Raw genomic sequence first — 569,809 nt, forward strand, 5'->3', positions numbered from 1 at the left:
AGGGTTACAGGGGTCACAAGGGTTACAAGGGTCACAAGCGTTACAAGGGTCACAAGGGTTACAAGGGTCACAAAAATTACAAGGGTCACAAGGTGTACAAGGTTTACGAGATTTACAGGAAAAATGGAAAACATTACAAATATTCCGATATATCTTAGACTTGATTGGTTTGCAAGGTTCACACGGGTTAAGACACTCACAAGGTTCATAAATGGTGCATTTTTTCGAGGATTTACAGGGTTTACAAGTTTTTGGAACGTTACAAGGTGCACATGGCTCACAAGGGGGACAAATATTACAGCGTGCGTCCCAAGGTTTGCAAGATTTCGATGATTTACAGGGTTTGCAAATATTTGGCGATTTACATGGCCTAAAAGATTTGCAAGACCTAACATTATTGCAAGGTGCACATGGCTTACAAGGCAGACATTCACTCCAAGATTTGCAAGGTGAATATAAAGGTTTACATGTGATTTTACAAGGTGCAGGTGGCTCACAAGGCGAAGAAACATCAGAAGATCCTTTTATAATATCCGAAGGTTTCAAAGGTTTACAAGGATTCTGTTCAGTAAATATAGTAAGAGGTTTACACGGCTTCCAAGCAATTTTTTTACCTAATCTGTATTCTTCGCTGCATATGCATAAAAGATTCGGTATACAAGTTAAAGATGCCATGTTGCAGTCTTGTCTGATCTTTTTTTCACATATCTTACATAGTTTTGGTTGTGGACATGTCATGGAAGCTGCTTTGCACTGTTTTATAATTTTCTTTTCGCAAATTTTACACGGATTTGTTGGTGTACATTGCTTAGAATGCGTATAACACTCTGACTTTATTTTTTTATAGCACTTTTTACATGGTTTCGCTCGAATACAAGAGATGGCTTTGGCTTTGCATTCTAAACGAATTATCTCTCTGCATGACTTGCAAGGATTATCCCATGTACAAATTAGAGCGGCAGCTTTGCGCTCAAGTTTGTACCTTGTTTGGCAAGTTTTACATGGCATGTCTTGCATACAAGTCATTGACACTGCTTTGCACAGTATACTTATTTTCTTTCTACAAGTTTCACAGGGGTTTTCTTGAGTACAAATTATGGAAGGTGCTTTGCACTCAGCTCTAACTTTCTTTACACAAGATTGACATGGTCTGGCTCGACAACAAATTATGCCAGCTGCTTTATATTGTAATGCAATCTTTTCTCTGCATGATTTACATGGATTAGCTATCGTGCATGTCAAAGCTGCCACTTTGCAGTCCAATTTTTTCCTTTTTGTACATTTTTTGCACAGTTGACAAGTATCTTTACAAGGTTTAGATGGTTCTTTTTGTTCACAAGTAGCAGATAAAACTGCATTCTCTATATTATCCACCGGATTTTTTTCTGAATCAAATTGCAACGGTTTCACGTTTATACAAGGCAAAGAAGGCGGTTTACATTGTATATTAATTTTGTCTCTACATGATTTACATGGATTTACTTTTGTGCATCTTTTATCTTTGCATGGCATTATAGAATCGGACACTTTATAATCCATTTTATATTTCTCTGAGTAACCATTTTTCGGTGTCTGGCTTGAAGTAATGGAACTAGTTTTATATTCTATATGAATCTTCTTCAGTAATTCAGAGGGCTTGGTCTTTGATTTGCAAGCCGTAATGAATTTGCATGCTGATGTGAGAATTTCGTTTATAGATTTATTGCATGGTATAGCCGGGGGATCTATACAGGTTACCCCTACTTTATGTGATGATTGTTGGGTTCCCGATGTACGTGTCGATACCGGCTCGCATATCAAGTCAGGCGTTTCTTTTTTACTTTGACACAATTTGTATGGCGACCAATCGTTTGTTGAAACAGATTTAACTTTTTTAATAGATGGGTTTTGGCGACATATGCTTACTTTTTTATAATTTCGTGATTTGCACGTATTACAACATGTATTGACTCCAGTGCATTTAATTTTTTTCTTTTTTGTACAAATGATTCCTGATTTGTTGGGTGCTGTGCAAGTCGAAATGGATGTACATAGTGAGTTGTATAACTTACGTGGTTTATAACATTGATAAATGTTTTTGCCCTTTGCACAAACCAATTGAGCTGTATTTAAGCATTTTTGTTTCCACAACTTTTTCCTTTTGAGCGGTTTACATGGTTTGCACGGTGGGTGGGTTCGTATTACTTTTGTCTGGGCCTTACAAGGGGTTTTGTTTATATGCAATATACCACGGTTCAGTATAAAATTTCGATTAGAACCCTCTTCTTTATTTGAACACATTGGTCTCATATTAGACACGACATGTGTATATGAATCTGATTTACATATTGTAGGTGTCAATTTGCTTTCTAACCTTACAACTTTTTTGCGAGATTTATTTGCCATTGGTGCAGATCGACTACATGACTTATTGTACTTTTCGTATATCTTGTACATATATTCACCTTCTATTGGTTGTCTTTTCATAGGAATACACTTTCTTTTCTTACTACCGTCGTTATTATTTCCTGTAGCTAAAACATACTTATCGACAGATTTTGTTGTGTAAGTACATTTCGATTTTCGTTTTACATTTGCAGGTTTTTTAGTATTAAAAGCAAAACAGCTTAGATTTGTATTTTTTCTTTCATAATTTTGACATTTTTTTGGTTTTATATTACTTTCTGTGCTTACTGTTTTGAGGGTATGATGAATATTACAGAGCTCTGTTTGATTTCTAGGCGTACACCTCGAATGAGGCATTTGCGTGCATTGGACTTTAGTTAATAAGCATTTACATGGTTTCATCGCCATCGCATTACCGCTGTAGAAATAATGACGATTTTCGTTGTCATAATTGCATTTTACATTGTTACGTAAATTATCATATACGTAATCTTGGATCGTCTTATGACCTTTATAGTAATAACAAAATACATCATTACGTTTTGTAACACCATCTGTAAATATGTCGTTATTCCATAAGCCCTTGTGAGATGGATACATGTTTCTTAAATGTTTTCTTGTTTCATCATTCTCAAACGCATGTTTTATTTTTTTATGATTTGTGCTCTTGTATGATACTTTTCTTTTAGGTTCTTTTTTATGGAGTACTTCAAATCTACTTTCAATCGTTGGGCATGTCTTTTTATTATATTTTTTACTAATCTTTTGCTCTGAAGAGCTGGAAATTTTTCGATGAAATGGATATAGCTTTTTGAGAGAACTATATAGATCTTTAGTACTTTTAGAACTTAAAGTAATTGGTAAATCTTCACTTTTGAAACTTTGATTACTTCTTGGTTTGTTATTAATATCAAAATTACAACAATTATTCATAACATTTTTGAAACTCTCATTGCTTACTGAAAAATTACCATGGTCGCTACCGAATTCTCTAAGTTTATTCTTATCTTTTGAAAATAATATTGTTACTGACGATTGGTCTTTCTGGAATTTTAATGGTTTTGTTTTTGTATTGATGTGGTAATTGGATAAATTATCACAATTTCTTCCTGGTTTCTTTTTCTTCAAATATGCTGTTTTAGTATGATTAGAGTATTTATTTTGGATCGCTACATTCTTATTTCTGAAAGATTTCTTTTTATGATCTTTCTTATCGATTTCATTTAATTTCTCGTATTTATTTCCAACATTTTTATGATTCTTGTTACCTGTTTTGATGACAGTTTTTGATTCCTTTTCATGTTTTAACCCTTTATATATATTTTTCAATGTATTTGTACAGATTTTTATTCTTGAACGCAATCCTGAATCAACTTTATCAGTATTAAGAGGTTTTAAAATTTCTTGCTTTATTGTTTCTTCAGCTTTATATTGTCGTATTGTTTTACATTTGTTTCTGGTTTCAGCACACTTAGAGACGCAATAAATATCTTTAAATTTATTACCCGAGCAATGAGAAACTGTTTGCTCAGCGTCTATTTTTGGAAAAAAATGGATATTGTGAGTTTTGTTATTTTTGTCCAAGGAATGTAAACCACTGATATTTTGTTTTTCTTCTTCTGCGATAGCAGCTGTTAAATTATTTTTAATATTCTTTAAAATATGTCTGCTGTTAAAAGAAGTGTTCCTTTTCAAATGTATTTCTGAATACTCATTAGAAATAATATTCTGATTGATTATTCTGACAGGAATTGTATTAATATTTTGTGCTGAATTTAAAACACGTAAGCTAGTGCTTTTACTATTGTCTTCGTTACTTTCTTTTGTGTCAAAGGAATACCTTTTAAAATTAATATTGTAATTATTGCAATTTAAATCTTTCGGCACTTTGTGATATTTTTGTCTATTAACACAGCATTTATATTTAATTCCTAGGTCATCTCCTGAGCTTGATATACGAGATTTAATTGCTTCTTGGCAATTTTTCTGTTTGAATAATGACGCTTCAGAAAATGTAATTTTGCTACGGGCATTCCTTACATTTTTAACGTAATTAGAAATTTTGTATACAAAATTTGAAGGTGTTGTTTCAAGTATTAAACATTCATTTACGCCAGAATGTTTTTTAACTTTTTGATTTGGGGTGTTGCCGGTTTTTTCGATCGTATTAGCGGTAATCACATTTTCTTGCATCGCTCGCGATCGTGTGTTTTTGGAATCTTTAAAAAGATCTCGTTTCACTTTTACATACTTTTGTGCCTGTTCACATGGAATATTATTTGCAATTTCTGATGAGAATCTTACTCTAAGTTTAGGTTTTGTTGCAGCAATTTGTTGTCTTTGATTCTTACTTAAATTAAAAGTACAGTTTATTTTTTTTGTAAGACTACTCAGTTTCTTTATATCTCGCCGTCGTAAACTTGCTGAGTTCGAACTCTGAGTTCTCTTCAAATGAGAATTACTTGACGTATTTCCTTTAACCTCATTATTTGGTACTAGTTGTTTAATTTTTCTCGAAGACTGAATTATGGGATGGTGGTTACTGTCGTTTCCCATTATATTGCTCGCTTTTTTATTTTAAATTCAATGTTTCAAATAATCGTTACCACCAATTTAAGGCCATAAAAATATTTGCTTCTGTGCTGTCTGTTATTACATTCATCTAACTTCGAACTTGTCTCTTTCTCTTTCTAGACAAGGATGTGTTTGGGTAAACTTTGTTTTTTTCAGGCAATGGCTTATGTCCACATGTCATAGGAAGTTTCTAATGGAAAATACACCCATTGATATTTCTAAAGACATAACCATTGCAGCTAGTCAGCATTTCTCCTACTCGATGATTTGTACAGCGCAAGCGTACTAATTTTATAATCGTTTCATTAATTTTCTTTTCTACCCTCAAAACTTGTAAAACCTGTGAACATAAATTTACAGTTAAAAAATATATTCATTTTCTTGCTATTATCTATTGGAATAAGCAGATACAAAAATCGGCGGAATACACCTCCCCATATTTTGTTATTATTCTGTGTTGTAGTTTTATTAGAATCATTACTTATTATATTTGAGGTAACTAAAATAATACAATACTTATATTCTTTGTTCACAGCTGAACTCCAAACGAATGCAACATTCACGTAAGTACTTATTGTATATTTACGTCATACACATAAGACTCATGATGAAAGCACGTTTACCTTGTTAAAATAGGCTCGGGGGCTAAATTCGTCTGTATACCATCAACTATCTTTACCCCTTTTCTCTTTTTGGAATAATCTTCGACATCCAATTTAGGGTTGATTAAAGTACAATCTAATACTATTCCTACAACTAAGATATCGTTTTTAAAGTATATATCAAGTCATTACAATCGATGTATCAAATCTAGCGTAAGATAAAATAAAAATATACTCAAACTATTTATAGCACTGAGTAACAATAAAAATGACAAACAATGATAGATCAAGAATATTATGTGCCACAAAAAAAAACAAAATAAAAAAGAGATTGTATACCTATTAATATACAAACAGACACCACTCCACGTCTCTACTACACCGCCACGTCTACCGCTAACCTACCTCGTGAGTACCAGGTCTACGCGTCTCAATGAAGGACTTTCCAGGGTACGTTCCCCAAATCTAAATATATAAAAGGAGAAACTGACTGACTGACATATCAACGCACAGCCTAAACGGCTAAACGTAGGCACTTGAAATTTGGAAGGGACGTAGCTTAGCTACCGTAGAAGTGCACTAAGAAAGGAATTCCCAGAACTCCCACGGGAACGGGAATTAGCGGGAAAATCCTTTTGTATGAAAAATCTAAACCGCTTAAGTTAGACGCTTGAAATTTGGCATGCAGGTACCTTAGTTAACGTAAAGCTTAGATGCAACAGAATATTGCAAAATTCCCATGGAAACGGGAGTTAGCGGGAAGAAACATTTTTATGAAAAATCGAAACCGCGTAAGATAGATGTTTGCAATCTAGCATGCATGCATACCTTAGTAAATATAAAGTTTAGTTATGGCTTTATTATGAAAAATGTGAGTTAGCGGGAAAAAAAATTGTATGACAAATCTAAACTGCATAAGTTAGATGTTTGAAATTTGATATGCACTCCCACACACACACAAAGATCTCTCTTTTATAACACGCCACGCGGACGAAGTCGCGGGCAAAAGCTAGTAAAATATAGATGGTGCTGTACAGATTTAACGTAATAATTACCTATTTCCAGCTATACAGTGCACCCACAAAAAAATACACGTCGAAACCACTTTCTATGTGGCAAAGGCATTTAAAATGTTCTACTTCAAACCTGATATAAAATGACGAAACTAGTATTTACAGAAACAAAGCTTTATTCTTACATAATGAATAGAAAATACATATTTACTTAATAAATAGGCAAGTACGTCACATAATAATCATAGAAAAAGTACATGATAAGATAGACACGTTGAAATAAGAATTTAACATAAAATATACCTACACAATTCACAATTGCAGTATTTTTTTAACATGATACGAAATAAAGGCTACGGTAAGCGATAAAAAATCTATAAGTAAGTATATTTTTTTGTTTCAATAGCTTTGTTTCAATTTTACACATTAAAAGTTAGTTACAATTTACATTTTTAACATTTCACCATCGTAGTTCACCATACATGGACATTTTTCTCTTTTGTAGTTTCGTATATTATCTAAATTGCTAATATTTGTAGAAAATTTCACGTTCACAATTAACATTATTTTTTAGACTTAAAACTTATGAAATTGTACAGTCATGAGCAATATAATGTACCCACTTTAGGACTCTGTTGCTCTAACATATTTGACATTTAGTGAGACTTACAGTTCAATTTGTCAAAAAAGTTAATGTGACATGGTACCAAAGTGTATACATATTAATGCTCGTGACCGTACTCTACGCTTTTAATATTTTTCTGTTGATAAAGTGTTTAAGTACATATTATTGCTATAAGTACGTACATTATAACATTACATTCATTTACATTTCTATTTTTAGGTTATTTAAAGTTTATCTTAAAGTCAATTATTAAAGATCACAACATAATTATTATGGTTTAGTATCTATATTTTTTTTATGTTTATTTTTTTCACGTTGTTTTTTGCTGAGTTCGATACTAAAGCTAGTTCTATACCCTATGTGTGAGACTTGGCGCCGAGCATTTCTGTCAGTTATGAATTTTGATTCACAATTTAGTTTTATTGGTTTATTTGAAGTGTTTTCATCCGTGCACACGTTTTCATTGGGTTCTATAGCATTAGGACTATTTTCATCTAGTTCCGTATTAGAAACTAAGGTCTGAGTTATTGCCGGACACGGACAGTTAGTCAATGTTCCCTTTGTTTTGTCGTGCTTATGTTTTAAGACCCAGTTTTGATAGTCAGAAGGATTATAATCAAGGGCTAAGCATGTGCTAGGCTCGCATAGAATTTCATCACTGACTTCTTTATCTTTATTGAAATCCCTGTTATACCTCAGAGATTCTTTACTTGACATTGGTTGACTTGAGGAGTTCTCTGAATCTGAGCTCTTGAAAGATTTACATTTACAAATCGTCTTTAGCTGTTTATTGTTTTCGGTGCTAGATGAGGAGATTCTATCTGCATTTTTAGTATGTTTAAAATATTTGGAATCATTACCTGAAGAGGTAAGTTTGTTACCTTTAATTTTATTTAATAGCTTAGACGTACAGAAGCAGCGTCTAAATTTGTTAATTTTAGAGGAAGCCAGCTGTATTTTTTTATCTTTAGCTATTCGCAAGGAGCTCAATGTACAAAGACATCGTCTGACGAACGATGACGAGACATCTTTAAGATCGCTTTTCGACAACTTCATCTGCATTTCATCAAAGTTTCCTTTTCGATTAGGCCTACTTTTCTTTATTTTATTTTGTCTAGTTTTCATGTGTTGTTTATTTTCACTATGAGTTACTTGATTCGAAGGAAGCATAGTTTTGGAAAAATCTACTTTGAAATTAAAACTGGAACTTACTTCTGCGAATCTGCGCTTCCGTTTTTTATTTTTTATTTTATCTTTATTTCTCTGCATTGCTTTTGTGTTTTTATTCTTTTGTTTGATGATATTCATTGACGTTGAGCTTGAACGTAGTTGTTGTATCTGTGACTTATCAACTTCTTCTAGAGGTTTCCTTTTTCTTGTATTTGTTCGTTTATTCACTTTTTTATACGAACTAGATGAGGTTAAATCTGGTGGTAGTTGATATATCCGTTTTTTCTCAACACAAGTACCAGGGTCACATTCGTAGGGGTTACGATAAAAGATTTTATAATCGCCTTCTTGTAAGCGATGAAAATCATCTAGTCGCCGGGATTGGGGCTCGGCAATTGTATAGCGGTTTACTTTTCGGTGTTTAGGCCTATCTTCAACAACAGTTTTTTTGTTTGACTTTTTTAACGTACTTGTTGAAGTTGAACTTGATATTAATTGACGTTTCCGTACTTTTTCTAAACATTCATGAGGATCACAGTCATAAGGAATACGAATTTTGGATTCATAATCGCCTTCTTGATGGTTGTGGACAAATTTTCTATGGCCTCTATCAGTTTTGCCGGTATTGGTTTTAACGATTTTACATTTACAGTCAATCGGTTTCAACCGCCTAGGACTGTAAGTACCAGAGGAAACCTTGTTAGTTTTATGTTGCGTTTGTTTGATTCGACCAGGAGACTTCATGGTGTAGGTAGAATCTGTGTGATCCATATACTTTTTGTGTTTTTGAAGTTGAGGTTCAAAAAAGGCTGATTTGCTACTGTTATCACTACTTAATGACTTTAATTTACAAAGGCATCGTGTAACAAATGATGATAATTTATCTTCCGATTCTAATGTCTTCTTTTTTTGTTGTTTTTTTTGTTTTCTTGTCTGATTATCAATTTCTTTTGAAATAGATCTTGAGTATAATTTAGATTTTCGTAATCTACCGTTACAAGCTTCGGGATCACATTCATATGGTTGATAAACCCGAGTTTCGCTTTGTAAGTTAGTAAGTGCACGCGTATTGGGCTCCAAAACCATATCACGGCGTATTTTTCTATGCTTGGTTTTGATTGGCTTAGTTTTCTTATTCGCCCTTTTAAAAGAAGTAGTTGATGTTGAACTGGACTTTAATTGTCGCCGCTGGATTTTCTTGAAACATGCAGCAGGGTCACAGTATACACCAACACCAACATTAGTTTTATAATCACCTTCTTGCAGGCCATATGCAGCTCGTCTTTCATTTCTCACATTTTTAGCATTGATACGGAAAGGTCCATTAGAATCAGAATCGATATTTCTAACTTTGATTTTCTTATCACGTTTATATGTTTTGTTTAAATTTTGTTTATAAGTATTACTTTTGCTCAATGTACTCAATTTGCAAAGACATTTTGTCACAAAAGACGGTGGTTTTGTTGTTGTTCCTAACATTTTTGACTTCCTGGGGTATTTCTTTTCTTGAGATCTTCTGTCATGTGTTTTTTTGTGTAACCTTTTTAAAGAACTTGTTGAAGTTGAGGTCGAACGTAACTGACGCCGTTTTAGACGCTGCATACAAATAGGATGACATATTTTGTATGGCCTCCGAGTACCATATTCGTAACTAATCTCTTGCTGGCTTTGTAAATCAACTAGCTCTTGGTCTAAACCCACATTTCGATGTTTCTTTTTATTAGCATTAGTTTTTCTATGCTTTCTTTTGAAAGAACTGGTTGAAGTTGAGCTTGAAACTAATTGACGTCGCTTTGGACTCTGCATACAAATAGGATGGCATACTCTGTAGGGAATTCTAGTATAAATTTTATCTTGCGGGCTTTGTAAGTCATCTAGCGCTTGACGTTTATTCTTTATATTTCCGTCTTGAACTACATTTTTATATTTTCTTTGGACGACATACGTTTTTTCATGGGATTTTTTAAACGAACTCGTTGAAGTTGATCTTGAAATTAACTGACGTTTCCTTGCTTTCTCTAGACAAGCTATTGGATCACATTTGTAGGGGTTATGAATATCATAATCTTGTTCTTGTACAAGTTTAATGGGTCTGTAGGTATCCGATCTAACTTTTTCACATTTACAATCAATCTGTCCCAATCGTTTAACTGTGGAACGTCTAGGAGGTTTCTTTATTTTTTGCTTATACGGTTTCTTATATTTATATTGATTAGTTTCAGAAGCAATACTTCTAACGTTTACTTTCCTTTTGTATGTTTCATGTGTTTTGTTGTTCTGTTTATTGAAGTGACTTCCACTTAATGTGCTCAATTTGCAAAGACATTTCGTTACAAAAGATGGCGATTTTGATTTTTTGTAAGGGGTACGGTATTTTTTCCCTTGTAATCTTTTGTCGGGTATTTTTTTGTGTACATTTTTGAAAGAACTCATTGATGTCCAGCTTGAAACCAGTTTACGCCGCTGTGCACTCTTTAAGCAAGCGGCCGGGTCACACTCGTTAGGCAACCGACTAGAAAGTCTATAATCTGTGTCAACGTGGCTCTGCAAAATTGGATCTGGACCCACTCTTCTATTTTTCTTTTTGATAGTATTACTTTTTTTATGCTCTTTTTTGTACGATCTCGTTGAAGTTGAGCTTGAACGTAATTGACGTTTACGTACTTTTTCTAAACAAGCTATTGGATCACAGTCATATGACGCAACATTGGAAGCTTGATTATCTCGTTTTTGTAAATTTATTTTGGACGTGTCCGTATCCGATTTATAATATTTCTTTTTACATTTACAATCAGTCGGTGCAAATCGTTTCACACCGTAAGTTATTTGAGATGAACTTTTAACTTTTAGCTTGATGGGTTTCATATGGTAAGATTGACTTGTTTCAGAAGCAACAGTTTTAATATTTACCTTTGTTTTATGTTTGGGACCAGTTTTGTTAAAGTTTTGTTTATTAGAATGACTTCCATTCATTGTGCTTAATTTACAAAAACATCTAGTTACAAAAGATTTTTTAACAGGATCGGTTTTTTTATTTTTTGTTTTCGTAGCACTTGTTTTTTTGTGTACCTTTTTGAAAGAAATCGTTGATGTTGAGCTTGAAACCGGCATATGCCGCCGTGCACTCACCAAACAAGCAGCTGGATCACACTCGTTAGGCAACCGACTAGAAAGTATATAATCTGTGTCAAGGTGGCCCTGCAAAATAGGGTCTGGACCCACTTTTCTATTCTTCTTTTTGACAGCACTTGTTTTTTTGTGCTCCATCTTGTACGAACTTGTTAAAGTTGAGCTTGAACATAATTGATATTTTCGTACTTTCTCTAGACAAACTATTGGATCACAGTCATACGGTGTAAGATTATGATCACCTTCTGCCAGACCATGTGCTGCTTGTGTAGGAAGTTTAGACTTATTAATGTCAGATCTAACATTACTACATTTACATTCAATCGGTGAAAATCGTTTAATACTGTCAGTTTGAGTTTGTCTAATAATAGGTGGAGAACTCGTACTCGTCGGTTTAATCTTACGCATTTTTATTACTTTTCCTGAATCTAAGTGTTTGGGAGATTTAATGGTATTACGACTACTTCGTGAGCTTAATTTACAGAGACAGCGAGTCACAAATGACTTCTTGGATTTTCGTTTATTCTCCTGAGAGCGTTGCTTCAGCATTTTACTTTTTCTAAAGGATTTCGTTGAAGTTGAGCTTGTACGTAAATGAGGGTGACGTGACGATTCTAAGCAAACAGCAGGATCACATTCATAAAATTGATTGAAGCTTGTTTTATAATTTCTTTTTTGCAAGCTGTTGACACCTGCGTAGGCTTTAGGTCTGTTAGCATACTTTTTACATTGACAATGAGTCGTTTCTAATCGTTTAACACTGTAAGAATCTGATGTAGAATGTTTGATTTTACGTTTCGATTGCTTTGAACTAATTGGTGAATTAAGACAAGAGGTCGTTACTTTGATATTTTTACCACAGCTTTGCGTCATAAATTTGGCTACACAAGTGCACCGTTTAGTTTTGCCGAACTGCTGTTCAGTTGCATTATTACCACGTGAAAAGGTATTATATTGACTCTGTGTCACAAATGACTTTTTGCCTGTGCCTGACCTATTATTATTATCAGAAAGTTTTGTTACTTTTGGTACATTTTTGGATATGGCATCTGAACTTTGTGTTAAGTTTGTGCTGTGTTTTTTATTTTGAGGTTGATTTTGTTTCGTTTTGGATTTTTTTGTTTTATTACCACTTATTGACTTCAGTTTACAAAGGCAGCGTGTAACATATGATGATTTTACTTTCGTGACTCCTACGTCTATTTTATTACTTTGATTTGATGGTTCTAATTGAGTTGATTTTAAAGTTTGTAGTGATCTAAGGTGCTGTTTTCCATTAGGAATTGTGATGTTCGTTTTATCCCTATTCTTTCCATAGTTACGAAAATCAACATATGCCTCCGACATAGAATGTATTTGGTGCTGTCGTGAAATATTTAAACAAGTCACAGGATCACATTCATATGGAAAGTAGTCGCCTCCTTGAACGCTGTGCTTGACATGTATATTACTTTTAGGTAAGTGTGTATCATATCTGATATTTTCACATTTACAGACAGTGGGTTTAAATCGTTTAGCACCAACGGTACTTGATGAATAAACTTTAATATTACGCTGATTTTGATTGAAACTAATTGGCGGTTCAGTACTAGTATTACGTTTTCTTTTGTATTGTTTGTCTAACTTAGAGTTAGTGGGATTACCTGTACTTAGTGAGTTTAATTTACAAAGGCAACGTATCAAGAAATTTGATTGTTTTTCTTTCGTCTCTTCAAAATTTTGTAAAGGGGAATGTTTTCTGTCACTTGTGTCGTGGTTTGTTTTATAATATTTGTCATCTGAAGGACTTGTTGATTTAAAAGTTGATGGTAATTGACTTCGACGCATTTTTTCCAGACAAATACCGGTGTCGCATTCGTAGTGCTTACGAATGATGTCTCTATGATTGCCCTTTTGTAAACTGTCATTTTGCGCTACATGTGTTCGTCCTCTAGGTCTGCTAATGTAGTTTATGCCATTTTTACATTTACAATCAATTGATTTAAATCGTCTTACATTATTAGTACTGGAGTTTATTTTATGAGTACCTTGTTTAAAAGTAATTGGTGAATCGGAACCTGAAGCAGCAGCTTTAACTTTAATATTGTTTCTTTTCTGCACTTGCTTAGATATGCTAGAGTCAGTTCTGACTTTTTTACATTTACATTCAATGGCTCCAAACCGTTTAATACCGTAAGTACCAGAGGAAGATTTTTTTATGTTATGATTAGTTAGCTTATTTTTAATTCGCAAATCAGGACCAGATGCAATGGCAAGTCTTGATCTACAAATGCAAGGTTTCAGTGTATTAAAATTAATAAGCCTAGTTTTTGAGTCAGAACTTAATACACAAAGGCACATTAATTCAGGCGCTGATGACTTGATTTCGCTCTGTGATGGCTTGTACCGAATATCTGCGTTACGAGGTTTCTTTTGTAACGTTTCTAAATTTTGTATTGGTCTAGGGCTGGTTTTCTTTTCTACGAACTCTTTATTGGGTTTAGATTTTCTCTTGCAAAGGCATCGATCCACAATTGGGGATGATTTTAAATTTTGTTTTTTAACTTTTGATCCTTTTTGTTTGTGTAAATCAACATGTTTATTATAAATACTAGATGAGATTGGTTTATAACTGCCTTTTTTATTTGCGTTAACTTTTAAGAAACAAAAACATCGTTTATATGCCTTTCTAGTTCTAGTAGATATTGATCTACTTCTAGTTAATACAGATCTTTTGTCCTGGATTTCATCCTTATACTTTAATTTACAAAGACAACGTGTTATTAATGATTTTTTAGATGTATTCCTTGCTTTATCTTTAATAGTTTTTGTTCTAGGCTGTGAATGAATCTTAAATTTAGTTTCTTTGTAATATTTCTTTGGTTCATTTTCAAACACAAAGTGGTTTCTAACATCAGGTTTGTTTTCACTTTGTACTGGTAAACATTCGCATATACTTTTTGGATTATTGCGTGAATGATAGTAACCTATTTTCGATGGAGCACTTTCAACCAAGTTATAGCACGTCGATAGACATGAAGTTGTTTGTGTTCGTATTTTATCAGACTGCGTTTTACGGGATTGTAAATTATCTGCTATCGAAATGGATTTATTAACTGATTTTCTGTTATGGTGACCGGTTGTTAATTTAGAACGAGACCTATGTCTTTTTTTACGTAAACCCTTGCGGCAATAGCATGGATCATTCTTGTATGTCTTACGATGACCTGATTCATTCACAAAGGGCCTCTTTTGTTGTATTCGTTTAGGTGTTACATAATCATTACACTCACAGTAATCATTCAAACACGTAGGATTGGAGATGGTTATGACAGAATTTTGATGTCTAGCGTCGTAGTTAATACAATTACAATTAATACGATTACAATGTAAACAAATACGTGCAATTTTAGAATATTGATAGGATTTTTTATAATGCTTAGGGTATCGATACTTGTAAGCTTCTTTACAGTCGCAATTACAAGTAGGTGTTTTATGCCGTCTTATATTATAAATATCTGATGTGGTAGTACGGATACTACTACTTTTAACAAGTGTTCCTCCAGTACATCTCGACACACACAAGTTACGTAGATGGTCACTAGTACCAACTAATGCAGATTTTGTATCATGAAGTTCGTTTTTATTGAGTAACTTGCACAGACATCGAGTTATAAACGACTTTTGCTTTATTTTATCTTTATGATTGTCACGCGTTTTTTTAGTCTCTGATATATTTTTAGTTGTTTTAGCTGGAATTATTTCGAATTTAGCTAAATGGCGAGTAGGTTTACCTTGACGTAATTCTGTATCTCCTATGTTGTGTTTAGTTTGAATTGGAATATTATTTTGTACAATTTGGTGGGTTTGTTGTTTTCTCGAATACTGATCAGTGGCCTTGTATTGCAGCTTGCGTTCTCTAGTTTGGCGTAACCTTATTACTGTGGGAACGCTTTCTATGGAGCGATTAGCTTCTTGTGGGATATTATATTTTTTTCTCTTATTTATGTCGTCCGATTGAGTTTTTCTAGACATCGTTATACCAGATTTGTCTTTTGGTTTAATTTTACGTTGCTTAATTTTGGACCGATGTAATTTTCTTTCGTTAATTGATTTTTGACAATCATAAGGATTACATTCGTATGGAATACAAACTACAGTATCACCTTCAAATGGTGTTGATTTTTTATCAACCTCTTTACATTGGCAATTAACAGTATTGTGTATCTTTAAAGTTTTTTTATTTTGTTCGGATTTTGGATCTGGTTCGGGTACTAAAACAGTATAACGACTTACTTTTCGAAGCTCAACGTTGTGCGTTGTAGAAACTGTGTTTGTTTCCTTTGTTTTCAATTTAGGGCATGTTTGAATGGCTCTATTTAATACAATGCTAGAAGTTTCACTTAAACGTCGCTTTTTATTAACACATTTTTTATTATCACACTTGTAGGGATAACAGCTACACACTTCATTGAATTTTCTGCTGTACGATGTACAAAAACAACGTTTTATCTTATTATTTTCAAAATTTATAGAATTTGTCTCTTTATTGCCAAATTTATACGATGACCTACATTTGCAAATAATGTTTTGTATGTATGGTTCATGTTTACTGGTTTTCTTTCTCTCTTTTTGAGTTTGTACTTTGCTATTTTTTAATTTCCTTCCAGTTTCTGGTTTAAGATGTAGAGGTTCACTAGGCACATAACGTTTATTTTTTAGGGTGTTATGCTGGATGCCCTGACACGACGGATGACAAAAATGTAGTCCTATATTTGCCGGTGTACTTACTATTGATCGTCGGTGCATAGATGTTGATATGGTCGCGTGTGTTCTTAAGTCATCTGATTTAGTTTTACTATATTTAGTGTTTACTCCTTTATTAGAATGAGCTTTTACTTTTATTTTTATAGGTTCATGATAAGTGGCGGTCATTTTAGAACACAGCATGATGTTTTCATTGCCAGTCTCCGGTTCATCTGGTTTGATACTTTCTTCTTTACAACTTTTTCCTTGATAACACATGCACATACTTTGATTAATTTTTTTCGATGAACAAAAGAGATTGAATTTTTTATTCTTTTTCTCCAACAGTTTTAATGTGCAAAAACAACGTCCAGTGTTATTAACATCAAATGAAGCAGGCTTTATGTTTTTATTATTCTTGCCGAAAGAGTTTATTTTACAAATACATTGTTTTACAAAAGAAAATGATTTATGAATTTTCTCTTTGTGTGTTTTATTTTTATTAATAGTTTTTATCTTATTTTTGTTTTTGTGCTTATCTTTTAGTACATCTGGTTTTGGTTTTAAAACAGTGTGATGGCTAACTTTCCGAAGTTTAGCTTTGCCTTTATCAGAATCTGTTTGCAACGACTGGTCAAATAAAAATGTTCGTGTTGAATGTAAATATTTTGGGCATTGACAGCCAATATTTATAAAAATTTGTTTACTTTTTAATTTCAAATACTCTTTATCTTTAGTTTGCATCTTAGTTGAAGAATATTTTCTACTTTCGTTAATGTCTTTTTTTGTAGATCTGTGCTCTATATCTTTTCGCAATGTTTTTATCAGACATAAGCATTTATCCACAATAGATCTATCTTGATGGTTCATTGCATCAGTACTATGTTTTGATGTTGTTTGAACTGCAGAATTTATATTCCCTTTCTTGATTTTTAAACGTTTCTGTGTATGTAAGACTTCATCGGATGGCAAATTAATTTTTGAAAATTTTACTTTGAAACAGAAACTAGAATGTATTGTAACGGCATGTCTTAGCGGATAATTCTTCTTATATTCTTTCTTCTTACGTTTACGTTGTAGGTCGTCGTTTTTATCTTTTAAATTAATTCTTGATACACGGTCCTTTTTATTTTTTGTTTTTTTAACTTCTAGTTTAAATTGTTCTTTTGCCAAACATTTTTGCCCGTTTGTGCCTGTAGTCGATCTTCTATTTATTGCTTTTTTCTTTTCCGCACTCTCTAACAGCTTAAATGTACAGAAACATCTATTTGTTTTTGAATTCGCATATTTCTTCTGTGTGGTATTTTTCGATTCTTCTTTTGCTTTTCCATTTGGACATTGACAACACTCACATTTGTAGATTGCTGACTCTTTTGGATCAACAGGTAGTTTATTGTTGTGATATTTTCTTGTTTTAATGTTTCGTGTTCTAATCTGACTATTGCTGCAAGTAAGATCTTCTTGATTGATTTGGTTTCTTTTGTTTCTTAATTTAGTGTTAAATACTTTTGATTTATCGTCAACTGTGCTTTGTTTATTTCGTTTTGTTTTTATTTTATATCTATCCTTGATTCCCACATTTGGCATTTTACAAAATTCAATATCAAAACTAAAACTAGATTCACAACTTTTGGTTTGATCATGAGAAACCTTTATATCCTTACTCTTCTCTGTTAATTTTTGTTTTGATCTACTAATTGTTTCTTTTGATGAACTATTTGTACGTACACCGTTTACTGTATCTTTAGAACTATCACACAGCTTACGGCTTATCTCTCTATCCTCACATTCGACGTAATCACATTTATATGGATTGCACACACCTACCTCGCATTGTCCTGGCTGTTTTTTCCGTACAGGTAGGTCCTGCAAACATGCGTAATGACAAAAAGGTTCTACTTGTGTAAGGTTAGCATACTTGTAATTCTTTTCTCCTACTATTTTTGCTACATCGTTTCTTGCTTCTTTTACTTTTGCTAGACGTGTTTTGAAGCTTCTTCTTCTCCCGTCTCGATTTTGCAAAATACAGAAACATTTTTTGATGGCCGAAAAACGGACTCTCTGATATTTGCATGTAACATTTTTTGTTTTATTGAAGTTTGGGGTGAAGTATGCGCTGGTTTGCACACGTTTATTTTTAAAAGAACTAGTTCTATTTTTCAAGACTGATCTTGATTTCCTTCTGCTTTTAGATGTCGTATTAACATATTGGTTAAAATTGTATGATAATACCTGTTGATAGTACGGATTCTTTAGTTTTGAGGAACATTTTGATTCAGAATATGCATCCATGATATGTATTGGTTTATTGTATTCGATGCCACTGTATTTCAACTCGGCTGAATTTGGTTTATGAAGCCTTTTATCGTCTGACATTCGCAAATTAAACACTTGGAATATTTGTTCAAAAGGAGATTTATTTTTTCTCTTCACATCAACTGATTGGTTATATGTTGGAACTACATGTTTGGTTTGAGATTTCACAATTATTCTATTTCCACCACTGTATTTGTTTTTACATGTGTTACTTTTTTTGATATATTTATTATGAACACTAGAATCTGATTTAAAACTTAACGGATTTTGTGCTGGTTTATTATTAGTCATGTTAAATAATTGAGATACATAAGCATTTCGAGGTTGTATTTCATGGTAAGTAATTGGATCATTATTTTTTTTATTATCTACTTTATTTGGCTTGCTGGCTTGAAGAGTCCATAAATATTGTTTTAGTGCATTAACAGGATTTATGAATGGTCGACTTGGATTCTTAAAACTACAGCAACCGTTGACCGTTGATCTAACAGATCTACAAGAAAACCTACCATCATTACTAAAAACTTTACAATTATCTTTATTCATGTATCTGTTTTTCTCTTTACTTCTGAATCTTGTCTTTGCTGATGAGTTAAAAATAATATCGTTTAGATCTGTAGTTTTGTTTTGTATCTTATTTTTAGCGAAATACCAGTTGTAAAGTGTACGTTGATCTACATATGATTTACATTCTAAAAGCGCTTTATTGTTCTGTTTAGGACATTTAATCTTCTGATTTTTATATTTGGACGTATTTACTATTCCTTTTTCTGTTTCACTTAAATTCCTAATTATCACATTATTATTTTTTGAATAGCATCTTTGAATTTCGTTAGCCTTTTTAACTTTGTTCATATGTTCTGTTTTACTATTTTCTTTTTCATAACAAAAATAACGTTGTGATTTAGCTTTGTTAGATTTTATGTATTCAGGTGTAGCGTATTTTATAGATGATGATTTAAGTTTAGTTTTGTCAAGTAATGAAGTTTTTGCTAAAATTTTTGCTAAAACTAAACAATATCTCATAGATAATGATAACGATAATTTCACAGGTTTCACATTCATTTTTTTACCAGAAATTTTAGCGATATTATGTACATTTTGCGTCTTATGACCAACACTTATAACTTTTTTAGTAGTTTTTTGGTTGTTTACGTGGTCCAAAGTGTTAAGCGGTAATGTATCTCTACTTAACAACGATTTACTATAATAACGATTCTGTATTTTACCTGAGCTATCCTTACTAAAGTTTACTGATTGAAATAAATCATCAGCAAAAGAAACGCTTTTTACATTCCTTCTAATATTACTCTTATGTTCGTTGTCATCAGCACTTTCACTTAAATTGTGACTCCAACTAGTAAATGTAGAATTATATGACAATATTCCTTTGGATCTTTTAAGGTTATCACCTCTATTATGATTAAATTCATGACTAGAAATGTTATTTTTGACACCAAAACTCGACAACATTTCAATATTACTATTTCTGTTAGACTTGTTTGTAACATAATCTGATCTTATTTGTTTTATTTTATGGGCAGTTTGGATCCCAAATCTTCGTCTACGCAAATATGGAAGTTTTAAAGCGCTCCAGGTACCAATACGGCGGAGATTACTTATTGTTTCTGGAGGTCGTGCCCTATTGTTATTTTTAAATTTCGAGGAATTCTTTAGTTTATTTTCTCGGCTAACATAATGTTGTCCATAAGCCAATTCTCTTTCCTTTATTTGAAAATTATTGTCAATATATTTATTTTGACGTTTAGCTTTATGGTTGATCTTTAACAATTGACTTTTCTTCAGATCTCCTGTACGTTTAGAGATCCCTTGCTTAAAAAGAGCCCTATGTCGTTTATTACATATATTTATCATATTTTCGTATTCGTTTCTACCAAAATGTTTATTTTTCTGTATATTGTTTTTTCTTCCTTTAAAACCTCGCTGGATAAGTTGTTGTACATCATATTTATTTTTAAATAAATTGTCAATATATGACCAACTTCCGAAATTTATGCTTTTTGGCTTCATCTTGTTAATTTATAGAAGTCTCGTATAAATACTATACAAAAAAATTGTATCGATTGATAGTAAACAATCAATTTAGTAAGCTTACAAAGAAAATGTTATAAACTCTAAAAAAATAACAAATGACATCAATCGAAAAATTTTACAAATTTCTTTACAGCACATGAACTGTATTATAAAAATATAAAAAAGGCAAAAATACGATACCACTTCAACACGTTTCCAATTTAGCAATAACACACCAAAACAATTTCGTATATACCTACCAAATAAACTTCACTTCATTTACCTGGAAAGAAAAACGTTCAGTTATTTTTTGATTAGAAAGTAATCATATACTTACTTACCTTCCTACTTATTGTTACTTTCATTTATATATTATTTTTATTAAGTAAGTATGTATTAAATGACATAAAACTCAGTTTAGAGGCCATACGTATCCTGTTTAAAATTATGGAATTCTTGCAGCGGCAAATAACAACACGTACATATGGTTGCAAATGGCCTGTCTTTTTTATAACACTTATGAGCCTTCTTCTTTTCGAGTCGGTTGTGAGGTGGATGACCAAGCTCATCAACCCTAGTGTCAGGGTAATTATTGAGCCACAAAGGCCCCTGACATGACTCATGTATGGGTTATACTGAGCGTACTGCGTAGTTAAACGGTGTGTATAAAGAGTAGGTATGTTGTGTTTATTTTATTTTTTAAAAGATTTGTTGCTGTTGCAGTTTCTTGTCATTTCTTCTCCTCAGCCGTAACACCTTGCTTAATAACGTAAATTCAAAAATGTTACATAGACCTTCAACAAGTTTATCCGTGATAATTACGTTGAATAAATGATTCTTATTCTTTTGGATAAAGGATGTCTCATTATAATCTTCTGCGTCGCACATTTAGCTTCGCTGTGAACTTACGGCTAATTCTTCACAGCATATGTCTAACCATATTTCTATGCCTTCGCCTTCAGTTATTTTAAATTATTAATGACATACTAACTTTGATAATATTTCATCTGCTCCCAAACATCACAGAACATGGGTAGCAGACTCAAATCACTGACAAATTTAATACATATTTATGGATAATTTCACTTGAAATCGAAAATTTTAAACACAGCACCAAAACTTTGGTAAGTACAGAAAACTTTCAAATACGATTCCAATTATCACGTCTCAAATTTAGCAAAAGCACACCAAAACAATTTCAAAGATACCAAATAAACTTCAATTCATTTACCTGTAATGAAAAAAGTTGAGTTACTCGTAATTATCGATTAGAAATAACTAATAAGTACATAGCAGCAATAATTAACTATACCAACTTTAATGATACTTCATCCGCTACTTAGTCGTCACAGAATGAAGGTAGCTGTGTCGAATCACCCACAAAAATACATATTAAGTATTTAAATTTCAGATAATTTCACAAATGACATAAATCGAAAAATATCACAAATTTCTCGCACAGAGCACCAAAACTTTGTTATAAAGAACTTTAAAAGACGATTTCAATTAAACACGTTTCAAATTTAGCAAATATACACCAAAACAATTTCAAAGATAACAACTTAAACTTCACTCATTTACCTGTAATGAAAAAACTTCAGTTAAGTACCTATTTGTTTTGTTGATTACAAATATCTACTTATGCCCTTTTGAGACTTCGTGACTCATTCATAAACTACAGTTACGGTACAGCTGATAATTATAACAAAGTGTAAGTGTAGCCACCTCGACAGAAATTACGGGGTGGGCTTATATACAACGTATAATTTTAACTATTGTCATTAACTACACTAACTTTGATGATACTTCGTCTGCCCCCAAGCCGTCACAAAACTCGGCCAGCAGCCTCAATCCTTTACAAATTCAATACATATTTATTACATTCGCCTCACAACAGGCGATAAAACGAAAATTTTGAATCAATTACACTCCAAACAGGGAATTTTAATAAAATCGAGATTTAACAATTTGTCGTTTCATCCTGAAATTTTGATAATGTCACTTCACCTTGTCATTTCTACATCATAGTTTCATCAAAACCTTCTGTCTAATATTTAAGTCCAGTTGACATAGGTAAGGAGGTTTCATAGGTAGGACCGAACAGAGCACGTAGCAGCAACGTCCTCCGACGGCGGAAGTCCTCTGACTAGAGCAACACGGGCCTCCGGCCGGTATCGACTATGTTTTGAATGTAAAGAGCAACACTGGCTCCGTATTCTTCTTCTTCTATCGTGTGGGTTGTGAGGTAGAGTACCAACCTCAGAGTACATTCAGGGTCACTATTGAGCCGTCAAAGGCTCCTGACATGACTCATGTAACGACTACTTACTTACACCAGTAAGTAATAACCGGGACCAACGGCTTAACGTGCCTTCCTAAGCACGGATCATCTTAGTTTCGGACAATCATGTGATCAGCCTGTAAAGTCCGAACCAAACTAGGGATCACAAAGTGATTTTTGTGTGATATGTCCCCGTCAGGAATTGAACCCACCACGGACCACGGAGGTCGTTATTGACTGTGATATAATATCTCTTTAACAGTAAGTATTCAAGTCTCTTATTTCAGTGTTCAAATATTTTGATCTAAAAGATGTTGCAACGTACTCGCCTTCTTCTTCCTGTTCCACACCCATCAGTGGTGGGACAACGTTATGGCTACTCTTATTTTAAATATCGAACCTCTGAAAAGCATGGTATTGTTGCTGACGAACCAATCACGTAATGAATATCCTAATTAATGAGAGCGTTCTGTTAGGCAAACGTGATAGGTACGGAAAAAAACTACCCTAGTAAATATACATTTTAATTTACACAATTTTACACTTTTTTTACATAAGTGGTGAACGGAATAAGTACCTAACAATTCTCATCTTGCACTGTTGGTCTCTTCATATTGAATGAACGATGGTATTACAGAGTCAGAGGAGGAATTATAATTTGTCTTCTTTCTATCATTTTCATTTTCAATGTAGCTGAAATTTAAATCTGTTCGATGAGTCTTGCTATCAATCTTAATTACTGGTTCCCCTAAACCAGTTATTGAATTTAGTATCTCGTGCAGACGTAATTTTTCTAAGATTTTTATCAGAGCATTATCGATTCCGTCCGACTCAATTGTAACAGTTATATTTTTATCTCTATCAAACGTAACATTGTACTTAAGGCCATTCGTCTTATTATATTTCTTGTGTAATTTAACATTTAGCGCGTTAAGTCCGGATTCAGTTTTAGATTTATATTCACTTTTATTGTTCATGAAATTATATTCAATAGTTGCGCCAGAGTCATCATGTTCGGTAACTGCTGAACGTTTTACAGGTTCTTTTTTATCACCATTTTTTTTAATATCGAAGAATTTTATGATGTTATTGAGTTTAGCAAAGTTATTAGTAGTTTTATTCAATCTTTGCTCCTTGTTGAAAATATCTATAGGAACTTTAATGCCTAATTGAGCGAGGAGATCTTCAATCCAGTAAGTGCAGTATAGTATAATCACAATCACAATTAAGAATAAGATAATCAAATCGTAGCAGAAAGTTGAAGGATTTTCGCAGTAGTAGCATTCACCGTAAGATGAACAGCAATTCCTTATGTAGTTACAACTGCAGAATTTTGCACAGTATATAGGGCATAGATGGAAACATTGAAATAAGATCAAAGCGTAACTATGAATTGCTTGAATAATAATTCGAAATAGATCTCCTAAACCAACCAGGAGGTGGGATACCATGCGTGACACCGTTATAAGTGTACCGCTTATGATTGCAAAAACCGATAAACACATTATTATGTCGCGTATCTCTTACAAATTCAATCTTTTTCTCGAGGAAAGTTATTTGTTTTTGATCATTATCAACTACAAACTTGAGTTCATAACTTGGCGATGTGTTGTCACGTCAAGGGTTCAATTCAACCACTTAAGATTTTATAGATAAGTAGGTAATTCTACTTAAATTATATGCAAGCAATCCAAGCAATATACATATTTTTATGTATTTTACAATTTCGTATTCATTATATTTTTTATTTCATAATGACATTACAATGTGACATGAGCATGATCTCTATGTTTCCTCTTTTTTTCTTTTGCCCATTTGAGCTCTATGTTTCCTTATCAATAAAAAATAATAATAATAGGCGATTCTCACACGATGTGGATTTTGCAACGTGCGGCCAGGCGGTGTTCTTATGTTGTGCCTACAAAGGTCCGTGTTGCTCTATGGTTAGGCATCATTTTTGTTAGTGCTAGATTGGACTGCTGGTCTCTCCAAGCTCTTGCTTCTGTACCATCAACAACCATCAACCTTCTGGATCCAACGAATATTTAATTGGCTTCAAAATTGCATGTCTCGTCATTCTTTAACTAAATACCAACTCGAAGCAACCAAAGGATTTCTTAACACTTATTACTTTGAATATATAATTCTTAAGTACTTATGTGGTCGGTTTCTGATTTTAGCTCGCGTATCTTTTCATAAAAAAAAAAATTGCAATGCATGTCATATTCAAATACAAATAAAAGGCAAATCGACTGAAGTAACGACTTTTATTTCATAAAATGTGCTATTACATTAGGTAATAAAGTATTGTCGTCCATACGTTTGGCGTTTCTTCCGTTACCTGTCAAAATGTTTAAAGGATTAGGTGCAATTAGGCAAGAACGACTTAAGTATATTATGTTCTCATTTTGTTTACTATTAATACACTTACCTTCTTATCCTCCCACCATCCAGGAATATCACTACTGTCATGAGATTCCACTTCAAAATCTGCTCGGAACCTTCCAGTATCTCTACCTATTACCGTATAATATGTATACATGCTTTCTGTGTGTGTAGCTGTCAAGCGAACCACAAGATCAGGTTCCTTAATTGTAGTTTGCATTTCTGTTTCCACAGGTGCATAATCACTCGTTGAAGATCCTTCTTCGTCATAGTATTCCTCAGTGGTAGTCTCGACAGGATAGAATATGTATTCCGTATCTGTATCGTTCCTGGAACATTCTGTTATCTCGCCAGGAGTTGGTACAAATCGAGCAATATGGGAAGTAGCTTTTGCATATCCGATGGTGTAGAATATTTTATCAAGCACGCCAGTAGCACGGAATATTAGAAATAGGATTATGATGGCGAATACAGACATGAGACAGTCGCACGCGCCGCCTCTGTTGACGGGACAGGGCCCGCCGCCGCCGCACATGAAGCATTTCATTCTTGCCGTCAGCAGGAACACCACACAGATGGGTAAAAGTGAGACCATTTGTAGCAAAAATGATATGAAGTTATAAAGTGTCTGCAGTACCATGCGGATTATGTTTTCCAGCATAAGTATCGTGGTCATAAAGACCCTCACCAGCATTTGAGTACCGCATATTACTGTGGAAATGACGGCGTGTATTGTGCGACACATTTTGACTGATGTTTCTGAAACAAATTAATAATTTTAATCCATGTATCTATGAGGAGTCTGCATGTTTTGCCTTTTGAATAAAAAAGAGTATGGCAGGTAAATTCAGTTGTCTACCAACTCGTTGCGTTGTTCAACAGGTAATTTAAACTATTTAATCTGGTTCACCACCGAAAAGTAAGCTTACAAGAGTACTCTAAATCGGCAACAATTCATGATGATTTTGATGAGAACGGAAGACGCGAAAGCGGTGTTGAAGTACCGTAGTCTCTGCCTGCCCCAATGGGAAATAGGCGTGATCCTATTGTATGTGTAGGTGTACTTTTGAGACGTGATTTAAAATTATATACCTGATCACGTGCCCTAAATAACTGCTAAACCTTTGAGTACTTATTGTGTTTCTTGTCCATACACTGCTACTTCAGTCCCGTAATTTACTGAAAATTAAAAATAACATTAACCTAAAATACCAATATTATATGAAACAAAGTTCATCTAAAATAAAATTTGATATAATATTGTATAATGCAACATATCTATTAGTCCAAAATATTCATATAAATATAATTAAGTAATCTAAAATAAACTAAAGTGACATAGCACTAAAAGTATGACACGACTATGACACCATTATGAAGAAAACAGTGTGTTTTTATATTCTCCTTGGAAGAAAAAACAAAGAAGTACTTAAGAAATGTTTTATGGTAAAAGCATGAGTAAAAGTAAAAAGACTTTGAATCTTTGTTTATAGTGTTAAATGACGTAATTATCAAATTGGTCTTAGACATTAGACATGTAACACACAATATTATCAATGTTTATTTTAGATATAATTTTAGATTAATGTTCTCGTTTAATTTTCAGTAAATGACATTGAAGTAGCAGCACATGGACAGCAAATACAATTTTCTACATTCGAATTATTATTCGGAATACATGACCAGGTAGATGTAACAATAATGAATGCCAAATAGTAGACCAGTGGATATCTGCGAGTTTTCGTAACCAAATAAGGCGAAATAACTGGAAAAGTCGCTTGTAAGCAGGCACTTAAACACAAGGTGTCTAGATTAATTATCACGGATACATTAGCCCTTATACAAAATAGCGTATAAATCCCACAGAGAGAAACATTTTGAAGGAATTTGGACAGGCATCTTCAAGCCCGTGGCACTATTTACAGTAGTTTATATAGATAAGTACAGACTTTACCATGCTGCTTATTTCAGATATGCTGCTTCATGATCACATCTTTTCTTACGCGCAAACCTGTGGTGCAAACAAACCGCGCTTATCTGCTGTCGAGTATAAGTCTCTTCTTTGTTTTAGGAATATCAGCCAAAATGTGTCGCACAGTACACGCTCTGCTCTCCACAGTAATATGTGGTACTCAAATGCTGGTGAGGGTCTTTATGACCACGATCCTTATGCTGGAGAACATAATCCGCATGATAATGCAAACACTTTATAACTTCATATCATTCATGCTTCAAATGGTCTCACTTATACCCATCTGTGTGGTGTTCCTGCTGACGGCAAGAATGAAATGCTTCATGTGCGGCGGCGGCGGACCCTGCCCCGTCAACAGAGGCGGCGCGTGCGACTGTCTCATGTCTGTATTCGCCATCATAATCCTATTTCTCATATTCCGTGCTACTGGCGTGCTTGATAAAATATTCTACACCATCGGATATGCAAAAGCTACTTCTCACATCGCTCGATTTGTACCAACCCCTGGCGAGATAACAGAATGTTCCAGAAATGATACAGATACTGAATACATATTCTACCCTGTCGAGACTACGACGGAAGAATACTACGACGAAGAAGAGAATAGTACGACGTTTGCAACTTTTGGTTCAGAGTCGGTATCAGATGCAGAGAATGCTGCTACTACAGAGGAAACAGCAGCCATTCTTCGTTTTACTCCTACACACACTTATATAGAATCCTACTCCACATACTACAATACTCCGTCAATATCTGGACCTGGAAAGTTCCGAGCTGATATAGAAGAAGTGGACTTAGGTGCAGGTGATAAGGCTAGATGGTGGGAAGAAAATAGGGTAAGTGTGTTTGTAATAACTAACATGACGAGAACACCGGTATAATTCAGCAACTCAGGTTAGTTTTCGACAGTCTCGACATCATTTTGTGGAGTGTGTACAGGATAACCAAAGTCCAAAACTCAGTTCTCTTGTTTGGATTGTGGGACAAAAGACCAATCATCCCTGGTCAGGGCTATTATTAAGTCGCCAAAGGCCCCTGACATGTCTCGTAACGACTACAGACTTGTAAATACTAACCAGAAACGACTGCTTACTTACCCACCGAAGCATGGAATCATCTTATTTTCGGACGGTCAGGTGATTACATGCCCATGCTCTTATAGGCTAATAAAAGGCTTTTAGTTAGACGTGTCCCCACCGGGAATCAAACCCAGAACCTCGGGATCGTGAGCCCAACGCTCAATAACTTGATCATGGAGGCCGAATCTCGCTTAAGACTAGTGTAGCCATGGTATCCCGATTCGATTCGTGTCTTTCGAGACACGTAATAAAATAAATTTATTAATAAATATACTCATTAGAGATAAGGTTACCTTTACCGTCTGTTTTCTTTGTATGTTCCTTTTATCTGTGCTATTGTGCAAAAATAATGAACCGATAATTAAAATAATCCTTCTAATAATTTCACGACAGGTACAAAAAGAAAAAGACGAAGTTGAAAAACCGAAAGAAAAGGAATGGACCACAATACTTTACTACTTACATAGTACCTTATCATACAATAAAGTTACTACTTCAGCCAATTTACTCTTTTATTTTTTTTAAACTCATAACACTGCCTTTGTCCAGCAGTGGGACAACCCAAGCTAACTAAAAACAAACACTGTTTCATTTGTGATAGCCTTGTTCGGCCCCGATTCCTGCAGACAACTCATTATATTTTAAGTTATACTTACCCGTCATTTTCTTATCCGCTGAAAAGGAAAGGGACGGATGATTGACAACTGTTAATTTTAAAATGAATGAGTGGTGAATGAATGATGAAATAGGCCCGGTCACTCGGTCACCCGGATAAAATTAGAATGTGTGTATTAGAATCAGCACCAATATCAGGCTCTAAACCACTAATTTCAACTTTGATTCATGTTTAAATTAGAGGTTACCAGGGTTTGTGCCCAGTTAATGGTAATGAGTATAGCCCTCTATGGATGTGAAACTTGGACACTGACACAGAAGGACAGAGAGAGACTCGAAGCCTTTGAAATGTGGTGTTGGAGGAGGATGGAAAGAATAAGTTGGACAGAAAGGGTTACAAATGAGGAACTGCTAGTAAGAGTAAGGGAAAAGAGACAAATACTGAGAATTATTGAGGACAGAAGAGGCAAGATGATTGGACACCTAATAAGACACGACGAATTTATTAAAAACATCATAGAAGGAAAGCTAGAAGGAAAGAGAGGAAGGGGAAGACCAAGAAGAGCTTACATGGAACAGATTAAAGAAAAGGTTAACGTCGTGTCTTATAGGGAAGTTAAGGATTGGCCTTTGATAGACTGGACTGGAAAATGCTACACCGACAAGAGCGTGGCTCTTAAATTGATGATGATGATGAATGGTAATCTATCTTAGGACTTCGTAATATGGGACTGCAGGTTGTCTCTGATTACTTGCAGCTCTACCTACCCCATTAGGTTTTAAGGGCGTGAATTTATGTATGTACTTATGTAGGTAATTAAATGAAAAAAACAAGTTCATTTCATCTTATATGATCAGAAAGTATAGGTTTAGCCATAAGTATTCAATATTATTTATTACATTGTGCGGTTTAATCAACAATTTTTGAAATAAAAAGAGATTTTATGGGTCCCTTAATCAATTTTGTATTCCTTGGTTTGTATTCAGCTGGAATATCCTCGTAATCTTCTATATATCCATGTATTGAATAACTATCATCTTTAGGTACCAGCTTGTGTACTCCGAATCTAAGCCGTTCACGTGTAGTTTCTTTAAATAATGTCGAAATAAATATTGAAGAAACAATTGTCGAAGAAACTCTTACGGTGGTCACAGTAACGTAATCCGACGGTGTCGTTTCTTCTGTATTAATATTATTTCCAGTAAAACGAACCATTTGATTATTATAAAAATCTTCATCAGTTGTTGGTGTAAAATCTTCGTCGTAGTCGGTAGAAGTCTCGATTGGATAAAATATGTATTCTGTATCCGTATCGTTTCTAGAACATTCTGTGATGTCGCCCATACGCGGTACGAATCGAGCGATATGAGACGTAGCTTTAGCGTATCCGATGGAGTAGAATATTTTATCAAGCACACCAGTAGCACGGAATATTAGGAAGAGGATGATGATAGCGAATATAGACATGAGACAGTCGCACGTGCCACCCCTGTTGACGGGGCAGGGCCCGCCGCCGCCGCACATGAAGCATTTCAACCTCGTCGTTAGTAAGAATATCACGCATAGTGGTATCAGCGAGACCATTTGCAGTAAGAACGATAGTAAGTTGAAAATCGTCTGCAATATCATCCGAACAAGGTTCTCTATCATGAGAAGGATGGTCATGAATATCCTCACCAACATTTGGATGGCGCACAGGAGGCTCGAAACTACAGAATGCGTTGTCCGACACATTTTGCCTGGTGACCCTGAAAGTATAATGACTTCGGTTTTATCATGCTAGTGACACTTTAAAGTAAGTATTTAACTAATCAATTATATAATACTGGTATGTATATCCGGATGAAGGATAATAGGATTACGAAAGCAGTAAATAAGGCGAAGGTTGGTGGTAGGGCTGGCAAAGTAAGATCTAGAAGGACGTACATTAACCTCATTGGAGATGTCCTTAGAAAAGGTTCAGTATGATCTACTCTGAACCGGCATGCGTGTATGTAACGAATAATATTGATGAATGTGGAGGAAGCAGGAGAAGTATGTCAGGATCGAAGCAAATGGAATTCCATAATCATACGTATGTATGTATGTATATATACCCAGAATAAGTAAAATTCGAAAACTATTCATTTATACAATCTTATAAGTCAAATCTTGCACAGAACTTGATTTCAACAATCAGACATAACACGTGAATACAGTACAACTTGGGCGGCCATATTACTCTTGAAATAAATGTGGTGGTGGTGATGGTGATAAATGTGGTGTGTCAGGATTGTAGTGAGTGGAATCCTGTAGCCTCTGTCTACCCCAAAGGGAAATAGTATCTATGTATTTGTATTTTAATTCGCAGTAGCACGTAGCACGTGATAAATAAATATATATTTATTTACTTACTTTGATCTCTTAACATAACATAAACAGCCTATATACATCCCACTGCTGGGCACAGGCCTCCCCTCAATCAACCGGAGGACTTTGATTTCTTAGTCAATTTATATAAGTGCAGTATGCTTAATTATATAATACCTACCACGAAAACTGATGTTACTTTACCTGATTATTTTCCTAATTGTATGGAAAATATAGTAAATTAGTACTATAAAATTTTGTAAATGTGAATAATAAAGTTAGAAATATAAAACCATGTCAATTTTGTAGTTATAATGTAGTATAACTAAAACATATTAAAATATTTAGAAGTAAACCGACCGAAAGTCATATCAAATGACTTTAACCCATAAACGTAGTGATTACATTCTCTTTGACCACAGAACACCAAAGACAGAACATTATTTTCTTTTTTAGTATCTAATTGATACTTGTAATAAAAAGTTATTGCTACTTTATGCGCATTATGGTGGAAACTATAAATACCTATAATAATGGTTGTGTAAAGTTTGAGGTCACTTAATGAGGTCAGAGGTAGAGGTCCAAAACGAAAATGTACCTAATTTCAAAACATAATAGTCCATCATACAAAGCCTCGTCCCCACATTAAGGGTCAATAGTCGAGCGACATTCTCGGAGACATATGGCGATGTCGCCAAACTTCGCTCGACGACTTCTCTCTCGTAAGCTCTCGCAACATTTATGGCAAAGTCGCGAGATAAGATGTCGTGCGGTTTGGGGCGATATCGCCCGCTATCCCCGGGGATACATGTCGCTCCAAAAATATCTCCTAGTGGGCTCGAGCCGTAATGCATTAATTCCATGCTGCTTATTACATACATACATACATAAACTCACGCCCGTAATCCCTAATGGGGTGGGCAGAGCCACAAGTAATCAAAGACAACTTGCAGCCACTGTTGATACGAAGTCCAAAGATGGATATGATGAACCTTATGGTGATAAGGGATCAGCCTATCGCCCATAACATTAGTCCATCATGTTAGAGGACACAATCCCTCTGTCGGTTTTTACGACATGCCCGGGAAGAGAAGCAGCTGAACGTGTTCTATGTTTTTTATATGCTCCCAGAACAGCATAGATGCTGCTTATTATCCTGTGCATATCATATAAAGCTACAATAAACTAGATAAAGTCACGCCTACTTATTTCTCTCAACGCTAAGAGAATATTATTATTATTATTAGCCTATATGATCCCACTGCTGAGCAAAGGCCTCCCCCATATTCTTCCAAGTATCCCGGTTCTGTGCGAGCTCCATCCAGTCTTTTCGATAACCGTCGAGATCATCGCGCCATCGTTTCCGGGGTCTACCACGTCTACGGTGTCCGTCCTGTGGTACCCAGTGCGTGATGATCTTTGCCCATCGTTCCGGATGCATGCGGCACACGTGTCCAGCCCAGTCCCACTTTAGCCTGGCGGTCTTCCTGCCAACATCAGCTATACCGGTTTTTGAGCGCAGCACAGTGTTTTTAACTCGATCAATTCGTTTTACACCTAGTATGCTGCGCTCCATTGCTCTTTGACAAACCCCGACCTTGGCCTTTTGAGCCTCAGTAAGCGACCACGTTTGGGCACCGTAAGTAAGGATTGGCAGGATGCACACGTCGATAAGTTTGCGTTTCAGTGAAAGGGGAAGATCCCCTTTCAGGAGATGTTTCATCGACCAGAAGCTAAGAGAATATAAATTATATTATATACTACGTTTTCCACCGACTCTACATAGAGATGATAGAAGTGAAACTACCAAAAATATAAATAATTGCTGTATTGCACGAGACAGTCAGACTTTACAATATATTACATTAAATAATATAGTATCGTCGTCCAATGTTTAACTTTCGGGCTTGTCTTGTAAGCTGCCTCGTCATAATGAGAAAACCCTCGAGGGTGTGCAGGCACCTGTAATCAAATTAGAGGGATTATTATCAAAATTCAACAACCTTCATGGTCTAGTGGACAGAGCCAGTGATGTGTTCCCGGGAATGTCCCCAAAGTGAGAATCTTGTCGTTTTAAAAACTCTTTACTTACTTAAAGAACTTAAAGATAGCTGCTTTGGTTATTCAAATTGTTCTTTCTTATACTCTGGTCTTGTCTGCCTAAAGGTTAGGTAATAAAGCTCTGTTTACATAAGTTTTGCGCCTTTTTACTGCTAGGAAAGTTCCCAAAGTGGAAAAATTCCTGAAAACGGCACTTCACTGATCAAAGCGTTGAACTCACGATCTGGAGATCCAGATTCGATGGGGATATTACGGAAATCACTTCTTTATGTTTGGCTAGGACATTGCAGGCAGAATCACCTGATTGTTCGGAGAAGTCAAATGATTCCGTGCTCCGGAAGGTACTAGCCCAAAGCACCTCCACCAACCCGCATGGAGCAGCATGGCGCAGTATGCTCTATAAACTTTGATTGATGGAGCGGAGACATTTGCCCAGCAGTGGGAAGTTATAAGAAGGCTACTTATAATTATGTACATGTTATCAAGTACTATAGGTTGCTTAAGAGCCTGTTCAGGAAACGCAAAGTACGGTAACTAAGTATCTCAAGTAGCACAGTCATGCTGAATATATAGTTTGAATAAAAGTGATCTCCGAAACTATAAGCTGGCACTATAATCTAAGAGGCCAAAGTTTGAGGCCTATATGAGGTTGACCAAATGAACGCTCATGTATGTTTTGGTAGCCGTTAAGTACCAAAAAGTATTAAGTAAGTACTTAAATAAAATTTTTACTCAAAATCTCATATTGAGTAGATCGTTGTGAGGGTCATCGGCAAGACTTTTTGGACACCTTTATAGCATATAGAAAGGCAAAACTCAACGTTTTACTTACCCTTTTCTCTTCCCACCATCTAGAGTTATCTCCATCATTCAACTCTACTTCTTCAAAGTCAGCTCGGAACCTTCCCTGGGACAATGTTGGAGTATTGTATTGTATGGAGTAACCTCGCAGTAGACGAGTGAGTGTAGGAGTAAACCGAACAAGGTTAGCCGTCGGTTCTGTTGTGGTCTGTGTCCCCTCTGGTAAGGCCATTGTATCTGAACCAGTATCAAACATTGTACTAGTTGTCTCATCTTCGTCATAATACTCTTCTGTCGTAGTCTCGACAGGGTAAAATATGTATTCCGTATCTGTATCGTTTCTGGAACATTCTGTTATCTCGCCAGGAGTTGGTACAAATCGAGCGATATGGGAAGTAGCTTTGGCATATCCGATGTTATAGAATATCTTATCGAGCACGCCAGTGGCTCGGAATATTAGAAAGAGGATGATGATAGCGAATATAGACATGAGACAATCGCACGCGCCACCTCTGTTGACGGGGCAGGGCCCGCCGCCCCCACACATGAAGCATTTCATTCTTGCCGTTAGCAGAAACACCACACAGATGGGTATAAGTGAGACCATTTGTAGCAAGAATGATATGAAGTTATAAAGTGTCTGCATTATCATGCGGAAGATATTCTCGAACATTAGGAGAGTGGTCATAAAGACCCTCACCAGCATTTGGACGGCGCATATTATTGTTGAGAGCACGGAATGTATTGTGCGACACATCTTGACTGTTGATCCTGGGAAGAATCATAAAACAAATTTTATTATATTTTGTTTCCGTAAATAGGATTCTAAAACCTGCGACTATTATCTGCATCTATAATCTACATTTTACCTATTTGCTTTTATAAGATTTGATGTTACCTGTTTATTTCTTCCTCATAAATGCAGAAGACTGCAAAACAGTTGCTGCTGCTTATTTCATTCCCTCCATTTATAGTAATGTTAAATTTGTCGCGTGTGCGTTACCTTCGACATACATACAGTAATTTATTGTGAAGAAAGTAAATAAATATCAAAACATTAATAGTAAGTTGACTACAAAACTATTGCTAAAAGCTAATTATGACGTTTTTCAGCGTCATAAATATGAAGTTGTCATTTTTATTAATATCGTCTTTGTACTGGGTATAGGGGCTTCCTCAATCAACCAGAGTATCCATAAGGTTCAAAAAAAATAATTTCGATACACCTTATAATGTAGGTAATGCACATCTTAGCTTCCACTTCAAATATTCTTGCTGCCGAATAAGGTTTTTTTGACGTGTCTGATTCTAGAGTTTCCTCAGATGGCATTAACTACTTGGAGGATATGGGGAGCGCTGAAGGCTCTCGCTCGTTGTAATAAGGTATAATTACTTGTGTACAGGGTCTTAACGACGCACCAGGCACTATATTTTTTCCTTATAATAACTAAACAGTTTATCTGAAGCAGAATATTTATTGGCATAAAAAATGTTTTGTTACACTAAGTAATAGAGTATCGTTGTCCAGTTTTCTTTGCCTGTTTGGGTGTAATGTTCTTCAACTATTGTTGAGAATGCGTCTGTAAACGGAGTAATAAAATTGTCGGTATCACTTAGCATAATAACTTCGGCTGTATTATTATCGTATACTGTAGCCATGTCTTCGACAATATCCATGTATGTTATTATAGTGCTAGTACCCATTGGTTGTGGAGATCGTGCGTCAACAGTTATGGTGACTGTTTCTGTAAATATAGTTGAATCGCTATAATCTTCGGCACCTCCTGCTCTCAGTATTCTCACTGTGGTGGTATCCTCATATTCTTCTGTAGTAGTCTCAACTGGATAAAATATGTATTCCGTATCCGTGTCGTTTCTAGAACATTCAGTGATTTCGCCCAGGGTTGGAACGAATCGAGCGATATGGGATGTAGCTTTGGCATATCCGATTGTGTAGAATATCTTGTCGAGTACGCCAGTGGCTCGGAATATTAGAAAGAGGATGATGATAGCGAATAGTGACATGAGACAGTCGCACGCGCCGCCTCTGTTGACGGGGCAGGGCCCGCCGCCGCCGCACATGAAGCATTTTAATCTTGCCGTGAGTAAAAATACGACACATATAGGTATTAGCGATATCATTTGTAGGAAAAATGATATGAAGTTGTAAAGTGTCTGCAGCAGCATTCGGATGACATTCTCCAACATGAGGATCGTGGTCATGAAGACCCTCACCAGCATTTGAATGCCGCATATTACGGTGGAAATCACAGCGTGGATTGTGCGACACATCTTGGCTGATTATCTGAAACAGTTTTATGAAATCAGAAGATATCTAACTAGTCCATACGTAACATAAAACAACATAACGGCCTCCGTGGTCCTGTGGTTAGAGCATTGGGCTCACGATCCGGAGAGCCCGGGTTCAAAACCCGGTGGGGATACATCACGAAAATCACTTTGTGATCTCTAGTTTCCTTATAGGACATTACAGGCTGATCACCTGATTGTCCAAAAGAAAGATGATCCGTGATTCGGAAGGCACGTTAACGCGTTGGTCCCGGTTACTACTTACTGACGTAAGTTAGTAGTCGTTGCCATGAGCCATGTCAGAGCGGCTCAATAGTAACCCTGACACCAGGGTTGATGGGGTTGGTAATCCACCTCACAACCCACACGATAGAAGAGATAAAACAACACATAAAATAATGAGAGAATGTTGCTCGATTGACAGGATAAGCAAGGAGGGGCATAAGCAGTTACAGAATGGTGACCAAGAGATGGTTAACGACTTTTTGTTAACTTTTTGTAGTTGTGAGATCTGTTCCTTTAAGGAGGAAGACCACCAACCAGATGATCGGATACACTGTTTTTGACCGGAAAGAATGGCGTGACCAAAGGAAGCCTATACTCGGCAGTACGAGGACACAGGGTACCTTTTTAAGTTTTCCCAAAAACTGCAATGATTTGTTAAGGTATTCAGGATTTCCACTTCAGTTTATTCATATATTAGTAGTTGTAATAATTGTAAAAATAAAATACATCTAAAATATAGCTAAACTAAATATAAATATTAAATTAAAATACAAGCCACTTTCATGGCATTAATTACAATAATGTGACATTTTACGTCACTTCATTATTTTTTATCAACAATAGTAGTAAAACGTAGCTAGTTATATTCTCTTTGAGTAGTAGAATATTTTCTCTCTGATGTGGCCATTGAGCACGGACTTTCGGCGTACCAGAACCCATGAGCACAGACATCTCATACTAGAGGAACAGACTTAACATATCTACGGAATTGTCGCTCATCAATGTTGTGCTGTTGTGTGATAAATTCCGTGGGAAACAGGCGTGAGTTTAAAACACGCAGAGGAAAACAGGCAGATGTATGTGTGTAGCTTTAAGAAGTAGGTAGTAATAAACCATAAATAATAATCATAATTAAAACACATAATAACGGGTTCTTACCGCGTTTAAAATAGGGATATGAGACTACCGATATTTAGACACTGTCGCAAGTGCCATGATCACGGGATGACTGAGAACCCATTATTATGTGTTTTAAATCATGATAATAACCGCGTAAACTTAAAACAAAATAATATGACGGATATTTTGGAAATGTAATTTTAATGTTGTTGATTTTAGAAAGTTTTATGTTTTGAGTGCATGCCAATTGTTTCAAGCTAAATTTGTATTATACTTTTTATTGTAAATTAATATTTGCACGCCTGCGAGCAGGCTGAATACACTAAGGACATACATATTACTTATTAAGACCATTGTACTGTGTTCATGCAAATAAACGATCTATCTATCTATCTATCTAATAATCATAACCAAAAATGAAACAATTCGAAGACGGTTATAAACATTTAATGAAATTAACATAATAATATCGCACCACACAATAATAACTTTATTATATTGTTATAATATTAACAATGGGAATCATACAAACATTGTGCACTTTTTGAATCCAGAACAGAAGGAGGGAGAAAAAATATTAAAAATCCTTTAGCGTTATAGAAGGTTTATTTAGATTCAAATCATCTAAAATAACATTACGCGATGTGCAAGTTTAGATCCTAAATGTGGATAAAACTGTAAGTTAGATCTTTGATCGTCTCGCAACAAGCATGTCATGAAACAGGTATGTCATGAAATGAAGCATATCATGAAACTAAGCACGAAATCGGCATCGATTCCAGCGAAAAACTAAGAGTTTAAATAACAGCTCTAAAAATAGTGCGTACTTCACGCACGTTCAGTGTAAGATAAAGAGACAGAGCTGTAAAACTTTACCCCGTTGAATACAGGGTGTTAGTGACGTCGTAACGAATACTGAGGGGGATGATTTAGACCATGATTCTGAGTAACGTTCGTTCGGTCGTTTGTTATGTTCTGACGGAAAAATCCACTTGATATCAACTCACAATCATGGCCTGAAACATCCCTCAAAGTTTTCGTTACGATGTCACTAACACCCTGTATAGCTTGCTTTATTTGACAGCAGTACCGAAATATAGTACAGTCATGAGCAATATAATGTACCCACTTTAGGACTCTGTCGCACTAACATATTTGACATTTAGTGATACTTACAGTTCAATTTGTCAAAAAAGTTAATGTGACAAGGTACCAAAGTGTATACATATTAATGCTCGTGACTGTACAGCCTTGTGTAGTAGAGACATCGGAAAAAGAATACTATTCTCAAAGCTCTCTTACATAAAGCTCTAAGTAATGGAGTATAGTTTGATGGCAGCTTTAAAAATAGTACCGTCCTTTACGCTCACTTAGTGTACGAAAGAGATAGCGCTAGACTAAAAAATAGGTTCGGAACGCTGGAATCGATACCATTGTATGCCTCATGGCTTGGTATACGAGTTGCAAGCCTCACTAGAAACGCAGGAATATTAACACATTATATTGGATTTTTATTTTTTCCTTACACCTTGTTGGTAGTTAGTGATTGCAGCCTATATGCATCGAGCGTCACAGTTTACTCTGTAACTTTAGACCACTAAAATTATTCTAAATATCTTGTATAATTATCAAGTTGCAAAAAAAAATAGTAGGTATACTAATAAAAAAACGCTTCGTCAACCCGCAATGGAGCAGTGGTGGGGCACGTTTTGAACCCCCTTCGGTTGATAGAGGGGAGGAATGTACCCTAAGGTTGCAGGAATGTAAAAGCCGCATAAGTATGTTTTTTAATTAAAAATCAAGCTGTACTATTAATAAATGTAAATAGTAATTTTAATACATTCTGTCCAAACGTGCTTAAAAATTAAAATGATAAAATTCGGAATACTTATTCGGATCTCACAAGAATATATTGCAATAATCTCTTGAAATAATTGTAGATTTTGGACCAATTGGGTAGTTTCTGATTACTAAATAAAGACAGATCTAAAACTGATGAAAAATATTTCTATTTAATTTTAAGAATTTAAACAAAAAAATGTAATAATAAGTCCGAAATTTCGTCACGTTTATCAACGAAGCTCTTTCTCGTTTTCAGACAAATTCCAAAGTAATTTCGTGTTTTGACGTTTAGTAAAAAGTAACTGATTTGACTAACTAGGTTGGAAACTAGCCTATTTTGACGCAATCAAGTTACAGAATAAGTTTTGACCGCTGAAGGCGCGTTGCGGAGTGCTGTGGTGTTCGTCTATGTGATGTTGTTTGCTCAAAGCTTGTATGCCTGACGCATCATGAGGTCGAAGTAACAGTCGTTATCGATCGACACGCTGATCCCGCTGTAATAGTTCATGAACTCCTCCAGTGACACCTGAGGACAATCGAAGGCAAATGATATTATTATTTTGTAATAATGTTTCCTATCCACTGGTTGCCTGGAAGAAATTGCTGCTTAGCAATAAGGCCGCCAGATTGTACTGTATCTATCTTCATCTGTGTGAATTTGTTTTGTATGTTGTGTGCAGTAAAGTATATTTGATTTGATTTGATTTGATTTAAGAGAAAATATAGGTATGTCGGATAAGAGAGTCGGTCAGGACTATCGGGCCGCTTATCTGAGATTTTCAATTTATAAGTAGGACTGTTTAATTCGAGAAAAAGAAAAAAAATCATAGTCTTGAGATATGGAACATCAACATAATGTGCGAATCCTCACATAAAATAATGTGGCAACACTAGTTTTAAGTTTTTTTAATTCGAGCGCAAGATGGCGATTCTAACACTTTTCCTTCAACTTTTTACTTACTCATTCAACATGTAACTTAATATTATTAAATACTTACAGTCCAAATTTAACTTTTATGTGCAATTAAATAAATATACGTCCCACTGCTAGGCACAGGCCTCTCCTCAAAAAACTGGAAGGGGTATGGAGCATACTCCACCACGCTGCTCCACTCCGGGTTGGTGGAGATGTTTTTACGGCTAATAGCCGGGACCAATGGCTTAAAGTGCCGTAAGATATGGAAACGACATACAAATAATAATAATAGGAGTCTAAATAATAGGAGTGTAAACCGTACGGCAGTACGCATTTATTAATAAACAAATAAATAATAATAATAATAATAATATTAATAAATATATTTAACACGTTGACAGTCCCCATACAAAATGTTTTGACTTCGTTGTAAGTCCCGCTTATTACTTAATTTTATATACGTCCTGTTCAAAACGGAAATAATAATAAATATATTCTAATTCTAAACACTTCACAATACCAATTGAGTGCAATAAAAAGTATACCATATCTCTTACTATTATGAAAAATTAGAACTTTCAAAGGCCGCACTCATGGCACTGAACAAGTATCGGTCACGGACGTATGGAGCTATATAGTCCGTCATGACCCCTATATGGATCACTGGACTGTCAAAGTGTTAAGACAAATTATAATATATTGAAAAGTAAACTAAGTACTCCCTAGAACGTGGACTTATCATAGTGTCACGGGTTCATATTCCGGCTCGGGCGCTAACCCGAGGCTAGGTTGTTGTACTTATATAAACTGCTAATTATTTTGTATTCAACTCACCTTCCCATCGACAGTGCCTTCTGTTTCGAAGTTCGCGAGGAACTTGTTCATAATTACATCAGCCGTCTCCTCCCCACTCATGTATCTGTGTAAAAGAATAAACAAATATATTGTCACTGGAAAGGCAAAATTACATAAGCGCAAAAATATCCTAAAATAGTAAGTCCATCTTATGATATCTATTGCTAGACCTAGAAAATGAAAAAACAATGTAAACTTACGTTGACGTCGTCTAAATTGGATAAATAGGTAAAAAGTTATGATAAAAAACGAATAAAATACTTTAAACGGCTTTTTGTTGAAATGGCATTTTGGCGACGTGACGATATGGTATGGTGGCGTTGCTTGAGCCTGACCCACACAGCGGACACTCCATGCAAAAATCTCATTCTTACCTTGAGTGCGAGTGAGACAGACAGTCCGCACGCGCTCCCTTTTACTCCTTAGCGGCTTATGCCCATTTAGACTAAAGTAAGACCCAGAGAGAATGAAGTAAATCAAGCTCGGCGGCCGATACGAGTACAATACAATACAAATACACTTTGTTGCACCAAAATAAAAAGAAATAATTACAGAAAGACCCTTAACTAAGTACATGGCAAATGGCGGCCTTATCGCTTAAAGTACACTATACAAGACGTTAGTGACATCGTAACGAACACTGAGGGGGATGATTAAGACTATGATTCCGAGTTAATATCAAGTGGAATTATCCGTCGCAAAACTAATGATATTTTTTTGTGATTTCTAAAATTATTTTATTATTTTGCGATGAAAAATTCCACTTGATATCAACTCAGAATTATGAGCCGAATCATCCCCTTTAGTATTCGTTATGATGTCACTCATACCATGTACAGTACTTACAGGCCATACGGGTATGTATGGGTGTTTCAGACCATGATTCAGAGTTACTATCAAGTGGAATATCCCGTCGGAAAGTTCATGATCATTTTTATCCACACTTTTGCGACGGAATATTCCACTCGATATCAACTCAGTCATGGTCTGAATCATCCATCAAAGTTTTTGTTACCATGTCACTAACACCCTTTATATAGGTACATCTGTACATCTGCCTAACTCTTCGGAGATACAGGCATGTTGTTTTAGAAAGTACATAATCCCTCTGTCGGTTTTTACTACATGACTGGGAAGCCATGTAATAATAGGTGTGTATTCGAATACGTCATATGCTTACCTAGGGTTAGATTTGACGGAGTAGACGCCACGGATGTCGTCTATGGTGATGGTGCCGTCGCCAGTCTTGTCCAGTTTCCGGAAGGCTTGCTCCACAATCGCGCGGCGGGATTCTGACATCGGGGGCTGGAAACACGTACAAATGATACCATTATTTGTGACCAACTGTTATCGGCTTGACGACCTCGTTCCTCAGATTTTCAGGTACTTATAGATTAATACTAGGGGGTTAAAAAGGCCACATCGAAGCAATTCATCTAAAAAAGCAATATTGCTATTTGACATTTCTGGGCATTGCGCGCTTACTTTTATATGCGCAAATGTCAAATTGCAATTATGCTGTTTTAGATGAATTGCTTCTACGTAGGTCTTTTTAACCCCCCTGATCAACAAAGCAATGTCGGGAGCGTTCAGTCAATATAAGGTTCTTTGTGATGACGTTTTATTTGGGGATGCCTCCTCAAGTAATCCTTGATTTTTTGGTTATATTTCTTAGCTTATTTTAAGTGTGTCTGTGTAATGTTAGTGTTGTACTGTTAAGAATTCGTTGTTTATCTGTCTCTTACTCCTGAAAATGTTTAAAAAAATCTTACTCTGAGTTTCCTGATGAACTCATCAAGACTGATGGACCCGCTGTTGTCGGCATCGAATATAGCAAACAGTTCGTCAGCATCCTGAAAAATACAAAGGTATTTTATTATTAGCTGAAGTTTTGTCAAAGGTCTAATGTCAGCAGACGGTAAGGAGACAACAATCAAGGTTCGAAAGGAAGATACGTTTGACACAATTGAGTTTTCAAATACTTTGTGAAGACATCCTATGCAGAATGACGTATTATTTCACCATGATAGCACTAAAAGTTGGTGTAGGTACCTAATAAAATAATACTTAATTTTTTACTTGAGCTGGGGGCTTGGTCACATCGTAGTAATTGATCTAAAAAAGCTATATTGCTATTTGTCATTTGTGTGCATGGCGCGCTTACATTTATAAGCGCAAATGACAAATTGGAATATTGCTTTTTTTTAGATTAATTGTTTCGATGTGGCCTTTTTAACCCTTCTGGACTTACCAAACAAAATATAAACGCAAAAATTAAGTGCAGCGATTTACCTTCCCGGGCTTGAAGTAAAAATCGATGCAATGTTTGATGAATGATGGAAAAGAAAAAAATCTTTTTCATCATAATCTTTATGTTTGTATCCTACAAGTTTACCTGTTCGCTAAGTTCCAGTCCAGTTTCTTTGATGCCGTGTAAGAACTCGTCTTTATTTAGCTGCTTGCTCCCATCGTCGTCCATTCTTCGGAAAACCCTATTAAGATAGACAAACATTTATTAGTTAGGTTAGGTTAGGGAGACCTTGAACCACTAGTGTTGAACACGGGGGTCACCACCGGGGCTTGAGAGGGGGCGTTGTGTTGCGTGCGCCTCTCCACAACGAAGGTAGGGTGGGGACACTTGTCCCACGAGATGGCGCCCAATCCATGGGCAATCGCCGCCAACCCGCGGAAGAATGCGAAAGCGTCCCCGTAGCTTGGCATAACGGCGGTGATACGGACACCGGGGGGTTTTAGTCGGTGTGAGACCGACATAACACTCTCGCTGTCCCCTCGGTGGGAGGGTATACGGTAGGCATTGCCAATCGAAAAAAAATGATTACGGAGACCTAGAAGGACGTTCATTGACCAAATTAGAGATGTGAACTCTTACCTGCCAAGCCCCATGATGCCGGAGGCGCCGCGCGACAGACACAGTAGGCGCAGCTTCTCCAGAGGGTCGGTCGTGTTGGAGAGGGCCCGGGCACTCTTTTGCATCAGCTCCTCTTCGACCCGAGAGCCGGCCGACTGCGGTCTGTGCCATGCGACTGTGTAACATTATGGATATTAATTTCAAGATGATTTTTCAATGACTATTGAGGGACTTTCCAATCGACGTTCCCCAAACACACGATAGATGGCGTTGTTCACTTTTAACGTGATAATTACCTATTTTCTCATTGTTGGGGTACATAATTATTCAAAAATGTAATGTAAAGGCAGATGCATATATGTATAAAACTAATTGTTGCTTGATATTTGGATCACATTGTGTATAGAATGATGTTGTTACCTTTATTACTTCTCTTTATTTTGATCAGAATAATAATGGGTGGAAGTTGTAATTGTACCATGTTGTAATAAAAAGGGTCATCATTTCCAAACCAAAAACAAAGATACTTATAAAAGATGCATATGTCTGTTATCCATGACATTAGAAGTTTAAACGAAGAAAAACTTAACAACGCCATCTGTTTCTGGAGAACGCCGATTAGAAACTCCCTGATTGTCACGCAGTAAAAGATACGTTACGGAAAAAAAGTTTAAGAAAAAAGTTTTCGCATCCTAAAAGCGCCACGTCACGCGGTAACGCTATCAGTGTCACGCGGAATTGGCATGCATGCGTAGCACCCGGAAAGAACTTCTTCGTGTGTATTTTTTGTACCTAAAGCATAACATACGCATACGGGACACTGGATGGGGTAGTGCTTGAATTTTTACGCACGTGGGCCAATCCCACGTACGTCAACATATCCACGTGACGATAAAACCGCTCTAGGGCCGGGTTTCCACTGACGCGGAGATGGGCGGAGAAGAGCGGAGATCTGCGGATTTGACCAATCACAGCGTTCAACAGAGCGAAAAACGAAGACGCTCTGTCACTCTCTCCCTCACGGTGATTGGTCGATTCCTGCACATCTCCGCTCAGCTCCGCGTCAATGGAAACGCCGCCTAAAACCCCTATTAATTTAACATATCGTGACGTTACTAAGGGGTTGCCTTATGTTTCATAAGAATGAATAATAGGCTAGTTCCAACTAGTCAAATCAGTTACTTTTACTAAACGTCAAAATACTAAATTAATATGGAATTTCGATGAAAAAGCACACTGTGACATCATAGAAAAACGTGATAAAATGTCGGACTAATTATTACGCTTTTTCTTGATTAAAATTCATAAATAAGTTAAATAGAAAAAATAAAATGTTTTTTGATAGTTTTAGGTAAATCTGTCTTATTTAGTAATAAGAATTTCATAATTTAGCTTGAACCTAGTACACGACGCAATTATTGACGTTAAAGGAGCCTTTATACCTTCGTTATGTATAACGAACGGCGCAGCCTAAAGCCCCTAACGGGCTCAGCCAACGTGTACTGAGGGCTTGAGTTATCTACCAAGTAATATGACTGTGACGCAGAATGGCGGATCTTAGGAATATGCCAACAAGTTTTGGAAACAGCATCAATGTGCTTTTTGTCAGCCTCCGTGGTCTAGTGGTTAGAGCGTAAGGCTCACGATCTGGAGGTCCGGGTTCGATTCCCGATGGGGACATTGTCGAAATCACTTTGTGAGACTGTCCTTTGTTTGGTAAGGACTTTTCAGGCTTGAATCACCTGATTGTCCGAAAAAGTAAGATGATTCCGTGCTTCGGAGGGCACGTTAAGCCGTTGGTCCCGGCTATTAGCCGTAAAAAACACCTCCACCAACCCGCATTGGAGCAGCGTGGTGGAGTATGCTCCATACCCCCTCCGGTTGATTGAGGGGAGGCCTGTGCCCAGCAGTGGGACGTATATAGGCTGTTTACGTACGTACGTACGTGCTTTTTGTATTGATTCTAGCGAGCTGTGTGCTCGTGTCATAATAAATGTTGTTCAATATGCATTCAAGCTTTCCGTACCGTTCTATAATGAAAGAACACAAATTTTATTATTATATTGCAAATAAAGGTTTGTCTACCTAACATTATAATTCGCTATAGAGACTGAAACATGTCCAAATAATCCAGCAGACCCTTCCTCGGACTCCGTTGGAAAGCTCTGTGGTCTAGTTCTTAGTTTAAATAAGTTAAATTGTGCTGTTTAAATATGTAATAAGTAGATGTTTTGAAAACAAAAGTTCCTAAAAAATAAAAAGAAAAGAAAATGTCAAAAGACCCTTAACTTGGTTTTGCAGCCGCTTAGACTACTCGAATGGTATTTTTACTACTACAAGGTTAAATTTATACCTATTTTTATGATAGTAAACGTAGTCAGAATGGTACGGGTTTATATTTCTCCTAATCTTTATTCATCGTTAGGTATAGAAATAAACACAACAGTCGCGCCATTTATAAAATCGTTATTTTTCAATTTTATTTTCTACTGTATCAGACACGCAAACATGGAAACAAGTTACAGTGTTTGAATTGCACGCTATATCTAACGATATCTAACTTGATCCACTTTTCGGTCAGCATGCCAACCGCATCGCGCGCGGCGTGAATTATACCGAGGGCTTCGACCAATAGCCGTACGACGTCTATCTACGTAGATAGCATTCGCTGCGCCTATTGGTCGAAGCCTTCGATATAACTCGATTGGCATGTAGACCCCGCTGAACAAGATATCTTGATAAAACTGACCTAGTTATTTGGCTGTAGGTAAGTAAAGCTTTACGCCTCTACATCAAAAATGAAGTTCGTTTCTATTAAATGAACGATAACATCGATATAATTCAGTGCTAGGGCACACTTTTGTGGCTTGGCCTTTTTAGCCAACTGCCAGATTTTTAAATGTTTCAGCGCGTTACCTAGATAGCTAGCTATATATTTATGTTTGTGTACTTTGTTTTCGGCGCGGTGAAACGTTCAGCTGTCACTTTTGCGCATACCTTGTTTTATTATATCATTGGTAGAGGCACAAGCAATCAAACACATCTTTTTTCTGTTATCAAACTTATTCGGTTTCTTTGCTTATTTTTCTCTAAAATCATTTACGAAAACAATCTCTCTACCGCTGCATTAGAATGTGCCAATAAAAGGCAAGTTAAAGCATGAAATGAAAAGTTGCTACAAAAAGTAGCTAAATAGTTTAGTTACCAGTTTTATTAAATTGTAGCTGTATGTCACTAAATAATAGCTAGATTTAGCTATAAAGTAGCTAAGTTGTTTCTAACTTCACTTAGTATACAAGATGGGACAGTTTACATTACTTTAGTACGGTTAGAAAAAAATGGAGCGAAGGAAAACAATAAAATAATCACAAACTAACAATACGTAAATATGGCGATAGGATATCGAAACGAATAAACAGCTAAAGAACTGGAATAACTGTGTCGGTAGTTACTGGGTCCATTCCGGGCAAGAGTTATCGGCCAAGAAGTTAATGCCATAAGTCTCGAAAAAACTGGGTCCGTCATGTTACTTGATGTGATCCTTTGGCGTACTTCTACAGCATTAGGTATAGAATAAAAGGTATTTTCCTTTGTAAATAGAAAGAAAAAGACTTCTTAAGTAGGTCAATCATTAGTTTTGATTACAAGAAGTGCGTTGGTTGAAGGAAATACACGCCATACTTGGGAAAACGAGCGTAGCCTTGAATTGAAATACTTATTAACTATGCGCAAACATTATGAGGATCAAGGTAAACTGATTCTTAAAAAATCTACCTACGTATTCACTGTCAGAATATCATATCAAGAAACATTTCCTTTGTTAGGTTAAGTTAGGTTATTTAAAATTTCGGTATAGGTAGGTACGCCGCCGGACGCCCTTAACTCTTTTACAATACAATACAAATACACTTTATTGCACCAAAATAAAAAGTACATGACAAATGGCGGCCTTATCGCTTAAAGCGATTTCTTCCAGACAACCTTAAAGCTCCAGATAACCTTAACCATAAGTTAAGTAATTTAGCTTTTAAGGGTATGCGCGCGAGCGTCTTTTGTTTCCGCGACTATTTTAATTTGTCGAAAGAGACAAATAAATCACCTCGCGATTACGTTGCTCGTGTGCGCATACCCTAAGGGTTTGTTTCTTATCGTCATGCGTCACGTCAAAAAACGTTCTTTTTCTGTGAACTCTACGAAATGCGTCTGAAGTTTTATCGCGTGATGAAATGGAGCGTTGACAGGAACATACCTACATTCGCATTTTAAATCGAATAACGTATTATTTTGTCGGAGCTTATTCAAAGACTACCTACTTATCGTAGGATATAAATAAACGTAAAGTAAGTACTAATGATAATGATAATTAATTAGCCGAGAAACTTGTAATTTAACAGTTGTTCAGTAAATAACTGGGGCGTTAAAAGGGCCACATTGAAACAATTAATAGGTAATAATATAGGTACTTATAAGAAAACAATATACCTATTGCAATTTGACATTTGCACGTACCTACCTATACAAGTGCGTAATGATAACATGTCCAATAGCAATATCGCTCACAAAGAGAAAATAAATAAATTAAAGAAAAAAAAGAAAAAATAATATAAATAACATACATACATAAACTCACGCCCGTAATCCCAAATGGGGTGGGCAGAGCCACAAGTAATCAAAGACAACTTGCAGCCACTGTTGATACGAAGTCCTAAGATGGATATGATGAACCTTATGGTGAAAAGGGATCAGCCTATCGCCCATAACATTAGTCCATTATGTTAGAGGACGCAATCCCTCTGTCGGTTTTTACGACATGCCCGGGAAGACAAGCAGCTGAACGTGTTCTATGTTTTTTATTTGCTCCCAGAACAGCATAGAAGCAAATTATAAATAAATCTAAAAATATCTGACTCGTACGAGACCTGAGCCCGGGACGAGCGTGTTAACCATTACTTTATTTATTTGTGTTTATTAAGAAACAAACGGTCATTTACATAAACTGCCTATATACGTCCCACTGCTGGGCACAGGCCTCCCCTCAATCAACCGGAGGGGGTATGGAGCATACTCCACCACGCTGCTCCAATGCGGGTTGGTGGAGGTGTTTTTACGGCTAATAGCCGGGACCAACGGCTTAACGTGCCCTCCGAAGCACGGAATCATCTTACTTTTTCGGACAATCAGGTGATTCAAGCCTGAAAAGTCCTTACCAAACAAAGGACAGTCTCACAAAGTGATTTCGACAATGTCCCCATCGGGAATCGAACCCGGACCTCCAGATCGTGAGCCTAACGCTCTAACCACTAGACCACGGAGGCTGTTTTTGCACGCGAATTTTTTTTCGATTCAAATTTTCTCTTTGTGAGTTTCCCTTACCACGGGAAGTGCTATAAAAACAAAAATCACTTAGCAATATTGCTTTTTTATATGAGTAGTTTCAGTGTGGACTTTTAATCCACCCTGATCATCATCATCATCTATTTAATAAGTGTAGGTAGGTAGGTTTCTCCAATGGCACTCAATATTTAATATTCTTTAATCACTTAATATTTTTAATACTTTTAGGTACTATAATAACAGATGTGGAATAAAATTGTGACTGCAAACGTGATGGTGGCATAAGCAATGAACACGCGAGTTGTAATAAGTAACCTACGTAACGTTATACCAAGTTATAACCTATCCCTAATAAGTCGTTGCCAGGTTGTCGACTTTATAAACGTACGATCAATCGATAACAATGCCTGCCTAGTTAACAATTTAGGTAGCCACTACATCCTATTAAACACAGCAATATCTTGACACCTTTCCAACTTTTTCGGTTTGACAAAAATGCCGCATAGCGTCGCAGTGCCAGTGGTTTGGCCAAAACTTTCCCTTTCAATAAAACACCCTTGTTTTTAACGAGTCACACTAAAATAATACCGTACTACAGGTAAATGACCGACTGTGAATATTAAAACATTCAAAAAAGGTACCTAGTTACTAGGTAATAAAGACAAACTATACGTAAGTATAGATTTACGACGATAACACTGAAACATAAACCGCACAGATACACAAACACTGTTTCTATTGTTATTTCACATAAAATTTATATATTGAAACAACCACACTTACTATTCGAATTAGTTTTTAGTTTGCCGAGATACATGTTAGCTGTATTCCTGGCGATATCATTTAAAACATCATTATAAATAAATGTTTGTAGGTATTTTAAGGTTATCCCGAATAGATCTGTCACATTTTTCTTGATCGCGGTTTGCTCAGTTAAGAATGCACGAGTTATATGAGCAAGCCGTGCAAACGTACTGAAGCTCGCTCGCTCGGAACTACTCGGAAGTTTTTATAACTTAGTACAATGTAACCGACCCTCGCCGGTTGGTACTGAGCTTTAGTTAAGTAATGAAGGACATTCCAAGCTATGTTCCCCAAAAATAATATAGATTGCGCTGTTGCGATTTAACGTAATAATACCTACGTATTTTCTCATCACTCGGTACTTACAAAATTATTCAAAAATACAATGTAATGACAGAAACATTTATACTTACAAAAAGAATTGTCGCTTGATATTTGGATCACGATATTGCTAGGTAGGTATATTGCTTCTCTTTATTTTGATCAGAATAATGATGGGTGGATAATGGTAACCTCAGCAGAAATGAATGTGTTACGGCATTTCGACTCCGCTCTGGTCACATCCCATTCAATAAGTTCGCTTATTTGATGAAGAAAGTACCTTCCCCTAATTGTGGTGTCTATGAAGTCATCGAAGATGTTTTCCATATTCTAATGGAGTGTGACCGGAACGAGGTCGTCAGACGTCAATTATTCCGCAGACAACCTTTTTTGGGCCAGTGTAATTCGGCATTGACTGACCCATTCTCTGATGGGGCCAAATTTTTTTTATATATATAAAATCTATTATATATAAAAGATATTTTTCTTGAACAATGGAGCGACATTTTCATTTTTGATAAAGCTCCTTAAATAAAGAGTAAAAATAAAACATATAATTGTGCCTGGATGTAATACACAAGGGTCATCATTTATACCCAATAAATACATACATAAACTCACGCCCGTATTCCCCGAAGGGGTGGGCAGAACTACGAATAATAAAAAAAACTATTTGCAGACACTTTTGATACATAGTCCTGTAGGCCCTGCACGGTAACCGCGCCGCGCGCGGCGCGATTTATACCGAGGCCTTCGACCAATAGCCGTTTGACGTCCATCAACGTAGATAGCATTCGTATCGTTTATTGGTCGAAGCGCTCAATATAATTCGCGTCGCGCGCGGCGCGGTTGTCATGCAAACCCGGCTGAGGTGGATAATGATAAACCGTATGATGATAGGGAATCAGCCTATCGCGCTTACAGATAATCCATCATGTTTGATAGGACTGTCCCTTTGTCGCCTTTTACGACATGCACGGGAAGATAGGCAGCCAAACAAATACAAAAGTTGCATATACATATATCTGTTATCCGTGAAACTACGTAGAAGGTTAAACGAAGAAAAATCTTAACAACGCCATCAGTATTGCTTTTAAGGAACGTAGCCTAGAAAGTTTCTTGCCAGTACCAACTGAACTCAGTCTAGTGTAACATGCTTATTACGACTGTTCGGTTACAAGGTTATATGGTAATAAATATTGTATTGATATTTTTTTAAATCATATTTTATAATATATACTTAGAGGGTTTTTTAAAGCCACCCTCATCGTGTCTATCTAATACTATATACCTATATTAAACTTAAACAAATGAATTATATCTATACTTACTAAATAAAAATCGATAAATCTATCTTTTACGAAAAGAATTACGAAATGAGTATCTAGTTTCTTTCTTCCGTTCGTATTATGTATACCTATTCCACATAATCCACACAAATTAAACTTAGGTGCCATTTTTATTTTTAATATCTAGCCAAAAATTATACAACCAGGAGATCATTACACTTCAAGGGTACATCTAACTTAAGTATCTAACAACCTAACATAAAATCCACGAGTAAGTAGGTACGGTCACAAGCATTAATAATATGTATACACTTTGGTACCATGTCACATTACCTTTTTTGACAAATTGAACTGTAAGTCTTACTAAATGTAAAATATGTTAGTAGGACACAGTCCTAAAGTGGGTACATTATATTGCTCATGACTGTATCTATACTTCACCTGCAGGACTAACATGCGCAGCGTGATAAAATTTTTGTCAATCGATCAGTTTGTTTTTCCCCTGACGACATACCTACATGGCTTATTTGGGTCCACATATTAGCACCAATCGACAAAATGTCATAATTATATCGTCAGAATCAATGAAATGACCGTGGCAAAACTTTATCACGTTGCGCTTGTTAGCCCTACTGAGCCATATAATAAAGTGAGATAGGTGATGAGCCTAATCGCCGTCTATAAATTTTATTATATGTAAATAGATATAACTCTTTATTTCGTCCTAAAATCATAATTAGGCCTTATAAAACTAGCTCAAGGCTTCTTCAAGGTGAAGAAAATTGCCGAGTGGATTTGTTAATTGAAGCTATTCTTTAGGGAACTTGTTTCATGATTGATAGATAGTTTCCTGACGTTTTCAATTAGGGTAACCTTCAGCACTTTCTTTGCAACTTAAAGTTGATGAGCTGTAATGAAGGTATGAAACTGTTTGGTGGTTTTATAGGTAGCTAGAAAACGGCCTCCGTGGTTCTGTGGTTGAGCTTTGGTGTCACGATCCGGAGGTCCCGGGATCGAATCTCGGTGGGCACATAACAGGTCCTTAGTTTGGTTAGGATATTACAGGCTGATTACTCAAATGTCCGAAAGTAAGATGACCCGTGCTTCGGAAGGCACGTTAAACCGTTGGTGCCGGTATTACGTAGTACAGTAGCTACACGAGCCATGTCTGGGTCCCTTTATAATATAATTTTATGAACTGGGTACGGTAAGGTTCACAGGGACTGTAACCTGGAACCTGACAGAGGGTAGCAGTAACTGTCAGTACTATTCAGAGGCGGAGGACAGGAGTCCTAGTATGGCTTTGTAATAGACTACTCTGGGCGCCATCCCACTTGCATCAGACAGAGTACGGCGGGGCGGAAGGCAAGAGGGAAACCACTGCGGCAGTAGTTTCCCTCTTCATCAATTTAAGAGTCACGCTCTTGTCGGTGTAGCATTTGCAGAAGCATGGAAAATGCTGCACCGACAAGAGCGTGGCTCTTAAATTGATGATGATGATGACGGTAAAGTTCAGTACGATCTACTCTGAACCGGAGTGCGTGTATGAAACGATTGATGAACGTAGAGGAAGGAAAAAAAATGTGTCAGCGTGGAAGCAAATGGAGTTCCTCTGTTTACCCCAGTTGTCTCTACTTCTATCGTGTGGGTTATGGGTTAAATAGGCGTGAGTTTATACATGTCTATGTATGTTGAACTTGGTGCATTAAGGATACTTTAATCGACCTAGTTTCGTCTCCCAAAGGGTCTAATATTCGACAATAAATGTGTCATCCGTCATTCGACTATGCGTCACGCTCGCGTGTCCAAACCTATTAACTTTTATCAACATGCAATTGTATTATGTTCACCGTAATTTTTGAATCACTAAAGCTTTTGTAGGGAATAGGGAAAATATGTTTTGTAACCTAAAACCGTTCCGTTCGTCCGTTCGTTCGTTGTAACGGAACGTTCATGATTAACACTTTCAAGGACAGAACGTCTAATGACATTCCGATCCCAAGGTGTCATTTACCTATTATGAACCATCAATGACCCATGATCTCTGTCCGTGAAAGGGTTAAAAAGCAAATATGTCTTCAAATCCCGGTATCGCCGACTTACCTACACTGAAAGCCGCTGAAGCCGTGAAGCTGTTGGTTCCGGTTACTACTTACTGATGTAAGTAAGTAGTTGTTACATGAGCCATGTCAGGGGCCTTTGGCGGCTATTGAGCCGCCACAACAACAGGGTCACTCAATAGTAACCCTGACCCTGTTGTTGAGGTTGGTAATCCACCTCACAACTCACACGATAGAAGAGAAGAAGTGTGAAAGCCATACCGTAAGCGCGTTTTTGAAATAACTTTCCTATCCTTTTCTGTTACTCAGAACCGTCATTTGTTAGAGCGAGAGAGAGCTACCGCACGCGGCAGGGTCGAGAAGGCTAAAGTGTGATGAGGTACAACCCTTAAGCAGTGTCTGCGAGGCATTTTAACTGTACCTATTTAATATAGTCCGATAAGGGAGCGGCATGGGTGACCACAAAAAAATAGTTTTCATCTCGAGCTCCTCCGTGCTTCGGAATGCACGTTAAGCCGTTGGTCCCGGCTGCATTAGCAGTCGTTAATAACCATCAATCCGCAATGGGCCCGCGTGATGGTTTAAGGCCCGATCTCCCTATCCCTCCATAGGGAAGGCCCGTGCCCCAGCAGTGGGGACGTTAATGGGCTGATGATGTGATGTGAAGGGAGCGGCAAGGACTACCTACACGCGGCACTGTAAGAGGTACATATAGCAAAATTGAGGGAGTTTCCAAGCTATATTCCTCAAAAACAATATAGATGGCGCTGTACAGATTTTCCTTCGTTTAACCTTCTAATTTCGTGGATAACAGACATGTGCATCTTTAATCTTTATTTTTGGGTATAAATTTCATCCTTTTTATTACACCCAGGTAATTACATCTTTCACCCATTATTATTCTGATCAAAATAAAGACAAGCAATAAAGGTAGGAACATAATTCTATACATAATGTGATCTAAATATCAAGCAACAATTACTTTTATATATTATGCTTCTGCCATTACATTATATTTTTAAATAATTATGTAGGTACCCGAGTAATGAGAAAGTAGCTAATTATCACGTTAAATCTCGACAGCGCCATCTATAATTATTTTTGGGGAACGTAGCCTGCAAAGTTCCTCGTAAAACTAACATATTTTATAGGTCAATGAAAGAAGGAAAATACCCTACAAAAATAGCTGAATGTTTGCTGAAAGTACGACTAATACAGCAATAAATAACCATGAACAGTCATGAGCAATATAATATACCCACTTTAGGACTCTGTCGCACTAACATATTTGACATTTAGTTAGACTTACAGTTCAATTTGTCAAAAAAGTTAATGTGACATGGTACCAAAGTGTATACATATTAATGCTCGTGACCGAACATACACCCTCATGGCTAATTAACAGTCACCGTATTTTTATGTTAGGCATGAGTAAACTGGGTATCGGCGAAACGTTATTTTATCGATCGATGCAGCCTTTCATCATAGGGGCTTTAATATTGCTGTTGCGAAAATAAGTTAGACTTTAGTGTCTAAAGTGCTAAACAGCTAGATCATATGATCACATCACCACCTCTGTACGGTCATGATCATTAATATGTATACACTTTGGTAGCATGTCACATTAACTTTTTGGACAAATAGAACTGTAAGTCTCACTAAATGTCAAATATGTTAGTGCGACAGAGTCCTAAGGTGGGTACATTATATTGCTCATGACTGTACTTATCCTTAGCATTATCAGTTTACTACGAGCCGATTCTCTCAAGAGCACTGAAAGTTTTAATTAGCTAACAAAACTTTGGTTAATTATTGTTTTTAAAACAGAATTACTAAACAACTGAACTTTGTAATACTAAGTAACATTCAGTTTAGTCAACTGATTAAATGATTATCGCGTGCTCAGGGGTGAAGGAAAACATCGTGAGCACCCACATACCCGAGAAATGCGTTTCGGAGGTATGTGACCTAATCTGTATTGGGCTGGATTTCCCTTCGCGTGTTGGGAGGTCAGACAGGCAGTCGCTTCTGTACAGGGTCCGTTTGGACCCTTTGAAAACGGGATAACGCTGAAGAGATGATGACAAATAATAAACTTTGATAAAATATTACAAGACTCTAAACTCTAAGAATGTATGAAGTCCTTGACGAGAATGGAAGAAGCGAAACTGATCCTTACCGACCACGGTCAGGATCGTAGGAAGTGGAATTCTGTGGCATAGAGTCTCCAAAGGGAAATAGGCTGATCTTATGTAAGTAAAAGATTACAAAATAAGTATATACATCGGAAAATATCGCAAGGACCCGGTGGTGTAATGATCAATAAGTTCGTTCCAGGTTGACAAGAGCTGCGGGTACAGGGGGTTGCAAGCAATATGAATTGCTTCGATGTGGCCATTTAAAAAACAAAAACAAGAAAACAATATTGCAATTTGACGTTTGCGCGTGTAAAAGTAAGTGCGCAAAGCAAGGTCCCGGTAGAGTTTTGACTTATTGTAGATTTGCCGCAGATGGCATTAACTACTTGGCCGGACAAATGGGAAGCGCTGAAAGCTCTCACTCGGTACAACTTTTAAGACAACAGGCCTGAGGGTGCCCAGTTGGGCGCGAATCTCGGCTCAGGGCGTCGTTTGAGAGGAAGAATATTTGAAAGGATTGATCGACCCTAGTGGATCGATAGCGATAAGCGCTGAATGCGGGAAATCGTCGACCACGCCGGCGGGGTCGGTATCGGGGTTCTGAAGTGTTTGGTGTGAACCCGGTAGGCAGGTCCCGCCTGTGACAGCTTTTTTAGAATTTTTCACTTTGTGGTATGAAGATTATGATGGTGACCATGAAGTACTCACGGGCGCTGTCCATGCTGAGCTCCTTACTGTTCTTGCTGTCGCCGGCTGCCGGTGGCTTAGCTTTCTTATCGTTGTCGTTGTAGTTGAAGCAAGCTGAAACAAAGACAAAGATAAAGATTTTTATTGTGTATAAATTTAAGAGCGTTAGGTTCACGATCTGGAGGTCCGGGTTTGATTCCCGATGGGGACAATGTCGAAATCACTTTGTGAGACTGTCCTTTGTTTGTGATTTAGGCAGATCAAGGGCTTTTCAGGCTTGAATCACCTGATTGTCCGAAAAAGATGATTCCGTGCTTCGGAGGGCACGTTAAGACGTTGGTCCCGGCTATTAGCCGTAAAAACACCTCCACCGACCTGCAGTGGAGCAGCGTGGTGGAGTATGCTCCATACCCCCTCCGGTTGATTGAGGGGAGGCCTGTGCCCAGCAGTGGGACGTATATAGGCTGTTTATGTTTTATGTTTTTTTTTTAATTCAAGTAAGACAGTTACGGCCTCCGTCGTCCAATGGTTGAGCGTTGTGCACACGATCCGGACGTACCGGGTACGAACCCCGTTGGGGACAAATCACAAAAATCACTTTATCCCTAGTTTGGCTAGGACATTACAAGCTGATCACCTGATTGTCCCAAAAAGTAAGATGATCCGTGCTTCGGAAGGCACGTTAAGCCGTTGATCCCTAATTATTGGTTACTAATTACTGATGTAAGTACCTAGTCGTTACATGAGTCATGTCAGTAGGGTCGAGAAGGCTAAAGTGTGATGAGGTACAACCCTTAAGCAGTGTCTGCGAGGCATTTTAACTGTACCTATTTAATATAGTCCGATAAGGGAGCGGCATGGGTGACCACAAAAAAAAAGTTTTCATCTCGAGCTCATCCGTGCTTCGGAAGGCACGTCAAGCCGTTGGTCCCGGCTGCATTAGTAGTCGTTAATAACCATCAATCCGCACTGGGCCCGCGTGATGGTTTAAGGCCCGATCTCACTATTCATCCATAGGGAAGGCCCGTGCCCCAGCAGTGGGGACGTTAATGGGCTGATGATGATGATGATGATGATAATCAACAACCATGAAAGTAAAATTAAGAATTGATTGTGACATCACTAAGTCAAAGAAACAGTGTTTATATTAAATTTATCACCTGTATTATTAGATTTCATAAATTGCTAACGTTTCTTGCAGCGGGAATGATAAGTACATAATGAGCGAATTAACTATAAATATTTTACAAATTCAAAAACTATGAATAATACTGGTACCTACCTAGAAGTACCTATCTACATAAACGTAGCGAAGGTAGGTACCTACATACCTTATTTGTGTCTGATTATTTTATTTATATTTTAGAAAGTAGTTCAAAACCGTATCCAGTGACTGCCAAACCTCATATGATAGCAATTTGAATGAATAAGTAAGTAAACAAAGACAGTTGTCTTTTCCCAGGCCGTTTCAAGGCTATGTACCTACCTATACATTAATAATGATAGCCTAGACAGTGTTATTTCCAGTAGGTACCTACATATAGGTGTGTAGTTACGATACATATACAGGATGGCCCAGAGGTTCACGTTCAAAATTAAAAAGTAGATAGAGAGGCTTATTGGCTACCAGAAACAGGATGGCCCAGAGGTTCACGTTCAAAATTAAAAATTAGATAGAGAGGCTTATTGGCTACCAGAAACAGGATGGCCCAGAGGTTCACGTTCAAAATTAAAAATTAGATAGAGAGGCTTATTGGCTACCAGAAACACCCTCATGTAACTATGTTCAGCGATTATCACACCCCCATGTATGATCGTTTCGTACATAAACAGAAGCTTACAACTGAGAGGTACCTGAGAGGTACTATCAGAGGTACTTCCATCGCAAGATGAACTAAATACCCACAACTCACCGACATTTCTGTCAGACCAACGTAATAGGTCCTCTTCTATCAATAGAATAGAATAGAATAGAAATAGTTTATTATGAAAGGACGCCACACACAAAAAGAAAGACAACAATATCATGTCTTATTTCCACTAAAACAATTACAAAAAAGCAAGAAGGATGTTAGTCGAAATGATCACAAGGAGGTGGTGGACGTCCTGAGATAAAAGGGCCTCACTCAGCACAAGTCGCGGCGCGAACCACGACGCTGATATTATGTGGACCCTATTGGGTGACGCACGAACATCATGCATGTGGGTTGTGAAGTGGATGCCCAACCTCATCAACCCTGGTGTAAAGGTTATTATTGAGCCGCCAAAGGCCCCTGACATGGCTTATGTAGCGATTACTCATTTACATCAGTCAGCAGTAACCGGGACCAACGTCTTAACGTGCCTTCCGAAGCACGGATCATCTTACTTTCGGACAATCAGGTTCGGTTCATTATTAGAAAATATTAAAAGTTTCCATGTGAACACGAACCATAGGTAAGGGTAGGTATATAATATAGCATTCGTCAATTCGATTAGGTATATTGTGTATGACCTAAGTCACGGTCGGTCAGTCTGTAACAATGACTCATAGCCAAGCCTGTGCCCTCAAACAATACCTAACTACGCCTACCAAATAATTACCAATCATTCCTCGACTGGAACTAATCATATTTTTCTCTTTGTCTAACCTCTCTGGGGGGGTATGGAGCATACTCCACCACGCTGCTCCACTGCAGGTCGGTGGAGGTGTTTTTACGGCTAATAGCCGGGACCAATGTCTAAACGTGCCCTCCGAAGCACGGAATCATCTTACTTTTTCGGACAGTCAGGTGACCTCGAATAACCTCTCATCTGCCGGAACGCGGATCTCGACCAGACACAATGTAAAATCTATTGTGTCTGGTATCTCGGCAGATGAGAGGTTAAAAGCGACGTTTGTATACATGAGAGTATGCAAAGTATATAAAATTGTATATTTTATGAAGGAGAAGTTATGGTGTAAGAATGGTGAGCCTAGTGTATTTTTAATTTTATTAAGTCAATATAAACGGCCTCTGTGGTCCAGTGGTTGAGCGTTGGACTCACGATCCAGAGGTCTCAGGTTCGAATCGGTCCCTAGTTTGGTAAGAACGTTACAGGCTGATCATCTGATTGTCCGAAGGCACGTGCTTCGGAAGGCACGTTAAGCCGTTGGTCCCTACTTACTGATGTAAGTGATCGTTAATATCTAATAATCGAATCGTTACGTGAGCCATGTCAGGGGCCTTTGGGGCTCAATAATAACCCTGACACCAGGATTGATGAGGTTGGTAATTACCTCACAAATAAGTCACTATAACACAATAACTACACATCGTATGTAATTAACATACCTACGCTCTTTTCCAATTGGGGACCAAGAAGCAATGACAGCCAAAATATTGTATGGCTAGATAAAAAATAGGCTAATTTCGAACTAGTTAAATCAGTTACTTTTTACTAAACGTCAAAACACGAAATTACCTACTATGGAAGTTGTATGCAAAAGCAATCTGTGACGTCATAGAAAAACGTGACAAAATGTCGCGCTTATTATTGTAATAATAATAATAATATTTTTGTTTAATAAAATTCATAAATAAGTTAAATATAAAAAGAAAACGTGTTTTGTCACCTTTAGATCTGTCTTTATTTAATAATCAGAATTTAATAATTTATCTTTGACCTAGGAAACTACCCAATCACTTAGTAGTACATCTTCATTTAAGCAAGTAAATATAAGTGCTGCAAACCTAAACAATTACCTAATCTGTGACCAAACGCTCCAAATTTATTATTAACTATGTATTATATACTTCAGTTCACGCACTTTTTTTGACGTGACTTATTGTAATTTGCCGCAAATGGCATTAACTACTTGGCCGGGCAAATGGGGAGCGCTGAGGGCTCGCACCAGCCGGTAATACACTTTGGTATAATTAACCATGACAAAGAAAATAAGTGCAATATGTTGGTGTGGATGCAATATTTATTCTCAAAGAGATTTCTGCCAGCCAACCTAGCATGGCTGCATGTAATTTGTGCGTTACTAAAGGGTAGCTTTATAAAAAATAAATTGAAGCTTACTTTGCGGTGGTGATATCGTTGTACTAATAATGTCACAGTCGACTGTCACCGTTCACAACCACTGACACAATGGTGTGACTACCATTCTATCACCATCTTTGTGGAATATCGATCAACTAATACGCTGTTAATTTATTAATGGTGTATTCTATACCTGTTGGTTTGTGTGTCATTCATTCCTCGCTTAGTTTCATATCTACTGAATGTAATGATACTTAGTCGTAATTGATAGTATTAGGGAACGCAATCCCGACTCGAGATCGCAAATTCGAGATCCCGCGGGTTTGGAAATATCAATCCCGCGAGATCCCGAAATTTTCGGAATGCGAGGTGGAATTCCAACCTCATCAACCCTGGTGTCAGGGTTACTACTGAGCCGCGAAAGCCCCCTGACATGGCTTATGTAACGATTACTCATTTACATCAGTCAGCAGTAACCCGGACCAACGTCTAAACGTGCCTTCCGAAGCACGGATCATCTTACTTTCGGACAATCAGGTGATCAGCCTGTAATGTCCTTACAAAACTAGGGATCACGACGTGATTTTTGTGATATGTCCCCACCGGGCTTCGAACCCGGGGCCTCCGGATCGTGAGCCCAACGCTCAACCACTGGACCACGGAGGCCGTTGCCTGTCAGCAGGTAGGTATACGGTCTACTTTCTTTCTGATTTGCTTCCAAATTATCTCCCTAATCGCGATACATTTAGTAGAGTAGGTACGTAACTAGGTATGAAAATGTATCACTTACTCTACACCGTCCAGACAGGAGTCACGTCTAGAAATCTATATCTATGGAGCGGAAAAATAATTACGTCCGAAAATAATCTCTTACCAGCCATCGAGGCGCTGCTCATTCTTCCTCGTGTAAAGTCAATTTTGAATTATTTAATATTCCTGTTCAAAATATAAAATATCTCTCACTAATGTTAGGGAAAAAATATAATTTTATCTTTCAATAATGACTGATGATTGTCAAAACAAAATATTGCATTGAAGAAAAAAAATATACCGCATAGTTCTCCATAAAAAGATCGTCAATAAGTACCTAAGTCAGAAGGTATGTAAATTATTAGGTAGCTACATTAGGTAGGTATTAAGATGCAATTTATTATGAAATAGATAAAGTACTTACCTACCTTTTACTGTACCTAAGCAGTTATTTGGTTGGCAGGTACTTACTTTATCAAGTCAAGAGCATTAGACGTCAGTTTACATAAAAGTTACGTAGGTACCTATCTACCTAAGGAAACAAAATGAACATTGTGGAAAACTGGATATACAGCGGCGCAATACATAAATCGCAATAGGATATTATATCCACCTACGTCCCGCTCCACCACGGTCTGCTGCGCAGTATATCAGTTGCTAGATTTTGTAGTGTATTATTGTGAATAGTTTTTGTTGGCTGTTTTGTTTAACGTTATTTGAAGCAGTTAATATTTTTAGAAATTGGCCGAATGCTTTGATTCCATTGTGTCGTGACGGAACGTTGCAAAGAAAAAAAAATAGGTTTGACGTTTGTTTGTTTTGATTTTGAGGTTATGTATGTTGTGTTTTGCAGTGCAGTGTGCAGTAGACTCGCTTTCATAAACCGTAATATTACAGATTTAATCTGTTAAATTGCTTATTCTATGGCTCCGGGGAAGAAAGGAGCTGTTCGTGGAAAACCATCCAACAACCACGTTCAACGAAATTATGCGGAAAGATTTAGTGAATTAAGTGTCCAGTCTTCCGATGATAGCGACGGCAGCAGTTCCAACGATGAAGGGCATGAAGCATCATTTACCGTCAGCATGTGGGATCTCAACCACTGTGACCCAAAGAAATGTTCAGGAAGAAAATTACTGAGACACAATTTGATAAAGAATTTAAAACTTGGACAACGTTTTCCCGGCCTCGTCTTATCGCCTGTTGGTACTCAATGTGTAAGTCCTAATGACAAAGAAATCATAGAAAAGTTCGGGTTGGCCGTGATAGACTGTTCATGGGCTAAAATAGATGAAACTCCATTCACCAGAATGAAGTCACCACACCCACGACTGTTACCTTTCCTTGTGGCTGCAAATCCAATCAACTACGGAAAACCCTACCAGTTGAGCTGTGTTGAAGCTTTAGCAGCAGCTATGGTCATAACTGGACACAAGAAAGAGGCGCAGTTCTATTTATCTAAATTTTCATGGGGCCATTCATTTCTTGAACTCAATTCAGATGCATTAGATTTGTATGCAGCATGTACAGATAGTAAGAGTGTTTTAGAGGCACAGGCTAAGTATCTAGATGATGTTGGGAAAGAAAAAGATGATCGGCCAATGTGGCCTCCATCGGAATCCGAAACAGAATCTGAAGAAGAAAAATCATAGTACCTTTTGTATGAAATGATATGAACTTCTTATTATTGATTGTATATATTTTATAGGAAACAAATAATATCAACAAATATATTTTTAAATAATAAATTATGTTACACATTGAATGTTTTTTTTAAAGAACTTCTAAGACTCAGTGCTGAGGTCTTGGAGCATCTTTTTCCTGGCTATACAGGTTATGAGAAGCAGCAGTAGTTTAAGGCCGATGAGACATAATATTATGTTAAGTAAAAAAATATGCTTCAAAGTTTAACTTTGATACCTACTGAATAAAGATATTTTTGAATTTGAATTATAATATATGTAAAATTATAAATAATATTATTTATTGGCAGTTTTATTTATACAATGGAGACCTGTTGTTTTGTTTTCTGGTCCAAGGATCTCCAGAATATTATGCAATAATAAACTGCTATCATCACATATTAGCAATCTATTGACACAATAAACTATTAGATTACATACTAACAATTTGAAATGAACCAGTGAAATAAAACAATAATACACATTTTAACAAAATTAAGAACAATATAAAATGATAATTTCGAAAAAAATTGCTAGCTAATATGCCGTTGCGCCATCTATCAAAATATATATGAACTTCTACACTATTTTAACGCGCCATCTGTTGACGTAATAAAACTACATAACTCACTTGGTTTCTATAAGTTTCGAAATTATACATAGATGGCGCTACGAGTCTGCAAGCGTACCCATTGGAACGTTTTTTGAGAAGCTTTGAAAGTTGTATGGTGTCGAGTACCGGTTCCGTTCGCGATTTAGTTTGTGTTGCTACATATTTGTGAGTGCACGTCTGTTGTGTCGCGTATTATCGCCGCGCGGAGTATCACGAAAACTTATTTCTGTTACATTTTCGAGTGACAAGTGATGAAAATATCCAGTTTAGTGTTTTGTGTGTGTGTTTGAATTGAAAAGTTGCCGGTTGATTGGAGCTTGGCTGCAGAAAAACTTCAGGTAAGTTTGTCGGCTTGACTCCCATGCAACCTGTCACGCAGGTGTCTTGAACTCTAAAGTCACTCACCTCTTATATGAGTAATTCTTAGTTCTAAGTTCTAACTTACTCAGAGTCTAGATACACTTTATTTTTAATAATGACATTACCTTAGATATTTTGTAGTACCTATGTACCTATAGAGTAAGTACCTAAATAAACTTATCTGTTATTGAATAGAATCTTACTCGCCCTAATTATTTCCTAATCTGTGATAATAACCTATCCACCTATATAGGTAGCTAGAAAAGTTTTCTAAAACCTGGAAAGTTATAAAAAACTAAGTTAAGTTGCTTCTTAGTCGCTCTACCCCCTCCACCCTGTGCTCTCGTCTTATAGGTAACTTGTGGTTCTTTAAAAAACAAACTAAACCGTAGATAAGTCGAGTGATGATCATTTACTTGCCTAGTAGGTAGGTAAACTCTATTAGGTTAGGTTAGCAAGAACGGGCAGAGAAAATTCTAGTCTTGACTCTAAAGCCTTTGGATAATATTGAAGACCCTTAGATAATATTGAAGACCCTTATTTCGATTCTCCTTCTCAGTTGTAACACTTTCCGAAACAGTATAAACTTGCTCAATAGTAACCCTGACACCAGGTTTGATGAAGTTGGTCATTGATCTCATAGGTAACAGTCATTCATAACCCACGGATGCTCATTGACTTCATTGGAAATTACCTACGCATTTTAATTTCGGATAGTCAGGTGACTAGGTAGCCTGCTGGCATAGCCCGGCATAGGTAGGTGGTCTCACAAAGTAATATTTCGTTTTACATAACCCCACTGGGAATCGATTCCAGGACCTCTGGGATCGTGAGCCCATCGCTCTAACCACAGAAACAAAGATGCTATTAATCTTGACTGTCTAATTAATACCTATTAGTACCTATGTGGTGTATTGTAAGCCTAATTCATTATCGACAAGAGTGTGGCTCTTAAATTAGTGATGTGATGAGTTAGGTAATTAGGTACATAGTACCTACCCACTACAATAATCTAATCAAATCTCATCATCAGCCCATTAACTGCTGCTGGGGCACGGGCCTTCCCTATGGATAGATAGGGAGATCGGGCCTTAAATCATCACGCGGGCCCAGTGCGGATTGATGATTATTAACGACTGCTAATGCAGCCGGGACCAACGGCTTAACGTGCCTTCCGAAGCACGGAGGAGCCCGAGATTAAAACTTTCTTTTTTGTGGTCACCCATCCTATGACCGGCTTTATCAAATCTAATCTAATATTATTTATTGCACACATACCTCTATGTACCTCCACGAAACATTTTAAATACCTATTTCACAATGGCCTCCGTGGTCCAGTGGTTGAGCGTTGTGGTCACGTCTCGGAGGACCCGGGTTCGAATCCCGGTGGGGACAAATCACAAAAATCACTTTGTGATCCCTAGTTTGGTTAGGACATTACAGGCTGATCACCTGATTGTCCAAAAAGTAAGACGATCCGTGCTTCGGAAGGCACGTTAAGCCGTTGGTCTCGGTTACTACTTACTGATGTAAGTAGGTACGTAGTCGTTACATGAGTCATGTCAGGGGCCTATGGCGGCTCAGTAACAACCCTGACACCAGGGTTGATGAGGTTGGTAATCTACCTCACAACCCACACGATAGAAGATAACACAATATTTTTTCGAAACATTTTTTTTTATTAAAATCAAAAAGTGCACACAACACAATTTTCGGCTTTATTGCTCTACATTTTTTTCCAGGGGACCAAAATCGGTAGTATTGCTATTATATGTGTATTAGTATTGACCTACATAGATAGATTAGGTAGATACCTTCCTATAATTAAAGTATTGAATGTCTGTGCCTATAATACACATTTTTATCTGCTCCCCGTCTAATATATGGAATTATGGTACCTATTGATTTGCAACTAGGTATAGTCGGCTATTTAGACATAACTCACAACATCCCCGAATTTGAATCAAGTATTGTCTTCTTTCTTGTTTGTTGTAAGGTCGATAACTGATTTCAAACATAGAATCACGCCTGTAGCTACGAAGGGGTAGGCAGAGATGTATAGTCGTATATACACCCACCCCTCGCCAGCTATGTTTAAGTCCCATAACAGGGGGCGAAGCTACCTATTGCCATTAACTGAGCACAAATCCCACTACTGGCGAGCTTATTCTGTTATATAGATTTTATAAGCTATCTTCGTCTCTTCGCTAGAGTATTTTGCATGGAAGTAACAAGTAACATACCTACATTAGTACTTGTTATACTGTCATGGTGTTTATTTATTTATTATGGAAGAATGTAAACTTTTCTGAAATTGAGTGCTTCTTATGATGAAACAAAAGTAACCTGGTTTGAAAGAAAAAGATAAAGAATCGTTTAAAATGTAAACAGAAGATTGTTGACATTGTCAATGAAAAATTTACGAGATGGGTCGATGACAATATTTTAGAAATATATTTTAAATCGTCCGATGTTATGTGAATGTTTAGTAAATTCTGAGTTGATAAAATGTGCACGAATTTAAAGTTTTTCTTTAAGTTTGTGATATGTCGTTAGGCGTCCCACAGAAATCTCGATAGCACTGGTCCTGCTATCGGAGTGACGAGGTATTTGCTTTACAAAACACAATAATAATGATATTCGAATGTATACAACGTTAAAAATAAAACTTATATTTGATCATTGATTATCAACTTCCAGGTCATTATCTGGCGCGTCATGTCATGTGAAGTATAATGTAATATCAAACGTTTATTGAAGATTTCTGAAATGTTGAGTTGTGGTTCGATATTATATTTTCTGTGAAAGTGGCTGCAACAAAGGACGACGCACCATGAAGCCCACTTACAGTTCTAGTAACAGTTGCTCGTGTACTGCTTGTATGGAACTAAATCGATCCGAGCGTACTTCTTCGCTGCGAATAGTTGCAGATGACTCCAGAACCAAAAGGAACTTTAGAAAATGTGTTCCGTCGAGAGAAAGGAGCGTATTAGAAAATACTATACCTACATATGGCGATTTTAAGAATTATCACTATTTCGACAGCGAAAGCAGTCAATTCAACGACTCACAATGGACACGGCCAAGTTTAAAACAGCGTGACAACATAGAAAAAAATAGTGCAATATTAGAGCTTGTTAATTTGGTGGACAACGCTTCCACACTAGGATCAAAGAAGTTAAGTGCATCGTGTAGTTGGTATAGTTACAGTACAGTTGGAAATGATCACGTAAAAAACGTTCGTAAGAATAGTAAATATCTAAAAGCAACACGCAGAATGTCTCGAGGTACAGGCCGCTACTCGACGTCCGCTTCTAGTCTATCAAAGTTGAAAATGAGTTTCAAAACCAAACACATTCGATCAGCCCCATGTACTTGTACCTTTAGTTCCCTTATCAAAAGTCAACCAAAGACAATAATTAATAAGTTACGTGCTAAAGTTCAAGTGAATAAATTCCATACAACCAATGAATATTACCAAGAAAGTGAATTTAAAGGTATATCAGGTCAGATATTTGATTCACAGCTAAACGAAAAAAGTAAACTCGCAAGTACTTTGGAGAAACAAAATCTAAAAAATTCGAAAGATGCAAAATCTAGTGGAAATTCTAGGTGTGAAACTCAAAATCCCATAGAGAAAAGAAGAAGTAAAAAGCTGAAGCACCGCGTTGCCGATGTACAAACATCAGAAGAAAATTTTGAAGAAAAAAGAATGTCTAAAGTTGGGAACGGTAAAGCAGCTCTACAAAAAATGACTGGTTCTACATTTCCCGAGCATGTGGACAAAGGTGTTAAATGTATCAACAAGGCAACTCGAAACAATAAAATACAGACACACGATCATGACAAATCTGCTATATCCGTGGCAACCACTATTTCATTTGATAAAATGACGGCAGTGAATGTAAAAGTTAGAAATTCTGTGGCAATTAACGTAGCGGCTTTATGGCCTATACAAAATAGTAAAAATAACTATCAAGGACAATATGACAATAATAAAGACACCGTTCTTAACAAATATGTTAAATCTATGACTTACTTACCAATAGTGAGTTCAAAAGTGTCATCAGAGTCTACATCAACATGTAGCATAACTAAGATGAAAACTGAAAAATCTTACGAGTCTCGTAATGTACCCGAATCAAAACAGATACTTCAAAAGTCGAAAAGATATCAGCCATTCGAATGTATTAACCAGGACCAACAATGTGAAGTACAGCCGGATTTATTCCGAAAGCGTTTTAGCGTTAATATACCTAGTTACCAGACGAATGATGTGAGCTTTTCTTCGTCTAGCTGTACTTCAAAAGGAATGCAATCCCAAATAACTCAAGCGGACCTGTCCTCCCGAAGTAACAGAAACCCAGAACAAATTTTAAGCAAAGGATCTTCATTCAAGATGAAATTTAAAATGAATAAAAATATACATCCTTCTCAAATAAAGAAAAATAATGACATAAATATAATGGCGCAACTAAACGACAATGATAAGTTATTAAACGAAAGAGGACGAATTGAACCGGAAATATTTGGAAAAGATAAAGAAGTAAGAGAACACATGCACAAGAAACGATCTAACACAGACAACTGTAAAATTGAAAAACTTTCAGAAGAACAAATAATATTAAATAGAACTGAAAAAGTTAATCAAAATAAAAGTACAAAAGATGCCAATACTTCATGGATTGATGACACCGAAAAAAGTAATATGAACGACTATCAATCCAGCAAAAATTTACGTAAAAACAGTACCACGTTAGATAATACTAAGAAACAACGTAATGGATTTTCTGACATTCTTAAGCAATGTTTTTATACATTTAAATTTAATACATTCGCTAAAGCTAAGAAGATGAGCAAAGAAGTTGTAGTAGATGCAGCAAATGAATCAAATCATAAACATATTACTTCGGAAATGTCAACAAAAGCTAATCAAATACAACCGAAGTACATCATAAATCCACACTGGCGCCAATCAAATGTTTGTCTACCCGAAAAATCTGGCTCATGCAGTTATCCAATTAAAAATAAAAATTGCAAAACTTTCGGCAAATCAAAACTCAACTTATCTGCAAATCCATTACAATTAAAAAGTAAATCACTTAAGAAACAATTTCTTGCATCTGGTACTAACGTTGACAGTTCCGCGATAATGCGAGATAAACATTTTCAGAAAACCGACAAATGCAACTCAAATACCTATAACGCGAACAGAGCAAATGTCGTGCTTTCATGTGATATTCCAAGATCAGAAGTTAATTCGAATTGTGGTACAAATGTAAATAACTTACCTATTGTTAGAGAACAGGAACAGCAATATCCCACACCACCAAGTAGTAAAAATATGAAAACAATTCAAAACACTACCAAAGTGAAGTCAAAAGTTATTTTTCAGTCTAAAGATATAAAACAAACGCAAAAATCTGGTATTCAGATAATGTTAAAGAAATGTTTGAGAAGTTTGCCGTTTGGAAAAAAAGAAGTACATAATTCTGCAGATCAAAAAGATGATGAGCTAGAAAATACCAATTGTACTGCTAATACTAGGCGGAAACTTGAAATTACTGAAACAAAAAGTCAATGTTTGTCAGGTATATATAAACAGAACTCTCATTGCGTACATGATTATAATTTAAGTAAAAAAATATCAAAAGATAAAGGACCTCATCGGCTTCCAAATCCTATAAATTTAAGCATTCTTAAAACTTCAAGCTCTCAAGTAGAATTAAAACAGAATGACAAATGTAATTCAAAACATAAGCTATCAGATACTTCTTTATATATTAAACAAGGTTTATCCGACTTGTTTATTAACGAAATTTTAGATAACCAGAAATACGAACATAAAAAAACAAAAGAGAGAATGAAAAATAATTCTGTTAATAATAAACGTTCTCAAGTTACCTACTTCGCCCCTTTTTCGAGGCAATATGTTACTATGAATATTCAGAGTACTAGAGATCGTAAAGAGGACTCTGATCGTAAACCCGTAGAATACGTCCGGTATGAGTGTAACCCTAACGAATGTCAAAAGAAAATAATGAGACTACGTCGAACAGTGTCCAGTACGTCTAGTACAACGACTGAAAAGTCTGGTGATAGAGAGAAGCGTCTTGGTGATAGAACGAAAAGTAACTTTGTTAAAGTGAAGCCAGTAAAGCAAAATATATTACACAAAAGAATACAACCTGAAAGACAACCTGAGCGCGAAGAGTCCAATTTTAGTTTTAATCTACATTTATCCAAAAAAGCCCATCAAGCTGATACTGATTATACAGTTAATTCTCAATCACGTACTAAATTAGCTAGTAAATACAACAATGAGACAAGAGATAACAAAAGAGAATTAAAATCGCAAGCGGTGCAATCTAACACGGGTTTAAGTCCAGTATTAAAAAGGTGTTATTGTACTTTAGAATTCAAGAAAAATGGTAAACAAAAGATCAGTGTCGTCAAAAGTGTAAGTCAGACCATAATGGATGTGTCGCGTAAAAAGAAACAATATGTTCGAACTCAAGGCACTACAACCTCTTCAGATGATATCGCGCAGGAAATTCAGTTTAATGGTAAAAACATGAAACTATCCAAACGACAGTGTATGTTAGACCCTTACGTGTTAGAACCTTGTGTATTTATGGCGAAAGAGTATTATCCTTCACAGGATGTTAAACACCTAAGATCAAATAAACGGTATGCTGAACGAGGATTTACAGCTAAGTCGTTAGCGCACTCTGCCGCAACTGTTACCGTTCAAAAAGCAACTAGAAGACAAAAGCAACCGAAATACGAAAGCGCCCGATCTTTAAGAGAAAAAACTGATCATTACGTATCACCAAAACGGCAAGTAGTCAAAATAGGCTCTACTTTCAGTTTTAGTATTGAGTTTTCAAGATTACCACCAGCAGAAGAAAAGTCACATAAAAGAGCACTCCTTAGAAGTAGTACAGGGACGATAACAGATACCGATACACGCCATGTAAGCTCTCTATCAGGTACGTCAAGTCAATGCTTATGCACTTTAAAGTTGCGTAACCAAAGGCATGTTCCAGAATCTAAATATGAACACGTTAATAAACGAAAAAAACAAAAAATGGAAGATGAAGCATTTACCAAAAATGAAGTATTACTAAGACAAGTTAAAAAAGAAGATTATTTGTATGCTAATAATATACCCACGTATATAAGTACTATTCGTAGGTTACCAGGAAATACCCATGCAGAGTTGCATGCTCAAGAAACAAAAGGTAAACGATATTTGCATGGTAGACGAAGAATTTATAATTCAAATTCTCAAACTGGACTAACGAAAAATGAAGATACTCTCAAAACAAACTTAAAAAGGTGTTTTTGCGCTTTATCTTTACAAAAACCTGGTACAGATATACTTAAAATATATAAAAATCAAACAGAACCTAAAACTTTTCATCTGGATGCAAAATCCGTATCAGAAATTAAAACCAAGTTTTTAAGACCATATCACTCAGCAAGTTTTTCGAGTACCCTTGACTCCAATTTTAGTTTAAGACAGAGGAAAAGCCAATCCACTTCCGTTCGTTCAAGAATACAATATGATGATGAATACGAAAAGTTGCCTAACCAGTTAAGCTCACACGTGAATTTGAACACAATTTCAAGTGAACAAATTTATAATTATTTACTTAATAAGAGGTATTCTGTTGCACGAAAACTTCGTAATAAAGAAAATATGCAATCTGAAATCAAAGAGTCGTCATTTACTCAAAATTCGACTAACGTGTCTCGTAATAATACAGATTCAAGAAACTCAAGACAAGAAGTTTCATATTCACCTGAAAAGTGGACGTCTTTGACAGGGATGTCTCCATATCTTAAAAGCAATTTTTATGCTTTTAAAGTTACTAAAGAAAAGTCTACAACATCATCTAAAGATGCCAAAAAGGATTCGAAGAAAAGCGGAAAAAAACAGAAAAGCAAAAGCTCAAAAAAAGATAAAGACAAAGAAAAAAAACCGAAACTTGAACCTTATGAATGTGAGCCTGGAGTGTGCGTTCCCGGTGAATGTGATCCTCATGAATGTTTGAAACGGATTGAAGAAAGGAATAAGCGATTGAAAATTTCAGATAAAGGCAAAAGACCAGTAGAAAGGAAAGACTTACCAGACCTGGAACCTTTTGCGTCTAGAAACATGCAAACGATAACTCCTAAGCGTAGGAATTTAAGATGTGGTCCCACAAGGTACCTGGTAGAAGAACCACGATTTCAAAAGGGAGTAAGTAAAATGCCACGCGGCTTACGCGTTACTTCAAGTGTAAAATTAAATATAGAACTATATAGCGATGCATTGCCTCCTATTGGCGAAAGACCGCCCGATAGATTCATGATGAGAAGAGATACGTTCACTCAATCTGATGACTTGGATGATAAAAAAACAGGTGGTGGAATATGTTTTCGACATCGTGGATTACAAACTGGGCCATACAAACCCCGTTATCCCGTTTCAACTGGAACAGGCCAGGTCAGTGCTATAAAGAGATGTTTCTGTACACTGAAACTCCTCAAAAGCTCTTTAGAGGAACTTCCTTTGCTAGAGGTTAAAAATCAGCAGACGTCAGCCGACATGCAGGAGATGCCTGGATTACATGATAGAAATACTTCTGCTCAGTTTCCTCTGCCTGTCACACAAGCCGATACAGGAGTTGGATCAGATATTTGTAAACAAATTGAATGTGAACCAGGAACATGCATTCCAGAAGAATGTGATCCAAAAGAATGTTTAAAACGCATTAAAAGGCGACACAGGCAGCAGAATACCTTACACAACAGACACAAAATGACGCTAATTCCTGAAGATTCGCATGTCATATGCGGAGAGAGAGAAGAAGATGATCTTGAAAGACCAGCAGTGCGTATAGCTTCAGAAATCGGTTTTACAACTAAATTCTATTCAGAGAATCCTTATTCAATGAGGCAGCGAGATAGAGATAGAAGGAGAAGAAAAAGAGAACTCAGATGTGAAGACGAGTGCCCTGCGCCACCGCCGCCTAAGGAAACTAAGGACAAAGGTAGCCAGGATCCAGGCGCACCACACCGCGACTCTACTGCACAAAGCGTACCAAAGAAAGAAACGAAAGGAACTGGTATCCTAAAACGATGCTTCTGCACATTGAAACTCACAAACCCACAACAACAAGTACATTATATGAGTGTTGATGTAAATTCGCCTCTTTACGTTGCAAAAGACGGTGATTTATATCAATTGAAAAGCAATAGATACCCAGAATCGTATAGACAAAAGCTTAGTGAATTGAAGTATACTAGACAATTGCCAGTTCGTCAAAGTGCAATCCACAAAGGTAAACATATAAAAAGAGACGAAAGACCTATCGTATCTTATGCCCAATTTCAAATCCCACCTAGAGTTATTACTGTTGGAAGAGTTGTAGTAGATAACGGCAAAAAGAAATATTTATCGAATGTAGTAAACAAAAGCAAGTCTAGATACAAAATAAGTAATAGCTCAAACATATACGTTCAACACTATCGAGAAGTCAGTACTAACCATCTTGAATCTAAACCACATTCTCATGAAATGGAAACCATATATCCATATATTCCTAATAAATTTAATAATAATAATGTTGAAAGCAAGACACTTATGTTTAAAAACCAAAATAAATGTGAGTTTTATTCCTTTCCGATATATAAATTATCTTCACGGTGTCACCACGTTATGAAGACTGAAAACAAACGTTACATAAGAAAAAGTGATAAAACCAAACACCAAAAGAAAAAGCAATTACGAATTTACTTGACGGGTCAAAGAGAAGCAAAACCTAATTACGATGCTGATATTAAAATGGAAAAAGCACTGCACAGATTTTCATATTCTTTAGAAAACAATCCAAAAGCGATAAATGAACAATCTGGTAATTACCAAAATGAGTTAAAACATTTATATAAACCATCTTCGCGTCATGTTCCTTTTAAAGTAGATAAAAGGGACCGTTATCCACGTGTTAAAAAGCATAATCACATTAAAGTATATAGACCAGACGTTTTGAAATATATTAATGAACGTCGAATTACTCAACCAAAAGGAAGAATTTCTCCAATGATTAAATCGGAAAGGATTGGACTTACTTCTGAAAAGGCATTGTATTGCAAAGACGAACATTATCACAATTTACAACCAAGATATATGAATGAATATATTGAAAATAAAATGACACCAAGGATTTATAAACGTGATAATGTATTTTGTTACTATCAAACGCAATTTAAGTTAAATAAAACATTGAAACCGGAGAATAAAGTAATTATGCCTCTTAGTGATAAAGAAGTAATACTTTCCTTACTATCACCAAAAAGTCGAAGTACGGAACCATGTAACCCAAAAATATGTAGAGTAAATGACTGTTTGAAAAGATCAAATATAATGTCATGTATTCATAAAACCGCTGAAGCAGAAAGTAATGGAAAAAGCTCATTTATATTTGATAAACGGAATTCACGTAAAATATCTACTAAGGTTGATGAACCTATCGAGAAAGTTAGACTACAAAATTTCGAGACGAATGATGCACCTGAGTATAAGGAACATGAAGTGTTGAGTAACGTGAACAGATACGATAAAGATAAAAATAATAAAATTCGTGGAGTTACCTATCCGTGCCCAATAAAAAGGCATAAAGGAAGTAAACCGAAACCTGGAAGTACTCCACCCGCATTTTTGCCAAGAGAAGGAAAAAAAAAAACATCCGATTTCGTTGAAGAGATAGAACATAAACCAAATATGTACAAATTAAGTAAATTGATCACAACATCCGACACATCGCGCTTAAACAAAGTTGTCAAGAATATATCTAATTTAAAATATAAGGATTTAGCCGCTATATGTAAACTTAACGGAAAACCATGCTCTATATGTCACTTCTTAAACAAGCATCATTCTTCATTGATATTCGCGTTAGACAAGCGAAAAAAGAAAACAAAGAAACTAGCGGACGAAGTACACATTAATAAGAAAGCCGCTAAGATACGAAGCAAACGAGCAACATTAAAACACAAATCGTGCATCAGTGAGAGTGAAAAATGTTATATAGATTTGGAGTTATTTCGCGAGGCACTAAAGACACAAAAGCAATCAAGTCGCTCTAGTATTCGTGGAAATAAAATCTCTGAAAAAGAAATTTTGTACCAAAATATACAGAAAAAGCTTATTAGCAAAAAAGCCTTAAACAAAGTCATTAGTGCAAAGAAAAAAGAAAATCGTGTGAAAAAAAAGAATAAACATGAACTCCAGAAACGTCAGAAGAAAAAACAACAAAAGAAATTCCAAAAAAAGAAATTACGAATTTCAGACCAGAAGACTGAAAAGCAATTGAGAAAACTGAATGCTTCCCCAGATGCTGCTGTTGACGCAGGTAAGTTGGGGTTTTCGATATTACGATCTATTTTAAGAAAAATCATACATCCATGGGATACTTATAAAAGCATTAAATCTGCATATAACAACCCCAGTGAGATATCTAGCATGATGAAAAATGTTTGGTACGACAGTAGTGCTACTACAGATAACCATAATATTATTAAAAGAAAGATACTGAAAAGTTCACAAAAATTGAAGAAGACATTAGATCGATCGCGTACTAGAAGCTTGTTGATGCACATATTAGATACTGAGCCGAAACGTCGTCTGAAACTCATGAAAAAACGTTTTTACCAGCAGGGAATATTGCGGAAACGTGGACCACTGGATTTTGAATGCAGTCTGTTTATGGCCAGTCAGCAAAAAAGGCCATGTCTCAAAGTACCCTATATGTGCCCCTGGTTTTACCAACATTGTCTAAACGTACTTAAAGTGTGGCGCCATTTTACGGATGTTATATTATTTATTTTAGCTGTCGTGGTGTGGAGTCCTTGTATATTGTGTACTTATTTGTATAGAGCAGTGAAGTGTTGTACGGTGTAATTTATTTTATTGAATTTATTAGACATATTTGTAACTGTATATTGTATCTATTTGGAGGTTTTTATAACAAAATTAAATATAAGACCCGAATCACTTTTATTTTGTCAATAAAGGAGCCGTAATACCTTGAGTCCTACCTCAACCTAACATAATGCCTAATGCGCAACATGGACCAAAACGGCCGACAGTCGCCTATTCACAAGACGGCCTATGTAAAGAGATGTGTCGGCAACATGAACCCGCCGACGTTTATTTTGGCGACATATCGGTCTTCTCACGTGTGGGTCGTGAGATCAATCACCTTTTTTTTTAACGTTGGGAAATGCGTTACGCATACCACGCCGCCCAGGGAGGGGGGGGCTGGCGTGGTTATGTGGGACTCTCCGGGTGTCGCCACCCGCGGTATACCCACTAAAAACCAACGGTGTTCGGTCCTCCGGCCTTGCCGTCGTGTGGCAGGGATACGGGAACGCAATTGCACACAACCGCGTCCCCGCCGGCTGAGATCAATCACCTACCTCATCATCATGTCAGGGTTACTAATGAGCCGCCAATGGCTCCTGATATGCCTAATGTAAGGACTACATACAAGGAGTTAGTGATATCGTAACGAAAACTGAGTTATAGTAGTATTTTCAGTTCTATACTTTTGCGACGGAAAATTCCATTTGATATTAACTTAGAATCATGGTCTGAATCATTCCCCTTAGTATTCGTTGTCACGACGAACACCTGTATATAAGTAGATAGGAGCTGGGATCGACCATTTAACGTGCCCTCCGAAGCACGGATCTTCTGAATTTGGATCAGACTATCTGGGAGACTAGAAACTAGGGATCACAAAATGATTTTGAGATTGTCGTCACCGGGATTCGAACACGGATCCTAATTCCGGATCGTGAGTACAACGCTCAGCCACTGGATTACGGAGGCCTTCACATATTTCGGTTAGTTGCATAAACTATGCGTCAAAGGGGGTTAACACGTTGACAGTCCCCATACAAAATGTTTTGACTTCGTTGTAAGTCCCGCTTATTACGTAATTTTATATACGTCCTGTTCAAAACGGAAATAATAATAAATATATTCTAATTCTAAACACTTCACAATACCTATTGAGTGCAATAAAAAGTAAACCATATCTCTTACTATTATGAAAAATTAGAACTTTCAAAGGCCGCACTCATGGCACTGAACAAGTATCGGTCACGGACGTATGGAGCTAGTCCGTCATGACCCCTATATGGATCACTGGACTGTCAAAGTGTTAAAACATAGAGCAACACGGACTTTCAGGGTTAAAAGGCCACATTGAAGCAGTTCATCTAAATAAGTAATATTGTTATTTCACATTTGTTTGCATTGCGCAATTTTATATGTGCAAATGTCAAATTCCAATATTGCTTTTTTAAATGAATTGATACTCACTGCTTTCTGATGCTCACTGCTTTCGAGGTGGCCTTTTTAACCCCCCCAGTTACCCGCCGAAATTTTAATTTGCCGTTGATAAGGTCGCCACTTTAGTTTATATTGCGCAAGCTTTGCTCAAAGTATTAAACTTCGATTTAAAAATAAAATAAAAATATTCTTTATTTCACAAATTTTAGTTACATCGTGGCCGAGACCTCCCATTAAGTAATCCTAAGATACTTGTGGCGGGAATGTCTGGTAATACCCAAGGGGTAGGTACAGTTTGTGAGTTAAGATAAGTAATAACAAATATGACTTCTATAAAGAAAACACATAATTAAGTAGGTGTAATCTAAAGATTTTTAAGCGTTGTTGAAGATTTGTTGAATGAAAATCTGGAGGTAGCACAAGAAGTATAATCAGGATCGAAGCAAATGGAATTCCATAGTCGCTGCTTACCCCGGTGGGAAATACGCGTGAAATTGTGTGTATGTATGTTTCGTCAATCATGAAGTCATTCTCTGCCGGAGGCCCGTGTTGATAGGTCTCCCTCGTGGTCCTACTAATAGGACAAATAAGTAGGACCATAAAAAAATGGGGTTGCTATCACAGGCGTTAAATACTATTATAGGAGGTGCAGACTATTAAATGTCTTGTATGATCGTTATTTATAGGGTCATAATACAGTTTGTTTAAAGATTAACGACTAACCATGGTTTTTTTTGGCGAACAGAATATGGTGCATTCAAATTATGATCATAGTGCAGTAATAATAAGATTAAGTCTTTAATTCTGTCGGTGGTTTGTCGACAACCTTTTGACAAACAGTATATTATATGACCCTAAAAACAGCAACATGAACCTCCGTATGGTTTTAATGAGGTGTGCTATCAATTTAATAGTTTTAATATACATTCAAAACATAGAAGAAGATTATAATGATAGACAGATTTGAAGGAAAAGATCGTCATTTTCAATACATACATACATAATCTCACGCCTATTTCCCACCGGGGTAAGCAGAGACTATGGAATTTCATTTGCTTCGATCCCCTGACCCACGTCTCTTGCTTCCTCCACATTCATCAATCGTTTCATACACGCACGACGGTTCAGAGTAGATTGTACTAAACCTTTTCTAAGGACATCTTCAATTTAGTCAATGTACATATGTCCTTCTAGGTCTTCCTCTGCCAGCCCTACTATCAACTTTCGCTTATATACCGCTTTCGTAAACCTATTATTATTTCCAATACACTGTGCTGTTTAAATATAAATAAATAAAAAAATAAAAGCATCGGTAAATAAATTCATGATTATAATTATCAGGGCAAAAATAGCACTGGTCCGAGTACAAACCAGCGGCGACTGATCATATTAAAGATGCTAGGAAGCTAGAGAGTGATGCTATATAGGTGCATCAATGTATAGACCACACAACCAGCCACAAATCCACCGGAAGACATCCAAGGAAGTCTACTTTTGAATAACCTGGTTTGCAATAAATACATAACTGCTTTTAAAAAGATGTTGATGTTGCATGTCACATTTGACATATCAAAATTTTGCGTGATGAGATGAATATATTCGTTGGGAAATCCTTTGTTTATAATCAGATATGTATGACTGTGTTTTGGATAGCAAGTAACTTATATGTGTAATAATTTGATGGGTTAAACTTTAAGAAATTAAGTATTGTCTACCACCAGGAGTAAACCTCGTAAACGCGAGAGTTATCAGCATAAAGAGGTATTTCACTTGCACTGAAAAAACATTACAATATGTTTTGTAAAGTTCATTATTAATGTTTATTTCAGCGAATAATTTTTTATTTATAATTCAACAAATATAAAAACTTTTCAGGTTTTTTTAATATCAACATAAATATAAACATCAAGAGATTTTAGATATATTTAATTATGTTTCTGTAATTTTTCTTATGAATAAATTACTTGTAAAAGACTAGAAATCATGAAGCCTATATACTGTTCTAGTAAAAGTTGCTCATACACTACTTGCATGGAACAAAAGCGTACATCCTCGCTACGAATAGTGTCAGATGAGCACAGAAACAAAATAAACTTCAAAAAAAATTATGCTTTGAGAGAAAGAAGGTTATTAGTAAAAGGTAAATCGACATACGGTGATTTTGGGAATGGCAATTCCCTAACTAATTCACTGTGGCGATTGCAAAGTATTAAACGGCTTAAATATATACAAAGAAGCAGTACATTTCTACCACTTGTTAAATTGGTAGATAGATCTTCTGTATCAATACCAAAGAAGAAGAAGTTCAGTGAATGCTGTAGTGGTTGTAATTACAATACCAGTGGACACGATGATATAGAAAATGGACGCACACATTATAGGTATGATTACCTGAATACAATATGCACGAGATCCTTTAGTGCAAATCGTATGCCTACCTTCATTTCGAGTATGTTAAAGTTCAAAAGGAACTTTAAGACTAAGAATATTCAATCAGCTCCATGTACTTGCGTATTTAGTCGAATAATTAAGCGACATACTAAATCAATAATTGATCAATTACGCACTCACAATACAAGGTCAACAAAAAAGAATAAAAACTTCAATTATAGTTTAGGAAGTCAAACAGTGAAAGAAACAAAACGGAAAGATCTTAATAACGCCTATATTAGAAAACATAAATCATTTGCAATTAATCATGGAACAAAATATATGAAATGTGTCAAGAATGAAAATCAGATAAAGAAAGTAAATAGCGTAGCTCATGAATGTGATACAATTGCATATGCTACATTGCACTATTATAAATCTTTGGTATCCATACCATCATTTGAGACTACAGTTAATTTTAAGGTTAGGAATTGTGCGTCAATTAATGTAGCAGCATTACCTAACAAGATAAAAAATACAACTGAGCACGCAGATCAATTATGTAAGATTTTTGATTTAACGACATCTTTGCCAGTTCTGGGTTCAAAAATATCATTGGAAATACCGTCTATATCTAGCTTTACCACGATGGCATCAAACATGAACATTGACATGGAACATAGATTGAAGACAAGTTTACAAATAAAACACAACAGTTGTATTAACTGTAGTTATACTGAGCAGAATCATAGTTCTTGTACTTCAATCTTTTTGAAACAGGCACACGAATTAAAAAGCTTGAAATGCGGAGACAAATGCACTGTTAATAGGGAGCATGTCATAAATAACGTTGAATATAGTACTAAAGTCATTGGTAATGCAATCAGTCTCAAGTCAAAAATACCATTACATGAACATCAATATTCTAGTACACGTAACCCTACAGGATGTATTAATGGTACTCTAAAACGGAGCTCGGAGCCAGCTCTACGACAAGTATATTCTCCAAGTTTTACTTCAAACATGGTTCAATCTGAAACTGATCAAGCTAAAATGTTGTTTTACAGCCCAGAGTATATTTTGAGTATGGGGACGTCTTTAAGTATAAATCTAAAATCTCCAAACCAAATGTTTACCGCATGCAAGAAAAATGCGTGTCTGACTCCACTAACAAATAAGATATCAACCTTAAAATATACACACAAACATTCGAGACTAAATATGACTGAAATTTCATCTTGCATCAAATTAAGACGAGAAATCAACACGCCTGATTTGATATGCATCGAAGGTACGAACTCAAAAGAGCTTATCTCTCATGTAAAATACAAATTTGATCGCAAAAAGATATCTAATATTATAAAGAATTGTTTATACACTTTAAAACTGAATGCTTTTGCTAAAAAAAAGAAGAACAAAAATATTGTCACAAATGAAAACATTTCTTCAAATGCTAATAAAGATTTTGACTTAGAGAACATAAATAAAAATGTCAAGATTGAGCCAAATTTTAAAAGTGGGCCAATACGGTGCCAATCACATATTTTTCCGGATAAATATATTTTTTTGAATTCTCTAGGTACAAATAAAGAAAATTATTATACAAGTAAATCTCCGTTCGATTTTTTAGAATCTCGTCAGTGCAATTCAGATATGTTTTCTTGTAATCTTTCAGTTAGACAAGACGATGTGTCTAATCCAAAACTAAATACAATATCGAATAGTGAAAAACAATTGAAACAGCAAAATGAAATGACCTCAAATCTCCTAAAAATTGAAAAATATGGTGTTATTGCCAACACGACTTCAAAAAACACTTTTCAATCAAAATACATAAAAGAAAAGCAGAAGCTATCTGGCATCAACATATTGTTACGAAAAGGATGGCATAGCTTACAATTTGGAAAGAAAAAGATGCATTCTTTGAAGTACACCAAAACTTTAACCGAATTACAAACTAGAAGTTGTAATCCATATACGACATGCAGACCTGAAGTAACCGAAACTCGAAGCCAATATTTATCATGTAATTACGAACCAGATTCTCTTCGTATAAACAAAAAAATAATCAAAGACAAAGAGCGCCGTTACACTCTACATCCAATTAATTGTAACTATCTCATGTCTTCGAATTCTATGTATAATTTATTAACAAAATCAATACTTGAAAAATATTATTCGAAAACATTTTTAGACGTTAAACTTGGTATACCTGACGTAAGTTTTGGACAAGAGGTGATGACCAAAAGAAAACCCGTACAACAAAGAACGACAAACAATTCCATTCATAATCACCAAGGTGACAGAGATACATATATACCATTTAATTGTGTGAGTAGCTCAAGATTGTTAATGTCAGATACAGGATTATGTATAAGACCAACTCTTAAAAGCTGTATTTGTACTTTAGAATTTGAAAACCATAATTCACAAGTATTAGAAAGTATTAGTCAAAATATAATTCATACAGCAGGCAAGAAAGAATGCCTTCACAATGATCTTCATGTTAATGGATCTATAAAATTTGAAAACGATAAATCTAAATCTGAATACCAATATGAATTAAATCCCCATAGATGTGAGCCTAATGTATGTATACCTGAGCAATATCGTCCAGTACACTATTCAATACCCCTTAAAAGAAGAAATACAAGATTTCATGCTCGAGATTTTACAACCAAGTTTTTGTCGCATTCAGTTGCAACTGTGCAAAAAGCACACTCCGGTAGAAAGAAAATGAAGTCGACATATCATAGTCTTCAAACTTTACTTGAAAATCGTAATCAAGATGTATCTCTTTATCAAGGGGTTAATGGAGTTGAATCAAATTTTAGTTTAAGTATAGGATTTTCCAATGTATTCGTACCTGTAATAACATGGTCATGTGAAAGAAAACTTAATAGACAAAGTACAGACGCACTGAAATTTCATGTAATGCATGACAAAGACCAAAATCTAAAGATAATGAGGTCACGAAATCGCAAATGTAGTGTGCATGTATTGGGAAAATGTAACCGTCGTGAAATGAATACCATCAAAAAAAGAAAAACTAACACTTCTAAAAGACAATTAAAATGTTTTCCGAATAGATCATCAATATCGCGCAGAAAAGTTCGATACGATATTAAACATTGCACATATCATGTAGAAGCAGCACAGTTTCGAAACCTGAAGGATAATAAACAAAATATTAGCAAAGGGCGTCAAATTTCGCAATACAGATCAAATTTTAATTGTAATACTGTTTTTTTTAGTAACTGTTCTAACGTTCGAGCAAGAAATATCCATGGATTACAAAATACATATTACAATACCAAATTATACACTCAAGGAGTCAAAAAAGTAGTAGAACATGATAACAAAAAAATTCAGACCTCACGGCCCCAACGTAAACGTATTAAAGAAAAAAAAAATCTTATAGAAAATATGAAAAATAGCTCTTGTGCACTGCTTTTAAAAAAATCGGGTATCGATTTGTACAAGATACATAAACAGGTAGAAATTTGTGAAATGCACTCAATTAATACGAATTCTGTGGCAAAGATTAATAATGAATGCTTTCAGCACTCACTGTCAGGTTTTAAAAGTATACTTGATCGCAGTATGAATTTAGATAGTATGAGCAAAAGCCAATCAACTTCAAATATTTTAAGAAGTATCCCTGTTAACAAGGAATACGACAATCTATCTATGCGATTAAGCTCAAATGTAAATTTTAATACAATTCCAAGTGAAAATATTTTCAAATATTTACTAAATCAGAGATATTCAGCTGCACGTAAAATTAGAAATAATGAAAATTTTGAAACTCAGTTGACAAAGTCTCCTTTCATGTTGGATTTCTTAAATATCTCTTATGATTCGAAAAACACAGATAAAAGTTCTTCATATTTGTCAGAAAATCATTCTCTAACTGGAATGTCACCTTTTTTAAAAAGTAACTTCTATGCCATGAGAGTTAGTACTAAGCCGAAGGGTTCGAATAGTGAGGTTAAAATTATAATGCAACCAAAAGGAAAGAAAGGGAAAAAAGGTAAAGAGCTTTCACCTTATGAATGTGAACCTGGAGTTTGCACTCCTGGGTTATGTGATCCTAAGGAATGTTTAAAACGAATTCAACAAAGGAATAAAGAATCTAAGAATGTAGATACAAAGAAAAATAAAAAGTCTAAAAAGCCTGTAAAGGGAAAAGGCTTACCAGACCTGGAGCCCTTTGCAACGAAAAATATGCAAACAATCACCCCAAAACGCAAAGATGGAAAATGTGGTAACAATAGGTATCTGGTTGAAGAGCCACGTTTTCATAAAGGAGTAAGCATTTTTCCACGAGGATTACGTGTTACTTCAAGTGTAAAACTAAACATAGAGCTATACAGCGATGCACTGCCGCCGATAGGTGAAAGACCTGGTCTTGATAGACCAAAAATTAGAAGAGATATTTCAATTCAAGCAGCCAAGCCTAAGAAAGATGTAGAAGTTTCTGGAATTTGTTATGAAAATCGCGGATTTCAAACTGCATATGGTCTTCAACCGCCTGGTCCGAGATCAATAGGCATAGGTCCAACAGTAGGTAAAATGAAAAAGTGTTTGTGTACCCTGAAACTACGAAGACCATCAGATATGACAATTGTAGAAACTAAACACCGACAAACCCACGCTGACATACGTGATAAACCTCTACTTCATGAAAGAACAACTCTTGTTCGGAATCCTCTGCCTGTTACCAAAGCTGATACAGGTGTTGGAAAAAAGAAGATTGAAAAAATACCATGTGAGCCAGGATATTGCGAGCCTGGAAAATGTGTTCCAGAAAAATGTTTGGAACGAAATAGAAGTAGAAAACACAGACAAGCTAGTACTCTGCATAATAGAAATCAAACGACTCTCATTCCGGAAGACTCACACATTGTTTGTGGGGAGGCAGATGATCTTGACAAACCTTGCGTACGCATCGCTTCTGATATACATATGGATCTTCAATTATATAGAGAAAACCCTTACTCTATGAGAAGGCGAATGAGAGAGAGGAGAGAATTGATGAAAAAACAACAAGAACGCGAAAGAGAAGAGATGTGTTTGTACGAATGTCCTAAGATCCTTGGAAAAAAACCACCGGCTAAGAAAAATAAAGGTACTAAAGATAAAAAAGGGAAGCAAACGAATAAATCTTCTCAAAAAGCGGCGAAGAAAGTGTCGAAAGCAACTGAAATTATAAAACGATGCTTCTGCACAATGAAATTGAAAACACCAACCGTAAACTTTATGAGCATTGACGTTAAATCACCTTTTCAGGCTGATGATGAGCAAATCTTATCGCAAAACTCGAGTATTGAAAATGAGTTCGATTACTATGATTATGACTTAAGTAACATCCAAAACATACCCATTGAGTGTAAATCTACTCAGAAATGTAAGGTAATTGAAAACCCACTTGTATCTTCAAATTTATTTAAAAGAACGTTGTCTACATCCGACATGGACACCAAGACAAACAGACTTTTTAAAGAAAATATTTTACTACATTCTGATTACTTGGAATCTAAATTAAAAAGTAATGATATGGAAACGATATACCCATATTCTCCCAAAAATTTTTGTAATAATGTAAGCCAAACCTGGCTCTTCCAAAACGAAAATAAATGGGATTTTTGTTCGTATCCAACATATAGAGTAATTACGGACTATTACGACGACTCGTATCTTGATAAAAAGCGATTATACCGTAAATGTCGCGCAAAGAAACAAACAATAGAAGAAAAAAAAAAGTTTAGGAATTATTTGACAGGTCAAACAAAAAGAAAAATATATGACGATGCCGAGATAAAACCATACAACAACATTGTGCACACAAATACAAATTGTTCTGAAGCAGCTTTACAAGCAACTTCATTATTACAAGCTAGTGAAAAAAAAAAAATCTCTGCCTTTGCTGAAAAGATTGAAACAAAGAAAAACACATTCGTATTAAAAAAGTCATTGAAACGAAAAACCAACATAATTAACATATTTCAAACTGATCCCAAATTATTTGTGACGTCTATGGAGAAATGTTTTCCTCATAAACAGTTATTACGAAACCGTAAACCACTGGATTTCGAATGCACTATTTTCATATTCATTCAGCGACAAATGCCATTACTCAAAATATACTACTTGTACCTCTGGTTTTATTCGAATCGCATGATCAGTTTCTTTACAATTTTAAGACAGTTTACGGACGTAATACTATTTCTTCTAGCTGTGGTGGATTGGAGTCCATGTATAATACTCGTATGTATGGAGTTGTTTAGAACATTGATGTGTCAATCATTTTGTACAGCGGTATTTGTTATATTTAATTATATTTACAATATTGTAACTTTACGTTGTTTTTTTTATCTGTCACATCCAGTTGACTAAGGAGTAAACCAAAATAGAAAGGATTAAAAAATCTGCGCTCGTGGTGAAATTTGGTGGTGGACTAAGTCACGGGAGTTAGAAATAAATAAATATAATACGCGTATGAAGTATTAAGGGATGAAGGGGAGCCTCTGCTCAGTAGTGAGACAATAGAGGCTAAAATTGAAGTAGAAATACGCCTCACTGCTGGGCCGAGGCCTTCCGTCGCCGATTGAAGGAAATGAGTTAGCATAATACTCCACCACGTTGCTGAAACTACACCCAAGTTTATTTGGAAAACGGGGAACTCCACATTTATGCAATTCATCTAAAAAAAAAACATATTTTGTTCAGATTGCGCACTTATTTTTTATAATATACGCGATATTGCTGATGTGGTCTTTTTGACCCAAAGAGCTATGTTGCTCTATGTTTTAACCTCCATGTTCCTTCATTAGAACGCGATTTAATAAATTGTCAGCATAGAGCAACACGGACCTTTGCGGATTGTCAGGTACTGACCTCTATAAATTTGTCCGCGGAGGTCCGTGTTGCTCGATGCTAAAATTATTTTAACGTTCCACACTGGCATGTTACGAAACACATCATTCTATCAAATTATTATGACAATATTTTTCAATTGTCAATATATAATTTTTTGAAGATGAGATGATAAGAATTCAAAATTATGTGATATATTTTATCGCATTGGTGGTACTTGCGATTTTGCCTCGTTGTAGGTGGTTGCCACTATCATGCTAGATAAAGTATTTATTTATATATTTATTTATTTATTAGGTTTGCCCTGGTTGGCCAACAAGTTTGGCAAACAGTTTTGTTGTGTTAGTGACGTTTGCAGCATCAACAAAGATATTAAGCAGCTTATTTACTAGTAAGTTATATCAAATATCTATAGAAGTTATATAAATTCACTTACTCATACTTCCGAATCAATACCTGATCAGAATTATTTGTTAATACCGCGCCACTGTGCATTAAAGACTGGAAATTACTGTACCATTTAGATTAATGCAAAAAATATACGTATATAAAGATAATAAAATAACAAAACACATAAAAAAGCATCACACCTAGAATTCCTGAAGAGATATAATAAATATACGTATTTTTAATTGAGCACAAATACATTGAGTACAGTGAATAGGACCTTATTATTCATGCAGAAATATTTCAGGCGGATTCACGAAAAATTATAACATATAATTCAGATTTGTATGTTGACATGTAAAATTTCCCTTATCTTGAGCCATGACACTCATATTGCCCAATGATTCCGTTTACACAGCATCCAACTTGTATTTTTCCAGGTGCCAGGTCTCATAATTAATACGGCATTGGAACGCAAAAATAAAGCAACGCACCATGAAGCCAAATTACGGTTCTTTAATAAGTGTCTGTACTTCTAGTATACAAAACGCTATATCCGAGCGTAGCTTGAAATCTGGTTATTGTTCAAAAACTTGCTACTATGACTCAAATATTTATAAAAGCGAGTCTGAACGACCGTCCTTGCAGAAAATATTACCTAATAGTACTCGAATAGACAAGCTGTACTTGGGAAAATTTATTCCACTAAGGGAAAGAAAATTATTACAAAAATTAATGGCTACCAGAGCAGCATATGATGATGCCATAAATGATTGTTTATCGATGTGTGTTGGTGAAGTTAAGGAACCTAGACCGACCCATCCTTGTCAATGCAATTTTGACGACTGCGAGTCCCTAATGCAGTTAATGTCAAGAACGCGAATACAAAAATTTAAACAATCTAAATCTCGCCTTCAGCATCGTCTAAGTAAAGGATTCAAAAAATCTTTAAATAAAATAAAAGTATCTAAACAAAAATATATAAATATGGAAGATGGGGCTTGTGAACTTGTTTGTGACTCTAATGTATGTGAACCGACAGAGTGTCTTACTAAAAATGCAAAGAGACAAAATAAAGCAGTAGGACGCAACAAAAGGAAACCAGGTGCAGTACTGGCAAAAGGTGTTACGACGTCCTCTTCGTCCACTGATTCCATTACACAAACGAGACAGAAACTAAATCATGAGAAAATTGAAACACGTAAAGAAAAAAAGCATCACAAACATAAAGCTGCCGATGCTATAGAAACTAAAGTGAATGTGAATGTTGGATCAAAGAAGAAAAAACAAATAACAAAAAAGGAAGGTATTTCGCAGCAGAAAAGTGTGAATAAGTCACAAACAAGGTCTTTAGTAAAATCTGCTTCTACTATTTCAACAGCCTATAACAAGGAAACTAAAATGGTTGGAGATAATGAACAAAAAAATAAATTAAAATCATGTCTCTGCAACATGAAGCCGAAGGCAAATATCCCCAAAAAAAGTATTTCAAAAGAATCTATGACATATCATCCTTCTGTGAAGCTTCAAAATGAGTCTACTAAAACAAAAACAACAAAACATAAAGAACATATCATTCAGACAAATTCTGATCATGCTCTCAAACGATGTTTTTGCACGCTAAAACTAAAAGCGAAACGAAAACTTAGCAAACAAGTATCAAAAGAGTCAATGACGCTTCGAGTCTCTGCGACACGTAAGCCGAAACCGCAAGTTCAAAAAGAAGCAAGCTCTATAGATAATAGAGTAAACAAATCTAAACAAGCGTCAAAAGAATCTATGACATCTCGATCTTCTGCTATCTATAAACAAAAAGTTAAAGAAGACAACTTGGCAAAAAACAGATTGAATCTAAACCTAAAATTACAGAAGACTTTGTCGCCTCCATCTTGTGAATGTATAAAATCAATAAAAAGACCGTCAAAAGCATCTAGTACTGGAAGTCGCAAAACCAGGTCTGCATTAAGTTTAACACCAAAATATATTACACCTACTACAGCTAAAAGAGCACAATCGTCGATTGTTACTCGAAAATCATTAATTTCTAAGTCCAAAACCAGAAGTAATGTAAAAAGAATACCTAGAGAAATAAAGTCTTCACGAAGTGTATCTTACAGGAATAGATTATTAGAAGTTTGCATTGAATTGCCTAAAGGTGAACGAACACAAAGTGTCTCACAGACTTCTCCCAAATATAAACCGGGTAAAAAGTTTAACAGAGCTAAAATGGCAGAAGAATACGGATCCCAAGGAGACACCAGCCTCCACAAATCAATTGTGCAAGAACAAGATCGCAAAAATAATGCAGGTGTCGGCAATGCTCTAAAACGGTGTTTTTGTACTTTAAAATTGCACAATGCTTACAAAGATAAACAAAAAGTATACAGCAGTTCATATAAAGAAAAAGAACATGGACAACAAACTGATGAAATAAATCATGAAACTAAAGAACTTTCAACGTCTTCTCGTCGCATGAAAAACAGATACTCTCGTAGAGCTGTAAAAATAAGATCTAGTGTGAGTTTTGATATAAAGTTATGCAGAGATGTCCCGCCAGAGGCACATAAGAAATTAGTCCAAAGAAACATTAAAAATAAAATGACAGGGCCCACGCGTTCACGAAGCAGTCACGAATCTCAAACAGAAATAGCCAAAAAAAGAAATAAAGGGGCTCTAGTTAAACCAAAAGTTAAAAGGTGTTTTTGTACCTTACAATTATATGAAAAACAACAACAAGAAAGAACTAAAAAGAGTAGGTCTAAAGTTTATAACGTAAATAGATTCACTGTTACCGATACAAAGCCTTTGTCGCCGAAAAGTCGAAATACTGTTTTAATGAAAAATGAAAGTTATTCGCGCAAAAGTACGAATTCATTAAATACTGAATTAAGTACATTGCGATTGAATGAAACTAAAAAATTTGCTACAAGTAAGCCAACATTTCAGGTAGTAAGATTAAGTTCGGATCTTAGTTTTAAATTAACGCATAAACCGTTACACCCAAGAAAAAATATCCCATTTTCTAACCGTTTTTTTTATGCGATGAATGTTCATAATGTAGAACCGTATATATCAGATCCGAAAAAAACTGCAGCATGTTGTGATACGTGTGACTACCAAAAACAAAAATTACAAACGACATTGTCAAGGACTTCCAGGAGGCTATGTACGGATATTGCTTCGAAATCAACTACTAATGTCGCACATATTATGCTTGAAAATAAACTTCAGCATGGCGATAAAACTAAACGGTGTCCTATAAAACAGAGCGAACCACGTCATAGAAAACCAATCCATTTCTACCGACAAGTTGGGCATACTAAATCAAGTTGTAGTGCTAAAAGGGATTGTTTGAAATTGTCATCAAGTAACCAACAACGCAACCTCAAAAATAACTACCCAGCTCGACGAAATGAACAAGGTGAAAAGTATTGGACTGATAATATACATATTACTTCGAATCCTTATCATTATAGTAAAAAACGAAATAAAAACCAGTACATAGACTCTAAACTAACTGACGTAGCCGCAAAGCCTGGACTAAATAAATACAAAGAAAAACACAAGTATGTCACGATGTCAACAAATAAGCGTGTTCTGGCTCCGAAAGCTGAAAATAATGTAGGAAATGAAATTAAAGACCTAATTACAAAACACCACATATTAAGTCACTATGATGGTGAGCCTAATTTGTATATATCTAAAGGAACAGCTCAATATGGCTGTTTTGAAAACAATAAAAGAAAACATGAGCGATTTTGTAATCGAAGATCAAGTACAAAAATAAGAGGTAATTTTTAACTTATTTCTTAGCAAGATTCAATTTTTTTCGATTATTTTTATCAAATTAATACAATGTTTGTTACAGATGTCCAAACTTATGTTCGCACCGATAAAATACCACCAAAACTAGGAAAGCAATCCCCAGACATGAAAAAGAATTTCCCGAGGAACATAGAAAAAATATATCATTGTACTCAACATAATGCAAATAATGACGAATCTCAAGGAAACATTTTTTTTCTAAAGAGTGATATCGACAATGAAATGTTTTATCAGCAACCTTTTACAAATCAATGTAATACGAATGTTACAAGTAATAGTATGCCTGATGATGAACGTAATATCTCAAATAATAAACACATAAAACATGTTCGCATAAGGGATTCACAAATAATAACAAACAAAATAAAATCGACTGTCTCAGCTATCAATCCATTTTTGAAGCAATGTTTTAATAATATAAGATTTAAAAAAACACATAATATAACAAAAAGTGGTACGAAAAATCTACCTCGAAAAGGACTCCATTCTTCAAAAGAAGATTGTAATAGGGTATTTGTATGTAATAAAACTGAAAGCACTAAACGTAAGTCATTACTGTACGCAAAATCTCACGAAAATAGACATGGCTTAAAGAACTTCAACCAATGCAAATGTAATGAATGCAATGGAATGCAGAAAAGGAAAAAACACTCAAATAAGAAAACTAAAGTGCGTAAACATCATAAAAGCAACGCGCTTAATACAGCTCAAATGAATACTTATAACGACTGGAATGCGACCCCATACGCCCTTGAACCGTGTGTTTACTTTTTCGACAAATGTGATCCATATAATAAAGAATTATTAAAATATGCCAGTTTATGTAATATTACAAAGATCAAATCGTATAAAGCACAGTCAGGTGCACATACTATTGGACAAGTTTCCATAAATGACACTCACGAAAAAATACGAAAAACGAATAGCGCAATGCACGAAAGTGAAAATAAATATAATAAAAACTATTCTATTTTGTTAAACAAAAATATAAAGGTGAAACACACATCAAACTGCAAAATAACACCTCACTCGAGACCAAATAAGAATGTACATTATGCTAAATCACCATCAGAACTATATTCTATACCTTATACGCCTACTAGATTAGATGACAGAAAAAAGTGCAATATCAAATCACCGAAAACTAAGTCTAATATTCGCAATATACTAAGAAGATGTTTAAATCCATTTCGAGTTGAGAATGACAAATTAACGACGACACAGAAGCCTGTGATTGCATCTAAACAACAGCACCTTAGTAAAATAAGAACACAAATTACTGACGTTTCTCAAATAAAGAGAAAGAGAATAGCACGACAACATACTCATAATCAGCGAGAAATAATAAATGTTCACGAAAAACATAAACACCGTTTAGATACTCGTCGAGATATGTCTAAAGAAGCAAATAATCAGAAGTCATATCGCAATTATGAAGTGTTAACTATTTTCCCTTATACTCCTAAAAAAATTCACCAAATTTCCAGTAAAACTCATTTTATTTCGAAAAAGAACTATACTGGGATAAGAAAACCGGTACACAATCTAGACACAAAATATCAGACTACTAAAGTTAGAGTCAAGGAGAATATACAGCATAATACTTCTATAAAAACTGTTTTTCGCCGTATAACGCAGTTTTTCCGAAAATCTAAGTCACACACAAAAATAAATACCAAGTCAAACGATAAACCTGAAGTGCAACCAATTCGTTTTAACAAAGCAAAGAAAAGGTATAACCATACGCGAGGGTGTTTAAAAAATTCAAAAAGTGAAGTCACAAATTACTACAAATCTTTACACAAGAAATCAAAGAATCTTAAGTCAAATGAAATTCCTGAAAAAAATACGCATTATAAGAAACATCGTCTGCTAAATGACCACAAGGTGAAAATGTATTCTCGTTTCCAATCAGGAGATGCAGGAGTAACTAAAATTATACCGACAAAATATCACAACAAAAATCTTAATATTATTTCGCATAGACGCAATGAAATAACATGTATGTACTGTCAAGCTCAGTATAATAAAAATCCCATAGAATCTATTAAAATTAACTATGTAGACGGCCCAAACCCGCTGCGGAATATCACTGGTGCAAGAAAAGTAAAAGATATAAAAGCAAAAAAACTTATATTAATGCCAGCGTGTGTAAAAGAATGTAATCCTAAAATCTGCGAAACTCATATGACACGTCCGTGTCCATGCATTAGTCCGAAAATTAAAACAAATGAAAAAAAACCTAAACGCAAAGACTGTGTTTGCTTCGATCCGACAACTTATTGCGGTCCTTTACCTATAGCACTTACTGAAGAACAAAGACGATTGTCGCGAAAACCAGTCAAGCGAGGCTATAATGTTGGAGTGGGTGAAATTGAAGGAATCAGAACTGGATTATTTCAACCCGGTGGTGACACTGGTGAAGGTTGTGGAATAGATTATGGTTATAGTGATAAATCTAAAAGTTCTAAGAAAGGGGGACTTAAATCGATCGGTAACGTTGGCAATGATATGATGTCAAAAAATCCAATTAAAAATTATATCACGTGTATAAAACATCTAAGCACTCCTCCGCCACCTCCTTCACCACCTTCAGAGCCTGTGGAATATATGGACCCAGAACCGTTGTTTGAAATGAAACTTACGGCTGATACAATGGATTTAATAAATCCTCACGATGTCATGTTTAAAGTACAACAATTGAGATCCAGTCTGAAATATCACCCAGAAGAATTGCTAAAGAGACTTCAAAAAATTCATGGACTAGCATGTCGCTGCTGCGTTTGTGTTGCAGTTGAGCAAGCAGCGCTGAAAAAACAACAAACACTCCAAAGGAAAGGTAAAAAGAAAAAAATGGCTGAAAAAGAAAGGAAAAAGAATTTGGCTGAAAAGCTTGCGTTACTTAATCGCAATCCGTGCATATGTGGAAGTAAAAGATGTCAACTATTGCTTAACGAAATGGCTACAAACGAATTAAAACTTCGAGAGATGAAAAAGATAGTGCCTTGCGTTTGTGGAACAAAAATTTGTGCGCAAGAAAGATTGAAACAAGACGTTAAAAGGAATTTAATAACTAAAGAGAGTATGAAGCAGAGCATTCGAGAAAAAGACAGACAAAAGCGTGAATTGAAGAAAAAACAGGACTTTGTGGCCAAACAAGCAAGGTATAAAAAAGAGGACAAAATACGAAGAAAAAAACGAAAGAAAATTGAAAAAAATGTTACAAAACGAGTCAAAAAGCAAGTAAGAACAACTCCAGATACAATACTTGCGTTGGAGTCTTTGGTAGATATTGGTAAATTAGGAGTTACAACTGTATTTAACGTATTGCGGTCGTTATATAAAAAAGCGAAGCATCCAAGGGATACCTACAAAACATTCATGTATTCATATAAAGATCGAGGTCGATGGAAATCCTCAATGCAAGCAGCTTGGGTTGACTCCGGTGCTACTTCGGTAGCAAAGCGTATATGGTTGCGAATAACTGGAATGCAGAAAACGCAAGAACTCAAAGAAAAACTAAATAACAGTCCCGCCGCAGGCTATTTTGTACATGTGTTTGATCCCGATGAAAAACGTCGTTTAAAGTACCTTAAAAAACATATGGTTTTGAAGAAGAAAGGTCTCCGTAAACGAGAACCTATGGATTACCAATGCAGCCTATTTATGGCCAGTCAGCGGAGAAGACCATACCTTTCAGTATACTACATGTGCCCTTGGTTTTATCCACATTGTATCAGTTTAGTGAATCTGTGGCGGCAATGTACGGATATATTACTGTTCTTATTGGCTGTCGTAGTATGGAGCCCTTGTATACTTTGTATGGAGTTGTTTAGAGCACTGGTTTGTTGCACTGGATGTACAGCCTAATATTCGTTGTTATACGTAAAATATATCATTTCGATTCTGTTCTCGTGCGTCTTTCATTTGTTTACCTGCCTATAAAGTTAGGTCCTCACCAGGAGCATTCACCATGAGGTTCTGTTCTCTTTCTTCTATTCCATGGATTTTGAGCATTACGTTATATACGATACTGTTTTGGTTTTTGTGATAAAAATTACCTTGAAAGTAAGGATATTTTGGTTTGGTGTATCGATGAGCAAATCTGAAAAGTATAGAGCATACACCACCACGCTGCTCCACTGCGGGTTGATGATGTTTTACGGGCAAACAGTCGGGACCAACGGCTTAACGTGCACTCCGAATCACGTAATCATTAAAAACTTGATGAGTGTGGAGGTGTAAGTATTAGAATAATACTACTACGACTAATATCTTGGCGTGCATGTGGTAAAATCCGACAGAAGAACTGTGTCTTTTCTAACATGATGAAAAATTGTTATGGGCGAGAGGCGAGAGGCTTGTCATCATAAGGTTCATCATATGCATCTTAGGACTTCGTATCAGTGGCTGCATCTTGTCTTTGATTTATTGTGGCTCTGCCCTTCACATAGGGATAACGGCGTGAGTTTACGTATGTTTGTTGTTTTATAAAAAATGGATATTGATAAAGGCAATCGCATTTCTCAACCAATAAGAAAACATCACAAATCTGGGATGTGATTAAAAAAAAGTTAAACTATTTTATTACCTACAACTTCATTTTGATATGGTACGATTGCACTAATACAAATTATATTCAGATTGATGGATTGACATGGTTGGTTCACTACCCCCAAAAAGATAATGAATAGTCACTGTGTTCACCGTTTACCCATAAAGAGCAACTATGTTGTATTCACAGATACATTCAATAGTACAGGAGGAGCAGACTAAACTTAGGGCTTGTATCGTGAACATGATGCAATAAATGCTACACATTATCAATGTGTATGTGATATTTATATATAACGTAACGTAACTGAGTAACTGGCGTTACGTTACGTACACGTAGTTGTTCTTTTCTACCCTTCTTTGAGGGTAGTTTCCAACTAGTCAAATCAATTACTATTTACTAAACATCAGAACACGAAATCACTATGGAAAACAACTTGTGACGTCATAGAAAAACGTGACAAAATGTCGCACACACATTTTTTAATTAAAATTCATAAATAAGTTAACTAGAATAAGAAATGTGGCTTACAGACTGTTAGAGCTTTGGGAACAGAAAGTATTGTGTGCGTTGTAATCACAGACACTTAATACTTTAAGAGGAGCAGATTAAACTTAAATATCATACAACATTGATAATGTGTAGCAATTATTGCATCCTGCTCACGGTACAAGCGGTAACATAATTATGTCCTTGTTGTTTCTTTTGCCATGACAATTCCGTAGCAAAGAGCAACAGGGGGGAGTAGCCAAACGCAGGCGTTTCCCTCTGCGAACCTGTATGTCCCCAGGACAGGTATTTTATAAAAACTAGTTGCAGTCGGCCTGCGCGCTAGACAATCTAGGTGCGCTAGACAAGCTGATACGACCGACGTCCTTGAAAAATGCCTAATTAATAGTATTTTATGCAACAGTTGTATAAGAAGGGTCAAAAAATGCGAGTGGCGTGAGTTGTGTGGCGTGAGACGCCACGAGCATTTTTTGACCTAGTTATACAACGTTGCATACAATACTTTTTCTACGACGACGTCATTTTTCCTTTTTATTTTATACTTTTTAGTGTTTTGAAACGAAACACAAAAATTTTCCAATTTATTTTCCAACGCGCGGGAAAATGGCGGCAAATGTATACTTTTTTTTTATAGTATATCTATGGCACCAAACAAAGTAAAGGTGCCAGTTTCCAGGTCAAAAAAAAAACAACAACAATGCTTTTTTGGCGACATTATAGTACAGTTACACTTTGTAAACAATGCTTTTATAGGCCATAGAGCGTACACTTTTTCAAAGAGTTTAATTATGTATGTACTTATATTAGACTTTTTGGTTATTTAAATGCCAGATTAAAGTAGAGGAGTAGAAAAAAGTATTAATAACAGGGATCTGGCTACTGCCCTCCGGTCCGCGGAGATCCGTGTTGCTCTATGTTCCTTAGATATGCTAAGTCTGCTCCTGTTAAAGTATTAAGTGTCTGTATAATATTGTTTTATTTGCGTAGTTAAAATACATTCCGTTCCAGCCACAAAATTCCTGATCCCAATCTTTTCAAATCTGGCACACTGGCATGTTATAATAGTATAATTCCGTTGAAACTGTCATCAATATTAAGTTGTTATGACGTTACTGTTTTATTGTCAATATATAAATTTTCTGAAGATGAGATGACGATAATTCAAAATTGTGTGATATATTTTATCGCATTGGTAGTATTTACGGTTTCCCCTCTTTGGAGGTGGTTGACACTATCATGCTAGAGAAAGTTTTTATATATTTATTTATTTATTTATCCATTAGGTTTGCCAACAAGTTTGGTGCACATTATGTGTTAGCGACGTTTGCAGGATCTAAAATATAAAGCTGTTTATATCTTTGTAAGTTATGTCCAATGTCAGTTAATAACTTCTGATGTTCATATTCATATGAATAAAACCTGTAGCTCTTTTACTCGTCTTTCCAAAATCGTCGCCGGATCAGAATTTACGCTTATCATGGTGTTATCATGCCACTATCCAATACAGACTGTAGCCTTGCCGCATCATGCCCTATATAACGATTTCACTAAATCTACGCTTTCTCTTTCCAGGTATTACGTCTCATAAACACAGTACGAACAAATAAAGTAACCACCATGAAGCCAATAAGTTTCTGTACTTCTAGTGTACAAAATACTGCATCCGAACAACGCCTAAAATCTAGTTATCGCTTAAAGACTTGGTTCTTCGAGTCTGAACGATCTTTGCAGAAAATAGTAGCTGAAGGTACTCAAATAAATGGGCTGCACTTGGGAAAAAATAATCTACTTCGAACTCGCCTTCAGCGTCGTCTAAGTAAAGAATTCAAAAAATCTTTAAATAAAATTAAAGTTCAAAAACAACAGTTTATAAACTTGAATGATGGGTCTTATGGGTTTGTTTGTGACTCAAAGAGGCAATATAAAACACTAGGTCGTAAATATAGTAAACAAAATTCAGGGCTGCCAAATAGTGTCATGACATCCTCCACGTCCCCTGATTCTAAGATACAAACGAGTATTAATCGGAATGATGGGAAAATTGAAAATCGGAACGAAAAATATCATCACTCACAAAAAACTACTGGTATTGTAGAGCCTAAAGTAAGTGTATTGATCCAACATGGATCAAAGAAGAGAAAACGAATGCCGAAACAAAAAGACACTTCACAACAGAATAATATGAATAAGTTAGAAAAAAGCTCTTTTGTAAAGTCTCTTTCTACTACTTCATTAGGCTATGAAAAGCATTTCAAAATAAATGGAGGAGAGAACAAACAAAAAAAATATCTGAAACGACATTTGTGCAATTTAAAGCCAAAGAAAAATGTCACCAGAAAAAATAAATCGAAAGGATCTATGACGTCTTCTTCTCGTGCCAAGCTTCATGACATGAAAGTACATATACATCAGTCAAATGCTGATCGCGCTCCTCATTTTTGGACTCTAAAACTAAAAGAGAAGCGTAAACTTACTAATCAAGAATCAAAGACACTGCAAATACCTGCTGCACGTAAGATGCATATTCCAGAAGAGACCAGTGTTACAGACAATAAGGCATATAAATCTAAGCAAGCATCAAAGGAATCTAAAATATCTCGATCTTCTTATATGCATAAGCAACAAGTTCGAAAGCAAGGCAGCTTGACAGAAATTAGATTAAATCAGAGCCAGAAGGTACTGCTGCCTACATCTTCTAAAAAAAATAATTCCACAAAAAAATGTCCTTATGTATGTAGTACAGTAAAACGTCGAACCATGTCTGCATTTAATTTAACACCAAAATATATTATACCTACAACTAAGAGAGTACAATCATCGATTGTAACTGGAAAATCATCAATTTCTAATGCCAAAACCGGACAATATGCAAAAAAGATACCTAAACAAATAAAATCTTTACGGAGAGTATCTTACAGAAAAAGATTATCAGAAGGTGCCATTGAATCGCCTAAAAATGAACGTACACAAAGTGTTTCGCAGACTCGTCCCAAATCACGTAAAAAAAATAACAGAGTTAACTTGAAAGAAGAATACGGATCTCAAGGAGACATCAGACTCCGAAAATCCATAGCGCTAAAGTATAATTGTAAAGATAATGTAAGAGTCGGCTCTGCTCTAGACCGGTGCTATTGCACTTTAAAATTACAGAATGCTGGTAAAGATAAACCAAGAGTACACAGTAATTTGCATACAGAAAAAAATCATGGCCAACAAACTGAAGAATTATGTCATGAAATTAAACAAATAGAAACATCATCACGGGGCACGAAAAGCAAATACACTCGCAGAGCCGTAAAAATAAGTTCTAGTTTCAGTTTTGATATAAAGTTATGTGGAGATGTGCCTCTAGCAGCACATAGGAAATTACTACTAAGTAATGTTGAAAACAAAAATACGAAACCCACACGTTCACCAAGCAGCCACGAATCTCAAACGGAAATAGCCAAAAAAAGAGATAATATAACTCTTATTAGACCAACGCTTAAAAGGTGTTTTTGTACTTTAAAATTACGCGAGAAACAACATAAAGAGGTCACTGAAAGACAGAGATCTAAATTTAACAACGTAAATAGATTCACTTTTACCAATACTAAGCATGTGTCACCAAAACCTCGAACTGATTTTAAGAAAAACGAAAGCGTTCCACATGCGGCACGGTCTAATTTGAAATTAAATTTTAATGCAACAAACAACGAAACTAGTACATTGCATTTAATAAAACCAAAAAATAATTGTACAAATAAGCCATCATTTCAAGTAGTACGATTAAGTTCGGATCTTAGTTTTAAATTAATGCAGTCGTGTAAACCTCTAAATCAAAGAGAAATTTATGCAATGAATATTTATAACGTTAGTCAATACAAAACGAACCCGAAAATCCCTACAATTTGTTTATCGCATGTTGCTGATACGTGTGATCAAAAGCTGAATTTAAGAAAACTAATGTCAAAGATTTCCATGGGTCAGTGTGCGGATGTTTCTTCGAAATCGAAGTGTAATGTCACACGTATGCTTAAGAACAAATCCCAGCAAAACGATAAATCTTATTTAAATTATCCGAAACAGTGCTCAATAAAACACGGCGTCTCTTGTCATAAAAAACTGAGCCATTTCCATCGTCAAGTAGATCATATCAAGTCAGTTTTTGGTACCAGTATCGATTATTTGAAATTATTATCAAGTATCCAGCGGAAACTCAAAAATAGCTACTTAGATCGATCAACTGAACCAGACAGGAAGTATGAATCTGATAATGTACATATTCATTCAAATAATTGTCATCAGTATACAAGACAAAAACGAAATATGTACCAATACAAAGATGTTAAGTCACATGCAGTAACTGCGAAGGAACCAATCGACGTAGCTGCACAAATTACAAGAAATAAAGGCAAAGAAAAACAAAAGCAACCCACGTTGCCAGATAAGTGTATTCCTATAACTCCAGGAAATCACAATAATGAAAGGGATAAAATAAAACAAATAAGTAAAAAACATCGTGTAAGTCACTATGAATGTGAGCCTAATCTGTACTTTCCTAGAGATACAGCTCTATACGACAGTGGTGTATGCAATCAAGCAAAACAAAAAAGATTTAATGATCAAAGATCAAGAACAAAGATAACAGGTAATTTTGATCTTATTCTCTTAGTAAAATTTAATGATTTTGATCAATTTAATAGTCAATTTGTTACAGATGTACCAACATACGTACTTACCGATAACAGACCTCCTGCAGTTATGAAGCAGTCACTAGAAACGGAAATGCCAAGAGCAATAAAAAAAACATATACTGCTCAACACAAAAATATAAAAAATACGAGAATGATACATACAAATGATAGCGAACCTGAAGTTAAACGCAATATATTACATAATAATCGCTTGAAATATACTCGCATGAGGGATTCACAGATTTTAACCCAAAAAATTAAATCAACAGTCTCAGCCATGAACCCATTTTTAAAGCATTTTTTTAATAATATAAAAATGCAACTCGCTAATGATAAGGTAATAAGTGATACTAAGAATCCGTCTGGAAAAGAATTTCTTTCTGCAAAAGAATATTTTAATAATAGAGTTGCATGCAATACAAGTAGAAGTAAGAAACGTAAATCTTTACTAAACGTAGTACCTCACAAAAATAGGTCTGGCATAATAAAGTCAAGCCGATATATCCCAATACAAAATGAAATCCTTAAACAGAAAAAAAGTAACAGACAGTCAAATATAGCTAAAGTTGACATCTTTAATGACTGCAAAGCGAGACTTTATGATTTTGATCCCTATGTGTACTTCTTGGAAAAAGGTGGCCTATATAATAAAGAATTATTAAAACATACAAAAGTACATACCGCTACAAAGATCAAACCACAGAAAACCCAGTCAAGATTCAAAAGCGTTGGACAATTTTCTACAAATGAAAGTCATGGAAAAATTCGAAAAACAATTAGTGCAATGAATGAAAACGAAAAGATTTATAAACGAAATGTTGATAACAACAACTACCCGATTTCATATAACAAGATTCACAAAGCTAAACACGTAATAAACCGTAAAGGAACAAGAGTATCTTCAATTCCAAAAAACGAATCGCAAGACTTGAAACATACTAAGAATGTGCTTTGTGCTAAATCTGAATCAATAACATATTCTGCACCTTGCAAGCCTACTTGTAGAAGGGATAGAGAAATTAGATATATTAAATCTCAGGAAAACAAAGTCAGTATTCTTAGTAAACTAAAAAGATATTTTAATGCGTTTAAAGTTCAGAAAGACATATCACCGTGGCTAGATAAGCTTGCATCTAAACATCAAAACCTCAACAGTTCTAAAATAAAGAAAACAGTTTATATAAAAAGAATAGCACGTCTCTCTGATAATTACCGAGAAATATTGAATCTTCAAGGAGAAAATAGATGTAGTTTAGATAATCATCTGGATATGCTCAAAAGAGAAAATAGTCGGAGTGAGAAGTCATCTCACAATTGTGAAGTGTTAACTATTTTTCCTTATACTCCTAAAAAAAGAAATATTTGCAGTATAACACATTTCTTATCAAATACAGATTTTACTGGGGTTAAAAAAACATTAAACAAAGAAAATGAAAATAATCAGGTCACTAAAGTGAAAGTAAAGCAGAATATACATCCTGATAGTTCTATAAAAACTATGTTTCGCTGTGTAACGCAGTTTTTTCGAAAGTGTAAGTCATATACAAACATACATTTTAATAACTTAAACAGCAAACCAGAAGTAAGGCCGATATGTTATAACAAAACCAAGGAACATTTTATGCGTGCAGAAGGATTTTTAAAAAAATCAAAAAGTGATCGTCCTGTTACAAATCGCAGGGAATCTTTACACAAGAAAAGAATAAGTGTTAACTCTACAAAATGTATGCATTATAACAAATATCGATTTCTGACTGACCATAAGGTGAAAACGTATTCTCGTTTTCAATCAGGAGATGCAGGAACAACTGCAACAAAACCCACTATATGTCAACAAAAAAAAACAAACATTATTTCGTACAGTCATAAACAGATAACATGTATGTACTGTCGAGCACAGTATGAGAATAAGCCTATAGAATCTATAAAAGTTAATTATTTAGATGGTTCCAACCCAACACGAAACATTACTGGAGCAAGGAGAGTAGAAGATATAAAAGCACAAAAACTGATATTAATGCCAGCATGTGTTAAAGAATGTAACCCAAAAATCTGTGAAACTCATATGACACGACCATGTCCATGTATAAGTCCAAAAATCGAAACAAATGTAAAAAAGCCTAAACGTAAAGACTGTTGTTGTTTCGATCAGAAACCATATTGCGGTCCTTTACCGGTAGAACTTACTGAAGAACAAAGACGATTATCACGAAAGCCAATAAAACCAGGAGAAGAACTCCCTCCTAACCTTCCTCCACGACCTTTACCTAGTCAACGAAAGAGACGTTTTATACTTGGTGGTGGTGTAGCTGGTATGGTTCCAACTAGTGCTGGTGGGACAGCTGAACAAGGCCAAACTATAGATAGTGGAGTTGGAGTAGTTCAACCCGGTGGTGTCCCAATACCTGCCGGTTCACCTGTCGGTGAACAAGGCCAAACTACAGGAGGTGGAAGTGAAATAGCTCAAACTGGTGGTGGTAAAGATTCGAAAAAAAAAGGTAAAAGTAAAGAAAAAGTTAAAGGTAAAAAAAAAGGTAAAAAAGTTAATATTGCTACGAACCAAGGCGTTCAAGATACAGGGACTACACTTGCTGTTGTTCAGGATACAGGACCGAAAAACGCAGACGTTAAAGAGAAAGGTGTTAAAGTTAAAGGTGTTAAAGGCACGGGCACCAAAAAAGGTACAAATAATGTGGATAACAAACAAACCAAAGGTATAGACACGAAAGATAAAGGTGGCACAGATGTAGGACAAGCAGTCGGTACGATAATAACAAATGCAGTTTGCGCATGTGATGATGAAAATAAATTATCGAAAAATCCAATTAAGAATTATATCAAGTGTGTTAGACATTTGAACAAACCAATTCCTCCACCACCTCCTCCACCACCGCCAGAACCTGTGGAGTATATGGACCCAGAACCGTTATTTGAAATGAAACTTATGGCTGATACCATGGATTTAATAAATCCTCACGATGTAATGTTTAAAGTGCAACAATTGAGATCCAGTCTTAAATATCACCCAGAAGAATTACTAAAGAGGCTTCAAAAAATTCATGGACTAGCATGTCGCTGCTGCATTTGTGTTGCAGTTGAGCAAGCAGCGCTGAAAAAACAACAAAAACTCCAAAACCCTAAAAGTAAAAAGAAACAAAAGAAGGCATCAGAAAGAGAAAAGAAAAAAAATTTAGAACAGAAACTTGCGTTACTTAAACGTAATCCATGCATATGTGGGAGCAAAAGATGTCAAAAATTGCTAAACGAAATAGCTACAAACGAATTGAAACTTCAGGAAATGAAAAAGATTGTGCCCTGCGTATGTGGAACGAAAATTTGTGCGCAGGAAAGAATGAAAGAAGACGTTAAAAGGAATTTAATCACTAAAGAGAGTATGAAGCAGAGCCTGAGAGAGAAGGAAAGACAAAAGCGCGAATTAAAGCAAAAAGCGGAGTACGAGGCCAGACTAGAAAGATATAAAAAAGAGGATAAACTACGAAAACTAAAACGAAAGAAAATGGAAAAAAACGTTACAAAACAAGTAAAAAAACAAATAGGATCAACTCCAGATTCAGTACTTGCGTGTGAATCTTTGGTAGACATTGGTAAATTAGCAGTTACAACGGTATTTAATGCATTGCGATCGATATATCACAAAGCGAGGCATCCGATGGATACCTACAAAACATTAAGGTATTCATACAAAGAGCCAGGTCGATGGAAATCCTCAATGCAATCTGCTTGGGTTGACTCTGGTGCTACTTCGGTGGCAAAGCGTATATGGTTGCGAATAACTGGAATGCAGAAAACGCAAGAACTTAAGCTAAAAATTAATGACAATGCCGCCGCAGGCTATTTTGTACATGTTTTTGATCCCGATGAAAAACGTCGTTTAAAGTACCTTAAAAAACATATGGCTTTGAAGAAGAAAGGTCATCGTAAACGAGAACCTATGGATTACGAATGCAGTCTATTTATGGCCAGTCAACGAAGAAGACCATACCTTTCAGTGTACTACCGGTGCCCTTGGTTTTACCCACATTGTATCAGTTTAATTAATCTGTGGCGGCAATGTACGGATGTATTACTGTTCTTATTGGCTGTCTTGGTATGGAGCCCCTGTATACTATGTATGGAGTTGTTCAGAGGACTGATGTGTTGTACTGTATGCACGGCTTAATATTTGTTATTATTCGTGAAATATATCTTTTTTGGACCTTTTATTGTGACTCTCATTTTAATTACCTGCGCCCTGAGAGCACAGTGATGTAAACATAAATTCAAAATGTCTTATGCGTGTTCCATTTATAAAGGCGGAAAGTTCGAAGTTTAAAAAAGAAAAATTAAAGATTTCATTGGCCACAAAAAACTGTCCGAAACTGATTTGAAGTTGTAGTATTTGAAACTGAGTTGAAGAAGAGATAATCATAAATCAAATACGTTATGACAGGTTTTTGTTTCTGCCCGGCAAAACCAGCACCGGAAGAGTCACTTTTACAAGCACCGGACGACAATATCATAGTGTCACCTTAAGCAGAAGTTCTTGTTGCTTTAAAGTGTCACCAGTTCACCACTGGTTACCACAAAACTACGCAAGAATTTTGTGCCTTTTTGCAAACATCCACTTGAAACATGTGTTACCAACTTACATAACATAACAAATACTTTATTGCACACTTAGGAAATAAAATATATAAAAAAACAAAAGAGAAATAGAAAGAGTATGTATAAGTTGATGATTCAGCCCGTGAATCTAAATTACTATCAAGTGTAGTTTTTTGGAATTATTTTTAATTTCATACGTTTGCGATGGAAAATTCCACTTGATATTAACTAAATAATAATGAGCGGAATCACGGAACAAGTACGTGTACAGGTAGCCAGTTCTATACTTTTGCGACGGAAAATACCACTTGATACCAACTCAGAATCATAGTCTGAATCACCCTCAATGTTTTCGTTACGATTTCGCTAACACTCTGTATATCTGTTACGTATGTTCTAACTGGCTATTTTTAAAACGACAACGATTCTATATCTAGTTTACTTTTCTGGTGACACTATGTTAAATATTGACGTCCCGTTCTCTGCAATGTTTATTTTCTTTATTGCGTCGTAACTAGTCAGTCATTGGTGCTAGCTAATTTTCTTTACTACTGAAAAGAAAGGGACGGGTAACAGACAGGCATAAAATGTATGGAACATAAGTACGTCACTTTTAAGCAGAAATTAATATTGGCCCTCCAAACCCCTCCAAAATTTTATATTGGCCAATAACCCGATAGAATTAAGTTGTCAGCACACATTAACTGGTTCCATACCTATGAGCGAGATGCTTATTTTATTCGCCCGGGTTATTCATTTTAAAATTAAGAGTTGTCAATTATCCGTTCCTTTCCTTTTCGGCGGATAAGAAAATGACGGATATAGGAATCGGAGCCAATATTTGCATAATACTGGAAAACAAAACAAAGATACACTACTCACAATCGCTATTCTCGAGTCTCCACTAACACCAATGAGTTATTATATTAAGTGCAAATTTTCACTAACAATTGGCTCTACCATTATAGATGGACTACGGGTCATCACCTATCACGTTGATCTAACAGAGCTCGGTGTGGCGTGGGTACTTAGAAATTCCAGAGTAGGATTAATATGATAAACTATGTATACATGCTTTAATACCATCATCATATATGGGTATTATCCAAGGCTTTATCATGTTATGTTAGAGTGGAAGTTTACTTCTACTAAACTAATATTCGGATTGATAAGTAACTACTTTGTTGTTACTTGTCTTTGATGTTGGCGATGTTATTACGTACCATGAAGCCGTTGGTGGAACGCTTGCCTCTCACTGAGGTCCCAGGTACGAATGCAGCACAGACCTAAACCAGCGATTGTTGTTGTTGTTTTCGAATTCATGTTTAGATTATAAATGATTATCACGTGCTCAGCGGTAAAGGAAAACATCGCGAGGAAACCCACATTCCCGGGAAATGCATTATCGGAAGTTGGCATCGCTTCTACGGGATACGGCTAGGGAGATGATGATGTTATAACGTGTCATGGTAGCTACCACCAACAACGGCCACCGGTCGAGTGTTAGCTGGATATCCAGAAAGAAGTTCTCACAATTATCTTCGGTTTTAAGAAACCCTGGCAGGAGCTTTGCATTCGTTTTAGTATTTGCCAATGACAATATAATTCACTGACACAAAGACCAGCCACTCACCACAAAGTTGTTGTATTAAGGTCAACAATACCTACTTCTCTCTCTCTCTCTCTCTCTCTCTCTCTCTCTCTCCTGTGTCTCTTATACTTGTTATTATAATATTAACGGTCTCCGTGGTCCAGTGGTTGAGCGTTGGGCTCATGGTCCAAATGTTTCGGGTTCAAATCCCGATGGGGATATACTTATCACAAATTACTTTGTGATCCCTAGTTTGTTGAGGATATTGCGAGCTGATCTTCCATTGTCCGAAAGTAAGATGATCCGTGCTTCGGAAAGCACGTTAAGCTGTTGGTCCCGGTTACTACCTAGTGTTGTAAGTACGTAGTCGGTGCATGAGCCATGTCAGTGGCGTTTGGCGGCTTAAAAATAACCCTGACATCAAGGTTGATGAGGTCGGCAGGTCCACGGAGGTCCCTGTTGCTCTATGGATTGGTAATCCGCCTGACAACCGACACGACAGAATAATATTACATAGGTACTTATTACAGTATATTAATTATGTTATTTTTTAATTTACGATACACACTGGCATGTTACAGTAATGACCAAACCATCAACATTGTCTAATTATTATGACGTTACTGTTTTATTGTCAATATAAAAAAATTCTGAAGATGAGATGACGATTGTTCAAAATTGTGTGATATATTTAATCGCATGGGTAGTATTTCCGTCATATTGTATGCGGTAGCCACTATCATGATAGAGAAAATTTCGCTAACAGTATGTGTTAGACATTTGCAGCTTCAACAACACAATAAGCTGCTTGTTTCGTAGTAAGTTACAATACTTATTTATATTTATGAGTAAACATAAACAGTCTTTATACGTCTTACTGCGGAGTACACGCCTCAATCAGCCGGTGGAGGTACTGAGCATAGTCCACCACGCTGCTCCATTGCTTGTATATTTTTAAGTAACAGTATTTTTGGGCACAAGTTTCTGTACTGTGTCACGTTTAATTACTCATATCTATAGCTACAGTACCAATAGAATGAACAATTATACTACGCGTAAGTAGCAAGGACATTCCGCCCCACACCGATTCGAGTTTCACCTATACTATATCTGAAATATGCCTAAGGAGCGCGGGAGCATAATTTGTCTCTTTCACACGCACGGCGTAAGTCGGTAAACTCAGTTTACGTGTAAGAAATTATTTTCGTATGCAGTGTCCGCGATGTGATCATATGACAGTAGGTATGTGTTTTTATTGAATCTTATTGTATTCATTTCCAGGCATCAAGTTTATGTAGATCGATTATGTAAATCGATGCATATTTTTAAATTAAAAGTAATGATCTGCCGAAGATTTTTAATAGAATAAATTTAATAAAGTATTGCGACGAAGTAATAAAGGAAGACATCATGAAACCAAATTACGGTTCTGTAGTAAGTTTCTGTACTTCTAGTATGCAAAATACTGCTTCCGAGAGACAATTGAAGTCTGGCTATTGCTCAAAGACTTGCTCATATGGGTCCAATATATATAAAAGTGAGTCTGAACGACCATCTTTGCAGAAAATAGTAGCTGAAGGTACTCGAATAGACCGGCTGTACTTGGGAAAATTTATTCCACTTAGGGAAAGAAAATTATTACAAAAATTAATGGCTACTAGAGCAGTTTATGATGATGCCATAAATGAATGTTTATCGATGAGTGTTGGTGAAGTTAAAGCACCTAGACAAAACCATCCTTGTCAATGTAATTTTGACGACTGCGAGTCTCTGATGAAGTTAATGTCAAGATCACGAATGCAAAAATATAAACAGTCTAAATCTCGCCTGCAGCATCGTCTAAGTAAAGGATTCAAAAAATCTTTAAATAAAATGAAAGTATCTAAACAAAAACACATAAATATGGAAGATTGGGCTTGCGACCCTGTTTGTGACCCTACTGTATGCAAACCCACAGAGTGTCTTACTAAAAATATGAAGAGACAAGATAAAAGAGTAGGTCGTAAATATAGTAAACACGGTGCAGGGGTGGTAAAATGTGTTACAATATCTTCCATGTCCACTGACTCTATGGCACAAACGAGACAGAAACGGAGCGACGAGAATGTTGAGACACGCAAAAAGAAAATGCATCACAAGCATAGTGCTAGTGTTATAAAGCCCAAAGTGAATGTGAATATTGGATCAAAGAAGAAAAAACAAATAACAAAAAAGGAAGGTATTTCACAGCGAAAAAATATTAATAAGTCACAAACAAAGTCCTTTGTAAAGTCTGCTTCTACTATTTCATCAGATTATAGGAAGGAAACTAAAATGATTGGAGATAACAATAAAATAATTGATCTGAAACGATGTCTCTGCAATTTGAAGCCGAAGGCAAGTGTCCCCAAAAAAGTAATTTCAAAAGGATCAATGACGTCTTATGCTCCAGTCAAGCTTCAAAAAGAGTCTACTACAAAAACAGAAACAACGAAGCATAAGGAACATATAAATCAGACAAAAGCTGATCGCGCACTCAAACGGTGTTTTTGCACTTTAAAAATTAGAGCGAAACGTAAATTAACTAAACAAGTATCACAAGAGTCAATGACAGCACGAATTCCTGCTGTACGTAAGCCTCCCGTTCGAGAAGAGGCCAGTGTTACAGATAATAGGGTACATAAAGCTAAACAAGCATCAAAAGAATCTATGACATCTCGGTCATCTGGTATTTACAAGCAACAAGTTAGAGAGCAAGGCAGCTTGACTGAAAATAGATCGAATCAAAACCAGGAGGCTTGGCTGCCTTCATCTTGCGAATGTTTAAGATTAACAAAGAAACACCCGAAACTATCTAGCACTGAAAGTCGCAAAACCAAATCTGCATTCAGCTTAACACCTAAATATGTCACACCTACTAAAGCTAAGAGAGTACAATCATCCATTGTTACTCGTAAATCGTCAATTACTAAGTCAAAAACCAGAGGTAATGTGACAAGAATGCCCAGAGAAATAAGATCTTCACGGAGTGTATCTTACAGGCACAAATTATTGGAAGTTTGCATTGAATCGCCCAAAGATGAACCAATACAAAGCGTTTCATACACTGCTCCAAAACCTAAACCACGTAAAAAGAATAACAGAGTTAGGTTAGTAGAAACATATGGATCTCAAGGAGACACCAGACTCGAAAGTAATGAGAGAGTAGGCTCTGCTCTGAAACGATGTTTTTGTACTTTAAAATTACACAATGCTTATAAAAATAAACAAAAAAACCATAGCAGTTCATATAAAGAGAAAATGCATAGACAACAAACTGATTCAATTCCTCATAAAACTAAACATCTAGCAACTTCTTCTATTCGCAGAAAAGGCAAATTCTCTCGTAGAGCTGTAAAAATAAGTTCTAGTTTTAGTTTTGATATAAACTTATGTAGAGACGTCCCTCCAGTGGCACACACGAGATTAGTTCAAAATGACGTTAAAAACAAAATTACGGAGCCCACGCGTTCAGTAAGTAGCCACGAATCTCAAACAGAAATACCCAAAAAAACAGATAATGCAGCTCTAGTTAAACCAATGGTTAAAAGATGTTTTTGTACTTTACAATTATACGAAAAACAGCAACAAGAAAGAGCTAAAAGGGAGAGGCCCAAAGTCTATAATGTAAATAGATTGACTGTTGCCAATACTAAGCCATTTTCACGAAAAATTCAAAATACTGTTATAAAGAAAAACGAAAGACATCCGTTTGTATCACAATTAAGTTTGAAAATGAATGCGTTGAACAAAGAAATAAGTACATTGCAATTAAAAAAGTCTAAAAATAATTGTTCAAGTAAGCCAACATTTCAACTAGTGCGATTAAGTTCGGATCTTAGTTTCAAATTGACACATACGTGTCAACCTTTACAATCCAAAAAAAATATACCATTTTCTAACCGTTTTTTTTACGCAATGAACGTTCGTGATGTAAGTCAATATAAATCGGAACCGAAAAACCAACGTTCCACTAGTGTATCATTTGATTGTGATGACTATCAAAAGCTAAATGTAGGAAAGCCTTTGTCAAAGACTTCCATGAGTCTCTTTGCGGATATTGCTTCTAAATCAGCTGCTAATATCCCACGTTTACATAAAAATCAGTCCCAGCTTAACGACATAAGTCACACTACTTATCTTAAACGGTGTTCAATAAAACAAGGCGTTCCATGTCATCGAGAACCAAGCCATTTTTGTCGACAAGATCGACATACCAAGTCAATTTGTGGTTCTAAAATCGATTGTTTGAAATTGTTATCAAGTTGCCAACGTAAACTTAAAACTCGACCAAATGAACAAGAAGTAAAGTATCAGTCTGATAATGTACATGCACCTTCAACTTTTGATCAGAATACAGATCAGAAATTAAAAAAATACTGGTATAAAAACTATAAGCCTAATACACCAGTGGTAAATGAAGCGATTGGCGTATCTGCAAAGCCTAAAATAAATAAAGGCAAAGAGAAACAAAGGTATGCCACTAAGTTAGCAAAAAATCGTGCTTCTGTAATTCTAAGAAAACACAATCGTTTAAAAGATAAATTGAAACAAATGACTGCAAGTCGCCCTGTATTAAATCGGTATGATTGTACATCTAGTTTATGTATGCCCAAAGAAACCGCTCTCTGCGATGCTTTTGAAAGCCATAAAAGAAGACATAAGCGTGTTTGTGATCGAGAACCACGTGCAAGTATAACAGGTAATTTATATCTTATTTCGTTATTAAACGATTTTTACCAACCAGCCAAAAGGGAGGCCTACTATTGTATACCGCGATCCACCAATCTCGCTAATATCATTATTTTATATCCAATTATTTTGAATTTTAGAGTAATCTATATACCATTTGTTACAGATGTACCATTTTATGTACGCACCGATAGTAGACCACCTAAGGACAGTCAGTATTCCCCAAAAATGGAAATATATTCATCAAGAGCTATTAAAAATTCACATGCTACTCAACGTAAAAGAAAATACGTGGAGTCTCCTCAAGCAATTAACGTTTTTGAGAGCAATAAGATAACTGACATGGTTTCTCAACAACCTACAATCTTCAAGAATCATTATAATACTAAACAATGTAAAACGAACGTAGTACTTGAAAATAAACTCAATTTATTAAATAATTATCACATGAAACAAATCCGCATGAGGGATTCACAGATTCTAACTAAAAAAATTAAATCAACTATCTCCGCTATAAATCCATTTTTAAAGCAATGCTTTAACAATATAAAAATTCAAATTGCTAATAATACGATAATAAGTGATACTAAGAATCCGCCTGGAAAACGGCTTTGTTCTGCAAATGACGATTATAATAGAGGAGGTGTATGTAATGAAACTGAAAGTAAGAAACGTAAATCTTTACTAAACGTAGCATCTCTCAAAAATTGTTCTGGCAAAAAGAAGTCAATTCAATGTAGTTCTTATGAATTGAAGAAAAGAACAGAAATCTCCAAAAAAACAAACGAAGTCCTTCTACAACAGAAAAATAATATGCAACCCAATAAAGCTAAAATTAAGACTCTTAATGACTGGAAATCGAAACCATACGTCTTCGATCCCTATGTTTATTTATTAGAAAAATGTGAATTATATAATAAAGGAGTGTTGAAAAATACTGGTTTGTATAGGACTAGAAATATCAAATCATACAAGTCCAAGTCAGGCGTACGTAGCACTGGTCAATTTTCTACAAACAAGACTATTAGTAAAATACGAAAAACAACTAGTGCAATGAATGAATATGAAAAGAATTATCAACTTAATAATTGTATTATGAACAGTCCCATTTTGTTTAATGGAGTTAAAACAGAAAATGACATGCCTAACTGCAAAAGAACAAAAGTATCTCCGATTTCAATAAAACAGTCGCTTTACTCAAGATCATATAAAAATGTGCCTTGTGCTAAATCAGCATCAAAAACGTATTCTCCGCTTTATAAGCCTGTATGTAGAGAAAACAAAGAATTGAGGAATATTACATCACAAAATAACAAGGCTAATATACGTAACGTACTAAGAAGATGTTTCGACGTATTTAAAATTCAGAATGACAAATTATCTAGGGTAAATAAGTCAGTTGATGCAATGAAACAGCAGCGGTCCTATAAAATAGAAACACCAATTACGCAAGTGCCTACAGAACAAATAGCACGACACAGCAAAAAAATATATACGTCTTCTAAAAATCAGCGAGAAAAAATAAATCTTCAAGGACAATATAAACATAAATTAGATAAGAGTCAAAACAAAAAGCAGTTGGCCAAAAAAGGAAGGAGTCAGAAGCTATTTCGCAATCATGAAGTCTTAACTATTTTCCCTTATACTCCCAAGAAAATTCAGAATATTTTTAGTAAAACACGTTTCATATCGAATAAATGTCACCCTTTGGTTACAAATACAGAAAAAAACCAAGTTAACAATAATTTGACCACCGAAGTTGAAGAGAATATACATTCAAGTCAGCGATATCCTGATACTTCTATAAAGACTATGTTTCGTTGTATAACGCAGTTTTTCCGAAAAGGTAAATCACAAACAATCATGAATATAAACCTTTCCGACAAATCTGAACTAAGTCCAATAAGTTACAACAAAGTAAAAGAAAAGTCTAAAGCTACGGGCGGTTCCTTAAAAATTTCAAAAAGTGATCGCCCAGTCACAAATCTCAAGACTACGCCTTTACATAAGAAAACAAAAAGTGTCAACTCGAGTAAAATTCCTGGAAAAAATACGCATTATAAGAAATATAGTCTACTAACTGATCGTAAAGTGAAAACGTATTCTCGTTTTCAATCAGGAGACGCAGGGATAACTGAAACGATGCCAAGGATATGTAACAAAAAGAAAACTAATATTATTTCGCATAGCCACAATCAAATAACATGTATGTACTGTCGAGCTCAGTATGATAACAAGCCCATAGAGTCTATAAAAATCAACTATCTTGAAGGTTCAAACCCGGCAAGAGATATTAGTGGCGCAAGAAAAGTCAAAGATATAAAAGCACAAAAATTAATATTATTGCCTACATGCGTAAAAGAATGTAATCCGAAAATCTGTGCAACTCATATGACACGCCCGTGTCCATGTATCAGTCCGAAAATTGAAACAAATTTAAAGAAACCTAAACGCAAAGACTGTTGTTGTTTCGATAAAAAACCTTATTGCGGTCCTTTAGAGCTCACTGAAGAGCAAAGACGAATAAGCCGAAAACAAGTTAGACGAGATGACCCGCCTCCACCTCCTGATCTTCCTCCGCATCCTTTACCTGCAAGAGGGCCAAAATATTATAAAATTGGACGTGACACAAGCATAGTAAGTCCAACTGCAGGAGGTAAAGGCAGATTAAGTAAACTCAGCGGTCATGTAGATGAAGCTGGTGAAACCTTAGATGGTACAGATGCAGGTACAGTTCAACCAGGTGTAGTTCAACCCGGTGTTGTTCGACCCAGTATAGTTCAGCCCGGTGTTGTTCGACCCAGTGTAGTTCAGCCCGGTGTTGTTCGACCTAGTGTAGTTCAACCTGGTGTTTTCCGGCCTAGTGTAGTTCAACCAGGCGTAGTTCAACCTGGTGTTGTTCAACCCGGTGTTGTTCGACCTAGTGTAGTTCAACCCGGTGTAGTTCAACACGGTGTAGTTCAACATGGTGGTGGAGGGATTGGTGAACAAGGCGGAACTGCAGTTGGTGGAGCTCAAATAGCTCAAACCGATGGTGGTAAAGGAAAAAGTAAATTAAGTAAGAAAAAGGGGAAAAACGCAGATCGAACCAGTGTAGTTCAACCCGTTACCATTCAACCCGATAAAGTTCCACTCAGTGGGATAGGTGCACAAGGTGAAACAGCAGGTGGTGAAGCTGCTCAAACCGATGGTGGTAAAGGTAAAAGTAAATTAAGTAAGAAGAAAGGTAAAAAAGGTGTTGTAATTGGAGAAGTTGAAACCGGAGGTGGTGCAATTGGAGTGGTTGAAACAGGCGGTGGAACAGGTCCGACCGGAGGTGTTGAAGCTGGAGTATCTCAACTTGGTGGTGCAGGTGGAGCTGACCAAACTGCAGATAGGACTGTGAACGTTGGTAAAGTTAAAAGTAAAAAGAAAAAAGGTAAAGTCACTAAAGCCGTTACTGACATAGGTGCCGTAGACACGGGCGTTGCAATCACTGTAGAACAAGATACAGGTCCTACAGGTACAGGAGTTACAGAAACGGTTGTTACAGAACCGGGTACTAAAAACGCAAAGAAAGGTATGAAAAGTAAAGGTGGTAAAGAAAACGGAGTCCAAGAAATAATAAAAAATGCAGTTTGCGTCTGTGATGATGATGAATATAAGTTAACGAAAAATCCTATTAAAAATTACATGTCATGTCTTAGACACATTAATAAACCACTTCCACCGCCGCCACCTCCACCACCTCCAGAGCCTGTAGAGTATATGGACCCGGAACCTTTGTTTGAAATGAAACTTATGGCTGATACCATGGATTTAATAAATCCTCACGATGTCATGTTTAAAGTACAACAATTGAGATCCAGTCTTAAATATCATCCAGAAGAACTACTAAAGAGGCTTCAAAAAATTCATGGACTAGCATGCCGCTGCTGCATTTGTGTTGCAGTTGAGCAAGCAGCACTGAGGAAACAACAAGCACTCCAAAAGAAAGGTACTAAAAGAAGAAGGAAGAACATTTCAGAAAGGGAAAAGAAAAAAAATTTGGCAGAAAAGCTTGCGTTACTTAATCGCAATCCATGCATATGTGGGAGCAAAAAATGTCAACAATTGCTTAACGAAATATGTACAAACGAATTAAAACTTCAAGAGATGAAAAAGATAGTGCCATGCGTTTGTGGAACGAAAATTTGTGCGCAGGAAAGAATGAAAGAAGATGTTAAAAGGAAACTAATCACTAAGGAGAGTATGAGGCAGAGTATCAGAGAAAAAGAGAGACAAAAACGCGAATTAAAGCAAAAACATGACTTTGAAACAAGACAAGCAAGATATAAAAGAGAGGATAAACAACGAAGACAGAAACGAAAAAAAGTGGACAAAGAAGTTACGAAACGAGTTCAAAAGCAAATAAAAACAACTCCAGACGTAATACTCGCTTGTGAGTCTTTGGTAGATATTGGTAAGTTAGGTGTTACAACAGTATTTAACTTGTTGCGGTCCATATATAAAAAAGCGATACATCCAATGGATGCATACAAAACATTAACGTATTCATATAAAGAGCCAGGTCGATGGAAATCTTCACTGCAATCTGCTTGGGTTGACTCTGGTGCTACTTCGGTAGCAAAGCGTATATGGTTGCGAATAACTGGAATGCAGAAAACTCAGGATATTAAAGAAAAAATAAACAACAATGCCGCCGCAGGCTATTTGGTTCATGTTTTTGATCCCGATGAAAAACGTCGTTTAAAGTACCTTAAAAAACATATGGCTATGAAGAGAAAAGCTCTCCGTAAACGAGAACCTATGGATTACGAATGCAGTCTATTTATGGCCAGTCAACGAAGACGACCATACCTTTCAGTGTACTACCGGTGCCCTTGGTTTTATCCACATTGTATCAGTTTAATTAATATGTGGCGGCAATGTACGGATGTATTACTGTTCTTATTGGCTGTCTTGGTATGGAGCCCTTGTATACTTTGTATGGAGTTGTTTAGAGCATTGGTTTGTTGCACTGGATGTACAGCATAATATTTGGTATTATTCTTAAAATATATCATTTCGGACCTTATGTTTTGACTCTCATTTCAGTTACCTGTACCCTGTAACCAAACGTGACGTCGTAGTAAGCAGTGTATCAATTTAAGTGACCCTTCTCACGGCGCGATTCAATGCGCCGATTTCAGGCAATGTTAATGTAGTAACATATACGGCAATGATCTCAGGATAGGGTATAAGTGTCTATAGATGACAACCCAGTAAGATTAATTATGTGCTTGATTAAGTTGACGAGTATTGGCTAATATCATAACTTGTCGAAAATAGGATTTGACGAATTACCAATTTGACATATGACAGACTTGACCATAGTCGTGAAATTCATCTCTCTAGCGTTATCTAGTGCTAACAGGGTCCGCTTACCTAGCCTGAAGATTTGATAGGTCCTGTTTTTTACAGAGGGTTCACGATGTATAATTTTAAAAATTGTCAAAACGTATAAATCATGTTATGACGGCAAGAAATGTAAAACGTCGAACTTATGACATAATTTGTTTATACTCAATGTTCTCATACTCATCCTAACCTGGTATATACTGGTTTTAACTGTGAAGGGTTAACGTAACAATTTTTGCAAAAAAAAAGTAACACGTATTTCGTGTGGTAATACTATTCTTAGGACAGATTTGTATATGGCCACGGCTATCAGAGAAATATTCATGATATGCACGTTCATACTTCATAGAGCGCGACTTTTCCGTAGTTGGGTTTTAGTTTTTGAATTTATTTTCTATAGGCAGTAATAATAATAGAATGACGTTTACAGAGGATATTAATTCCTAACATAAGATGTCCTGCCATAATTATGTAGGTAAGTATCTACCTATTTTCAGTTCATGTTTGTCTGTTCTATAATTTTGAAATTATTTTCTATAGTAATCAGGTTTCAAATACACACAGTGCGTTGAAAGTGCGAAAACAAAAGAGAGCTATATCGACCTAACCCTCAAAAGTGAGGGGGTTGCCACCCTCTTTATGACTCAGAGGGGAGGACCCTTGCACGTAGGTACTGTGATACCCTCCGTACTCGCCATGCACCGCACTGTATCGATCTGGACCATTTTAGCCCATCGCGAATTAAGTTTTTGACCTTACAATTCTACTATTCCCAGAGAGTAGGAAATTGGAATTTCAAAGGAAATTGCAGTTCACTGGTTTGGTATTACCTATAGTTTAATCAGTTCGTTGGTCATTGAGAAAGTAATGATAATATGCTGAACAATGTGTCAATTGCGACTCATGCTTCGGAAATAAATTAAAACACTATTTGGTTCATAAAGCCTATTATGACTTAAGAGAGTTTCTCAATAACATAAAATTAGGATGACGACAATATAGAGATGTAATTTATATATTATAAAGTGATGTAATATTGTAACGTAATTTATGGAATGTGTACTTACTTGTGAAAATAATTGTTGACGTGTAATATTTATTATGAATAAAGAATTGAATTGAATTAACGAGCATGGACAGGAGGAGGACCCGGTGGTGTAATGGTTAACACTCTCGTCCTGGCTTGACAAGAGCGGGTTCAAGTCCCGTCCAATACAGATTAACTATTCAATCAACTATTTTTCCATTTAAAAACTGCAAGAACCTGCAGGGCACAGGTTTGTTATGCTGAATTTAGCTATAACCTAAGACAAATTGTCACTGGTAGAGGTGAAAAGTTGTAAGTATCTTGAGTTTTTAAATTAGTAGCTGCGCAAATTAGTCCATATTATAGTGATTCAATTTTAGACTACTGAGCTAATTCGTAATTCAAACTCGAAACATAACTTTCTACTCTTGTATAACAAATAACTATTAATTGCTATTTGTACTACCACAAAATTGTCGCTATCACATTGCAATATAGAAACATGTCGGCAAGTGTGTGCGTTCATATTCATATTCATTTAATCATTGCAAAGTCACAAGTAGTTAGGTGTCACATACATGATATTAGGTAAGTACATGTGACGCCCTGCAAGGGCACAGCAACGTAAGAGGCAACGACGCAGAAACGAACGAGAACGAACGAACGAACGAGGCAGCAACGTTCCCTTAATTGTACCACCAAAGAACTTTACAAATCACGTCAAAGCCCACCCTCTTACGTCACTACTGTTTTAAAAGCCATCACCTATCCACGAGTTTCCTGGAAATTTTATGCGTGATCCATTTCAGCCGAGTCATCACCCTGGACCTCCGGTCCACCGGAAGCCCGTGCTGCTATGATGTATGGCTTCTTATCTGACTACAAATTCTTCATATTTTAGATTAAAAATAATCTTAAATACACTTACAAGAACAAGAAATTCTTTTCGGACTTGTTTTAGAAAAGTATCTATAAGTTTTCTTTTAAACATAAACCTTCATCTGGAAGGATAAGGGATTCGCGCTGGACAAATTTAATACTTCTCTTATAAGCAATTGTCTCGAATTCGATAATGTAGTCCTAAAGCATTATGGCATTTAAATTACATTCAGTATTATACTCCTGAATAAGTTGGTGAGTTATCTGAATCACCGTGAAGAGTACAATTTATGTAGCTGGATGATAGGGCTGCTAACTATTTGGACTCCTACAACCTGAATGAAATATAATTCTTTTAGGGACCTACTACAGAATTAGAATCATGACGCGACTTGTTGGTATAATTTCTCGCTCTACCAACCCTTACTTGACACGTTGCATAGAACGTGTCAACCCTTCGCTTTTATACTTCAACATCTCATTTGAATAAGTTTAGGGGACAGACATATTCGACCAATAATGTTCAGTCGTTGACCTTCGTTGGCACTGTTGAACAGTGCAAGTTAGCAATGGGCAGTTTTAAAAATGCATTATATGTGAAAGAATGCATGTACTTACCACACGGCGCTGCTCTACTGTAGAATTCACAAACGAAGCATATATTATTTTTAATTTTATTATTTGCTTTAAGCATTTTTTTTGCATTTTTTTTTCTTTAAAGCGTTCACTGTGTATGAACCACATTTGAAGCACAAAATTTGAAACACATACGTGCATGTCCCATATGTGGGGCACAGTTTTTCTTCTCATAGTGTGTCTATGTACATAAATTATAATATGTTTATCGAAAAATAACATTGCCCGTGAGGGTTGATATATAATTTTCAGTTATACAATGAACGTGTTAAACACATATCCATTAAGTATAATGGTGCAATAGTAGGTGTATTGAACAAAGGCTAACTAGATTTTATTAAACTTTAGGTTCCGTTGATTAGAAAGGTGTTACGGTTGTGAAGAAGTAACCGCAAAATATGTGCTACAGAACAAATTAGTAAGGTTGATTAAGATATTACTAGATTAAATAAAAAATCTGACATAAGCAAACCACAAGCTGTTATAAGAGATTCTTACAGTTAGATCTAGTATGTTTTAAAGAAAGGCCAGGGCAAGAGTACTTTTAACCGACGAGTAATGCATCAAAAAAATCAAATCAAAAATGTGTACATTTTCAAAAATAATACAAACTATTTTGTGTTAACAACTAGGGTAAGAGCGAGAAATCGCCAACTCAAGCATTAACCTTGCTTCCTGGGGTTGCTTCATAACTTTATGTTGTTAAAAACAAGAAATAAACTTTTTTATATTTTATTATTTTTATTTTTTAAAGAAAGAAGGCTATGTTCAAACTAGGCGGAGCCTGTATTTTGGGAAAATGTATGAAATCTTAGATGAGAGTGTCAAGATCGTAGTAAGTGTATTTCCGTGGTATTTGCCTACCCCAACGAGAAACGCGTGTTTTTATGTATCATCATCATCAGCCCCTTAACGTCCCCACTGCTGGGGCACGGGCCTTCCCTATGGATGGATAGGGTTCTTATGTATATATGTATTGATTTATTTGTATTCTATAGATATAATTAGGCGTTACGCCACGAGTAAATTGACCGGACTAATAATATCTAAGGGCCGCGCTTGCAAAGACATTAAGGATCCAAACAATACAACCGTTATATATGAGCATAAACCCTCCGATAATATTGTGGGTTCATTACCGAGGTGATAGGCAAACTTTGTTATCTAATTGTTAGCCAACATTGGCATTGTTCGCCTGTGTACATAACAAGATTATAAATTCAGCAATTTTGAGCTTTTTACTGAATACCCTGAACCTTTTATGTACGTTGTTAGAATGCACAAATAGTTAATAAGCATAACATAACATAAGCTCACGGCTATATCCCAACTGGTGTAGTCAGAGGTACACCCATCGCAAGATGAAATAAGTACCCACGCCTCACCGAGCTTTCTGTAAGCCAAATGTGTTAATAAACAGCCTATATACGTCCCACTGCTGGGCACAGGCCTCCCCTCTATCAACCGGAGGGGGTATGGACCATACTCCACCACGCTCCGCTGCGGGTTGGTGAAGGTGTTTTACGGCTAATAGCCGGGGCCAATAGCTTAACGTGCCCTCCGAAGCATCATCTTATTTTTTCAGACAATCAGGTGAGCCTGAAAAGTTATTACCATACAAAGGACAGTCTCACAAAGTGACTTCGACAATGTCCCCACCGGGAATCGAACCCGGACCTCCAGATCGTGAGCCTAACGCTCTAACCCCTAGACCACGGAGGGTGTTTGTACGTAATTATTTAGTGAAATTTTTTAAGTGATGTTATTGTCGTGTCGTGAGTCTGACGCTCTAACCACTAGACCATGGAGGTTGTGAAAACTACATTTAAGATAAATTAAGAACTCATTGGTGCAAGTACGGTACTGGGATTCGAACTGCGGCGCTTGCTTTGAGAAGCAAGCCGGTGACTCACAGAACCACAGTGACTTTTCGTTAATAAGCTGGATTACAATTTTATACTTAGAATGTTTTTGCTTGTTTCAGGTATACCTACAAAGAGAGTTGCAACTAAGGGATCGTTTGTTAGTGACCATACAGTGGTAAGGATTAACTGATATAAGCTAGTACATTTAGAACTACAATATAAAACGTAATATATCATCATCATCAGCCCATTAACGTCCCCACTGCTGGGGCACGGGCCTTCCCTTTGGATGGATAGGGAGATCGGGCCTTAAACCATCACGCGGGCCCAGTGCGGATTGATGGTTATTAACGACTGCTAATGCAGCCGGGACCAACGGCTTAACGTGCCTTCCGAAGCACGGAGGAGCTCGAGATGAAAACTTTTTTTTTTGTGGTCACCCATTTTATGACCGGCCTTTGCGAAAGTTGCTTAACTTCCTCAATCGCAGACCGAGCGCGTTTACCGCTGCGCCACCGAGCTCAAATATCACTAATACAGATAGATGTAGATACATAGTTCATTTTGCCCTTAGAATAGGCTGAAAATATTGCGTAGTATTATGGTAACATATATTTTGAATAAAAGTAACACCAAATCAATAAACTACCTACCTACAAAAATAATTTTCCTTAACATCCTAATAACTTTGTAAAATTAAATTGTAGCTTTTACTTCTTTCTTGTTGTGTAAACGTGACAATGCGGGATTCCCGCCAAAACAAGCGCCATGTTTCCAAAATGGCGGCGACGCGTCTTTTTACGGCTTCCGTGGAAATTACGACTGTGTTTGTACGGTAAAGTTTTATATTATTATCGTGTTCACCTGATGTACCTAGCTGTAGGAATATTCATGTTTTATTTTAACACCTGCAGTGCGATGGCAAGTCTACTGCGTCTGCGATACAAAAGATCTAGTAACTTACATTGTTATTAATATTATTACTGGACACATAGAGCAGATGAAGGATAATAGGATTACGAAAGCAGTATATAAAGTGAAGGTTTGTGGTAGGGCTGGCAGAGGAAGACTTAGAAGGACGTACATTGACCAAATTGAAGACGTCCTTAGAAAAGGTTCAGTACGATCTGTATGAAACTATTGATGAATGTGGAGGAAGTAAGAGAAGTATGTCAGAATCGAAGCAAATGGTCTCTGCTTACTCCGGTAGGAAGTAGGCGTGGGTTTATGTATATATATGTACCAAAACCCTTCGGGAACTTTCGTATCAAAAGTAGACGCAAGTTATCTTATCATCAGGTACATGTGGGTCTGCCCAACCCTTTAGTAATCGCAGGCTTGAGCTTAAAAATGTATTTATGTAATAAAAGTCACTAACTCAACCTACTTACGATCGTTCAGACACGTAAATGCCTATTAAGTAGGTAGAAGGCAGCTTGGATGCCAATATCTTACTTTAACAAAGTGTAGGAGGTAAAAGGAGGGAAGAAAATTGATAGCCGTCCCTTCCTACATGCAATGGTCATTAAAAGTGAAAAGATTAAGTTAATTTACGCGGAAAGTTAGTACAGACGGCGGTAACAGATCGATTGCGTGATTCATTCAGTCTATGTTTTGCCAAGTTTATACGAACGGTGCAAGTTACACGCTGCGGCGACTAACCTTCGTTAGGGGTACAAAAGATATAATATTATGTATTACATAAGTACATATTAGTTGCCTTCGTCCACTTGGTAAATGTCCTTCTTCTACCGTGTAGGTTTATTATTGAGCCGCCAAAGACCTCTGACATGGCATGAAACGACTACGTACTTACATGGTAAGTAGTAACCGGGACCAACGGCTTAGCGTGAGTTAGGTATAACGTAACGTAACATAAGCTCACGACTATATCCCAATGGGGTAGTCAGAGACACATCGTAAGATGAACTAAGTACCGACAACTCACCGAGCTTCCTGTTAGACCAGTTAGTGATAGGTGGTGAGCCACGTCAATATCTCTCATCACTTTGTCTTTTTTCCAAATCATCTTTATAACACACAGGTATAATCGCTCCGCTTTTCGAAAGGAAATTTCGAATGGAATACGAAGATGTGATAAACTAATGACTCATTGGTAGAAGTCAGGTACATATACATACATAAACTCACGCCTATTTCCCAACGGGGTAAGCAGAGACTATAGAATTCCATTTGCTTCGATCCTGACACACTTCTCTTGCTTCCTCCACATTCATCAATCGCTTCATACACGCACGCCGGTTCAGAGTAGATCGTATTAAACCTTTTCTAAGGACATCTCCAATTTGGTCAATGTAAGTCCTTCTCGGTCTCGGTACAAGTCCGGTACCTGGGTTCAAAACGGCGACGCCCCCCCCCCATGGTTTGAAAAACAAGCCGGTGCACCATGAGACCACAGTGAATGACTCATACCCAGGTGTAATGTACTTGCACGGCAATGAGTCACTCGTCTTCTAGAACAGTGTCTTTCATTATAGCAACTGATCCTTGGCCTATATACGATAAGCTGCAAAGTCCAATCAGTAGTTTGCAAAGTAATAAATTAACTGGTTGCACTTAAGACCTCCTGGTTACATGTCGTTTCTGTAATAGACCAAAAACACCTACAATAACATAAATTATATAATTATGACAACTAATAGTACAGAATCAGAATCAGAATCAGAATCATTTATTCAACGTAATTATCATGGATAAACTTGTTGAAGGTCAATGTAACATTTTGAATTTACGTCATTTCGCAAGGTGTTATGGCTGAGGAGAAGAAATGACAAGAAACTGCAACAGCAACACATCTTTTAAATCAATGAGGGTACATTACAAGTTATTTAATAACTAGAGGAACACATTTAATACCAGACATGTTTATCATTTAGGTAATCATTAATCTTATAATAAGCTTTTTTACATAAAGTAAGCTTCACGTGAGCTTTAAATTTATTCTCTGACAAATTTAAAATATTATCTGGTATTTTATTGTAAAAACGTATACATAACCCCAAAAAAGATGAATTTAATTTACTTAATCTAGAATTTTGAACAACAATTTTATTTTTATTCCTTGTATTGTAAGTATGCCTTTCACAGTTTCTCGGAAGGAGAGATACATTCTTACGCACATACATAATGTTTTCATAAATATATTGACTTGCGACCGTCAGTATATTTATTTCTTTAAACAGCTCCCTTAAAGAGTCCCGACAACGCAGATTATAAATAGCGCGAACTGCCCTTTTTTGAATGATGAAAATAGTTTCTACATCAGCGGCTCGACCCCACAATAAAATACCGTAAGACATTACGCTGTGGAAGTAGCTGAAGTAGACAAGTCTAGCAGTGGGTACATCTGTGAGTTGTCGGATTCTTCTGACGGCATATGCTGCTGAACTTAGCTTGCCCGCTAGTGATACAATATGTGGGCCCCATTGAAGTTTTGAATCTACAGTAATTCCTAAGAAAACGGTGTGTTCAACAAAATCTAAATTCTCGTCGTTAATTTTAATGTTATTATTTACTTTCTTTACGTTTGGTAGAGCAAATTTAATACACTTCGTTTTCTTAGCATTTAGAACTAGGTTATTTACTGTAAACCAGCTCAGAACCTGCGACACAGCGCTGTTTGCTTCGTCAAGTTCCTCTAACTTTCTATCGATTTTAAATATAAGAGAAGTGTCATCCGCGAACAGTACAATGTCAGCTTGGTTCTGTACTACATAAGGTAAATCATTTATGTACACTAAAAAAAGAAACGGCCCCAAAATGGATCCTTGAGGAACTCCCATTTGAACATGAGAGCCCGAAGAAGTTGTACTATTGATTTGTACCTTTTGTATCCTATCACCTAGATATGAATTTAACAAACTGAGAGCTCCATTATTTAGTCCATAGTGCCTCAATTTCAAAAGCAAGGTCTCGTGATCCACGCAGTCGAACGCCTTAGACAAGTCACAGAATACTCCTACGGCATTCTGCGACTCCTCCCAAGCATCGAAAATGTGTCGAACAAATGTGACACTCGCGTCTGTTGTAGACCGACCCTTAGTAAAACCAAACTGCTGGCTGTGAAGTAAGTTATTTAAATTAAAATGACATAGCAGTTGGTCGAGAATAATTTTCTCGAAAATTTTACTAAGTACTGGTAGAATAGAAACCGGTCTATAATTGGTGGGGTCTGATTTTGTGCCCGATTTAAAAAGAGGTATAACTTTACTGATTTTCATTAAATTTGGAAAAGTGCCATTTTCAACACACATATTAAAAATGTATGCTAGATATGGTGCTAAGATATCAATAACAGAGCTCATCAATTTGACAGACAATCCCCATAAATCTTTCGAGGTTTTAAGTTTCAGCTGTTTGAATACTTTAACAATACTACTCGGATCAACGCGTTTAAAATCAAATAATTCAGTGCAAGCAGTAACATTACTTTTCAACAATATATCAGCTTGAACAGGAGAGGACCTGAGAGATTTTGTAGTTTTTACAGGGATGTTCGTAAAGAATTTATCAAAAACTTCAGCTACATCTTTATCTTGTTTAACTAACCCAGTGCCCGATTCTATATTGTATTCTAATTCACGCGGTTTCGAAGCCTTTGTTTCACTATTTATTACTTGCCAAACTGCCTTTATTTTATTATCCGCGGTCTTTATTTTACTACTAATATGCATCTGTTTGGCTGTATAACACACTCTTCGAAATATTTTAGAATAATTTTTGACGTAGCTTTTAAAACTATCAGTGTGTGTATACGTTTTTTCCTCATATAAAGAATAAAGAGTATTTCTACTTTTGCGAATGCCTACGGTAGCCCAGTCACTGAACTTGAATGATTGACTGTTGGTAACTACCTTTTGAGGAAAATTATTTTCAAATTCTTTATGGATTATAGTAAAGAAATCCCTGTAAAAATCGTCAGGATTGTCTGTATCAAAGTTTGGACAAGGTAAGTTACTAATAAGACTATTTCGATATTTATCTATCCGAGTATCAGTGATGGGTCGTGTACGACATTTAATTTTCTGAACATTTTTAAGTACTGGGAAACTGACCAGCTGCCCACTGTGATCTGACTTAAAACAGTTAAGCATACTGTTATCTTGGAAGTCACAATTGCAAAAAACGTTATCTAAACATGAGGCAGTTGTTTCTGTAATTCTAGTTGGCTCCATAAATATATTAACAAGGTTAAATGATGTAAACAAACTTAGAAATCTAGTTGTAATTGAATCTACTTCATATAAATCAACGTTAAAATCTCCACACACTATAATGGCTTTATTACTTTTAGATATGACCTTCAGTACATAATTTCACCACTGTTTACAAATAATTCGCTGGGCTCATTGACTGAACTTTTGCTCTTTGATTGTAAATTGCACCATATCGTAATACAAGAAAGTACGAAAGGGGCGACTAAGAAGTGATCAATTGATTTTATTATCAACCCCCTTTCTTAAGAAGAGGCGTATTCGTGTAAACAGCGTATACAGTAGTGTTAGTGACAGCGTAACAAATACTGAGGGGGATGATTCAGACCATCATACTGAGTTAATATCAAGTCGAATTTTCCGTCGCAAAATTCATGACGGTTTTTGTGTTTTTTTTTTTAAATTATTTTCAATTTTGCGATGGAAAATTTATGAGAATTTTATTGCTTTTTAATTATTGTTAGTTCCATCCTTTTGCGACGCAAAATTCTACTTGATATCAACTCAGAATCATGGTCTGAATCACCCTCAAAGTTTTTGTTATGATGTCACTAACACCCTGTACACGCCCATGAACTTAGACCTTTCGCGTTTACACATACGTATAATGTTAAATACCGTTATACACACAACCATCAAGTTGCAGACTATATAGTATAAAATATGTCGGTGGGAAAACTTCACATGCTGTCAACAATATCTATACCTATACCTCTTTTTGTATTTCCTGTGTCTGCAATAAAGTGTTTGTTATGTTATGTTATACCTACCTAAAGAACCTAATGAGCTACTACTAGAAGGATTAGCGGAGAATCACCCAGACCTGGGGGTTAAAAAGGCCACATGGAAGCAATATTGCAATTTGACATTTTGCGCATATAGTAAGTTCGCAATGAAAACAAATGTCAAATTGCAATATTGCTTTTTAGATGAATTGCTTCGATGTGGCCATTTTAACCCCCCTGGTTCAGATTGGAAAAGTTCAGGGAATCGAACTCAGAACCTCTTGTGTGCGGTGGTGCATTATTGTTTTCATTTGAATTGACATTTTGTGTAAGTTAGGTAAAAATCTGATGTTTTTGTATTGCTTCTGTGTGCGGCGTACTTTTAAACACCTCTGAAATCTTTCCGATCATGCTATTTCCATTACTATATTTCGTTCAGTTATTCTATGATCCATACATGACAGGATTCAAACCTGCGTCCCAAGAAAGCAAATCTCGCTTTAGCTTCCTTGATACTCTGCACTTACTTGTCAAATAATTCATCAAAATTATGATAATTGCAATGTCTCATTTCGGACAATCCGACTATTCCATGAATATAAATTGAGTTCTTAATACTCTTGAACTTCGCTTGCCAAATATGCTAATACATTATTTAAACTTATTTATTTCTTCGTCTTCATTTTGTGGCTTAAATAGCAGCTGTCACATATATCCAAAACTCTAACCCCTAATCCCTATTGGGTAAGGCTACAAAGGTTACTCTATTTTGAATAAGGTAACCAAACCGTCTCCATAATACATTGGATTAGTCTCTGTTTAAAGTGACAATAAAGTCGCTAAATAATACATTCATGGGCTACAACACATCCGGGATGGTAAACAGAAAAACAAACTTTATTTAAAGGGATTTATAGGTTTGCCTCCGATAGATGATTGGATTACTACTTGGCCGGAAACTTTATCATTGCATCCCAGACTATGTATGAAACTAAGTTTGCTATGCTGATAACATGTAGTTTAATACAATCTAATTTCTCCCCACGGGCTAAAAGCCTGATTCGTGCTCGTGTCGGTTAATTACGTTCGCTAATCCCCTCGCCCTGTCCGATTCGTGGTGGATGCCTGAAAATGATGACATTGTCGCCTGTCGAATGGAATATTCAACGTACCAGAGCGAGAATTTGAAATCTGACGAGTTCCATTCGGACCAAGGCTTAGCTTGGCGAAACTATGAAAGTGATTTGTGTTTCCTGTTTAGTAGATTGTCATGTTTTCTATATATATATTGGTTAATTATTCTATGTATGAAGTTTTCTTTATACTTAGATACCTAGTTCTAAGGGTATAACATAATAAGAAACATAATATAAGTTCACGATTGGGGTAGTCAGAGGTACATCCATAGCATTCGAACTAAGTACTCACTACTCACTGAGCTTTCTGTTTCACTATTACAGTTGGCTCGACCATTATAGATGGCGATACGGTTCACCACCCATCACGTTGGTCTAACAGAAAACTCGGTTCCTAAGTCTAGAAGTTACTGAAAAGATTGTTTCGTAGTATTCGGTTCGTTTAAACTAAACCAGATTCGTCAGCGTAAACTAGAATTCACTGAAAAACAATAGCAGTTTATTGCAATAGGCAACATTCGAATCCCGGTGGGGTAAAGCACAAAAATCTTTTTGTGATCCTTGCTTCGAAAGGCACATTAAGCCGTTGGTCCCGGTTACTACTTACTGATATGCGTAGTCGTTGCGTAGGGGTCTTTGATGGCTCAATAATAACCCTGATACCAGGATTGATGAGATAGATCATCCACCTCACAACCCACACGATAGAAGATGATTGCAATTAGCACTCGTCAATTTCAAACAAATTTTCGAGCTACAAAACTGAACTAAAACAATCAAACATCGATAACCTGGCGAAGTGATCAATCACAGTGAAAAATCAACAAAGCTCGCTCGACGAGGCTTTATTAGCTGTCAACAGCATGTGTCCGTACCAGCCCTGCTGCTAGTGCATCGTTTTTCATGCATTCCTGAGTTAACTGATGTAGCGGAAAAGCATACATACATAAACTCACGCCTATTTTCCACCGGGGTAAGCAGGGACTATGAAATTCCATTTACTTCGATCCTGACATACTTCTCTTGCTTCCTCCACGCCAGTTCAGAGTAGATCTTACTGAACCTTTTCTAAGGACATCTCCAATTTGGTCAATGTACGTCCTTCTAGGTCTTCCTCTGCCAGCCCTACCACCAATCTTCGCTATATACACTGCTTTCGTAATCCTATTATCCTTTATAGCGGAAAAAATACTGGGTGAAAGCCCTCAGCGCTCCCCATTTGTCCGGCCAAGTAGTTAATGCCATTTGCGACAAATCTACAATAAGTTTCGTCAAAATAGCGGGAAAAATGTAGAATGCCATAACATCTTGAGGTCGATATTCGGTTAGGATTTTAAAACGACATTCCTCAAGACCTTAGGATGCATTTAACAAAGAGTAGCTACAGATTTGTCTTCTAACGATATAGCGTAAAATCTTACAGAGGGCTTGCGTCCTTTGTAAAGTGATGGATAGTTGTTATGGGCGATAGGCTGATCCTTTGTCACATAAGGTTCATCATATCTTAGGACTTCGTATCAACAGAGGCTGCGAGTTGTCTTTATTGTGGCATTGCCCACCCCAAATGGAATTATGAGCGTAAATCTATGTAGACACACAGACAAAAAATCGATGCAAATAAATTATTCCGTTTGAGTACTTCCGCGAAAAAATATATTTAAAACAACAACGATGCCCAAACTGGCGTTTAATTACGGAATAAGTACCTAGGAGCCAAAAAAAAACATAATATAGGTATTTTATCGCAAAAAATCGTCGCGTGCGATATAATTCATTTAAAATGTGACCCGGCCGCTCATTTATCAGATATATTGAACATGTTAGCTTTCCGCCGCGATTCCGTTCGAGTGGACTTCAGTTATCGCAGGCGGCATGTTTTTTTCCACCCCCTTTTTATCCCTCTAAGGGGTGACTACGGAAAAGTCTCATTATTATTAACTCAGAATCATAGTCTGAACTATCCCCGTCAGTATTCGTTATAATGTCACTAACACCCTGTATTAATTAAAAACAAAATATAGAAGTATAGTTTTACTACTGCACTAACGGAACAATTCAATGCATGCAGTAATTTTTAACAAATCACAGATATGGTTAACTATGGTAATAATACAATATGGTATGGTAGTAAGGTGGCTTATTTATTTATTTATTTATTTATTAAAGACAACAACACATCATCACCAGCCCATTAACGTCCCCACTACTGGGGCACGGGCCTTTCCTATGGATGGATAGGGAGATCGGGCCTTAAACCATCACGCAGGCCCAGTGCGGATTGATGGTTATTAACGACTGCTAATATAGCCGGGACCAACGGCTTAACGTGCCTTCCGAAGCACGGAGGAGCTCGAGATGAAAACTTTTTTTTCTGTGGTGACCCATCCTATGACCGGGCTTTGCGAAAGTTGCTTAACTTCAACAATCGCAGACCGAGCGCGTTTACCGCTGCGCCACCGAGCTCTACAACACAGATCCATTTATTTGTTTGTTAGTACAAATCACTTAACTTATGTTAGTACCTCATAACTAGAGGAGATTTGACACGCATTGCGCTTTACCCCTAAAAAAGTAACATATAAACAGAATTTCTTTTTCACGTAATATGGATATCTCCACATTATATGTGACGAAGGGTTTGCTGAAAAAGGGCTGAAGCTGAAAAGTAATTAATGCGTATTTCAGTCACGGACACGTTTCTCTTTTTTCCGATTTAATTTGATACTGAAAATTTATATGTCGATGTGCACTCGTATTGTGTATTGGTATTCCATTTGATATTTTTTTATTTATGTAACACCTATTTTTAGGTATTTTACAGGGATTCTACAGATGCTGTTGTTATAGACGTGGTACCGACTAAAAAAACCGTTATTTACATACATACATACATACATACATAAACTCACGCCTATTTCCCACCGGGGTAAGCAGAGACTATAGAATTCCATTTGCTTCGACCCTGACATACTTCTCTTGCTTCCTCCACATTCATCAATCGCTTCATACACGCACGCCGGTTCAGAGTAGATCGTATTGAACCTTTTCTAAGGACATCTCCAATTTGGTCATCGTAAGTCCTTCTCGGTCTTCCTCTGCCAGCCCTACCATCAACTTTCGCTTTATATACAGTTAATTAAATGAGAACAAAAGCTATAAACTCAAATGTAGGCTTCAGCACTGTTGGATGTTCCTAAATTTTGACTGCCTACTTAGATTTCTGTTAAAATGATAGTATCTAAGTAATCTAGATAGGTAGGTACTTGAATAATTAATAAGGATAAAAACTGCCTATTTCTCCCACTGTCGCTACTGTTCTTAAATTTTGTCAGTTCCCCATACTATTTGAGTATACGAACATATTGTTTTGTTTATATTTTTACCCTCTGCGCAGCGTTTAACTGCAAAATTGTAGTGTTATATTTATTCCCTAAAGATCGGAGAAAAGAAAACTTAGAACAAAACATTTTCATTAATTATTCAAGTAAGTAAGTACCTGCTTAGATTCTATCGCTTCTCTTGAAATTATCTTTTGATATTTTCATTGTATTGAGGTCTGTATTTATGCTGAAATATCCTAAACTCGTATGATTGTACTTTCCCTGCTGAAAAAGCTGCATTCATGTAACTAATAAGAAGAAAACTGAAGCAACGGGGTTAGTTCGGCTTAAGCCAGAGCTTGGGTCAAGCCAAGCCGCTAATCCTCGACAAAGCAAAATAATCAAGCCAGTGACGTGGTTAATCTGACGGCTTTATTATCTTTTGTCAGGAATCCTGAGGAAACTGAAAACTGTTGACTTCTGAAATGTTAATAAAGTTCAAAAGAGTGATATTACTCACAAATCAGCAGATGACAACTTGCAGCCACTCCACCTCAGAAGTGGCTAACCCCCCCGGTTAAAAAGGCCACATCGAAGCAATTGATCTGAGAAAGCAATATTGCTATTTGACATTTGTTGAAATTGAGCAGTTTTCTTTTGGCCTTGGCCAGACTACGCATAGATTCATATTTATTTTCAAATAAAGTTTCTTGTAACCCTTACAAGTCAGAACAGAATAATAATAGTTACTTTAAACAGTAAGTAAAATATTCATCTATTTTATAGTTAGGGAGGGGAGACCTCCCCTCGAGAGGACAGGGGTTGTTATTTGTAAATGGATTTTAAATTAAAACCGCCTCGATAAGGGATTGTCTGTTCGTTCCGCCATTGGTAATGTTCAGATGCATTAGTAAATATTAGTTTCATTCTGTTTCCTTTTAAATGTGTCAGTTTCGTAACAGTTCCCAATAAGGATGTTTTAATTTAATATCAATGTTTACTTTGTTAGGTTTTGTTAGATCTGGAGGTCCGGGTTCGATTCCCGATGGGGGCATTGTCGAAATCACTTTGTGAGACTGTCCTTTGTTTGGTAAGGACTTTACAGGCTTGAATCACCTGATAGTCTGAAAAAATAAGTTGATTCCGTGCTTCGGAGGGCACGTTAAGCCGTTGGTCCCGGCTATTAGCTGTAAAAATACCTCCACCAACCTACGGGTTGGTTGTGTAGAGCAGCGTGGTGGAGTATGCTCCATACCCCCTCTGGTTGATTGAGGGGAGACCTGTGCCCAGCAGTGGGACTTATATAGGCTATTTATGTATGTTTATGTTTACTTTGTATAATTTGTGGCATAGAATACGAAACAATGTCTTGGGTTATTAGTGTTCCTCCCGACCCGTCCAACCGCTGGACTTTCCCACTGGTGGGGTTGGTAATTCACGATTACCCGTCAACCCGCTACCACCACGCTACGCTAGTGGGAACCGAATTAAGAACCCAGTTATCGATTTACTTAAAATTAAATGAATTCAATAATTGTTGCTTTAAGGCCGCCATTTGTCATGTACTTAGTTAGGAGACTTTTTGTGATTATTTCTTTTTTATTTTGGTGCAATAAAGTGTATTTGTATTGTATTGTTGTTTTGGTATCACATTAGTAAAAATAATTCTCTGTCACGTCTATCTTATCTTCTTAATTTGATATACTAATTAGGTGAGGAGGTGTTCAGCAAAGTTGTCCAAACACCAGACATTGATAAGATCACGGCAACTTTCCACTGTGGTAGGCAGAGACCACGGAATTCCCCCCACCACTTTCGCTTTGCTTCTTCGACTCTCAAAAGCATTCAATACAATACAAAAACTCTTTATTGCTTAAAATAAATAATAATAAAAAGCGGCCAAGTGCGAGTCGGACTCGCCCATGAAGGGTTCCGTAACAGCAAGTAACATAATATAAAAGTTTTTTTTTCGTTCCTATACTTGAGTTGATTGAATGAAAAGTAAATTAGTAAATTATTAAAAAAAAACTACTTACTAAATCTGGTTGAAACCAATGTTCGTTGGTGGTTTTTTTTTAGTTTTATCCTCCTCTTATTTTAGAAGTTACGGGGGGGGGGGACATTTTACCACTTTGGAAGTGTCTCTCGCGCAAACTATTCAGTTTAGAAAAAAATGATATTAGAAACCTCAGTACCATTTTGGAAGACCTATCCATAGATACCCCACACGTATGGGTTTGATGAAAAACCTTTTTTTTTCGTTTCAGTTCTATGTATGGGGACCCTCGAAATTTATTGGTTTTTTTTTCTATCATTGCGTAACAATCTTAATGCGGTTCACAGAATACACATATTTATCAAGTTTCAACAGTATAGCTATTATAGTTTCGGAGAAAAGTGGCTGTGACATACGGACGGACAGACATGACGAATCTATAAGGGTTCCGTTTTTAGCCATTAGGCTACGGAACCCTAAAAATAAAGCATTCATGCATGCTCGCCGGTAGAGTACATTTGACCTGGCCTTTCTTTAAGATATTCTGGACTTGACCGCGGTATATTCGCCTGGGCCTTCCTCTTCCGACTCTACCACTCACACTCGCATCATAAATCTTTTTACCCGACCTACATCATGGGTCATCATATTGCTATTACGATAACACTACCAAGAGTGTTGAGTTTGAGTATGCATAGATATAGGTATGCTAGTGCGAAACAGGTTTGCAGCCGGCCTGATGATCGCACTAGGTATCTATTGTGGCGCGTAGTGGGTATCTATCTACAATATTGTTAATGTTCATTAGTTAAGTAAATACATAATTATTATAATTTTAGTTTAAGTAAATTTTAGTAATTTAAAGCGGAATGTACATCAGGACAAACCCCTTTGGGGTTTATTGATGAGATTTATTGTTTTTAGTTTATAAGTTTGTATAAGTATAAAATAAATAAAAAAAAATGTACATCAAAATGGCTACGTGTTTGTCGGAGAAGGTAAAAATTGTTGAGGCTAGTTTTTATCGACAGCCTACCATTATATAATATACCTTTTATCGACACTTACACAGCCATATTTTATACAATATTGACTTGTACAGTGTACGAAATCGTAATCGTAAATATAAAACTTTAGTGTCGTTATGCGTGACGATGCGAATAAACATTTATATGCCTCTTTTATGACTGGGTAGATGTCATAATTGCATGCTAAATTGTTGTTAGAACATGTAACATTGTTTTATGTTCAAAATTCTTTACAATTTACGATTTCCGCTGACATGTTTTATGCCCCGCTGAGACGATTAAAATGATTTTAATCAATTAGTATCGATAAAAATAGAAGCCGCTAGTTAGTTAGCTATTTTATGTCTATACGCGTTTTTTTGAGGAGCTCGTTGGCGCAGCGGTAAACGCGCTCGGTCTGCGATTGTTGAAGTTAAGCAACTTTCGCAAAGGCCGGTCATAGGATGGGTGACACCAAAAAAAAAAAAATTCTTCTCGAGCTCCTCCGTGCTTCGGAAGGCACGTTAAGCCGTTGGTCCCGACTGCATTAGCAGTCGTTAATAACCATCAATCCGCACTGGGCCCGCGTGATGGTTTAAGGCCCGAACTCCCTATCCATCCATAGGGAAGGCCCGTGCCCCAGCAGTAGGGACGTTAATGGGCTGATGATAATGATGATGGCGCGTTTTCGATCTCTATAGTGTTAGATAGAAAAGAATCGATCGACCTATTATCGACTGATGCATCACTATACTAATGAACTTCACAGCACTAGCTTAGGTACGTACTTTGACAGATCTATTTCTTACCGCGCATTGAGACGATTGTAAAATAATCTTATTGAAATATAATCAATAATTATACTGAACTGGTCGTCCTGTTTAATAATAGTATTAAGAGTACCTATATTATCGCTTGTCACACCGCTAGGTAAGTACGTATTGTTTGCCCTTTATAGCTTCACTCCCTAAAGCATTAGGGTCCACTTAATCCTAACGTTTGAGTCCAACCAAGCCCAACATCGTCCCATAGCCGATAAAGGGATTAAAATTTGTAAAATTTATAGCCCTACGTAGAATTTAAACCGGCTGGGATTCTGATTCAGAGCTGATAAACAAAGGACTAGAAATGCTCGAATGCTTAAACGGATTTCGCGGAGGTTTTATTGAATTTGCTCTTTTGACTCCAACTCGTAAGTATACTTAGAAATAATGCAGGTGCTTAGTTATGTAGTCGTAGAACACATTATTGAAAGTGAAATCAAAGAATAACACACAGCACATTAACATTTAATCGCGTATAGACCCGTTAAAAATAGTTTTCTATGAAATCGACTATCTAAAACTACGCACTCTTATCAAGAACACTGTAGATTTTGTACTTTAAGTTTCATTTTCACTACAACGCTTGATGAATGGAGGAAGGAAGAAGTGTGTCGGGAACGAAGCAAACGGAATTCCATAGTTACCCCGTTTACGCATAGCTTATCCCGGGTCCCGGTGTGAACTATTCGTAAGTTTAAGTATGCATGTATAAAATATGAAAAAAAAAAACTACAAACCTAATTAAATTTTCATATATTCAAAATTCAAAAATATTTTTATTCAGTAGGTAACATAGTTACACTTTGAATCGTCAATTTTTACATAACGAACGTCTCATCCGCCTAAAACTACTGCAGCTATTTTCGACATGTTTTGGTAATTCTAAAAGGATATGAATGTGGCTCTGTTAGTAGCGCTTTCATCCTTCGGGATTATTGCTACCCGCAAATTCAGCATAATAATCAAACTTAGATTATCAAATTCACAGTATGAACATAAAAGCCACATTCAACTCTAATCCCGTGTTTTAGCGTTCATAAATCTCAATTTAGGACAGCTTACCCTTCGGTATTACGGCTGAACCCTTAATTTCCCTTACAACCTAGGCTTTTGGTTTTCCCAGAACGATTCACACTAGTGTTGTCAAAAAACCGGGACAGTAAAGTAGAATGTAGGACATGCGCATGCCCGGATTCCAATAGAGAATGACATTTACAGCCTATTGTGCTTATTTTATCCGTTTGTACACGTCCTAAGTATATGTTTTTGTGCAATAAAGAGTTAAAAATATTTTATTCTTGACAGTTCATTTATTTTCTTCTTCTTCTTCAACTGGCTCTCCAACTAGTGGAGGTTGGTTATCAGCTCCGAAAAATCTTTATCTGCCACGAGGCGGAACAGTTCGACTGCACTCGTCATTTATATTAAAGTTATGTAATGCAAATAAAAAAGCTAAAACGAATGCGACACAATGCTACTACAAAATTTGCGTAATACGTCCCAACATATTGGTGTCTCACACGGGAACAGCTCTTAGGAATCAAGTAAGGAAAAAATCGGGACATTCGGGACTTATGGCACAAATTGTGACACCTAACTACACTAGTTTCAACGGACCAGCGGTCCGGGTAAACTAAGTTAGGTATTCGACGTGTGCGGAATTATTTAGATTTAATTTTGTAAGTAGGGTGCGGTGCCCAGGGATGGTCGAGTTTGTATCAAAGGCGAGCGTTACAATGTTAGTACTGTAACAAAGTTGTTCAATGCTCAATCTCTGTTAAATGCCGTTTACTGGTTGAATACCTTTGTACTATTTCGGAGTGGATGGAACTTTTGTCTGGGATTAACACTGCTCTCTGTATGGAAAGCTGATCCCTCATGTAATATGAACAACCTATAATAACACTCGCAGGGCTGGATATAAGCCTCCCGTTATAAATAAGGGCCCTATCTCACTAGGACATCACCGTTGTTCTCACACAACACAGACAGTTGAGTTGAAATTATTCAGAATTCGGTTGACAGCAACAAAATTGGTTGTGCAACCTGCTGAAATACCCTTTATACAACTGCATACATTTTGTTGGTGGAGCAACAAATAGATGCAAATGATGATGTTCAAGTCAGAAAGACCATCTGAAGAGTACCTGATAGAAGATATGAAAACTTTAACGAGATCAAAGTAAGCGATAGTGCCATGCAGCAGAGGCTATGGAAAAATAGTATGTCAGGAATGTGGAAAGTGGAATTACGTGGTTTCTGCTGCCTCCAATGGGGAATAAGTGTGAACATATTCACGAATCATCATCTCTCTAGCATTATCCCGTTTTTCACGGGACCGCTTGCCTAACCTGAAAATTTGACAGGTCCGGTTTTTTACAGAAGCGACTGCCTTCCCTGACCTTCCAACCCGCGAAGGGAAAACCATCCCAATACAGGTTAAGCATGTGACTTCTACCACCGAAAATGCATTTCTCGGGAATGTCGATTTCCTCATGATGTTTTCCTTTAGCAACTTGAACATATTCAAGAATATATAATTATATTTTCTGCATGATCCTCATTCAACTACGTAAGTAATCCCAAGTTCCCAACAAAACCGACAAAATTAGTTTCACTCAGACAAGCCCTTCACACATGTTTGTCGAGCAAATCCAGACAGGTGAGACTACCTAATTTAGGGTTCCCTACGCTCTCTCGGGGACCCGCAACTGATGTGGCTAAGGGCGAAAGGTGCTCAGCATTTCTAATTAGAATGTTGAACACAGAGCATGGAATTAAAATACCTTTGGAGGCTACTAGAGGCGAAGGCTGCCATAATTCGCGTTCTGGCTGACTAGACTTCGAATTTGTCATCTTGTAGATAACGCCTTCTAAAACACTCTTACTATAAAGTAGTAATCAGTTACCTATTGGGAGGCCTAGCCAAATGGCAAACTTTTCTGTTTCACCAAATAAATTACCTAAAGAATTAAAAAGTTACTTATACAGGGTGTTAGTGACATTGCAACGAAAACTTTGAGGCATGATTCAGGCCAGGATTCTTAGTTGATATCAAGTGGAATTTTCCGTCGTAAAAGTATGGAACATAAAATAATTTAAAAATACACCTCTTGCATAAAACCTCTTGCAGGCAATGTGCTTTGTTATTCGAACGGGAATCGTCAAGTGTAATTAATCATAACTATTTGCATCTTCTCTCCTTCCTCCTCTCTTGAGGAGCTCGATGGCGCAGCGGTAAACGCGCTCAGTCTGCGATAGTTGAAGTTAAGCAACAAAGGCGCTATGACCGGCCACAAAAAAAAAGTTTTCATCTCGAGCTTCTGCGTGCTTCGGAAGGCACGTTAAGCCATTGGTCCCGACAGCATTAGCAGGTGTTAATAACCACCAATCCGCACTGGGTCCGCGGTGTGGTTTAAGGCCCGATCTCCCTATCCATCCATAAGGAAGGCCCGTGCCCCAACAGTGGGGACGTTAATGGGCTGGTGATGATGCGTCTTCTCTCCAACAAGCAGTGGATCAGCGCGGTGGAGTATACTCGTATCCCTTCCGGTTGATTAAGGGGAGACCCGGGCCCAGTCATTACTGAGCCTATATAGATAAGTCCCATTAGGATGTCCATAGGTTATTATGTTATGTTGTATCTTCATTAATAGCCTGTCAGTGTTAGGATTCTGTGCTCTGTGATGTTAACCAACTTGTGTTGTGTCGTGTGGTCTTTATGAATGTCTAATGGTAACTCTAGAGCATGTGTCCAATTTATTGCTCTTTGGCATAGGTTAGTACTCATGTGACAGTAGTATGTAGTTGATAAATCGTTATAGGATCCATTAGTGCGTTTTGTAAACACACTATCTCGTGTAGGTAGATAAGTGATTGCATTCAATGCTACTAACTTGAGTTATACATAGTAATTTATTTCATAAAGCTAACTTGGTTTCATATTGTTCTCAATATTCTCAAAAATGGTATAAGTCCTGTCAAAAACGCACTGTCGCACTGTGTGTTTTAATCTGTAAAAAGTATTTGACTTGTCTTTATGTAGCGGTAATTACTACTAACTATTATTATACGTATAATTCTGTCGTTTCTCATTCTCTATTACTTTTAAACTTTTCGATTTCACGCAAAACTCTACAATCTCTTAGTTTTGCAGTATCTCCCAAACACCTTAACGAGGTCCTAAGTCCAATTAATCTCTAATCTCTGGATATAGGAAAGAATAAGCCCTAATAACCCCGTAAATCAAGCGTCCAGGTAGATATTTTTTAATATAAATCTTCTATTTTTTATAACAATTTCGGTCCAACCCAAAAGTAATTAGACTAACGCGTCCTGGAATTTGAATCAGATTAAACCAAAGATACGGGAACCCTACAATTAATTCCTTATTTTACTAATAAAATAATTGCTTTTTCTAAAAAAGGAATAAAATAATTGCTTTTTCTAAAAAAGGAATTATTTTTCGAATAAATAATTATTACTCTTACGTAAGCTTTAATACAATAATTATCTGATTTTATTGTGTTAATTTATACAGGATTTCATAGAGTTATGAACAATTCATACAAATCTCGAAAAATGTGACAGACAAATTCATAATTATCACAACAAATACTTTGGAGTTTGGAGAAAGAAGACAAATTGCAGTCACACTTTAGTCCATAAAATATATGTCAGACACTCACTTACACATACACCATATCGTCACTGGAAAGGCAAAATTACGTAAGCGCCAAAATAGGTATTTTGGGTTTTTTATATATTCGGAATCAGCGTTTCATTCTGCGTCGATCTGTCTGGGTAGCATTGCGATACGAGCACTTTTTTGGCGCTTACGTAAATTTGAAAATAGTTGACTTTTTTCAATTCCAGTTTCTTAAACGACAAGATTTTGGTGTTTTTTTCGTGACTGGTGTATAAGTAATATTGTGGTCCTATATAATAACTACATATTAACTTTAAGTAAATTTGGCATTCTATAGTTTGAAAAGTATAATTTTATTAGTAATTTTGGACTACTGAAAATAATAAATAGACTATGTATAAGTCATTTTTATTTACAGCTTTTAAAATAAGTAAGGCGTATAAGAAAAAAATGTCTTAGCATGTTTATGCAGTGAATGGCGTATAAGTAATTTTGACTTACAGTATTTAGAATAAGTAAGGCGTGTACGTAAATTTGCCTTCGCATTTTTATGCTGTTATTAAGCAAGTTTGTGGGCTAGCAGTAAGTTTCCCAGGAAGTTATTTTTTAACAATAGATCTAAAAGTAAAACTATTTTAGAATTGATTTTATAATTTATTAGCGACCCGGCTTCGCTCGGATGCATTGCTGAGGAAAAATTAAATTATTTACGACATCACATTAAAATCCTCAAAAATAACAGTATTTCTACACTATTTATTGGATGTTATTATACATACCTATAAACTTTCCTCTTGAATCACTCTATCTACTAAAGAAAATTGCATCAAAATCCGTTGCGCAATTTTAAAGATTTAAGCGTACATAGGGATATAGGGACAGAAAAAGCGACTTTGTTATACTTTTTAAGTTCTGTCGTTTGCATATTTAGCGCCAATTTTGAATTGAGAACTCAAAATTCAAATTTGTTGGAATTTCGAATATCAAAACAATTGAAAGCATTAGGATTTAATGCAATTGTTTAGTCACAGCGTTGGTTTGAATCTGTCAGGTCCGAAAATGAATCTTACAAAGAAAAATTTTCTATAACTTTCGAAGAGGCCTACTGCGACTTCAGTGTTTCAAACAGTTAAAATCTCTATTCCACGATGAAGTGCCATGTCTGCGAGCCATCGAACGCTGGTATTTAGAATTCGAGCGTGGACATCCGCCTTCACTGAAGATAATATCGTTGCTGTGAGACAACTAATCCTCAAAAATCGTCATGTGACATTCCGAGAATAGAGGCGTTATTAGGCATTTCAGGGACAACCATTTAAACGATATTGAATGAGGCACTTGGTGTGAGAAAACTAGTTTGCCGTTGCATCCCGCATTTTCTGACGATCATAAGGTAGCCCGCGTCAGATGGTGTAAGAAAACTCTTCAGAGGTTCAACCGAGGAGAGTCAAATCACGTGTACGACATCATCAGTGGTGATGAATCTTGGATTTATGCTATTATCCTGATTCCAAACAACAATCCACAGTTTGGGTCTTTCAAAACGAGTCAAAGTTGTTCGCTCTCGAAGCACTTCAAAGAAGATGGTGGCTACCTTCGTGGAGAAAATCGGTCATGTTGCGACAATTGCACTTGAAGATCGTAGGACGGTTAATGCAGATTGGTATACCACAAGTCATCGCCGAACTTCGAAAATCTAACCCAAAGCGACGCATGATGATGCGCAGGAGTGCAGGATGCTGCACCATGACAACGCAAGCTCACACACCGCTCGTCAAACGATTATTTGAAGCAGGAAAACGTAGAAATTCTTGACCATCCTCCATACAGTCCTGACCTAAGCTCCAATGATTTCTTTACATTTCCTAAAATTAAAAAAGAAACTCTTCGCGGTCAAAGGTTTGCCCCACCCAGCGATCCACTGTGCTGCCCTGCATATTATGGACGGTGGATGACAATGACAAAATTAAGGGCAACATCCTTCTTTCAGTCATTTTGTAATATCGTCCATCTTGGATTTGAAATTTTGACATAATGACAGTATTCTACTAGTGTAGTCCTATCTTTGATACCCATATTGAGGGGGTTGTGGAAAAATATGTACCTAGTCCGCTATTTTGGAACGGCGGCCATCTTGTATTTTAAATTTTGACATAATGGCCCCGATTCCTGCAGACATCTCTTAATTTTACTTTAAGTTATACCTGTCATTTTCTTATCCGCCGAAAAGGAAAGGGACGGATGATTGACAGCTCTTAATTTTAGGAAGAATGAGTAAATAAATGAATAACCCGGGCGAATTTTTAGACGGTTGTTTTAGATTTGTGCTTAAAATTGACGTGTGTTCCATAAATTTTATGCTTGTCGATTACCCGTCCCTTTCCTTTTCGGCGGATAAGAAAATGACAGATATAACCTAAAATAAAATTAGATGGTATTTACAGGAATTAGCACCAATCACAGTATTCTACTTGTGTAGCTATTTCATTTGATACCCATATTGAGGGGGTTTGGAAAAATATGTAATCCCCCATTATGTACCGGCTGCCATCTTAGATTTATTATAATGTTATTGATTTTATTATATTGTATTGACATCGGAATTAAAGGTGCGTACCAAATTTCAGATCAATCTGACAACAGGAAGGTACTTAAATTGCAATATCTAATTTTGATACAAATATACCGTACGGGTTTAGCTAAATAAAACCGTTTAACCCTTTCACGGACAGAGACCATGGGTCATTGGTGGTTCATAATAGGTAGTATGGCACCTTGGAATCGGAACGTCCGTATACGTTCTGTCTTTGAAAGTGTTAAAAAGAAACTTTTACAAACAGATAACGGGTTGTACGCTATTATTTATATTTTATGAAACTTTATTTCTGGCACTTCAGTATTTTAATAGCCATTTTTATAAATCAATTGAAGTAATAAGTAGTTTAAGGAGGTATTAAGAATAATTATTTGTCTCTTACGTCTTTTTACCCATGTAAGATATTACAAAAACTTACTTTAAAGAATTTTTGGTGAACTGACATAATCAATCGATCACTTTTTAGGCAATTTTTACATAATGAGAGCAGATGTGTAAAAGTCGTTACAGTAACTTTTACTCCGCTAACATTACAGTATTACTATATTTAAAGAAATATTGTCGTTCTCGTATGCATTGTCTTAAGAGCTGTAAGTAATTTTGCTTCCAAATAATATTTTAACCAGATGGCGGTTAAGTAAATTTGCTTTACTGTAAACTGAAGTCATTTTTACGTAAGCGCCACTATATCCTAAAATAGAAATCCAACAGTTATAATATGTATTGCTGGACATAGAAAATTAAAAAACAATGTAACCTTACCTTGACATCATCTAAATTGGATAATTGGGTAAAAAGTTATGATAAAAAAACGAAAAAATGAAACTTTAAACGGCTTTTTCTCGAAATGGCCTTTTGGCGCTTACGTAATTTTGCCTTTCCAGTGACGATATAATTATATTATAATTACTATTTCATTATTATCCACTTGATATTAACTCAGAATCATGGTCTTAATCATCCCCCTCAGTATTCGTTACGATGTCACTAACACCATGTATATGCAAAAAGAAAACGAAATGTGCAGTAAGTATGGCTGTAACGTATTAAAATTTGAATCCCTCATCCCGTTATAATTGACGGTCGTTATATTAGATTTTTCTAAGACAAATGGTAGTCTCTTCTTTATTAGAAGTTCTTCAGAGATAATTCCCTGTCAAAGTGATTATCTTGAAGCAGTGGACCGAAATTGTTTGAGTATTTGAAACATCTGCGGCACTTTCGGCTTACAGTAGAGATTGAATTCTATAAATACGTGTTCCGCTTAATTCCTTTCCATTCTTTACGGAAGATGTGATTTACGTTTTGTCTGACTGAATTGTCTGACTTTACTTATGGAATAGTCATATATATAACTAACTAACTTCCGTATTTTCTATCCTTATAATACAAAATTATTTTTCAACCCGAAAGGGAATGACTTCGGAGACTCCCTCAGGAATTGTCAAGAATTGTATTGTGTTTCTGCCACGCTACTATTGCATGACTGCTGCATGAATCATGTTGAGTTTATCAAACAGCGCGACACCAACGCTTTAACAACTAACTTCAAGACTAGCTTTAAACGACCAGAAATTAGAATCATTTATTCAACTTAACGTAGGATCATTGGATGAAGTTGTTGAAGGCCAATTTAACATCTTTGAATTTAATTCGTTTCACAAGGTTTCATGGCTGAGGAAAACTATTGCTACAACTTCATTATCTACATCATTTTCAAAATTCCTCTCATTGATTCCCGCATGCTCCTTTTTTGAACCTACGCAATGCATCAAAGTCAATATATATCATTAAGGGAAGTTTTAAATTACATTTTATCCTCACCAATAATTACAAAGGAATGCTCCGCCGGACGCGTCGTCGGTGCAGTTAAAAATCCATCATAAAATTATAGTGGTAAGGTAAAAAATGAATTGGCGGTATTAGCTGAATCAATTATATGAACATCAGGGCGGAAGGGATAAATAGGAACGGTGTGGCAGCTTTATAGAACCATCTTGATTTTATTCCCGAGCTCGTAATATTAACACGTCTGTTAATGATACACTGGTCGTTTGCTCATTTTACTCGTCGCGAGGATCGTATACAATAATTATGTTTGCAGACGTATTATCTACATTGTAATCAACTACAGGTAAGCTTTACATACAGGTAGGTACTTACTACAAATTTTCCTTCTCTCTTAGCCGTTATGTCGTCATTTCTTCATGAGATGCAGTTGTCTCTACCTTTCGAGGCCTTGGTCTATTTAGAAGAAAGTTACTCTACTATTTATATACGCCTGTGCATCAGGGCTCGGGCAAACAGGTTCCGAAGATGGATCCGACTAGCTTCTGCAGGGCTACTTTTTGTTCTCGTCAAAACTCGTATTGAACGAACGAACTTCGAGATCGTATCGCTTTTTCTCAGGACGATAACACAAGAAACACCAATTTAATTCAAAAAAATGAATAGTTTTTAGTGTAGTGGTCGCGCGATAGCCAAATGTCCAGTTTTTGGACGGATCAGTTTAAGAAACGACATTTGTCACGGATCTCCGTTTTTTTGTATCGTAGTGGAGCGAAAGTTATATATAATGCTAATATAGGTGATATTATTCATTTATAATTTCCAATCTAACGCAACATAAAATTATAACAAAATTGAAATGAGAACAGAATTCCGCAACTCGGTCTAATTCAAGTAACCGTAACTTTTACAAGGCCTTTAAAGCTACATTTACACTGAGTCTGTTAAACCCCTTTTCTTGTTCTTAGGTATATTTTTTCTCGGAGCTGAAGTATTTTTTGACGTCCGACATTAAACAACATCCCGGCATTAGAGCCAGGGTTGTAAAACTCTCAGCCCACGGCAGGGCAATATATTTCATGTTAGACCCCACTACCAGAGACGTACTTAGGGTTTTTAGTCTTCTTTCTTTTCAGTACCCTTTTAATTTTACGTCCCACATCTGGTGAAGGCGTCCCACTTCTCTTTTCAACCACTCCTGTCATTTACGTCATCATGTGGTCTTCTTCAAATTCATTCTTATTTTTCTTTACTACTTGTCTTTACTATATTGTGTTATCATGCTTAACATAATAAAAGTTAGTCAACGCAATTATTTGTAGTTTAAAACTAGATTTTAAACTGAACTAGTTAATCCTGTAATATTAATGAAATTAACTTTTTTCTAAAATTATTGCACACAAGTTTTCCTAATTAGTTACTAGTCTCATTCAAAACCTATTTTTAAATATCTTACTAATATGATTCTCATTGACATGTAATTCCCTTATCTAGGGATTTATGGGTTACCAGGTGTCTGTAGCTTAGTTTGACCCACTCTGAAACATTCTAGTTCCATCCCTGGTGACTGAACCCAGTTTATACACAAGTTCAACCCAAATGCCTCAGGGCACTACCCTTTTCACCGTATCGAAGGTGTACGAGAAATCTCCTTACACCTCGAAAGTAAGTAGATGATTCTTCCGCTTTATTGACATAAAACGTAAAGTCCTGATTTTAGAAATTTCTTGTAAATTACTGTTTATGTTGATCATAACATCAAAGTATGTTTTATTGCTAGGGATGTTTAATTTTGTTTACTGTTTACTCTCTTACAATATTTGTAATACTTGCGTTTATTATTTTGTGAAGTTATATTTCATAATGCGAATTGAGTGATTCCGGAATTAACAATAGGTACCTACGAAGTCTATAAACTCGAAAAGAAGCATTCGAAAATTTCATAAAGAATACAGAATATTTAAAGTTCCTGTATGATAGTAAGTGTAAGCAAGTAAGTCTAGTACTTTCACAGTGAAACAAATATGGTCACTGAATCTAGAAAACAATGAAAAAACATTTGTTTTGTTCGCAAGGACTCTGGACCTGATACGTTCGAAACCACAATCATAGTAATTCTCACATATAATTTTCCACCGCATTTAACATAATTATCATAATATTTTGCTGTTGGTAAGCCTTGCAAACAATTTACCTGCTCTCAATGAACATGTTTTCATTTCGAGTGATATTATGGAAGTTATATTCAAAAATTATAATTGTCTTTCCTTATATTCAATATAATCAGTGAGTATCCTTATAGATTTGATGTGGAATAGTGAAGGCTAACACTTGTATTATATAACCAAAAAACCTCGCATAATTTGTCATAACTGTAGAACTTTTTCAATTCGATTTAACGAATAGAATATACTTCACATCATTAAAATGAAAATTTATTATTATAAACATACATTCATAAACTCGCGCCTATTTTCCACCCGGGTAAGCAGAGACTATAAAATTCCATTTGCTTTGATCCTGACACACTTCTCTTGCTCCCTCCACATTTATCAATCGTTTCATACACGCTCGCCGGTTCAGAGTAGATTGTACTAAACCTTTTCTTAGTACATCTCCTTCCAGGTCTTCCTCTGCCAGCCCTACCACCAACCTTCGCTTGATAATCCTATTATCATTCATCCACTCTACATTCATCATCATCATCATCAGCCCACTAACGTCCCCACTGCTGGGGCACGGGCCTTCCCTATGGATGGTTAGGGAGATCGGGCCTTAACCATCACGCGGGCCCAGTGCGGATTGATGGTTATTAACGACTGCTGATGCAGCCGGGACCAACGGCTTAACGTGCGTTCCGAAGCACGGAGGAGCTCGAGATGAAAACTTTTTTTTTTATGGTCACCCATCCTATAACCGGCCTTTGCGAAAGTTGCTTAACTTCAACAATCGCAGATCGAGCGCATTTACAGCTGCGCCACCGAGCTCCTCAAGAGAGGAGAAAGGAGAGAAGATGCAAATAGTTATGATTAATTACACTTGACGATTCCCGTTCACTCTACATTATTAATATAAAATAAACATAAAATAAAGATTTCTAAATCACTAAACCTGTTCCTCTAGTCCTCAAACTATATATTGGAGATAATTCCACTACAATATAAAATACGGTTCCGGAGAATAGTACAATGTAGTTTCACAAGTTATTGCTGCAGACAACCAGTTTGTTACAGTCTGAACATCGGTGCTTGAATCTAGAAACTAGGTCTTCCTTGAGAACGGAAACTTGAGATTGACTCTTGTGTTTAGTTGAGTTTCAATGAGCTAAAGTTCCATCCAGACTATATAATTATACTGATTGCTAACGTTGAAAGTTGCTTGAAGGAAACTACGATTAATGATTTGAGGAATTGTTCTGTAAGCATTTTTGGGCAACACATTGCATGTCTAATACTAGTAATGGGAAAATTCAAAGACAAAGCTGGATAACATTGTAAAGTTAAAGAATGATTATTTTATTATTGTATATTTAATCTAACCAAGGAAGAAAGTTTACTTAACACGTGGTGTCGTTACGTTATCCACATCAATCATTGCATATGAAATGAGAATCGCTATCACTATTTTATGGGGTCCCTTGACAAAACTGGCGCTTTGGTAGACGAAAATAATAACAGACCAGACGAGACAGGTCGTGGGCCGAATAATAATTAACCAACCATCATACTCCACGCCTGTTTCACCAAATTTCTTATTCAAACTTGTTCTTTAAGTTGAAAACTTCCCCGACTTCAGTTAGTTTGATTACTTAGCCTTGAAAAGTTCTGGGAAATTGTCTAAGTGGAACTTCTAAAACGTCCGAAAGTACAAAATGCGTCTTATAAACTTTACTGTAGTGTGAAATTTCAAACAATTAAGACGGTCAAAAACGTTAAGGTGCTTAGGAAGCCTTTCATTGCTATCTCTAACAGAACCCTTATCTATTACACCGAGTCTATCGCCGTTGGGTGGAAGTAAGTCGTTCCTCGTATCTGCCTCACGACATCACTATTCGCCCATCCACAAAGAACACACGAGCGCGGGGAAATGAATCTCCTCAATTAGTATGGAAACACCACCCACGACTTTGTTTGCGTGGAATTCGTGATAAGTACACGAAGCTTATCCCTGGAAACTACACTACGTCCATTGTTCAATCACGATCTCTATTGCACAAATTTCATCTAATTCGTTTTAACGGTTTAGGCGTGAAATGTAGCAGACAGAAATACCTTCGCATTTTCACCTTAGTATGGACAAAAACCTTCAATAATCGCTCCCGCGGCCGCTTGTTTACTGTGGGAGGCTCCTATCGAATGCAATTTCACTATCTTTAAAGTAAAATTCTACTCACGGTCGCTTGGTATGGGCGCCGCCGCGATCCCCGACACGACACATGCTAGTATAACAAACACCTTAAACGAAGCCATTTTTACACTGCACTAGATCAACAATACCTAAACAGGTCTATATATAGAGGATGTGGACAGGGACGAGGTCAGGAGGCCGATATTGGGGGTCTTTATTACCGAATATTTTCAGGCATTTAACTGCAATAATAATTACGTGACTTTTTGAATGTCCATAAATATTCCCAAACTGAAACTCGTTTGGAACACTCGACTACTATTTCAACCTTCAAACTCTTCAAGAAATAATTCAGACTCAAAGGTTTTACTAGTTTGTCGTATTTTAAATTTATATGCAACCCTATACTTGTAGCTATTTAACTATTTTATCTACTACTACATACAAAATAAGGCTCTGACTAATATTTGGCGCACGCAAGAAATAAATGTGCACATTTAGGGTTAGAAATAACACAATATTTTATTTAAGTACTAACATCATCATCAAGGGCCTCGTTCGTCTTTCCAGACAATTTACCTATGAGGAGTCTGAGTATCATTTCTTCGTATAGCTTTAATATTATCTTTTCATGAAACCTAAATTACTATGACTACAAATCCCCTGATAGGAGCAAAGGGATTAAAGGGGCCACATCGAAGCAATTTAAATAAAAATAGCAATAACAAAGCAATCGGTATTAAAATTTGACATTTGCACATATATAAAAGTCAAAAAAATTGTCAACAAATGTCAAAAAGCAACATTGTTCTTTTAGATGAATCGCTTCGATGTGGCCTTATTAACCTTCCAGGTGGCTTACCCAGTTTTTTCCTTTTTAACCTGCATTGGCCATCACAAGGTCTTTCTAAGACCTTTTATGACCCCCCTTTAAAACTTATGACCACCCAGAGCCAATAATGACCTGAGCACCTGACCATGAACGCCCACAAGCCGTGATTAACTTCATACGCTACGGCCTTGGGCAATTGAATAATCGCATCATCTGCTCTCCTATTGTCATTGACATTACTTTGTTTGTCTGGTGTAGAGGACAGAATGGGTCTTTTGTTTCTGTCGCTTGCTGCGGGAATTAGGTATGCTATCAGATGTGGTCTTATTAGGTCATTTATAATAAAACCAGGTACACTTTATATTCTGTCTTTTATATCTGTATTACTATTCTTATTTATTTTTCTACCTGTTGTGTTTCGTTTTTGAATAACATACATAAAGTCACTTCTATTTCCAACCGGAGTAAGCGGGTGAGCAGACATGGAACTCCATTTGCTTCAATCTTGACACGCTTCTCTTGCTTTCTTGTTTTTGAAATACTGCCTTATTAATCTCAATTAATATTGTGATCACTTTCCTGTATTATATTTTATAACTGTTAAATACGCTCCAAAAATCAATCAAATCATCGATCCAAAAACAAATATACTACTGAAAACAGCGTATTAATAGAATCCAATCTTAGTTGCCTACTAATAACATTATAATAATGATGATATAATGAATCTTCCGTATATTATCTTGTCTCCTCCAACCGGCCAGGTCATCGACCAGCAAGTGTACCGTGGAGAATGCTATAAATATTATGATTGAACATTATGTTTACATCGTTTGTCACGTAAATAATACACCCATCAAAGCGAGGGGGGTGACAAATTGCAACGACGTCGGTAACTCTACACCAGGTACAAAAAATTGGCCTAATTTTATATTGTTCGTAGCGGTTGTGGTTAATTTGTAAGTATTTATTATGCCAGAGCATTAATGCGTACATTAATTTGTAAAACCCCGATAAGGTGCAAAAGTACAATCAGTTTCTTGCAAAGTAACAAATTAACTGGTTGCACTTAAGACCTCCTGGTTACATGTCGTTTCTGTAATAGACCAAAAACACCTACAAAACGTAAATTTTATAATTATGACAACTAAAGGTTCATAATTTTACCACTGTTTATAAATAATTCTCTGGGCTCACTGACTGCACTTTTCCTTTTTGATTATACCTCTGACTAATCCAATTGGGATATAGTCGTGAGCTTATTTCAACTACTGTTGTTGCGGAAAATAGCTTCAAAGATTATGAATATAAGTTGCTATAAGATTCAGTGAGCCCTTCAAAGGCGCCCACGCATGGAATCACAACTTGAAACTTCAAAGGATCATCACGAATACATAAATACTATTAAATAGTTGATCCTCTTGTAAATATTAAATGCTTTCATATCGTTATGTAAATCAATCCGGTAGCTACAGCTTCTATATAATTACTAATACCTTTTGACCACTACATCCTATTTATACATTATTCACGTTTCACAAAGACGCAAAGATCACATGACGCTTGTGATTTTAACAAAACTTCTCCCAAAAATATTGAATGAATAAACTACGCAAACTCACCCTATGCAGTTTAACTATAATATATCGATTACTTCAGCGCATTTGCTATGTGGTTGGACAAAATGGGGAGCGTTGAGGGCTCTCCCCATTACTATAGCGTATTCGTGACGCGAACAGCTTTTTGTGCTTTTTTTGTTGCCATTCCGTTTTGCTCGCCGCTCAATAAATTTATGTTATTTCGTGCTAGTTCCCGAATGAGTGTTGTTTTGTTCCTTATGAGTGGCGAGGTCTGTTGATTGTCTTTTGTTTTTTGTTTTCTGTGTTCCGCGATGAGTGATACGTGATTGTTGTGGTTTTGTAGCTTCGGTGTAATGGTGTTCATTTATCAAAAGTATGTTTACTTTTTGGACTTTACCGATGATAAGTAGTGCATTAAAGTAAGAAGTAGATACAATATTTAAGTACAGAACTGATCCGACTTATTTAAATTGGTTATGCTTAACATTTATAATACACAAAAACTCTTATTATATTGATGTAAACTGCAAGTTCATTGAGTGAGTTCATTTAGAGAGTCATACCTAAAATTGTCGAAGAGTAACTTTATACTTCCGTAAAATACAAAAATATTTTACTCTTATTTACTACTTAACGTTTATAATATATAAGTACTTACCTACAATGCTCCAATATCCACGTCTCTTGGTATTCTTAGAAAACCTTTACCTTTTTTTACACTCGTAATTTCACCACACTTTAATCCAATTTACCAAGTTGAACCGATGGCAGTAAACACGGGAATGCTATAAAAAAGTTTCATTACTTAAGTTGGCCTAAAATTTTAAAATGCCATCAACATTCGTATTTACGTGCGCTATATTTTTGTGCTCCCCTTTTGCCTATGTCTGGTCCGTGAACTTGGTTCTGTACACACTATTGGATTTGGTTCTACGTCTTTATAATTACTTACTTCTTGCTAGACAGGGTGTAAATGAATAAAGTGTATAGTTTTCTAGGACACCAATAAATTATGTAATGCTTATTCCTGATTCAAGAAGACAGGCTTCAAAGGTTTTCAAGACATTATTTAACTAGGGTCTTAGAACGTAGACAAAGCGGCAAGCTTAAGATACCCTCGTAAGGCCCAAATACGTAAGGCACAATAATAAAATAATAGGTTTTCGATTTTAAAAGGCTTCTGGGCTTTATGACCATAAACAAACGATAAAGCTTCTGTATTCGCAATTGTAATTATCATAATTACCTATCTTTATTAACCGAATAATTTGAGTGAAGTATACAATACTGACACAGGGGGGACAGAGTTATCTTCTCTGCCCTCCACTGCAGCAAATCCTGTTGCGCGCGTCCTTGCCGCGGGGTGGACGCTTCTTGCTTCAGTAGGCCGTAGTGAGATGGTGGCGGGGTTCGGATAGGGACTCAGACTTACAAGGTATAACATAGAACCCTTGTCTAGGGATACGTGTGAAGACCTCAACGAAGCCAACAGTACGGCAATTCAGGATGGAAAGTCATATGGTCTGTACCCTGGAACTTGACAGCGGGCAGCAGCAACTGTCACTCAGTACTATTCAGAGACGGAGGACAGGAGTCCTAGTACAGCTTTAAAATAGTCTACCCTGGGCTGCAAGAGGGAAACTACTGCCCTATTTTTTTCCTAAATAAGTAGCATGGAGAATGTTACACCGACAAGAGCGTGGCTCATAAATTAGTGATGATGATATACAGTACACTTTCAGAACAGAATCTGATACCTAATTTTAATTTCGTGCTTCTTCTTCTAAAAATGTCTTGGCATTTGTTGCAGCTTTATTATTGATAGAAAAGAGAGTAAGTAGCCTTTAGCGCCCGAACCGAATCCGACCGTCTACACAAAATAAACTGTAAACTTGTCTCATAACTTCAGTATGCCGGAAAGACCTCCGTTAAACTGGATGTTTTCAGAATTTCCGAAGTTTTGTGCGTTTTTACGATTGTTATACCGTCCTGGCGGTGACTCATGTCCGGAGATACGGATATTCCGGATTTATTCCTTGTTCACTATTCAGTACCATTATGAAGGGGATCATGACAATAGGAAGCAGTTACGTAGAGTTTTGTTGTCTTTAGACACATTTGTCGTTGGATGTTTCCCCTCGTGTTGTCAACTCGGGCATTGTCGTATTGTGTATTGCCATTCATTATTTGCTGTGCTTTGTGGTTCTTGGTATATATTAAGAAAAGTGAAGTATTTAGACATAAAAAATATGTAACAAATGTTTAGAGATAACATACTACCAAATTTTGTACGATCATAAGTGTAGTATCTTGAGAAATACCTATACAGGGTGTTAGTGACATCGTAACGAATACTGAGGGGGATGATTCAGACCATGATTCTGAGTTGATATCAAGTGGAATTTTCCGTCGCAAAATTCTTGATTTATTTTTAGTTTTTTAAAATTATTGTCAATTCTATACTTTTGCGATGAAAAATTCCACTTGATATTAACTCAGAATAATCAGCTGTTTCATCCCCCTCAGTATTCGTTACTATGTCACTTACACCCCGCACAAGTACATACTGTACCCATACAAGTAGGTATGGGTGTGAGTGACACCGTAACGAATACTGAGGGGGATGATTCAGACCATGATTCTGAGTTGATATCAAGTGGAATTTTCAGTCGGAAAATTCATGAAAATTTTTGTTTTTCTTTTTATTATTTTCTGTTCCCTACTTTTGCGACGGAAAATTCCACTTCATATCATCTCAGAATCATGGTCTCAATCATCCCTCAAAGTTTTCGTTACGACGTCACTAACACCCTGTATATTACCTATAGAACCAAGGAAGGGAATATGTAGAATGTAGAGCTTTTAATGTTTTCGCCTATCTATTTAATGAGCCTACCAATTTATCTAGGATGATAATATATCTCTAAATTAATAAAATATTATATTACATATTTAATTGGAGATGTACTTAGAAAGGTTCAGTACGAACTACTCCGAACCGGCGTACGTACTTATATGAAACGATTGATGAATATGGAGAAAGTAAGAGAAGTGTGTCAGGATCGAAGCAAATGGAATTATAGTCTCTGCTTATCCCTGTGGAAATTAGGCTTGAGTTTATGTATGCATTTGTAAAAAAAATAAAGATTTCATTACAAGCAGTGTAGTGGAGTTAGGTTAGGTTAGGTCGCCCCCTCCTGTCGAAGAAGCGTATACACTTAAGTCTGATTATATTATTACGAAAGATTTACGCGCGTATTACATACTATTTGTATGGACATTGAGTCCACACACTTCAGCCGTGAAGCATTCATAATTTCATTAACCATCCAACTTAGAGCGTCAAAGCCAAAAGTCTGAAGAATAATCCTAGTGGCCGTCAAAAGACCCTGCTAATTCGTCCCAGAGCACACCGTGGACTAATCTCATTAACGCTTCCCGCGTGAACACTCGCCCCTAATGGACCCCTAGTGCAGCTTGACAAAGGACGCAACTCGTCAAAGCTTCTGCTAGCCGAGACTTACCCATAATCCCTACTTCCCTACTAAATAAATGCGAAAGTAACTCTTTCTGTCTGTTTCGCACCAAAACTACTAAACCGATTTTGATAAAATTTGGTAAAAAGGATAAAAGGTTAGACCTTGAGAAAGAACATAGGATAGTTTTAGGAGTAGACAATACGAGTAAGGGACAGAGCGCACGGGCGGTGTTGCTTGCACTTACGCGCTAGGCGACCCACGGTACGACTTAGTAACATCGTAACGAATACTGAGGGGGATGATTCAGGAATTTCATCTCGGAAATTTAATTCTTTTTGTTGATTTTTAAATTAATTAAAATTAAATAATTTTGCAATAGAAAATTCCACTTGATATCAACTCAGAATCACGGGCTCAATTATCCCTCAAATTTTTCGTTACGATGTCACTAACAGAACTGTAAATAATAATAATTGAACTGTAAAGTTTTAATAATCGTTAATTTTTATTTCTATTTTCTTTAGGAATTATTTTATCTTGAATCCGTATTCTGCACTTTTGTTAGTCATATTACGTTATAAGAATTGTATTCCATAATTTAAACATTCTTTTAAATTTATAATGTCCTTTGTTTCAGGAATTCGTCACCAGAACTCCATTCGAAAATCATATTTCTAGTAAGTTGCTTGATTACATTTTCAAAGACGACAATTGTTATAATTTCAGCAAATTAATTTTGAACTTTGGAATTTAGCTGCCTATCTTAATTGGGGGTTTTCGCATTTCATTCTTAATTATTAATTTCTTGGGAGTTTTCTACTTCAGAATCCGTTTCACGGTGAATTTAGTTAAAATCGGCGGTAAGTATATTAATTAAATTTTATTTCATTTAATTTTGATTTTATTAAGGATCGTATAATGGACTAATAAATAGATACTCGTAATACTTCATAATAAGCGTAAAAGTTTAAAACTTTTTACCTAAAAGACTAAGTAATCTGATCAAATAGGAAGTAGGTAGGCTCCGTGCTATATATATATACAGGGTGTTAGTTACATCGTAACGAATACTGTTGGGTATGATTCAGACTATAATTCTGAGTTGATATCAAGTGGAAATTTCTGTCTGAAAAGTCATGAAAATTGCAGATCTTATTTTTTTTAATTATTTTCCATTCTATACTTTTACGACGGAAAATTACACTTGATATCAATTCAGAATCATGGCCTGAATTATCCCTTAAAGTATTCTTTACGATGTCACTAACACCCTGTATAAGTAAATAGACGTTTATAAACTTATTTCGCATCCTTTCTAACTAGCAAGTGACATTGATTTGATGGTGATTCAACTCACCTCATGAGCTCACAACCTATTCATTTGAGCTAGTCAAGAGATATATCTATCGCAAAGTGAACTGAGTATTCGCACCATCAAGATTTCTGTTAGACCAAATCGATGTAAGTATTTTGAATAACTGGTTTGAACAAGCAGGTTACAAAGGCCACATTGAAACAATAGAGTGTTTGAATGGGTCAAAGATAAATTATAAAATGCTAATCTAGAAATAGAATCCAGTCTAAGATGACCAAAAATCAATCTCAATTTACTTTTCTACTTATTTTCAAGTTTTATTTATGAATTAAGAAACAGTGAGTACGATGTTTGACCGCTTTTATGGATGACGTCACAGGATAGTATTTCTACACAAACTCTAAAGAAGACTTTCGTTTTGACGTTTCGTAAAAAGTATCTCATATTACTACGTTGTTGAGGAGCCTATTAATCTATTTAAAAGTAAGTGCGCAATATCAGGGAATGTCAAAAGCAATATTGCTTTTTTAGGTGAATTGCTTTGATCAAGTGATATCTGACACTTAGGTACCACTGACACATCTCTTTCGCTCTAAGTAGGTTCTCTTCAAGTAGGTTAAGAAAATTTATCATGACAGCATATATTATCTCCATCTGAAATCTGAGCGAGGCTCATGTCATTCGACTGAGAGTATGAAGCGTACTTCATCCACATTGCTTTTTCGGGAAGTATACCTAGGTTACCAGTCAATCTAGTTGCCAGTTTTCAATCCGCCCGAAGGCATCTGACTCAGCTTAACGACTATCCACTACTGTCGTATGCCAATAACCGGGTGCGACAGATTTACGTGCATTCTGGAATATTCCACTAACTCCGCTGAAATGACAGTAAAAAAAGGATAGACTGTTTGCGACTCCATATAATTCCAAACATGTAAAATATGGGGCCTCATTCCTCCGGCCAAGTAGTTAGGTAATGCTGATGCTTATAGGTACAACAATACGTCACGTTAAAAATATGAGGTTATAATGATTCGCCACATCCATTTTTAAAAATGAAAACTGAAACCGCCTTACAATGACCTAGGTAGTGTTAGATGATAAGAATCGATTAGCCTAATCTCGACTGATACATCACTGTGCTAGAACGTCACAACAATTTCGCACTTTGACAGATCTAATTCGTACCACACGTTAAAGCTATTGCAAAATGTTATCTGTATTGAAATATATACACTTTATTGTACAGAGGGGTTAAAAAGGCTACATCGAAGCAATTAATCTAAAAAGCAATATTGCTATTTGACATTTGTGTAGAGGTATATTGCGCACTTAAATTCAATTCTTGATAAATAGCTTTTGTGTGATCACAATTCTGCCAGTGTCACGTATGAAGAAAATATGTGTATTTTCTTCGAATGCGGCAGGAATAAAATCTAATTGAAATTCGTATGCGCAAACGTCAAATTGCAATATTGCTTTTTTTTTTGGAATTTTTGGCCTGGTTACATAGACCTTTAGGCCACGTCTTCATTTTGGAGCTGATTCCAGCAGACACATGGAAATATGCACTTATATTTTTTGAAATGTTTTCTTAATGTAATTATAAATGGGTTGGAATTGCTTTTATAGATAAGTTGCTTCGATGTGGCATAAATAACACCCCTGATCATCGTGCTGACTAATAGTAGGTACTTATTTAATACAATAGAAAAAAGAAACAGATTTTAGAACGCGAGTAGACCCGCGGTCACTAGACAAAATATCTTCACCTTTGAATATTTTATCACAACATTTCATACACAGATAAATTAACAACAACATAAAACGTCACAATCTTGAAATCAATAAAAAACGGCCGAGTCACTGGTCCGTAGAAAACATAGGGAGGGCTGTGAGTCATCCGCCATTACTAAGGGTAGTTCACCCCCGAATTAAAATTCCGTGTGTACCCCTGGATTACAGATGATCTAGAATTTGAATGGATAATGGACAATTTTGAAATATTATGAGTAATTTTCATATTACTTTTGTTTTAATTAAAGCCATAGTAGCCTGGTCAGAACACGTCTCTTTGTGAGTTCACAAGTTCAAAGCCAGTACGAAAACAAATATCAATTTAGTTTTCGAATTTGTTTTGTCATATGCTCAGCGGTGAAATAAATCATCGTAAGGAACCCCATGCCTGAGTAATGTGTATTTGGAGATAAGTATACGGATATAATTTGTAATCGAGTGATTTTCCCTTCGGGTCGGAAGTTCAAAAGACAGTCGCTTCTGTAAAAATCTGTAACTGTCAAAATCTTAAGGGTAGGCGCTTACTTACCCTCAACACGCATGGTCTAATAGAAAGCTCAGGTGAAGGTATTCACTTCATCTTGCGATAAATGTACCTCTGACTAGCCCAATTTGGAATAAAGTCGTGAGCTTAGGGTATGTTGATGTATGTATGTATGTATGTGTTATATTTTGTTGGCATTATAAAGTGCATCACATTCATCTTACGACACAAAGGCTGCGTGAAGCTGCAAGTCGTTTACTTATGATTTGTGGCTTTTTCGATCTCAGTCGATACGGGATACGGGCGTACGTTTATGTATGTGTCTGCATTTATGACTTTCCTCTCAAGCTCAGCGCAATATAGATCATACATACAAAAACTCAAGGAGACAGACTCCGGAAGAGAACTTTCAGATACTTTTGTCAAATGGTTAAATACACTAGAAATATATAATATAGTTCTAACTTGCGGCTAGTGGTAGCCCAGTTGGTCGCTTACCTCTCACTTTGAGGTCGCAGGTTCGAATCCAGCACAGGCACAGGCCTAAACCAATGATTGTCGAATTTATTTTCGAAAGCATGTTTGGAATGATTATCACGTACTCGGCGGTAAAGGATTATTTCGGAGGTATGTGACCTAACTTGTATTGGGCTGGTTTTCCCTTCGCGGGTTGGAAAGTCAGACAGGCAGTGGCTTCTGTAAAAAACCGGACCTGTCAAATCTTCTGGTTAGGTAATCGGACCCCGTGAAAAACGGGATAATTCTAGGGAGATGAAACAGTTTTAACTTAATGTAGAATTGTAATCTTCTTCTTTCGTATGGGTTGTAAGGTAGAACCATGTAGAGCTGCTTAAGTCCCCGACATAGATTATATAGTAGTAGTGATCAACTATTAGCCATAAAAACACATCCACCAACCCGCAGTGGACCAGCGTTTGAGTATGCTGCGTACCGCCTCCAATTGATTGAGGTGAGGCCTGTGCCCAGCAGTGGGACGTATATAACTGTTTATATAATGTTACGTTAAACACATCCCACCGCTGGGTACGTCCCTTTCTCCAACTAGGTAATACCTACTGATAATAGATTTAGCTCTCCCTTTAGTTCCAACAAGGGCTAGCAATTATATTAACGAGATTACTCAGGAATATAATTCGTCTGCTCCCCCTCCAAGTCTGATGGCAATATGGCGACTAATTGCGCCGATTCAGTGCTAGCAGCCAACCGAGCCGGTGGCTTGATTGATTATTGTTGTTAATGGATATGAGCATCTAGCGCATAAATGAAATAATACTTGAATATGACTTTAGCACGCATTTCTTATCTACCCGTTCTCTAAGGCTGTTTCCTTTCAATGCAATCAGATCGCATGGCTTAGGCACACCAGTGATGTGCCATTGCCGGGAATGTTCCCAAAGTCATTAGTGGTAAAGACACTGGCTGCTCTTCTTTTTCAAATTATTCTTTCTTGTAAACTGGTCCTCTACCTAAAGATTACGTAAAAAAGTTCTTTTTACATACGTTTTGCGCAAATTTACTGCCCGGAACGTTCCCAAAGTGGGAATATTGGGGCACAACACATCTTCTATTATTCTGATCAAAATAAAGAGAAGAAATATAAGTAGCAACATAATTCTATAACATATCTGATCAAATGAATACATAACATAACATAAACTGCCTATATACGTCCCACTGCTGGGCACAGGCCTCCCCTCAATCAACCGGAGGGGGTATGGAGCATACTCCACCACGCTGCTCCAGTGCGGGTTGGTGGAGGTGTTTTTACGGCCAATAGCCGGGACCAACGGCTTATCGTGCCCTCCGAAGCACGGAATCATCTTACTTTTTCGGACAATCAGGTGACTCAAGCCTGAAAAGTCCTTACCAAACAAAGGACAGTCTCACACAGTGATTTCGACAATGTCCCCATCGGGATTCGAACCCGGACCTCCAGATCGTGAGCGTAACGCTCTAACCACTACTAGACCACGGAGGCTGTTGTTGTGTTGTTGTTGCGGAGGTTGTTGGATCAAATGAATATCAGGCGACAATTATTTTTATATATGCCACTGTCATTACATTTTTTAAAGGATTGTGTACCCTAGCGATGAGAAAATAGATCTGTAAAACGCCATCTATATTGATTTTGGGGCACGTAACCTGGAAAGTCCCTCATTATGCTATTTTAGAGTTATATAACTATTCGCTTAGATTTTTCATGGTTATAACCCATTATTTCATCAAAGTTACATAGACATGCTTTGACATCGCGGTCATCTACACGCTGTACTCAAGTCGTCATTTTGTTCGGATATTGCACGAATTGCATCGCGCCACGAATTGCGTTTCTCGTTTTTACACTGTTTGACACGTATTGCGTTTGTTGTGTGTGTCTCTTTATGTTAGTATCTATCATCTTCTTATCGCGTGGATTGTGAGGTGGCGAGCGATCCTTTCACCATAATGCAAAGAATATTACTTCGATACTAACGGCCTCCGTGGTCCAGTGGTTGAGCGTTGGGCTCATGATCCAGAGGTCCCGGGCTCGAATGCGAGTGGGGACACATCACAAAAATCACTTTCTAATCCCTATTTTGGTTAGGACATTACAGGCTGATCACCTGATTGTCCGAAAGTAAGATGATCCGTGCTTCGGAAGGCACGTTAAGCCTTTGGTCCCGGTTACTACTGATGTAAGTATGTAGTCGTTACATGAGCCATGTCAGGGGCCTTTAGCGGTTCAATAATAACGCTGACACCAGGGTTGATGAGGATGGTAAACCATCTCATAATCCACATGATAAGAAGAGACTGTCGTTCCAAAATAACCACAAAGGTGAATGGTCAAATGCTTGGTGACTCAATAGATCGATGACCCATTAGAGCTCTTTTGGCTTTGTACAGCACTAACTTACCTGGATATTGAAGCCTGGTTGTAATCGATAAGCTAAGTGTCAGATGAAGCGAGGCGACTAATTGCGCCCATTCAGAGCTGGTAGCCGACTGAGCCACTATTTGATCGATTATTGCTAGTAATGGATATCACATAGCGCCGAGGAATATGTAAGAATAGGTATACGTTATATACGAGTAGAAGGAGAAGCAAACGATAATGCTTCCGAGAATTAGCACTAACAGTACATTTATGGTCAGTCATATTTATCTTTATGTTATATTTTTTAAAGATTGAGAAGGGAATGTTAAGTTGGTTTCGACACGTAGAGCGGATGAAGGATAATAGGATTAAGAAAACAGTAGGTCTATAGAACGTTGGTGGTAGGGCTGGCAGAGGAAGACCTAGAAGACCTAGATGTACATTAGATAAGGTTCAGTACCATCTACTCTGAACCGGCGTTCGTGTACAAAATGATTGTTGAAAGTAGGGAAGCAAGAAAAGTGTGTCAAGATCGAAGCTTTTTTTTTTGACGTGACTTATTGTAGATTTGCCGCAGATTGCATTAACTACTTGGCCGGACAAATGGGGAGCGCTGAAGGCTCTCACCCGGTACAACGTTTAAGACTACAGGCCTGAGGGTGCCCAGTTGGGCGCGAACCTCGGCTCAGGGCGTCGTCTGAGAGAAAGAATATTCAAGATCGAAGCAAATGGGGTTCCATAGTCTCTGCTTACCCCGGTGGGAAATAGACGTGTGCCTATGTATTTCATCTTACAAAATCACTCAAGAGTTTTTGCTATTTGTCGTTTGGTGACTTGCAGGCACACTCCAGTAAATATCGTTTCTCTGCATAAAACAGTTGACAAATACCTATCAAAAACTAAACGAGGCTAGAGTGAATTGGCATTGCTAGGTAAGCGTGATTCACCTTAGATCACATCGTCACTTACCGTCAGATGAGATTATGGTCAAACGCGATCCTATAAAGAAAATAGATGTATTGAAAAACGGATTTCATAAATATCTTCAACATGTACACGTGAGTAGATTGATGAAAAGAAAAAAAAAACAAAAGTACTCTTTTATATATTACGTACCTAAAAGCAAAAGTGTAGTTGTGATTTTAAAATTTAGTGATAAGTCACGCAAGTCTTACCAAGCAGCAGTTTAATAGCTCGGCACCCCTACTGTTGTCTTCGAATAGTGGTTGAAATAATTACCCTGCCATGTTATTTTGCGGAATACCGAGAAGGGGCCTCTTATAGCTTATTTTTTATACTTAAAATGTAAATGTACAAACAGATATTTACTGCAGTGGTTTGTTTGCCTTTTGATGCATTTTCGCCTCTTGCTACTGAAATCAATGACGGCATACCCCATGCGAGTTCAGTTCAACTAAAGAATAGAATAGAAATTGTTTATTATAAAAGGACGCCACACACAAAGACAAGACAATAACATCACTTGAAAATTTTCACAAAACAACGAGGTACAAAAAGCATAGAGGATGTTAATTAGAATGATCATGAGGTGGTGGTGGACGTCTTGAGATAAAAGGGCCTCACTAAGCATAAATCGCGGGAAGCTCTGTAGATTCCTCACGCCTTTTAAGAAGCTTTTTGTTTCAAAGTTTTTGGCATGATAGGATTTTGACAGTTAATATATAAAGCGAAGGTTTGTGATAGGACTAGCAGAGGAAAACCTAGAAGGACGTACATTGACCAAATTGGAGATGTTCTTAGAAACGGTTTAGTACGATCTATTCTGAATCGGCGTGCGTGTATGATACGATTGATGAATGTGGAGCATAGGACTCCAGTATCTAAGTGTCCATACAAAAAAAACTAGGAGAATACAAAGGAAAATTTAATACATTTGAGGACCGCGTCACGACATAACAGAAACAGAAATGTTGTCTATTTACCTGAACGATTTGTTCTATTCACTTCAAAGTGGAACAGTCCAAGCCGATTATAACTAATTTGAAAAGGAAACGTGATAATTAAGAAATTTGCTCCAGCAAAGGAAAACAAGAACAGCTTATGATCGTTTCATGTTCATTAATGGAGCGAAAAACGAAATCGGTAAGCACAGGTCTCACAACGGACGCCTTTAAAGCTTACTTTGACCAAATAAGAACATTTTTTTTAATCACAAGTGTGTGGAAGTATGCAATGATCAATTAGTTTCGTAATGAATTTTCCCTTGCATTCCGAAATAAACTGGTAACAGGCACTGTGGTAAACAAGGCGGGGCAGTTTTGGCTTTAGATAAAATTTTCCGACTATGTCCATAAGGCCAGGCGCGCACTACGAGTTTTTCGCCGCGCGGCAGAAAAAAGCAGCGGCATAATATCGTACTGTAATACTGAACCAAACAGTTTTAAATTGTGTTGCGCGCACTTGACGACTGAGCCACCGGCAGCGGCGCAGTATTACAGTGCGACATTATGCCGCTGCTCTTTTCTGCCGTGCGTCGAAAAACTCGTAATGCGCGCCTGGCATAACAGACCGAGTATCTCGGAATATCTTTGCTGCTTATAGAACTAGCTATTGACTGGGAATAAGGGTAAGTAGGTAGGTAGTAGGCGTGCTGGTTGGTTATCCACCTCACAACGCACACGTTAAGCCGTTGGTCCCGGCTACTATTTACCGATGTAAGTAATTAGTTATTACATCAGTCATGTCAGGGGCCTTTGGCGGCTTAATAATAACCCTGACATCAGGGTTGATGGGTTTGCTAATCCACCTCACAACCCACACGATAGAAGAAGAATAGCTGTCATCGTAGAGAGATGAAGTGGAGGCTTTCACCCAGAAGTGCAACAATATCCTAGTAAGATACTATTTTGCTCAACTGTCTATGTTTGTTGTTTTCATTCATTAATTTATTCAAGCACTTACAAAACATTACGTTAACTCAAATAGCGATATAATGCTAGGAATGTTCTCTTGGGGATCCTATGAGTTGAGCGACTATTTGGGCGCAATCAGCAATTGGTTTACATGGAAATCAGAATCATTTATTCAACGTAATTATCATGGATAAACTTGTTGAAGCAGTTGAAGGTCAATGTAACATTTATGAATCTACGTCATTTCGCAAAGTGTTGCAAGTGACAAGACACTGCAACAGCAACACATCTTTTATATTAAAATAAGGGTTGGTTATATTATATTAAAAAGAATGAATTCCATAAGTAAAATAAGATAAATTAATGGCTCACCATTTTACACAATTGTATACGTAATATCACGCCTATTTCCCGTCGAGGTAGGCATAGACTACGGAATTTCACTGCCTATTTTAATATAATAACTATTTTATTCAGATATTTATTTTATCATACTTTGGACTTGCGTTCTTTGAAGACATTGCTTGTTTAGTGAAGACAAGACAATAGCGAGTCCACATAAGTTCGTGATTATCTGTGACGTTCATGCAAATTCATGTACGTGCACCTTTGTGTAGGTCATTTGCAATGAAAATTACGAAATTCCGTACTGTTTTTAGTTTCTAAACACTGGTGTAATAAAATAGTGTATGTACTACCCAGTATATTTGGTTTAATCTATGAGTATGTAAGTACGACAGACAGTAGAAATAAGTAATTTATTTTAAAATTATCTCAAAATGTTCCAGTGTAGGGCCGAAATTCAACACGGTACTAAACATCATCTCCCTAGTGTGTTATCCTATTGTCACAGGTCTGTTTTTTTACAGAACCTTTCTGACCTTCCAACCCGCGAAGTTCAATACAGGTTAGGTCACATACCTCCAAAACGCATTTCTCACGTGTTTGCATAAAATATCTCACGACTAATTCCCAGCAGAGACTATGGAATTCGATTAGCTTCGATCCTGATACACTTCTTAACACACAAGTTCATCACATCATAATATTATGTTAATCGATTTCTACGTCATTAAAGCAGCAATAAATCGATTCTCGTTCGAACCAAATTTACTTTAATTTACACTTAATAGACATCTTTTCACCATAGGCATTACAGACAGGCCACTTTGTAGAGGCTGTATGGAGGCAGAAGGAACTGTCTCTCACGTCATCCTGGAATGTGTGGGTGTTGCAGCACAACGGGCAAAAATCCTGCAGCAAACGAGGTCGCTCCGTGAAGCTTGTGAACGTTCCTGGAGACTTCTGAGCTTCTGGAAGGAGCTAGGTTGGCTGGTATAGCCAAAAATTATTATACGGATAATGGGCCATCCATTTGTCTAAATGCGGCAAATAGAGCCCACTACTATACCATCACCCACCACCTCGGTGGTCTAGTGGTTAGAGCGTTAGACTCACGATCTGGAGGTCCGGGTTCGATTCCCGATGGGGACATTGTCGAAATTACTTTGCGAAACTGTCCTTTGTTTGGTAAGGACTTTACAGGCTTAAATCACCTGATTGTCTGAAAAAATAGACTCCGTGCTTCGAAGGGCACGTTAAGCTGGGGACCAACGGCTTAACGTGCCTTCCAAAGCACGGATCATCCTTCTTTCGGAAAATCAGGTGATAACCCTGAAATGTCCTATAACCAAACTAGGGATCACAAAGACATCATCATTCATCATTGACATGACGCGATCAAGCCAATTTTATCACAAGCTCACACCGGTATGCATTGGCATCAGCCATATCACATACTCGCTAAACGTGTTCGGCATTCTGATACGAGATTGTCCTTGGTATGGGAATCTCTGTTCGTTACGAACCAGTCGGTCGATGACATGAACAGAATTTGTTATGTTTCTCTGTGGTGTATGAGGTAACATGTCTGGTTATTGTGAATCGTGTTGCTGCATTTTTTGGTCTAACAAAGGTGGAACGCGTGTACCTTACCTAACTCTTAACGGCCTCCAGCGTTGGTCTCACGATCCGGAGGTCCCGGGTTCCCGGTTCAAATCCCCGTAGGGATACATCACGAAAATCACTTTGTAATCCCTAGTTTGGTTATAGGACATTACAGGCTGATCACCTGATTGTCCGATTGTTCGGAAGGCACGTTAAGCCGCTGGTCCCGGTTAGTACTTATCGATGTAAGGTAGTAGTCGTTAAATAAGCCATGTCAGTGGTCTTTGGCGGCTCAAACACACATAATATACATTTATACAATATAGGGACTAAAACTTCAATTAAATAAAACAGATTCAATCAAAGATCTTACAAATTGGTTTTCAATCGTGATTTCCACAGAAGTACCTACCGTTTGGAGTAAAATCTGAACAAATATTGTTTCCAATTCCCGTTTCAATTCCATTTTATAGTTCCTACCTACGAGTACCTATACTAAGCCAATTCTTATAGGTACCTACCTGTACGATCGTAGCACAAGTAATTGGACTGAGCTGAGACTATACATACCTACAGGGTGGGCAGAGCCACAACTCATCAATAGCATAGCCACTCATGATATTTATTCCAAGACGGAAATGATGAACCGCATGGTGTCAAGTTATCAGCATCGCACTCAAATAGATGGTTCGTCATTTTTAAAACTGATACCCTTTTCTATACACGGCCATAAAATAAGTTACAATGCTAGGAATTGAACGGATAGTCCGCCCCGCGCCAATTCGCACATCACCCCCCTTGCTTGCCGATTTTCAGAATAAAAACTATCCTATGTCCTTTCTTGGGTCATTAACTATCTCCATATCAAATTACATCCAAATCGGTCCAGTGGTATTAGCATGAAAAGGTTATAGACAGATAGTTATAAGATTTGTTGATAAAATAGGTAACTATCACGCTAAAGCTGTACAGTTACATATTTGACATTTAGTGAGACTTACAGTTCAATTTGTCAAAAAAGTTAATGTGACATGGTACCAAAGTGTATATTAATGCTCGTGACCGTACACCGCTATCTATATTGCTTTTGGTGAATGTAGCCTGGAAAGTCCCTCATTTCAGACTAATATCCTTCAACCTACACCTAACTCGTAGTATACCTACCCAAGCTAAAGTCTAGGACTCGTACCTGGCAAAGGTTTCAGACAAATGAGTCTCAAAGGACACAGAATGTTTTCACAGTCCAAACCTTATCTATTCGCACGGAAAAGCTAAGATTTTTTGCCTCTTGACTATAAAAACTTGAAAATTTCTAGAACTGTTAGGTATTTATTGTGTATCGCTATATAAGACATAAAATTATGCAAATTCTCAACTACAGTTTTCCGCCCGCGTGGACTTCGGTTATCGCACGCGGCGCATTTCTTTCCACCCCCGTTTCATCTCTTTAGGAGCCGATTTTCAAAATAAAAACTATGTCTTTTCTTGGGTCACTAACTATCTCCATGCCAACTTACACCCAAATCGGTTTAGTGGTTTTAGCGTGAAAAGGTAATAGACAAATAGAGTTATAATTTCGCATTTATATTTGTTTTTGATACTTGTAAGTTTTTTATCTTTATAAATCTAATTTATTATAATAGTATGTAGTCGTTACATGAGACATGTCAGGGGCCTCTGGCGGCTCAATAGTAACCCTGATACCAGGGTTGATGAGGTTGGTGCTCCACCTCAAAACTCACACAATAGAAGAAGACTAATTATGATATCAACATTTTGTCTTCTTTCTAATTTAATAAATTCCCTCTCCCCTACCATTCCTTCGGAATTTTATAAAAAGACAAAAGTTTCTAACAATACGCGTCTGAGATACTGCGATAGTGTAATTACGTTACTTCTCTGTTCCCACTCCTGTCGTTCCCAGGCATCGAACCGCGACCGTCCATTGTGCCCGTAGACTGAACTTTAGATATGAATATTAACTAACCCTTGAACGTTTCACCTGTGGGTTCTTGATTCTTGTTCGACTTGTTTCGGTGACGTAGGAGAGGTGTGGAAGATTTTAAATTCAGATAAGAATTAGTAATCAATGTTATCTATAAACAAAGGTACATTGGTATAGGCGTATTCTTCCTATGACTTTTTTCGTTATAAGCGTAGAAAGCCTACAACAACAGCAGGATACATTTTACGGCTTCAGTGGTCCAGTGGTCGAGCGTCGCGCTCACAATCTGGAGGTCCCGAGAACGAATCCGGAAACAAAATCAAGAAAATCGCTTTGTGATCCCTAGTTTGGTTAAGACTAACGGCTTAGCGTGCCCTCTAAAACACGAAGCTCTTACTATATCGGACAATCAGGTGATTCAAGTCTGCAAAGTCCTTACCAAACAAAGCAGTCTCACAAAGCGATTTCGATAATGTCCCCATCGGGAATCGAACCCGTCCAGATCGTGAGCTCAGAACTAGAACCACTAGACTAGACAGTTGATACATTCAAATTATCTAATCTTATCTAGTTTGTGTCGTAACACAAAGAAGATACCTACCAACGCTTATTACCCGACTTCATAAAAGAAGGCGGTTATGTATCTTTTTGGTCGGCATAGATGTGATCAAAATAAAACCCTATATATAGCGGACATGCGTGTCCAAATATAGCTCTACAGAAATATAATCGTGATGAAGAAATAACTGCACAGTTGTCCCTAAAGGTCTCCACACACAGAGGTGGTTCCGGGGAGAGAAGCGGGAGATTGTACAAAAAAAAAGTTGCGCAGAAAGATAATGAAACAGTAGATTACATGTATAAGATACAAGTTTTACTCAACTCTAATGCCCAAAAAACAACATCGTTATGTACGCCGTAATTGTCATATATTAGTCAAAATACCGTAACCTTATCGTGAGGAACTCGGTGGCGCAGCGGTTAACGCGCTCGGTCTGCGATTGTTGAAGTTAAGCAACTTTCGTAAAGGCCGGTCATAGGATGGGTGACCACAAAAAAAAAGTTTTCATCTCGAGCTCCTCCGTGCTTCGGAAGGCACGTTAAGCCGTTGGTCCCGGCTGCATTAGCAGTCGTTAATAACCATCAATCCGCACTGGACCCGCGTGATGGTTTAAGGCCCGATCTCCCTATCCATCCATAGGGAAGGCCCGTGCCCCAGCAGTGGGGACGTTAATGGGCTGATGATGATGATGATGATGACCGTAACCTTATAAATGTAAAATGTTTTAATATATATGTGATGTGGTTGTACTTTGTAAATAAATAAATAAAAACAAAAGTCACTGTGGTACACCCACCGGCTTGCTTCTCAAACCCTGGTATCGGACTTCGTGAGTTTTTAATTTATCTTAAGTGCAGTTTTCTCTACTTAACAAAACAAAATATAGCGCTACAAATTGAAAGAAATCAAATATAATTGTCATTATGATTCAAAGGGGTATGCAGACTACAATATCTAACATTAAAAACTTTCCCAATCCCGCAATGCTACTACCACCTTTATGTGTGCAGTCCCTTATAATGATCCAAACTGGTTTTGTTACACTCAGATGTGGACACGACACTCTGCTTACACCAGCACCGTTACTGCCACCTCGTTAATTGAAAGAGCTTCATAATCAACTATAATGAAATTAGTTTAAATGACATACCAGGGCTTAGACCAAGAGGACGACCAAAAACAAGATGGGCGGATGTGGTCAAAAAGGACCTGTGTATGTGCAATGTCTCCGAGAACGACACGTCCGATAGAGCGAAGTGGAAGATACGAAGAAGGCAGACCCCACCATCAGATGGGAATAATAAATGCCAAGGAGAGAGAGAGAGAGTTTAAATGACATTATTACTGTGAGGTGTGGGTACTTAGTTCATCTTGCGATGGATGTATCTCCTACTACCCCAATTGAGTAGCTTCCCAGGCCAAAGATAAATTATGAAATTCTGATTACTAAATAAAGACAGACAAAAACGTTTTCTTTTTTCTATTTAACTTATTTATGAATTTTAATAAAGAAAATGTAATAATAAGTGCGACATTATTTCACGTTTTTCTTTGACGTCACGGGTTGCTTTGTAATACAAATTCCATGATAATTTCAATTTTATTTTTAATTTTATTTTGACGTTTAGTATAAAAGTAACTGATTTGACTAGTTGGAAACTACTCTATTGGGATATTCGTGAGTTTCATGTTTGGATCATAGATATTTGACATCACGTGGTTTGCGTAATTTGTGCCCGGTTAATAGCAAATCCTCTACCAACCCGCAGTGGAGCAGCGTGGTGGAGTATGCTCCATACCCCCTCCGGTTGATTGAGGGGAGGCCAGTGCCCAGCAGTGGGACGTATATAGGCAGTTTATAATAGCAATAGGCTGGCCGTCTATTACATGGGACTTAAACATAGCAGGCAAGGAGTGGATGTACGGATACTATACACTCCTGCCTGCCCGTTCGGGGATACAGGCGCGATGCTATGAAGATCTTTTGTAGCTTGCCATTCTAAATAACCATGCTACAAAAAATACTGGGTGTTAGTGACATTGGTGGTATTTTTTTATAATTTTCAGTTCCATACTTTTGCGACGGAAAACTCCACTTGATATTAGCTCAGAATCATGCATCCTCAGTATTCGTTACGATGTCTATAACACCCTGTGTATAGAACGATTTCGACTGCTTATTTTTCCCGGGCCTTTCTAATATATTAGAACATTATGATGGGCAAAAGGATAGAACTTTATCACAAGATTTATCGTAGGACCATGGCTCTCAGTGAAATACACTGCCTTAAAATTGAAATTCCTTTGTTTCCGAAGCTATGTTTATCTAATAACCGTGAAATTTGAAACGATTGTAGGAGATTTGGAGCTTAATAGCCTGGTTTTTTTTATAACAAAATCTACCAGGGATTCGTTTTAGGGTGCTCCTTCATCGATAAGCATTCACTTGAAATGTAACATTTATGATTGGATTTTAAGCATTACATTACAAGCGAATGGTTGTGTAATGGAAAACAGCTTTCTTGCACTTCTAAGTTTGCAATTTTCTGCAGATTTTATTCCCATCAACAAACGCGAACAAATGTCTTCTCAGCAACAATAAGGAGGGGATATTTTCTTGGCAAGAGTTCTTGACTCCATCGCCACATTTTCTACAGTGAGAACCAGCTAACCGCAGTATTGTGTAGCTATTAACGGACGAAGCTTTACATCAAGTGGAATTTTCCATCGCAAAAGTATAGAATTGAAAATAATTAAAAAAAAAACTAAAAAAAAATCATAATTTTTGCAACGGAAAATTCCACTTGATATCAACTCAGAATCATGGCCTGAATCATCCCTCAAAGTTTTCGTTACGATGTCACTAACACCCTGTATATGGCGCATAGCAACGGGGGTGTAAAGTAAAGTTTTTTACATTATTATAATTTTGTGATATTTTACTCTTAATACACAATAATACTGAATTGGTCATCTTTGATTTCGCTCGCCTTTGAAAATATTTTAATTTTTATACACAAATACATAGACCCTGACAGGAAACACATAGACTACATCTACGTATTAGGTATATAATTTAAGTGTAAGACTTGTCTGCGGTCGTTGCAAAATCTAACTAACCTTACCCATCTATTTAATTGTATAAGACCAACCATTTATTTTAAATGCCTTTTACAATACAAGCCTATTCATAAGCGCCCAACTGGTTTTATAACGAGTTCTTAAACTTATTCACAAGATAGTTATATTGTTCACAGGTCTTCTTCTTATCGTGTGGGTCGTGAGGTAGAATACCAACCTCATCAACCCTGGTGTCAGGGTTCTAATTGAGCCGCCAAAGGCCCCTGACATGGCTCATGTAACGATTACTCACTTACATCAGTAAATAGTAACCGGGACCAACGGCTTAACGTGCCTACCGAAGCACGGATCATCTTACTTTCGGACAATCAGGTGATCAGCCTGTAATGTCCTAACCAAAGTAGGGATGATAAAGTGATTTTTGTGATATGCCCCTACCGGGATTCGAACCCGGGGCCTCCGGATCGTGAGTCCAACGCTCAACCACTGGACCAAAGAGGCCGTTCACAGGTAATAGTTTCGTATAATTTATGTATTTGGAATACGTACGTTATAATATGTATTTAGATAACATCCTACAATATATATAAATATGATTAGTGATATATTTATTCTTTTTTCTTCAGTAAAAAGGTGCAAAAGTTATGTAAAAAGAGCCTTATTACCTAGCCCTTAGGCATATAACCAGCCAAAAAGTAGCCAGTGTTCTTGCTATTAAAGAGTTTTTACAACAGGAACACTCCCATATGATGAACGGTTGTTAGACGCAAAGTGATTAATTTATTTGTTTTGTCATATCAAGGATATACAGCATAAGTTAATAAGAGCGAAATTTCACTCTTTTTATTTTCTCGTTTTTTACAAAAAGAAACAATGCACTTTTACACTCCGACCCCAATAATCATAGACAACCTTTTCAATTCATACCATCCCCATTCATTATCCTTCCATGGTATTCTCTCTTACTTTCCTATATATTTATAAACTTACATGTAACAGTTTGACCATAGGTATAGAATAGAGCAAAACCGACGCACTAGCCGCGGACTATATTCAGAAACCATTAATGTTTTCTATATTCAGAAATAATTAATGCAAATAAAATTCATTAAATGTGTATACTGTCGCCGCTTTTATTCTATATTTACTCCTGCAGATTTACCGATCCATTGTCTATAATAAACCTTATTCATACTATATGAATATGTATTGACGTTAACTGAGGATTCAAATATTCATAGTTATTAAACATATAATAAACGTTAGGTAAGCCATCAGTTTTATCAAAGAAAAATCTGTCACTTATTAGTATAACACTTCGCTAATATGCACCCTTAAATCTATCCAGGATATACTTACCTATTTGTGCGTGTACATTCAATGACGTTTAAACTTGGAATGGTCCCATAATGCTGAGGGTGAATATCAAAATGTGTCAAGTTTGGTGGCGACTGTCATATGGTTTTTTCGTGAAAAATTGGGGAAATTGAGAAAATTGGGAATTGAAAAACTCCTTTTTCATGTCGGAACCGAGGATCCTTTTGGATCTTTTTCATGTCGGAACCCAATTTTTCACGAAAAAATGATATGAAATTTCGCCACCAAACTTGAAATTTTGAGATTCACCCCTAACGTTTTTATTATTAAAAATTAGATCGATAACATATTGGAATTTGAGGGTGATTCACTAGTCATGCATAAGTTAAGTACTTGACAAACATCCACAGTTCATGAATAACCAATTAAGTGATATGAATCAATATTTCATAAAATATGCATTTGACATTATGATTCATTACCGGTGTGAATGTGAATATCTGATTGGTTGATAATTTATGAACACAATACGATCGCTCGCGCTGGTATGGTTTAGTTACCACAAAATCTAATTTGTCCATTTAGTAATATGTAACAGTATATCTGATTCATGTTGGATTGTAATTATAATGTTGATTTAATTACGCAATTAATTAAAGCAATAAGTCGCTGTAGTCCAGTGGTTCACCGGCTTGCTACTCAAGCGGCGGCGGGCGCCGGTAAGAAGCCCGGTACAGTCATGAGCAATATCATGTACCCACTTTAGAACCCTGTCGCTCTATCATATTTGACATTTAATGAGACTTACGGTTTGATTTGTGAAAAAAGTGAATGTGATATGGTTTCTAAGTGTATACATATTAGTACCCGACAGTTTTCACTAACACAGTTGGCTCGACCATTATAGGCGAAGATACGGCTCATCACCTATCACGTGGGTCTAACAGCAAGCTCTCAAGGGTACTTAGTTCATATTGAGATGGTTGTACCACTAACTAGCCCAATTGGGATATACTCGTGAGCTTATTATACTTATCCGAAAGAGTTTCAAATAGTAATAGCATTTTATTGAGCAATATGTATACGGAATGGCCGTCTCACCGTCTCAACCGAGTCCAGGACATCTCTCCCTAGCTTCCTGGATCTACTTCTGTCCCTGCCTTCTGTAATGATTTAATTAGCGATTTCAAATGAAGTATACATAACTCATATATCATCATATTGAAGTCACCGACATAGCTCGGAGAATTGCAAATCTGAAGTGGCAGTGGGCAGGACACATAGCGAGGAGAACCGATGGCCGCTGGGGTGGAAAGGTTCTAGAATGGCGACCACGTGTCGAACGACGCTCAGTGGGTAGGCCCGCTACAAGGTGGACGGACCGTCTGGTGAAGTATTGAAGGCGATTACTCCACCGACAAGAGCGCAGCTTTTAAATAAAGAGAGAGATACATAACTCATCAGCCGTACGACACCCACTGCTGGGCATAGGCCTCCTCCAAGGATCTCCACGACGATCGGTCCTACGCTGCCCGCATCCAGCGGCTTCCCGTGACCTTCAGCAGACCATCGGTCCACCATGTAGCGGGCCTACCCACTGAGCGTCGTCCGACACGTGGTCGCCATTCTAGAACCTTTCCGCCCCAGCGGCCATCGGTTCTCCTTGCTATGTGTCCTGCCCACTGCCACTTTAGCTTTGCAATTCTATGAGCTATGTCGGTGACTTTAGTATGATGATACATAACTAGTCTACATAAGCTCATGTCTATATCCCAATAGGGGTAGTCCATCCATACAATGGAGGTACATCGATCGCAAGATGAACTAGGTACCCACATATCACCAAGTTTTCTGTTAGACTAACGTGATAGGTAAACGTGATAAGTATAGACAGTCCGTAAGACATTTCTTTTCGATTATGCACTAACTTGAATAGGTATAAAGGGCCTTAAAACATGCGTCGATAAAGAATTATATTTAATATATTCATTTCATTCCTTGCGTCACAACGCGTGCACTCTGCCCAGCGCGTTGCGACGTCGTCCGCATACAAATGTTGATATTTTGTAAATTCCAACGACTACCTCTAAGCATTACCATCTGACGTTGACTATGAAGTCCTTAGTACTCTCGTGGACGATAAGCAAATACCTAGTATTAATATTAGGTTGGTACCACTGTTTACAATTTACTTTAATTTTTTCATATAGGTCTATGCTGGACTGGGGGAGACTTCACTTATACGAGTATAACGTGCTTCAGGGGGGTTAAAATGGCCACATCGAAGCAATTAATCTAAGAAAGCAATATTGCTATTTGACATGTCGTTGCATTGCGCACTTGCTTTTATTATGCGCAAATGTCAAATTGCAATATTGCTTTCTTACATATAGACGAATTGCTTCGATGTGGCCATTTAAACCCCCAGGAGATAAGCGAAAAAGAAGATACCTAAACCTTTTTGTTTATTAATCGACTATTTATAATTTGATTGAAACAAAATTGTGAATGCAAATAACAGCTGTCTGTACGAAATGGACCAATTCAGTCTTCATTTATAGACAACAATTAGATACTAAATGAGAGCAATTAAATGAGAAACTTAGTTCCAGATAGGCTGAATGTAAGAGTTCTCAATTTGACAAGGTTCCCTCTAAGCTAGCGTTAAAAGATAAGGCTTTGAAGCCAGTTCTACTGCCAAAACCATTATTCTTATAACTACATAATGCAGTACAGAAAGCTCGGTGAAATGTGGGCATTTAGTTTATCCTGCGATGGATGTAACTCTAACAATTCTGTCTACCCTAATTGGGATATAGTCGTGATACATATATAGTTTATGTTACAGTATATAGTTGCCGAACACGGCAAGGCTAAGTATTCTTCTTCTGTCGTGTGGGTTGTGAGGTGGATTACCAACCCCATCAACCGTGGTGTCAGGGTAATTATTGAGCCGCCAAAGGCCCTGACGTGGCTCATGTAACGACTACGTACTTACATTAGGAAGTGGCCGGGACCAACAGCTTAACGTGCCTTCCGGAGCACGGATCATCTTACTTAAGGATGAGTATTAAAACACTAACAAATATAAATAATTTAAAGATACTCAGTCTATTTTACCAGTGTCTGATAAACTGCGCGATAGCAGTACTATCAGCTAGATAAGTCCTGAATAGGCCATCAAACATACAGAAACAAGTCCTAATTATTATAATGTATGATATGATAAAGATGAAACATTTTAAAATAAGAAATAAAGCTTATCTACTTGTACTGTCAGTTTTTTTTGTATGTTTCTTTTGTCGATCCCATTGTGTACAAATAAATAAAATAAAGGTCACTCCGCAACCTGCACTCTATTGACAAAAGAATTTGATCGAATAAAGTTTTAAAATAAGAAGTTCCTTTTCGACATAATCGAATAACAGTTTCTTCTACGTGTTGGAGAAAGAGTCAACAACCCTCCACGGTTGAGTGGCTGTTGAAAAACTAAACCCTCGTCACGACACCTGCCAGCTATCGTCAAAAAAAAAGGAATCTTTCACGATCCATTGAATCGCTATAGTGAGGCCCCTTGCTTCGGCACACGACAAATGCACAATCCAAAATGGTCTTTTTTTAAGAATTGATATTTAAAGTTCAGTGGGGATAGTAGATTCAGCTGTTTTTTATTGCAGCGCTAAATTATAATCATAAATAGTTTTACCATGGTTCTATATTTTTACGCATAAATTTTTATGTAATAATTTACCATGGCATAATATTACTTGTCCTATTATTAGTTACGCATAGTATTAATTTGTCATAATTTTTTAAGCATAGTTTTGAAACTCATAACTACTATAAGCATAATAATTAATGACAATAATGATATATAAGCATAATTATTATAAGCATAAAAACTACGTATACTCCGAATAAGAAAAGTTCTGGCACAACTTTGAACATTTCCGAAACTTACTTTTTCCTTGGCTGCATTTGGCTCATGATTGTGACTTTTTATATTTTTTGACTCTATTTCATGCTGTTGGTCGTCATTCAGTATACTTTTTGTGTGTAAGATAAACATGCTGGCGACGTAGGGGTGGCCCAAGGGCCACCCCCGCCGCACTCTAACCTACTGTTATGCCTTGTAAAAATTATGACAAAACACTATTATTCTAAAAAAAAAATATGGATACCTATTTATATGCGAATCAAATTTATACCAACAAATATTAGTCCAAAAATAAGTTATACCTAACAAACCAGTATTCTTAGATGTTATTATGGGAAAGTACTATTATGCTTAAAAACGTTATGCGAAAAGGATTATGATAATTAAAATTATGACAAAACCATTTATACATTTTAAGAGAATCCCTTTTACTATACATCGATCAAAGTATGGGATCGGTTTGATCTGTTGACATTTTAGTAAAAACAGTGCACCAGAATAGATATTAAAAATATACTGTAACGCTACGATTTTTTAGGTATGCATATTTTACGTGAATATTAATTTCAAATTATCAAGTTTACAATATTTATTTTAAATATTTCCTGTAATTTACTGAGTATACTTAGAACAATTGAATGAAGAGAAGGCTCTCATATTTATTCACACCTTTCCCTGGCATAATCAGATGCTTGTTATGCATGAACACCGCGGAAATTAAATTCAAGGAACTCTTGACACCCTTCAAGCTTGGCGGTTTTGGGCGCATATGAAATATGTATATTATGTTATGTGTTTGTACTCGTATCATCATCTCCCTAGCATTGTCCCGTTCACAGGGTCCGTTTACCTAACCTGAAGATTTATCAGGTCCGGTTTTTCACATAAGCGACTGCCTGTCTGACCTTCCAACCCGCGAATGGACAACCAGCCTAATACAGGTTATGTCACATACCTCCGAAAATGCATTTCTCGTGAACATGGGTTTCCTCACGATGTTTTTCTTCACCGTAGAGCACGTGATAATCATTTATGATCCAAAGATAAATTCGAAAACAAATTCGAAAGTGCGTGAGCGCCCAATTAGTTATAGTCAATTTTTACCCAGCTACTCTTATGCTTCAGTGTGATTTAAATGTGTGATGCTCTGTCGCGGAGCCACCACCTCCAATTCAGTTGAAAACGATATAGATTACTGTACGTACCATGTACATAGTGTACGTGAAAAGATTTTATGTGTACGTGCTATAATTAGAAAGAAAACAACAAATTAAAGTGGCTTCGCTGGAGAGCATACTCCCCAGCGGAGCCACTCAGTTTGCATACTTCGAGATGTTTTCTTCCTGTAAATTGAAGTATAGTTTGATGTACGTACTACGTACATAGTGTACGTGAAAAGATTTTATGTGTACGTGCTATAATTAGAAAGAAAACAACAAATTAAAGTGGCTTCGCTGGAGAGCATACTCCCCAGCGGAGCCACTCAGTTTGCATACTTCGAGATGTTTTCTTCCTGTAAATTGTAGTATAGTTTGTTGTACGTACTACGTACATAGTGTACGTGAAAAGATTTTATGTGTACGTGCTATAATTAGAAAGAAAACAACAAATTAAAGTGTATATGACGGCATGAACAAAACGTGAAGCGCTGAAGATTTTAAGAAACAATCTCCTTGCGAGAACTTTTTATCTATGCACAAACTACTAAGAGAACCTATTTCAGACGAACGTCTCTCATACAAAACAAAGAGCCTCAGAATTTAGAGTATGACACTTGATTTGACATATAAAATTATATTGCCACACGCAAAAATAATTGTGGGGTTGCCATAGTAATAATATGGCACGGCGTGGCAGTAGTGATAGCTTTAAATTATTTAGATTACTTTAAATTTTGATGACAAGGTTTATAAAAAAAAGACTGCAGTTTACTTGTATAACATTTTATTTTTTTAACTTTGTTTTATATTTTATGGATTTTTTTTCTGAAATAGGGCTTTATTATTATTATTTTAAATATGCCTTTTTGCATTAATGGCAAACTTTCCTCTAAACTCTCTACTCTAGAGACATCTGTACCCTTTCATATTTTGTTTATAATAACACTGCTAATCTTGAGAGACCCGGAAAGTTTTTAATAAAAATGTCTTTGTGCAATCCGCATGGCAAACACAATTGTTCCCAGTAGTCCTAAGCCTTCGCAAATTGTCATCACACAAACACTGTAACTTCTGCACTTCTAGAGTTCTTCCTAGCTCACTTTTAGGAAACTAGTGAAATATAGCGTCTTTTCGTCTTTTCGCTTACTTATCTTACACTCATACTGTATGGATATCACAGTTTTCTAGTTGAGAGGCTAAGTACGGAATTTATTCAACGCAAATTTCACTCGATCACTTACATTTATAAAACTACAATGAAACAATGATTGATTTTGGATTTTGTTTGGTTAGGACGCCGGGCGGGCAGCGCTTGCCCTTGTGTCTATGTTTATATCCTAACCTAAGATTGTCCCAAGATGGCGGAGGATCGCAGAGGGGTGAAATGAAGTAGGAGAGGGGTGAAGTAGCTGTCATTTTCTAAACTCGGTACATTTGCGCTATGGTACAATTTTTTTGTATGAACGTTTCCGGCCGTGTATCTATGACAGATTTGACATAAATTGTCAGTGCCGTACCGATCCGTCACAGTAACCACAATTAGTGATGTGCAATTATGAATTATAAATAAATGATCATTCAAATAACCGGATATTCAAATTCGATTGTAGGGAAAAGCTATTTGAATAATTAAATCATATAATATTTTTTGAACTGGATTTACAAAAAACTTTGTCAGACATTGACAGACATCAGACATCGTTTTTTTTTTGGTTGAATTGTTGCCATCAGACAAGTTTTTTGTTTCCGGTTAAGTAGTTAATGCCATCTGCGGCATTTTTTTTTTGTATTCGGAGCAGTAGTAAAGTTTGTTGGGAACAAATCAGAAGGATTAGGTCATTATGTAACTCAGCACTGCCGCCGCCGTAATGCAAAGTGGGAATGTTATGACGACATGACCCTCAAAGTTTCTTGCGGCAAGCAAGATTTCATTCCGTCATTTCATTTCATTGTCATTCCGTCCCATTTAATAATATATGTTCACTCGTTATTTTTTTATATAAGTAATTGTTAATTTTAAAAATAAACATAAAATAATGTTTTTTATTAGCTTCAGTAACAATGATTTTATTACTTACTGAAGACAATATTTATGTTACAGTCTCTCATAACCGATCACAGATCAAAACCAGTGTTAAATATTTTTTTGCAGTCAAAAGTGAAAAGTAACATAATACATAAGCATGTATTATGTTACTTTTCACTTTATAAGCATCCAGGAAATGCGTATATACTCTAGTTTTATTTAATATTGTAATGATTCCTAGAAATATCCTTCTTTTTTTAATATAATTCTGTACATATGCGACGACACCCAAATAGCATACTGAATATTCAATTTTGGTACCGGATATCAAATACCAACCGAATATTCGGCGTATCACTATTTAAACAAGAATATAGGATCCAGAGTTATAACGAAGATTATAACGAAATCATGAGACTATTTACTATTATTTCTAAACGTACACCCAAAGCAGCGTCCGTACATCAATTTGCATTTAAAATTAGAGAGAGAAATCATCTAGAAGTACTCATACTGATTGGCTCCGCTGGGGAGTATGCTCTGCAGCGAAGCCACTTTAATTTGTTGTTTTCTTTCTAATTATAGCACGTACACATAAAATCTTTTCACGTACACTATGTACGTAGTACGTACATCAAACTATACTACAATTTACAGGAAGAAAACATCTCGAAGTATGCAAACTGAGTGGCTCCGCTGGGGAGTATGCTCTCCAGCGAAGCCACTTTAATTTGTTGTTTTCTTTCTAATTATAGCACGTACACATAAAATCTTTTCACGTACACTATGTACGTAGTACGTACATCAAACTATACTTCAATTTACAGGAAGAAAACATCTCGAAGTATGCAAACTGAGTGGCTCCGCTGGGGAGTATGCTCTCCAGCGAAGCCACTTTAATTTGTTGTTTTCTTTCTAATTATAGCACGTACACATAAAATCTTTTCACGTACACTATGTACGTAGTACGTACATCAAACTATACTACAATTTACAGGAAGAAAACATCTCGAAGTATGCAAACTGAGTGGCTCCGCTGGGGAGTATGCTCTCCAGCGAAGCCACTTTAATTTGTTGTTTTCTTTCTAATTATAGCACGTACACATAAAATCTTTTCACGTACACTATGTACATGGTACGTACAGTAATCTATATCGTTTTCAACTGAATTGGAGGTGGTGGCCCCGCGACAGAGCATCACACATTTAAATAGCGTTTCACTTGAAAAATGTCCCTTAGAAATACGACAATAACCAAGTTACAAAACAGTCTTTGACAATGTACTCATATTGCTGGCAAGCGTTGTTATTTGATAAATTTTGCCTGTAGGTCAGAATTTGCACAAACGCGATGTCCAAAGTAAAAATTATGACATCTTTCCATTTGTCTCTTTCTCTCTATTCACTAAAAATATCCCTTAAAACACAACAACAACTAAATTAAAAACAACTATATTTAAGCGGTCTTAGTCTTGTATAAGTTGTTGGTTGCACTGTATCCATGATACTAGCAAGTCCCGTTTCTTGGCAAGCCGCTGTATCCGGAAGCTCTTGAACAAACGCAACGCATAAAATAGACAGTAAACACCTTCACTTCTCCTTTAATAATACCCTTCACTAAAATATTCTTTAAAACACTACAATAAATTAGTTACAAACCCCTAGTTTAAGCAGTGTAAGCGTCGTATAACTTGTCGGACGCACTGTGTCCATATTGCTAGCAACTTGCAACTCTAGCAAGCCTCGCTTCTTGGCAAGCCGCTTACTGCCCGGCAGAATTTGCACAAACTTGCAAATTTAATGAACTCGCCGTCGCGACCCGTTCATTCTGTCTGCCCCGCCATTCTGTTACTTGTTTGCGTATAAGAAAGTGGTTTGTGTTTTGCCGCGAATATTCTGGTCGGAATGACTTTATTATAAGCAGTATATGAGTTTATATTAAACGATTTGCTTTGTATGAAGGTATGTGCATATTCTTAAAACCGTATTTTGTAGATTAAGGAGCGGCTCTGTTTGTTATGGACGCCTTATACACACTTTATGCTTGTCATTCAATTACAATAGCCTACTCGAATGCATACCAAGGAATTATGTACGAATATTTTTTTATTATTTTACATTCTCTTAGCTTTCGTAGGCACCCGAATTATCCTATTTATTATATGTATGAGATACACTATTAACTCAATTTATTCTTAATATCGAAAGTTCAGAATGAACGAAGCACAAAACACAACATACTAATTGGCACGATGCAATAATAACCAACTTGTACCTACATCACTAAAAGGGTCTTTCGTACCGCTTTATTCGGCTTCCTGATATTTGCCGAACAGCAAAATGGAATCGATATGGCGATCAATGCTAATAACTCTTTGGCTTTCTCTCGAAACGTGCCGGCTCCGAAATTGCCCGCATTCTGTTTCGCCAGATAATTTATAACCTAACACAATATAGATTGTCGCCCTATTTTTGTTCTACCGGTTTGTGTTACAGCAAAAAAATACATACTCCAATCAAAAAGTGGAACGCTGTACTTATGCGATTAAAAAACAGTGAATAAAATGCTTAGAGTATATCTACATCCGAAAGTATTTTTATTGCCCTGATATGTGACACCGTGACAGACAAGAATCTCCGCTTCCCGTGCCTATTTCGCAGCAATACGAGAAAAAGAAAATAACATTATTACTTGCTTTTTAAATTCAATTCGAACATAAAATATGTTTTTTCAAATGTGTATTTTTTAAATAAGTACTGTTGTGTTACCTTCGTTTAAATTCCTAATAAACAAAAAGTTCGCGCCAATAATTTTTGATAGCTTGGTATTTTAACTTTCACTCAAGTCCGCATTTCGGGCATTCGTTGCCGATTCGGACAAGTAAGTATGTTACACCTTTTGAATGGCGATGCTTCACGCAACAACTGCGGGCATGGAGGTTCAAGGGCACTTCCGATCATTACCAAGGTTACTATTGTTACCTATGCTAATGTTGCAACTATGACTGACATTTGCATTCTGTCTTGTTTCACCTAATAAAATCTTACTGAGACATAATGTTTGACAATTTTCATTGAACCACTGTTACTACTAAATCAACAAAAGTTGGATATATCAAATCTATTATTTTTTAATAATATGTTGCCAAAATGAACGTGATGGCAGTATCACTTGCTTTGTTCGTAAAACTAACAAATCCCATTAAAATAAAGTGCAAGTTTTAAAACTTTTCTACACAAATTGGAAGAAAAACACTTTTGAACCAATTGCGGAGTTTACCTAAGTTCTCACTTATATTAGTTTGGTTTGATGTCGAGTTAGAACTTACTTGACTAACTTGGAAGGACTTACGGCTTAGAGTGGATACCACAAGTTCTGCCGGTTGCTCGGTTGAAGCTGATTTCAGGATTTCATAGGTTCGACATAATCCCTTTTGAAGAGAAATATTTGTACTTAATAAATAACTATACAATATTATGTTTTCATTTATTGGATGGTTGTTTAAGTTTCCTATTTTTTATTGTTTACGTATATTTTCTATTTGGGTAGGTACTTTGAGTAATTTTCTGGTGTAGTCTTTCTGTAAATCTTATGTTTTTCCGAGTTTTACGTGTACTTTCGTTTGTTCAAAAAGTATTAACTTTACTGCACTTTAATTACTCATCATATTTATACAAATCGAAACCACATTTATTTCTAAGATCTCATTTCTTCCAATATCTTACCTATTATTATACCTTTATAATACTTTTATAATAATATTATATCTCCTATTTGTTACAGGTAAGAACATCGATATTGTATCCCAGATGGAATTGCCTCCAAGCTGAGACATAACAGTTGCCGTAAAGAACCGGTAGGAATATTGTGTCGATATTTTTATAAAACCTAATATCGCTACACGGCGGGCCGTCTGTAAGATACTATCATAGACAGTGCGATAGGAAAGCCTGGTATTCCATAAAAGTCCAACTGAATGTGAACAGACGGTAGAAAACTTACTCCACAATTTTATTCGAGGAATAAAAGAATTTAGTGTGACTGCACGCCTTGCTGATAATACGCGGTGGAAGTATTACTGATCATCTTATACGTACACTTTACGAAATGGATTTCGATTCAATATTATTAAGTGCTTCTGGTTTCGAATCATCGTACTTCCAAATACAAACAATCGCTTGATAGATAGTTTCTATTAGGCGTTATGAAAATAGAAGCACTGTATATAGGTACGTTACTATCTCATCATCACCAGCCCATTAACGTCCCCACTGCTGGGGCACGGGCCTTCCCTATGGATGGATGGATAGGGAGATCGGTCCTTAAACCACCACGCGGGCCCAGTGCGGATTGGTGGTTATTAACGACTGCTAACGCAGCCGGGACCAACAGCTTAACGTGCCTTCCGAAGCACGGAGGCACGGTCTATTTTACGTTAGTATCTATTGTAAGAGAAATGTTAAGCGAATTATTTGATTTAGCAGTAGAGCAGATTGTTGGTTTTCATAGAAAGCGCAAGAACACAGAATGCACAAGACATCTTTCATTTTCAACTTAAATTCAGTCCGTATTCTCGGCAACTCATGTAAACTTACCTGGCCTCAGTGAAGCTGTGCGAGGGATGAATTTTCCAAAGTAAAAACATCGCAAGGCGAAATTCGACTTTAATTTTATGATAAAGCTCAATTAAGACTATTATGAGAGATTATTTTAATGTAAGTATTCTAGATGACGGTAAATTGGATATGGCAATAATAAGTTTCGAGTGTTCCGACTGTTTTAGAGCTTTTAAGATAATTGCGATTCTGTTGAAGTAGGTTTCAATATATTTCATAGTCTATTCTATTTCCTTAACAGTAAGTTATTCAGAAAGAATAGTCTACTTGGATATGTTGTTAATAACACACAAAAGAAGTAAGTCTTGCAAGATTTTGAACATCATCTGATAACTTTTCCTTAATGTTTTAAAAATTATATTTGAATAAAAATGCTCCATTTATCACTAACTTCCTTCATTTCGTTCTATAAGTTCTATACGTTCGAAGCATTAAATTAGAATTCAATTATCTTACTGAATCCATCTCGATTATAAACTCCCTAAGGAAGGTATTCCATTTAGGTTTCACCGATCTACTTCCTTTCTATGGCAAGGCGATCAGAACGAATACTGGTGTAGTATCATTATCCACAATACCTATTGTAATATTATCTACTAGGCAAGCTGAAACCGGTCCTATAGGTACTGTTGTTTCTAAAGATAGATCGGGTAAGCGGAGCGTTGTGCCTAAACAATTTATTGATATTGAATCAGTTCGAATTGTTGTTTTGCCAGAATCCTTAACCTTTGCCTTTCCGTTGCGTTGCGTTTACATAACATAACATAAATAGCCTATATACGTCCCACTGCTGGGCACAGGCCTCCTCTCAATCAACCGGAGAGGGTACATATTTTTCTAGTGAATTTCAAATGTGAATACCAATTAAAAGTATATAAAGAAAAATACCTTATAACTTGCCAATTACGTATTTTTTACTTGTCTCGGGCATTTATGTCTAGACTACCTTCTGTTGAACAAATCTTCTGACAAATCTTCTGTTGTTCTCTTATTGACTTATAAAAATATTTTCCCTCCTATAAGAAGGAATGTAAAACATCTATCGTTATAATTAAAGTATGCATTTTCTATTTCAACTTAGCAATCTATTTAGTTTCGACGCATGACCTGCTGCCGTCCAACTTTCGTCCTTGCTTCCGTCAAGATGCTTGAAATTAAAACGAAATTAGTTTTCAACTCCTGCCGTATTTCGTGTTCTGTATTATTACATTTTGTTTTTGCTTAAAGTACTATAGTTATATTCGGTTGGTTTGTTATATATTATAATAGAATCAGAATCATTTATTCAACGTAATTATCATGGATAAACTTGTTGAAGGTCAATGTAACATTTTTGAATTTACGTCATTTCGCAAGGTGTTATGGCTGAGGAAAAGAAATGACAAGAAACTGCAACAGCAACACATCTTTTAAATCAATGAGGGTATACATTACTAGATATTTAATAACTAGAGGAACACATTAAATACCAGACATTTTTATCATTTAGGTAGTCATTAATCTTATAATAAGCTTTTTACATAAAGTAAGCTTCAATATATTCGGTATCATTTTTACTATCATAAAATAGGTAGGTATATTAATTCCAAAGAACATCAGAGAATGGATTCACGTTTCAGTAAAATACATGACATTCTTTTTGAACCCATCATCCTTAGTCTGCATATCCCGAATTATAGATCTGACTACATATAAAATGTCCATTGGTCAGATCAGAAACTAGTTACCATTTCAAAGAACAATTCGTAAAATCGATTGCACCGAGCAGACATTCAAGTACCCCACCAGAGTGCAATTTAAATTAATGGCTGCCATCATGTAAGGTTTCATCATCGGCTTCTTTAATTAAGTGACATTTAACACTATCCCGCCCCAACAACATCTACTACACTTTGAACTTTAATTTCACCCCTTTTAAGATGTTAATTCTTTAAACGGCAAATATCTAGGGATTTGCAGGCACTAAAACTCGTTTGAATCGCTCTTTTTACGAGAGTCCATTATACAACGACATTTACTACCTACTAGTAATTAAAATAGGGTAGTTTATGGACAGGTAGCTTTTATAATTATTTTACTTACGTTAAACACGTCATAATTGTTACTAGACTACTGTACTTTACGATCCAATTTAGCTTTTAGACTCTATATATTATGTTACTACGTACCGATTTATTTGTCTAGACCACGAGAACAGCGTTGAAATTGCTGTTAGAGTATTCGCAGGAATGCGTTCTTCAAATCTGTATTTTCAAGATTGAAATTGCCAGTATTAGCAATAAGGCTGTCGTTTGTATTATTCAATTGATTATAATTTTACGTTTTTGTATACTTAATAAAATATTTTTGTATTTTATATCAAAAATTTGATTAGATTAATCAAATCCCACCCTCCATTTATAGTCCTTTATATATCGATTCGTTTACTTGTCGTTGATAAATGGACACACGTTATCCGGCCCGGTCGCTAGCTGTGCTCTTGTTGTCCATTGCTTTGTGCTGTCAGCCATACTCCATTCTACTGCCTTATTGGAGTACGGAACGGACATTCCACTAACGCTGCCTGATCTAATTCCAAGTATCCTCTGTACTGCATTTAAGCGAAAAGCTTAAATTAACTTCCTGCTTTTTATTCCGGTTGTAAATAGTGTTCGACTTGATTCATGTCTTTCTTTATTCAGACTTTTAATTTTTTTTATTGTAAATAATTAGAAAATGTAGTGGTGATTTTATATTATTTTTGATAATCTATAGCTGTATGTGCGGTGGTATGTTTGATAGTTCAAACACGTCGATGATAACTGCTATAATTTGACTATGATTATGCTTTTCGTAAAAAAAAAACTATAATACGTCAATTTCAGAGCAAAGGTCAAGTGTTTCTTCCCACACTCACATTATAACAGTACCAGGTAGGTATAGGGTTACCTAGCTACGTGTTTATTCTCTCATACTACGTTAATTATACTCGCTCCTTGTTCGAGAGGTTTTTAACAGTGTAGTCTACGTCTTATGCTCCAGCATCGTCACAATTTCCAAAGCTCATATCCAAAGCTAAAAAAAAAAGTTAGTTTCCCGCTTCCTGAACGCAGCTGTCAACTAATGTCATTACGGTTTTTGTGCACCGGCGCGTCACTTCGCCTCCGTAAATAAACTAATTGAAAACCAATATTTAATACAAAAACATGATTGATATAGTGCGAAAAATCTGTTACTTACATAATCAAGTGCTTTTTTCTCCAAAAAAGCTAGAAACAGTACCAAAGAAAAAATGTGGATGACGACGAGCGTAAGTTCTTTTTGATAAAACAAAATGTGGATTAAACTGGTAAGTCTTAACATTATCCATCTACTAAAACAAGAGAAGATATAATTATGATCAATTCAATTTAATTCCTTTTATTGTCGAAAACAAATTACTTTTTTTGAGGTTATAATTTTATAATCCTAACATTCGAAGAAGTAACTTAAGTTGGTACTTATTACTAATAAAAGTAACTAGTTTTATTAACAGAAATAATAATAATATTAAAATTGTATCGTGTTCGTGTTATAACAGTGATTTAAAAGTTATACTTTATTCCGATGTTGATGTTGTTTAAATTCGCCTTATATAAGGCAGGCAAAGATCTGAAGACTATACAGTCTTGACTTTAGTAATTAAATATTCGAAAATCACGATCAAAATAGGCCTAAGCCTTGTCTTCAGTCCCTGATTGCCGCGTTTTTATTTTCATCTGTCAAAAAAAAAAAATTTTTTTTTTGTTTCTTTTTGTAATTCCTGTTATTGGCTTATGTTGCGGTTAATAACTTACTATCAGCGAATGAAATGAGCAGTTTTATTATAAAACAAAGAGAACCAGTGAAATATAACCGCAGAATGGCATAGAAAAGTAAATAATTAACTCGGAAATAATTTGACAAGTTCAGATAATTAGATGACAGAAGCACTTCATGTTTACCCTGTTCATCAAGAAGTACCCATGACACAGTAGTACTCGATATCACAGAGGTCATCTACACCATTGGTAGACAAGATACATAACTTATTCAAGATAACACTTAAAACATTTAGAGAATTATAATTGGTTTACTACAGGATAACCATACTTAAAAATGATATTATATATATTATAACAGTACATAATCCCTTCTCACAGTCTCTGTTAAGTGGTGTTAATAATGTTATCTTCTCCGAATGATACTTACAATATAAGATGATGATAATATACCCTAACAATAAAAACAGAAAGAGTGTTAAGAGAGTACAGGCAAAAGATAGCCTTATTATAGTAAGAAATTTCTTCCAAATTACTATAATCTTATTATAATTCAAGCTTCCAACGTATGGGTGATGATTATTGGTACCAACCTTACCAACAAGAGAACACCACTTGCAGAGTCACCTAGTTAAGCACTAGTAGTGAACTGTCTGACTAGAGAATAGACAGACTATTTGTTTCCTTTTAGAGCTATCACAATAGAGGATAGACAATGGACTTGATGTATCAACCCTATTAACATAAAAATCAACCACTAAGACTGTTGCAAAGCGCAAATATACCTATGCTGTATTTTAATACCTAGAGCTATCATTTAGCGGATGGACAGTGGACTTGATGGTACCAACTTAATGTACATAAGAGCTATCACTAGGAAGTTTGCCATTGCTAAGCGCTAAAATACCTATTTTACATTTCCATACCTAGAGCTATCACTTAGAGGATAGACAATGGACTTAAAGGCACAATGCACATAAGAGCTACCATTAGGAAGGTCGCCATTGATAAGCGCTAATATACCTATTTGTCATTTCCATACCTAGAGCTATCACTTAGAGGATAGACAATATACTTGAAGGTATCAATGTAATGAACATAAGAGCTACCACTAGGAAGGTCGCCACTGACAAGCGCTTATATACCTATTTATCATTTCCATGCCTAGAGCTATCACTTAGAGGATAGACAATGGACTTGAAGGTATCAACACAATGAATGTAAGAGCTACCACTAAGAAAGTCGCCATTGACAAGCGCTAACATACCTATTTCTCATTTCCATACTTAGAGCTATCACTTAGAGGATAGACAATGGACTTGATGGTATGAACCCTATTAACATAAGAGCTTCCACGATTATGGTCGGCATTGGCAAGCGCTATATACCTATTTCTCATTTCCATACTTAGAGCTATCACTTAGAGGATAGACAATGGACTTTATGGTATGAACCCTATTAATATAAGAGCTACCGCGATTATGGTCGGCATTAGCAAGCGCTATATACCTATTTCTCATTTCCATACCTAGAGCTATCACTTAGAGGATAGACAATGGACTTGATGGTATCAACTCAAATAACATAAAGCTACCACTACAAGTATCGCCTTTTGCTAAACGCTAGTAGATAGCTAGAACATAGACCAACTATTTTTTATACTTTTATTTCCATGTTTGGTTTGTCACTTGAGGAATCGAAGATAAACCATTGAATTGTCGGGGCTTACCTACCCATGTTGAAACTCAAGATTAGACTAATGCTGAGAAACAATAGAGTATTATGTCAAATTGATTATTATAAAATAATGAGAGTGCAAATTCTGAAGCAATAACCGACAATTCAAAACCTAAAAGCCTCTGTTCTATTAATCAACCTCAGCATCACAGGCCTTTACATCTTTATCAGATGATTCAACTGTGCTAGAAATCAAAGTATTAATAGTATGTAATGTCAGAGATTACTTTCAAAAGAGATAACTGTACACAAGACATGGTTAGAGAATACTGCTATTAAATTCTTTCAACCAACATCATAAAATTCAAATAGCACATAAATAATAATGAATAACATTGCCCGAAGAGTGATTAAACGAGATAGCAACAGGATCTGTGGAACAGAGACAACAGTATCAGCAGGCAGCCCCACAGCCAACAGCATGAACAGAAAGCCCACAAGGAACAGTATCAGCAGGCCGCCCCACAGCCAGCAATAAAAGCAGTGATGCAACCAGTCATGATCAGCAGTGCCATAACCAGCAGTACCAGCAGCCCTACAGCCAGCAGTAGTAGCAGAGCTACAACTAGATGTATTAGCAGTCTCACAGCCATTAGTATCAACAGTGGCCCAGGCAGCAAGGCCGTTTAAGAATAGTACCTCACGAGGAAGAAGAATTCCCTATAAAGTTATAATGGGAAAATTTGCACAAGCAAATATACCTACCTTTATGATATTTACTTTTTCAAAATTCTGGTAAAATTAATTCCGAATGTCTATCACTAAAAGTTTTAGCATTATCATTAAGACATGGGATTCAAATCCTGTCTTTGTTAATCAGGAATAACAATACTAATCTCAGTATAAATTGAGGTACCTACCTGATAATATTATAACTTCAATGAAAATTTCCTTCAAGTATTACATTCGAAATTGTAAAATATTGATACCTAGTTCGGTTAGATAGAATAGTTGCCCTTTTTATTATTAACTCATAGGTGAAAAGGAAGGAAAAATTAGTAACATATAACTTACATCACCATTAGCGTTTTCTCTAAATTATGTTGTTGTAGATTTATTATGTTGTTGCTGATCAGCCCAAAACACAGTGTACAATTAATATAAAAATTACAACAATAATGTCCCTCCACTTAATCAATCGGAACCAAACTGCAGTGGAGAAGTAACAATAATATTTTCATGATAAATATATGTTTATCCTATTTTTCCAGTAAATAATAGGACGTTACTATTACTGTCCTAAAAACAAATTCAATAATTATTACACTAAAGAGATAGCTGCGTAAACAATGTTACGTGTGTTAATGTGTTGTGTGTACGTTGTTCTATCATCTGATTGGTGGGTGAAAGGTTGCATAGAGGAATAGGAAAAAATTCCACAACAAGTTATATTTATTATTACCACATAAAAAATTATACTAAATGTTATTACCAAGCCCATATGGTCGATATTAGGTAATACACAATAACGTGGGCAGGTAAACTATTTTAATAAAAACAAAATCTTAATTATTCCGAAGATAATTATCACACAAGTACATAATGTAAATGCACTTCCCCTCTTTATACTTTCAGCCTCATTTAACAATATCTTATAATAAAGAGGAAAGTTTAGTTCAGTGGTTCTGAATATTTTAATGAAAAAGGTCATTTGAATAAATGTATCGAAATTCTTACTTGCACTTATATTTGTATTTTCTCTAATCAATTTGACATGTTGTCTTAGGATTCATTTAACTACTCAATGTCGACAACAATTGCCAACTTAGCACAGGATGTTACAATCAATCTTGTGTCTGGGTGCCCTCGTCATTACCCGTTCTTCTTTATGTATTTCTTCTTCTTTTATGTATGTAAACAAATAAAGTGTAACTTTGATAATTATTGTAGCCCTTGGTGTGCCAATGAAAAATGAGTGTTATACTATATGATGAAGTCTCACAGTCCTTTCGACTATAACTATCGTTGTTGTTCAAGAGCTTCGGAAATGTGCTCTATGGTGAGGTCCCTGTGAGGCTCTTATAGCCAATCTTGATGTTGAGCTCCATCAGAAATTTGTTCTTGTGTAGTTCTTTTGTTGTGAAATTGATAGTAATGTGAAATAGGTATTTAATGTACTTGCTCAACTTCAACTTTATTATTTAGAACTATGTATCTATTCTAGTACAGTATAGTATAACCATATATAACGTACATAATATCGATTCCATTCTTGAGAACTGGTGAAACTTGTTTAGCGAACAGTTATTATTCTTATTGTTTTTTACATGATAATATCAAAACGTTTGGTGGAACGCCGCGCTGAGTTTATCAGGAGACGGCTGTGCCTCTGACTGCCTTTATTGGGATTAAAGTCATGGGCAGCTTAATTAGCTTTTGTGATAACAATGTATGTACTTTATTCATTAATGAATAATCATATTATTGGTACTCGTTTCAATTTATATGTTTCATTCCCAACTAAACTTTGAACATCTACACTGTTAAAAACCTCTCGAACAAGGAGCGAGTATAATTATGAGATTAAACGAACTTACCTGTAAGTGAAGTTCTATCTCAATTATACGAAGCTCCTTGTTCGAGAGGACTCCCTCCCTTCAATTTTAATATCCCGCCCTAAAGCTTCCACAGGTGATGGAGTTGTCCATGAAACATGCTTTAAACATAATGACATTAGTTGACAGCTGCGTTCAGGAAGCGGGAAACTAACTTTTTTTTTAGCTTTGGATATGAGCTTTGAAAATTGTGACGATGCTGGAGCATAAGACGTAGACTACACTGTTAAAAACCTCTCGAACAAGGAGCTTCGTATAATTGAGATAGAACTTCACTTACAGGTAAGTTCGTTTAATCTCATAATTCTACCTTTACTTACATGTATATTCTGTTTAATAGCCGCTACTATGATATTTGTTGAAAGGAATTTCATACAATTACATATGGAATTCCCATTTGAAATTTCGCTTAAATCAAATTACGCGGTTCTATTACTGCATATTTCCTACTTTCCAGTGTTCAAGGCATAGTCATAATGGGTGGAAATGTTTGCAAAGAGGAAATTAAACGGTAGTTCAAACTAGTAGGAGTATAGTACGAGCAACCTGTAGGTGAACTTTGTCTGAAATCTGTTGGAATATAGTTGAGAGGTTTTAAGGATTAACTAGAGTCTGAAAGTAAATAATCCCATATTTTTGTGGTAGCAAATACAATAATGTTACAAGTTTTAATTTATTGACCATGCTAAATATGCAATTACAAACAATAACTCATTAATAATTGAATAATCAGAACCACAAGTGACTGCAAAATGTCGGCATAAAACCCATTATATATATTTGTACTAATTTATAATGTTTACAAACGAAAGTTTGTAAACGTAAAAATATTACACCAAAATAATTCACTAGTATTTTTGAATTTACCACAACTATTTTGTAAAATTTGTTATAGTCCCTACTAAACTGCTGTTTATCGCCAAGTTTTAATAGTATTATTAACTATTAGAGTCTTTAACTAAACCCACTACCTCCTCGGCTTATTGTTACTCTACACGGCTAATTAATTACGCCGAATATTCCCGTCATGTTGTGAAGTAATACTTAGTCGGGTTTAGTGTCTTGTTCGCGAATATGAATTATTAGACGTGTAGGTACTATCCAGAAGATATCTTGTTAATAAGGTAGGTATTACAAGCCTTGTTAAGACACAAGATAGTTCTCAAATGTAATTATGTAAAGTCTACCTAAAGGTTAACTTCGAAATATTATAAATGTTTAAAATGCTTTTTTTTGTATATTTATTTCATGCTATTAATGATATCGTTTAAGTTTTACTAAAATAAAATAAAATAATTCAATTCACTTTGAAATCACTATTACGCGTTAAACGATGGATTGCCGCAAGGTATATTAGGACCACCTTCCTTTGCAATGGTTGATCACCCAAGCGTGTGACAAGTGTTTTACTTTCTACGACATAAATGTAAAAGAGGTGAAGGTCGCCGAAACGGTTTTACACTGACAAATTACACGTGTAGAACGCTGTCTCGTAAATGTAATTATTATGTGATATGTGTGTACGTGTATCAGCTAACAGTTAGAAAATATATATCAATTTAAAAATAAACATATAATACTTTTTTATTAACACTAAAATCAAGAAAATAGAAGATTCACAATAGGATAAAGAAAAGTTATTATCAATAACGTTTAAATTTATTTTTATTGTAAGTTTCTTAACTTTTCGCACTGTCCTGTAATCTTCCTAGATGAATACGATTATGTTATGTCAATCAATTTAGTCGACAGATAGTATTAATCAAGTTCCATATCGATATGAAATTCGCTCTTAGCTTAATATCTTTGCCTCACCCGCTCAACACAATGGCATTCTCCATAGTCTAATACACGATATTGCCCAAACAATACGGTTGTTTCCATCCATCTTGTTAATTACGTCATCGGCTTAAGATGTCCTTCAGTCGGTGGAACACCAAGCTATTACACTCAGGACATCTACCATAAGTGAACTAATCTGCTGTGAGGTATAGTAAATTATTCTCCAAGACATAACAAAGAGACAAATAAATTACTCTCAAGCATAAGGTTCGACTTGTATTCATGTAAGGAGTCAGTAAGCAGAGTCCGGATGTCGATTACATTCCCTAAACCATATCATTTAATATTGTCCATGATACTCCTTGTCATCTTGAGCATGTGCTACTTCGAAATTCCGGTTTTGTAACCTGAAAATATCTGGGACAACATTTTAAAGGATAAAGCCCGGCGCGAATGGGTCCCTGACCACAGCCACATTTGTAACAGCGGCCACACGGGTGCAGCTAGTATAAAACAATATTGAAAATGTTTGTCGACTGTTTGACGCTGGCCACTAAAAGCTGTTGTCGGTAGACCGTTTGGGCCAACACTAGGCTGTTTTTCCACTAAAGATGTACGTAAGAGGTAGCGTAGCGAGAGATATGCTTGCTAAGAACCAATATAATCGCTTCCTTATCCTAATCTCGCTCAGCACAGCTACAATCGATACTATTGGATCTAACAAACACATCCCTCGCTACGCATCTCCGCTAATGTTTGGTGGAAACGCAGCCATAAAACTTTCAATATCACAACACATTTTGTAATTTGTGTCAATTTTAATCACATGTATCGAAGTAATAGTAGGCGCGTCAAACATCAGACGTAAGACATCAAGATAGATACGCATATGTAGTATCGAGAGTGAATCGCCTCGGTCGGCCGCCCAAGCGAGCCATACCGCACATTAGAACCACATTACAAATACCATCTTGTGTTTGCCATAATTAATTGTACAATTTAACGACCTGTTGATTAAGATATTATCGTTGTTTGAATTGCAGAGGTGCTAATTTTTTACAAGCGTATCGTTGAAGATGGATTTTGATGAGAAAAATGTAAATCATTTGTGGTAACTCATACAAGGGAGGATCCGCCCCCCAATGGGTGTCAGGTTGGGTCATGGGTGGCGGCTGCAAGTTTATCTAATTCTCTACAGAGATAGGCTGTCCCCCTTGATATAAAAAGCTGGATCAGCTACTGAACTCATGTTAACATTATTGTGATTTATATACTAGCAACCGTTGAAAATCCACCGTCAAATATCTTTTGACCACGTCCATAAGTATACATATAAGCACATTATATCCATTTCTCCATACGGTCTCCTAAATGCCCCCAAACTTCCCCACCCGCACCATAATAGGCTTCTAAGCTACTTCTAATTACTACATACCCCTATTCTCCCCAAGTCTCCGGCTCTCTAATTTTCTCGACCGTTGCACGAAGGAAATCATCGCCTTATCAAATCCTCTTAGACGAGTTTAATGCGAGAACTGTTAGCTGATGTGATTAATGAACCGGGCATATCCGGGAATATACCCGGATCTAGTAAGTATATACCCGGGATAGAACCGAGTGTACGACGCCCCGGGGGATTAAGGTTTACGAGCTAAGTGTTTGCAAAAATATCCGGTTTCTTAGACAGTATTTACTTAGGGTTAGTCGTAGATCAGTGTCGCCTTACTAAACATTTACGGCTGTGTTTATATAAATTAAGTAAGAAGTATTACTTACTTGCCGTTTGAACGAAAAATAGAAAATACAAAAAGTCTTCTACATAATTTGAAACACATAAGCCGTACATTATAATACAATTACATTATGTTATACATTAAAATTTACATTAGTGTTATTAAAAATACATTATATTATACATTAATATAAATGTTAATTTCGTATTAGCAATTTCCATTGTTTCTGTAAAACAAATAAAGTTCTTTTAATGGTAAAAAAAGATTTCCCGGTTATACTTAAAATGTATAAAATATACCTATTTGCAAAACTAGAATGCCCACGCTTCCCTTCCCCGTTATAAATGATGTAGTAAATTATACAGTTTATAGACCTTCTTTGCATGAATTAAGCTTTACTTATTCGTTTGAGAAGTTTAAATTTTTACCGCCTTGTTACAAAACAGCCTCAGCGTTAGGCTCACGATCTGGAGGTCCGGGATCGATTCTCGATGGGGACATTGTCGAAATCACTTTGTGAGACTGTCCTTTGTTTGGTAAGGACTTTTCAGGCTTGAATCACCTGATCGTCCGAAACAGTAAGATGATTCCGTTCTTCGGAGGGCACGTTAAGACGTTGGTCCCGGCTATTAGCCGTAAAAACACCTCCACCAACCCGCAGTGGAGCAGCGTGGTGGAGTATGCTCCATACCCTCTCTGGTTGATTGAGGGGAGGCCTGTGCCCAGCAGTGGGACGTATATAGGCAGTTTATGTATGTATGTTACAAAACGAAGACTCAAAATAAAAAAGGTTTAAAATATAGTCAGTGGTAAGAAAAAAATCCCGTGGGCGATTCTGTAAGTATAGAATTATTATGACGTGTCAATTAGTTCCATTAAAATCCGTCCAACTTCTTTCCGTGGCACATATAGTCTGTGGCATTTAATTACATTGTATAAATGCGGCTATTGTTCTTATTAGAAGAGAATTTTCTTTTACAATATCACCAACCATTATACAATATTCTCCACCACGCTCCACTGTTAAGAATGAATGTTCTTTACCAACCGAAACCAATTTTCAAAAGTTCATTGACTCTGTATGGCAATCGATGTACCTGCTACACCGAAATGGTCATTCAAGTATTAAATACTTACCCTAAGTTAACTAATAAGTCCGAAACTGCTGGAACTAAAATTAAAATGCAAACGAGGTTTGCGAAAATGGCTCAATTTAGCGACTTACACGAGGACGTAACGCGCGGTATGAATTTTAATTTGGCCAAAAAAATAAAGAAGCCAAACTCCCAACGACAGGAATCTCTTCAACTCGAAACTTTTTCCGACAATGTTGTCCTGTGACGTGACGACAGCACGCCCACAGAAAATAACTCGATCTACTTATTTTAATGAATTCACATTTTGTTTCAAACCTCATCTGGACTAAGTGTAGAGAAGGAAATCAAGTACTGAAATGAGGAATTTCCCTCAATCGACGTGGTCGACGATTTCCCTCATTCAGCGCTTATCGCAATCGACCTACTAGGGTCGATAAATTCTTTCAAATCTTTTTCCTCTCAGACGACGCCCTGAGCCCAGGTTCCCGCCCAACTGGCACCCTCAGGCCTGTTGTCTTAAATTTTGTACCGGGTGAGAGCCCTCAGCGCTCCCCATTTGGCCGGCCAAGTAGTTAATGCCATCTGCGGCATATCTGCAATAAGTCACGTCAAAAAAAAGGTCTATATGTAAAAGCTCGTAAATAAACGGGTAATTGCAAATATGTTGAAATGTTCTTGGAACCAGTAATTAATCATTGACAACATTCTGGACTATTCTCGAGTACACGTAGAATCTGACGGCATCTAGGCTTTACTTCCTCTGCAAGTATACTGTATTCATAATTAAAGCACATAAAAAATACCAGATTCTTACCGCATTAAAATCAGGGATATGAGACTCCCCATATTTCTACACTGTTGATCATGGATCACGCAATCAGTCATCCTTGATTTTGACGCGGAAAGAACCCAGTTTTATATATTTTAATTATAATAATAACCAGGGTTGATGGAGTTGGTAATCCTCCTCACAACCCATACGATAGAAGATCAAAATAACGCATAAACCTTTTCATTCTTTTGAAACTGTATACTATACTTATTACTTTTCCTTAGATCACAATACATTTTCAAATGAATCGTCTTCAATTGCAAAGGCTTAAAGAGAATCTACTTGATATTTAACTAAGAAGGACTAACGTCTTCACTTTAATTATTTAAAAGCCGCAATGTACAGTATTTGCGCCGCTCCATTTTAAAAAAGTTTCAACTTAATTACTTTTTATACCTTAGAAGAAGGGAAACATTTTTTGTTTGCCTGTCTCTATTATAACTAATGTGAAAAGCTTAGTTTTTAAAGCGAACTTTAATTTTAAATGTCTGCATTTAAGTGTATTTTTTAAAAACAACTAATTACTTTATTATGCTTTGTTGTTGAGAAATATTTGAATAAAAATAAAAACACTTATCTCAAACCGTTCAACAGATATACAATAAGTAAGTGTAGGTGTACCGAAGTTACGAGCGCCGTACAATCTTAACTTTGCTTATCTGCAACGTCACAGTAACAGGCTACAGGGAGGGAGTCAGAGTAGGAAGTGGTTTATCGACTCATTCAGCTGGCTGGCTCTCAACAAAACTTTAGTGGTAACTTTACTTTGTTTGACGCGACAGGTTTGATTTATTTGCACCTTTTTTTGTTTTGAAATACGTCGAGAGATAAATGAAAAGATAAATAAAATGGAATTTTACAGCCTTCATAATAGGCAAGTAGGTTTGTCTTAAGATGGATATGCCTCCCAAATCTTGAATCTCGAAACAATATTCGAATTTTTATAAAACATTTATTTTTATTTTGTTAATTATTTTAGTAATTTGTATGTAACGTATTTGTATTGTTTTTTTTATATTTGTATTAATTTGTGTATTTTTGTCTTAGCCGATTGTCTGATTGTCTTGTGATAATCACAAAGATTTTACTTTTATTTAATACAAGACGAAGTCAATATTATAATGTAACGTTATCTCACAATCACAAAAATCTGGGGGTCATATCCATATTAACCACAACATTCAAGGTTATTGACCCCAAATGGCAGTAGCTATTCCGATCAATGGTTATTATAGACGGCGATACGGCTTACCACCATTGATATGCTTACCACCCATCACGTTTTGGTCTAACAGAAAGCTCGGCGAGGTGTGGGTACTTAGTTCATCTTATGGGCATTATTTTTTTACATGATTGAAATATTTGTTTGCGCCACACAAGATGTTTCTGATTTTAAATGATATAAAGAACTATCCCTACTAAAGAAAAATAATCAAAATCGGACCTGTCCCTGGCAAATAAGAAGTAAAACCCTTCATGTACTCCACTATAGAAGATATGCACATAATACTTGAACTTTACAAAATGTTTTTTGTCTCCCTTTCTTCCCCCTAACCATGACACCCTCCGAAGGGTCTACAGAGTAAACGTAATGATTATTGACAGCTCAATTATTGATTACATTACGTCGGATTTTAACTGATTTTCAATTTTACTTCCTTCCCACTTCGTGGTCAATCTTATCCAATGCTAATAGTATCGAAAAGGAACATTTGACTCTGACAAGCCTCCAGTTCAAATCGCAGCACGGGCCTAAACCAAAGATGATTGAAATTCATATTTCGATCGTAATTGATTAACACGTGCTAAGCGGTAAAATGAAACATTGTGAGGAAACTGAGAATGTATCCTTACCTGTATTAGGGAAGTTTTCTCATCGGGTTCGAAGGCCAGACAGGCAGTAGCTTTTGTAAAAACCGGACCTGTCAAATCTTCAGGTTACTCGTAAGTAAGCGAACCTCTTAAAAACGGAATAACGCTAGAAAGATGATGGCACAGACAAAAATCAAGTAAAAAAGTTAAGAAAGAAAATATTATATTACATTTAAAAATAAAAGTTGTGTGTAGTCAGGAGAAAGGGGCACGACTCATGTGCTCGCTTCATACAGTATGGAGCAAGTATGGTACGTTCTCATATGAAGACACCTTAGTCCGTCCCGGTAAACAACACGTCTTATTAGCATACAACTGTTGAACGGAACCGGCTCTCTCGGAATTTAATAAAGTCCTCAGTTTTACGATTGCAATCGTAAAGATGTGTCGCGGGAAGTATAAAAATGTATCCAGTTTTATGTCGTATTTTAGTCCAATTTATATTTAATTGCATTTACGTAGGTATTTGAGCTTGTAGGTAGGTTTTTTGCAAATACCTGCTCCTTAATTAAGCTTTTATAATCGCAACGAATTGTTTCATTTCTGCTTATCTTTAAAACAATTGTTTTTATCGTCTTGACTACGGCATATGAGTTTGTTTGTTTAAGGAGTTTTTATTCTCATCTCTTTAGAGTTATTTACCGTTTTTTAATTCTTTATTTTTTAAAAGTACTAGGTATATATTAGATACGTAGTCTAAGTATATAAATAAAACTTTATATTATAGGTATTAAAGTTTTCATCTCGAGCTCCTCCGTGCTTCGGAAGGCACGTTAAACCGTTGGTCCCGGCTGCATTAGCAGTCGTTAATAACCATCAATCCGCACTGGGCCCGCGTGATGGTTTAAGGCCCGATCTCCCTATCCATCCATAGGGAAGGCCCGTGCCCCAGCAGTGGGGACGTTATTGGGCTGGTGATTTTATAGGTATTAGATACTTCATGATGTATTAAGGGGGTATATGTTTTTTGACCTGCCTTATTGTAGATTTGCAGCATATGGCATTAATTAGTTGGCTGAACATAATGGGGAATATCGAGAGCTCCAATCATGTTTCAAAAGTAGGAATGTTTCCGTTGTAAAAACTCTTTAATAGAAAAGGCCGCCTTTTTTCCAAATTATTCTTTCTTGTTCTCAAAATTTTATTTTATATTAAAGTCCGTTTTACATAGCTTTAGCGTATTTTTATTGCTGGGAATATTTCCAAAGTAGAAACATTTCTGGGAATAGCACATTAGTGGGTCTCATCTGGATGGGAGTGTAGAAAACATTTATTTTAAAATTCTATTTATCTACTTATAAAACTCCTGTAATAAAAAACCTGTAATAAAACTCCGAACAAAGAATTTTATTCTAGTCTCACGTGCAAGCTCCACAGCTTATAAAAACTAAAGTGCACTTACTTATTAAGGCCCATCCAATTTGCCGTTTTTAAAAATTCATCCGCCTTGCTCCCATCGAACGGCGAAATGTACGTCTCCCGGCGGACACATAGCGTTTTATGAAACGAATTTGTGAAGTGTGTGTGTGTGTGAGGATGTGAACGTGTGTGGAACGTGTGTGACTACTCCACATAATTCAAATTAAGCTATGACATCAGGGTTGAAGGAGCCGATACGATGTTTGTGAATAGAATGTGCTAAATTGTTTACCAAGTGGTTAGACTTGAAGTTTATGTCATTACCTGATCGTATTATTACTTCTAAGTTCACTGTTTGGTCTTCTTGCAAGTTACAAGTACATCAATGAACGTTATACGTGTATGAACCGCAACTTACCAACTTACAAGTTGTTTAAATATTCGCATACGTTTAAACATTACATAACCTAAATACTCGTAGCCTATATTAGTACCACTGCTGGGCACAATCTACTCTCAATCAACCGGAGACGGAACTTACGGAGAATACTTTACCACGCCGATGCTGCTCAACTATGCTGAGGTGTTTAGGACTAGTAGCCCGAGATACGGGACACGGAGTCTTTTATGCCTGCACGTATGGTAAAGGACAAATCCAAATTGAAAACATAATCCACTTCTTCCTCTTCCTCTCTATCGTGTGGGTTGAGAGGTGGATTACCAACCCCATCAACCCTGGTGTCAGGGTTACGATTGAGCCGCCAAAGGCCCCTGACATGGCTCGTGTCACGACTACTAACTTAGATCAGTAAGTAGTAACCGGGACGTGCCCTCCGCAGCACGGATCATCTTACTTTCGGACAAGATCAGCCTGTAATGTCCTAACCAAACTAGGGTTCACAAAGTGATTTTTGTGATATGTCCCCACCGGGATTTGAACCCGGGACCTCCGGATCGTGAGCCCAACGCTCAAACCACTGGACCACGGAGGCCGTGGACGTATATCATTATTTTCCCATTTCAAAATACAAAATTGTAAAGAATGCCCAATGGTAATCAGAAGCTACACCCTTTAGCAGCGCTTCGTATTAATTTAGATACCCTCACATATATGTATCCCTTCTATTACATAATCCACTCCACAATGTGTCATGGCCGACAAACGTCGTATTGTAAATTCGGAGCAGACTGTCCCAAATGGAATTTAGATTATAAATTTACGTTCCCGCATAATTGAGAGTTCAGATTCCAGTTGTACGTGATTATAATAATAAGCAGGGTGATTCCAATACATGATTTCGCATCTGGAAATAATTAACTTTGCTAATTTTAATAAATCAAAATTGTTAGAACTTTTGTCGTAAATTAGTTAGGTATGTAATGCGAAAGAAGTGTAAAAAGCCACAGATTTTTTTTCTTCTCTCGTGTACACACACGTAGGAGATCAATTACCGACTTCAATGAACGCTTATGGTTCGTTAGAATTAAATACGGCTTTGTGTCTTTATATGTACATATAGGTACTTAATTCAAATTAAGATATCTGATGATTTTAATTTTATACATGTATTTACTTTGATAATTCTTTCAAAAATTAAAAATAATTAAATTAAAATGCGGGTTTCCTCACGATATTTTCCTTTACCGCTAAGCACGTAACAACATTTAAGAACCAAACATGAATTCGAAAATCATTGGTTTACGCCCGTGTTGGGATTCAAACCTGGGACATCACAGTGAGAGTAGGTGTAGAATTTTTGCCGACTGGACAATTAGTTATTGCATACCATGAGTACAACGGGGTGTTACATAGGCATAGGAACTAAAACATAGACTACAGCAACGTTGAAGGGGAGAGAGGAAGTGTGTATTAAATTTAAAACTTATCATCTAAAAATTCATCTACAGAAAAAGAAAGAGAAAAATATTTATTTTATTATATAATAGTTCTTTTTAATTAAAATAACTAATATCCTTTGAGGATACTCTATTCAACATATCCCATTATATCCAATTATCCAGTTCATTCATTTAAATTATCTCTACGCCTATGCCTGTTCTTACTTCTAGCGACAATCTTTGTACATTTGTGCTATAATAACCCCATTCTACTATTAATGACATGAATAACCCCTTTAAAGCCCCTTGTTCAAGCTCAGTAGGACATCGTATCAGGCGCATATGAAAAGTATTAGTACCTACTAACACGTACAAAAAACATAGGCAGCAGTAATGTGCCATTCCCGTTGAATGTTCCCAAAGTGGGAATTTTCCTCTTTTATTTTACTCTTTAATAGTAAGGACGCTGGCTGTTTTTCTTTTTTCAAATTGTTCTTCCTTGTACTCTGATCTTAACTGCCTAAAGGCTCTTTTTACATAACTTTTGCGTCTTTTTATTGCCGGGAACGGTCCCAAAGTGGGAACTTTCCCGGGAAAGGCACATCACAGAACATAAGGTACCTAAAAAGGGGGATACCCACGGAATAGAAGAAAGAGGTTCTATTCCGTGGGTATACCTAACAAGAGATATACGGTTACGAGTAATAATATATTATTACACTTTGAAACCATGTCACATAAACTTTTTTGACAAATTAAACCGTAAGTCTCATTAAATGTCAAATATTATTATAATAGTGCGACAGGGTTCTAAAGTGGATACATGATATTGCTCATGACTGTACATATCTCACTGTATCGCTTAGAAAATCGTCTAGTATTTTAAACATAACACTTTCTTTGAAGGTGTTATGTATGTATATTCAATTGATTGTTGTTTATCATCATTAAGTACAACGACACATACATACATACACTACACACATGCGCACACTCAAACCTATTGGTTTTAGTAACGGAAATATCCCAAGGGTTAAGCAGGGACTATTTTCATAATCGTTTGCAACTTTTGTAACCACCACTGGTAGCATAAGTAGATGAAACACTAGAACGTGTGAAGATACATGCATAGGTACAAAAACATCATCAGCTTTAACAAAACCCCGCATAAATAAATAAAAAGTTGTAGACTCCATTAGTATGAAAAACAGAAGCGCCCTTGAAAAGTGAAATCCGTTCGTTAGCGGGCGTCGGGCATGAATAATTCACCCAGACTCACATGACAGAACTTCGACGCCATTAATTGGAGAAACGTGTATTTTTCAACGAAAATTATAACATTACACAACACAGAAACACACACAACACACACACGCGCGCACATGTGTTTTCACGTTAACATGAAAACTGATGTTATCGGTTAGTTTAGTCATAACATAATAATAGTTTAGTCATACCTAGACCTTAGTGAATGAGAGCCATGTCAGGGGCCTTTGACGGCTCAATGGTAACCCTGACACCAGGGTTGATGAGGTTGATACTCCACCTCAGAACCCACACGATAGAAGAAGAAGTGAATAATAAAACCTATGGTGACGGAAAATCTAGAAATGGATTACTGTTGTTAGCAGAGGAAGACCTGTGGAAGAATGAGGATTTTGGGCATGTTCTTAAAAAAAGGTTTAGTACAATGTACTCTAAACAGGCGTGCGTGTATGAAACTATTGATGAATGTAAAGGGAGTATGCGAAGTGTGTGTGTACATAGTTTTTGCTTACCCCGGTGGTTTCCCAGGCATGATTTCATGTATGTACGTAGTATATAAGAGGACCGTAGGACCGTGACAACCGCGCGATTGGTTTAAAGGCATTCACTAACTCTTTTTAAGCCGTGGTAGCCCAGCTGGTAGAACGCTTGTCTTTTACTCTGAGGTCGCAGGTTCGAATCCAGCACAGGCTTAAACCAATGATTCTCGATATTGTTTTCGAATTCATGTTTGGATCATAAATGATTCTCACGTGCTCAGCGGTGAAGGAAAACATCGTGAGGAAACCCACATTCCAGATAAATGCATTTTCGGAAGACCTGTATTGAGCTGGTTTTCCCTTCGCGGGTTGGAAGGTTAGACAGGCAATCTTCTGTAAAAAACCGGACATGTCAAATCTTCAGGTTAAGTAAGCGGACCCTGTGAAATACGAGATAATGACTAACCCTCTTTGAGAATTAAATAATGGGAAGCAGACTCTTTTTACAGACACTGGTCACAATTTTAACGTATCCAAACCCGAATTGGCTGATAGAAATCCGTAGGAAAAGACTTTTACCTCCATTGACACTGATTAAAGGAACCCTTTTGTCTGCCTATCTCTAATAAAGCCTAATGACAAGGTCTGGGTTGTCAATGTGATAGATTGACGGACGTGGATTAGTTGGAGTTTCCTTTTATAGGGGTACGGAAACTCAGTAAGGACATAAACCGATATATGGAGAAAACCCGTTAATGCCAATATATAACATAAGCTCATGGCTACATATATATCGCAAGTAGGGTAGTCAGAGGTACATCCATCACAAGATGAACTGAGTATTGGTAACACACTTTCACTAACACGATCCTGAGGCCCCGGGTTCGAATCCCGGTGGGGACATATCACAAAAATCACTTTGTGATCCCTAGTTTGGTTATGACATTACAGGCTGATCACCTGATTGTCCGAAAGTAAGATGATCCGTGCTTCGGAAGGCACGTTATGCCGTTGGTCCCGGTTACTACTTACTGGTGTAAGTTAGTAGTCGTTACATGAGCCATGTCAGCCTTTGGCGGCTCAATAGTAACCCTGACACCGGGGTTGAATGTGGTTGGTATTCCACTTCACAACCCACACGATAAGAAGACTAACACACTTGGCTTTACCATTATAGACAGCAATATGGCTCACCACCTATCACGTTGATCTATTAGAAAGCTCGGTGAGGCATTGGTACTTAGGTCATGCCTCAGACTACCGCAATGAGGAACTTTCCAGTTCACCAAAAACAATATAAATGGAGTTGTACAGCTTTAACGTAATAATACCTCATCATCATCAGCCCATTAACGTCCCCACTGCTGGGGCACGGGCCTTCCCTATGGATGGATAGGGAGATCGGGCCTTAAACCACCACGCGGGCAATAATATACGCGGGAGATAATACCTATTATCTCATTACTCGGGTATATAAGTATCCCGTAATACAATGTAATGGCAAAAGCTGTTATTTGATATTTCGATCACATCTAAATATATAAAAGGAGAAACTGACTGACTGACATATTAACGCACAGTCTAAACGGCTAAACGTAGGCACTTGAAATTTGGAAGGGACGTAGCTTAGGTACCGTAGAGTTGCACTAAGAAAGGAATTACCGGAATTCCCACGGGAACAGGAATTAGCGGGAAAATCCTTTTGTATGAAAAATCTAAACCGCTTAAGTTAGATGCTTGAAATTTGGCAAGCAGATACCTTAGTTAACTTAAAGCTTAGTTGCAACAGGATATTGCAAAATTCCCACGGAAACGGGAGTTAGCGGGAAGAAACATTTGTATGAAAAAAACTAAACTGCATAAGTTAGATGCCTGAAATTTGATATGCACTCCCACACACACAAAGATCTCTCTTTTATAACACGCCACGCGGACGAAGTCGCGGGCAAAAGCTAGTTATGTATATAATTATATTGCTACTTATATTGCTTCTCGTTATTGTTATCAGAATATTAATGGGTGGAAGATGCATATCTCTGTTATCCAAATTAGAAGGTAAAACGAAGGAAAAACTGTACAGCGCCATCTATATTTTGAGGGACGTAGCCTGGATAGTCCTTGATTGGGAATATAGTACGTTATGTTATAACATCTAGATATGTTCGTCTTTCTAAAGGTCTAAGTACGGTCACGAGCATTAATATACACTTTGGTACCTTGTCACATTTTTGACAAATTGAACAGTAAGTCTCAGTAAATGTCAAATATTTTAGTGCGACAAAGTGCTAAAGTGGGTACATTATATTGCTCACTGTACATAAAACATGGCTATAACAGTCTATAAAAAGTTCCAAGAAAGTAGAGCGGTAATTTTCTAGACCAACCAGTTAGTCTAGGTTAGAGTGAGCCACGAGTGATGGACTAGGCTCCCATTATTGCGTCTACCTATAAATATTAACTGACGTCAAAATTGCTGCCTTTCAGCAAAATGACCATAAACTATAACGAATTGCATAATGTCATTGTTAAATACTATGCCTGGCGGATAGAGGCAGTTTTATTTAACAGAATTCTTCTTCTACCGGCGTGCGTGTATGAAGCGATTGATGAATGTGGAGGAAGCAAGAGAAGTGTGTCAGGTTCGAAGCGAATGGAGTTCTATAGTCTCTGCTTACGCCGGTGGGAAATAAGCGTGAGTTTATGTATGTATGTAATTTAATCATTATTAATTTTCAAAAGAAATTACCTGGTAATTATTTGTAAGACGATTCGGAAGGCACGTTAAGCCGTTGATCCCGGTTACTACTTACTGATGTAAGTACGTAGTCGTTGCATGAGCCATGTCAGGGGCCCTTGGTGGCTCAATAGTAACGCTGACACCAAGGTTGATGAGGTTGGTAATCCACCTCACAACCCACACTTTTATAAATCAAAATCAACGCGACAAATAGATTACACCAAAGGCTTCCTATACCGCAGAACCAGGAACAAAGCAATACAAATACGTTCAGACCAAAAACAAAAAGGCTTTAATCAAATGTATGCGTCCGGGAACTAACACCACACTTGTACGTACCTTCTTACCTTCCTACTTTAACTGGTCCTTTTTTGGTATAAGTACCTAAAGAAAGAACATACACACATAAGTGGAATTTCCTGTCGGAAAATTCATGAAAATGTTAGTATTTATTAAAATTATTTTCAGTTCCATGCTTTTGCGACGGAAAATTCCACTTGATAACTACCCAGAATTAAAGTCGAATCATCCCTCATAGTTTTCGTTACGATGTCACTAACACCATGTATTTAAATAGTACCTAATTTAGACCTGATAAAAAAAAATACAGCCTAAATTATTCTTCATCGCTATATTAGAATTATACGTCCGCCGTCACATGCAAAGCTATAATAATAATCGATCTCAATCGATTACATTTCATATGTAAACCAATAACAAAAGTTGCTAAGCAATTACAAACCGAGTATTCGTATATAGTAGGTACTCGTACAATAACGTTGTAAAGGGCTCTTCAATACGAGGACCCTTTTCAAGGTAAATCGATTAAACTGCGAAAGGTAAGACAATATCCAAAGGGGTAATATTAGCGACCTTTTTTTAGGGGCGGGATGTGTGTGGAGTACCAACGAGTTCCATTAATTTTGTTTCGCAAATTCGTTTCTTTTTTTGGATAAAAAGTCAAAACAGACAGCGGAGAACAATCCTCCTTGCTGTGTTATTGCACTATATAATTTGTAACTTAGAAGATTTTGTTCATTAGCCACTTTGGTGCCCTTTGTGAAGACAATATAAATCTATGTTTTAGGTAAGCGTACCATTGAAATATTTTTATATTTCATATGGTCCACACCAAAAATAATTTATTCCATAACTTCAGACCCATAAAAAGTTCCCACCCCTATCCTAAGGTGTGACGTCACTTGGGGTTGCACGATTATTGGCAGCCGTGAAATATGGAGATTGCTCCATTCTTACCCTTTCTTTTATGAATGTTTTGGAACGGCCCTTGACCCCTTGTTGACTATCGAATAAAAGAACAGTTGTTTTGGGAATATTTGCTTTGAGAGATTTAAGCAGTTTATTGAGGACGGCTTTTATCTGTACCTACTTTTGTGCCCTAGCGTTGATTCTATTTCCGAAGTCTCCTTACCGCTTACACATATCAAGAAATGGATAAGAACTGATTTCTACAGAAGCGGTTGGATTTGACTTCCGGATTCGAAAGAAAATTTAGGGAAATTTACTGTCTAGTTTTTTTTCACTTACTACTTACGGTTCGCATTTAATCACATTCTCACTTACTATCTTTCTACCTCATAATCTGTCTATACTACAAAATATAGTATCTTTTTTCATTCTCACGATGTTCTCTCCGGTCTGGTGCCTATTTTAAACAGTACCGATTACTTCCATGGTCTTGTTTGTCTTAACATCATTGCTGCAAAAATTATACTGGTTTTGAAGTAAGAATCTTTTCAAAAGTTTTTATTTGTTTATTTATTTGGCACACCAACAGTTACTACAATATATTCATGCATCATATACTTACATTTAACTTAAATATTTACTCTAATTGCGTAACTAATTGTAGATGAGCATCGCATGCAAAGGGAGTAAGAAAAACCAATAAAGAGTTTACAAAAATGCTAACTTAGAAATCAGACGCTTGTCTAAAATGCTGATCAAAAATCTAATTATGTAAAGAAAAAAAAATCCCAAATCAAACGCGCAACACAACTCAGGCCAATTTTATGCGCTCGACTCAAGAAAATTGGAGTTCATCCCCTTCTTTTTATTTCGCAGTCCTATTTAACTTGAAGCTACAATTTGAATATGTATTAAGAGCAGCATTTTTGTCAACGATAGTTGAGATTGGGACTAAAGAAATCCAATCGTAAAGTCCAACTTGAAAATTGGCCGACGTAAATAATTACGTATTTACCTCTACATTGTGTAATCACCTAAGTCGGACTTTACGATTGGATTCTGTAGAGGTAAATAATTATTTAACTCTACATTTCTTTAAATCAGACTGTCCCTAGCGACCTAGCCTACAACTCGGTAATTCAGCAAACAGTATGAAAGTTTCCCAACTTGGGAGCAACTGTAATTGATCAAGCCCATGTCAGCCCTTGGCTACACATGTGCTGGAACTAACAAAGGACCATTTGAACTGTCAATATGAGTACTTATACATAAATCAAATGTAAGTTAACTGTTCATGTAGACGGTCTCTGTTTTATATTAGCTACCTACTCTGTATGAAGACGAATTCTCGAACCGGCGTGTGTATGAAACGAAAGATGAATGTGGAGGAAGCGAGAGAATTATGTCGGGATTGAAGCAAATATAATTCCATAGTCTCTGCTTACCCTGATGGGAAATTGGCGAGAGTTTATGAATCACGCTGCGCCATTGCGGGTTGACGAAAATTCACCGACCTATTCGACCGGTATTTTGAAATGTCATCAAACAATAAAATTGCGTAACACAAAATTCTTAAATTAGGTTATGGAATTAGAAAACTGTTAATTACGTGTGTATTAATAAATAGTAATATGTATTACTCAATGTATTAAAATTATAAATTCTTATTCTTATGCTACACTCACAATACACTAGTTAGAAGACTCAATAAACAAAGTACGAGTACCTACGGAATGCTACGGAACCACGCCAAGGAGGTTGTACGTAAGTCGTACCATCCGTAGCGGTAAATTCCGTTCAGATCCAGATAGTAACATTACTAACACGTAGCAATATACAAGAGGCTGACGTTGCACTTCTACTTCGGGATGCGAATTCTCGAGCTCTTACATTCGCCGATGTTTGATAACGCTGATTTCGCATCGGGAAATTTTTACATCGTATACGTATGCATAAACTTCCGACGCGAAATCGGCGTTAGCAAACATCGCCAAATATAAAAGCCTGAGATTCCGCATAAATACAGACACGCTATTTCGCACACAAATTACAGAACTAGACATACAATAATGTATCATGAAAATAATTTAATCTAACTTTATACTTCTGGTTCTTAAAATATCTTTTTAATCGAGCTTTCTAGTAAACTTAAAACAACCGTAACAACTGCAAACTTAAAAAACCTTTATTTTAGGACAATTTTACATCCACGTCAGCTTGGGATAAAACATAAAACAAGAGAAAAGAAAATACTTAAAGACAAGATAGAATACATCATAATTATACACGCTTAAATGCTGATGGGTCCAGTGCTTTATAAAGCTAACTGTTATCTGTCAGATATTATAACCAGGATGCCGTTGGTGCGTCGATGCGTCGCGGCGCACCGTTTATGGAGTATGGTATGGCGTGGAAGCCCTCTATCTACTTGCGCGTCCGCAAACACCCCCGAAGCACTGAAAAACGCGGCAGCCCCAACAATACCCTGAATGCATTTAACGTCCACAGGCTACAGGTGTACATCGAGGTACAATAAGCTAAGTAACAGTCTTCTTCTTCAATCGTGTGGGTTGTGAGGTGGAGTACCAACCTCATCAACCCTGGTGTCAGGGTTACTATGGAGCCGCCACAGGCCTCTGACATGGCTCATGTAACAACTACTTACATCAGTAAATAGTAACCGGGACCAACAGCTTAATGTGCCTTCCGAAGCACGGAACATCTTACTTTCGGACAGTAAGGTGATCGGCCTGTAATGTCCTAACCACACTAGGGACCACAAAGTAATTTTTTGGATATGTCCGCACCGGGACTCGAACTCAGGGCCTAAGTAACAGTAGTAGTAGTAGCTTAAGTTTTCACTTCAATCACAGCACAGTATCTTTCACAAAAATGTTTTAAAATCCCAAAATGTTACCTAGATAAGGCACACTTGTTTTGATAAAATTATTTCTCCAAAACGCTTCACTAACAACCGCCATGTTTGTTTGCTAGAAGGTTCAACTTTAAAAATATATACTTTAGATATTTTATTCATGAAACGTTACACTACAGTACACAATTTAACTATAGATACCGTAATATTACTTAACTCATAACATGAACAGCCTATATACGTTCCACTGCTGGGCACAGGCCTCCCCTCAATCAACCGGAGGGGGTATGGAACATACTCCACCACGCTGCTTCACTGCGAGTTGGTGGAGGTGTTTTACGGCTAATAGCCGCGACCAACGGCTTAACATGCTCTCCGAAGCACGGAATCATCTTACTTTTTAGGACAATCCGGTGATTCAAGCCTGCAATGTCCTTACGAAACAAAGGGCAGTCTCACAAAGTGATTTCGATAAGTTGAACCCGGACCTCCAAATCGTGAGCCCAACACTCTAACCACTAGACCACAGAGGCTGTCAGTTAAGACATAACATTCTTTTAAACCTTCTAAGCAACTAAGTAGTATTCTGTAATACACGAGGAATGACCACACAAAAACTCTTTTCGCGATGCATTATAGACGCTGTATTAAAAAAATAAAGAACCAATTGAAGCACAAATACAATTTTAATGAATGGCGCAGATAAGTACTTGTAAAAGAGCTTGTGAATCGTGTCGTTAGTTATAAAGTGTTTGCATTCCTCTCTGACCATTATATGCAAGATTCTACCTTGATGCACTGTCTAGTAACATTAACTCGCTGAGGGCTGGCTAAGCGCTGACTAAACAATTCGCCCCATCTTGCTATTAGGCGGCAAGCCAAAATGTCTTCGTTACTGTACTTACTAACGACTACACTTGTCGAGGTGTCTGGTCACTTCACGTTTAGAATTTCCTGTAATACTGTTTAGAAACTAAAGTCGTTCGCAGGACGCGTGACTTAAGTACGAGTAAATCGTAGTGTCAAGGCATCGAATCTCCGTTGGGGCTCTAAACCACTGAATTCGACGGTCATAGATAATTGATGGTTTCCAGGATTTGTGCCCGGTTAATAGCAATGGGCTCGCTCTCTATGGGTCTATTACTATCTTCATCATCGTCACTAAATTAAGAGCCACGCTCTTGTCAGTGTAGCATTCTCCATGCTACTGTTCTAGGGAAAAATAGAACAGTGGTTTCCCTCTTGCATTCCGCCCCGCAGTACTCTGTCTGACGCGAGTGGGATGGCGCCCAGCCGCACTAGGACCGGTATTACTATAAACCTGTTATTCTTTTTCTATAACCAAGTCAAGTGTCTTATAGGGAAGTCAAGGAATTGGCCTTTGATAGACTGGAATGGAAAATGCTACACCGACAAGAGCGTGGCTCTTAAATTGATGATCATGAACCAAGTCAAACTTTTTGATATTTTCTGAAAATTAAAGACTGAAATCTGGTCAGTAAATGCGAAGTAAAAATCCCGATTTAGAAAATAAAGATGTCCCCGAATCCATTAAGCCATGTGGGTGGTTAACGATAAATTCCACCATGTTCCGCTAAGTCCCTGCCTACTAAGATAGATGTTAACTCAGAGAAACTTACCTCGCACTCTCAACTTATCTCCAACTTGTTGTAACACACTCGTATAAGTAAGCTTAGGCGGTAAAAAGGTTCGCAAGTTTTAATTGAAGTTTTTTGTTTAAGATCGATCTTACGCCACTTACACGGTAATTTATTATTTAAAAGTATCCGTTGGAGACTCGCTTCATTTTATTTATTTGTTCGTCACTGTACAATCCGCTTCTCTCGGCATTCGCCATGATGAGAATTTATGATGATTTATGATGATTTATGATGATGAGTACAACATAGAACATTTAGCTTAGAAGTTTTAATGTAGTATCGCATATTGTCATGAAATATATTATGCAGACAGATTGTACCGACATACCTAACGTAAGAAAATATTTCATAATTATAGAATACATCTGACTAGCCAGTGCCATCAATATTTGTGCTACAATCAACATTTTATAGCAATGTATTACGAATTTTAGCTGGACTGTATGGAGAACTGTCAAAATTTAAGAACACTCAACAATGGTGCTGCTTACAATACAATATCTACAATATCTAATTTCAGTATAGGAACCAATGATATTAAATAATAATATAGAAGTAGATAATTATGTTACTAAGCTCTCGTTTTTAAAGACTCATTTATACCTAAGTGACCTGTTTTATATTTCAAACAGTTTGCTTCAGTTTGTACTTTAGCTAATGTAATCAAATTTTAAATTATTTTTTGCTGTCAATATACACCGGCATGAATTTTAAATACTGTATAGAGATTATAAAACATTTTTGATAGCAGCATATAGTACGTGATACTACCAGAAAGAATTAAAAGACAATGAACACTGAGCGTTTTGCTTTTTACGTAATTGTTTTGTGAAAAATTTAAATGCTGTTATTGTCTTGTTTTTGTGAGTGGCGTCCTTTTATAAGAAACTATTCTATTCAAATATAAAAAATACAGTAATTATTTAGTATAAAACGTTGCTTACAATTTACATACTTTATTCTTCTTTCAAACGTAGATATTTTGCGATTTCCTAGCACCTATATCGCCGTTTACAATTTCTATGTTCGTGAACAGGAATGAAAACTGGATGTCCAAATATTGTCACTTACCTATTTCCAAATTTATGTAAATAAGGAAAGAGCTTTGTCTCGTCGCGTGGTGAATATAACTCTTGTGACAGTTCACTTTGGATGGCAGCCAGTGTTTGGTTTCAGCTATTATGAAGTCATTACTGAGCTCATCGTATATTTGATACCGTTGAGACTATTTTCGAACCAGGTACCCGTGTCTTTTGTAATAATTATTATCTAACGCGAAGTACTAACAGAGCTAGTCAGTGTCTTAGGTACTATAATAACATACTATTATTCGTACCGTACCATACCAGTTACGCAGTTACACAGCACGTGTTGATAATGTCAATGTGTAGTGTCTGCGTAAAACGAAGTTGTTTGTATGAAGTGTCCGGGGTGTGCTATGGTGTTGATTCCAATACATACCGTCTATCTTTATTTTAAATTATACCTGTCTTTCTCTAATCCGCTGAAAAAAGGGACGGGTAATCGACAGGCATAAAATTATGGAACACACGTCAATTTTAAGCAGAAATTTAAAAAACTTCCAAAATTTTATATTGGCCAATAATCCGACAGAATTAAGTTGACAGCACACGTCAAAACGGGTTGCATATGAGCGAGATGCCTATTCAACACGAGTTATTCATTCATTTTATTTATCCCTTTCCTTTTCGGCGGATAAGAAAATGACAGATAGAACTTAAAATAAAATTAGGATGTGTCTGCAGGAATCGGAGCCAGTGTTTGTTTGTTGGTAAATTATAATGTTTTCGTTTAAAATATACGACCACTTTCCTTGTTGTTGTAAAAATGGGGATATTATAAAATTATTCAGTCAGGTTTTATCGATATTACAATGCATAGTTACCTTTTTTATTTGCATTTACGTATATAACTTTTATAATTTAATTATAAGTCACATTTCTTTATACAACAACCCAACACTAGGACCGACGCATGTTCAAATATTTTGCACCAAAATCAAGGGGCATCAAACCGCGGGTCGCACCATTAGGGCCTTAGTGACTGACCCCTAGTCCCCTACTACACGATTCGAATACCAAGTGCGTGCATCCGTCTACCAACTTTACGATTGTAATCTTACGTTTATCGATCGTAAACCCTAAATACGGGAATAAACACAAACAGGCAGTATCACCACAAGAAGAAGCAAGATGAAATACACGTTGCGTTATACAGGGTGTTAGTGACATCGTAACGAAAACTTTCAGGGATGATTCAGACCATGATTCTGAGTTGATATCAAGTGGAATTTTCCATTTTACATTTTATATTTTTTACGAGAAAGCAAACGCTCACACATACACACACGCACATACTCACACATACTCATACACACACACACGCACACACACACACACACACACACACACATTTACACTTGCTATCTGGGTGCAACTTTTGGCTCTGCCTATCCTACAAGGGATTATGGGTGTGATTTTACGTAGCTATTAACTATGTTTGTATTTATGTATCTGTTCATACTATGGAGCTGTTGCACTCCGTGTATATACTTTGTGAATACGATCGAGTGTAAGAGCCACTTCGCGGAAATAGAGTTCGGTTTGTCAATGTTTCGCCGTAGTTTAGATGTGAACGGATTGGGAAACTGTATTTTATTTGTGTAGTATAAAATCAACGCTCGCTTTACGCAAACTTTGTGCTTTAATGTGACTTGTTCCAAAGCATAGAATAAAGAATCTTCTATCGTTTGAAAGAAAGAAAGAAAGAAACGATTTTTAAAAGGACACCACAGTAACAAATATAAAACAAATGACAAATATGTAATATAAAACACGGAGTAACACATACCTAACTTGGGTTGGTTGGTTTGGGTTGTGAGGTGATTATGTCAGAATAATACTTCGTATAAAGCGTTAACTCTCTGCCCGCACCAATTCGTTTAGGGCCGCGAGATAGATTTACCTCACCCCCTCTGGGTCTTACTTTGGTCTAAATGGCCATAGGCCGTAAGTCGCTAAGGAGTAAGTGAGAACGCACCATTTGTCTCACTCGCACTTACGCGTTAAGGCTAACATAGCTAATATTCAGCTTTCTGACCTTTCTAACCTTGGATCTACGGATAATGAGCTGATCACATGACTGTCACCAGGTGGTTCATCATATCAGAAAACACTACAAGTTCTCGTCTGAGCCACAAGGCTCTGCCCACCCCATTAGACATTAAGGACGTGTGTTTCGACAATACCTTAAATAAGTATATTCCTTACATCACCTTAGCATCTCTAGTCGTAAAACGAAAACGACCTCGCTAATTGTTAATTAAAACAAAAGTATCTATCGGTTAGACGTTCATTTGTTTTCCTAATGGGCTCGGTATTAACACCTATCTACATAATTATATAACATAACATAAACTCACGACTATATCCCAATCGGGGTAGTCAGAGAAATATCGCAAGATGAACTATGTAGGTAACCCACCTCACCGATAATGTTAGATCAACGAATAATTATAGGCATATGCAGGGTGTTAGTAACATCGTAACGAATACTGAGGGAGATGATTCAGACCATGATTCTGATTTGATATCAAGTGGTTTTTATTTTTTTAATTATTTTTGATATCAATTCAAAACCAGAATCATACCTCAAAGTTTTCGTTATGATATCACTAACACCCTGTATAAATATAAAGTTACCCTGCAAACAATAATAAAGTCAATTTATGCTACTACAAGTATTGTACCTACACACAGGTGTTTTAAAATATGCCTAACTTAATAAGTGCAACAAAAAATACAAAAAACTTTCAATGCTAAGCTGATATTCAAATCCGCCAGTCAACCTACTTTCAACTTAGTTAATTTACTTAGTTAATCTAAAATAAACTGATCTAACTAGGTATGATAAAACACAGCACTTTATAGTTAGTACCTTACATACAATATGGGTAGGGTTACTAACCTGAAGTAAAATTGATTTGGCTTTTTGGAAGTAAGCACTAGGTGAGGGTGTACCAACCACTTTAGGTTACACACATCTTTGCTGAGATTTTGGACCAATGCGAAATTATTTGTTGATTAAAAAGATCTTTACGGTGAATAACATTGAATTGGAGTTTTTTTTATTCCTGATTATTTTTATGGGTAAGTTGGCAACCCTATCTACGTATACACTAGCTTGCCAGTCTTGCGACCCACTTAGAAGTGGCTAGCTTTGTTAGGTACGTCACAGTGGCATTAGTTAGAATCGGATTTATAGTTAAGTCGTGAAATTATTCATTCTGGCTTATGCAGTGTTCGAGTGTAGTTTTACTAAGGAATTAGTATTTTATTGCGCATACACTCAACTGTAAAAAAAATGAAAGTAGATTTACGAAAAAGATTTATGATGCGGGTGTGGTTGAGTTGGAAGAGGATGGCCTAGGAGCACATACCGCGATCATCTGATCTGAGAGTACTTTAAACGGATGCATGAAGTCTTTGACAAAAGTGGAGGAAGAATTCCCTGGTCTCTACCTACCCCTACAAGAAATAGGCGTGATTCTATGTATGTTTGTACATTCACTATTTGTGGCTAGAGCATGCTCCATTCTTGTCTATCAAGGACCAATTCTTTCACTTCCTTTTAAGCCACGACGTTCGCCTTCTCTTTACTTTGATGCATGTGCTTTCCCCTCTATCTTCCTTTCTAAGATGTCTTTAATAAAACGTGTCTTATAAAGGTACTTATTACACCCATAATCAAACTGCTTGTTAGTACCTAATTGTCGACTCAACGGTACCCTCCAATATGATTATATTTAAACTTTATTCCTTTAATGGACTCTTTGAACAACTTTGTCTACATCTCTTGAAACTTGAACACAAAAAGATGTACCTAATGTATAAAAAAATGAGAATTCCCATTTTACCTCTATTTGAGCGCAACATTCGCACATCGCTCCCTAATGGTACTCCATTTAGTAAATCGTTTGCTGACGGTATATTTTCAATAGGAATCGTTAGAATTGAGAATCGCATCATCGACATGTGTACCGTAAGGTAAAGTTGGAGTAGGCGGCATTTCGTTACTGGTGTATAAAATATAGCGGCGTCTGTAGGGGGTTGATAACGAAGCTACATACAGACGGTTGGACGCGACGACACCTGAGGTTTAATTCATTTTGTAATTGTAAATTAGGCAGACTACATCCGAAGTTAAATTCATTTTGTAATTGTAAGTCAGGCAGACAATTTTGTAATTGTAAATCATACGGCGTCTGAAGTTTAAGTCATTTTGTAAATGTAAGTCAAACAAACTTAAAGTTTCTTTCGGGTAGGACCCATAAGTCAGTTACCACACCATAATTTGCAGCCTATTGGAATAATGTGAACCGGGCATGGTTACATTGGTCATCCACCTTAAATTCCACAGAAAAGATTTTATTCAGACAGCTTTTATTATTATGTTGACTAGGACTTAGCGTCTTTGATAGGTTTTTTCCTAGTTAAGCGAAGGCGAATACACATTTTTTATTATTATTTTTTGTTAATAGCATGTCTTTATTGAAATTCAACTTTTACCTACTCTCAACGCGGCCGTGTGTCTAAACAACACAAGAAGTAAGTTCTAGCAGTGCCCCGCGGCGATTAACGTCATCAACGAGTTGATAAAGGCATTAAAGTATGCAAGTAACTGTCTGCCGACCCGTGACCGAGTAATTTGAGAACAAATTATTGTTCCTCTGAGAGGGAGAGGAATACCAGTGCATTTAAATGTTTGATCATAAATGATTATATAGGAAAGCATTGTGAAGAAACCTACATACATAAGAAAGTGTTTTCAGAGGTATGCGACCTAACCGGTGACTGGGCTGTTTTTCCCTTTCGGTTGGAAGTCGCTTCTGCGAAAAATCAGACCTGTGAAATCTTCAAGTTAGTTAAGCAGAGCCTGTGACCTATATGAACATAGCTATATGACGCACACAAAGTCTCTCGTAGCAAAATAAATATTAGACACTCAAACTTCACCTACAGGAATTAAATTTGTCTTACACCAAGCCAGAGTTACACTTAACTCTACTGTGATACGTAATTACGTACTCTACTGTGAGCTTTCTATTTTTATTACGGTCACAAATTGTCTGATTTATCTGGTTTGATATTATTTTTGAAGCTAAGCATATGCAGCAAATGTACATCAAGTCATATAAAAAATAGAAAAACCACTGTATCACTGCGTTACTTAAAATCAAATCAAATTAAATCAAAACGCACAACAAAGCATCAATCCCCTCAATAAATAAAATAATCAAATTTCTCCTCCTTTTCTTTCCTCCTCCTCCACCTCCGCCAGAGCTAAAGTAATAAGATAAACACTGAAATCTGAGCCTTAAAGCGATGCAAATCAGTCAGTTATTAATCGCCATTATATCTTGCGACACTGACAAATGGTGTATTTTTCCATTAGCTGATGGAGGGTCGCGGGTTCTAGTCCCAGCTGTGGCAGATGCCTCCTATTTGCTGAGTTAGAACTGATTACGAGAGTGCTGCGTAATGGCTAATCGAGTAATTGGGTTAAAAAACGTTTTCCTGTTGATTTTGTGGTGGTGACGGAGTACCATATAAAGTAGAAAACACAATGTTTGCTACATACAGGGTGTTAGTGACATCGTAACGAATACTCAGAGGGATGATTCAGACCATGATTCTGAGTTAATATTAAGTGGAATTTTCCGTCGAGAAGTCATGAAAATTTTAGAGCTTATTTAAATTATTTTCCGTTCCATACTTTTGCGACGGAAAATTCCACTTGATATCAACTCAGAATTATGGCCTGAATCATCCCTCAAAGTTTTCGTTACGATGTCACTAACATCCTGTATATACTTACGTATGTCGTGAGTCAGTCATTGAACAGAATCAATCAAGATTTGACCGACTATTTCACGATGTGTCGAGTATTAAGTTTGGCAGATCGTTGAAGACTTGAAGTCAACCTATTTGACGATCTACCATACCAAGTAGTCACTTGGACACATCGAGGTAATGGTTGTCTTGTTTTCATTACCGCGTGAACAAAACAACAAATAAGAAAACATATAAAAAAAATAGAAGAACTGTACCAGTTTCCGGCTTCTGTGTAAAGCAAGCATAATACAGCTAACTCGCTTTCAACTTTTCAACAAAATTTGTCCTCACAACAGTTAAGGACAGGGCATTCATAATAGGACCTCAACCAAATATCATAAAGAGGCCTCCTTTCTCCATAAAGCCTCCAAATTAAGCACAGATGTTTAATTAAGAATAGACCACAGACTGCCAAAACTTGGGGTCCGGAATGGAAACTCCAAAATTATGTTAATTTCACCAAGCCATTATGGAGTTGATTAAGTAACAGGTAGGTATTCATTTTGGGATGGTTAAAATTGCAATAAATTGTTATAGTTACTGTTTGTAACTTTGGGTACCTGGTTAGAGGTAGAGGAATAATTTCAGTGTGTTGTCTAGAATATCACTGCCACCATTATAGACGGCGGTACGTCTCTCCACCTATCACGTTGATCTAACAGAAAGCTCGGTGAGGTGTGGGTACTTAGTTCATCTTGCGATGGCTGTAGGTACCTCTGACTACCCCAATTGTCTAGAATAGGACAGTATTATTATTTTACTTTAGGCTGTATTTCACATCTCCTCTGTGTAACGCAATGGAATAGATTATTCAATACGCGACGGGAGGTGTACTGTTTTCAATGAATCATGTTACTTCTTACCGCGCTTTGAGACTATTGTAAATTGTTATCTTATCACTACATAGTATAAAACAAAGTCGCTTTTTCTGTCCCTATATCCCTATGTACGTTTAAATCTTCAAAACTATTCAAGAGGAAGGTTTATATGTATAATAACATCCATTAAATGGTGGAGAAATAGTATTATTTTTGAGGTTTTTAATGTGACATCGTAAATAATTTCATTTTTTCCTCAGCATTGCACCCAAGCGAACCCGGGGCGGGTCGCTAGTTGAAATATAATTAATAATTGTACTGAACCAGTTGTTCTGTTTAATAATAGATGCAAAACGGAATGTAGACAAGCAGACGTACTAACAAATAGTTATACGTATTCTTTATCACACTGAATTCTATTCACAAAATGTATTCCAATGGGATAGTCGGAGCGTTGAACTCACAACTCACCCAGCTTTCTGCTAGACCACTGTTATAGGTGGTGAGCTGTATCGCCATCTACAATACTCGTGCCAACTATGTTAATTAATACTGTACATACATACATACATAAACAGCCTATATACGTCCCACTGCTGGGCACAGGCCTCCCCTCAATCAACCGGAGGGGGTACGGAGCATACTCCACCACGCTGCTCCAATGCGGGTTGGTGGAGGTGTTTTTACGGCTAATAGCCGGGACCAACGGCTTAACGTGCCCTCCGAAGCACGGAATCTTCTTACTTTTTCGGACAATCAGGTGATTCAAGCCTGGAAAGTCCTTACCAAACAAAGGACAGTCTCACAAAGTGATTTCGACAACGTCCCCATCGGGAATCGAACCCGGACCTCCAGATCGTGAGCCTAACGCTCTAACCACTAGACCACGGAGGCTGTTAATTAATACTGCACTTAAGATAAATTAATAACTCATTGGTGCATGTCTGGGCCCAGAGTTCGAACCGTCGCTCCCCGATTGAGATTTGCTCAGTTCTGAGTAGTATAAGTTTAGACTACTACTATTATATTACATTTAAGTACCTATGAGTCATCATCTCCCTGAAGATTTGACAGGTCCGGTTTTTTACAGAAACGACTGCCTGTCTGACCTTCCAACCCGCGAAGGGAAAACCGTGGCGTACTTCGAAGCTTTATTACTCAGAAACTCCGATAAAATAATAAGGCGATCATTTCGTGCCTTCTTGTGTCAATGGAAAGCTGTATTCAGACCATTTTGCGATTAGCACTGCAGGCAATTTAGACAGTATGAGAGAGACTGTGTTCATACCTAACAGATAATCTTCTTGATCTAGTGCTCGTACTGCTTCCATGAAGTTCTGTACCTTTTTCTATACAGGTTAGGTCATATACCTTCGAAAATGCATTTCGTTCACCGCTGAGCACGTGATTATCATTTATGATCCAAACATAAATTCGAAAACAAATTCGACAATCATTGGTTTAGGCCTGTGCTGGATTCGAACCTGCGACCTTTAAAGTGAGAGGCAAGCGTTCTACCAACCGGGCTACTACGGCTCCCAGGCTATTCACAGGACGTCCACCACCACCTTATGATCATTTCGACAAACATCCGTCTTGCTTTTTTTGTAATTGTTTAGTGGAAATTTGATATGATGTTGTTGTCTGTTTTTTGTGTGTGGCGCCCTTTTATAATAAACTAATTCTATTATATTCTACTATTTACGTATAAGTATATAGTCGTATAGATATAAGGTAGTTATAAATCAAGAATAACGATAACAATGTAAATCCATCTATCAACAGACTCAATAACTCGAGATCGCCTGTCCTATACAAACACAGTTTATAGCAACCAAGTCTATAAAGGTTAATGGTTTGTTTTTGATAGCGGGGTGCATAATTTTACATACATTGCTCAGTATATTATAGCTGTGCTAGCTATGGTCGTATGGAGGCAGCAATGTCAACAACAATGTTATGGTTTGACCACATGGCTGCACATATGTGAATGGTTGTGCGGTACGGTTCGAAGGAATATTTTGGGCGGTATTTATATTGTAAAATGTTTATGTAAAACGTAATACATAGCCCACGCATTGTAGCCCCAGAGGGGTAGTCAGAGGTGTATAGTATATACACCCACACAGGCAAAGCTAACATGCGCAACGTGATAAAATTATCGATCGATTAATAAATATTTGTCGAAATCGATAAGTTTGTTTTTCCCTAACATTTGTGGCACGTGTAAGGGGCTCCGAATGACACCTTTCGGAGCCCAAGCCAAACTCGCCTGCGCGCGGTACATCCTGCTTATCAACGAAAGAGGCTCTGGCGACCCACCAACACGCACTGGACCGGCCCGCTGGGCCTATTGTGCATAGACATCAAATGTCATATCAAACAACAATGACACAATTTCCAAAGAACCTCAAATACAATAACCAAGTTATAGTGCTAAAAACGGCCTCCGTGGTCCAGTGGTTGAGCGTTGGGGTCACGATCCAGAGACCCCGGGTTCGAATCCCGATGGGGGCACATCACAAAAAATACTTTGTGATCCCTATTTTGGACATTTCAGGCTGATCACCTGATTGTCCAAAAAGTAAGATGATCCGTGCTTCGGAAGGCACGTTAAGCCGTTGGTCCCGGTTATTACTTACTGATGTAAGTACGTAGTCGTTACATGAGTCATGTCAAAGGCCTATGGCGGCTCAGTAATAACCCTGACACCAGAGTTCACAATCCACACGATATAAGAAGATAACACCCCTTTTATATAACCTTAGCAGCATAACTTATTAAACATAGCTGGTCCTTACCACTATGATTGATGACCCCCGCTGGAACTTTCAACCTTCCTTGCTTCTAACTAGGTCCCCATTTCTTAATATTAACATCCATCTTTCAACGGACGGCACGGAATTACGGATAATGTACCTTTCCTTTTACCAGTCGAAAAGTATCAATAATTAAACGTATTTCATTATAACTGCTAAATAGGCATAATTGATAACCAAGTGTGAAATCAGTACTAAAATTCGATGAAAAATTAAGCTAACCTAAGAAGAGCTGAGAAGAGATAAGCTTACCTGTACTATCTGTTTTCTTGGTATGTTTCTTGTGTCTGTTTTATTGTGTACAAATAAATAAATAAAAATTAAATAGTTACATCAGTCCAAAATCAAGAAGTTAGAAAGAAATGGCAATAGGAACTCGTGACGTCACATGTTTCTAGATTATTCCAAAGCACCCAGTACCATCTTCGTGTCGATAGCTACAAAAACTTCTGTGCATTATTCATCGTGTGTTACATCTATCAGCTTTCAGAGCATCCTAGATTGCGCTACGTGAACGCTATTATCTGATCCGATGACTGCAATTACAAGCGATTATGTCTATTGGCAAGTCTGTTAAAGTTCATTAGGTTATAAGTGGTAATATAACAGAAAGCTCGGTGAGGTGTGGGTACTTAGTGCATCTTGCGATGGCTGTAGGTACCCCTGACTACCCCATTTGTTTTTGTCTAGAATAGGACAGTATTATTATTTTACTTTAGGCTGTATTTCACACTTCCTGTGTGTAACGCAATGGATTAGATTATTCAACACGCTACGGGAGGGGTACGATATAATATACTTTATGTTATGTACTTTACTGCTGTTTTAATGTGCCCCCAAAGGAATCATCTACTTTTTCGGAAAATCAGGTAATTCAAACCTACAATGTTCTTACCAAACATAGTACCGTCTCACATAGTGATTTCGACAGTGTCCCCATCGGGAATCGAACCCGGACCTCCGGATCGTAAACCCAACGCTCAACGACTGGACCGCGGAGGCCGTTGGCATCGAAAATATCACATTGTATTTATATTGTTATATGATTTTTAGCGAGCCTATAGGTATTGGGCTGGTTTTCCCTTCGCGGTTTGGAAGGTCAGACAGGCAGTCGCTTCTGTAAAAAACCGGACCTGTCAAATCTTCAGGTTGGGTAAGCGGACCCTATGAAAAACGGAATAATTTTTAGCGAGTCGATAAATTTTAATATCTTTAAAAAACGACTCAGAAACTGGCTTGTTGAGCAGACATTTTGTAGGTACTTTCAACACACTTTAATTGTACTGTAAGTAATGTTAAACTTTATTTTTATTGTACAGTGCAATAACTATCTTAAATGACGTTTATGTCTATTGTCTACGCGGTATAGATAGACGTCAGTCCCAGCAGACCAATGAAAATGATCACTGCGGTCAATTAACGCACGCATTGTCACCAGACCGCCAGAAGATTAATTGTATTCATCGGGGATTTATACAATTATAGCTCAGAATTAATAATAGTACCTACTATTGTAATTATAAGCGAAATTATATTGCCACAGTCATTCGTAATTTTGGTATGAACAAAATAACATTCACGATTTATTCGATGACTGCAATTACAAGCAATTACGTATATTGGCAAGTCTGTTATACATACATACATTAACGCTTATTTATATTGTCAATTGTATCGGCGTAGGTTTGCTAATAGCTACAAATTATTAACTTGTAAATATACTTTGGAAAGATTAGGTTACGTTTTACCACATATCCCACAAAAAACACCGAATGGTGACGTAATAAGCTCTGACACTTAGTTAAATCCTGAATCACTCTAGTTGATAGGGTGGTATTTATAAACTAATCTCAGCTCAAACTGTCCTCAAGATCATGCTCAAGTCCCTGTTTTTATATAAGAACTGTCACATCGACATGATCTTGAGGGCAGTCTCAAATTTGAGATTAGTTTATTAATACCACCCTTAGAGTGAAAAGGCATAATTTACTTGATATTATATCTGAAGAACATTTTTTGTATTTATACAAAGATATTTGATAATAACTAGTTTAATATGACATAGTGAATTATTTAATTCAAAACAGTACCATATTATGTAAAAATTCTAAATAGCAAAGTAGAATATAACTAAAATAATATGCAGTACTTTATTATGCTCGCTTACATTTATTTTATTGCGGTGCCCTTACCGGGTGTCACATGCATGTACGGTCACGAGCATTAATATGTATACACTTTGGTACCATGTCACATTAACTTTTTTGACAAATTGAACTGTAAGTCTCACTAAATGTCAAATATATTGGTGCGACAGAGTCCTAAAGTGGGTATATTATATTGCTCATGACTGTACGTACTTATATTATAAGAACTGTAATATCATGTGACTAACAAAATAAATAAATAATACTTATAAACATTTTAGAAGTTTAAAATGCCGTCAAAAATAAAAGAAAATGAATCTACGGACGAAATAAATGTCTACGTATAACAAGCTCATTCAATTTTAACCACTTACTCAGTCAGCGGTGGTAAACTTCTGCAAATGAAAAATATCCGCGAACAGAAGCGTTTTTAAAGCAATGTTAACTGGAATATTTGCAATGAAGCAAAATAAAAGAGGAACATCAAATTAAATTGAATTAAGAACTCTCCAGTGCTGCAAAGTGGTAACAAAGAATTCAGAAATTCCAACAGAATTTATTCCAAAGCTTTCAAATCAGCAGATTTCTGCATCTGAAGTGCAAATATAACGGGTTTTATATAAGAGAAATATAAGAGGTCTTTGAAGGCTGTATGTACCGCCTTTGTAATTTCTTAGTGCAGCAGCTCCTCGGTTTCTTTCATCAAGAAAAGTTCATTAAAAACGTTTTTGACTTTTTAAGGAGACTCCTTAAAGTGAGCCTGGAGGGAGATCTTTGTTTAGTACCGCGCACAATTAATGAAGAATAAGAACGAAGAAATAAACAAAGGCAATGTTTAGTCGCCATAAACAGTTTTAACAAAAATAAGTACCGACATAACATAACATCATGACAAATTCAAATTCAAAAATATCTTTATTCGGTTGGTAACATAGTTACACTTTGAATCGTAAATTTCGTCGTAAACGTCTCATCCGCCTAAAACTACTGCAGCTTCTCACAACCTGTATAGCCGGGGAAAAGAAGCTGCAAGAAAAACCTCGGCACAGGGCCCTAGATGTTCTTTCCAAAGGGAAGACAGCGGTGTATAGTAGATGTAATGTTACTGGCAACTCCTCGCCAGCTATATTTAAATTCCATGTAATTGGCAGGTAGGCTTTTCCCATGAACCGAATAAAAATGCTAGAAACCATGTGATATCAATTAAGTAGGATCCAAACATAAATTCAGACTGATAAAGTCGAGTTCAATAGTATAGAGCTCAAGTCGAGATTCGAACCCGTGACACAACGATCTAAGTGTGTTCTCCGAACTTGAAAGGGCTATCACGAATTTTCTGAAAAATAAGTTTCTACTTATTCCCGAGGCTTAATTTGCGTACTCAGTAACCATACCGAAAAATGGATATTAAAAAGATCAACCATAATTAGGATAATAACTAGAAGCTCAAATGTAAGGGCAGCCCTGTTGAGTGTTCTTAAATTTTGACAGTTCTCCTTACTGTCCATCTAAAATTCGTGATAAAATGCTATAAAATGTGGAGCAACGTGGAGTGCATCTTAAAGGATGAGATACGAAAAAAAAGCCAGTTGTAAAAAGGCAGTTTTGATTGAAAATAAGTTCTTCTAAGCTTTCTTCTTTAGAGATTAAATATAACACTATAATTTTTCAGTTAAACGCTACGCAAAGGGTGTAAAAATATAATCAAAATAATATTATGTTTGTTTACTCAAATAATTTGATAGACAACTGATGGGAGAAATAGAGATTTTCTATCCTCATTATGGCATCATTTTAATCGCTCCCAATTTCTTTGTACTTGTGATTATATTTCACCGTATCCAATTTACAATTAATTTATTGCTTTGGGGGTTTCATAAAATCATATTTTATGCCATTACGTGATTTAAATCTGCATTTCAGACAAATATTTTAAATAAGAATTTTAATCAAATCGTTAGGAATGGCGATGTCCAATTATATGCACTCTGCGTCGAGCGGCCGTTCCGAACGGTCGTTTGTTCAGAGGTCCTGCGCTGCGTCCCGCAGCCCCCCGCGCTGCGCCCCGCAGCCCCACGCCGCGCGCCCCGCGCCCCGTGCCGCCATTGTCTGCCGGCTACCTGCTGGCGTGACCCTGCCGCCATTCATTGAGTCAACAATAGTTCTTCTCAGAACTTGCTGGCTTATCTAAATTTCAAGGATAAAATAACGACTGTTATTTTACAGTTGCATCGATTTTAACTAAAACCACAGTTTCGTGGTCCTCAGAGGATACCTTGCGGTGTTAACTAAGCTGAGTGGGACGTGGCCCTGGGGCGTCCGCTTGCCTCACTTTGAGGCAGGCATATTACCCGGACGGGGCTAGAACCACCGGCCTTGGGGTCTACCCTAGTCGACTCTAGCTGTCACCCGGGGTAGAGTGACCAATCTCTACCCCTTATTCTTTTCTCTTCGTGTTTCGGGGTGTAAAAACCCTCCGCACTTAGAGCATAGGAACCCTCTTGCACAATAAGATCGGCAAAGGGATACCAGCTTAGGGCACACCATAAGCACACATCCTCTTTGTTAACCCCAACCAAAGAGGCAAAACTCACTCTCACACACCCTCGAGCAATCCCACTCGAGTTGCGAAAGTTAGTGAGCGATCGCCTCAGAGTTTCTTGTGCCGCTTATTCTCTGAGGAACGCTTTTGCGAAGCGGTGGTAATTATTCTATAGCAGATTGGCCGTCCCGTAAAAATGGCCGACAGCGCCGAGCTGAAGGCCATACTCGGTGACATCATTTTGACGCATATCGCAGCGGATAGCGCGAACTACGCTAAGTTATGCAGATTAATACCGCAAGTTGCAGCGGTAAACTTGCCTTCCGCGCCCCGCGTTGGTAGTCCTCGTGCCGACCGCGCGTCGTCACCCTGTCTCCCCGCAACCTCCGGCCCAGCCGCGTCCCTCACGTCGTATCCCGGCTCCACCCGGCCTACCGCGTCTGCCCGCCCCGCCGCGTCTCTTGCTTCATCTCAGTCGCGCGCGTCATCCCCTTCCCCTGCTTCCCTCCTCGCCGGTGACGATGAGGAATCGTGCAATGTCTTTATGGACGTTGCCGAGTCCGATTCGTCGTCGGAGTGTGTGGAGTCGTCTTCTTCGGAGGACATATTCACGCTCTTGGAGGGCCGTAAGGGAAAACGAGCCCGCCGTCACCGCGAATCTGAGCCTGCTAAGGTTCAGAAGACATCCTCGGGAACGTCGATCCCCTCTTCCATCACCGAGGCCCCTAAGGCCCTTTCCAGCCCTTCTAAGGCTATCAATAGTAAAAGTGCCACCAGCGGCACTGAAGTACCAAAAGGTCCTACCCCTCCGCCCTTGTATATGAGGGAAAAAAATAGGTGGAACGAAGTCTCCTTTCGGGCGAAAGAGGAAAACATCGTCATCACCAGCGCCCGCACGACTCAAGATGGGATCAAAATCCAAGTCCCGTCATCTTCTGAGCATAGAAAGCTCACTACAATTCTGAAAGGTAGAGGAATACAATTCCATACCTACGCCCTCCCGGAGGAACGTATCCTCCGTATCATAATAAAGGGAATCCCTAAGGAGTGGGAAACCACTCTTGTTAAGGAGGACCTTGTTAACAACGGTTTTCCGGTACTCGAGGTGCACCGTATGCATCGCGGTCGTGGCCAGGTCCCGTACGACATGGTCACGGTCATATTAGAAAGGACGGATGAGGGCAAGAAGATCTTCAACCTGAAGACTTGTTGCGGTCTATCTGGCCTCAAAGTCGAAACTCCCCATAAGGGAGGCCCCCCAACACAATGTCATAGATGCCAACTTTACGGACATTCTAGTAGGCATTGCCATGCTAAGCCTAGGTGCGTAAAGTGCCTAGGTGATCACGCTACCTCGGATTGCCTTAGAGGCAAAAACGAGGTGGAACCCCCTAGCTGTGTGCTGTGTGGTCAGCAAGGTCATCCTGCGAACTATCGCGGATGCACCAAGGCTCCACGCACCGACCACAAGGTAGCCCACCGAAGGGCAGCCCGCGCTGCAGCTCCCCAACCCGGTCCCACTAAGGCCCATATGGCCCCTTCCTCGCACTCTACTCGCGATTTCCCGGCTCTGCCACTCACGCAGACCAAACTCGCGCCGCAGCGTCCATCCGCATGGATTCGTCCCCCGGCAATCGTCCGACCCACAAATCCTCCCCGCGCCCAACCTAGTAGCAACTTAGGTATTCCTGCAGCCACTCTTGCGCCTCATTCGGTTCCTGCGATGGCCCCTCAGGCCTCTGCGTTTCCTGTCAACGAGTTTAGGGAATTTAGTATTCTCTTTAAGTCAGTCCTTAGTCGACTCGACAGTTTAGTAGACTCCCTGTCCCAATTTAAAGCCTAATAATGGATTGTACGAATAAAAGTAGAGTCAAACCGCGTTCCCTTACAATAGGTTTTTTCAATGCTGATGGCATCTTAGGTCAACGTGCAGAGATTCACGAGTTTGTAAAACATCATCAGGTAGATATTTTATTAGTGCAGGAATCTTTCCTCAAACCCTCTAATCGCGACCCCAAGATGGCGAATTATAATTTAGTGCGAAACGACAGGATCTTTGCGCCCAAAGGGGGCACTCTCATTTATTATAGAAAGTCACTTCATTGTATACCCATTGACCCGCCTGGCCTCACTGACATTGAGGCTTCGATCTGTCGAGTAGGCATGACAGGACATCAGCCAATCACACTAGTGTCGGCTTATCTATCTCCTAATAACTCTAAGAGGTTACTTAGAAGTGACCTCGAAGCCCTCTTTAATCTCAGTAATTCAGTCATAGTTGCAGGCGATCTTAACGCTAAACATCTTTCTTGGAGTTGCTTAACAACAAACACAAGAGGCAGGGTATTAGAAACTCTAGCCGAGCCCCTCTATTATGATATAATAACACCATTGCAGCCCACTAGATATCCCCCTGACTTGAACCACAGACCAGAAATACTCGACTTGGCGCTCCTAAAGAACATGAACTTACGTTTGTGTTCTATAGAAGTACTACACGAGTTACAATCCGAACACCGACCTGTTATATTAAAACTAGGCTCCCGTTTAGACGCCCCTGATAATCCAGCACCCCCTAAGACAGTGCTGGACTGGGAGAAGGTGGCCGAACGCCTCCAGACTTCCAGTTCAGTATACTTAGATAGTATCCCAGTAGAAATAACCTCCTTAGAGGAGGCCTCGACAGCTATTAACTCCCTCACGGATCACGTGAGGTCGGTTTTGAACGAAAGTTCAAAACAGGTTCCGGAGATGGAAGACCATCGCTGGAAACTGCCTACCGACATCCGTGATCTGCTAACGGAAAAAAAACGCAGCCACCCGCGCATATGATTCCAATCGCAACGAGGAATGTCGCCGTCATTTGCGTCTCTTGCAGCATACTGTAAAAAAACGTATAAATGACATGCGACAGAATCGGTGGGATAATCTTTTGAGCGGCATTGAGCCCCACCACCAGGCCATCTGGCAGCTGTCTAGGTCTCTTCAAAAGGATACGGTTGTTCCTACTCCCCCTCTCAATAGGCCTAACCAACCCCCCGCTTTCGACGATGACGAAAAAGCCGAATGCCTTGCCGACAGTCTCGAAGCCCAATGCTCGCCCAGCACTCTCCCTATGGATCGTAGGCACCTCTCGACGGTGAACTCTGAAGTTCAGCGTAGGGCTTCTGTACCTCCCACCGATCCTCCTCTTCCACAGGTAACTGAGGAAGAGGTACTAGGTATTATCAAAAGATTTCATACCCGAAAAGCCCCTGGCTCAGACGGTATCACGAATCGTGTCCTTAAAAACTTCGGTGCTCCCCTCATCTGCTTACTGACGGCAATATTCAACGTCGCCTTGAGCAACTGCGTCTTTCCACAGCAGTGGAAAGAAGCAATTGTAATTGGTATACCAAAGCCTGGGAAACCTAAAAACGAACCTTCGAGTTACCGCCCCATAAGTCTCCTCAATTCCATGGGGAAGGTTTATGAGCGGCTCATATTTGCTAGATTACGGGACTACGCCGAATCCAATAGTCTTATTCCACCAGAGCAGTTTGGTTTTAGAACCAAACACTCCTGCGTTCAACAAGTGCACCGTATTGTTGAACATATATCTAGTAGATTAAACTTAAAAAAACCTGTCGCTACGGGAGCGCTCTTCTTCGATGTGGCGAAAGCGTTCGACAAAGTCTGGCACAACGGCTTGATCTACAAGCTTTATTCACTGGGAGTGCCAGACCGTCTCGTGCACATCATACGAGACTTCCTCTCAAATCGAACCTTTCGCTACCGCGTGGAGGGGACGCTCTCGTCACCGCACCCGATACATGCCGGAGTCCCACAAGGCTCCGTCCTCTCCCCTTTACTATTTTCATTATATACTAGTGACATTCCCAAATCCCCTAATACCGAATTAGCTTTATTTGCGGATGATACAGCCATCTATTCTTCGTGCCGTGGTCGAGTTATGATGACCGGAATCCTCCAACGCGCGGCCAATGCCTTGGGCAAGTGGTTTCGCAAATGGAGAATCGAGGTAAACCCGGAGAAAAGTGCAGCGGTGTACTTTTCAAAGGGCTATTATAACACGCCACGGTCACGCCGTCAACTTAAAGTCATCACGATGTTTGGCAAGCCGATCCCTTGGGAGGAGCAAGTCAAATATCTCGGCGTAGTCTTAGATAGACGTCTTACTTTCAAGGCCCATATCAAACGTGTGCGCGATCGCGCCGCGTTTGTAATGGGCCGTCTTCACTGTCTCCTTAACAAGCGAAGTAAATTGTCCCTTAGGAATAAGGTGAAAATCTACACGACTTGCATCCGTCCGATCATGAGCTATGCAGGGGTAGTTTTCGCTCACGCGAGTCCCTCTCAAATTCACCGTCTACAGGTAATACAAAATCGTTTCATGCGGAAACCCACGGGAGCTCCGTGGTTCCTTCGCAATGAAAATCTGCACATTGACCTAGGTCTGCCAACCATTGCCCAATGGCTCAAATTAGCTTCCAAACGTTTTTTCGATTCTGCTCCGCACCACCCAAATCCCCTGGTAGTTGCGGCTTCCGAGTACATTCCGCTTAGGGACGGTACTGAAAAGTATCCGCGTCCGAAGGACGTAATATACGATCCCGACGACCCGATCACTCTAGCCATAGAGGCAGCCAATCAGCTCGCGACACCAAACACTTCAGGTCCCCGATACCGACCCCGCCGGCGTGGTCGACGATTTCCCTCATTCAGCGCTTATCGCTATCGACCCACTAGGGTCGATTAATTCTTTCAAATATTTTTCCTCTCAGACGACGCCCTGAGCCGAGGTTCGCGCCCAACTGGGCACCCTCAGGCCTGTTGTCTTAAACGTTGTACCGGGTGAGAGCCTTCAGCGCTCCCCATTTGTCCGGCCAAGTAGTTAATGCCATCTGCGGCAAATCTACAATAAGTCAAGTCAAAAAAAAAAAAAAAACAATTATATGCAAATCTGCACCCTTCTTGTCGGTCGGGCAGATGAGTGCTCGGTGAGTCCATCATCCTGATTAGATTAAGGACGGCCATACTTTGCAAGGCAAAATCTTGTTTGGGGAATATATCGTTGCTTACGTCGCTGACTTATCTGAAATTTTTGCACCTTTTGCTAAATCAACTAAAAATAATCTAGTCGAGTCCCATTGCTGAGCAAAGATATCCCCTCTCTTCTTCCACAGTTCCTTATTCAGGCAGATGTTTTGCCAGTCTCCTTCAAATCCATCCAGATCGTCTTTCCACCTTCTCTATCTTCTTCTAACATGTGGGTTATAAGGTGGATTGCCAACCTCATCAACCCTGGTGTCAGGGTTGTCATTGAGCCGCCAAAGACACTGGACATGACTCATGATCTTCTTTATTATTTATTATTGTTCCGCTTTAAAAAGTAACCGAAAACTAAGATCTAAGCAAACTTATACAACTGTCAGGAGTAGATTGTTCACTTTGTTCAGTTTAATTTTAGCAGCAGCTGAGAAGCGGCCTTTATTATTTATTCAAAGCCAAAGCTTGCTAAACACTAACTTCTGTCCGTTCAGTAAATTATTCTCAGAAACGTCCGCCAGTCTCCGTAGACGAATCAACAAGTGGAAATTCCGGTAATTCAGGTATATTCACTATATGGGCTTAGATATAGTGTCATAGAGTCCAAAATGTGGTGCGAATTCAAAATGATGAACTATATTTCTACTTATATATTATAATCTTCTGTTGAGAATGTTTCGTTTATATCTGTCAAGGTTCATCAGCTAGTGTTGTGACGTTCATTAGCATAGTGATGTATCAGTCGATATTAGGTCGATCGATTCTTTGACTTCCTTATAAGACACGACGTTCGTCTTCTCTTTAATTTGTATTGTTTATTTAGGTATTGTAGACCCCGCAATATTTTGTCAACTTTACCAATTTTATCTTACCAGAATGATTTTGACGAGAAATCTGCTTATGTCGTATCTTATTTGTTTACTATCTGTGATAATATGTTAAAGATGAAGAGAAGAGACGTGTAGTTTTATTAGACTAAAAGTTCATTAGGTAATAAGTATTATTACACTTACCCCCTCCGGTTGATTGAGGGGAGGCCTGTGCCCAGCAGTTTATATTATTACACTTATGTTTCCACGAAGCCAATTCCTTAGTTTGTCTTTAGATATTGATTTAATATATTATAAAATACAAAGAGAGTAGTGATTTATCACTACGTTTATAAAATAGTGCAAAGAAGAATAACGTAAACGGTGTAAGTGTAGTGCAAAATGGTAGAACTATTCTAGGAAGTCGTTTGAGACATGCACAACAGAAAGATCAGCGGGTACGTATAACAACCAAGTACCGCTAACTCAAATAGCTTACATATTCCCTATTGTCGCCATATAGTGAACAGATTTGTTGTTTGAGTTGTTTTAATAATCTTATTTGATAAGCTGCTTACTGTACATTTTGTTAAGTCTGTTATTGCAACCGTCTATGTTAAGAGTTCATTGGACTGATACCTCTCTACTTGCAATTTTAATACCACGTAAGCACCTTTACAGCCTCCGTGGTCTAGTGGTTAGAGCGTTAGGCTCACAGTCTGGAGGTCCGGGTTCGATTCACGCTGGAGACATTGTCGAAATCACTTTGTGAGACTGTCCTTTGTTTGGTAAGGACTTTTTAGGCTTGAATCACATGATGGCCTGAAAAAGTAATATGATTCCGTGCTTCGGAGGGCACAGCAGCGTGCACCATACGCCCTCCGGTTGATTGAAGGGAGGCCTGTGCCCAGCAGTGGGACGTATACAGGCTGTTTATGATGATTTATGGTTTAAGCACCTTTAGCGGCTCGATATATTTAATTGAAACCACAATTTTTACCTGGATTGAAACTAACTTGTCCATAGCGAGGCTTTGTCACATCCAATACAATACAAATACACTTTATTGAACCAAATAAAAAGAAATAATTACAAAAAGTCCCTTAACTAAGTACATGGCAAATGGCGGCCTTATATTATACATTATATCGCTTAAAGCCAAACAAATCCAAATGTGTTTTTTGAAAAAGGCGGTTTTCACCACGAGGCAACGACATAGAGTTCCAAACAAATTGCAAGTAGACAGGTATTAGTCCAATGACCTCTTAAAGTAGACAGTGCAACCATAATCACAGACCTAACAAAATATAGAGAAAGCAGCTTATTAAATAAATTATTTACACAACTCAAACCCAAACAACAAATCTGCCTAACAGGACCCCTAGAGGTCTAAACAGGGAATATGAACATAACAACGAATTAGCTAATCTCCCAGTCCTTAGTCAATTATTAGCATATCCTGCAATTTCTATCATTTAGGAGCCCGCATACGCACTTAAGACGACAGAATGACCATTTGAATGCAGGAGGGCATTAAGAGAGCAATGAAACGTCTAGAGGACTAATTAGAACATAAATTCATAGTATAATTACTCGCCTTCCAACTACACATACCTACTCATTCGTTCTTTTCTAGAAATCTACAGCCTCATCTAAATAATAAAGAATTCCTCAGCTGAATATACTTACTTTTGTGTTATAAAATAAATATGATGTACATAAAAACCGAGGAGCTCGGTGGCGCAGCGTTAAACGCGCTCGGTCTGCGATTGTTGAAGTTAAGCAACATTCGCAAAGGCCGGTCATAGGATGGGTGACCACAAAAAAAAAGTGTTCATCTCGAGCTCCTCCGTGCTTCGGAAGGCACGTCAAGCCGTTGGTCCCGGCTGCATTAGCAGTCGTTAATAACCATCAATCCGCAATCCCCATCCATCCATAGGGAAGGCCCGTGCCCAAGCAGTGGGGACGTTAATGGGCTGATGATGATGATGACATAAAAACCGAAAAGGTAAGATGATTCCTATTTATTTATTATTCATATTTTTTTTTGTTATGTATCATTATATGTTTATTGCACCAGCCCGTGCTCCAATGAATAATCTTCTTTCACCCTAAGGTTGCCTGGCAGAAATTGCTGTTTAGCAATAAGGCCGCCTATTGTGCTTATGTTTTATTCGTATGTTTATGTCCTTTGTATATGTTGTTGTGCAATAAAGTATTATTGATTGATTGATTGATTGATTCCTTTGTGTAGACAAAAATACACTTTATCTGTTCTGTGACTAAACATAGAACACTACAAACTAAGGGCTGTATCTCACTGGGACACCATGATGTCGTAACCATGTTTTGCGCTACCAACAAAGTGTTTGTTGCGCAAGCAAGACACAAGGTGACGCGACGTGAACTTTATACAACTGTATACATTTTGTTTATGACGCGTCTGTGCGCTTTTTGTCCAGCCACGTAGTTTTACCAGCCAAGAAGTTAATGCCATTTGCGTCAAATCTATAATAAGTCTCACCAAAAAAGAAGTCACGACTGTGCGGCACCATAACGTCGTAGTGAGATAGGGGTCCTGAGATTCTCTCGTGTGGGTTGTCAGATTGATAGCCAACCTCATCAACCCTGGTCTCAGGGTTATTATTGAGCCGCCAAAGGCCCTTGATATGGCTCATGTAACGACTACATATTTAGTTAGGTAAATATTAGCCGTCCGAGTCACAGATCATCTTATTCTGCAATATCCTACTCAAATTAGGGATTATAAGGTGACTTTTGGGATATGTCCTGAGCCCATATAATCGTGAGTCCAACGCTCAACCACTAGACAGAGGTCTATACATATACAATTAATGTTCTAGAAACTACTAAAGTACGCGTACAGTATTTCCTGCCATCGACGGGCCAACACCATAAACTTAGATAGCCTACGGTACGTGCCGCCGCGTAATTGAAACCTACGGTCGCAAACTATATGTTAGTTTGTGAGATGACCAGTTCAAGAAAATTATATAAGTTGGTAAGAGAAAGATTACGTTTACGAGGCTTTATTTGCGTTAGGTTAGGTTAGGAAAAGAGGAAGAGGGTTTAAAGAGGAAGGCCGAGGCGTATATACGGCGATCAGAGCTTTTAAAAAGGCAAGAAAATACTTGGTGCTTTTGTGTTATTTGCTATTATTGTCATTGTATTTCCGATATACTGTGGAGAGCCCTCGGCGCTTCCCGTTTGACCGGCAAATAGCTAATTTCATCCTAGGCATACCATAAACATATACCCATGGGGCCAGGCCTCAATCAACCGGAGGAGGACCACCTCGCTGCTCCACTGGCACTGCGGGTTGTTGGTGGAGGTGTTTTAAACCTATAATAAGTAAAAAAAATTAACATTGTCGAAACTATTCATATACCTAAGGGTGCCTAGGAGTCAGAAGCTTATGTTTAGGTATAAATAGTCGTTCGATTTGTATTTTTTAGATTCATATTTTTTTTTTCAAACAGATTGCAACGTAACGTTGAAAATAACCACACTAATTCAATTCCACACTAAATCCGCTAAAGCGTTGTGGACCGAAAAAACATGGAGCTTAATCGGTACACGCTATTGAAAAGCACTTGAAAAAGAAAGCCTGAATAAAAAAAATAAAAGGACTCTCCCCTGAAATAGGCAAATATTAATATTTTTGTGATTTCGCATATTAAACGGTACTTGGATGCGAGTAAGAGGATTAAAACGACGTCGTCACAAGCAAACATCGTGTCAAATACATGCAGGGTAGCACCCGGAAAGCTTTCGAATGTTAGGATAAAGATAGGTACGCTTCCAGCATAAGAGGGACGATTGCGAAAACCATTGCATATGCACATTTCTTAGCGAGATTTCTACTTTACAGAACCTTATCTTTACTTTTTTTTCTTTACAGTATTTTTTTTTTGAAAAACATTTCTATGGTGATGGTGTTTACAATGGTGATTACCACTGTGTTCCTCATGTGACAACATTCTGTATCGTCAAACTCCAAATTATTTTTGAGTTTATAGCTACTTAATTAATCTTCTTCTTCTGTCGTGTGAGTTGTGACCAACCTCATCAACCCTGGTATCAGGGTTACAATTGAGCCACCAAAGGCCCCTGACATGACTCAGTAACGACTACGACTTTATTCATTAAACTTCAATTTATTTTTTTAGTTAGCACTACATTTGAGACCCTCTTGCTGGAGTTGCTAATATAGAAATATATTTATAGCTTCTCTTTATCGAGGGACAATATTACTTACTCATCATAGAGAGCGCATGTATTTACAGCCTCACAGCTAAAAGTGCCGATGTTCCGCCAACATCACCTCATTCACGACGACGAGATTAAAACGAGACGATATTAAAACGATACTATTGCAACATTCATAAACACGTCCTTATATTATTCCTAATGGTCAGGTCAGAAGGCTGATTGCCGCACGTCATTTATCTACGTAGACAGCATTCGATTCATATATTGGGTCGAAACACGCGGTGCTTATCGCATCGCGCTCGATAGCGCATACCCACTATCAGGCGCTGACCATGTTTTCGACCGTCGATGGAGGTCGATTATCAATTTAACTCACTTAATTTTAGATTGGTTTCACGGACTATTTAGTATTATATAAGTTGCGTGATTCGTTAAAATTAACGAAGAGTAGGCACCTAATTGTAAATCTATTGTATTTTTAAAGCCTAAAACGCGTTTTACCAGGTTTATATTTCAAATTGTATAATGTTCGTTTAAAATTGTATAGTTCGGAACGAAATGTTTTACGGGTTTAATAAATTAACAAAGGATTTTAATGCCGGACGTGTAAATACGTTACGAGGGCATATTCATATTTTATTATATCACTCATTTTTTCACAGCTTATCCAATGTACTAAAACCATACCACTATATCCATTGCGTTAACCCATTTTCACAGGATCCGCTTACCTAACCTTTTTTACAGAACCAATTATCTGTGTTACGTTCCAACTCGCGAAAGGGAAACCAGCCCAATGCAGTTGAGGTCACATTCTTAGCTTCTGAACGCAAAGAATACCAATATTATTTAATCTCCAAGATCTAGCACTATGTTCTCTACCTAGTCCCCGTCGATAGTTAGCTGCTGAATGATTAATTAACTGACGATAAATAATATTTCTCCGTTTCACTAATTACAAGGCCGTGAACATGTAATTACAATAATTACATCACATGAGAACAATATCGTTCCTCAGCATACACACGCTAGGCCTACACTAACCCCTACGTTTGCTAAGCTACTTAATTATAGAGGCAATTTGTGGATGAAGCTTTCAGACCTCTGCTGGTTGCCGCCCCATGTCGCCAGTATACCCTGACCTTTCATCTCCACCTTCCAACTCCAAAACTTGAACTGTCAGGCATAAAAAGCAGATCAAGTTTACCTGGACGATAAAGCCTGTAGTTTCAGCCAGTGTTATAGCCTTTCACGTTGGTGCATAGAGAATTTTCTCGTGTGTCTGTCGATTTAGCTTCGATTTTTATAAAAGGCTGCTTGGAGTGCTGATATGTCTCGAAATAATAGCTCAGTATATTTCCAGACGGGGAAATAAAATATTCAGTAACAGGAAATACAATCAAAACTAATATTATTAACGCGAAAATCACTATTTATGTTATATTTTTACTTCGAAACAGGCTGATCACCTGATTGTCCGTTGGTCCCGGTTACTACTTACTGATGTAAGTTAGTAATCGTTACATGAGCCATGTCAGGGGCCTTTGGCGGCTCAATAATACATACAGTACGTATTACCGGAGCGGCGGTCGCGCTAAGACTGCCGACCCGTTAAGACATCGGAATACAGATACGCGATTAATATGCTATACTTATATAATATCTACTATGTCGCTACAACCCTGACATTAGGGTTGCTGAGGTTGGTAATCCACTTCACAACCCACACGGTAGAAGAAGACTCCGAAACCATAGATAGACGGACTGAAAGTGGCTATTGCTTATAGCGATATAACTGAAGTCCACGTGGACAAAATCATGGGCGGAAAGCTATTATTAACATTTAATCATTTATAAATTAAAGCATACAAATCTTAATTGAAAGCAACCTAACATCACTGATTGCCTATTCATTTTCAGTGGTCATTTTCCTCCATGGCGAGCACAAACGCTAGAATACAGGGTGTTAGTAACAATATACCGAATACTGAGGGGGATAATTCAGACCATGATTCTGAGTTAATATCAAGTGAAATTTTCCGTCGCAAAATTCATGATATTTTGTGTTTTTTTTTTTAATTACACATTGTCTTAAGTTTACGCGGTTATTATCATAATTAAAACACATAATAACGGGTACAGTCATGAGCAATATCATGTACCCACTTTAAAACCCTGTCGCACTATGATTATGTGACATGTAATGATAATTAATTTGTCAAAAAAGTTAATGTGACATGGTTTCAAAGTGTATACTATACATATTAGTACTCGTGACCGTACTTACCGTGTTTAACACGTTGACAGTCCCCATACAAAATGTTTTGACTTCATTGTAAGTCCCGCTTATTACTTAATTTTATATACGTCCTGTTAAAAACGTAAATAATAATAAATATATTCTAATTCTAAACACTTCACAATACCTATTGAGTGCAATAGAAAGTAAACAATATCTCTTACTATCATGAAAAATTAGAACTTTCAAAGGCCGCACTCATGGCACTGAACAAGTATGGGTCACGGACGTATGGAGCTAATCCGTCATGACCCCTTTATGGATCACTGGACTGTCAAAGTGTTAAAGCCTGGATATGAGACTCCCAATAATATATATTATATATTTTTTAATTATTTTAAATTCTTTACTTTTCCTCGCAACGAAAACTTTGAGGGATGATTGAGGCCATAATTCTTAGTTATTACTAAAAATAATAAAAAAAAACAAACCATTTTAATACTTATGTAGTAAAGTCATACAACTAAGACCATAAATGTAAGTACATTATAGTCGAAGAAATAGCGGCACTAGGAAAGCCAAAGGTCGAAGCTTACCGTTACGTGCCGTAAACAGAACTTTGTTCCATACAAACATACACGCGTACCTATATTACTGGATATGGTAAGTTGTTATCGTCTTGTAAAGTATGTTGCCTAGGTAATACCGGGATCCGACCAAGTGTATTCCCTTCCAACATAAACATATGAAAGTCAGCACAATCTAACCTAACACAAAATAAACGTTAATTAAGTTACGCCGCAGTTAAAACTCTAATTAACCGGGGGTCTACTCAAGAGGCACTCGTAAAAGCCTATTCACGGATTGGAATATAAAAAAGGCTTTTTTTAACAAACGTCTGCGTTTAGGTGCTTACAGTACAAGGTAAATGAAAAAGATAATGAAATACCAGCTAGTAAATAGAGCACATAATACGGTGTTCTCTTGCCAACTAAATGGTCATAATTATGCTAAACTATCCCGTGAATTCGCTTACCACGGCTATCTCCTAAAAATCACTCTTCGGAAGAATTTCGGAGAAATTATTTGTTTCATACTTTTTAGAGACAATTTTTTCTATAGTTGGATTTTAGTTTTTAAACTTATATTTTTTTATAACTGTGTCCTAAAATGAAAACCAATAAAAGCATGGTCTGATTTATGAAAAAAATGCATGCAACCATCCAAAGTGTAAGGTCGATGCCTCTTTAAACACTTTAGTTTAACTTTTATTGTTTCATTTGAATTAATTAATGATAAAGCGGAATACTGATAATATTTATTAGGTATTTGTAGAATTTATCAGTCTTTTTTGTGGTTTATAGGTTGCTTATCTTTACACTTGTGTTTCCCGCGTTAGCCTGTAAGTGTTATTTCAATGTTATGTTTTTGTTTTGTGTGCTGTTTGTTTGAATAAACGTTTTTTTCTCTCTCTCTCTCTCTCTCTCTCTCTCTCTCTAATATGACTTTCAAAGCTTACTTAAAAAAATGACTTTGTTATCTCATGACTTTTGTGTTTTATAGGATAATAATGGCCCCGATTCCTGTCAATTTTAAGGAGCATAGCTGGTGGGACCGATATATGACGAAATAGAAGCAAACGATTGGAAGCGCCAAATGAGCGAGAAACGCGCGCCATACAAGTACTCGTATGAGCAAATAGTTCATACTTCAACTTTGCACTCCACTCGTCCACAAACTTTACGACGCACGGAGCTCCTCGATAGTACCTATATAAAAATATCGTATATCATGCAAGCAGATCCCTCCTTATCACGGGAACTAAGAACCTTAGCATGATCGGCTATTTATCAATAAATACTTTTGTATGCATTATCTTACGAAAAGTAATGATAAAATTGCAGCCTATCACATAAAATAATATACATTGTCGGTGAAGTGGTTATGGAATTTGAGAAGCAGTAGAGCTATCGTATCTGTTAGCAAGAGTAGTAGCAAAAGAGAGTGGGGTTGAACCGGTGACAGCTGCGGAGAGCCTTTCCAACCTCTTCCTTCTATTCCGTGCGATATATGCACAAAATTGTTTTGTGCTCACCGTTCATTGCTTCTTTGTCATCGTGCAAGTTCAACTAGCGCTTCTGTTACTACACAATGAACGGCGGGTAAATCGGTGTAGCGGTTCAACCAGAAACGTCTTGGAGCGGCCGCTTCACACACCGACGTGGGTTACCAGTCGACATGCGGACTCGTGCCTAATTTAGTGCTTAGGGTATATTTCTCCATTCTTTGTCTGTGGTATCAATTGTATATGATCCAAACATGAATTCGAACTCAAGGAGAACAAAACACGTAAACAAGGTTTAGAACCCTTACCGCGATTGGAACCCGTCACACTATGATGTATATCACACGTTGTTTTAAGTATAATTGTATACATATTATTAACACAGTTAATTTTATTTGATTGTTTAGATTTAAGCTTATTATTTTTTATATTTTAATATATTTTGGGGTTCAGCTGAAAATCAGCGTTGTGGCACTCCCTCAATGTCGGAGTGTCACAACATCTTGCTGAGCTGACGACAATTTTTAGAGATAAGGTTTAAATTCATTATTTTGTTCGCTATTCTATTCTGTGTACCACCTACTTATTTCTGAAATAAATGATTTTCTTTCTTTCTTACTTAAGATACTTTAAGTAAAGAGAAAATGAAGTCGAAAACAACTAACTTGGGCTGAATTTGAACCCGCAGGTGAGCCCGGTGATGCAGTGATTAATGTTTAACACGCCCGTCCCGCTTGACAAGAACTGCGGGTTCAAGTCCTGTCCGAGTCAGACATTTTCAGTAATTTTCTCTTTGTGAGTTTCCCTAAGCGCGGGTAAGTGTAATAAAAAATAAATACTTCAAGTAATGCACAAGAAAGGATAAATGTAGACTTTAGTTCGGTTCTTTTAACCCACGCATCAGCCTTCGTGGTCGATCTACAAAACAAACAGGAGTATCGATCTACCAAACTAGATCATCACGATACCGAAGCACAAATAGAGGGAAACCAAAACAAATCAACGAGAAACTGGATTTAAGACGTGTTTACCTTAAAAAGTTTAGAGTTCCGTACACGCTATAAATATAAACGAGAGAAAATTGTTTATTTATCAAGCACTATGCATTCCATCTGGTTTAAATTTTTATTATATTTAATGATTTTTCTTTTAGAATATTGACTTGCCAATAGGCCACTTGACAGCCTAGTCAAATGAGACACTTTTTATGAAACGTCAAAAAGAAAGTTTTCTTCGGAGTTTGTATGGAAATACCGTCCTGTGACGTCATCAATAAAAGCGCTCAAACGTCCTACTTAATGTTACTTAATTCACATATAAAAAACGAAAATAAGTCGAAAAGTAAAATGAGATTGATTTTTGATCATTTTAGATTGGCTTCTATTTCTAGATTAGCATTTTATGATTTATCTTTGACCCAGTCAAATCCTCAATTGTAATCGCGTGGGTTGTGAGGTGGATGACCAACCTCAGCAAGTCTGGTGTCAGGGTTATTATTTAGCCTGGCTGACCTGGGTCATGTCACGACTACGTACATAGGTACATCAGTAAGTAGTAACCGGTACCAACGACTTAACGTGTCTTCTGAAGCACGGATCATCGTCTAGCTATTGGTGCTTCATCAATAAAAAATCACACTTTTAAACAGTCATTCAAAAATATTGAGACTGAGTTTAGTTACGCTCATCTATAAAATAAAATCTATCCAGAAATATAATTTTAACGAAACGGAACCCTTAATCCCTAATCGCCTCACGAACTCAGCTTTTTAATCTACGTAAAAAGCCAGTCAGGTGCGTGCAGGTAGTCGCAAGCGCAGCCGGACGCCATACTTGTATTAACTAAGATTGCCTTACTAAATTGCCCCCTGAGGTACCCCGCACGTATTTCTTGACCTATTCCATCGCATTAGCGTCGAATTTTGAAAATATGAAGGAAAGAAATATCCCTGAGGACTAAGGAGTCGCGTGCGCCATAATTTCAAACGAAAATTTAATGGAGACAAACATGCATCTTAGGAGTAACTGGCACACAATACGACCCCTAAGGAATGTATAGCGCTTGGTTTTTTGATATTTTTCACGCCGCTTTGACTCCCTTTGGTGAGTCGAATAAATTATTCATTCAAGATTCGAACCAACATTCACGCAAGGTTTTGTTTCAAGCTAAGAAAGGACACATACAAATTACTGTAACATTACTTGATTAGCTACTTCTTATAATAAAAGTGATTTATTAATGATTATTATAATAAAATAAAAATTAAGTGTTTATTTCTTTTTTTAAGCAACTCAGGAAGCAAGGTTAATGCTTAGGTTGGGGATGTCTCGCCCTTACCCTAGTTGTAAACACTAAATAGTTATGTTATTATTGATTGAATAATTTATTTGATTTCACATTTAAGCTCTTACCATAAAATTATATTTGTAATTTGTCGAACGAATTTACTAAACTTACAATAACTTTAGATATAAGTACTTCTACATTATTATGAGTATTTTTGGATTTTTTTGGGGCTTTTACGACGGATGTATAAGTAAGGCTTCCATTTCATTTGGTACGTTAGAAATAAAATGTTATTTTTAGTCTTAAAAGGCATGTTTACGAAACAAATATTTATATAATTTTTGGTCAAATATTTTTTTTTTATTATTAAGCTTGTTGCTCATAAGGTTTGTTCTCTGACGGAGCCTATGGTGGATGATTTTTCTGTTTGTCTGTTCTTTTTGTTTATTTTTTTCAATATTATCACCTAATTAATTTAGTTTTTTTTATTTTAGTTAGTACCTAGGGAATTACGTCATCTTTAATGTGGTGGACTAAAATTTGGCAATTAGGTAATATAGAAGACAAAAAGAAAAACCTACCTAAAGAAAACCTGGTTAAGGGAGTGAATTAAGTCACCATGAGTCATGTGTATGAGTACCATGCAGTCAAGTAGCAGTGCAGTACTAAATTGACCTAATATATCAATCAAAAGTCAACTTGCTTGGGTTCTCTCCTTCTTCAAATGTACTCGACCGAGAATCGAACCTGGCATCTCTGGTTGATCATCAGGGTTTTCTAGTTATTACACCCCACAGATGTCGCCAAAAGCGAAACCTCAAAAAAACCTGTCTGGTCTTATGAACTTTTTTTCTATATTCATTTGAGCAAATCGTACATTTACCCCCCAATCAATCACAGTGGTAGTGGGTAAATCTAATATTACGGACCGCGGTTGTCACAGCATTAGTGGGCAGCGGGTTCATTTCCTGTGGCAACCCTAGTGATATACCGCAGGGTTGCCAGTCATACGAACCAGCGGGGAATACCTTTCCCCTATAATCTAGTGTACTAATTTCAATTCATATTTGAATCATAGAAAATGGCTATAGGCTCGCCCCCTATGGGACATCCCCCTACATCGGTCTGGGTGGTGGGTGTATATATCCACTTCTCGCCAGCTATGTTTAACCGTACTATACACCTAAGCCGATATGATACAGACTGGATGTTATGTTATAAACCTAATTTGATTGGTTTATATGCGACGCAATTTATTTTCTATTCTATATTCTACTTGAGAAGAGCAAACGAGGAAAAGTTTGCTAGCAATTCGGGATTTTGTTTGAAAAATTACTGTTTTTATTCTATGTTCAACATTTTTCTCTCCTCTGAAAGCTAAGATGTTTAGTAGTGGGACCTGTTTTTGAAACATCGGTATCTCTCTCTCACAAGAGAGATAAAAAAAATAAGTGTTTATATAGATTAGAAACTCTTTACACACACTTTTTTTCATTGTCGATCTCTCAGTAGCTCTATTACAATATCAATTCAAATTCAAATGGTTCTATTCGAAACGCCTCCACTTCTCTTTTAAACCAATCCATAATGCGCCGCACGCGCTGGTCATCTATTTGGATTGACGACTTTTTCTACCCTCGGTAAAAATGAAATTGCATATCGTTGACAACTTACGCAGGAAAAGGGAATATTTGAAATGTGGGAATGCTTGAACCTTTAACTCTATATCGTGGCCTTATTGTAAAAAACACGTAACGGCTTCTTTTAAAAATCGATTTCGATTTTTGAAAAATCACATTCGATTGTGACCTTTTTGTTAACAAAACCAAACAAAAGAGAACCTACATTCAATCTAGGTAAAAAATTGTGGTCCAAATTTTTATCTAGATTTAAATTAGTTGTAAGTTGTAAGAAATCCAGCCTTTGTTGAAGAAATTTGCTATACCCATATTTATGTCTAACTAGATTACCAGGTAAACTTCATAGTACCACCCTTTTTCATGTTTTCTCACCGTCTGAATCTTCCCTGAACTTCCACAAATTTCAAGACTAAAATTAGCCAAATCGGTTCACAGCTGAACTCGAGTATCAGCGAGACTAAGGAACAGCAATTCATCTTTATATAGAGGTATAAGCATGTATATTCAAATTGTCATTCACATCAACTAAAATGTTCTTTTTAAACGAAATCTACTAATAATACTCTTTACATAAAGTGAAAAATCTCAGGGAATTGTCTGTATAAGCCGTCCTTTATATAATTTCGCCGATATGGGACCAATAATGTAGAGGCCCCGGATAATCCCGGCTCCAATTTGTCAGGCTCGGCCAAATGGACACGCATTACTTTCAGGGTATATCGCACCATACTTCCTTATTGGTCTGATCACGAGGCGAGTGGCATCTTCGTAGCGAAGTTCATGTCTAACTTAAAGACAAACATAAAATCACACCCGCGATTTCTAATGAGAGAGGGGTGCCAGGGGTGGGGTCATTTCACAAGATTATTTGCAGGCACTTTTTAACCAAAAAAGTTATATGTATACGTAAGTACGATGACCCATACAATGAAAACTCGCGTTCCCAGAAGTAGAAAACCTATTGTCTCAGTTTGCGATTAGTTCATCAACTACAAATAAGTTTGTAATCGCATAAGCAATTCTTTTTGCCGTTGAAAAAATGTTGTCTCCATACATCGACATAGGTCGCGATTGTTTTACCAACTACAAATAAAGTAATTACAAAATTGCGTAATTGTTTTTTCTTGTGATAGAACAACAACGATTTACGATTTTCGAATATTTCCCTTTATTTGTGATGTAATGCCTTCCTTGCCAAATTCTTCTCTTCAAGCTAGAAGGGACCGCAGACACGTTCACGCGTTTCTTTACAGACAGACGAACGGTCACCAAATTCACCCCATAAGGGTTCCGTTTTCCTTTTGAAGTTCAGAACCCTACAAATAAAGGATGGACGGTTTTTGTAAGCACAGGACGTGTGTATTTAATATGATGATATTTAATATCCCTAAGGAAGTGGGTTAGGTAACAGGTTTTTGTCGGATATTATGGCTTCATGCTATGGGTCAATGTGCCATGAAATGTTAAAGTTAAAAGTAAATTTAATTAGTATACTATGGTAATTCGATTATGATCACAGCGTATAGGGTAGAAGTGGCAGAATGCGTTCTAATACGCGTTTTATTCGTTCTTAGTTCAGCCATAGAATAAGGAATAATACTACGAATAGAATGGTAACTCTCCGCTCCCCATCAGCGGCTGAGCTAGGTTTACCTCATCCCCTCAGTCTTACTTTAGTCTTCAATCGTATGGACGTCAGACGTCATACATACAGATGCGCGTGTACGATAACATCAATGTGCAGTGTCTGTGTAAAACGTGGTGTTTTGTAGGAAATCTCCTGGATGAGATTTTTTTTTAATTCATTATTAAACAAACATAAAACAAACAAGTGAAGTGTGGTTCAGCATAAATGGTAGAAACAAAGCATACCCGTATGTATTTGATTCATATTTTCAATAAGTATATTGTACGTGAATAAGTAATGTGATTTTTTATAAGTATATTTGAATTAATTATTGTATATATTCAGTCTTATTCGTTTCAGTTTTCCGCTTCTCTTAGAGCCGCGAGTAATTTGATCAGTTACTTTCTCTGATAGAGATCAAATTGTCAGCGGTAGGTCGACGATCATTTAATTGTATATGTGTCTACTTATGGTCACTTTATGTAAAAACCACGTAAGCGCCTTATGGGAAAAGTACATTCGGAAGTGATTTTTGTAAACAAAACATCACAATAAATGTGTTAGTTCCAATCCAGGAAAAAAACGTCTGATCTCTATTTATATCCGAATTTAAACTATTTTTTTTAATAAAATAAGCTCGCGCTTGCCCACTATCTCACCTGATGGTAAGTGGCAATATGGTCTACGATCGATTACGCTTACCTAGCAAACGCCTATTTACTCAAGCCTTGAAGACTCCCAGATCACCTATAACGAACCGAAATGAAATAAGTCGAGGTTTTGTTAAAGAAAATTACATCAGAATGTTATTTTTTAAAAAGGGACTTTCGAGGTTTTCGCTATAAGGTGGCGTTATGCTAAACCAATGATGTGACAGTTTGTACGGACCCCTCGGTGCGTGACTCCGCTTCGCACTCGAACGATTTTTTTGTATAGGCGCAAAAACTTTCGGATTGATTTTATTGGCATATGGAAAGCGTGGTTTTGTCTTCAGAGGCATGTCGCAAACGTCGACTAGAGGATTAGGTATATCAACTGCAACATAAAAGAACTATATTTTACAGTCTCCCTTTAAACACAACATAACCTGAAAGGGTCTTTAGCTAAACAGTAATTCTATATAACCCTCATAGACATCTATAAGGCTCATCAAAAGAGTGCTAATAGATAGAAACTATTGGGTAGTTTCCTAGGCCAAAGATACATTCTGAAATTCTAATTACTAAATAAAGACAGATCTAAAGGTGACAAAAAAGCCAAACATTGCTATGAACGTTTTCATAAGCAAGAACGCTCGATAGAATGTTCTCGCATTGTAACATTTGCACTAATGATCATTACAAGTGAATGCTCAAGTTTATCAGCACCTTAAGCACATTATGTGTCAGTATTTTTGTGTATCAGCTATGGGTGTTGTACCCTCAGTCAGATATCAGATATCACCTTATTCTGAGCCCTACAATTCTTGCAAAAAAAACTGTTGGAAAGTTACAAATTGCTTCGACAAGTATTCTGCACCACTCGTGACACAAGAAAAATGCTTGTCTGCCCACCCCTTAAGTGGACGAACGCGAACCCGCACTCGACATCTTGAGGGTCCGAAGTACTCTTGACTATGAGTCTACCTTCAAAGAAAAACTTTGAATCTTCGATATTCTGAAAGGGTCTGTTCGCTTTGTGTGATGCTTCTGTGTGTGCTGAAGTGTGCTGCAATCTATACTTTACGTGGTTTGTGGATGTGTCGAGTCCGGTGAAACGCAAGGCTTCGTTAGGTATATCAAGAGCGTATCCTGTTTACTTCGCTTCTGTAGATGTCTCTGTTAACACGCCTGTATCCCCGAAGGGGTAGGCAGGGGTGTAAAATACACCCACTCCGCGCCAGCTATGTTTCAGTCCCTTGTAATAGGGGGCGAACTTCAAATCCTGGGAACCATGTGATAGCAATTATCTATGAACTCATAAAGTCGAATTCAGTGGTTTAGAGCGCGAACCAGGTAGCTGTAAAATATACAAATATGTGAAGTGAGTCATAAGTTCTCTATTGAAGTAGGAGTTATGAACTCATTAGTCGCCAAGTTCTCCTCTGGAGCATAAGCCATGTTGCAAACGAATATGCCACAAGCCACAGTCACGCCACGCGTATGCCACGAACCGACAGTGATGGTGATAAAAATAATATATGAGATTAATATAAGGTGACATGTCAAGTTGGCTTACCTGGTAACCCACAGGTTACCAGGTTGTCTGTGGGGGTAGGCCACAGCCTTTAATAACGAGATATAACGAGTTTGAATTATGTCTGTCAGTTTATTTTATTTTAGTAATTTATTGTACTTCCACAGGATAACACAGAAACATAATATGACAACATGAAGAAAGACAAAAGGCACTACTTATTTCTAACAGAAATTTCTTCCCATAGGCATGTGAGAGTGAAAGACTAACGAGGAGAGGGCAAATAGTGTGTACAAACATACATATTTTTTATTTTATTTCGAGTAATATTACAACATGTATCTATAGTAGTCCTAAAACACTAAGTAAATACCGACATTCTTACTCCAGATAGTAACTCATTACACAAACAAACACAGAAATCCCTCATGAAAACTAATAATTTTGTGCCTCAACTCGTAGCAGTGATAAATCAAAACTTTTCAAAACTAATACATATAGTGACTTAAACACAGAAAGTATACAGCAAATTATCTCAGAAATAGGGTGAAGCCGCCGTAAAATGAGGGATATTGCTCCGGCGGGAAAGATTAGTTGACTTTGTTAGCAAAATGTCCGACACAGGCCACCGTATCACCGCCCGCGCACCACTAAATGAAAAATATTACTTTTTCTTTGTAAACAACACAAAGTAAAGTCACTGTTTATGATGACGTGCTGCTAAAGCGCGCTGCGAGGTCAACCGTTACTTGTGTTTAGAATACTCATCGTGAATTTGTAGAAAGAATATCCCAAATTTATCAAAACGTAAAATAAAATACTCCTATAGTCAAAACTGTATTCGAACTTACAACATTTATCACAAAACTCACTTTATACATACACATACATAAAACGAGAAACTGTACTATAACATTAAGAAAATTTACGACAAGAAAATTCACAACCGCTTACCAAGAAAGGGGAGACCGCTTTAAACCAACTTTACTGCGCAAGTGAATTCACAAACTTATTCAAACACATGTTTCTCTTGCGAAAATTATTAAGCCTCGCAACGTTTTCCAAGTTTTCCCTGCCATGTGGTGTTAATGTTTCCGAAGCTTTCCAATGTTGCAAAAACAACATATAAACATGTTTCCTTTGAACTGTAGTGGGTTTTGATAGGGTTGAGTTCTGGTCGAAGCTGGGGGGAAACAAAGCCAGACAGACCAGACCCATAAAATGTTGAGTTTATGTTCATTATTAGCTCCACTGCAGCGGGCGCATCAGTTTGACTGCACTATCGTGCTCTATACACCTAATATTTTATTCCTAAAAATATATAAGCAAAGTAACTGAACATATATACTGAACATAATTCGATATTCATTAGTTGAACCAACTCTTGCTTGTAACAACCAGTGTGGTGAATGGTGAAAAGGCCATCTAGAAAACGAATGTCCATCCAAACTGGCAGAGCTAACTACTATAGCCAAGGCGGCGTTCGCAAAATGAATGACAAAGCGAAATGTGCAAATTGATGGCATATTGACAACAAGAGAGTGTATTTTCGAAGTACATCTAGTGCCGCAAAGACAAAATGGTGACAAGAGATCTAATCATGATTTCTAGTGACCTTTAAATGCAGTCTGTAGAATATTAGAAAGGTAGTTATGATAAAGGGCGACACCAAGCAGTCTACGAATTTTAATAAAACTAAGTCGGAAGTCATAATAATTCTATGCAGAATCTGCGACAATAATTTAAACCTAGTTTATATGTTAGTCTTCAATCTGTCTTCTTCTTCTGTCGTGTGGGTTAGGAGGTGAATTACCAACGTCATCAACCCTGGTGTCAGGGTTATTATTGGGCCGGCAAAGGCCCCTGACATGGCTCATGTAACGACTACTTACTTACAGTAGTAACCGGGACCAACGGCTTAACGTGCCTTCCGAAGCACGGATCATCTTACTTTTTGGACAATCAGCCCTAACCTAACCTAACCAATCTAGGGATCACAAAGTGATTTTGGTGATATGTCCCCACCGGGATTCGAACCCGGGACCTCCGGATCGGGAGCCCAACGCTCAACCACTAGATCACGAGGGCCGTTATAAGCCCGTTATTCAATCTGCAATAACACTATTACAGGTTTAATAGGTAAGTATACCTTTTTCGCAGCCTAAACCACAGCTATAATTTGTCCATTTCTTCCACATGGCAATATAAAAGAACATTTCTAATCTTCAGCAAATACACGTCGTTGGACAAATGACACTATATCTAATAACCACTTTACTTTGGCCTCTGAAATATTACAACGAGAGCCTGTGGTTCAGAGCAACGTAAGCTGGGTCTTAACGATACAAAATGCCTATATTTAGCAGATATTTGCGCAGGCTGACAATTAGTTATGATAATTTATATTCTGTAAATAGGGACAGGCTAGGAAAAAATGTAACGTTATCTTATAGGGAAATCCACGTAAGTGTTAACGACAGCCTCCTTGATCGTCCTAAGTTTTGTTTTTAAATATACTGGTCATGTTCTGTTGTTTTTTTTTATAAATTGTCAGATTCGTTCAATATAAAAATCAGCTTATAATGTTTTGCTTTCTCGATCTTTTATCTCGAGATTTTCATGCACTCTCAACAAGGGCTCCTTTTATGAAAAAAAAAACATCAAATGTGATTTTCTTCAACAAAACCTCGATTTCATTCAATTACATTTTACCTGGATTAAGTAGCTTGTCTCATCATCTCCTTAGCATTATTCCATTTTTTCAGGGTCCGCTTACCTAACCTGAAGATTTGACACGGCAAAATCAACAAGACTGGTCCACTCTGGCCAGCAGCCCTGTATCTAGAAGGGAGCAACTGGGTTTTGTATTTTAAGGGGCAGCGGGGCGCCACTTTCAGGTCTCGTACACCTAAATATTTTGCTAGCGCCACCACTGGTCAACAGCATTTCTCTACGGCATCCTAAATGAGGAGATTTATATGAAGCCGCGAGAAGGGCTCACCATGTTCATAACGCGTGACTTACATCGTAGTATCCCGGGTTCAAATGCCGGCTTGGGCTCTAGACCAACGAATTCGACTTTATTCGTTTGAATTCATGTGGACCATTATATAATTGATATCACGATGTTTCTGTTGAGCATGGCCAGTGTACGCGGACCTTGTCGACGGGCTGGTATGTTGTACCACGAGTCAACAACTACTTCGGTGACAGAACACTTCGTAAACGAATACCGTATCTGTACAACTTGCTGCCAGTCGACATACGTCAGGAGTGCAATATAAATAAATTTAGTAAATCTTTATTTAAACATCTTATGCAAAAGATCTCTTAGCTAACTTATCATAATCATAATCATTTATTGCAAGTCACAGGTATTATAAGTTAACTGTAAGTATTTTAAAACATAATAACTAAGCAAACTCCACTCCCACAGACAAACCGAGGAATTGGTTTTGTGGGGTTTTTATTGTAACAAAATTCTCTGTATTTTTTATGAAAAATAAACATTTTACTTACTTACTTACTTCCGGGATTGTGCCCGGTTAATGGCAATAACCTCGCCCCCTATTACATGGGACTTAAACACAGCTGCTGAAGAGTAGTATACACCTGTGCTACCCCTTCGTAGATACAGGCGCGAAGATCATGGCGTCACGATCTCTAGAACGAGGTTCCAACACTTCGGAACTCTAGAATGTAGTTAAGGTCCAGTTATGTTGGTCGAAACAAGATTACGGTCATCCAGTTCACACAATGACGCGTCGTGTGTGAACAGCAGACAGCACAAAGGCCGAAACTGAAAACTGAAAATGCTTCATTTGGCCTCAGATAAAATGATTTTTGAAGCTTCATAAACGTGAATCTGATAAATAGAGTATTGAAAATATCTTTCGCTTTGATGCTCCAAAAAAGGCGGGAAACAGCACGTTTTGGGTGTTACAGACGGACTGTATTTGAACTGCAATTTTGAAGTTGTAAACTGTTGGTTTACACAGGTCGGATTTAAATAAAATGGGTTGTGATATTATGCAGTATATTTTTAATTGAAAAACACAAAGCGATGGCAGCCATTTACATGCAGAGAGAAAGAAAGAGCGGCTCAAGAGACCACAGACTATACGTACGTCATCAATGACAGCAACGTTTCGTTACACACAACAATGATTCCCAATTAGTTTCTATTACATTTGTACATCAAATCAGTACATCATGCTAATAAAACACCCTCGAAACCATACAGAATTCGTACCCGAATTCCGAAAATTCGTACCCATTTTAGGGTAATTTTCCGACGTGTTACCCTCATATTATCAAGTTTTCCCGAAGTTGTCGACAGCAATTCGCCCCTTAAATAAGCAAAAGGTGTGTTCCGCTATATTTACACGTTTTTGATTTATTGCTACTTTATTGCTCCCCCAAACAAGGGATATTATATTTAATTTTCTTCGTCTCATAAAAATCGCACCCTATCCTTAAAACAGAAACCATACCTACGAGGAAATATTATAAGGAAAAATAAAATCTCAATGGTGGAATTTTCTACTTGAATTTACCCGACATTACCCGTTTATAGAGATAAATGTGAAAATACAGTTCATTGACCTCTGGTTTGGTTCATTAATGGCCCCGATTCCTGCCGACACCTCCTAATTTTACTTTAAGTTATACATGTCATTTTCTTATCCGCCGAAATAGAAAGGGACGGATGATCGACAGCTCTTAATTTTAGGAAGAATGAGTAAACGTATGAATAACCCGGGCGAATCAAAAAGGTATCTCGCTGCTATGCAAATCGTTTGACGTGTGCTGTCAACTTAATTCTGTCGGGTTATTGGCCAATGTAAAATTTTTAGACGGTTGTTTTAGATTTGTGCTTAAAATTGACGTGTGTTCCATAAATTTTATGCTTGTCGATTACCCGTCCCTTTCCTTTTCGGCGGATAAGAAATTGACAGATATAACTTAAAATAAAAATAGATGGTATTTACAGGAATTAGCACCATTGTTTGAACAAGTAACTATTTTTTTCTTCTATGCCTTAACGGCGTTGTTCCTGTACCACTTGTATACCTTGCATATATACCTTGACTTCACTGTAGTCTGTAAATAGAGTTGATAAATCACCGTACACTATCATACTTTAGTTGCGCATTTCTAGTGAAACACTCTTTTCGAAATACAATTACATCTATCCCTTCCATTATCTGTAAGATTCTGAAATCTTCCTCTAAAAGACACCCCAAAATTAGTAGATTTACTCTGAAATGAAAAGGCGCAGATAATCTCAGAGTATTAGGTTATCGGCCCATTGTGTGAAGACTCGACATTTCCAATACCTCTCACGTTACCTCTATTGAATACCTCCCCTTTGGTTTACCATCGTAAAGAGTAACTAAGGTGTATGAATGGGATCACCTAAACCCCCCTCGAGCCTTTTCATAAGAACCCCATTGTAAAGACACCTATAAATTGTTATATATGTAAACTTATCTAAACGTGTGTATATTAGCCAGGTAACACCCGTTATGGTTGCCACGAATCTCTTTTTAAATATTTTTATGGACTCTCCCACTAATCGTTTTATCTGTAAATAATTAAATGTCTATCTTCTTCTTCTATTGTGTGGGTCGTGAGGTGGATTATTAACCTCATCAACTCTGGTGTCGGGGATATTATTGAGCCGCCAAAGGCCCCTAACATGGCTCATATAACGACTACTTACTTACATCAGTAAGTAATAACCGTGACCAACGGCTTAACGTGCATTCCGAAGCACGGATCGTCTTACTTTCGGACAATCAGGTGATCAGCCTGTAATGTCCTAACTAAACTAGGAATCACAAAGTGATTTTTGTGATAAGTCTCCACCAGGATTCGAACCCGGAACCTCCGAATGCCTATTATTTTTAAATTTTTAGATTTTGATGCTGTTACCACTCTCTCGAAAAAGTTGATGACAATATGGATGATAAATGGATTGCACATATGCCGTCACTCATTCATTTCATTTTAGTTACATCGATTTTCCATTTTCGACATCCAACTGGTGACCATCTTAAATGTTGGTATTTATTGTGCTACTTAGAAGAAATAAAAAAAAATGTTTAGTTAGCTATTAACCGACAAAATATTTCTAAAGCTCGTAATATATAAAGGCGAAAAGTAACTCACTCACTGACTGCTTCTAATTTCTAATTTTTAAGTTTGCTATGTAATTTTAATTTTACTTTATTTTTAAATACTTACCTTTAATTGTATAAATTATGTACGCCGTAATTGTCATATATATTAGTCACAATACCGTAACCTTCTAAATGTAAAATGTTTTAATTAATGTATGTGATGTGGCTGTACTTTATAAATAAATAAATAAATAGACTGCCTTACTAATCACGAAATCTCAGAAACTACAACTGCTAGGAGTCTAAAATTTTGCACGGGGGTTTCTTTTAAGGCGTAGTGCTCACAGTGATAGAATTTTGCGTTATTCAACCCCAAAGGAGGTAAAAAACGGTTGGCAAAGTTTGTATGAAACTTCTAATAGTTTTAATAGTCGGATTTCACGCGAATGAAGTCGCGGGTAACAATTAGTATACTTATAAATATACCTCAAGTTATCCTTGCCGAATGCTGTATTAGATAGATTACCAATATTTCTTTAAAAGTTAATAAAGAAACATTGCTTACAAATAAGTATTTAAAAGGTGAAAATGGAATCTTTTATCCTTATTTGGTAAATATTTTTTACTTTTAAATTAATAAATGTCTGCGTACAAATCCAAATAAACATGACTTATGAATTCCGCGCATTATGAGATATTTAAAATCCTCTTAGGTGGGTTTTGTTCGTGTTCCGTAGCTTCAATATAAATAAAAGAATGTCAGTTACAAATCTTAGAATTATTAAATTATGTCAAAGCTCGAGTATGATAGAACAGAGACAGATATTGGTTTAGGTGAAAACCACAACTTTCTATCTGTGAGACTGATGCAACTGTGTTGACTTTAATATACTAAGGGTGGTATTAATAAACTAATCTCAGCTGAGACTGCCCTCAAGATCATGCTCAAGTCCCTGTTTTTATATAAGAACTGTCACATTGACATTATCTTGAGGGCAGTCTCGAAGCTGAGATTAGTTTATTAATACCACCCATTAACATTTAATGTTATCCTAGTGCGATATTTCTAAAGATATTTTGATACGCAAACAGTACCCGTTTCAGCCCACTGAGCCACAGATCCCTAAAACGTAAATACGCCTAAACAAACCCAGGACTTCCCAGGTGGAAACTTAAGCGATTCGGAAACAATAAGCCCTTGAAATAACCCGGAGGATTCAGAGTCTAGGCATTGTACGGCTCAGACCACTCAGCACCCCCCCTAATTAAGAGGGGGCTATGAGTGCAATGCAATAGGCTTCTCAGCGTGGTGTCTGCAGATAACGAAGCTCTCTCGGTTATTACGCGGGTTCTTTCTGACGCGTCCGCATTGATACTGGCATCTTGAGGGAGAAATGTTGCTTTGATGTTCAGGGAGGAACTATAGGAATGTTTCATTAGTATGGGAGCTTAGTAATTCTAACAACACTGTCCGGTCAGGTAGTTATTGTCGTCTGAGGCATTTTTTTTAATAATAATTATTATTATTTATTGCACCGTTGTTGGAAACCGTAATGACAATAATACAAACAACAATACAACACATCAACAGCAATACAATTGTACTGTATTCATGTGTTATGTCTGATTGTTGCAATTTAGTTCTGTGCAATAAAGTATATAAAATCAAAATCAAATATAGTATATTAAATATAGTATATTTGATTTTATAAAATTCTCGAAATGATTTGGTATGTAGCATTTCATGAGTACCTACCATTGCATGGAATGAACTGTAACTAAGCAGGTAAGTACTATTTTCTTATTACCTACTTAATAAAAAAAGAACATATAATTATAAAGAACATATTATAACATACACAACATACACACACACACACACATTAACATTATTATTATTTTTATTATTATAAGTATTTGTTATATTGTTATAACATAAATAAAGCAAAGAGCTTTAGCTTATTATGCGTTATCATTCTCCTTGAAACAGTTTTAATAAACATTATGCGTATCGCTTCAGAAGCCTTACTGGATCCAAACTTGAAAGTCCACCCACCATACATGGAAAACATAATTACCTTTACATCTTTCATGGACCTTATTCCTACAACTTTAAGGTAGAACTGGTCTAAAGATAACGTAAAGCTGGTACAAATTCCTAGGAACTGGTAGCAGTTTCGTCCCGTTACTCTAGATAGCCTTGGTATAATAACCCTAGAATACGGGATCGATATTCCTGGGAATGGCTTTATGGTGTATAATAGATATTGTGCTAAGCAGATTTGCAAAATGAAATCGTAATATGTTACCAAACTTTACAGGTAATATGAAAGCTTTTAGCTTGAAATCATCATCTGATAAATAAAATGCAAATGGTATAATATTTATAATTAGATATTTGGCAAACCGTGGTAGACCAGTTGGTACAACACTTGCCTCTCGCTTCGATATCGCAGGTTCGAATCCAGCACAGGCCTAATCCAATTTAGGTACTTGACTGGGTCGAAGAGAAATTATAAAATGCTGATCTAGAAATAGAAGGTAGTCTGAGATGACAAAAAATCAATCTCATTTTACTTTTCGACTTATTTTCGAATTTTATTTATAAATTAGGTAACAATAAGTACGGCGTTTGACCGCTTTTATTGATGACGTCACAGGCCGAATAGGAAAGGGACGGATGATTGCCAATGAATAATCCGGGCATTTAAAAAAGGCATCTCGCTCACATGCAATCCGTTTGACGTGTGCTGTTAACTTAATTCTGTCTGGATTATTGACCTGATATAAAATTCTGGAAGGGATTTTTTTTTCTGTCTAAACTTGACGTGTGTTCCATAAAATTTATATGCCTGGTAATCAACCCTCCCTTTCCTTTTCGGCGGATAAGAAAATGATTTACCTATAACTTAACATAAACTTAGATGGTATATTTTCTTCTAAATACTTCTAGTAGAGATTAGAGCCGTAAAAGTTACAAAACACTATGAACGTAGATTTTATAGTTGCAAACTAGAAGATACATGTAAGACAAATAAACCAGTATATAGCCCCACTCTAGACCATTACGTCCTTTTAAATAGGCTACTTGACAACCTAGTCAAATGAGATACTTTTTACGAAATGTCAAAATGAAAGTTTTCTTCGCAGTTTGTATGGAAATACTGTCCTGTGCGTCATCAATAAAAACGGTCAAACGTCGTACTCATCATCATCATCAGCCGTATGACGCCCACTGCTGGGCATAGGCCTCCCCCAAGGATCTCCACGACGATCGGTCCTGCGCTGCCCGCATCCAACGGCTTCCCGCGACCTTCACCAGATCGCCGGTCCACCTTGTAGCGGGCCTACCCACTGAGCGTCGTTCGACACGTGGAACGTCGTACTCATTGTTATTTAATTCATAAATAAAATTCGAAAATAAAACGAAAAGTAAAATGAGATTGATTTTTGATCATCCTAGACTGACTCTTCTATTTCTAGATTAGCATTTTATAATTTATCTTTAAAAATTTATAATTTATCTTTATTTATCTTTGACCCAGATAAATATCTTATTACAAAAATCAAAATCCAGTACAAATCTCGTAAGCAAAAGCTATGGTAAAAGCTTCGTTTTCGTTCTTGTTTTGTTAAAACCTCGCCTAACTATTTACAGGAACCTCCAAAAAGTTCAGGGGATTTTTTCACCAACTGCCGGTTTTAGGGAGTGGCGAGTTTCGAATCAAAGGAATTAATCCAAACTGGGCGACTAACGGGGCGGCTTGTGAAATGTTTTGGCGAACTTGTGAGTAACGGACTTAGGATATTTTAGGAGATCAGGGGGGTTAAAAGGCCACATCAAAGCAATTCATCTAAATAACCAATATTGCAATTTAACATTTGCGCATATAAAAGTAACTGCGCAATGCAAACAAATGTCAAATAGAAATATTGCTATTTTTAAATGAATTGCTTCGATGTGGCCTTTTTAACCCCCAGCTATTTTTTTTAAATATCAGCACCCCGAACATTCCATACAAAAATTTCATTCTTATTATCATTCTTTTGCCGCCTTACCGCATAAATGCGAGCGAGACAGACAATCCACGCGCGCTCCTCCTTACACCTTAAAGAATTACGGCCATTTAAACTAAAGTAAGACTTAGAGGGGTGAGGTAAATCTAGCTCGGCGCCCGATACTAGTTGGTGCGGGGCGAAGAGTGTCCGTTCTATACGTTTATTTATCTATGGTGCAAGCCCGATTTTGTGGCTTGCTTTAAAATTAGCAAGCGAGCAATATCAACTGGGATTTTACATGGACAATTCAATACAATACAAACATTTCAATGCACAAAATACAGCCAGTTTTATTCCTTATGTTTATAGTACTACATAATATAATATTAGCGTGTTTACAATAGCGTAAAAAGTGCATTTATGCAAGTACTTCCAATTTTATTTTTTGACGTGACTATGATTTTTTAACTAAGGTATGTTAGAAATAGTTTTGTCTCGGTTAGCAAGAGCAATTCTAAATCCGATCCTGTTTGCGGTTTTTATCCGATTTCCCCAAACTTTTCCACCCAGTACATCGTTGTTGTAAGTCCATAAAATTGTTGGCACAGACATCTCAATTATTCAGCCCAGAATTTATTAGGATTCCGCGGGACATGATTTCACTTGCTTCATTCCGAGGGTTTATTCGAACGATTCCTGAAATTAAATTATTACCTTCGTGTTATGATCGACTCTGGGTTCATAGGAATTTGAAATTAATTTTCATTGCTCCCTCACAATATTCACTTAATCTTAAACTTATTCACATTTCTCCCTTCACTGTATCGATTCTTCATTATAAAACGGAAATATAAGACATACTTAAGTGATAAGAGAGAGATGTGAGAGATGTAAAAGACGATATAATGACTAAGATTGAGAAGGGAATGTTAAGTTGGCTTGGACACATAGAGCGGATGAAGGATAATAGGATGACGAAAGCAGTATAAACCGAAGGTTGGTGGTAGGGCTGGCTGAGAAAGACCCAGAAGAACGTACATTGACCAAATTGGAGATTCCCTTAGAAAAGGTTCAGTACGATCTACTCTGAACCGGCGTGCGTGTATGAAACGATTGATGAATGTAGAGGAAATGAAAGATGTATTTGTATGTGAAAATGTTCAATTGAAATAGTCATCATACAAGCTTTAGACTATACTTATTATACCAGCGGCCGTGAATTATACCGAGGACTTTAACTAGTAGCTGTACGAAGTGTATCCACGTAGATAGCATTCACTGCGTCTATCTGGGTCGAAGCCCCCGATATAAATCGTCGCGATACCTGTGCCGCTGGCGCTGGTGTAGATAAAAACAAAGTATTTCAAACATTTACATTACCATGCAAAACGTTAAAAAACAACAACTAACCATAAAGTGTACAATTAAATATACACGGAGCACATGATAAGTAAAAGTAGCACAAGTAGACACTTTTGCATTTTTATTATACAATTTCCGTGAATGCAGCATACGCTCGTGGAAATGCACTAGATTTTCTTTCACGGGTCCGTTTCATTTGTTAGAACGAATCTTTTCACCAGACACGTTAGAATGGCGAATGTTATTCTATTCAATGGAGATACTGTGAAAAGGAACATTTTGTATTTCACAAGTTGTCAAATGTATATTCGGCTTTTGTGGCGCTGGTTTTACTCTCTATTTGGTGTTACCTTTTGTTGCACTTATGTGTATAGCTGTGAATGCTGTGATAAACCCTTCGTTTTCGAATCGATTCTCTTAAGAGACAAATATTTGTCATAAATTGCTTATTGTTATGATTATTTCATGCAGTCATACTCTTTTTCTTCTGTCGCGTGGTTTGATATTAGCAACCCTGGTGTCAGGATTATGATTGAGCCACCAAAAGCCTCTGCCATGGCTCATGTAACATCTACGTACTTACATCACTAAGTACTCACCGGGACTAACCAACAGCTTAGCGTGCCGTAATTACTACCTGCTTAGTACGTATACTAACATTCAACTTTGCTCTAACGTATTACAAGATTAAAACTGTATAGTTTAGGACTGTATAATATAGGAACAAAGTTTCAATTATCGAGCAATCGAACAATTACCGAAATTATCAATAAATAAAGAATTTAATCAATAAAGTATTCAACACTTAAAAACCGCAGAAACAACTATAGAAAGAAAAATGTACTGATAAACAGTTATACACTTCACAACTTCCTATTGCCCATTAAAGTCAGTACGTGTGGACAGTTAAGTGCAGAAATTAAGTTACTTTTTAGTGATTTTTCTCGCAAGCTTTCAAGTAACGGCTTAAGCTGGGTTTTCCACTTAGGGCGGATGCGAGTGGATCGGAGGATAGATCTATAGACAAATAGACCAGGATGATTGCTAATGCAACGATGTGTGGTTTAGGTCCAAGAGACGTTATTTGTTGACATATTAAAACGCTTTGTTTTGTTTGCCTGGCTAAGCGCAGACTTTTCTACTATGTGTCGTCTCTACTTTTTTGTTTTCTAAAGTAAAAATGTATTTATTGGACCATTAGTAACCACCTCTCGCCATTATACGACTCATCACATCTAGCTTAGGATTTCGTATTATCATCAGTTGCTGTGTATTTTTAACGGACTTAGAAAAGGAAGTAACCATTTTGACGCATTTGCGTTTGCATGTAATTAAGGTTGCTAATTGCGCCGACTTCAGAATTGAGATTCTAACATTGTGTTCAACAAAATATTTATTGTATTACTTTTTATTTGATAGTTTTGAAGTCGCTTTATTTGATTAATCTCGTTAGGGGATTACCTATGTGTAACTAGTTCTTCAATACAAATCTACCAATTAATAGTTATTAATTTATTTAATAGTTTATTGTACACAGAACAGGATATAAAACGAATAGACTAACACAAGACCGACGAAAGGTTCAGCTTATTATATTTATTTATGTACAAGTGACGAAAAAGTTTAAAGTTCATTGTTTTTTCAGATTCTAAAGAGTATTCTGTAGTAGAGTGATTTTAGATTAGGTATAATTGATTAATGTTTTGTCGATAACTGTACATCCGGTCATTGCCCTGCGGCTAAGTCTCGTCTCGTGCTGCTTGATAACAAGGTGACGGTGACGTCATCTTACGACTTTCTTTTATTTATAGGTATAAAGGATAAGTGACCTATTTTGTAGAGGTAAATGTCATAATATAGCATAGAGTTCCGAATATCCGTATCCGTATCCGCGGATATCCGAGATAAAAGAAAAATCCGTATCCGTATCCGTGTCCGTTACTTTTCACGCGGATCTTTTACGGATCTTTTTCAGGTGATTAAGTAGAATTATTAAATAAAAAACTATAAAATTCCATTCAGATTGTTTTATTTCTTAAAATCAAATATTTGGCACCTTTATATTGCAAACATTTAGATACTTAGATAGATCTTTATAATGAAAGCAAGATAAAATATCACTTATTGATTCCTTTATTGTCTATACTATACACATGGTTACATATCTTAGGTAACAAAATAACATAAGCTCACGACTATGTCCCAATTGGGGTAGTCAGAGATACATCCATGACAAGATGAACTAATTACCCATACCACACCGAGCTTTCTATTAGACCAACGTGGTATGTGGCGTCGTCTATAATGGTCGAGCCAACTGTATTAGTGAAAACAAAACACAATAAAGAACAAAAGACAACCAAAAAATGGTAATAGGTAAAATATTGCAGCCTCTGTCTCTACGTTCATAGAGCAACATTTTTGCATCGTCGAGTTATAGAAATAAATGTGTGTATTTTTGTTCACACTTAACAAGTCACGCCCCACAACATCACTGTGTGAAGATAACTGGCGTCTTTATATTTCATTTTATTATAATATATTTCTTTATATTATATATCATTGCCTTATTGTGAAAACCAACTTGAAAATTCACAATTGGATGTAATTTTTGTTACCAAAACCTAGTAATAGAAAATTGAATTACCCGAGGGAGATCGAGGTTTTGTTGAAGAAATACAGAATGTCATCATCATCCCCCTAGCATTATTCCGTTTTTCACAGGGTCCGCTTACCTAACCTGAAGATTTGACAGGTCCGGTTTTTTACAGATGACTGCCTGTCTGACCTTCCAACCAGCGAAGGGAAAACCAGCCCAATACGGGTTAGGTCACATACCTCCGAAAATGCATTTCTCGGGAATGTGATTTTAATTTTAAGTTTTGATTTTAATAATTTTTAACTTTATTTCATTATTTTTTTTCATTGTAATAACTTTTAATTGTAAAGGGACATAATTATATCTTACAATATGGGTACCTACCTGAAATAAATGCATTTTTTTTATTTTGCTTCAAGGCTGAGCACGTGATAATCATTTATGATCCAAACATGAATTCGAAAACAAATTCGACAATCATTGGTTTAGGCCTGTGCTGGATTCGAACCTGCGACCTCAAAGTGAGAGGCAAGCGTTCTATCAACTGGGTTACCAAGGCTTTTAAGAAAGGCACAATGTATTTTGTCAAATAGGCGCTTGCTCTTAGAGAAAACCTCGCTAAGTTTATGACGACTATATAGTTTGTTTGACTGTACTCGGACTTTTATTTGTGTTTGTTTAGGCTGTTTTTGCAGCCTTGTTCACACGTGGTTTTGCGTTTGTAGTATATCCGTGAACTGAATGAAGCCCCGTTTGTATGCTGATAAAATATTTGTCTACTATCCTTTGTGATTGTGCTGTTGTGCTGTGTTAAAGGTTTATTTTTTATGATTGTGATTCCCAATCCTCTGTGGAATCTATTGTTTTGATATTTGATGCCGTTTTGTGACCTAGTTGTTTTTTATCACCTCCACCGACCCGCAGTGGAGCAGCGTGGTGGAGTATGCTCCGTACCCTCTCCGGTTAAATGAGGGAAGGCCTGTGCCCAGCAGTGCGACGTATATAGGCTGTTTATGTTATGTTATGTGTTTTATTGGGAAGTTTATAAGCGTCAATCTCTGGAATATTTTTCCCTTGAATGAATTGAATGATGATGTTCCATGTTTTTTTATTCGTTCCCAGAACAGCATAGAAGCACTAGTAGAATATAAAGAAAAAAATATGTTTATATATTTGCAGGAAAACGCTATGTTGCAGATCTTATCCCATATTATCCCATGTTCTCCGAAACACAGCGTTGGTTGAACCTGCTTTTAGATTTCACCTTTTCTACTTAATAAATTGATTAACTCACCATATTTCTTCCTTTTTATACTCTCCTTTATGTCACTACACAGCCGCGCGTGTCCGAATAGGCGGACAAACGTCGTACTCATTGTTACTTAATTCATAAATAAAATTCTAAAATAAACCGAAAAGTAAAATGAGATTGATTTTTGGTCATCATAGACTGGCTTCTATTTCTAGATTAGCATTTTATAATATTTATCTTTGACCTAGTCAAATACCCTATTGTGAATACACCGCGTTTGACAGATCTTACTCATAGATTCTTAGATGTTACGGGAAATACTTTAATGTGTAACAATTATTAAATATTTTTTTTTTTAATATCTTACTTTTGTGAAGCTATTTCTTCAATGAAGTCTCTTAATAGTTTTCTTTTCCACTTAGTTTTTTTTTCTCTAAGCCACAAATATATCTGCCACTCGATAGGTGAGAAAAATGTCTATTTCTACTTCAAGAAACGTAAAAGTTCCCACTTTAAAGCCATTTCCCAAGCGCTAAACTTTTTAATATCTTAGCGAACGATTTATACCGTAAATTGAAGGTGGAAGTCCTGATGAATTCTGGCTTAGGTGAGATATTATGTGAACTCGTTCGAGAGTATTATAGGAATTGAAACGAAACTTATCTCTGCATTTTATTCATTCGGTAGTGGGCAAAAGCATTCCATCCTTTTTATTGTAAGTATTATGCGATTCATTGGCTCACACTCTTTGTTTGCAGATTTTTTGCAGAGTAAACATTTATTTTTATTACCTTGTTCCTACAATGGGCATGCATTTTGTGCCATCACTAAATACTGATACAAATCGTTTGGAATATATATTTGCTCTTTCATCATCATCATTTTTCTGAAAATGGTACCTGAAGGATAGAAGAGGCAAGATGATTAGACACTTAATAAGACACAACGAATTTATTAAAAACATCATACAAAAAGGAAAGATTATATTTTATTTTTTATATTAAATTACGTCTAATACATCTGGTGAAGTACATTAGGGTAAATTTCTAAATCATTCATTTATTTATATAAATAAGGATAGAAGCAAGCGAGTCATTCCCGACACAAGTCTTTTTAGTACTTAATGGGAAGACTTATTCACAATTTGTTATGTTGATTTGGAAAATAAACTATTTTTATTTTTTTTTATTAAAGAGAGGAAGGGGAAGATCAAGAACAGTTTACATGTAACAGATTAAAGAGAAGGTGAACATCATGTCTTATAAGGGAGTGAAAGAATTGACCTTTGATAGACAAGAATAGAGAATGCTACACCGATAAGAGCGTGGTTCTTAAATTAGTGACTATGACACTGAAGTAAATGTACAGTATTTACATAACGTTAGTATAACATTACTTCGTTATAGGTATATCTATTATTTTGTAGCACGTGAGAAGCTCTACGTAAACCAAACTACAAGCCACGAACACAATGTCAATCATTACATTTAATGGCTTCAGCACCAAAATAATCGATATCTTAGTTCTAAATGTTCTAATGTAGGTAGTTTGAAATTCCGTGTAAGTGCGGCGTCATGCAATCATAGGCCAGTGAACTGCGATCGATACTGCCATTGTCATCTACCACTCTACTTTGTGAGTCATTTACACCGGAGCCGCGAGGTAAGGACGGTGATAACTCTACTACTTTCTTTTTTGTTATTTTTTTTAATTTTTCTGTAGTACTTGCTCTAGATACCTAAAGGTTGCCTGGAAGAATTCCTGGTTTATTTATTTAAACTTAATACACAATTACATAAAAACCGTTGATGGGTTTAAAGTGTGTTAAGCATCTGTGTGTGCGGCCTCTTGTGACTGTGTAAAGTTTTATATTTGTGAGATTGCTACTTACTAATAAGGCCGCCTATTGTACTCTTTCTATTTCTGTTTTCCTGTTTGTGCAATAAAGTATTTGTTATGTTATGTCTTTTGTGCAGGATATTTTGTATTGTATTGATAAAGAAAAGTATTGCTTTTTATTCTTCGTACCTCTTCTAACCTCTTTTTAAAGACTGTTATTGAAGTTGACACTGAAAATTAAAACACTTAAAGAAACTGTCACAGAATCTCCAGCAGGAACCGTATTTAACAGAGCCGGACAGTGTAAATACCCCTTTACACAAATTCTAATTCTCGGTTGGAGACGGTGATTTAAAACAAAAAAAAATTCTGAACTCTATGACTTTTAGGTGCTTTAAAGTTTTTATGTCTATAATTTTGTTTGGACTAGATTAACGTTTTTTGTACGATATTGTTTCGGTAGATTAAGGGTTTCTTTTGGGAGTGACTGAACTTATCATTGTTGATCATTTCTACCTTAAATAAACATCAAACATAATACAGGCGTGTTGTTTGTAGACAATAGGGTATTTGATTGGGTCAAAGACAAATTATAAAATGCTAATCTAGAAATAAAAGTCAGTCTAAGATGTTCAAATATCAATCTCATTTTACTTTACGACTTATTTTCGAATTTTATTTATAAATTAAGTAATAATGAGTACGTCGTTTGACTGCTTTCATTGATGACTTCACAGGACAGTATTTCCATACAAACTCCAACTTTTTTTTTGACGTTTCGTAAAAAGTATCTCATTTGACTAGGTTGTCAAGTAGCCTATTACTCTTTTTTCAATTTGGAATTTTGTAGAATTGTCTCGAACATCATTCACTAATTGGCCAGAGCACAATTACACCGAAGTACTTCCACGTACTAGAGAAACATATCAGAAGTTGCTTCTGCTTATAAGGACAAGATATCATCAGAGAACCTACTTACAATACAATTTAAAACTCGAATAATCGTTCCGCTAAACATCAAGACACACAGAGGCAGAATTCCGGGTTTTTTTTTAAAGATTGTATTTTATCCGTTTACATAGAATATACGGTACGATCTAACAAGCTCTTGCCATAGACTAAAGAATAATATATAGAATAAAATAATAAAAAGTATAAAAATGTATAATAATAAAAAAATAAGAATAAAAAAATATAAAGAATAATACTTCGTACATAATATAACAATAACCCTCCCCCCGCACTAATTCGTATCGGCTGCCGACCTCACCCCCTCTGGGTCCTACTTTAGTCTTAAATGGCCGTAAGCCGCTAAGGGACACGGGGATGCGTGCGGACTATCTATCTCGCTCACAGTTACGAGTTAGGCAGTAAACATTACCACACCCCAGACACTTCATGCAAACTACCTGTTTTACACAGACACTACACATTGACATTATCTTACACGTGCATCTGTGTGTGTGACGTCTGACACCATACGATTCAAGTCTAAACTATGCCCGAGGGGGTGAGGTAAACCTAGCTCAGATGCTGGTGGGGAGCGGAGAGTTGCCGTTCTTTACGTAGTATTATTACTTATTCTATGGTAATACTGAATTTTTTGTATGGAGTGTCCTATTTATACCGGTGACACACGGGACCGTAGCGACTTTTCTTTCTACGTCTGAAGGTGCAAAATAATGGAGCATTGCAAAACCTCCCGCCGAAAACGCTATCGGCACCGCCTCTGTCTGTCTTGACCTTTAACAGTAAAGAAGAACAATACAAATAAAGAACAAACATGTCTATTTAAACAGTCGCTTCAAAGGCAGTGACAGTGAAACCGCTTCTCGGAATAAGAGTAGCGTGGGCAGAAGCGTGCTCGCTTTGTTTGAACGAAGAAATGTACGGTACATTTCCGTTAATACCGTACAGCGATCGATAATTCAACAGGCCACTTGTTAATTGCTTTCGAGTTTTTGTTAAAGATATTAAGATGCGACTTCGCGTCGAGATGACAAACAGAATAAATATTGTGTTTGATGAGAGTTGTTTTTCTCACTCGCTCTCGTGCGTAAAGCGGATAAAATACACTTACTTACAGATACTGGTAGGATTGGGCAAACTATCTACTTAGGGGCAAACTATCGACGTAATAAGAAGTCAACTTGCAGTCACTGTTGATACGAAGTCAGGTAATCAACCCATCCACACAATAGGTTCTACTTGCCAGAGATAAAAAAAAACAGTCGATCGCGTTCTGTTTTGCACCAATAAATTATTAATTTATCTTAAGTGCAATTATCCCAAACACAATTGGCTCGACCATTATAGACAGCGATTCGCCGCAATTCATTATCTCACTCACCGTGATACTCATTGAACTGGGCAAACCTACAGGCAAACTATGTATGTAATCAAAAGTCAACTTGCAGTCAGTTTTGATACTAAGTCATAAGATAGATACAATGAACCGTTCAGTGACAGGTAATCAGCCTATCTACCACAATACTACATGCCACAGAAAAAAAAAAACAACTGAGCGCGTTCTATTTTTCAAATAGACTTTGATTGTTCGCGCTTGTTTTTCTTTACTTGCAAAAAAGTACATACAATATTATAGCTACTATTTTCCGTCGCCGTATTTACTGGTCATTGTTCTATCTCCACTTTTCATTTACGTTCAGTTTCTAGCCACATTGAGCCTACTTAATTAAGGGGCACATAAAATTCCCGCTTTAATTAACATACAAGCTTTACATTATTGACATGTTTAGGACTTTATTTACAATAGCTCTCCTGCAGGCTTTGCACGTTATGTAAGCGCGACGCAACGCGACGCGACATCATAGTAAGGTCCTTGGTACACGCGACTATCGGAACATCCGCGATTTTCTAAAGGAAATACCATTGACAATGCTTAAAGAAGAGTCAAGAAAAAGAAAATACGGATGCCTATTTACATAAGAAATGAGAAAATTGAAAGTTTTTGACATAATTTATGTGACACACTTTCAATATTCAAGTCGCGAGCAAGTCGTGTGAACGAAGAACCTTAACTCGTCTGTCAAATTTGACAGCTGGCACTTTGACATTTACTCGCTCTACTCGCGCCGTTAGCGTTCTAGCCCTGCATTTTCCCGGACTTACTCCAATGAGTTATTAATTTATCTTAAGTGCAGTTTTCTCTAACACAGTTGGCTCGACTTATAGACGGTGATACGGCTCACCGCTGGTCTAACAGAAAGCCCGGTTAGGTGTGGGTACTTTGTTCATCTTGCGTTGGATATACCTCTGACTACCCCAATTGGGATATAGTCATGAGTTTAAATTATGCTTTCCAGTTTCCAGTATAAATATTGGATAGACCATTATATCTTTGAGCCACCTGGGGTTTGGAACTCGGAGGGCACTGCTAATTAATACTGATGGCCTTTTGCAATCGATATGTCTGGTAAAGATGCATAAACGAAACTATGCTACGTTTTTTCCTCGATATTTGTGTCTCTACATGGATATATCACGAATAAGATATAGGTAAAGGAATACATTACATTGGTGGAGCTCGGTGGCGCAGCGGTAAACGCGCTCGGTCTGCGATTGTTAAAGTTAAGCAACTTTCGCAAAGGCCGGTCATAGGATGGGTTCCTCCGTGCTTCGGAAGGCACGTTAAGCCGTTGGTCCCGGCTGCATTAGCAGTCGTTAATAACCACCAATCCGCACTGGGCCCGCGTGGTGGTTTAAGCCCCGATCTCCCTATCCATCCATAGGGAAGGCCCGTGCCCCAGCAGTGGGGACGTTAATGGGCTGATGATGATGAAATATATTATATATAAACTGACGTCTATTATCCACCAGGGTAAACAGAAACTATGAAATTCCGTTTGCTTCGATCCTGCCTGACACACTTCTTTCGCTTCCTCCATATTCATCAATCGTTTCATACTCGTACGCCATTCAGAGTAGTACTAAACCTACACGAAGAAGAAGATTAGAATTGTTTTTATAGAATTATTTAACAATTCTATCTAGCCCAGTTGGTAGAACAGCACGGGCCTAAACCTATGATTGTCGAATTTGTTTTCGAATTCATGTTTGGATCATAAATGATTACCACGTGCTCAGTGGTGAAGGAAAACATCGTGAGGAAACCCACATTCCCGTGAAATGCATTTTGGGAGGTATGTGACCTAAACTGTATTGGGCTGGTTTTCCCTTCGCGAGTTAGGTCAGACAGGCAGTCGCTTCGCGCGTTAGGTTAGCGGACCCTGTGAAAAACGGGATAATGCTAGGGGACATGATAATTTAACAATTCTATCGTCTCGGTAATAAACAGTCTGCGGTGTAACTATGTGGGCGGCGCAAGAGTGGAAATGAAGACGTAAAGTCATACCGCCCTATTCGCGCGCTCTACCGCCGTCATTGCCTTTAATAATTGTACTTTATTGAGGTCCTTGGAAATTTGTATCATTTGGATAGCTGTAAACGGAAATTGAAGTATGTTCGTTCGTATATATATACAGCAAGGTTACTTACTACTCCCTTTAGTAAAGTAACGGCGTACAGTTAGTGACAATAAAAAGTCATAAATAATTTGACTCAAAGATAAATTATAAATAAAATACTAATCTAGAAATAGAAGCCAGTCGAAATGATAGCCAGATAAAAAAGATGATCGAAAATCAATCTTATTTTACTTTTCGACTTATTTTTTGAATTTTATTAATGAATTAAGTAACAATGAGTACGACGTTTGACAGTATTTCCATACAAATTTTCTTTTCTTTTTAACGTTTCGTAAAAAGTATCTCATTTGATTAGGTTGTCAAGTAGCTTATTATATTTATGATTTAAATGATTTATTTATTTTCACAAAAATAACTATTATACCGTTAATACTAAACTTTTAAAATGTTATACTTATTGTAAAATAAAGCACCCCAAGTAGCAATCAAGAATTGTGATTAAGTCATATATGTCTAAACTTTAGCTAAAGTGAGATTTATCCAAATCAAATAGGACTTATTAGGACTTCATAAATTCATTTCCTTCTTTAATACTATAAAGTTTTCAAAAAATCCTACTTTAGATAATTTAGAATACACAAAACCAAGTTAAGTATTCACAAAACTATTTAGTCTTATCTCAGCCTACTGTTAAGTCTACAAGTATTCTTTTACTTTACTCAGATTATTTAAAGGCTCACTTAACACTAAATTGATTTAGTGAAGTATCAGTTTAGTCTTGTAAAGTAAAAATTGATTGCCTAGATATACTTAAGGCAATTTTTATTATTTGTTGCTCCTATACAAGACTGTTTTATTCGTTTTTGACTACAATAAGTAAAACATAAGAAAAGTCTATTCAATGGACGATAAAATCGAAATAGAAGCAAGCAGAAAGATGGATGAAGTCCAAATAATAAAAGGATCTGGTGGTTTTCGAAGGCAGAATATTAAATACAGAAAACTAACCTGTGATAATGCACATCCCACTGTTTTTGTTAGCGATGCGATATCTTCTTCATTGCCATAATTTTTTTTATATCGATTGGTATAACACAATCATTTAATTTTGGCAAAAAAATCGTAAGTTCCTGTTTTTCAAATCCGATCCAGCGCGTGGCGGCCCAGGTACCTACGTCTCGCACAAATCTTCTCAAAAATGACTAAGCTAGTCTAACCTAGTCTAAGCGCACGGCAACACTACACTATGAAAAATCGAGTTTTATATTAAAACCTGCTAAGTTCAAATATAAAATTGGGTACCTATTAGTCTAATAATAAATAAATCCAATCAAAAACATAGACGTGAAATGAGAGCCAAGTTCAATATTATGCAATGCTTTGGTTGTTGACTTCAACGACAAAAGAAGTGAGATCTAAATGGGTGCCAAGTTCAATGGTCAGTCCTGAAATTTATTTATAAGTAACAGTATAACATATCATATCTTCTTATAACATAAGATAATATATTGTAGCCTAAGATCTGTCTTATTGTAGGTAAGTACATATCTTCGTAACGCGTGGGTCCTTTTAAAAAGACAAATTCAAAACTAAAAGTCGACTTTATAGGTAAAATAATATGCCAGTAAAATGGATGAGAGTTGTGTTGTATCGTGGGCGAAAAGCTGACAACCTATCACTGCTAAACACATGTTCCAACTTGCTTACCTACCCTTAAAGTACTTGTCAAATGTGGCATCAAGTGGTTTTATGATCACTTAGTGCTCTGCCTACCCCGATAGGGCATATAGGCGTGATTGTATGTTATGTTAAGTTAATCTACATACCTACCACAAAAAGACCGGCTGTCATGAGTTTTGATTACTTACTGATTCTTACATCTATAGTTAGGTACAGGCACTAATTAGGTATTTATGTTAAGCGTTCATGATAGAATCTAATTATTAAAAAGTTGCCAGTTTTTTTTATTTTTTCCTTTATATTCATCTAATTACCTATCTGCATACCAAATTTTAACTCTCTAGGTCATCTGGAACTGGGTTAGAGTTTTGATAAAAATGAGTCAGTCAGTCAAAAAATGAGGATTTTGGACATTAATATCTAAATAACCGTTTGAGATAAGCTTATGAAATTTAGAACACTTATATGTATCTCACAAGTCTCAATATATGAGCCAAATTTGATACGTTTATGTGAAATAGTTTTTGATTTATGAGGGGGTCAAAAGTGGCTCCAAATGGTTCGTGTAATAATACACACGGTGCGGCTCGCCAGTTCTATTTCTTGAACTTGGCTTGACACGCTACCGCGTGTCTAGATACTTTTCTTTCTTCTTTCATTCTTTCTTTTAATAATTTTAAAAATGTACCTATTTTTAACTAAGCTTTATTCACAATCATAAACAAAACATATCTATTTTAAGTTTTGTGTATGGTTAAATGCATTTAAAGTGGGCATTAGATTTGATTCCTTTATTTTTTAGCTTGATAAAGACATCGGGAATTTGGCCACCTTTTTTAACAATAATGTTTTAGGTGGGATTAGAAACTACCGCGCACACACACGACGTTAATCAAATTGCAAGGGTTCTTCGTATATACAATATTCAACGGATACTCGTTAATTTTTACAATAATCACATTGTTTCCGTTGGCAATTAGAAGCGCGGTGATCGTACCTACTTTGCGTCAGCGAACCATGTAGGTACCTATGAGAATGTATGCACGGAGACTCATTAGCAAATTGAGTTTATGTTTGTTAGTTCCAATTGTGATAAATATTAAATAATTAAGTAAATCACATTCCTATCCAAGTAAGAACTCAGCATAACAATATTTTTTTATCTTCCACGAGTCGAAAAACTTACCTCTCAAACAAACATACTTTCCATAGGTTTTAAGCTTGTTCGATTTTAATTGTTACTTGTTACATAGATGATTCTGGCACAGAATAAACAAACATGATTTTACGACATTACTTTACTAAATCAAAATAGAGGATCACTTTAGATATAAGAGTTTTAAGTAGGAATTCACTAAATACTTTTTGTCTTAAGTTGGTATACTCCTAGACAATTGAAGTAAAATTTATCTTAACTAGTACTTGATGAAGTGCAACTTGACTTTACTTTTCTAAACTGATTCTTACGAAATCAATTGTTTCTAAAGTCTTACTTCATTTAGAAAAATATTACTTAACGCCATTTTGCATTTACAGGAAGAAAACATGTAATATTTTTTTGACAATATTATCGTCAAAAACTGAAGTAAATTAATATATATTCCTGTTGTAGTAACAATTACTGCGTTCAGCTGTCACATATTAATAGAAAATGAATTTCTCTATACTATATGTCACCATTTTTTTTATTTGCTGAATAATCAATCCAAATTTTATTATTATTTTTCTGATATATTAAAGGCCCTTCTGTTTTTTAACACTTTCTATCGATTTTACACGAGAAACAATCATGCGTTTATAATTTCCTGTATGTGAAACGGCAGAATAACCTTTTGTTAAAACAACTTAACAAATATTTTAGACGCCATTTTCTTACAGTCTTCATTTCTTGTGTTAATATAAATGTTCGCCATTATATTCTAAAATAAAGACGCGTGAAGTAAAAATCGTTTTAGTATGATCTGAAGTTTTACTTCGTTAAGTTACAATTGACTCAGTGCAATTCAATCCTATAGTCTTAACTAAGTATTGTAGATATCTTCAAGTATACATTCTTGGTATTAAGTGATACTACAAGAATTCTAAGTTTAGAATATGCAAGAACATTGTCTAAAGTAGGGTTTAAGTCTGACTTAGCGTTGTCTTAAGTCTGTCTTGTATAAGAGTTAAAGTATGTGCCCACTTTTACTAAACTGTATCTTCAAGATATCTTGAGGGATATCTTGGAGACATATAAGACTTATCCAAGACAAGGGTTTGATTTAGTCTACTTGCCTTCAAGATATCTACAATTCTCTTTTAAGACAATCGGTTGCTACTTGGGACTTAAGTTACCAATATCATTTGCAGTTATATTTTTAATTAGTAAGGTTTATAAAGTTGGTATTAGCATATTTACTTACAAGAATTAAAGATAAAACTGAATTATTATCGTAATAAGTTAAAGATATTATGTTTATTGGAAGAAATCAAAGCAACTTTATGTAAACGGTAATGGAATGGTCCATTTAAAGATATTAACAAGTTTGTAAGGAGAATATTATGCGGATATACGCAATAATACGACAAGTAAGGACATTACTTTCTTACACATACCCGTTCACTAAAGGGTTTATGTGAAACTCGTATGTGAAAAAAAGTCTGTTTAACGGAGACGGAAATATATACCGGTAGAAAAAGATAGCATTACATAAACTTGGTGCAGCTTAGTCTTTGACATTCAGCTTCTAACTCAACCTCAAACATTATGTCTTGTATACAGTATACTTATTTGACGCAAAAGGCCCAAAGAGACTTGGCGACCCTCGCTTGACCGAGAGTTAAAAACTCTCGGCATGTGACGGGAGCAAGCTACTGAGACTGCAAAAGATCACAAGAAGTAGAAATCTGTAATATGAGCTCTACATCCCAACAAGGGATAATAAGATTAGAAGAAGAAGAGAAGAATTTTCATTTAAGAGTTATTTGTTTACCTATGTTGCGTTCACAACTCCGCCTAACGAAGCCTGATGTCTCCTTATAGAAGCATAAGTAATTTCTTTTACAAATTTTAAGAAAACCATGTCGTCATCGGCTATAATTTGCCAGCCAGCATCGAGAAATTAACCGGTTTCGAACGAGACAATTTTGTTCGAGGCTCGCAAGCACGCACGAGCAAAGTGACGGAAAGGATCCTAATCTGCATACGGAATAACAGGCACAGGCATCATGCTTTATTCCGTTTGAAGATAAACGATTTCATTTTCGACCCGAACTCTCTCAGTGAACTTATTTTATCTGCGCATACATCAGCCCGCAGATGGTGCCGGGCCGTTTGTACAGTGGGTTCTGTACAAATTGTAGAATCTAGATAGGTTTTACAGTGAGTCAATAGTGAATTTTGACTTTTACTTATATATTTCACTGAAAGGTGTGTGCATTTTAGTCCGAACGGAAATTTACTTGCTATGTCGAGACCTCTGTTTTACCAGACGCTAAAATAACAGCTAGCGTTTTTTAGGCTAACTGTAGGTACTGTGTCCTTCTTTATTTTATTTCATGTCGCGCCCTTTTCCTCAAAATTCTTTAACAAAAAAGTTCAAGAAAAACTATTACCTATTACTTACAATTGACATATCAGTTAATAATAGTTGCAGTGAACTTACAAATTGAAGGCTTATACGTGAATTTGAGGGCTCAATCAAGTTTGATTTCTGATAATTTGTATTTGCTAACAACTCCTAAAATTGGCAGTGATATCAAATTAATATATGTAGTTAAACAAATATGAATCATACGTAAATGTATTATAGTTCCATAAACTTCAATATTTGTGAAGTTTGTGTAATCATGTCATGCTCTCGTGATCTTAGCAATATTAATAATATTCATGGTTTGTTTATACTTACTGAAGCCAAAAATAGCACATTTCATATCGACAGATGGTAGATTTGCGGTAATATTGAATGCCATTGTTTAACGTCTTCATCTACATCACGATCTGATCATTACAGCGCTATTTTCACACTTTTTCTACGGATGATAGCTCTCATATCATCATTTGCTATCCGGCAATTGATTAGGGTCGTAACATTTTTTTCTATAAGGTAGTGCCTACATTCCAATACAATTGGGATCAATTGGCCTTAATGACGTTACTCGTAGTTCTAAACCTTTGGATACTATTGAACAGAGAAGACTGAATACATTAAGAAATCGCTATCTAACTGTACTTGGTGCGAATGAAGATAGTGATAGGAGAGTCCTATAAGTATTTATTTGCTGTGACAGCTAGTTTCGGAGCTTACAGGTTCGAATCGATTTTCGATTTCATTTTTAGATTATAAATTATTATCACGTGCTCGGCGGTAAAGGAAAAAACATCGTGAGGAAATACTCTCGAAAAAACAGTTTCGGAGCTATTGAAATGTAACAGGCGGGTCTCTAGAATCGTATTCGTTTTGCAAAGCAGATCACGCGTGTGACGTAGTGCCACGATGGCGCGAACTGTCTCGCTGATGAATAGGCGCACCCTTTGCGTACTAGCGTATTGGAAGCTCGTTTATCTTTGACCGATTTGCTCCGATATAGGACGCGATTTGTAAATCGAAACTCGGTTTTTTTACTTTCGGTATTCCGTTTTTACATGATTGTATACCAACCGAATGTGCGGACAGTATTGAATGTAATTTTTACCTTTCAAAATCACGTTTCGGTCGTAATCCACAGTCTATGGGATTTTAAGTGTTTTCAAGTAGGTAATGTATACGAGGAACAAAAGCAAACGACATACAACTAAACTACACTAAAGCAATTTACAATGTAGCAGAAACAAGTAACTAAACATTGTAAGTCATCTCAAGCTCTGCAAAGATAACATTTTCATCTTACAAACTAGTGTTATTTTCTTTCATCATAAACTGGTATCTGCATAAACATCGGCTTTATTTATAGGCTTGTTTTAAAGAGACCTTAGGATCTCGCAACGGAGCGGCAAGTACCAGGGTAGCATAACAGGTTATGTATCATTCTAGCTACAAGCCCTCGAGCAACACTCCACCGAGTGGCCACTCTTGTACCTGCTAACCAGTCACGCCTCTCTTTTGTCGAGCCTGCATAGAAGCTTTGCGCTCCTGGTACCATTCTCTCGGAAAACCTATTTTAAAGTTAAATTCCACCTCACGTTTTACCAGTTTACGAGTTTAAAACAATGTTGCCGTTAAAACAGGTTTAATTTATTAGACTTTTGGTTCACAATGTTTAATCTGTTTTGAAAAATAATTGTGTTTTAAAAGTTCTCGTTATAGGGTCATAAATGAAACATAACGCCTAGCTTGGTCACGCTACATTACACGAAAATATAGATAATTTATTAAGCCAATTTGACAGTCCTTTTCCCACTTTACCTACAAAGGCTACAAAAGAAAAAAAAAGCAATTTTCCAATTATAATTTATTCAATATACATTCATGTTAAAATATGAAAAGAATGCGGAAAGGTTCGTGTCAAGAGAAAGTGGTGACAACGAAAAATATGACTCAATCACGATTTTTCGGCCACAAAAACTTCTCTTATCAGTTTTCAAACTTTATATCGGTAGCTTTACATTAGCGGTCGTTATTTATGAGTATATTAATAATAGATATGTGTGTCAATGTGAAAAAGCATTGGTAAACGTCGCTTTGACTAATTAGTTTTTCTTATAATTTATATGCATTTAAACTTCATCTACCACAACATTTTATTTTATGTTTTTTTTTAGATTACTTCCTTTTTCTGGGTTAATATTCATAATTATGTTTAAATCTAGCTATTCGATGTCGATTGTCTTTCGTCCTGTACCTACGAGTGTAGGTATAGTTTTATAAGGATACATAGTTACATAAGATCACGCCAATTTCCCATTGGGGTAGGCAGTGATACCGGATCGCCTGGCACACCACTTTCGCTTCATCCACTCCCATCAGACTTCTTGCCTTTTACACCAATGTTCATGACTTTGAACATCAGCGGCGCTTAGAGCTTGACGCCAAGCGCGATGAATTGAAAACCCGACCACCTGCGGCGATTAATTATACATATTTAAATGGTGTACTCACATGCCCGCTATGTGCGAGGATCTTTTCCAATAAGATTGACTATATAAGCCACATGCGAGCACATGAACGTCGGAGTTTAAGCAGTCGCCGTAGCCGAAATAGGCTGGATCATCACCGTTATTGTTTTAAACATACCTACTTACAATACATCATCTAGAAACAATCCAATGTTCACTCAATCAATAAACCATCGGATATATTTAACAAACTGCAAAGTAACGCAGCATCCATGTTGAATCCATCTATCCTCATCTCTACTGCCGGTTTCGAACCCATGGCTCATTTGTCAAGATCCCTCCTTTTGTTCACCCGACGTTTCGCTAACCGTGGCGATGGAATAAACAAATAACGTTTTATTTAGGCGATACTTTGATATATATAATGTTCGTGAATTGAGGGAAATTGAGGAATTGTAATAAGGTTTTTTATTGTTTCGTTTCTTATAAATATAATAATTATAATAAAATAATGTTAAGTATTTTTTTGCCTTGTTTCAGATGGCTACGAATAAGTAGGAGGGTTGGCGTTCTCTACAATACTACTTAAGTAAAGGTAAGAAAACATTAAGTATTCACCTTATTACAAAACCTAAATTAAGGTCGAAAGTATGCGCCAGGAAAAAAGTCGACCGATTTTTAATTAAACTAATTGACAAGTCATAATAATTAAAACATATAATAACGGGTTCTTACCGCGTTTAAATCAGCGATATGAGACTCCCGATATTTCGACACTGTTGCAAGTGCCATGATCACGGGATGACTGATGAGATTGGAGTGGAGTAGGTAGATCCATAATTTGAACCCGTTATTATCAAATCAAATCAAATCAAATCAAATATACATATATAATCAAATATATATATATATATATATATATATATATATATTATGTGTTCTAATTATGATAATATCCGCGTAAACTTAAAACAAAGTCATAATAATTCTATACAGCATCTGCGACAGGCACTACCTATATTATAAACTACATATTTTATCTTTTAACCTTCCTAATGTAATACTGTGTCTTTTTAATAATAAAATATAATGGTGCTAATTCCTATACACACCATCTAATTTTAAGTTATACCTGTCATTTTCTTATCCGCCGAAAAGGAAAGGGACGGATGATAGGCTGCTGATAATTTTAAAAAGGAGTGAATTATTGAATAACCCGGTCGAATCGAATAAGTATCTCGCTGGTTTGCAAAACGTTTAATATGTGCCATCAACTTAATTCTGTCGGGTTATGGGCCAATGTATTTTTTTCTTTCTTTTAGATTTGTGCTTAAAATTGACGTGTGTCCCATAAATGTTATGCCTGTCGATTACCCGTCCCTTTCCTTTTCGGCGGATAAGAAAATGACAGGTATAACTTAAAATCAAATTAGATGGTGTCTACAGAAATTAGCAGCATTTTAAAATTAAATTTGTAAGCTTACCCACATGGCTAAAACTTACCATTATCTGAGTTTGGACTTGGTACGAGTATTTATTAATAGGCAGTCTCCAATTATTCTATATACTTACTTTGCTCACCAAAAAGCCAAAAGTAACCTAATTAGGTATAATTTATAGATGAATAATGAAAAACAGAGACAACAAACTTTTAAGAAATAATTTCCATGTATAAATTATCATTAAATTAAAATAAGCCTCATAATTCAAATGCCTATAAATATCCAGTAGCATTACTGTCTGTGTTTTAAATAAATAAAGCAATAGTCGGCAATCAATAATTTATTTGGAAACTGTTATCATTTATGAGCCATTAAAAACTTTTTAATATTAAAAGAACCTGATGTTTAAAAATGGTGCACGAATTTTTCTTTAATTCGTTCCTTTCATTTTTGTAAACGTACTTAATAAAAAAATAACTTATTTATGAATTTTAAAAAATAAAAATGTAATAATAAGTGCGACATGGTTCACGTTTTTCTATGACGTCACAGGTTACTTTTTCATACAAATCCCATAGTAAGTCGTGGTTTGACGTATAGTAAAAAGTAACTGATTTGACTAGTTGAAAACTACCTTAATTCAAACGTCTTTCAATACTCGTAAAGGTGCTGATAGACTTGAGCATTCCCTTGTAACAGAACATCGTGCATTCGCCGTTTTTATATTTGTCGAACTGAACAACGAGCCTACCCAAGCATAAAAGCCAAACGTTGCTATGAACGTTTTCATGAGCAAGAATGCTCAATAGAATGCTCGCTAAAATGTTGACATCTACAGAAAAAGAAGTTACTTATATGTGTTTTTAAGTAAGTAATCGGCATAAAAACCAGTAGCTAATGGTCAAAAGTTGTAATATTAGATCGATGGGGATGACTCGCTTTATGGCTTCGTCGGTCGTAAAGCGTAAAGTTATTGGTGCTTACGTAACTGTATAGCGTCTTAGGGCAAACCTTTGATATACGGACCTCTAAGATAAATGTCTACAGCCGTTGGGAATACGGTTCCCGATAAATCTATAAGTGTATCTATGGGTTGAAAGGGACGGTCGCAAGAGATGTTTTAAATAAATAGAGTATTTGACTAGCTGTCGTAGCCCAGTTGGTAGAAACTAACCTCTATATAGTCGTCATAAACTTAGCGAGGTTTCCACTAAGTGCAAACGCCTTTTTGAAAAATCACATTCTGTCTTTCTTAGAGCCTTGGAAACCCAGTAGGTAAAACGCTTGCCTCTCTCTTTGAGGTCGCAGCGTCGAATCCAGCACAGGCATAAACCAATGATTGTCGAACTTGTTTTCGAATTCATGTTTGGATCATAAATGATTACCACGTGCTCAGCGGTGAAGAAAAACATAGTGACGAAACCCAATTTCCCGAGAACTGCATTTTCGGACCTAACCTGTATTGGGCTGATTTTCCCTTCACGGGTTGGAAGGTCAGACAGGCAGTCGCTTCTGTAAAAAACCGTACCTGTCATATCTTCAGGATAGGTAAGCCGACCCTGTGAAAAACGGGATAATCCTAGGTTAAACAAACAGTATTTGACTAAAGATGACCAAAAATCAATCTCATTTTACTTTTCGACTTATTTTCGAATTTCATTTATAAATTAAGTTACAATGAGTACCACGTTTGACCATCTTTATCATCAATAAAAAAATAAAATTGGTCAAAGTGATACCATCACAGGACGTAAGTAACGTCACAAATTAAAAATATTACAGTAAATATTTAATGTATTTCCTGACTACCCACACGTGATATGATTATCTTAGCACATTCCGAAGTTCAGTGATTGAGTAGAGATAAGAGTTATAACTTGTCTTGACGTCTATAGGTTTTACGGTTGATTATGTATGTAAAACAGGTACATTAATTAGATACTTAAGTATAATATTGTAAAATCCGCCTACAGTTTCACCTGCCATAATATATATTTTTGGGATAAAATATTGTATCCTGTCCGAAGACTCAAGGTATATCTATATCTTTCTCTGTCTACCATCACAATCGGCTCACCGGTTAAAACATTACCATGGATTATATTAGAATTATACTTATGTTAAGACACATTCTCGTGTCGGACGACGCTCAGTGGGTAGGCCCGCTACAAGGTGGACCGACGAAAGGTCGCGGAAAGCCGCTGGATGAGAGCAGCGCAGGACCGATCGCCGTGGAGATCCTTGGGGGAGGCCTATGCCCAGCAGTGGGCGTCGTACGGCTGATGATGATGAAGACACATTCTGAACCGGCCTGCTCGAATGAAACCATTGATGGGGAGGAACCAAGAGGAGTCTGTCAGGATCAAATTAAAATGGAATTCCATAGTCTCTCCTTACCCCGGTGGGGAATAGATGTGAGTTTAGGTGGGAAGTGGGTAGACGGAGAAGGTCCAAGATCGATATAGTCATATATATTTCTACAGCCCACGTGCCCATTACATATATAAATATTGCAGATTAATATTTTATCAATAATTTATTTAAAAAAAAACATAAAGACTAGGCATCCACCACAGGTTTCATCTAAAAAGTAATTAAAAACAGTCAATGAAATCCACATAAGCTTTGTTATATTTATGTATATTAATATATCAAGTTACTGAAGTGTCTACCTAGCTTGAAGAGTGGTAACCTGGGGCCTGTTTAATAAAACTTACAATTGTAAATTACAATGATAATTTGATGTACATTGCGGAGTGTGTGATCACGAATATTTTTCAGTTTCATATTAGCTACGTAATGAACATCTAATTGTCGTTGTAATTTACAATTGTAAGTTTTATTAAACAGGCCCCTGGTACTAGTAAAATATAGTGGTGGTCGTAATCACCACCCAGAGGTTACGATTTATCAAGAATCCATAAAATACTTTTAGTGAAAACCATAATCTTAACCGTTTCCATCAAAAGGAAAGTACCTACACTACACGCTTTAAAAAAACATAATTTGTAATTAAATATAAATAAAAACATTGGATTCCACTGGTTTTACGACCATTAATTCCCTGTTAAGATAAAATTTGGGTCGTTTCCCATACTTTCTCCCGAGATCACTTATATATTTGTTTTTACTTCGTTTAAAAATATATAAACTTAATTGAATCGCGTAAAAGGTTTCTATTAGAAACAAAACGATTGGTAGAAAATATCGGAGTTTGTATCACTATTACAATTGATAGAAGCTCAAATATACAGTTTTGTTTTTAAGTACCGGTGATATTCGTATCCAGCATGAATAAACAAACAAAATATAGAAACGGAAACGAATTGCAAAATTGCACTTCGAAAACCCACTTCGCGAAATTAAAAGGACTCTACGGACAATAGATTTGGTCGGATTTATGACGTCATATATCCACTACATAGTATTGGGTACAGCAAATGGTCAGGGAAAAGGCCGGAATGGGAATCGAATCGACGATTCCTGGCTGGGTTAATTGATAGCACCATTAGTGATATGACGTCTATGAATTTGTTGTAAAACTGGACAAAACGGATCCTGACAAAAGTTGGGCTCATAAACAAGATGAAGATTTTTTTTATAAGTTACGTGTTTAAAATCTTTATGGAGTATTCCAAATGTGTGATAGTCCTGCTAAGTTTAGGTATCCAAGGTATTGCAAGCCAACATGAAAGCAATATTGCAATTTGAGATTTACGCATATAAAGATAAGTGCGCACTGTTAACAAATGCCAAATAGACATATTGCTTTCTTATATGAATAGCTTCAATGTGGCCTTCAACAACCACTGGAAGAGTTGCAGCTTTGCGACGTCGTGAAGCACAACTGTGGAGCACATCTTGTGCTCCGGGCTTTCCAAGAATATGTAAATTTGTGTACTTGTACTCTTACAAAATTATTGAGAGTAGTCTTTCCAAGCCTGTCTTCGAGTGAGTCATTCGTCTCCCTGAGAACAATATAAATGTTTAATACCCGCACAAATTGGACAGTGACGTCAGACTCTCTTGTTTATAATGTCGTCATATTTAATATCTTGAGTCTGCCCGACGACGGTTAAGCATGATTAAGCACCTTAATTTTGTTGGCACCTTTAGAAAATGCCTCAATGGCGCTTTACCATTGTTGACTAAATAAGACCTAGAATGAGATAAGAAAAACGTCACGCTAAAGTTGATAGATGTGGGGCTAAGAATTTTGAATAGATGTTACTTTGATTTATGGCGTCTGGCGTTTTTAAAGGTTGAGATGGTGCTGACTTTGTGAAAAATAAAAATATATTTATTGTCAAAAATGTAAATAATGTCGTGCTTATTGTCACTATTGTTGAGTCGAGACCGCGATTGGATACATATCTATTATATTTAATTTAAGTGCAATAAAGATTTTTTTAATGTATACGTATTATATTGTATATTGGCCCAGAAGAGTGAAATTTCGACGTTGATGAGAAACTGAATCACAATTCGAAGATGACATGATGACATGGTTTAGAAGAGGTATATTCGTCATGCATTAGGTGTATTACCTTATGTGATTGGCAAAGACTATTTTATGTACAATAATAAATTTGAAAAATTACCTCTGCACATTTCTAACATTCCAAGAGGCGAAACATTTGGTCCTATTTTACTCCTTTATTAAGTGGTCTAAGGATAAGTTCATTATTATACGTCCACCCAAGCAAATTCCTTAGTCACCCTACTTGGGAATTCCGTACCGCCCCAACAAAGGAGTCTAAAGCTCTACCTGTAAGGATAGATGACTAGGTGCTTTTGTGAGATGGTATTTAGGTTCCCAGATGGAAATTCTTAGTGTTTCCTTTCTATTTTATCTGTTACCTATCGATAAAATAAAGTTAAATTTCCTTTTTCCACTAAACTTTAAGGTGGTAGATATTTTTAAACGAGACATGTGGTTTTGCATGCATTTCAAATGCGTACCTACTTTAAAGTGTGAGTAGGTAGGTATAGATATCTGTAAGTACTTACTGAATGTACCACTTACCTGTACAAACGTAGGTAAGTAATTATAGGTATAATTGGTTTTGCTATAACTACTTACTGTATATAACACGCTCGAAATACAGAGTAAACAGAAACGTATCACGTACGAACGCATTCAATAATCAATTATGCAACGTCAATATTTGCCGCAGGTGTAAAATGACGCCATGTCGCCGCCGCGCGTCCACAAAATGGCGAATTTTCCAAAAGCGCGGGAACTCTGCGACGCGCCTGTTAATTGGTGCCATTAATCTTTTGACCGTAACCGATTCCTGTCGGATTCGCACGAATGGTCACGGAAGCACCCGAACTTCGTCTAGGGTTGCTTACCATTTTATTCCCCTACTAACAGTGGCCGACATAACTGTTTCAGCTAAACAATAAAAAAGATCATGTTAGAAATCCCTTTGCACTTTTTTAGCTACTGCAAAATGCGCTGCTGCTTTTAATTTTTTTCCTAATTTTAATGCCTTTAAGTAGAAATCATCTTAACTTAATTTGAAAATTCGCGGCAATAGTTATCAAAAAAAAATGGAAAATAAAAAAATTCGTGGTTTTACAGCCAACCCTACTGATCAGTTGTTAATTGTTCAGAAAATGTAATGCACGGTGTAATTTCAGTGGAGCGGTAAATCCGGATTAGAGTGTTTGTAGAGGATCCTTATTGCTTTGTTGTTATAAAGTGATGACGTGTTGTTGCTTATTTAGGACCTTGTTACTTCCTTGAGTTTTGATACAGAGGGTATTAATAGCTTAATCCGTTATTGTAGAGCAAGCAATCTGTAAAGGAATTAATTTAGAAAAGGAATATTTATCATTTTTTGTATATATGCCTATGTATTGTTAGCCGCATCTGTTTATTCATGGTCCATAGAAATATACCTAACTAGGTCGTAAGTGATCGTGGCTTCCACCTTGACTTATGTTGAATAAGGTATTTTATACCACATATTGGTGATGTTATATTCGCTTTTCTTTCCCGTTAAGTATTCGTACCATACATTACTAAGACACCATAAACAATAAATTAACTTTTTTCATTTTGTACATGTAAGTTCAAACAACGATGTTTGAAACTAGAAAACTTATTTCGTCAACAATTTATCCTTTCCTCCATAACTCATATGGAACAATTTAATTTACTAAGTAAACACTACGTTTTCCTTTCTCATTCTTTAAATTTACTCTGCAGTAAATAATAACGGACCGGAGCAAGACTTCCGAAACATTTGCTCTGAACGCGACTGTGGCGGACCACAGCGCAATATTTTGTTTTGTTTGTTGCTACGAACATACACGCTCAACCTAGTACACGTATGCTTTTAAAATAATGTTGGAATTATAAAGCAACATAACTTGCCTGTTCCCGCCAAAAAACATGTGCACAGATTTAAACGTTCCTTTAGTGCAATCTTCATTTTGTATTTCTCTTTGCATAATAAATAAAATTGGCTCTATAAAATAACTAAATAAACTGGCCACTGTGTGTGAAAAAAATGTATAATAGCCATTAAAATCTTTTTTCTTCTTTTTCATAATATTATTTTCCACTTGATGAAACTAGGCACTCTTACAAATTTTATAAGATACCTATAGTTAATTGAGCATTTTTTGAGTCCTTATTCATTATTAGAATAGTATAAAATTATTTACTTGGCTTACCTGCTATGCTTGGTTTTATGTTGCGTGCATAAAATACTTTATTTTCAAATAAAAATAAGATTAAAAAGTATACCTATTTTTACTTTTATCAGCAAAAATAAAACATAAAAGACGAGATAAAATCACTAACAGAAATATTTTGATTTCAGATGGCAACGTCAACGAGCCTGTGGTCGCGGGGGAAGCGCTGCAGGTGAATGGCGACCACAATGGCGCGAGCGTGGGCGCGGGCGCTGGTCGCCGCCGCCCTGCTGGTGACCACGCGCGCCTACCTCGTCCTCGTGCCCGACTCTGCACCCCCCGGACACGTCGTCCTAGACGCAGCCGTCTATAAACTCGGCTCAGAACGATCCTACACCATAGACGTCCACCGAACTGCTAACTTCGTCCATCACGTACTACGAGTCAATAGGACCTCTGGACTCGTCACCTTAAGAAAAAGACTACGTTGCGATGGAATTCTTTACCCTAATTTATTTACTTTCTATGTTGACTCTACCTCAGAACGTATCCGCGACATAGATTACTACAGTCTGCCGATAAGAGTTCTGGTTACAGGCGAGGACTGTAGTAGACGTCATATGGAACTGTACGATATAGATTTCGACAGGGTCTACGATCAAGATGATGCAGCTTTGCAGTATGAAGATGATCACACGAGAGATAAACGAGAAATAGCTATAGCAACTAGAAGCGAGATTAGAGAGAGTGTAGACTGGCGATTGTTAGAAGCTGACGAATTGGTCTCTAGTCAATACAATGTTCTGTCCACGGCTCATCCGTGGTCTAACATCATGTTTGAAGATTTTAAGAATAGAAGTAGGAGCAAGAGATCTCATTCAGCAGTACCTTTCGATATGTCGATTGATGTGAAAGTAGCTGAAGCTAAGCAATGGATATCGGAAACTTACGCGAGCTTCGCAATTCCGACGACGGATCGTTGGAACGGAATTTGCTTGAAGAAGTCCCAATACGTGAATTCCTTAACGGCGTTTCTTCCGCGAACCGTTCAGAAGATGTGTAAAGTCCAATTCTTAGATGTGAGCGATCCGAGGTTCACTATTGAGAATAGCCAAGGAGACTTGGTTGCAAGTGACGACGTGTGTATACAGGAGCCTATGTGGAAGGTGTCTGTTCTGTTCACGTTCAATTGCGAGAAGACAAACATCATAGATTCTGATCACCGTCTGAAGATAGTGTACCACCACCAGGAGTTGAATGACACAGATATAGCGAGGAGGGTGAAGAGGGAGCTTCGGAACCAGTCGCCGTACTTTGAACAAGCGCTGTACGTGGCGTCGGTGGCCGAGGAGCAACCACCCGGGGTCGTTGTCACTTCTGTTAGAGCTCGGTAAGTTCTTCTTTCAAGTTTATTACGTATTTCACTAGCACTATTCTAACAAAATATTCTCAACAAACAAAAAAAAATACAAGGCAAGTCGTAAAAAGCAGAAAGAATAGAAATGTTTTATATATGCGCGTCCTATCTATCGTAACAGTGATCCTAAATCGAAATCCTACCGCTTCCTTTTCCACAATTCCATCTGCCTATCACAAGCAGGCTTACTATTCCCAAACGAAATGAGATAGCCGATAGACACTTGAAATTTCCTGAATATTTTCAATCAATTTTGCTCACTGAATTATCTTATCTCTGAACTTATCTATTCAGTTTGCCTATACTTTGTACCAAAGTACTGTTAAGTTCAACCATCCCTAATGGAGTTTTCAGGTCAGATTATTTGAAACGTGCTTTCTTGATCTTAAAAAATAAAAACGACAGCAGAGAAAAGGCATTTCATGTTCCTAATTTCATTTTCGGGTTGTCTTGTCCCTTGGATCGTGCATAAAAAATTGGAACTTTCTCTAAATAACCTTTGCTCCTTGCACGCATCCATTTGAAATGGATCTAATATCATAAAGCCATTCTACGTTCTTTGAAGAAACAATTATTTTTCCGTACGTTAAAGAAATCCCTGCTCTACCTTTTGCTTTACAACTTAATTGCGCATGAAATCGGAAATAATGATTGATACGTTACCTCAGTTGAGCTTCAGTCGTACAAATAATGAAGATGTAATTCTATACAATTATTGACATCCATCTCCATTTGAAGTATTCAAGAGCATGTTCCACTATAATTGCCAATCAATAAATCAATGTCGTATTTATCAAGATCTATCTGACTTTAATGATATAATCCTAGTCAAGTATCAAGTAACAGAAAGCCTATAATTCATCGCAATACCTGGCTTTTCCATTCAGAGAAAATGTTTTTTGCAAACACGAGTTTAATATTTAAGTTGGCAATTTTACTGTTGGTGCTTAGTATTATACCATACCAAGTGTTGCTTTTTAATTTAGTCTATTGAACTAAGTTTCGTGGAATTTAGCCAACCACTTTAGCGTGATTAGGCGTAAAACAACCGATAACTTTCTTTATTCATAATAGTCGTAAGAGGGTCGATAGGATTTCCCTTTTACGCTGCACTTAAAAAATGCCTTGCTCAACGATTCATGAATGCTAAGTATCTTATAAAATTAAGGGGGAACCTTCCTATTTCCTAATTCCGACATCTATAACTGGAGGCGTCTGTCGTTTAATTGACTTAAATCACTTCTGAGCCCATTCAGTTTTTATGAACTCATTCATTTTATGGTGTCCGGAACCATTGTTGCAGGCAGACAATGACTGGTATAACGCTAAACCGCTCCAATTTATAGAGGCGGCAGGGTTCTGCTAGACAGGAAATACTGGTGGTTATAGTAAATGCCATTTTTATCTCGTTACATGTCTGGTTATATGAGACGGACGGGATTCATCGACCATGTTTATTTTAGGAATATTCAATTCTATGGAAACTGGATTTGTGAACTAATTGTCTGAGTTTATTAGGCCTATCCTACAGTATCTATAGACTTGTACAAACCAAACTTTATAATGCAACGGGCATACCCCGAATATTCGCTATTATAACGCATATTCTGTGCAAATTTCAATTAGAACATTGAACATTGATACCCTTTGACAGACTAACGAACAGACGCAAAAACGGTTTAGCGGTGTAACAGTTTACTAATCGGAACGAAAAGCTACCCCTACAAAACAGAAAGTCAACAAAATCGGACCTGTCAATGGCAAATTAGATGTGAAACTCTTCATTGACTCCTCTAATTACATAAACGGCCTATATACGTCCCACTGCTGGGCACAGGCCTCCCCTCAGGGGGTACGGAGGATACTCCACCACGCTGCTCCAATGCGGGTTGGTGGAGATGTTTTTACGGCTAAAAGCCGGGACCAACGGCTTAACGTGCCCTCCGATGCACGGAATCATCTTACTTTTTCGGACAATCAGGTGATTCAAGCCTGAAAAGTCCTTACCAAACAAAGGACAGTCTCACAAAGTGATTTCGACAATGTCCCCATCGGGAATCGAACCCGGACCTCCAGATCGTGAGCCTAACGCTCTAACCACTAGACCACGGAGGCTGTCCTCTAATTACGTAACATAAATTCACGACTGGGATATAGTCGTACAGAAGTACATCCATCGCAAGATGAACTAAGTACCCACACTTCACCTAGCTTTCTGTAAAACAAACATGATAGGTGGTGAAGTTTAAGTGTTACGTTTAGTAATACTAGTTACCAAATCATTCCAATAAATGAAAGATGTGTTATAATAATTTTAGAAATACAAAATTACACATCTACTGAACCCACAGAAGCACGGTGTTAATTACACTTTCCAGTCTTTTTCTTATCACCATCGTATATGATAGTGTTGGAACAATACGCCGGGAAAATGATCGGGATGGGAACTGTGGGAAGCTTTCTTTTCTAACGAACTTCTTATCAGATGATAAGTTTTGTCTCACTATTAACAAGAAAATATCTAACAATTATGTCGATGACCTTGGTAATGACAATGACGCAAGTTATGTTATAATGGGGATAAAAACTTCCTATTTCTGCCATCAGATGTCGCTACTGTTGAGTCTTCTTAAATTTTGACAGTTCCCCATACATACTATTTGAATAAAACATCGTTTCGTTTATATTTTTATACTATAACCATTTGCGTAGCGGTTAATTGCAAAATCTTAGTGTTACTTATTTATTCCCTAAAGATCGGAGTGAAAGAAATTTAGAAAAACTTATTTTCAGTCAAAACTGCCTTTTTCCAACTGGCTGCTTTTCTTTTTCGTAACTCATCCTTTACACCCACTCCACGCCAGCTATGTTATATTTGCATCGTGATGTTTTCAGCTCTATGTTGTTATTCATGCATTTATTTAAGCATTCAGACTCTTCTACTTCTTTCTTCCTCTCACTTATTTCTAACTTGGAATCGAGACATCACCTGTAGAAGTACTATCTAATCAAACAATTCTAACCACCCTTCATACTCTTCCAGCGACCCAGAAAACAGCCCAGTGACCTACACGATGTCAAGTCTTCTGGACTCGCGGTCAGCTGGGATGTTCGCCGTAGACTCCCGGTCCGGCGTGGTCACCACACAGGCTCGCCTTGACCGCGAGAGGCTCGATGTGCACTACTTCAGAGTCGTAGCCCAGGATGACACCTTCCCGCCTAGAAGTGGCACTACCACGCTGCAGGTAACGTCTTCTAGCTTGATCATATTTTATTTTTAAATTTACCCGTGTGGTAGGTTGAAGGCTACTTTAGGGTATTGCTCAAAAAAGGGGTTAAGACGGATCCCTTGTGAAATTTTATCTATCTGTGCGTCTGACCGTCAAATTTCCTTTACCTTAGATATATTTGTCTAATTTATTGTCGAGTTATGTCTGACCGAACCGTAACCAGCCCCAGTATCTAATTTTAACTTAATTGTTACTATAACTTATGGGAATTGTTAAAATATGGAAAAAAACTATCTCTACCATCAAATACATAACATAACATAAACTGCCTATATACGTCCCACTGCTGGGCACAGGCCTCCCCTCAATCAACCGGAGGGGGTAAATCAAATACAAATATACTTTATTGCAACAAGATTCAGGTTGTTACTTGAATATTAAAGTATATTTCAATTTTATGGTAGAGATCGTTTTTTTGAATGCCCGCTTTGGTCGTCTTGGCGGAGACACTACCGTGCCCGCAGATTGAATTTCACTTTATTATTATAAGTTTCCCAGTTTTAACAACCTGGCTTCCCTTGCAGATCAACGTCCTGGACTGCAACGACCACTCGCCCGTCTTCGAGATGCAGCAGTACGAGGCATCAGTGAGAGAAGGAGCCAGCCCTGGCACCACCATACTTACTGTCAAAGCCACTGATCAGGATGTCGGGAAGAATGCTGAGGTAAGGGTTGTAGAAATTACAAAATATTATCTCTCTCTCTTTATTTAAGAGCTGCCCTCTTGACGCTGGAGTAATCAATCACCATTCCTCTCTTCTTCCCGCCAAAACCTTCACCTCCTGATACGACATGACCTGCACCTTTTCTTTTATTTGTGTCATAAATGTTCTCCTAGGTCTACCCCTTCCTCTCTTCCCTTCAAGTTTTCCTTCTATGATGTCAAAATATTATACCTAACCTAATTGTTTGGCAAACGTTCTGTCTTATGAGGAAGTCAAGGAATTGGCCTTTCATAGACAAGAATGGAGAATGCTATACTGACAAGAGCTCCGATGTGCCGTTCCCGCGAATGTTTTCACTTTGGGAACGTCCCCGGCAGTAAAAAGAGCTTTATTACCTAACCTTTAGGCAGACAAATGACAATGGGCACTTTTGTATGAAACTTGGTCCAAGAACCTCCACTGATGAGACTTATATGTAATGAAAGCTTATGCTTTCCCTATGATTCTGGCAAAGTTCTATCAGATTCTGTCCCGGGGTTCTTTTTTTACGGCCATGTTTGTCCTGGCTAAAAATGTGATAAAATACAGTGGGAGCTAAAATCGGCTCAAGATTTGTTGCTGGATAACTAAGTCTACATAAATAATTATATATCATATTGTATATCATTTTAAAGAGGATCTTTTCCAGAATCCGAAACATAAAAAAAATCAAAAAAAAAATCTTTATGTAAGCGAATTATAGTCAATTTATATCTGCAGCGCCATTGTTTCTCGGTAGCTAAGTTCAAGTTTCATGCCTTTTACCCCTTCCAAAAGTATCTTACCGATTTTTTTTTATATTGCTTCCTGAATTTGATCTGAGTGATAATAACAAGAAAAATAAATAGACACCTCTCCGATAGAGACCGCCTAAGCTATTGCCTATTGCAAGAAATCGTCATCATTAGCAAGTCATTACGGTATTGCATATAAGCTTATCAGCAACTTGGAACTTGGTCCAAGAACCGCCACTGGTGAGACTTGCATGTAATGATAGCTTATACTTGTCCTATGATTCTGGCAAAGTTCTATCAAACTCTGTCCTAGGGTTTTTTTACGGCCATGTTTGTCCTGAGTGTACAGTAGTGGACTGCAAAATCACCTCAGGATTTGTTGTCGAAAAACTATTTAACTAAGTCTATATACATAATTATATATCGTAATGTATATCAATTTTAAAGGGGAAGGTTATCAGAATCAGAAACACAAATAAAAAAAAATGTATTATGTAAACGACTTTTAGCCAACTCACGTCCGTAGCACCATTTTTCTCAGCAGCTACGTACGAGTTTTGCGCCTTCCAACCTTTCCAAAGGAGCCCAATCATTTTTTCCTTCTTTTCAGAAGGAAGGAAGGAGGTGCTACGGACGTGAGTTGGTTGGTTGGTGTCGGTTTACATAATGTATTTTTTTTATTTATGTTTCTGATTCTGATAACCTTCCCCTTTAAAATTGATATACATTATGATATATAATTATGTATATAGACTTAGTTAAATAGTTTTTCGACAACAAATCCTGAGGTGATTTTGCAATCCACTACTGTACACTCAGGACAAACATGGCCGTAAAAAAACCCTAGGACAGAGTTTGATAGAACTTTGCCAGAATCATAGGACAAGTATAAGCTATCATTACATGCAAGTCTCACCAGTGGCGGTTCTTGGACCAAGTTCCAAGTTGCTGATAAGCTTATATGCAATACCGTAATGACTTGCTAATGATGACGATTTCTTGCAATAGGCAATAGCTTAGGCGGTCTCTATCGGAGAGGTGTCTATTTATTTTTCTTCTTATTATCACTCAGATTAAATTCAGGAAGCAATATAAAAAAATCGGTAAGATACTTTTGGAAGGGGTAAAAGGCATGAAACTTGAACTTAGCTACCGAGAAACAATGGCGCTGCAGCTGTAAATTGACTATAATTCGCTTACATAAAGATTTTTTTTTTGTTTTTTTTATGTTTCGGATTCTGGAAAAGATCCTCTTTAAAATGATATACAATATGATACATAATTATTTATGTAGACTTAGTTATCCAGCAACAAATCTTGAGCCGATTTTAGCTCCCACTGTATTTTATCACATTTTTAGCCAGGACAAACATGGCCGTAAAAAAAGAACCCCGGGACAGAATCTGATAGAACTTTGCCAGATTCATAGGGAAAGCATAAGCTTTCATTACATATAAGTCTCATCAGTGGAGGTTCTTGGACCAGATTCGCCCATTCTCCTTTCTCCGGCCAAGAAGTTAATGCCATCTGCGGCAACTCTACAATAAGTCACGTTAAAAAAAATCAGATAACCAGAGTACAAGAAAGAACAATTTGAAAAGGAAAAGCAGCCAGTGTCCTTACTATTAAAGAGTTTTTACAACGAGAACATTCCCACTTTTGGAACATTCCCTGGGTCGGCACATCACTGGACAAGAGCGTGGCTCTTAAATTAAAAGTGATAATGGCCCCGATTCCTGCAGACACCGCCTAATTTTATTTTAGGTTATATCCGTCATTTTCGTATCCGTCGAAAAGGAAAGGGACGGATGATTCACAGCTCTTAATTTTAGGAAGAATGAGTAAATTAATGTGTCGGGTTATTGACTGACGTAAAATTTTTAGACGGTTGGTTTAGATTTGTGCTTAAAATTGACGTGTGTTCCATAAATTTTATGCTTGTCGATTACCCGTCCCTTTCCTTTTCGCCGGATAAGAAAAGGACAGATATAACTTAAAATAAAATTAGATGGTATTTACAGGAATTAGCACCATTAAATTGCTTTTTACCTTATTTAACATGTCATTACGTACCTGTCGACCCGTTAAAAATAGTTTACTATTGGAAAATCTAACCGTGTAAAAGGAGAAATTCCTTCTCTAGTGTGGGTTGTGACTTTGTGAGGTCAGTGACCGACCTAACAACCCTGGAATAGCTGGTGGACAAAACCGCAGAGATTAAGTTTCTGTGACTCGCTCTCGTCTTCACATTTGGTAAAGCAATCGCGACCATTCTTGGTTTTGAGGTACAAACCTCTGCTGAGTGTACTTAAATGCTTTTTTTTATATATGTATATTGTAGGCAAACATTAAAGACTTTTTGGAAATCAACGCCTAAGGTGGTTAAAAAACTAGTAAACTAGTACTTCATCTGACTCTCTCGTATCCAAAATACATACGAACTCCAATTAAAATTAGACTCAGACCAAGCTCAGATTTTATGCGTCCCAAACTTCCGATGATGTGGTTACTTTTGCTCAACAGGGGGGTTAAAATGGCCACATCGAAGCAATTCATCTATGAAAGCAACATTGCAATTTGACATTTGCGCATATAAAAGTAAGTGCGCAATACAAACAAATAATGTCAAAAAGCAAAATTGCTTTCTTAGATGAATTGCTTCCATGTGGCCATTTTAACCCCCATGAAGGAAGGGTGTAGGATTCCCAGCAACGTTATGGGCTAGAAATTTACCAAAAAAAAAATTCTCTATAAATGATGATAAAACCGTGGGTAAGTATTACCTAAATAATTAATTAACGCTTTTAGTAGTCACTAAACCGAACGACCGCGATTTCAAACCACAGGCAGAAATATATCCGGAAATACACATACATACATACATAAACTCACGCCCGTAATCCCTAATGGGGTGGGCAGAGCCACAAGTAATCAAAGACAACTTGCAGCCACTGTTGATACGATGTCGTAAGCTGGATATGATGAACCTTATGGTGATAAGGGATCAGCCTATCGCCCATAACATATTCGGAAATACTGTATTGATATTCCACCAACAGGGTAGTTAATCTCACTGATCGTACAATATTAAATTCATAATTACATCATATAACATAAATACATTATATATATACGGAAATGGCGTGACAACTTGGACGCTTGCCGGAAAAATGCCGGAAAAAAAGAAAAATGGAAAGAGGAAGGGGAGGCCTTTGCCCAGCAATGGGCTCTTGTAGGCTAGATTAGATTAGATTATACATCATATACAGCTCATAATATTGGGATTCCAAATATGACATATTGTATCAGTAAATATTGTCCGTCACAATATCCTTCCAGAATTTTCCACAGTTGACACTTTTTGTTTTCCTTGCAATTAGCAACACTTTTCCGTCGCCTCAAGCAGACAGTTATTTTGTAATGTTATTTCTTAATATAATCTAGCCTATTTAATCACACACACACGGAAAAGGCCTCCCCGTCGTTTAATAAATTAAATAAAGAATATAGTAGTTTCCAACTAGTCAAATCAGTTACTTTTTACAAAACACGAAATTGCTATACAATTTGTATGAAATAGCAACCTGTGACGTCATAGAAAAATTTGACAAAATGTCGCACTTATTATTACATTTTTCTTTATTAAACTGTATTTTGTCACCTTTAGATCTGTATATCTTTGACCTAGGAAACTGCCCAATTGTGCTTTGGAAATATTTTCATTGCTTGGCGCTGTCAATGTATCGTGGTTTTTATAATAACCATAACATAGGCACACGACTGTATCCCAGTTTGGGTAGTCAGTGGTACATCCACCGCGAGCCGAAATAAGTACCCACGCCTCATCGAGCTTTCTGTTAGACCAACGTGATATGTTTTATAACATTTCTTTGTAAATGGACTTTATTTGCTAAGAAACCTATACATTTTAACAAAATTCGTTTTTACAGGTTGAATATTCAATCGACACAGTTACAGCAGAAACAGTTAACTCCGACGGCAGCAATGAGTCCATAGAAGAACAGTCTGACGCGCAGGACGTGTTTAGAGTCGACGGGCGTAGTGGAGCTTTGCTTACCAGGTCACCACTGGACAGGGAGAAAGTTGCGCGGTACACTGTAATCGTGAAGGCTACTGATCAGGCTAGCCCGGTATCTGATAGACTGTCTAGCAGGTAAATAATATAAGTTTTCACTTACACACCACACCCATGACACTACGTACAAAAATCTAATTTTTACCGTGTGCCTCGTAAGTGCGAGCGGGACAAACAATCCGCGCGCGCTCCCATTTTCTCCTTGGCGGCTTACAGTAATTTAGGTTAAAATAGTTGAGGAGCTCAGTGGCGCAGGGGTTAACGCGCTCGTTCTGCGATTGTTGATGTTAAGCAACTTTCGCAAAGGCCGGCCATAGGATGGGTGACCACAAAAAAAAAGTTTTCATCTCGAGCTCCTCCGTGCTTCGGAAGGCACGTTAAGCCGTTGGTCCCGGCTGCATTAGCAGTCGTTAATAACCACCAATCCGCACTGGGCCCGCGTGGTGGTTTAAGGCCCGATCTCCCTATCTATCCATAGGGAAGGCCCGTGCCCCAGCAGTGGGGACGTTAATGGGCTGGTGATGTGAAGTTAAAATAAGGCCCCGGGGGGGTGAGGTAATTCCAGCTCGGCGCCCGATACTTAGTGGTGCGGGGTGTTTAGTTACCGTTCTAGACACAGTATCATTCTTTATTCTGTACCATACACCTAATCCTAAAATGTTTTTGTTTCAGTGCGACAGTCCACGTCAACGTGTTGGATGATAACGACAACTACCCGCAATTCAGTGAGAAAACCTACACTGTTACTGTCGATGAAGACATCAGCGTGGCTGATAACCCTGTCATAGCTAGAATAAAGTAAGTTATATCAAGATTATAATTCATTCACTGAAGAGATATACGCAAAACGTAAACAGCCTGTATGCTTCCCACTGCTGGGCATAGGCCTCTCCTCAATCAACCGGAGGGGTATGGATACTCCACCACGCTGCTCCGCACTGCGCATGAAGGGTTGCGAGTAAACTGATATAGCCAGATGCTTTGGAGTAGATCTTGATCAAGCTTTTAGTGTGTAACATAGCAAAAGTTCATTTAAATCCGTTCAATCGTTACATTATGCGTAAGCCACAGAATAATACAGTTTTATTATATTAGGTATTAAGCGTCAGATTCGAAGTAAAGCGATCAATTAGTATTCTAAGATTCGTCCTAGTCCTTCAAATGCGTACAAATTGCTTAATTAATGGCATTAGGTACTAGGGTCTGTTGAAAAGTTTCTTTAAAAAACTCCGCCTAATAAGTTTCCAGCAAACTTTTAGCATCATTTTTCTGTTGGATTAGCTCTAGTAAATGTTATCTCTCTGCAGAAATACAATACAATGTTAACGCTACGTTGCTCGTTTTGAGAGAGAGAAAAAACTTTTTTCCTAAGCAACTTTATACACTTAATCATTTGTCGACTTTGTTTCTTTTCAAGCAATTGTCATTACGAGCCACTGCATTCGTCTAGGGGGCAGTTAGGTCTTACAACTTCGCCCATAAACGGAGTGCCAAAAGCTATCCTTATTTACATATTCTGTCCCAAAATAAAACAAGAATCTTTATTATACCGTCCTCTTTTGAGTATTCTCTGGTGTCCTATCGTTTGCCTTTGTGTGAATTAGTGCACAGAAGTGTAGACCAGCGGTTCCCAAAAGGTGGTCCGCGGGACACTGGCGAACCGTGAAAGGGTTGCCAAATCCCGAGAGTCATAGCATCTGCATCTGACTAACTACTGGTAGAAGGTAGTCAATAATCATAGATAACAGAATATAAAATTGACCTTATTTATTCTGTGGTCAACATCAATCAAACTACAAGGTATCCTGAGAAGTTATCAGAGATCTTAAAAATATATTTTCTAAAATTACGCTTTTGAGTAACCATACCTATGGTTACGTTTCATAGACAAACACACACGGACAAACAGAGTCACACCGCAAAATTTCCTCTTCCAATTTTAGCACAGACCCCTAATAAACTGGGAAGCGCTGGTTTCGTCCAACAAGTAGTTCGTTTTACTTCCATTCTTTAATGTAACGAAGCATACTCCATCACGCGTTCCCCTACGGATTGGAGGAAAATAAGGCTGAGACATTTTAGTAACTCTATTTATCCTCGGACCACCCACAGCGGTCTGGCATTTACAATTTCCAAGTCCATAAATTACTGTTTAGACGAGATTATTGCACTTGCATCGCTCGATATTACAAGAATACGGCAGTAAATTTGCTTCTTTATGTAATCCCATAAAATCGCCATTGAGACTCTTTTTTGTCTTAAGGGGCTTTGATAGTATTTGATACTTATTTAACGATAAAGCAACAGAAAATAGTATGAAAACTCGAGATTGATAAATTATCTAAGTAGTCTTATCTTGAAATTTAAAATAAGTTTTTATGTATTACGTTTGGTAGATACATACCATAGAGAAATATAATTACAGATTGTTAGTGGCATCGTAACGAAAACTTTGAGGGATGATACAGACCAAGATTCTGAGTTGATATCAAGTGGAATTTTCCGTCGCAAAAGTATGGAACTGAAAATAATTTGAAAAAACACTAAAATTTTCATGATTGTTTTTTTTTATGGTGCAGAATTTCACGACGGGAAATTCCACTGAATATTATCTCAGAATCATGGTCTGAATCATCCTCCTCAGTATTCGTTACGATGTCACTAACATCCTGTATAATATAGCTGTATAATATAGTTATATTATACTAGATACGAGTACATACAAGGTGGGTATGTTGCTGTCCCATTTTAATCCATTTCGAAAATAATGAAACTTGCATATCCGTGATTTCAATCAGGCACGAATACTTACTAAAACTTTACTTTAGATTTACTTCAAATTAAAGACAGTTTAAATAAAATACTATACTGAAACTATAACTTACTTGTTTCCACAGAGCGACAGACGCGGACGTGGGCGCGAACGCGGCGATCAGATACGCCATCATCGGCGGCAACACGCAGATGCAGTTTGCTATAGACAGCCTCAGCGGCGACGTGTCCCTCGTCAAGCCGCTAGATTACGAGTCTGTGCGCAGCTATAGGCTCGTCATCCGAGCACAAGGTATGTTTAGACAGCAGATCATCATACTAATAGCTAAGTATACTGTTGATTAGATTAGCTATGCCGTTATAGGCGATAACACGCAGATGCAGTTTGCTATAGACAGCGTCAGCGGAGACGTTTCGCTCGTCAAGCCGCTAGATTACGAATCTGGGCGCTGCTGTAGACTTGTCATCCGAGTACGAGGTATGTTCAGACACCTGATCATATTAACCGTAACGTACTACGTATATACCGTAGTTACATACGATAGTTTAGATCAGCTACGTCATCATCGACGGTAACACGCAGATGCAGTTTACTGCCTCAGTGGAGCAGTATCACTAGTCAAGCCGCTAGATTACGGGTCTGTAGCATCACTCATCATACGGGCGCGAGATATCCCTTGACAGAAAGTAACAACAAGACAGACGTTATGACAAGAGCCATGACACACGCCTTTAGCGGGTGAACTATAAAACGATGTGTTCAGTCTAGGCTGGAAATAATCTAAACAGTAAAACCCCAATTTATCCTCGTGACATTTCCAGACACAATAGTTAAATAATGAGATTTGGATATTTAAAAGAACATTCGTTCTTACGGCTTTAAATCATGATTGACTTCGTATCCAGTAGGCAGTAATCTTTATTCTTAAGTATGTATTCTTTTCAGACGGCGGCAGTCCATCCCGATCCAACACGACCCAACTGTTGGTAAACGTGAAGGATATCAATGACAACGCTCCTCGCTTCTACACGTCGCTATTCCAAGAGTCTGTCAGTGAAAATGTTCCAGTGGGCTTCAGTATTGTTAGGGTAAGATTAAACAATTAATTATTTATGAAAAAGAAACCTAGAAAAAGAATCTAGATACGTGCCACTATTGGACAGAGGCGTTTCCTCAACAATAAATGGCTCTGCTCTCCTCGACAGTGATGCGATTTGTATGTGTGTGCGTACTGTGTAGTTTACGTAAAGTAAAATTAAAAGTTAAATTTTAGAAAAATGACAGCCTCCGTGGTCTAGTGGTTAGAGCGTTAGGCTCACGATCTGGAGGTCCGGGTTCGATTCCCGATGGGGACATTGTCGAAATCACTTTGTGAAACTGTCCTTTGTGTGGTAAGGACTTTACAGGCTTTAATCACCTGATTGTCTGAAATAATAAGTTGACTCCGTGCTTCAGAGGGCACGTTAAGCAGTTGGTCCCCGCTATTAGCCGTAAAAACACCTCCACCAACCCGCAGTGGAGCAGCGTAGTGGCGTATGCTCCATACCCTCTCCGGTTGATTGAGGGGAAGCCTGTGCCCAGCAGTGGGACGTATATAGGCTATTTATGTTATGTATGTTTTAAAAATTTAAAATTAAAAAAAGAAATTCTAATTTCTAATTTTACTTTAATGTTTACTTTATTTTTAAATACTTACCCTTAATTGTATAAGTTATGTAGCCGTAATTGTCATATACATTAGTCACAATACCGTAACCTTCTAAATGTAAAAATGTTTTTACGTATGTGATGTGGCTGTACTTTATAAATAAATAAATACGTTAAAATAATAATAATAATAAACTGCCTATATACGTCCCACTGCTGGGCACAGGCCTCCCCTCAATCAACCGGAGGGGGTATGGAGCATACTCCACCACGCTGCTCCAGTGCGGGTTGGTGGAGGTGTTTTTACGGCTAATAGCCGGGACCAACGGCTTAACGTGCCCTCCGAAGCACGGAATCATCTTACTTTTTCGGACAATCAGGTGATTCAAGCCTGAAAAGTCCTTACCAAACAAAGGACAGTCTCACAAAGTGATTTCGACAATGTCCCCATCGGGAATCGAACCCGGACCTCCAGATCGTGAGCCTAACGCTCTAACCACTAGACCACGGAGGCTGTTAAAATATCAAATCTTATTTTCTACTTCAATAGAACAATGAAACAGTGAACTCGCTGTTTCATAATTCATAAAAATAAATGCAGCTGCAAGATTGTCTTTCATTGTAAGTTAAAAACCATAGAAAATATTTTTGCAATAAGTACAAGTGAGATAACAAAGGATAACAATAACTTTCCAGAGTTCTAAATACAAATGAAAATTGTCTTGTTTAACTTTTCTTTTTATGTGACAATTCCATTCGAATAGAATCTTTATTGAACGTTCCATTTGAAAAAATAAGTAAAAAGAATACGATCGACTTTTGTTTTTTCCCGCGCATGGTTTCTATTTATTCTTCTGTTTGACTCTGTTTGATTGCATGTACCAAATTCATACAAACGTCCATCTTCATTAAGTAAAAATATGAGTATCTCTCCTAGGTCCAAGCTTACGACGCGGACGAAGGAGTAAACGCAGAATTGACCTACACATTGTCGGACAAGGACTATGGAGGAACCAACGACATTCCAATCACTGTCGACTCCAGGTCCGGATGGGTGTACACCTCTGGCCAGTTAGACAGAGAAGTGCAGGCTAAATATCAGTTGCAGGTAAACTATAAAACTATATGCAAATACTTGCTAAAATATGTACCTACGACATTCTATGTATGATCACGGCAGAACTGAAAGTCTTCTAGTAGTAGATCTAGTACTCTAATAGTAGACTAAATCTTCTACTTTTCTGTCTTCTGATGTCACATGATACAAGTGCGTATTATTTTTTACATACTCAATGTAAACTTGAGATTACGCAACGATGATTGGTAATTGGTCGCTTGATGGGTGATCATCGTAACTTTTTCCTCCTTTTATGTCAACGACGAAAGTCACTTAAAAAGTCACTATGGTCCTAGCCAGTTCGATCTCCGCTACCAAACTTGCACCGATGAGTTATTAATTTATCTTAAGTGCAATTTTCACTAATACAGTTGGCTCAACCATTATAGACGGTGATACGGCTCACCATCTATCACGATGATCTAACAGATTCACCAATCGAGATATAGGCGTGAGCTTATGTTATGTCAATGACAAAAAAAAACAGAACCATTCCTTGCACAGGTAACAGCAACAGATGGCGGCACACCACCGCGGTCAGCGACAGCATCTGTCGTTGTAGTCGTACAGGACATCAATGACAACGACCCAGTGTTTGTACCAGCACAGTATGACGTGGAACTGGCTGAAGATGAACCTCCTGGCACGCCCGTAGTCACTGTCACTGCTACTGACGCTGATGAAGACAACAGGTATGTTTCTATGTTTATCGTTACACTCATAAACATAAGCAGCAACGACCCGGTAGACACACTAGCACAGTATGATGTGCAACTGGCAGAGGATGACTTGGCATACCCGTCTTCACTGTCACTACTACTGACGCTAATGAGGACAACAAGTATCTTTTTCATAAAAGCGTAGTGTAAATTGTTTATGATTTTTAATTGTTCATGACTATCTGTAAGACATTTTCTACAAGATACGATATATTTTTATAAATCATATAAAAGAGGACATGATTAGTAACTAAATCCACATCTCATTCTTTGCAGTATTAGATGACTTCGACTTTTTCAAGAAGTTTTGATCCTCCTAACTTCTATTAGCTCAGTTCCGTAGAAGAAGAAATAGGTCCTAAGTACATAAAGTCCATTACACAAAAACCTGCAAATTGAAAATTCCGTTCATCATTCGAATGGGTACTCATCGCAAAGACTAAGAAACTTCTCCACCACAGGTTGCACTACGAGATAACAGGCGGTAATACTCGCGGCCGTTTCTCCATCACATCTCAGAACGGTCGAGGACTTATCACCGTCGCCCAGCCTCTGGATTTCAAACAGGAACGCCGCTATGTCCTCACTGTGACCGCTACTGACAGCGGAGGAAGATCTGACACTGCAATGGTCCACATTAACATTACCGATGCCAACAACTACGCGCCCGTGTTCGAAAACGCGCCCTATACTGCTTCTGTAAGTACACCTTACTGTCGAACTCAATAATTGGTTTTATACTCGCCAAAAATAGTTTTAGAGTTTGAAGTGTTTCTGCAGTCTACCTAAGTGTAAATATGTGTAGGGAATAAATCTCTTAGTCTCTTGCAATCTTTTTTACATTTCTAAGTTCCTACCTACTGTATTAATATACATCTACCCCATTGGGGTATACTGAGGTGCATCTATCGCAAGATAAACTAATTACTTACCCACACCTCACCAAACTTTCTGTAAGAACAACGTCATATGTGGTTATAAATAAAAAAAATACATTGAATTCCCCCAGGTTTTCGAAGATGCGCCAGTAGGCACGACAGTTCTGGTAGTATCAGCGACAGACAGCGACATGGGGGTGAATGCTCAGATCACGTACACGTTGAGCTCCGAGATATCCAACGAAGCCGTGGCTCATCACGAACAGGAGTTCAGCATCAACCCACAAACTGGTGCTATTACCACCAATAAACTGCTAGATCGAGAATCTATGAGCGGTATGTGCATACTTTATAAAATTCGTACTATTTGATGTTTGCTTCTGTTGTTCGTTGAGCGGAATATCTCTATAACAGTACGGTCTACTTTTATTTTTACAATGTGCATGTGGTAAGCAACGATACGTTGTAGCCTAAGATAGAGCGGGTGCTCAGTGCGTTGCGAGTGAGCGGTGGTCAGTTAAGGGTTTAACAAGTACTCGTATTTAAATCAGTCTAACTGGTTAGGTTGGGAGTCACTAACTCCTGGTTCCAATCTACCTATTGCAGCACACGACCACTCATAGCACTGAGCGATGTTTATATTGACTAATATGTGTGCGCATGCGCACTGAAATAGGTTCACGTGGACATTAAAATAAATAATTCAGAATATTAACCCAATTTATTTCTCTCCAGGGTACTTATTAACAGTGACGGCGAGAGACGGCGGCGTGCCATCTCTCTCGGACACCACAGACGTGGAGATATCAGTAGTGGATGTCAACGACAATGAACCTGTGTTCAAACAACAGCTGTATAGCGCTAGCATCATGGAAGATGCTCTAGTTGGTAAGTTTAGGAACTACTTGAAATTGTTACTGAAGTTCGTGACTTAAACTTTGAAAGAGGAGACTCTAGATCTACACCGAGCAACATAGTGTGCATTAAGGGAGGTTTTCTAAAGTAAGATTTTATAGACTGTAATGCAGCTGCCTTTCAATTCAAATGCAGTCCGTTTATAATGAATCCACATACCTATGTTGAAAACAAATTTCTTTCGGATTTAGATGTGAAATTGAAACTTTTATGTCAGTGTGTTTTCTTTTCATACGATGATGTGTTATAATATCCGAAAAAAGTCTACATCCAGATATTTCGATCACTGGTGATAACCAAGTAATAACAAAGTTTTGAAATCTTTGCATTTTTACACACGTTTATTTCCAATTAATAGCATAATTCGTTCGGTTTTAGCTTCCTGGGTAATTATAAATATCGATCCTCCAAATTATGATGTTTTATAATTATTTTCTCCCTACAGGCACATCAGTAATCCAAGTTAGCGCAACAGACGCAGACGTAGGTCTTAACGGGCGGGTGCATTATGAACTAGACCCTAAGGACCGGGAGGAAGGTTCATTTGTCATCGACCCGGCGTCGGGAGTCATCAGAACTAACAAGGCTTTGGACAGAGAGTCCGTAGCTACTTATGACCTGAAGGCTTTGGCTATTGACGGGGGTACACCGCCGCAAAGTTCTACTGTAAGTAGTCTTTACGATTTATAGGTACAGGTACTTACAGGTACAGATGCTTATAATGACCTCTACCCTCGTTGCATGGGATACTCTATCGTGCTTGACTTTATCTGCATGGACACCCTTTGGCACCCACCAATTTGCTGCGTCTATTAGTCGAAACCCTCAATATTCGTTGCGTCGCGCGAGTTCCATCCTGCAGGGCAGGCCCTGTTCAACATCAGGATATTTATGTAAAAAAAAATGTTTCGACTAATAACAAACTACGTTTGCCTGCTTCTTGTTTTAGTAAGAATTTGCTTAGCTTGCTATTCGAGCTGCATTTACATCTAGTCATAGCAAATTCTAATCTCTTTTTTTCTAGGTGATAGTCCACATAAAGATTGAAGATATCAACGACTCGCCACCAGTGTTCGAAAGCGACTGCCTCACATTCTACATCCCTGAGAACAGTCCTATCGGCACCACAGTTGGAGAAATATACGCTCACGACCCTGATGAGGGCGCTAATGCTGTTGTGCATTATTCTATCAAAGGTTTGTAGCCCTTTTCCTTTCTTAGGTTGCTGGAACAAATTACTATCTATCAAAAAGACCTATTGTACTTCTTATTGTTCGTAAATCTTCTGCCCAGAATACCAAGATCAATTGTCTTTACGATATAAATCGCAATTGGAGACTTTACTTATTTTTCTTCTATTTAAATAAGTTATACCTCCATTTGTTGACTTTAAACTACCGCCCGGAAAATTATTATAGCTCCTCTCTAAGCCATGCTAATCAAGAACGTTGTTTGAAGCAAATCTCCTGTCAGTCACACTAAAACTTTCTCCAACTATTCTCAGGAGGTGACGATTCCAACAGCTTTTCACTCGAAACCCGCCAAGGTTCTGACAAAGCAGAACTAGTAACCATGGTAGACCTTGACTACGAAAGTCCGAGGAAGAAATACGAGCTGATCATCAGAGCTGCTAGCCCACCGTTGTGGAATGATGTCAGAGTTGAGATCTTAGTCACTGATGTGAACGACAACGCGCCAATGATGAAGGATTTCCAGATCATATTCAATAACTACAAGGACTGCTTCCCTGTTGGACCATTTGGAAGAGTACCTGCCTATGACGCTGATGTTACTGACAAGGTAAAGAATAAAAATATCTCCTGTACAATCGCTGTATAGGTAACTGTACCTATTAACTAAGAGCTACTGAGCTCTTCTGGGCGAGCTCGCTCTATCTTAGGCCTCGTCAATGCCTTCGATAAAGTCTGGGGCCAAGAGCAAACCCATCAAATAAAAAAAATACAACATAACAATGTAATCTACTTTCAAAAGTAAAGTAGATTACATTGTTAAATTAATTCAATAAGTAAAACTGGGTTATCTTGCCCATTTTTCTTCTTTTCTCACGTAGGTTGTGAGATCAATGGCCGAGCTCATCAACCCTTATTATTGAGCCGCCAACGGTCCCATTTAATGGCCACATGGCTGATGTAACGAATACATAATAATGCCCTCAGTAGCATGGAATTATTTTATTTTTCGGACAAGCAGGCGATTTCAGCCTGCTATGTGCTGACGAAACCAGGGACAGTTCCACGAAGTGATTATTTTTTAGACATGTCACCACCGGGAATTGAGCCCAGGACCTCCGGTTAGTAAGTCCAACGCTCAACCACTGGAACACGAAGGCCACTATCTTGTCCTTTTCCCTAAGCTAATTTAAAGAAATTAAAACAGATGTCTCATTTGTTTATAATATATAAACAAAACTATGTCTACTAAAGAATCTTCTGTTTCCAGCTTCAATACCGAATCCTGTCTGGCAACAATGCAAATCTAATCCTTCTGAATGAGACGACTGGCTCGATGACATTGTCGCCTCAGCTCAATACCAATGTCCCAAAACTGGCTACCATGGAGATTTCTGTGGCAGGTTTGTGTAGATTGTGCATTTATTTTATTTCTGATAAAATATATAATTACGTCATATTTATAATTAAACTCATAATTTACTTTAAAGGGTATTAACTACTGCTAACAAGGGATGAACAGAAAAATATGTCAAAGAAAGTTTTATTTTTAATATCGGTTACCTACTTTAAATTCGAATTAGCAGTGATATATCATTTACTATCCGTATTGAGATGAATTTTCTCTTTAGCTGTCCTGTTATAAAAACTTGTATGTATTCTCTTAGATGGCGTAAACGAAGTAAAGGCAATGATGCAGCTCTCCGTTCGACTCATCACAGAAGATATGCTGTTCAACTCGATCACAGTGCGACTTAACGACATGACTGCCGAGTCCTTCCTGTCTCCGCTACTGAGCTTCTTCATCGACGGACTAGCCGCTATTATACCCTGTCCTAAGGAGAATGTCTATGTATTTAGTGTACAGGTAACGGTGATGATTTCTCGATTTTAATTTCTTGCTACAAAACAAAGCAACAACAACTCAAGGCAAAAAAGAACCTATAAAAGGTTTCCGTAATTTTTAAAATCAATCTATTTTAAAATCCCTAGTTTTAAAGCACCTTGGGGGTTAAAAAGGCCACATCGAAGCAATTCATCTAAAAAAGCAATTTTGCTATTTGACATTCGCGCATATAAAAGTAAGTGCGCATTGCAAACACATGTCAAATAGCAATATTGCTTCTTTAGATGAATTAAAATAAAAACAAATCTACATAAATCCAATAACTTACACCATAAGTCGTATCCTCCACTGAGAAATGTAAGTACACAGGATTCTCAGGAACCATAGAGCAACACGGGCCTCCAGCAGAAACATTATTTTGCCTATTTCCCATAGCGTAACAAGTTGCCTCCAAACGCGGCACACTCAGCACTACAGCCCTATTCTAAACACACCTTGTTTCTGAATCTTCTCTCCTTTTTCACGAATTTATTTATTTCAGGACGACACGGACGTATCGGGCAATATTCTCAACGTATCGTTCTCGGCGCGACGGCCGGACGCAGAAGTTGGCGTTGCAGGCGATACTTCTCCGTTCTACTCGCCGACGCACTTGCGTGAGCGAGTGTACTTGCATCGGACTACGCTGGCTAGACTTGCTACTGTACAGGTTGGTGATACTGTATTATAAGTTCAATTCAAAAATACTTTATTGCACAAAGATACACATAACAAATGGGACAAATACATAAGAGACAGAAGAAGTACAATCGGCGCACTTCATGGGGCAGTGAATAAGCAAAATATTTTGCCAAAAGACGACTCACCAGGTCTCATTGAATGGGTTTGATGCTGATTATGTATAATATATAACTATTGCTTTCTGTCTTTGATAACGCTCTTAAAGTTACCAATGAACACATCTACGCAATATCATTGTCTGTGACCTTTGGCGGTACAAAACAAATGCAAAAAAAGGAACTGGCGTAACTTCTACGAGTGGTATCACCATGTTTTGTGTTAATATGCCATCAACACTAATTCCAAAGGTTAAATCCAATTACCATTCCCCTAAAGCCGTCAACATTCCAGGTTCTCCCGTTCGACGACAACATTTGCGTACACGAGCCATGTCTCAACTACGAGGAATGCCTCACTGTCCTCAAGTTCGGGAACGCTTCTGGCTTCATCAACAGTGACACAGTGCTGTTCCGGCCTATATACCCTGTTACTACCTTCACTTGCCAGTGTCCGCATGGGTTTACAGGTAAGTACTGATGTTTCAGTACTTTCAGTGCTCGTTGCGCTACAATGAATATCTAACCATTTTTTTAATTATAAGCATAGAATAATCAAATAAACAGATTCTAGATATCTACTTCTCTTGTTTATATTCCACAACGATTCAACCCATGGGTTGGCAAATACGTCTGAGCAAGCCAACTCAGTGGAGTCAGATGATTCATGTTTTCTTGCTGAGACGTGTTGCTGTTGCAGTTTCTTGTCATTTCTTCTCCTCAGAAATGACGTAAATCAAAATTTAAAAAGGTTACATTGACTTTCAACAAGTTTATAAATACATGATAATTACGTTGAATAAATGATTCTGATTTCTGGTGCCATGCGGTATAGCGTATTATTTATTGCTTACGAATGATCACAAGTATTGTCGAACCTGCAAAATTCACATTCAAAATTATCACCTGTAAACTTGTAACTTGCAGTGCTTATGGGCCAGGGTTGATGAAGTTGATATTTCACCTCACAAACCACACGATAAGTAGTAGTAGGGCTTATGTTAATCAGGCAAAACAATAATTTCAACAATTTCCTCGACTCTTTCCTCTCAGGTTCGAGAGAGCACTACATGTGCGACACCGAGGTAGATCTGTGCTACTCCTCGCCGTGCATCAACAACGGCACCTGTCTGCGTCGTGAGGGCGGGTACACTTGCGCTTGCGCAGCTGGATTCACTGGTAAGTTTCAGAACAAAGCTCAGCCATCTTGGAATGCTTTTCCTTTTTGATATACTCAGGTTAAATGTGAATAATTGTAATTTACAGTCTTATTTGTCTTATTAATATTTTTTTGTATATTATCTTGTTTTTACATTGATTTACTCGCCATACAGCGCATTAGTTTACTCTGTAATGCTATATGCACCTTTGTAAATAAATAAATGTATTTAAACTTCACTTTTAGAGTGGTCTACCTGCATTCTCCCAAACACATTCCCATTATCTTTCTCAACTTACTTAATATTTTATCCCTAGGAGTGAATTGCGAAACGATTCTAACAAAAGCAACATGCGACATCAACGGAGATGGGTCTATATGCCGAAGCGGCTCCCAATGCGTGGCCAGGAAGGAAGGAGGCATCCTGTGTCAGGGATGCACTATTGACGCGGAGTACACCACTGCTATGTGCGAACTGAGGGCCAGGAGCTTCCCTGTATCTTCCTTTCTCACGTTTCCTGGCCTGAAGAGACGACATCGGTTCCATTTGAAGATAAAGTAAGTTTAATCTATATTAAACTTATATACTATATACTTCCTTGCACATAAACAATACACACTAACATACACTTATACATAGATGGCGAGGAATTGCTTTAGCCACCCCTGCCTACCTCTTCAGGGATACAGACGTTATGTTATGTTACTTTTTTTAGGTTGTGATAAAGATGCTCTTTACTTTATAGATCAAAAGGGTTTCTTTTTAATTAGTCACTTCTCCAGTGATAGATTCTTTTTGTATGTGATCTATTGTAGATTTGCCTTTGATGGCATTCACTACTTAACCGGACATGCGAGGAGCGCAGAGGGTTCTCTCAGAGTAATATAGAAAGACTCCCATAATAGAATAGAATAAGACTAAACTATGCACTAGGCGTGAAATCCAATATGTAGGTTCCTATACGCATCCATAACATAAAAATGTCATTCCGCTGAAAAAGCCCCAAAAATTACCCTGAATAAAACAAATCTTTCTCCCCAGATTCGCAACACAAACAACATCAGGTCTTCTTCTGTACAACGGCCGCTATAACGAACGTCACGATTTCGTCGCGCTAGAGGTCGTCAACTCCGGCGCAGGCAAAGACAGTGGTCCAGGGTTGAGGTTTACGTTTGGACTGGGAGGAGCCAAGACTGAAGTCACAGTCGCTGGGAAAGTCGCAGATGGGAACTGGCATACTGTGGAAGTGGAGTACTTTAATAGGGTAAGTTGTATGGATGTACAGTTGTATTGGATAAGGTAGAAAGTAGTACTTCGATATCGATTTTCGGTTATCAAAGGCGAAAAATATCATAAATTGTGATGAGAAAAATACATCGAAAAAATCGGACTCGGACCGGACTTAAACCCGCAGCTAAATGATTATACTTTAGGTATATGATGTATCAAGATCATTTCAAGATCAACCAGTGATCTGAAAATAGACTACAATGATGCAAATAAAACATTTGATTACAGACCGCAACGATGATCCTCGACGATTGCGACAAATCGCTGTCTTTGGCTGGCGCAGCTGAGTTTGGTATCAAATACGCATGTGCCAATTTCAGCAGAAAAGTGTTGCCGCCTCGATGTGATATACCAACTGAAACTTGCCACCGGTAAATATGTCTATTATATTTTAATCTTTCCTTGTACATACATGCATATAATAGCCTATATTCGTCGCACTGCTGTGCCTGTGTATTCCTACGAGTATAAACTATTTAACTAGCGGAGATTATAAGACACAGAAGCCCAAGAAAAGAACTTAGTTTCAGCATACGCTAGCTGGAGCATAATTATACATAATAATGCATCTTATTCAACGTCATATATTATTCACGCAGGTTCCTAGACTTAACCGGACCGCTGCAGATCGGGGGACTGCCCAACATCCCGAGCAGTTTCCAAGTGAAGAACAAAGACTTTGTCGGCTGCATCTCTGATTTCTTCATTGACCATAAATTCATCGACCTCAACAGGTATGTAGTAGTTCAAAAGTCAATATAGTCGTAGTCACTTTAATAGGGTATTTGACTGGGTCAAAGATAAATTATAAAATGCTAATGTAGAAATAAAAGCCAGTCTCAGATGATCAAAAGTCAATATCATTTTATTTTTCGAGTTATTTCCGAATTTTATTAATGAATTAAGTAACAATGAAGTAAGGTGTTTGACCGCTTTTATGATGACGTCACCTGACAGTATTTCCATAAGTAGAAACTGCAAAGAAAACTTTCGTTTTGACGTTTCGTAAAAAATATCTCATTTGACTAGGTTGTCAAGTAGCCTATTGTTGTCATTTATGTGTGACTTCTACCTTATGTTTACTTCCAGTTACGTGGCTGACAATGGTACGATTGCGGGGTGTCCAGAGAAACGTTCCCAATGCGGCTCCGCTCCGTGCTACAATAACGCGGAGTGTCACGATCTGTGGGACACGTACTTATGCGAGTGTGGCGAGGGATACACTGGCAAGGATTGTGCTGAATGTGAGTATCTGATTATTTAGGGCCTTCGATTTTCTCTACTATTCTTACAGATGAATGAAGAATGTTAATCTTAAGATTAGCTTAATAGCTAACATAATTGAAGAAATAGTCTCCTATAATGTTTTTGAATGAAAAATATACATGTTAAAAAGGCCGAATTGAAGCAATTCACCTAAGAAAGGAATATTGCTATTTGACATTTTGATGACATTGCGCACTTACTTTTATCTTTAAAGTCAAAGTCTAGCCTTCGAACATATTATCAAAGGTTTTATTTACCAAGCCACCTGTACCAAAAGCTGGGTACTTCCACTCTTTATCCTAATATGAACGTCTGTGTAAACCAGTCACCATAACCCCTTACCTTGCAGCGACGGCCCCTCCATGGCGCTTCAGCGGCGACGGCATGCTATCATTCAATCCACTGCTTCGCCCCATACAACTGCCCTGGCTCAACGCGCTCTCCCTGCGCACTCGACAACACGACGCCTTCCTCATGTCCATACAAGTTGGGCAGAATAGTAGCATATTTATAAGCGTAAGTTGCTACCTCAAATTGTATTTTAAATGTGCCTGTTTGTGTGCCTAATTGTAAATGTGCCTATTTCCACTCTCGAATTAAAATGCATCGTAGGTATGCAAGAAAGGTATTCATTTAAATTGGACGGGTTATACGAAAAATTTGAAACTTGGCTAGGCCCTCTGTAAAATTAAGCTAAACCAAAAACAGAAAACCAGAATAGAGAAGGAACATAAAATATAAAACTTCTTTACTCTTATCTTGAAGGCATGGTTGCTAAGCTGCAGTATTGGCCTCTTTTCAATCTCGTAAAAGCCCGGTGTCTGTCAATTTCTTCCGTGAACCATTCAACTTTCATACTCTTATCTAATCTAATGCCTTTTACCTACAGCTTAAATCCGGCCTCCTCCACTACTCATACAATGGCGAATCAATGTTCCTGCCATCAACAACTCTTGCTGACGGAAAGTGGCATAGGATCGAGATCAAGTGGCTTGGCACTGACATATCAGTAAACATAGACTACGGATTACGAACTGTGCTACTTCCTATGTTAGCCAATAAGGTGCAAGGACAATATATTGGAAAGATTCTGATTGGTGGGCCTGATAGCACCGCTGGGTTGTTGGCGTCTGAAGTTGGGTACTTCGAAGGATGTATTCAGGTTAGTATACGACTGAATAAAGAAACAGTGAACCAGAATACACAAAGTGGCTGTAGATTCGTAACTCTACTTGTAAGTTGAGTTGATTACGAAAGTTCAATTAAGTTCAGTTCGCGTCCACATTCTTACATTATTCTTGATTGACTAAACGGTACAACTGTTTGGACCCCTTTTCTACCACGATACCTTCCTCAGGCTTCTTGTCTTCATCAAATTTTGCGTGTTAGTATGTTTTTATATTCATTTTGACTTTTAGGATGTACGAGTAGGAACAGCGCAGTCGTTGTTGAACAGACCTACAGTGAGAGAAAACGTGAGAGATGGCTGTCAGTCCAGAGCTGATTGTATGCTGTCAATCTGTCCACCATTTGTAAGTATTCCTTTATTTTCTTTATTTTTTATGATTAAAAAATGTAAGAAACACACTATAAGCACGTCCTGTTGTGTTGTGTGATTACTTTTTTTTATATAACAATGTTCCGAATAGGCACGTTTATTTTTTTCTCTGTAACGCACCGTCTATTCCCCACCGCTGAGGAAAGAAATTCCTTTTATACTTTCAGTCCCCTAGATCGAATTGAACTCAAGAATTCCCTTCCGGATGTGGAGCAAGGAAGGGTTTCTTCAGACGTGTAGTAAATACCTCAAAATAAGAATCCCTTTACTAGACAATAAATGCCTTCCAACTTCCCCATCAGAGTAAATGCGTGTCATCCTGGGACCACACGGAGTGTGAGTGCGAGCGCGGTCGGTTCGGACCACACTGCATCGCCGCGTGCGACTTGACGCCGTGCGGCGCGCATGCTCAGTGCGTGACGGAAGACAACGCGCGCGGGTACCGGTGCCAGTGCGACGATGGATATTTGCTTACTCGTGAGTTTTTATTTCAATTTTATAAGCGTGACATCCTGGGACACACTGAGAGCAAGGGCGAACGCGGTACTGCATCAACTTTTTAAGAGTCATACTGGTGCTAATTCCTGTAAATACCATCTAATTTTATTTTAAGTTATATCTGTCATTTTCTTATCCGCCGAAAAGGAAAGGGACGGGTAATCGACAAGCATAAAATTTATGGAACACACGTCAATTTTAAGCACAAATCTAAACCAACCGTCTAAAAATTTTACATCAGTCAATAACCCGACACATTAATTTACTCATTCTTCCTAAAATTAAGAGCTGTGAATCATCCATCTCTTTCCTTTTCGACGGATATGAAAATGACGGATATAACTTAAAATAAAATTAGGCGGTGTGTCCAGGAATCGGGGCCATTGTAAACGTTCTATAGAAAGGCCACCGTGCTCGGGCGATTTGCCTCTATTCATATTACATTCGATTTCCATAATGAGTTCTGCCGACAGCGCAGTAGGTACATGATAATGGTATTTATATATGACATAATCTCATTTACTTACCAAATCAATGGTATCTCACTCACGGCGCATTAGCGCTTCGGCACTGTAATGTCGTGAAAAAAAGGTATAATAATAAATAATAAATAATCTCCAGCGGACGGCTGCATAGAGGAAGGCATAGAGGAGTGCCCGGGCGGGTGGTGGGGCGTGAGCGCGTGCGGCCCGTGCGATTGTGACGTCATGCACGGGTATCATCCGCACTGCGCGCGCAGCACCGGCCGCTGTCACTGCAAGGTTGGTTTAGACTACTCATAGCTTACTCATTGACCAATCTGAATTTCAAATCATAATTTCGGGTTTAATTAGATTGGAATTGTAAAGAAAACTTATGTTGACACAAATTAACTTGATGTTTTATAATTGCACCGACCTAAATAAGGCGTCATATAAATAAGGATTAAATTCCTCGAAATAATGTTAAAAAGTCTCGAAACTATATTTACAATCGTACATAATATAATTTTTACTCCTACATCTGTTTTAACAACTTTGAACTTACAGACTTTCATTATGATACTAATTTAATCTCATCACTCTTATCAGGAAAACCACTACAAGCCTCCGGGTTCAGACGAGTGCCTCCCCTGCCAATGCTATGCGGCGGGATCAATCAACAGTTCGTGTGAAGCCACGAGCGGGCAGTGCTACTGTCGCGGCGGCGTCATCGGCCGCGCCTGCGACTCGTGTGCCAACCTCTACGCTGAGGTCGCTCCCAATACTGGCTGCGAAGGTATACCTGGTCTGCTAGTGTTATATAGTGACTAAGTAGTTCGGCGTCGGCATCGAACCGAAAATCTTGTAAAAAGCACAAAATGAGTCATATTCATATCATATAAACCATAAATAATCACTGAAGCACGTACACGAGACACATGTACATAGTTACATGGGCTGATTCGGATTGACTTCTAGGGGTGCTCTATCTCTTTCGGCTTAACACAATATTTTGGGATACCCTGACTCTCCCTGTACAGCACTGTTGCTCCTGCTAGTGCTAGTTCGTTGGAAGAAACAACCGCAAAGCAACTTCAGAAAGTAATAAAATATTTCGTAGATGTTTATTGGTTAAGACAAAGAAAACATAAAAATCTCGGGATATCTTGGAAATTGAAAATCCAACGTTTATCTATTAATTGTATGTACCCTCAATCAAAATTTGTTCCAAATAAATATTACCAATGCACCTTTTTGTTATAGTGGTCTACGATGGATGTCCTCGATCTTATTCACACGGCGTCTGGTGGCCTCGAACTAAGTTTGGAGTCGAAGCTGTTACCGAATGTCCAACAGGTAAATTTCCTTCAAAAAATTATATTACCTAATCCCGTAGAATAAGGAATGATACTACGTATAGAACGGCATCTCTCCACTCCCCACTAGCGGCTGAGCTAGGCTTACCTCATCCCCCCTCGGTCTTACTTTAGTCTTGAATTGTATGGGCGTCAGACGTCACACGCAATGATGCGTGTATACGATAACGTCTATATGTAGAGTCTGTGTGTGGGTGTGCTAATACTGAAACCAATTTCATGTAAAATTTTATTATTAAACCAAATGTATTTGTCCGTAGGAACAAGTGGTAAAGGATCGCGAATGTGCGATGAGACGCAAGTAGTTCCCTGGCAAGAACCGGACATGTTCAATTGTACAACGTCTACCTTCTATCAATTGCGAAAACAGGTAACTAATTTCAGAAGTTCATATCCTGTACGGTCACGAGCATTAATATGTATACACTTTGGTACCATGTCACATTAACTTTTTTGACAAATTAAACTGTAAGTCTCACTAAATGTCAAATATGTTAGTGCGACAGACTCCTAAAGTGGGTACATTATATTGCACATGACTGTACTTGCTGTAACCAAGTACATAGGTAGTTTCCATAATCTCTTATTACAATCAACTTTTAACGAAACGAAATGTTAACGCGAGTAAGCGAGAAGGAAGTCTTACCTTACTTTCTTCTTCCAGCTAAACAAAATCGAAACAGGCGAGTTAGCAGTGAACACCTTTGTTGGCGTGCGTCTAGCGGAAGACCTAACGGCTGCCTGCGCGAATACTCCGCGGTTGTATGGAGCTGATGTGCTTGTAGCCGAAGGTATACTGCTTGAGCTGATGCAGTATGAGCTGCGACAGGCTGGTTTGAACCTTACGCATAGCCAGGACAAGGACTATGTTCGGGTGAGTCGATAATAGATACTGAGGATCTTGAGTTTTTTTCTGAGAGTCCAATGGGTACTCCTAGGATAAAGTGCTGATGTCCTGGTGGCCATAGCTGTGGAACAAAGTGCTGGAAGTGTTGTAAGGCGCGACAGACCGGACTTTATCTCACATGTATCCAAGACAAGGAGTATGTCCATGATGAGTAGCATTCTTGGAGTAGCAAGTAGAACGACATGCCTTTGCTTCCGGCGTACCTATCTATAATCGTTTCAACAATAACATAAGTAATTTATTTCAGAACATAATAAAATCAGCCAATACGATACTGGACTCGCAATACGAGAAAGAATGGCGTCGCATTCGCGAGCTTACGGGGCACGGCATAGAACATCTGCTACAGAAGTTTGACAAGTACATTGCGATCCTTGCTGAGAGCCAACATGACACATACACCAGTCCTTTCGAGATCGTCACTAGCGACTTGGGTACGTAATAACATACAATGTTATAGTAATTGTGTAACTTGTATATAAATCATTTGTTGACAGAACGTTACCTGATATGTGCCGTGTGTATTCTCAAGAGGCGAGAGAGGAAGAAGCCAGCGCGGTAATGTCAAACTCTTCACTTAGTTTGTGAATCGCCAAAACATTTACAACGATGCCAAGAAATTACTGTAGAACGACTTCTAAGATATAATAAAACTTACTTACATTTTCTTTATCTACAAGTTGTTAAAAAGTTAACCTAATTTACAGTAATTGGCGTGGACATCGTAACGGCAGAATCGATATACGGTTTCGAACCGACCCAGCTAAATCGCTATAACATAGAATCATACACAACCGAACGTGTGATTCTACCCGACACATCTTCGTTCATACATTCGCCGATACAAGGACCGGGGTACTATGGTACTGGGAAAGCTAAGAGCAAGAAGCCTTCGAGTCCTACAGTATCCTTCCCGAAATACAACAACTATGTGAAGAATAAGAATAAATTCGATAAAAATACGAGAGTGCTTCTGCCGTTGGATCTACTTGGGATAACTAATAATAATGTACAAGGTAAGTTTTGATTTTGAACGGTATGCATCCCCTATATATGAAAGAATACAAACTCTAAAAACTGGTAGCCGATACCAAAATAATGTTTCCATAAATACATTTTTTTAATATTTTCTTCATAGTTTACAAAGCAACTAAGGAATTGTTCTTGATACAAAAAGAGTACAATGTAAAAGCTATTCCAACAACCCTAAAACTTTGTTCATCCTTCAGCATCATAATACTACTCCATAGTAGGTTACTGAAGACCTCTCCACAAACATATCAACCCCATATCCAATCCACAGAGAATCTAGACTTGAACTACGAGTCCCGCGCAGTGTTCTCCTACCTCCAATACTCTCGGAACACTTCACAAATGATGCCTCTTCGTTACGACGAGTCGGTGACGCGGCGCTGGGGCGTCAACATCACTGTAGGATCACCGATACTGCAAGTTGCTCTGTTTGTACCCGAGTACGTCTGGCTGAGAGAAGCAAAAGAAACCACTGAAGATAACTCTTTGGAGAATAATATGGAAGATATTGAAGGTATGTTAGGTTAGTTACATAAGTACTCCAATAGTAACTAAAAGAATGGCTTTCTTGTCTCAACCTGAGGTACGAATTACCACAAGACCAATAACATATCGTAATAAATTCTTCTATGATCTGGAATTAGGGTAAAATATAGTTTGACGTAGACTTACAGAGGATCTACTTTCAGGTATAACCTACACAAACAAAGGACAACACCACCAGTCTCAAGTAAACAACCACGTCAACCAACAACCCAAACACTGGCCAAACGAAGACGAGAACCACGGCCCAGTGGTCATACAACCAGCCTTTAAAAAGCAAGAGAAAGTATTCAACAACCTTCAGGAAAACGACTCTGCATATGTAGCTGAGAAATCAGACAACCAAGAAGGGCCAAAAGTTATGGCTTTGATAATGGAACCAGAAAAGAATACCACGAAAGATAATGGAAAGAAGAAGTTGGTATATAAAAGTATGGGAGGAATTAGGTTGAAGAAACCAATTAGGCTTCAGATGTGGTTGGATATCGATAGAGAGAGTTTCGGGTCGAGGACTAACCCGCAGTGTGTGCATTGGTCTACTTTGAGAGGGTAAGTGTTTTAAAGGTTTGTAAATCAGCAGGCGATTATTTTATAGATAGTAGACATACGTCATAATGAAACGTAATTTAGAGTTTATGAATATGAAGAAATATGTCTTGAGACATAATGCTTTTTGCTTAAAGTTTTTCGGTAAACGAGTCCCATTTCTAAAAACTCTTGATAAGTTCGAATTTTTCACATTTCATTTTGCATATTTTTTCTTTTTATTATGTAGGTTCGGAGAATGGTCTCGAGTCGGGTGTCACACCGAAATAGACTACGATTGGTCGCCATATTCAGACGAACCTTTACTGATCAACTGTACCTGCAACCATCTCTCCACCTTTGCTGTTCTCGTCGATGAAGTTGATATTGAGGTAAGGAATCGAATTGACAATACCTTCCTTAGTCTTTGATCAAACAGTCAAAAAATCAAAGCTTGCCAATGAGCTACGGCGCGCAGCGTACAGAAATTTTTCGAAAGCTATTGATTTGATCGTATTAAAAATAAGATTCTGCACTCTTAAACTCAAATAGCAGATTGTCCCGACATCTGAATCCTGGACTTTCCAGAAATTAACGCAAGATGACACCCAAGATACATAAATAAACAGACAAACTGTTCGTTCGAAAAGTGCACGACTTGCGAAAGTCTAAAAACCGAACATGCTAACTTCAATAGCTACTTTTTTCCACAGTTCATCCCCGAACCATCCCTACTGGAGTCTGTAACCTCCTACACAGCGTTCAGCCTCTCGCTGCCTCTACTCCTAGCGACGTGGGCAGCCCTGTGCCTGATGCGGGGAGGCGCCGCCACCGTCTCTAACTCCATACACAAGCATCTCATATTCTGCGTGTTCATGGCAGAGCTGTTGTACCTTACAGCTCTGAAGGCGCGATCTTCGCTTGTTCAGAATGAGGTAAATAGCGCTGCTTATTTATTAACTTCTGTTGTATAGGAATGAGGGATATAAGTTCATCCACATACTGTTTCTGCCATAGAAAAAACTAAGAGAACATGCTTCGTATAGAAAATACTCACTCTCTAAAGGCGCCCAAGGAATCAGCTACCCACAAGACGCAATTTAGCTAGCGGGTGCACATCAACCATTATTCACCATTTTTGTGATGGCTTTAGAAAGGAATCATTTGATAACAATATAGTCATGATAATGAAAACTTACTACACCAACACCAAATAGGGATAAGGATAAGAAAAAACATCCACAATAAAGGAATCCTTAACACCTGCTTTGTTCTTCCACAGTTTGCCTGTAAGTTGATAGCGATGTCTCTCCACTACTGGTGGGTGGCGTCCCTAGGCTGGTGCGCGTGCGACGCGTGGCAGTTACGTCGTCTAGTGCGAGAGCTGCGTGACGTCAACCATGGCGGACTGGCCGCGCATCTAGCAGCTGCGTACGCTGCGCCGGCGGTCATGGTCGCGTTAGCAGCTGGACATCATCAACAGCAGTACGGGAATGCACTCTTGTAAGTGTGGCCACATCATAGAACTAGTTCATGGTAGCTGAAGTTTAATATGTTTATCCGCGCATCTAGCGACGGCAGAAACTGCGCTTGCGGATATAGCCGCATTGTTTCTTAGAATATTTATATTTTACCATTATTGTTAGTTTCTGACACAATTATAGCATGTGTAAGTATTTTTGGCTGACTTCTCATAGATCTTTGTCTCGTATGGCGTTTGGCCAAAAATAAATTATTTAACATCTTTAGGTCCAGATTTGCAAACATAATCGTTTTTAAAAGGACATTGTGTGTTACGCACACAATGCCGAGAAAGCTTTTACTAGAGAGGCGGAGCGCGAGATTTTGTGAAACCGGCCTACTTGTATCGCTTTCTCAGCTTTAGTCCCAGCACAACCTTTCTTCTGGAATCTAATCCAAGACACATTTCCACAGCTGCTGGGTGAGCTGCCACGAGCCAGTAGTGTGGTGGGTGGTGGTGCCGGCGGCGGTGTACGCGGGCGCGGCGCTGGTGTTCCTGGCGGGAGCCACGCGCGCTGCCTTTACCGTGCGAGATCACGTCACTGGCTTCGGCAACTTGAGGTGAGGCTTCTTCTCTACATAACATAAACAGCCTACATACGTCTCACTGCTAACCACAGTTCTCCCCTCAATCAGCAGGAGGTGTCAAAAAGGCCAAATTGAAGCCATTCACCTAATAAAGCATTTTTTTTGCTATTTGATATTTGTTGACATCGCGTACTTTCTAATATAATGCGAATGTCAAATTGCCATATTGCTCTTTAGATTAATTGCTTTGATGTGGCCTTTTTAAAACCTTCTGAACATAAATACTCCACCACGCTGCTCCATTACGAGATGTTCTTTATTTCTGCACATTTTATTTTCCTCTAAAATTAAGAGTTTCACCATAAAACGTAAAGTATTCCCGACTTAGATACTACAACTTAAACCGTGTGAACGGTCACGAGCATTAATATGTATACACTTCGGTACCATGTCACATTAACTTTTTTACAAATTGAACTGTGAGTCTCACTAAATGTCAAATAATGTTAGTGCGACAGAGTCCTAAAGTGGGTACATTATATTGCTCATTACTGAACAATAGGTAAATCAATCGTCATGTGAATTAAAATGTAGACCGTTATATCATCTTGACTTATTATTGACATTTGTATAAGTTATCTTGACACTATCAATTATCAATTGTATCACGATAAGCAACTATGACAGTAATTGTTTGATAATGCTGATAAGACAACATCAATCTATTTTACTGTTAACTAGGACCTTGAAAAATAGAATGCGTCTTGGGATTTTGATCATTTAAATTCTTCTTTCAAACCTCGATGGTCTAGTGGTTCGAGTGGGCTCACGATCTGAAGATCCGGGTTCGATTCCCGTTGTTTAACTGAATGCAGACTGAATCCCCTGATTGTCCAGAAAAGTAAGATGATTTTGTCCTTCGGATGGCACGTTAAGCTATTGGTCCCGGGCTACTAGCCCACGCCTCCACCAACCCGCACTGGAGAAGCGTGGTGGAGTATGCTTCGGTTAATTGAGGGGATTATGCCCAGCATTGTGACGTGTATAGGCTAGTTATGTAAATTCTTCTTTAAAGTCTTCAAAGGGCTTACCTACATAAATATTTTATTTTCAGATTTCAGTCACGCTATTCTAACTCCAGCTGAGAGTAATAAATGTAAAATTTTGAATATTACCTACCTACGTCTTCGTCTACCTACGTCTTAATACCTTCCGTTCTTTTGCCCCTGTAGAATGCTGTTAGCAGTAAGCATAGTCTGCTTACCCCTGCTCTGCGTGGCGTGGGCCAGTGGTCTTATCCTGGGGAGTGAGGCAGGCGAGCGAAGGAATGTACTCAGCTCCGTACTAGCAGGAGCCGTGGCTTTACACGCCACAGCCGCTTCGCTTGGGTACATCGCCTTCAATATTCGCGTCCGGGATAACTTGAGAAGGTAGGTTTTACTTTTAACGCTCAACATGTACGACAATGTTGCACAACAGCGCGCGACGTTGCCAGCTGGGGCTTGTTGTTTGTTTAGAGAGCTTCGTTAGTTGAGCCATGATATAAGAAAACCAGGTATGCTCAAAAGTGACAGATAACATTTCAAGGTTAGCCCAGCTGACGTTATCCCACCCTGTGTTGCCATTTTGTAAAAAATAAATTACCCACGACCAATGTTTTTATATTTACTTTGCAAGGGAATTTCGAACTTTTAGTAAAAGATTTACAGTTTTAATGATTTTTTATATACGTGACAAGTAATAGTAATTAAATACATTAGTCACTAATTCTCTTAATTTTCAATAATAAAATTTACGTCCGAGATACCAATTTAATGGTAACACAGTGGTAACACTTACGTCATCAAAGGGCTAGCAATGGCGGCTTGTCATAGGATTGAGCATAAGTACCTGGTCTTTTTATACCATGAGTTGAGCATCAATTGTTATCAAGTGTAGACGTGACGCGCAACAACATTTGTTTTTTTTTATTTGTCATTCGCTATTTAGGAGGATAAACTTAATTTGATACTTACATTTTGTATAGAACAAAATATATGGGTTCCTTCTCAATAAACTGACGAAATCGAATAGGTCTTTGTGCCTCTATCAAACAATAACCTACTAATTTGAGAAGTTTTAATAAAAGATACAGTAAACGACTTATCTAATTACATTTATAATTATATTCGAAATATCTAAGAAATATATTTTTTTACAGGACAATTCTTAGGTGCATGGGGAAGAAAGTTCCTCTAGTCGACACGTCGGTTATAGTTAGCAGCAGTGCACAGAATCTATCGCAAATTAATAGGTAAAAATATCACATATTAGTAAATAAATTGTACTTGTATTCAACCACTAAATGCACCTGCACACATCATATAGGCGCATTCTTGACAGTTTTGTGCAAATTCATTCATTGTTCTTCGAAGTTTTCCGGTTAACTCGCAATGTTATACTATCCAATTTGTTTGGTTTATAAGTTGGTGTAGCGTTGGTGTGGGTGGAAAAATAAAAAAAATATAAAGACAGTGTTTTAATTGAAGACGAAGAAGTACCTTCCGAAGAAGTTACATAAGTGTACCCTTATATTGTATATTATCAGGATCATGTCAGGATCGTAGCAAATAGAATTCTATAGTCTCTGCTTACCCCGGTGGGAAATAGGCGTGAGTTTATGTATGTATGTATGTATATATCCACTCCTCTCCAGCTATGTTTAAGTCTCTTGAGTAGAGGGCGAGTTTAAAGTTGAAGAGTTGCTTAATATCTACATATGTTGCAGATCATCGCTAGCCTATCACAGCAGCACGGAGCCCGGGCGACAGATGAGGAACATAGGGATATCAGCTTCATCTACCACATCGAGATCTACTACCAAGACGAGCTCTAGTCCTTACAGGTAACTTATTCAAATTTTAATGAGACTTTGCAGGCTACATTTCTCAAAAACAATGTAGATGGCGCTGTAAAGATTTTCCTTCGTTTAACCTTCTAATTTCATGGATAACAGACATATGCATCGTTCATCTTTGTTTTTGGGTATAACTGATCAGCCTTTTTATTACATCCAAGCACAATTACATCTTCTACCCCATTATTATTCTGATCAAAATAAAGAGAAGCAATATAGATAGCAACATAATTATATACATATTAATGCTGCATATATAAGATGCATATAATATGCATCTGGCATTTGATTATATTTTTGAATAATTATGTACACCGAGCATCGAGAAAATAGGTCATTATCACGTTAAATCTGAACAGCGCCATCTACATTATTTTTGGGTAACGTAGCCTAGAAAGTCCCTCATTGTCCCCCGTTGTTGACTACATACATGTACTATAAAACTGAAAAACAAATCAAATGAATACCTTTAATTTGAGAAGTAATATTAAATCGAGTTTGATTATGGGCGCCTTATACCTTAAAACAAAATGGCGAATTTCTAACTTTTTTTTTGACGTTGGGAAATGAGCGTTTTCAAAATTAAGTGTACTACGTCTGAATTTTAGCTATAATTAAAAATATGACATTGTTGGAGATATTTTGATTTAGATATTATTAAGATACGCGATAGTTTATGAAATTATGTGAAGTTGTTAACAGATTAATCTATTTTACGAAAAATTATTAAATTATAGGGCGACGGGCGAAAAAAATGACAGTTTTGCGACTATCTTAAAAAATAATTGGTCTGTAACTATAAGAAAGATATAAATATGATTTTAGTTGTGTTATGAAGATTACCAAAGATATTTTATGAAAAAAATATATACATAGTCATAAAATCTATAAAACACGAAATATGCTAGTTTTTCGTTCGGTTTTGTCACAGCTGATACCAAGGCAACCATTATATTTACGATTTAATTTCGAATATTAGTTTAATAAACAAAGTAATTATTGTGATACCGAATATTAAAATCATTTTAATAAATAATAGAAATTATTAGCAACTCTCCATATTGAAAATTAGAAAATCTAAGAATTTCTTCGTCGCAAAATGAGGGACTGTCGCAAAACTGACATACGATTTTTTCTAAGGGTGGGCTCACACAGGAGAAAACCGAACCCAAAAATGTAAGTGAATAAAATAAAAGATATACTTACACAAATTTTAAGTTTTTAACCAAATAATTATCAATTCTTAATGGGAACAGTCTTTTTGAAAATCAAGATTACTTAGTTTAACAAATAACAAACTTGTCTTCTTTTTTCAGCTTCTTCTTCATTCATTTCAGATATTTTTTTCTTCTTCGATTTTATTCTTTGTAATTTTTTTAACCTTTGGGCGTTTAATTTCTCGGGATTTTCTTTTTTAAATTTTTCTCTATATCTCCGAGACAGTTCTGTACTAGTTAGTGGCATTGTTAAGCCTAAAAAATGTAAACCTTTTCAGTATGTAGTCTCAGCTTTATAGTGTCGGTTTTGCGACTTTACTAGTCAGCCTGTAGGTCACAGGGAAAAATGTCGCAAAACTGACGTGACGCTCTGTTCCCATTTTGTATTCAAACCGATATTTAAAAGGAAAAAAAATACCTAGTCTTGTCACCAAATGTAAATAATTTTGCATTATAATATAGTTCATCTTCTGAATAAATTAATAAAAATAAAACTCACCTGAATCTGATTTTATATCGTCTCAAACCCGACAGATAAAATTTTGACGGCCGTGGAATACCAGAAAACACGTCTCGCGTCACGAAATATATTTTGTCACTAGTCTTTTTTTAAATGGCGACCGGTAAATTAAGGATAATTTTGCCATTTTAAAACGAAAATAGCTACCGTAAATAATTTCAATAGGCAGTTTTAGTCGTGACAAACCCGACATGTCCGGTCGGTACACATTTTAAGACTTTTGAAAAAATTTAACTATATTTAAATAAGCACAAGATTTAAATTATAAACTACTGGAAATGAGAGAACCTTTAGAAAACTTCAACCAATACCAAACATCAAATGATACCCTAGTACAAAAAGTTTTAAGAATCTCTTCAAACATTTATCAGTTTGAGTGGGGGACACGGCAAAATCTAGTACTTAGTGATAAAAATTTACATTTTATTTAAATAATTCCTCATAAGCATGAAAAATTTGTTAGAATTTAATTAGTTTAGAATATATTTAATGTATCTCAATAATTAAAATAATTAGCTAGAAGTAAATTTTACTAGTCATTAGACTTCAAACACAAGGGACAACGTGAAAATGGGAGGTACACTTATTTTTGAAAATGCTCAAATGCGTTACGCATACCACGCCGCCCCGGGGGACGTGGTTATGTGGGACTCCCCGGGTGTCGCCACCCGGTATACCCACTAACACCCAACGGTGTTCCTCTTTGCCGCCGTGTGGCGGGGATACGGGAACGCAATTGCACACAACCGCGTCCCCGCCGGCGGAATTACGAATTTCTAACCTAACCTAACCTAACCCGGTGTTGTATGTTACGTACCATAAAGTTAACTGATAAAAAGCTCCCCGAGTGACACGGATAGTACGTATATCAGCTCCGTTGTATTTGTGCTGATCACTATCGTGATAAATGACAACTCCTTAGAATATAATATCCACTCATAGAACGGGGAAAAATAATATTGAACTGGTTCGGGTATTTTTGTGATGTACTTACACTGATATAGGTATGTGTGTGTCTAAATGAGTTGATTCCAACAGCCGCAGCGATGGTCAACTCCGACACACGAGCACCTCCACGTCTAACTACAACACCAGCGCCAGTGATATGCCGGCCTACTTGCGAGGCTTCGACTCTTCATTGCACACCAAAAAAGATGGTAAGCATACTCGTATTATGTACTGATCAAATTATGTCATTAACTGAGTAATAAACAGGATCGTAGTAAGAGCTAAGATTCCTAAACCACACCCCGGACACTTCATACAAACAACCTCGATTTATACAGACATCACACATCGACGTTATTGTACACGCGCATCTGTGTGTGTGGGTGTGTTCGAGGGGGGGTGAGGTAAACCTAGCTCAGACACTGGTGGGCAGAGAGTTGCCGTTCTATAAGTAGTATCATTCCTTATTCTATGCCTAAACTACTAATCCAATAGCGAAACTTATCCCAATAACCATCAAAATAATACACATGCGTAATATAAATAAATAAAATACAGATCGTATTCCCATTAAACGTTCTTCATGTTTGCCTTGCGGCGTACAAAGAATTGTACAAAGAAGCAAAAATTTATTTCTTGAAAAAGAACGAACAGGGTACTAAGAATAAAAATATTATAACGCCTAGCGGACTGCATAACGTTATATCTATATTATCTATACTATAAAATAATTATTTATTCAGAAATATCATCAGGGTTGGGATTAAGACATAAAACTCTAAATTGATCCTCAGACGAAGGCCGCCGTCGCCGCAAGCAAGTTTCAGAAGAAAGAGGCGAGACAGCCGAAGAGGCGACAGAGGCGACGGACAGCGACAGCGAGAGCGCCCGCAGCCTCGACCTCGCCTCCAGCCACTCCTCAGACGACGATGAGACCAGCACCAGGCGCTCCAGCCACCCGCCCTCTGCTAACCGTTAGTATTATATCACAATCTAGCTTCAGGCGAGACTATAGGCTAAACGTCTTAAGCCGCGCGCGCGCCAGTTTTGAGGCTGAGCCCAGTGGTGGACCGATACGACACCGCTGCTGGACCGCTGGCTTCGACTGCACACAGTTGTTCATAGCTGCCCAAGGCATCGGTCACTCGGGCATGTCTCGTGTACCTTAATATTGTTATAATTGTCATCTTTCTATCCTGTTACTAATACGTAATACTAGGTTAAGCTTTCTGCTACTAACATAATATGTATTCTTCTTCTAACCATTTTATCCACTGTTGGGATGTAGGGCTCAAGTAACACTTCCAATTTTTGCGATCTTTTGCAGCCTCTGTAGCTTGCTCCCATGACATGCCGAGAGTTTTCAACTCTCGGTCAATCGAGCGTTGTCAGGTCTCTTTGGGCCACCCCCTTTTGCGTTTTCCACGCGCACACCAAGTCAGAGCTCGTCGGGACGGGTGTTCCACAGGTCTTATAAGGACATGACCAATCCACCGCCATTTCCGTGTGCGAATATCAGCCTCCACAGTATTTTACCCAGACAATCCCTACAGTTCTGTGTTTGTGACAGTTTTAGGCCAGAAGATCTTTAATATGGATTAGTTTCCGAAATAACATACCTATTTGAATTTGGATTTGAGGAAGTGATGGATTACAGATGGTCAAGAATGTTAGCTGAAACTTTTCTCGATGGAATAAATCTAACACAAACCATGCAGAAACTCAAAACCACAAAAAATAATCCGAAAAGAAATTGCAGCCATTATTGATACTAAACAGTTTAAAGCAGCCTGTAATCTACGGAACTAAGGAATCCTCTGAAACTACCTCCAGGGCATTATTATTTCCTTCATCTATCCTTTTGTTTGTTAAACAGGAGACAGGGGTACAAGCAGCACCGGTGGAAGCTATCTGCCGAACATCGCTGAAGGAGCACCTTTGGCCATGTCGCCGAGGTGGCCGTCGCATATACGTGAAGGTAAAGACCTCTCTTTCCCTCTATTTTCTTTAGAGTACTTTCCTTTGTCAAACAACAAAATTAACCAAGATGCAGTCATATTTCGAACGATTCGGCAACTGATAGTCGATTAGGACATTCTGGCGTCTTCTAGATTAAATCAGTGGCTTGCAGTTCGATTAATTGTAAACTCACGCAAGTCTATTAATTAATGCGTAGTAGGGTGGTACTGTGAAGTAAACCTCATAACCCTCTGATTGATCTAAAAAGATTTGCCAAACTAATGTCAAACAGCAATATTTGTAACAAAACCGAGAACCCGCCTTCTCCCACAGAATCGAACCGGCCAGAAATGGGTCGATGGTCTCAAGAAACGGGTTCAGACACGGAAGGCCTCGCCCCGGGCATGGCCTCGCCGTCTCCCAATCCGCTGCCCAACCCCGACCTCACATCAGACGTGTATCACATGAGCCGTCACCGACTCAAACCCTCCATCTTGGAAAATGTACACGATACTTACATGGCTAGCGTCGATGCGTCTCGATTGCCGATGGATAACAGGTGAGTTATTTGATTTTCGATAAAGTACTAAAACCTACGTAATTAAAATCCTACCTACCCACCTACACCTACGTACGTACTAGATTGGACCTCCTGAAATCCTCGTTATGCATCATTAACTTCGTACCCTTCCTTTAATGAGATCAGGGGATCTAAAATGGTCACATTGAACCGATTCATCTAAAAAAAACCCAAATTTTAAATTTACGCACATAAAAGTAGGTGCGCAATGTGAACTAATGTCAAATAGAAATATTGCTTTTTAAATCAATTGCTTCAATGTGGCCTATTAGACTTCCAGTAGTAAGTTAAAAAAACAAACTCTGCAACACAAACCCCCATCTCTTCCAGATACGGGGTTATGGATGACGAGTTAACATACGGCGTGCTACAAACGGAAACTGACAAACAAATACCTTACGATCCTAACTACCCTATTTCCCCATCAATGTACCGACTTCCGGGCAATCCGTACGGCTCTAAAACCTATCTGTCATCGAGAACCTCAGACTACGGGTACAGCCCTACGAAATTCCTGAACCCTGAGACCAATATCTACGGATCTCGAGACTTTCGAGACACAGTAACGACAAGAGAACACGACGGATACCCTCCAAGAGATTTTAGAGATTCTGGAATTGCAACCATGTTGAAGAACGATTACCAGAGGAAGATTGAGAGTCAGTACGGGGACTATACGGAGAGGATGTCAGAGGGGTCAGATAAGCATCATCCGCACGATAAATATCATTTCCCTTATACGGGTAAGTGATGTTTACAAATTGTGATGTTTGTTTGTGAGACGCAATAGAAGAAAGAAGTTGTAATAAAGGCCCTAGCGCGCATTTTCTATGAGAACGCTGTCGCCGGTTCAACTCCACTGTCTTTTACTACTATTCCTGCAGACAGATAACTACGATTGCTCTAATGCTTCTCAAATTCCGTAGCCGCTTTACCGGCAATGTATATTTTATGTGATAGGCTACACTTTTATCATTACTTTTTGCATACAAACGTATTTTAATTATTGATAAATAGCCGATTGACGAGCTCGGTGGCACAGCGGTAAACGCGCTCGGGATGCGATTGTTGAAGTTTCAACTTTCGCAAAGGCCGGTCATAGGATGGGTGACCACAAACAAAAAAGTTTTCATCTCGAGCTCCTCCGTGCTTCGGAAGGCACGTTAAGCCGTTGGTCCCGGCTGCATTAGCAGTCGTTAATAACCATCAATCCGCACTGGGCCCGCGTGATAGTTTAAGGCCTGATCTCCCTATCCATCCATAGGGAAGGCCCGTGCCCCAGCAGTGGGGACGTTAATGGGCTGATGATGATGAGCCGATCATACTCTGGTTTTTAGGTTACCTGTGATAAGGAGAAATCTGCTTGCATGATAGTCGATTTTATTTTTTTTGCTCTTCAGGTTAAAATGTACAAGACGACCTTTTAATATACTGTCTGGAGTGCAAAGTTGAAGTATGAACCATTTGCTCATACTTGTTACTTGTATGGCGCGCGTTTCGCGCTCACTTGGCCCTTCCAACCTCTTTCTTCTATTCCGTGGGTTATGTAGCTAGGTATTACCATGTTTAGTCCCTTTTAGATTACCAATCTTACTCACCAGTACTTGGTATGGGTGGTATCTCCACCAAGGCCTAGTCACTTGCGTATATACCTACAGTTAAATAATTATCTATATGCTAGTAGATATTTTATAATAATACATTTTTTGCACACATATTTTGCAACAGAATTTTATCCCATTTTGTATTTTATCTCCTTGAATTTTAAGCCAAGCAGCCCAGTAGTGGCTCCCAAATTATTATGACACTTTTATCTTCATTTAAGTTGCTCATGCTTTTATTACCCCGCAGCTGTGTGTAAATAGCTTGTAAAGCATAAAGCATACCTATTCGTAACGGTTCGGAATTCGCCATTACAACATACAATTTTATATTGTAGATTTATTACTTACTTAGTTTCATAGAGACAAAAAAACGTCAAATATTATCAAGCCGATAATTTTATTGGTCTAAAATAGTCTAAATTACTACAAGACTAAAACTAACGAAAAACGTTACCTATGTGATTTATTTACTCATTTTAATTGAGTAAAACGCAACAATAAGTTCGATACTTCATCACGTATTTCTATGACGTTAAGTTTCAGAAACTGTTTGCAATCAATTGCAGAGATAGGCACTTTCAAAAGTTCTCCCATCTAGTGATAGCAGCTCCAAGGAAGAAATCTTGGTATTCCGTTCTTTCCAATTCTGCTCAAGAGTCCCCAGGTTAATCTAAAGGCGAATTCCTTTAAAACACGAACAAGTATGGTTTATCAGTAACGGTTTGATTTGCTCTGCGTAGCGGAGGAGGACCACGTGAGCACGCGTGGTGTCACGCCATCCCCGCAGGTGCTGTCTGCAGGCGCGGGCGCCGGTAGGTCACGCCTGGTTTGCTTTTTTTATTGGTTTACTTTTTATGCACTAGATTTTTTTCTGACATTTTTGTTTTAATTATTTCCGGAAAAAATGGTGAAAGGGAGGCCTATACCCAAGAGTGGGTGGAGTCAAGCTGGGTTTATAGAGGACTTAAATTAATTTTGTCAAAATAACTATAAAACTAAAATACAAAAAGAATAATACAATACGAAACAATAATCGACCTAAAAGTCGAGGAAATTGTTGTGTATTGAGTTATTGATGTTAAAAAGTTTGTGAACTGCGGGGTTCTGGGGGTCACATGAAAGCAATTCATCTTTTTAGATGAACAATATCGCTATTTGACATTTGTGTGCATTGCGCACTTACTTTTATATGCGCAAATGTCAAATTGCAATATTGCTTTTCTAGATGAATTGCTTTGACGTGGCCTTTTAACCCCCCTGTACAGTTATTAACTAGGTAGGTACAACTTCTCTTGTCAACTACAGTTGTCAAACTGTAAATTGTTTCCCTTAACTCAGTGATTTTCGAATCTTACCGTCCCGTTAGTTTCTATATCAAATCTCCATGTTACTAACTTTGTAAACGGAGCCTCACAAAAGTATTTCTCAGAGGTACTGACGTGTTAAAAGTCATTGCTCAGAGGAGTTCAGCAGGCGAATGTAGGCCATTATTGATAGGTTACTATAGTAACATATTTACAGGGTGGTTTAACAATGTGACCCGTCAAGCTAGGAGAAATTCCACGCTTTTCGGATTTTTTGAATGTCATTCCTAATTTATCATTATTTGATTTCGCTTAGGTGAAGGACAACAACCGATGGGGGCGCCACTTGCGAGCATGGGGGAAACCAGCGAGTAAGTTATTTGTGTATTAAATAGAATTAAATTTATTCGTATATATGTATATTTTTTTGTATTTTTCGTTAAACCCAGAAATGCACGATCTTGCATGTTTAACTTTTTATTTAATAAGAAGTAATCATTTGAATTATACTTTTTTACATTATGTTATTTGTTTAACTAGAACTGGATCACACCGGTATTACAAAAATTACAATATAATAGTGAAACTACAGTATAATAAATACAGTATAGTGTAGTATAATAATATCAGGTAAATATTTTTAGGAATTTAAGTCTATGGTTTTATATATTGGATTATTATTATGAAATGCGTGATCCAGTCTTGGTGTCCATAGATCTACATTTATTTCTTTAATGTTTATCACTTCTATTTTATGTGGTTTATTAAAACTCTTAATTAGTTATTGAAATATGAATAAATTGTCAATAGATGGTGGCGGTTGTATGAGAAACACTCATTGTAATCATCTTTTGCTTTGCTAACCGGTGGTGTTCGCGTCTACCCATCAATCATCATAGGGAGGAGGTAAAATATACGTTAATTTGCATGCATTACTTAGTACCTAATTTAAATACAACAGCTAAGCGCGTCATAAAACACAATACTAAATCAACGAACCGCTATGGTAGCCGACCTAAGGGCGGAAACATATCCATGCGTTGGAAGGTAGTTAGGTATCTAAGTGCCGAATTGGGGGGTTAAAAAGGCCATATCGAAGGAATTCATCTAAAAAAGGAATATTGCTATTTGACATTTGTTTGCATTGCGCACTTACTTTTATATGCGCAAACGTCAAATTGTAATATTGCCTTTTTAGATGAATAGCTTCGATGTGGCTTTGTTAACCCCCCTGTGTTTATCTACTACACCCCTTATAATGTAGCATGATTAGAATTACAGCAAAAGAGAGAGAGAGAGATAGTACATACATCCCCTAGCGCGAAAGAGACGAGAGATATATCCCTCTAATCTTGCTACTTAGGGGTAGGTATAATGTGGTGGAACTTTTGCGTTGCCGTACTGCATGCCACGTGTTCCTCAACACAGCCTAACGCGTCATAAAGGTCATTGTTTTCCCATCCCATTGACTACATCGAAGAGGTATACAAGGTGTTAGTGACATCGTAACGAAAACTTTGAGGGATGATACATACCATGATTCTGAGTAGATATCAAATGTAATTTTCCGTCGCAAACGGAACTGAAAATAATAAAAAAAGACACTAATATTTCATGAATTTTCCGAACTGAAATTCCACTTGATATCAACTCAGAATCATGGTCATCAATCAACCATCCCCCTCAGTATTCGTTACGGTGTCACTAACACTCATACCTACTTGTATGGCTACCTGTATGTACTTATATGGGGTGTAACTGGTGTAAGTAACCTCGTAACGAATACTGAGAGAGATGATTCAGCTCATTATTCTGAGTTTTCGTTACGATGTCACCCCTTATTATTCGTTACGATGTCACTAATATCCTGTATAACAGTTCCTACACACGTGTAAAAAATTACGAACGATTTATTTTACCCCTGTCCAAATTGTACATTTCATGCTTTCTCGAATGTATTTTTGAGGCCGCGTCCATTACAACGTAGTTATGATGCGATGTAATGTAATGTTGTTTGCTTACAGGAAATCTACTACTGAAGACGACGCAGAGACGCGAGTGTAATACTATAGTACAAGATTTCCAATGAATCTCAATTAGTTATCGTTTAACTTTAATTGTATTTGTATATTATTCAGTAATGTTTCAAGTAATCTTAAGTTAGTCTTATTTATTGAAAGACTGTATACTTACAATCAGTGTCCACTGCCATAGTGTAGATTGTAACAACTTATTTATTTGTAATTTTGTATTTTTCATCTATACTATGCTTTAAGTAACAATGATTTAGGTTTAAAACGAAGCTATTTGAATACTCAATTTAATATTTTTGTGTGCATTTAGAATGTTTTGAACGGGTTTTGTGCAAATTATGAGTAGATTTTCGTCTATCTTTAGACACTATGTTATCTAAGAAAGAGGTTATGAATAATGCGAGTAGTTTTATTACGAAAAGACATCCAAAGTCAGTCATGTAAATAGTTATAAGGTGTAATCTGTAGAACACAAATTGTGAAACACAATTATTTTTGTAAGGAACCAAAAGTTATGTTAGAAAATCTATGAATTCATTTTTAATGGATGCAAGTTTGACAACTATACACAGAATGTGTTAGCTCACAAATCTTACAAAATACAATCGTAAGGAAAAACCTAATTGAGATCAATTTAATTATGGATTTCGTTTGTATATAAAAGGAGAGTGTTGTGTGAATTTTGAACGTTTTAACGAAGAGTCCACCTATTTTGTAAATAAATAGATTTTTACACTCATAGCGTTTAGGTAATGTAATAGAATAATAAGAAAAAGCTTTATTTAGGTATTTCCTAGTGTCATATTGCCATAAATATTGTTTAAAAAGTTTGTAGTTCGCAGTGTGCTGTAGGTAGTTGAAAATTATAAATATGATGAAGCTATGTAACTTGAAGACTAACTAAAAGAGAACATCGTTAAAAGAAGAGCTCTAGAAGTAGGTAAATAAATAAAATCAATTCTATAAACGTAATATCAACCATCACAATAACCACCGGCTCAATTTTATAAAATAATTAAATTGCATAAATTGGAATTTTTAGTCTATGTAATGTTAGTTTTCAAGGAGTAGTCAACATTCCATTATTTTCTGCTCAGATTTAATGCTTTAAGTGGTAGCAAATAAGTTCCAAATTGCTTTGGTAGTGTTTATTAACTTTGTACTGCAATTTTTGGGTCATTTCGATAACTTTTACAACTTTACATTCCGTTTTGTGATAATACTATTCCATTTTTAATCCTTTTACACCATCACAATTGTTTATTATATTAGTACAAACAACTTCAGAATTGTTTTATATTGAAATATTAATAAATATTTTATTGCTAAAATAGTACCTGTATTTTATTAAAATCTTATTCCTTCAATTTCAATATAATAAATAGAGGTGTAAAGTGTGTGCCATAACCTGTGGAGGTCCTTAGAAGGTCCTTGTTGCTCGGGTCTGACCGTCACTGTAGCAAATGTAATAGGTTATTAAAAAATGTAATAGGTTATCTGAACAAATACTCGGTCACATCCGGCAAATAATGGCACGATAAACATACATACATAATCAGCCTACATACGTCCCACTGTTGGGCACACGCCTCCCCTCAATCAAACGGGGAGGGTTCTGCAGACAACTGCTGGCTTTGGTCTATGGTTCTACCCTTATTCTGATTTTACCGCCATCTATTGCGGAATAGTCGAACTTTTACAAATCGTAGCATGTAGGAAAGGTTGAACCATCTGTAGCGGAACCAGCTACGAAGGAAAACTTCTCGCTACACGCCTTTGGGATTAGTCATAGAGGTTTGAATCTCAATATTACATTTCTGATTTACTTCCTGTTTTGTATATATACGAAGTGCAAGAGCTCATATTATTTTTGAGCTGTTACCAAACTGGAATCATCTCATCATGTAGGTACATATGTATTGAATTAATTTTAGCTCTAATAGTGAAATCATGTGCCCGACTCCCATAATTACTTAGCTACTATGTTATTAATGAAAATAAACATATAAAAAATCTTATATTTTTTTATTTAGGTAAGTACTAGCCAGCCCATGCACAATCTCAGTTTCCGACCGACTGGAAATATTATTTTTATCAAGTAAGTCATGATGTCATCGGCACGTGATGTGAACCGCGCGAACGCAAAGTTAGAATTAGTTAAGTACCTATGTACCTTTGCGGTATCAAGTCATATTTTAGTAATCCTTTGGAATGGCTTGCCATAGTGGTAAAAGGATTCGCCAGGTGCATGAGACATTTTCGCCGTTTTCCCGTGTGTATGAGTGTGTAACATCAACAATCGTTTCTCTCGAAGACGCAGCCGTGTATGTATGCTGCGTATGTTCATTCAATGGGTTTATGAAATAAAGAAGACACATTAACTTTGTCTATTTATTCATCAACATACATAATATCTACATTTGCACAAATAAAGTATATTTAACTTAGATTTACATCAGTAAACGGTACTTAAAGACTGATATAATACTTCTTCAATTGTTTTGTTCCAATAATAATGAATGTCACTATTTGTGCCTACAGCCAATATCGATCGATTCTTCGTAAGTTGTATGGCATACACATCAACACCTATAATAATGTTTATATGGTTATGAATTTACACGTACAATAAATTAGAGCAGGGAAGCGAAACTAATATTTACAAAATCTGAAAGTTACAATTTCATATAATTTAGGTAGAGAACATCGAATATTAGAAGAAAAACGTTTTGTAAACATTGGGATAATTTGTAACGTTGCCAGTCCACTTTTATTTTCGAAACTATCCAAAAGGATATGTTTACAAATTACAATTACTTTGATTTTACGATAAAAAGCACGCATAGTATCCGAATACAGTGGACAAGCACCTCAGTAACACTCTGCCTCTTTCAATCTCATGCCAGTAATATTATATTAGCCATAGAATATTGTTAATTATATGATAAACTACTCCAATTATAAAGTTTATGTACACTATGTATTATGGGCTATTGATTCAATAAACCAATGATTAACCATTTACAAGATGAAAACATGGTTTTATGGAATGTTTAAGCCTTTAAAATGACTAGATACAACATTGCATTTTGTTTGTCAAGGCATTTAGGCGTTATGACCACTAGGGTTTTGGAAATGACAAAAGTAGTGAGCTGTGTTGCCATTTTAGGTGTGCACCTAGCAGTATGTTGGAATAAGGCATTATGTATAATTGTGATATGTCGTCATGCAATGTGTATCTAGTCAACTCAACGTCAGAGACACAGTGTAACATGATAAAACAAGCTAACTCTATGGTTACAAAAACACTCCAATACAATCAAAACTGTTCATACAAATCTGTGACCTTAGCACAAAATGCAGTAACTGAAGTCAAAAAAAAAATCAAAAACAAGTAATACATAATTATTTACTCTTACAAATTAATAATGATTTCAGTGCTAAGACCATAAGAATGTTACACGAAAATAACAATTTCACTGTCCTCAAAAAGTCAGTTTTGCAAATTGACAAATTAGAGAACAATTTCTGATTCGTTTTTTTCTACATTCCGTGTAACAGCCCTAACAGGGTTTACAAAAAAAATAACATCAAAAAATGTATGTAGGAATCTAAATTCAAAACACAGCAACAATACTTGGTTCCAACACTGCAGTTATACTTAAATCTTCCAAATTCTATTTATGTTAGGGTACAGTTTTTAAGCACTGGTTGTGTTTTGTTTTCTTAAGATCAAGGCCAGGCGACCCAGTGCTGCTTGTACACTGAAAATGAAATTAATGTAAAATTAGGAAAAATAAAATAGGCACTTTACAGAATGTCAATAAAGAGTTAAAATTAAATGGCAGTGCTGTTACTCTTTATTGGCAACACTGAGTTTCAATATCACATGGCTGATAAATAATTGTTGCTGGCTAATAAATAATTATTTTCAAAGCTTAAAACACTGTTAAGGGAAACTTATAATATGGTAAGGCTGAGACAGTCACAATATGAAGTTATACGAAATACAAGACATTGTAGCCCAATATACCAAGATTTTAGAAGACCAAAACACTCCAATAAACTGGATAAATATTTTTATTACTAGTCAGTTTTTTTTTAAGTTATGATTTGAGTATTTTGGCTGGTTAAAAGTCAATTTAGCATACATAGTAGAACATATTAAAAGCATTAAACACATTGTTAAGTCAGTTAAACAAACAAACTTCATATAGGTAACTTTCATCTACACAAATGCATACTTTTGACCAATCGTGATAGATAAAATTAGGTAACAAGGACAACTGACAATGGAATACTTAGGGGTAACATTATAGTATAAAATGGTAATGAAATATTATAGTTATTTTATGATACAAAATGATCTCTTCATAGGAATAAAATATTCATTGTAAGAATTTAATAAAAATAGGCAGAGAAGGACATAAAAAATTGGAGGGAACTTTTTAGTAACACACTATTAGCACTTACATAGGCCTCACATGACCTGTCAGTGTGGTCACTATGATAAAGAAATAACATTGAAATCTTAATAAGTTATAGAGTAATAGTTACAAAGTTTAACTAAAAATACATTAGAATACTTTACTTACCCTACGATGTGCAGCTAACTTCCAATACATTAATTATGAAAATATGATTTTAAGTCACAATTTACAACAGCAACAATAAATACAAAGTACTTACAAGTTTTATTCAAGTATTATGTCTTCTTAGATTTACTGGTTGCCCATTTTGACTTTTGACGTCATGTAAATGCCAACAATAAGGCCGAACAGACCAATGGCTGATCCAAAAATTTCTACAATGAGGATTTTGACGAAGAGGGCAGCATTGGCAGCATCAGCAAGGGCAGCACCTGAGCCCACGATGCCGACGGCGATACCGCAGAACAAGTTGACCAGGCCCACAGCCAGACCGGCTCCAAACATCACAAATCCAGCCATTTTATTCTGTTGCTCAATGTTAATATCACCTGTCGTGTATTTCTCCAGCATACCCGACAACACGATGGCAGTGATCAAACCGTAAATAGCGACGGCTTCACAGAAGATGACGGAGATCAAATTCTTGGTCTTGATTCTGGGCGCTTTGACACCTCCGCCGACAATGCTCGTGCCAGTCGTGTGGATGCCCAGGGCAGCACCCACCACCGACAGGGATACGGCGAAGGCGATGCCCAGCGTACCCCACATATAGGGGGACGTGTTGTCTAGGAACCATCCCACACTCAGCTGCTCACCCTTACCGTTCAAGAGGTAGTATAGCGAAAAAATTACTACCGCGAGACTCACGAGCAACACGAACAGGTAAGTTAGGAAGTATCTCATCTTGAGATATTTGTTGAGCAATTTGGTGATATTATACCCGAGAAATCCCGACAGGGACGGCCTTTTTTCGCCCAATTTTTGCCTTGACAGAAAACTCAAAAGAAGTCTTGTGATCACAAGACGTCAGAGACAAGATGAATGTTGCCACATGAATTTTTAAAATGTGACTAATCTATAGTCGATTATAATGAAAATTACGGGCTAAAAATATGCCGATGATCTTTCCCAAACAAAATTTACACTTTAACTTTCTCAAATATATAAATGGATTTATTTCATGCATAAAATGTCCTTAAAATTAATGTTTTTAACAATTCTCTGACATTGCCAGAGTAAAAATTAAATAAAATAGCTGCGTTCAAAAAATATATTCCTAATCAAATATACTACACACCTCCGCTAATAGATAATAAATAATTAAAAGTTTTATTTAGCCTAATATTTTGGTCAACTCTGTCAGTGAAATCATGGTAAAACGATTTCCAATGATAAATTTATTATATTTTTCGATAGATGTGACCCCCGGATTCATTAAAAATATCAATGATGAAGTACGTAAAAGTGATGTATCAATGATGTATGGATGTATGGTTTAGGTTGGTACGATTGTATCATTCATTCGCCTGCCATTCAATCATTCGGTATCTGTCATTCATGCGGTCATGTGTGTGGTGGAGTGATTTTATTTATATTTTCCTCCCTTTTCCCTAATATTTTGATTTGCAAAATGTGATACCCTGTTGAGTTTACAGCTTAATTAAAAGGACATGACGTGTTTCGTTGACGAAAGAAGATGGAGTAGGAAAATAACTATGAAGGCCGTGGAATCACTACATCAAGATGCTGTCTGCATACGCCAGGTTCATTGTTCGACATTCTTACCTCGTTCTTTTCGTCATAGGTGTGATCTCAACTGTCCTCACAGTGATACCGTTTGTTTGTCACGAACTTCCATCATTTTCCGATCCTTTAGTGGGGTTCGAAACGCGCGGAACAACACTAGCGCACCGTTTCATCGCCTGGGAGAACCTTATAGACGAAACGAGACCTTCCAGGAGCCTCGCAGTCAACCCTCAAGAAATAGAAGATCAAAAACGCATGAATCGCACATACTATAATAAAACCAGGCCAGACAGACCCAGATCAGGGCATGGACATAAAAAGAAGATGAGGAAAAAAAAGAAAAAGGTAAATAATAGTACTGGTGTGGAGAAAACATGGTATGACTCAACCGAGTCGAATACTTCTAGCAATCATGTGCATTGGGGATTTGGGAAGAATGTTAGCTTTGAAGATGAGGATACGAGCATCATCAGAGATCACATAAAGAAGCAGTGGAAGCAACTAAAGGATATGCAACGAGAACCAGATGAACCCCATCAAAGTTTCCCAGGATCATGTGGAGCACCACTGGCAGACTATGCTCACTTAGTTGTCTCTACTTCAGATAATACTTCCTTGTTGACTTATGAAAATGTACAAAAGATGTGTCAACTACAAATGCAGCTTGAAGCAATAGGTGAGGATGATTATTACAGATTGTGCCAAAGGTCGTCAAACTCTGATCTCTGTTGCCCCATTTGGAGTGTGCCAAATTATATAGCTTTAATATCTGGAAAAGATTCATGTACAAATTTAACTAGGAATGATGTTAAAAGCCTGATAGAGATATTGACCAAATGTGCTGGTTATTTTCACAATTTCACCCTAATGGCTTCTTGTGAATTAGGCAGATGTAAAGTCCCTCTGTTCTGTTCTCAGTATGATGCAGTGTATAACTTGTTGTTTTACATGATAGACTCTGAGGCATTTTCTCCTCCAGCAATGTCTCAGAGTTATGTTAAAAATGTAATGATGTTTTTACCATTGCCCGCAAGTAGTACAATATTACCCTACTATAACAAACTACAAAGTTCAAATCTATCTTATGAAAATCTTGTTATACCTGCCATAGAATTTGGACTGAAAAATACACTTTTCGACTTGTGGGTGATTCAAGATACATGGTTAATAGCTTTAGGGGGATTGTTTGTATTTCTGTGTGTGTGGATTTATACCAAATCACTTCTACTCACTTTGCTGTTGTTTACAGCTATTACATATTCACTTGGAATAGCATACTTCTTGTATGTGTATGTGTTCAATTTGGAGTTTTTTCCTTTTATGAATTTACTAGTCATAGTTGTTGTGATAGGAATTGGGGCTGACGATGCTTTCCTCTATATGAAAGTATGGAAAATGGTTAGTAAGCAGCTCATTCGAGACAATGTGATCAATCAAGACAATGGCTTGACTGATATTAAGAATGTATCCAGTGCAGGGGAGACTATACTCATTCAGATATTGGAAGAAACCTTGAAACATTCGGTAGTGGCGATATTTGTGACCACTCTGACGACTGCGGTGGCGTTTTTCGCTTCATATGTGAGCTACATTCCAGCTATCAACTGTTTTAGCGTTTTTGCTGGGACAGCAGTTCTAGTCAACTTTTTACTCATGATTAGTTGGTTGCCTGCCTCTGTATTCATAGTTGATGTTAAACTGTGTAGAAGTAAGAAAAATATATTAGAAGCATTGCACAAAATTGCAAACGAAATTTCAGAAGATATCAGAGTTATATTGAATACATTTATAATAGCGTGCGTAACGAAATTGCACATAGTATTTGTTATAATATTGGGTGCTATAGGAATTGGCAGCATTATCGTGGTATTTGATGCTCCTGGACTTCAGCTTCCAGACTCAAAACAGTTTCAGTTATTCCAGACCTCTCATCCATTTGAACAGTATGACATTTATTATAGAGACAATTTTCTATTTGAAAGACTTGGCAAAAATTTAGGCACAGGTAGCAAGATGCCTGTAAGATGGATATGGGGAGTAGAAGCCATTGACAATGGCAATCATATGGATCCAGCTTCTACAGGCCATCTTGTGTTTGACGACACCTTTTCAATATCAGATCCTGATTCACAAGCTTGGTTGCTGGATTTCTGTCGAAAGATCAAATTTCAACCGTTTTATCAACAAACTTTGGGTCCTCTACTTCCAAATTGTTTCATTGAAACTTTCAAAGTTTTCATGAGTCGACGGTGCATCGACAATATCGATAAAATTAACAGGACGCCATGTTGCGAGACATCCCGGTTTCCTTACAAGAAAGAAGTGTTTAACTTCTGTATCATAAAGGCAATGGAGTCGATGTATCAGACGCCTCGCGAGCTCTTCATGCCGGGAGTAGCTGGGCCCAAGTTCTTGCGGTCTGCCTCTCCGCCGGTCGTGGCAGCCATTGTTATAGAATACGAAAGTGTCGTCCCTTACTCGATGTCTTACAGAGCAATGAACAAATTTTTCCTTCATGTTGAGAATTGGACTCAGCAAGAGCTGCAATCGGCCCCTCCCGGGATGAAGGGTGGTTGGTTTATATCGGACTTTCAGTTTTACGATCTACAAAGAACTTTAGCTAGTGGTACTGTGATGGCTTTAGTATTGTCGGCTAGTCTAGGATTCGTAGTCCTCATTCCAGCTACCTTGAGTTTTGTGGTCAGCATTTGTGCGCTTAGTGCTATGATATTCTCTTCGACTGTAACAATAGCTATTTTAGTAATGAGCGACTGGAAATTAAATGTTTTAGAAAGTGTAGCGATCTCAACGTCCGCGGGATTAGCTGTAGATTTTAGTCTTCACTACGCTTTGAGCTACACCAATGCAAGTGGAGCTAAGTCTGCTAGGGTGAAGTATGCGTTAACTGCTTCAGCTGGGCCTACTGCAGCCGCTGCACTTACCACGAGTTTTGCCGGGATATTTCTCTTGCGTTCCAATCTACTTCCATACTCCCAAATCGGGACATTTCTTGCTTTAATAATGTCTGTAAGTTGGGTCTACGCTACATTTTTCCTCTGTTCTTTGCTGCACATTTTCGGTCGCAAACTTTCTAAAGACAAGGTTCCCACGGAGGAAAGAAAATCGGTATCGCGTGTTAGTTCAATTTGTTCAGGCGTCCCTAATCTGGAAAGCCATGAGTTGGAGCACTTGGCGGACAGCAATCGCACAAATATTACTCATTCTCACAGTCCGTCGAGCGTGAGTGCCACCACTGTTGTCTTACACGACGACTATGAACATTCTCACACTAAGTTAGAAAATAAAACCAGTATTGGTAACGATATAGGTAATAACACTAATAACAATGACTGAATGTTGTAGGTTTAATAATTGATACACTGCTTGCCGTCAGGTGTATGTTCGTACTGTAGCAGTATTATCTACATTTACACTTTACTATTGTATAATTTTTGATGTATTTTTTTATTTTACATTTGTGCTTGTACATGTATGATTGATTGTTTATGTAACTAAGTATGAATTGTTTTTGTTCGATAGAATCTCATGATGTAAGATGCGTGTATTTTATAGGATATAAATACAGCAGGATAAATGTTGACGGACTTAAGGCATGACTAGATATTTTACATATTCTGATTCTGGCGTCATTTGACGTGACTAGTGACATTGTGATCGTGATGAGGTAGTTATGATATCGCATGTGGTGGGTCATACCCACTTGCTGTATTTATACCTAGAAACTACACAGTTTTAAGATGTGACAATAATTATCACATACCTACGTAATAGTTCATGTGCGACAATATAGAATCTAATCGAGCTTAGCTTGATCATTGTTGTTGTGTTGCTAATACTTTGTTAAAATCATTTTCAAATTAATAACAGTAGGGTCTGCACGACAACCGCGTCGCGGACGCGGTTAAATATTAACGCAGCGTACGTATGCTATCTATGTATATAGATGTCGTACGGCTATTGGTCGAAGCCTTCGGTATCGCGGTTGTCGTATAGACCCTGCAGCTTCTTAGTATTTAAAACGAAGTAAGTTTTTAGCCAAAATGTTAAGTATTTTCATACAGTTTATCTATATACTTAATACCATTAAAAGATAGCGTCAGTACCTTTCAATTTATGTCAATTGCAAATCATTAAAATTGTTATTCATCGAAATAATGTACGTACTTATACTAAAAGCTGATGTTAAATGTATAAATTGTAGAATATATGTAGTTAAGTTTAATTATCAGAGATCTCATTCCAATTATATTTCTTTGGATGGATATTTACTTATCAAATTGTAGAAAACTCAACAGAGTAAACCAGTATTTAGAAGTAGTCTTTTGTACTTAATATCGCAAACAATATAGTTGGATTGGACTTCCAACCATTGCCAATGTTGCCATATACCTATCACAAAAGAATTAGATAAATGTTTAGATTTATAAGGACCTATTATTTTTGTGTAAGTTGATGTTTCAGATGTCTATGTGAAAAGCTCACTATGTAAGAAAAGTATTAGAATTAAAGATATATGGTATTTTAAACATATGTGATATTTTTATAAGTTCACAGGTATCACATAAACAAAGACAAGAGTAGCAGGAAATTATAACTCATATTTTTGGTATTACAAAATTTTGCAAAAAGAAAATGATGGAAAAAGTCTCTTATTTTTTATTTGTTAATAACTAGGTAATGTACTTAATTGAACAATTACCGTCTATACTAGTGAGAAATATTTTTAATAAAATATAAATAATATTTATACAAAGCAGTAAAGGTGGAGATTATCAAATGAGGATTCATTTTGCTGACGAAAATGTTTAAACAAAACAAGTCAGCCTAACTCAGCACATCACAAGTATTTTACAAATGTTTTCTTGATAATTATTATGTGCCATAAAATTAAATACTTTACATCAACTGACAAAATGTTTAAAGATCTGAAATCTGTTACTTAATAATTAGTGTACTTAATTATTCGAATATTGTGTAAGAAATGGAATAAAATGTTACTTTTTGTAATATTGTTTTTTTTTTGTTATAGACCGTCTCTGTTAACTTGTGGGCACGTGAGTGATTCCAAATAATTATATATAATTAATGCCGAAAAATAATTTTAATTTACCCCCTTACGCATCTTTATAGGGAAACTTAAAGATGGTTGTAATTTGAAAATTAAAGTAGAATCAGTGCGGCGGTTATAGCAGCGGATAGGGTGTTTGCCGTTAGTTTTTCCCAGCCGGGCTAGTAATAACATGGGCAAATTAATTACCCATCTTACTATAGTAAAACTTGAAGTAAAAAAGGCGTGTGGCGCTTTACGAATAGTAGCAATACCAATTTGCCGATGTTACAAGCCACATGAAAAGACTTCAGAATAACGCTTAATGGCGCTCCCAAGCATTAGAAAAGTGAAACGATGCAGTCTCCATCCAGTTATACTACTATGAGCGTTGATCAGATTCAATCGAATCAAAGTTAAACTGTATCTGTCCGCAGCGCTCAGCAACACGGAAGAAATACGATAGCAAATGCAAGGCGGATGCGCTGCCATCTAGCTGTCGTACGCTATATATAATGTGAACAAACCAAACGCAGCATAGTGTAAGATATGCTCCACCTTCGTTTGCTAATGAGTGAGGACACTATTCATTTAGTAGATTGTAATGAGAAAGGGACATTTTCATTTAATAAATTCAAAGTGTGTTAGGATCGAAGCAAATGGAATTCCATAGTTACACACACACACACGCACACACACACACACACACGCACGTACATAGCAAGTTGCATTTTACCTTAACTATTAATTATTATTTTCTCTTTTTATTGATAACTTGATATCATTCAAATTTTAAATATTATAACAATATTCATTGTCAGCACCCTCACTTTTGGCTTTTGCATACAACTTTTGGATGGTAGCTGGTATCCTTAGCTCAGTTTTAAAAACTTTTAGGGATAACAGCCGACTCATATCAATTATGTCACAGCCTGTAACTACACATTTATAAATGTAAACAAATATTGTCATATATTTAAGGCTTTAATGGTACGAAATAAAGATATTATTAAAGATATTATAGTCACTGCTTACCCCGGTGGGAAATAGGCGTGAGATAGATAAAATAAACTCATCATAGGAAAGAAAACTAATATACTACGTACCTATAAATAACTGGAATCTAAACAAAATTAAAAAGTATGATAAAAATTAACTAATAAAAATAATTTAATAAATATAAATAACTTATGAAGAGTGAAATGAAACGTAAACGTCACTTTGACAACCCGAGGAGAAGGCGTGTTCCGGTTAAATATTAAACCTTGTCTCTTTCTTTTTCGTGCACTTTATATAAATCTATCCTTGTCTTCACCAAAAATGTTAACATTTGTTCTTTCTAAACTGGAATGGTTTGATGATTCACGGAAAAACAACACTCAGTTAAATTTTGTGTTACTCAGAGGCGCGGGAAAATACGGACGTGTTTTAAATTTGCATTTAAATAATATTTCGGAAAATTTGTATAATACTGTATATATTTATAAAAATAGGATTACAATTAACTTAATTCTATAGTGTAAATATAAAAGTTTGAGTGAAGATGGGGAATGTCCGTATACACAACAGGACCCTTCGTCTGATTCGATCGACAACCAGAGTTTCACTTTCGTAATATTTAGTACCTTCCGAGTAGTGTAAGAAAAATAATAGTACCTTTACAGTTAAACAAAAAACTTGAATTAATTTCCAGCAGGACCCTCCGTGGTTTGAAGGTCTTCAGACCATTGGTGTATATCCCTGTATAGCGGTGCATTAGTACCTTCAGATTATCTTCGTTTTCTTTTAAAACAAATATTAGTTTATAAGAAATAAATCTACAAAATTTTTATACTGCCAGCAGGACCCTTTTTTGTTTTGGTGCTTTCAGTCCAGACATTCATATTTCCTAGCAGCAGTATATTAGTACTTTTCAAAAAAATATCGCTTAATTAAAAAAAAATGTATTAAAAAGTAATAAGACTGATTCTTTATCAGAGAAAATATTCTAACACTTTTATTTATGTGATGCAACCAATGAAATAAAAATCAGTTTTCATGTTATATTAGGTAGGTACGTAGTTTAATATCGTCAAAAAGGAAAACACAATGAAAATTATAACAAAAAATAAATTATATTTACAAAAATTTACATTAGGAATTATCAATCAAAATTACAATTACCAATCAAAATTACAATTACCAATAGAAATTATCAATCAAACGTTGTTCAGCGTGGGTTAATAAAGATCATAGTAGATCATTGGTTGCATCACATAAATAAAAGTGTTAGAATATTTTCTCTGATAAAGAATCAGTCTTATTACTTTTTAATACATTTTTTTTTAATTAAGCGATATTTTTTTGAAAAGTACTAATATACTGCTGCTAGGAAATATGAATGTCTGGACTGAAAGCACCAAAACAAAAAAGGGTCCTGCTGGCAGTATAAAAATTTTGTAGATTTATTTCTTATAAACTAATATTTGTTTTAAAAGAAAACGAAGATAATCTGAAGGTACTAATGCACCGCTATACAGGGATATACACCAATGGTCTGAAGACCTTCAAACCACGGAGGGTCCTGCTGGAAATTAATTCAAGTTTTTTGTTTAACTGTAAAGGTACTATTATTTTTCTTACACTACTCGGAAGGTACTAAATATTACGAAAGTGAAACTCTGGTTGTCGATCGAATCAGACGAAGGGTCCTGTTGTGTATACGGACATAGATGGGGAAAGGCGCAAAAAAACGTAAAAAGAAAATTGATTCTGAGGAGGCCGGGTCTGATAGTTCGGCAGACTATAATTCAATGAAGTCATTTGAAGTAGAACCTCCAAAGGATAAGTATGAAGTCTTCAAGATTCCTGATTATGTTCGATATTATCCAGAAGATGGCGGCAACTTTGAATATGTTGTCTTCATGGAAAGTACGAAGCCTGAGCAACCTCTGGGTGCTCGAGATATGATGTCCCTTGCAAATTCCCTGAAAAGATACAATAAAGGAGTGAAACAGCTGCAAAGAATAAATAAATTTAAAATTGGAGTCATATTTGAGCGGCCCGGCCTGGCGAACGCTGCTCTAACAAATAAAAAATTTTTGGATTCGCATAATCTGAAAGCGTCGATACCAGCGTCCTCAAGTGAGGTCACTGGTGTAATAACTCACGTGCCTACAGACCTCTCTAATGAACAAATATATTCTGCATTGACATCAACCAAAAACATTGTCACTATTCGAAGATTTATGAGGCGTGTCAAAAACGATTTTGGAGAGTTCAATTTAGAGCCAACAAAGACTGTATCCATAACTTTTTCATGCCCAAATTTACCCGAAAGTGTTGACCTCAACAGCTGGCGGTTCGAGCTTCGTCCGTATATTCCACCAGTTAAACAATGCTTGAAGTGTTTGCGGTATGGACATATCGCAAAGTTTTGTAAAAATGCTGAACGCTGCTCCATCTGCGGTGAGTCTCATAATTTTAAAGTTTGCACCAAGCTACCCAAGGATGCTTCTTGTTGTCACTGCAAAGGAAATCATATAGCTATATCATCTCAATGTCCAGTCAAAAAAGAACAAATAGAATTAAACAAACAGAAAGTGGAGACCAGATCGTATGCCTCTATAATTAACCAGAAGTCCTTCCCTCCGTTGAAGCAACATCCAACTGACCTCCTAGCATCTTTACTTAACTCAGATCAAATACTAAACATGGTTGTGGAATCAGTGGTGAAGCTGGTTGCTATGCACAAAAATAGTGAGGCATCAATTTGCTCACAAAGTATTAAGGACACACTCTTGGATACTATAAAGAGAAACAAGAAATCTCAATAGTTTATTCTTTCTTTTCTTTTTATTATGGATTATTTAAACATAATTAGTTGGAATGCTCAGAGTTTGACTGCTCATAAAAATTTACTAGTTCATTTTTTGAAAGAGAAAGAAATCGATTTAGCTCTGATTTGTGAAACTTGGTTAAAACCTCATATTAATTTTAATATTAAAGGATATAACATTGTAAGATTAGATTCCATTTTAATTCATAATAGTTTACAGTTTGACAAAATAAACACTTCTTTTGACGATTCTTTACAAAATATAGCTGTACGATTGAAATATGGCAATAAGGAAATTTCTTTTGTTTCTATATATAGTCCTGGCAGTAATCCTTTATTTTCTAAAGTAAAGTTTGATAATTTAATCAGTAATATACCTGGTCCCATGCTGATTGCTGGTGATTTTAACGCACTGCACACAGCATGGGGTTGTAGTGCCATTAATGCACGTGGTCGTGACATTCTTGAAAGCATTAGTGACAATGATTTAGTTTTATTAAATGATGGCGAATTGACTACAGTTGGCTCAAGCAGTTGGCAGAGGAATGCTCTTGATCTTGTAATGGTTTCTTCATCACTGGCACTTAATTGTGAGTGGTCAGTTCACAATGATCCGCTTGGCAGTTATCATTTACCTGTAATAACAAAGATTGAATTTAGTGATAACAGTTATTCTGATATACATTATCTTACATCTCCCACTCATTTTGATTTTCGTCTAGTAGATTGGGTAAAGTACAGTCATAATTTAGAGATTTTGTTGCAGAATTTTTACTATGATGATTCAGATCCTTTAAAATGTTACTCAGATTTGTTACTATTGTTGGATCTTGCATTGCATCATTCTGTCACAGCTAGTAGGAAGTCTACACAATCAGTTTTTACATACAAAACTCCTCAATCCAGATCTCGTAGGAAATATGTTCCACTGCCTTGGTGGAACAGTAATTGTACCAAAGCTGTGGAGGATTCTAAGGCCGCATATATAGAATTTAAAAATAGTCTGTCAGAGGAAAGTTTCCTTAATTTTAAAAAGTTGCAAGCAATTAAAAAACTTGTTTTAAAAAAAGAAAAAAATTCAAGCTGGCTTTCTTTGTGTGAGACATTCAATCGTTGTACTCCCATATCTAGAATATGGAGATTTGTTAAAAAATTTAAAGGTTGTTCTGCTCCATATAAAAATGTCTACACTGATTGGTTACATGACTTTTTGAGAAAATATACTCCTGATACTGTTGAGGCCCCTTTAAAATATGACCCTATTTACAATGAATGTAACAGTCAATATCTAGTGAAACCCTTTAGTTTACAAGAGTTTAAAACTGCAGTTCTTTCACGACGCGATACAGCTTATGGCCTTGATGGTATTCCATATAAGATGTTAAAAAACACAACAGATAAATCTAAGGGAATAATTCTACAAATATATAATTTACTTTGGTCTAGTTCAGTTATACCTTTGGATTGGAAAAAAGATTGTTTGATTCCTGTATTAAAACCAAATAAAGATAAAACTAAGGCTAATTCTTATAGACCAATTGCTTTAACTTCCTGTTTAGGAAAAATTTTTGAACAATTAATAAAGCAGAGGCTCGAATTTCATATTGAAAAAAATAACATTTTACCTTCAAATCAGTTTGGCTTTCGTAGGGGCAAATCTTGTAGAGAGAGTATAGCTCATCTTCAGCTTGATATTTTTGACTCACTTAAAAAAGGTGATATTCTGATTGGTGTTTTCTTTGATATCATTGGTGCTTTCAATAATGTTAATCATCATATTCTTTCTTGTGAACTCTTTTCTCTCGGTATACCTGAAAAAATTGTAAGTTGGGTTTTTAATTTTTTGCATGGTCGTGAAGTATATGTGAAGTCTAATAATAAATTAATAGGTCCACGTTTTTCTTATAAAGGTGTGTGTCAGGGTGGTATCCTATCACCTCTGTTGTATATATTGTACATACATAAACTGAATAGCATATTAGGAATACAAGTGAGCAACTTGCAATTTGCTGATGATTTAGTTATATATTTTGCTGGGTCTGATATCCAGCATGTATCATCTGTTATTAACTCTGCTCTTGATAAACTAAAAAAATATTTTGGTTACTTAAATCTTGATATAAGCCCCGAAAAATCAAAAGTTGTGGTTTTTGGTGAGTGTGATTCTGATGTTGACGTTATATACAATAATGTTAGTCTGCCAATTGAAAATGAAGTTAAATTTTTAGGAATAATCTTTACTAAAAATCTTTCCTGGAATAGGTATGTTGAATCTGTGTTGGGTAGAGCATTTCAAGGCTATAACATCTTGAAGTCTTTATCAAGTATTGATCCAAAAATCTTGTTAATGCTGTATAAATCAATAGTGAGAAGTCACTTTGAATATGGTTTTTTGAGTTTTGCTTCTGATCCTAAATTGGTACATAAGTTAGATGTTTTACAAAATCATAATCTGCGATGTATTACAGGAGCAATGAGAACCACTCCAATTAATTCCTTGCAAATAGAATGCAACATTCCACCTCTATCACTCAGGTTTAAGTTTTTAAAGTTCAAGTTCATGATAAAATTATCTTCAATGCCTTCTCATCCTTTATTTAAAAAAATTGATTTTTATCATAGATTGCATTGTCCATCTAATCTCTCTAAAGTACCGTATGTGTTTCATGACTTCTCTAACATGATTGAATACAGGCAACAGCATACAATATATCAAACTAATAATAGTTGGATCTGTTATACTGGACAGTATGAGAGCAATTTTTACAATATTAACATCCTTATTGATACTCACTTAAAATGCAAAGAAGAGGTGTACGAGCAGATAAGTAAATTTCCTTCACACAAGCAGATATACACAGATGGGTCTAAAACTGATAATAGTACTTCTATGGCCATATACATACCTAGTCGAAAATATAGCCAAGGTGTTAAGCTTCCAGAACAGATGAGCATATTTACTGCAGAATGCCTAGCTATTTTTGCTGCACTTCAATTTATTGAACATAATATTCGTGAATCCAAACTTTGGCTTATCTTAACAGACAGTATGAGTAGTCTGCGTGCTCTTCAAAATTGCAAATTTAACTCAAATTCCAACTACGTTTTGCATGATATTAAACAATTATATTATAAATTGAGCACTCAGAGCGACATCAATATAACTTTAATGTGGATTCCTTCTCACATTGGTGTAGCTGGAAATGAAAATGCCGATACTTTGGCTAGAGCAATTTCAAATTTTTCAAACGACTCAAATGTCAATGCAACAACCAGGAATGTTGCTATACCTCACACTGATTTACTTCCATACTTAAAACATAAATTGATGCTGGACTGGATGCAGAATTGGGAGGAAACTCTCAAAACTAAAGGACAGTGGTATGCCAAAATTAATAAAATAATTAGTCGCCCGTGGTTCACAAGATCAACATATCTTCATGAGAAAAGATTTTATAGTATCATGTCACGTCTAAGATTTGGACACTGCCGATTTAAATCACATTTATGTAGAATGAACATCATTTCATCACCGAAATGCTCAGCATGTAATACAGATCAAGATCAGACCCTTAATCACATATTTTTTGAATGCCCAGCTTTTAGTATTCAGCGATTGATTCTGGTTGACAGATTATTGCATATTTATGGAACATCAGAAAGCATCCCGCGCGACATTCAAGACGTTTTGGCAAATATTGCAACATACAGGGACTTGTATGCTTTTATAATATCTTCTGAAGTGGAGTTATAAAGGGGATTTGTATACTTTTCTTGGATATAAGAAATTTGGATATGTCATTTTTATTACAAAGGATTTGAATTGAAAACATGGATTGAACATAATAGAACATGGATTGTACACGGATATTAACATGAAGAAGACGTGGCTTCGGCCTTGAATATTTTAGATAAGACACTTTTATAAAGGACTTGAAATAAAGAACATTGAGAAATACTCACACAAGACGTGGCTTCGGCCTTATTAAGATTTGGACATGACAAAAAAATACATTAGACGACGGCTGCACGGCTTTGCCTTTGCCTTTCCCCAAAGGGATAAAAAAGTTAAAAAAAAAAAAAAATTTGTGTTACTCATCCGCAAGTATATAATTTCGTTAAAATAGAGCATAAAAGTCTTAAAACAAGATGTTTTCTACAAATCCAAACTACACGAAGCTCAAAACACATTTGAGGTTGGCCATAAACCGCCTTAAACTGTTGGAGAAGAAGAAGACTGAATTAGCTCAAAAGGCTCGAAAGGAAATAGCCGAATATATTGCTGCTGGTAAAAGTGAGAGAGCTAAAATTCGTGTGGAACATATAATAAGGTGATTCAGAGTTGCTTCTTTATTATAATTAATGTAATCAGAACAAGGAACTAAAATTTGTTCACGATAAAGTCCGTATGCTTTGTCCTTGAGACTAATAACATCATCTTTATTACCTACGTGTGTAAGAACTTTTCTGATTGAACTCGTCAAACTTTAATAACGTGATAAATCTTACGCTTTATATAACCTGAAGAAAAAAGCCTATGATGATGATCTACTATTTTTAGGGTAGTAATAAAAACATTTATCAGTCTTCCTACTTTGGTTTAAAAGTGGCTGCATGTTTTATTTTTGTTACTGATTGTGGGCAGCTAGCCTATTATATCTTATTAACTGTAACAGCATTAGATGGGCAAATGGACAGAGATAATGGCGAAACAGCAATGGCAGAGATAGTGACGAAAGAGATGAGATAATATAATGTATATTTCACACTAGGTTGTGTAATACCACCTAGGCTGTATGTATAGCCAATGAGACAAGAGATGTGTCATTCTCATCATGTTATGTTTAATGAAGTGTAAATGATTATGGTTGTGAGTTTATGTTAAAAAAACTAATTACAGAGAAGACTACATGGTGGAAGCAATGGAAATAGTGGAGATGTATTGTGACCTGATCCTGGCCAGGTTTGGCCTGGTGACGCAGATGAAGGAGTTGGACGAAGGATTGGCCGAGGCCATCTCCACCATGATTTGGGTGGCACCGAGGATGCATACTGATGTACAGGTGTGAAGAAATCTATTTCTTATTCCCATTCATAAAACAATTCTTCTTTTTATTTTTTCTATTATCCCCTGCTGGGAAATAGTGCTCAAACAATCTCTTCTTCAAATGTGCTCAAACAATGGTGCAGCTTTGGCAGAGTGCTCCCATGACTTGCAGAGAGATTTTAGTTCTTGGTCAACCAATTTAAATAAAAATGTTAGAAATTGTGATAACACAAAAGATTACATAATTATATTGTCAGTATGTATTAAAGAACTATAGATATCTCTATAAAATATTAGTGCCTTTTTTGTGGTTCTTGTGATCAGTCTCATTGACTATTAGCAGGTGAGTTGGATTTGTATGGCACCATTTTCTAATTATGGAAGAGATGAGGCTTATGATGATGTTGTCATGAAATTAATTGATCAGTCAAAAAAAATCTAAAATGTGTTAAAGAAAATCTTTGGGGTGTTCTCACTGTTGTCTAAAGCAAGAATATCTTATAAAAAATAAGTTATTTTTGTAATCATCATCATTAATTTAAGTGCCACGCTTGTTGGTGTAGCATTCTCCATGCTATTTTTTTAGGGAAAAATAGGGCAGTGATTTCCCTCTTGCTTTTCGCCGCGCAGTACTTTGTATGACGTGAGTGGGATGGCGCCCAGAGTAGTGTATTCAAAGCTGTACTAGAAGTCTGTCCCCCTTGGGACCGTGTGCCAATTGGCATTTTTATAATATAAAATATATTTTTTCACAGGAGCTCAAGGTAATATCAGATCTGCTCACAGCAAAATACGGAAAAATCTATGCGGATGCTTGTAGAAATGAAAATGTGAATACAATCAGTGACAAGTTGAAACACAAGATGTCAGTTCAGAGTCCACCAAAGATCCTGGTTGAGAAATATTTGATAGAAATAGCTAAAAATTATAATGTGGAGTATACACCAGACGAACAGGTCATGAGGGAAGAGGAAGGTATGTTTACTACTTTTATATATTTTTTTTAATATATTTTAAATATGTTTTCCTGAAAATCTTTTCCTTTTACTTACTTAAAATGAAGTTTGATATTTGGTGTCAAGATCTGCGGATACTCATCTTTATATTCTTATTCAATCAGTAAGTTTCTATTATTTTGCTCTGATTATAATTATAAAAAAACGAAGATTTGAGTTTTTGGTTTTCTCATATTTATAAAAATGTTATAATATAACTTGCTATAATATTGAAACTCTTTATAAAATACTTGCTCTATTACTTTTCAGTTATGTACTATTGTTAAGCTAACTTGCCAAATGAATTTTATTTAAAAGATTTTTAATGATGCTGAATTTTTTTTTTTGAAATATAATTATGAAAATTATTAAAGTAAAGGATCCCTAAAAGATTCGCGAAAAGTAACGGATACGGACGGATACGGATTTTAGATTTCTCGCGGGTATCCGTGGATACTGATGCGGATGTCCGGAACATCACTAGTTCGACTGCGATCCCTTCAATTTTATTATTGGTCCAGTTTGTACTGTAAAAGACAATGTATTCTTCCCTTTGCAGGCCGAGATGCTCTACTTATAGACATTGGGCAACCACAGCCTCCTGGCTTCATCGGGTTCCCGCAAATGCCAGATTTACCCAACCCGCCAAGTGTGACGCCCTTCAATTATCCTTCGGTGAGAACCTGCGTTATTATCACACAAACTTTTGAAAGATAAAGGATAATGCATCGAACGGTTACGTAACTCTCTGCCCCCCAGCAATTCGCATACCGCGCCGACCCTATCTCTGCGTCTTTCTTTAGTGTTAAACGGTTTTATTATTATTGCGTATGGCAGACAGTCACACAATGCAGCCCGGCTATGCCACATGGGAACCAGTGCAGAGGGCACCTGTTCACTATGTGAGATATGGAGACTCCTTTAAGCCCCATTTATGTAGGTGATGGTTTGACTTTTAAACGGTTTGAGTGTTAAACGGTTGTAAATCGTTAAGGAGCAAAGGGGAGTTAGTCGGCACTCGGTAAGAGTGAGATGTTTGTCTTCTTGTATCGTGTCTTCTGGTGTCAGGGTGATTATTGAGCCACCAAAGGCCCCTGACATGGCTCATGTAACGATTACTCACTTATATCAGTAATTAGTACCCGGGACCAACGGCTTAACGTGCCTTCCGAAGAACATCTTACTTTCGGACAATCAGGTGATCTGCCTGTAATGTCTTAACTAAACTAGGGATCACAAAGTGTTTTTTGTGCCCCCACCGGGATTCGAACCCGGGACTTCCGGATTGGGAGCTCAACGCTCAACCACTGGACCACAGAGGCCGATGTTTGTAAGGAGTGTCAATACTCAATTATTGCATTCCATGTAGTATAATGGGGTGTTACATAGGCATAGGAACTAAAACATGGACCCTGTAGGGCACAGCAACTTTGAAGGAAAGAGAGGAAGTGTGTATTAAAATTAAAACTTGCCATTTAAAAATTCGTCTACAGTGTAATAAATTCGTGTCCTGGGTAGGATATTATATTAGTAAGGATAGGAATCATGATTTTCCATCCACCCAGACGCCATCGGGAGGTAAAGCGGGAGGTTTCGTAGCGACGCCGCCGGCGACATACGGCGTCGGGCCCAGCCAGCCGCCTGCAGGCTACAATCTGCCTCCAGGGGTAGACTCCAAGAATCTGAGCAACAGCTTCCTCCAGGTAATGATTTACACCCGAATTCTAAGATGTTACCTTGAACTTTTCTCGACGCCGACCTCAGTTGAGACGAAAGGAAGACCTCGAACGCAGCTAAAATCGGTATTCTTAGACCGGGCAGCAGCGGTATCAGTACTGGTTGGAGGCCGAGGAAATGGATCCTGGTAGGGCTCTAGCTAGAACATCACCGATTGAGAAATTGGTCGGTGTACTGCGGAACGGAAGGCGATTGGGGCAACCGTTCTACACGCCTTATCTATGGAATAATGGCGTTTACTCCACCGACAAGAGCGCAGCTCTTAAATAAAGAGAGAGATATGTCGCCTCAACCTTATCTCGAGCTTACTCCAATGAGGTTGAGAGCATGACGTCATTATTTTCGTACTATTTTGTTGGCAGTATATCCTCGACTCCAGTGCGTAAAGTCCTCAATTCGAGGACGTAATTGTCAACTTAAAATACCAAAATGCTCAGCTGAGGTCGACGGGAGGAAGTTTCGAGAACATCTTAGTATACGGCTGTTAGTGACGGCTGTTTTCTCGCATGGCATGGATTTATACTGTTATACTTAATTGTTTTTATTAATATGTACTAATTCAGGCTGCGAATGATGATTAATGTTGTTGACTCAGTTGCACTAGCAAAACGCATATTGTTCTATGTGATAAATAAACCAACTCTACTGGCTATTCGGTAAAAGCTTATTCTTATTAAGCTTAAGCTTATTCTATTGGCTCGTACTCGGACGCCATTTTAACGCCGGCCGACGACACTTGTTTACTATGGCACCTCTAAAATAGTGCCCACACATTATACTTTTGATTCTTATACTGACAAGATTTGTGAATGTTTCTTGAAAATATTTTGCCCCTATCCAGCAAAAAAAGGTTGCATTTCGCGCGTAAAATCGTTGAAGATAAGCGCATCTTGAGAGATAAGAAAATAATTGCGTTATTATTTTGAAATAATAAATAACAGCTCCGCTCAGTTTAATCTCTATTGGTACAGCACAGCACAGCTCTTCATCGGCACAGCACACCACAACTATACAGCCATGAGCTATCTCTCTACACGGCGGCATTGAGACACTTTGAAAGCGACGTTCCCCAAAAAATATTTAGATGGCACTGTATACTTTTAACGTGATAATTACTTATTTTCTTATTGCTCGGGTATATAATTAAAAAATATAATGTAATTGTAGAGGCATACATAAAAAACTGTTACTTGACATTTGGATCAGATATGTATAGAATTATGTTGCTACCTAAATCTTTATTTTGATAAGAATAATACGTACGTACGTAAACAGCCTATATACGTCCCACTGCTGGGCACAGGCCTCCCCTCAATCAACCGGAGGGGGTATGGAGCATACTCCACCACGCTGCTCCAATAAGAATAATAATGGGAGGAATATGTGTTATGCCTGGGTGTTACTTGTTATTACAAGGGTGTTCAGTTGAACAGAGTAAAAGAGTGAGAGGTATGGGTGAAAAGAGACAGAAGAGGGGGGAATGAGTACATGTGTGCGCGCTGCTGAAGGCTTTTTTCTAATTTGAATAATAAGTTAAATTAAATTCAGTAATTCTTATGGCTATAGTGAGTTATGAAGATTTCAGTATTTGTTTTCCTATTCCCTCCCACATTTTCATAAGATAAAAGATGCATAATGTCTGTTATCCTTGAAGTGAGAAGGTTATGAGAAGGGCAACATTGTATAGCGCCATCTATTATTTTTTTTGGGAATATTGCCTATTGAAATATTGGGATTGGGAATATATGAATATGGCCTGGAAAAACGCTCATTGTTCCAATATAACTAATATCATTAGGCAATGATAACGTAAGAGGCTGCCTAGCCTCTTACGAATCTTGATGTTCGTAATGCACAAAACGAAAAAAGAAGAAAAATCTTGACGCATGTTTATTTTTTCAGGAGGAAATGAACAACCTCCCGCCTGCATACGACAGCATACACCACGACCCGGTAATTTCACAGTCTCACCATGTTAGTTTAGTTTGCATTTTTTTTGGTTTTTTTGTTTTGTTCTGAGCATGGATTTTTTGCTACGCTTGCTTTTCCACTATTTTCTTACATTTTAACGTATAACATGCATAAAGTAGAAGAACTGCTGTAGTAGTGCTGATTCAAGTATATACCATCTTAAGTTTATTTTAAGTCCTACTTGTACTTTTCTTATCCGCCAAAAATTAAAGGGACGGGTAATCGACAGTCTGCAACCGTCCCTTTCCTTTTCGGCGGATTAGAAAATGACAAAATGAAATTAGGAGGTGTCTGCAGGACTCGGGGCCACTGACTGCAAGTTGTCTTTGAATAATAGTGATTAGTAGTTTTGATTAAAAGTGGCTCTGCTCATTTTATTAGGGATTAATGGCGTGAGTTTAAGCGTTTTTGTATTGTATTGTGAGTTTATGTGTGTATTTTTATAATATTCCAGGCGCCCCACGTACCGTCACCGTCGGCGCCGACCCCACAGCCGCGGACGAAGCCAGCCGGCAACCCAAACATTTTCCCCGAGCTACCAGAACTACCAACTGTACCATCCGATCTGCTGCTACCGTCAGTGCCTCATAGCCACGACTCCAACACGTCCAATACTGACAATAACGCCCCAGATGAAATAGACTTCGACGATCTGAACCGGCGATTTGAAGAATTGAAGAAGAAGAAATAAGGTCAAGCAAGGAAGGAAAGGTTCTGTGAGTAATTATAAGCACTCAATTGTTACATTAGCTGTAGTTGCCAGTTGTAATATTCATTATTCTCTTAACCAGTACAGTAACATGTACGATGGATTGTTTACTGGGTGAGAGCCTTCAGCGCTCCCCATTTGTCCGGCCAAGTAGTTAATGCCAGCTGCGGCAAATTTACAATAAGTCACGTCAAAAAAAAGGATCGTTTACTTACTACGCAACGGAACACGAGTAAGAATGACAGTTTTTTTTTAATCTTTACTTTTTAGAACTGTCACAAACAGCAACTATGTCGCTCTGTATAGGAACAAATAAAAACTAAATACAATAATAACTTTACATTTAAGCCTATATGCACGAATTTATAAAGTGCTTTAGCTTCGATTGACAAGGAGTTCGCCAAAGCAATGTTACATCCGCCAACATATCTTAGATTATTGTAAATAATGTGAATCAACAAAAACACATCAACAAGGCGGAAAAAGAACTTTATTACCGAGTACAGTCATGACCAATATAATGTACCCACTTTAGGACTTTGTCGCACTAACATATTTGACATTTAGTGAGACTTACAGTTCACTTTGTCCAAATAGTTAATGTGACATGGTACCAAAGTGTATACATATTAATGCTCGTGATTAGTACACGAAAGAACAATTTAAAAAAAAGCAGCCAGTGTCTTTACTATTAAAGAGTTTTTATAACAAGAACATTCCCAGGCACGACACTGACCGTAACAACTGATCATACATGGAGAAATTGGAAACGGTCCATCGTTCATATATGGACATTTAGTCGGAGGCGTAAGATCTATTTTGACACTCCACAAATTGTGGCTGTAACAAAATCTGCCATTTTCTTATCCCCCAAAAAAGAACGGGATTTGACAGGCATAAAATTTGTGGAACACACGTCAATTTTTGGGCAGAAATCTTTGTTTTAGATCTAAAAATTTTACATCGTCCAATAATTTGACAGAATTATGTTGGCAGCACACGTCAACCGGGTTAGATACCAACGAGATAACTATTGAATTCGCCCGGGCTATTCATTCATTCACTCATTCATTTTAAATTAACAGCCGTCACTCATCCGTCCCTTTCCTTTACGGCGGATATGAAAATGACAGGTGTAACTTAAAATAAAATTAGATGGTGGCTACAGGAATTAGCACCATTATCATCTTGTATTCGAAAAAGTCACAATTTATTCATGAATCACGCACGAGTCATGATTTTAAACACGATCGTGCTCTGTATCGTATGTTTTTATTATAAATGAAATTATTCTTTATTATACGAATGGAACAAATATTAATCCATCATAAATTGGTTTGAGATTCTTGCACTTTACGATGGGATGGGGGTTTAGTTTTACATTTCGTTTGGTTTTTCATGTTATTGTACACGCGCATATATGTGTGTGACGCCCATACGATTGAAGACTAAAGTATGACCGAGGTGGGGGGTGAGGTTGCAGTTCTATGCGTAGTATTTTTCCTTATTCTATGCTTAGGGTAAGATGTAGACTGCACTCTGTCATCCTTTTCTGTCCCTCAGGACCGTCATTTACTAGAGCGAGATAAAGAAGTGTGACCGCACTCCCTCCTCGTTTTCGCCACGTGCGCGTATCTCGCTCTAGCAAATGACAATTCCTAGTGACAGAAAAGGATAAAGCATAGGAAAGCGCGATGCGGTGCGGGAGATGATTTCTAGTGCCGCTGAGTACATTGTGAATGAGTGTTTGTAATTTGCAAGAAAAACAACATTTATACTTATTTATCACTTATGGTGGTTAAACAAGTTTCATAGTTGTATCTGAATTACAATTAAAAATGCAGACATAAAAATACTTTTTGTAGTTCAACTACATATACTTTTTTTTGTACACAGAACTGAACTGTATAATTCAGAATAGGGCAATAATTTTAAGTTAGTTGTAATATACAAAATATACTTTAGCAATTTTTTATCAATTTAAAGATCTTGTAACATTTGTATGTAGTACTTTGTATTGTTTTTTTAATTAGAAATCTGAGAGTCACGAAGGAAAATGTGATAGGGTTGTAAAATAAAAGATTGCGATTAAATATTATGTTATTATTGCTGTATAAAATTTATTTCTGCTGTGACATTCATGTACATTCATATGTAAAGTATTATAATTGAATTAAATATTTTTTTATTACAATAAGCGTCGTTTCATTGGAGACTCAACTATTATTTAGAGGAATTATTTATTGCTTTTATTGTAAGGCGTTCTGTTTCTACTCTAGCGTACAAAATGTAACGCAAGCTTGTCGCGTTTCCCGCGATATATCTATTAAAGGGCTCATTCCCATCTGTCAGCACCTCCGAACTTTTCTTTCTATCCTTTTCTGTTACTCAATACTATCATTTGCTAAAGCGAGAGAGTTTTACCGCTACTACCTCGTCGATTCCGCTGCGTGCGGTCGCTCTCGCTCTAACAAATAACGATTCTGAATAACAGAAAGAGATAGAACCATAGGAAAGTGTTATAAGGTGCTGACAGATCTCGTTCAATCTTTACAGTAAATACATTAATGTATCTACACTGTACCCTAGTGTGAGAGTAAGTTATGAATATTTGGTTCGAGTGATATGGCTAACACGCATTTGTACATGCCTGATTGTATATAAACCTGATTTTTGGAAATATTATGTACGTCATTATTGCGCTTGCGTTTATAAGTTTAATAAGTGTGAGGGAGACAGACTAACGTCCCAACTACGGCAATAAACTAACGACTCGGTTCAAAACGATTGTATTATGAGCGAGCTAATAGCTAGGCGCTAAAAGCGATAGGCTAAACATATTACTATGGCATGTCTAGTGCCCTGTGCCGAGGTTTTTCTTGCAGTTTCTTTTCCCTGGCTATACAGGTTGAGAAGCTGCAGTAGTTTTAGGCGGACGACGTTCGTTACGTAAAAAATGACGATGTTACCTACTGAATAAAGATATTTTTGAATTTTGAATATACCAATGCGTGTAACCCCCAAACCAAATTCACGACTACCAAATCAAATCAGCACTTTTAACAAATTAATATTTAATAGCTATTTAATAAATATCAGCCTTATTATAACAGTCGAGCGATCTGTTGGGAGCACTGTGTGATTTTAGCGAGGCTCGGGTCGGTGGAGGCACAGTCCTTCTTCAGGCGGTTGTGGAGCTGTGTGTTGGAGACTATCTTGGATTGGATCTGCAGCTTGTTTGGGGACTCCGCTAGGAGGGTGCCGAGCGCGACCAGGCCTCTGTGGGAGAAATAAATAAAATTAAGTCAGGAAAACATACAGGGTGTTAGTGACATCGTCACGAAAACCTTGAGTGATGATTCAGACCATGATTCTGAGTTGATATCAAGTGGATTTTTCCGTCGTTGGAACTGAAAATAAAATGAATTTTCCGACGGGAAATTCAATTTGATATTAACTCAGATCATGATCATCCCCCTCAGTATTCGTTACGATGTCCCTTACACCCTGTATCTTTTAGCTGCTTCTCGGAATAGACTATTGGTGCTTACGTAATTTTACCTTTCCAGTGACGATATACATTACTATGAATAGCTATATTTTGGTCAAATATTTTCGCGAACTAAGGAAAAAATAGATTTAAAGCGACCAGAAGTGTAACAGTACACACAGTGTGTGTAGATTGGCTACATTTTAACAAAAACTAAAAGAAAATTTAAATTAAACAAGAAAAAATAAAAAATACAGCGGGCCAAGTTGTCAGTGTCATCCGAAGCACACATATATGTACAACATGCGACGGCAATTTTCGTTCAATTATATTTTTATTTCTGCCCTATTGTGTATTTTCTTCAAACGTGATACTGGCAGAATTGTGATCACACAGAAGCCATTCATCAAGAATTGAATTGAATTGAATTGACGGCAAAAAAATAACAAACCGGAAATAAGCTTCGTTGTCAGTGATCCTGGTGAGCAGATGTATGAGTCCGTCGGCCAGCTCCACGTTGTCGGCCTGTTGCGCCAGCGCAACTGACAGATTCAGTAGTAAGGATGCCGCCGCGATCTGTGGAGGACAGATGAAAACCTTTTTAACCCCCGACGCAAAAACGACGGGGTGTTATAAGTTTGACGTGTCTGTGTAAATGTGTATGTGTCTGTCTGTGGCATGGTAGTTCCCAAACGGATGCTCCGATTTTATTGCGGTTTTTTTGTTTGAAAAGTATATCCATCGAGTGTGTTCTTAGCTATGTTTCGTGGAAATCGGTTCAGGTCTTCAAGGTCATCAGGTCGTTTGTTAAGTGTGATAGGAATGTTACAAGCTCATTTTGCTTGCAAGTATATGTGGGATAAGTTATTTTTTTGCTTTTTATAGGGTTTAGCATTTTTAACCTTTTGTCATAATAATTGAGCACATTTTTTTGGTCGGGGATTTTTAAAATTTTGTTTTTTTTTTTATTTTTATTAAGTACAGAATAAGGTGGCACACACTGCATCGATGGAAGGTCGACATTTTTGTATGGAGTGTCTAGGCTATGATAACTGAATAAGTGGAAAAGAAAAATCGGATTGTTAGACATATATAATTTGTCTTTGGCCCTTGGTTGTTTATTAAAACCGCCTGGAGGGCTATATTGTCACCTGAGCATTATTGTTGAGGTGCGAGAGACACATGATGCAATGCACCACACTCTCTCTAGCGGCTAGCACCAACATCTCCCCGGGCAGGTCGCAGAACGCGTTAACTAGCACGCGCATCGCTAGCATCTGGTTCGCTGGCATGTTGTCTGCAAATATGGAAAGAAAAAATAATAAGAATAAAAAATTATACAAAAAGGTTTTAAGTTCAGTTGAAGTTTGAATATAGAAGTTGTTCCTTTTTTGAATTTGTTTTCGAAATCACGTTTGAATTATGGGAAGAAAGAGAATAAGATTTTCTCTTCATCAGTTTATATCCTTTAGAGGGCGCCAGATTTGATTTCGTTTGACGTCACATAGCTTATAATCAAGCCGCTTCTGGGTGAATATCAAAATGTGCCAAGTTTGGTGGCGAACTGTCATATAATTTTTTCGTGAAAAATTGGGTTCCGACATGAAAAAGGATCCTTTTCATCAATCAATTTTTCACGAAAAAATAATATGAAATTTCGCCACCAAACTTGAAATTTTGATATTCACCCTTCTAGTGACGCCGTATTTGTCAAATTCGGTTTAAAAGTTAAGAGAGAACAGTCATGAGCAATATACTGTGCCCACTTTAGGACTCTGTCGCACTAACATATTTGACATTTAGACTTACATAACATAACAAATACTTTAATGCACAAACAGGAAAATACAAAAGAGAAATACAATGACTACAATAGGCGGCATTATTGTTAAGTAGCAATCTCTTCCAGGCAACCTTTAAGTATAGGAGATATGTAATATTATATAATATAGCGGGATAGACGTATAAAAATAACTACAAAGATATATACATTTACGAGTACATAAACTACTTATTATAACTGCAGTTTGTCAAAAAAATCATATGACATTGTACCAAAATGTATGTATCGTGGCCATATCATAGAACTGATCATTTCATGAAATGATCGACCATTTCATGAAATGGTCGTATTTCATGAAATAGAACAACATTCGTTGGCCACATCATGATGTGGTTTGGCCAGATCAATGAACACAAAACGTTTAACGATATGACCAACTAAATGCATGATTACTTCATGATATGGCCAAACGTTAGCGATCATATCGTAAAATAGTAACATTATCCACCGGTAGTGGCGTTAGTGTCGCTTTGTTTATGTTTTGCATAATGGCGGCGGACAATAATTATTCTTGTGTGAACGCGAATAATACGAATAATAATGAGCAAATACAAGATAAAAGTGCATTGAAGCAATGTTTTGACACTAAAGTGAAAAGAAAAACTCGTATTAACAGTAGACAGCAACTTTATTTTTATTTTTAGGTTATATGGCAAATAATGAAGGTCGAGTGACCACGCTACGTAAATCAATGGACTATTATTGGATTTCAACATACATACATACATACATAAACTCACGCCCGCAATCCCAAATGGGGTGGGCAGAGCCACAAGTAATCAAAGACAACTTGCAGCCACTGTTGATTGGATTTCAAAATATGATATAATTAAAACTGCGAATGAAGAGATATTAATTTTAAAATAGAAAAATATAGACGATCCTACTGTCCGTAAAGTTTCTTTTTTTGACGTGACTTATTGTAGATATGCCGCAGATGGCATTAACTACTTGAAACAGGATTCTATTAAAACGCATAAATGTTTTTGTCATAATTTAAATTATCATAATCCTTTTTTTTATAATTTTTACAAGGCATAACAGTAGGTTAGGGTGCGGCGGGGGTGGCCCTTGGGCCACCCCTACGCCGCCAGTATGTTTATCTTACACACGAAAAGTATACTGAATGATGACCAATGGCATGAAATAGTGTCAAAAAATATGACGACGACTTCAAAGCGAGATGCAGTTACGGCGTATATGTCAACTACATCAACACTCCGTTAATCGAAAATGACTTTTTAATTTTTAATTGACTTTTAAACATTTTTGTATTTTGTACTAGAGTAATACATTATTTCCTATCTTATTTCGCGTTTTTATTACACCACTTATCATGGACACCCTACATTAATGATATGGCCAAACGTGGATGGAAATATCATTAAACGCTGACGTTTCAACGATATGGTCAGTTGAAGTTGGCCATTTCATGAAATACGACCATTTCATGAAATGGTCGATCATTTCATGAAATGGCCAATTCTATGATCTGGCCACGACATATGCATATTGATGCTTGTGACCGCACATACACCTAACTCTCTTTTTTGCTTCGCCGCAGTCGGGTAAATAATTATAACATGAGTTATACCTGGAGCCAATAGAGACAGAAGGTACTTGATGAAAGTAGGTCCGTACGTGGTGTCGAATATTTGTCCGTTCAATTCTTTGTTCCTAACTGCTAGCCTGGTCACATCCAACACTGGGAACAGGATTTCTGAAAAAAAAAAAAAAAAAAAACACCCACCACGGGTTAGTATAGCCAGCCCTCGCGGCATGGCAAACACACCGCGCGCGGTGCGTGTTAAATCGAGGGCTTCGACCAATGGCCGTACGTGGCGGGACTCGTCTATCTACGTAGATAGCATTCGCTGATTGTTGTTGGTCGAAACCCTCGATATAAATCGCGCCGCGCGGGGTGCGGTTGCTGTGCAGGCTGTGCAGATCTTTGGGGTTTAGTTTGGGGTGTTAGTGGCATCGTACCCAATACTGAGGGGGATGACTCAGCTCATAATTTCTGTTAATATCAATTGGAATTTCCTGTCAGAAAATTCATGATGATATTAGTGTCTTTTCAAATATTTTCAGTTCCACACTTTTGTGACGGAAAATTCCACTTGATACCAGAATCATGGTCTGAACCATCCCTCAAAAGTTTTCGTTATGGTGTCACTAACACATTGTATGGAAAGTGAAATAAAGTGACACGTACCTTTGGGCCATTCTAACATTTTCTTCAATAACGTAACGGTTTCAAAGCTGTGAGTACTATTCTGTAACAAAACACATGCATAATAATTAATGCATAAACAAAAAACCTATTTTGCACTCCAACTTTAAGTGAACACTTCAATTCACGTTGAAAATATATACCCATTTCACGTAGCACATAAGAATTTGTCACTTGCAAGATGAGACAGGATTCAAAATTAAGGCCCGGAGCGGCATATTCTACCGCACGCCCAGCAGGAAAAACTTGCGGTGGATGGAGTTAAATCGCTCTCATGCCTCGTTGTCCTCCGATACTCCAAAAAATATATACAAAATTCTCACCAATTCTCCTAATTTAACAATATTCTCTAGCTGTTCGTGTGTCAGCGCATTCAGTCCATCACCGACTTTGCTGTTGAACTCTCTTAACTTGTCGTGTATCGCTTTCAGGTTGGCTTGGTCGAATCTGAAAGACGAGGAATAATTAGGACATGAAAAAGCTCGCGGTATAACTTTACCTGTTATAAGAGTCGTGCGGTATAACTTCACCTGACTAAAGAGTCACGCGGTATAACTTCACCTGACTAAAGAGTCGTGGGGTATAACTTAACCTGATATAAGAGTCGTGCGGTATAACTTCACCTGATATAACAGTCGCAGGGTATAATCTCACCTAATGTAAGAATCATGTGGAATAAGCGCCTTTTCAGTATTGGCAGCACTGGTGGTATAGGCTCCAGAGCCAGTGAATGGGTCAGCGGCTTGTGGTGGCGGTAGACCGGCTGGTCGACGCGCCGCCGCCGTGCCGGGGACGTAGCGGGACTCGCCTGTCAGCGGGTCCGCGAATCTACGAACAAGGTTGGTAATGTTGTTGATAAAATAATAACGGTAATGTACTTAAACTACTTAGCTGTCCTAGTTAAGTAACCAGGTGGTCTAAAAAGACCACATAGAAGCAATTCATCTAAAAAAGGAATATTGCAATTTGACATTTGCTTATTATTTTATATTTAATATTGCTTTTTTAGATGAATCGAGTCAATGTGCTTTTCAACCCCCTGTTCCTGGTTATACATACCCGTTGCTGGGGGCTGGCAGTGTATCCAACTTAGCGTTCGTTATAATAAAGTTCGCAACTTGGTCCAAATATACTTGAGGTAGGTTGTGTCTGAAAAAGAAGTGATTCTGTTACAGAAATATACGTTTTCCTTCTTCTATCGTGTGGGTTGTGAGGTGGATTACCAACCTCATCAACCCTGGTGTCAGGGTATTGAGGCGCCAAAGGCTCCTGACATGGCTCATGTAACGACTACGTACTTACGTCTACGTTAAAAGTGTTAAAATAAGTTGGTGAAAAGATTTGCCAACCCTTCACCATAGAACTATCTGAATGAATCATTTTCTGATGTTTGCGATGGTTGTTGAAACATAGCATCATGGCTGTATCCCCAGGGGGTTAGGCAGAGCCCACTCTTCGTTAGCTATATTTGTTTGTTGTTGTGTATGATGATTGGCTACTTGACAGTTTTCGGATAAGTATTTAAAAAAATACATACGCTTATTTTATACCTCTTAAAATAATTTTTTTTCTCGAAAAAGTTTTATATAATAGAAAAAAAAACATTCTTTATTAATTTCAAATTTCGCGCTAGAACGTTTGGTCACGTGACATTTTGCCCAGTGACGTCAAACGAAGCGCAATCATGGCCGCCCATGTTCCGAATCTTGTAATACACAGATAAAAAATCACGTTCTTATTTTGTAAAAATAAAATATTTAAAAATGATCTTAATAAAAAAGCTATTGGTTAATTATCATTAAATGATAAACTAACGTATCCGACATATATTTCATATTTTATTGTTGCAACTGTCAAGTAGCCATTTGTTGTGAACATACATACATAAACAGCCTGTACACGTCCCACTGCTGGGCACAGGCCTCCCCTCAATCAACCGGAGGGGGTAGGGAGCATACTCCACCACGCTGCTCCACTGCGGGTTGGTGGAGGTGTTTTTACGGCTAATAGTCGGGACCAACGGCTTAATGTGCCCTCCGAAGCACGGAATCATCTTACTTTTTCGGACAATCAGGTGATTCAACCCTGAAAAGTCCTTACCAAACAAAGGATAGTCTCACAAAGTGATTTCGACAATGTCGAAATCGAACCCGGACCTCCAGATCGTGAGCTTAACGCTCTAACCACTAGACCACGGAGGCTGTTATTTGTTGTGAAGTGTATATTTTATTTAATTTTAATTTACTCGTGTATGAAGGCTTGCGCGGCCACCCAGGGGTCTTCAGTCTTGTTGTAGGGCAACTTTATTGCCGGCGCTCCGTCCTTTATGTCTACGCTGAATACGAAGTCGTACTCCTGAAAAGGAAGTGGAAATATAGATGCCTTTAAGTAAAATGTGTTAGATAGAAATTAAACTACTAATACGATTTTAGAATCACTGCTTACTTTCATGAAGTTTTAAACTAGATTTGACAAGATTAAATACTAAAACAACCCGATGAACACAAACACAAGACTAGAAAAACAAATATGGCGACACCGGAAAAGGTAGTAAGTAGTACCAACCAAAGAAAAACGTTTAATCAAGTAGGCGGGCGCTCTAATTGGCCGTCCGCTGCGTGTTCGTGAATGTGCTTTATTAAAAAGTACAGGTGCCACATGCCTTAGTAAGACCGAATGTCCTTTTGTCTAAATCGTGTAACCGAATGTCTAAATCGAATTGTTTAACTATTGTGGAGGAAGTAAGCGAAGTGTCAGGATCGACGCAAATGGAATTACACAGTCTGCTGCAAGTCACAAGTTTTCCACTTAGTTTGGAAGTTAGTGGACCAAGCTTTGTGCTATATTCCAGTAAAAATAAGCTCTATGTACCAAACATTGTCACTGTAACTGTTGACAATAAACTATTTATTATATGTCTTTTTCATATCTCGGGCCTATGGAGGCCCGGACTTTTGGAAGGCGTGCGTGGGGCCGAAGCCAACACGTAGAGGCCCCTTAAGACAGTTTAATCTAAATGTGGTGTGACACCAACCGGCGATTATCCCTGTATGCACTATGGGAGTGCACCCAAAGACAATCCCCGGTTCGTGTAGGACTATTGCAGATTATGGGAACAAAGGGAACTGGGCTATTGGGTTGGGGGTTAGTGGACCGGATACTGGGGCTATGGGGGACTATGGCGCCTGCTCGACCAAGGTTGGCGGTGACTCGCCACTCACTGGATGGGCCACCTATCTAGCCGACGCGACTGGACGGCAAGGCAGCAACATGGTTGTGAGTAGCTCAGGGTGTCGATTATTATTATCTCACCTTCCCCTGGTACATGGTCTTTCCCTCTGAGGGGGGATTGGCCCCCATGACGTCACCGATCTCGTTCCACGTGTTCTCGGCCATGCTCCACGAGTAGCATTTGACGTTGGTGCCGCGGCGGACCAGCTTCGTCTGCCCGTCCGTCTTGCCTGGCTCGAGAAGGGCTTCTGGGCCGGGGAGTCTGGGGAAAGAGGTTTTTTTTGGTCTTCACGACATTTCTGTCAGACAAGCAGGTCAAAAAGAATTTGAATCATGTTTCATGGATCAGTCGGCCTTTTGGTCATTAAAGATCTATATCAGACCAAGGGATAAATGAGATAAAACCATATTACCCAAGGTGAGGAGGAGCTCGGTGGCGCAGCGGTAAACGCGCTCGGTCTGCGATTGTTGAAGTTAACCCTTTCACGGACAGAGATCATGGATCTTTGATGGCACCTTGTGATCGGAACGTCATTAGACGTTCTTTCCTTGAAAGTGTTAAGCAACTTTCGCAAACGCCAGTCATAGGACGGATGAACACAATAAAAAAACATCTCTAGCTCCTCCGCGCTTCGGAAGGCGTTGGTCCCGGCTGCAGTAGCAGTCGTTAATAACCATCAATCCGCACTGGGCCCGCGTGATGGTTTAAGGCCCGATCTCCCTATTCATCCATAGGGAAGGCCCGTGCCCCAGAAGGACGTTAATGGGCAGATGAAAATAATTTATTGAATAACTATAAAAGATTCATGAACAGATTGAAACACTAGGGCTAAGAACATAGCATAGCATTACGCCTGTATCTCCGAAGGAGTAGGCAGAGGTAGAAAGTATATACACCCAATCCTCGCCACCTATGTTTAAGTCCCATGTAACGGGCCCAAATTCTGGAAGCCACGTGAGATATCAATTATGTTTGATCCAAACATAGATACTCACAAAGTCGAATTCAGTGGTTTAGAGTCTAAGCTGACATTCGCACCCGTGACACTCTGATGTAAGTCAAGCTATCATGGATTAAAGGGCAAACAACTCACTCAGATAGCTTGAACCCTCCGATCTCCTGTTCGGCAGCGGACTGCATCTTCTCCACCTCGTCGTCGAAGGCCTTCAACGTCACCTCGTCCGCGTACCGCGCGGGGTCCTTGGTGAACACGCGGACGATGCCGTCACTTGATCCTGTTACGATAATACGGATGGGTTTTGAATATTGGGCTTTCTTTCTTAAGGTGAATGCGCACGTACATACTCGATCATTTTCCGTTTCGTGAGGATACCGGGGCTGACGCCTTTAGTGTTTCCCTGGATGCATTATATAGGCCGGACTCGGCTCTATATAAGGCCGGACATTTTGCTCTAAAAGCCGCACATATGTGTGTCGAAGGTTTTTTCTAAATAATCATATTTCTTTTTTATTATACATTTTTTTAATAACCAAACATACATTTTTTACTGGGCTGATAAAAATAAGTATGTGTAGTTACAAGTAGATCGCTCTCCGCTCGCCACTCAGACAAAACCCTAACACGCAACTATTTGGCGGGACACGACCGCAAAAAGTCAAACATGTCCGGCTAAGGCCCGACACCTGGCAACCCTAATTATAGGTCAATGTACGATCAGCTGCAAAAGTCCAATCAGTTTCTTGCAAAGTAATAAATTAACTGGTTGCATGTCGTTTCTGTAATAGACCATAAAAACCTACAAAAACATAAATTTTATAATTATGACAACAAATAATGGTTAATAATTTCATAACTGTTTACAAATAATTCGCTGGGCTAAGCCTTCTTCTATCGTGTGGGTTGTGAGGTGGAGTACCAACCTCATCACCCCTGGTGTCAGGGTTACTATTGAGCCGCCAAAACCTGACATGGCTCATGGTAACGAGTACTTATTTACATCAGTAACTGCTGCTGGGCTCAGTGACTGCATTTTTGCTCTTTGATTGTACATAGGAGGTAGTGTACAGTCATGAGCAATATAATGTACCCACTTTAGGACTCTGTCGCACTAACATATTTGACGTTTAGTGAGACTTACAGTTCAATTTGTCAAAAAAGTTAATGTGACAAAGTGTATACATATTAATGCTCGTGACCGTACCGGTGACAATGTCCCCGTTGTCGAGGCAGACGACGCTCCACACGGAGTGCACGGGCAGGCGCGCCTGCATGATGCAGTGTCCGGCGGCCCACACGCGCACGCTGCCGTCCTCGCCGCACGACGCGAACCCGTCCCGCACGCCTGGGTTCGTGCTGATACTGAAATTGTAAACCGTGTTTTAGCCCCACAAGCCCCGTCTTCACTTACCTAACCTGCAGATTTGACAGGTCCGGATTTTTACAGAAGTGATGTTTCATGAGTTACGCAAAATAGGTGGTATGTTAAGTTGCCGAAATAGGCCCGCATAGACAAATAGACTTTCAAACGAGGGGTTACCATTTCGAAATTTGAAAAGTTTCGACAATATAACTGGATTCTTTCTGGGTGCGGTCTCTTTCTTGGCGCAAAGGTTGTCCATCGCCATATAACGTGGTAATTCGGCGAGTGCAATGGGGATCTTTACATTTATAAATAGTTAGTGACAGTCACAGTATACATATAGTTAGCTACATCCAGAATGTTCAATAATTACGGACGTTCACAACGTTTCTCTAAGTGAACAAAAACATTTGTCACTAAATATTTGCTTCTGACTGTACAAGGGTAATTGTAGATACAAACCTGTAAATATAATTTGAATGTCCATAGTATGTGTTAAGGCACTCTCCTTTGTTGGTCCATAGCTTGATGGAAGCATCATTAGAACAACTCAGGAATGATTCTGGACTTGCTACAGCCAGTCCTCGCACACAGTCAGTATGACCTGAAACAATTACATTACATTATGTAATAAGATCTATATATCCATATAATACATTGTTGTTCTGAAAGCGAATAAAAACTTTCAGCTGCCAGTCTTCCCGGTCTTAAGAAACCCACATTTCCGAGAAATGCATTTTCGGAGGTATGTGACCTAACCTGTATTGGGCTGGTTTTCCGTTCGCGGGATGGAAGGTCAGACAGGCAGTCTCTTCTGTAAAAAGTCGGACCTGTCAAATCTTTAGATTAGGTAAGCGGACCCTGAGAAAAACGGGATAATGCTAGGGAGATGTTACTTCCCGGGCTTGTCGTAAAATCCGACAGAGGGTCCTTTCTTACACGATGGACTAATGTCATGGGCTCATCATATCTAAGGTATCACTATAAGGTTTATCACATCCTTAGGACATCATATCAACAAGTGGCTGCAAATTGTCTATATGGATCTGCCTACCAAATTAGGGATTACAGGCGTGAGCTTATGTCTATCTATATATACTTTTGTTGGATATCCTTTTTAGACTTTACTTCATAAGGTTCAAAGTTGATTTGAGAGAAAACATCTTGATAGTTAATAATACACAAAAGCTTCGCATTATGCAGGTGTACCTTCTGCTATGTTTGAGAGCCGAATCGAAAAAGTATCTGCCCTCGCGGCACGGCTACGCCGCCGACGCTAATTATGTCGATAGCTATGACCAATAGCAGAACGATGTCTATCCACGTAGAAGTCGAAACCCCCGATAAAATTAACGCGGCGCAGTTTCCGTGCAGAGCTTGCTGAAGTTTGTTTGGGTTCAGTATATAGGAGTATTATTGAAGACATTTTTTTTTATAAACTTGCAATCAGTCCTTGTACCTTCAGCAGTTCTTTTCTACAGAATACTGTAATATCTAATAAGATGTTGAGGCTTGTCCTTCCATTCTTGGAGAGCCTTTATTGTGATAGGTTATCCCATATATGTAGCCGTTTAAGGTGTCTTGTATCGAGTGGTTCACTAAGGTTCTGGGCGTAGTGGTTTACATGGTGTGTCATTCTTTGTCATGCTGCAGAGAAAATAAAATAACATTGCTAAATACATCAAACTATACCTGCAAGAGAAGTGATCAAGCCTCCATCCTTTCTCCAAATCTTGATAGTTTTGTCAGCTGATGCAGTAGCATATGTTCCGTTGCCAAGTTCCACTACACACCACACGGCAGCCTGGTGGCCCTTCAAAGTGAGAGGGGCGGACTGTGGTGAGTTGACATTCCATATTTTAGCTGTGTTGTCCCAACTTGTACTGAAATTGTATAAAGTATGTAATTATGTTCTTGATGGTTTGATGACATAAAATGCATGCCCGATTAGAGTTATAATTTGAATGTATACCTACAGAGGTAATTGGATAGTTTCCTAGGTCAAAGATAAATTATGAAATTCTGATTACTAAATAAATACATATCTAAAGGTGACAACAACAACAGCAACAACAACAACAACAACAACAGGTGGTAACAACATTTTATTGTTTCTATTTGAGTGCGACATTTTGTCACATTCATTCATTTTTTCATGATTCTATAGTAATTTCGTGTTTCGTGACGTTTAGTAAAAAGTAACTGATTTGACTTGTTCGAAACTACCCTATTACACCAATTTACCCAGACCGACGCGTCAAGGTCACATCGAGATAGGGAAAATCGACGCTATTAGACTAGCTCGAGATCGTGGTTACCATGGTTACGCCCCACCAATTTGCTATTAGACTACACGATCCTGATCGTGACCTTGACGTAATGAGCAGGATGAATTGACAAGTGGAATTAGCACTTTTGTCCAAGTGTGTTCAAATTAACAAGCTACAAAAAAATAAGTAAATATAAAGCTATAGAGCAATGGGTAGTATTTGAAAATAGAAAAGAAATGATGCAATACTGTGCAAGAATTAGTCATAACAATTCAGTGTTGCACAGGTGAAAAAAATTACAGAATCAAGCTATTCTAACATTAACTATCAAAATATGACAACTAGTTAGTGACATAGGTAGTAAGTAGTATGTAACAAATTATACACAAACCTTATGAGAATCCCAGAATCTCTTCCAGGAGTGACCCAACACACCACATTCTCGTGACCCTCCAAAGTAATTTGAATCTTAGCATCTTGCAGATTGTATCCCAGTATTGTATTATCGTTACTCCCCGTTATAACAAGACCCTCAGGGAACGACTCACAGGGAGGCAGCCAACAGACACACGAGACAAAGTTCTTGTGGCCTTTATATGTAACCACATTGACAAAATCTTTCACTCTGTAAAGAAAGACAGGTAAATATTTAAGAAAAATAAAAACTAAGCAGGCGAAGATAAGTGAAGTGTTAGATTAAATATCTTCTGTTTTAAATGATTTTTATTTGAATCTCATAATCAGTCCTTTGAGTTAAATTATTTAAGCATAGTTTTTACATGGCCATGGTTTTTTAAGGCCTGTTTGACTTACAATTCATTATAATGGTATTCTAACTAGCGAGACTGTAAGAAAAACCACATTTATTCTGATAATGAATATTAACAGGGTCGCAATAGGTTCCAGAAGAATGTTGTCTCTTCCGACAACTTTATGTGGCATGCAAATCGATATAATAATAAAAAACGGTTTAAAATACAATGACTAAGGTTTCAATAACAAGGGGTCAATAAACTTCCATGCTGGTGAATTATAGCAGTTATCTAATAGAACGAGTTATTAAAACTGACTACCCATTTTTTGCGAACACAACAGAATATCAACTTCATAAAAATATACGAGATACAACAGAAAGGTAATACTAACCCTTCCGGATGCCACAGCTTAGCGGTACGATCTCGAGACGCGGATAATATGCAGTACTCTTTCGTTGTAGCTACACATCGCACATCCATCGAGTGCCCACATAACACGGCACTAAGTTTATATTCCGGAACAGCCATTAGAAATCGTATCGTTTTAATAAATGTAGGAATACCGAAACAATCGCGATGAACGAAGTTGTCATGTCATGACTTTTGTTGCTAAAAGTGACAGTTGTGGCATAGCAGTTTTGACCCTTTGCTATATACGTTAAAAAGCAACAAAAAGTGGTACACTACACCATCACCTTTTTTTTTTTTTTTTTTTTCCCCGAAGGGTAAGGCAAAGGGAACTATGCCCATACAGCCATGTCTGACGTTTTTTTTTTTCTTGATGATTAATGAAATGATGAAAGGTGATGATGATGAAACCTAAGCCCCCACCCTCGGAGTAGACTCCTACTCCGAACCCCAAACGAATTAACTCAAAAGTCCGCATAAACTTTTTAGTTATGAAGCGGCTTCCTGACACGAAGCGAAAATAGGCAGATACACTTTGTTTATTGAATACTCCAATATAATAACACTCGCGAATGTCTTCCGACTAACTTAATGCGATCATTAACCACAAAACACCACTTCGTATTAATTATTTAGATTATTCAATGAAGAAAGCAACTGTCCCGTTCCCGTTTCCCGCCAAAAAGCCTACACCATCACCTACACTTACTATTTAAAAGAATCAATGAATGAATGAAATGACGTTGTCTATGATTTTTAGCTTGAACGCAGCGATAATTTCATGTGAGCAATACAGGTCTGCCAACATAAATAAAAAACCGCGCTAAGAATTAAATGCGAAGGGTTAATTTATAGTTATATAAAAACACTTATCTCTGATATTAAACAAAATATCGAATAGCTTTAAAGTGAAACATAATTTACAAGTTGTACAGGATATAATCTGGGTGTTTTACAGTAATTAGTACACGCTGAGCACAGTTTAAGGGTTTGTAATTAAATAGGTATTGGAAACATTTTCCAAATGTTTAGTGGTAAGTATGTAGCAAAAAATACTATAGGTTGTTTTTGTTCTACACTGAATAATGAATAACAACGTAGCGTCCGAAATATATTCCCGAGTTTTGTTTCGTGGCGCCAGTATAGCCGGCAACGGCAACCGGTGGATGTGCGCTATTGCTATACCTACTTTTTTATACATACGTAGTGTAAAGATGGCGTCGACGGTGTGTGTTTCTAGGTGCCGACTTTTAGCAAAATTAGAAATAAATCGTGGTTTGTGTTTATCACCGATTTTTAGGGATTTGTCAAATAGCAGGGTGAGTATCTGATTATTTTTGTATTTTTTATCATAGTGTTTCATATAGAACTCCAATCTCCAATAAGATTGCACGTGTATATTATGCAGGGGTATATCTTTGCAACTGTCAAACGTCACCTTATTTGTTATTTATTTTGTTTCAATATGTTTTTATTTTTTTTACATATTTTTGCCAACTTTTTGAAAAGTCTTGTCGTAATTGAAGTAACAAAGAAATATTTATACTATAAATCCACTTTATTATGAGGTTAATTTCGCCGCAAAAAATAATTTTCATTATTTATCGTCTAATTAGAATATTGACCGTTCTCTCTTTGCAATGTCATTGAACTAAAACATTTAGATATGTTTTTTTAAATCAAATAATACGCTAATTATTATTTAATTTCCAAAATATGTGTAGGTACTTATCTATTTAAAAACATTTGAATAGTGGTCATAATTGTAGACCAAACAATTGATAAGCAGGTTAGCTAACAAGTATTGTTAACATTCCATTACTTATGACTTTACCTTTCTGCTTGTGAGAGCTCTCATGATGTCATGTTCATTTCCTGATAACAATCATGTCTCAGGGGCTCTGTGCCCAATTTTAAGAGTTTTGTCAGTACCAGGAATATCACTAAAACTGTCAAACTTTAAAATCTGTTATTTTAAAAACAGCATACTTTTTAATAATGCTTACTAATAATATTATTATAACTTTATACTTACTGTATTATGTGTATCACCTGCTACGGGTCAAAGACCTCAAAGGTCAATGGTCAAAATATAATGAAAGTGTCTCTTCTTTTGTATAATAATCATTAGTTACTTACCTATATAATATAAAAAAATATAAAAGCCTTGTAATGCTTTTATAATAAAATTACATTTATTATATTATTATATTTTATTTTTATATCAGTTTGAAAGGTCATAAAATGAAGTGGTTTAGGTGTATCAGTTGGACTAGACTACATATTAATTAAATTGTGAAATGGCAGTTTAAGAAGTTGTCTAAATAAATATATAGAAACATATCTATATTAAAATTAACTCAATTAATAAGTAGTTATTTTTGAGATTGTGGGAGACAGTGACAAATTTGTTACCTAGTTAATAATGTGTATTATTTTTACAATATTTTGACTATGTAGATTATACATATTTAGGTAATCAGATTTTTAATAAAAACTTGGAATTACGTAGGTAATCTCTTTATTTAAGTTTAAATTTTGTGACACCAAAATTACACTTTATGAGAGTGTGTGACTAGGCCAATGTTATCAAGTCAACATATTAGGAGTCACATCACATGTCTCATGTCTCAGATAAGCCTGGTCAATGATCTAAGACCAGACTACTGATTTCATTATCATTAATTAAGGCAGTCTACATATTAGTGGCATAGGTCATGCGAAACATTGTCATAAAATTTACATATACTGTATAAATTGTATGTTTCATACATAAAATATCCATTATTTAATAATTGCAGCTTTACAATTTCATTATTTTTTTCATACAATTTCTGTTTTAATTTCCTTTATTATCATTATTTACTACTCTAATAAGGTTAGGTCATGTATGTAATTAATGATATCCTGTTAGTAACAGCACCACAATATACTATATCGGTAGTAACTTTTTGTACAGGCCCTAAATTGGATTTGGCGCACGCAACCTAAATTACAAATCGGGCATGCATGACAATACACTTTGCAATTGAAAAGCATCAATGTTAATAAAGAGGAAATTGCCTTTGATGATCGTAGCTATATGTATAACTATGTATTTTATAACCAATAATCTTTATTAGGTAACATTATAACATAAAAATAAAATCAAAACTCATAATCAGAAACATACGTAACTTCGTCACGTTCAACTAGGCGTTTAAGTGTTCTGAATCTGACCTGGTCCAAACGAACCCATTACACTAGCGGCATTGCCCAGTTGCACAGCCACTGACAGGCGTTGGACCAGGTAAGACGCAGATCTAGGGTCACCCCCTCTGACTTTGAGTCTTCGGCCCTTATACGTAGGTATATTGTATAAAAGCGAAAAGTCACTCACGAACTGTCTAACTTACTCATCGTGAAATCTCAGATACTACAAGTGGTAGGAGTCTAAAATTTTGCGTGGAGGTTAATTTTTAGGGCGTAGGTGCTCTGCTCATTAATACGGGATTTTGCGAAATTCTACCCCAAGGAGTTTTCATTCATTTCATTTTAAAGCTAGAATCGCGAAACGCGGGCAAAGTCGCGGGCGGACAGCTACTATATACATTACAAATGCATGAAAATTGTAGGTAACTTGACTATTCCTAATTAAATTATTTACTCTACTCATTCATTACCATTTGCTTAATTCCCTTTCAGTTCAAATAGCATTTCACTAATCAAGTCCAATCACGTTGATTACTTTCCGAGAACCAGTTAGTATTTCTAACTGAATAGTTTTTTTGGATTAGTTTCTTGTATGTTTACCGAATTCTATATTTATGTAGCTATTTACCACAAAATAAAAGTATGCACAAACAGATTAGGTATTTGTGAAATAAAAAAATAACTATTCTAATTGACACGAATTCCGAATTCGTAAGCGTGAAATACTTGCAACTATTTCGCCACCAAACTATCGATCGATGTTTAGTTACTGCGATCTGTTTTCTATCAACTAATGAACACGTAGACACCTATTTAATTTGGGCCAAAGAATTTACGATCTTCAGTAGGTAGGTTCTAAACTACCGGACGCGCTATGATGGCCGTTTTGATGTTTGCCCCGCTCATCAAGTTTCGTATTGATGAATTACTACGATATAGGAGCAAATCTTCGTTTTCTTGTCACAACAGATGTTCACTCTTCGCGATATTTTTCAGCCTCCGTAGGTTGCTCCCATGTTATACCGAGTTTTTAGTTGTTAAAGGAGCACATAGCTGTACTATTTGTGTTCATCAAGTATAGTATTAATTTATAACTATATTGACGGAGTGAATTGTTGTACTTCATTATGTCAAACCGGCTATCATAGCGTGCTGTTAATTTAGTTAGTTTTCGTAATACAAGCTAGTTTATCTAGGATTATATCTGACACTTCAGTTTGTGATTGTTACTTTTTTCAAATTGCTAAGATGTAATATTGAATTATGCATCCGCTATAAAAAAGAAGGGCGCGGTGTCGTAAAATTATATTACAGCGTAAATTAGGACGTAAAAATGTACTTCGTAATGAGAACCATAACTACGTTAATCAGCTGTTTAAAACCATATTTCAGTCGAACAAGCTCTTCCAGTTAAAACAAAGATGTATGCAAATGTTTGTCCTAACTCCTAATACGTATTTCAATTTTATTATAGTGTAATTTCAAACACATTATATTCAAAGCACATACCCAGTCCAAATTAAATTTATAGTCACCGTGCGTACATTCATCCTTTTCCTATTTCAAGGTCCACTCATACTCGTTATGTATTCACGGCATGAATTAGATAAGAGTCACCGATTTGTAATAAATAGTAATAACTACTCATCATAGATTATCTGTAACTTTACGTTAGTAGTATACGGCCTAATGATTCATATACACGTACCATTAGCACGATGTAAGCTATTGATTTATTGGATTACAAATAGATTATTATAACAGGCACATGTTTTATGCTTTATACTTACTACAACGGTTTAAGTGCACTTAAGATATGTCAAAAATGAGATAAGCATCATGAGATAAGCATCATCATGAGATAAGCATCAGTTGTCGAATATTATGCTGATTTGCAACTCTATATTTTACTTTGTATGCAAAGACAATTGAGTGCCTTTTCATGATCGTCTTTCCTTTTAACAGTACTTTTTGATTTCCTAAACATAACATAAATATAGGCGTCCCACGGTTGAGCACAGGCCTCCCTAAGGAGAAGATTTGGTTTCCTAAGTACCTACTTTAAATTAATGTGTATGTTAAATACAGTATTTTTCTTTCATCAGGAGTCATGGTGTCGAAGGTGGCGGCCAACGCGCCGCTGCTTCTTCACAAGCGTATGCGCACACGGATCCAAGTCGACGGGAAAAGTCGAGCACGAAAAATCTGATGGTAAGCAGAAATCTCCAAGGAGAAGAAAACAAAAGACATTTCACAAGTTATTTATTACAAAAAGAATAAAGAGACCATCACCAAGACTACGTACAGTTCGATTCGGAATGTTAGGTCTACGTATATGGATATGCTTAAATCTAAACTTTTATTTCAGATAACATGTTTTAATCTAAATATTTATATCTATACTACATTTACAAGCAATAATTTAATAGCGTTATTTGAATACAGATCACAATTTATGTAAGCAAAAGCTTATTATAATAGTGTAAAATTATTATTATTTCAACGACTTATTACTATTTAAACTATCATAACACGATTCTAGAACCTCGAACTCTTCGAACACCATTTCTCCGAACTTGCCGCTCGTGACTTTAGTTTGATCTAAGTTTTCATTCACGTAGTAGAACTTTTTTTCAAAAGTGTGCGCTTCATTTGTGTTCTTTTCAGATTGTTGGTTTTGTTGCTTTTCGTCATTTTCATTCATCGTAGCCAGGTTTTGTTGAGACATATCATTTTTGTTCTTTATGTCGGTAGGTTTGTTTATTTCACCTACATTTTTCAATACTACTTTTTTTTCTTCTCCCTCTTTGCTTTCAAATGGGGTTTTCACAATACCTTTGTTGTAGCTTTCTAATCTGCAAATTTTGTTTTTGACAGAGTTCTCATCATCGTACACCAATGGGGGATCATCTGCTTTCGTAGATTTCCTGAACTTGAGGCGTGGATTTTTATCGTCAGTGCCCGTTAACTCCAACCGGCTACTACAGCTGTTTGATTTCACTAGTTTAAATTTAAATCCGGGGAAGACATCCGCGCGTTTATTTTTGTCTTGAATTTGATTGCCCGCGTCCAATGTTGTGGTTATGTTTTGTTTGTTTGTGATCATTTGCTTATGTTTATCGGCCACAAGACAGGAACATTTGTCACCTCGACATTTAGTTTGACAAGAGTAACAGTCTCTACTGCAGTTTTTTTGTAAGCTCTTAATTTCTTCCATAATAGCTTTTGTCATGGGGCTGACATTAGATCCGGGTTTCGAATTTAAAACTTTGCCGCCATAGTAAGTTATTGAAGTTCCACATTCCCTGATTTTCTTTAATATATCAGGACTTACGTATTGACTTTCGCAACAAAAATCTTGACTCATCGAATCGCATAGATATTCGTCACTAGAACTGTAAACATTGTCCTTCAAGTTTTTCTGAGAGTATGGGCTGAGGCCATCGTTTTCGTAGTCGTTGTTGGAACTAAGATCTCCACTTGAGACTCCACTTGAAAGACTAGCATTATCCCATTTTTTGTTGCCAAAATTAGTGTCAATTGTTAATTGTCTGATCACCTTTTTCCTTCCTCCCATTTTATTCCCTTTACTTTCTTCATTCAAATTCCTGTACGATGTCGCACGTCTCGTCAAACCGAGATCATCAACCAGTGGAGGATCCTGAGTCATGGGACTTTTCATTTTCAAGGTATCTTCGAATAAGTTTCGAACTTTTTTAACTGTATCAGGATTGGGTAGTTCTTCTTCAATGATTTCTTTATTGACTCGGATCGGATGGTAGAAGAAATGTCTGCGAATAGCATTTTTAGATCTGTCTACTTGACTTGAAGAATTATCCGTCTTTTTTAATAAAGTTGGAGGAATTTTACATGTATCAGTGTTGATTCTTCTCGGAGCTGGTTCTATTTTGGTTCGAACTGGCTCTATGATTACAATATTGTTGTTTACTAATAGTTCTTGGAAACTGTAGTCTTGTAAGTATTGTAATAATCCGTCAAATTGAGCTTCCTTTCGGTAATTGGCAATCATGCTATTTTTAAACAATTCTGATTTCATTACCTTGTATCTGACATGATCGAATTCGTCATTTCCTTCATCGAAACCTTTAGCTTTTATTAAAGTAGCCTGAGTTTTCTGATTTTGATTATCATCACTGCTCAATTCAACAATTTCAATCTCTGGAGTGTCTCTGCAAATATCGAAGTCGGTTTTCTTGAGCTTAGGTTTTTCATAAGTATTTCCCTCTGAATCTTTAACAATCTTCTCCAAAGTAGTTTCTTCTATTTCGGAGTCGCTCTTGACCTTTTCTGTTTCATCTTTCCACAGTTGTAATTTTGTTTGACTTATTTTTCTAATACTGTCTACGATTTTTACACTTTCTAAAGATTTGATTATGCTTCCTACAGATATTTCTGGAGTAGATTTTCCTTCGTCAACTTTGATTTCCTCTGCGGCTTCTTTATCTGCATTTTCGTTGTTGCTGTTGTTGTTTACATCTTCTTGTTTCTGCTTTGTGTCTAAAATCTTAGTAGTTTCTTTAGTTTCAGGACTTTTGTCTACCAAGCGAGACCAATAACTTTTCACGGAATTTAGTTTTTCTTGATATTCAATGTCAGTCTTTATAGCATTATTTAATTTATCTCTGACAGATATCTCACTTTTGTGTTCTTTAGTATCAGGTTTTGGCTCATTTGTCTCTGGTTTCACGTTATTGTTATTAACGTTTGTGTCAGTTTCGGCCTTTTTCTCCATATTAACGGGTGTAGTTTGCTTCTTGTTCTTTGAATCAATCACTTGTAATACTTGAGGCCGAGTCATGCTCGTGTTGACTTTCGTAAATGTTGGCGCACTTGCACTATTTTTGTTATCTTTTATTATTAATCTTGGAGGAGGTTTCTCAAATTTGTTTTGAGTAAATGCAATTTTGTCACAAGCTTTAAGCTTTGGTATAGTAGTCTTTACAACTTTGTTCAGTTTTATTGTAATGAAGGGATCTTTTGGTGTGTAGTAACTGGAAGTATCTACGCAAGTGTTAATATTATTAACCTTTTTCTCTTTTATATCTTTAGCTTTGTCAATTGTGGGCTCTGGGATAGCTTTCGGTGGTTCTATCTTAGAAACTGATTCAAGTGATATATTCCCACGTGTTTCTTGTACCGTATTCACTGTGGATTGTTTGACTTCTTTCGAGTTTTGAGTTAAAGGTGGATCAATAACGATGGTCTGATGACCACTTAATGGTACTATAGCTATGCTAGAGTCTGCTGATGTTTTAAAAGATTGTACTCTGGAAAGTAGAGGAGTTTTAATTTCTTCAACTTGTGGGATTTTCACTGTGGTGTCTATAGGTTTATTTAAGCTTCTATGCACAGTATTAGGGCTCGGCAAACGATGGATATCGTCATCTGTCGGATCTCTTTGCCGAAGGGAATAGTGCTTTTTGATTCCAGTTCGCGCTTTTTTCTCTAATGCAGATTTATTAATGTTATCGTTTGACAGAGATTTTAATATATTAATTTGTGGCTTGTATACGGTATTGGTGATTTTTAAACTTTCTGATTTCGTAACAAGTTTATTGTTTCGTATAGTTCCTTCAATTTCATTTATCTCCCTTTCATTCTGATGAGTATCTGAACGATAATAATTAGCGTCCTTGTCGTCAGGGTTCGAACTTTCAATAGTTATAATAGATTTCAAATCGTCTTCAAGTTTTGTGAAGTTTTGTAAAATATCTGGTTCTGAATATTCTGGCAAATAAATGCCAGTGTTTGACGGTACTTTGACAATATTGTTATTATTTACCGTTTTATTCAATTGGCCGTAATTTTCATTTCCTTTGTTACACAATATCTCTCGAAAATGAGTTTGTGCAATTTCGTATGTATTTTCGCAAGGTATGTCTTCTGGGTCTTCTTCTCGTAGTTGAGCATCAATCCGTTCAGATTTCCTTAAACATTTGCTGATATTTATATCCGGTAATGAATAGTACTGATTCTCTATTAATGTAGTTACAAATGGTTCGGTTGTTATGTTCTTCGAAGATGTGCAGTGACTCTTCACCGAATAAGTGTCGCTTTCGATGTAAGTATTACTGACGTAAACTTCGTTGTTAGGTTTTTTATGTATTTCGTTGAAAAGGTTACCGTTTCCGTTTTTGTTCAAGAACGAGTCTCTTCTGATATCTGCGAATGTTTTCTTCTTGTTTACTTTAGTATAGATCGGGTCACCGTCAGGATTATGATTTTCGGAATTTATGGTGTTCGAAGTTACAGATACAGTTTCTTTAAATTGCGAATCACAATATTCGTCTATTTTCTCAGCAAGGGAATTAGCTAAGTATTCCAATTTATGTGACTTATCTGCTGAAGAAGCGATTGAAATAGAAATGTATGAAGTAATGCTATCTGGCGGACTTGATACAGTGCCGTCGTTTTCAGAAAGAACTGACTGTAGGTCTTCGTCGTCCTTTGGTTCGCTGTTTTTGGTAACGGTTCCCGGTCGCGAATTTTCTTTTATGTCACTTTGTTTGCTACGTATAGAAACTTCGTCATACGATTCTATATCAGTTGCTTGATCTGGCTCCGCTAATTCTGTTTTATCTTTGTCGCTCTGAGTGATCGATAAGCTGTCGTTAGTGAAAGATTTTGGTGTATTATTTTTAGATCTGTCCCTGTCGTCGTTGTCAGTTTCGTGGTCGTCTGTGGTTACGTAAAGCTCTTTGCTTTGGTTTGGCGACACAACAGATCGTTCAGTTTCAGGAGAGCTGTCTTTAAAGTTTTTGCGATGGGCTTCAAAGTTATAATGTTTTCTTACGTAGTTGGAGTCTAAGCTGTCGATATCGCTTGGGTTGCGAGAGTGTCCGATGCTGTCTTCAGATAGATGCGTTTGTTTGATTTCTTCGTTGAGGTTCGGCCAGCTGCCACTAACAGATTTAGAGTAATGACTCCCGTCGCGAGATACTGCGTCGTCTTTTTGAGATTTATTCTCGATTTGCTCGAGTTGTTTATCGTTCTCTCTTTGTGCGTTGATATCACCGAAACAAGAAGCGGTGCTCTCGATATAAATACTCTCTAACACTTCTTCCTTTGTTTGGTATTTTGCTCGGCCAATTAACCTGAAATTGAAAACAATTTTGCATGACTATTTGATATACGTGATGTGGTATTTATTTTTTGTCTATCAATAGACACTACATTATTTACTTATGAACCTGGCCAACTATTTTTAAATCTGTAATGACAATTGCATGCTAACTAAGTTGCGCATTTTTCTTTATGATAATAATATCTACTTGGATTCTGAATAATTTTAATTGGAATTAAATATAAAAATATATAATAGAAATATATGAGTAATAGTTACCTATCCTTAAAGCAGGGCTTATCAAATAAGCGGGCACGGGGTATCAACTGTGATCTCTTGCTCTTGGCGTGATTCTGAATCTGAAGATCAGTGAAGGTTTCCTCTCTGATTACTGCCAAGCTGCGACTGCGTCTTAAGTTTGATCCTTCGGGTTCTTTATGCTTACACAATCGGCCGTAACTGCCGCTTAACTCTGTGTCTATATTCGAGAACCGCTTCTGTAGCAGATCCTCTGCTGCCTTTGACCTTGTCAAATGCTGATAAAACTCGTCCTGCGGTAGTTGGACAGGCAGTTTATAATACTCGGCGAGCTTACTTTGATATTTTTCGTGTTTTTTGTTCTTATTCTCGCACAAGTCTTTTTCTTTCTCTTTTTCTTTATCCTTGTCTTTGTCCTTGCTCTTAGACAATTTACGTTTTTTGGGGCGTTCTTCCTGCTTCTTTTCAAGTGAGTTCCGGGGTCTATCGAACTCTAGGGTCTCTGTGGGGTTCTCGAAGTATTGTATATCGCCGACAGTGTTCGCCGCGGACTTGTGTTCGTCCTGACTCGACTTCCTTTCGACAAGTTCTCGGAGACGGCTTCTTGTGGAGCTGGTGTTAGAGGTGACGCTCTCCGGGCGTTTGTTGGAACAATCCAAGTTGGACGACGACCGTCTAAAGAGGCTTGTCTTGATCGAGCCGAAGTCTTCGTCTTGACAAGAAGCCGCTGAGAAGTTCTGCGTCCTTATCCGGTCTACGTGATTCTGGCTAGAATACGACGCGACCGAGTCCACCGAGTGCCTGGAAAACAAAACATTGTAGATTAGATTAAGATTAAGTACAGTGTATGAGTGTGATAGCAATGTTTGCATTAGATTTAACTTTGGGTACGGTTCGGTTCAGTTGACTCATGTATTTTTAGATGACGTCCGGCGTAGGACTACATATTAATATTGGAGTAGGACAACAAGCGTTTAAGACCTCAGTTTGTACTCGTATTGATGTCATTTATTGCTGTTTTGGGTTTTGATGACACTAACTGGGAATCCAGGGTAATGTCGTTCGTTGGCCGGCGATGTTTGGCAGTTCGCCAAGAAAGTGCCTATCGTTGAGGAATGTTACTGATACTGGCATATCGTAAGATGTGCATTAACTTCAGAAAATAATTATATTTAACAAAAATATAAAAGTAAAAACTATTGTATAGTTAAGTCTGGGTATGATTATTAAAGTACCAAAATATTTTAATAAGTATGAATCTTCATTAAAGTTTCAAGGTGAAAATAATAATCTCCATCTCAGCTTATCAATGTTATAAAGTAGGCAAAAGTCACTAGTAAGTTAACTGAAAATGTATATAACTTATCTCACATTTAGTAACATTTTCTTATTTTAAGTGTTTGAGCCGCTCGAGGTTCCCTAAACTTTATCGTATTTGAACTGAAGTAGCATTACATCTGTCGTATTGTTTTATAGTACCAAATGGACCTCATTTTATTGAGCGAACTTCAAAGTAGTTCTATAAAATTCATCTCAAATGATCGCAATAAAACCGGCTTCTTTAATTTAATGAAAGTCATGACTGGTTGGTACTGAAAGAGAAATGTATACCTACGAACTCTGCTTCAGTCGACTGTCTCATTTGGCTGATGCTTCTCGAATGAAGCAATAATGATAATGTTAGCGATAAAATTAATCAGCACTTCTGACCTAATTTCTGTTCACCCCACTTTGGAATATTTTATTCCAACATTTCGTGATTGCCATAACACTCGGTCTTATGAAAAATCTTATTATTTCTGCCAATGTAAGTAGAATAAAGAGCTAAAAATATGTCATCTAATTAATGAGCTTTGGAGATGATAAGTTTGATAGTTTCTCAAATTGATTTTCAGGTCCTATCTCCACGACATTTAACGAGTCTTAAAGTCGTCGACGTCTGTGAAGACTATTTGATAGTTTGCCAAACTGAGCATGCCGTAACAAAGAGATTAGAAACGGCGCCTATTGAACTAGAAGGGCTATAAGTGTAGGTTTCTAATAACCTTGAATCCCTTGAGTGTGCTTTGTTTTAATTTTCCCGCCATAAACGAACGTAAGCGAAACTTTTACGGCTGAAAAATTGCCTAACCGGGACATGGCGGCTGGCGCGGCTTTTTGTATTTTCAGGAGACCTAAACAGAATTCATTCAGACATTCAAAAACTCTATGAGCATGTAAATTATTTTCTTTATGTAGGTAGATTTTGGTCAGCATTAGTACATACGTGTAATAAGCGGACCATTGTTCTGAGTGGCACTTGGTGATCGGATTAATCCTCTGACAAGTCTAACGTGTGCAACGTGAGCAGAAAGCGTAAATAGGTACTGCATTGTAGAGCGAGATAAAGTTCCTTTCCTATCCAGGAAGAAAGGCAAGTGTTATCTGGAATAGCGCTGAATTGTTCAAATGTACGTATACGTTAGAAGCTTTAGAACATTAGATAACATAAAGGTAAAATGAATTGGCAGTAAAACATAATGGAACATGATAAAAAATCACCACCTATCACATTGGTCTAACAGAAAGCTCAGTGAGGTGTCGGTACTTAGTTCACCTTGCGATGGATGTACCTGGCTACCCCTTTGGAATACAGTCGTGAGCTTATGTTATGTTATAAAAAAAAATTGAATTACCTATGCTCTTTTTGTAAATTATCGGATGTTGTGTGTCTTAAACAAGATTGTTGCTATGTTCGAACGAGTCGGAAACGCTTGCGTGCCGGCAATTTCAGCGGATTCTATTTTTTCTGCGCGGCTGCAAGAATGTCGCCTATAAATATTCATAGTGCAGACGAGACCACACTGTCGCCCTTTTTGTTGACAAGTCACTTGAGTGTTTGTGGGGAATGTATAAGAGCATTGCTCTCGTTTTTCCGTCAACATAAATTTAATATTTTGTTTTCGAATCTTTGCTTTATTGGAATTCGGAATCGAATAGGGATTGAATAATTAACAATACTAACATAGTTTATTAAGCACAATTGTTATTAACCTACTAATAATCTATGGACTGTTATACATATTTGTGTTGGTCTGAAATAAACGTTATATTATTATTATTATAATAAAAAAACAACACATATCTACTTGAACCAATAATATAATCCTGTAGATTTTATAATAAATTAAGACACAAGAGTAATCTAATTTAATCTAGATTTGGCGACTAGCTCAGAATTGAATTAATTAAACGTTAATTACTGTTTGTCCATCTGTCTATCTAAATTAATGCGCACACATGGTAGAGTGCATTTTGAATAGTTTTGGCGACTGTATGCATGACATCATCGATAACAAAACAGTAAATTCAATGGCCAATCTATTCATTTTGCATCGTGATTATGTGCTTGTTTTATTGTCATTATGCGCGCAAACCCCACTAGTTGCAACACCTAAAATTGTAATAAAATCACGGAGGTATATCACCAACGCAATGTGCGTCGCTCACTAGCGATCATTTGTTTACTTCCATCTCATCTTTACTACTCACGCATTGCATTGAAGACACTTGGTATCTAACATTACAATGAATAACAAACTGATTTAGTCAACATAACATATCAATCAATCAATAACATAAAAAAGAACTACCAAAATCAATAATCAAATCGAATCGTTTAATCATATCGTATTCCATTATTTAATATTTTACCAGGTTGTGCTGTGACGTAAATTTCAAATTATCGTGGAAGCAAGTTTACGGAGTCTCATCAATGTTTCAGATAGACATGAAAGGGAAACTTAGGTCTATAAAATTTAACACAGACCTTCAGGCTCTTAAGTAATATTCGGTAGGCACCTACGCTTACAAGTACGAGAAACGACCTTTTTAATATACTTATTCTTAAAAATCAAGGACTCTAAACCGGCAAGCATGCCTGAAGTCTTTGATGAGAGTCGAAGAAGCGAAAGTGGTCAGAAGCGTAGTAAGTAGAATGCCGTGGTAACTGCCTAGGCCTACCCCAACGGGAAATAGACATGATCGTATGTAAGCATGTGATCATAAAAATAGACACTATAGTGAACAATTCTTAAAACTTTGGTGAAGAACTCTCGATGATACCGAAACCAGCCCCGGACGAAATATATAAGTAACAACGTCATTAAGGACACATTATGACAGGTGCACACAAACTATAACTCTTGCTATGTTTACGAGGGGTCATAACTGGGCAGTGCCGACGTAAAACAGGTAATAGTGAACTAATTTAATGACTTAAACACATGAACAAAACTGTAAAGTCAACTAGCCGTATTTCCCACACGCTTGTCACTATAATTGCTATGTACAGGACAGACCTAATTTCAAGAGACATCCGATGTAAAGAACAATAGAGATTCAAATAGAGGAAATGCAAGATTTACTTACGCGTATGGGCACAACGATTCCGGTTTCTCAATATCGCCTTGACTTTTGTTTAAGATAGAGTACGTAAGCGAATTTGCTAAGAACATTTTGCAAGGTATTTGTTATAAGTACTTAAGAAAAACCTTAAAATGATTTTCTTTAAAGTCATACTGTTAAGGTGGCCGTAAGAGATAGGTATGTAACTTCTTATCTATTAATGTCATCTTGAAAATAAAAAATAATAACAAACAAGATAATATATATGCTTTTCAAGGTCTATTACTCTTAAACGTCCTCCCCGATGCTTCTACGCCGGCGCGAAAAAACTTTATTATTCCTGGCACGCTCACTCTCCAGTGCTATTTAATGCACACGTAAATTCTGGACTCAGGAATGACTATTTTTATCTTTAGACTTCAAAGCTGCATTATCTGCATAGTCAAAGAATGCTGAACAGTATGATAATGTAACTAATTTTGACATTGCAGACTAAACAAAGTTTTATGGAGATAAAGCAACGTAGCCTGTTACGAAAAGTAACAAGATCGGTTCGAACTTCGAACAGATAGTGGCAGGATTGGGTCAAACTATTTTTGATCAAGTGAATCTTTCTGGTCGAATAGGCACAAGATAGACGACTAGACCGCTTAAAAGAAATACGGTACTCGTAAATGGAATTGTTCTATCTGTGTGACTTTACGACGGTCAGTTTTATTTCATTGTGTTAGGTTATGAAAATAGAAAACCTAAATAAATTTTCCTGACTCTATATTTGCGGTAACTTTGGATGTACATGTATCCTAGATAAAAGGTTAGACAGTAACGGATGGGCTTGTATTATGACTTTCTTATTATCTTTTCTACTTTCTAGTCGAAGAGACAAGGTCAAGGTCAAAGTTTATGATAGATTACATTTATGCTTACTCCATTCAGTCGAAAGTAATTCTTATAAAGTAAGCTTTTAATACATTAGTTTTCTATTTTCGCACGTCATTTTATCATTAGGTTCATACCAGTATTTTGTCATTTTTCATGAATCAAAATGTCGTAGGTACGCCTGATACCTACGGTATTTTGATTCATGAAAAATTACAAAATAAGTTACGTGACTTAGTGGTCTTCGTGATTTCAGAGGCAGTGAACTATTTGTAGTTTTATTTACAAACAGGTCAACAATGCGTTCGAGCATTAATTAAACTCCTGATTTCTCGATTTAGTGATAACGTTAACAGTGTTCTTAGAATTACATTTATGAATTTTATTGCAGCCTTGCGTGACTGAAAACACGCTATTGCGTTTTACCGTATTATGACATATGCATATTCACTGACTCCAACTTGCGTTGTGACAAGATATAAGTAAGTAAGATTTAAAAGACACCTTAATTTAAAGACCACAACATTTTCATTTACAAGAGTGAGTCTAGCCAACTTTTTAAATTTAGAGTATTAATTTTAGACTTTCGCAGTCGAATGTCAGCATTATTTCGAGACATGAAGGAGATAAAAATTCGGAATCTTACACGTAAACATTAGGTTAATTTATCGTCCTAGTAAGTCTCCATGCTACAAGTAGTGTTAATCATGGTGCATATTAAATTATATTTCAAAAGCAGGAGCATGCGACCCTTATTAGGTACTGCCGTCAACCAAATGTTTCAAGAGGGTTCTTGAAAATGTTTTTTGAGCTTCACGCCAGATGTGTTTTAACCTTTTTAAAGTATAATAAATATACAGGCTTTACGATTTTGTAACGGTGTGATAGTCTGTTGCCAACATAATGTACTTTTTTTGCTCACATCCCCGGTACACGGCTACCGCGCTTTCTTCCGGCCGTGACACCCCAGTTGCGATCTGTGTCCACATCATAATTATTCAATTATGCCGCGTAAATGCGGGTTATCATCAGACATGAACAATAAAATATGCTGCTAATGTTTCTATTTTTGTTTTTGCGTCTCTCTGTGACAGAAATTTTGCTGTATTGAACTGAAAGAACATCAGGATGTTTTTGCATCGTACGTGTTGTTAGAATTTTCAGTTGCTATTACATATTACAGAACAGATAAGGTTGTTTTTTGTCCTATTTATTTTGAAAATTAAAAATGTAATTTAAAGTACTGCATCCTGAGTGACATCCGATTTTTTTACTAATACTTATGCTTAATCATACTAAAAGAAATACAGTTGTTTCCGAATCGTACGCGCGGTCAGCATTTTCAGTATTATATTATGGAATGATAATTACGCGCTGAATTTTTCAAAATGTTTAAATTTTAGATGTTAGATACTTACTAAATTTACAGTGTTGTGATATAATACACTCACAACTTCAATATCGCTACAATATTAAAAATATTAAGGCCATCATTCAATTTTACGTAGTAACGGTATGTTCACAAAAGACAGTGAATAATGGATAGGCGCATACTTTTTCCTTGAACCGCGTGTAGAATAAAAGTAAAATAATATTCAGGTCACTGTTGACGAGACACTTTGCTCGGTGAAATCTGTACGTGACGAAATGCCTATTTCTACACTGTACACCCCTGAACCGGGTATCTAACTCGTATTTCCTGAGGGACAATAGAATCTGGAGCTAAAAGCGTACTGCGTCATGTTTCAAACGACTCAAAGACACAGTCTCTGAAATCTACTCTGGGAATCTCTCTATTCAAAAGTTAATGTTTCAGCGGAAATGTCGTCCGAAGTGTCAACTAACTTTAAACACGCGACAGTTGAGCTTCGATTATCATTAAACTGACGAACTTACTGGATTAGTTGCCTTTGGTAGTAAATTGAATGTTTAATTATGATTAAACCTTCTATTTATGTAGGTAAGTAAATTAGAGTTGGTACTATCATGGGAGCATTTAAAACACTTTCTTCGAGGGCCTGAAGGACTTCCGAAGAAAAGTGTTGTGAATGTGCCTGTCCCGTTCAATGGCCTCGGAAACAATCTGCTCGACGACAGCAGACGTATTTTAAAAGAATTAATACCTAATACAAATTCAAATGTGACTATAGATCTAATAAAAAAAGCCAGCAACATACATTACAGTAATGTTTATCACAAAATATAAATACGGTCATGTATATTATGTGCTTCGTACACCCTTATAATTTAAGCTGTAATGAAAATAAGTATGCATCTATTCATTGGCATGTGCTTGGCTTACGTTAAATGAGCCAGAACGAAACATGTAGCAAAAATAAACTGTATTATTCAGAGAAGTGATGACGAGAAGACTAATGGGTCATTGTGACGTTTTTAAACTAATGCCACACCTGACGCGTGAGATCTAATTGCAGACATATACAAACGTTTCATCATTCAATATATTAGAACGATGTTTTGTCCTTTTTTGGGGTATATTTCAAAACACCCATTCCAATCAATATAGAGTTAGTATTTCCATGAAAATGCACCTACCTCCCTACAGAAGTTCGACACCGGATTTCCCATCGATTTAAGGGCAAACCGAGCAAAAATAAAATCCAATTTTCACGTGAAAGAGAAATATTTACAGGTATGAGTTAAGGTGCTTTCCTACCGTCACACGACGCACGCGACGTGATCCCTGAGGTTTACTTCCATAACTTTTTAAACGAAGTTGCAAAGGTTTTCCGGATATTCTAGCTTGCAGTCTAGTGGATTGTTTTCAACCGTGACTTCTCATGAGATTCGAAACGCGGCGAAAAGGTCCAGGCACTGTGACACAAAATAACAACTGTTCGTCCGTTACTTTATAGTAAATAATATTTCTAAACCCCGAATACAAGAATAGACAGCCACTTTGTGTCAAGTTTCTTAATAAGCTTTTAAGAAGATGACTTACTAACAGCAATTTCGCCATAATAACACTGTCGCGCGGTAAAGTGGCTCTTAATTTTAAAGTGGGTGAATTTTAAATGAAATTAATTCACGCCTTTACCGGGTGTCACATAAATTGGCGTGTAAATATGGGATTACCAACTCTTGCAACACGAAAACCGGTAGCATGATCACTTTGGTACATAGTGATGTAAATAATTAATGTCAGTAAACCTACCGAAATAGTGACCTATTAACATTTTTATATTTAAGAGAAATAGTTGTAACCATGATTAATATTTCAATATTCCCTGAATTTGCGCATTTAATTATTTTACGCAATTGCACAATCGTCTTGCTTGTAATCTACGAAATTTATTTTCCTTCAAGTATTTCCATACATTAGTACATGCTTGGTGGGTAATCGTGATGCATATTTTAATAATATTTCAGGTTTATAATCATATTCAACCAAACCAGTCAAAAACGTTGCTACATAAATGTAGAGATAAGCTTCGGTTTATGGTCTTATCTATCACACGTTCGTATTAAAAAATATAAGTATAAGTACCGATATTGAACATTTGAATCTATAGCATTTCTGTCGAAATTGTCCTTCAAAATATAGTGGCGTGTTTTAAGTAACATGTAAAACTTGTACGACATGTATTACTCAACTAAAGTGGATTAAATAGCGAAGTTACTAAAAAGGCAAAGTACTTTTACTTACGTAAATGTTTGACAGGCGCATAATGTTGTCAACATTTGTATTAGGTAATTAGAGGAAGACCTTGATAGTAATCGCAGGTCAACTCCATGTTAATAAAGTTAATAGTTTCATGACCACCGGGACAAGACTCGTTCATTTTGATTAATGTTATGCCTGGTAAGTGCAGCAAATTAATTACTTATGTACGCGGTCCTGAAGTAAGTAATGGAGCGCTTTTTCAAACATGCTGGTCTCTTTTTGTACGTTACTATTAATTACTGCACATAAATAATAATAATAATATATATATATGCCTTTGCAACCATGTTGGAGTTGTTTGCAGAATAGGTAGTTATAAACACAACGTCCTCCAAAATTATATTAGAACTACTGGAATAAATTACTTAAGTTGTAGAAAAAAAACCCACCTAACGTTAAAATTTCTGACCTGATACCTACAAAGGTAAGTGGATTAGAAAATGTTTTACCTAATTTAAAAATGTTTCCGTGAAACAATAATTCAATGGTGTACAAACTGCCTGACTTTAAAGTGTAGGTAAACAATTTGGTTTTTACCTAGTTTAAAATTAAAAAGAAAATAGCCCAAAGTAACATTTGATTGAATCGAAAGAATCTTATGATTTACAATATTATTATTTTGTAATGGAATCGTTGACCGTAAAGGTAATAAAAACGAATAATATTTTGTTCATGCTTGTTTTTCGAAGGTTGTTTGTCAACACGTTAATGTAGGTAAGTAATCATTTTCCATTTATTTTTTCCATTACCTACCATTAGCGATACTTAGGTACCTACCTGATTTGTAAAAGAACGTTTTTCACATTTTCGAGGAAAATTATTTTAAGTTAATCAGGCATTTCTTTATGAGTTGATATTTTTTCCTATAATTCAGGCGTTTTTCCAGCGGAATAATAAATCTAATTCGGGAGCCAATCTAAGTTCTGATTAGCTTTTAAGAAAGTTGCTTTTTGTTGATAAATTGCAAAAGATAACAAGATTGTGGTTCTTAAAGATATACAAGGACTTTTAGTTTTTATACCTAAATACTCAATTAAGCAGTGGATAATTAATCACTCTACCCATTAAAATGTCTTAATAGGTAATTGCGTTAACAAATTAGGTAAGTAGCTCACACTACTTCTAGTAATTACTTTAAATGATGACTTCTCTAATTAGAACGCTATGACTTATTCAATTAATTTTGAAGTTTGGGTTGATCATCTTTGATAATTCTGCAAGAGTTAAGGTTATAAACACTATGAAATTGACGATAGGACATGACATGCTTAAAGTCACGCCCGTAATCACTATTGGGTTGGAAAGAGCTACAAGTAATAGGAAGATAATTTGCAGACATTTGTAACAGTAATGCAGGTCTTAAGTTGGTTAAGAAGAACCGGAGACTACGCGCACACACAATACACACACACAGACACATAATATGACCGCGCTCGTCTTTTAAGACTCCGCAATGTAATTGTGTGCCCACTTGACATTTGTTTTATAACCGCTAATAAAAAGTTATGTTTATTACTTGCTATGAGGTGATACAGTTTTAAAGTAATGTTTTGCTAGATTATCTTATCGAAAAGGTAGGTTTATTAGACATTATTTCGAGTAGGTCAGTCGGTGGAAAAAAAATACTAAGATAAAATCAAGATACGAGTAATATAGGACTTAAGTATTTAGAGTATCAGTAGGGGTGGCCTAAAATTTTCACGAACACGTAACTTTTGCAAAAGTTCAAAATACTGTCTAACTTTGGTCATTCAATTGTGGTTTACAAAATGTTCAGATTTGTTTTGGTTTTAAAACTGCTCTCTATGTTTTTAGCTTGTATTCGCATTTAATTGAGGTTATGTGCAAAACATTTTACATATTGTTAAATTTAAAATTCGCTAAAGCTTTACTTTTTTTTAAGGACATATTAAAAGTATTTCTTGATAAAAGATTGAGAGTAAAGTCGATTAACTTGAAAATGCCCGCATGAGTTCATTCCGAGTTGTCATTGTCGCGCGGTTCACAACGGTGTTAAGGTCACGCTTACGAAACGTTTGTTTTTATTTTTTAATTCAGAGGCAATGGAACGGTACTGTTATCGCCCCCGTCTAACTTTATTATTCCATGTTGTTGTACTTCCGTAAAATTGAAGATCAGCAAATTATTCATTGTATAAGATAATATTTTTATAAGTTGTTTATAGTATGTCAGTGGTAGCAGTGATGTTTATCACGATTTTCTGAAACTCAGTCCTTCAAATTACTGACGGGAAATTACGAGTCATAAACTTAAATAAAGAAAATGAGGGTTTATACTGTAATTGATATGCTAATTCCTTTTACGTAGGCAAGTACCATATTCGCTCATAAACAGGTTTCTGAAAATGACTATCGAATTTGTATATCGTTTAGCCAAAGCGTGAATTACACCTACAAGGCTGTTAACAATCGATACTCACGCCGAAATCCAATTCGGTTATATACTTAGTAGTACTACGCTTCGTATGTTTTTGCTTACCTTTTTTATACCTAACTACCTGTATCTATACCCAAACCAATGATCCCTGTAGAGGTAAGTAGAGTATAAGACATCTATAATGTGTTCCTATGATGTGCCTATCCATTACTTTCGCATTTTCATCGATTTGTAGGTATGTACATTGTCAAAGCTTTTCTTTTGCCTTTATTCAAGTTCGTCAAGTTCACCTTTGTTCGGGCACATAATCGGCCCAAAAGTTTTCTCCGAATATGCCAAAATAGTAAATTTAAATTTACAAGTACTGCCATAACAAGAAATTTCCAAGAGACAATTTATTCAGTTCCGGCAGAAGGTGAAGTCTAAAGTTAATGAAGACATTTAACTTCTAAATACTGTCGTCCGCGGGAAAATCTCCTTTAAAAGCACCGTAAATTGAGCTCGGTCAAATTCTAGATATTATCTAGGGAAACCATTTTCATAACTTTGACATTTGCAAATTGCAAAACTTGCGGTGACAAATAAAATTAGAGACATTGCCTTATTATTTGAAATACGTTCTTAGTTTTTGGCAGAATGGGTAGGGTATTTGTCAAGATTTATTTATAATCTTTTTTTTAAATTAAATAAAGTAGCAAGGAAATAACTAAGTTTTGTAAGAACTACATTATTATACATATTTGGTACTAATTAAATGTTAATAAAGATTATAAGCACCAGTTAACATTTATCATTATTAAAATTTGTTGTTATGCCAAATGCGTAAGCTTTATAGACAGGTGAATAGTTAATAGTTGTCGTCATAACGTAAATGAGTTATGAGCTGTGGAGAATCAAAAGACTCTACATATTGAAACCAACCTAATTGTTTGGTTTATTTTTGAACATTTTCGTTCGTACTTATGTATGACGAGAAGACGAGTACCTATGTATTATGTACCTATATAATATAATTGATAGATTTACTGGGATAATAATAGACACGTACACAACGTTTTTCTTTTAAGCAGGTAGATAATATTTGATTTTCCCTTTAATACCTTCTCTGCAAACCGCAGATCATTTCATTAATTATCGCAAAGACACCCGCTTGTACACATCACGAACTTTGTAACTTTTCTTATTAAAACTTTAAAGGTGGTAGCTATTGTTAAAGAATTTAGTAACGGTCTGTGTCGGTATAGAATTTCATAGCAATTTGTCAAAGTAAAAAACTTGGTAAGTAGGTATACTATATTTTCATCAGTTTTAAATATCAAACTGGTTAAACGGTGTTAAAAGTTCAAAAAATAGAAAAGCTTTGATCGCGCGGAAAATTGCGATCATCAATGCATGAATTTAGGTAAGTAAGTAGGTATGAAGGTGCTCGCTCGAATAGGGAGGAGAAATAATCACTATAACGTAGATTATCGGTTAGAGCTGTCATGAATGACGTACTGGGAATGAATAAGACGAAAATGGTGCAGGCATTGTTTTAAATTTGTGAAGATCCTATCGGTTAAAATTTTCTTTGTAGATGAAGGTATCTACTAAATGAATAACACGAAAAAACTACTCTGTCAAGGAATGCTACTGTCTTTCCTTCTACTTATATGCTTTAAACATTTTGTATCATGAAACCGATTGAGTACTATATTTGATGTGACGTCATCGGCAAGCGGTGTTTCGTCGCGTAGATAGACTATTTGTAATACTGAATCATCTGAATTTACAGCCAGATAACGGAGACGGCTTGTGAACTCAAATATGTTGTGTCTAAAACTTGGGAAGAGTCTTTGAAAATATACCTCTTGAGGTAGTGTGTCTCTAGTATTTTCTAATGGAAATGACGTCCGTAATTAAATGTTAATGCTTTAACAATTTTGTTGACCTGCCTTTGTTTAAAGTAAGTACCTACCTAACTTAAATTGAAGTAACGTCAAAAAGATAAGTATAATCACGGTATTTGAGGATTTTTATTAACTTAGAATTTAGTCTAAGAGTGATAGCGTGGGTTTTCTATTTAATAGTTGTGTGAGATGCATCTCAGTAAAGGAAAATCTAACAGGATAGGCCCTACTATACCGCTTGACGGAATTGCAAAAACTGAAACATCTGTTTCTCGATATGTTTTAAAATTCTAATATACTTGATGCGTTCTCAGGTCGGTAATGGTGCGTGAATGATCGGAAACGGTCGATCTCCCACTGTTTATATTTGCTCTATAAAACCGATGACTGCGACGGAGGCTGGCCTATGATTGTTTGGAGTCGATTGCGAGATGATTCGATCAATTACTTTTTATACATGGAGAGGATCAAATTGGTATTATGTGTTAGGTAATGCTACTGTAATAAGTATCATAACATGGAAAACTCATCTTAGTGTGTTGTCATAAGCGGCAAGAGTGTGCTTCCTGAATTTCAACATTCGTGAATTAAGTTATAGTAAAAGGAATAAGTCAATGACAGCAGCGGTATAGCTTTATGGTCATGGAGATTTGGCTATTTGACAGTTGTAAAATAAGTACAATATGAAATATGTCGGATATTATTATGGTAGTTTGTCATTTAAATATATAGCTTTTTCGAGAAAATAAAATATTTAAGACGTATAAAATAAGCGTTTGTAATTTTTAAAATATTTATAAGGAATGCACATAACACAGAACAGTTATCTCTACATATCGATGTAATGCATAGCGGAGTTGAAATTATACTCAAACTGCTCAATATTAGCAAATGTTAGCTAAAAAAATCATATAGAATACACTTCTATTTTCAGAGCGTAAAGATAAGGTTCGGCCGAAGCCTTTTATCTCTCAATCTAGGTACACCTATACATAGAGTTGCACGTAAATAGATTATCTATACTATGCTGCAATACGGACAGTGATCTACTTTCACACGTAATGACCAGCGACTAATTTGTTCACCAGCAGACTTCAAATGAGACATAATCTGGCGTATCTGGTTCAAGATACTTAGGTAATTAGAATATAGTGTTGACTTGGGTTGCAAAGAGTAGGAGACACTGTTGAGAATTATGCTACGTTTTATAGGTACCTAATAACATAGTAGGTAGGTAAAGAACCTATGTTTTAAAGATTCCTGCGAAGGTTTACGTTCTCAAGAAGTTAATTTGTAGGACTCCTACTTATATTATGAAAACATTCGCGCCTAACCCTTGTTTATATTTCTTATGTGCTTAAAAATATACAGGTAGATAAGATACCCATTTTTAAATTAGCATTGTGATGACGTCATATAATTTTAAAGCGATTATTAAAACCGCATGGGAGGGTCGTACCCACAAATTAGTCCCGTGCAAAATAATATATATATTTTTACGTACGAAATTATCCTTTATGAGGTAAATATTTAGAGCTAACGTGGTCGTAAATGTGTGTTGCTTCCCTGATCACAATGCGAACTTCCTGTTATATTGTCTCTGGACAAAACAACACCCAGTAAAGATCATGCTTTTGATAACGCTCGTGTGAAATGTATGCATGTTGAATTTTGGTGATTGTTTTTTGTTAGACACCTGATAGAATTTGCGTTTGGGATCAAGGGTAGGTACGTGTATCCGATTTACCTTGTATTTTTCGCCATAGACTTTGAACTGGACATACAGTCTAGTGTAGTTAATTTCCGAGTACTTTTATGTTAGGCAAAAACACGCAACTGTAGAATTACCAAATGCTGTACGATAACTTTGTCACAAAATTATTAGTTAAGTCGTCTGAATATATTTTTATACGTATATCTACGTATCATTAGCAATATCCGTTTAGGCACCTCATATTTTTATTATTCGCGATCTTTGTAATTAGCTAAACTGAAGGACTTATCTAAATATTCTAAGCTCTAGATTATGTACTCACTGTGATTTTCCAATGGTGTGACGTAACTTTTAATTATGTAGATACGTAGAGCAGTTTTATTCTCACCTACTATACTTATGCCCTGTGGCGAAACCTAAACTAGCATTTACTACCTACTAATTATTTACATAATGTAGCTAAAGTGCCACTAGAGCAATAACACTTGACAAGGCACATAAACTGTCACAATAGTAATAAAACCTGACAGTTCGGCGGTTACTTTAGCAAAATATAGCAACTGTTACGTATACTTAGTATAGGACCCTTACTAGTAAGTACGCTCTTTTTTCAGTTTTTATTTTTATTTATTTAAACTTATACAAACTTATAAACTAAAAACAATAAATCACAAATAAATACTTATGATCTGAAAAAACAAAAAACGTTCGAAATATTTACTGAAACACTTTCGTTTAAGTAGCTTTGAATCCGAGCATTTTCATCCAAAATAGTAACTTGACAGATACTGTCATAACCTTTAACACTAATTATTAAAATATAAATATATTGTTTCTTTTTTCTAATGTATACATACGTCGGTAAGTATATTTACGTACTAACTTGGGTAAGTTCCTAATTCAAAATATTAGTAGGTATAAAAAATATATTAGCGTAAATTGAAATAACATGAAGTGACCTTTGCCAAATAATTTTTTCCGTCGACGTTTTGAGTCAGATCATGCTTATCTTCACCTTCAGTCTGGTCTTGATCTATGACATCATATATTTACCTAATTACATGCCCACGAACAACAATACGTGTGTCTACATATTGCATAGCGCCAGTTATTTATAGAAAATAATTTGCCTAACACGAACTTTGAGACATGTAAGCATAATACTTACTATTAGATGGAAAACTTTCGCAAAGGCCGGTCATAGGATGGGTGACCACAAAAAAAAGTTTTCATCTCGAGCTCCTCCGTGCTTCGGAAGGCACGTTAAGCCGTTGGTCCCGGCTGCATTAGCAGTCGTTAATAACCATCAATCCGCAATGGGCCCGCGTGATGGTTTAAGGCCCGATCTCCCTATCCATCCATAGGGAAGGCCCGTGCCCCAGCAGTGGGGACGTTAATGGGTTGATGATGATGAGATGGAAAAGAAATCAATAGATCTAATCTCAACTGATACATCACTATGCTAATAAACGTCATAACACTGGCTTCTGTACTTTGACAGATCTAACTGTTGCCGCGCATTGAAGCTATTATAAAATGCCTACCTATTGAAAAATTTTTCACTAATTGTACTGAAATAGTCGTTCTGTTTTTATTTAGGTACGTGTTCTTGCACTAGAATTAGAAATATGTGTGCTGTCGTCAAATTTATTATTTTAAAGTGGTGCCTAAATTGCAATATCGCTAAAAACTCGATGGAATCGTTATTTAAATAAAAAAAAATGACTAAATCGACTAATTTTTCGGTATTCGCACAACACAATACATGTCATACAAATGAACCTAACCTAACGGGACATCTAATCACATTGAACTAGTCGTACTTACCTGTGTCACAGCTATAAACATTTACAGTTCCAATGTCTACTTTCAAGTCCTTATTTATTTACATTGAACCTACCAATTAAAGCGACAGAACAAACGTACTTACTTTCTTCTCGATCAGTATTCCTTTCCCTTCTCATTGCGTAAGGCAGTAAAAGTAAAAAGGGCATTATCGTAAGCCTTCCATATGTCGTACAGTTTACATGCTCACTTGCAATTAGAACCTGAGACACGTAGTTATTACACTAATAGACGTGATCTACCTGCTTGCTTGCGTGTACTACACTCTTCTTCTTATCGTGTCGATGGCAAACTAAACTGTATCGGCCCAAAACTTGGCAACAAGTATGGCGCTATCTGCAGCGCTCATCAGATCCTCCTGCGTACAGGTGTTCGGGCACGCAGGACACGATGTAAGATGTTCCATCGTTTGGGGAACAGTGCCGCACTTGCACTTTAAGTCCGAGCCATCCGAGAAACCCCACCTGAACAAATTGTCCTTACTTCGGCCCACCTGAGTCCGAAGTCTATTTAGAGACTTCCAGGTAAGCCAAGGCAAATCAAGACCTGGCGGAGGTCTTTCGGACGGCGAAACACACTACACTGAGCGCTGATTTTTGATACCAAACTTCAAAAATTCACGACAGCACACTCAGATGCACGTATACTTATGCTCTCACACTACTAATCCCGCTGAAAATAGTTATAATACTGTTATACTTAGTGTCTTTTCTTCTTTTGTTTGTATAAACCCTGTTATAAAGGAGCGGAATCTCCTGGCACCCGCATTGTTGTGCACAAACTCTGGCTACTAGATCCTAATGATTTTTTTTAATAGTACACGGCACGGTTCCGTCTGGGTACAAATGATTACCGTATGGACATAAATAATAATACTAAAACCCGCATATAAATACACTTAGTGCCGCTGGAGACAGATAGAAAACTAATTACTTTAAAACTAAATACTTCAGTAGGTACGTCCGTATGGCTACATCATGCCCACAGCCTGCACAATATTAATATTAAAGCTTCTTTTTTGTGATTTTATTATTTATTAGCTATTTAATTTTATTTTCATAAGTGATAGCAATGAAACGTAACTTTACGCACTTGGTCATTAACAGTTAAAAAAATTAAAAACTTAATTTAAGTGGCATAGAGAAAATATATTTATCTATTTATTGCTGCATAATTTTAAATCTCAACAGGTACTGCTATAGAATTTGAGTTTATTTTTTCAATAATATAATAAGTATACTTACCTACGAAAATATTCAAGGTAAATAAAAATAAATATTAAGCTGATAATTATTATTCCGATGACTACTTAATTTTAATAATACCTACGTATTATTAAAAATCTTTAATATACACGTAAATGGCGTATTCAAAACCTTTTCATGTTGCTTTAAATATGGATTTCGGTACAACTACAATTGTTTTTTTTCTGTATCACGTAAAACCCTGTAGATCTTGTATCTCAATACCAACAAGCTTATCCAAACGAGAGGGAAAGTAAACCATGTTAAACATTCTTCAACCTTGGAGCCCTCCCCTTGAGATTGAAGTTACGTCATTCCATTTTGGGACAAATTCGAGCACCGAATTGTAAACATCGTAAAAGACCGAGTGTTCTACAAATAAGTTGCGTTACTTCAACGTACTTACTGTAACTGATTTTAAAATACCTAAGTAGATATATACCATAACAATTCACTGCACATAAATAACTTTAGGTATATGTCCTCAATATTACCGATTTTATTATACTTAGGTAGGCAAATGCGATTTGTTATAGGTTAGGTTAATCCATATATCTAAATTCTAAATCATAACTCAGTGACGACTAACTCACATCAAAACTAATATCCCAAAGGAAAAGCAGCTGAACAGTATATTGCCTAAAATGGAGTTTGCTCCCATATAGTAGCTCTTAGCTTCGCCGAGTTATGAATACATCTCTGTGATGCTGCTAGCTTGGAGAAATAATTATCACGGCCTAAATACACTTACATATTTCGGGGTACTTGTGGTAGTTTTGAAGGACGTATCAAATTTACCTCTTGCTATTTCTAATTCGAGTCCGTTAGTAGGTTGACGATGTGCAAATTTCAATGACTAAAAATCGTAGGAAATAGGTGGTTAATGCTGGCTTTGTTTAATAAGTGAGTAGTTACTTTTTGATAATTTGAAAAAAAAATAACATGAGCTGAAGTCGCATTAACGCATACCGTTCAACCTACTCATCACTTTATTTTCTTTTATATTTGGTTCGTGTCTTATTTATCTTAAACTTATATTATTATCTAAAAGATAACAACCGAAGGAACATAAAGATGAAGTCTTATTCCTTAAAAGTATAAATCTATTGGACGTTTGATAGTCCATAAATTATACATTTTTTTATCCACAATCGAAGTGCTTGCTTAATGTCACTATACGGTTATCCATCCATCCATGTTGCAAGTACACTATTACGTTAGTTTTTTGAATCGATAATCTCACGTATACCAATCTACTTGTTTAAGTTGCGGAAATTCTAGAAAATATCGATATCATGATGAGATGCTATAACATATTCTTATAATAAATTGCACAAAAAACTAAGTGTTGAGTCTCACGCCAGTGATAAGCAAAAAAGTACTAGATAGATAACATTTATATCTAGTTCCTGACACACCTCTAACGCAAGTTCGCTAGCACCCATTAATCTTCTTCCCTAATACTGTTACCTAGTATCCTATATTAGTTTCTAATTCCAAACACGTACAACGGAACTGTGAATAATCTAGTCTAGAGCGAAAAAAGGTTGGGAACAATCTTTTCGACGAATTGTAATGTGCTTTCGTGTTACCATAGGTATTAATTAATTTTAAATAGGTTCATCCCTCTATTTATTATAAAAGTTCCCGGCTCAGAATAGAAAAATACTTTGGTGCAAGTATTTAATTTTAGACTTTTATCCCGCTAAATCTCATTCTCTTACGTAGATATACCTATCTGAATATTCAGTTTCAGGTTACGTATGAGATAAAAACTTTATCAGATAAAGATAGCTCGAGAAAAAACTGGTCGCACCATTTTTATCTTAAACAAATAGTGATTGTGTTACTCAAATGTTTCTTTTTTTATTTACAATTTATTGTATTGTGCGTAGCGATTTGGTAAGGTGCTAAGCATCTAAAAACTCTACCTACTACCTACTTAACTATAAGCATGAATAGTTTACTTTTTGTAAGCAAGTATGATTTACCTAGTACCTACGTTTTGTTTTTAAGTTATGTCCGAGTATTAGGTACATTAATGTATAATATCATTGGAGTATTAGATACTTATCTACTGTGTATTTTTTATAAAACCAAGATATAACAATTTAATGAAACCATTGAGAAGTTTTTGTTTTGTACGTCAATGTGGCTAACCATCGGGTTTACGACTTAAATTATCGTAATAATATAGTAAGGGTAAGGCACACAATTTAAGCAGTGTTTATTAAATAGGTACATGAAAAATAATGATGTGTAGATTTCCTTTGTATTTTAAAGCAATAAAGAGTATACAAACAAACAAACAAAAATATGCGTTTAGAGGTTCTATAATTCATTATTTAAAACTTATATATATATTTGATCGATCCGGGATTAAAATAATGACAACAAGACTTTGCTATCGCAACGGAGTGATATAAGTAGTATCTTCTTTAGTCTATTGAAAGACAATTTACCTACAATGGATTCTGAGTTGGTAACTTTTCCTTTGTTGTGGATAAAATTGATTCAAAATGAGGCGACGAATCAAAGGGACCATTATATTTATTGTTGGAACATCGAGTCAATTTTTGTAATGTCATGAAATATTAGATTAGGTCATCTCGAATTTTATAACGACATCAATTGAAAAGATCGCTAAGTAGATATTACGGCAGAAGAACACGAAACAATTGTGATATTGTTTTTAACTATAGATACTTACTTATTTAGCACAATTCATGAAAATATAATTGACTATGGTCTCAGTTGCATATTGAAATGATTTCAGTACTATTATTATACTTAGCTGGTTTTTATTTAATAAATGAATGAGTAGGTAACCATCAGCTTTTTTCCATAATTCAATATTTTTCTCAAGGCGTAACCTTTAACGTGTGTAGATATTAAATCTTCCGCGTCTTGTCTTAATCGCATATCAACTTTACACCCCATTGTTTTTGCCAGTCTCGGTATTAATTATGTTACTTATCCCATTTAGACAATACGTTGTAAATTAAACAATAGTTCCCAGTAAACTACCAACAAATCGCGAACGTTGTTGTTTACTAATACCCAAGTTGTCACATCCAGCTGAAATTACGGGTAAAACGCGCTTAAATGTAACTTGAACTTTATTACCTTTGGAGTCATGTTGAGTTCACTGATAAAAACACAAGTCCCACTGATTTAAAATAAAATGTTTATTTTTTAAAACACTGTCACTCGCGATAAGTGAGTTGTCGCCGGGTATGCGCGGGAGGCTCTCGCGCGGTAAACGCGCGTCTGATCGCTGCGCCTGCACACATCACGTGCGGGCCTGTGGCGCCGCTACGCCGGCTCTACGCGGCTGTCCGCGGAACTAACGGCTTTTCACGCTCCACCGACCACCTCTCGAGCTGAATGGCTCTGACGAAACCTATTGCATCGACTCGCAATTCAAAATAATCCTTTCTCTCATATTCCTTTCAAATTCACTCATATTGAATTTTATTTTTAATTAAATATTAATTAATCGCTTACGTAACGAATGATATTATTACATTTTATTACCGCGTATACGTAAGTCTTGTATAAATACATCGTTATTGCAAGCTCTATTCTGTCTGCCCATATATCACCGATCACTTTTGCCGTACGCTCTCTTACCTATATTCCGCGAATATTCTGGTTATCCAAAAGAAACAGTAGACAAATCAAACTACAATTCAGAACAAACTGTCGAGTCGAGATTTAAAACTAAACAATAGGAACGTGCAAATCAAATAGCACTTGGAAATCTGGTACAGTAGTTTCCAGATGAAAGCTGTGTCAATATCGTTTTCTGTGAACTTTCGAAGTTGACGAGCACTACACTTACTACTTAAAGCGAGTAAACATTTGCCTTTTGAATTTTAGGGACTCAGACCCAGAACCCATTTCACTTCGTTTTGCTCGACCCTCGCGGAATTCACACGAAAATCTAAAAATAGGTACTGAGATGAGGTTTCTCGGCAACAGCAAATTTGGTTTTGGGGTCGCTAATACAATTATATTTCCATTACAGTTTGATGGACAGTAAATTTTCAAGAGGATTAGGAGAAGAAAATTATACATTTATTTTCTGGAAGATTTGTTTACCTAATCCACTTATGTAGGAAAATATACTTACTGTCCAAATATTTGAAATCATCAAATATTTTTTCAGGAACTCTGCAATTTTAGTAAAATAAACACACAACAAACTCTCGTTACTATCTAAGTGTTAAGTAACCTAATCAGTAACATAGAAACTTGTGTAAACTACGTGTCATTGCTCACGACCCAAGGCTATGATAATAAATTGATATGTCACGTCCAGTATTGCAAATTACTTGCAGTATCGTCAATACTTAACATACATAACGACACAACGTACACTTATGCGTTCAGGTTGAGGCATATTATAGTGCTTTCCATCATTGTTCGAAATTTGACTCGACAGTTAATCGACAACATTGATTGATTTATTGAAAACCGTCGCTCGAATTGTCAGTGTCGTTTCTACTTTAATTCGAAATACCCACGAGGGTAATCCTTCATTAACTGTAAAGCTTTGTAACATGTTGAAAATGCTCATTTGTTTAAAAGACCTTTGACAACTTGCACGCAGGTTTTATCATGCTTTCCCTCGACTTTTAGACTTATGATCTCTATCTTAAGAACCACGCACTAGTCGGTGTAGTATTTTTCATCTCTCTCTATTCATAGTTGTATCTTTGACTTATTTATGGCACAACGTCCACATTCTCTTTAATTTGTCCCAAGTAAGTTCTTCGAAGATTTTGATGAATAATCCATTCGTCTGAAATCTTTGGCTTAAGATTCATCAGTGTTCAAACTATATTTAGATTTTCTATCACTTAGCCACCACATCAAACTCTATATGTAGGTATACCTATGAAGGCACTAGCTGTTGCATTGCATTAACAGCGTAATTTCACTTACCACAATTGCTTCGCTGATCCGTACATGACACAGAATATACATGTGATGTGGTTTGGCATTACAGCGGCTGTACATGGATTGGCTTTGCTTTAATTGCTGAATGTCTACTAGGTACCTCTGACTGTGGTTCCAGGCAATGATTCCAGTACACACAATCCAATTTTATTTCAAGTTATACTTGACATTTTCTTATCCGCCAAAAAGAAAAGCTAACTAAGGCTTAACTAGTAAATGCACATTCACCCTAATTATCTAAAAGAGTTTAAGTTTCTTTTTGAACAAATAAGGAAATGTAACATTCATCTCCTGTATAAAGCCTTGTTTAATTTTTTCTTGCTACATAATACCCACTAAAACTTGTTCAGAATTTATCACTAAATCTTGAATGGTTAGCAGAGTTTCAACAGTCACTTCAATACCTATTCAAGAAAATAAAAGGCGCTTTATACTCAGGTATTGAACCCGGGTTAACTAGAATCCAATAAAATGGAATTGCTTTGAAGTTATGGACATTTTAAGTAGGTATACCTAAGTAAAATGAATTCTGTAATCTATGGTAAAATAAGAGATATTTATTTTGAATTGGTTGTAAAATCTGCCCCAAATTAAGGCCCCATTTTTACCGCACGTTTTCCTTATCTTTTTAACCTCATAATCTACAAGATTTATTAGATTATATAGTAATCTGTTTGCTTTATTAAATCATAATATACGTAGATTGACCTCTTCGAACATCATGAGATAATTTGAGTCACAATCTAGAAGGTGTTAAGCTCTCGACTCCAGGGGATTAGTATAGTTTCATGAAACTGTCTGGGTTAGTAGGTAGTCGGGTTAAAAGATGACACCTTTATCGATTTAACGCTTTGTATAATGGGTTTATTATAGTCATACTTAATTTAATATTGATCTCGTTATTAAACGTGCATGCCTATGCACGGCCTGCCTAGGCCGTATTCTTTTTCCTATACGTTTGTGTAGCGTTTACTCCGTTTATGTAAGTAAATACTTATAAGGATTTTTGGAAAGGTACATGATGTATTGTAATATTGAGAGTTATTGAGGACAGAAGAGGCAAGATGATTGAACACTTAATAAGACACGACGAATTTATTAAAAACATCATAGAAGGGACGCTACAAGAAAGGAGAGGAAGGGGAAGACCAAGTAGAGCTTACATGGAACAGATTAAAGAAGGTGAAAGTTATGTCTTGTAGGAAGTGAAAGAATTGGCCTTTGATAGGCAAGAACGGAGAATGCTACACCTTGCGTGGCTCTTAAATTAGTCATGACTTAATGTATTATATACTAAAGGAGCTAACGGTGCTCTTGGCAATCGGTAATAAACAGATTAAAATAAAAGCCATACACTTCGCACTCACAAAATGTGGGAAAACCACAGATAACTTTAACGGGAACTTCTAAATACAGGCAAAGCTAAGAAACACAGTTATCAGTAGCAGTCTCAAGCTAAAATCCACGACATAAAAGCCTAGTAGAGGAATAAAAACAATGTAATGGCAACATATACGTTCTAATGAGGAAGTTCTTCACAGCTGATCGTGTGTATGGAAGATGCAGAACAATGTTCGGCATAAAAAGTATCAAGAATAGCGATTGTTCGAGACAGTGTTTGTCAGTCATTACGTTGCCAAGGCCGTTAATGATGCGCGAAGCCGAAATAATGACTCACGAATTATTAGTATTGAGCATTAAATTAAATATAACTTAACCCTTTTAAGACTGTACCTGCTTGTAGTCATGATGCCTATTAAATGAATTAATGAGTTTGATCCAATTACTTTGTTGTAGGGAAGTACCAATTTTAGAAACAAAATGTACTCTTTGATATCAGACTAAAATGTAAAACTAGTATTACCTGCGTATAGTTGGCACTTGCATGTTTCTCTTCAGTTTCTTTTCAAACCTAAATACCAGTATTATCATTGTAGAGATGTACTCTATCTAGTTGTGAAGTAACAATATTTAACAGACGTCTCAGATGTCGCACTAAGTTGTGGCACCAAAGTATCAAGATATTTATTACTGTCGTCGTTAACTCTTATATCTTGCGCATTAATAAATAAAAGTTTTCCCGTATTGCCTGAAGTCATTTCGCCTTTTACGAAAACTTGTACATTTCGTGTGGGTAACTTTGAAAATATGGAGATATATATATATATCCGGCTAAGTAGGTCACTCGTTTTTCCCCTAAAATGGAGATAGTGTTGGTAGGTAGCTAAGTATGTTGTGAGTCTGAAAAATATACATTTCTTAATTGAGCATAGCATTCAAATGAATTGAAAGAGGTATGGCTTCGCTGGAAGATTATTGAAATCTACTCTGGCACACTGATTTAATCAAAAACTCGAAAATCTACTTGGATTGGCAGCTGCAACTCGAAATGCAAGCTGCGCCTTCGTACTCTTCTTTTGCTTACTAAGGCATTAGAGTCGTCTATTAAATGCTAATCATTTATTATAGTATAACAGCCAACAACCAGCCAAAATCGACAATCGATTTGTACTAAAAAGCGAATTCATGATAAACAAGTTTTTTATAAGGAAAACGAAGCGGCCGATATCTTGCAGTCAAGGTTTTTGCTAACTTAGCGGAAATGCATCGAGCCATACAATAATGTTTTTATGTGATGTCTGGTGTACCAGTTATGATTACTTAACTGTGCTGGTTAACTTGTCAAAATCTGCATAAGTATTTACTGTTATAGGGTTCATTTATTTAATGCTGATGCAAATATGATACTAAGACATATCTTTTGATACCAAACTTATTCTTATTGATATTATATAATTATCTTGTTAAAAAGATGACTTCTTTGTAAAGCCAACAACTAGGTAACTTACGGAAAATTAAGTTGACGAAACAACATGAACTCTCCTGAGTAATACACAGAACAGCCCATACGTTATGAGTACCTCCTATTCATAATTTTCGCGAGTAATTCAATTGTTCCTCAATTACCATTTTCGTTTGCCCTTGACACGCCCCTGTGCGTGGACACTTTTCCGTAAACAACGTTTTAAGTTTATATTTCATTCACACATGTCAGCGTCTTTCCTCTAGAGGATATATTTTTCCCGTTTAGGCATATTTTGCACATACGCTTTTCACTGAAAACGTAAAGAATTATCAAAAAAATTGGGTGAAATGTGTGCTTCGTTCGCGCGTAGAATTGTGACGGTTACAGTACCTACAGTCGCCGAAAACCACCATTAATTCGGAAGGTTATAGGTATCTTGGGTTAGGTTTAGGTCTTGTGTATGAATAGCGTTTAATGGTGACTAAAATCATCCCGAAGAAATGCAAGATCGGTCGGGTTATCTTTCCCTTTGTGCAGTTTCTTCGGTAAACAACTGCTGCTGGTCATTAATTTCCGATTGGGTAAGCAGAGTGGACCCTGGAACCTACAAGCGTTAGGTAAGCGAATCCCGAAATAAAAGGGATCGTAATAAACGCTAGGGCAACATCGATGTTGGGCGTATTCAAAGTCAATCAACTGTCTTGTTTTTAAACAAAGAATGACACAATCGTCTGATTAATTTTAATGACAATGAATAAGTACAAAATCGATAGATTGTTTAGCTAAATATACTCAAAAAAGGTTTTTTTATAGTAACGGAACCAATTACGGTGACCGAAAATAAAAATTTCATGCGACATTGTTTGCGTGTTCAATAAAAACAAAGTGTTCGTTACCCCGCACATTATTAGTTCCTGATTACTATCGCTGTCAAGGGATTTCATTTATTCAAATGGATAAGTTCATTAATAAATTGTACCTATTACTATATAATTAAAGTTATTTGGGTAACTGGGACTCAGTTACCGTAATCTCTAATGGGGTGGTTTTTACAACATACCCGGGAAGATCTCGTAAGCAGCAGAGCGCGTTATATGTTTTTAACACGCTCCTAGTCCAGCATTTGCATCAGAAATATATATATATATATATATATTTTTGAAATCAATGTTGCCGGCTTGCTTTTCAGACGGTTCGATCCCCGGCACCAAACTTGCATCAATAAGTTAGTTTACACTAACACAGTTGGCTCGACCATATTATATACGGCGATACGGCTCACCACCTATCACGTTGGTCTAATATCATCCTGCGATTAATTTACCTCTAACTACCCCAATAGGTATATAGTCGTGAGCTCATGTTGAAAATAATTCTGGTATTGTCTATTTTGTGTCAACAGAAACTAGGCCGCTAAAAACGCGTTTTGTTCAAGCCAAGTAAACGACCTATTTTCTCGGCCGCTTTGTTTCGATTAAGCTCTGTTTTGGCGACTCACTCGTATAATTTAAAGGCTCCGATGTTTTCGTTTATTGTGGAAACGGCTTTAGGGTCTTGTAAAATCAATTGCTCAGATCGTTATTCTGGCTGTTTAGTATTCATTCAAAGCATTCATACTAAAATTCATTCTTCCCTTCATTCTCTTTCTGTTCGCCCAACCTCCGCAGCGTCAATACGTGTAATATGTGTAGTGTCTATTTTCTATCATTTAAATAAAAAACAAGTGAATTATAAAAGTGACTTTTTGTTTATAACGCCCCGCTGAATTAGAACATTCTTTAGAAACCAAAATAGTGAACACTGGCCTTGTAATAAATTCAATGTTACGTACCTAGTACCTAATAGTATTAGTAGGATAAATGAAAACACAGAGAACTATACTTGAATGGCTAATTTATTCAGTAACTACGTCAAGTGTTATTGTTAAATAGAAATACAATACTAGTTTCAACTGTAACAGGGCAGGAGATTTTGAAGTAACTTGTAATATCTGAAGTGTTTGTTTTTACTAGCTCGTGGTAAGCAACTACGCATCTATTTACGTAAAGGAAACTGCATGACCCTAAATTTACGTGGCATAAAATGGTAATTATTATCTATGGAAGACATTCATCCGGGCATAGTCGAAAAGCAGAAAATATTAACATTCTTTTGTATTCAGAGGTTTTCTAAATCTCAAAGTACCTATTGAGAGTGGAACTAATTAAAGCTTACCCTGAAAAAACTTGCTGTCCTTTGAAACAGGAGAGTCGCTATAGCTCACGTTTAATTGGTACTTATTCAGTCAGACTGAAATCAAAGGGGCACTCTTTAAAGGTACTATTATTTAGAAGATATGAATGCACGGGATTAACTGTCAGGGAACTAACATTAGGCAACCAAATTAGTAAATTGTGGAACAATAGTTTTTTTAAAGAACGTCTAAGGCCCGCCGAGATTTTTCTTGCAGCTTCTTTTCCCCGGCTATACGGGTTGTGAGAAGCTGCAATAGTTGTAGGCGGATGAGACATAAAGTGACGATTCAAAGTAACTATGTTACCTACTGAATAAAGATAATTTTAAATTTGAATTTAAATTTCTTCGAAAAGCATAATTGAATGAGAAAGCAAACTCTAGAAAACTTGGTGGACGAAAACTTCTGCTTGCTCATTGCGAATCTTGAACGTAGTGACAATGTACTCTGGTCTTTTGAGAATATTTAGTTAAAAACTGGTCCTTAAGAGAAAAACAGGCAGGACTAAACTCCCTTCTATAATCGGTATCTAAAATTATATAGGCTGTAGGGATACATAGATCATAATGATTCACTTAATCAAACAAGAGGGTGTGTCATGTTTGATAATAATAGGTGTTTTGCTTTGATTTATTAGGTCACGAAACCCCGAACTAAAATGACCCTCTTCTTTTTTAAAACGTTACTGATAATAGAAGTTGAAATCAATACTTATTAAACATTTGAGAAAGTGTAAGAGCGGTAAATGCCATAACATTTTATTATGCAATCATCTTTTTCGCAGATATTTTTGGTACAAGGGATACTAAAAACTCTCACAAAAAGGTGAGAAACACTTAAACATCTATAGGAATGGGTTTTTCTCTTTATTCCTATTCCCTAACCATTTTTTTATATCTAATCCGACCATTTTTTATAGAAATACTTGTTGTTCAATGTGTTCGAGTGGATTTTTTTCTCCTTCAGCGCTATAATTTCTTTGGAGGCTTTGGCATACCATTTAGTGACTTCGGCTTCACTAATTGTTGCCCTCGATACGAACTTTTGCCAACTTGGAATGTTCGTGGAAAGTTGTCGAGTTGCCAAATTTAGAGGAAATCTATTTCTTGTGGATGTGGGACAAGGTCTCAGGAAATAGTTTTACGGTTTTACAAAGGATATAAATCGGGAATGTCAGGGACTTAACTTTCGACTCCAAGTTTTTGTTGCGGGCTGATGTTTTGTGAATTGACTTTCCTATTATAGATTTGTTTCGCATGGAATTCTCAATTTGAACATAAGTTACTGGTAGAAGGAATAGGTATTTCTTGGTATAGGTATAGCTTGGTAAGTAAGTATAGGTGGTATAGGTATAGCTTGGTAAAGAAATTATGTTACACCTCAAGTTGCATCATGAAAATCAGGTACCATCATCACCTCCCTAGCGTTATCCCGTTTCTTACAGAGTCCAAACTTCAGGTAAGGTAAGGACCTTACCTGAAGTTTGCAAGGTCCGTTTTTTTACAGCCAGCCAGCCAGCCACCATGAAGACAAAAAACGAAGTCAGACGTTAAAATAAAAAGAAAGCATCGTTGTTTATATCTCTTTCAAGAAGGATGCAAGCTAAACACTTCACTCTTTCGCTTTCCGCATGACGGCACACTGGCTTTTGAGTAGCACTTTTTCAATTGTGCAAAGCATTTACCTCCATATCGCAAGAGATGCGAAGTGTTTACTTGTAAAGACGCCTTTACAAGTTTTCTATTCTTCTTTCAGCAGTGTTGTAACGATATTCCAAAATAGAGAATCTATTCCGGACAAAGCTAAGTGATTTTGTTGTCACCGCCTTGTTTCTATTGAAACAGATTAGACAGTTTTAGCAACGCATATCCCTTTGCACAATCTTTTTGTGCTTTCCTTGATCGTAAATTTTCACTAATCGCCATTAACGCTTCCGAAAGAAATTCTCCCGGGGGATACTGATATCAACTTCTTAATACTTTCACTTAAGAAAACCTTTTTATTTCTACAAAAATAAGTGTGCCTGTTTAGCTATTGGCGTATGACTATCAATAAACATATTAATTACATGATTGATTTAGGTAGTTTTACAATTACAAGCATTAAACAATGGAAATATCGTATACCTATTTCAGATTTTTCAGCAACATTCACCCTAGTTTCTAGTGCTGTTGCAACTAAAGTCCTTTGCGACTAAACTTTGAAGCACGTGATTGTAATTGTAAAACTAAATTCCTGGAAATACATCATGTAAGGAATGTGTTTATTCATAGTAAAACGCCAATAGCCAAACAGGCACACTTATTTTTGTAAAAATAAAAAGATTCTCTGAATTGTCATGTGAAAGAAAGGAATGTGGTATTAAGATCTTGATATTATCAGTATTCTCCGTGCGAATTTCTTTTGGAAGCGTCAATGGCGATGAGTGTATCATCATCATCATCAGCCGTACGACGCCCACTGCAGTGTATATTACTATTGAAATCAGTAGATCGGATTAAATTGTAAACAAAGCAAAGTTGAGCTCTGTAAACTCGGATAGATAAAACAGTGACCCAATCCGAAGCAAAGATCGCTCGAATAAATCAGCTACGTCTGGCTATTAGCATTGACAGCGGACAAACGCCCTAATCCCTAACGAATTGGCAGCGTTATCGTTTCATTAATGTCTATCAGAACAAAGCTGCTCGTTTGTCCTATGTGATATTAAATTTACCGTTTTATTCTACTAGTATGATACAAAGAAGTGTGTGTGATATTAGAATAAACGGCGCATATTGTGAGAGGCTATTACGGGAAGAAACCGGACATAGCAGGACGCCTGCATCGCATACACATATACGTAATATACAAGGTGTTAGTGACATCGTCACGAAAACTTTGAGGGATGATTCAGACCATGATTCTGAATTGATATCAAGTGGAATTTTCCGTCGCAAAAGTATGGAACTGAAAATAATTAAAAAAAAAACCAAAATATCATGAATTATCCGACAGCAAATTCCACTACTTGAAGTTCTTATCTTTCGTCGTTTGCGGGCTAGACAGCCCGACCACAGTATAACTTTAGACATCACATAAGTTAGAATACCACTCAAAAAGCAACATAAACACAGCATTCGAAATTGTTGTAGTATAGACTAAGATGTGTATTTTGTGTATACTTAAGTTATCTGAGGCATAATAACAATGTTATGTACTCATTTGCATGAGATGAGACCACAACTTCTAGTGTTGTTTACATAGATAACTTAACATAACATAAACAGACTATACACGTCCTACTGCTGGGCATAGACAGACTTAGGTACTTCTATTATACTTACCTATATTATTATAGAAGTCAGTACTTAGACTTCTTCTCTCGTGTGGGTTGTGAGGTGGATTACCAACCCCATCAACCCTGGTGTCAGGGTTAATGAGCCGCCAAAGGCCGCTGACATGACTCATGTAAATACTACTTACTTACATCAGTAAATAGTAACGTGGACTAATGCAACGGCCTAACGTGCCTTCCGAAGCACGGATCATCTTACTTTCGGACAATCAGGTGATCAGCCTGTAATGTCGTAACCAAACTAGGGATCACAAAGTATTTTTTTGTTAAATTTCCCCACCGGGATTCGATTACTTAGTAGGATAAATTTAAATCACATTTGACTGAAATAAAAAAATATTCTATCAATTGAAACTGAAAATAAAAGCTGTCTGTTTATCGGACATATAAAATTGGGTCTATAAAAACGAACGAGTGTTACTTATTGTTATAATAAAAAGAAGGTATTATTGCTAATGAATATTAAATTTATTTTTTTATGTTGTTTGTTTCAGGTAAAATCTAATTTACGTGTTATACAGATAGAAAGGTAACGACACTTTAGGAGATAAAATAGTCAAATTATTAACGAATTTATTTAATTATCGAAGGTTGGTGGTAGGCCTGACAGAGGAAGACCTAGAAAGACGTACATTGACCAAATTGCAGATGTCCTTAGAAAAGGTTCAGTATCTGTATGTATCAGTAGCTACTCTGAACCGGCGTGCGTGTATGAAACGATTGATGAATGTGGAGGAAGCAAGAGAAGTGTCAGGATTGGAATTCCATAGTCTCTGCTTACCCCGGTGGGAAATAGGCGTGAGCTTATGTATGTATTAAGGAATTCGATGGACATAAGTATTGCTAAGAAGTAAGGAGGTAGGTTTTTATTGTATAAAAGATTGTGACTCGTATGTTACTCAGGGTTTTAATGAATATTTTAATACACATACTAAAATCATGGTTAAGAATAAATACACTATAAAGTTAGTGACTATATGTCAAGTGGAATTTGCCGTCGCAAAAGTATGGAACGGAAGATAATTTAAAAAACAAAAAGACATGAATTTTGTGTTGGAAAATTCTACTTGATACTCGTATTAACTCGGAATCATAGTCTGAATCATCCCCCTCAGTAGTTGTTACGATGTCACTAACTGTACGAGTATGCTAGCGGGTAGGGACGCGGCGCAGGATTTTGTATGAAATCCCGTACAAAATACCGTGCCCCGGCTCGCTTATCTCGCTTACCCGGGTAAATGTGCATCATGCTGTAACAAAACTAAGACATTCCACGGGAACACCGAAACTTTAAGATTACCTCGTTCGCAATTTCCAATAAAAACTCCCAAGTATTCAATTAAGTTCTTTCGCTCGAGCTATTTTTATTACGTATCTTAGTGAAAATACTAATTATTTGCTGAAATTGTTTCAATTCTAGTAGCCAGTGGAAGTTTATTGTTTGCTCAGTGGGTCTTAGGTAATTGCTTTCGTGCCGAAGTTTTTCCAATTTAGTCGTGGTCTTAAGTTTCATATTACTTTTGTTGGATGAGTCACCATAGGTTACATAGGTACATTACTACGAAAGCTCGCTCACGTAATCCCTAAGGGGTCTGTACCACAAATAATCAAAGACGACTTACAGTCACTATTGTTATTATGAAGTCCTAAGAATATCAGGCTCCGTGGTCTAGTGGTTAGAGCGTTGGGCTCACGAACTGGAGGTCGGGGTTCGAAACCCGATGAGGATCTTTGTTTGTTAAGGACATTGCAGGCTTTGAGTCTTGGAAGTAAGATAAATGCTTTAGAACGTTGGTCGGCTATTAGCCGTAATACAGATCCACCAATGCTATGGAGCATTGGTATATGTGGGGTATGGACCCCCTCCGGTTGATTGAGGGCCATATACGTCTCAATGCTGGGCATAAGCTCCTCCTCGAGCAACAGGAGTAGGTAAGATGTATATAATATGAACCTTATTTCCATTGTCCATTATCTTTTACGTCATGCCCTGGGAGACAAGCAGCTGAACATGTTCTGTTTTTATTCTGTCCCATTAAATCCAGCATAGAAGATGGGTCCCCAACTGCTAATATCATAGACATTTCTGTCCCTATTTTATACCACCAGACCAGACCAGAGGTCACTGGTTCGATTCTCTAGTATTTTTTGATTTGCATGTATTGAACGGTTCTATACACTTTAAAGGGTGATTTGTACGTGTAATTCAGTAAATGAAGGACTATTACTACAATAGACCTTGTTTATAGAATGTGAGTGCTTACTACGGTTTTTTTTTTATGTTAAGCACGCAATTCCTTGCTAGAGGTCAGTGAACCCTCTAATAAACGGTCGGTCACTTTGTATATTTAAATGCATGGAAATGTGAATGATGTTTTGCAACTGCATATAAATGTCTAATCGTGACCATTCGTGGATAAGGCTTGTAGTTATGTAGCAGCCCGGACACTTCATACAAAAATGTTGTGCTAATTACTTTCTGCCTATGGGTGAAAACAGGTAGACAGGTACATTGTTTTAAGTTTATGCGGTAAACGCGGTAGGAACCCGTTATTATGTGCTTTAATTAGGTAGACAGGTAGTCAGTGTTTCATTTAATCATTAAAACAGTAAGGTGGGTGATTTTTGTAAAAAGAATCCGAGGGATTCGGCGCGTACGATGGTGTATTTTTTTTATTACAAAAAAACACCTTACCGGGTTTTGTAATAGTGATTATAATTAATAAAATATTTAAAAAAATGTTTTTCTTAACAAACAAAATTAAAATCATCAAAAGTATCTTCTCGGGTTGAGTAATACCTAGTGATTATAAATATCATTAAAAAAAATAAACAAAAAAGAACCTTCTTTCACCAACACAGCCCAACCTCCAACCAACCTCAACTTTTCAACCATTTTTCTTTTCTTTTTTCTTCTTTCTTTCTTGTCTTATAATTCAAGCTCGTATCGTCCCTTCTGCGTGGTTTTATTGTCTATTCTATGGTTATGGGTAGAACACCTATAGTGATGTCCGTGCATTGCATTCACATACATGTATAGGAGATAGGTTATGTCTACATGATGGTAATTTGTAGGCGATAGCTATGTCACTGACAGGGACATAGCCAGTGATATTCATCATACTTATCTTAGGATGTCAATACCATTAGCGGCTGCAAGTAGTCAGTTGATCCAGAAGCGGATCCAGCTTTTATGTGAGGGGTGAGAGGGAGGGAGGGGGATCACCAGCCTATACACACTATCTCCGTAATACCCCATGATCACCATGATCACGCCAATAACGATTACGCGCGTGAGTTTATGCAGGTACCTAAGTACATCGTCGCCTTATGCCTTATAGTGAAACCCACGTAAGTGAATTTTTGAAAAATCACATTTGAATGTGACTTTTATTAACAAAACATCGCAATAGACAAGCTAGTTGCAAACCGGGACAAAATTTGTAGTCACCGTTTTACCCGGATTGGCATTAATTGAAAGAAATCAAGGTTTTTTTGAACGTGATTTTCCAAAAAGGTGCTTTTGTGGTTTTCACAATAACGCGACTGTATATGGGTACCTAAACTATGAGCGACAATCAATCAACATCAATTGTCTATGTTCATGAATAATAGATTGTTCAATCAAGCGTTGCTAAAGTAAATCCGTCACTATGAATCTCGATCAATCGATATTTGATCGAGTGTCAAATAATCGAATTTTATTGTCCTTCTTGATTATCGTTAAACAAATTGATATCGTAATAAATTGCGTGGTGACCTATCGATTTGATTCGATACAGTAGTATGTTGATTTTAATTTAAGTATTGATCGATACAGGAGCTCATAGTTCAGTAACGCTTGTCAATTGCACACGATCAAGAATTTTATCAAGCAATTTACGTCGTGGTCTGTTACTGGATGACTGATTATTATTTTTCAATCATGTTGTGCCCTTTGAAACTTAAACAACTTATATACTCTGCTGAAGACAGATTTTCCCTTATCGGAAGGGGTACGGAGCATGAAGAATAATATTACATATAGAATGGAGGCTTGGTGGCGCAGCGGTAAACGCGCTCGGTCTGCGATTGTTGAAGTTAAGCAACTTTCGCAAAGGCCGGTAATAGGATGGGTGACCACAAAAAAAAAGTTTTCATCTCGAGATCCTCCGTGCTTCGGAAGGCACGTTAAGCCGTTGGTCCCGGATGCATTAGCAGTCGTTAATAACCATCAATCCGCACTGGGCCCGCGTGATGGTTGAAAGCCCGATCTTCCTATCCATCCATAGGGAAGGCCCGTGTTCCAGCAGTGGGGACGTTAATGGGCTGATGATGATAGAATGGACACACGTCCCCGCACCAAAAATCTCATTCTTACTGTGTGCCACCTAACGCGCTAGTGCGAGTGAGACAAACTTCGCGCGCTCTCCCTCTTACTGGTTAGCGACTTACGGCCTTTCAAGACTAAAGTAAGACACGATACGAAATAATGCGGGGAGAGTTACCGTTCTCACCACACCTGACATAATTATATCGGACCCAACACGGCGCACATGTCATACCGACCAGTTTCGTTCAGACTTGAGACAGGTCTATTGGCGTGTAGATGACATTGACAGGAGGGCGCTAGTGTACACCGTTTCCAATTCTCCATTTATCGCCTGTAAATTTATTATAAGTACCTATTGTAGTATTACATTATTTAAGGCGTTTCAGAAAAAAAATACATAAAAACTGTCAAAAATTTTAGTTCCGAGTACCAATGATTTACGAATTCATGTTTGGATCATAAATGATTATCACGAGCTCAACGGTGAAGGACAACATCGTGAGGAAACCCATATTCCCGAGAAATGCATTTTCGGAGGTTTATGATCTAAAGTGTAATGGGCTGGTTTTCCCTTCGCGGTTTGGAAGGTTAGACAGGCAGTCGCTTCTGTTAAAAAACCGGACCTGTCAAATCTTCAGGTTAGGTAAACGGAGCCTGTGAAAAACGGGATAATGCTACGGAGATGATGCTGTGTTAATTCCGATTTTGGCCAAGCACCAAAACATCCTTGACGGTCTATAACTTACAATGCCCAACTGTCACCTTTGTCATTTGAGTAATCTGTCGGCAGCAAAATATGATCAGTCTGAAAGTTTATTTTCTGTCTGTGAACTTCAGTAATTATTATGTCGTGTGTACATTTAGTGAGTGGGTGGTACTCTCATCAACCACATGCAGATGCCAATTTATGTTTCCGTGGCCGTTAATAATTACCCGTTTAGTTAACAGGCCACATCATGGGTTGCGATGCCAGAAGATATAATTTTACTTGTCAGATGAAAAAATGCTATTTCAGTATTATAGAGGCTAAGATTGAGAAAGGAATGTTAAGTTGGTTTGGACACGTAGAGCGGATGAAGGATAATAAGATTACGAAACCGGCATATAAGGCGAAGTTTGGTGGAAGGGCTGGCAGAGGAAGACCTAGAAGGGCGTACATTGACCATGATGGGGATGTCCTTAGAAAAGGGATGTCCCCGTTTTAGGAGGGAACCAAAATCAGGCAAGGCCTCCCTGGCTGGCAGCCCCGGATACAGGGGAGTAACTGGATTGGGTACACCTGCCCTGTGACCTTTTAGCGGCCACATAACACTCATACATTTAAGGGGTGGCAGTAAACGACATTTGTTTTTTGTGTGTGGCGCCCTTTTATAATAAACTATTTCTATTCTATTCTTTCTATTCGATTAATTTTTAAAAGATTTAATATTTATTTCGGTGGACGTAAACTTATCAAATAAAACTGTATTTTGAGGGGTGCCACTGTGAGGTCTCGTCCTACCTAAATATTTTGCTAGGGCTGCCACTGCTCAAAAAGATAAAGGGCTCTTTGAGTAGAGCTAGGAATACTAATAATTTACTTTAATATAATTACATGATTCGCTCTCCTATCCTTGCCTTCGTGACCGCTATATCATACGCTTAATCTTAATAGGGCTGTAGCAATTACTAGGTGCAATCAACAGTTACGAATCGCGTGACAAGACCGAAGTACGCTTGTACGTCACTCCTGCAGTGTTTACAAAATGCAAGTGTAACAAGTACTACGGCTTGTTGACTGTTTTTATGCGATATTATGTCTAAATATTTTAGTCCAGTTTGCTTTCACGACATAGAATAATCAATTGCTAATTAATGTTTAAAATCGTGCATTTCAACAACTCTTGGCACGTCCTACATTGAACATAAATGTCAATATGCTGAATTAATATAATAACATAAATATGCTGAAGAAGCTAATAATAAAAATAAATGTAATATGGTAAAATCTCACGCACGTGGCAATTTCTATTGGTGTGGAAAGATACTATTGTATCTCTCATAACCTATGTACGGTCACTAGAATTAATATGTATACACTTTGGTATCATGTCACATTAACTTTTTTGATAAATTGAACTGTAAGTCTCACTAAATGTCAAATATGTTAGTGCGACAGAGTCCTAAAGTGGGTACATTATATTGCTCATGACTGTACGACTATGTTCCAATTGGGGCAATCCATCCATCGCAAGATGAATTAAGTACCCGCATCTCACCGAGCTATCTGTTGGTAGGTAGTGAGTTGTATTGCCATCTTTAATAGTTGATCTAACTGTGTAAGCGAAAACTGCACATCATCTCCCTAGCGTTATCGTGTTTTTCACAGGGTCCACTTACCTAACCTAAAGATTTGACAGGTCCGGGTTTTTACAGAAGCGACTGTCTGTCTGTCTTTCCAACCCGCGATGGAAAAACCAGCCTAATACAGGTTAGGTCACATACTTCCGAAACATATTTAGTCATTAGGTGTGTGGGTTACTAGCTAGTTGACTCTATCTCTTACAATTTCTATTCAACGGCTTCCGTGGTGGTAGTAGTTGAGCGTTGGGCTCACAGTCCGGAGGTCCCGGGTTCGTATCCCGGTGGGGACATGTCACAAAAAAACACTTTGTGATCCATAGTTTGGTTACTAACATTACAGGCTGATTGTCCAAAAAGTAAGATGACCCGCGCTTCGGAAGGCACGTTAAGCCGTTGGTCCTGGTTATTACTTACTGATGTAAGTAAGTAGTCGTTACATGAGCTATGTCAGGGGCCTTTGGCGGCTCAATAATAACCCTGACACCAGGGTTGATGAGGTTGGTAATTTATCTCACAACCCACACGATAGAAGAAGACAATTTCTATTAAACACAGCAGTGGAACAATTGGAATAGACATATCTGAAATTGTTTACTGACTGCATTGAGTCTGCAAATCCCGTGTGGTAGTTAGTTAGCCTTGTTTGTCTTGACAGACAGCCTCTATCTCACTGAAACATTCGCCATTCCAGTGTTTGGAAACTTTTCCCTACACAAATTGGAATTGAGAATTTCTCCCATTGAGCCTCCAGTTATTGTTTCTTTTGCGTTCCCTCCTAAATATTTACAGCTCCAAGTTTTTGTGGTATGTCGGTGGAAGATTCTTTGAATCTTTAACTCGATTATGATGGGCCGCAAAAGAAAACCCTTTATTTTCGGTAAGTAAACACCTATATTTAGCTCGTAGGGTATCCATTATTTTTTAATATTGGGAGTAGATCCAGTAGGTACCTAATTGACGTATTACGTGGGCTTTCGGAATGTTAAAAAACACGCACATTTAATAGGTATTGTAATAATTTTAGGATATATTTTCTAAAATCGTTCTTAAAGTACACTGACATGTGAGACGTTACCTCCAAAATTCCTTTCGTTAACATTTCAAAAACTTGCCTTCTTAAGAGTAGCTTATGTCTTCCAGATTTCGTTCGGTATCCCATCTTAGTTTGTTTCTATTGAGTTGTAACTGGCAACTGATACGGTTGGTCTCGTGTGCGTCAAGCTAGCGGCCTCAAAAAAAAAATGGGCACGAAAAAATAATTTGACCATACCAAAAAATAGTACTCTTGTTGAAAAAAATAGTACCTGTTGTAAAAAAAATAGTACCATCACGGTTCTGGATTTATAGCCATGTTTTATTGCACTTGCTAGCTTGACGGTGAGCGAAATTTGGCGAGAGTTAACGACAAGGTCTTTCGCTTTGATTTAAACGCCAAAAAATAGTACCGAAATAGTACTCACCCCCTGCAAAATACCGAAAGTAATACTTCAACGATTCCAAAGTTATAAAGGCAGTTCTTTGATCCCGCTAGCTTGACGTTTTGAAAATACCTATTATCTGGGGAACGCTTGCATACTTCAGTTTGTAACTAATGTCAATAAACTCGTATGAAATAGTACTCCCTACCATCATAATTTGAACCTGATTCTCTTTGTAGAAATATGTCAAAAAGTCATTATAACCTATGTCATACATTTATCAAGACAAGTACAGTCGCGAACAAAATTATTACACATGCTCAAGAATGTTGTCAGATTTTAGTATTTTTCCCCATTTTTGGGTAAAAATTGGTGAAGTGCCAGGGTTGTCAGATGAAAGTAATATCATTGTTGAAACTCTTTGAGTTATTCTACAAATACTGCAAATTGTTTATTAACAAACACTTCGATCCGTAACAAATTGAACATGAAGGTATAAATTATAAAATAAAACAGCAGATTAAAAATGTATTATGATGTATTAAAATCACAGATTGTTTTCGATAAGAACTAGACCCATGCAGCCTTTTCTATTAAAATTAGTACATACGGGTGTATGCAATAGGAATTTTTTGTAATAGCAGCACTCTGAAGTGCACAGAAATGGTAGGGTAGACCTCTAAAATGGCAATACTTACGAATAAATTGTGAGGTTATGTAATTGTCTACGTGACTGTATCAACAACAAATGTATGGCATAGGTTATGATGATTTTTTAACATTTCTACAAAGAGAATCGGATCAAAATTATGATGGTAGGGAGTACTACATATTTCATACGAGTTTATTGACATTAGTTACATACTGAAGTATGCAAGCGTTCCCCAGATAATAGGTATTTTCAAAACGTCAAGCTAGCGGGATCAAAGAACTGCCTTTATAACTTTGGAACCGTTGAAGTATTACTTTCGGTATTTTGCAGGGGGTGAGTACTATTTCGGTACTATTTTTTGGCGTTTAAATCAAAGCGAAAGACCTTGTCGTTAACTCTCGCCAAATTTCGCTCACCGTCAAGCTAGCAAGTGCAATAAAACATGGCTATAAATCCAGAACCGTGATGGTACTAATTTTTTTACAACAGGTACTATTTTTTTCAATAAGAGTACTATTTTTTGGTATGGTCAAATTATTTTTTCGTGTCCATTTTTTTTTGAGGCCGCTAGCTTGACGCACACGTTGGTCTCGCCTTTTGTAAAAAGGAAGAGTTTTCCGATGAGAAAATTACTTCTTGTCTATTGGGATCGAGTGATGACGAAAAAGCTTGAAATGGTTAATATTGTGTACGTTTTATGAGGCAGAAAACGTAATTCAACATAATAAACTATTATAATAGAGATTTTAGTGAGTCGGAGTGGAATGGAAGTATGATTGGCCACCTGATACGACACGATATGTTTATAAAAAACATCATTGAAGGAATAATTGACAGAAAGAGAGGAATAGGTAGACCTAGGAGAACATTTATGAAACAAATAAAAGAGAAGGTGCATGTTGTATCGTATCAAAGGGTGAAGGATTTGGCGGGAAGAAAAGAGAAATGGCGATTACTCCGCCGCCGACAAGAGCGCAGCTGTTAAAAAATGGGAGATGGAGATAGAGAGAAACTATTATATTTTAATACAGCATACAATAATTTAATTAATTAAACAATTATTAATTAATGAATTGTTAATTATTTTTAATTTCATTTCATTTAATTTTTATTTTTTAGATACAATAATTTCAATGCAATGATATTGTGTTTGACTAATGTTTCTAGTCGATCGATTTCATTTCGTCCGTATAAAAGACCTTTCAATGTTGAATATCATAAATGATTACGCATTTTTCGTTTTAAATCAGTTAATTGTAATTTAGCTTCGCGTAAACTAGTAAAACAACTGCAGATATACCTACATACTCGTACTTCCTATGTATTTGTTCCTACAAGCTCCACTTTTATACTATACCAAGTTTGTTCACATTAGGCACAAACCTCGAAAAGCGAGGAATTTCATTCGGTAATGTCTAGTGCTAATGGACTGCGAAAAATATCGGTAACGTGAGACAGTCTAGACTGTGTAATATATCATCATTTACTTGAGCGGTATTGGTGGGGTAAGGGTTTGACAAGTACACAAACAAACGTACCTAATATTATAAAGGTTTGTGGTACAAAGAGAGTCCCCGATACCGACGCTTATCGCTATCGACCCACTAGGGTCGATTAATTCTTTCAAATATTTTTCCTCCCTGACGACGCCCTGAGCCGAGCTTCGCGCCCAACTGGGCACTGTTCTGGGTCTCATCTGTTTATTTATATTTGAATCCTTATTTACTTCATTCATTATTAATCTATGCATTTAAACGAAAAAGTAACAGAGAGTCAGCAGGAATGATTTGTTATGTATCCACGAAAGTAGGTGAGTAGGTACCTCTATTTGTTTCGTAGGCATCTAAGTTTGATACAAGATACCATTATCATCACTCCGAAGGTCAAACCTCGCGTCTTCGCCAATAACAGGGTATTAACGTTTAGATCTATCATTTATAATTCGCTTTTCATGATCTCGTGACCGGAAAGTCACATTATCTTAGAGACATGGACCATAAAGTTACAGGGTCGGCAGGGTTGGTTACGGTTACTTGATAACTAAAATTATAGGTCGTGGTTGGTGACCAGTTAGAACTTTGTATGCGTACAGTTTTATTGGTCATTCGGTTTGAGATAGGATCTTGTTTAGGTAGTCACACTACGTCACCGTGGTGCGGTCTGTCATCGGCTTAAATCGGCATAAAAACTGGTAATATGTACCTACATATTTGAATTTCCTTTCAATTACAACTTTCACATTTTTCCTCGCCTTATGGTTTTCTGGAAGAAATCGCTTTAAGCCATAAGGCCATTTGCCATGTACCTCGTTAAGAGTCTATTATATTTATTTCTTTTTATTTTAGTGTTATCATTTAGTAGATTCAGACGCCGGTTTGCCCAAATGATCTTTTTGATCGAGGTTCTGGCATTCCTCCAAAATGAATTTACACCCTTCACCCTTTCCGTTTTCACACTCGATTATTGTTATAAGTGTCCAATAAATTAAACTAAGTGCTTGTGAATATCAGTTTTACTATATCATAAATATGTATACGTTTGAAGATAACTACGAATTTGGTTTAGTTTTCAGATGTCGACCTACGTTATAATATTGTATGCTTGTAGAACAAATATTAGTAATATATCTACGTTATTTTTTCTTCTTAAGTTTTAATAAAGGAGTACATAGAATATACCTAATGAAAATCCGTAGCCATTTTCTTGGACATTCGGAAGTCAATTCTTTTGTTTTCGTTTCGTCTTGTGATGCATGAAATTCATGAAAATTACGAACAATGACTTTTACTTTTTGCTTCAATTTGTCATAACATCCCCTGCGTTTGATCGACACGGTTTAAACTTGTTTAAAAAGCGGTACTAATTTTGTTTTTTTTTTTCGAATAGACACAAAAGCAATTTCGTTGTGTTATCAACGTAATGAAAAACAATGTGTTGTGTTAAACATAAGTAACGTGGCTTTATAGCGAAAACCGCGTAACCGCCTTTTTGAAAAATCATATTTGGAGGTGATTTTTGATAACAAAACCTCGCATTAGACAAGCTAATTTTAATCCAGCGACTCTTTCTCGCCGCGACAGATATCGTCTGTCTCTTTCTGTACAGTACCTACTGTGAGAGAGCTACGGGTGACGTATGTCGAGGCGAGAAAGAGTCGCGCGCTTACGGTGCTAAGCCCGCTGGAATTAAATTTACTGGAAAAAATCAAGGTTTTGTTGAAGAGAATCAAATCAGAACGTGATTTTTCAAAGAGGCGCTTACGTTGTTTTTACTATATGGTTACGATAAGCAGTAAACGGCCTCTGTGGTCCAGTGGTTGAGCGTTGGACTCACGATCCGGAGGCCCCGGGTTCGAATCACAAAAATCACTTTGTGATCCCTAGTTTGGTTAGGACATTACAGGCTGATCATCTGATTGTCCGAAAGTAAGATGATCCGTGCTTCGGAAGGCACGTTAAGCCGTTGGTCCCGGTTACTATTTACTGATGTAAGTGAGTAATCGTTTCATGAGCCATGTCAGGGGCCTTTGTGCGGCTCAATCATAACCCTGACACTAGGGTTGATGTGGCTGGTATTCTACCTCACAACCTACACGATAAGAAGAGAAGAGCAGTAAAAGAAAGACCCAAACAACCTATTGTTTTCTTTGAAACTGACAAAGCAATACTTACAACTTAGTTGCATAAATGACATTAGAATTTGGCAGACACGATAAGATAGGTATCGCCATTTTTTAACACATAGAACAATAATTTATTTTTACACACCACAATCGGAACGCCGTTTCATTGTAACAAAATACCGATTGTTCAAGAGTTGTTTGTCGTATGACTGACGCGTGTCGTGATCAACTTTGTCATCTCCACATGTTATTGCATCCGCGAGCATATTGCAAAAGTTGGCACGTCTCTCGGCATTAAATATCAGAGTCAAAAGTGAGCATCTTGGCTGTAGTATAATTTATTATGTAGACGTTCAGTAGTGCAACTTGCCTGGAATGATAGATTTGTTTGAAAAATGTTGTCCAAACAGGGTGTTAGTGACATCGTAATGAATACTAAGGGGGGTGATTCTGACCATGCAAAAGAATTTAATTGAAAATAATAAAAAAAAAAACATGAATTTTGCGACGGAAAATTCCACTCAGTGTTCGTTACGATGTCACTTAAACCCCGTACCAGTACAAACAGGTAGATATGGGTTTTAGTGACACCGTAACGAATACTGTGGGGGATGATTCTGAGTGAGTTGTTAGTGACATCGTAACGAAAACTTTGAGGGATTCAGACCATAATTCTGAGTAGTAATCAAGTGGAATTTCCCATCGTAAAAGTATGGAACAGAAAATAATGAAAAAAAAAAAGTTTTTTCACTTGATATGACAGAAAATTCCACTTGATATCAACTCAGAATCATGGCCTGACTCATCGCTGTCAGTATTTGTTACGATGACACTAACACCCTGTATTTATACTAAGTGCAGTGTTCACTAACACAAGTGGCTCAACCTTTATATACGACGAAACGGCTCACCAGCTGCCACTTGGTCTAACAGAAAGCTCGCTGAAGTGTGGGTACTTAGTTCATCTTGCGGTAAATGTACGGTCACGAGCATTAATATGTATACACTTTGGTACCATGTCACATTAACTTGTTTGACAAATTGAACTGTAAGTCTCACTAAATGTCAAATATGTTAGTGCGACAGAGTCCTAAAGTGGGTACATTATATTGCTCATGACTGTACCTCTGACTACCATAATTGGGACATAGTCGTTTATGTTTTATACGCTTTCAAATTATTTCCAAGTTCGTCTACTGATTGTTGACCAATGCTCCTTGATTTGGCAGAGTCCAGAGCCCTTTAACAATTACTATTTGATTTATAATGTAAATGTAGCACGTTGTCATAGTTTCGGCTAATTAAAATCTATATTGTACTGCAACTACGCATTAATGTACTATAAATAAACTGTCTAATATTAAACTGATTTGCGTCATAGGTAATGGGTATAAAGTCATTTAGTAAACCTCGGTGAGGTATGGGTATCTTTGTTCATCTTGCGACTAATGTACCTAACTACCGCAATTGGGATATATTCGTGTGCTTACGTTATGTTGGAACATATTTTTGGAGTCTTCTATGATTTAATGTCTGAACACTTTAGTAACCATCAAATCGGATTCCGGATTCAATTCCGACCCTGGTCAATTTCAAGATATTACCTTTAGAAGTGCGGCTTTGAAGCTCTATGCTCCAAACCTACTTACTCACTGATTATTGTGGCGGATGGGGTGTTTTTATATAAAATTCCTTATATATAATACGTTTAATATAATAATAACCTCTATTCCTGAAGACACCTCCTAATTTTATTCGCTTTGTTCGATAATGTTGTGGATAGTTTTTAATAATTTGTAATTATCAAATCAGAAAAAAAGCGAAAAAAAATTACCTAGAAAGACGTACATTGACCAAATTGGAGATGTCCTTAGAAAAGGTTCAGTACGATCTACTCTGAACCGGCGTGCGTGTATGTAACGATTGATGAATGTGGAAGAAGCAAGAGAAGTGTGTCATGATCGAAGCAAATGGAATTCCATAGTCTGCTTACTCCGGTGGGAAATAGGCGTGAGTTTATGTATGTATATATCAAATCAGAATCATGGTCTGAATCATCCCCCAAATATGTCGTTACGGTGTCACTAACACCCTGTGTAATTACGTACGTGGACTTTGGCATGTATTATGGTGCGTATATATTCATAACTGTCTCTAAGGTATATTATTAAGGGCGGGCTGATTACGTTCGTGGTTAGTGGTTCAATCAACAAGTTCCGCAGCGGGACCTCTTAGGGCTCACGCATGCGCTACAGGGCCCTTTAGGGCAGTAAGATATCTACAGATATAAGACTGTATTCCCTATTGCGGTAGGCAGACGCACAACCACAACATGATGACATAAGAACCTGCGATTTACAAAGTTTCCCGCAAAGTAAGTTTCATCACTAATTTAAGAGCCACGCTCTTATTTGTGTAGCATTCTCCATGCTACTTTTTAGGGAAAAAATAGGGCAGTGGTTTCCCTCTTGCCTTCCGCCCCGCAGTACTCTGTCTGACGCGAGGAAAAAAGTAAGTAAGAAAAAGAAAGTGAAAGTAAGTTTACCTACCTATAAGTTATATTATTGTGAACGTAACAGAGAAAGTATGTACGCGTTCTAACAAACATACATAAACTCACGCATATTACCTACCGGGGTAAGCAGAGACTATGGAATTCTATTTGCTTCGATCCTGACACACTTCTCTTGGTTCACTTCCTCCACATTTATCAATCGTTTCATACACTCGTACGTTCAGGGTAGATTTTACTAAACCTTTTTCTTCCTTCTTTTCTTTTCCTTTTTTTTAGTCCTCGTAGTACCTCAATTACGCCTTTCACTCACGCCCGAGACCCCTAAGAGGTTGACAGAACCACAGGAAAACAAAAGTCAATTTGCCATAAACTGTACTATTAATATACCTAACCGTTTATAGCTTACGTTCAGTACGTTATATAAATCAATATGTATTTTAAATCTGCATAGAAGATTTTGATACTGTGAAAGAATATGTCATTAAAATTGAAGAGACTATTATCTGCCGCGATACATTATTCAACTCATTACCGGCGACACCGTTTCAAAGAGACGGAATATAAAAACTGCGAAGCGCAAGCGCTCGGTCAATTTACGACTATTTTATGGACCTATAAAAGGGTTTTAGTGCACCATTTCTTTATTTACACCCGCTAGATGCTTCTGTAAGATTTTTTTATTCTTTTACTACACTACCAACGTGCAGAACTAAAATTTTATGACAACAACCCTCAGTTTAATAAAACTACAACCCTCTTAAAAAATGTGTTTATAATGCCCGCAAAATCTTATGAATGTGAATAGGATTTGTCAGGGACTGGCTAGTACAATTACATGACATGAGTCTTTCATCTCTAAACGATCTCGATAGAATTTTACGGGTTAAAAATATTATTTCGTAGTTTATTTTTTAGTATAACACTATTTTTTATAACACATTATTATAGATGAAATTTCAATTTTGAATCATGTTTAAGTTTAGAATCATGTAATTTATTTCTTTTGAGTTTTACAAGCGATGTATGAACAAAGCCGTAGCGGAAGCCATGTGGTTCACCGATCAACTCACGCGTCGCTCCTTCTGCGATCCTGCCAACACGGGCATGCGCGCAGCATGGCTACCTTTACTCGGTCTAGAAGTTCTAACGGCCGGATATCTCCTAGTTTACCTGCGAAGCAAAGAAAAATATACATGAAATATGAACATAGATATTAAAATATAGTTATAATCTGATTGTTTAAATGTAGTTCTGTGCAATAAAGTATATTTGATTTGATTTGAAAATGTATATTTTAAGAAAAAATATGGAGTAATTAGTTTCATATTTAATAATTGCTTTTTATTTGCCTCGTTTTACTTATAAGTATAGAGTTTGTATAGTGGTAATACACCAGACCTGTTAAATCTTCATGTTAGGTAAGCGGACCCCGAGAAAAACGGGATAACGCTAGGAAAATGAATTATGTGTTTTATATGTAATTAAATTAATATTGATTTTTCTTTATCGAAAATATATTTGAAAACAGTGTCACTTTTATAACAACAGCGGCTTTATTGTTAAAAACTCATTTCTTCCAGGTAACCTTAAACCACCAATATTTCACTACAACTACGATTTACAGTGCGGCTAATAATTATTAGCCGCATAATACTTTACATTTAAATGTCAGCGAAACAGGCGGGTAATTAGACCATTATGCTATGGGTGTACACCTGACTATCTCCGTTGGAAATATAGTTGGGAGTATATTTTGAAGCTAGAATAATAAATATTATGTAAGTACATAAGTTAGGCAGAAATCACGGAATTTACTAACTACCTTCGCTTCCTCCACTCTCAACGAAGACTTCATGCATGCTCACCGGTTTAGAGTACTCTTGATATGATGTAAGTGATAGTTTTCATTTGAAGAAAATAGTTGCTAGAAGTAAATTGAGAGCAATTTTCTGTGTGTTATGTCTACTGGCGTTAACGGCTTAGTTGCTTGAAGTGATTGCGGCAACTTGTTGCACAGGATATACTACAGTTGAAGATATAAGATTGCTTTGAGGACAATTAGGCGGCAAAATATAACAATAAATTCCATTGTACCTTTGGCCTTCGAGACCACGGGGTGTTGGGGATCGGATGCCCTTAACTTTGTCAAGGAGATTGGACGTCGGTTACGAGAGAGGAGATGTGATGCTCGCTCTTTCACTCTTTCTCTGTCTTCTCTAGGTTGTGTTGTGAGGTCGATAACCAACCTCATCAAACCTGGTGTCAGGGTTTGTGCAGCCAAAGGCCTTTTTTGACGTGACTTATTTCAGGTTTGCCTTAAAAGGGATTAATCACTTGGCCGGACAAATGGAGAGCGTTGAGGGCTCTCATACAAAAAAATTAAGACAACTGTCCTGAGTGTGTCTAAGGTGTTCTGGCCACCATAGATCCCTGATGTAACTCGTAATTATGAATATTATGTTGCTGAAATTGAGTCCAGATTCGATTTGCCAAAATGTTTCTAACACTGTTTAATAATAAAATATAAACGTATAATATTTAGATCGTGTCACGTTTTGAACTTACTATTTTGTTCTCTAATCAACTCACTACACGTATTAAGCACAGATAAAGGGAAAAAAATATTCTAAAAAAATTAAAAGGAAAAATCAAAAGTCGATCGCCTTGATAAGTACTTTCTCTGCGTGCGGAATAAAAATAAGCGGCGCGTACGTTACAAGGTAACAGAAAAAATGTCGTATTGCGTGAGTGACTCCAATGAAAGCAAACCGTGCGCTCTGAAACAAATGAAACCAGAGTTGTTGTTTGACAAGTTATTCCTAGACGAACAACTGACGTTTTGGACGACACGAGTTTATTAGTTTGCTAATAAAGCAAGCACATTGTGAAAATATGAGCAGTGTAGTGTTGTTTGATGCTCACGCACACACACAAACACTCTCTCACAGTCTCTCATTGTCTCTTTTCTTTTGGTGCTGAAGGCACTAATTATTTGAATTTAGAATTTGAACACTTGGCCGTGCGGTACCAATATATCATTGCCATAGAGATGTAGCGTTGAGGCATAGTCTTTCCCGCTGGCACACTGTTTAATGTAGTTGCATATTAAATAAGGTATTTAGAAGTGACGTGAAACTTACCTTATTTTTTGATACATTTTAATCGGTTACAGAGTTCTATTTTTTGATCAAGCGGACAGGACAAATTTTCACGCGATTCGTACCTGTCATACCATTTGTATTTATTGTGGTAACGGGCAGAGAAGACTAGACAACGCGATTGCAAGAAACAAATTGCAACTTGTTTAAAACATTTATGGGTTAGTTATCTCTATGGTCGTCATGGAAACCAAGGGAACTAAGTCCAACGGGTTCTTATTTCCTGTTATGAAAGTTATATTAGCCTTTTCCAGACAATTCGTTATATAATTAAGATTAAGAATTATACCTGCTACCATGTTGATGTTATAAATGATGTTTTTTCCTCAGAGACAGTGTTTCCCGTGTTCTTTATTTGGCTGGAGGTCATTAATGTGATTGATGGTATTTGAGATACAATTTCCCGTCACGAAGACAGTCGCAACACTCCATTTGGCGCTTTGATGTTATGACGAAATGCGCCGAGGAAAATCAGATTTGTATTCTTTTTGCGCAATGTTTGAGTAGGAGATGTGTGGTTCTGTCTTATCTGTGGTCGTGATGCGTTAATGTAACTTGGTGAAGGCTTTTTGTTGAATATGGACATTATTTAAAGCGGTCATTTTTTTCTTAAGAAAATTCGTAGTATTCTTTACTGACTAAAAGAGTGAATGTTACATTTCTGATCGCTTCTGTGTCTCTAAGATTCTTAACAGGGTTTCTATTCGATTGTTATTGTCCTCTACATTTAATTTATGGTATTCTTAAGATGTACTCCGTAAGACTCCGTAAGATGACCAGCCATTACGAATATGGAGGCAATAAAAATAAATTAGTTACTTGCTGCTAGCACGCGAATGCGAACATCGTTTTATGTCGTATTGTCATTTACTTACGAACAGTATTTTATATTCTGTGTAATCTGCGACTTGGAAAAATCCTTGGTGGATGGCATCATATCGTAAGATCTGACTAAAGTTATGTCTTTTCTAATCTGACATGATGAACTGATGGCCTATCTACATGGGCCGTTATCCTATCGCTATACGGTTCATGATATTCATCTACTGTTCATTTTAGAACGTCGATGCCAAAGTACCTAACCTAACTTGTATTGGGCTGGTTTTCCCTTCGCGTGTTGGAAGGTCACACAGGCAGTCGCTTCTGTAATAAACCGGACCTGTTAAATCTTCAGATTAGGTAGGCGGACCCTGTGAAAAACGAGATAGTGCTACGGGGATGATGGTGATGCAAAAGTGAGGCAGTGAGTGTTATCTTTTGGTGTCTTGTCGATCAGCCTATCTCTCTTTCTTGTCTCTACCGTGAAATATTAAATATATTACTTATCTGAAAAATGTATTGTTCTGACAGTTGTCAAATTAATCTTTGTTTACATACATTCATAAACTCAAGCCTATTTCCCACCGGGGTAAGCAGAGACTGAAATTCCATTTGCTTCGATCCTAACACACTTCTCTTGCTTCCTCCACATTTATCAATCGTGTCATACACGCACGCCGGTTCAGGATAGATCGTATTGAACCTTTTCTAAGGACAATCGTAAGGTTAATCGTTGTTTAACGGACGATATGTATGTGCAGATGCTAGTCTTATGTAATAGTATGTTCGTCATTTTCAGTGTTACCATATTTGTCGCGTTATTATAACCTGTTGCGTTTTACTCGAGTGACCATTAACAGCTGCCACTGTTCGTTGTAAAATACCTTGTCAGGTCTACAATCACTACATTGTTTTCGATCCTGTGATATATTGTTGTCAGTTGATCGACTATTGTTTTGAGATTTAAAACAATAATGTTTTTCTATTTACACGTGCTATCGACTCGGAGATCATGTAATATATTACATGACTGATTAAGCTTAAGCTATGGGCATAGTTTGAGTGGGATGTCCTTAGAAAAAGTTTAATACGATCTGCCCTGAACCGGCGTGCGTGTATGAAGCGATTGAGGAATGTGGAGGAAGCAAGAGAAGTGTGTCAGGATCGAAGCAAATGGAATTCTATAGTCTCTGCTTATCACGGTGGGAAATAGGCGTGAGTTTATGTATGTATGTATGGACATAAAGTAAACAATAATATTAGTTATAAAAGGGACAGGCTCCGCTCCGCACACGCTCCGCTCTACACCGTAAACCGTTAAGGAGTAAGGGAGCGCGACGGACACTCTGTCTCGCTCATACGTATGGGGTATGACGGCACACATTGCTTCGTTGTTGTGCCTGTGTAAGAACGAAAGTTTTGTATGGAGTGGACACTATATAAATATGAAGTAACTTGTCACTATATCGTTAGTAACACAACATTACATAACATTTCTTCAAGTTTATTTATTTATTTATGGATCACTTACAGCTATGCACATTATAACATTGAGTATGAACATAATTAAACAAAGTAAAACAGTACTTATGTGTAAGCCTATTACAAGTGAACACAACATTCACCATAAAAAGAAAACAACATCTACTCTGTTGAGACTAACTTCTCAACAGCTAAAATCTCACTATTAATAACACTAATATATGATATTATTGCACTAGATGGTACAAAAAACAAATAAACTATACTAATTTAACAAATTTTTGATGGAGATAGTGTTTTGTTGGCTAAAGTGTTACCTTTGTCCTCCTCACAGGAAGTGTGTTGCATTTGTAAATCTAGATAAAATTTTTGGGTTTCGTACTAAAATGGTAAAAAGGATTTAACCCTCACTGTTTATGTAGTTAGTGATTATTTTCAGAAAACAGAGTGTTTGTCCAACGAACTCAGACGTGTGAAGTGATTGTGGTGTCATGAATATTCAGCCGACGTTCTTGACACTTCACATCATGTTGAGAGCCACAGGAATTATTCATAATATTATAATTATTCAGCTTCAGTACCTACGCTAATACTTCATAAAATAATGGTCCGTAGAAAGCAGATTATGTTAATTTTCCGACATCACCAATTTAAGAGCCATGCTCTTCCATTTCATTTGCTTTTCCATTCTTGTCAAGGCCAATTCTTTCACTTCGTTTCACGACGTTTTGTGTTGGCAAAAAGAGAGAAGGTGAACGCACTTTGTCCCTTTCTTCGTTAATTTTCAGTACCATGCCTGTTTTTTTGAACGTAATAGGTATACTATTACATTTTTTGGTGTTATAATTTATCAGTAACATAATAACATTACCTTTTTTACAATACTTATTAGGCATTTGACATACGTACGTAATCCTCGTCGAGGTCTTAACCAGACTACTTGAAGTCTGACTACTTGTAATCAGAATTCAACTTGCGACTACACTTGGCATTGGAGCCAGACGTACTTAGTGTTGTCGTTTATTCTATGGTCGATATGGTGAACTGTCTTCTGCGAGGTTACCAGCCTACCGCTCGTATAGAAAATCCATTAAGTTGGAGACAACACAATATCTCAGTCACTTTTATGATGTGCTCGGAATGATACGCAGACGCAGCGCAGCGACGTTGTATTTTGTGGCTATTCTTTTGTTTTAATCCAGCACAGAGACATTGAATAAAGAATAGTACTATGTAAGGTAAGTATAGAAGTTTCCATGGTCTAGTGGTTAGAGCGTTAGGCTCATGATCTGGAGGTCCGGGTTCGGCTATTATCCGTAAAAACACCTCCACCAACCCGCAGTGGAGCAACGTGATGGAGTATGCTCCATATCCCCTCCGGTTGATTGAGGGGAGGCCTGTGCCCAGCAGTGGGACGTATATAGGCAGTTTATAAGTTCTTCTCCGCCCCGCACAAATTAGTATCAGGCGCAGACTTCTTTCTCACAGTGTCTTATTTTACTCATAAATGCCCGGAAGCCGCTAAGGAGCAAGGAGTAGCGGACTATCTGTCTCTTTCGCACTTACGCTTTAGACAGCACGCGGTACGAATGAGATTCTTGTATGTAGTGTCCGGTGTGTGACAGAGATACATACGGGGTATTAGTGACATCGTAACGAATACTGAGGGGGATGATTGAGACCATGATTCTGAGTTAACATCAAGTGGAATATTCTGTCGTAAAATTCATGTATTATTTGTGTTTTTGTAAACTATTTTCAATTCTATACTTTTTTTAGGGAGCTGAATCATCCCTTTCATCTCTCATTTGTTACGATATCACTTGCACCCCGTACAAGTACTTATAGGTAGCCATTATGGTTGTTAGTTTTCGTTACGATGTCACTAACATTCATAATATTTCTACGCTTAATAATCTTATAATATATTCGTTTCAATGCATGCCTACAGTTTCTAACAGACTGCTCATGCTCTATGGAGACACAACGTGTAAATTGTGTAACCAAATGGAAAAGCCGTGTTTTCATCACTTAGTAAATACCGTTCCGATCAGGGATAGGAATTGAATAGGTAAACTAAGAATATTCGATGCTGCTTATTGTTTAGTGCATGATATATGAACTTGACTAGTAGGTAAGCATAAAATGAGGCAACTCTCCACTCCCCACCAGCGGTTGAGCTAGGTTTACCCCCCGGTCTTACTTGAGTCTTCAATCGTATGGGCGTCAAACGTTACACACACAGATGCGTGCGTACGATAACGTCGATGTGTAGTGTCTGTGTAACAAGAAGTGTTTTGTATGAAGTGTCCGGGCTATGCTAATAGTTTAGGGTTGATTATTAAATTGTTTTAGTAATGAAATATTCAAAGAAGAAAATAAGATATTAAGTAGGTGTCTATAACCCAAATTAAATGCCGCGCAGTGTTTTAGGTACTAACCAAAGTGAAAGCTCTGACTAATTACTTTTTAAATATCTTTCTTATTATTTTTCAACGGAATTTTCAATTTATATTGGAAAGAACGCGGAAAGAAATATAAATTGCAACCTTGTGTCAGTAAATTGAGATCGGTAAATGTTGTCGCTATCGACTGGTGAAGGATGTTGTATAGTTTGCTATGGTTCTATCTAGATGACATCCTTTCCCGCAGTGCGGCAATTGGCGTGGGTTTTGGTCAATATTTTACTTGAGGATAATAATATCTATACAGCAGAGGGTCTATGTTCCAATGTTTTATAAGTGAAACCCCTTTGGCTGTCATTTTATTGATTGTAGTACCCAGGGTAGCTTTGTTGGTTGAATATGGTCAACAATATAAACAGAGAGGTTAAAAAGGCCACATCGAAGCAATTCATCTAAGAAAGCAATATTACAATTTGACATTTGCACGTATAAAAGTAAATGCGCAATGCAAACAAATTATGTCAAATAGCAAAATTGCTTTTTTAGATGAATTGGACGGGTGATCTGAGTTTTCGTTTCAGGTATCTTCTGGCATCGGATTTTATATAAAGTTAAGATATTAACACAAGCCAAAATTACGTCCCGTTTATTATCAAATTCTTATTAAGTTTATTAACAAAGAGTAAAAAAAGAATTTGGTAATACTCCCAATCATTATTTTATAATAAAAAAAGTTCCTAAGTAGATCATTTTTTTTAATTTTAATTCAATATTTTAGAACAAAAAGTAACGAAAAAAGTAGATGCCGCATAACAAATTCGGATACACGTTTCAGTTTCATTTTATTGCTTATCAATTGAAATATTTCTTGTTGTCGTGAACCATACATAATCATGTAAGGTCACGAATTATCTGAATTCTGAATCACATTCCAAAACTGAAATGTGTCATAGTTATATGAAATACCTATGGGGCAAAATACCCACAAATGGGCAACGTGCCCATAGCTGTTTAAATATAGGGTAAAAAACCAACGATGTTAGAATATGTGATTAGAATGTTTCATAGTTATATGAATACCTGTGGGGAAAAATACCCACAAATGGACAACGTGCCCATAGCCGTCTGAATATAGGGCAAAAAGCCCACGATGTTTGAATATGGGGTGAAACCCCGCGAATGGCCTCCAACCGCCCCTTACAGCCATCCCTGTCCACCTGATTGCCTTGATAAATTCATCTGATTACCTGATAAATCACCACAACGATATTACCTACTGCAATGTTTTACTGTTTGTTTTACTATCCGTTTTACTGTTTACTGTCTGTTGTTCTCTTTATCGATTTGTATCGGATAATACAAATATAGCATAACTGATATCTAAGTAATTAGGAAAATATATAAGTATTATAAGACTTAACTGAATATTCTTCCTGCACATCGACAGGAAGTCTGATAAAACTGTTGTTGATTGTTATACCTGAAAACACACTGTTTCTTCTCTAATCTGTTTCTGAATAATCTGAATATTCTTTGATTTCTGTTCTCTCCTCTTAATGCAATTTCATTTGTTCCTTTGTCGATTTATACCAAATAATACAAGTACCTATAGCATAACTGATATCTAAGTAATTAGGAAAATATATAAGTATTATTAGACTTAACTTGGGGGAGACCTATGCCCAGCAGTGGGCGTCGTACGGCTGATGATGATGATAAGACTTAACTGAATATTCTTCCTGCGCATCGACAGGAAGTCTGATAAAACTGTTGTTGATTGTTATATCTGAAAATACACTGTTATTTCTGCTCTGATCTGTTTCTGAATAATCTGAATGTTCACTGATTTCTGTTCTCTGTTCTAATGCACCTTCTTTTGTTCTCTGAAAATTATTTAGTTTTTTCGTAATGACAGCCCGCCAAAAAGCATCAACTTTTTTCTGGCCAGTGTTATTATGACATATATAACCTACAAATCGATTACTCACTCGAGTAAAAATAAAATCGATATGATGCATTTTAATATTATTATGAATTTGATTATTTAAATTCGAGAACTGATTACAGTTCGAGACACTGCCCCGACGCAAGAATTATGAAATACACATGTGTTATGATTAAGTTCAGCATTCTAAACCCTGCTGTAGATTTTGAGTAGACTGTTCAATTTGCTGCACTATGTTCTGAACAGCTTGATAAGCAGTTTGTTGACTTAGACTCAAACTCTGTTTCATTGCTATGTCCTGTTAATTTAGCTGAAGCTGTTGTTGATTACGAAACAACGCACTGAATCAAAATTTTGCTGATGTTTTCAATAAACGTAAGCAGATACGTCTATTCTGGATAACTGAAAAGTATCAGTAATATAACAACTTAATATATCTAATATCACAACTTTCTCCAGATGATGTTAGCATGTTTGGTTTGTGCTGACAAATAACGACTGAAAAAGGACTAAAAATTTGAGCTATTCCAATTTGTTGCTACTGGAGGTACAGCTTAATAGAGGGCAATTAGGCTCTCACCTGAATATCCTGATCTGCGACTGAAGAGGTCGAGGCTGCTGATATCATCGACAGCTCCCTGATATGCGTCAGCGTATAGTTTACCTCTTTGAACTCTTGATTAATGTTCTCCAACTCCCGAAGCTCGTCAACAAGGAAGAACTCTTAATTGTACTGAATAATAACCTGGAAGGCATCCACTAGCTGTGGATAATGACGCCTGGATTGCTTCTGCGCCACTGATAGCACGATTGTTGATTTATGTTCTATAACTGTAGCATATGAATTGGTTAATATACGATATTTATTTGAAAACTTGGTCTTAACTTTTAGCAAATGGTTGGTATTCATTCTAATAACAATACTTACTGACTATTTCGAATATGTTTACACTGAATTTTTGCAATATAAATTGAAGTAAAACATAATAAAATTTGTACCCCAAAAACATAAAATCAATGAATTAATACTTTTCGAAACTCTTAAATGAACTGACTTACAACAAACTTAACAACTCAATTCAACTGATCTGATTTCTGATTTGTTGATAACTGGTATAGTCAATCTGATTTAATGTTGATAACTGGTATACTCAATCTGATTTAATGTTGATAACTGGTATAGTCAATCTGATTTAATGTTGATAACTGGTATACTCAATCTGATTTAATGTTGATAACTGGTATAGTCAATCTGATTTAATGTTGATAACTAACATGGTCAATCCAATTTGATGTTCATAACTGTTATCGTCAACAGTTACATGGTCTATCCGATTTGATGTCGATAACATTAACAACTGGCTTCGTCCTTCTGATTTATCAACTGATTTGGTTGATCTGATTCGCAAATAATCTGGTCAATCTGCTTTGACAACTGATTTGGTCCATCTCATTTAACTACTTATTATTGGCCCATCTGATTTGAGTCAACTGATTTAACAACTGTTATTGGCCCATCTGATTTAAGTCAACATTATTGGCCCATCTGATTTGAGTCAATTGATTTAACAACTGAATTGGTCCATCTAATTAGGTCCATCTGATTTGATGTCAACTATTCTGTATCTACTGATTTCGTACTGAGTATCATAACACTAAATTACATGTTCAAGATATCCCAGCATCTCCACCATGTCGTGAACCATACATAATCATGTAAGGTCACGAATTATCTGAATTCTGAATCACATTCCAAAACTGAAATGTGTCATAGTTATATGAAATACCTATGGGGCAAAATACCCACAAATGGGCAACGTGCCCATAGCTGTTTAAATATAGGGTAAAAAACCAACGATGTTAGAATATGTGATTAGAATGTTTCATAGTTATATGAATACCTGTGGGGAAAAATACCCACAAATGGACAACGTGCCCATAGCCGTCTGAATATAGGGCAAAAAGCCCACGATGTTTGAATATGGGGTGAAACCCCGCGAATGGCCTCCAACCGCCCCTTACAGCCATCCCTGTCCACCTGATTGCCTTGATAAATTCATCTGATTACCTGATAAATCACCACAACGATATTACCTACTGCAATGTTTTACTGTTTGTTTTACTATCCGTTTTACTGTTTACTGTCTGTTGTTCTCTTTATCGATTTGTATCGGATAATACAAATATAGCATAACTGATATCTAAGTAATTAGGAAAATATATAAGTATTATAAGACTTAACTGAATATTCTTCCTGCACATCGACAGGAAGTCTGATAAAACTGTTGTTGATTGTTATACCTGAAAACACACTGTTTCTTCTCTAATCTGTTTCTGAATAATCTGAATATTCTTTGATTTCTGTTCTCTCCTCTTAATGCAATTTCATTTGTTCCTTTGTCGATTTATACCAAATAATACAAGTACCTATAGCATAACTGATATCTAAGTAATTAGGAAAATATATAAGTATTATTAGACTTAACTTGGGGGAGACCTATGCCCAGCAGTGGGCGTCGTACGGCTGATGATGATGATAAGACTTAACTGAATATTCTTCCTGCGCATCGACAGGAAGTCTGATAAAACTGTTGTTGATTGTTATATCTGAAAATACACTGTTATTTCTGCTCTGATCTGTTTCTGAATAATCTGAATGTTCACTGATTTCTGTTCTCTGTTCTAATGCACCTTCTTTTGTTCTCTGAAAATTATTTAGTTTTTTCGTAATGACAGCCCGCCAAAAAGCATCAACTTTTTTCTGGCCAGTGTTATTATGACATATATAACCTACAAATCGATTACTCACTCGAGTAAAAATAAAATCGATATGATGCATTTTAATATTATTATGAATTTGATTATTTAAATTCGAGAACTGATTACAGTTCGAGACACTTGTGTTTTATTTTATTGTACTCTTAAGAATATTCCAAACATAATAAATTGAAAATATTGACGTTCGTTTCATGCCAATACTAGTAAACGATTGTAATTGTTTTAAGACATGCATATATGACTTGTGATGCTAATCATATTAGTTATGGCTGACATTTCTATAGTTAATGCATGTAGATCGTGTGAAGGACGCACTTATTGATATTTGAGGTGTAAAACTGCATTTACCTTCTACTACATAACTACGTATAGTATCGGTTTTAAAGATATTACTAGATATATTATATTCATATTAAATCAGTAATAATAAGTGATATATAAAAAGCGAGCACAAGAATGTCGGAGTTGGAGCAGTCACTGTAGTCGAAACCGTCTGGATCACATCATTTCATTTCAATAAGTAACGACTACCGCACTGGGCCCGCGTGGTGGTTTAAGGCCCGATCTCCCTATCCATCCATAGGGAAGGCCCGTGCCCCAGCAGTGGGGACTTTAATGGGCTGGTGATGATGATGATGATGAAGTAACGACTTCCGTGGTCCAGTGGTTGAGCGTTGGGCTCACGATCCGGAGGTCCCGGGTTCGATTCCCGATAGGAACATATCACAAAAAATATTTTGTGGGCACTAGTTTGGTTCGGACATTACTGGCTGATCACCAGATTGTCCGAAAGTAAAATGATCCGTGCTTCGGAAGACACGTTAAGTCGTTGGTCCCGGTTACTACTTACTGATGTAAGTAAGTAGTTGTTACATGAACCATGTTAGGGGCATTTGGCGGCTCAGTAGTAACCCTGACACCAGGGTTGGTGAGGTTGGTACTCCACCCGACAACCCACAAGATAGAAGATTTCAGTAATGGAAGCCAATATAAAAATACGTGAACAAATATTTACTTCGCCACTGACCAACGCAATATATTTTCACACTTAAGAATCTTTTCTAAAGAGAAGATAAAAATAGATGACCTTCTCTCAGTTTACATGTTTTAGAAGCGAGTAACATTGTGATTCTGACTCGTACTGATATCAAAGACAAAATGTTGTATCCATTATCTGTTGCTTTTCTTGCGGTCGTCAAACCCGCTGGATTAATGGAAACAAAACCTGCCAAATCTATTTTTTTGATCTATAACAACTAACACACACTAACTGACAATAACTGTCAGTACTATTCAGCGACGGAAGACAGGAATCCTAGCACGACTTTGAAATATATAGTTTTGCTACTCTGCGCGCCATCCCCCTCGTCAGACAGAGTACTGCGGGGCGAAGGCAAGAGAGAAACTGCCCTATTTTTCCCTAAAAAGTAGCATGGAGAATGCTACACAGGCAAGAGTGTGGCTCTTAAATTGGTGATGTGATGAGCCATATAGCTCTTACTATTTTACCGGCTAAATACTGATCTCAGCTGATACGACTATCAAAAATATTGAATAAAGTGGACGAAAAACGTTTATAATGCGGGTATCTATAAATGGTAGAGTAAATAGAGGAAGGCTTAGGCTAACATATCGCGATCAGATAGACCCAAGATGTTTTACAGGAGGATCTGATCAAAAGTACTCCATTTGATCCTTCGATGAGAGTAAAAGAAGCGTCAGTGGTGTGTCAGGTTCGGAGTAAGTGGATCGTAGTCTCTGCCCACGCCAACGGGAAATAGGCGTGATATTATGTATGTGTATGTATCTACTTCAAAAACTGAAGGCACCGCCAGGATACGAACGCACGACCTATGCATGTACAAGGCAGAGTACGAGTCGTCGTATGTATCTTCAATACGGTCTTTATCGTATCATCTTATTGGGTGTCGATTTTGTTTGAGATACCAAACCGTAGATAGAGCACGCCCGTTTGAGATTATGTTCTGTCTAGCTCTGATAACGTACAGCTTACAAGTTGAAAATATAAGACCCCAAACCAAAAACCCTTTTTAATGTAATCTAAATCCAACGGAAACTAATGTTATTAAGTTTTGCATTAAATAAAATGCTTAAATAGTATTCACGATCCCAGCGCCTGAGATTTTTCAACGAGCACGTACCAACGGTAACTTTGCGTGTTAAAAACTAAAAGGCGTTGTGCATTGCAGTCGTCGCAATGGAAAGTTGTAACGTTAATTAAAATATACTAAGTATACTCTTTTCACGTTGTACTGCTTAGTTAGTAGTGCCCTTGGCTTGGTTCTGTTATAAAATAGACGATTATTTAAAGGAGGATATAGTGTGGAGTAAAGCGGCTTAACATAATTATGAATTAAAAAAATTGTTTCTATAAAAAATCCGTGTAGCCCTTTCTTTATTACCTACACAATTGGTACATAATATTGACAATTCAAAAATGATAAAATAAGCACAATTGGCGACCTTATTATTAAACAGCAAATCTCTTTCAGGCAACCTTAGGCAACTTAATAATGAGTATATTCGTGAGTCGTACAATTTGCGTTTTCCTAACTTCCATAATCCTTTATTATATCGCGTGATAGGGTCGCGTGACGTCCAACAGGTGTTTTATTAGGAAATGAATCCTCAAGTAGTTCACTATTAAAATACCTTTTTTAAAGCAAATTTCAGGTATTTACGATTTTGATAGGTATTTATTTAAGTACTTACCTAGTTAAAGTAATGCTATTTTGTGGCCTCTGTAGCACACCTCGGACACGTTATGTAAAATGTCTCGTTTTACACAGATACTACACATTAATGGTTATCGCGTATCTATTTGTGTAACGTTTGACGCCTATACGATTGAAGACTAATGTAAGACCGACGGGGGTAAGCCCCTGACATGTTATATAAAACACCGTTTTATACAGATACTACACATTAATGGATATCGCGTATCTATGTGTGTAACGTTTGTGGCCCATACGATTGAAGACTAATGGTGGTGTACGAAAAATAAGTAGGTTTTCGGGAATGAACTGTGAAGGACCAGTTAACCTTATGTAGTTTAAAGTAAGTATATAAAGATCTCCACGATTGTAGGCACTCTCCTCAATAAAACATAAAAGAAATGAGCCACTCACCACGTGTCCACGGCGTCGCCCTATGAAGTACCGGCCGGTAGCTGATGTTTGAGATGTATTACACAATGTTTCCTTTTGATTTTGTATATAATAGTTACAGTACAGTTTCTAGATCAGAGGCACAAGTCCACGAAGAATATTATCAATTATTTCACCACAAAAACAATATTAAAATGCGGAGCACACAGTAGTGGGTGTCACGCGCAAGATGGAGACTTTTTTTTTAATGACACCGAGGCTGTGGTTGTCATTGACGTACAGCCTAGTAGCTTGTAGACACATAACTTATATGCAATATTGAAAAAAGAACCAAACAATCGTGTTTCACTTAATACTTAAACAAAACAATAATTAAATCCTAAACAGGTAGTAAACCTAGCTCAGACGCTGGTGGGGAGCGGAGAGTTGCCGTTATATACATAGTATTATTCCTTATTCTATGATTGTAGCTTAATATCAAGCAATTATTATTAACATAATTAAAACACATAATAACGGGTTCTTGCCGCGTTTAAGGCAGGGATATGAGACTCCCGACACACAACAGCACTTGATGGCACTTGCAACAGCGTCGAAATATCGGGAGTCTCATATTCCTGCTTTAAACGCGGTAGGAACCCGTTATTATGTATTTTAATTATGATAATAACCGCGTAAACTTAAAACAATGTATTATTATTAACCTCTGATACGTATACGGTTTTGTAGTTTCTACGTAAAAACGTTGCTTTATTTTATTGTTTCGTAAGTAGCTGATTACAGGGTTTATTCTTGCTAAATTATCAACTTAAACGCTCTTAGAACCCCATGAAGCAAACATTTTTCACAAAGTTTCCTTTTATGATGAAGATATAGAATAAGAAGGGCCATTTGAAATTCAATCTCTATGAAGTTGTGCGTGAAGTCTTTGATGAGAATGGAAGAAACGGAAGTCGTGTGTCAGGATCGTAGTAAGTGGAATTCCGTGGTCTCTGCCTACCCCAATGGGAAACAGGCGTGATCTTATATACATACATAAGCTCATAATACATAAATACGAACCGAGCGTTTGTATATGTTCATACATATGAACATGTGAGCGTTTCCACGCGGCTGAAGTTATTTTTTTTATTATTATAAACAATTGCAAAGTACATTATCATGTTTAGTACATCACAAACTTAAAAAGTTTTACCGTGCACTGCAGATTCGTCGATTATTATCATAGTTAACAGATTAACAAATTATAACAATAACAAGATGAGGTACACATAGATTAGTAGAACACGTATAAATCATAATCCCACCGATCGTTCTTTTTATCAAATCAAATCAAATCAAATACATATACACACAACATATAAAACAATTTACACAAATAGACGAAAGATACAGCACAATCTGGCGGCCTTATTGCTAAGCAGCAATTATTATTTTAGAAGTGCAGTGTGCAATCGTTTTTGTGTACCTAGTGTGGTTTGTTGCGAGCTTTCTATGTGTGCGAAATAATGTATACAGCGTGTGTTAAATTTTGAGTGTTTTCCGTTTCGAGTGGGTGTCGTTAGGTAGACGCAACAGTTAAGTTTATATATATGAAAAGGAATTTTCCTCGTGCCTCGTGCTTGTAGGCTAACGAGTGCGTTTATTGCACGGCTGTATGCACATCGTGCTTGTTAGTGGGGTGAGTGTCTCGAGCCAACGAGTGCCTCGCTGATAATAAGCGACTCATACTTTAGCTCGAGGTTAGATTGCCGTAATTTGTGAAGGGATTTGTATTTGTAGTAAGGTTTATTGAAGGCTCGCTAAGTCGTTGGTCCCGGGTTGCTAGCCTTTTTGTCGGAGAATAAATGAAAATCCGAAGTGAATGTTCATCAGGTTATATTTTCAGAGAAGTGAACCGCCGAATGACAGATTGATTCGCGACAACAACAGTGTTGCCAGAATGATAATATTCGTTCAATTGGAATGAAGGTAGTCATGATATGATGAAATACCTAAGTGTAACTGCTATATTTTTTGTTACAGGTAATGATCCCAAGACGTTGGTACATGCTTTATCAAGGAAAACAGTAAGAGGAACCACTGTCTAAACCTAAATTATATATGTCATCCATTTCTACGTCAAGCGCTTTTATTAACTGATGAATAACTATGTATTTTATTTCATTTGAACAGCGTTAAAACTAATGATGACTAGGCATTTAATGGGGGTGAGTCATCGAAGCAATTTATCTGAGAAAGCAATATTGCAATTTGACATTTGCGTATATTTTAAGTGTGCAATGCAAACAAATGTCAAAGAGAGCCAGGGGGGTTAAAATGACCACATAGAAGCAATTCATCTAATAAAGCAATATTGCAATTTGACATTTGCGCATATAAAAGTAAGTGCGCAATGCAAACAAATGTCAAAGAGCAATATTGCTTTCTTACATGAATGGCTTTGATGTGGCCATTTTAACCCCCCAGTTCTTTACATCACTAATTTAAGAGCCACGCTCTTGTCGGTGTAATTCTTAGAAAATATATTATTTTATATAACTATCTTGACTGTAATTAAACGTAAAACAAAAGAAAATCCTTGGGAACATACCAAAGAAAGATCCTGAAATTCTAGCAAAGTAAAGCTATAAAGTTAAGTTATAAGTTATGTAGTTAGAAAGTTTCTATTCTATTCTGTTCTATTCTAATAATTTCAAATCTTGGCTTGGGAATATACCCACTTGGCCCAGTAAAGTGAAACGTATATAGGCTGTTTATGTAGCTATACTCGTATCGAATAGCATTGTGTTTCATGTAATATTACCCTCACACGAAACTCGATTCGCAATGTTTTTCTTTATTGCCTTGTATCCCGGCTGTTTTATGAGCGCCAATATAAAATTATCGATCAGTTCTGAACTACGCGCATTGATATAGGACTACGCGCCTCTCTCTTACCTTTCTATATTTTCTATATTATGTGTAGATATGAGAACATATGAATTTGGGATTTCCGGCCAAATAGTTAATGTCACAGTGGCAAATTAAAAAAAAAACGAATCTAAGAGAAAATGCATTACATACTTAGTATTGATCATCTAAGCCTGTTTCAAAGATTCCAACGGTTAAATCAATATTTTTTTATAGATTCAATAAATAAAAGAAAATATAGCTAGTACTACTATACCTAGTACTGAAATAGTATTTATTTATTTATTTGTACGTGTTTTTAACTACGTTTCATATAAGTTCATTTTAAAGCAATTCCATCCAGTTCACCAGTTAGTTACAACTTCAAACTCACTAATTGCTTCACGTTTGAATAAGGGCCATTTAGCATTCATTTAGCGTTAGAAAAGTTTAGACGTTCCTACGTACTTACGGATTTGTAGTTACTGATTCCATTTAAAAGCGTCCTAAACATTCTGAACTAGGTAAATGACAATGGGCACTTTTGTATGAAACTTGGTCCAAGAACCTCCACTGATGAGACTTATATGTAATGAAAGCTTATGCTTTCCCTATGATTCTGGCAAAGTTCTATCAGATTCTGTCCCGGGGTTCTTTTTTTACGGCCATGTTTGTCCTGGCTAAAAATGTGATAAAATACAGTGGGAGCTAAAATCGACTCAAGATTTGTTGCTGGATAACTAAGTCTACATAAATAATTATGTATCATATTGTATATCATTTTAAAGAGGATCTTTTCCAAAATCCGAAACATAAAAAAAAAAACAAAAAAAAATCTTTTTGTAAGCGAATTATAGTCAATTTATATCTGCAGCGCCATTGTTTCTCGGTAGCTAAGTTCAAGTTTCATGCCTTTTACCCCTTCCAAAAGTATCTTACCGATTTTTTTTATATTGTTCCGGAATTTGATCTAAGTGATAATAACAAGAAAAATAAATAAACACCTCTCCGATAGAGACCGGCTAAGCTATTGCCTATTGCAAGAAATCGTCATCATTAGCAAGTCATTACGGTATTGCATATAAGCTTATCAGCAACTTGGAACTTGGTCCAAGAACCTCCACTGGTGAGACTTGCATGTAATGATAGCTTATACTTGTCCTATGATTCTGGCAAAGTTCTATCAAACTCTGTTCTAGGGTTTTTTTACGGCCATGTTTGTCCTGAGTGTACAGTAGTGGACTGCAAAATCACCTTAGGATTTGTTGTCGAAAAACTATTTAACTAAGTCTATATACATAATTATATATCATAATGTATATCAATTTTAAAGGGGAAGGTTATCAGAATCAGAAACACAAACAAAAAAAATGCATTATGTAAACGACTTTTAGCCAACTCACGTCCGTAGCACCATTTTTCTCAGCAGCTACGTACGAGTTTCGCGCCTTCCAACCTTTCCAAAGGAGCCCAATCATTTTTTCCTTCTTCTGATATTGCATTCTTAACCTGACAAGTGACAACAAAGAAAAAAAAATAAGAAGAAATAAAATAGATACCATTCCGATAGAGGCCGCGTAAGCTATGGACCTATTGCAAGATAACGTACTCAAAGGCTAGTCATTATAATCCAACAGACGTAACATGATTAGAATGCTGCGCTACGGAAATGTAGTACATCGCCTTATGCGAAAGAGACGAAATATGTGTCTCTTTAACACTAACAGTATACAGCTTAGTACGAGAGAAACAAGAAATAAGTCATTCTAATCAAGATGCAATACAATGACTCTATTGTATACAAAAGAAACACATTTATTAAACAAGTTCAGGCAATAACTGGTGCAAAAGGCGGCTTTATTGCCAAGGTAGCAATTACTACCAGGCAACCTTACGTTTACGATACGTTTGTTGTACCATTCGGCATTGTTTATAAGACAAGATATAAGCCTGAATTAATAAAACAAGATTGTGGTGAAAGAAAACATACTACATTTGCGTCCTCCCGCATTCTAATCATGTTACGTCTGTTGGATTATAATGACTAGCCTTTGAGTACGTTATCTTGCAATAGGTCCATAGCTTACGCGGCCTCTATCGGAATGGTATCTATTTTATTTCTTGTTGTTGTCACTTGTCAGGTTAAGAATGCAATATCAGAAGAAGGAAAAAATTATTGGGCTTCTTTGGAAAGGTTGGAAGGCGCGAAACTCGTACGTAGCTGGTGAGAAAAATGGTGATACGGACGTGAGTTGGCTAAAAGTCGTTTACATACTTAATGCATTTTTTTTTATTTGTGTTTCTGATTCTGATAACCTTCCCCTTTAAAATTGATATACATTATGATATATAATTATGTATATAGACTTAGTTAAATAGTTTTTCGACAACAAATCCTGAGGTGATTTTGCAGTCCACTACTGTACACTCAGGACAAACATGGCCGTAAAAAAACCCTAGGACAGAGTTTGATAGAACTTTGCCAGAATCATAGGACAAGTATAAGCTATCATTACATGCAAGTCTCACCAGTGGAGATTCTTGGACCAAGTTCCAAGTTGCTGATAAGCTTATAATATGCAATACCGTAATGACTTGCTAATGATGACGATTTCTTGCAATAGGCAATAGCTTAGGCGGTCTCTATCGGAGAGGTGTCTATTTATTTTTCTTGTTATTATCACTCAGATCAAATTCCGGAAGCAATATAAAAAAAATCGGTAAGATACTTTTGGAAGGGGTAAAAGGCATGAAACTTGAACTTAGCTACCGAGAAACAATGGCGCTGCAGATGCAAATTGACTATAATTCGCTTACATAAAGACTTTTTTGTTTTTTTTTATGTTTCGGATTCTGGAAAAGATCCTCTTTAAAATGATATACAATATGATACATAATTATTTATGTAGACTTAGTTATCCAGCAACAAATCTTGAACCGATTTTAGCTCCCACTGTATTTTATCACATTTTTAGCCAGGACAAACATGGCCGTAAAAAAAGAACCCCGGGACAGAATCTGATAGAACTTTGCCAGATTCATAGAGAAAGCATAAGCTTTCATTACATATAAGTCTCATCAGTGGAGGTTCTTGGACCAGATTCGCCCATTCTCCTTTGAGTGGAGTTTAAACATTTTCCAATTGGACGAGTATTTGATTTGATTTGACGTATTTCAATAGTCGTTTAAGTTAAGTCATAGGCCTTTGTGTGGTTTGAAAACCTCAGGAATGGGTTTGTAGCAGCTTAGTGATATTGCGAATTGACGTGTCACATTATGACAATCATTTTTCGCAATAATTTACAATTTGGCTAATTTATAGCAGATAAAATAATAATGAAAAATATTCAAAATGCCGTCATTCCAAACCAGCGGGCAACCAGCTAAAAGCCACGATAATCCCCCATTGTTACGGGGAGGCAGCAAGCTTTTAAACTAATGAAGTTCTTACAACAGAGATGGATTGTCGCAAACAAACAATTTATGTTTGTTTTTGTGCACTCCTAAATCGTGTTACGAACTTTTTCTATTTTATGTATCTCTTGCACTTTTATCTATGTTTTCTTAAATTATGAGCAGGGACAGCCTCCGTGGTCTGGTGGTTAGAGCGTTAGGCTCACGATCTGGTGGTCCGGGTTCGATTCCTGATGGGGACATTGTCAAAATCACTTTGTGAGACTGTCCTTTGTTTGGTAAGGACATTGCAGGCTTGAATCACCTGATTGTCCGAAAAAGTAAAATGATTCCGTGCTTCAAAACATCCAAACATGAATTCAAATTCGTTAAAATAAAATAAATTGTTTATTTCTTGTTTTCAACAGCATTAAGTTTTGAGGCAAACCCAGAAAGCAAGGTTTGATTTGAGGTGTCTCGCCCTAGTTGTTAAACAATAAGTAGTTGGCATGCAATACAAAAGGAAAAAAGGTGTCAATGCAAATTAAATGTCTAAAAGCCAATAACAAAACTTCTAACTAACGTCTGAAAACTTAACTCATAAAGTCGAGTTCAATGGTTTATAGCTTGAGCCGGGAATAAGAGTTATAAGTACTTATATAATAATTATTAATAATAATATAATAATTTACTTTACTTACCTAACTTAACTTATTTACTTACTTTTTTTATTTTATTTATAAGATGTTGTTTTTTTTATGTGTGGCGCCCTTTTATAATATACTATTTCTATTGTATTCTAGTTCTCTAGCTATAACAGAAAGCGGATTACAAAAGTGGATTTCAAAAAAAAATAATAACACGAAACGAGATAATCTTCTAAGAATTTTTAATTTAAAACTGACGTTTGCGCACGTCCCACGTTTCGAAGCGACAGTAAAGTTAATATACCTTTGTTAATTAAGTAAAAAAACGTTAATTAACTTTGTTGACCTCCTCCCCGTCAATGAGGATGTTTTGTCTTAACTTGTTTGATTCAATGAGGGACTTTGCAGGCTACGTTTCTCAAAAACAATATAGATGGCGTTGTACAGATTTTCCTTCGTTTAACCTTCTAATTTCATGGATAACAGACATATGCAACTATTACCTTTGTTTTGGATATAAATGATGGCCCTTTTTATTACGCACAATTACATCTTCCACCCATGATTGTTATAGAGAAACAATATGGGTTGCAACAATCATTTTTATATATTAAATTGTATTTTGGAATAATTATGTATCCGAGTAATGAGAAAATAGGTAATTATCTCCACCAACCCGCAGTGGAGCAGCGTGGTGGAGTATGCTCCATACCCCCTCCGGTTGATTGAGGGGAGGCCTGTGCCCAGCAGTGGGACGTATATAGGCAATTTATGTTATGTTAGGTAATTATCACGTTTACCACGGTTTACGACCACGGCTGTCTTATAAACATCACTATTCGGAAGAATTTCAGAGAAATATACTTATTTTCTCACCGGGTGAGAGCCTTCAGCGCTCCCCATTTGTCCGGCCAAGTAGTTAATGCTATCTGCGGCAAATCTACAATATGTCACGTCAAAAAAAATGCCTATTTTCTGGACAACCAAGACGCTTCTAGTGACAACTCATTTGTTAAATTCTGACAAGTGGTTTAGAAGTTAGATTAGAACAGGCTTGCATACACTCATACATACATAGCGGTCAAACACATAACCCTCCTTTTTGCTTCGCCGCAGTCGGGTAAAAAGTAATCGACGTGCGAAAAAACGCATTCCGTTACACGATTGTCGTAAAACCAAAAAGTATCATAATTAACAATATCCTCTAATGGCAGGAAAACTCGTGTAATACAAATACCTTAGCCAAATTATCCAATTAGCTTTATTCAAGTAAGTCGTTGGAACGTAAATCGTCAAGGCATTAGTACCGCGATTGCTCGTAATTTTATCGGCAATTTCACGGACCGCAAGAGCTTAACATATCGTGAAATGGCTGAATTATTGTCGCATTTCAGGTCTTATATGAAATTGATACTCAATCGTACAGAAGCATAATTCTTAATGGCGATAAGTAAATAAATATCTATTTGCCAACTTAGAAGTATAATATTGAATAACAATAAAAATTAATTAAAATATTGATTTAAATAAGAATATTGTTAGAAGATAAGTGTTTAATTTTGTAAAAATGTTGGTAGTTGTAATTGTATTTAATGTTAATGTACTTATTTGTGGGCGCGTGAATCTACATTCAATATTGATTGAAAATTAGGGCCATAATCTAGCTACAGCTAGGCTATGGCATTTGCTGAGCTGCAACCGTTTCGGCATTATTTATAATTCAATTGTTAATTACTACCACTAAACAATGTGTAAATACAGGGTGTTAGTGACATCGAAACGAATACTAAGGGGGTTGATTCAGACCACGATTGTGAGTTAATATCAAGTGGAATTTGCCGTCGCAAAAGTATATAATTAAAAATATAAAAAAAAAACTAACAAAAAATCATGAGTTTTACGACGGAAAATTCCACTTGATATCAACTCAGAATCATGGTCTGAATCATCCCCCTCAGTATTCGTTAGGCTACGTTCACACGGAGTCATTTTTCACGTACATCGTATACGAGATTTTATCGAATATCGTAGTGACAGCCAAATTTGTATAGCAATTTTTAAAATCGTTCACACGGCGTCTATACGAGAAAATCGCGTATTCGAGACATATTTTTTACCGTATACCGTAGGGTCTTACCACCGGGAATGCGAGATTATCGAAACGATTTTAACGAATGCGATACTCATTGGCGCTTGCGTTTACGTTGAGAAGTTCACACGGACAAACTGGTTTCTCGTACACGAGACGCACGCGGGGGCAGGCCAGTCGTGTTCGGAACGTCGTTTGCTAAGGCAAGGTTGTCTGCTCCAATGTTGATAGTAAATTGTCAAAGCTGGCTATTGACATTCGAAAATAATTAAAAAACACACGCTCATCATTTCTGAGCTCTTGAAAAAACGATGCAAATCTTCTTTCTCGGTGTAATCCCGTTTTTAATAAAGGATGGACCCAGTATTTTCTAGGGCGCCGAAACCTCCTCCTCAAATACCAATATAAAAGAATTGGAACACGGGGATCCATGTCGGTGTGCACTCAACGACTGGCGGCAGGTTGCATCGAATACGCCGCGCGCCGCGGCGGCTGTCACGTGTACGGGATGACCGTATACGAGAAAAAACCGTGGGCCTCGCACCGTGTGAACAGCCGTCCCGTATACGGTACTCCCGTAAGCGAGAAAATATCGAATCGAATAGTCGCCGTGTGAACGTAGCCTTACGGTGTCACTAACACTCAACCTACTTGTATGGCTACCTATATGTACATGTACGGGGTGTAAGTGACATCGTAATAAATACCCCTCTCAGAATACTGAGAGGGATGATTCAGCCCCTTATTCTAAGTTAATATCAAGTGGAATTTTCCATCGCAAAAGTATAGAATTTAAAATATAAAAAAAAAACTAAAAAAATAAACATGAATTTTGCGACGGAAAATTACACTTGATATCAACTCAGAATCATGGCCCCTTCGTATTCGTTACGATGTCACTAACACCCTGTATGTATTTTTTTGACTAAGGTCATAAATTATTTATATTAATTGAACACAATAGCCATTTACCATAGTATAAGTAACCTTCATAGATTACTAGTGAAGTTTTGGTGACAAGCGATATATTTTTCATAAGTTCCTTAGAACCTCCGTATGAATCGCATATAAATCCTTGATTTACCGTCTACGGTGTGCTCCGAATTCGTAGTGCTACGCGGACACAGTGCGTAGCGCTGCTACGAATTTAGTTCTACGAAGGATTATTATCCTGGGTGTCTTTTAAGCGAGTTTTAGTGGTGAACGTAGCTAAAATGGTTATTATGAAAATTGTTTGAGTAAATCGATTAGCCTGTGGAACAGCGTTAATTGTGAATGTCTTTGTGCGACTTCATACTAACTAGAACAGTTTGTTTTTACCGCGCCTACCTTTTCATTGTGGTGTGTGGTTAACGATTTTTTCTGTATTTAGTTGTGTTATCAGTCTATAATTACATTTGTTTGTCTAATATATAATAATATGTTTTCAAATTTATGTGTTAAATCATCGTCTTGAAGACACGAAACATGCTTTTTTTAACTCAAAAAATAATATAAACTTTCTTATCAGCCGTTCGTTAATACGTGACAAAACTAATTTTAAACAGTAACTACCTAACTTTCTTATCTTTCTATAATTATTTTTCTTGGCAATGGGTCTCCTTAGTCAGAAATGTGGGCGTGATAAAAGTTTATTACAACATTTGTCATGCACGATATGGCATAACCGCTGGTTATGAGGTTGCAGAAACAATTGGTTTTATGACGGTGTTGGTCAGCGATACTTCGGGCATAGAATAAGGAATAATACTACGTATAGAACGGTAACTCTCCGCTCCCCACCAGCATGTGAGCTGGGTTTACCTCACCCCCCTCGAACATAGTTTAGACTTGAATCGCTGCGCGCGGACCGTTCTTTTATCAGTTTAGTTTATAGGTTCGAAATTTGAAATTGTACGCCAACGTACTTTCGTCTGATTTGAATATTTGATATCACAGTAATTAATTGCCCGCGCTAGCTTGCCTGCGCGGCACTTATAAATATTTATTTTTCATGGTGATTGTTTATCAAAACATGCTAATAATTTGCAATAAAATTGAACCTAAACTAAGTGCTTAAAGTAAAAATCATGTGAATGCAGTGAATTAGTTCAGTGCTTTTTTAAGTCACTTGACTTAAAATGACGTAAACTTCACTTCACTTCACTTCACTTTGTAGACTTTTTTTATTTAGGTACATTGTGATTTTTTCCTCGGATTGAAATTAATTGAATTAAATCGAGGTTTTGTTGTTACGTGGTTTTCACTATAAGGTGACGATCTTCTTTTATTTCCACAGAATATAAGAATCTGTGGTGTTTAGTATAACATCTATCTCTCTATATAAGATGAGGCTCGATCAGGGACACTCACTAAACGCTCTGATATCGAATCAGACAGTTTCATTGAACAACCCACATTGCATGGCGACTATGCCAGGACTCACATACCTACTCCAAACGTTGCATTTTCACATTTTTCTCTAGAAAATTCGAACACAATATGACACTTGACAAAAAGAATATCATGGAAGTGAAAATGACATTGTGAAATTCAACATTTCTAAACATGAACTGTAACATTTCAAATGTAACTTAAATCTCTTGTTAGATTGTAAAACGAAAGAGCATATTTCAAGTGAGAATTTTAGTATTTTCGCTGACATCTAGACCGTAAATCACATGTTCAAATTCAGAATGCCTGGTACGCGGATTCTTAGGTCCTGAATGTGTTGTAGATTAGGTACTTTGGATTCCTTTCCGTTGCTTTATTCATTCTCGTGATATGACTAGAATTGGGTATCTACCCTAAAAAAACTTGGTACATTTTTCATGATAATTTGGACTATTTTAACAAATTTGCTTGTGTTAACGTATAGTTCACTGGATATTTTAAAATATTAACGATTTTTCAGTGGCAAAACAAATCACGAAACGTTTTTCTTTGTGTTTTTTAGCCTGATTTAGCAGGTTTGTTTACGTCAAAATAAATTTTGGATCAAATGAAGGTGATTCATTCATGACAAACAAATATTTGTTGCGTCTCCAATGTGTTAGGTTAGTATCCGGCGTCACCGCAAAACACCTTTTTTGCCTCACAGCGTGTTTTACTCGCAAAATAAATTTATGTGTTTTAAAATCACATGAGAATCGAAAATCAGCAGCATTTTTACTCTTAAACGTCTGATATTGTGTTTGTTTCACGTTTTTCAATTTATTCTGTAGTAAATAACTCTTTTCGCCTTTTTTTCGTTTTGTGTCCATTAAAAATCTATTATTGTTTGTTTTATTCGGTTGTTACCAACAGCACAAATTAATGTGTGATTTTTCCCGGAAATTTAGTGAGCTATATGGTAACAAAAATAACTATCTACTACTGCATTAACAGGATTTCAATGTTCTATAAAAAGTTTTGATGTCAACTGCTTAGAGGTTGTATACACGTAAGAAAGATTGTTACGATCTTCAGTTAAATCTGAAGTAGAGTAGAATGGTGGAGTATGCTCCATACTTCAGTTGATTGAGGGGAGGCTGGTGCCATATAGTGGGACGAATATAGTTTACTAGTTCGCGTTAAATTTGGGGTAAGACAGATCCCCTATCCTAATGTACCAATTTTTAGTTTCCTACCTTGAAAACTGTGAAAATATAAGGTGATTCAGACCATATACCTCTAAGTTTTCGTTACGATGTCACTAACCCTGTATAATTAATTATAAAGATATATTTCAAAATAACATGACGCTTGTATCCCTGAATGCAGAGGTCTATAGTATATATACCCATTCTACGCCAGCTATTTTTAAGTCCCATGTACCGGATACCAATCCTGAAAACCTCATCACATCGATTAACTATAATCCAAATATGAATTCAAAGTCGATTTCAGTAATATCATTGATATAAATTGTCTATGATGTAAAACATACTCAATTTTAAACTCATGAAAACGAATTCAGTGATGGATTTATTTGGTACTGAAATAAATACAAAAGTGATATTTCTTATTGTTTTTTTTATTGTAGAGTAAGCAAAAGAAGTATGTCAGGTTCGAAGGAAATGGAATTCCATAGTCTCCGCTAACCTCCGCCTATCTTATGTTTTCTTGATATTTGAATCTGAAGACCATGCGCAACGTGATAAAATTTTGTTACGGTCATTTTATCGTTTCTAACGATATAATTATGTCGTTTAGTCGATTGGTGCTACTGTGAACCCAAATAAGTCATGTCGTTCTGTCAAAATACAAACAAAGTCATGTGCCACGCATGTTAGGGGGAAAACAAACTTATCGATTTCGACAAAATTTATTGAGTCATCTCTGTATACCGTGTTTAAAGCAAATAAAGATTCTATTCTATTCTATTTTATTCTAATAATTTTTCACGTTGCGCGTGTTAGCCCTACTGGACGTTAGCTTATGAGTAAGTAAGAAGAAAGCTAAACAACTATTTAAATAGTTAGTGTTATCCGGAAAGTATTATGTCAACACATCACTAATTTAAGAACCACGCTTTTATCGGTGTAGCAATCTCCATGCTACTTTTTAGGGGAAAATAGTGCAGTGGCAGTGAAAGTATTATGTAGGTAGGCGGAATAACAGTCTGTCTCTCAATTGTTAACTCTCTCTCGTTGTACATACAAATATCATAATTGATTTGCTAAGAGAGAAAATTGTATTGTGTGTGTGTTGAATACATTAATTATGAGAAACAATTATCGCTATGACGGGTTATTTTATTTCGTTGTACGTTCATCAGTCATAAATACTTGTTTTGGTTGTAAGTTATGTGTTATTAGGTGATTTTTATATTTGTTACTGTGGTATCCCTATATAATCATCATCATCAATTTAAGAGCCACGCTCTTGTCGGTGCAGCATTTCTGTAAAATACTCTCCATGCTACTTTTTTAGGGAAAAATAGGGCAGTGGTTTCCCTCTTGCCTTCCGCCCCGCAGTACTCTATCTGACGCGAGTGGGATGGCGCCCAGAGTAGTCTATTACAAAGCCATACTAGGACTCCTGTCCTCTGCCTCTGAATAGTACTGACAGTTACTGCTGCCCTCTGTCAGGTTCCAGGTTACAGTCCCTGTGACATGCCCCTTCCGTCCTGCATTGCCGTACCGATGGCTCCCATCTCCGCCTCTGCAGCCGTTGAGGTCTTCACCCGTATCCCTGGGCAAGGGTTCTACGTTATACCCCGTAGGTCTGGGTCCCTATATAATAAACGTTACTTTTTTTAAAATATATTACTCGTATAACTACCTCTCCGCTCGCGACTTTGCCCGCGTGGATTTCGGTTATCGATCGAGGCAAGTTTTTTCTATCCCCTTTTCATCCCTTTATATTTCCAGTATAAAAACTACCCGGTTGTTCCGTAGGTCTCAAACTATTTTTGTATCAAATTTCATCTAAATCGATTCAGCGGTTTAATCGTGAAAAGGTAACAAACAGACAGTTAATTTCCCATTTATAATATTTTTTGTGGAAGTATGGGTTAGTGTGGATGTGGATAACAAGGTATACCTATCTATCTACTCTGTGTCCCTCCACCCCAATTAGATTTTCTGTCCATTCTCGTTCTTAAAGTAGGTGTATCCGCAGGCGTTTCCTAATCAAAAGTACATTTAATTTATTTTAAGAGCATTGCGTGCGTGCCAATGTACCCAGTCGCGTGCCTCCACGTTTTTACTGAAATTACTGAATTTCAGATTTTCCGCAAAGCGTCAGCGACAGCTGTTTGGATTTAGGAAGACTAAAGAGCGCAGAAAGTGGATAATCAGCTTTGAGTTTTTATTGTAGATATCTACATTTGATATTAGTTGGCGACAACTACAGACGGCGATACGGCTCACCACCTCTCACGTTGGTCTAACAGAAAGCTTGGTGAGGCGTTGGTATTTATACGTAGTTTATCTTGCGATGGATGTACCTCTGACTACCCTAATTGGGAAATAGTCGTGAGCGTATATACATAAGACCTCTACAAGTAGTGTAATTGGATAGACGAGAGTTGGGGTTGGCTGGACCCTGACTTTTTTCACTCTCATCAAAGGCTTCATGCATGTTCGCCGGCTTAGAGCACTCTTCCCTTGGCTGTTCTTTAAAACGACCTGGATCTGATCGCGGTATATACGGTCACGAGCATTAATACACTTATTAATACACGTATACATAAACTTTGGTACCATGTCACATTAACTTTTTTGACAAATTGAACTGTAAGTCTCACTAAATGTCAAATATGTTGGTGCGACAGAGTCCCAAAAGTGGGGGAAAAAAGTGGGTACATTATTTTGCTCATGACTGTACGACTAGGCCTTTCTCTTTCAACTCTACCACGCATAACCACTTTATAAATCTTTAATTAGGGCTCATGCGTCAATTTATATAAACTATTGCACACACATATTGGCCCCAATTCCTGCAGACACATCCAAATTTTATTTTAAGTTATGCCTGTCTATTTCTTATCCGCCGAGGTAAGGGATTGATAATTGACAACTGTTAATCTTAAAATGAACAAATAACCCGAGCGACTAAAGTAGACATACCGCTCATATGTAACTAATTTCACACGTGCTGTCAACTTAATTCTGTGGGGTTATTGGCCAATGTGAAATTTCGGAAGGGTTTTATTCTGCCTAAAATTGACGTGTGTTCCATTTTTATGCCCGTCGATTACCCGTCCCTTTCTTTTTCAGCGAATAAGAAAATGACAGGTATAACTTAAAATAAAATTAAATGGTGTGTACTGGAATCATCACCATTTACAACGTAAAAAGTGAAGCTGAAGTAGTCAAAAGTGATGATGATGAAGTATGCTGTCATTGTTTAGATGTTCTTTGTTCCATGTTGTATAAGTTCACGAATGACTAGGAACATTAAGAATCACTTAGACGGGTGTGTCGCGTAGAACTTGGGGAAACAACGTTTTGTGTCTAATGATAGATTACCAGTTGAGGTGGCAACTAGTGTAGTTTCATGCGTGCTTGTGGTTTTCGGTTTTCATACTAATTACAGTTGTTTTAATGTTGTAAATACAAAAATTCCCAGTCCGGGGTTCGAATCCCGGTGGGAATATATCACAAAAATCACTTTACGATCCCTAGTTTGGTTAGGACATTACATCCCTAGTTTGGTTATCATCGACGGCGCTTAGAGCTTGACGCCAAGTGCGATGAATTGAAAGCTCGACCGCCTACGGCGATCAATTATGCATATTTAAATGGTGTACTCACATGCCCACTATGTGCGAGGATCTTTTCCAATAAGATTGGCTATATAAGCCACATGCGAGCACATGAACGTCGGAGTTGAAGCAGTCGCTGTAGCCGAAATTGGCTGGATCACATCATCATCATCAGGACATTACAGGCTAATCACCTGATTGTCCAAAAAGTAAGATGATCCGTGCTTCGGAAGGCACGATAAGCCGTTGGTCCCGGTCACTACTTACTGATGTAAGTTAGTAGTCGTTAAATGAGCCATGTCAGGGGCCTTTGGCGGCTCAATACTAACCCTGACACCAGGGTTGATGAGGTTGGTAAATCACCTCAGAACCCACACGATAGAAGAAGAAGAATACAAAAAGTAGGGTTCGAGACTGCCTTCAAGACAGTTCCAGTGCCAGTGTGACAGTTCTTAACATAACATAACAAATCCTTTATTGCACAAACAGGAAAAAACAAAATATAAAACAAAAGAGAAATAGAATTAGTACAATAGGCGGCCTTATTGCTAAGTAGCAATCTTTTCCAGTCAACCTTTCCTTTCGCTTAACCTATCTTTTTCTTTTTTTTCTTCTTATATAAAAACACGGACTTGAGCATGATCTTGTGGGCAGTCTCAGGTGAGATTCGTTTATTAAGAGCTACCTACATCCATCGCATGTGTATAATTTGTTGTCTTTAATTGTTTTTGGTTGTTTGATTAATAATTTTCTATGTTACTTAATAATATTGTTATAATGAAGCTGCCGTCACCTCTCACGTCGCTGTATCGCTTTATGTTGCCTATTAGGCTTGTCACATGTACCTAATGTATCAACTTATAACTTTTTTTTTATAACTTGTGTCTTTGCAATGAATAAATGAATATGAATATATAACGTAAGTTGAACCAAATACTCACGCTTCATCTGAGCTTTCCGTAGACTATAGTGTTATAGTCGTGACCTTATGATGTTTATACTGATCAATTCATCTAAAAAAGCAATATTGCTATTTGACATTTGTGTGCATTGCGCATTTACTTGCGCAAATTCAAATTGCAATATTGCTTTTCGATGTGTCCTTTTTAACCCTCAGGTGTCATTATACAAATCGTACTGGAAAAGTAGATATGGATATGGTGCACTAAATCAGTTTTACCGTGATATTGAATGTGAAAAAGCTGAACAACACAATACAATTAAATGTACAGAACTCACAGCATACAAACGTTCGTAAATAAAGCAAGAATTTGTCCGTCGAACCCTTATTGTGGCGCCACAAATATTGACAGGAAAAGCCGTGGGCAGTTAACACACACAGCCATAGGAGAGTTGACTCTAGACACATGAGATGTATACTACATGTAGGTACTTATACATACATTTACGTTTAACGTTAATATTCATTAACGACTTGGACTTTTCAGGCTTGAATCACCTGATTGTCCGAAAAAGTAATAATCATATTACGTGCTTCAAAGAGTTAATCGTTATGTCACGTTAAGCCGTTGGTCCCGACTATTAGACGTAAAACACTTCCACAAACCCGCAGTGAGCAGAGTGGTGGAGTATGCTCCATACCCCCTCCGGTTGATTGAGGGGAGGCCTGTGCCCAGCAGTGGGACGCATATAGGCTGTTTATGTTAATATTCATGAACAAATACACGTGTGGCATTCTGATATATTAAAGTATTATTGCTTTTTTGTGGCAATGAGTTAGATTTGAAGAAAATGGAATAGTCTTTGCTTACCCTGGTGGGAAATAGGTGATTTCATGTATGTAGCTAATCTACTGTCCACGCCCAGTTGTCTTTGGAGGTCCTTTTGGATTGTCGGTTTTAACGACATGCACAGGAAGACAGACAGCTGAACGTCTTCTATGTTTTTCATTCGTTCTCAGTTCAGCATAGGGATGTTGTTATGGGCAATAGGCTGATCCCTTTTTGTGTGTGATACTCGTATCCAGAGGAATTTTCAGTCGTAAAGGTATGAAACTGAAAATAATGATGGTATAAGAAGACCAGGTATGCTCAAAACTGACAGCTAACATTTCAAGGTTAGCCCAGCTGATATCATCCGACCCTGCGTTGCCATTTCGTAAAAAAATGAATTGCAACTCAATCATTCCCCTCAGAATTCAAGAGATCACCCTTATCACCATAAGGTTCTTTATATCTATTTTAAGACTTCGTATCAACAGTGAGTACAAGTCGTCTTTGATTACTTGTGGCTCTGTCCACCCCATTAGGGATAACGAGCGAGAGTTTATGTATGTATGTTGTCTTTGTCGCCAAGGTGAATACTAAAAGTTGCTTTATACTCATAAATAACCCGCAATACAATACATCAACTAAGATGCATATCTCTGGACTAACCCAGGCTGGGAGCCACCAATATTGGGAACACATTAGATATAGTGATTTATTGTTCGTGTACATAATGCTTTAGCTAATGTCAGCATTATCGTAAAGGTTTATCATAAAGGTTTATCAGTGTTACACTGTTTATTACTGTTTCTTAGATCATCGATAAAAAACAGCACATAATCTTTTTATTGCTCACAAAAGAAAACAAACGGTACAAAAGGAGTAATCAGGTAAATATTGCTAAATAGTAATTAAATACATGAAGCGGGTTAAGGCTACATTAAAGCAATTCATCCATAAAAGCAATATTGCTATTTGATGCTTGTTGACGTTGCGCACTTATTTTTATATGTATATTCACAAATGTCAAATTACAATATTGCTTTTATACAAATTGCTTCAATGAGGCTTGTTTAGACCACCAAAACGTTGGGAAAAGGGATTTATTTTATTGACATAATAATATATGTAACGAAAATAGATAGATAGATAAAATACTTTATTGAGCACAATGTACACAAAATCCAGATATAAGAAGAGCATAATATACAGAAAAGCACAACAGGCGGCGGAAATATGTTCTGGTCTGTTCACATTTCGATCATAATCTTACCAATTAGCCAAGTAAGCCATTCATTAGGCGTGATTATGGACAAATGTGAACCTATAGCCATTTAATATATATATTTATAGCATAAATTTTAACACACGATACACTTTAAGTATACATAAAAGGACCGTTCGTCGTGGAGATCCTTGGCCCATTGCTGGGCATAGGCCTCCCCTATGCCCAGCAGTGGGCGTCGTACGGCTGATGATGATGATATATTTTTTTATGTAACTGTTTTTTCCTCTCTTGTTGTCTTTGTATTGTTGTGTCTGACATCCTTTATAACAAACAATTCTTATTCTTATTGCTGAGTATCCGAAAGCATCTCGTGCATTCTTAATTTTATTAACCTGTATTAAACTCTTTATTGTACACATTATTACATAAATAATGCCAAAAAATAGGTACAAAAGGATGGACTTATCTCTAAAAGAGATCTCTTCCAGCCGCATAGAAGTTTACTTTGTTTCTACCCAATTTGTTTATCGAATCCCCTATAAACCAACCACGAAAATACCTCAATAGCTCTGTTGCCATACCTATGTACGTCTGAAAGGTATGAAGTTAGTTGACCGATGAAAATACGCGTCATGGGGGAATGGAAAACGCGCGAATACAAAGGGGACGTGACAGCGAGATATGAATAGTGGAGTTTTTAATCAGGGAGCAAGTGTGGCGGCGGTTGATAAAAGAAAAACGAATACGTATTCGTTCCCGGGAAATTGGAATTGAAAGGTATTGGGTGCTGTTGGAACCATCGCCTCTTTTGTAAGCTGAGGATAAATACTTTACTAATATTTTAACTTTATTAGCATCCCCAACAAAAAATAAATTTTATATTCAAGTATGGCAATACTTGCTTTCCTTCTTCTACAATCTACAACACTTAACGTGTAACGTGTGTTAAAATGTATACAATAAATACATACATACATAAACTCACGCCTTTTTCTCACCGGGCTAAGCAGATACTATGGAATTCCATTTGCTTCGATCCTGACACACTTCTCTTGCTTCCTCCACATTCATCAATCGCTTCATACACGCACGCCGGTTCAGGGTAGATCGTATTAAACCTTTTCTAAGGACAACTCCAATTTGGTCAATGTAAGTCCTTCTAGGTCTTCCTCTGCCAGCCCTTCTATTAAGGATTTATACTATGAAATTAATAAAAGTGCTGTTAATAACGTTGTCTACCTGTATTATAGAAGAGCATCGCGAACACCTAGATGCCCACAACCTCCACAAAACTTTTATTGGTATTTAATAATATAACAATGTTGTGACACAATACAGGTATTGTAGAAGTTGGAGCCTAAACTTGGATAACCTGTATTTTAGGACTCCAGGGGGGTTAAAATGGCCACATCGAAGCAATTCATCTAAGAGTAAGTATCCCTTAAGTACATCTTCGACTTCAGTCACCAACTTTAGTTAACATTAAATTAAAAGTACATTTCTATTGAATGTATTTTTATTTCAACGTTAAACCAAGTTGGCTGGATGACAATACGCAATGCAGGGATAGCGATCTCCATAGCTCAAACAAAACCATAATTCAATGGAAATAATTTACCTTACAGTGTCATTCAACCAGAGCGGTGGTCTTCCTCGATATCGTATACCATCCCTTAGCCACCATTCCGTAACCGCGTTAGTCCATCTGTTGTATTCCCGTCTTGTCAAGTGTCCTGCCCATCTCCACTTATAGCTAGCATTTCGTATACCTCTTCGGCTTCAGTGCTCTGCGTCAGAATTTTGTCAAGTTTAGCTTTTGCAGGTTTTCCAGTTGTTTTTGAATAAAAGAAACAAGGTTAAGCAAATACAGGTGGTCTATCTTGTTAAAAGTGATTTATTACAGGAAGCCGGAGTGATAAAGTGATAAATTACCCTAAAAGCGTAGGTCATAAATAATTCTAAACTATGAACTATGTGCGACCTTTTGAATAGACTCACTGTTAACATCGGTTTCAAAGAAATAGTGGCTGATGATAGGTAAGTGTAGGTAATAACTGTTAGGAGAAGGCATCATATACCACTTAAATTATGGCTTGATAATTTTGATGAAATGTAGAACTCATAATTAGAAAAAAAATAACCTTTAGACCTCTAAAGCTTGTGAGTGAAGTACTTCACTTTTAAAGTGAGGGGTTCAATCCAAAACTTTCTCAAGATGAATGCAGAACATACACACGCCTATTTCCCACCGGGGTAAGCAAAGACTATCGAATTCCATTTACTTCGATCCTGACATACTTCTCTTGCTTCCTTCACATCCATAAATCGTTTCATATACGCACGCCGCGCCGGTTCAGAGTAGATCGTACTAAATCTTTCATCGTACGAATGCAAAAAGGTTATATATACTAGATCTTACAGGCTATATTATATTTCATGGTTGTAAGGCTAAATATCCTTTTAAAATCGAATCTCCATTATTTTACGATTGTATCTGGCCTGGGTCTAACGAGAATATAACATTTTCTTCTACAAAATTTGAATGAAGTCTGGAAAAATCCAGGGTAATGTAGCCATTTTGAAGCCTGTTGATAGGCGGTTCGAAATGTTTAGCGCTTGTTTAGGTACTTACCCGGGCTATACTACACCTCCCAAATACGTGATTTGGCGCAAGAAAGATTACTTTTTAAATTACTTTACTTTTTGCGAAGCCATTTTGTAGGCTGATGTTTGGCCTTTGGATAATACTAGACAGCCAGGTTTTACACTAAGAATTTGGGTGTTGGTTATTGTTATTTTGTGTTATTTGGTATAAAATACTGCGGTATTTGCACAGTATCATTTGTCAAAAAAAAAATGGATTTTTCTGTTCAAATCTTTTGTTAAAAGTTCATAAATTAAGTAGACTTATTTGTCATGTATACTTGTAAACTTTTAAGATATCAGTTGCCATTCTTCGCTTTTATTTTTCTTTGCTAAACCATAGCCGGTAAATCATTTCCCAGAATACAAAGCATAGTTTGAAATATTCTCGTTAATTTCAATAAATTTCATCCCTCTGTTTTTTATGTGAATCGTTGACGGGAAATCATGCAAGGAATGGCAAACATTTGGAAAGTAACCACTAACTGTTGTCTGCCTGTAATTTATCAGTCTGGCTTTACAACAGTGTAAATATTACTGAGAATGCCTACCATTTTACTGCAGAGTATGATATTTTCTTACATGCTGAACTGCCAAAATATTTTTTGAAAATATGTACGTAAACATAAATACGTCGTGGTGTGTCGTGGGAGACCTCGAAAGAGATGGCGTGACGACTTGGACGCTTGCCGGAGAGACTGGCCGGAGTACGCACAGGACCGCGAAAAATGGAAAGAGGAAGGGGAGGCCTTTGCCCAGCAGTGGGAACTTGAAGGCTAGATTGGAGATTGGATTGGAAACATAAATACACACATAAGATCACGCCTATTTCCCGTTGGGGTAGGCAGAGACTAGGAATTCCATTTAGTACAATTCTGCCACTCTCGCTTCTTCCATTCTCATGAGCGTCAAAATACGTGTTTTACTTATGATAATAACCACGTAAACTTCAAAAAATGCCAGTAAGTTACTTTTTGCCTGAAATACTAGTACCTACACTACGTAGACATATTAGTGTAGTCAAGCCGTTGGTCCCGGTTATTACTTACTGATGTAAGTACGTAGTTGTTACTTGAGTCACGTCGTCGGCCTTTCGCGACTCAATATTAACCCTGATACCAGGGTTGATGAGGTCGGTAATCCACCTTACAACCCACACGATAGAAGAAGATTAGTGAAAGGAAATACACGTTAAAGTAGAAAGTGGAAGGGCAAGTAGAGTACGATCGTATGGCATAGAGCCTGAGCGTATGTCTGATATATAAGGTCCCTGTCTATCTTGTACGGTCACGAGTAGTAATATGTATACACTTTGAAACCATGACACATTAATATTTTTGACAAATTAAACCGTAAGTCTCATTTAATGTCAAATATATTAGTGCGACAGGGTTCTGAAGTGGGTACATGATATTGCTCATGACTGTACGACAGGGGTAGGTACAAGAAAAAGTGGTGGTGCACGTGTTTATTTAACATTCACCATCTTTATCCTTGGCTATCGGGATATTGCAAATTTGTTGTAAAATGAGACCGAATATCAAGATAAATATCGGTCAAATCTGCGTTTGGTTTGGGTCGTGTTGTAGTAGAATGAGTTCGGTGTCCCATTTCCATTGAATTATGGTTTTGTTTGAGCTATGGAGGCCGGTATCCCTGCATTGCGTATTGTTATCCAGCCAACTTTGTTTAATGTTGAAATAAAAATACATTTAATAGAAATGTGCTTTTAATTTAATGTTAGCTTAAGTCGGTCACTGAAGTCGATGATCTTCTTCTTGTTATCGTGTGGGTTGTAAGGTGGAATACCAGCCTGCAAGTCGATGATGTAGGTATATGAATCGCTAGGCTTAAGTGGAGATGGGCAGGAGTGTCCTGACGACACATGACGGGAAGACAACAGATGGACTAACGCGGTTACCTAGCACAAGCAATGTATTGCTTAAATGGTGTGTTTCCACAATTTGTGAAAAAGGTTTTTGGAAGACAAATAAATATTTTATATACTTTTTTTTTAGTTACGGAATAGTAGCCAAGGCATGGTATACGATATCGAGGTAGACCACGAGCCGATAGTCGGATGAGGGATCTCACATCCAGTTTTTGGCATTGTTTGCAAGTTGGGAAAGTTCATGAACATTTATGGACACTACGAAACATGTACGTACAACTGTAATGTTGCAAACTACAGTGGGAGAGGACCTCGAACTAACAAGTTTAAACTTAACTTGTACCTCAAAGTGGAATCCAAATAACCCTCCTAACCTCGTCCTTTTGTACCTTAGTGGTAAATTGGGACAAGATACGGAAACGTGGAGAAAGAGATAGATATATATTATTACTAATAAGTAATATCTACTAATAAGTATTATTATTATAAGTAATATGTAGGTAATATTCCGCTGTTGTTGATAACCGATTATTTCGATTAGCATTTTGGTTCCCATGGTGGAAACGTTTGTTCGTACGTACTTTCACACAGACGCGCGCACACACACACACACACACACACACATAGTTTATATTTATAGGTTTGGGTTGGTGCAATGAATATATAGAAGTATACTGTGTCTATTCAATGGGTTTGGTCTACCCCACTTCAACCAAACCTATGAATTATATTTTAGTTATTCTTAGTCTCTCAGTGGAATGTGTCACGTTTTTAAATTCGGAAGTTTATGACTTAAACGAGCTTTCTGACAAGAATTTACTACGTCTCGGAACTAAAAGGTGGGATATTAATTTCTTACAACTTTTTCTCTCTGTTAATATGAATAGTGCTGATTCCTGCAGACATGAACTAAATTTCAATTTAGCTTGACTTCAGTTCTAAAACTAGCTTTGTCCCTGTCTTGTACTCGTCGTAAATGAAGGACGACACTATTTTTATAGCTGTCAAGCTGTAATAAAATTAGTTTTGTCAGCACAAAATCGGCATTAATGTCGTGGAAAAGGATCTCCTTTCAAGCCTATTAGCAATGAAACTAGAACACCCCCGTTACAGACGCAATGCGGAAATCGTTTCGCCTATCCGTGAACTCTTTACGCGTTTTGTACGCAAATTTCTCCGCCCTTTACACGTTTGTGTATTTGTTGTGAGATAGAAGGTAAAACTACGTGTATTGCAAAAAATATATACGGTGTTATTACAAAAACAAGACTAGTTTAAAATAATAACCAGCCCACATAAGAAGTCGAGGGATTTAAATCTTCCTTCTTCTTCCATCGTGTGGATTGTGAGGTGGAATACCAACCCCATCAACCCTGGTGTCAGGGTTATTACTGAGCCGCCATAGGTCCCTGACATGACTTATGTAACGACTACGTACTTACATCAGTAAGTAATAACCGGGACCAACGACTTAACGTGCCTTCCGAAGCACGGATCTTTTTAATTTTTGGACAATCAGGTAATCAGCCTGTAATGTCCTAACCAAACTAGGGATCACAAAGTGATTTTTGTGATTTGTCCCCACCGGGATTCGAACCCGGGATCCCCGGATCGTGAGCACAACGCTCAACCACTGGACTACGGAGGCCGCCGGATTTAAATGTAACTAATTGACAAGTCATGATAATTCAATGCAAAATCTGCGACAGTAGCGCCGCGGCCGCGTGACTCCTTTCGTGACACGGACTATATTTTCAATAGTTTAGTTTTCGTTTTGTAATAACACGGTTTACATTTGTAATAGTGGAGAAGCTCTTTCGCAAGTTCGTCATTTATCTAAGTACACAGGGCGTTAGTGACATCGTAACGAATACTGAGGGGGATGATTCAGGCCACGATTCTGAGTTAATATCAAGTAAAATTCATGTTTCTTTTTTGTGTCTTTTTAAATATTTTTTTTGTATGTAAAATACACAAACAAACATATCTGTATATGCTTTTAGTACATAAAAATTAATAGTTTATAAATATATACACATATGCAATGCAAAATAATGCAATAAGGGAAACAAAAAGCAAAGGTCATGGTCTATATGTTTTATAACCGTTGACGGTTTTATTAATAAAACTTAGACACAGTAAAATACTCTTGCTCGAAGGTAAGTTTTTTAAACCTTAGTATCCTCTAGTCATGATAAATAAAACAAATGTCTATGCTCTCAAGATTTATATGAACTCAGACGCACGTTATATGTACACTAAGAATCCAGGGAGAAAGTATTCTACAGTACCTATTATGAAATGTAGCATTATTGCTGATGGTTTATTTACAGCACTTAAATACTTCTCCTATCATTCCTTGGTTCTTTAGTTAATACTAAAGAAAGTACGAACCAATAATTATATTGGTGCTGATTCCAGTACACATCATCTAATTTTATTTTAAAAATTACCTGACATTTTCTTATCCGCCGAAAGGAAAAGAGACGGCTTAAGATTTATGGAACACACGTGATATTTAAACAATCCTTTTAAAATTTTACATTGGCCAATAGACATAATTAAGTTAGTTGAAAGCACACATCAAACAGTTGTACCTCTATATCAGCTGCCTATTTAAATCGCCCAGGTTATGCATTCATTCACTCGTTCATTTTAAAATTAAGAGCTGTCAATCATCCGTCTCTTTCCGTTTCGGCGAATAAGAATGACAGGTATAACTTAAAATTAAATTAGGAGGTGTCTAATGGAATCAGGACCTTTATTATGTTATCCAATGTCTACAACTTGAATAATTAATTCTCCCAACACGATTAAGCTGGGTTTGAGTAAATTGAATCTTTTGTATTTAGACACAGAAACATGGCGTCTTCTTAAATAATCAGTATGCGTCAAGACACATGCGGCGTGTCATGAATTATTAATGTGGAAATACATATTTATTATGCACAGTTAGGGGTTAAAGTGATTCGTGTTTAAGCTGCGAGGAAAATGCAAGTGAAATGTTGAAAAAAGACAGTTACCTTTTAAGATTTTTGGATAATCGAGCGATAAATGTCATATCAACAAACTATGGATCATACGGCGGTTTTTGTAATATTGTCGCCACCGGGATTCGCTCCAGGAACCTCCAGATTGTGAGCCCAAGGCTTTACCACTAGACTACGGAGGTCTATGTAAGTCTTAGGGTGGCATTAATAAACTAATCTCAGCTGAGACTACCCTCGAGATCATGCTCAAGTCCGTGTTTTTATGTAAGAACTGTCACAATGACATAATCTTGAGGGCAGTCTGAAAGCTGTTTATTAATACCATCCTAAGAGCCACGCTTTTGTCGGTTTTAGGGAAAAATAGGACAATGGTTTCCCTCTTGCCTTCTGCCCCGTAGTACTCCGTGTGACGCGAGTGGGATGGCGCCCAGAGTAGTATTTCAAAGCCGTACCAGGACTCCTGTTCTCCACCTCTGAATATTACTGACAGTTACAAAGCCCTATTGTCCAAAATAGTCGGCGTCTAATTCAGTGTAACCAACCAAGCAGCGGCATTATGCGTCTCCTTTGAGGTGCACGGAGTAATCAGGGTTGCCTGATAGACGGATGTGGCCGGATTATTTATATATTTTGTATATAACAACTGAAATAGACTTATATGGTCTATGATGACGATGATTGTATACTATAATGGTATGACAGAGAGCTGTGGTCAGAATATCATTTATTATTTGGAAAGGCCTTGGACTGATGCAGCCTGAATGGCCGCTGCGAATTAGCGAGATTTATTATGACCAAATCCCTACATTTCAATACCTCCTCCAGACCGATCCGTTCGATGAGATCTAGCGTCTTTTTAGGAGGAAGCTCCATGACTTCCTGGGGCCATCCATTATGTGGCCCCCCAGTGTATGAGAGCCTCACAGCTGCACAGCATGTGCAATGGCGTCTCATCCTACTTTAAGCAGAATCTGCATAAAGGGGTCTCGCTCAGCCCTACTCTATGGTATGATTATTGAGTCTGCAATGCCCCGTAAGGGCCCTTATTAAGATTCTTACCCGCCCGCTATTAGGAGTAAGAACTTCCGATGAGAATTTCTGAGAAAAAGGTCGAATCAGCTTGGAATGAGTCGGACCAACTGAATTTGTGCAAAATTCTTTAATGTTAGAGTGCCCTGGGACTTAGCTTAGTGCTTACAACCCAGTTTACGTCTGGGAAGACATGTAGCAGACCGCGTTGTATGTCTTTTATTCTGTCCCAGTCCAGTGTAAAAATCACCATTGTCTACTAAGATCACTGCAAGTATCGAGATTCGGGGCAGCCCTATTCGAACTGATCTGTAGTTATTCTTTATTGGTCCACGCTTTGAGTCTATTTTGTACAATTGTATAGCATTCAATGAGGCTTTGACGGAATTGTACAGAGAAGACATTGTTTTGATCCGATTTGACTTGGTTTGATCGGTAGCCGAGCGTAGATTTTAAAGTCTTAATTATTTTTTGATAACATCATCTCCATAGCATTAAGATACAGCAATATCATGTACCCACTTTAGAACCCTGTCGCACTATCATATTTGACATTTAATAAGACTTACGGTTTAATTTGACAAAAAAGTTAATGTGACATGGTTTCAAAGTGTATACATATTAGTACTCGTGACCGTACTTGTACGGGGTTTAAATGATATAGGAACGAATATTAAGGGGGATGATTCGGCTCATTATTCTGAGTTAATATCAGAAGTATAGAATTAAAACAATTTAAAAAAACAGAAAAAAAACATGAATTTTGCGACGGAAAATTCCACTTGTTCTTGTCATTAACTCAAAATCATGGTCTAAATAATCCCCTTCAGTATTCGGTACGATGTCACACTTTGTAGAATTACGGTGCCGAAAAATATTAATTTAAATTCGCGGTTGATTCACAAATAAACTAGCAAACAAATCGTGCTAATTTCGTCTCTTTTGCTTTTGTTTCAGGTACGTACCTATTATTGTGTGCTGAATGCAGATTCGCAGCGCTTACTGAAGGAAAAACTACTCTTTCCAGTACAAATAGAGTTTGTTTTTGTTTACATTCTAGTGTTCCAGTGAGCAAGGATACCGGACGCAGGAATAAAGCTAAATAAACTAATAAAACTTTTTGAAGTTTAAGTAAGTAAACTCATTCTTTGTCACTGCTGCACAGAATAAAGATGAATATCTAGTGCTATCAATTCTAAAAAATGACATTTTTAAGGAATGAAATTCATTTTCTGGATTTACAATCGCCGCGGTATTCCCACTAAAAATAATGACATGGTACGTATTTAATGTGCTTTTTTGGGAACTATAAGTACTTCTTGTTCTATCGTGTGGGTTGTGAGGTGGATTACCAACCCCATCAACCCTGGTGTCAGGGTTGCTATTGAGCCGTCAAAGCACACATGGCTCATGTAACGACTACTAACTTGCATCAGTAAGTAGTAACCTGGACCAACGGCTTAACGTGCCTTTCGAAACACGGATCATGTTACTTTCGGACAATCTGATGATCGGCCTGTAATGTCTTAACCAAACTAGGGATCACAAAGTGATTTTCGTGACATGTCCCCACCGGGATTTGAACCCGGGATCTCCGGATCGTGAGCCGAACGCTCAAACCATTGGACTACGGAGACAGTTTACTACTGATTTCTTAAATAAAGATAAATGCCAGACAGTTGATATATTGTCACAAAAATATTTTCAAATAAGGAACACATTATTTTGTCCCGCATTTTTCATTTGTTTTTATGCCATATTGAGAATATTTAATTCATTACAGAAATAAAGACTACGTAAACCATGAACATTATTCATATTCAGCCGACCGCAGGTGTTCAAAGAAGGACTTTTTAAAAGTAATTCCGCTGAAAAGGCCGTGGAACGACCCGCTAAAGTGTGGCCCAAATTGTTAAAAGTCCACGCTTACAGAAAGTTGTAGGCGGTTGTCATGGCCGAAAATGTTGGAAAGTATTGCTTTTTGTTTTGTTTATCGCAATGTTGAAAGGTACTTTGTTGTTACGCCTTTGTTTATAGGTACGTACCAAAGACTGTACATAAACTCAGTATTACCTACATATAATATTGCGTATAGAGTAAGAATTTGCAGAGCAATGCCTGTAAAGCCACAACTCGTAAAAGGCAACTTACAGACAATCCTTTCAGACACATCACATTCAATATCTTATCTTATCTAGCCTCCTTGATCCCACTGCTGGGCAAAAGTATTGATCAAATTCCAATGATAAAGAAATAAGTTGCATATAAGTTGACTGCGTAACACGGAACTATCCCTTAAAACGTAGATTGACATATCTTTAACAGCATAATATTTCCCATCATGCAGGGTTGGCTGCAAGAGATCTCTTTTAGAGATAAGCCCACCTTTTGTTTTATATTTTCATTGTTTTGTTTTTCCTTGCTATGTGTACAATAAAGAAAACTCTAAGCTATGCGACATTAACGGTATACACCGGGAATGCGAAAGTGACATATCTCTTGTCTCTTTCGCGCTAAGCTATTTACTATGTATCTGTCCTGCTACCATTCTAGTCATGCTACGTTTTAAGGGGTACCTAGAGGTACCAATAATGATATATATTATACATTAAGCATGTCATCTAAAAACTATCCGAACCAATTAATTACACGACTTTTTCAATCGACCCCAATTTCAAAACCCCTTAACCAATGCTTTTACCCCTTTAGGGTAACGTTTTCTAAAGACTTTACGTTCTATACAAACGACCGAGCCCCCGGGGCATCTTAGTCGACATGAAAGTAATGTAATGGTTTTCTTAAAGCTTCGTAATGTATAGGCCGAAGAACCTCGGGGAAAGAAGAGTTAGTATGTTTGCTTAAAGTAGATTTACTTAGTAGGTACTTAGTTTACCTAAAGACTTGCTAAAACATACAAAATAGAACCTTTGAACCTTCATCTTTGAGGTCCAAACTACCTATTCTTAAATAATATTTCGGGTCCATTTAGTTAAGGATAATAGAAACCGTCCTGTTCAGCCTATATTTTCTTTTCTTATAGGGAAAACGGAAAATGCCTATATTTTTTGTGTGTTTGTTTATCGTTACCGATTACAAGCACGAAGTACGGCGCGTACCGTATGTAATATTTCATCGTACCTCTAGAGGTGTTATTGTGCCTTTCAGAGTGTATATTATTTTATATGAAATTGTGGATCAAGGTTAGTTTTGTTGTGGCGACGAAGTTTCGTTTTTAATATTCTTTAATATGACATAATACAGTCAATCTCTTTTTAATAAATTGTTTAATACTTTATTGCGATAGATGTACGTCTATGTATTGGAATCTAACTTCATACTGCAAGATTAGTCACACAATATCCCTTAAAAATATTTTCGGGAATATGGATGTCATTATGAATGCATGGCGGTAGAGATTGGTCACGTCTTTACAAGACCCGTGGAACACCCGTCCCGACGAGCTCTGACCTGGTGTGCGCGTGGAAAACACAAAAGGGGGCGGCCTGAGACCTGGTGACGCTCGGTTGACCGAGAATTAAAACTCTCAGCATGTCATGGGAGGAAGCTACAGATGCTGCAAAAGATCGCGAGGAGTGGAAATCTGTTAGGAAAGGACTAGACGAAGAAGAAGAAGGATGTCGCTAAATGAGGATTGCCTAATCGAAAAATTATGAATTGAACTAGCATTGTACAACGAAATTCGAGTCAGATTTCGGAAATAATTACCTATGCTTCGATAGACAGGCAGAGGCCCGGGGCAAGCCGATTTGTTCCGCCATTGGCAACTGACAGGGATTCTGCATCTGACGACTTGCCGGCTCTACAACACATAAATCTTTCGCGTTTTCATCAGTCAAAATTTACGTCGTTTTGCGTATACGACGCCATGTTAGGTACTCATGCTGTCCATGTTTCTCCATATTTTCTCTTTGTGAGTTTCCCCTTTTTATTACTTATTGTAGATTAGCCTCAAATGGCATTAACTACTTGGTCGGACAAATGGGGAGCGCTGAGGGCTTTCACCCGGTAGAAACTTTAAGACAACAGGTCTAAGGATGCCCGGTTGGGCGCGAACCTCGGCTCAGGACGTCGTCGAATACTTTCAGTATTATATTTGAAAGAATTAATCGACCCTATTGGTTCGATAGCTATAAGCGCTGTATGAAGAACGAATCGTCGACCACGCCGGCGGGGTCGGGGTGCTTGTTGTCGCGAGCTGATCAGCTACCTCTATATCTTGAGTAATCAGGTCGTCAGGATCGTGTTTTACGTCTTTCGGGCGCCGTGAGTTTCCCTAAAAAATAACATTTGAAACATATTTTTATTTTCATCGGTGTGCATCCGGATTAAAATCCGCTCGTCTGTAAAAGCACTTATGTATTATTATAATTCCTTTCCGCAACACGCTTCACTAAATGCGTATAATGGGGTGACGCCGCGGTTTTATAAATATACAGACAGGGTGTTAGTAACATCGTAACGAATACTAAGGGGGATGATTTAGAACATGATTCTGAGTTGATATCAAGTGGATTTTCCTGTCGGAAAATTCATGAATCTTTTTAGTGTTTTTGTTTTAATTATTTTCCGTTTCATACTTTTGCGACGGAAAATTCCACTTGATATCAACTCATAAACATGGCCCGAATCATCCCTCAAAGTTTTCGTTACGATGTCACAACACCCTGTATTTCTCGCAACAAGTATTACCGCGGGGGTTTGAAATTGTGTTATCTTTCCTTTTACGCATATTTTTGTCGCTGTATAAAGTGTATGGTGTGTAAAATAAATGGCGTGTCCGAAAGCATGGAAGAGCTAGAGGTTTTATCTCTAAAAGTTACCGAAACATAGTAGTGTAGGAAAGGAAGCTAGTGAACCCCAACATTAATTCTTCAGGCGGCGAAACTTTGCAGTATGATAAAGTATTGTGAAGTGTTGTGTAAACGTACTTTTTAAATATCCAAAAAAAGAAGATACCGGAAGTTAGATATTCCCTACCTTTACATAAATTCATAAATCGTTTATATCTTGGATTTTATGATGTGTCATGTAATCATGGAAATGATATTTGTGAGGTATTTGTACTGTAGGTAAAATACCTAACTTCCGCACTTTTTTTTTAAATATACAAATTTCAAGAAATGGCGTGACGACTTGGACGCTTGCCGGAGGGACTGGCCGGAATACGCACAGGACCGCGAAAAATGGAAAGAAGAAGGGAAGGCGTTTGCCCAGCAGTGGGATCTTGTAGTGTTGATTAGATTAGATACAAGTTTCACCCAATCCTATACTTCAACCCAGCAAAATTTCAGCGACTGGGGATTTAATGTTGGGAAATTCATGCAAAAAATTGCTTCATTGCCTACACTATAGTGACTCTTCTTCTTCTATCGTGTGGGTTGTGAGGTGGAGTACCAACCTCATCAACTATAGTGAAAATAAGTACTTTCGTGCAATGTAAGAGAATTAATGAAAGTACACTTACGTAAACGATTTATGGTGGCCTAGGCATACATACCTATACAAGATCACGCCCATTTCCCGTTGAGGTAAGCAGATACCACAAATTTCCACTTACTACGACCCTGACACATCACTTTAGATTCTTCCAAAGTCTTCATGCGTGCTCGACGGTTTAGAGTAAACTAAATTGTATTTCTGAGTACAAACGATGCAAATAAACGTTTGATAGATAGTTTGTATTCGAAAATGCGACTATTGCTGAAGGACATTACAAAAATAGAAGCGCAGTACATGTATCAAAAATGTTCAGCGGTTTATCATCCTGAGCGTGTCGTAAAAAACGACCAAGGATTTATGTCCCCTCTAAGATGTTTGACTATCTTTATAGCCGGTAGGCTGATAAGTAGGTGTTCGGTTACCTGTCACAGTGTAAGTTCATCATATCCATCTTGAGAATACAACATATGCCTTTATATTCCTATTTCCATTAATATACGGAACAGAGGAGTAGATATAAATGGGATTCCCTTAAAATCAAATCAAATATTTGTACTTTATAGCACAGAACTAAATTTCAACAATCAGACATAACATGAATACACGTGAATAAAATGCATATTTTTGTCATAATTTAAATTGTCATAATCCTTTTTACAGTAAATTTCTTGTGATAATAGTACTTTCGCATAATAATATCTAAGCAAAATACCTTATTTTTGGGCTAATATTTGTTGGTATAAATTAGATTCACATACCTATTCAATATTAAATATTCTTTACTAAAAAACAGATAACCATAATTATTTTGTCATAAAAGTGTAACAGTAGGTTAAGGTGCGGTGGAGGTGGCTCTTGGGCTACCCTGAAGCCGTCAGCATGTTTATATAAATCGCGAAAAGTATTTTAGTTTCAATATAAATTTATCGCTCGATATAAATGTGTTGCTTTGCCTAAGCTTAATGTTTTAAAAGTTAAAATAAAAATAAAATAATACTCAATTGATCTCCTAGCATCATCCCACAGCTGGGTACAGGCCTCCTCCATTTTGCAGCACTCTTTCCGGTCCTGCGCTAATCTCATTCAAAACTTTCCCACAGATGGCGTTGTTGCAGCAATAAAATACTCTATAAAATTCGTGTAAAAGTACACGAATAAAATAGTTCTACCAGCGCGCCCTTCATCTGCCCCATGAACGCCACACGTTAACAGGTTGATGATCATGCTGGTAATCATTCCTTGTTAAGAAAATCTATTCGCTCCTCATTATTCGCTAACAATGGGAATAATAACTCCTGTCTCCATAAGCCGTGGCCAACAGGAAAAGGGCGTCGTGACAGAACACGAATACCGGTTAAGGAACAAGTGCGCGAACAATAGAAATCATTTGTCACCCCCCCACTTCTATATGGAATGCTTAGGGTAAAATGGTATAAGGTTTTGATGGGTTTCCCTTTATTAAGTCTTTTACATGTACACTTAAAAAAACGTCGCATGCTAAAGAAATACCCGAACTGATGAATCTATGCAGGGTGTACTATGAACTCAGTAAACCCTGTACAAGTACGTTCAGGTAGCCATACAAGTATGTATGGGCGTTAGTGACACCGTAACGAACACTGAGAGGGATGATTCAGACCATGAGATCAGTTCATCTTGCGATGGATGTACCTCTGAATACCCCAATTAGGATATAGTCGTAAGCTTATGTTGACATGTTATTTTATTCTTTACCCGGAATGTTGAAACCCGAAATTAATCTAGGTTTTGTTGAATACAGTGCTTATTTAAGGCGACGAGAAACAGTATGCCACCTACTCCACCTACCAGTGTGTCTTCTACTACTACCTGCCTACTAGTGTGTCTAGCTACTCCACTCCAATCTCATCAGTCATCCCGTGATCATGGCACTTGCAATAGTGTCGTAATATCGGGAGTCATAGTTCCCAGAGTTAAACGCGGTAAGAATCTGTTATTATGTGTTTTAATTATGATAATAACCGCGTAAACTTAAAACAGTATGAAATATTATAAATAAATAAATAAATTATAAGTTGTCTTACACCATATTGTGACTCTGTATCTGTACCACGGAATAGAAGAAAGAGGTTGAAAGTGCCCTAACGCTCATTTCGTATGAGAACTGCTTTCGCCGGTTCAACCCCACTCCTGCAAACAGAACTACGCTAGCTCTATTGCTTCTCAAAATCCATAGCCACTTTATGCTGCAATTTTATCAATACTTTTCATAAGATACTGGATACAAAGTATTTTATTAATAAATAGCCGATCATAGTTAGATTTTTAGCATTTCTGTGATAAGGAGGAATCTTCTTGCTCGATAGTCAATATTCGACTCATGGCCCTGCATACATACATACATACATAAACTCACGCCCGTAATCCCAAATGGGGTGGGCAGAGCCACAAGTAATCAAAGACAACTTGCAGCCACTGTTGATACGAAGTCCTAAGATGGATATGAATGGCCCTGCAGGTTATATATAATACACTAAATGACCTTTTAGTATACTACCGCGTAGTTCCGTATGTCGTAAAGTTTGAAGACGAGTGGAATTCAAAGGTAAGGTATGAACTATTTGCTCATACTTGTAGGGCGCGGATTTTGCGCTCATTTGGCCCTTCCAACCTCTTTCTCCTATTCTGGGATCTGTACCTACCTTTCCTAGGCGAATAAATGATTACTGATTCATATGTGGTACCTTCGACATACAACACGCACTTGTCACATAAAACATCTCGGCGTAGTACTGTAGCGCCCTTACCCAGCTAACACGAAAGGGCTACAATAAACATGTTAAGCAGTGCGGCGGTAAATTGGCTTCCGTGGCAGCTGTTTTGTGACTGCTAATTAAATGGGACACGAGGTAATTTGCGACGGTTGTTGTTACGATGTTGCTTGTTGTGTTGCGGGTCGTGTTTCGTGATTTGTAGAAATGTTCTTGGTATGCGTATACTTTTTGTTTTAAAGTCGGAACAGGAAGGCCTAGGCGAACAAATCGTAACATATAGGATGTTAGAGACACCGTACCGAATAATGAGGGGAAGAGAATAATTCAGTTCGTGATTCTGAGTTAATATCAAACGGAATTCGCCAACGCAAAATTCGCGACGTTTTTGTGTTTTAATAAATTATTTCCAATTGTATACTTATGCATTAAAAAAAAATCGACTTGGTATTAACTCAGAATCATGAGCTGCATTATCCCCCTCAGCATTGTATTTTGGTGTTTTAAGGAATAATAGGAACGGCTACCAATCGGCGATGATGAAGTACATAGTAGTAAGATTTTGACGAGATTAGAAGAAGGAAAAGTGGTGTGGCAGCTTGGTAGCAAGTATAATTCCGTGGAGTCTACCTAAGTCAAAGGAAAATAGGCGTGTGATCTTATGTTTTCATGTAACATATCTTGGAGATATATGTAAAAAAGAAACTTTATGCCGTTTCATTAACTATTCCCGTAATCCCGGATTGCCAAAACGGCAGCAATATTGCTGATATTCGTGCCTATTTGGGCGCACACAAACTTAACCTAAGTTCGACAGCTCTTACATTAGTGCCATCTTTCACTTACAATACGTGTAAGAAAGAGATGCAGATAGTTTCGGTCCTGTCAAATTAAGTTGGTGGTTACCTGAGTCAGCACCACTATACTTGTACGATTAAAACAATACTCATATCATCTTAACACTTCCATAGCAATTCATCCTCAAGGATCTAATATCGAAGCGACAACTTAATGGTTCTAGTTGTCAAATCTGTCGTGTGAAGGACGGTGAATGAGGTCACGCTCAATTAGCGGTTGAACGAGCTGTGGACTCCGGCGGGGTCATTTGTCAATCCTGTCGACTCGATGGAGTCGCCTTATCTATAAATGTATAATGTAAGTCTATGTGTTTTAAAGGTATATAATATGAAAGTTGATTGTGAAACCTGCTACAATTGACCTTTATTAATGAAGGTATAAAAAATTAATAAAACAATTGTTTTATGTAACATCTTTGTATAATAGTACTAATACTTTGTGAAGGTAAATTCGATACAGAGCTAGGAAGCGTCCTATATTAGTCTTTTCGGCTCGGATCTTAGCCGTAACGTAAACAGCTCATATACGTCTACTGGACACAGGTCTTCCCTTAATCGACCGGAGGGTGTATGGAGCATACTCCACCATGCTGCTCCAGTGCGGGTTTAGTCTAAATAATATTTTTTTATTTCTTTCTGTTTCTTAAAAATCTTAGTCGTTCTAACCTTTCGAAATCGGACACTGGACACAGAAGCTGTCATGTCTTAAGACTGACCTTATCTGTTAAAAAGTATCCGGAGTTGTTCTTTGGAACATAAAAACGGATTTTTGTTTAGTGAAAAGTGTTAAGGAAAAGCTTTCCTCAAATAGGGCCATTTCCAGAAATGGTCTTCCTGAGAGCCCATTTACACGACTCTTGTGTCAATAGTCGTTAAACCTGTAAGGTGAAGGACAACGGTCGCGATCAATTAACGAGTGGGCGCGTTCACACGAGTGGAGTCATTTGTCAAAACTTGACAATTGTTTGACTTATTGGGCTAGATGGATGGCCCCTTTTATCAGTGCAGTGGAGGGATACCATACCAGATAATAAATCAAAGATGATCTTTTATTTCGTCGTGAAACAATAATAGTAATTAAAACACATAATAACGGGTTCTTACCGCGTTTAAATCAGGGATATGAGACTCCCGATATTTCGACACTGTTGCATCACGGGATGACTGATGAGATTGGAGTGGAGTAGGTAGATCCATAATTTTCTACGGGCAGACATATCTGTCTACCCTCTTTCTTTGCCGCTTGTTTATGTAAGTGGCGTTAGTATATTTATTTACTCAAACATCACAAGAAAACATACACACAGCACAGGAAATGTATCAACCAGATGAATCATCATCAGGTTGACTTGCCATCAGGCTAAAGCTACGAAACGTTTTTCATTAATTGTTCATTTATTCATACATAGTTGGACTTTTACAGCGTAAAAACCGGACCTGCCAAATGGACTCCGTAAGAACGGGATAACGCTAGGGAGATGACTTGGGATTTTACAGTAACATCTACACGATCCAAATGATTGCTGAAGCAGTAGTGTTCAGTCAGTCAGTACTTTTATTACTTATTTTTTACAAATTAAGAAAGGAAGATCGCGGGCACCCTAAATGAAAGTGAAGTGCGTTAACCCCAAATTACACTTAGCGTTGCGAGAAAGTGAAACAACGAAACGTAAAATATTTACATTTACATAAAACGCTTACGCAACGTAATCTATGAACAGATAACTGCAAGATTAATTGTATACGGTACGGACGAACAATACGGATTTTGTTTCTAATTACTTTTGTGTAAATACAAAGTGTAGATAAGTATCAAAGTCATTTTCCTCTGAATTAATATTTACATTTCTTCATAAAGTTTCGTCTGTAAACTCTAATAGAGAAGGCAAAGCAACAAAGCGTTAGGGTCACCTTTAGTCTTTGTTTTTACTCTTTTTAATTGCTCCATTCTTCTTCTATCGTGTGGGTTGTGAGGTATCAACCCTGGTGTCGGGGTTACTATTGAGCCGCCTAAGTCCCTTGTCATGGCTCATATAACGACTACTAACTTACATCAGTAAGTAGTAACAGGGACCAATGGCCTTCCGAAGCACGGATCATCTTTCTTTCGGACAATCAGGTGATCAGCCTGTAATGTCCTATAACCAAACTAGGGATCACAAAGTGATTTTCGTGATGTGTCCGTTATTTTGTAGCCATTATTGGTTAAATTGCTTAGAAAATATTTACAAACCTTGAAACAAATGGCTTGAAAATAATTAAAACACATAATAACGGGTTCCTACCGCGTTTAAATGGGGATATGAGACTCCCGATATTAACCCGTAAGAACCCGTTATTATGTGTTTTAATTATGATAATAACCGCGTAAACTTAAAACAATTGCTTGAAAATAACCAGAAGTTTCGAATTGCATGTGTATATTATCTGATAGGATTATAGTTTTCAATGCATTCCGTGAAATTTTTCATTCTACTTTAGAAATTTACAAAGAATGACTCGAGTTTTCTGGCTGGTATCCCAAAAGGCAGTGGCCTAAATTTTTACTACTGTGTCTAAAAGTTATTCTTATAACATATTATTATGTAGGTAGTTAACTGCCCCCGTGGTTCAATTGAGCGTTGGGCTCATGCTCCGGAGGTCTCGGCTTCGAATCCCCGTGGGGACATCACAAAAATCACTTTATGATCCATACTTTGGTTAGGTCATTACAGGCTGATCGCCTGATTGTCTGAAAGCAAGATAATCCGTGCTTTGTAAGGCACGTTAAGCCGTTGGTCCCGGTTAATGGTTACTGGTGTAAGTACGTAGTCGTTACATGATCCATGTCAGGGGCCGAGGTAACTAAGGTTGGTAATCCACCTCACAATCACAACCCACACGATAGAAAAATTATACAGGGTGCCATCGTAACGAAAACTTTGAGGGATGATTCAGACTATGATTCTGAGTTAATATCAAGTGGGATTTATGAAAAGTATGGAACAGAAAAGAATTTAAAAAATAAAACACAAACATTTTCATGAATTTTCCGACAGGAAATTCCACTTGATATCAACTCAGAATCATAGTCTGAACCATCCCGCTCAGTATTCGTTACGGTGTCATTAACACCCATACCTACTTGTATGGCTACCTGTGTGTACTTGTACGGGGTGTAAGTATAGAATTGAAAATAATGTCACTAACACCCTGTATAGGGAGAAATATTTTACAAAATAAATCGTAGCATTTTATAGGTATGGAATTAAGTAATTCATATCGTGACAGACTCATATCGTGGTAGACTCATATAGGGAAATGTATATTCGAAGTATTTTAGTTCGTTCATAATACTTTGTGAGATAAGTGAAGAAAAATAGACAGAAGACAGTATGTCCTAGCCGTACAAAATCATCAATCCATTTCCTTTTATCCTTTTATTTTTCTCTGTTCAAACAATCTGCTGTTTGACCTAACCCTCACTTGTTTGAAGTCGAGCTTGGAGAGCACTTCAACAAGTGGATAGTGAACGTTGGCACGTTATGTGCAGACTATAGCATACAATTATCAGTCAAGGACTCTCAGGCTACGTACCCAAAAAATATATAAATGGCGCTGTATATATTTAACGTGATAGTTACCAATTTTCTCATTACTCGGGTACATAATTATTCCAAAATACAATGTAATGGCAGAAGCATGTATAAAAATAATAGTTGCTTGATATTTGGATCACATTATGTATAGAATTATGTTGCTACCTATATTGCTTTCATTTATTTTGATCAGAACAATAATGGGTGAAATATGTGTTGTACTTGAGTGTAATAACAAGGGTCATCTCAGGGTTGTGCCTGTCAATATTTTCATGTATTTGTCAACTTAAACCAAATGCTCAGCTGGAATACGTGTGTTTATCTAAAACCGCAGATTTTCCGCGCAGCCAACAATCAAGAGTTGCGCAGACGCTGAGCTAGCGTGAAGCGATTCAGTTGCGACGTGATGTGTGTCATCGACAAATATGTGGTGTGGAGAAACGCGCGAGAAGCACAGTCGGCACGGTCCGTTGCGCGCTTTTTATGGCTAGTAGGGTGTGGCGCACTGACAGCGGGCTGGAGTGCTAATCAACGCTGTTATATTAATTTGTTGGAACATACGTGCTTCTATTTTCTTTATGTCCCTCGTCAATCACCGCATTCCCGAATTCAAACGAATGCGAATTTCCATTATTCATCAATTATTATAGTCACTCCGGTCCTGTGGTTCACTGGCTTCACCCTCAGGCCTGTTGTTTTTCACCCTTAGGCCTGTTGTCCCCCCGATACCGACCCCGCATGCGTGGTCGACGACTTCCCTTAATCAGCGCTTATCGCTATCGAACCCGGGGTCGATTAATTCTTTCAATTTTTTTTCCTCTCAGACCCGAGGCGAGGTTCGCGCCCAACTGTGCACCCTCCGGTCTGTTGTCTTAAACGTTGTACCGGGTGAGAGCCTTCAGCGGTCCCCATTTGTCCGGCCAAGTAGTTAATGCCATCTACGGCAAATCTACAATAAGTCACGTCAAAAAAAAAGGTTCACCGGCTTGCTTCTTGCTTGAAGGCGCCAGTTCCAAACCCGGTACCGGACTTGCACCAATGAGTTACTAATTTATCTTAAGTGCAATTCACTAACACAGTTGGCTCGATAATTATAGACGGCGAAGTTTTATTTCTGGATAATGATAGGTATCTAAAGAACAATAAAAGAAGAGAGAGAGAGGTACGGTATTGTGAATTCATGGTTATTTTTAAATATCTTGTACCTAAGAAGACACCTTTGACAAGACATTAAGATGTCTTAATCATACCCTAGTCCCTAACTACGGGCACGACCCCTACGACTATGGGCAATTCATTCCAAACTCAAAATCTTTTCTTTTTTAATTTTCTTTTGCCCCAACGGGAAATGGTTTTGTACTTATGTAGCATTTATACCAAAATCATACATGCGTGACTAGCATGTAGCAATGTAGGTCTCAACTAATAATGTATGAGTTAAAAAACAATGTAACAATTAACATTTACACTTGTCTTAATCGATGACGATACGCAATGACAAACACACCCACTTAGGCTAACTATAAAAACAGAGATTTTCTCTATTGAAAGAGATTTTATAAATATATAAATATAACACATACTGCACTGTAACAATGAACAAACTAGTGAACAAACGTACTAGACTATAGAAATAGTTTAAATAATGCATAGTATTTAGGTGCTTTAAGTAGGTACTACAATTTAGAACTGGGGGATTAAAATGGCCACATCGTACTTCTAAATGTTAGTAAAAACTACACTTAAGATAAATTAATAATTCATTGGTGAGGGTCCTGTAACAAGGTTAGTCACCTAATTAGCGACATCTATCGAGAGTTGCACATAAACTATATCTTCCAATTCGCTCCGCTAGCACTCGGTCCGCACTGAATGTCATAGGCGCTTGACGCGCGCTGCCCCCCTCTGCGCGAGCGCATATGTTCGCAAAAACGCGCGATTAAAATTCTCCGTGACCGTCACAAGATTGCCTATCCATTTATTCAGCGAAAATTGTCTTAGTTTATCATCTTATCCAATGAAGTTCCAATTATTCTTCATTGTTACAATCGGTTGTTTGTTTTCTGTCGACGTGTTTGATAGATGCGTCGCACGGATTCGTCGTATATAACATGTTTAGATTGGACTGTGGATTGAATTATTTATCGTAGGAGCATGAGAGACATATCACCTACAATAATGAATTTGGAGTTTAGAAGTGCTTACTGCCTCATACAGGGTGTTAGGGCTCATAACATTACCATGCAGTTCGTCGTATTTTATAACGAACTAGCGGCCCGCCCCGGCTTTGCCGGGTGCAATGCTGAGGAAAAAATGAAATTATTTACTACATCACATTAAAAACCTCAAAAATAACAGTATTTCTCTACTATTTAATAGATGTTATTATACATATTATAAACCTTCCTCTTGAATCACTCTATCTATTAAAAAACTGTAACAAAATCCGTTGCATGGTTTTAAAGATTTAAGCGTACATAGGAATATAGAGACCGAAAAAGCGACTTTGTTTTATACAATGTAGTGATGATAACCACCACAAGTGGTCATACAGCAATGCCTTATTGCTGACTACCGTGGAAATTGTATAAAAATTGCCCTACAATGGTTGATCAAAGAGAAGATATTCAAATACATAAGTACAAAAATTGACTCTTGCCCGCAATTTAAAATCCCACACACGCTTTAAACCCTATAAGGGTTTTAGTGTCGTAATGTATGAATTTCATGTAATTGTACATTTGGATTTTAAATAAATAAAAAAATGGGCTAGCTAGACAACCATAGGTTATGTCTGTGTTTTACAAATTAATGTTGTCTTACATAGCCGCACGCCTGGCTTGACAGGAACTTCAGGTTGAAATCAGAGTCAGAATTTTTCGATTTAATTTTCTCTTTTTAATATCCATCATATCCATCTTGGGACTTATTGTCAACAGTGGCTGCAAGTTGTCTTTGTTTACTTGTGGCTCTACCCACCCCTTTAGAGAATATGGGAGTAAATTTACATAAATCCGAAATCTCTAATAGATTAATAACGAGAAGCGCTGGAAAATATTACATACATACGTACCTATGTACAGTCATGAGCAATATAATGTACTCACTTAAGGACTCTGTCGCACTAACATTTATTTGACATTTAGTGAGACTTACGGTGCAATTTTTCAAAGATATTCATTTGACATGGTACCAAAATGTATGCATATTGATGCTCGTGACCGTACGTATGTAATATTTTCCAGCACTTCTTGTTATTAATCTCAATAATCCGATCTGAATATTAATAAAGTTGCAGCGGCAGCCTCTAATTTGAGGTACGTTTTATAGTAGTGATATAGTGCAGGGTGCGGTAGACCGTAGCATGACAAGTTTCCGTATTGACGTCTAAAAAAGATGATAACGGACCTTCAGCTGAACGTCCAGTTAGATCACGCTCCAGTTGTTTTACGCCAATTCTTATTCCGCACACCTTTACATTGGTTGCTTGGATTTGAAGCTGGTTTAGTGGTTTTAGAGATAGTAGTAAGAAGTTTAGGGTTAGTGTTTAGTGGTTTTATAGTTAGTAGTTAGTAGTGAGTGGTTTTAGAGTTAGTGGTGGTGTGTGATTGACTTCCGTATTTATTTTTTTAAACACAGGGTTGGTTTAGCGTATCTTATGATAGGTATTAGGTAGGTAAAATAAGAAAGGTCTGTCGCGCAGTCGATAACGTATCGTCGCAACCATGTTATGATCAAAACCATGTAAATTTTGAAAAATCACATTCAGATGTGATTTTCTTCAACAAAATCTCGGTTACTTTCAATTAATTTCATTCTCTTCTTCTATCGTGTGGGTTGTGAAGTGGATTACCAACCCCATCAACCCTGGTGTGAGGGTTACTATGAGCTGCCAAATGCCCCTGACATCTACCTTGAGATGACTCATGTAACGACTACATACTTACATCAGTAAGTTGTAACCGGAATCGGGGCTCAATAATAAGCCTGACACCAGGGTTGATGAGGTTGGTATTCCACCTCACAACCCACACGATAAGGAGACTACTACAACACTCTTTGACGTTGTCGCGTTATCATATAACTATACTTTTGTTGCTGATCGTTCTGAAATGTCAAACGTTCCTAGAAGTATTTTAGTCGTATGGTAAGACATCGTAATTATAGATCTTTAGTGATTTATTACCAAACCAACCGACAATCGCGAGCCATTTAAAATTCAAAGCACAATTTATAGCATCTTCGATATAATTACCGGCATATTTGTGATGAAAATATCAAATGAGAATTTAAAGTAATTATATCATCAGACGGAGAGAAAACAGCATCAGTGTTAAATTAAGATGCAAAGCAGATAAGAATATATTGCGTGCGTGTAATGAAACCACTGTGCGGTTAGTAGTTCTATGAGAGCTTTTGTTGAATACTAATGATTTCCATCTTATACTCTTTTAATTAATAATAATAGTCCGGGACTCCATAGTCCCGAGATATGGAAATGACAAACATAATAATAAAATAATAAAAACACTTTATTGCACACAAATTTACAAAAATATTCTTTTTTTTTAGTTTTAAGTCATACATAAACTCACGACTATATCCCAATTGGGGTAGTCAAAGATATATCCATCGCAAGATGAACTAAGTACGCACTAAGTAACCTCATCGAACTTTCTGTTCCCTAGACCTATTATTGAATTAAACTGAAGAAATTATTACAACCGATTGAAAACTAATATCGTCACAACGCAATGTCCCTACTAACGAGAGCACAATTTTTGCTATTGTGTCTGCTATTATTATCATCAACAAAGTTAGGTAGAGTTCAAGTAAGGTTATATGTTTTAAGTACTTAAAATGTGTTAATATTGTAGCTCAATTTAGAATAGTATTGGTAGATTTTTCTGACTTTTACTACATATAAAAATAACAGTTGTGAATCACCCGTCTCTTTTCTTTTCGGCAGATAAGAAAATGACAAGAGTAACTTAAAATAAAATTAGGAGGTGTCTGCAGGAATCGGGGCCATTAGCTGTAATTTTGTAGTCGATTGCGATTAAAATGCACTCTGTATGTAATGTCCCTTAGAAAACGAGAGATAATATTATAAGGATTAGAAGTATATTAGTTGTGTGGCTAAATTCTTAATCTATTTTTGTTCTGTTTATTTTTATTATTTTCTTATTTATATTCTTAATCTTAATTCTTATTCTTTTTTCTTTGATATAAAAATCTTTCGTTTATACAGTCACTCAATAACTTCAGCATAACAACAGTTACCTATATACAATGCCAGTAAAGTAGATCGAGTGAACATAACTCGTCTTAAAGTTTAGTTCAGAACTTCAAGTTTTGAAAACTTACAATTCTTTGACTTCTTTATGAAAATGTAGTTGTGCCCAACAAGATATATTACTGTGGACTTCCTAACGATGCTGTCGACTGGTCTTATATCAATTTTGGTCTGTTGAAAGTCTAGGGTAAAGACGCCTTTACCCATAACGCATGTTTTTTCCAGCGCGGTGGTAGCTCAGTTGGTAGAACGCTTGTTTCTGACTTTAAGGTCTCAGGTTGTCGAACAACCAATGATTGTCGAATTTGTTTTTGAATTCATGTTTGTATCATAAATGATTATCACGCTCAGTGGCGAAGGAAAACATCGTGAAGAAACCCACATTCCCGAGAAATGCATTTTCGGAGGTATGTGACCTAACGTGTATTCGGCTGGTTTTCCCTTCGCGGTTTGGAAGGTCAGACAGGCAGCCGCTTTTGTAAAAAACCGCACGTCAAATGTTCAGGTTAGGTAAGCGGACCCTGTGAAAAACGGGATAATGCTAGGGAGATGATGACTCTCCTAAGATAAACTTTAATTGTGAAAAATAGCCATTTCAAGAGATAACGACACATGACATAGTGGTAGGCAGAGGTGACAGAGACACAGACAGAGGCAGAGGGGGAGTGGCGAAACAGGGAGGGGAGGGAACATATCCGGGAAATGTCAATAAATTGACAACTATTTCTTCTTTAAAACAATTTCTAGAAGCTGTTTTTCAAATTAAGCTATATCTGAGTGAGTTATACATAAACATGAACGTCATGATAAGCATCATGATTATCATGAAGCCATCTAAGTTCACGACCATACATGGACCATAAACGAAAGTAGTTTTTTGTTATTCGCGTGTAACTAGAACACGAATGAAATATAAAACGATTATGACATTATGAGACCATATCATGAAATAGAAAATACATGGTTAAAAGAAATATGAAGTTAATTGTATAAGATTAAGTATTTGCATGTGTCATGCAAATATAATATCATTTATAGTACTTGCTTACAGGCTATTATCAAATTACCAATTTCATAACACGTTGCAGATATCTACAATAATTTCTACCATAATAGCGAGTTACATTGACTTAAAAATGTTTTTCTTCAGCAAAATAGCAAGTCCGTTTAAAGAATAAGTGCTGAATAGGTTAGTTTCCAAATCAGTTACTTTTTACTATACGTCAAAACATGAAATTACTACGGATTTTTTATGAAAAAGCAGACTGTGACGTCATAGAAAAACGTGGTAAAATGTCGGACCTATGTACTTATTACATGAGCCGTAGTATTACCTATATTTAATTGTCGGCCTAGCTTTGCAACACTGATGTTCTTCTTACATACCTAAATGTCAGTTAACAAGTTTACTTCACAACTAACCTTGCAAACTCATAAACCAAATTTTGTCAGTAATAAATCGTCCATTTCGTATCAGATAGGCAGAATCTTTGTACCACGTTTGCATCAGCCTCTAATTAAATAATGGAAACTTTGTTGGTGAAATACTTTATTGGTCGTAAATCTTACAGGGTAGGTAGTTGCCAGATGTTTATAATACTTATAAGGGACTATTATTATAATACTTAACGACCTCCGTGGTCCAGTGGTTGAGCGTTAGGCTAACAATCCGGAGGCCCTGGGTTCAAATCCCAGTGGGGAAATATCACAAAAATTACTCTGTGATCCCTAGTTTGGTTAGTCTGATCACCTCAGTCTGATCACCTGATTGTCAGTAAGTAGTCGTTACACGAGCCATGTCAGGGGCCTTTGGCGGCTCAATAGTAACCCTAACACGAGAGAAGAAGGGGATTATAATACTTGTTTTTGGAAATGGAATGTTCTAGAACTACACTTCTCATCAAAAAAATCAAAACACTTCCGTTTTCATTGTTTCTGTCCGAATTTAACACAAAAAAGAATTCATACGATGAAAAAAAATACATAAATGTATAGCTGGCAGTTTGGCCATTACAGTAATAAGCGAAAATTCTAAATTCAAAATTAGAATTTCATTTGTTTATCTTATAAACGAAATGAATCACTGTTTTGAGACAAATGTGTGTTTAGGGTTGGAGTACATTTAGCGTTTAAAAACTAAAAATTGGCGCCTATCCTTAAACTTTTTGTTTTTTATTTCAATACTGTGACTTTGGGACGTCTGAAAAAAGGTTTTTTTTCTAAAACGTATGGATACTTCGCCCACAGAAGCCGCCCAAGTTGTGGCATCGCTGGATTCTGGCCTTAGTCAGCGTGTTGTGGCTGCAAGACTGCATCTAAGCCTGTCATCTGTTCATAGAGTCTATAAACGTTATCGGGAGACTGGTTTGTTCACGCGCCGTTCAGGATCTGGCAGGAATCGGGTCACTTCTGAGCGAGATGATCGATTTATTGTAACAACTTCTTTAAGAAATCGACGCCTTAACGCTTTTCAACTGCAGCAGCGGCTTCGTGTTGTACGAAGGGTGGCTGTAAGTGACTCTACAATTAGAAGAAGGTTGAAGGATCGTGGACTGGTACCGCATAAGCCAGCAAATGGGCCGAAATTAACTGCAGACCATCGAAGAGCGCGCCTTAACTTTGCACGTGAGCACCTAAATTGGTCATACCTACAGTGGAGCAAAGTTCTCTTTTCTGATGAGTGTAAAATTATGCTGTATGGTAACGACGGAAGGAACAAGGTCTACAGAAGAGACGGAGAACGCTATGCACAATGCTGCATTGAAGAAAAGGTCAGCTATGGTGGCGGTTCGTGGACGGTTTGGGGAGGAATCAGCGCCGACGGTAAGACAGAGCTTGCTTTCGTGTCTGGGCCACGTCTGCCTGCACTAAACTGTCATCGGTACGTCGAAGAGTGTCTCGAGCCTCATGTGATGCCCTATGCACATTTTATTGGCAACGGCTTCATATTCATGCACGACAATGCTAGGGCTCACACCGCGGGCGTCGTACGAGATTATCTTAACGAAGTCGATATCTCTATTATGGAATGGCCAGCAAGAAGCCCGGACATGAATCCCATTGAACATCTGTGGGATGAATTAAAGAGACGAATTCGAGCAAGAGATCCTGCCCCAGAAACACTTAGCCAGCTGCAAGATGCAATCCAAGAGGAATGGGACAATATACCACAGCATGTGATCGTGACTCTCATCCGATCGATGAAGAACCGTATGGAAGCAGTAATTAGAGCTCGGGGAGGGAATACAAGTGATTAAATAAACGTTTTTTAGCTTTTTTTTTCATTTACGTGTGTTGTTTTATCCATTTCCTTTATACTCCATACGGAATAAAAATGACTCATTTAACAAAATACGAAACCTATGAAAAATTAATTTAAATTTAGAACATTAACATTAAGATTTGATAAGCTCATATTACTCACTATTAAACGACATTTAACATTTATTCCTAAATGTACACATTTTTCTGATAATCCTGACAAAACATAAACTTGCAAGGTGTTTCGATTTTTTTGATGAGAAGTGTATTTTGGCCTTGACATGAGCCTTCGTAGGGAAGGGGTGTTACTTATTGTTACATAATAATGATATAGTTGTTTTGAGTGAATGTACGCTTCTGTTTCCCAAGGATGGTTGTATTTTGCTCAATGTTTACTAAATAATGTGCGTATGCGATGTTCGACGGTCATCCCTCGTGCTCGACTTTAAGCATTCGTTTACAGTTACTTCATAAGTTAAAAAACATGTTATTCCATAATAAGTCATCGAATGGACCCCTGTTTGAAGCTTAAAAACGCCAAGCTGCTTCTCACGTCAACCTAACCTAACCTAGCATGATGACGAAGTATTTATAAGCGATATACTGGTAATATCAGAAGTTGGTCCCGGTTACTACTTACTGATGTATGTAGTCGTTACATGAGTCATGTCATGCCTTTGGCGGCTCAATAGTAACCCTGACACCAGGGTTGATGAGGTTAGTAATCCACATCACAGCCCACACGATAGAAGATCAACAAACGAATTTGAATTTGAACTAAAACGTACCAAATGTCGTCACGGACCTAAAAATTTTCAAAAAAGTAAAAGATATCACACATACACAAAATTTTGCATAAAAGTACTTAAAATATATATAATATCAATAATACACATAATGCATTGAACTTACTTTATTTGACTTTCATTTGAAAGTCATTTATAAATCGATATTTTGACATGTTTAATGGAAATGATATTTAATTTAGTTAAAAGTTTTTATTATTATTTGATAATTTCGATATGGATAGGTTATAACCTATTATTAAACCGTAAACAATAAGTGCTTTTAGAAAATATAGAGAATGAAGACACAACACGTAAGTAATATTTTTAAAATGCATACCCCTTCGCGTGTTTCAGCGTAAAGTAACGGCTTAACTTTTCATATGAGAGTTTACTTGGCTTATTTTATTTGTTGTACGCTCGTTGGCAAAAAGCCAACTGTACTCGTATTTGTTGAGATTGATACAATCCGCGATTAAAGTGTTATTACAGATGTCAATAGTGGATAATGTGTTTAATTGTACATGTACTCATGTGAAAATATCCTACACCTATTGTTAACATACCATGGATAATTGTTTATTATCCCATAAAAATAAATAAATAGCCTGGTATAGGCTTAGGGCTTGGTTTGTTTGCTGTTTTGGGATTTTTAAGTCGTAACGTATACTGAAGAACATTTCTTTAAGAATATACACACTTACTGATAAATCTCAGAGTTTACATATTTCGTGTTTTTTTATTAGATTTTTTTTTTATTTTCTTTTTTTTCTTTAATTTTTCAAAATGGCGCTTACGTGGTTTTCACTTTAAGGCAACGATAATGTCCGTATATTGCGCGAGAGGCGATAAACTAACTTAATAGACGATTAATAAATCAATTATTCTACTGGCTCATTCATCGTCGCGATACAAGGGTAACTAACTCGGGTGTTGTTTGCATTAAAAGCTTTTTCATGAGAGAAGTTTTAAAGGTTCCGTCTTTTTAGTTACTTTTGAGTTGTAAGTACCTTTTGTTTCGTAAATTGACTTTTCTCTCGTACAAATATTTGCAATCACAAAAAACGGCAGCCAACAGGTCCCTGTTTTGTCGAGCGTTGTTTGTGCCTAGGAATTAATGGGACAATTTATATTCTGACCTAAAACATGAGTTTAGACTCCGCACATACATCGCCCGTACGCAGATAGAGAGCGGCTGAATAATTTGTTCCAGCAAATTGAATTTCAAGACACATTCTTTCATATAAGTCTTCTTCTATCATGTGGGTTGTGAGGTGGATTACCAACCCCATCAACCGTGGTATCAGGGTTACTATTGAGCCACCAAAGGCTTCTGTAACGACTGTATTAGAAGATATCCTCCGTGAATAAACATTTGTTCAACGAGCGAACATACGCGAAATACAAAGAGTTTCATTTCTAGCGAGTATTCTTGTTGTGAGTTCTTGGTTTTCATGTAATAAGCAAATTAGTACTATCATTTTTTTCTGTTTTTTGTTGGTACACGGAAAAGCACCTAAATTAAAACATTACTTTAACATTTATTGCGAGACTGAATTTGATATTGCTCTTATATTATCAAAGTAACAAGAAAATGTTTTATCTTGTAAATAGAGGTGATGTACTTTTTACCCAAATAGCCTCAAAGGGATGTCACTTAGCAATAACGACAACTGTGAGGTTTACTTCTCTTTTTCGTGTGGGAAATAAAGTATGTTTGTAATGTAATGTACGGTCACCGAGTATAAATTATGCATATATTTTGGTACCATGTCACATGTTTTTTTTTTGACAAATCCGCATTAAATTACAAAAACAACAACACGAGCTAATTATAAATAGAAACCCTCCTCCAGCGCCCCACACTGAGGCAGAGCGCCCAAAACGCTGGCAAATTGCAATTGTAAGTCTCACTAAATGTCAAATATGTTAGTGCGAGCGACAGAGTCAGAGTGGGTACATTATATTGCTCATTACTGTACCTAATAGGTGAAAAGTGGACCTTACCTTCGCCTCCTACTATAAGTCTTGCGCCGCTCGTGGGCGGGCGGGTCGCTTGCGTACGCGCCGCCATCGCCCTCCGCACTGTGCCCCGCCCCCATCGCTACCCCATGCCACTCACACACTCACACACACGCGTCACCCACGACACCCCAAAGGACTAGGTTCCAAGCCAGAAAATAGAATAAAAGTCTACCCGCGCATGTCTAGTTGACTTTGGAACATAAATTTTGAATTTAAAGTCCGTACATTTTAAGTTTTTAAAATGACTGTCGAGGCACTGGCTGGTTGAGTAAGTAAAGAGTTTGTATATAGGGTGTCGGGTTTTTTTTCTCGGCCGCGTTGAGCGCGGGCGGCTCACGGTACGAATGTGAAGCGTACCGTCGCATGCGCATCGCACGCGCCCGCCTTACATTGCTAATTAACGGTGTGAGTTTTGAGCGGTGACGTGGTGAAACTATTAAGGAGGTCTATTATTAGAGTCGTGACAATTTTTATGATCAATTGAGCTGTGGATTTTATTGAAGATGGTTGTAAACTGCATTCTATGTTGACTTTAATAGTCTAATTATGTAGTTTCTTAGGACTTTTGACTGTAGACTGAGACCTGAGAGCAGTGAGTTACTTTAGTAACATATAATTGATGAATGTGAAGAAAGCCTATTTTCCCATACATGTCGTAAAAGGCGACAAAGGGTCAGCGTCCTGTCGAACATGATGGATCATCTGTAAGAGCGATAGGCTGATCACCTATCATCATAAGGTTTATCATTATCCACCTTAGGACTATGTATCAAAAGTGGCTGCAAATATGTATGTGAAGAAAACAAAAGACGTATTTATAAGTCCATAGTCGCTGCTCTTATTTTAATTTAAAAAAAAAAGAGAAGATAGCATTTGCTTATACTAGTGGAAATAATGTTTGCTTGAAATAGGCGTGAATTTATATAGCAAAGCGAGAATTCCTTTTAGCCTTTTTTCCTTCATCCTTCTTTATATTTTTTATAAAATCGGTCGTGTTTATTTTATTTATCTATTAAACGCATCACTATCAGTGCGGGAATGTACCTGCTGTCAAAACTCTTCAATAGTAAGGACACTTGGCTGATATTTTTTCCAAGGTTTACTTTCTGGTACTCTGATCCTGTCTGCCTGAAGGCTAAATAATGAAGATCTTTTTACATGACTGTTGCGCCTTTTTACTGCCGGGAACGTTCCCGAAGAGGGAGGGGTTACGTATATACGTAACACAAACTAAACCTACAAACACGCTTACACACGCTCGCGCGCACACACACACACACACACACACGCACACGCACACACAAACACACACACACAAGCGCACGCGTACACATACACACACACACACACACACTCAAGAGTACCTACTTATAATTTTATTTGATTGTCTTTTTATTGTTTCTTAATCTACCTAAAGCTGCTGTACGTATATATTTCTATTTAATGTCCTCTAGCCCTCGTTGACAATTACTTCCGCACAATATCCCAGGAAGAGGAAATGACTGAAAACCAGCGCTGGATGGCGCCATAGCATGGCTCCATCGCAGCACAAGCTGAGCCATTTCCTTTTGCCCGTATTCGTAATATTCATAATTACTTAGTTCATATAGCAAATGTAAATTGTTACTGGCAATAAATTTATTCTTATTTTTATTTCCGTCTTACAAATCCGCTGTCGCCTGTCCCTCAAACCAGCTCTCATCGACTAATTGTTGAGCGGTCCGCCTCGGAAATCGCATCGCTCTCGTTTCTACTAATTACACGAGCGGCTGCTTTCCCGATGGAAAACGTCGCCGGCGGAAGGAACGCCACATAACGTATACATGTCGTGGCCAGATCTTAGAATTGATCATTTCATGACGTGCTCGATCTTTATTATAAGGTTTGCAGAGCTCCACAGTTCGTTAAAATACTTCCAAGGCATATTTGGTTACAAGAGCTAAATTATGACAAAACAGAGGCTCTAATGCCGAAAAGCAGCTGCTGCCCTCTCTGAATCTAACACACACGCACACATCCACGCACACACACACAGACACATATTACTCCATACCTAGAAGTAATATTTTTGTTAATTTTAAATATTTTTATTATGTTTCATTATTATTTAATGAATGATGCTCGTCTCTGCTGCGGGTTGAAATCCCGTCCGAGTCAGTATGTTTTCGATTAAAATTTTCTGTTTGTTAGTTTCCCAACAACAACGTAAGTGCTATAAAAACAAAAATCATAGTTTGTTTAGAATGACAGCCAAGATCTTCTGGGTTGAAGCGGGAATATGGGTTTCCTCACGATGTTTTCCTTCACCGCTTCGACGTGATAATCATTTAGAATCCAAACATGAATTCGAAAACAAATTCGACAATTATTGGTTTGGGCCTGTGCTGGAGTCGAACTTGTCTCGAAATCTACCAACTGGGCTACCACGGCAAAAAACTTAAAAAAACAAAAACTATTACCTATTTGAATTCATAGGTAGATTATTCAATGGGCATCTGATTACGGTTTATCCGGCAATCGTAGCAAAGACCTTGGCTCCCATTTTATATGGAAGTCGGTGGCGGAGCCATCCGGCTCCGCCTGAAGATTAAAGGATGAATAGCCTATTAAAAGAGCTGGCTTTGTTTTATTGAGTTCTGAACTCATTGGATGGAATAACTTTTAACTCGGGTTGAAATGACTTTAACTTGGAAGAACAACTAATATTCCGTTTATGGTTTTGGAATCGAATAGAAAATTAATATATTATTTTCCATAGTTTTAGCTTACCCACTGGGGTAAGCTGAAACTATGGAATTCCATTTGCTTCGATCCTGACATACTTCTCTTGCTTTCTACACATTAGAAAAGGAAAGGAACGTCTAATACTCTGTGCCGAGGTTTTTCTTGCAGCTTCTTTTCCTTGGCTATGAATGTTGTGAAAGCTGTAGTAGTTTTAGGCGGATGAGACGTTCGTTATGTAAAAAATATACAACAAAGATACTTTTGAATTTCAATTTATCAATCGTTTCATACACGCAATATCAATTCGTTCATTTATTATTTAATTGTTGTGTAATATATAATATACTTACACATTTGTAATTTGCAACTTCTTAAACAGAATCACGGAGCATACTCCATCATGCTGTTCAGCCAACCGGTAATCAAACCCGGGAACGCTAGTTGGACAGTCAAGATTTCTAGTTTCAAATGCAATAAATCTGTTCTTCAAAGTAACTGTCTACCGGAACCAAGTGAAAGCAAAGAACCAAGTGGATTCCGACCTAAAGTGGTGGCCTGTCGAAGAGTCGTTTACCACTATCGCACCTGGCTCGATGCCAAATGTGGCAGGCAATTGGTGCTGGCATCTTTATAACCCCGGCAGCGCCACAACTAATCAGAAGCCAAAATTTGACCCAAAAGTGCTAAGGTGGATATGATGATTCGTATTGCCATACATTCGTGTGTATAGGAGACGCTCTTGAAGATAGTCTGGGATCCTTTGAAAAATTATTAAAAAGACGAAGACAACAGCTCTTTAATAATAATACATAACATATACATAAATAGCCTAAATGCTCCCCTCAATCAACCGGAGGGGATAAAGAGCATATTCTACCACGCTGCTCCACTGCGGGTTGGTGGAGGTGCTTTTACGGCTAATAGCCGGGACCAACGGCTTAACTTGCCCACGGAAGCACGGAATGATCTTACTTTTTCAGGCAATGAGGTAACTCAAGCCTGTAAAGTCCTTACCAAACAAACTACAGTCTCACAAAGTGATTTCGTCAATGTCCCCTCCGGGAATCGAACCCGGACCTCCAGATCGGGAGCCTAAGCGCGCTTACCACTTCACCACGGAGGCTGTATATTTATAATAAATAATGACAGGTTTCTCGACCATTATTTATTTTAAATGACTAACAGATAAGTAGAAAGTAATTAACGCCACTCTGTGTTTTAAAGAAACTACGTATATCTTATATGGGTACGTATAAAAGTAAAATCCCGCTTATTGATTATTCAAGAAATCTCAGAAATTATAACACCTATGAAGTTGTAATTTGGCAGGTAGGTTCCTTATAGAGTGAAGACATCGGCTAAGAGATTTTACGAAACTCCACCCCTAAGGGGGTGAAACAGGGGTTGGAAATTTGTATGAAACTCCACGGTTGCGAACCGCGGGCGGCCGCTAATAAACAATAAAATTGATTGACCATAAATCAGAAGATACTAATCTACATGTGGTGTTTTAGGCTTAGATAATAATATATAATCTCCATTTGTTTGCGTTTTACTTGGAAAGCGCGGTTTAAGTACACTCGTTTTTTTATCTCTTTCATCATAATTGCCACGATATCATATTACTTTTAAGCCAAGATCTACATTCGCCGCTCTGTCACGCTTGAAAGAAGCTCTCTGCAAATGCTACTGCGCATCTTCCGCCTCTTTCGCTCTTATACGTATTCAGTGAAGTGGGAAAAGGATAAAAAACCCAACGGTAGATGTATACTGTTAATATTATAATCAGCCGCTTATGGTCGTAACTGATTTAATATAGTACCGTTGTTGAGTAGGTCACTGGAGTGGTAGGTAAATTGTGTTTTGAAATTGGTATAACGTGCAATTGGAATATGGCGTAGGTCGTATAATAATATACATGTATTATTTGGTGTTATTTATACAGTGTTAGTGACATCGTAACAAATACTAAGAGGAATAATTCAGACTATGATTATGAGTTCTTATCAAGTGGATTATCCTGTCGGAAAATTCATAAAAAAATCACTGCTTTATTTAAATTATTTTCCGTTATACTTTTACGACGGAAAATTCCACTTGATATCAACTCAAAATCATGTCCTGAATCATCCCTCAAAGTTTTCGTTACGATGTCACTAACACCCTGTATTATTTTACCTGGTGATATATTTTATAAATCGTGTTTAAGGTGATACGTTTCAGTCAGCTAGGTAACGCTGCGTCAGCAGATGGCGTTACTTCTGCAGTTTTCGTATTTTTTTCCATTTATTCGTTTAGTGTTGAGTTCTGACCCAGTGAAATGTTAGGTGGCGAAATCTTACATACATTATCTTTAAGTTAAGCTACAATTTTGAAGTATTTACTGCAGATATCATATTGAAACATTGCATCAAAAGTTGGTGTCATTTCAATTTGTGTACAAACACGAAGCTGTCACACACACATGCGAACTAGGTTAGCTATTAAAAGAGATGCATAATTTGAAGTCTACTTCTAACTTCTAAATGGCGCATTTGGTAAAGCAGTCGCCGCCATTCTTAAGTTTCACAGTTCAAACCCAAGTGCATGTTTTAATTCTTTTTACTTTTTGTATTTTTTTTACAATTGAATTTGGCGAACCCGTCTATTTGTTACGGAATTTTCAAAAAGTATCACTTTTACCAATAATATTATAATTATACAATAATGTACTTTGCACTAAAGTACCTTCCGTAATTTCCGTATTTTTTATTTTGTAAAATTCTAACAGGCATTAATCGCATCAGTGAACATGCGGCTAACTAAAAAACTACTGAACGGATTTTCATACGGTTTTCACCAATGAGTAGAGTGATTCATGGGCGTGCTTTAGGGTATATAATTTATACAAGTATTTTTTTTTATAAATTGGTTCAAAAAATGATGATGAATGTCAAACATAATTATCGTTACAAATATAGCCGACTTGGAGCTTTCGGCGAAAACACTGCCTGAGCCCATTGAGATATAACAAAACAACGTATGGTTGAATTGTTCCTTTTTTGTAGGTCTACCGAAAAGTCCACAATATGTCATAATAATTATATTGTGTATAAAGAATTGTGTATATGTATTGTATGATTTTACAAATAACGATCACAGTACAGTAATAATAAGGTAGATTTTTCCTAAATTGCGTCGGTTCAAACTTTGTCGCATCGCGTTTGAAAGATGTAATAGCGCTTCAGGACGTCCCGCAAGCACGGCGCTGGTGTCGCAGTATCCGCATATAATTATTATGACTTGTCATTTAGTTCCAATAAAATCCGCGGGACTTCATACGTATGTCAGTGACAGCTGGTGATAGCATGCGGGACACTTAGCAGCTAATCGAATTCTATGTTGTTTTCGCGCCCAGTCCAGACGACTTGCAGCGCATTTCTGGACTTATATTTACGCGTGGTGTTTATTGCTAGGTTAGTTAGTTCAGGTTAGGACGTCTTTTTTTAACGAGGACGTTAAAAAAAGACGAGGCTGGGACGTATTGAAGTAGTATTTCCATATATACGCGGCCTGAAATGGGCTGTTTCAGGGACCTGAACTGGTTGCTGTCGAACTTATTATCACGTTTTCTTGATTAAAATTCATAAATAAGTCAAATAGAAAAAAGAAAAAAGATTTTCGTTAGTTTTGGATCTGTCATGATGTCTGTGATGTTTGTTTATTATACATAAGAATTTCAAAATTTATCTTATTTTTTTCCTAAAGGGCAAGGCAAAGAGAACTATGCCTATACAGCCATGTCTTGTGTTTTTTTTCTTGATGATGATTAATGAAATGATGAAACCTAAGCCCCCACCCTCGGAGCAGACTCCTACTCCGAACCCCAAACGAAGTAAGCGGCTTGTTGGCGTAAAGCGAAAATAGATAGGTACACTTTGTTTATTGAATATTCCGATTTAATAATACTATCGGGAATGTTTTTCGACTAACTTAATGTGATCATTAACCACAAAACACCACTTCGTATTGATTATTTAGATTATTCAACGAAGAAATCAACCTTCCCGTTCCCGTTTCCACCAAAAAGTCCGCGGCAAAGAGAATATAAATAAATCTGTATGTTGGATTGAAAAACAATTAATTAAAAATGACTACTATCTAGGCCGGCAAATGCAACAACTTTTTTTTGATTTGGTTTTCCCCGAAGGGTAAGGCAAAGGGAACTATGCCCATACAGCCATTTCATTTTATGTATTGATTTTTTATTATAATATATGTCCTCTTTTAAAACACGGTACTTACCCATTATTTAAAAATGTTTAAATAATATGCGTTAAAACAGAAATATTTTTCCAATATTCCTTTTCTCAGATTGTAGTATTTTTAGTTTTTTATTTATATTTATTCTCTTCATACAAAATCTCTTTATAAATTGTCACTGACATTCTATTACACTTGTCAAGTAGTCAAAGCCTTTAGAGAAAAAAAAAACTATCACGCACACAAACTAACATTCACACCTCTACACGCTCAGCAAATACACTGTAATCTGCACCACTACAAATGTAGAATTGATCAAAATTGAGGGTCTGAAATATGGTACTTCTCGTATTCGGACCCTAAATTTTTGTTAGTTTGCGAAAATAATACACCAAAATATTACTATTTATCGGTTTTATAACAATATTCCTCTATCCGTTTTCCTGTAGCACTGCATCAACTTTTGTATGGAAAACGAATCACCTTAATGCAGTCATTTTACTGAGGTAAAGGGTTTGTATAAACGTACTAATTAATCAACTTTGTGAGATTGTCCTTTGTTTTGTTTTAATCACGTGAATAAAAAAAAATTTTCGTGTTTCGGAAGGTATTGTTGACAATTGCAACATAAAAATACCTTTTATAAAAAGGTTATAATAAGTACTAATTATTTACTTTATTAATTAATTTTATATTCATCGATCTATCTCTTATTGTCGGACGTGTTTGTAATTACTTATTTAAACTGAATTTTATGCGAAGTGGCAAAACAATCAGCGTTTCTTTACTACAGTCTACGAGTGGTGAAATAATCAACCCACACACATTTTAACAGTTATGTAAAGCTGTTGGTGCCGGGCTACTGGTCTAAACGCTTCCACCAACACGCAATGGAGATGCGTGGTCTTCACCATACTTCTATGCTCCATACCCCCTCCGGTAGGTTGAGACTCTGTCTCTAACAGTGGGTCGTATATAGTTTATTTACGATACCTAGAGTTATACCATAAATGCATTTCAACTTATACAATGCAAAATTATTGCCATCTGTCTAATACTACAGTCTGCAAAACATAAACTTTAAAAACTATCCTCAAAATCATTAGTGAAATGCACAGTTAATTCCCTTATGAAGATCATCACATACCATTAATTAATGTAGTTTTTAATTATGAAACCCAAGTAGACTGCAGCTGAGCACATCATAACTGCAGCTGCTGTAAATGATTTACAAGATTTACGCGTGCGGCCATAAGCAAGCATAGGTAACCGTCTGATTGTTAGCGAGTAGATAAGAAATAGCGAGTCTATACAGGGTGTTAGTGACACCATAAAGGAAACTTTAGATGATTCAGACCATCACTCTTGAGTTGATATCAAGTGGAATTTTCCGTCGCAAAAGTATGGAACTCAAATTAATTTTAAAATAAGAACACTAAAATTTTCATGAGTTTTCCGACGTAAAATTCCGCTTGATATTAAACTCAGAATCGCAGTCTGCAACATCCCTCTCAGTTTTCGGTACAGTATCACTAACACCCTGTATATTGGGGCCTTAGCTAAGTTACAAACGATTATGACAATCAACAGTGACAGTGATAAAAATGTATGGAATTGTCATATCACCTACATGTCAATCATGTAAAATTGTTTGCAGCTTAGCCTAAGGCCCTTAAACTTATAGTAAAATAACACTATAAGATCAGCTGCTTTAAATCCAGACATGTAAGAGTAAATAAATAAAAGCGAATTTCCATTTAACATGAATCTTCAGAACAAGAGGCAAATTCATTCTCATTACCTTATGGTTTTTTTGTACTAACTCGCTGGCTCATTTATCTTAAGTGCCATTTTCACTAACACAGTTGGCTCGACCATTATAGTCGGCGGTACGGCTCACCACCTACCACGTCGGTCTAACAGGAAGCTCTGTGAGGTGTGGGTACTTACTCAGTTCATTGTGCAATACGTAGATGTAGCTCGTACTACCCTTAACAGGCTACTTGAGATACTTTTTACGAAACGTCAAAACGAAAGGTTTCTTCGCAGTTTGTATAGAAATACTGTCATGTGACGTCATCAATAAAAGCTGTCAAACGTCGTACTGATTGTTACTTAATTCATAAATACAATTCGAAAATAAGTCGAAACGTAAAATGAGGTGTTTTTTGAACATCTCAGACTGGCTTCTATTTCTAGATTAGCATTTAATAACTTATCTTTGACCCAGTCAAATACCCTATTGGGGATACAACAATGAGATAATGTTTTGTGTGTCAAATTCAAATTCAAAAATATCCTTATTCAGTAGGTAACATAGTTACACTTTGAATCGTCAATTTTTACATAACGAACGTCTCATCCGCCTAAAACTACTGCAGCTTCTCACAACCTGTATAGCCGTGTAATATAGTAACTCGCTGACAGTACAACCAGTACTTAAGACAAACTGTAGGAAGAGTAAGGGAAAACAAATGGGCGTACACGATACAAGAATTGGCCCCATTTGGAGCCGCCGGCGCAGAGTTATGATGCAAACTTGTAAAAATATTAGCCTGAAATGTGGTGGTTTTCTACAATGTCTGGAAGTATAGTCTCGTGTATGGAGTTCATCATCTTACTTTGATGTTATATTTCGAGAGTATATTTTTCTTTAAGGCTAAATGTCTATGTATTTTTTTTTGCTAAAATATAGATATGAACTATATTTCAAAGTTATTAAAGATAAGATTATATTATACATGAAGAGCCTATGTACGTCACAGGCCTCCCCTCAATCAATTGGAGCGTTTGTTATAGTAGTTCGGGACCAACAGCTTAATTTGCCTTCCCATCCCAGCACATCTTCATCTATCGTGTGGGTTGTGAGGTGGATTACCAACCCCATCAACCGTGGTGTCAGGGTTACTATTGAGCCGCCAAAGACCCCTGATATGGATCATGTAACGACTGCTTACTTACATCAGTAAGTAGTAACCGGAACCAACAGCTTAACGTCCCTTCCGAAGTACGGGTCATCTTACTTTTGGACAATCAGGTGATCAGCCTGAAATGTCCTAACCAAACTAGGTATCACAAAGCGATTTTTGTGATATGTCCCCACCGGGATTTCAACCCGGGAATTCCGGATCGTGAGCCCAACGGTCAAACCACTAGACCATGGAGGTCGTCAGTATATAGTCCATATAAAACACAGATACGATGTGTAGGTACTTTTAAATTATTTTAGTGTATGATATTGATGCAGCATTTTCCATTCCAGTCTATCGAAGGCCAATTCCAACAATCAATTCAATCAAACAATTCAATTCAATCAATTCCGTTCAATTTTTTTTTATTTTTTTTGATGATGATGATATTGATTGTGACGCGGTAGAGTTATCGGAAGAAAGAGACAAAACTACAATTTTAACGTTCGTCTCATACAGACACTAGAACTTATCGCTTGTAAAATATTGTAGAGAAGCAATTTGTTTATATTTGTGTATTTGTATAAATATGTGTTAATATTCTGTATATTTTCTTTACAGGTACGTTCTTATATACACGGAGACATGCTTTGGATATATACATAGTCGCGTAAGTACAAGTAACTTCGTAGTCAACGGTCAAATCTGCAATCAGTTTAGAAAATAATATCTTTAGTCAGATACGTATTTAGAATATAACCAACTGTACACTGATAATGTAGAATAATGCATGTATTGTTAGATAGAAAAGAATCGATCAACCTAATGTCGACTGATACAGCACTATGCTAATAACATCACAACACTAGCTTACGTACTTTGACAGATCTAATTCTTACCGTGCATTGTGACGAAATATAATCACTAAATCTCCCTCAGCGGAGCTCCTATAAATCGATTCTTAATAAATTGCGACGCCGCTCACCTTTTTTGGTGAAAACGCAACCCCTTTAAAACACTTGCACTAAGCCCTAAAAATCATCCCGTAATTGTTACGTCATACTCTCTCTACTTGAGAATGGAGTGGTATAACTCAAGCGTCCGCATTCCGTCACTTCTCTTAAACGGATTCCCAGCTCGTAGCACCGTTACGAAATGTACGGCGTAGGAGCGTAGACGCCTACGGAATGTTTATTACACCTGTCTTCGACGAACGATAATTTGAAGGATAAAATGTTGTGAAGAAACTACGTGTGAATTTTTACCTGAAAGTGGTAAGGTTGGTATTTGTTTGCTAAAAATAAGAAATAAACAGTAGGAAAAAACAATTTCTTACAAAACAAAAATCCTAACTAGTGAAACCATTACATTACATGATTTGTTGGTCCCGGGCTTATATGCCAAATACCTCCACCAACCCGTAGTGGAGCCTCCATACTCCCTCCGGTTGATTGAGGGGAGGCCTGTGCCCAGCAGTAGGACCTATACGGACTATGTATGTAAGTATGTTACTATCATCATAATCATCAATTTAAGAGCCACGCTCTTGTTGGTGTAGCATTTTACATTCCAGTATATCAAAAGCCAGTTCCTTGACTTCCCTATAAGACACGACGTTAACCTTTTCTTTAATCTGTTCCATGTAAGCTCACATCTGATCTGCTGCATGTTACTATAATATACACAATTTGAAAAATCATATTTAATTCGGGTATTCTTATCTTTAATATTTTAATTAGTCATCGTGGGGAAGGGATTTTCAATCTACTTGATATGTTTTGGCAGTTTTACTGCATATTATATTTACAAACATTGTCACTCGAGGAAGTTTATTTCCTAAAGTAAAGTAGTATCAAAACTCCATCACCATGACAGATAAGGAAAATACAATTTCCAGGTACAAGACTATGGGTAAATGTCCGGAACTTTTACACCCGGTAATAAACCCGGGTATTCGCAGGTACGCGGCATCTCGCCAAACTCGTCTGTTTATGACGTAAATGGATTTGTTCCCTGTGGTACAATATAGGAGAGCTAAACAACTCTCATTTTCACTGGGTTAAGTATAGATAAATTATTAAGTCTAAATAAAGATAAATTATAAAGTCCAAAAAAATATATTTTTTAAGTCTAATTAAAGATAAATTATTAAGTTTAAATAAAGATAAATTATAAAGTGTTAGTCTAGAAGCCAGCCTAAGATGATCAAAATCGATATAGATATATTATTATATATATATAATTATTTATTTGGTTATTTTATTTTATTACAATTTATGTCACAAAAGAGTACGATGGTTGACTGTTTTTGTTAATGACGTCATTAGGACAGTATTTTCATAGAAAAACAATGGACAAACTATGGTTTTCAAGTTTCGTAAGAAGTATCTCATTATTTATCAATTAAGAATAGCATTTATTGATCAATTTCACAACAACAAGTAGGTGCTTGATCTGGGACGCTACTTGCGTCAGCACCTTTGCCGCTAGTCACCTAAGTCGGACGGTTAGAAAACCCGGGGCTGCAGCGGAATGCGCAGCGGTGAAAAAGCGGGAAAAATACTCAGCCCTCGCCCAGCAATATATTTTCGTGCCGTTCGCGGTGGAAGCTGCGGGCTCCTGGTGTGTGGAGGCGAAGGCATTTGTGGCTGAGGTGGGCCGGCGATTGAGAGAACGTGGTTATGACGCCCGCTCCGGTTCGTACCTTGTGCAACGGTTGTCCATCGCTATCCAGCGTGGAAACGCGGCTAGTTTGATGGGCACCTTTGCGCCGGGAATGACACGAGGTGGATTATTTGAACATGACGCACGTGCACATAGACGTTAATTCACTGATGTTGGATTAATTTAAAATTCATTTAATTATCATTTTTTATCTATGTGTAATTAGACTAAGTTTTATAGTTATGTATTTATGAATTTTAATAAAGAATTATAATTTTAAAAAAAAATTCACAACACATTACATGAAAATTATTATAATATAAGGTGTATCATAATGATACGTCACGTTAATTAGAGTAAAAGCATTATATTATTATACAAGATCAAAATATAGGTAATATATCAAATTATCAATTGATTATATTTTGTTGAATGAAATTAATGCGGGCAGCGCCGGACCGATCGTCGTGGAGATCCTTGGGGGAGGCCTATTCCTAGCAGTGGGCGTCGTACGGCTGATGATGATGAATGATATTAAAAGTGTTTATTTGACTAGGGTGTAAAATTGACTATAATTTTCTAATAAAATGTATAAAACAATTCGTGTTCGTTAGGTACACCATTTATAACTCGCGAACGACTGGACCGACTATGAATAAGTCTGTAAATATAAATGAGAGGCGATATAAATCAACTTAGGCGAAGTTCGCCGAGTCAGCTAGTTTTTTTTTTAATGTAAGGCCCACATTCTTCAGAATAAGTATTCCCCAGAATGAACCTAAAATATTGCCAAGACAAAGTAGAAAATAAACCTGAACTTGAACATGAAAAATGTTGGTCAAAGTTATTTCTTTCGTTCCGTAGCGGTGAAATGCTTCGCTGAAATGCCTCTCCAAAGTCTTTAGGTTAGACCACACGTCAAAGAATCCGGTATTAATGCCGAAAATTTTGTCAATATGTACTGAACGCTATATTTGATATGACACCCCCTGATTGGCTGCTTTGTCGGAACATATGATCACATCAAGTACTGAAGTAGAAATATATCTTTTGAGTTTAGTTTTATTAATAAAAAACAAGTTGATGAACTACCACTATTCGAGATTTTGAAGGGTAATGGTATCATTTAAATTTGTAAATACTTACATAAAATTAAGAACATTTCGAAGATTTATGTTATTTATTCAATAAAGTACGCAACTATATAACATTATTTAGACAATAAGTAGGTTTACGGTATTTTAACTAATATATTATATGACGATTACGGCAAACATAACATTCACAATAAAAGGTAAGTAGGTAATTAAAAGTAAAAAATAAAATATAGAATGACCTTAATCTTACAAAACACAAAACGTATTTATGGCTATATAGAAGTAATTGAATTTAGACATATTATGTTAGGCTTGATGTATATAGTTATTTTCGTTAAACATTAGTTAAGTTTTCTAGAATACGCTATGCGATAAGTTGAATTGCCTGATAAAATTGTGCGTATTGTAAATGTATACGAAAGGATAACAACTTCTTCCGTGTATATTAAATTCCCGCTGCCGCCAATATTTTTCTATAATTTACAAAAGCAATGATGAACACAAGCAAAATCCAATATCTCCATTGAATTGTGGAGTTAATCACCAATATTACAGCATGTGCCAGCTTCATGCATAATGCAGGGCCGCGTAATATGTAGTCATCAGTTACGGGACCTTTGTTCCAATCATGGCGTTTATTAATGTGAAAGCATTCGGGGAAAATCTTTTCGGATAATTGGACCAGGATTTTCAATATGCCTGGTTGCGCTTTTTGATTGCAAATCATAAAGAGGAAATTAATAACTTTGTAACGAAATGGTAAAAAGCGCGAAATAATTTAGATTGAAAAGGTAAATAAAGATGAGGGTTTTTTTTTGACGTGACTTATTGTAGATTTGCCGCAGATGGCATTAACTACTTCGCCGGACAAATGGGGAGTGCTGAAGGCTCTCACCCGGTACAACGTTTAAGACAACAGGCCTGAGGGTGCCCAGTTGGACGCGAACCTCGCCTCAGGGCGTCGTCTGTGAGGAAAAATATTTGAAAGAATTAATCGACGCTAGCGGGTCGATAGCGATAAGCGCTGATTGAGGGAAATCGTCGACCACGCCGGCGGGGTCGGTATCGGGGTCCTGAAGTGTTTGGTGTCGCGAGCTGATTGGCTGCCTCTATGGCTAGAGTAATCGGGTCGTCGGGATCGTATATTACGTCCTTCGAAAGATGAGGGTGTGAGTTGTGCCCTGTACTGGTAAGAAGAAAGAAAGAAAGAAAGAAAAAATAAGGTATAAGTTGACTAGTAACCGATAAAGACTGAATTTAGCAACCCCTAATGCGTCTATTCAATTAATGTCTGTATCAATGGTTTAATCTAAGGAGAAGAGAGGTCCTCCAAAAATCCCAATTCCGATTTCTTTAAAAAATGTCTTATTTTGTTATTAACACTACGTTGGAAACCGAATGTAATATTACCGGACACAATATGGATATTGCATGAGCAGTTGAATATAGAATTACCTGTTGATTTAATGATAAGATAGGTTTAGGATATGGTAACATAACGCTTTGCTGTATATAACACAGATAAGCCAATTCATTATAATGTACTCCAAATACATACGTTAAATATGTATATGTAAACTTGTATATGTATATGTAAACTTACAAGTTTACATATACATATTTAACGTATGTACTTCTCGTCCGCCTAAAACTACTGCAGCTTCTCACAACACAACCTGTATAGCTAGAGAAAAGAAGCTGCAAGAAAAACCTCGGCACAGGACCCTAAACGTTCTTTAAAAAAACATTTTGTATTTTATAATACGACTAAGACTAAGACAGACTAAGTTTAAGACTAAGACTAAGTTTTTATAGTTATTTATGAATTTTAATAAAGAATTATTTCTATGGTTAATTTAAAAATAAATGGTAAATTATTTTATAATTATTTTTCTGTTCTTTTTTTACGTTTTTGTTAATATGTACTTTTTTTCTTTCTTTTATAATTGATATATATCGTGGTTTCCAGGATCTGTGCCCGGTTTATGGCAATAGTCTCACCCCTATTACATGGAACTTAAACATAACTGGCGAGGTCTGAGACTATACATCTGTCAACCCCGTCGGGGATATAGGCGTGATACTATGTATATTGATATATTATGTTAAAATTTGCGAGCGTTATCTATTTGCTGATAAGTTTTTTTTACTCACGGCAGGTTCGCGTTTGACCCCAATTATTTCACCTGAAGGTAAGTAAAGATACATCTAAAAGTTTTAGTTTGCGGTGTGTAATCACAGCCTAACTAATGTCATAAATGCAAGAGTAAGTGAATATAATATTTTTGTTTGTTTGTTACGCTTTTACGCCCTAACTAATAAAAAAAAATGTTTTATTCAAATCCGTAATCCATAGTCTGGCAGCACTGCATCACTTAAAACCTATTTACAATAGTTCCAAATGCTAAGTACAGGCGATGTGGAATGTATTTGATTTATTTGAAACTTGAAAGATTAGGCGTTGCTGACCACTAAGCAAACACAAGATTTTATTAGAGACTTAAATACATGAGGAGGTCTAAAAGGCCACATTGAAGCAATTCATCCACTCGATTCTACTCAACCGATTATCATAAAATTTTTCATACACGTTGAAGGACATAGGCTACTATCCTGAGACGGTAGTAAAGTACTTGTCCCGATTACCGAAGCCCTGTGGACATCTAGTTTTGTTATTGTTATTAACACCAACAAAAGCTAACTATACCATGACGGCTTGTTATCCGAAATCTGGTACATTACCTCATACGTGTTTCAGACGATTTATTACCATCATTGTCGCGAACGGCCTCTGTAGTCCAGTGGTTGTGCGTTGGACTTACGATCCGGAGGCCCCGGGTTGAAATCCCACATATCACAAAAATCACTTTGTGATCCCTAGTTTGGTTAGGAGATTACAGGCTGATTACCAGATTGTCCGAAAGTAAGATGATCCGTGCTTCGGAAAGGACGTTAAGCTGTTAGTCCCGGTTACTATTTATTGATGCCTTTGGCGGCTCAATCATAACCCTGACACCACGGTTGATGACGCTGGTATTCCACCTCGCTACCCATACGATAAGTGATGCACCTTTTTCATGACTGCGCACATCAATTCTGGAGCGATAAATTCTACAGCACACTTTGTAGGAGAAGCAGGTTTCGTTTAGTTGGGTTCGTTAAAGAACATATTTATATAGATAAAATTGCTTATACGTAAACTTTTAAATCCATTATAAAACAGACAACAATGAGAGACAATAAAGTAACCACTTGAAACTCCAGCTGGAGTACTTTCATTCAAGTATCATTTTTATTATTTCAGCCTCTCAGAGGCTTCATTAAAATCTCTAGTTTTATTTTAGTTTTCAGTTTTATAGCCCGATTTTTATAGTCGGTTCTAAAGTTTTATTGTTTCGAGATGATATTGTTGTCTCTGTAGTAAAATTGATTTTGTTGTTTTGGTTGAAAAGTATACTTGACGCTTTGCTTAGATCTTCTGTCGTGTGGGTTGTGTGTTCAACACCCGACCTCATCAACCAAATTCAAATTCATTACAGTAACATAGTTACACTTTGAATCGTCATTTTTTACATTGCCTTTTTAGATAAATTGCTTGGATGTGGCACCTTTAACCCCCCAGTATACAATTTATATAAATATAATAGTACTGTAAACAAAGCAATGCAGCATTGAAGGTTCCGTAAAATGCGACCTGGAAGCGTCGAGCCCTATCCCACGTGGAATAAAAGACTCATACGTCACGATTCTCTTGTGGATGCTTCATTATAGAGCAACGGATGATCACAAAGGCGAATCCTTTGTGCAATTTTACAGCTTACATGTTGGAGAATGCACTTTTTGACTGGTGAAAGTTTGTGATGATATCCGAATCTTACAGCTTTAGACGGAAAGGGATTGATAAGTTTTAGATATCGCAGTCTGGAATGTTAACCAGACTATTCCAGTTTTCTGTTTTGCAGTCTTCTTCTGGGTGTGTGCTTCTCAAAAGGGGAGCGCCGGTTAGAGCCCTGGTCCTGGAGATGCTCTAATAAGTAATTTATTAGTTTTCTTAAGTGCATGGGGTTTAAAAAGGCCTTCCTTTTACAACATTATTAGATTAATTTAGTACTTTTGCATCTTCAAAAGAAGAAGATTCGAAAAACACAGTAATGTGTTTTCTTTCTTAATGTTTTTTTACATTATAATTTTATCAGATGATAACATAATATAAACAGCCTATACACGTCCCACTACTGGGCACAGACCTCCCCTTTAAGTTAAGTGATAGAGTGAGAAACAGTGTGATAAGAGAGAGATGTGGTGTAAAAAACGATAAAGTGACTAAGATTGAGAAGGGAATGTTAAGTTGGTTTGGACACTTATAGCGGATGAAGGATAATAGGATTACGAAAACGGTATACGCATAAACATACGCATACGCATATACGCATACGCAGCATACGGTAGGGCTGGCAGAAGAAGACCTAGAAGGACGTACATTGACCAAATTAGAGATGTGAACAGGCGTGCGTGTGTAAAACGATTGATGAATGTGGAGGAAGCAAGAGAGGCAGATTGTAGCAAATGGAATTCCATAGTTTCTACTTAGCCCGCTGGGACATAGGCGTGAGTTTATGTACGTATGAAATCACGTTATTTATGAACCATAGTCATAAATTATTATGTTCATAAATTATATTCATGTTTTAAAAGTGGAGTAGTTATGCTAATATGATCTGATTACTATCGTGTTATGCCACAATATATTGCAATAAAGTCTTAAATCAAAGGTTACTTTTTAACCAATCGATAGTCGGCTTTCAGTTCGGAACGAAATTGATTTTTGTTTTATGAGCAATTATGTGCTTTTTATTGTTTTGGATTTACCCAGTAGCCGTAGCATAGTACCCGCATATCGCGCGCAACTGATTAAAGAACCAACTCTTCTGGTTCATGTCATGCGGGTATGCCACGGCTATTGTTTGAATTAGTATTTGACTATCTACTATTCTTTTAATAGCACAAACCTGTAACTGTTTTATACAACAGTCATTTTAGCGTAATAATAACTCCTCCTTTCCTTCACTTATTTTATTATTATTTGCTACAACAAAGGCATTCCAATGTAGAAATTAGTTCTGCTTTTATAATATGAAATTGCTCAACTACATAGGACTATTTTCTTTGTGTTCATTATATAATTAATTTAGCTTTCCACTAGACAAACAATTCTTGTTTCCAGCTGGTATTTAGATATAATGAAATAGGTGGTATGGGACTGACATAATATACCCCAATATACTATATACACATAACACAATATACGTTATATATAAACATGATCTCACGACTAAATTCCCAAATTGGGCTTGCCAGATGTACATGTATCAGGAGATGAACTGAGCGCCTTCGCGTCTGTTGGGTTTTCTACTAGACAGACCAACGTGATAGGAGATGAGCCGTATCGCTCTTCGACCATCGCAAGCTTCGCTCACTCTTTGATGTTGACTAACCATGTCATCCGCCATAACCATAGCTCCAGCCATAATACAGACATATTAAGGATGTTAAGTGACACTGTACCGAATACTGAAGGGGATGATTCAGCTCATAATTCTGAGTTAATATCAAAAGTAATTTTCCGTCGAAAATTTCATGACAATTTTAGTGTTTTTACTACTTTCAGTTACATGCTTTTGAGAAGGAAAATTACACTTTATATCAACTCAAAATCATGGTCTGAATCATTCTTCAAAGTTTTCGGTACGGTTTTATTAACATTATCCTAACCTGTATAACGTTATCGTTGTACATGGACTTAAAGTCCAAAGGGGACAAAAATAATCCCCACCTCTTGAACTTTTGCGTTAACGAGGGTAACGCGATCGTAATCCAAGTGGGACTTTCAGGAAATATAAGTGGAGCACATCTAAAGGTCTTATGCAAGTATCAAGACGGTTGGTCAACAGTTCTCAGCCAACTAACTCTGCTAAGGGCCGTGAAGATTTGTATCAACTGTAACACCTTTACTCAATACAACTTTTCCATTACGCGTCAGGTAAAGTTGCCTTCTTTAACTCAATAGCCTGGGCAAAAGTGATCTTGGCAGGATAGCATTGGCCATTTACCCTTCCAGGGACAATTCTTTGATTTCTTAATAAGACATGTTCGTTTGTTTTTATTATTTTTTATCTGTACAGGGTTAGGGGAAGGCCGGGCATAGTGGATACCTTAAGGTATTTAAGGTTATAGCAGAAAAGGTTTACAATACAAAAACAAAATAATTATCACAAATCAGTCTTTATTTATTGCTCTTACAAATACGAACATCAGTAACCAAGAATATTTAAACAATAATCAACTGCAGTTAAAATAAAAAAAAGTACGATTGTATTCGCTTTGCCCGGTACCCCGGGTAAAGCGGATACAGTACTTGGGCAAAGTGAATACCCATAATCAGACTCTGAAAATATAGAAATTAACTTTGATAAACTGAAACAAATAACTTTTATTGACCATAAAATTATAAAATTAAGATTGGCAATTGTCACAGGTATACCCTTAAGTGCCATCAAAAGCAGAACAATTTTCGTGACACCATTGTTGAGAAATGTCACATCGAATCCAATTTTTCAATTGGTTTACCGTCTTCTTTTATATATATTTTCCTAATCTTCGGTGAATATAGTTTTTTTATATTTATTCATCATCTGAAACAAGTAAAAGACCTTTTTAGATAATAAGTCATCAGTGGATATGGTATCCACTTTGCCCTACTCACTTTGCCCCACTAGGTAAATTTTGAGGTTAGCACATTTCATGCAAAAACTAATAATTCTGACTTTCTATTAAATATACCATAGAAGCCTACTTTGGTATGCTACTGAATTAAGACATTTCTAAGAATCAAGAACTAGTAATATAGGAGAATTAATCAATGTACTTACCGCGTAAAATCAATCTTTTATTCACGAAAACACAAATCTCCACTCCGCGGACGGGACCCGACGCGGCCTCTCGCTTCGATGTTTGCCGCGTATTAATCCAAGATGGCCCGACGTAACAGTAGTGGTGTGTTGAATTAACATCTAATATTTTAGGAGTAGTGGGGAGTATTCGCTTTGCCCGGGGTATTCACTTTGCCCAGCCTTCCCCTACTCGTACTTTTTATTCACTCTCATTAGATACAATCTTTTTTATGACAATGATTCGAAATTCAAATTACGAAATTGCTCAAGAAAGACAGAAAATCTTTCGGCTTGCATACAGAACAAAATATTCAAAGAGACAATTTTATTTATGAACGGATCGGATATTGAAGAAAAATCTATAGTTGGTGTAGTGGCATAGATTGATAATGCAATAAGTATTATGGATACATAGACTTAAGTATTATAATATCGATTACAGATGGAGGTCCGCATTATATTTCGCTAGATATAGGTGTCCATTTTGATTGAAAAGTTGTTTTCCTAAAATAAATTGTAATTAGGTAGAAGAAGTTCTAAAGTTATTTTAACATAGAAATAATCTCAACGTTGAAAGATATTATTTATATATTATAAAGTTTCTTTAATTAGACGATCTGTATTTGGGTCGTCTATCTGTATATAAAATATTTTAGATATTGTAGACATACGTAATAGAAAAGAAAATACATTTGAGCTTTTTTTATATTAGTTCTAAAATACTTATTATACAAGTAATATGCAAAGATGAAAGATGCATAGGTATTAACTTCTCCAGACATTTTATAAAATATCTCCTTTGAAAGGATTTTTGTGTGCAAAAGAGGGTGAATGGACGAGAAAATAGATAGCTAACCGTCCATGTTTATAAAAATACAAATATTTGAAAATATAAACGAGAGTACAACGATCTTCTTCTATCGTGTTGGTTGTGAGGTGGATTACCAACCCCATCAACACTGGTATCAGCGTTATTATTGAGCCGCCATAGGCCCCTGACATGACTCATGTAACGACTACGTACTTACATCAGTAAGTATTATCCGGGACCAACGGCTAAACGTGCCTTCCGAAGCCTGCAATGTCCTAAACAAACTACGGGTCACAAAATGATTTTTTGTTATTTGTCCCCACCGGGATTCGAACCAGGGACCTCCGGATCGTGAGCACAACGCTCGACCACTGGACCACGAAGGCCGTTAGTACAACGATGAAAGCGATAGATATTGTGTGTTTGACCTGTTAGTTAGCAGATTTATCGTTAATTATACTCGCTCCTTGTTCGAGAGGTTTTTAACAGTGTAGTCTACGTCTTATGCTCCAGCATCGTCACAATTTTCAAAGCTCATATCCAAAGCTAAAAAAAAAAAGTTAGTTTCCCGCTTCCTGAACGCAGCTGTCAACTAATGTCATTACGGTTTTTGTGCACCGGCGCGTCACTTCGCCTCCGTAAATAAACTAATTGAAAACTAATATTTAATACAAAAACATGATTGATATAGTGCGAAAAATCTGTTACTTACATAATCAAGTGCTTTTTTCTCTAAAAAAGCTAGAAACAGTACCAAAGAAAAAATGTGGATGACGACGAGCGTAAGTTCTTTTTGATAAAACAAAATGTGGATTAAACTGGTAAGTCTTAACATTATCCATCTACTAAAACAAGAGAAGATATAATTATGATCAATTCAATTTAATTCCTTTTATTGTCGAAAACAAATTACTTTTTTTGAGGTTATAATTTTATAATCCTAACATTCGAAGAAGTAACTTAAGTTGGTACTTATTACTAATAAAAGTAACTAGTTTTATTAACAGAAATAATAAAATTGTATCGTGTTCGTGTTATAACAGTGATTTAAAAGTTATACTTTATTCCGATGTTGATGTTGTTTAAATTCGCCTTATATAAGGCAGGCAAAGATCTGAGGACTATACAGTCTTGACTTTAGTAATTTAATATTCGAAAATCACGATCAAAATAGGCCTAAGCCTTGTCTTCAGTCCCTGATTGCCGCGTTTTTATTTTCATCTGTCAAAAAAAAAATATTTTTGTTTCTTTTTGTAATTCGTGTTCTTGGCTTATGTTGCGGTTGAAAACTTACTATCAGCGAATGAAATGAGCAGTTTTATTATAAAACAAAGAGAACCAGTGAAATATAACCGCAGAATGGCATAGAAAAGTAAATAATTAACTCGGAAATAATTTGACAAGTTCAGATAATTAGATGACAGAAGCACTTCATGTTTACCCTGTTCATCAAGAAGTACCTATGACACAGTAGTACTCAATATCACAGAGGTCATCTACACCATTGGTAGACAAGATACATAACTTATTCAAGATAACACTTAAAACATTTAGAGGATTATAATTGGTTTACTACAAGATAACCATACTTAAAAATGATATTATATATATTATAACAGTACATAATCCCTTCTCACAGTCTCTGTTAAGTGGTGTTAATAATGTTATCTTCTCCGAATGATACTTACAATATAAGATGATGATAATATACCCTAACAATAAAAACAGAAAGAGTGTTAAGAGAGTACAGGCAAAAGATAGCCTTATTATAGTAAGCAATTTCTTCCAAATTACTCTAATCTTATTATAATTCAAGCTTCCAACGTATGGGTGATGATTGTTGGTACCAACCTAACCAACAAGAGAACACCACTTGGAGAGTCACCTAGTTAAGCACTAGTAGTGAACTGTCTGACTAGAGAATAGACAGACTATTTGTTTCCCTTTAGAGCTATCACAATAGAGGATAGACAATGGACTTGATGTATCAACCCTATTAACATAAAAATCAACCACTAAGACTGTTGCAAAGCGCAAATATACCTATGCCTTATTTTAATACCTAGAGCTATCATTTAGCGGATGGACAGTGGACTTGATGGTACCAACTTAATGTACATAAAAGCTATCACTAGGAAGTTTGCCATTGCTAAGCGCTAATATACCTATTTTACATTTCCATACCTAGAGCTATCACTTAGAGGATAGACAATGGACTTAAAGGCACAATGCACATAAGAGCTACCATTAGGAAGGTCGCCATTGATAAGCGATAATATACCTATTTGTCATTTCCATACCTAGAGCTATCACTTAGAGGATAGACAATAGACTTGAAGGTATCAATGCAATGAACATAAGAGCTACCACTAGGAAGGTCGCCACTGACAAGCGCTAACATACCTATTTTTCATTTCCATACTTAGAGCTATCACTTAGAGGATAGACAATGGACTTGATGGTATCAACCTAATTAACAAAAGATCTACCACCAGGAAGGTCGCCATTGCCAAGCGCTAATATACCTATTTATCATTTCCATGCCTAGAGCTATCACTTAGAGGATAGACAATGGACTCGAAGGTATCAACACAATGAATGTAAGAGCTACCACTAAGAAAGTCGCCATTGACAAGCGCTAACATACCTATTTCTCATTTCCATACTTAGAGCTATCACTTAGAGGATAGACAATGGACTTGATGGTATGAACCATATTAACATAAGAGCTACCACGATTATGGTCGGCATTGGCAAGCGCTATATACCTATTTCTTATTTCCATACTTAGAGCTATCACTTAGAGGAAAGACAATGGACTTTATGGTATGAACCCTATTAATATAAGAGCTACCACGATTATGGTCGGCATTGGCAAGCGCTATATACCTATTTCTCATTTCCATACCTAGAGCTATCACTTAGAGGATAGACAATGGACTTGATGGTATCAACTCAAATAACATAAAGCTACCACTACAAGTATCGCCTTTTGCTAAACGCTAGTAGATAGCTAGAACATAGACCAACTATTTTTTTATACTTTTATTTCCATGTTTGGTTTGTCACTTGTGGAATCGAAGATAAACCATTGAATTGTCGGGGCTTACCTACCCATGTTGAAACTCAAGATTAGACTAATGCTGAGAAACAATAGACTATTATGTCAAATTGATTATTATAAAATAATGAGAGTACAAATTCTGAAGAAATAACCGACAATTCAAAACCTAAAAGCCTCTGTTCTATTAATCAACCTCAACTGTGCTAGAAATCAAAGCATGTAATGTCAGAGATTACTTTCAAAGGAGATAACTGTACACAAGACATGGTTAGAGAATACTGCTATTAAATTCTTTCAACCAACATCATAAAATTCAAATAGCACATAAATAATAATGAATAACATTGCCCGAAGAGTGAGTAAACGAGATAGCAACAGGATCTGTGGAACAGAGACAACAGTATCAGCAGGCAGCCCCACAGCCAACAGCATGAACAGAAAGCCCACAAGGAACAGTATCAGCAGGCCGCCCCACAGCCAGCAATAAAAGCACTGCTTTTATATATATGCAGTCATGATCAGCAGTGCTATAACCAGCAGTACCAGCAGCCCTACAGCCAGCAGTAGTAGCAGAGCTACAACCAGATGTATTAGCAGTCTCACAGCCATTAGTATCAACAGTGGCCCAGGCAGCAGGCCGTTTAAGAATAGTACCTCATGAGGAGGAAGAATTCCCTATAAAGTTATAATGGGAAAATTTGCACAAGCAAATATATTTTTCAAAATTCTAGTAAAATTAATTCCGAATGTCTATCACTAAAAGTTTTAGCATTATCATTAAGACATGGGATTCAAATCCTGTCTATGTTAATCAGGAATAACAATACTAATCTCAGTATAAATTGAGGTACCTACCTGATAATATTATAACTTCAATGAAAATTTCCTTCAAGTATTACATTCGAAATTGTAAAATATTAATACCTAGTTCGGTTAGATAGAATAGTTGCCCTTTTTATTATTAACTCATAGGTGAAAAGGAAGGAAAAATAGTTCAATATTAACATATAACTTACATCACCATTAGCGTTTTCTCTAAATTATGTTGTTGTAGATTTATTATGTTGTTGCTGATCAGCCCAAAACACAGTTTACAATTAATATAAAAATTACAACAATAATGTCCCTCCCCTTAATCAATCGGAACCAAACTGCAGTGGAGAAGTAACAATAATATTTTCATGATAAATATATGTTTATCCTATTTTTCGGTTAGTGTTGTAACGTAAATCAGGCAGGTCCCTTCACTAAATAACCTGACATATTAAATCTTCAGGATGGGTACGAGAAGTGAATCCCTGTGCAAACAACAGGATCATGTTAAGTTAGGTTAAAGGAAAGGATGATTTTTACGAACGATGATAATATACCTACACGACCGATAATTAATAAATTAATGTTATCCTTATATGTAACTGCATACCTAAGGGTAAAATATGTTTTATTCATTTATTTATTTTTTCCAGTAAATAATAGGACGTTACTATTACTGTCCTAAAAACAAATTCAATAATTATTACACTAAAGAGATAGCTGCGTAAACAATGTTACGTGTGTTAATGTGTTGTGTGTACGTTTTTCTATCATCTGATTGGTGGGTGAAAGGTTGCATAGAGGAATAGGAAAAGATTCCACAACAAGTTATTTTTATTATTACCACATAAAAAAATATACTAAATATTATTACCAAGCCCATATGGTCGATATTAGGTAATACACAATAACGTGGGCTCAGGTAATCTATACGTATTTTAATAAAAACAAAATCTTAATTATTACGAAGATAATTATCACACAAGTACATAATGTAAATGCACTTCCCCTCTTTATACTTTCAGCCTCATTTAACAATATCTTATAATAAAGAGGAAAGTTTAGTTCAGTGGTTCTGAATATTTTAATGAAAAAGGTCATTTGAATAAATGTATCGAAATTCTTACTTGCACTTATATTTGTATTTTCTCTAATCAATTTGACATGTTGTCTTAGGATTCATTTAACTACTCAATGTCGACAACAATTGCCAACTTAGCACAGGATGTTACAATCAATCTTGTGTCTGGATGCCCTCGTCATTACCCGTTCTTCTTTATGTATTTCTTCTTCTTTTATGTATGTAAACAAATAATGTGTAACTTTGATAATTATTGTAGCCAATGAAAAATGAGTGTTATACTATATGATGAAGTCTCACAGTCCTTTCGACTATAACTATCGTTGTTGTTCAAGAGCTTCGGAAATGTGCTCTATGGTGAGGTCCCTGTGAGGCTCTTATAGCCAATCTTGATGTTGAGCTCATTCAGAAATTTGTTGTTGTGTAGTTCTTTTGTTGTGAAATTGATAGTAATGTGAAATAGGTATTTAATGTTCTTGCTCAACTTCAACTTAATTATTTAGAACTATGTATCTATTCTAGTACAGTATAGTATAACCATATATAACATACATAATATCGATTCCATTCTTGAGAACTGGTGAAACTTGTTTAGCGAACAGTTATTATTCTTATTGTTTTTTACATGATAATATCAAAACGTTTGGTGGAACGCCGCGCTGAGTTTATCAGGCGACGGCTGTGCCTCTGACTGCCTTTATTGGGATTAAAGTCATGGGCAGCTTAATTAGCTTTCGTGATAACAATGTACTTTATTCATTAATGAATAATCATATTATTGGTACTCGTTTCAATTTAAATGTTTCATTCCCAACTAAACTTTGAACATCTACACTGTTAAAAACCTCTCGAACAAGGAGCGAGTATAATTATGAGATTAAACGAACTTACCTGTAAGTGAAGTTCTATCTCAATTATACGAAGCTCCTTGTTCGAGAGGACTCCCTCCCTTCAATTTTAATATCCCGCCCTAAAGCTTCCACAGGTGATGGAGTTGTCCATGAAACATGCTTTAAACATAATGACATTAGTTGACAGCTGCGTTCAGGAAGCGGGAAACTAACTTTTTTTTTTTAGCTTTGGATATGAGCTTTGAAAATTGTGACGATGCTGGAGCATAAGACGTAGACTACACTGTTAAAAACCTCTCGAACAAGGAGCTTCGTATAATTGAGATAGAACTTCACTTACAGGTAAGTTCGTTTAATCTCATAATTTTCATGCATATTATCTACGATGCCAAACAGCTGTTTGTGATGTTAATCTTTTTTTTTATCATGATGCAAGAGCTATCACGATTGCAGATGAACGATGAACGATGAAAATTAATTCATCACTCAGAATGATGTAGAAAAATGTTTTTTTTTTTTTACTATGGCTAGTGATGCGAAACTAGTTAGGGACCGTTCAAGTATTACGTAAGCACCAAGGGGGGGTGGGGGGGTCTCTGTTTTGCTTATTTTGGATGACATGGGGGGTGGGGGGGTCTAGATGATGATTACGTCATCGTTAGTTATTCAAGTTCTTTCGGGGATTCCCGCAAATAATACATATGCGTAGGCACTCGCTTTGAGAACTGATTAGGGGAATTACCGCGCATTAGGGAAATTACCGTGCGCTATTCACTTGTCTAATAATTCGCTCTCGTGCCGGCCGGCTGCAAGTGCGCATCTATCAGTATTGTTTTGTTTGGATTCTAAACGTATTGTAAGCATTGAAAGTTATCATTTGTGTTTATGTTGATGCAATTAGCCAAAGTTTAACGTTTTAATTATTTAAATTTAAATATCTTATTAGAATGTCATATCATATAGACAAATCCAAGTTATACCAAAAACTGTTCGAAAGTTTTAAAAAATCTCATACTGGGACAAAAGTGCAAAATGTACAAAAGTTAGTTAACGAAGTTTGGCGAAATTATAAATTACAAGCAAAGACAGATAAGGAACTAGATATTATTGTATCTAAGAGAATCGAAGAAGAATTGCAAGCGGCGACTAAAAATAAATCCAATCTGCTTCATTTTTTTTCCAAGGTGAGTAAATATAAACAAAGTTTCTCTTTACGTTCTGTAACAATTAAAACGATTTATGAGTAAAAAATATGATGGCCTATCTCAAAGTAAAAAGGTAAATGATTGATATTTTATTTCTTAAGATCGACTCCGGCAATTGGTCACAAAATACACGGTGTTTTCAATATCTGTATGTGAAGGGTTTCTGTGGGGAAAAGCTTTCAATAATATTTAAACGCTGGTTTTATTAAATACGATGAATTTATGTAGCTTAATAAGAATATCCAGCAGAACTCTTAGAAATTTTTCATTTTTAGGCAACGTCTTCTACCAGTAAACCTGCAGAAAAAACACAAATTATACAGCCATTTTCTAACATTGAAAAACAGAAAGAAGATAAAATTAAAACCGGCAATGAATCACAAGAGCAATGCGAAAATAATGATAATGCAGATAAACAAAGAGCAAAACCTTCTCAAGAAGCTTTGAAAAATAAAATTACTCTACTCGAAAAAAATCTGAACGCTTTGTATTCTGCCAGAGATACTATGCCAAATTGCGCTGAAGTTGATAAACAGATCATTAAGTTGCGCGAGGAACTAAAAACAGCAAAAAATACTTTAAACAGGAAGATTCAAAACGTAGTTGCCCAGAAGAAACACAGGGATGGTATGAAAAGAAAGTTAGAAGATATTTGTCAGGAAAATCCTGAAATAAAAAGAAGACTATCTCTAAGGGATTCAGTAGGACATCCTAAACTTGAAAGAGAGTCGCTGCTCGTCGTGCTAATGAACTGATGTGCATTATTCAAAATTTAGAGCACCAAGATGTTGAATGGCTCGATGAGAGTGACGTAGACATTCCAAAATCGGATGAAAATGAGCAGACTCACAACACTGAGCAGCAATCCAATGTCATCGATAACTTAGAATCATGGATTCAGGTTTCATGGACTGAAGACTGTTAATGTGTTCCGAAAATATTCTTTATGTTAGTTATGTTCTTTATTATTCTACATTTTTTGTCATTTACTCTATGTGTATCAGTTAAACCTAATATTTCCATGAATTTTCCTATTTTAAAAATAACAATATAAAAAAACATTTATTACTAAAAATGTTTACGTAAGCATAGGGGGAGGGAGTAAGTGCTTTGCTTATTTTTGATGACAAGGGGGGCGGGGGGGTAAAAAATGGTAAGAAATCTGCTTACGTAATACTTGAACGGCCCCTTACACTGAAATGACGTTTTTTTTTTCGAATAACATGTTTACTTTTCACGTTGTAAGTGATTTGTAAGCAATGGCTTTGTGTCATGCTGCCTTTTGAAGAATGTGTTTGTTTTTGTTGTTGTTTAAACCGCGTCGTTTAAACGTTGTTTAAACAAATGTATGAACCGCGTGATGAAGATGCATTTTCGGAGGTATGTGACCTAACCTGTATTGGGCTGGTTTTCCCTTCGCGGGTTGGAAGGCCAGACAGGCAGTCGCTTCTGTAAAAAACAGGACTTGTCAAATCTTCAGGTTAGGTAAGCGGAGCCTGTGAAAAACGGGATAATGCTAGAGAGATGTGTGCGAAGATAACACGTGGCCACTTTTCATGTTTTTGTTAAACCTTTTCATTCCCACAGTCTATTTATTCGGTAAATTTAAATCACAAGCGTATGTAAATCAATCCGAACCGAATATTTTGTCCGATGCAATTCATTGTTGATATTTTTTTAATTCACATTTGTAAAGCAATTTAATTTGGCTGACTGGATTGGGTAATTTAATAATTCAAATTGAAAGTTATTACAACACTGCGTGTATTGTACGTATACACTGGTAAATATAATTATTGTTAAAGGTCAGAAGTTCCCAAACTTTAAAGGTAAAATAAATATACTTTATCAAGAACAAAGAACACGAGAAATAGAAAATAGGAAAACATAAAATCAATGTACAACAGGCAGCCTTACTGGCATTCATTTCGCCAACAACCTTCAGGTATAGGAAAAGAAATATGTCAAAAAATATATTGTAGCGGGATAAATATATATTTACCCAGTAAGATGACAGAACACCCACTAAATACCCTTCACTTTATGGTACCCCATATGAAATAATTATTTTACAAATCAAAAACCTTTAATTTAAATAAATATAAATAAAATTTCAAAAATAAATAATATTTACATAAAAAATAATAAAACGACCTCCGTGGTCCAGTGGTTGAGCGTTGGGCTCACGATCCGGAGGTCACTGGTTCGATTCCCGGTGGGGAAATATCACAAATATTACTTTGAGGTCCCTAGTTTGGTTAGAAAATTACAGACTGATCACCTGATTTTCCGAAAGTAAGATGATCCGTGCTTCGGAAGGCACGTTAAGCCGTTGGTCCCGGTTACTACTTGCTGATGTAAGTAAGTAGTCGTTACATGAGCTATATCAGGGGCCTTTGGCGGCTCAATAGTAACCCTGACACACACACGATAGAAGAAAAATGCAAAGGAAGACATTTTGCGGAAATCTTATAACTTTTCTACGGAACTCAATTCGAGGATCGCTGGTATAAAGACAACATACTCACGGCTATTTTGAATTTTCTCTTAGCCAGGATGAACATCATTTGACACAAAGCAAAGAGGACATCCCACATTTACTAAAGTAATGGAAAATGCGGACCTTTGTCCAACACAAAATAAAGTCTACAAAAGGACTGAATATAATAAAGTGAAAACTATGTTACGCTATCATAGTAATACATGGGCTTTGAAAAGATATTAAGATAGATAGATAGTTAAATAAAATACTTTATTGACCACAATGGACACAAAATACATAGATAAGGACAACATATACAGAAAAGCACAACAGGCGGCCTTATTGCTCATGCAGCAATTTCTTCCAGGCAACGTTTGGGTATAGGTCAATTTTGTAGAAATATAATAGTAGCGGGTTAGTGCTTTCTAACATAATAAATACCGAAAAAGGGGACTTATAACTTCGTAAAATGATTGAACTGTTCCGCCTCGCGGGAGATAAAGAAAAATTTTCGGAGCTGATGCAACCTCCGCTAGTTGGAGAGGCACCTGAAGAAGTAGAAAAATATTTACTAGGTTTAGAAATCTACTTCTTCGGTACTTTTTGTCTAAGTATCTCATTAGTATAACATCTTCACATTTGTATCTACTTCGTAATAAGTCGAACTAGTAGCCTATAACAAAGTTTTTTTTTTCTAATTGAATATGTACGTATGCAAATTACCATTGCTTTCGAAAGAACATCGAAATAGATAAAAGAATCTGTGCATCTTCATTGGTGTAAACTCGTAAATTGAAAAAAGTAACATGGCATGCAAAAGTGATATCTGTAAATCAAAGATGGCGGAGAAACGCTGGACAGAGCGATGGTAATTAGGAAAGTGACAGGGCAATTACGGCGTCTGCCCACATGTGCGCGCGGCGCGTACTAACGCGTACGCGCATACTTAGTAGCCAAGCGCAAACCAAGGGCTACAGCGGGAACATTCTAGAACTCATTGTTTTAAGTTTACGCGGTTATTATCATAATTAAAACACATAATAACGGGTTCTTACCGCGTTAAAAGCAGGGATATGCGACTTCCGATTTATCGACACTGTTGCAAGTGCCATGATCACGGGGGTATGGGGAGTCTCATATCCCTGCTTTAAACGCGGTAAGAACCCGTTATTATGTGTTTTAATTATTCTAGAACTCTACATAATGTGTAGGCAGATGTTAACACGTCATAATATCTGTCCGCATAGAACTACTCGGACGTATTTTTTTTATAGTAAAGACTATTTTTCTTTATTACTAATAAGCATACAGACTTATATCGAAGTTTTCAAAAATGATATTTTTTATAGTATGATTATTCTAGTAAAATTACCATTGCAATCTGTATTATTGAAACGTCTTACTCATAAAACCTTAACTGATATTCTTATTTTCATTTTTTTTTTAGAAATTCTACAGTAAGATTGTGGCGTATTCTTTACAAAATGCATTATCAGATGAAACAATTCCGTCACTTTCAGTTGACATACTAAACCAATCGCTGTTTGTTTAGAACTCAGACCACGCGCGTATCTTACCGAGCGATTAGTTTACTTGAAAGTTTATCAAAGCATTCGTACAGTCCCGAACATACACTGTTTACACGACATTCAAACATTTTATCATACCTTTTTTATTTGTTGGTAAATTGTCTGATATCTACTGTTCTTTTTCGTATAGAATTATTCATGAGCTATATTTCTGTCATGTGAGAAATTAGCACCCAATTTTGTATTTAGCAAATGTGATGTTTACTGGCCGTGAGTTAGTTTAGGTGGCTTTATTTTTGAATCTTTTTTCTTTTTCCGATTTTCGTATTTTGAATTCTTCGAGAGGAGTCGGTTGTTTTTACAGGCAGGTTGAAGCCGACTACGCTGGCTGAACACACATTTTCTCTATTCGGGCTATTGATTTGGCTTCTGAGATTCGTTAGACCTTGAAAAGCATGACTGCTTTTTGAAAAGGGTGACCCCTTTTCATACATTTAAGATCTTCTCTTTCTCATTAAAAAATGATTGAAACGTAATACGTACCGGTCTGTCATTTTATCTAAGAACGTCCCAATGTTAAAATAGTAAATTCATATATATTATATATTTTCATCAATTTTTACATTTACGTGATTGGAGCCCTCTTTTAAGCTTACAGTGCCTGAAGAAGAACAGAAGACTCCGCTTTTTAACAACACACCTTTTTACTTAGTAATGTAGTAAGCTTATTGAGAATATCAGGTGTCTGTATGTGTGTGTGTGTGTGTGTGTATTCATAGGTACATGTATAATCCTTACACACAACATTAATAACACCCCCTCACAGAACCATGCACATGTGTCATATCAACATAATTTGTCATTTAAACGCTACTCATTTGTCACGCAGGATCTAAAATGGGTTTAGGTTATTTGAAACTTGTTGCTTTGGGAGGATTCATTAATATTTCCCTGAATATTGACTAATGTTATAATAATGTGTGCTTTTTTGTCTTAACCGAGTGTTAGCTATGGTTTTATAAGAAAGTGATCTGTTTTTCATATGTCTTGTCTTGTCATTTGTGTGTCTTTTTATTACAATAATTTTACAAATGGCGAACTTCGATTTTTATGTTTTAACTTGGCCAACGCTCCTTAATATTATTCATACACGATCTTGAAATTAGTTCACATCAGATCTTGATTACACTTAGCTCAATTGCATGGCCTAACAGTGAATGATGTCGCTATCTTAAACAGTATTATTTAAACAACCTTTAAAAAACACTACAAATAGGTACATATTATGCTCAAATAGATTTTATAACGATACTCCACGGAAGATATGCTCTTTCTAAAAAAAAAACAAAGCAATGCAAAACTCAACCAACCAACCAGCAACCGACAACCTACTCTACTTCAACTAACCCAACCAACCTCAACTCAACCTATTGCAATTTTGATGGTTTTCTAGAAAGCCACGCGCAATTAAATTCTATCGACCGAGTACCTGCGAGTAACGTATAAATAATACCTAAAGTCTCCAAAACGATAGGTAATTTTTTTTTCGTGGCTTCGTTCATCCCTTGATCGAATCGGTGTACGAAAAAATACCTTAGATCCACAAAAATACCGATAAGTTTTACAGGATCGGGGCTCGGTAGAAAAGCACCTGTATTCTGAAAATAATCCCTGTTTGGCAACCATAAGCTCTGCGTTAAATCTGTTTCAGCAAGTTACTGAGCTCTTTGGAAATGTGTTAAGTTGCTACCAATACAGGTTTTTGTTTGTGAAAGTAACTTAGTTATCAAATCCCGGTGGGGACAAATCACAAAAATCACTTTGTGATCTAGGGATCACAGACTAGGGTCTGGTTAGGACATTACAGGCTGATCACCTGATTGTCCAAAAGTAAGATGATCCGTGCTTCGGAAAGCACGTTAAGCCGTTGTTCCCGGTGAGCCATGTCTTTTAGTTATCTTCAGAAATGTCATACTTACATATTGGTGATGATGACACCTTCACATAATGCTTTAAGTCAATATTGCACAGGTCACTGAGTTTCATATATACAATTTACAAATACACTAAGTTTAATATACAGGTACTTGAGAATTTATATTTCTAAATATACTTAGTTCAATATCACTCATAAAACTAACCTAGCCACTAGTTTCAACACCACTTTACTGTCTTCTAAAAAACTATTCTACACACTACCTACACTACAACTTTACTTACAAAAACCTAACACTATTCACTAACACATAAATAAACTGTCAATTTAAATAATAAATACACTTGTCCATAACACTTGTCGCGGCGACTGTACGCGAGTGGATAAGTGGAGCGCGTCGACAATCAGGCTGCGTCGGACGTCGTAATGAAACAATTTCGTGGAGCCACTGCGCGCCGCCGTCTCCACCGCCTTAATGAAGTGTTTTCATCGCGACTGTACGTGCCACCGACTCATCATCGGGTTTAGATCTGTCGTGCTCACTTAGACGTAAGGCTGGCCATTCAGATGCGGACATGTTGGCATTCGATATGTGATTGCTGCCATCTTCAGACAGACCAAGGTACTACTAATTCAATCTTGGAATCTTCAAGTGTATTCACTCACTTACTGGTAAGTGTGTAGATGAAATTTACCATTACGTAAGTTTGAGATCGGTGCGTTTATAGTAGAACGTATTTTGTTTGTGTTCTTTCTAACATGATGGAAAATTGTTGCGGGCGACAGAAGATCCCTTGTCACCATAAGGTGCATCATATCCATCTTAGGTCTTCGCATCAACTATGTCTGCAAGTTGTCGTTGGTTACCTGCTTTAGGGATTACAAGAGTGAGTTTATGTATGTATGTAAAAAATTGTAATAAAAACAACCAAATATTGATGAAAATAAACCAGGTCTTGTTAGTCCTGATCTCTCGATGTGACCTAGATCTTTGGCGATTCTTTAAAATATTTTCCAGTGGGATTTACTGTTACGGGTATAAGGTTTATTTCTGAACTACAAACGACTGGCAGCGAATAAAAAACAAAGAAATAAAATAAAGTCGAATATAAAACCATTTAACAGTTTAAACACTCAAAGTCGGACATCGCATGAACTCCGAAAAGGTTTCAGGATAATTTGTAAAAACAGCTGTGAACCTAATCCGGGGAACTCATTTACTTTAAAAATACTTTCAAAGCAGAATTTTCCGACCCTGATCATAAGATTAAACTTTTCACACTTTTCGGTCTTTCTGCACACTTCTTATCAGGATTAAGTAGGTACTGCAGACAATGACTTCGGGTCGTAGCATCTAATATCCTTTCTAAACCTTGACCTTAGATACTATTCAAAGGGTGAGTCGTGACTGTTTTATAAAGAGGTGACCTTGACCTGTGTAAACCAGTTTAGTTATTACGGGAACATGACTGGTTTACAGTCAAAGCAAAAGCAGCTTCTGTGAAATCATATGAAAATTATTACGATCTAAACGTGATTAGGGAATCTTCCGTACTTTAAACACTATACCTGAAATAAATGCTTTTCTATTCAAGTGATGATGTAGTCTGAGGTGGTACACGCTTAACTATCAAATGCCTATTTACTCTAAGTACCCACACCTCACCGAGCTTTCTGCTATACCAACGTGGTAGGTGGTAAGCCGTATCGCCGTCTATAATGGCCGAGCCAATTGTGTTAGTGAACTGCATTTACCATAAATTGATAACTCATTGGTGCAAGTCCGGTATTGGGAATAACATTGGTGGTATCAAAACGTGAAGTACAAGACTCTTCGAAGCTTAGGTCCCACGCAATACCTTTCCAGCCAGTCTTACCCTGAACCAATAATGTCTCTTGTTACAGAAGTGACGGTGACTTACCGGCGTGGTCTACCAGTGATCACGATACCGCTGCCGTCGCGTCGCGAGAAATGCCGGTTCACGCTGCGACCAGTCTCGCAGACCGTCGGAGACCTGCTTGAACAGGTAATCATTATCCTCCTGTCCTTATCCCACTCTACGTGTGGTTGGCAGAACATGTATTCTTCCATTCCTTTCTGTCAGTCTCGGCACTCAAACCTTCCACACACATATCCTTTTTTACACAATTCATCCAAATTTTCTTGCATCGTCCCCTACCCCTATATCCATCCAGATTTATACTCATAACTTTCCTCGTTATACGCCTTTCATCCCTCATTACATGCCCCTAGTATGCCATAGCCTGTTGCTCCTCAATTTATCAGTAACCGGCGCTACTTTCAGACTTCCTCTTATATATTAATTCCTAATCTTGTCCATTCTAGTCACCCCACACATCCATCTCAACATTCGCATCTCTGCCACATGTGCTCTTCTTTCATCCGTCTCCTTTGTTATCCAAAAAATAGGTATTATGACCGTCTTATAAATCTTCCCTTTTGGCTTTAGGGGCATTCGCGGGTCACATGTTGTGCTGCTTGAGCAGGTAATATGCATTCGAAAAAATGTTACTAAGATGGTGGATTTTCGTCACACTGTAGTTACTACTTGACTGGAACAAGGTAAAGCAATTAAGGCTCTTAATAAACAAGTGATGCTTGAGGGTGCTTGACAATGATAAGATTAAGTGAGCTGAAACAACTGTAGACGTTGAAAAATGACAACGAAGCGCTGAAGTTGTTTAAGGGGTCGTTATATGTCGGTCAGATTTATTGTTTACGTCACCAAGAAATACAGAACAGTTTAGAACAACTTCTCTTTTTGTATAAAGGAGTGCAGTCCAGACGTGTATTTTCGTATTTTCCCAATATTTGCCCGGGTCCACTGCGGCGCGGCAGGTTTTTGACGTAAACATTTCCAACCAAAACGTTTGGAGTTGTGGATTTATCCGTTTCCGATATACTGCATCCACTGTGCCACTCTTCGCTTGGTTTCGGAGTTGAATTGTGAAAATTGGATTGTTGACGCTAGCAAAGAATATCGGGAAAATATTTTCAAAGAAAAAAGTACTTTTGAACCAATGTCCAAGAGTATTTCCCCAGTTTTCCAAGAGTAGTTTCCCAATGCAAATTATTTACATCCAAATAATGTTAAAACTAATAAGATGATTGGACTAGTCACAGGTACATAATACCCACACTTCACCGAGCTGAAGAAAATAAATACCCACACTTCACCGAGCTGAAGAATTTTAAATTAATTTCATATTTTATGAATCTACTCAATGAACGGTTAAAGTACCCGACAATCTTTGGATGGTAATCCTAACACGTAGAGCGGATTTGTAAAAGGTATTCAGGATTACGTTAATACTGTGAACATCTAAGTTACCATAATACTTAGCAAGTCCATCACACGTGACTTTCCAATGGTAAAGTCCTTGGAGTCCAGTAGATTATGGTATGAAGCTATGAAAACCTGATAGGGGTTTAGTGTGGATAGTTATTATAAAAAATATGTGTTCGGTATACTAATATTTTCACATATTTAAAAATATAATTATTATATATAATTATTAAATAATACTATTATTAATATATGCCGAAACGGTTCCACCTCAGCATAATGCCATAGCCTAGACTATGGCGCTGATTTTCAGTTGGAACCGGTAAGGTAATCAGGGAACACATTAAACAAAAAATGGGACACGATGTTAATTAAGTATAAATTTTTTAAGGTCTTGAAGTAGGCAGACTTTCAATTCTAGTCTTATATCAGAATAGACGAAAATGACGTTTTACGATTTAAAACTCTAAACTAATAGTGGTATAGAGAACTGTACTCCAAAATTTAGAGTAACAATTTAAATAAAAGGCGGGACACTATAAGAGACTTCCATTAATTTAACTAACGAGTAAAGAGGAACCAACTATGTTATTTTTCCTTTTATTTAACGTGAGATTTCGTTCCCATAGAATGTAGAGAACAGTCCACTTCTCACTTTACTCTTCTTTTTGTTTCACTTCTCTGAAACAGACGCGAGGCCTTTTAATATGTCTAGTAGGTTGTTTTCATCACTCTCCCCTTTTTGTGGATACCAGACGTGTGTACTTAGTCCTCGCAAACATAAGAGCTAAAATCACGACTCACGACACACACAACTAACGCCACCTATTGTCGGCAGTTGAAAGCGGAGGATCGCGGCGTGGAGCGCGCGGCGGCGATGGCAGCCGACGAGCGCGTGCGCATCGCCGCAAGCGACACGGTGGAGGCGCTGCTCGAGCACGACTTCCGGCTCATTATCAACGATACGGAGTACTACGTCAAGAGTCCGGCGCAGGTCAGTACTTTTACATACAAACTTAAATGTCAACATGTTTTTTCAGTCTGTATGTCCAAGAAGACGGAATAAAATAGAATACATAATACTAAAGTATTATGCTTGTTTCAATATGCAATAAATTGCACTGACGGACGAACGTATGAACTACACACAATACAAATAAAAAAATACAAAGGGCAGCCTTATTGCAAAAGTAGAAATTTCTTCCAAGCAACCTTTGAGTGATGACATAATTAATTAAATAACAGTATTAGATCGTAGTAAGTGGAATCACGTGGTCTCTACCTACTCCGACGAGAAATATGCGTGATATTATGTATATATGGGTGTGTTATAGCGGACGAACCCCGATACCGACCCTGCCGGCGTGGTCGATGATTTCCCTCATTCAGCGCTCATCGCTATCGAGCCACTCGATGAGGTAGATTAATTCTTTCAAATATTCTTCCTCCCAGACGACGCCCTGAGCCGAGGTTCGCGTCCAACTGGGCACCCTCAGGTCTGTTGTCTTAAATTTTGTACCGGGTGAGAATCCTCAGCGCTCCCCATTGTACTGTCTGTCCACTGTCCGGCCAAGTAGTTAATGCCATCTGCGGAAAATCTACAATAAGTCACGTCAAAAAAAAAAATGGCGGACGAATCCCTCGTATAAATCGTGTTATTAGTTTTTACGAAAAAAATATTCTCTTCATTACGTTCACCAGAATCTTCTTTACAATAATAAACAATTATAGTGGTTCGATATATTTGAAATAAACAACCTGTCTGGTTTCGAAATGCTCTCATTTCTCGTATCAATAAAAACGAATAGCGTGAAACAAGTATAAGATGTAACAGCTGCAATTCATCACGATGTGGGCCATACCACAGTGTAAAGAAAACAGCAGCGCAGGTTCTTTCTTGGACTAAGCGTAAAGATTAAATATAGAATATTTTGATATTTTTTTGTATACTCTCTCTCTCTCTCTCTCCTTGGCATTTATTATTCCCATCTGAGTGTGGGGTCTGCCTTCTTTGTATTTTTTGTATACGTATGGTGGTATATGTACGTTGACGTCGCTAAATGACGTATTTGAAATTTGTGGCGAATCTGATTTGCACATTTTGCTATTAATAGATAGATAGATAAAATACTTTATTGAGCACAATGGACACAAAATACAGAGATAAGGACTACATATACAGAACAGCACAACAGGCAGCCTTATTGCTCATGCAGCAATTTCTTCTAGGCAACCTTTGGGTACAGGAAAATATATTATTATATATATTGTCAATGAGACACAAATTATTTTAGCAAAAAATTGCAGATATGTAGTTTGAAAAGTCAGCCACGATATGTTCCTGTACATGATGTTACAACCGATTAAAAATGATGTTCTCTTGAATGTAATATGGTAGACTAATTTCGAGGGTATTGATGACAGAGATCACAGTTATTGACGTGGATTGAAACTATGTTTGTCTAAGGCGAAGTTTTGTTAACAGAAATTAAATTCCAATGTGTTTTTTCCAAAAAGGCAGTGCTTAAATCAATAAGTAGTGATTGGGATCAACGGTTTAACGTGCCTTCCGAAGCATGGATCATCTTTTGGCTTCACATATAAGCACCAAACGACATAATTATATCATCAGAATCGATAAAATGAGCGTGACAATTTTTTATCGCGTTGTGCATGTTAGCCCTACTGGTCGCTAAAAATACAGGGTGTTAGTGACATCGTAACGAAAACTTTGAGGGATGATTCAGACCATGATTCTGAGTTGATATTAAGTGGAATTTTCCGTCGCAAAAGTATGGATAGAAAAATAATTAAGAAAAACACAAAAAAATTCATGAATTTTTTGACAGGAAATTCCACTTGATATCAACTCAGAATCATGGTCTGAATCATCCCCCTCAATATTCGTTACGGTGTCACTAACACCCATACCTACTTGTATGGCTACCGTATGTACTTGTACGGGGTGTAAGTGACACCGTAACGAATACTGAGAGGGATGATTTAGCTGATTATTCTGAGTTAATATCAAGTGGAATTTTCCATCGCAAAAGTATAGAATTGAAAATAATTTTAAAAAACTAAAAAAAAAACATGAATTTTGCGACGGAAAAATCCACTTGATATTGACTCAGAATCGTGGTCTGAATCATCCCTCAAAGTTTTCGTTACGATGTCACTAACACCCTGTATGATATGATTTACCGTTTTATTTTGACTGTGGCCTTATGATATTGCAGCAAGTTGAAGAAATTGATACATTAGTAGAAAGGAGCACTCAGATCCTTTCGCCCCATTTAGTTTAGGAAGAGAGGTTTCTATTTGAAGATATACTTAAAGGATAGCGTTTCTTTTGTAACGGTCTCTCTTCAACCTTTTAAAAACACTGACTTACTAAACATAACATAAATACTTTATTGCACACACAAATGGCCTCGGTGGTCTAGTGGTTTGAGCGTTAGGCTCACGATCCGGAGGTCCCGGGTTCAAATCCCGGTAGGAACACATCACTAAAATCACTTTGTGATCCCCAGTTTGGTTATAAGACTTTACAGGCTGATCACCTGATTGTCTGAGAGAAAGATGATCCGTGCTTCGGAAGGAACGTTAAGCCGTTGGTCCCGATTACTACTTATTGATGTAAGTTAGAAGTCGTTACATGAGCCATGTCAGGGGCCTTTGGCGGCTCAATAGTATCCCTGAAACCAGGGTAGATGGGGTTGGTAATCCACCTCACAACCCACACGACAGAAAAAGAAGATTGCACACACAGAAAATACAAAACAAGAAAATAGAAAGAGTACTACAGGTGGCCTTATTGCTAAGTAGCAATATCACGTATGCCTATTAGCCAGGTACCTATTAGGTACTTGGCAAATTAGATTGCTTAACTTTTCAAGCAATCAGTATTTCTACTCTGTGTGTCTAAAAACGCTACGTGTAAGCATTTTGTTTATGATGTTACTATTTGTAATTTTTTGTGACCTCTGGGTTGAAAAACAAAGAATCCGTTCAGCTGCTTATCATCTCAATCATATCGTAGAAGTCAACTAAGCTATGTGCTTTCCAAGCTCCACCACGATGAATAGGGTAGGGCAGTTTTTATACTAAACGTCAAAACACGAAATTACTACGGAATTTGTATGAAAACCAACCTGTGACGTCTTAAAAACGTGTCAAAATATTCATAATTTATCTTTGACCTAGGAATCTACCCAATTATAATGTTCTTACTTCTCTTTAAAAAAAAAACCAAACAACACTCAATTTTTTCACCGATTTCATTTTTAACAAAACACGAGTTTCAGTAAATTTGAATTTGGAATGGAAAACCTTATGGCCCACATTGAAATAAAAAAAAAAAATGCCGAGTAAGATAGTATTGGTAGTGTTGTTCAAATATTTGCATAGCCTATTAGCCTCTAATAGGTGTGCAACTCTATAGTTTTTAGACTAAACTGTAATCATAAACGGAACAACGCCCACAATTTCTATTTAAGCAAATTATTCAGCAATTAACATAGCAACATGGAAAATTACGCGCACATGTTAACGACCTCAATTTTGCTCTAAACGAACTATCAGGCGTTTGATAATCAAATACGCTAATCTTTTAGAAATTTATTGTAAGCCGACATTTAATGGACTTGTTGCTCTGTCTACCCCATTTAATATAACGTGCGTGAGTTTATGTAGGTTTGTATGTAATTATGTAAACTATTAAGTAATTACCTACCTACCTACCTGTATTTTGGCCGTATCGTTGTTCCGGGTATAAAATGAATTCCTTTTCTTAATAATGTCGGTAACCGATATGTGTTCAGTACAGAGACCGGCAGCCGGATGTCCGGGGTGTTCGCGCCGCGTTTTACGCCCTGTATCCGGGTATGGTTGTATATCCGGGTCGTGAACTTAATATAAGAAAATATATTGAAATTAAGTAATTATATTTCTTCTTCTTCTTTCTTCTTTGCCCTTAGCTTTCCCAATCATGCTGCGCCAAGTATGTCGCTGACAAACATCATCTTCTTTGAGACACAGAGTCCTCATGTCCCTCTAGACATTTGTCAACCAGGTGTTTTTAGGTCTTTCCCTTTCCCTCCCTCTAGTAGACATAAATTAGTAGTAGTATTAAGTAATTACAATTATTAAAAATAAAATAATTCAAGTTGCATTTCTCACGTATATCTTATTACCCATATAATACCTACATAAATTCACATGATTCGATGAAAGATTTATTGCAAACTTTACAGCTTGTAATAATCATAATAAAAGTTGCGATGTTAAAAACCTTATTTATACTAGCCAATTACAAAGTTTTACAAATTAAATTTCATAAAGCGGACAGTGAAATATCAAGATTGAATAATTACAATAATAACTAGTAATTAACAGCAAAGAAAGATTAAGTACATTTTTTGTCGGATTTTCCCAACTGCCATAAAATCAATCACTATTCGTTTATGCGATAACGTAGTTTTTTTGCCCTCAATTTTGAGTTGGACGTCGCATTTCCAGTTGTAATTGTATTAGAGCTAGCTGTTTCAGGGCACTGGTGTAGTTTTAACATAGTTTTGTCTACGTTACGTCTGTTCGCAATGTGGTTTGCCTAAATGTATGGAACAGAAGTTTATAACTGCATTATTTTGGTTTACTTTGACGGATGTCTGTTGTTGTTTGCCTTAGGGCGCCCGCCCACGTCAGACTTTTTGTAGGACAGATAATGGGGCCGATTTTTCCTCGGATTCTTATGCCCGATTTTGTGACCGACTCAACGCACACGTCCCCCACATTGTCTGTGGCTATCTAGGGAGCAGCACGTCATGGACAGAGAGAATCTTCTCCTTAATCTCTTTTTTCTTAACGGTTTTTTTTAGATTTAGATTTTTATTAAGTTTTTTTTTTTCTAATATTGTTATTAAGTTTTACACGTGTGGTATTCGAAACATCTGTATTATATAACTTTGTACCTAATTACTTAATAATAATATTTAGTTAGATAATCATCATCATCAGCCCTTTAACGTCCCCATTGTTGGGGCACGGGCCTTCCCTATGGATAGGAAGATCGGGCCTTAAACCATCACGCAGGCCTAGTGCGGATTGATGGTTATTAACGACCGCTAATGCAGCCGGGACCAACGGCTTAACGTGCCTTCCGAAGCACGGAGGAGCTCGAGATGAAAACTTTTTTTTTGTGGTCAGTGTGGTCACCCATCCTTTGACCGGCCTTTGCGAAAGTTGCTTAACTTCAACAATCGCAGACCGAGCGCGTTACCGCTGCGCCATCGAGCTCCTCAGAGTTAGATAATATATTTTAATATTATTATAATAAGGCACCTAGTGTCTTTTATATTGCCGTGCCCTTGCAGGGCGTCACATGTACCTTTTTACTATGTTCCGCCTTAATTTATATTTGTGACATGCAATAAATGAATATGAATAGTGTGCGTTTACGCTAGGTTTACGCATACATTTCCGAACGTTCCATTTTTACCGGAAATCGGATAGGTCGGCATGCACCGATTTGAATGCTGACCAGCATTGCACTATTGCGAGTAATACGTTCTATTTTTCTCCTACAAAAAGTCGGTCGCCGATCGTCTGACGTGGGCGGGCAGCCTTAGATGGTTCAGGCATGTAACGAGAATAAATGAAAGCAGACTTACGAACAATATTTATAATGCTGGTGTAAGTGGACGCAAAAGGAAAGCCTAGGTGAATTCCAGGATTTTAAAGAAAGGCCAGTGAGGGGTACTTTAAACCAGACTTTGATCTTCTTATCGTGTGGGTTGTGAGGTGGAATACCAACCTCATCAACCCTGGTGCCAGAGTTATTATTGATCCGCCAAAGGCCCCTGACATGACTCATGTAACGACTATACATACTTACATCAGTAAGTTGTGACTGGGACCAACGGCTTAACGTGCCTTCCGAAGCACGGATCATCTTACTTTCGGACAATCGGGTGATCAGTCTGTAATGTCCTAAGCGATTTTGACCAGACTTAATGAGAGTGAAAGAGGCGAAAGTGGTGTGTCAGGTTCATAGTAAGTGCAATGCCTTGGTATCTATTAAAATAATGTGCCATCATTGTCGACAAGTCAAAAGTTTATATTTATTTCGTTTTGTTCATTTATTTGTAACAGATATCATTAGTCCGCTCATTATTTTTCTTTTATCCTAAATGACTTTTTCCTAACGAGATTTTAATGATTATTTTACTTCGGGGACCGGATACGTGTAATCCAATTAAAATGAGATAGCGGTTTTGGAAACATTTTTTTTTAATTAATACTTTTTTTATAATTACAAAATTTAGGTTACCTAATTACAGATTACCTTAAGCATTTGTTATTTTAATCGTAGTTCATAATAGTAACTAGAATTATGGATGGGCTGAAATCATAAAATGTGATATTCCATTTTGTAGCTAACATCGTAGCAGAATAACAAGGCTTGGTGCTACGCCGCGTAGCAGCTACGATAACACTACATGTTTACATAGAGCCTATACTACATGTCTCAAATACGAAACGACTGTGATTCTAAACATTAATTCATTGACACAATTTTGGAACTACCATCATCAATTCCAAATTTTACTTAAGGTATACTTCACTGCCATTTTCTTATCTGCCAAAAAGGAAATGGACGGATGATTGACAGCTGTTAATTTTAAGAAGAATGAGTAAATTAATGAATAATTCGGGCGAATCAAAAAGATATCTCGACGTGTGCTGGGAACTTAATTTTGTCGAGTTATTGGCCAATGTAAAGTTTTAGAGGGTTGTTTTAGATTTGAGCTTAAAATTGACGTATGTTCCATAAGTTTTATGCTTGTCGATTACCCACTCCTTTCCTTTTCGACAGATAATAAAACGACAGATGTAACTTAAAATCAATTCATTTATTACTAATTATAAGCGTAATATGGGTACTGGCAGAATATCAGTGTTGGTGAGAGTGGGCACTCGTACCATACTCTTAGCAACAATATGCTGAGTCAGTCCCATTTCCCTGGGCAGTGTTAGCTACTAGTCACAAATTGTTAAACTTAATTTATGTAAATGCTTTTGTAACCTTCACTGTTTTGGGAATAAAGTTATTCTATTCTAATCTATTCTATATCTCTAAGCTCTCATGAGATCGCACTACTGCGGGTTAGGTTAGGTTAGAAGGGAACACAAAAGCCTTTAGTAGTTTGGGAATGGGAATCAAATTTCTGGCAAGCGCTTGACCACTTTGTGGAATGAGAAAACCGTATCAAAAATTGTAAACACATTTCCATATTTAAATTTTCTTACTTGTTTTAGTTTCCTTATGCACGAGGCACTTTCTGCCTCTTCTCTGCCTTAGGTGAGCGACGTCTCACGCCATCAGATTGTTTTATTACTTTTTTTCTTGTCTGCAACTCAATTCAGCAATAAGTTTACTCTTTAATGAGTTTCCCTGCAACCAGAACACTTTTTACACTTCGTACAATAACTCGATTTAACGCGAATATTTTCCAACCTAACGAAGTTTTCCGGTACAAAATAGATTTGCTGGAAACCAACGCATCAGGAGGCTTACATTTTCCATTTTGCTTTTCAGTACAATTACAAATAATAAACATCATCATCAGCCGTACGACGCCCACTGCTGGGCATAGGCCTCCCCAAATAACAAATACACTGGCCCGGCCCAATAATAAACATACATAAACATAAACAGCCTATACACGTCCCGCTGCTAGGCACAGATCTCCCCAAATAACAAATACACTGTTCATTTTTAGTCAACACCAGTCAATAAGCAAGTTTCCAACTAGTCAAATCAGTTACTTTTTACTAAACGTCAAAACACCAAATTACTGTGAAATTGGTATGAAAAAACAACACGTGACGTCATAGAAAAACGTGATAAAATATCGCACTTATTATTACATTTTTCATTATTAAAATTCATAAATACGTTACATAAAAAGAAGAAAACGGTTTCTGTCACTTTTAGATCTGTCTATATTTAGTAATCAGAATTCCATAATTTATCTTTGACCTATGAAACTACCCCATTCTTATTTAAGGTAATAGCGTTGTCGTAAAGAGAGGAATACACTAGGGTTCCGTTTAGACTAATTTATGTTAACGATATCGTTGTTTTCCTTCTTTTGCTACCCACTGAATTAATTGTAGGTAAGCAGATGAAGACGTGACTGGTGCTGATTCCATTAGGAAGTGTCTGCAGGAATGAAGGCCATTATCTACTTAAACAGTTATTCATGCAATCACGTCGTATTTCGAACTACTTCTGTACCCACTAACACACTCACAACACGACAACTCCCTACATCACCTTTTGCTTAAATTGTGGTGCACCGCGGATCTTTTTATGTTATGTTTACCTACGTTATTAAATGTAAGTACAAAATGTTAGCATACTGTGAGGTATGGGGCCTGGAGATCTGTAATACAGGCCTTGAGCCTAGTACAGACTCCAGCTCTCATAAGGAACTAAAATTGTATTTTACGTTTTACGAAAATTTGTGTACCTACCTACCTTGTGAGAGAAATAAAGAACTATATTATTATTATTATTATTAGTTAACATGTAACACCTTTTTATACACAACGACATGCAGTTTTCACAAACGCGCTGCTCATGTGAATGTTCCATAAAATGAGGATTTATTTTACATAAGAATTCTTATTACATAAGAACATACATACATACATAAACTCACGCCCGTAATCCCCAATGGGGTGGGCAGAGCCACAAGCAATCAAAGACAACTTGCAGCCACTGTTGATACGAAGTCCAAAGATGGATATGATGAACCTTATGGTGATAAGGGATCAGCCTATCGCCCATAACATTAGTCCATCATGTTAGAGGACACAATCCCTCTGTCGGTTTTTACGACATGCCCGGGAAGAGAAGCAGCTGAACGTGTTCTATGTTTTTTATATGCTCCCAGAACAGCATAGAAGCACATATTACATAAGATGATAATTCAAATTCAAAAATATGCGTATTGTTTAGGTAACATACGTAGTTACATTTTGAATTGACAGTTTTTAAATAACGAACGTCTATTCGCCTAAAACTACTGCAGTTTCTCGCAACCTGTATAGCCGGCTAAAAGAAGCTGCGAGAAAAACAACCTCGGCATAGGGCCTTAGACGCTCTTTAAAAAACCTAAAATATTGTTATACAATTTAGTAATTTGGCTGCCTAATATGTAGGTGCATATATTGTCACATAGTAGAATAGAAGCAGAATAAAGTTATGCTAAAATTTTTTGCATAAGGTCTTTCTACGTCACTGCTGTTCTACATCATGTGACTGTTGTGGACTGCTTTACAATCGCTTTAAATTTGTCAAGCCCAGTGCCCAACCACTGGCTCGGAGCCAGTTTACTAAATTGAGGACCACATTTTTTACGAGGAAAATAAAATACTTTGCTTGAACGTAGAAGGCAGCCGCAAAACCTGCGACCAACTAGTAGAAGTCTAGAGTTGGAAAGCAAATAGGAATAAAATAAAAGCAGGCACGAAATACATAACCCTCTTTTTGATACGCCACAGTCGAGTAATGAAGTATAGAAATTTTCTGATTTGAATGCAAGCTCTTCTGTATTTAAAAAGTTGTTCGTAATTTGTACTAAAAGCTGTGACCAACTATGTAGGTGCATATATATGTACAATATTATATTGTTATAATATATAGAATCTTGTGATGTGGCATAACTTAATGGACCAAATTATCATTCTTTGGTGATGTAGTGAACATCGTAAAACATCGTACGACCGTGCTTCGAAATGTGTACGATAACGAGGATGTTATTTTACTTTAAGAAAGTAAGAAACATTTATTACTTCCGGACACCACAGACACAGACAAACAGGTGCATTACATTCAACACAGGACAGAAACCACACGGAAATCAATACACAGAAAAAAAAACCAAAACAAAAAGAAAAACAAACCTTAATCATAAAAATAATAATAAAAGTATCCTAAATGCAACGCACTGACGGACGGCCCGATCACCTGCGCAGCTGCGGTGGCGTCCGGAATAAAAGGACCTCGCTCAGCATAAGTCGCGGCGTGAGCCACGACGCTGGTATTCTGCGGGCCCTAAAACTACTAAGAAAATGTATCCAAGCTTTTATTACTTATGTCATTTCTTAATTATATTTTAATTTAGTTTCTTATATTTTAACTCTTTAGTTTTGAATTTCATTCGCGCATGTCAGTGGTATATTGTTTACCAATTTGTTTCAATAATGTTTGTTTCTCTACTAACGTTTTTTTTCGTAGAATAAACGAAGCGAGGCTGAAAGTAATGCATCATATGATTTTCCATCGTAAAAAGCAACCATTTATTAAAAATTACCACTTTAAGTAAAATTCCAGCATAATCGACTCAATCTGTGGTAAATTGAAAACCGTGCATTGTCATTAATCATTCGGAAGCGTCATTCATCAATTTTCTTCCAATCTTTCACAGTGACAGTTAGATAAAAAATCACAGTAGACTATATGTATGTTGCGATTCGTATAAAAATTATTACATTTCAAAATGTTCAAATTCCTGATAATTGTAAAATTTTAATGATTTTGTGGATAACAGGTTCACAGATTGTGGTTTTTACGTATGTAAATATTGGTAGCCCAGTTGATACAACGCTTGCCTCTCACTTTGAGGTCGCTGGTTCGAATCACAGGCCTGAACCAATGATTGTCGAATTTGTTTTCGAGTTCACGTTTGGATTATAAATGATTATCACGTACTCAGTGGTGAAGGAAAACCCACATTCCTGAGAAATGCATTTTCGGAGGTATGTGACCTAACCTGTATTGGGCTGGTTTTCCCTTCGCGGGTTGGAAGGTCAGACAGGCAGTCGCTGCTGTAAAAATCACGGACTTGTCAAATCTACAGGTTAGGTAAGCGGACCCTGTGAAAACGGAATAACGCTAGGGGGATGATGATGATGATGATGTATGTAAATATTGTCATGAGCAAAAAAATATCGTGAGGAAACCTGTGTGCTCGAGAAAAATTGATAGATCTTTTTATTTTTAGGGTTCCGAACCTCAAAAGGTGCAACGGAACCCTTATAGGATCCTTTTTTACTATCATTCTGACTATGTACTTCACACTTCCGTTTCAAAGATGGAGCGTAACGAGCATTTTGTGAAAGGATTCATTGTAATACGTCGATTCGTCGATTGCATAAGGAGGGTTAAAAAGGCCATATCGAAGCAATTCATCTAAAAAGCAATATTGCAATTTGACATTTGCGCATATAAAAGTAAGTGCGCAATGACAGCAAATGTCAAATAGCAATATTGCTGTTTGTGAATTGCTTTGAAGTGGCCTTTTTAGCCCTGTTTGTTATGTAATTCTTTACCAAAATTTGTAAATCAGTCAAAAACGAAAATGTGGTTGATTTTTAAACTGTGATAAAAAATATCTTCACATAATGCAGTGTCGCGCACATTATCGACCTTGTTCAAGCCTGTTACTAAATTCGTTAGCGACTGATCAAAGATGCATGTCTGGGGCAGGGTCAGTCTACACCAATGTTCCGGATTCCAAATTCAAACTGGGTGTCAGATTCAAATTTGGAATACATTGGATTTCTATCCGGCGCCACACCCCAGATATTTTACTTATGGAATCTGTGACAATAATCTCATTCTTACCGTGTGTTGCCTAACGCGTAGGTGCGAGGGAAACAGACATATGCCTGTGCTCCTCCTTACTCCTTAGCTGTTTACGGCATTATCAGACTAAAGTAAGACCCAGAGGGGGTGGGGTTAATGTAACTACGAATTGGTTGGCGGAGAGTTATCGTTCATATTTTTGCAATTCTTTCGACACTATATACATACGTCTTCTTTTCACCGACTTCAAAAAAGGAGTAGGTTCTCAATTCGACCGCATTTTTTTATGTTTGTTCGGGGATAACTTCGTCGTTTATGAACCGATTTTGATAATTCTTTTTATTTTAATTTGAATAATGGGGAATTCAAATTAATCCCGGGTGTTTCGAAAAGTAATTCCTAATTGATTTTTAAGTGAATACCGAAGTCCTTTCGTCCTAAAGCTTTCTGTAAAAAAATGCTATTTAGCAGTAAGGGCGCCGACTGTGCTTCTCTTGTCACTTTGTAATTGTTTTTTAATGTTATGTTTATGTGCAATAAAGGGTTTTGCATTGTATTCATTTTAGTAAATGTAGTGTAAACGACGTACGACCATTTTTTATATGGATTTTATACTTTTTATAATATATATACAATCTCCTTATTGTAACAATAAGAAAAAAGAAAATTCATATAAAAATTTTCGGACGTCGTTTACATGTAATTAAGTGTAAGTATTTCTTAATGACGTTTGCTGGCTAGTAGCAAACTTGAGGTCATTGATGGGCAAGTGTGGGCAGTCAAACAAGTTAAAGCAGGTTTAGTCAAAAATTTAGTCATTTAATTCACAAAGTTCTGTAGGGAGAGTTTATCTGAACAAAAAGTAGATATGTTCCCGAAGGAAAAAGTAAAATGGCTTACATCTCGAGAGTTTTAAAAACGTTCTTAATCCTGGCTTTGCTTAGATCGCGGGGAGAACCGTTATGTAACTTTAGTCATAGTATACTTAGTTATAAAAAGTTAAATACCGTTGAACTTAGAACACAAGTCTTTACTTAATAAACTTCATAGGTACATGTATCCTAGTACAGTCATCAGTAATATGATGTACCCACTTGCGAACCCTGTCTCACTATCATATTTGACATTTAATGAGACTTACGGTTGAATTTGTCAAAAAAGTTAATGTGACATGGTATCAAAGTGAATACCATACTCGTGACCGTACATTCAGTCAGGTACATAGAGCTATCGAATTTGTCTTCATGCAGACTTATACAAGAATTTCTCTAACATTCCTAAATTCCCTACAACACACAAAAGTATTTCCGCGTTGTTATTCGTATTTAAATTTAAAATAACACATTGATGCAACTGGGATTCCATTCCACGAGTGGAACGAAAGGCGCTTTTTAAGAATTCAAAGTAGAGAAGACGTTTTAGAGGATTTTAAAAATGTCTTACTTTCTGAACGCATCATCTCCCTAGCATTAACCCGTTTTTCACAGGGTCCATTTACCTAACCTGAAAATTTGACAGGTCCGGTTTTTTACAGAAGCGACTGCCTGTCTAATCTCAAGTTTCTGAACGCTTGCTGAATACAAACAAACGATCAAGGGGTCTAAAAAGGACACGTCAAAGCAATTTACCTAAAACAGCAATATTGCTATTTGACATTTGTTTGCATTGCGCACTTACTTTTATATGAACAAATGTCAAATTGCAATATTGGTTTTTGAAATGAATTGCTTCAATGTGGACTTTTTAACCCCCAAGTTCGACGTTTGACCACTTTTAATGATGAATTTATACAAAAAAAAAATATATCATTTTGACGTTTCGTAAAAAAATATCTCATTGTGTTAGGTTGTTTGCTTGCCTATTACAATCCAAAAACACAACTCTCCCAGACTACAAAGTATCCCAGACTAATCGTAGAAGTAAAAAAAAAGCAATATTGCAATTTAACATTTGCGGATATAAAAAGTGCGCAATGTCAACAAATTATGTCAAATAGCAATATTGCTTTTGAATGAAGGTTAATTGGCTTCAATGTGACTTTATAACCCCCTCCACGGTATATCACAGTATAGCCGCTCCCCGGCGATTCAACCGCCTGCAGTTGCATTATCTCGCTCTAGCGAATAACGGTTCTGAGTGTCAGAAAAGGATAGAAGCATAAGACAGATGCGATGCGACCAGATGTAGTCAACCCTAATAGGTGACCATCCAGACACAAAGTTTCTTTTACAAGACAATTGTGACATTTACATTTGTGACGCAATGTCACCCACACTCATCTTGAAAGTACTTTAGTGTTTAATCTACTTTGTTGTTTCAAACTTTTGTTTAAGTATTTAATTTTAAGCTGGATTCTTTTATAAAAGTATTTAAAGAAGAAGCTCATGTAGATAAGTTGGAAGAAATCTCTTTCTTAGAGATAAGCTTACCAGCCTGTACTATCTGTTTTCTTTGTTTGCCTATTTAATTCGTCCGGGTTATACATTAATTTTAAAATTAACAGTTGTCAATCTGCCCTTTCCCTTTCGGCGGATAAGAAAATGACGGGAATAACTTAAAATATAATTAGGAGGTGCTGTATGCAGGAATCGGGGCCTTTATACATCGATTCTCATATAGGTCATTTGACATGACTTACAGCAGGTTTTAACGGCCTCTGTGCCGCAGTGGTTGAGCGTTGGGCTCACGATCCGGAGGTCCCCGGTTCGAATTCCGGTGGAAACATATCACAAAAATCACTTTGTGATCCCTAGTTTGGTTCGGACGTCACAGGCTGATCACTTCATTATCCGAAAGTAAGATGATCCGTGCTTCGGAAGGCACGTTAAGCTGTTGGTCCCAGTTGCTACTTACTGATGTAAGTATGTAGTCGTTACATGAGCCATGTCAGGGGCCTTTGGCGGCTCAATTACAACCTTGACTAATGAGGCTGGTATTCCACCTCACAACCTACACGATAAGAAGAAGAAGACTGCAGTTTTGTGGCAGTTGACGTTCACTTGGTGTTGGCATCCCCAACAATTCGAATTGCACAAGTGGTCATCCAACAACAAACAGGTGTTGTCAGACATTCCCACGAGCCTACAACAGTTGGATGATATAGAACTTCAAAAGGAAAATTATAATATAAAGGCGCTAGGTCTGTCTATAGACGTACAGGAAGATTGCTTTGTCATAACACCTCCCACAAACATGCATACACAAAACATCACAAAAAGAAATATCTTAAGCCAGATTTCTCGATTTTATGACCCGCTAGGCTTTGTTTATCCGATTGTGGTGAAGGCGAAGGTCATTATGCAGCAGCTATGGCTTGAGAAGATGGAGTGGGACGCATGTCCGCCTCAGCACATACATGACGAGTGGGTACAATTTTCTAATAACCTAGCTTCTATGGACACTATTAAATTAAAAAGAAACATACAGATTCCCTCAGACGCTGAAGCTGTGCAGCTCATTGGATTCGCAGACGCCTCGAGTTCTACGGGCTACGGTTGCTGTGTATACCTACGAGTGGTTCACTCATCAGGTACAGTTGAAACATCCTTACTGTGTTCGAAATCACGCATCAATCCACGCACGAAACCGTTGACCGTTCCGAGGCTCGAACTCAACGCATGTCTGTTACTAGCAAAGTTAATAACCAGAGTGCATGAAACGCTCACAACAAAGATACGAGTAGACGATGTTTACCTATTTTCTGACTCGCAGATATCTTTAGCTTGGCTTAAAACGGAAGTCACAAAACTACAAGCGTATGTTTCGAACAGAGTGAGAGTAATCCAACAGCTCACTAATAGATGGCGCTGGCTATATGTGAATACTCAGGAGAACCCTGCAGACTTGGTGAGCAGAGGAGTGGACGATCCGCGAGTACTAGCTTCCAGCACACTGTGGTGGAACGGACCAGCCTTCCTTCAGCACAGGGAGTATTCATTTAACAATAAAATACAGTCGCCTACAGAATTACCTGAATTGAAACCGAAAGCAGAAGACGCAGATCATGGCGCAGTTATCCTTTCTTGCACTTTAGATCAGTCGCAGGTACTCGACATGATGATACGTAACATTTCAGACATTAACAAAATGCAGCGTATCTTAGCATACATACTTAGATTTTGTCATAATAGTAAGCCGACGAACACAAAAATAAGAACGAAATTTTTGTCGAGCAATGAATTGCAGAGGGCTCTGCTACTTTTAATTAAGCACGAGCAAACAGTCTATTATAACGAAGAAATAAAATGCTTATTGAAAGGCGATCATATTAAAGGCTCATTAAAACCTTTGCATCCATTTCTCGACGAGGAGGGCGTACTTAGAGTAGGAGGTAGACTACACAACTCAGACATTCCATACACACAAAAACACCCTGCTATTTTGCCAAAGCAATCGCGACTAACGCAACTTATTATACGTCACGAGCATTTTCGATTGCTTCATGCAGGGCCCAAACTGCTATTAGCGCAGATAAATCAAAAATACTGGTTAGTAAACGGTATCAGAACGATTAAAAAAGTTATTCATAACTGTTTAGTTTGTTTCAGAATGAAAGCAAACACTGCAAGACAGCTCATGGGTTCCTTGCCAAAACAGCGTGTCACCGCTTCAAGGGCCTTTCAAGTTGTTGGAATGGACTTCGCTGGGCCGGTGCAGTTAAAAAATTCACGCATTAGGCGAGCAACTCTTAGTAAAGGTTACATCTGTGTATTCGTCTGCTTCACAACAAAAGCGGTTCATCTAGAACTAGCTTCAGACTTATCCACGGATACCTTTCTCGCCTGCTTTAAGAGATTTATTTCGCGTCGATCACTGCCCACCGAGGTCTTCTGCGACAATGGGACCGCATTTGTAGGGGCGAGGAACAAATTAGCTGACTTGTACAAGCTGCACGGCTCCGTTGACCACCAGACACAGGTGCAAGGGTTTGCCTCCCAACAAGGAATAAAATTCCACTTTATTCCTGCGTATTCACCGGTGTTCGCTGGTCTAGCGGAGGCTGCAGTCAAAAGTTCTAAATATCACTTAAAAAGAACAATAGAAAAAAGTATACTTACTTACGAACAATTGAATACGGTTTTATCTCAAATTGAAGCCATTTTAAACTCGCGACCCATCATGCCGATTTCATCCTCGGACATTGCAGATTTTAGTTACTTAACACCAGGACATTTTTTAGTAGGAGGTCCACTTGTGTCCTACCCTGAACCTGACATAACGGAGGTTCCTGCTAATAGGCTCAAATTTTGGACTTTGGTTGAGAACATGAAACAATGTTTTTGGAAAGCGTGGCACAAACAATACTTAAACATATTGCAAAGTCGACCAAAATGGCGCGATAGTTTGCCTAACATAACAGTAGGTTCATTAGTTATAATGCGCGAGCCAAATTCAGCTCCTCTGTACTGGCCTATGGCTAGAGTGACTCAGATTTTCCCAGGCGGAGACGGTAAGGTCCGTGCCTTAGAGTTAAAAACGTCCAATGGCAAGACGTATACTCGATCGTTATCGAGCGTTTGTATTTTACCTTTAGAATAAGTTTTATTATTTACATAAGATAGCATAAAACACTTTTCTCTTTTTTGTGTGATGTATCCTAAGATAGGTTTATTCTATAAGAGTTAATTATTATACTATTATTACCATATACATTCATATACCTAATTGTAAAATGTTGAATTAGTTATTTCACATATATGTTAAGCTTGCTTATTAGAGTAAAAAGTAAAAAAATATATCACGTTTCCTACAATTTCATTGAATTTATAAGCTATATTGTTATTACTTTAAAAACAAAGTTAAGATTTGCAAGTTTAATTTAATTACTGTGTTAGTTGATGATATGATATACCTGACTTGTAATATTATTTCGCAGCCATGAGTTATCATGCCATGAGTCATTTGATTTCTTGAGGATAGAATAAGTTGTATTGTATTCTTTTAGTTTAAATTCTCTCAGGCCGCAGCATGTTGGCATCCCCAACAAAATTATATTTTTAATATTTAAGTGTGGCAATACTTGCCCTTCTGAATCTCGAAACTAACGTGTACCTATCGTGTGTTAAACATTTTATAATATAAATTAATAAAAGTGCAGTCAACACTGTCCAGCTGTGTTATTCCTACCTACCATCAAGCAGAGCATCGACCACATCTAGATGCCCACACTTGGCTGGATTAGGGGTATAGTGTGTGAATCGCCTTTCACTAGAGTGTTATCTACCAGTTTCCCAATTTCAGTGCACAAACTGTTTCAGAGCTTGTTTTCCTAGAGCCAATACATCAGTTCCGAAGTTATTGGAGCCGGCGACGTCCGATAACTTACATTGTGTTCAATATTCTCTGTTCTATATTATACATAGGTAGTAGGATACTAGGAACCTAGGAACAACTTTCTAACGTTCCCAGGAAACTACGTACTACTGTAGTCGAGACGATTTGGTTTGGCTAGATCATTTACTTTTACATAGAATTAGAATTTTTTCGCGCTTACGCCGAAAGGTTACCTAATATTTGAAACAATCAATCTTTTTTTATGTGCCTTTTCATCAACATAGCGTCGTATTACTCATAGTAAAATCCACGCAAGCGCCTTTTTCATAAATCACATTCTGATATTATTATTATTATGTTATGGGCGATAGGCTGATCCCTTATCACCATAAGGTTCATCATATCCATCTTTGGACTTCGTATCAACAGTGGCTGCAAGTTGTCTTTGATTACTTGTGGCTCTGCCCACCCCATTAGGGATTACGGGCGTGAGTTTATGTATGTATGTATGTACATTCTGATATTATTTTCTGCAACAAAACAGCGATTTCTTGAGAAACAATTTCTTTACCTGCATTGATTTTATCGTGTCTTTTCCGAGGTTAACAAAAATCACGTCTGAATGCGATTTTGTTCAAAAGGTTCGCCAAGTGTGTATCGCCTCTATATGATGATGACCGCTCTAAGGAAAGATGCAGGATCTGGCAGGAACGGGTACACCTCCCAAAACCTTTTGTTTCGTCGTCCGAGAGACCTCCGCCAGGTCTTGATTTGCCTTGGCTTACCTGGAAGTCTCTAAATAGACTTCGGACTCAGGTGGGCCGAAGTAAGAACAATTTGTTCTGGTGGGGTTTCTCGGATGGCTCTGACTTAAAGTGCAAGTGCGGCACTGTTCCCCAAACGATGGAACATCTTACATCGTGTCCTGCGTGCCCGAACACCTGCACGCAGATAGCGCCAAACTTAACGACACGATAAGAAGAGAAGAATGTGATTTTGTGATGTGGAATAAATTGCTGTGGAGCAATAAGGTCGCCAATTGTGCTGTATGTTTCGTGTACCTTTTTAGGTGCAATAAAGAATATTTTATTTGATGTTACAAAGCGGCGCTTACAAGGTTTTTATTACCAAGCGACATTACGTAGTATGAAAACCGAAGGTCTATAAGGATTTAAGTTAGTACCAACCTGTAAATATATAGAACGATCCCCCAGGCGGCAGACGATACATAAAACATGAGGACTGTGCGATTGGACACCTCACTCGATTGGCCAAATGGGGCACGTTCCGAAGAAACTCGACTAAATGTTGGGGTATTTTGCTCCATCTAATAGCTGTTAGAGTTATAGATTATTCATTAATATGTTTTTGATATTGAAAGCAGATGTTTGGAGAAATATTAAACATAATCTATTGGTAGTATGTCATCATAGTCGATAGATAGGAAAAGATAAAAATGTTTTTTTTTTTGTGTCGTGCATAAGTCTAGAGACACCTAAACCAAGGATTTTTTGTACTTCGTTGACCAGATGACAATTGCAACATAAAAATACCTTTAAAAAAGATTATAAAAATATTAATACTTTACTTTTATTTTATATTCATCGATCTATTTTTTATTGTCGGACGTGTTTGTAACCTTTGTAATTACTTATAGTGAATTATATGCGAAGTGGCAAAACCACACGCATATATAAATACCTACTTTTTAACAAAAGCATACTTACTCGTATATGAGTAGTTATGCTTTAAAGTTGTCAGATCAAATATTCTTTTCCAAACCCCATTGTTTATCTATTGTGTCTGGAAATCTCGGCCTTACTACGCCATTTATTTATAAGATCGTTTATTGCCTAAATACTTCCTTACACTTACCTTTTGAAACATAGGTACCAATTTTCGTAAGCTTTTTAAATGTTACCATCTGGCATACAGCCACGTTACAAATCTGAAGAAAACATACTTTCTGTATGCATAATGCTAATGATACTACTCTAGCTTTAGTGAAATGAATATACCAGACGGAGACTTTGTCGCTCGTATATGTAAATGAGAGATTTCAGAACACAAACATTTGTAAGTTGAAAATAAAGTTAAGGAAACGCAACCTTGGGTTAGTTTGTATCTGTGTTGTAACTTCTATATCGTATTGGCAGCAATAATGTAGACTAATGTGTTCTGCTGATAATCGTTCCGGGAATATCGTAAAAAGAATTGTGTGTTTTTCAAAGTTCTATATATATCCTTTAGTGTACAAATACAGAAATCTTACATAAAACAGTAATTTCTTACAAGAGTTCCTACACTAGCGGTTGATTAAAACTGCCACAGAAACATCCATCTGCCCAACAAATGTGGCAAAACGATCTCCTCTGTTCTGATGGCCTTTACAAGTGGCATTTGTTTATATTTCTGCAAACGCATAATCCGTCCGAATCAAATAACACCTTGTATCAAAGGCGATGTGTAACTGCGCGGCGACTCGATTCGTGCGGCTTGTGTTATGTGAGCCATTTTGGAAATAGGAATATCTGTAGCTTGGCTTAGTCTATGTCTCTCATTTGCCTGTCACAACTGGAAATGATAAACCTAACAGCTTGACCCTAATTTAATTCCAGGAAAGGCTGAGCGCCGAGGAAGTGACGCGACTGAGCGACGTCCGCAACCTGGTCAACCAGTTGTACGAGGCTCTCAACGTGAGGGAACACCAGATTCGCAAGGAGCGCGAGATCAGGGCGCAGTTAGAGAAACTGTCTGCGGAGCTGCAGCCGCTTGAAGAGGTGAGGGATTCAGCCACTGCCTCTGCTCCTCGCGTTGTCCTGGGGGATAAGATGGCCTCATCAAAGCAATCAATCTAAAAAAGCAATATTGCTCTTTGATATTTGCATTGCATTTACTTTTATATGCGCAAATGTCAAAAGGCAATATTGCTTTTTTAGATGAATTGCTTCAATGTGGTCTTTTAACCCCCCTGTTCTTTGACTATCTCACTTATTGACGGTGAGAGTGTTTACATTCTGCTGCAAGTGAGTGAGACTGTTTCTATGCTTGTTTAAGAGCGAGTAAAAACATAGAAAATCCTCAGCTGCTTAAATTCCCGGGCTTGTCATAAAACATGAAGGTTTTTAGATTGGTTGAGAGATTGTACCATTTCTAATAAGGGTGCTAACGGCCTCTGTGTTCCAGTGGTTGAGCGTTTGACTAACGATCCCGAGGCCCCGGGTTAGAATCCCGGTGGGGACACATCACAACAAAAAAAAACACTTTGATCCCTAGTCTGGTTAGGACATTACAGGCTGATCGACTGATTTTCCGAAAGTAAGATGATCCGTGCTTCGGAAGGCACGTTAAGCCGCTGGTTACTACTTACTGATGTAAGTGTGTAGTCGTTACGTGAGCCATGCCAGGGGCTTTTGGCGGCTCAATCATAACCCTGACACCAAGGTTGATGAGGCTCATATTCCACCTCACAACCCACACGATAAGAAGAAGAATAAGGGTGATAATCTGTTATCATACAGATTCTCAATAAGTATTCATTATAGGATTTCAAGTCAAAAATTGCTGCAAGTTGTCTTTTGAGTTATTATGGCGCTGCTTGCCCCGATCGTGTATGTGAGCGAGAATCGTATCACTCAAGGCGGTTGAATTCGGCACAAAAACTCTGAAAGCCGTGAGCGAAGGGCAGCGGCAGTGGCAATACTGAAAGATTGTCACATACGCTTTCTTGGCCAGGTTATTGCTAGTATGATGTGTAAAATTATTGTGTGACATTTATGTTTCGTGCTTTTAATTAGGTTTTTTCCTCCACCCACAGAAACGTATGTCGCTAGAAATGGAGACGACACGCAGGACGTCTGCTCTAACTTGGATCGGGCTGGGTCTTATGGGCGTGCAGTTTGGGGTCCTGGCTCGACTGACGTGGTGGGAGTACTCCTGGGACATCATGGAGCCAGTGACGTACTTTGTGACCTATGGCACCGCGATGGCTGCGTATGCTTACTTCGTGCTGACGAAACAGGTTGGTTGGATTTTATTTGTTGCCGCCTAGTTCAGCCGCTGGTAGGGAGTGTAGTGTTGAAGTTCTATACATAGTACTATTCCTTATTTTAAGCTAGTACCTACTAAAATCTCATAAATTGTTATGATCCGTGCTGATTTTATCTGAAGAAACTATTAAAGATGAATGTGAATTAAAGATGAATGATGAACCTACTCAAACTCAAAAATATCGTTATTCGGTGGGTAATATAGTTACACTTTGAATCGTATTTTTTATATATTTCAGGAGTACGTGTTACCCGACGTGAAGGACCGCCAGCATTTACTGACTCTGCACAAGAAGGCAAAAAAGATCGGATTGGATATCAACCAATATAACCATCTGAAGGATCAGGTGAGTTTTTGTAGATATTTCGAGCTGTCTTTTAACATCGAAATACAGTACCAGTACTTACTGTATTTACCTTAAGTACAGTTTTCACTAGGGTGCAAAGTAGCACGTTAGCTCTAATGGTGACTCCGAGCGACGGAAAGGTGTGTAGTATGGTGCCGCACTTTCATTTTTAATGAGAACTCGATGGCTGTTATTGAAACAACGAAATTGCTTCGACTCGAGGCAACATTATAGATAGACCCCTAAATCATTTAGGAATAACTCTTTGCTCCATTGTTTCAGGTAAACAAATTGGAAAAAGACCTGCACCGTCTGCACGATCCTCTTCAGATTCACCTGCCAACTTCCTACGTAGAGAAACTCAAAGAAGACAAGCGTTCCCCTCTCTCCAAGATTAAGGACATGCTAGAAGAAACGGGAAAGAAGATGAAGATCACGTAATATTGGCTGTCCCTCCGCCGCCGCGACTGGTAGGCGAACAACGGTTGTTTAATACAATGTACACACTTGGACGAATATTTTTGAGGTTATGTTCGGAGTTCGCGGAAAATGTTGAATCGGGTTTGAATTATTTTTGATTTAGAAAGAGAATTTTTTGAAAGACTGATTTTGAAATGATTTATTTTTGCTTAAAATCAGCTCTAGATGGTTGTTTGTGTAAACAACCTACTGTAGACGTAAACCGCTACGCGCACGCTATCGTCAGTTGTCGAATGCTTGTTTCTAGCGTAGAAAGAAACAAAACTGTGTCCACAAAACGGCAACGTTGCATTTGCCAACCGTCATCTTGGTCCTTGAATCGTCATGCATTTACCTTGCGAGACGTTGCCGTTCCGTGGATATAAGGTTACAAGTGAGTGTAAGATATTTTTGAGGTTATGGGTGATAAAATGGAAGCTGATTTACGATTAAGTTCTCAGAATATACTCGAAGAATAAATCAAGTAACTTCTAAATAAGCTATTTTCCAGTCTTCTCAAATCAAAAAGTTCATAATATTCTTAATCAGTCTAAATCATCTTAAAATATAATTATACAAAATGATACGTAAACTTAAAAATAAGTAATAACTTAACAAATTTCTCCGTATAAAATATTCGTCCAAGAATTTAATAAAATGTAGCTTGTTATTATATGACGGACGTTGCACTTTTCTCTGATTTAAAGTTAACTGTTACGAAGTAATTTTTTGAATATGTCTTAAACTGTAGCCTTTTTACATTTTTAAATTTTACTTACGATCATTCTATTTATTTATTAGTTTCGATTTTGAATCCGAAAGCTGGCGGCTCTAAATTATCAAAAATATACATTGTGTGTTGCATCGTTTTGTTTAGGTATATCAAAATTTGCAGCACAATGTATACCCAGCTTAAGATTCATAAACTAAAGCCGTAGTATTGTAGTAAGTACCAGCATTTATGTAGTCTTGCCATACGTAAGTAAAATTTAATTTGTAAAAAGGATTTGCCAAAGTCTGATAACACTGCTATACGGTTAGCTTGTGTAGCAAGAACTGTTCTAGACTTAAAAAAAAAGTTTGAAATGCCGTGTTCTTAACCTAAACAAACTAATAACTAACCTAAAAATATCCAAAAAGTATGAAAATTTAGTCATTTTCCAAAAAAGTTTTTTCGAATTTATATTACTTACTTACAACTATATTATTGGCATTTCTCCTTTTTGGAAACTAGGAAATATAAATTTAGCACGTATTTATGTTACCATTACTAGCAAATGAATACTTGGGACTTAAAAAAGTACAAGTTGCGATCGTCACCTTATATATTCTAGCTTAATACGGCTCTAGTAAAATATATTACGTTTGTTTAGGAAAATGTGGCTTCTTTTATAGTTTTAATTAATTAATGTTTTTGAAAACATGCTCAGTATAGTTTCCTATAAAATTTAAGACGTGTGAAATTTAATTTTAGTGACTAACTAAATAGTTACCGCACAACTAATCAGTCAATCATATAAAACAAATTCTTACGTCGGTATATCTAATTTTCTGTGCCAATTTCGGTTTTGAAGGTTGATATTTAAGTACGTTATAGTCAAACTATCGAACGCATTATTCTGCCAAATCTATATTCAGACACTCAATTGCAAAAATAAAATGACCTCATGCACACGCAAATAGTATATTTCTCAATAATTCACTTTTAAATTTTAATTACTCATTTATACCAATTTATCGAACTGGTACTTTGTAACGTGACTTTAAAAACATAATATAAACCCTCCTTTTCGCTTCGCCATAGTAAAAAGGGGAAATCACTATCATTGTAAAGATATCTCTGCGGACTCTACCAAAAAATATTTGTATCTCGGGCACTGACTGAGACCTAAAAACAGCCTGGGCATTTAACTGACGAACAGACATCTATATGGGAGGATGATTATAAACCAGGTGGCCTTTGCGGGATCTACCACCGCTGGTGGGTTAGTTCAGCTGTCACCACAAGCCACCAGTGGTTTAGGGTGGACCGCAATGGGGTAGACCAATACCACTCCAAAGATGGCGATCGGCCTTCTAGGCGCCCGGCTTATTGGCCATTTACCCGATCTGCCCTATGGCTAGTCCGGGCCTGTATATTTCAACCTTCAAAAAAGAATTAAGCCAAAACAAATAGTCGAACGTACACTGTAAGTATCCACCGGCAAACAAAAATATCTCTTGATCCTTTGAGAGCAAGGCAAGATTTGGATCATCAGATCATCACGGTAATATAAGTAGTAAATGTTCTAGTCTCTACTAATTATATTCTGTTTTATTGACGACATATGATTAAGGAAGTAACGATAAGCGCGTAAATGTCTACGAGGATGATCTATATTGATGGTTTTACCATTCAAATGTGTTGTAAACATGGTCCTCCTTATCGCATCTGACAACCGACTATGGTCCTTGTTTAAAAAGACATGCGATAGATAACAATATTCATTGCACATGGACAAACCTTTTGACCTTAGTGCCACTACTGAATGCCGTCTATTCTGTAAGTGGGACTAACAGTTCTTATTCTGGAGTAAGAACTAACTCAATTTAGAAGTTCTTCCAGAAAAGGAACTGTAATTGATTATCGTTACTTTATTATCATGTATAACTATTAGCTAAGGAGATAAACTGTGCATTATTGTTAATTTGTAATAATTGTAGAAAAATATGAAATATTTAATATAATAAGTTCAAAGAGCACAAAACTTGTGAGTAAATTTTGGTCATTATAAAGTAAAATTTGCACAAAAATAGGATTTAAGCTATGGTGCTTGCAGATTAAATTTTTCTATAAATTATTTTACTGTTCGAAAGCTTTTAGTGATAAATTGAGTTTTAATTAAATCGAATATTATGTTAAGGAGAATTTTGCTGAAATGTTGATTTATTATTAAAATTGAATTGAATTTTTAGTTTTTTAGTGATTTTAACATGTCTGCGTGCTACTAATATCGGCCGTGAAGTAATGGTTTCGACAAATGTATGGTAAATTATCATATTATACGAATTGTTTGGCATTTTGAAGTTGTTATAATCATTATTTTAAGTTTCCTTGTACCAGAAAACTTGTTCATTGAAGTAATTAATTAGCTTAGACCTTTAGGCGCCGAGGTAACGCCAAAATTCGGCGTGTGTTCACTTATAAGTAAAACACCATTACTTAACGGTTACATACTAAATTAAGACATCGAAGCGCAAATATAGTAAGAAAGTTACATAATTAAATTACACTGCGCTTAAAAATCTTTACACTAGCTTATGGCCTATACACTTTTATATAAAATATGATTAAAAGCCGTAGGTAAATAATGGCTGTGAAATAAATGTGAAAATATCCAGTCCATATTATATAATGGGTACAATTTGTCATTGAAACGATTCCGATCAAAAACTGTTTGTTAACTATTCTTCATACTTTAAAAATCTCTCGAATTTACGATTTCAAATAGTTGCAAAGATGTCCATCTGCTAGGTTTTCATTGGCTAGATGTCCATTGCATATGACTTACAACAAGAAATATGTCTTCTTGGGAAGAGGTGGAAGTTATGAAAGATACTTCATTATATTTCGGCTAGTTGTGAGCGGTTATGTGCCGTCCACGGGAATGTTCCCAAAGTGGGAATATTTTCGTTGTAAACACTCTTTAATAGTAAGGACACTGGCTGCATTCTTCTTCCAAAATGGTCTTTCTTGTAGTCTGAGCATTTCTGCCCAAAGACTAGGTAATAAAGCCCTTTTTACAGCCGTAAATGTTCGGCGTATCACTGGTTGTGGGGCACACGACGTTGCGTCGTATAATTCTCTCTCTCTCTCTCTCTCTCATACCTCTCAAATATCTGACGTGAAGCTTCGTTATGTATGAAAAGCTTGGTCGATGGAATCTTTGCTTTAATCCAGCTGCTGATTGAATAAGGTACGTTCGCAAGACGCCCTTGCGAATGTGACTCATTAGAACCCCCTATGAGCTTCTACCCGCTCTAGTACAAGTCGCCTATATGAGACAGTGTTGCTGATTCCAGTTCACAGAATCTTCCCTGTCATTTTTTTTACCGCCGAAAAGGAAAGAGACGGGTTATCAACAGCAGAAATTACACCCCCCCCCCACTTAAAATTTTACATAGGCGAATCCAACTGAATTAAGATGACTGCACACGTCAAACTAGTTGCATTTCAGCGAGATGCCTATTTTATTCGCGCGGGTTATTCATCCCTTCATTTTAAAATTAACAGTTGTGTCATCCGTCCCTTTTCTTTGCGGCGAATAAGAAAATGACAGGTACCTATAACTTAAAATAAAATTAAGAGGTGCTTGCAATCGAGGCTAATATCTGTTTCAAACAGTGGCTGGCTTAGAATCGTTTCGAAATACTCTATAATAAAAAAAATTAAAAATACCCTTTTTCATTGACGAATAGTAAATTAAAAAGAAAATAAGAATTTTCTTACTTCACATAACGTGTCAACATTATGTATAGAAATAATCGTTTTAGAATTCGTAACGCCTTAGTAATACGGTCTAAATCCCTTTGTATATACTCGTTACTTGTAAACTTCTAGTTTTAAGGGTGCACATATTATTCGCTCAAAGAAAGCTTTCTCTTGTGATTTGCTAGTTTGCCTTTTAGAATCTTTTTCTATATCTAAAGTTTTTCTATCTATAAGTATAAATAAATAGATTTTTATATACATGACGGTAAGGTGGAGCCAAGCTTCAGTTGATATAATTTATTTACTGTAGTACGACTTTAGTTTTAAGTACAAGACGTATTTTTTGAATGACATATAAGAATGTATTGTAACTCGGAAAGAGGATGCAGAGTAACTTACTGTATAATAATGGTGAAGAAAAATCATCATCGTGCATCGTGAGAAAACCTATATTAGTGTTGCCGAATAATCGATTAATCGATACCCCTAAATAACCTAATATAATAATATATCGACATTTATTAGATTATTTAGGGGCTTAGAAAATAATCGATTATTAATCGATGTACAGTCGATTAACGGGCAACCCTAACCCGTTTTCTGGAGACATTAGTTTCGGACGTATGTGTCTTAGCCTGCGTTGGGCTGGCTTTCCCTTCGCGGGTTAAAAGGTCAGACAGGCAGTCGCTTCTGTAATAAAATCGGACTTGCCAAATCTGCAGAGTTATGATTATGAAGTTTTTACAAAAAACGATAGAATTTGCAGGAATGTATAACTTAAACTCAAAGATACTTGTAAAGTAACTACATGCTCTTACCGACTCACAAATTAATTTGTATTTGAGTTTAGGCAATATGTGAGTTATTTTGAAACTTTTACACTAGTGTAAAGTTTTTTCTATAGCTGTAGGACTATATCTAGTTAAAGATCTGTTATTTGTAGAACGAAATAGCTAGTAATTTTCAATTTTCCAAGGAGCGTAGAGGTTCGGTATAAGGAAGGACTGTATTTTCCTCTATTGTTTCAAATAGTAGCTGTTTTAATTTAGATTCTCTGCAATCAAGTAATTTTTATTACACTCTACGATTTTTAAACTTTAGTCCTTATTTATATCCTAGAGACTTGTATCCAAATATGTATTTACATTTTGAAATTATATGAAAATTATATTAGTCACTGATCAATCTCACCATCGAGTAGTTAGGTACTTATAATTATAAAATTATCTATTTAGAATAATTTAACCACATACTAACTTTACTGTTAATATTCAGTTTGACAAGGTAACAGAGAATTTTGTTAGTACACTGTGGTTAAAGAGTTGCCTTCAAAAGGGACAAAATTTTG

General features: G+C 36.9%; 13 protein-coding genes across 20 annotated transcripts; 8 read left to right on the top strand and 5 right to left on the bottom strand.

The window, feature by feature from the left end:
- The first annotated feature begins 27,324 nt into the window (after window positions 1-27,324).
- LOC126366970 (uncharacterized) lies at window positions 27,325-28,092 on the top strand. The gene has a single exon (XM_050010314.1). It carries the CDS (start codon window positions 27,325-27,327, stop codon window positions 28,090-28,092), a length of 768 nt encoding a protein of 255 aa, XP_049866271.1.
- Window positions 28,093-35,614: 7,522 nt separating this feature from the next.
- On the bottom strand, window positions 35,615-36,730 carry LOC126366971 (uncharacterized). The gene has a single exon (XM_050010315.1). It carries the CDS (start codon window positions 36,407-36,409, stop codon window positions 35,615-35,617), a length of 795 nt encoding a protein of 264 aa, XP_049866272.1. The 5' UTR covers window positions 36,410-36,730.
- Window positions 36,731-37,983: 1,253 nt separating this feature from the next.
- Window positions 37,984-149,072, bottom strand: LOC126367085 (calcyphosin-like protein). 4 transcript variants are annotated; one of them, XM_050010487.1, is made up of 8 exons: window positions 148,990-149,072; window positions 56,689-56,781; window positions 44,056-44,209; window positions 43,561-43,657; window positions 42,938-43,018; window positions 42,346-42,470; window positions 41,145-41,229; window positions 37,984-39,920 (listed from the first exon to the last, which is right to left on the bottom strand). In XM_050010487.1, exons 1-8 carry the CDS (start codon window positions 149,063-149,065, stop codon window positions 39,819-39,821), a joined length of 813 nt encoding a protein of 270 aa, XP_049866444.1. In that variant the 5' UTR covers window positions 149,066-149,072; the 3' UTR covers window positions 37,984-39,818. The 4 variants fall into 4 exon arrangements, with proteins under 4 accessions (XP_049866444.1, XP_049866447.1, XP_049866446.1 ...); XM_050010490.1 differs by lacking the exon at window positions 148,990-149,072 and adding an exon at window positions 61,854-61,872; XM_050010489.1 differs by lacking the exon at window positions 148,990-149,072 and adding an exon at window positions 61,850-61,868.
- On the top strand, window positions 62,065-63,346 carry LOC126367089 (18S rRNA aminocarboxypropyltransferase). Its single transcript, XM_050010493.1, has one exon. The coding sequence runs from the start codon at window positions 62,349-62,351 to the stop codon at window positions 63,075-63,077; it is 729 nt and encodes a 242-aa protein (XP_049866450.1). The 5' UTR covers window positions 62,065-62,348; the 3' UTR covers window positions 63,078-63,346.
- Window positions 63,877-337,536, top strand: LOC126367000 (protocadherin-like wing polarity protein stan). 2 transcript variants are annotated; one of them, XR_007566430.1, is made up of 57 exons: window positions 63,877-64,058; window positions 155,472-155,511; window positions 280,826-280,880; window positions 288,564-289,765; window positions 292,836-293,037; window positions 293,607-293,747; window positions 298,471-298,694; window positions 299,289-299,414; window positions 301,514-301,680; window positions 302,335-302,477; window positions 303,974-304,144; window positions 304,658-304,845; window positions 305,334-305,571; window positions 305,882-306,086; window positions 306,486-306,638; window positions 307,111-307,331; window positions 307,690-307,861; window positions 308,170-308,465; window positions 309,126-309,258; window positions 309,523-309,722; window positions 310,243-310,410; window positions 310,833-311,007; window positions 311,591-311,716; window positions 312,014-312,254; window positions 312,739-312,961; window positions 313,216-313,358; window positions 313,587-313,721; window positions 314,077-314,231; window positions 314,603-314,769; window positions 315,143-315,415; window positions 315,672-315,785; window positions 316,114-316,288; window positions 316,931-317,070; window positions 317,380-317,566; window positions 318,034-318,126; window positions 318,407-318,516; window positions 318,811-319,020; window positions 319,301-319,487; window positions 319,761-320,069; window positions 320,357-320,599; window positions 320,775-321,177; window positions 321,404-321,545; window positions 321,867-322,088; window positions 322,436-322,656; window positions 323,089-323,235; window positions 324,435-324,632; window positions 325,403-325,495; window positions 325,970-326,086; window positions 328,874-328,992; window positions 329,578-329,757; window positions 330,660-330,761; window positions 331,076-331,301; window positions 331,653-332,065; window positions 333,667-333,738; window positions 334,547-334,601; window positions 335,041-335,136; window positions 336,255-337,536. XR_007566430.1 is itself a non-coding variant. In XM_050010348.1 (56 exons), exons 4-56 carry the CDS (start codon window positions 288,612-288,614, stop codon window positions 336,292-336,294), a joined length of 10,458 nt encoding a protein of 3,485 aa, XP_049866305.1. In that variant the 5' UTR covers window positions 63,877-64,058; window positions 155,472-155,511; window positions 280,826-280,880; window positions 288,564-288,611; the 3' UTR covers window positions 336,295-337,536. The 2 variants fall into 2 exon arrangements, 1 of the variants encoding a protein (XP_049866305.1); XM_050010348.1 differs by lacking the exon at window positions 335,041-335,136.
- Window positions 337,537-338,640: 1,104 nt separating this feature from the next.
- Window positions 338,641-341,733, bottom strand: LOC126367099 (V-type proton ATPase 21 kDa proteolipid subunit c''-like). The gene is made up of 2 exons (XM_050010504.1): window positions 340,953-341,733; window positions 338,641-340,027 (listed from the first exon to the last, which is right to left on the bottom strand). The coding sequence occupies exon 1, from the start codon at window positions 341,594-341,596 to the stop codon at window positions 340,985-340,987; it is 612 nt and encodes a 203-aa protein (XP_049866461.1). The 5' UTR covers window positions 341,597-341,733; the 3' UTR covers window positions 338,641-340,027; window positions 340,953-340,984.
- A 514-nt stretch (window positions 341,734-342,247) lies between these two features.
- On the top strand, window positions 342,248-347,467 carry LOC126367010 (protein dispatched). The gene has a single exon (XM_050010360.1). It carries the CDS (start codon window positions 342,437-342,439, stop codon window positions 345,791-345,793), a length of 3,357 nt encoding a protein of 1,118 aa, XP_049866317.1. The 5' UTR covers window positions 342,248-342,436; the 3' UTR covers window positions 345,794-347,467.
- A 2,751-nt stretch (window positions 347,468-350,218) lies between these two features.
- LOC126366972 (uncharacterized) lies at window positions 350,219-351,322 on the top strand. Its single transcript, XM_050010316.1, has one exon. The coding sequence runs from the start codon at window positions 350,219-350,221 to the stop codon at window positions 351,320-351,322; it is 1,104 nt and encodes a 367-aa protein (XP_049866273.1).
- Window positions 351,323-355,401: 4,079 nt separating this feature from the next.
- Window positions 355,402-362,039, top strand: LOC126367069 (IST1 homolog). Of its 3 annotated transcripts, none has more exons than XM_050010465.1 (7): window positions 355,402-355,655; window positions 356,225-356,387; window positions 357,127-357,346; window positions 357,926-358,041; window positions 358,932-359,069; window positions 361,006-361,077; window positions 361,529-362,039. In XM_050010465.1, exons 1-7 carry the CDS (start codon window positions 355,474-355,476, stop codon window positions 361,763-361,765), a joined length of 1,128 nt encoding a protein of 375 aa, XP_049866422.1. In that variant the 5' UTR covers window positions 355,402-355,473; the 3' UTR covers window positions 361,766-362,039. The 3 variants fall into 3 exon arrangements, with proteins under 3 accessions (XP_049866422.1, XP_049866423.1, XP_049866424.1); XM_050010466.1 differs by having other exon boundaries at window positions 361,006-361,056; XM_050010467.1 differs by lacking the exon at window positions 361,006-361,077.
- A 1,832-nt stretch (window positions 362,040-363,871) lies between these two features.
- Window positions 363,872-378,556, bottom strand: LOC126367021 (phospholipase A-2-activating protein). Its single transcript, XM_050010382.1, has 16 exons — window positions 378,319-378,556; window positions 377,564-377,797; window positions 376,595-376,785; window positions 375,365-375,506; window positions 374,744-374,901; window positions 373,675-373,816; window positions 372,662-372,842; window positions 371,595-371,704; window positions 370,409-370,498; window positions 370,004-370,177; window positions 369,673-369,796; window positions 369,332-369,392; window positions 368,711-368,836; window positions 366,425-366,570; window positions 365,725-365,849; window positions 363,872-365,062 (listed from the first exon to the last, which is right to left on the bottom strand). The coding sequence occupies exons 1-16, from the start codon at window positions 378,453-378,455 to the stop codon at window positions 364,888-364,890; spliced, it is 2,316 nt and encodes a 771-aa protein (XP_049866339.1). The 5' UTR covers window positions 378,456-378,556; the 3' UTR covers window positions 363,872-364,887.
- Window positions 378,557-379,493: 937 nt separating this feature from the next.
- Window positions 379,494-566,944, top strand: LOC126367061 (calcium uniporter protein, mitochondrial). Of its 2 annotated transcripts, XM_050010454.1 has the most exons (9): window positions 379,494-379,654; window positions 383,633-383,738; window positions 518,334-518,366; window positions 538,802-538,923; window positions 541,043-541,198; window positions 561,754-561,915; window positions 562,953-563,156; window positions 563,424-563,531; window positions 563,814-566,944. In XM_050010454.1, the coding sequence occupies exons 1-9, from the start codon at window positions 379,502-379,504 to the stop codon at window positions 563,970-563,972; spliced, it is 1,203 nt and encodes a 400-aa protein (XP_049866411.1). In that variant the 5' UTR covers window positions 379,494-379,501; the 3' UTR covers window positions 563,973-566,944. The 2 variants fall into 2 exon arrangements, with proteins under 2 accessions (XP_049866411.1, XP_049866412.1); XM_050010455.1 differs by lacking the exon at window positions 518,334-518,366.
- On the bottom strand, window positions 383,775-502,882 carry LOC126367004 (uncharacterized). The gene is made up of 3 exons (XM_050010353.1): window positions 502,521-502,882; window positions 388,891-389,670; window positions 383,775-388,642 (listed from the first exon to the last, which is right to left on the bottom strand). Exons 1-3 carry the CDS (start codon window positions 502,613-502,615, stop codon window positions 384,022-384,024), a joined length of 5,496 nt encoding a protein of 1,831 aa, XP_049866310.1. The 5' UTR covers window positions 502,616-502,882; the 3' UTR covers window positions 383,775-384,021.
- Window positions 530,429-531,938, top strand: LOC126367090 (uncharacterized). Its single transcript, XM_050010494.1, has 2 exons — window positions 530,429-530,928; window positions 531,225-531,938. Exons 1-2 carry the CDS (start codon window positions 530,692-530,694, stop codon window positions 531,702-531,704), a joined length of 717 nt encoding a protein of 238 aa, XP_049866451.1. The 5' UTR covers window positions 530,429-530,691; the 3' UTR covers window positions 531,705-531,938.
- Window positions 566,945-569,809: the final 2,865 nt, after the last annotated feature.

The sequence above is a fragment of the Pectinophora gossypiella genome, chromosome 5 (genome assembly GCF_024362695.1).
Source record: "Pectinophora gossypiella chromosome 5, ilPecGoss1.1, whole genome shotgun sequence".
Lineage (NCBI taxonomy): Eukaryota > Metazoa > Arthropoda > Insecta > Lepidoptera > Gelechiidae > Pectinophora > Pectinophora gossypiella.

Bases quoted from the DNA above. Each gene is read 5' to 3' on its own strand.
- LOC126367099 (XM_050010504.1), bottom strand. From the start codon at position 341,596: ATGAGATACTTCCTAACTTACCTGTTCGTGTTGCTCGTGAGTCTCGCG.
- LOC126367069 (XM_050010465.1), top strand. From the start codon at position 355,474: ATGTTTTCTACAAATCCAAACTACACGAAGCTCAAAACACATTTGAGG. The intron at 355,656-356,224 runs GTGATTCAGAGT...AACTAATTACAG, and splicing joins CGTGTGGAACATATAATAAG to AGAAGACTACATGGTGGAAG. The intron at 356,388-357,126 runs GTGTGAAGAAAT...ATTTTTTCACAG, and splicing joins GGATGCATACTGATGTACAG to GAGCTCAAGGTAATATCAGA.
- LOC126367061 (XM_050010454.1), top strand. From the start codon at position 379,502: ATGTGCGCTATTGCTATACCTACTTTTTTATACATACGTAGTGTAAAG. The intron at 518,367-538,801 runs GTAAGTAAAGAT...CTCTTGTTACAG, and splicing joins CCCAATTATTTCACCTGAAG to AAGTGACGGTGACTTACCGG. The intron at 541,199-561,753 runs GTCAGTACTTTT...ATTTAATTCCAG, and splicing joins ACGTCAAGAGTCCGGCGCAG to GAAAGGCTGAGCGCCGAGGA.
- LOC126367000 (XM_050010348.1), top strand. From the start codon at position 288,612: ATGGCGACCACAATGGCGCGAGCGTGGGCGCGGGCGCTGGTCGCCGCC. The intron at 293,748-298,470 runs GTAAGGGTTGTA...TCGTTTTTACAG, and splicing joins ATGTCGGGAAGAATGCTGAG to GTTGAATATTCAATCGACAC. The intron at 313,722-314,076 runs GTATGTAGTAGT...GTTTACTTCCAG, and splicing joins AAATTCATCGACCTCAACAG to TTACGTGGCTGACAATGGTA.
- LOC126367010 (XM_050010360.1), top strand. From the start codon at position 342,437: ATGCTGTCTGCATACGCCAGGTTCATTGTTCGACATTCTTACCTCGTT.
- LOC126367089 (XM_050010493.1), top strand. From the start codon at position 62,349: ATGGCTCCGGGGAAGAAAGGAGCTGTTCGTGGAAAACCATCCAACAAC.
- LOC126366971 (XM_050010315.1), bottom strand. From the start codon at position 36,409: ATGTGTCGCACAATCCACGCTGTGATTTCCACCGTAATATGCGGCATT.
- LOC126367085 (XM_050010487.1), bottom strand. From the start codon at position 149,065: ATGGCTTCGTTTAAGGTGTTTGTTATACTAGCATGTGTCGTGTCGGGG. The intron at 43,658-44,055 runs GTAAGAGTTCAC...CTATCTTAATAG, and splicing joins GGCATCATGGGGCTTGGCAG to GGTTTTCCGAAGAATGGACG. The intron at 41,230-42,345 runs GTAAGCATATGA...TCTTTTACACAG, and splicing joins TCCGTCAAATCTAACCCTAG to ATACATGAGTGGGGAGGAGA.
- LOC126367004 (XM_050010353.1), bottom strand. From the start codon at position 502,615: ATGGGGGCGGGGCACAGTGCGGAGGGCGATGGCGGCGCGTACGCAAGC. The intron at 389,671-502,520 runs GTAAGGTCCACT...TTTGTTTTCCAG, and splicing joins ACTTATAGTAGGAGGCGAAG to GCACTCGGTGGACTCGGTCG. The intron at 388,643-388,890 runs GTAACTATTACT...TTTCAATTTCAG, and splicing joins AAGCCCTGCTTTAAGGATAG to GTTAATTGGCCGAGCAAAAT.
- LOC126366972 (XM_050010316.1), top strand. From the start codon at position 350,219: ATGGGGAAAGGCGCAAAAAAACGTAAAAAGAAAATTGATTCTGAGGAG.
- LOC126366970 (XM_050010314.1), top strand. From the start codon at position 27,325: ATGTGTCGCACAGTACACGCTCTGCTCTCCACAGTAATATGTGGTACT.
- LOC126367090 (XM_050010494.1), top strand. From the start codon at position 530,692: ATGTCATATCATATAGACAAATCCAAGTTATACCAAAAACTGTTCGAA. The intron at 530,929-531,224 runs GTGAGTAAATAT...TTTCATTTTTAG, and splicing joins TGCTTCATTTTTTTTCCAAG to GCAACGTCTTCTACCAGTAA.
- LOC126367021 (XM_050010382.1), bottom strand. From the start codon at position 378,455: ATGGCTGTTCCGGAATATAAACTTAGTGCCGTGTTATGTGGGCACTCG. The intron at 377,798-378,318 runs GTTAGTATTACC...CTTTCTTTACAG, and splicing joins AAGCTGTGGCATCCGGAAGG to AGTGAAAGATTTTGTCAATG. The intron at 365,850-366,424 runs GTGACAATATAG...TGTCCTCCACAG, and splicing joins ACCTCAACAATAATGCTCAG to ATCGCGGCGGCATCCTTACT.